The sequence below is a fragment of the Periplaneta americana genome, chromosome 13 (assembly GCF_040183065.1).
Source record: "Periplaneta americana isolate PAMFEO1 chromosome 13, P.americana_PAMFEO1_priV1, whole genome shotgun sequence".
NCBI lineage: Eukaryota > Metazoa > Arthropoda > Insecta > Blattodea > Blattidae > Periplaneta > Periplaneta americana.
In genome coordinates, this window is record NC_091129.1 from 112336040 (window position 1) to 112912755 (window position 576716).

Here is a 576716-nt window from a genome sequence, read left to right on the forward strand (position 1 = left end):
CCATATCATTCCAATTGTTTGTCTTGTAATTTCATTTCTAAGTTTTTGTCGCCGAAATATCCTTACAGATCTTCTCCAGAAATCCATGTCTGGTGTTGTTAGTTTTTCTCTAAATTTAAATGTCAAAATCCGAACTTCTGATCCATATGTCGTAATACTTCTTGCTATAATTTTAAATGTGTGTGTCATTGTTTCATTTGTAATCTATTTGTCCCAAAAAAATTATATTAAATGTCGATATTGGTAACTTTTCTGAATTAATTTTTGTTCTAATTTCCTTATCTCGTAGTCCATCACTTGTTATTTTCATCACAAGATATTTATATTCTTCTGTACGTGAAATTGTTCCCAAGTTCTCAATTCTTCTTCTAGTATTAAATCGAATATAATCTGAAAAAATACCATAAGCACAAAGTTATTTTACGCTATGCCACGATCCGGAGTTGCGTTCGGGCGCGGGTTCGATTCCCGCTTGGGCTGATTACCTGGTTGGGTTTTTTCCGAGGTTTTTCCCAACCGTAAGGCGAATTTCAGGTAATCTATGGCGCATCCTCGGCCTCATCTCGCCAAATACCATCTCACTATCACCAATCCCATCGACGCTAAATAACCTCGTAGTTGATACAGCGTCGTTAAATAACCAAGTAAAATAAAAAAGAAAAAGAAAAAAAGCTATGCCGTGTATTTGCTGTGAAAAATTAAACCGGTTTTTTTAGACTTACTATAATATTATCAGTGGGATGGTTGGTGTTGCTTTGCGAAGTTTAGCTCAGTTGTAGACTACTCTAAGTCACAAGTCTACCTCAACATTAAGTTTATTTCTATGTTTGTTCTTCAGGAAGACCAGAGCAGAAAATGTACTCTCACACGATTATGCTGATGCAAAATATGGCATTATTGCAATTCGGGAAACATCAGGATATAGCCTGTAGGTGGTATATGCAACCAAGATTGCAATATGAACGTTATATGAAACACACCATTGTTTTTTCCATCGTAGAAAGGATAATATCTCCTTAATTTTAATCTCAGTGAAGGTTTTTTTTTATTCTTTCAAAGATATTGGGCGAGAGTTCATAATCATGTTATGCTAGATACTGAGAATGAGAAATGAATCGAATTCTCGATCGGTAACTCAGCGAGACAAGTTTAATTTATTTGTCGTTGATTCAGTCTTATCCTGAACGGTGAACACAGTTAAAGTTGGATTTCAAAGATTAGAATTAAAAAAAAAAACTAAAAATATCGGATAGGTACGCAAGACTTGCAAGCCAACTCATTCTTGTTAAATTTTTGTGTCTCAAAAATCTGAACTACTTACACAAAAAATATTCCAACAAGCTGATAAAAAATTGGAGATCGTGATAAAGTTAAGCTTGGTTAAAATACCGTTTGAAAACACACCTCGGTTCCTTGGACCTCTTTCAAATCACTTGCGGACTCCTGTTAGGAGATGTGTCTTAGACTGTTTGATGGTTCCAATGCTTCACTGTTTCCACTCCTAATATTCACTGACCTCCAGAACTGTAGATAGGCCTGCTAGTTTTGAATACTCCATTCATTCATTCATTCATTCATTCATTCATTCATTCATTCATTCATTCATTCATTCATTCATTCATTCATTCATTCTATTCCATAGATCTTACATGAGCAATGAAGCTTTAAGATGTGGAACAAGTCAAAATTTTACAATAGTACAATTACAATTTTTACAAATTTTTATAGTTTTACAATTTAGTAATTTTCTACAATTTCTACAATTTTGTGCAATTTTTTACAATATTTTCGCGAGATGTAGTGAGATGAGGTGAGGTCCGAGGTTTCGCCAAAATATTACCCGGCATTTGCCTTTTGGTTGGGGAAAACCTCGGAAAAACCCAACCAGGTAATCTAATCAAAGGGGTTGATGCCAAGGACTCGCCATAGACCATCCGACTTCAGTCCCACGGTTGTGGAAAACCTCGGAAGAAACCAAAGACCAAAGGGGGATCCAACCCAAGCCCGAACGCAGCTCCGGATCAGCAGCCCAGCGAGTCTGCCGACTGAGCTACATCGATGGCTCTACTAAAAGTATACAATACATAGCCAATCAGATTATTAAATTTACAAACGCAAACGATCATTCGTCAAGTAAGTTAATTAAATTTAAGGCATAAACAATTCAACCAGTTGTGATATACAGAAATTGATAATACATATCATGCAAACTACTTCAAATTACAAACACAAACAATTTACAATAATAACATAATATGTTAATCTGGAGCAATGTCATTCTTAAAATAATGCAGCTAGAACTCAAGTAAAGGACACTACCTCTTTGTGTGTGTGTGTGTGTGTGTGTGAGTGAGAGAGAGAGAGAGAGAGAGAGAGAGAGAGGAGGGTGAGAGAGAGTTGGAGAGAAAGAGAGAGAAAAACATCGAACCCTGTTTGAGTAGCCTCGTAGTAAGAATAAGGCTGCGCTCGAGCCACACCATAGGATACGAATTTCTGGTGTAATATCACACTAAATTTAATCAAGTTTCAAGGCTTTGAGCGGAGTATTTTCATGCGAAGGCGGTGGTTGTAGACCTGACCGCGAAACGGAACTGAAGAACGGACTGGGTTCTGTGTTACGTGCGTGCTACGGGGTGAGTGGCGTATGGGACGTGGAGGGTGCAAGTGTGCGGGAGTTTAGAGAGCGAGGTTTGTGGCTGCGCTGTGGGGTGGGTGCGCGGATTACAAGGGATTACAGGCCGTGGGGTGGGGCGTGATGACACTGCAGCGCCTACGCCGTTATTCGCCTGATTTCTAGCTTCTACACTCTGCTTCAAGTTTTGGAGATCTCATCTTCCCTTATTCGCAATATTTCGCACACCCTATATCTGCATCTGCACGCTTATGCACATCCATTACCAGGATCCTGATTCTGATTACTGAAACAAGATATATATATATATATAATATATATATATATATATATATATATATATATATATATATATGAGGCGTTCAGAAGTCAACATGATTAACTCCTTTTCCAAAGATTTTGAGATATTCAAGGTTAAAGTTGAATACACACAATTGATTCTGTGTTGTAGTCAAGAATAATATTGCATTCTGTAGGCTTTTTACTGACCTATGGAGTTAATCACTTTGACCACTGAAAATATGGTCAATTTAATACATTGCCAACTTAGAAAATCTGAAATAACCAAAAATGGAGTTAATCATGTTGACTTCTGAACGCCTCATATATATATATATATATATATATATATATATATATATATATATATATAAAATAAAAGTTATATTCCCGGTTCTGTATGGTTGTGAAATTTGGACCCTAACTTTGAGAGAGAAACAGAGATTAAGGGTGTTTGAGAATAAGGTTCTTAGGAAAATATTTTGGGCTAAAAGGGATGAAGTTACAGGAGAATGGAGAAAGTTACACAACGCGGAACTGCACGCATTCTATTCTTCACCTGGCATAATTAGGAAAATTAAATCCAGACGTTTGAGATGGGCAGGGCATGTAGCACATATGGGCGAATCCAGAAATGCATATAGAGTGTTAGTTGGGAGGCCGGAGGGAAAAAGACCTTTGGGAAGGCCGAAACGTAGATGGGAGGATAATATTAAAATGGATTTGAGGGGGTGGGATATGATGGTAGGGACTGGATTAATCTTGCTTAGGATAGGGACCGACGGCGGGCTTATGTGAGGGCGGCAATGAACCTGCGGGTTCCTTAAAAGCCATTTGTAAGTAGGCCTAAGTATATATATATATATATATATATATATATATACACACACACATACAGGTATCCCATTTATCTTGACCACTCTAAATAACTTTGTACGCAAGAACCAAATTAAATATTGTTTCATACAAAAAGTGTACAATTGACAGGGGGAAATAATACTGATGGGGCGGCAACCTTGTAGCGTTATTTATTAATGAGATACGAGTATTAACATTATGTTTTTAAATGACGCTATGTATTTATTATTTAGTATTTCAATTAAGATTGTCAAGATCTTTTAAAAAATGTATCACAGTGTGTCATTCTGATAAAAGAACGTTAATAAACGGAACGTTATTGGTGCCTTGACGACATAGTTCCTGTACATAGTATGAAGTGGCTTGACTTCAAACTGGTGTAAACAATATGTAGTAGGCCTACATTGCAGATAACTAGGGTCGTGTAACCCACTCCACGTAGTTTTGTGTTACAGTAAACACATGAAACCAAACGTAGCACATACCACTCACTCAGTCATCAGCAAGCTTCGAGACTTCGGACCCAATTGAGCAGTTCAGTGGGAAATCCGTATAACGGCGTACTGAGTATAGTGGTAAAGCGTACAGTGGGTGGGGGTACTGTAGAATGAATGCCAATGAATACGCAAAGGGAAACGCTCTGGATTTGAAGGTTCTGACGAATAATTAGGTTTTCATACAAACCTATTTTCAAACTGTGTCTGAAACTATTACACGGTTATAAAAGTCAGAGCAAGAGATGCCGGAAGCCCTGAAATTAATTTAGAAAATGACACAGAGAATTAATGAGATATCAAGTACACCGGTTACTGAACGTGTAAAACAGAAGTGGAAGTCAATTTTATGTAAAAATAACGCATATGAAACATTGTGTAACATAAACAACAAATTAGTGGACATAGAGTCATTCGGGAATAAAGGACTGTCTCTTAGAGACTGCAATGATGTTAGGTTTTTTCGTTTTGCTCCTATCACGTCATGCGACGTAGAGCGCAGCTTTCTACAGTACAAACTTTGGCAGATAATCGAAAAAGATTTACGTTTGAGACACTGAGAATGTATCTTGTAGTAGGTACATTGCAATTCGGTACTGTAACTGCACTTCCTAAAGACGACCAATAGGATAAATGAAAAAATTAAAATTGCTACATGCTTATTTCCACCATTAACACTGTGTATAATTAAACACAAATGCTTATAAAAGACAGGAGAATAAATCCTTTTCATATTCTTTTGACATTATCATTGCGTAATGTATATTTACTTTCAGAATGTACATATATGTTTCCCCATACTACCGTACTCTACTCTAATGTTACCTCAACACATCTCTGTCTACCTCCAGCGAGTCGTCGAGTTGGTATAGCGCTGGCCTTCTATGCCCAAGGTTGCGGGTTCGATCCCGGGCCAGGTCGATGACATTTAAGTGTGCTTAAATGCGACAGGCTCATATCGGTAGATTTATTGGCATGTAAAAGAACTCCTGCGGGACAAAATTCCGGCACATCCGGCGACGCTGATATAACCTCTGCAGTTGTGAGCGTCGTTAAATAAAATACAAAATTGAAATCCAGCGAGTCAACAACCTATAGTGCATGCACAGTAAACTTATTGTATCGGGTCCAAAGTCTCGAAGCCTGGTCATCAGTGTTAAACGGAATGAAACCGAAGCTACGTGAAATGGATTACGCGACCCTGAGTATCATCTGCAATGTACTACGTATTGTTTACACCAACTTAAAGTCAAACCATTTCGTACTATGCACAGGAACCATGTCGTCAAGGCACCAATAATGTTCCGTTTATTAACGTTCTGTTCATCAGAATGATCCACTGAGATACATTTTTGAAATGGTCTTGACGAGCTTAATTGTAATATTGAATAACAAATACATAATGTCATTAAAAATAATGTTAGCACTCGTATTTCATTAATAAATAACGCTACAAAGTTATCTCTCCATCAGTATTATTTCCCCCTTTCAGTTGTACATCTTTTGTATAGAACAGCTTTTCATTTTGGTTTGCTTATAAAGTTATATAGGGTGGTCAAGATAAATGGGACATTCTGTATATCTTAAAATTGTTAGAAATTGTTTTAAGAATACTTAAAATATTCATTTGAAAATATATATTCGTTCCAGAATGCTGTGCGCAGCATAGGTTTTTTAAAAATTGTTTGAAATTATTTGTTTTAAAAATACTTAAAACTAGCTGTACCCGTGCGCTCCCGCTGCACTTGTTAGAAATAAATATAAAGTAATTACATAATGAAAATAGGACATCTGGTCCAGGGAACATTCGTGTTTGATAGAAAGATAAATCGTTTAATATGTCAATTAATTTAAATTGTATTTAAATAATTAAAATGCGATCATTTTGGTCCAGAGACCACTCATTTAGTGCAATGATAATTCCTTTAACATATTTCTTAATTGTTATTACATGCAAATAATTAAAATATGATCATTTGGTTCAGAGAACATCCGTTTTTGGTGCAATTTGGTCCCATCAAAATTTTGCTTGGAATGAAACGTATCGGAAATCATTTTTTTTTAAACTTTTGTTATGCAACATTTTTCACGAAAATTAATAATAAGGGAGATATTTCGATTTATTTAATTCAAGCCCCCTTATAACCCCCCTTTTAAATAAAGTATTTTGAAAGCCATATAGCCTAAAATCTAAGTTACAACGAACTTAATTTATATTCAAATTTTCATATAAATCGGTTCAGCCATTATCGTGTGAAAAGGTAACAAACATCCAGACAGACAGGCATACAAACAAAAATTTCAAAAAAGCGATTTTAGGTTTCAGGATGTTTAACTATACATGTTAACACCAATTATTTTTGGAAAATCGAAAATTACCAGAAAAATTTTGGCTACAGATTTATTATTAGTAGGCCTATAGATGTTAATTTAAAAATATTCATTCCAGAATGCTGTGCGAAACAGATAATAGGCTTTTTAAAATCAATCGACCTTAATTGCTGTCTTCGATGTCATTTCTTAATATAACATTAATTCATTCATAGTTTTCTGCCAAAGGGCAGATCCTTCACTGCAAACCCAGCATTCTCCAATTTTCCCTCTTTTCCGCCTTCCCCTTAGTCTCCGCATACGAGCCTTATATTACTTATCTTAATGATGTCTATCATCTGATTTCTTCTGCTCCCAACGTTTCTCCCGTTCACTATTCTTTCCAGTGCATCCTTGAGTATAATACAAGATCAGTACTGTCCGGTGTGCAATAATGTGATGACGTAATAGCTGGTAAGCCGCTTTCGAGAAAAAACTACCAACTGATCTATTAAAAAACGCGAGAACACTGCGTAACTAACATGCATGGATGGAATGATGTATGTTTTGGGTTAGGCACGAGTCTGGAGAATGGCGTAAGTAGGACCGTATGTTTACTTGAAGCCTGGAGATTTACACCGGCCATGACATAGACAAAACTGATTGGAGAACCAAAACTGAACGTAACTAAACAACTCCTTGCTTTGGAAAGGAGAACCCTTAAGATGGGTCCAATCTGGACATACGGCATCCAACTGTGGGGAACTGCTAGCAACTCAAACATTGAAATATTGCAGAGGTATCAGTCCAAAACTTTACGTTCCATTGTCACTGCACCATGGTATGTACGTAATGATGTCATTTATCATGATCTAAACATTTCATCTGTAAAAGAAGAGATCTCTAAGTTCAGCAAAAAATACCTGCACCGATTAAATCAACATCCGAATCATCATGCATTAAATTTGCTGGATAATAGTCAAACAATAAGAAGACTTAAAAGGACCAATGCTCTTGAGCTTCCATTCATTTTTACTACAGCTATTTAAAACATTGTTATTTTTCTTTTGGAGTGTTGTCATGGGATAACATCTCCACTCGTGTCATATTCCTTTATAATATTTACTTATTGTCTATTGTAGATAGATTGTAAATGTGGCATAAGTGATATATATATATATATATATATATATATATATATATATATATATATATATAAAGATGGGTAATGCGACTTCTGACCGAGCACTGCCATCTGGATAAGCATCTACACAAAATATATTGAGCCTCATTGGTTATCCAACTTGTAGGAGATGTAGAATAGATGTTGATTCATCATTGCACATTTTGCTGGATTGTCTATCTTTAAGCCACATCAGGCATCGTTATATCGGGAAACACAATATGTTATCTCCCGAAATAAAATCCAACACATCGCGAAGATCATCACTCCGGTCTCCTGGATAGATTTCCAGTTTGTGGGGTGCACAGTGAGCCAGGATACCAAACCAGATGATCCGGCACATCCCCAGACGAAGAAGATCTGTGGATCGACCATTCCGAAGATGACGGGATACCGTAACAGGGCACTAGGCCTATTACTTGACAGGCATATGCTAATGATGATGACAATGGGCCATTTGTGTCGAAGTGCTTTAGTAGCAGTCTGCATCCTTTTATAGGAGGAAGAAGGAGAAGAAGAAGAAGAAGAAGAAGAAGAAGAATGAGGTCGTCTGTGCTTAGCTAGAACTATAGGCCTACATACAGAATTATTCAAGCCTGCCTCACAGGGAGCTTCTACCTGAAAGCCAGATTTGCATACTACATACGTATATATATTTTTAATTCGTTTATTTTACGACGCTTTAACAGCTGCTATAGTTATCTAGTGTTTGAGTGAAATAATACCAGCGAAATAAATCCAGGATCCAGTTCCGAAGGTTACCTAGCATTTGCTCTTAATGGGTTGAGGGAAAACCCCTGAAAAACCTCAACCAGGTAACTTGCCCCAACCAGGATTTGAAACAGGGTCCGCTCGTTTCACGATCAAAGTGCTAACCGTTGCTCCACAGCGGTGGAATACATGCATATTAAAGACGACGTTATCCTGTGAAGGGATAAAATTAGATCTAAAGTTTGTTTATTGACCAGGCCTTCTCGTATGCCGCTCCAATCATAAGAAGCGGTAACATAATATGTCTACCAATGCTGCGTTATCTAACGCATCTGTAATTGACGGGCCGATATCTCCACGTGGAGTATGTAACAATATTTTCATATGTATAGTTGATTGATGACTACAAAGGAGGTAGTGATTTTAATTTCAATTTTGATTAAAAGCCATCTTATAGCTTAAAACATGGACATTACGACGAAGTGAAGAGAAACGACTAGAAGCATTTGAAATGTGGATATGGAGAAGGATGAAACGTGTGAAATGGACAGAATAAGAAACGAAGATTTATTGGAAAAAGTGGGCGAAGAAACAATGATGCTGAAACTGATCAGGAAGAGGAAAAGGAATTGGCTGGGTCACTGATTGAGAAGAGACTGCCTTCTGAAGGATGCACTGAAAGGAATGGTGAACAGGAAAAGAGTTCGGGGCAGAAGAAGATATCAGATGACAGACTACATTAAGATATATGGATCATATGAGGAGACAAAGAGGAAGGCAGAAAATAGGAAAGACTGGAGAATGCTGGATTTGCAGTGAAAGACCTGCCCTTGCGCAGAACACTATGAATGAATGAATGAATTATAGCTTAAAATGTATTCACTGTGGATGATGGTGGTAGAAATCAATGCATTGATGTCAGTATACAAATAATTGTAACTAGGAATAATCTTTACAATGAAAATGTGACAACACCGCTTGACATTACAAGTCTTGAGGCGTTTAAAAAAGATATATTCAGCACAAAGCTTGCCGCTAGGGCATTAATTCAATGATTTTACTATAAATACATACATACATACATACATACATACATACATACATACATACATACATACATACATACATACATACATACATACATACATACATGCTCGGTACAGTAGGTTTCTCGCTGCAGAGGGCGCGTGTCGGTGTCTCTGCGTTGCGCGCGAGTGTACAAACAAGATTCCCCGTCTCTATGCCATTACATCAACAAATCCAGAGCGGACCGGGATACAAAATAAACCCGACTTAGATGGAACTTAACGATGTTCTACTGGAAATAAAAGAGTTTCCCTGCAGCCGAGCAAATGGAATCGCAGGAGCACCGGAAAAAAGCTGCTTACTCCCCTAACCTTTTATTTTTCCTCTCTTGCTCCTCCCCCCGCGCGCCGCTGCGTCTTGAGCGAACGAACGAGCGAACGGGTTGGAGGAAGCGAGCGAATGCGGGAATTTAATGAAAAATGGCCAAAACGCTTTTATTTATTGATCGCGGTTTGTTACTGCTCCTACCCGGCCGAGGAGGGGCCGAGGAAAACCTCGACCAGGTTGTTGTTATCTGGTCCCCCTGCCCGCCATGTCTGGAGACTGCCGTCTGGGCGCACCCCTCAACCCTCCGCCGCCCTCTGCTGAGTGGGGTCTCTTTCCTCTTCTCCATTGTTTCCGGGCTTAACTTATGGCCCCAAATCACAGAGCTTTCTCGAGCCGTACAGAAATCAATTCTCCCGAGAACCCGCCTCCCACCCCCACCCCCACCTCCCTCTGCCGCTTCCTTGAAACACAATAATTCTTTGGAATGAAATACTTTCTCTCATTCCATTAGTCCGATCCTGACAGCCGGACGGATGGTTATGTGTTGCCGCCATGACATCTTGCCACGTTTGGTACCGGTCATTCGAGCGGGCCATCCGTGTAGGCTGCCTGCCTACCCTGAAAGGCTGTTTTCTCTATTTTGGTTTCTCAAGATAAAAATGAGTGTCATTAAATGACACATTTACTTATGTCTAGACCTTATAGGAGTTTTACCCTTAGGCTGGGGCGCTCTGGGACTCCGCCCTTTCCGATGGAAATATTGTAAGATGCCTTGTTAACGAAGTGACAGTTTAAGTAATGTAAGGGCAAGCTGTCATTATACATGATTTTCAGTTTCTAACTCTTTTTACATAGATTATTCGAAAATTACTGGCAGCACTTTTATTGAGATCAAAAAACTTATTTATTCATAATTGGCATACAACTTTTAAAAGTAATCTCCCCCAATATCACGTATCCGTCGCCACACCTCTAGAAGGCGACGGATACCACTTACAGCAATTTTTTTCTGTAGGCTTGTAATTGACTGTGCTACATTTGTTATAATGACCTATTTCTAAAGCCTACCCCTTTCAGTGGTTCTTTCATCTTAGGGGAAAAGTCTTAATCGTAGGGACTTATATCCGGAGAATACGGAAGAAGATGCTGTGGAATTTCCCAGTTCCACCTGTTAAGGAAATTAACACCTATAGTAATCGAAAATCAAGCATATGGAAGATATTTATATGGTTCCAGACTTTTGATTCTTCCTATATTAATATTAAAGTTGATAAATTATGCAATTCATACATAGGATTCTGTTCTGTCCATGGGCAGGTCTTTCACTGTAAAAACTCAGCATTCTCCAATCTTTCCTATTTTCTGCCTTCCTCTTAGTCTTCGCATATGATCCACATATCTTAATGGCGTCTATCATCTGATATCTTCTTCTGCCCCGAACTCTTCTCTCGTTCACCATTCCTTCCAGTGCATCCTTCAGTAGGCAGTTTCTTCTCAGCCAGTGACCCAACCAATTCCCTTTTTCTCTTTCTAATCAGTTTAAGCATCATTCTTTCTTCACCCACTCTTTCCAACACAACTTCATTTCTTATTCTGCCTGTCCACTTCCCACGCTCCATTCTTCCCCATATCCACATTTCAAATGCTTCTATTCGTTTCTCTTCATTTCGTCGTAATGCCCATGTTTCTGCTCCATACAATGCCACACTCCACACAAAGCATTTCACAAGTCTCTTCCTTAGTTCTTTTTCCAGAGGTCGGCAGAAGATGCTCCTTTTTCTATTAAAAGCTTCCTTTGCCATTGCTATTCTCCTTTTGACTTCCTGGCTGCAGTTCATGTTACTGCTTATAATACACCCCAAGTATTTGAATCTGTCCACTTGCTCTACTGCCTCATTTCGATTTCACACATTCACCTTATTTATTTTTATTCCGACAACCATGATCTTCGTCTTGTTTGTATTTCTATTCACCCCATACTGCTCACAGCTGCCATTTAGCTATGGTAGCATATGCCTTAGTATCTGCTAACAACGCCAATCTTATGCTAGTTATTTTTCTTCTTTCTACTACCATCCCTCCCATGTTTTGAAAACAGTTATACACTAAATTCTCCAAGTAGATGTTTAACGGGATAGGTGATAAAGAGCATCTTTGTCGTACTCCTTTTAGCTAACCTAAAAACTACACACCAAGAATAAAGACGTTTCACGCAATCCAAGAGATTTAATAAATTCTGTCACTTTTTTGTAGTGAACATCGCAATAATGAAACACGTGAAAGGTGATGGGATTTTAAAAGAAACCACTGACATGATTTTTTTTATGTTTACTGACCACTATTGCTATTTGCTTACTTTTCGTCCAAAACACTGATTGCCCGTTGAAACCTGCAGTATTTGGGTGGAAAGTACAGCGCAGTAACCACTATACCAACGGTTCTCAACCTTTTTCAATGGCGTACCACTATTTTTAACTTAAGAAATTTGCTGTACCAGTCGCCAAACGTATTATGGGAAAACATCATGTGTCGTTTCTAGGGTCTGTTTAATTAAAAAAAAAAAAGTTACTCTTTCAATTTATCAATTGAGTGTTTCATAAAATATACAGAAAACAGCTATATATATTCATATTTTATGGTAATTTATATTTTCATTTTAAATTTTAAGTGCCACTAGACTAGACGCCAGTTCGGAAGGCGGTCGGCTGCTAGCGTTTGCGTCGAGAGAGACAGATAGTGAGAGAAAGGCAATGTACAGCATTGCCACTTCGTACTTCACGCGCGCGCAATACAAATAGCTGAGGAAGCATGACAAACCTGTTATCAGAACATTATCAAATCTTACGTTCTATTAATAATGCTTATGCCAAATCTTAAGATTTTTATGTGCGGTATTATTATTATTATTATCATTATTATTATTATTATTATTATTATTATTATTATTATTATTATTATTATTATGTTATCACACAGTTTTAATACGAAATGTATACGGTGTATTACTAGAAAAAATTATACACTATTTAAGTAGAAATTGTATTTAGGTCTATTTCTAGGCGCAAATTATTTTAGCTAGTTAAATGCCCTAAAACAATAACTACGAGTACCATGTTATATTGTCACATTTCGGTCACATTTAATATAAATTAGGATGTAATAAATATTCAGTACCCTGTTTTATTCGAAGTCGCTGATTCCCTCATCAGTCCCGTCAGATTCTTCAGAGTCGGATTCTCGAAGGTACATATCTAATACTGTACGTCGCAGCACTCTTTTATTAAAATCATCTAATTCAGAGATTGTTTTTTCACGACGAGGATGTTTTCCAGGAGAACGAAACGTGGCAGTTCCACTCACATTAAAAGATTTGTTTCCTTCACTAACAATTCTTTGCACGGTTCTCAAACCCACACCACATGCTTCTGCAGTCGTCTCCTGCGCGTTGGCAACGTTGCGGCCAGCACCATGATGCCCGGCAGAGTTCTGCTCGTTAATGTTTTTAAAATAATAATTATAAACCTTAAACACTATTTCCCGCGCTTGCCTGTGCAGTACTTGTCTTTTTGTAGTATCTCCTTCCATTTATTTATCTTACACACACACGGTATATGTTAGTTTTACTTATTCGATGTTTTAAAACACTCACACGTGAACAAAGTAACTCGAGAAGCACTTGTTACTGACTGATTCTGATTGGTTCTCCTGTTCAAGCTTGTGACGCCACATGCCATACAGGCTACGGCGCATCTAGTAGCCGTCCGCCTTCCGAATTGCCGTCTAGTATATAATCTTTTCACTGTAAGAAAAATCCTAATGTAAGCAATATCACGTGACTGAAGTGAGGCTTCATTGGCCACTGTTTGGCGCCATAGATTCTCAGTACTTGTTCCCGCCTACTGTTGTACATTCTATTTCATGTTAAACATTACCGTTACTCGTCAAGCAGGCCTATCCTCACTACTATGCATTCGTTTGCTTAGGAAACATTTACTTTATAATTACTTTAATTAAATTATTTTTAAGTCTTATGTCTTCACAATGGACAGTTGAGGATACAGAAGCCATACTTCAGTACCACGTGCTTACGTGAACAACTACGAGCTCAAGTGACGCCAGCTTGTTACAAGAACAGACTACTTCGGTATTACTGTTGGTATTCATCCGCGTTCATAGTACATAACAAAATATAAAAGTAGCTTTTCTTTTACATAACGTTTTACATATGAGTGAAGTTAAATGTTTCATCGTATTTAATAACTACAATTCAATTTTTTATTTTCAAATAATACAAGATTGTGGTTTCCAAATACGAACTATATTTTCCTGCGTCATGTGAGTGTTTCGACTGGGAGCCAATCACAGGTATGACAGCAACGTGCTTATGTTTACATTAGGATTTTTCTTACAGCGAAAACTGTATAGTGGTACGCGTGCCATATGTTGAGAACCGCTGCACTAGACTATTTCTTTTCTGTATGCACTTCATGAACTTTTTCTTTCTGTTGCAGCAATGCCGGGACTTCTTCGGACGCGTCGTTAAACATCAGAAGACATCTACTGACAAAGGTAAGCACATGCGTGTCTCGCGGACCCCAGTTTCCGACTCGTGGTGTGCTGTCTACTGGGACACACCTAGAATGTGCAGCCCAGAAACAGACGTGGAGAAAATTTGCATAAAATTTTAATCTTTTAGCTGATAATTGAAAATTAATACTGGAAGGAATATCATTTTACAAATTGCAGCGGTTGAGATTCTTTGCCGCGTATCTAAGTGGCAGGCAGTTAGTTCCATTTAATTGCCGCAGAGAATCGTACTACCCGTGTTTATCCAATCCTTTGTTTGCTTGTCCCCGGGTTTGTTTTGTTAATGAGATTCGGCCGCCCGGGGTCACGTGTGTGCTGATGGGATTGTTACGGCTAATTAGACAGAATAATTACAGTGTTTAACTTGAAGCTAGCTTTGTTCAGAGTAAACTAATCAACGGTTATAGGTTTCAATTCTTGTGGGACTCCGCGGCTGCACCAACTGCTGCTCGTATTAACCGACTCTCAAGAAATTAGACCAAGAAACAGTCGGTCAGCAACCCGTACTTAATTAACATGGAGTGAATATGCTTTTTGGATCATAAACTTCGATTATTCTGTTTCTAACATAATTAAAATAAACTGAAGAGAAACGAAACCAAATTATGGAGCGCTCAAAGGTTACAGAGTTATTGACAATGAAAGTTTTATTCTTTTGGTTGAAATACGTGCATGTTTATCACATGCTTCGGGTAACTGCGGTAGTTCAGTGCGTAAACTTGAGACTGGTAGTGGAAGTGTGCCGCGTTCGATATCCCATTAGTTCATTCTTGTTTCATTATTTCTGTTTTCCTATTTACTGTTTTATTTTATTTCTGGTCATCGTTTTGCTTTTTCTTACTTAATGTCTTGCTGTAAATAATAATAATAATAATAATAATAATAATAATAATAATAATAATAATAATAATAATAATAATCTATACTAATAATAAATCTGTAGCCGACATTTTTCTGGTAATTTTCAATTTTCCAAAAATAATTGGTCGTAACATATATAATTAACCACCCTGAAACCGAAAATCGCTTTTTTGAAATTTTTGTTTGTATGTCTGTCTATCTGTATGTTTGTTACCTTTTCACGCGATAATGGCTGAACCGATTTCGATGAAAATTGGAATATACATTAAGTTCGTTGTAATTTAGATTTTAGGCTATATGGCATTCAAAATACATTATTTAAAAGGGGGGTTATAAGGGGGCCTGAATTAAATAAATCGAAATATCTCGCTTATTATTGATTTTTGTGAAAAATGTTACATAACGAAAGTTTCTTTAAAAATGATTTCCGATAAGGCTTATTCTTTACAAAATTTTGATAGGATTGATATTTAATGAGATAAATGAGTTTTAAAATTAAAATGATGCCATCTAAGACGGTGCAATGAAATAAGAACAAATGACTTCGTCTATAAGGGGCTTTGGAAAACAACAATACAATACATTTTCACCGCCGTCTCAGATTGTAGCGTTATTGTTCCTGCAGTAATTCCTACGAGCAAAATATAAAATTTTTGGGTAGGAAGGAAAAACACATTTATTCATTCCAGGGCAATGGTAAATAGGAGATCGTGAATTCTTACATTTTCGAAAGAAAGAAATATAATTACATATCACTGTTTATGCTGTATCACTATTTAAGTTATTTGAATGGTTCAGAACCATAGTGGGCCAAGCGCCTTTTACTGAAGACTTAGAAAACAATGGTTGAAATTAAGTTATTACCATAATTCAATGGAACCATATAGCAAGTAATATAAAGTTTACACATTAAAACTAAATTATATGTCAGTCTTCATTAAACTATGGTTGCATGTAATAACAAATAAGAAACATGTTAAAGGAATTGTCATTGCACCAAATGAGTGGTCTCTGGACCAAAATGATCGCATTTTAATTATTTAAATACAATTTCAATTAAGTAACATATTAAACGATTTATCCTTCTAACAAACACGAATGTTCCCTGGATCAAACGTCCTACTTTAATTATGTAATTACTTTATATTTATTTCTAACGGGTACAGCGGAGCGCACGGGTACAGCTAGTAGTAGTAATAATAATAATAATAATAATAATAATAATAATTTATTTATTTTAGCTGGCAGAGTTAATTCCGTAAACACCTATGTTTAAAACTTGATAATTTGATAACTTGAATGCTTACCGTAAAGTACCATGTCTTCAGTGAAGAGACAGCCTTTGGATTTTCAAGAATAATTTACATGAAACTAACGCAGATATGAGGAGTTTAAATTATTTTTGTTTTTGAAAAAACCCATTTGAAATAACAGAACATTGAATCTACGTAAAATATGTATTGTGTTTTGTGTCTTTTACAGCAAGGACTGATGAAATAGTCAAAAGCGACATTTGGTTTCACTACAAGGAAGGATTCAGCAACGCCGTCCGAAGGTCTGTGAAGGTACAGGATCTCCTAGAAGAGGTGGAAACATGAAGTTTTGTTCATTTTTATGTATTTATCTAATGACACATTATTTTATAATTGATAATTATTTTAGTTATTGAAACAAGAATATTTATTTTTACATTGTGTTTTGAATGTATTTGCCTGCAGTCTTGAGGGCCCATGTCAAGTCTGGCAACATTTCATATTGAAATACAAGGTGTTCACAAGTCGTTAATACTCGTATAATACTTTTAAGTCATGTGATAGAATCTCGCAGTATAACTCCTCGAAGTCCGGTGACCGAGGAGGCTAAACAAATTACCGCCAAATTGAAGAGAACGAAAGTGTGATACGTACTCAGAACTTTCAGAGTGAGCCTGTAGCATAAATATGAAACAAGTACACAACACATTTCTGCGAAATAAAGAACTTACTTTTATCATTGATCAAGTTTACTCGTACATAGTTTAGATAAAACTTGTTTTGAAAGACTTCCAATCCAATTTACTCATATTTCTTGTTGTTAGTAGGCCTACGCAACTTTTTCTGATCAACTATTAAAATGAATTCTCTGTCATTGCTGTTGATAAATTGATTATATTCATGTTTTAAAGTATTGAGTTGTCTTTAGTTGCGTACGCGCTGGCTGTTATAGAAAAAACAGGAACTATTGATATACAGTAGGTCTATAATTTTCCATTTTTGAAGGGTCACATTTTTTATAAACAGGAATAGTTTTAGTTCCTTTAAAGATTCCGGGGAAACACCACTTGATAAACACCCATTAATCGCAATATACTATAGTGGGACTTGTGAACGCTTTGTTTTGTTACATAAAGTAATTTAGCTTACTTGATGTTATCATCGCTTTTAACCAGTCACTCACTAAGGCTATTCAAATGGACTACCACGAGACTTGATATGTATCCTCAGTATCGCTGGCAGATGCTTCGCCACGGCCTATTCCTTATTCCTATTTCCTTTGCTATAGTTGCACGACACTGAATCAAACACTGAAGTTCAGATCGATCACGTGAAGGCGTCGCCCCGACCGTAATCTCATTGCCTCGGTTAATTTGGGCAGTGGATTGAGTTTCACAAAACACGCTTCGCTAACTCACTTTCATGTGTTTAACCTTCTTTTGTGTTGCTACGGCAACCATTTACTACTGTTCTCAACCCGCGAGAAGACCCTGATAATGCGTGTTACGCAGTTAGGCCATTATGTGCCTATAAAGGTCACGTATTTTTTCATGGGGTCGTCATAATTCGTTGATGATGAAGAATTGAGGCCTTGTAATATTAATATATACACCCATAAAACGCAAAAAATGATGAAAAATTAGAATTTTCAAAATATAACTGTTTTAATAGAGAATTTTCTCCTCTTTAATTTGATATAAGAATTTTCTATTTATGCCTTATTGTTTTCCAGATAAGTCCCATTTTCCAAAATGCTGCGTCATCAGCCACGGTCACTTACTTTTGGAGTGATCTTCGTAGCAGTCAATCCCCTCGTCCAGGATTGCTTGTAAAATAAACTTCTTTCTAGTCCCGAAATAGATGCATAGATATCTGGGCATGATCATTAGATTGAAAAAAACGTTTTTACATAATGAAGGAATTTATAATCTTTTACTGTTAGTCATAAAACTGTAAATTTGTGTGTCAATGATGTTGTACGTCATTTTAATAAGAGTCCAAAAGGAGAAATTACAATTCTGAGGAGGATGGGCATAAACCCTGGGACAAACACCATCGCAGGATTTGTTGCATCAATGGAAATAGGGACAAAAATGCCAAAAAAAAAAAAAAAAAACATTCAACACCTGAAGTTAAAACAAGGCGGAAGTATTTGAGAGGCAGAAAGAAGCTGAAACTGGACCGACATGAAGCTGCTTAAGGGGTGATATATGATGATGGAGTCTTCTAGGCTCTGAAGGTTTGTGGCTCATTTCCTGTAAATAGTAATTTTAGAATATTTAATTCTTTCAAACATGATATCTCAGCCAAATATGGTGATACCAAGAAGATATTGGTGTCATTTTGAAGCTTGAAATGTCCCCCAGTGCCTGGCAATGAGTAAAATAACAGTAATATAAGTAATAATTATCTATGGATTTTTACATGATTTATGCAACATAAAATATTATTGTACGTTACATATATGGTAATATTTAATTAATGTAAATAAAAATAAAAAATAGCTCTATGTCAGGCACTAAAGAATAGTTTTAGCTATAAAAGAGTGAAAAAACTGTGGCTCTAGCTTAAAAACTGCATGAGCTATCATGTTTCAAGTTGCATGTCAAAATTATAAACAAAATAATTTTTAAAAACAATTTAGACATAATTTCAAGGAATCTGTTCACTTCATTCTCTTTCTGGTACCATTCTAAATTGTATAAAAATTTTATAGAGCCAAATTATACAAAACAAAATTTTTTGTATGTAAAGGTGTACATATACCTTAAATGTGCTATGTGCCATTTTTTTTCTAAATTGGGATTTTGACATTGATACGTATCATTAAAGGTTAAGTTACATATCAATCGGAGCAAATGCCATGAGATTTCTAAGCAGTTGAAGCCATGACAGTAGGCTACTCCACAGGCCTTTGTAGTATCAGTTTTTCTGAAACTCTGCTCCTTATTTTTGGTACTTAGCACCTTTGCTATTTCAAAGCCTCAATTGTTGAATGATGGAAGGGGAAAATTAATTAATGCAAGAAAGGCCTGTTCACTAAAATTCTTACTCGACTTTGCGGGATTTCAAGTCCTGTCCCGGGCAGGAAAAGCAATCTAGTAATTTATTGTGTTTATTATCTTTTCTATTTATTACTGATGCAAATCTTTTGATATTTTGCATCTGTCATAGATGGAGAAGCAACCAACATTTCTTAATTATATATGGGCTTAGTAACTCCTTACTTTGTCTTGATTATGTCTCCAGCACGTAGCTCCTAATCGTTGGATGTTTCTACACAGTGGGGCAGAAATATCTCCCCATTTTCAAACACATATTAAAATCAGGTGTGATATTTACGGTATACCCATAGATATGTTCACTAGTTTGTCATTTTATTACATAGCATAGTGATGGTCTGCGCATGCGGAGTCACAATATTGATGCTCCCTACATAGCCTAATATAGGCACCGTGCATGGGTCTCAAAATCGTACTGGTGGCGCCGCGCAGTGTCCCAATTCCTAATTAACTACAGGCTCGCAGTCATTCACTAGTCATGTGCGATATAGAAATTACATGCGGCTTTCTGCCGATAAAAAGTTGTAATATTAGTAAGAATGGGTTCATTGATTCATAGTGTTCTGCCCAAGGGCAGGTCTTTCACTGCAAACCCAGCAATCTCCAGCTTTAATTATTTTATAGACTCAGTGGAAAGTTCAGTACTGCTGGAGGAGTGTGAAAATGTAACTATAAAGTTCTTGAAATATCAGTGAAGTTTTTTGGCATTTAAATCCGATTTCAGACCATTGAATGAGGGTGAACAGTCATATTACGAAAACATTGATATACTTATATTTGATGTCATGACGTGTGTAATATTTATGTGTGTATAATGCCTCTATAAATTACGTATTTTAATGTGATTTAATTCTAGAGGTAGTCTTAATTACACTTCCTGAATAATGGGCGACTGCAAATTCTCTAAAACACAACACATAATGAACAATATCATCAACATACTACCTCTGATTGAGGTTCTGGCTGATATGTACATCTATCAGGCTGTATCTCACTTGACGATATGTGTCAGAGGAAGAACAGTATTGTTTGTATGCATCTGAAGCCTGACTAGTGAAATTTGTAGCTAGTCGGCGATGTATGCAATGGAAGGGAAAAGGAACTGGCCACTCTACCCCATGATATTCTGGCCTAGTTGCCTCATAAGTGGTGCCTTGTTGGTATCACTTGTGAGGTTCAGACTTCTCTTTGGACAGTTAAATAAACAACAAGATCAACATGCAGAAGCAGTTCAATTGATAGTTTGTGTAAAATGTTATACTGTATATTTTAATTCGCTGAATGCGCCTTTCAACATGAGTTCGAACACTGGCAACGCTGTAAGTAGTTTCGACTTCTTCATCTGTTAATTTACCATCGTGCAGGTACATTGGAGTAACAACAATAATCCCTTTATCGGAGAGGTTTATTATTATTCCGGGAAAACCTGACTTCATCACCACCTTCTAATAAAGTCAATAATCCGCAATCAGTTGTTATGACTGTGTCACTCGATCTGCCTCGGTAGCATTTAGATTTGAAGGCCACCATCTGATCCACATTGGGTGGCTGTTCTACTCCTGAACAATTAATTGTCACTCTACATTTTTCAATATTGGAGGCATTGTTTCCTGAATACTTTCTCTGCTAGGCCAAAACCCTAGCCAAAACCCAAAAGTACAGTAACCATTGTGGATGTCAACAACATTAAAGTGTCGGTAAAAATACATTATAATTTTAATTGTACGATTAACTCCGAACATCACCCTCATAGCAGAATACGACAATCCAGTTTTCATTTTAATTGGAAAATATAAGTAAACGATTTTCTTTACTAATCTTACTCTTGGACAGAATTTTTCGAAAGCTTTCGATGTGAAATTCACTAATAAAAATAGCAAAAAGAATATGTATGGTCTACATCTTGGGGCGTTTCGACTATCTATGGTAGCTATTTTTGGGTTAAATGATAGAATTGGAAATATTTCTTATTATGATTCTACGGGTATGACTGTGTTTCAATTGGCAGCAATTTTAACAATATATTCAAAACCACAAATGTCACTCCCATGAAGTCTGGTAGTTCTCTCTCATGTTTTATTGTAGAATAATCTCGGAAACCTTGCATTTCAATAAACATATCATCTGTTCCTGAACTCTTGTCATAACATTTCTTATGTGACTTCAGTTCGGCATGTAATGGAATAGACACTTGAGTAGACAATTCACACAATTCAACTGTGAAAGAAAAAACAAAATCACTAAGAATGGTTTCATTTATTTCTGCCTGTATGGCTATTTCATTTTTCGAAATAACACTTGTTGAGCATTCGCCTTCCATAAAACTTAAATTTTCATCTTTTCTTCTTCTTCTTTATGCGTCTCTTTCGTACCTTTCCGGAGCTAGTTGAGATGAGGCAGTCTTTTTCTTGTAATCGTTTATAAAAATACTGGGAACGGTATGCTAGTTTTGGGGGTGTTCTGATCTCGTTCCCAATAAAATGAATACCGCAAATTCTTGCTGCGGGTGTTGGTTTCCAAGGTGAACCATCAGCACTTGAAATCAAGAATTAAATATCGATATGAATGCATTTAAAAATAAGTATATTATTATTTATTGTTGCTAATAATATATATGTAAAGAACTCAGTAATTATGTACTTTTTGAAATTTAAATGATAAATTCCTGTCGTTAACTTAATGGTTATTTATAAACATAATACTATATACATTCTATTTTTTATATCAGGCCTAGTATATAATAATACTATGATTACAAGAAGTGTAGCCTTATTTACTTTCGTCTGCGTACTGCATGGATCCACAATTAGCGTCGTTGCGGTACAGTTTTCTGTTTTGAGAATGAATAAAAACAATATCGGTTGGTGTGTTCCTATAAGCATTACCGTACTACACTCAAGAACACAGCAATTTGCATTACCTTTCCGCTTTTTAGGATCATCAACATTTCTAATCATTTAACCTGAGATGTTAAGTATATTCCTACGCTTCAAGCACAACTCCGGCGCTGCCATCCCGCAGTTAGTAACAACAGTCGCCTCCAGAGGAGCTTGCACGGTGCCTATAGTCGCGACGCTGTTATTCCCGGCGTGACTTCTACTCTTTGCTTACGTGTTAGGAAGAGAAGGCTCTATAAAGTCTAGGTAGGTAGTATCGTTCGCCATTTTTGTTCTTTCGTTGCCGAACTACCAGACGAGGGATCTATTTGCCACACCGTTAAACATTATCATGTCGTAGCTCCTATGATAATAAATCAAACGCACTGTAATTCAGCAAATAATTGAGCGGCAAATAACGTCCTCGTGTGCTTTCTGCGAACCCAACGAAAGAGCCAAAATGGTGGGCGATTATATTAAGTATTTATTGAGCCTTAGGAAATGCATCAGCGAATCACAAGACGCACACGTTTAAATGTAGCCGACCGGCAACGTGATTGGCTGCCGGAAATTAGAGCGACGGGACTATACCCGCATTTTTAAGACATAGAAATGACGTATGCAGTAGCGCATATTTAACCTTTAGGAGCCGTGCTATCATTTTTTTTCTAAAATGAACACGATGAAAAATATCGCGCTTACACGTCTAACAGCCTATCATCTCGTAACTGCTTTACATGTAGTATAGTATTCATCCTAATACAGACAGACTCGTACTGACCAAACAGTACAGGTATGGGCGATCTAGAGCTTAAAAGTGATTATTTATAATAAGTGCTAAGTCATAGTGACTATATGAATGCCTGTATAAGGTATTTGACTTGAATTGAAATGATTAATGTAATGGCATGCCGCATTAGTTTTATACAGCCCTAAGCGGAAGAGAAGCCAAGTTCATGTGATGTAAACATGTCCGAAATGTTGTGGAAGGGGTGAACTCGATCACATTTACTTCCCCTCCGTTATACCCATCCCTGTGATAGATGAAGTGAGGAGGAAGTGGAATATATTAGTAAAATTATATAGGGAAACGGGAATACCCTAAGAAAACTCTTTATAACATCCGCTTTATGGACCACAAAGTCTATCACGATCTGGCCGGGGATCGAATTAGGTTCGCCTAGATGGAAGATCAGCGTTAGCGCTTAAACTATAGGCGTGGTGAGGTAAACGGCAGTACTCACATGCTATAGGCCTATATGTAACACTATAAATCCGGTGTGGCTTAGTGGATAAAGCGTCAGCACGTAGAGCTGAAAACCCGGGTTCAAATCCCGGCGCCGGAGAGAATTTTTCTCCGTTCCATTACTCTTTCATCGTATGATGATGCAGAATATCTGCATGGAAATATCATATGTACTTCGGTACATTATAATAATATATATGATATGCGTAAATCACTTCGTGATTTAAGACGGCGCTTATTCCGTCGGATCCGGCCAACTAGTCACTCATTACGAGTGCACCTCAGCACATGTGTGGATTTCGGTCGTAGGTTCATAGATATCTATGACGTAGTGCAGAGGGCGACCACTAGAGGGAACCCAAGAGTTGGAACTTAAAACTGAGACGATTCTTCCGACGCCGGGGTGGAATCCGGTGAGGCTTAGTGGATAAAGCGTCAGCACGTAGAGCTGAAAACCCGGGTTCAAATCCCGGCGCCGGAGAGAATTTTTCTCCGTTCCATTAGTCTTTCATCGTATGACGACGCAGAATATCTGCATGGAAATGTCATATGTACTTCGGTACATTATAATAATATATAATAGTATATATATATATATATATATATATATATACACTATGATTTATGCTACTTATAAAACGTGATAACAAGCAATTACAGTGAACAACAAGAATTTTGCTCCGACTTAAAATAATGTGTCCCTTATGGTTTGATGTGCGCTGAATCCGAAAATGCATGTCTTTTCTTCGTATCACGTAAGGTTTTTAAGATATACTATGATTTCACTTTTCGATAAGCACTCCCCCAGGAAACATCTAGCGCGGGTTGGGGTTGTAAACCGAAACAAAAGCAAATGCATTTTATGAGTTTATGACCTATTTACGATTTATTATGGTTGTTGGCATGTTCTTTTGTACTTCTAATAAATAAACAGATATTGGTCTCTTCTATCCAGTAAATGTCGTAACAATTCAAAATGTTGTCTACGCAATGAACACACAAGAGTGTGGTTTTCAGTATTTAAAAGGAAGGTTTACCAGTTTGAGCGAAGGGAAATTAAAAGAGGGCATTTTCATCGGTCCACAAATTTACAAAGTTATGGCTGACTCTTTGTTTGAGGACGAACTTTCCGTTACAGAAAAAAAGTGGCATGACGCGCTTTCAAAGACGTTTGCTCAAATTTCCTTTGAAATTCCAGGGCAGACAACTATATCGAACTTGTGGAAACCATGCAAGTGCATATGACAAAATGGGGTGTATGATTTCTCTCAAAATACACTTTTTACATTCTCATTTGGATTTCTTTCCTCCTAAACTTGGAGCGGTAAGCAACGAGCATAGGGAAAGATTTCATCAAGAAATATCTGGAAGGGAAAGGCGATATAAAGAAAGAACATTATCCAGCATGCTTGCAGACTATTATTGGCTCCTTGTAAAATACAGTCCCGGGTCTAGTTATAAACTGAAGTCATCCAGAAAATCCTTTTAAAAGTTAAGTTCAAATTCTGAGATTTTTCTCATTATACATATGAAATATTTTTATTGTTGTGTTTTTTTTTGTGTTTTGAACTATGTAACATCATTTTTGTATCAGTACACATTTTTAAAGTATTATGATGCATTTTGAATCCCTGGTGTACTGTAGTTTTATCAGTAGCGGTGAAAAATTAAAAAAAAGAAGTTTTTTCATAAAAAAATTCAATTCGCCTTCCCCGGAAAATGGTACGTGATGGGACAATTTGGATTTTAAATTCAGATTTAGGGCATACATATTAGTAAAATTCACCTATTTTTATTTCGGAGCAAGACAAAAAGTAAAAATTTGTTGTTCAATGTTATTGTAAAGAATAGAGAACAACAAATACAGTCTTGCAAACGGGACTACAGAAAAAAATTTTAACTATTCCCTTATTACAATAGCCAATTACAAATTAATTGACAATTACATATTATTTTATTGACAAAACCTATAAATTTTGGGATATTAAACATGAAAACCTATATTTTCACTGGAAATGGGTATTTACTGTACAAAATTACACAGAAAATAGGTACGTTAACTAAATATTTATTTCGATTTCTTTCTCTCTGTTTTAAAAGTGAGTTTGATGTGCCTACTAAAGTTGACACTTTTGTTTACAATGGTGTCGAACTCTGGTTCCATTTTTGGAGCAAATTAAACGTAATGCACATACTTAACTTTTACCAGTGATGCGACTTCCAACATTCTTCTTGTTGTTTAGTCTGCTGATAAACTTCGCTAAAATAAGTCGATCCGAAGACTGCCACAATATGTCCTGCAAAACAACACTACTTAAAGGGTGTAATTGATATCTTATTTGAAGTGTTCTATCAGTGAGGAAGTGTGTTGTGTCAGTGAAGTGTGTAAAGTCAGTGAAGTCTATTGTGTAAGTGAAGTGTGTTGGTGTCAGTGAAGTGGCTGTGCAAAGTATTTGAACAGTGAAATGGTTAGAAGTGTTAGTGAAATCAAGTAAAATCAGTGCAGTGAGTGAGTTGACAGCGAAATAAGTGTATTGCCGAAAGGTTCTTGTGCAGATATGAACCTATCACACTCGTAGGTCTTAGTTCGAACTTAGGATTAAGATTCAAATTAGATTTACTTTAAATGTTATTTTAAGTGACCATGCTTCATTTAATTTAGGATACTCATTATTATATTATTATTGTTATTATTATTATTATTATTATTATTATTAATTATTGTTTTTTATTAGTTGTGTTTATTATTAATTGTCATTATTGAGCGTAATTAGTTACCACTGCCACCGGGTATATACCCATTTGCAGTGTGAATAAATACATACACAACGAAATGTTTTGTAATCATTTTCTGGCAATGCACGATACAATTCCAGGCCCAGCATTCGTGTTGGGCGTAGTAGTATGCTATTTTTCAATATCAGAAGTTCACGTGCAGTATGTGTGGAGCATCAGCAACATAATGAGAAGTTGTGGGGGGGGGGACTTATATTCTTCGTCCCTTGATTTCAGATCTTGGAACCTGACAGTGAACTCATTCAGCAGATCTAGCGTGATGTTCTTATACTTCAGTAAATTGTGTTCTGTCTCCTTATCTATTACAGACTTTAGGGTAGTGATATGATACAAGTAATTTTTCCTTTATTCAGGCCTTTTCGGATAATTCGTCGGTACCACAGTCCTCAATATACATGTTCTTAAAATTTTTTCTCATATATTGTGATGTATAACTGTTCCACACACTAAACAATGTCCATTCCCGTCTTCTGGACCACAAAAATATTTGTCTCCCCATTCAGGGCATCCAGCACTGTTGGCTCTGTCTGGTAGTGTAGGTAGCGAATTGCATGAGAGCCGGGGAGTGCAAGTGAGTTCCGTGAGCAGCCTTCCCCATCCCTGCTCTAGTCCGTCTTTGTGCACCACACGTTGCACTTCAACTCGAGTTTCTGGCGTCGAAAACCTGCCTTCCTAACTGCTCGATTAAGGATACGCCTTGTTTCTCCACGGTAAGGAAAGTCTCTGATTGCAAAAATTTTTCTTATTTAAAAGAGTATGTTAAATACTGTAAGGAAATTCAGATATACGTTTTTTTTATTTGTCGCCTAGCAACATTCAGATTCTTTTCAATTATAAGCCCTTTTCTCTGCGATAGTTTTGTAAAAATATATATATTTCTTTTCCTTCCTTTCCTCTTTTTTTGTTCTCTTGATCACCAGATGAATTTATTATCATGTCCTTTCTATTGTGGATTTTATTTAATTTTCGTATTTTTTTTTCTTCTTTATCATTATTATTTTATTACATTCCATTTGTTGTATTCTTCCTTACGTTCTCCCTATTAGGCCTAACTATTTGTACTAACTGAGTTCTTTTATTATATTCCAATCTTTAGATCTGTATTTTACTTTTTTTTTCTATCGTGGTATTATTTTCATGTTGTCTAGTGTCAATTTTGTTATGCTAGTATTTTTTTGTAATATGTTAGTATTTTATTCTTTAACTTTTTGTTAAATTTTCACTGCTTGTACACTTTGTAACCTGGTAGAGTGTAAGAGAAGGCCCTATGGCCTTAACTCTGTCAGTATAAATAATAATAATAATAATAATAATAATAATAATAATAATAATAGTAATAATAATAATAGTAATAATGTTATTATATTAATATATTATTATTATTATTATTATTATTATTATTATTATTATTATTATTATTAGCTGGGTAACTTTCAGTGCTGGACCCCGGACTCATTTCACCGGCATTATCACCTTCATCTCATTCAGACGCTAAATAACCGAAGATGTTGATAAAGCGTCGTAAAATAACCTACTAAAAATTATTATTATTATTATTATTATAATTATTATTATTATTATTATTATTATTATTATTATTATTATCAACACTGATTTTAAAATCGAGTTGTTGGAATGGTGCAGTAAAATGAATATGGGAGAAACTGCATTCTAACATCCATTTCAATGAAGTGCGAATGTTGGGTATTATTTTAACATATTATATACATATTAGATTTATAACAAATGTATCTACTATGACAATAGATCTACGTATTTTAATCTACAACTGACAGATCACGAAATTAACGTTGACTATATGAAGTCTTTAGGAAGCTGAGAAAGGAAGTGAAGTAAAGAGGGATAAACTGCATGGTAGGTAGTCATGCAAGTAGTTCTCTGGATTCTTGCGTCAGTTCCGGTGTAGTGCGGACGTCAGAGGGGATATAATCAAAACAGTATACTTACTAGTAATTTTATATATTTGCGATAGTTATTTGTACAAGCCAGTAACTTAATATTAGTTAGATCATTATCATCTTCATTGTCTGGCCTTCTATGCCCAAGGTTGCGGGTTCGATCCCGGGCCAGGTCGATGGCATTTAAGTGTGCTTAAATGCGACAGGCTCATGTCAGTAGATTTACTGGCATGTAAAAGAACTCCCGCGGGACAAAATTCCGGCACATCCGGCGACGCTGATATAACCTCTGCAGTTGCGAGCGTCGTTAAATAAGACATAACATTTTTCTTCATTGTGGACTCAAAGACCCGTTCCGCTCACATTGGAATAAAGTCATCTGGCCCTCTTAAACGCGGACGTCCTACGTCTCTGTGTCCAGTTTGTCGTGTTATTCTATTTTTATTCATTTTTTGTTTAGTATATGCGTACCAGTTTTGTTTCCTTGCTATTATTTTTAATCCTATATTAAATATTCCGAGTTATTCTCTAATTGCTTCATTACGTTTTTCATCTCTTAGTGTATATCCGACTGTTCTTCCTAAATATTTCATTTCGGCTGTTTCTATTTGTCGTTCTACACTTACGCATCAACACCGGATCAGCCATTACTCAATAGAAGTTGAGTTATATATCTTTCCTGGTTTTGTTTAATGTTCGTTGAATGGTTCCACACATCTGTTGGAATTTATATACAGTAGTTTGTTTTGTAGATCTTCATCATATGTATAAAATATGTGACATCTTAACTGTTAAATTGTTTGGTTATCTATTAGTCAGATTATTTATTATTAATATTAACAAAAAATAATTTACTTATAAATGTTTGGTTTCCCACAAAGTGAGAGCTACACAGATGTTAAAATTCGGACCGTATTGGTTGAATAGGACGTCTGTAAATAAAGTGAAACCAATCAATTCAAGCAAGTAACTTCTTGCTTCAATGAACGAGGATGATACTCTTACTGAAGTGTTTGTGCAGTTTTAGCTGGAAACGGAATGACACACATTACGAAAATGTGATGCAGTAAACTGGAACGATGAAACGCAGACGACTGAAGAGTCATTTGAAGGTTAGTGCGTCTTTGCCTCGATTTGATACTGTTATTGTTATTCTTTAGAACTAGATTTTAAAATACAGGAATGGAGTCGTTTTCTACCACCTAGATGGGTTAGTATATTTCATCGTTTTTTTGCATCAGTTTATTTTATTTTATTTTATTTCTCTTTTTTTTTTTTTTTTTTTTGGAATCCTTGATTGTCCTAAATTCAATCAGTGAGTACAGTATATAGGCCTCTGTGTATAAATATTCCATTTAGTGACATAATTTAAAGCAATATTTTATAGCAATATGCAGCTCGGTAGCATACGACTTGCGATAGCAATTGTTTCTTTCATCATGATAGAGGTGGCCTATAAATTGAACGCCTATTTTAATCCTGGTGCACGACTGTTGCTATGACATTCAACATATAAAAACACACAGAAAAATCATTTTAACATTAATTTTGCGATAAAATACTGTTGGTGCAAGGGTAATAATAATTAATAACGAACAATAAAGACAAGATACTATAGGTATACGGAATAGTACCTATATTACGATACAAAATTTGAAAGAGTTTTTGCTCGTTTTTCATACTTTCCTCGGTTTTGTAATGCACTTCACAAACGTGTATTGTACAAAATTTTTTGCACGATCATATTTTTAAAACTGCAAATACAATATATTTTGCATTGAAAATTTAGAGCAATATTATTTCAAAGCCTTCGCAGAACTAATATTGTAATGGTAACTATGTAACAATAATTGCATTGTTTCCCTAGCACAGACGTACGTACGAGTCAGCTGAGTTCAAGCTCCCTGTCCATAGGTCTACTGCCGAGCGGATGACAGTTCGGTACCAGGTATTCGATAAACAACTTACAATGTCATACACAGTTTAGGAATATCATATGTTATTAATTTATGGAGAAAGTCGTCGTAATTCAAGTGAGGCAAGAAGATGTACCGTCAATGTTTTCCATAATGAAGGTTCCCTAATCGGCGAACTTTTGTAGCGGTTTCTTAACTATTATTAGAAATAGGAATCTCTTACCTCGTTTTGAAAATCACACAAACAGAAATGTCTTTAAAAATGGTACTGCTTTATGGAAGCGGGAGAGATTAAAATGTTGCATTAAAAAAAAGTTCGTGTTATTTTATGCAGTAAACCATTATTGTTTATTTTTTAGTTGTACAATAAAAAATGAATAATTTCGAGGGAAAAATTGTTCCGGGGCCAGGTATCGAACCCGGGACCTTTGGTTAAACGTACCAACGCTCTCCCACTGAGCTACCCGGGAACTCTACCCGACACCGATCCAATTTTTCCCTCTGTATCCACAGACCTCAAAGTGGGCTGACAACAGTCAAGCAACCAACATTTGAGTGCACACTAACTCTGTGTGACTTTAAATTGTGGTTTTCTGTTACGTACAGTGACGTGTTTTATGCAAATTAAGCTTTCAGGAATAACTCCCTGTAAAGTTAATTTGAATAATTTCGAGGGAAAAATTGTTCCGGGGCCAGGTATCGAACCCGGGACCTTTGGTTAAACGTACCAACGCTCTCCCACTGAGCTACCCGGGAACTCTACCCGACACCGATCCAATTTAAAGTCACACAGAGTTAGTGTGCACTCAAATGTTGGTTGCTTGACTGTTGTCAGCCCACTTTGAGGTCTGTGGATATAGAGCGAAAAATTGGATCGGTGTCGGGTAGAGTTCCCGGATAGCTCAGTGGGAGAGCGTTGGTACGTTTAACCAAAGGTCCCGGGTTCGATACCTGGCCCCGGAACAATTTTTCCCTCGAAATTATTCAAATTAACTTTACAGGGAGTTATTCCTGAAAGCTTAATTTGAATAAAAAAATGGACCAATATTGCAATAGGTACCGGTACCTTAGTTCTAATTGTTAGAAACAGATGACGTTACTTAATTCTAACTAAAAATATGGAGAAAAAACTATTCGAGAACTTCCGTTCAGTTGTTTAGTCAGTAACCGATGTCATGGAAGCAGCTCGACCAAGTACTGGTACGTCTACAGCGGAAAGTTCTCTCAGTTCTCTTAGTGAACATAGGCCTAGATTTAGCGACATATGGTTAAAAAGCATTAGTAGGGAACGCTGACAGTTCTGTACAATTTGCTCAACTTCACGGGTTAATTCCAACTTCAATAGACAAACATTGTGAAAATTGTGGTGCTATGAACAAATTTTCGTAACGAAATTTATCTAAGTAAAATATTCCGTATCTTTTAAGGCATTTATGTTGCAAAAAAACTATTTCGGCTGCTACTAATACGTGGTTTGAAAACGCTGAAATTACAGTACAGCAGAGACTAGAATTAATATAGGCTATTGTTCGTTACATATCTCAGCTACGAAGAAGGATTGTGGTCAGAAGTATACACTACTAACAGAAGAGTTGTAGTTAACAACGAAAGGTATGTATGTACAGTATACATTCTATATTTTATATGCAAGAAAAAAAAAACTAAATTAACACTATTAAATTTTTATGCTAACGTTGTTAGTGTGAAACAATCTATGATGTCACACACGCATGACATCATGGAAGACTCTCCTCCCATGAGCATAATCTTATAGGAAATTACCGGACAGTCTCCTTTAGAATTACATGAGTGAATTAAACAATAGTTAAAAAGTTAATATGAAAATAGTTTGCCAGTCCGCTTGGTTGCTATCTAGGTACAAAACCTAATATTTTAGAGCTACAGGCTACTATTTTTGTTAACAAAAAGCTCAGGTATTCTATATGTCATTTATAAGCGGAGAGGTACACCATTGCCCTGCAAAAATTTAGTGAAATTCATTTCTTTATATCTCAGCTACTATAAAAACTAAATCAACAAATTTTTTTATGCTTAATATAAATACGTTACACTTCTTAAAACACTATTCAGAATATTAAAATAGCTAATAAGTAACTGTAAAACTAATATCAAATCCTCATATTTTTTTACAACCGTAAAGTCTTTACATAATAAAATATCCAATTAATTAAATATCTGCATGATTTTTCTTTACGGAGCAGGAACCCGAAGGCTTTCACGGCAGCCTGAGGATTATTGTGCTTACCACTCCTATTCTTGTGAATGATTGAGTGGACGAACGGCCGCGCTCTTGTACAAGTACAGCACGCCGCACCGTGAACTTAACCCGGGCTGTTTTATAGATGATGATGATGATGATGATGATGATGATGATCAAGGCTCGGAACTTGGGGACTTGTGTCGTGTGCTTGAGTAAGGTTACAGGTACAACGTACACAAAGCTCACGCTGCAAGTGCTCAGGGACAGTCGTGTGTACTAAGAAAGTGGCCACAACTAATGACAGGAAGACGGACGAAGAAACTGTTATGTCGAAGCCAATGACATTCAGAGAATTAAAGGTAAACGGTCTGTTTGAGGAAATAGAAAATACGTGTTATTTCGAATGGGTATTATAGAAGTTTGAAAATACATTTTGTTTTAAATTTAAGATACAGAATTTCGTGGAGAATTCGGAGGAGATACATTATTTTTTTCGAATGGAGAGTTTATATTTTGTAAGTTGTGCCACACATAAACTAGAGGCTGGAAACGAAATTCACTGAAAGGCATTGCAGTCCCTCAAATTGTAGAAAAGTCTGTCCATTGCCATGGATCGAAACGTAGAGAGGCTTGCCCTACTAGTGACACACTAATTGAAAACTATTTTCGAGAAAAAATTAGGATATACTTATCTTTCTCAGATACGAGATCAGCTAGCAATTGCTGAAAATCGAACAGAAAACAGTAACAGTCAAAACATTTAGTATTTTAAGTCTGCTACCGAAAAATCTTCGAATGTACGTAGTCACACACTGTAATAAAATGTACACATCAGAACAGTAAATTTGATATATTTCTCATGTTTATTTTTATTATATATATGCTATGAAATTACGTGTTTCAACCCACCATAATATTATCAATATGTTGTTGCAGCCAGAAACCACTTTTGTAGCAGACCTGACAGTACCTCCGTGCTGGAAGCGGGAGTTTGTTGACATTGAAATCCGGTCGCTTAGTCACGTGCAAAGACACAAGTCCCCAAGTTCCGAGCTTTGATGATGATAAGTGACTTAATGATGGCGAAATGAGTCCGAGATCTAACGCCGAACATTACCCAGCAATTCTGCGCCAATTGGTTAAAGGAAAAAACCCCAACCAGGATTTGAAGTCGGGTCCGCTTGTTTCATAGCCAGGCGTGTTGATCATTACTCCACAGCGGTGGACATGGTTCTTTTACTGGAATGTTTTAAAGACCTACATCAACGACATAGTCTAAGATCTTTTACCGATTCCTTCAAGAAATACTTTTTTTCTTAATCGTTACCTTCAGTATTAAATTGTCTAACTTTTTGATTAAGAAAAAAAAATCTTTTCTGAAAGAATAGGTACAAGATCCTAGACTATATTGTTGTTGTAGATCTTTAAAACATTACACTAAAAGAATCGTGCAGATATTTATGTAGGGCCTACCGGTAATAATATATTTTATTATGTAAATGCTTTTCGATTGTAAAAAATGCAAATTTGGTATTATTTTTACAGGTAATTATTAGCTATTTTAGTATTCTGAATAGTGTTTTATAAAGTGTGATGTATGTATATTAAGCATGAAAAGTGTTGCTCATTTAACATTTATAGTAGTTGAGATATTAAAAAAATGAATTTCACTAAATTTTTGCGGTCCAATGGTATACCTCTCCCTTTAAGCTCTTGTGGGTGAAGTATAGAATTCGCATAAGAGATCGACTTACTTTCCACTCACAAATTACTTTCATAAGTAGTCCTCGCTCCAACCACATAGGATTCTACCTCTCCGCGTCAAATCGGACAATTCGAAGCAAAAACTTTACTCACTGTTCACTTTAAGTACCGGTCGTGCAACCGTAGTCAAGCACAGAGATTGGTCCCGTTATCTATACAACAATTTATAATATTAAAAATGAAACAACTTTTTGTCTCTCAGACTGACATATGAACAAAAAATGTAACTTCAAAATAATAATCGTTCGTCTACCTGTTCAATTAATGCGTGAAACTCAGATGTTATACAGATTGTAAGGGGTATAAGTGCCGTCCTTTTCACAGTCGTCGGGGACAGTCTACACCAGGGATGAGACGATATTAGCTCCCAATCATGGTAGAAGAGCTCGACCTTGATCACGAGCGCATAGCGCATCCGCTGTAACGTAGACAACAGGGATGTACATGCACATGCAGCGAATAAAGGCAGCAATTATTACAATAACTTGCGTTACTAAATTTCTGGCTATGTAATACGGCTGATTACTCAGTTATTTAATATACATGTACATATATAAACAAATCGCAAAGGGAAGGGTTTTTTAGGAACACTCACAATCACACAAATTTCCAGACTCTAGACACCCAGGGAATTCCTCTTCTTCAAGAAAAATTCACCAAGAGCCGAGCCCGGGAATCGAACCCGGGACCTCCTGATCTGGAAGCCAGCATGCTGACCAACAGACCACGGAAGCAGTCTTTTTTTGCAAATGATATATTTTTTTACACAACAAACACTGGACTTCATCACTATGTTCGAAGCATAAATATTGTATCTTCCACTCTTCCTTGAAAGCTTTAAGCGCTTCCGTTCCGTCATGATGCGCTGTGTTCTAAGATCTGTACATCCTTTAGCAATGTTTACAGGTAAAAGAGCTCCGCGCGCGCGCAGCGGGCATAAAATAGCTCTCGCTCGCAATTATTAGTCTCCATCGCAAGACTGGTCTACAGGATAAAAAAATGTCCATATAACATAGGATCAAAAGTTGATAGTTTTCCCAGAAAAAAATATTTCTTTTCTTACTTTATTTGCTTTATACTGCTTATATCATTAGTAAAATTAGTTTAAATAAGTATTTGTGTTCTATTACGTTTTTGTAAAATAAATAAAAATGAATGCTTAAATTTGTTAATATTCTGGCGTGAGAGACGTGGCAACGTGTTCAGCAGGCAGTACTCTGCACAGACGTAAGTACGAGTCAGCTGAGTTCAAGCTCTCTGTCCATAGCTCTACTGCAGAGCGGATGACAGTTCAGTACAGGGTATTCAATAAACAACTTACGTCATTCACAGTTTAGGAATATCATATGTTATTAATTTATGGAGAAAGTCTTCGTAATTCAAGTGAGACAAGAAGGATGTACCGTCAATGTTTTCCGCAATGAAGGTTACCTAATCGGCGGACTTTTCTAGCAGTTTCTCAACGATTTTTAGAAAACAGGAGTCTCTTACCCCGTTTCGAAAAATCACACAACCAGAAATTTGTTTAAAAGTGATACTGCTTTACGGAAGCGGGAGATATTTTACATTAGGAAAAAAGTTCGTGTGATTTTGTGCAGAAAAGCATTAGGCCTATTATTTATTTTTTAGACATACAATAGAAAATGGAGCAATATTGTTACATAAAATGTAAATTTACCATAATGTTCTATTAATGAGATTGAAAGTTTGTATTTGCTGCTCGTTTTATATAAATAAAGAGTATTATCATGGTCCGCTCCTGTATTAGCACGGAGCATCTGTACCAGTATGTCTGTACCCGCTTGAGCTGTACTGTGTATTTATAAACCCACTCCTCCCTATCCAGCAACGTTACAAAACGTCTAATACTGTAAACTTTAATAATTAGTTAAATATTGTAATTAGAAAAAAATGTAAGGACATTCTTTCTTCCTTATGACATGGATAATCATCAGTTAAAAAATGGCACTTATACCCCTTACACCAGTGATCATCAACTCGCGTATGAACGGGCTCGGGCAGTGCTTGGCTCCTGCATGCTTACTGTACCGGGCAGAGGACCGGTTTGTAACGTTGCGTTGTAGTGAACCGAGGCGGTTCTTGCCATCCATTCAAACAAGAGATGTGAGGAGCAGAAAACACTTCAAAACGTAGGCCACACTCAAGAAATACAACTTACAGATACATTATGCAACTCACAGTAACGAATATGGCACATGCGAAGAGAAGAGCGTGTAGCATTAATTCAACAATTGAAGGAAAATGAGCTAGAAGTTGTTTAAGATCACAATGTTAGTGAATCGGCTGTGCGACTCAGTTATAAAATTTCACTTGTAATCGTAAGATATTATAAACCTTTTGAAGATTGAAAATTTGAAGACTGTTTAATTACAACTGAAGAACTTTTCTCAAGTGTAGGAGTTTGAATCTATAAGTTTGTCTCCTTCCACCGTGATGTATCCCATCCGAGGTCTAGCCGAGGGCGTTCAGGTGCAACTAGTAATTATTTGTCGGTCTGTCATTAGTTGTTCTTTGGCAGTAGATGAAAATACTTATGTAAGCGATAATCCCCAACTGGTGATTTTTGTAAGAGGCGCTATTGAAAACCTTCAGATTAAGGAGAGCTCTTATGTATTGCTCTCATAAAGGATACTACTACTGGTACCGATATTTTCATGTAGAGGCTGTATAAATTATTTTGTACTTCCTTGGAATAAACTTATATCCTTGGCAACCAATGGTGCTCCTTCCATGGTTGGAAGTAAAACAGGTGTAATAAGGAATCTAAGGGACGAAGTGAAAAGCGTTAATGTATCCCATGAAGTTACTTATATTCACTGCATTTTACACCAACAGAATTCATGTGCAAAACAATTCAAAATGGTGTTATAGAAGTATCCCAGTTGGAAAAACCACCAACACAATTATATCGAAAAGTCTGGCTCATTGTTAGTTTCTCTTTCGTGATGAATGCAATAGCGAGTATGGTGAACTGTCATATTATAGTAAAGTGCGGTGACTAAGTCGTGGCAAATTACTGAATAGGTTCTTTGAACTGAGGGAGGAAACATCATTGTTCACGGAGAAAGAAGAAAAGTCTGTTGGCTATCATAAGTGAAAAATGAAAAAATGGATTTGTGAACTTGCCTTCTTAATGGAATTATATGAATGCTTTAAATTGTTTTCTACAAGGTAAGAACAATATTATTACATAGTTATATGATAGAGTGAAGGCGTTTAATATGAAACCACCTCTAATTATGGAACGTTAATTTAACTAAAAGGATAAGTTACAGCATATTTTTCAAGATTAACAACGATATAGGCATACTAGTTTTTTAAGACTTTGGATTTCGAAGAATATGTTCACACATCATGACGATCTGCGCTAGGAATTTGATTCGAGATTTAAAGACTAGGAAAATTTTTAATTTGATTTTCGATTATTATTTGTAATTAGAACTTATTGATTTACTTTACGATAGTGAATTGAAGGACAAATATCAAAACAAAAGAAGTTATCTGACTTTTATATGAACTTTCCATGTCTTAGATATCCCCGATTGTAGAGACATCCATTTTCGGATTTACATATCTGTGCGAACAGTAATTTTTTTCCTATGATGAAGATAAACAAGCCATGTCATGGAAGCCAAGTATTGGATCACAACTTAAAATGTGCTGTCACATTATGCACTATACAAACAATAGTTCCAAACGTTGAGAAATTGCTGAGGGAAAAGAGAATTAAACAAATCCCGAAAAATCAGTGCTAATGCCAGTGTTGAGTGAACTGGAGTTAAATTTCTGCATTACTATTCCTACAGTTTTTATGTGTTTTGTTCAACATTTTCCTTAACAGAAGCAGTTTACACATTTACAGTAATTGTCATGCATTACCCGAATAATTAACATGAAATGTGTATTACATTTCTAAAAGTAATTATAAATTTATTAACTTCTAACTTTGTTGAAAATAGGCTACAATGTTTCTTTTCAAATTGCTTAAGATAGTTTATTTAGTTATTTCCATTCAGCCCGTATCTTTTTTTCATCAGAAAACAATCATAAACCTATGCAGTAAATTCATATTGTGGTCCCGCCGCTGAACGTCTTACCTGCCCTGTTACGACTTTCCGCGGGCGAGCGGGCAAGGCTTGATGACGACACAGTGCTCTGAGTTGGGGACCAATGCTTTACACCTTGTATTTGTTTTTGCCAGTCTCAGTTGATCTGAAAGTTGGTTCTCTGTTACTCGGGACCTGCATTTATATTTTATTATTTTCATAACCGTAAACAGTCGCTCTCACACACACACACACACACACACACACACACACACACACACACACACACACACACACACACACACACACACACACACACACACACACACACACACACACACACACACACACACACACACACACACACACACACACACACACACACACACACACACACACACACACACACACACACACACACACACACACACACACACACACACACACACACACACACACACACACACACACACACACACACACACACACACACACACACACACACACACACACACACACACACACACACACACACACACACACACACACACACACACACACACACACACACACACACACACACACACACACACACACACACACACACACACACACACACACACACACACACACACACACACACACACACACACACACACACACACACACACACACACACACACACACACACACACACACACACACACACACACACACACACACACACACACACACACACACACACACACACACACACACACACACACACACACACACACACACACACACACACACACACACACACACACACACACACACACACACACACACACACACACACACACACACACACACACACACACACACACACACACACACACACACACACACACACACACACACACACACACACACACACACACACACACACACACACACACACACACACACACACACACACACACACACACACACACACACACACACACACACACACACACACACACACACACACACACACACACACACACACACACACACACACACACACACACACACACACACACACACACACACACACACACACACACACACACACACACACACACACACACACACACACACACACACACACACACACACACACACACACACACACACACACACACACACACACACACACACACACACACACACACACACACACACACACACACACACACACACACACACACACACACACACACACACACACACACACACACACACACACACACACACACACACACACACACACACACACACACACACACACACACACACACACACACACACACACACACACACACACACACACACACACACACACACACACACACACACACACACACACACACACACACACACACACACACACACACACACACACACACACACACACACACACACACACACACACACACACACACACACACACACACACACACACACACACACACACACACACACACACACACACACACACACACACACACACACACACACACACACACACACACACACACACACACACACACACACACACACACACACACACACACACACACACACACACACACACACACACACACACACACACACACACACACACACACACACACACACACACACACACACACACACACACACACACACACACACACACACACACACACACACACACACACACACACACACACACACACACACACACACACACACACACACACACACACACACACACACACACACACACACACACACACACACACACACACACACACACACACACACACACACACACACACACACACACACACACACACACACACACACACACACACACACACACACACACACACACACACACACACACACACACACACACACACACACACACACACACACACACACACACACACACACACACACACACACACACACACACACACACACACACACACACACACACACACACACACACACACACACACACACACACACACACACACACACACACACACACACACACACACACACACACACACACACACACACACACACACACACACACACACACACACACACACACACACACACACACACACACACACACACACACACACACACACACACACACACACACACACACACACACACACACACACACACACACACACACACACACACACACACACACACACACACACACACACACACACACACACACACACACACACACACACACACACACACACACACACACACACACACACACACACACACACACACACACACACACACACACACACACACACACACACACACACACACACACACACACACACACACACACACACACACACACACACACACACACACACACACACACACACACACACACACACACACACACACACACACACACACACACACACACACACACACACACACACACACACACACACACACACACACACACACACACACACACACACACACACACACACACACACACACACACACAGACACACACACAGCTATAGATCGTGCCGAACATACGAGTTTCAGTGGCATATCCAAAGAAGCAACGAAGAGAAGCATATTTATTTTTACAAAATTGTTTGAAAACTTTGTATATTGTCTCCATATTCAACACAAAAATACTCTTCTTTCCACTGTGCATGAAATTTCCTCTTTCTTGAGGGACATGGTTTGGAGGCGACATTGCAATTCGTCACGTACATCAGTAGTGAACAAGTAGCCTATAGAGCGAAGCAGTACTTGTGTGGGGTTCAAGTATACAGTTGCAGTGTGCATGTAAACGGATTCACAAATTATCGCGATTCACGATTTGAGCATCTGTGTTCTAAAATAATCAAACGAACGAATCAATCAATATTTCGTATTTCAGTTCGCAACAGAAACGGCTTAAAAATCGTTCCAAAAGTGCGCAGCCTCCCTTACTTCAAATTATACAGTGTGTTTCAAATATACACGTCAAAATTTCAGGGTTGGATTCTATACATGTAGAGAATAAAAAAAAAAGTTATATACTGTAAATATGGGTTCGGGAGTTGATAGTTATTGAGATCTGACAATAAAATATTTTATGTTATTACGTTACAGCTTCAGTTTAGTTTTACAATGATGTACCATTTTCAGTACCTTATAAGAGGTGTTCGAAATGTCCACTCAGCCATATTGTAGGCTTCTGATCGTCCTTTAATTGAGGTACGAACACGCTCAAAAATGCCTGGTGTTGTACGTATTGTTAGACAACCCCGCACAATTCTTGTACGAGTGTTGCTTCATATTCCACAGCAGTTGAGTATACCAACGACTTTAAATATCCCCACACAAAAACTTCCAACGGATTTAGGTCAGGTGAGTGTGGAGACCAAGCAATTTTTCATAACAATAAACTTTATGATGCGAAATTCTTTCAGTAGTACTGCAGTGTAGAAATCAGTCTCTGTTGAGGTGTTTACCTGCGAGAGTCAGTTTGTGCCAGGGTCGGCCTTCCTTATGTGCTACAGAGCTGCAGCACAATGATAATTTTTGCTCAAATAATGTATTTATAATGCCATAGTATTTGATCTGTCATTTCACAATGATAATTTTTGCTCAAATAATGTATTTATAATGCCATAGTATTTGATCTGTCATTTGACAGTTTCCCGTGGTTATGTTCATGACGTGTTATAGAGTGTTTAGTCTTCGCTCTTCGCTCTTTGGTGCCTCAGGGAGTTCGTTGTGCTACTCAGAACTCCACATGAAAATGTAGACAGTTATGCGCATGTGCGAAGCTGAAATCACTCCTCTGATTGGCTATTTTTACGCGGGAAAGTGCTATAGTCAGCTTCGGCACGACACAGCTTGGAGATCGCAAAAGTAAATTATGACGAAAAATGCTTGTTTGTGGAAGAACTCGGGACTATTTACAATGTATTTGGTAATTCAAGTGTCCGACTGCTGCTGCCATCTACCTGTTTGAGATTCTTCCTGAATCAGCCAGCAAGCGGCGGAAAATGGAATCCCAGAAAATTGAAGCCAAGAAAGTATGTGACCGCATAATTCAGGAAGCTACTCATCGTTTTCAGTCTTTAAGCTACCTAGACGCAACAAAATTGTTAAGCAGCAAATGTTTGACAATAAGCTACCTAGACGCAACAAAATTGTTAAGCAGCAAATGTTTGACAATTTTTCACATAATTTTCCTGAACGCGAACTCGAAGTTGCTGTCAACAGCTATATTATACTGAACAAAAGAGTGTTAAAGACACAACTTGGAGTTCTATACGGAAGACCCGACTTCCGAAATATAGATGGAGCTGTTCAATTGTTACAGTACATAGTCTTCAACAATTTACAGGTTTCATTTTGTGAAGTAACGAAGTTGTTAAATATTTTGGTTACAACACCAATGACCACTGCTGAGCCAGAAAGATGTTTTTCTTGCTTGAAACGCATAAAAAGCTTTTTAAGGAACTCTATGTCCCAGGATCGTCTCACTGCTCTTGCAATATTACTGCCAATAGAATAGAGTATGATGTCAAAGATGGAGGGGTTTAACAACAGGGTAATTGGCAAGTTCTGCAGTAGGAAGGAACGTCGTATGGACTTCATATTTCGTCACTAGGCAGTCTCAAATTAAGATAAACACATATAAGTGTATACAGTAGGCCGATATAGAGATCGTAGCACACTCATTATTTTGGCCACCAGCCGCTACTGATTAGTGCAGTTAGTATAGTGCCTCATTATGCGTGAGCGAATGTTGGTGAATTTAATCATTGAAAGGAAGAAAGAAATTATTGTTCATTTGTATTATGGTGTAAGTTATAGGGAAATTGTAGAAGAGTTTGGAATAATTTCTAAATCAACAGTTTCAAATTTTAGCAACAATATTACCTCAATATTAAATGCATGGGAACAAAATTGAAGTGGGGAAAGAAAAAGAGTTCCCAAAACTTTTAATGACGAATTAAATGACAAAGTGCTTGAGTACTCTAGTTCCTTAACATGTAGCCTACAATAATTTCCTTTCCATTGCATACTAAAAAATTTCTGCTTCTCTCCTCATTGGAGATCCCGTTAGGTTGAACAATTTTTTACTGAACCATACGTGTTCAGGTTAGAGAGGTTTCACTGTACATATATTAAGGTACTGATAGGCGGAAACATTCAGATTCGTTGAGGCAGCGGTGTATAGTTGCAGCTTGTATTTCCTGTGACGTATTTAATTCCTGTAAATGTTTCAGATAATTTTGTGGCAAATAATTGGTTAAATTTTCCAAGTCGTGCACGGTGAACCGTTTCGGATCTCGGAGGATGTCAAGTTAGGCATGCAACATTCATACGTATCGCCTACTTATGACACTTCCTTGCCACTTTACCCAATTCTCACTTAAATGAATGAGGCCCGTTGCTGGCGGCATCAGGACAGGTTAAAACCCTGTCCGCGATATTTGCAATCGTAACACAGTTACTCTGTCTTGGGAGAATAATTCCAGCAGTACAGAGTGACTGGGAAAGGCATTCATAATGGAGGACAGGCTCTGTGTAGCGAGGATATGATTTGCGTTGATTCAAGCTACTGAGTAGAGACGAGGAAATTGGTTTGCATCCGTTTTATGCTGCGTTCAGACAACTTAATTGCAATTACACGTATACTTTTGTGTACTACTGCTAGAATATAAAGACTCGGCATGATGGATTTCTATGAATTTTTATACAACAAATCTTTGTAAGTTGACCACCTTTCATTCCGGCCAAACCTAGTCAACATGCAGAAGTGATCATGTTAATAGAGTTTTTCGTTCCGGTTGAACCTAGTCAACATGCAGAGATGGTCATGTTAATAGAGTTTTTCGTTGCGCTCAAACCTAGTCAACATGCAGAGGTGATCATGTTAATCGGGTTTTTCGTTCCGGTCAAACCTAATCAACATGCAGAGGCGGTCATGTTAATAGAGTTTTTCGTTGCGCTCAAACCTAGTCAACATGCAGATTTGGTCATGTTAATAGAGTTTTTCGTTGCGCTCAATCCTAGTCAACATGCAGAGGTGGTCATATTAATCGAGTTTTTCGTTGCGCTCAAATCTAGTCAACATGCAGAGGTGGTCATGTTAATAGAGTTTTTCGTTTCGGTCAAACCTAATCAACATGCAGAGGTGGTCATGTTAATAGAGTTTTTCGTTGCGCTCAAACCTAGTCAACATGCAGAGGTGGTCATGTTAATAGAGTTTTTCGTTTCGGTAAAACCTAATCAACATGCAGAGGTGGTCATGTTAATAGAGTTTTTCGTTGCGCTTAAACCTAATCAACATTCAGAGATGGTTATGTTAATAGAGTTTTTCGTTTCGGTCAAACCTAATCAACATGCAGAGGTGGTCATGTTACTATAGTTTTTCGTTGCGCTCAAACCTAATCAACATGCAGAGATGGTCATGTTAATAGAGTTTTTCGTTCCGGTCAAACCTAGTCAACATGCAGAGATGGTCATGCTAATAGAGTTTTTCGTTTCGGTCAAACCTAATCAACATGCAGAGGTGATCATGTTAATAGAGTTTTTCGTTCCGATTGAACCTAGTCAACATGCAGAGGTGATCATGTTAATAGAGTTTTTCGTTCCTGTTAAACCTAGTCAACATGCAGAGGTGGTCATGTTAATAGAGTTTTTCGTTTCGGTCAAACCTAGTCAGCATATAAAGGTGATCATGTTAGAGCTTTTTTTCCAACGACTTGTGGAAATTAGTTATGTAGATGTGCGTAATGAACAGAATTTAGAAGGATATGAAAGCAATAAATAACACTGAATAACAAAATAACATTTTCAGTGGATATCTTGGTATCCAACAAGCTTTCTAAGACAACTGGAACATGCTGATTCCGAATATGCAAACCATTTGTCTCTATTACCCACCGTTCTTTAGATATACGACATCAACCATTATGTTTAAGAACTCACAGACAGGAATTTCAGTAGAGCATTTATTGCTACACGGAGTAATAATGAACATGGCTTTAGCTAAGAAAATGGTGGAAATGTGCCACATGGCACATAATTATAATAATAACATAGTTGAAGGTATAATACACATGTAAAATACATATGTACATATATATAATATACTTCATTTGTGCTGAGCATTTGTCATGTCGCGCTCAAGCGTCCAGCAGTAGTCAGCCAACATCGCTGCACTTCCATCGACCCTGATAGAGTGACTCCATCACCGAGATGTCTTAATGAAAACGTTCATCATGTTCGTCGCTGACTAAATCTAGGTTCTCGGGGAAGAAATCAAGATGTGAGTCGAGGAGATGCATTTTGAGGGACGTGTTGCAACTTAGCTGTCTGTACGCACTGATGCACTTTTGCACAACATTCACATAGTCAGTCGATTTATTATTTGCAAGGAAATTGTCTAAGACTGACTTCAATGCCACCCTTGCATCTCTTTGCGTATCATCCAGTAAGTCTTGGAAGTGGCTGTCAGCAATGATCTTTCTTATTTGTGGACCTATGAATATACCTTCTTTCATTTTCTCGTAACTCAACTTCGGAAACTTGTTACACAGGTACCCAAAAGCATCTGAGTCATTGTCTAGTGCCTTCATGAAAGTCTTCGTGAGCTCCAGCTTTATATGAAGCTGTGGCATAATAACTTTGTCATGCTCAACCAACAGAACACGAAGGACGATTTTATTTCCTGTCTGCATTCTATCTCTGACTGGCCAATTTTTCTTTATATAGCGGTTCTTTCTGTCTCTGCTGTCCCACACGCAGATAAATTAGCTGTACTTGGTGTACCCTGTCTGCATTCCCATGAGAATTGTGATAACTTTTAAATCACCACAGATACGCCAATTGTACTTGCGATAGCGTATTTTTTTAAGAAGCAGAGATATGGTTTCGTACGTCCCTTTCAGGTGCGTAGAATATGCAACCGGTACTGAAGCATTTCTGTTTCCGTTGTGTAATAATACTGCCTTCAAACTTGTCCCAAATGAGTCTATGAATAGTTGCCATGCTTCAATGCTGTGTTCCACCCCGAGACTTGACATAAAGCCTTGAACGTCCGTGGAGTAGCAAATAGTGCCACTCATTGCAAAGAACTTCACAAGTTCTTTGTGTCTGTGCCGAAACTGTGAATTCGTTGTGCAAGGAAATTAAATTGTTTAAGACTTACCGAGCAGTTCAGCTTGACCTTTCGTTAGTGCCAGGTCCCGTATGAGATCGCATGATCCCGTATGAGTGTAACATTATTCATCAAATAAATATCTTCTCCAGGTTGGTAATAATCAGAGTCTGAGTCGTTGGCAGGAGATGAAAGAGGACATTCTTCTTGCATTTCTTCAGTAACTGTGTATTCTCCAGATGCTGTTGGTATTGGACAAGTGACGGGATCATATGGAATTGGTTTAGAAACTGAAGAAACGTCAAGTTACTTTACAGATGCACGAGTTTTGGAGGAGAAGTGACGTTTGCCAAACAGAAATAACAGTCTGTGATGTGGTTGCTTCATTCACGCCATATCATAGGAACTCCGAATACCAGATGGTTGATCTTCTTTTCCTTACTTAACCAACCGCGCAAGTTGCATACATAGGTCGAACAGATGAACTGTGGTGCCTACGACTTACTACTATCCACCTTCGAATCACAGTATAGTTCATGTGCTTTCTTCGCAAATGGCGTAAAAGTCTTCTGATGGGATTTGTCTATTACATAGCCGCACACGTAGCAAAACACTTCTCGTGAATTTCTAAAACCTCTGGATGCCGTAATATCCACCGTCCACTGTCATTGTCATTGAAAATAAGTAAGAAAGATACAAATGAAAGTATATTAATGCAACAGAACACAAACGACGAAATTTTCAGCATTGCATTAAGAATAACGAAAAAGACAAAGAAATTCGACTGCGTTCCATGTAAAAATCAAATTTCGTCTGTAATTTCAAAACCTGACGTGATAGAGCAAAACGGTTTTCAGATTTGAAATCAGCATGAAAAACTGCATTAGAACAGTAAACATCACTTCAGATATCTACCACTTGTTTATCAGTGTAATCATTTTTATTTAAAAATAAATAACTTAAACGCTTTAATCCAAATATGTCGTTAATATTGATTCTATTTTGGGAAATATAACAAATATCACCACTCCTATTCAATTAATATTAACCACAAAATCTAACCCATCATTCCATTGACAACTTTGAAGGGGTTCGTGAAAATACTGATCAATGGAAAGTTCTTCTGACACTGTGTAAAGTTATGAGTAATGTGCAGAAATTTGATCCGAACAAATGTAACTTTTCGTTCTGAAAAGGAATTTTAAAATGTTACATTTGTTCGGATCAAATTTCTGCACATTTAAAGGACATAACTAAAACTCTTTTAATATTTATTATCATAATACACTGTTTTCTTAAATTGACTGAGCAATTGGGAATTCAATCAATGGCTTTCCCAAATCATGCTATGAAATGTTTCATATGAAACAATTTTTTTATCTCGAAAAGGAAGCAAAAACGAGCAAAATTGAATTAAACTTTTTTGTTTGAAATATCTCAAAGAATAACCCCCTAAAATTAATGATATTACTTATTGTTCGCTCTGTATAAATATAACTGTACAAACACATCAAACCAATGGTGATGATCGTCAGAAGGGATTTACAACTAGGCCATTCTAGATTACATACTAGGTTCAAAAAGTTCCCGGAATTTGCTAGTATCATAGAAACAACGTACCTTAAACACTATTCTACAGCATTCCCTTCAAAATAGTTGCCTTCCGCAACAACACACTTTTGCCAACGCGTGTAGAGTTCCTGGAAGCAGGCCTGGAAGCCATTTTGTGAAACCCGTCTTAGTGCTCTCGTCGCGTTTGCGATAACCTCTTCAGCATTGAATCTCCGTCCTTTCAGATGACTTTTCAGACGGGGAAACAGAAAGTAATCAGGTGGTGAGAGATTAGGAGAGTATGGTGGGTGATCCAAAGCAGTTATGTTGTGCCTGGCAAGAAAATTCTTTACAATAATTGCGCGATGAGCAGGTGCATTGTCATGCATAAGGAACCAGTTGTTTTCTACCCACTTTTCTGGACGTTTCCTTCTCACTGCGTCCCGGAGGCGACGGAAGATTTCTGCGTACAATTGTTTCGTTACAGTACGACCTTCTGGAATGAACTCATGGTGGATGAGACCCTGAGAGTCGAAGAAAACTTCCAACATAACTTTGCCTTTGGAAGTGTCCCTAGGAAATTTTTGCTTTCGAGGAGATGTTTTTGATTTCCACTCAGATGACTGTCGTTTAGGGACTGGGTCGTACAAGTAGCACCAAGTTTCATCACCAGCAATAATTAATTTTGTTTAAGAAATCACCATTTTCATCAGACATACTGATCATGTCCCCAGCAAGAGTCATTCTTGTTTCTTTCTGTTCTGCCGACAACATTTTCGGAACTAACTTCTGAGACACGCAATGTATGTTGAAATGCTTGTGAAGAACATTGCGTACACTTCCGACTGATATTCCGACCTCTGCTGCTATCTCTTTTATGGTTTTACGTCGGTCGTCCCTCACAACATTACGCACACACTGAGCGATTGCTTCATTTGTTGCAGTTGTTGGTCGGCCGCTGCGTACGTCATCTTTGATGCTATCGCGGCCACCAGAAAAGCGTTAATGCCAGGCATACACTTGAGTTTTTTTCATTGCTGCTTCGCCATATGCTTCTTCCAACAATCTTAATGTCTCTGCAGGAGTTTTGTGTAACAAAACACAGAACTTGATGTTTGTACGTTGCTCTGTGGACATAATTACAATATGCGACGAACAAACAAAACACTATGATAAACAATTGCCTACAACTCAAAACCAACAATCGCCATTATCAACAAACTTTAAGGAAATGACATCATGAATATTACCAACAAAACAAATGTATAATATCCCTTGTTATATATTAATACGAAAAATGGTAGTAAAATTCCGGGAACTTTTTGAACCCATAACCTTATAACGTAGAGGCCGTAAGTCCTGGAGAACCGCACAAAAATGAGACGTTGAAGAACCACAAGTGAAAGAGCTTAATAATAATAATAATAATAATAATAATAATAATAATAATAATGGCGGACCTAAACTAGGCTAGCTTAGGAGCACAAATTTTATAAATCGCCCTATCATGTTGATGATAATGATGATCTGAAAGCGTTGACTTGCTCAGTAGTCTTCTTATTTCATTTCTCACATTCTTCATTGTCGCCTTGTTTTCTTTCTTCCCCTTCTACCTCTCTATTACTCCTCCCATCTCCTCTCAAATACCCATCTCTTCTCTCTTTTACCCTGACCCGTTCCGTCGTCTCTTGTTCTTTCCTCTTCTACATTCTCTCTTAACTTCATCTTTTTTTCCTCCTCCTATAAACATTCCATTCCTTCATTCACATTTGATTTTCTTTACTTCCCTTCATACGCGTATGTTTATTCTGCTATACAGTTTTCTTCTTTATTGCATTTGTTTTGTTTTCTTTATACCGATTGTTTTGTTTTCTTGTATACTATTTCTTTATTCATTTGATAAAAGCAACATTTTTCGATACCATATTTGCTTGTGTATTGCTTCTGGCAGGGTAATTCCCCAATCAGATATCGGACTTCTTCTTAGAAAATATTTCCCTCTAAAATATTGATTGATGATGGGAAACGAGGATACAGTACAGTAATCTCGTGTGTTTGTCAAAAAGGGTCTATGCACGTTAAAGTAGCTTCAGGAAGATAACCTCTTTTATATTAATGTTAACTTTGACGTTGTATGATTTGAACGACAGGTTGATCGGTGGAAACCCAATATGGGAGCCGCGAGTCTGTGTTCTGTAGGCCTACTTATAAAATTAGGCGGTGGTGATTTAACAGAGAACATCCTTCTACTCATCATCTTTCAGCATATCTATTCCACGCCTCTGGAATTCTCTCCCTAACCATGTCAGAGACTGTCGGACAATATCAAAATTCAAATTGAAATTAAAAAATCACGTTCTAGTTCATGGAATTGCTTGTTGAACACCTGTCAGGTTGCGGAACTTCGCCTTAACCCATGACATATAGTAAATATTGTAACTATGCTGTTGTAAAATTAACAATTAATATGTAATGTATTTATTATTATTATTATTATTATTATTATTATTATTATTATTATTATCATCAGTTATCACTATCATCATTGCTACCTCTGTTTTCTTTCTTTTTTCTTGTATTAGCTCGATGAGAGCTCTATAGTATTCTTTCGACTCTGTTGACCCTCTATAGGGCTTTAACTTAATTTGTATTATTTTCATCAGTGTTCGTATTTATTTTTTGTATTTATATATGCTATTTGGTAGGATGGAAGAGAAGTCCTTATGGCCTTAATCCTGTCAGATTAAATAAATAAATAAATAAATAAATAAATAAATAAATAAATAAATAAATAAATAAATAAATAAATAAATAAATAAATAAATAAATAAATAAATAAATAAATAAATAAATAAATAAATAAATAAATAAGTAAATAAATAAATAATTGTTATTTAAACATGTGTCGGCAAAACAGTGTCACTAAGAAAAATTTTTGGTAAGCAAATGAAATAAACTTCAAATAATACTGTTGGTGTGGATTACGAATTTTTTATTTTGTTTTGCCCAGAAATTAAACACAGAATAAATATGGGAAATGCTATTATTCGTTTGAGAAGCTTTTGTCATCTAGTCTGCTGTCAAAAAATCTGAAAGTTAGAATTTATAAAACAGGTATATTACCGATTGTTCTGTATGGTTGTGAAACTTGGACTCTTCACTTTGAGAGAGGAACAGAGATTAAGGGTGTTTGAGAATAATGTTCTTAGGAAAATATTTGGCGCTAAGAGGGATGAAGTTACAGGAGAATGGAGAAAGTTACACAACGCAGAACTGCACGCATTATCTTCTTCACCTAACATAATTAGGAACATTAAATGTAGACGTTTGAGATGGGCAGGACATGTAGCACGTATGGGCGAATCCAGAAAGGCACATAGAGTGTTAGTTGGGAGGCCGGAGGGAAAAGACCTTTGCGGAGGCCGAGACGTAGATGGGAGGATAATATTAAAATGTATTTGGGGGAGGTGGGATATGATGATAGAGACTGGATTAATCTTGCACAGGATAGGTACCGATGGCGAGCTTATGTGAGGGCGGCAATGAACCTGCGGATTCCTTAAAAGCCATTTGTAAGTAAGTAAGACCTTGGCACTAAAACTGCCAAAATAGTTTATTCATGTCTTGCATTGTATTTCATTTGTTTTACTTCAAGAATTTATTTTATAGTCTATTTGTTAGACGGGTATTATACCAGCCGTTGATCCAGATTTTGCGGGTTCAAATCCGAATTTTGGGGACGAGTTTAAAATTTTAGGAGGACAAAATTCTTAGCATGGTTTAAATCGAATGAACAATGAAAGAATTCAAGCCCTAATATCTATGTGCTAACCTATAGGTAGGAGTGATGTCGGGCTTACAAGGAATCGTCACTGTAAAGACGGAACAGGTACTGTTGCCTAATCTCTGCTATGAAGATTATATAATTTTTAATTATTTTAAGTTAATAATAGGCCTATTATCTTAACAGTTACACGGGATAATTTGCTTCTGCTTTATTTACACCCATCGCTTTCTAGAACGGCTTATCTCTGTCTTGTTACCTGGTACGTATTTATTTTCACAGCCCATCGTTTTCTAGAACAGCATATCACTGTCTTGTTACCTGGCACGTATTTATTTTCACAGCCCATCGTTTTCTAGAACGGCGTATCGCTGTCTTGTTACCTGACACGTAGGCCTATTTATTTTCACAGCCCATCGCTTTCTAGAACGGCTTATCTCTGTCTTGTTACCAGGCACGTATTTATTTTTACAGCCCATCGATTTCTAGAACGGCTTATCTCTGTCTTGTTACCCGGCATGTATTTATTTTCACAGCGCATCGCTTTCTAGAACGGCTTATCTCTATCTAGTTATTTGGCACGTATTTATTTTCACAGCCCATCGCTTTCTAGAATGGCTTATCTCTGTATTGTTACCTGGCACGTATTTATTTTCACAGCCCATCGCTTTCTAGAACGGCTTATCTCTATCTAGTTATTTGGCACGTATTTATTTTCACACCCCATCGCTTTCTAGAATGGCTTATCTCTGTCTTATTACCTGGCACGTATTTATTTTCACAGCCCATCGCTTTCTAGAACGGCATATCACTGTCTTGTTACCTGGCACGTATTTATTTTCACAGCCCATCGCTTTCTAGACTGGCTTATCTCTGTCTTGTTACCCGGCACGTATTTATTTTTACAGCCCATCGTTTTCTAGAACGGCTTATCTCTGTCTTGTTACCCGGCACGTATTTATTTTCACAGCCCATCGCTTTCTAGAAGGGCTTATTTCTGTCTTGTTACCAGGCACATATTTATTTTTACAGCCCATACTTTTCTTGAACGGCTTATCTCTATCTAGTTATTTGGCACGTATTTATTTTCACAGCCCATCGCTTTCTAGAACGGCTTATCTCTATCTAGTTATTTGACACGTATTTATTTTCACAGCCCATTGCTTTCTAGAACGGCTTATCTCTATCTAGTTATTTGGCACGTATTTATTTTCACAGCCCATCGCTTTCTAGAACGGGTTATCTCTGTCTTGGTACCCGGCACGTATTTATTTTCACAGCCCATCGCTTTCTAGAACGGCTTATCTCTATCTAGTTATTTGGCACGTATTTATTTTCACAGCCCATCGCTTTCTAGAACAGGTTATCTCTGTCTTGGTACCCGGCACGTATTTATTTTCACAGCCCATCGCTTTCTAGAACGGCTTATCTCTTTCTAGTTATTTGGCACGTATTTATTTTCACAGCCCATCGATTTCTAGAACGGCTTATCTCTGTCTTGTTACCCGGCATGTATTTATTTTCACAGCCCATCGCTTTCTAGAACGGCTTATCTCTATCTAGTTATTTGGCATGTATTTATTTTCACAGCCTATAGCTTTCTAGAACGGCTTATCTCTATCTAGTTATTTGGCATGTATTTATTTTCACAGCCCATCGCTTTCTAGAACGGCTTATCTCTATCTAGTTGTTTGGCACGTATTTATTTTCACAGCCCATCGCTTTCTAGAACGGCTTATCTCTGTCTTGTTACCCGGCATGTATTTATTTCCACAGCCCATCGCTTTCTAGAACGGCTTATCTCTATCTAGTTATTTGGCATGTATTTATTTCCACAGCCCATCGCTTTCTAGAACGGCTTATCTCTATCTAGTTATTTGGCATGTATTTATTTTCACAGCCCATCGCTTTCTAGAACGGTTTATCTCTATCAAGTTATTTGGCACGTATTTATTTTCACAGCCCATCGCTTTCTAGAACGGGTTATCTCTGTCTTGTTACCTGGCACATATTTATTTTCACAGCCCATCGTTTTCTAGAATGACTTATTTATGTCTTGTTACCTGGTAGGTATTTATTTTCCAGCATTAAAATATGTTGCTGTCCATTTTGTTAATCAAAGGAGGCGTCGCAACGTGTCGGTGCGCAAGCGCCCATTCAAATGTAACCATTTCCTCTTTTTAACTGTACACAATCATAAAACATAGAAAACTGTGATTTGAATTATCTCAGTGAACTTTATTCAGTTTCTAATATTTTTTTCATTAAGCAGTATATCCTTTCGAGAGCAAGTTTTAACAAATCTTATAAATTGTAAATATATTACTATTAATATGATTTATTGTCGCTGATTTTATAACTGTCATATAATTAACTCATAAACAGTTTTTAATTAGTAGGCTCTGAAAATCCGGTGTATGGGATCTCAGTATTAAATGTCATTATTACGAAAAGTAACAGCGATAAAGGAATAAATGAGACAGTAAATAATTTAACAACGTAGTGCTGTCTTATGTTCTTGCAAAGGGCGTTGGAGCTGTGAGTAAAATGTGTGTGCACTCCAAGCCAATTGGTCACTAGTCTCACTCCCAGGAAACATCGTTCTATGGAGAAAGCCGAAATAGTAATTCTGGACATTCTACTCGTGTTATTAACTTAGTGTAGTTCGGAATAAATTCCTGTTTGTGTGAGAATTTATGGTTTTAGGATTGTATTTAGACAAATTTTGAGTTGTAACATGTGTTCTGACATTTCAGAATTATTTTCAGGCTGCATAATGCGTCGTATTATCCAAGACTAAGTGACACTTGAGTTCTTGGACAATTTGACATTGATGGATGGTGCTTGTATTACATTCTGGCATTAGAAATGTATTATTATTATTGATTAATTTTCTGCAATTTGTTGAACAAAGGGTGTCGGTTGGTTATGCCTACTCGAAGTTAACCTTTCTATCCCTTCTTATTCCTCTCGAATTACTTGAAATATTGAAAATTCAGCTAAAACGTGCTACAGAACATTCATAAGTTTAATAAATTGTTCTATTTTGCTTACAACATTTCCTTAGCATTTATTTCACAGCTTTTATATTATCGCTGTCCATAAACTCAGAACGTTAATGTTTTAATCTGCTAAATCTTGATGAAATTTTATCTTCATCTTAGGCCTACTTATTTTTACGAGTGTAGTGCAGAAATTCGAAAGGAATCGTTCTCCATTACGTATTAATACGATTATAATATGAGAAAAATTCTTCTGTATTAGCCTACATAAAATTTTCAACGATGTGGGGCATAAGAAAACAGGATCGTCCTGACTAAGTTTCTCCCAATTAAAATTATTGACGTCACTATTGTGATTAGCTGTACTTTTCTACAAGCTGAGTTATCGAAGAAATTAATTATTGGGCCTATCTCTTTTCACATATCCTCACTATGAAATACTTCACTTCTAAAGTGGACTTCGATAGATCTTGAAAATTGTAAAATCCTTAAAATTGTGTACTTAATATAGTGAATTGATAACTTTTATATTAAGTCATACACATTTATTTTTGAATTCTTATCTTCTTCTTCTTCTTCTTCTTCTTCTTCTTCTTCTTCATGTACAGCCTGTGTCTTGCCTTGACCGCTCTGACGATTTCTTCCAGTTCCAGTTCATATCTTTCCAGCGTCTTGACACCTGCAAATTTAAGATCTTTCTCAACCTTTTCCAACTATTTTAAAATTAGTATTGAAAATCAGGCGTTGGGATCTTGATATTATAACTCTGGCAAGGGACAGTAACAATTGAGTAACAGTTAATTTAACAGATATTAGGCGTACATACAATCTCGCGTCTTTGCAGAGTCTCGATTGTTGAGGTAAATTAAGAGGTAATATACAAACTCCAAAACTATTAGCCAATGGTGTCGCTACAGAGAACGCGGTTTCATTGAAGAAACTTGTATATTTTTGGAGAAGAAATGCCGAAGTTCTATTGTTGAAGATTTTAAGTCAACCTTGCTTTTTTTATGAATAAATTACTATTTCTGATATTTTAAGCTTTTGCGACAATAGTGTTGTGTATGAGATTTTCGGATTGCAACTGTATGCTGTGACTTACCTCCAACTCTTAACCAATTTACATGTTCCCTCTTCTAATTTGTAAGACTTGAGAGCCATCTTACTCTGATGATAGTACAACGTTTTAGATCTTGGACATTATAGCCCTGATGATGGAAATTTTTCATGTAGCCTAGGTACATCAGAAACCTCGAAAATATTTCAACGCACAATTATTGAGAAACCAATATTCTTTTTCTTAAGTTACTATTTCTGTCTCAATGGGAAAGAAGATACTGTTGTACACTGCATTCGTTGATTGTATATTTTCACAGCACTGGCGTCCTCAGGTGCTCTTAACGCGTACTAATCTTTCAAAATTCGAAAAAAAAAAAAAAAAAAAAGTTTGTTCACTTCCCTTTTACAAGAGAGAAAGTAGAACAGAAATTAAAAACAGTCTTAGCTCTGCTTTGAAGAAAGTACGAAGAAGATGTTGAATATAATCAAGCATTGAACCGTACAAGCTGGGATGTTTTGTTTGGAACTGTACCGAGTAGTTGCTAGACTGTCCGCAACATGGCCGCACAACAAACATGGCGCGCGTGACTCGTTTATTGAACTGTAATTAGGAACAAACAGCCTTAGCAGCAGACGTCTGTGATTTCCACTCGCAATGCAAATCTTTTTACTGCATTATCCTGTCGACAAAATGAAAACTAACACAAATTTCGTGAAGCTCTCTCTCGCTCATTGTTGACAACATTACGTTCCCATGGCGACCGTAAATATGATTTGCTGCTTTCTGTGAAGTCGAGCCGGGGCAGCCTGCGTGACTTCATCAGGCATTCTCTTTCAGCGCAATCGTATGTGGTGCTGCACTATGCATGAGCCCCAATGGAATTTCACTTCGTCGCTTAATGCGTTTATGACTACAGCAGCTCCTACATCTTGTTTCACAATAACGTTTTTCTGTCGGATTCACCTGCTGCACCGGGTAAAACCGCGCTAATGCACTTCTGCTTCTGTCGACGCTGCCATCTGGGCGAGACGTCGCGAACCGCCAGGTCGGCCAAGAAACGAGAGCCGCGTCGGTTTATTCTAAACTTGCTCCTCCGCGTTTGCCGCCGCCGGGCGCGGGAGGTACTGAGTAAAAGTCCCGAGCACAGCTAACGGCGAACACCCTGTGGCGCGGTTATGTATGCGTCATTTCGACTCTATCCATTACGTACACACAGACAGATAGACAGACAGACAGACACCGCGGCGTTTGTTACGTCATTAGGACTCCGGCGCGTTATTTTTTCATACAATTTGAAAATTGGAGTAACGATGTAATGGTTACCATCATTTGTGAGTTACGTATACAAATGAAGTGAGTATCGCGCGAGGGTGGGGGGGGGGGTGGCACTATGTGAGCGCCGCGCGCGGGCGGGCGGGCGGAGTGGGGTGAAATCTAATTACCAACTTCGCCGTAATGCGCGTTTGTGGGCACAACTAGGCCCCAACATATATAAAGTGATATTTTACGAATGTATAGCATAACGATAATTTATGGGAGGGGAGGGGGTAACTTTGTGGAACTGCAGAGCGAGAGGGGTGCGGCCGTGTTTACTCATTTATTATACTCGATGTAGATCCCTATTGCTCTCAATCCCGGACGATCACTGGCGGCGCCTGCCGGTAGGTGGCAGTGGCGACACCGTGCTTCTCTTCAGGCCCTCCCGCCTTGATCACCCCTTGTCGCTGCTGATGTCGTCGTCTCGCGTGAAGGGTAATTAATTTGACGCCGGGAGCGCCGCCTGCCAGCCTGCCTGACTGCCTGCCGGGTCTTAGCGTTTTCCTCCTCACCGCGTCCCAAAACTTAAAACCAAACTCATTATTCAACGTTGTTAAGTAAAAGCTCTTCGAAAACCCATTTGGTTAATTTGTATCGCGTCGCGCGTACAGTCCGCCCAGCAACCAATTCCCTGCCTTCCTCACAATCAAACCTATCTCTGTTATATGTTTACACTCCAGTACTTCGCCATGATTCAATTGGTAGATTTTGGCTGGAGAACCGGCGAGATCAGGCCAGATTATTTCTGGTTCTGAATCGTCTTATAAATAAACCTTTTAAAAATCATCAGGTTGAAAACCTTTTTGAAAGGTAGCAACACACTCGAAGGTCCAGTAAAGGTGAAGTTAAGGGGCGTATAAATATAATACAATTTTATACATTTTTAAGATACAGCTTTCATTTTGATACACACATGAATCTTAGTAACCTAATGAAGACACCAAAAATTTGGCTTTCATCATACAATTATTTATTCATTTTTTCTTCTCTTGTATGGAGGAAGGACCCGAAGGCTTACACTGCAGCCTGAGGCTTATTGTGCTTACCACTCCTATTCTGTGAATGATATTTTACGAATGTATAGCCGCGCTCTTGTACAAGTACAGCACGCCGCACCGTGAACTTAATCCCGGCTGTGGTATGGATGATGACGATGATATGTGAATTAATGAAGTCCAACGCCGAAAGTTACCCAGCAATTCTGCTTCAATTGGTTGAGGGAAAGCCCCAAAAATATCCCCAACCAGGTAACTTGTCCCAACAAGGATTTGAACCTCGTTTCCGGATCAGACGCGCTAACTGTTACTCTATAGCGGTGGGCTATTTTTTAAATTACTCAATTAAAAAAATGGGGTCAAATTTTCAAAATTCTACTCCTCATACAAATTTAATTCAGTCAGTCTGAATATTTTTATACAGCGCCACTGCTGTCTTAAGAATAAAACTATACTTTCACTGTTTTAATAATGCAAGATTACAAAGAAAAAATAATTTGTTAAATAACCCCAACATTTTTTTAAAATTATTTTGTTGATGTCACATATCTCATTAAAAGTTGGATTGTTAGAAAAAAATAAACAGGCACAAAATTGTTAAGCATAGTATAGTCAATGTACAGAAAAAAAAAATCAGCTTCTTATCTACAAAATTGTAGCCTTAGTGATTTGAAGAGAAATATACCAAATTTTATAGTAAAGAAAATATTATTCACTTTAAATATGACACTTCCAAAGCCGGACCTTTGATTATGACGCCATTAGGAGAGTTTCCAATCTTCGTACGCTCTTGAAACTTTGCTAATACGTAGAGTGAGGCATTAGAAACCATTTACAAGAAATGAAAAATCCACATTTTGTCAAAAAATGTTATCTTTTCTCTATAGACCTCACTTAAACATAAACTTGGCTGCAAGAGCAGTACATAGAGGAGGCAAAGACGTTATCATGTGCTGTGGCTATTTCACCAATGAGGGGAAGATTGGTTTTAGTCTGAGATGAACTTCCGTGTCGGTAGATTCGTATAATATTAACCATCATGAAGCAAACCCTCTTTCTGATAGCTCATTCTTTTCATTCTCTCACAGCTCACATGCCAGGTCTCGCCTCCTCATTTATGCGAACGGCAAAACCTCGCTAATTCGGACTATTTGTGGGAAAATCCAGTCTGAATTAGTGAAGTCCGAATTGTAGAAACATTTGTTGGAATCACATTATTTCGACAATTGCAAAGAAATATGATATTATATAATTGCTTAATTAATAATTAGTGTTCAATCATTCTATTTTGCCATCATATGGAACACAAAACATTAATTAAAAAAATGAATGACTTTGAAGTCCTTTAGTTGAAGTCAATTACTGCACAGGAAGTACGTACTGGAACTGGCTGCTCTTATATACATATGGGACATAAAACATTAATTAAAAGAAGAATGAATTTTAAGTTCTTTAGTCCAAGTCAATTATTGTACAGGAAGTACTAGCTTTTGAATTTTCAGACTGTGATCTGAAGACAGTGTAAGTTTTGTCTGCGTCTGTTTGCGCTGCTGTTCTTTATATACATATGATGCATTTCATTTAAGACAAAAAAATGTGTGTTAGAATTACAGTTCACAAGTTAACTTAATATAATATATAAATGAGTCTTCTTGGATAATTCGAATTCGTTAACAAGATTTTCATTTTTTTTCATTCACTTCTACTTTCAATATGTGAAATATTAAGTATCTTATGTAAAAATAAACAAATCACTCCGAATTATCGTGAATTCCGAATTATTGAAGTACGATTTAGCTGTATTCAAAATAACTTAGAAAGCAGATTATAATATTCCAGTAATTGGTAATCAAATTGGTTAAATCAACAATATCAGCATATAATTTATTTGTAACTTATTGACTTCATTATTGTAACGATGGTTGATAAAATTTCAAGTTCTCCATAACTAGCATGAAAGAAGACTATCCACGAATACATAAATGTGTGACGATCTTATTGATTAAATTAAAAAATAAGAATGCGACAATACAAAAATGTGTGACGATCTTATTGATTAAATTCAAAAATAAGAATGCGACAGTGTTATTCAGTTATGAAGCATCCTTTCGCATATGTGGAAGTATCAAGCGACATAAGTGTTGCATCTGGTCAGACCTGAATCCAAATAAAATTATTCAATGGCACAGAAACTCGTCAAAAATTAATAATAATAGGCATATTAATATTTTCATTTTTTCTATTAATGCAGACCGAATACAACCAAAACTACTCAAATACCTGTCTTGAGCTATTTTTTTAACTTTTTGAATACGATATAATATAATACAATATAATATTGTTTCATTTATTCAGTCTACATGACATATCAAATACAAAGGTTAATGACACTTATTTATGTAAGTCGTCATTATGTTCAATACAATTTAAAATTGGACAGCGAACGTTTTCACCCTTCGGGCATCATCAGGCTTTACATGCAATATCTTATACATTTAGTCTCTGTTGTGAAATGAAATACAATAACAATTTAATAATAAAATGAACTGTTTAAAAGCTGACTTGTGGTAATTGTATCTAAAATAATGTAAGCTATCTGCTTACGATTGTATGAATTGGTTTTATCTGTAATGAAGTTTTAATATCAAAATATATGAAAATTTGGTATGTATAAATATAATGATTGTATGAACACATTTACGACGACATGCAGTTGACCTGATTACACTGATTTCACCGACTAAAGTGACGCGAGCGATCTGCAGATAGCTTGTGCAGTATACACGTTTTCAAACGTGAGTACATTTGACAACTACTTAATTGATTTAACATTTTGACAATTTGAAATTTCTCTACATAACATTTAATATATTTCAGATTCATTTCACCGTCCAAGTTTGAACCATTGAGACAAGATCGACAAAAAACATTTATTAACAATTATGAAGTTTAAATGAGGAACGTCACTAACATGTTCACAGTTTTATAATTTTTATATATAACATAGCAATGCAGCTACAGTTCTTCAATATTATTGCATACAATTTTATATCTGTACATTATTTTAGATACAATTACCACAAGTCAATTTTTAAACAGTTCGTTTTATTATTAAATTGTTATTGTATTTAATTTCACAACAGAGACTAAATGTATAAGATATTGCATGTAAAGCCTGATGATGCCCGAAGGGCAAAAACGTTCGCTGTCCAATTTTAAATTGTATTGAACATAATGATGACTTACATAAATAAGTGTCATTAACCTTTGTATTTGATATGTCATGTAGACTGAATAAATGAAACAATATTCTTATATTGTATTATATTATATCGTATTCAAAATAGTTTAAAAAATAGCTCAAGACAGGTATTTGAGTAGTTTTGGTGTGTAACGTCTAAACCTATATTCGGTCTGCATTAATAGAAAAAATGAAAATATTAATATGCCTATTATTAATTTTTGACGAGTTCCTGTGCCATTGAATAATTTTATTTGGATTCAGGTCTGACCAGATGCAACACTTATGTCGCTTGATACTTCCAGATGTGCGAAAGGATGCTTCATAACTGAATAACACTTTGTCGCATTCTTATTTTTGAATTTAATCAATAAGATCGTCACACATTTTTGTATTCGTGGATAGTCTTCTTTCATGCTAGTCATTGAGAACTTGAATGTGTGTTTTTTTCTCCAAATCCGAACGGAAATTTTATCAACCATCGTTACAATAATGAAGTTAATAAGTTACAAATAAATTATATGCTGATATTGTTGATTTAACCAATTTGATTACCAATTACTGGAACGTCAACCAGAGTACATGTGTATAATTCCGTATCCAGCATCTTGGAACCAAATGAGCTGAGTTTAAGACACTAACAAAAAATTGAGCGGTCTTGACCTATTCTTAGTTTTAGGAAAGTCTTGAGAATAGCTTGGCGTTGACTGTGCATATGGGCATTAAATATTGGAAGTTTTCTTACTGCAAAATCAAGTGGACTCAAGGCGTAAACTTTTTGTGGATGTTAGCGTTGCAGCTGTTTATGTACTCGTAGTAGGCAACTTTACAAATAGAGGTGTGTGCCACATCAATTTATCCTTCTACTGCCCGAATACTCATTGAAGGTTGTCTTGCTACACGATCAAGCAATGATTCTTGAAAGTCGGAAATTCTTTTTCTTCTTCATTGATCGTGTAATTGTGGTAGCATATATTCTGTTTCCTGTAAACGTTCGTAGAGTCTGTGAATAATGGAATGAGCTGGATGTCTCCTCCGGTATGTGGTCCGATATAATCTTTCCACTTCCCCACTGTTTCCATTTGCTTGTTCGTAAACAAACACAACTGCAAGTTCCTCAAGCGTGTACTCCATTTCTCTGATCAAGTAACCATCTCCAACATGTAAAGAGTGATTGTATTCGGTACACTTGCGCCTAAGGACTATTCATATCGATATTGACGTCATTTCATGTGCAGTGCATTTAGTGGAGTTTAATTTCCCCAACTCCTGCGTGTTGGCGGGGTTGCCTCTCCTGCTAATTTAGTGAATAATTTCAAACGTCCTGCTACATACTCGTACTAAAGCGGTTTTGGCTTAATAAATTTTGCCTCAAATTGGTTTTTTTGCCCTTTTGTCCTCCATCACCTGAAGGTCCTGGATAGTCACGGAAACTTTCTGTATAAGTTACATGGAATTTATAGTAATGAATAATGTACATGACCTTTCTTTAGGATTTACTGTGTATTCATTCATTCGTAGTGTTCTTTCTGCCCAGCTTTCTCCAATCTTTCCTATTTTCTGCCTTCCTCTTTGTCTCCGCATATGATCCATATATCTTAACGTCGTTTATCATCTGATACCTTCTTCTGCCCGGAACTCTTCTCCCGTTCACCATTTCTTCCAGTGCATCCTTCAGTAGGCAATTTCTTCTCAGCCAGTGACCAGTTCCTGATCAGTTTCAGCATCATTCCTTCTTCACTCACTCTTTCCAACACAGCTTCATTTCTTATTCTGTACACTTCACACGTTTCATTTTTTTGCATATCTACATTTCAAATTCTTCTATTCGCTTCTCTTCACTTCGTCGTAATATCCATGTTTCTGCCCCTATACAGTGTCACACTCTATACAAAGCACTTCACTAGTCTCTTCCTTACTTATTTTTCCAATACTGTGTAGCCTATATACAGAGTGATTAAAAAGGTCAATAAGCTAGGAGGTGGATCAGAGCGATGTTTAGAGAAGAAAAGTCTGTAAGGGAACTGTCAAGTAATCTATAGCGAATCCTCAGTCTCATATCGCTAAATATCATCTTCCTATCACCAAAACCACCGACGCTAAATAATCTAGTAGTTGATAAAACGTCGACAATAAACTAAAACGTAATTATATATTTTCATGTTTTTTTCGGATGGCTAAATTGACCCCAGTAGGCTAGTTTTATAGTCGATGCTATAGATGGCTCTTTATGCAGTTATTTGGAATAGCCAGGCGTAACGTGCACCTAGCTTTCCGAGGCCCAAATTAGGGATGGATACACTCACAATGGCTCATTGTACGCCCCACATATGCTATTATTGTTTCAGTCCGACAGGTAGCCGAAGTGGTATTAGTGAATCCGATGCTGACAGGCGGACTATCTTGCTTCAGTTCTAAGAGAGCCAGGTCCCATATTCAGACGAGTAGGCCAAACTGCCAGGGACGTGCGTCCCAATTTCTTAGGAACCTACATACATCAGCATCGGAAATCTGTAGGTACTCCCAGACTATTTGTACTATTTCGGATGACAGATGAAATGAGGAGAGGTGGAAACTGTTGGAGGAATGAAGGAAGGAAACGGGAGTACCCCGCGAAAATCCTCTGCAACGTATGGTTTAACTACTACAAGTTCCATTACGACCAGATCGGGAATCAAACTCGGACCATTTGAATTAAAGACTTGCGTGCTAGCGCTGAGACAGATACGCGAAATTCAGGTCATACTGATTTGCCATGAAGATAGAAACTGTTTTCAGTCCCAAAATGTTGGATGGTCTTCATGACACTTCATTTTACTTTGGTTACAGTATTTTGGGATACTCCGTGTATGATAAGGGGTTCCGTGTTTACCATACGAGTAATGAGAATGCCTAATGGCCTTAACTACACCAGAGTAAATAAATAAATAAATAAATAAATAAATAAATAAATAAATAAATAAATAAATAAATAAGTAAATAAATAAATAAATAAATAAATTAATTAATAAATAAGTAAGTAAATAAATAAATAAATAAATAAATGCATTAGTAAATAAATAAATACATTATTAGTAAATAAGTAAATAAATAAACTAACAAGCAAGCAAGCAAGCAAGCAAGCAAGCAAATTTAATTAATAAATAAAATATAATGGATACTTTTGTTCGTGGAATATGTTACATTGATGGTGCAACATGACAACATGGATGTAGTTCCAAAACGTTAGATAAATCACGTAAGTCTCAATACATGATTAGAGACTGAAATTCTTCTTGTAAAAAAAGTGATATAGTAGACTTCGTAGCTAGTTCTACTGCAGTAGATTTTGGAGATGTTTTCTAATTTCATTTGCTGTTGAAATTGTATTAAAAACAACGGAGATGGGACGAGCTCATTAAGTGAGTGGATTTTATTCAAGTGAGAATTGCATTGTAGTGTGTAAATTGTATAAATGTAAGAGCTGAGTGGAAATTACGATGCTCGTGCGGAGAATATTAAAAAAACAAAACACATTAACAAACGTGCGGAATGGGCAACAAACAAGACTCGAAATAGAAATCTATCAATTAAAAGCCTTTATGAAATCCAATAGAAGGCTAAAGGTGATGAAATAGAGTTCATCGTGAACACTATCGTTAATAATAATAATAATAATAATAATAATAATAATAATAATAATAATAATAATAATAATAATAATAATAATAATAATAATAATATATGAAAAACATGATAAAAATAAACTATTATGCTCACTAAAGATCATTAGAATTCTATACGTTCTTCATAGAAAAGTTTAAATGTTTAATTACCTCTAAATTGCTCAGCCAGGTCTTCTTATACCTCTTTCCAACTTTAATTTTAAATATGTAGATACTTCTAGTTCTAGTGGCTTAAAATAAACCTTTGCTTCTTCCTAGGACTAAAATTTCAAACGCTTTTTGAATCGTTTCATAGCCAAGATTTCTATAGTAGCAGCAGTAATGTACTATGATATATAATATAACAAACCTGTACAAAATGAAGAGATATCCATGCGTTAGAAGTTTCACCACTCCAGGCGTGCAGAAACCAGGATGATCTTTCACCGTTTTCGGGTATATTACAGATTTTCCGAGATCCTTGTAGATTTTTCTAAAGCTGTTTTAATCAGACGCTGACGTAAGTACAGCGAATTAAAGAATACCGTGTTTTTTTCGAATACTCCGGGTAATTTTTCCGAATTATACAAGTAAAAATACGCGTGCGCGGTTTATACGATATAAAGTTGGCAACATTGTTCGATTTTCCTCCTGCGCAACTGCTAAGGTGGTAGCACATGCCATTAACTTCCCGCATGTGTATTTAAACTGTTAACATTGTTAAATAGTGTTTGGATTAATAGTAGGCCTACATTATGTCGGAATCAAGCTCAAGTGTGATAACTGATAAGTGATAAGTGTATAGATTGTACGGCTTATAGTTTCAATTCTAAAAATGAGTATCACTAAAAGTATGAGATTGCGATCCTTCACTTGCAGCGATAAACTTAAAATGATCAAAGATGAGGAGGAACATGGGAATCGTTTTACAGCCCGTAAATTCGATGCAAGTGAAAGTTACACCAGAGACTGGAGGATCTTATACCATTTCATTTATTTATTTTTTTCATTTCGTTTATTGTATTCTATACATCTTACATCAACATTGAAGCTTTAAGATGTGGAACAAGTTAAGAGTTGCACAATTTATTGGCGAGATAAGGGGACACCGAGGATTCGCCATCGATTACCTGACATTTGCCTTACGGCTGAGGAAAACCCAACCAGGTAATCAACCAAGCGGGAATCTATCGCAAGCCTAAGCGCAGCTCCGAATCAACAGGCAAGCGACTCTGCTGACTGAGCTACGCTTATGGCTCTACAGGAATGTACAATACGTAATAATAATAATAATAATAATAATAATAATAATAATAATAATAATAATAATAATAATAATTATTATTATTATTATTATTATTTTACCTGGCAGAGTTAAGGCCGTAAGGCCTTCTCTTCCATTCAACCAGCAAAAAGTATAAGTAGTTGAACTATACAAAATAATAAAAGGATATAATTTTGTGTTCAATTATTTTTTTAATTTGTCGTGAATACATTTGTTGAAACTTTTACGAGTAATTCTGTAATTTGTGTTTGTTTTATTATTATTTTTTCTTCTTTGTCTTTTAAGAGTTGGGTGTGCGGCTTATTCGGGGGCGCGGAGTATTCGAGAAAATACGGTAACTTGCAATTCTTAAATTGTAGTCAGTAGGCCTACCTGACGAGACTTTCTGCTTTAACCGAGGTTGAAGGTTTCAAACCTGGTGGGTGATAGAATTTTAAGGGCGATGAAAATCCATAGCACGACTTCCTCCAGAAGAGAATTAGGCACATTTACGTTACGTAGAGAAACCTGTCTCTGAACTAGAGGAGTCCTAAAGAAAAAGAAAATATCTGGAAGTGATGATGGTGATACTGTATATCGTTCTATGGTAAAACCTAAGTTTCCTTCAATAATGGTTATTTCTCTTCCAAGTCTATCAATTCTGTATCCTTTGCAGGCATATCGAGCCCTATTTTATGTTTTATTTCCAAATTTGTCCCCTAGAGACGTCTGCGGTTACACTTGACGTTGTCCCAGAAAGATGTTTGCTGCCATAATCACAGCGTTTTCCCTCAGAGACATAAATCCGTCAAACATGAAACTTGTCTGGATATAAAACAACTGTGTGACAAGTTCGTTTCAATCCTTGTCATTAAAAACGGTATTCTTTTGAGGTATTGTAGTTGTACGAAAAGGAAGCTATGGTAACAATTTTTATCGCCCTTAAAAATCAACTTATAGATTTGGGTTTGAAACCGCTAGTTACTTCGCATTTAAAAGTAAGCACTGGATGACCAAAGTAGAATTAAACTGAAATAAAACAAATTATATTTCTGATATACAGAAATTATTAACAGGATTGTTTTCATTTATTTATCCCATTATTTCTGTCATAAACAATTGGGTTCCTCATGCAAGCCTACTGCAGAAAACTCGTAGAACTTTTATTAACTGTTTATTATTTATTTAAAATACACACAATATATGCGGTAATTCAATTGTCCTTTCTTTTACAATTTCATACCCCTGCATTATGCAGCATGCCGTAAGGATTATGGCATGTGTTTCTAGGAGATTTCAATGTAAGGTTAGGCGTGAAACTTCTGTATTTTTTCTAGAGTGAAATACCTGTTCTTTCATTATTGGAAATAGACAGGTCTACATTTTATTAGATGATCTAGGGCAGTCATGTCAACTGATGCCCATATGGGCAAGCGCGCGCTTTAGAGCTCAAGAGAGCTTGAGTACTTTACAGCGGAAAGGAAAGAGACAGACGAGAGAGATAGTATATACCGCTTGGTCGAGCTATATACAAGGATGGCCAGCATTGATTCAAGGATAAAGGGAAGAGAACTTATCAAAACTACATCCATGTTAATTTTTAGATTTGTCTGAGAAGTATAAGTGCATTGTAAGAATTTAAGTTTCAATTTTAATGCTCATTTTTCACGAGTTTCCTTTTTATTCAAAAGCAGTATTTTCTCAACTTTTTACAGAAAGGTGAAATTTTCAGAGATGTTTATTTAGTAGTCTTACAGATACTGAAACAATGTTTTCGTAAATCTAATATATCGTAAATATGTATTACTGAAGATACGTATTGAAAATTTTGAAAATATTCGCATGGAGAAAGTTTGTAAGAAAATGAATTAACAAAGGAACTACTGTTACATCATAAACAAAGATAAGTGCTCATGTGTTGTAAAAACGTCAGCTCTATAGCTTCAGCAGATTTCGAGAAAATAATTTAATATTCTGATGATAGGAAGTTGCGCATCAATATCACCTTAAAAGCATAATGTGATAAGGGTTTTGTTATGTAATATTAGTTACAGTTGAAACATATATCTAGGTAACTTTTCTTTGTACTGTAATATTGTTTTTATTAGTTTGTTGATTATTTTTATAAGGCTAAAGATAACATCAATATCAATTCCAATTTACCATGTCATGCTTAATCTCTTTCTTTGGGATATCACTTTCTTTATTAATGATGTTTCATTCACTTAATATAGTATAGTTTTACTACTATGAAATTTATGTGAATATTCCTTCTTAACTGTTTATTATGTTATTAACTGCAATATTAAGAAACTGGTGTCAGTACTTTCTTTACAGACAATATAGATAATATCAAACAGCAAATAACCATATAAAATAACGACATAAAATTTCACGTTCTGTTTGAAGTTTGCACACCACTGTTTTCTTAATCCAACAGGCTCCTTATTCATATACACAATCCTTGCTCCTTCCATACCTAGCGCTTGATGCCTGCGCACGACGTCAAGGTCAGAAAAATGCGCTTGCTTTGACATCACTGATCTAGCAGCAGTTGATAATAAATATATTTTTTGAAAATATTCAAATGATGGAACACACATGATTAGGGAAATGCAATTTTCACGAATTATTTTTTTTCGCGAATTTCTGCTAATTGAGTCAAGAGAGTTAAAATTGTTACATGTATGAAAGAGACATGTTCTGTAGCAGAACAGGCCTCATTCATACTTATAACAATTTCAACTCACGTGACTCAATTAGCAGGAATTCGTGAAAAAAATCATTAGCAAAAATCGGATGTCCCTACATATGATAAATTAGGTTGTGCTGATAAATTTTAATAACGTGTTATGCTTGTTTTTTATAAGCATATTATTAAGATATTACAGTTGAAAGTAAAACCATTTAATAATACCTACAATGCATGCATGACTAAAATCTAGCACAATGCACCTGACTGGCTGCAAAGGGCTATCGCATTAGAATTGCAACCGTCAGTAATATGTTTCGAATGTTCCACAGCACACTTCGTCCACGTAATCTTCATTGCTGAATGTTGTCTGTTCTTTGAAATTAATGAATCTTATTCCAACCAATGCCGAAATTTATAAGAGATCCTAAGTTCCTGGAGTAGTATAAAATATCGTAAATTTAATGACGAAATTTGCGGAATATTCCGTGATTTCCATGGCACAGGACTGGAACCCGCAACCTCACCACTATTGTCTGCATGTCTTAAGTGACTGAACTAGTGTGTCAGGTACGCTATTACCTTTCTTGTCGTTTGCATTAAATTTCAGATCTGACTACAATGCTGTGGTTGCGGAATAGACTGTAAACGAGTGCAGAAAAGTATAAAGAAGATGCATGTGACTCACACAGTATACAGGATATTTCATAATTCTAGGGGTGCTATTCATAGACATTTCCCAGGACGCGCTACGAGCGTACTAAGCTAGCCACGGCTATTCACTGGTTACTAGTACAGAATTCAAATCATATCCTATCGCTAACACTGCTTTATGAATACGAAAAACGCTGATAATCTATCGAAAACCCGCGCTAAAAATGTCTATGAATACGGCCCTAGGGGTTTTAGAGGGGACTAAGTAGATAAAGTTTTGATTAGGAACCCATGTCCGGAAATGTATCGTTTCGATGCAAAATAAGTTTGAAGATCGATTCAATATTTAAAATCTCCTACTTCACTGTACGCAAACAGAATGGGCTGAAGGCTACTTCTGGAGACCCCTGATACCGTGTGTCTTCTGTTTACAATACGTTCTACGGAGTTCTACACAAATAACATTCTACACGCATTTCTGGATTCACCCATAGGCCTACTTGCTACATTCCCTGACCATCTCAAACTCTGGATTTAATATTCCTAATTATGTCAGGTGACGAAAAAAATGAGTACAGTTCTGCGTTATGTAACTGTCTCCATTCTTTGTAACTTCACATATCTTAGCCCCAGATATTTTTCTAAGTACCTTATTCTCGAACATTCTTAACATCTGTCCTCTCTCAAAGTGAGAGTCCAATTTTCACAAATATGCGGCAGCACAACCGGTAATGCACAACGCATGTATCGCGAACGTTTTCCGCATCGCCTCACTCCATCACTACCATTTTTGTCAGAATACAACAAACTTATTTTGCACCAAAAGATACATTTCCGGACATGGGTTCCAAATCAAAATTTTATCTACTTAGTCCCCTCTACAACCCCTAGAAGTTTGTAATAGGAATTACGAAACGTCCTGTGTTAAGACAACCACCATACACATACTTTCACTTCTTCATGGCATGTTTGTTTAAACTGAATTTTCTTTCTCCTTTATATGCATACTTCGGCAGTATTAATTTCTGTACGGTTGTTTTAGTTTCATAGCGGAGGAAGCGCACATCTTCAATGCCACGTGAACGACATGGTCTTGGGTTTAAGTCTTACAAGACTCCGACTACGTGCAATCTATTTGATATTTTTAGTATATTCTTTAGAGTACATGAGAAATTCCTTTCCGATCTCATTCTTAGTGAAGGAAAGTATCCAAATGCACCTCCTCATGGTGAGTGGTCCAAACTTAGTTCTGGAGAAGGAGTATTAGCTTTTCTTTTTCCAGAAGTCTTATGAGTCGAATGTGGGTACCTCCACCTGCAACTGGAAATAATTTCTAAACAGCGGATATAAACCTTCTCAAACTGCCTAGGGCTGATGGAGAGTGTACAGAGGAACAGTTTTCTTATGTGACAAGTCTGGCAGATCCACCATTTTTCCTCTAGGAGCGTTTACAGGTTAAGTCGTATCTGCACAATTTGCTGTCGATGCCAGGGATTTCATGAATGTCTTTCGGCGTTGCTGACCTGTTATTTTCTGTTACGCTTCTACCTCCCTCATATGGCAGCTATTAGGTTATGTCCATTTTCGACTTTCCCCTTCAAAATTCTCTAAAGTTCCTTCAGTGGATCGGCGAGACTCGGAGTGAGACAAGTGACCAACAGGCTTGGAGCTCTCATAGTTTTTCTCACCCTCAGATTTCTTTGCAAGGATGCGTTTTCGCGTACCTTTTGAACGTTTATCCTCCCATTTCCCCATCGACAATAACATGGGTGGGCAACTCGTGCTCACAAAGTGTCAACCTCAGTGCAGGTAGAACGGACTCTGTACTAGCTGTGGTGTCTGTATGCAGTTCTTGCAAGACCCAAGTTCGTTCGCGTCTGCAGTAAGTGGCGGCTCGTTTTAAGAAAAAACAATATAATCTCCAGATCATTTCCCTTTAGTGATGAGTCGAAAGATAATTTTTTTTATTAAAAAGGGAGATAAAGCTTGTACTATGTTCTATTACACTTTCTTACGCATGATATTTTATGTTACAAATAAGCATAGTGAAGGTTTTAGTAAAGAAATACTGTCTAGATCTGCTTTAGAACAGCTAAAGGTAAAAATGGGATATCAACAAGGTGAGACTGATATCAAATATCGTTAGTACGTTATGCGTACGAGTTACAGAATTGCACGACATTATTATCGACTAGCTAAGAGCATTTATGGATAAATTTGAAATGTGGCAGTATCATGTAGAACATAGATAACTTCACTTTTTTTTACTATAAACTATCTTGAAGAGTGATAAGAAAATCTTCTTATCAAATATAAGACCTATTTCAAGACATACAGCACAATTCACTGGCAAGTTTGAAGAAACGGTGACAATTGACAAGGAATCGAGATTTTTCTGAAATCCTTTTGGCTTACAGCCGATAGAAGATCCTGAAAGTTTATAGCTTGAATCGATAAACCTACAGAACAGCATGCCACTCAGATTCCAGCGAAATCAGGAATCGAACTGTTCTTAATGCTGCCTAAGATAGAATTTCCAAATATAGGCCTACTCTTTGCTTCCATATATAGTCTACTTTATGTGCTTGAGGCAGAGTTTAATACAAGAAAGAAGTGTAAAAGCTCTCAGTGTACAGAAAGAGCTCAGAAGTAAGTTTATTTCATCTGCCGTGACATGTAAAAAAAAACTTCTTTGAATTTATGATTGTTTGCGAATACAGACTATACCTTTCTGAGAATAGAGGAATAGGCCTACCCTTTAATGTATAAAAACTTGTAAATTCTCGCTTTCTATGTTTCAAATAAGATATATAATAAGATATATTAACATAGTGTAATAATAAATAAGTGTTGTAGCTATATTTGTTGTATCTTGAAAAGATTGTATTCAGTTTGTTTCCAGTACTAAATTAATTTACAAAATATAATTTTGTTATGTGTGTTTAGGTACAGTCTATCTAAAATTACTATAATTATTGTACCATGTGTCATTCTGAACTTCAAATCATGGAGTAGGTATCACGACCACCTGCATGAGCCGCCAGAGCACACAGTGGCAGTGGATTGCTTTTGCAGCGCAACTACAAACAACTTGTAACTGCTGCGGCTGGCTCCGTCTGTCTTTCTCTCTTTCAAGGGTTTTTTTTAGCACTTTGTGAGCGCGAGTTGCCCATCCATGGACAATGACAATGGCAATGACTTTATGAATGCAACATTGACCTGTGTCTTGGTCATCTCTGTCGCCCGATCTCACTTGTAGGGATTGTTATTATGGGAGATGGTGAAGCGCCTAATCTATGGTACCTAGTGTAGAAGAACTAGCTGCTCGCATAGCTGCAGCGATTATTCGCGAAACTTCAAACACTTTTAGGAATATGAGAACTCCAGTGTTACGCAGATGTCACCTCTATAGTCTCATGTAAATTTCATAGAGTTACAACCTCTCTCTCGCTTATGCGACTGAATCTTTTGACGCCCCTAGCGAGAAAACGGAGTGTCTGCCGAATTGTTGCCATATGCGAAAATTGTTCCTATACCCAGACCCTTGTAACCTTGCACCTGACAGCTTTTCGTAAGGTTAGTAGCGAGAGATGCGACGTTGCCACAATGACCACTACACAATAGCCAACTTAGCGTAAGCGGACTTTGCTATTCTGCTTCTTTAATTCAAATAGCAATTATTATGTAACTCCGTTATTTATTACTGTTCTCTTAGAAGAGCCTGAAGTTTCTGATGTCAGATGTATTACATGATGTGTAGGAATGGAGGGACGCCCATATATACGAATAAATTCCTTCTCCTGCTTGTAAAATTGACGAGTCATTCTCCGAAATTCTGACGCCAGACAACGCAAAGGTTTCTCACTACGTGAGTTATCACTTCCTGAACTTATTTTTTGCGACATTTCACAGCAGCGCTACAAATTTATTTATTTAATACATCACACTTGAGCTACATTAGAATTGCAGCCCGAAAGAGCAGAAGCTCGTGCTCGGGCGCAGTTCAGATCAGTTATACAAAATATTTCACAAACTTAAACGAGTTCATTGAGCAAAAAAAAAAAAAAAAAAAAAACATAAATATATAGTCAAATTCACACAACATGTAATAATATATACAAATAGAAAATAAAAACGTACATGAATATTAGAGTATCAATTTTTAAGTCAATTAGCTTAAAAAATAACAAAACAAAAATTAATATAATTTGTTTCCTAAATCTATGTATGTTCAGTGTAAGCCCTAATTAATGCATTCTATGTTCTGGGTGTGTTTTAATTCAGCAGTTGTGAGGTATTTGGGGTGTTTGGAAAGAAACTGTAGTTTTTTCTCGTATAGTATTCATGAGAATTAAATTTAAATTTATTGTGATTTTTATGGAAATAAATAAGCAATGTTTGTTTATAAATTTGTTCTAGATTTGATACACCAAATTCCTGAAAAATTAATTTTGTTGGGTAATCCAAAGGTTTATGTAGACATATTTTGATAATTATTTTTAGAGCAAATTTAAAGGGTGGAGTGTCGATTTTGCCATTACTCACCAACCTAATATACCATATTGAATTATTTATTGAAACAGATCTAAGTATATGGTACGCAGAACATAAATAGATAAATAACAAAGTATAATGGAAAATTTGTGGATTGTTTTACGCAATCTATTACACAGGAAGGAGATATGCTTGTCCCATTTTAAATGTTGATCAATAATAATACCTAAATATTTAACTTGTGAGGATATACTCAAGGAGCGAGAAATTATTTATGACCTTATAACACTAACACAAATTACGCACGTGGTAGGAACAATATGTAATAAATCATGCAGAAAACCGACAACATAGCAGCACTCTGCGTAGCAGCAGAAATAGCTGATAGAAAATGCTATGTTGTGATTGGTCCAGATTCCCACACAGCGTTCTTCAGTTTTTTCATAGAAAGCGTTCCCAACGCAAATAAAAGCTGTCAACTGCAAGATTACAACGGCCTGGGTTTAGTTGCCTCATCCGTTGTAAACGAACTAATTTAACACTCTATATATTTAATTTGCTTAGATTGTCTTTTATGAATGTAAAACGTTTATGCTGGAGGTCAACTGAAAAAAAAAATACGGGAATCTCAACATTTTACGTCAGTTGCTTGGCAATGGGAATGAATTACGTACGTCACACTATTCCAACGTCACTTGCTTAGCAACGGATCTGACTCTTACATTGATATGGTGTTTGTTAGAGTGCTATACTTACCTTCTTGTATGAACTACATACATATTTTATTCCTCTCACATAAACATAAATTGAATCACTAGCTATATTGTGTTAACATTAAAAACACAAAGTGCATAAATAATTTAATAATGACAGTATTTAAATAATAACGAAGAATTAACAGTAATATACAGGGCTATCATTTCAAAACTTCCCAGTCTAAATAACTAATTATTTAAATTGTTTATCCAAGCCCTTCATAACACATGAGAAAGATGGTGAACAAGTGAATACATGTTGAAGTTAGGGTATATACATGTGAATCACTACCCAGTTAAGTGTTAAAATTTTAGAGACACGCTCTAGGCCTATTAAAATATTTTATATTTTGTGAGAATAAAACTGCAAACCTTGATCACATGTACAGGGTGAGTCAGGAGGAAAGGTACATGGTTTGAGAGATAATAATTTTGTGATTTTTAAAAAGTTTATATGAACATATGTCCCGTTCTTAACGGTTTCGGAGAAAACTAATGGAAACAATTAGGGACGGGAAAAGTGCAGGTGGATAGTAAATTAAAACATTGTTACCTTACGTTTTGTTTAATCGATACTTTTCTTTACAGAACATGTTCAAAGAGTCCACCGTTAACTTCAGTGCACTCTCCAGTTCTTGTGGACAGCTGCTGTGTTGCTGATCTGAGCTGATTAGAACATTACAAGCATGTAAAATGCGAGCGAGAAGTTCCTCCCTTGTTTCCACTTTGCGCTTGTAGATTTCGCTCTTATGCACAGTAATCCAATGGAGTAAGGTCGGGTGACTTGGGTGGCCAAGAAATTACCCCACCGCGACCTATCCAACGCCCAGGATAGGTTTCATTTATCCTACTGCAACCTAATGTCGTTTTGGTTGCGTCCGCATATGAGTGCGGATGAAGTATGTGTGACTGGCGCCCGTGATTTTTAAACAGCTGTATGTCAGATAGTGTTAAGATCAGGTATACGTTCATAGAAACATTTTTTGGTTCAGAATTACCAATATTAGCATCCCTAACGCCATTTACCTTTCCTCGTGACACTCTGTACATCAGATTGGTCATTCTCATGTTATCAAATGGTAACATAAGAGAACCGCCAGAGTCTTTACCGTCGAAAAAGCATTTTTTGGTAACTACCACTAGATGGAAATACAGTTGCTCTATGCAATTCCATAAGGATTATAGCGTGACTTCTTTTGCAGTCGCTAGATTGCAGCGTAGAGAAATTGATAAAAATGGTTGCTTTGGAAATCCATTAGACTGATCAATATGTTATGTGATCAGGGCTGCAACTCAAGAAATACTTTAACTAAACAGTAATTTTATTGAATATTTATTTTAGTGCACATTTCAACAGTTTCATGTGCATGCATATTTTCTAATTTTTTATTGCAGAAACTTCCGCCCGCAGTGTACTTACTAATTACCAAGTTTCACTACCGCGTAACAAGCTGGGCACTGAGGTTCCATCATAACCCTTGGTGTTGTCACTGTTTGTAGGGACGTGCTTCTTCGGCATACGGAAGTGACGCGGCTGCAGTTTGCTGTGGAGGGAAGAGACGCAGGACACGCTTCGGGGGAAGACTACAAAATTGTAAGTGGATAAGTTGCTGGGATCTCGTTAGGATCGGATTGAGCTGGCTGCCGTATCGCGCGCACACGATGTGACATCGATCGCTCCATCCCTCTTTATATCACAAAACTGTTCGGAAAATCACGTGAGCGGAACAGTAAAAACAATCGAGAGGGAAGAAACAGACTAACTAATCCTGAAATCACATAAGCGAGACGCGTAACGGTAGCCAACTTTAGGACGCAGCGATCCGGGACAGACAGACAGAAAGAGAGCGAAAGAGAGAGAGCAGGTCGCTGTTTATTGACACAACAAGACACTACAGACATGCACATGCACTACTTCATCAGTAATCCTTGCTACGGGCCCTCGGCCGTCTATGTCTGCGGGGCGTCTCTTGGGGGCGACGACGGCGACGCTAGGGCGACTGCTGCTGCTGCCGCCGCGGCGGCGTCCGACTTTCGGGCCAGGGCCTGCAGGGTCGACAAGGGCGGCAGGTTGAGGCCCAGGCCCACGGGCAGGTGCTGGAAGCTCGCCACGTGCTGCAGGCTCTGCAGAAGCGCTGCCGAGTGCTCCTGCGCCTTCCTGCGCAGCTCCGCCACGCTCGAGGACCTGTGGTCCGAGGCGGCCGAGGCCTGCTCCAAGGGCGGCGGCTGCAGGAGCCCGCTGCCAGACATGGGCTTGATGGGGCAGCACGAGCACAGGCCGGGGAACGCTGCAACATGCAACACAACCGTTTACTTCTACAACTTATTCCATGAACGACAAACTGTGATGGAAAGCTTGTCTTCGTCTGTTAGCGACCAATCAAAACCCTAGGTTAGAAAAATTGACAGGTTCCCTTCATATCCACGTGGAGAGAGAGTTGCCACATCTTTTCCGAATTCCGTCAGCACGAGATTATCATTGAATGTGGCAACTGTGAGCATGGGGATGGCGGGACGGGGTGGAATGGTCAGAGTTGTTTGTGTAGGAAGTCGTAAATCTGTTAAGTGGGTGTTCAAAGGAGTCACCGAACTACATACTATGATAGTAAATAAAGTATACTGTATGTCACATGCTGTTTCGACGACGTCTGTCAGACTTTGTTTTATTAACGCCAAATTGTTTAATATATCGTTAAAATAAGAAACGTTCCATCAACACCGTTTAGCAAGTCTTTGACAAGTCAGTTTGGCGATCTCACACATAGATTATTGTCAGTCCTGGAAAATAACTCTTGGTAATGGATCCGAACAATAGAATCACTATTCGTTGTTTTGTCTGATGTTGGAACTGGTACATATTTCCGAATGTTGGTAAGAAAGTAACTCTGAAAATGAACATGATAGAATATACCTAAAAGCAATATATGAGTATAAAGAAGGATGGAGTCTTAGGTGTGGTCAATGGAATTGTGTGCCGACACAAACTATTGCTTACCGCTGCAAACAATTTTGTGTATTACTTTATTGTGTCGTATGTATTATTTATCTGAAACTGGCTTGTTCTTCATGTGGCCAACAATTTCGTATATTATTTCTTGTCGTCTTAATTATTGTTAATTTGATCTGAAACCACCTTTTCCTTCATGTAGCAACAATTTCGCATAAGCCTACTGCTTTATTACGTCATATACATCATCATTTATCTCAAATAGCCATGTTATTCATATAACTAACAATTTCATATACTGCTTTATTGCGTTGTATGTAGGGTCTTTCGTTATTTACCTGAAATTGCTTTTTTCATGTGGTCAACAATTTCGCATACTGCTTTATTGCGCTTAATATCAAAGACGGACATCTCATCTCAATCGAAATTTAGATAGCTGTGGTTTTTTATACAATTTTTCATGCTCTTTCCAGTTATAGTGAAACCATATGCAAACTCTAGCACTATATTTATAAAATAAATTGTGTTAAATATTACAAAGAAAACAGTGAATTAAAAAATTGCCTCTAGATCAAAACTATGGAGACGACAGATGTCCGTCTTTGATATTAAGTTATTTTTTATTTTATCTGAAACTGCCTTGTTCTTCATGTAGCGTCACTTTTTTTTACGTGTAGTGAAACATGTTTTCCCGCAACTGCACACTTTATATTAAATGTAGTTTGGCACAAAGAACAAAACGCAGCTTTATCATTTACACTTCGTCGAAGAAATGGAAACTCTGTGACATTTTTAAAACATAACCATACACAAAAGTATTAATATTTATTTGAAAGTAAATGTCATATTGACAACAGCACTAGAATTGTAACATGCACCTTTGCAACCGGCTTAAACAGTACAAATAGTTCTTTACAGTTATTTCCAAAGAGAAAAAAATTTTTCAACAAATATACCAAAGAGATCACATTCAGAGGTTGTAATAAATGCTGTAATCGGTGCGCTGTTATTCTTTTTGTTACATCAACTACGAAAATGAATAACATTGAACATCCGGGGATATTGCGGAACTTTTTTGAGTCCGTGAATATTTCAGGGACGAATTTTGTCCTGAGGCGTTGAGAAAACATATAAACCCGGGAAATGAGGCTCCAGTAACGCAGACGTTTCGTGAAAGAATAATGTGAATTGAAAACTGTTTTGAAATACTGGATTAATGAAATCGCGGCGAATCTGTCAAAGGGCGTTGAAAACCCTGCTAAAAGTTGATGAGTACGAAACTTGCTTTTAGTTGGTTTATTTTACGACGCTATATCAGCTGCGATGGTTATCTAGCGTCTGAGTGAAATGAAGGTGATAATGCCAGTGACATTAGTCCAGAATCCAGCACCGAAAGTTATCTAGGATTTGCTCTTAATGGCTTGAGGGAAAACCCCGGAAAAAATCTCAACCAGGTAAATTTATCCAATCAGGATTTGAACCCAGTGAGACATGCTAACCTTTACTCCAGAGCGGTGGACAGTACTAAACTTAAGTGATTCTACGAGATACATTATACAGGATGATTCAGAACTTATGTTACAGAAGAATGTTATAGAAAGAGGTTACTAAAACAAAATTTTTCATTAATCAATGTGTGTCCTATGTCTCACCGGTATGTTTTATTGTTGTGACTGTTTGCCATATTATTTACTTATATTTTTCTTAGAAAATCAAAATTAATAATAATAATAATAATAATAATAATAATAATAATAATAATAATAATAATTCTTTATTTATACTGGCAGAGTTAAGGCCATAGGGCCTTCTCTTACACTCTACCAGGTCACAGAGTATACAAGCAGTTAAAATTTAACAAAAAGTTAAAGAACAGAATACTAACATATTACAAAAAAACGTAATAATAATAATAATAATAATAATAGCATAATAAAATCGACACTAAGCAACATGAAAATAATACCATAATAGAAAAAAAAGAAAGTAAAATACATTGGAATATAGTGAAAGCAACTCATTTAGTACAAATGGTTAATATGGAAAAACGTAAGGAAGAATATATCAAAATGGAATGTAATAAAATAATAATAAAAAAGAAAAGAAATACGAAAATTAAATAAAATTCACGATAAAAAGGCTATGATAATAAATTCATCGGCTGATAAAGAGAACAAAAAGGGGAAAGGAAGGAAAAAGAAATATATAGCCTATATTTTTACAAAACTATGGCAGAGAAAAGGGCTTATAACTGAAAGGAATCTAATTCAAAAAGTGCAATTTTAATTTATTTTTGAAACTAGACAATGTCCGACAGTCTCTGACATGTTGTGGTAGAGAGTTCCAGAGTTGAGTTGCAGAGACGGTGAAAGATGAAGAGTAGAAGGATGTTTTGTGTTTAGGAATGGAGAGTGTGATATTGTGTTGTGAGCGATTAGTATAGTAGCTCAAAATAATTCTGAGAAGTATTTATTAAAAAACACATTCCTTCATGATTTGGACATGTAATATACAGTATATTATAAAATATGGTTTTATTCAAAACTTCTTTATGCTGAAATTATCGTTGTATTGAAAGATAAAATTATTTGTTAAAAGGGCCTATGTCCAGTGCATTTATTTATCCCTATAGCGAACTTAATGATTAAAATTTTTAAGCAAGCTCTTCTGGAAATGCGAGTAGATTACAGATCCTTGTTTTTAATGTAACAGAAAAAAATGAAGTTGATAAAATGAAACAGAAAACTGTTGTCTTGTTTCTCCTCTAAAATTCTTCTTTTGGATTTAGGTCCTTTTAACAGTCAACTAATTCAATATTTTTAGTGCGTTATTTTACGACGCTTTATCAACATCTTAGGTTATTTAGCGTCGGAATGAGATTATGATAATGCCGGTGTAATGAGTACGGGGTCCAGCACCGATAGTTACCCAGGATTTCCTCATATTAGGTTGAGGGAAAACCCCGGAAAGAACCTCAACCAAGTAACTTGCTCCAACCGGGAGCCGAACCCGAGCCACCTGGTTTCGCGGCCAGACGCGCTAACCGTTACTCCACAGGTGTGGACGCTAATTCAATTAGAAACTGTGTCATTTACATTACAACTTTTGTTCATCGAGAAAGGAAAGAAACCATTGGATATTAAAATGGTTTCGAATAATTTATTCGCTAAAAATAGTCTCCTTTATTTACTGCATAAGAAAGTTGGCATATGTGCATTAACATGGCATCGTTTATTCCTAGAAGCAAATAAGGTTACAAAATCCTCTTCTGACGAGTAAAATGTAGAGGAAACATTCCAAATCGCCGTTTCGGTGCTTTCCATTTCATACAAGAAATACTCCCACTGTATTATACCCTAAACCTCAAGTATTTGTTTGTACAGGGCCGAAACTGAAACTGCTGATACAGCATCGTGAAATACTTAAGCGCTGCTGCTACACACGGAGTCGAAGAGTTAGTTTTAATGTGCGGCCATATCTATTTTATTTTTACGAGGGGCGAAAACGACTCATTTGGTACGACGAAGTTTAGCTGCGGCTTGTGCGAGGGGTGGAGGCGCTCTCGACGTGATGAAACGGTTAAATTTGTTATTCCCTGGTAACCAATTTGTAAACAGCGCGCGGTGGCGGCGGCTTAGCATTATTAGCTTTAAGACGGATTTACGGGCGCACCTGCGCCTCCTCGCACTCAGGTGAGAAAGAACGGGCGCAACGGCGTGCCTGCCTCCCTTCCTGCTACATGTCTTGTCCATCTCAGACAACTTAATTTAATACTCGCTGCACAATGCGGACCCTTCTCTAATTGCCTCTGTTCTCCAGTCATTTCGTGCGGTAATATAGCTATCCCCCTCAGTTTCGAGTATTATCCTCAGAGATTTATTTTCATATATTCGTATATTCTAATTCTCTTCCTCCTCCTCCTTTTGTTTCTTCTTCTTCTTCTTCTTCTTCTTCTTCTTCTCTCCACGTCTTAGCAAACAAATCTCTTGTTCCGAAATCACAGGCAATCATTCTCGCAAACTCGTTACTTACGAGATAAATGTTGAAATCCGATTATCCGTCACCCTATTAACCGATTGGTGGATTATTCAGTTATTTATTTATTTATTTATTTACTAGCCGTACCCGTGCGCTCCGCTGCACCCGTTAGAAATAAATATAAAGTAATTACATAATTAAAATAGGACGTTTGATCCAGGGAACATTCGTGTTTGATAGAAGGATAAATCGTTTAATATGTTCCTTAATTTAAATTGCATCCAAATAATTAAAATGCGATCATTTTGGTCCAGAGGCACTCATTTGGTGCAATGACAATTCCTTTAACCTGTTTCTTAATTTTTATTACATGCAACCATAGTTTAATGAAGATTGACATCATTTAGATTTAATGTGTATATTTTATTTTACTTGTTATAGGTTTCCATTGAATTATGGTAATAACTTAATTTTAACCCTTGTTTTCTACGTATTCAGTAAATGGCGCTTGACCCACTATGGTTGTGAACCCTTCAAATAACTTAAATTATATTATATAATATTACATATTATATTATATATTATTTTATATTATATTGTATTATTTTATATTATATTATATTATATTATATTATATTATATTATATTATATTATATTATATCATATCAGAAGTTACTGTAATAACATTACAGAATTATGTCCATCTAGAGAAACTACACTTTCCAATGGTGAAATAATAATTAATTATATAAATCGGTTAATTTAGCTTCCGATATTACTTCATACAAACACAGAAACGTTCTCTGTAGGCTATCTTTCATAGCTTTCGATTGTTGCTGTCCAAGGCCCCTTATAGACGAAGTCATTTGTTTTTTAATTCATTACACGGCCTTAGATGGCAGTTATTTTAATTTTAAAACTCATTTATCTCATTAAATATCAGTCCTATCAAAAATTTTTAAGGAATAAAACTTATCGCAAATTATTTTTAAAGAAACTTTTGTTATGTAACATTTTTCACAAAAATCAATAATAAGCGAGATATTTCGATTTATTTAATTCAGGCCCCCTTATAACCCCCCTTTTAAATAATGTATTTTGAATGCCATATAGCCTAAAATCTAAGTTACAACGAACTTAATTTATATTCCAATTTTCATGGAAATCCGTTCAGCCATTATCGCGTGAAAAGGTAACAAACATACAGACAGACAGACAGACAGACAGACAGACATACAAACCAAAATTTCAAAAAAGCGATTTTCGGTTTCAGGGTGGTTAATTATATGTGTTAGGACCAATTATTTTTGGAAAATCGAAAATCACCAGAAAAATATCGGCTACAGATTTATTATTAGTATAGATTTATTTATTTATTTATTTATTTATTTATTTATTTAATCTGACAGGATTAAGGCCATAAGGCCTTCTCTTCCATCCTACCAGATAGCACATTAAATACAAAAAAAATAGATACAAACACTGATGAAAATAATACAAATTAAATTAAGACCCTATAGAGGGTCAACAGGGTCAAAAGAACACTATAGATCATACATGGGCACAATTTTCGGTTACGTGAGGCACTCGATTTGAAATAGTTTGTTTACTTGGAGAGGAGACTGCAGAGTAGGATGGGAAATATAAACTGCTGTGACCTGCGTCACCTTATCGTAATCGCTAAGGCGGTCAGTGGCGAATTATTAGGAAAGCGCTTCGTTAACGTGAGAGACTCGAAAACTTTTATTCAATTTGGCAAATTAATTCGGCAGCTTTAATCATAAACCTCTTTACTATTTCTCCATCATTGAATTGATTTAAATCACAGGCGAGAAATTGCGTAACTAGCCAATAATATTCCATCACGTTGTCTACGTTTATTTTCTTGAATATTCTGGCGTTTCTCAAGATTACTTAATAGATTTGCACGTTCTAGACCTAAAATAATTTCAGAAAATCATATTTCATTTTCTACGCACATTTGATATATTTTTTTTTTTATAAATTTATTTTGGAAATAATACGTACAAACAACATTTAATTCCTCGTACCTTTTAATGCAGCGTGTTTAAGGTATAATGTCGTATTTAGTATACTATGCAAATGTTAATATCATAAATTTTCTTCGGAATAGTACGAAAAATAACATTTAATTTGTCTTACCTTCTAATTCAGCATGTTCTTTATGACATAAGGAGTAATGTTGTTGTATATTAAATTTATTAATGCCTAATAGGATTTTCGAGCATAACATACATCGTATGTTCTCCCCTTCTAAACAGCAAAAAAACTCTTCCTCCCATTTCTCATGAAATAATCGTTTTCTAACGCGTACACACTGCTTTGATAATGCCGTTATGCCACCACTGATATTGCTTATGAAACTGATATAGAACTGCCCACGCCTACGTGAGGGAGGAAAGGGGTCTGTGAAGATGATGTCACTGAGAGTGTTAAGCTCTGTGAAGGTCAGTGAGGCACAAATTCTCAATTGAGGCACGATGCCCAAGTATGCTATAGATCTTCATCGAGCTATTACAAGGAAAAGAGAAAGAAATAAAAACAGAGATAGCAATGATATTAGTGATAACTAATAATAATAATAATACATCTTGATTACACAACTTTTAACACTTATCACTTCGGAATACGATTGTATTACATATCTTCTTCGTCTTAAATTCTATCGTACCTGGTAAACATGTTTCGGCCTGTTATAGGCCTTCTTCAGAACTGGCTGTTGCTGGTCTTGGCGCCTTTTGTTTTGTTTCCTGTGGGGGTGTGTTTATGTAGTGTAATGTGGAGTCAAAGAGTGTGTGTGTTCTGAAATTGAGTTGTGTTGAGAATTTTAACATACGTACCAATGAACCAACATGATTACAAAGAAGAGCTAAACGCAATAAAATACATAGCACAAGAAAACGGATACAACCCCAACATAATAGACATCATAATACGAAAGACAAAACATAATCACAAAAAGCATAAGAATACAACACAAACACAAGAACACAAAAAATACATCACACTAACATACGAAAACAAAAAAACACACAAGATTGCAACCTCATTCAAGAAATTAAATTACAACATCGCATACAGAACAAATAATACTCTACAAAAACATCTAACACACAAACAACTTAAACAAACAAATACAACCACACAGGCGTATACAAACTCAAATGTAACGCAACTTCTACATAGGACAGACAGGTAGATCATTTCAAACACGTTACAAAGAACACATCACAGTCATAATAAAATTACAAAACACATCCACATATGCAGAACACGTCACAAATGCTAACCACACCTACAGAGACATCAACACAGACATGGAAATTCTACACATCCAACCAAAAAGCCAGAAACTAAACACACTAGGACAATACGAAATATACAGACACACAAAAACACATCCAAATGAAATTCTCAACACACACACTCTTTGACTCCACATTACACTACACAAACACACCCCCACAGGAAACAAAACAAAAGGCGCCAAGACCAGCAACAACCAGTTCTGAAGAAGGCCCATAACAGGTCGAAACATGTTAACCAGGTACTATAGAATTCAACACGAGAAAGACATATAATACATATTCCGAAGTAATAATAATAATAATAATAATAATAATAATAATAATAAATATATTACATATTAATTGTCCATTCTACAACAGCATAGTTACAATGTTTATTATATGTCACGGGTTAAGCCGAAGTTGCGCAACCTGACAGGTGTTCAACAAGCAATTCCATGAACTAGAATGTGATTTTTTTTATTGAAATTTGAATTTTGATATTGTCCGACAGTCTCTAACTTGGTCAGGGAGAGAATTCCAGAGGCGTGGAATCTATATGCTGAAAGATGTCTTTCTCTTGCTGTTTTTGCTACAGAAGTATATGAAGTAGCCTACTGTACATTGTATTAGCATATTATTTTTTTTCTAGAGTGTTACTACAAGTCTTTTTCCTTACACAGTTATGGTTTGCGGATCGAATTGTCGTACTGTATAACTTCTGTATAAAATGCCAGCTACGGGTGTCAAAAGAAATCTTGTTGTGCTAAGTATCGGGGAAAAAGTGTAAATAATTGAGTGGTTTGGGGAAAGAGAAACTGTGGCTCATCTCGCATCAGGATATGAGTTTGGAGTGTGTAAAGTATGTAACTCCACAATACGAGTCCTCTACTATTCATATCTTTCCACAGCTAGCCACTGTAAGGAGTTTCCTTGCCCCTTAAAAACCCGTCGTTGACAACGAGACTTAAATTAGTGAACTTGTGATCCACTGCCTAGCGTGTTAAATAGAAGGCCATAGAGGAAATTACCAAAGTAAGTATTATTCAATAAATTTACGAAAAAAAATTTATGGTACGGATTATCTAATTTTTTTAGACTAACTGTTCAGCCCACGTCCTTCATTACCACGGATAATAGAGGTTCTACTGTAGCTGGAAAGTTAAAAAGGATACCCGTATATCGGTAGAAGTGATAGAAGACAACTTTTTCCAGCACCGCAAAATGTTTCTTTCATTTGATTTTTTTTTGCAAACATTTAATTTTGTTTTAATGGCAAGGTGCATTTTCGGAAATGGGTCCCTATAAAAAAACCTTTGTCTACTCGGTCCATTCTATAAGCCTTTGCAATTTGCAATAGGAATTTGCAAACACGCTGTAGAATTCCAAATTATAAAAATTGAAAAATCTGCTCTTAATTTTATTATTATTGAATTATTCTTACATGAATTGTATATTTCAAATGCTATCTGATTTGAGGTTTATTCATCAGGCAGATTTCCTAGAAGTTTATTTCTATCAAATAGATCAAAAGCCTTTATGTAAACTATAAATGCCATACGTGTTTTCCTGTTGAACTTACTGTGCATTCCAATCAATAATTTTAGGGAGAGATAACCATCGGTACATGACCTACCTCTACGAAATTCGTCCTTTTCTTCACCAAATTTTTCGTTATAATATTTCAATTAATTCCTTGTAATTTTTATGAATATTTTACAGCCGCTATTGAGTAAACTTATGTCCCTACAGCTTTTACAAGAATTACGATTTTACTTTTTGAAATTCGGGATGATTAGGCTATAGGTTTTGAGCTTGGTAAGAAAATCAGCGTAGGCCGTATCGAGACACAGCAGCAAGTTACATGCGCTGATAGAATAGCTGTTGAGGTAAACGTCAGCAATGACAATCAACATTCCTTCTATCCAAATACCCTGAAAACCCAGTAGGCTACATCTTCACTTTGCTGGAACTCCTGGGAGTAGCATTATGAGCAAACATGTCAGTTGCTACAGTAATAATCGTGTTCTATCGTTTGCTATCCGTTGCTTATATACCTGCTCCCATTTGCGCTGCACATAGGATAATCTCGACATTCTGAATTTTTTCTCTTCACTCAACTTCACATGCGAATTTTTCTAATTTAACTTATCGATTGCTGATTGTTGTTCGTTTCGAATAGTTTTAAATCACTGCGAACGTTCTAGCGCTTCGCATTCTCAGAGTTACACTGACTCGGCTGCTGCGCGATCCGCCAATTCGTGCCTCAACTTCCTCCCCTCGTGTATGGCTAGATGACGTCACCCGTTCCATTGTATACTTTATTATTCGTCTATCCATCACCGTTTACTTCATTGAAATATATGTTGTAGTTTAGAAAGGCGCGACAAAACCCGCCTGAAATGTGTCGGACGACTTTCTGGGATGGCACCCTATTCTCCGCGGCAAATCTCCTGCATATGACCTTCAGCGGCTTCACAGGAGTGCAGCGTTGCCTAATAAAGGAATATCGCTATCAAAGAGGACGTCGGCGAGATATTAAGAGAATGGATTTATAAGTGCGTCCGAAAAAAAAATCCCGTAATTTTAGATCAAACCCGTTCGTCTGTAAAATTATTACAAGGATATAGGTTATAGCGCAGTGCCCGATTTTAGCGTATTCCGGAAAAATAGGGCTATTGTTTAAAACGCCTGCATCACTCATGACACTTAGATACATACAAGAAAATAGAAAACAAACACACACGGTCAAGCTGACACACTCTTATCATTCTTCCTCTGTATTTATATTTGCACAAAGAGCAGGTCATTTCTCGTTCATGTGAAATAATATTTCTGTTACACCTTGTTGTTCAGTAAAGCAAATGGTGGTGATAAAATAAGACAAAAAGTTGTATTTTACGCAGACCACATACAATTGATATTTAGAGTTTACGAGTTATTTTGTTTAATAATCCAACTTTCTTGCCATTTTAACAGACAAAAAACTGAGTCTTAAGTAATTCGACGAAGCGAAAACGGCCGTTTAACTCGCCGTAACTCGGACACCAGTAAAGATTTTGAGTTGAAATAACCTTTAAAAAGCAATTTCCATTTTTTTTCAACATTTCTGTCACTTTGACTCCACATCTAACGTGAAAAACAAAAAAGTTTGCCGCTTACCAACTTTCGAAGGTGTAAATGTCTATTTAGAACAGATCACTTTGAAGTTGCTATTTTTTCTCTCGATCTCCAAAAAAGATTTTGATTTCGAGTTTTTTCCTATGCTTTACTCAGACTTCACCTATCTATCATAAAAATTACAGCGCGATTGATTGATTATCTTAGGAGCTACAACGTGATACATATTTAAAGTAGCGGGAAACTGATTTCTTCCTCTCTCTGGCTCCAGTATTGCTATCTCTCTCTCGCACGAGACATCTATATTGGAACGCTGCAGCGATCTCCGATTGGTTGTGTTCATATGCAGGAGATTTGCCGTGGAGAATAGTACTGGACAGAACTTATAGCTAGACTTTTGACGTCAGAAACAGTTCTGATTACTCAAAACCGACTGATTGATTTTCTACTTTGTTTTCAAAGAAGACAACGCGCCAAAGAAAAGAGTCTGTAAGTACATTTGTACGCAAAGCAGGAAGCTTTTGAAATGAAATGGCCGGTAATTTTGCCTGGAACCCTCTAATTCAGGAACGATATACAGTATTTCACATGCCGTAAATGTACGACACGGACCCCAGATCTCGTGTTATTTCCGATAGAAGAGCAGCTAAATGTTTATCATCTTTAAGAATCAGTAATTACCTAAAGAAATGATCTCTCGTTTTCTCGAGGCTTCACGGTGTATGAAAAGAACTACAAATATTATTGGCCGGGTCTGAGTTCGTGTATTCAGCAGCAAGCTTATACCGCAGAGGACGACCATTGAAGCCTGAACACTCCATAGAAAATCAAACAAGAAGTTGGGATGTATATACTCAGACCGGCTGCCGAACTTTGATGAACTGAGGTCATTAAATGGGCAAAATTAACTTGAGTATTGGGTTCTCTGTGCTGGTTAATAAATGTAATAGTGTGTCTGATAGGAGAACATAAGTGAATTACTCGCAATTAAGCGTACGATTAGGGCATCAATATACGTGAATCAAAGTCTAAATGTACGATATTAATTTAGCCACATATAAATTTAATATCATCAATCAATACCAGCGTTGAGTGCGATAGCCGATCTCCACAATAGAGTTAGAGTCAACTCACAACTCAGAATGTTATAACAATTTATTCTTTCAGAAATTTTATTATATCATCATCATCATCATCATCATCATCATCATCATCCAATTTCGAGACTTATGCCTTGTGGACAGTACTAATTAAACATAAGAATTGACTCCCCATTCAGTTTTAAGCTGTCGGAAGTTTTTAATTCTCTCACTGATTAGAATACATCCTCGAATTTTTTTCGTATACTTGCTAGTACACTACTGCGCAATATAAAGTGACGTTAGAAGACAGGGAAATTGATCTACTGTTTTTATCAATGTCTTTGGTTTTGATTGAGATATATGTTTATTGTATATATAATAACTGTAAACATAGGTTGTTTTCAAATATAAATCAGTCCTGTTTTCTCATTTCCCTCTGATATAAAACGAAGCAGATCACTTGGAATCTCACCATGCTCCATTCTTAGAACATAGGAATGTGTCGCTTTAAATAAAGTTACGCACTATAATTTTTTATCAGTAATACTGCTCGTAGAGTCTTCAAATCTGTCTTCATTTATTGTGTATATAACAATGTGAGCATATATTATTTCCCATTCGGTTTAAAGCGCAGTATTGTATATAATAAATCGGTGACGCGACAACTCGTGATGGACCAAGTCCTACCAGCCGACTGATATTCTTACGTCCACATAAGATAATCCGACCAGTATAGGGGTAACGTGTGGTTAGGACGATGGTTCTTCAGCCGTTAGAGTCGGCCTGGGAAACCGGATTTCGCTACTCACTGTAACTTTCAAGAAAATAAGTAACTAAGTAAGTAAATAAGTACGTAATTAAATAAGTTAGTAAATAAGTGAATAAGCAGGGGAGAGTCGGGTAGTATCGGACATCGGATAGTATCGGACAGTGCGTTTCTTTCATCTACCACCATATTGTAGTACCTGAATGACATAATTACGTTTCTCTATGCGACATCACAGAAACGTAACCATGTCAATCAGGTACTATCATCGTGTGGTAGATGAAAGAAACTCACTGTCCGATATTACCCGATGTCCGATACTACCCGACTCTCCCCTAAGTAAATGAATAAGTAAGTAAATAAATGAATAATTAAGTAAATAACTTAGTAACTAAGTAACTAGTACATAGGTAATTAAATAAGTAATTTTGTAAGTAAATAAGTGAATAAGTAAATAAATACGTAATTAAATAAGTAAGTTAGTAAGTAAGTGAACAAATATGTAAGTAAATGAATAAGTAAATAAGTAACTAGTACATAGGTAATTACATAATTAATTTGTAAGTAAATAAGTGAATAAGTAAATAAATACGTAATTGAATAAGTAAGTTAGTAAGTAAATGAATAAGTATGTAAGTAAATGAATAAGTAAATAAGTAACTAGTACATAGGTAATTAAATAAATAATTTTTTAAATAAATAAGTGAATAAGTAAATAAATACGTAATTAAATAAGTTAGTAAGTAAGTGAATAAGTATGTAAGTAAATGAATAAGTAAATAAGTGAATAAGTTAGTAAATAGGTAATTAAATAAGTAATTTTGCAAGTAAATAAGTGAATAAATAAGTAAATAAGTGAATAAGTAAATAAATAAGTAAATAAGTGAATAAGTAAATAAATAAGTAAATAGGTTAGTAAATAACTTGGTAAGTGAATAAATAAGTAACTAAATAAGTGAATAAGTAAGTGAATGAATGAATAAGACAAATGAATGAATAAATAAGTGAATAAATAAATAGATAAATATATAAGTAGATAAATAAATAAATAAATAATAAGTAAATAAATAAATTATAAACAAATGGACAAATAAGTCTTAAATAAATAAATAAACAAAATTAATCATTTTTGGATTATAGACAATGCGTTTGATGTAAAACCCAGAAAACGAAAGTTCATGCTATTTTTCAACAGTTGCCTGAGGTAGTAATACATAACAAGCCTTAGAGAGTAGGGGACCACTCTGGTCATTCTTATCTGTCTTCATGATGGAACCTGTATGTAGTTTCGAAACGTTGAAAGTGTCAAGTTGCAAGACATGGTGGAATCCTGAAGAGCCTAATTCTGATCACATTCACCATGAAACTCAAAAAACGTATATGAAGAAAATCTACCTAATAGTTAAGAAGAGTCCACACCTGGAGTAACGGTTAGCGCGTCTATCCGCGAAACCAGGTGGCCCGGGTTCGGGGCAAGTTACCTGGTTGAGGTTTTTTCCGGGGTTTTCCCTCAATCCAATATGAGCAAATGTTGGGTAACTTTCGGTGCTGGACCCCAAACTCATTTCACCGGCATTATCACCTTCATCTCATTCAGACGCTAAATAACCTAAGCTGTTGATAAAGCATCATAAAATAAAATAATAATTAATAAGAAATCGCTGTAAATAGACAGGTAGAACGAATACTGAAAACCACTTTTGCTGGAAATTTTATTTCCGCAAAAATTCTATATTATGCAGCTTCCAAGTCAATTAAACCGTGTTGCGACAGCCCATGAGCTTATGGTTGGACTTACGTCCACATATCTCAGCAAAGGTGAACGGTCGTACAACCAGTACAGGGGTAACGTGTGGTTAGCACGATGAGCCCTCCCCAGGCCATTGTAGCTGGCTACTCACTCTGATTTCCCAGGTTTATCACGATGCTGGCTGGGCTCCTGTTTTGTACACTGGCCGAAATCTCACCTGAAAATTATTTTTCCTCCATGCGGATTCGAACCCATTCCGTAACGCTAATCCAGGCATGACTAATGCGTGGAGCTTAGCATCACGATACTTTGTTTTTTTATTTTGTAGAATCATAAAATAAAAGTAGTTTATCGGGTATCGTACTCTCAGCATGATCACTCAACAACTGACTTGTTTTTCACACCGAAGTGACATGAAATAACTTTACTCGAACTTAAAGCGAATGGCCAGTTACCATCCTGATGACGTGCTTGATTACCGAAATGTATGCTGCATTTTCCCTGTTGGAGAGATATGCACCCTGCTGGCAGGTAGCTGCCTAGTTAACTTAAAGATGACACCATATGAACAGTATGCGGGAAAACGATGAATGTCACATTTCTGTTAAGGATTAGATAATGATCTGAGTCTATAACTGCAAGATGTAGTGCTGTTTCTATAGAAAATAAAGGAAAGGATTACTGTATTCATGGTGATAATTCTCCTTTTTACCATTTTTCATAAGAACAACATTAAATTTCGTAGTGATCCATGAATTAGATAATGACATCAAACTTAACAAAACTGTGACATTCATAGTTTTTCCCGCGAACTCTTCATATTGTTACGAATATGAATGTTATAGTTGAGGGGTTCAGAGCCATAGCGGACCAAGCGCCATTTATTAAAAACGGAGAAAGCAAGGGTTAAAGTTAAGTGAATACCATAATTTAATGAAGACTGACATATCATTTAGTTTTAATGTGCATACTTTATCTTATTTGCTATATGTTTCGTTAAATTATGGTAATCACTTAATTTTAACCCTTGTTTTCCCCTTTTTTAATATGTGGCGTTTGGCCCACTATAGCTCTGAACCCTTCAATTGAAGGGAGGGACAGAGCTATAAGAAATTACTCTGCACTGCAAAAACTATAGCTTAGATTAGAGTCTAGTTAATACAATACAGCGGTTTGTCTGACGAAGCACATTTTCAGCTTAATGGTAAAGCACTCAATTGCAGAATTTGACCGTCCAATAATTCACGCTCATTCATATAAGAACTAGTAAAGGATGCGGTTTGGCGTGACGTCACATTCCGTTTTGTCATAGGATCTTGCTTTTTTCTTTTCTTTTCTTTTCTTTTGGAGTATGAACACCCGTTCTGGAATCCATGTTGAAACAAAAAAGGGGAACATTAATTCAAATGCTTGCTGTGACAATACTATGAGCCAAAGTCGAATGCTAATGTTATTAGTAGTTAGGCCATGAACCAGTGTAACTTGTGTGACCACCCCTAGCGTATAAAATTAGCTGTCCTCCTCTGCCTCTCTTAATATCTCGGCATCAATCGATAGCAGCTACAGACCTTGGCGACCACTCGTTTGATTTAATGTCGCGAGTTAATGCGATATTAGTCCACCGTTGTGGCTGAGAGGTTAGCGAGCCTAGCTCCGAAGCCAGCGGTCCCGGGTTCGATTCCCGGGGAGGAGGAGTTGCCTGGGTTGCTTTTCGGGGTTTTTCCCTCAGGATAAATATTAGGTAAATTTATCAGGCGATTGGAACTCCACTCATCTTAGCCACTTCCTTTTCTCCCCCATCATCCTTTCCTCATCATCCCTTTTCTGATTTTTCAGATCACTCTACCGGCGGCCTCCCGAAGCTGCTGACTCTCTCGACCGGCCTCGGTGGAATGTAGTTCAGCGACGTTGGATGGCTTCAGCAATGGCACCCGAGGCGGATCTACTCGGGGAAGGAGTTTCGCCTCGGACCGACAGGGGGCCTTAGGGGAATTTGCCGGAGAAGGAATAGTATATGGATTCTGTTGGCTGTCGGTCGTTAAGGGAGTCATGTGGTTAGGGCGGTGTGCGTAGGGGATCTATGGCACGCAACTCATTCCATATCGAGGGTTAGCACAATAGATCTCAATAGATCGCAGTGCTGGGCCATCCGTGCCCCCTCAGTTAAATTCCATTCCATAATGCGATATTAAAGTGATAATAGTGAGTTGTAGGCAAAATGTTACCCATAATTACTTGCGTTTTTAGGAACTAACAGTAACACAGTTACTCTCGCATCAGGACAGATTCATTTTCCTCACTCGTCTTTGAGCCGTGTAAGATTAGTGGCTTGTGGATAGAATGATTACATGCGTAATTATGATTTATAAAAGCTACTGGCTATGTAGTTACCCGATATCAGGACGGATTTACTTCCCCTTCCCTGCTGTAATGTACTCACCTTTGAGCCCGGGGAAGATGGGTGGCGTGAACTGCGACGTCAGGTGCGAGGTGAGGTGCGGCGGGAAGAAGATGGGCGGCGTGCCGCGGGGAGCGCCACCTGTCTCCAGCACCGGTCGGAACCCGCCACTGCAACACAAGACTCTGCGGATCAACGTCATCCCGCGCGTTTGCTTATATTTTATACTCGTTGACTCAACAGAATTTGACATCCGCATATCAAATTTGTCAGTGAGCGAAAAGGAGAAAGGATGAAGTATATGAGAGAAGGCGGGGGAAAAATCCCTTAAAATGGTTTACATAATTCCCCATCTCGGGGAACAGGGTGCTCCGTAGCGGGAGGGCTTATCGATTCGCTGTACTCTCCTGAGAGATGAGAGGATTCCCGCTTTTGTGCTCGCGGACTCGAACCCGCCGATTGCCTCCGCGGTCCGCGGTCCCCGGTTTGAACGGACTCCTTTCTCTTCAAATATTGACGATAAACTTTTATTCCGAGTAGTCTCTTAAATTTATAATGATTTTTCATTTTCGCCTTTTCCGACTTTCGTTTGTTTTGTATGTAATTCCTTTCTGCTGCTTTTAAAACGAAAAGTGGAAACAAAAGAAGTTTGTTGTTATAATCAGCGTAATGCGAGCAAATTGCGGACAACAATGTCTGAGAACAAAAGAACGTTAAGTTGACAGGCGCAGTTCTCCAGCTAATAGCCTTAAAAAGGCGGGCGCACCCCCCGCATTAATTTGCTAAGAGGATCCCGCCGCTACATCTGCTGCTTTCACTTAAAACGTTTTTCAAGAACACGGCCGGGAAAAATGAAAGACGGGCTCCTTGGGTACAGTCCGTTCCGCTGCGGCGCACAGATAATAATAATAATAATAATAATAATAATAATAATAATAATAATAATAATCAGTTCATTCACTGATGTTTTAATCAGTGGGAAGGGGTAATATCTGTCCAGGTTGGAGTTAGTGAAGCATAAGACAGAAGAACGCAAGAGAGGTTGCAACAAGTTACCATGAATAAATATGTGAAACTTCGATCAGCACCATCTAGCTGCAACAGGAAGAATTAACAAGACTGACGCCTGGTGTCGTAGGTGGTGAGCATTAGAACTACATCATAACAAATTTCATTACATGGATACATGATGTAGTCGGGTCAGCTTACTTCATACCCATTTTCCCCCATTACTACATATGCTATTGGAATATGGTGATTTTCTAGTTTGCAGGTTGAATTTTCCTTTGCCAACTTCATTTAGAATTTCGATACTAACAAATACTACAAATGATAGTGATTTTGTAACTGGTATGTTGGCAGCTGAGACAAATATCAACAATATTTGTCGGTACTGGAGTTCCATGAAATTGAAATTGTACTAGATTTCTGAGCCTGTTACTGGAGGCTAGTGAAATTTGAACATACTAATAATTAATTGATATCAGTATTAATATTAATACAGGGACATAATTTTATTTTTACTAACATTTTTAATATTAACCTGTCTATACCTTTAGAGAACCGGAAACACCGCTTGCTCCCTCCTCCAAGACTGGAGTTCGATGATACTGGCGTAAAACACAAATCACTCTACTAGGTATAGGAAGGAAGAAAAGTAGTTCATCCATTTACGTAAACTAGGAAATATCGCGATTTTGAGTTTGATAATTTTCATTAGGTTTTTCTTTAATCAAAGTACAGTACTGTATTAAGAATAAGTGTTTTTACTCACGAAGTGAGTTATCCATGCGAACGTATTCATTATGCAGTGTATATTATACTGTCTACAGCACATTAGCGTACAATATAGAGAAAGAAGTTAAATTGAAAAATAATCATAATATGAATATTTAAACACAATTTTGAAAATGGTGGCTGTTCATTTCGATACAGGCTTCAGTTCTTTTGTGCATATTATCGCACTATAGACTATTGCATCTAATCCCAATTACCAGTTTCGTCCTTCGTAATTAGTAACTCATGTTGAAATAATTCTGTACCTACTCTACGTACTGTAAATTCAATCTTCACTTCTGCCCGACCCGAAAATATAAAATTACTCAGACATGCTATCTACTGTCCGTCCAAGTGGTTATGCCGCAGGATTGTAGAAAGGGAGGAAATCACGTGACAGTTAATTACTTAACGAGGCCCTTTTATTTAAGTTAAATTAAACAGCTGTATAATATTACGTAAACTTCCAATTCCTAAGAGAAATTAATGTTTTCAGAAAAGAGCTAAGACAGCCCAGCTATTACAGAGGGGCGAGCAGAAGCAGGTGGGGGAAATCGGGATACGACGTAGGCAAACGGACAGTACCTGTGCGAAAATATGATTCAATATTGAAAGCTCTTTCGTCACTGGAAAACGCGAACATATTTCTGGAACGTACTATACTCAGTAACTCAGTACTGCCTACTATCTGCGGTCTTGGTTCTGTGTGGAGTTGGAACTTCCTTAGTAGAAGGGGTGGGAGTGAAGTACATTCAAAAACTCAGGTACAATAAAAATTGAAGTAAAAATAAAATGATGTCCCTGTACATAATAGTTATTTCATGTATTGCGTTGTGGTTATAATTCAAGACTATAGTCATGTCAGTTTTCGGAGTTAGTACTAGTACATGTGGTCAAACAAAATACATTTTTAGGTTAGACCTCGTGAGTCAGTTGTTTAGTCAAACCAATGAATTTCGTATTGACAGGCAAAATACTTGACATGTTGATCCCTTTCTCGTATAGTTTGCCTACAAAAATGTTACAAATTATTGAATTATTTAGAATAACCTTCAAACATAAAGTACGGTAAGTAAATAAGTCTTTTGGTACAAAGGATCGTGTGATATTTGGTAACAGTTGGTAACACTGACAAGACGACAATATTTGCTGTTTAGGAACTGTTCTTATGTGACCCTCACTAACATTCATGATAGAGAATGCATTATCATGTAAGATGGAAAAAATACGCAGAAAATTGAGGAAAATATGCAAGTGGCACGTGAATGAAAGTGAAACAGCCTTGCAGATTTTCAGAGCTAATAGCTCATGTTGTAACAAAAAAAAAATATAATATCATGTTGGTGAAAAGTTCATAGTTCTCTCAGAAAAAAAATGTTTTCCCTCCCCCCCCCCCAAATGTTTAACAACCTCCTACTCGGTAACTACCGTATTTCGAGTAGGATCGTGATGTTTGTCCATATCGATAGGAAAATGAATAAAGAATAATTTATCCTTCTGGCGTATTTCAATAGTGTGAACGGTTTTCGTGTAAGTTTAATTTTGAAAACCTCTCAATTCAAGCCATTGCACGGTACGAGTTGGTTGCAACAAAGCGCCAGAGAACAGCTCATCTAGCGAGACAACGAGTTCGTCGACCTCTTACATCTGTATCACGAGAAGAGTGTGTTAGCGGCGATGTTGCTGGAATGCTGAAAACTTCAAACTTAATTTTCTAATTAACCGTGCATTTAATCACAAAACGTAATATAGGTTTTCTATTCATTTCAGAGTATCTTATCGTCCCTTTCAATGTGCAAGGTTATTTCACTTCCACCCTATTTATGCTGTACTGTATTAAGTTAAACAATGATGTTTATGGACTATTGTTAAATGTATTTCAAAACTGTAAATAGCAAAATGCAATTTCAATTCTCTTTTTTCTTTTTTTTTATCCAGTTTTGATACTTATATTTTAATAAGTACGTAGCGTAAAGGTAGCGTAAAGTATACAATGCATTTTTTCACTTATTAGGATCGTCACATTCTTTCATTCGGGTGGCAAGGAGTAGTGAAGTGCATTCCATAACCTCTCCTACTCAAATCCCATCCTCACCTTCCCGTGGTGCAACCTGTTTTAACAAACGAGTCTCTGGGGACCGAGTCACAGCGGTATAACTGTTCAATCAGAAATGGAGGAAATGCCATTTCAGCATGCTGATCTGCCATGACATGCATAAGCGTCTCCTAAGTGGTGAAGAAGATTTTGAGTTCATTTTTGAAAATTCCATTAAGTCGAGTACTAGATTAAAGAAGAATGGTATTCAATCATATGATTTATTTTAATGTAAATTATGCAATTATAAATTTACATTTTTTTACATACGCATTTGATTCATGTATTCATGTACATTTATTTTAGAGTAATATATTATGGTTACTTAACTTAATTCCGATTAAATATGCGTAAGTTATTTGAAATTTTGATTTTAATTGGTACACTTAAGTGTTTCACCGTTTTTTAATGTTTTTTAATATTGACATTAACGATCTATACTTTGTTATTATGTAAAAATCTTCACTACAATTTTAATGCATTGTATTTTTTCACACGATGTCTCTATTTATCAATGTCTGAAGATGCCGTACTGAATGGCGAAAACGTTAACAATAAAAAATATATATAATATAAATTTATAATTGCATAATTACATTAAAATAAGTCATATGATTGAACACCATTCTTTTTTAATTTTTGAATTTGCTGAAGAAGAGATATGATCGGTGTGGAGTTGTCTCACAATCCTTCCGCGTAGGTCATATGTACCCGCAGGCAGATGTAGTCTTCCAAACAGTTCGGGGGTTGAGTGTAGGTGATATAACCGCCATAACGTGAAAATTATATGTTGCCTACATTAAAACGGTTATACTTTTTGCTACGTCACTCTTCTATGTTATAGAGCAAGAAAGTTAGGCTTTATTGCCAGGAACTCAGCATTTGTTTAGAACACCATTCTTCATCTTCCTTTTGGTTTCAATACGGATTTTCAGTGAAAGATGAGAGGAATAAAAATCTAAATTGTTTATTTGAAATTAAATAAATGGGGTATGAACCCATTAGCTTATTTAGCTTACTTTTCTAATATAATATTTAGCTTGGGATACATTCTGGTGTGTGGTGCACAAACATTTTTGATGTTTTAGGTAATAGTTTAATTCTGTTAAATGTAATAAAGGTAGGCTAATTTTAGATTACTTTATTTTATACGGTAACGGAAGGGGGATATCTTAAGCATGTAGTTACGCTTTCGCCACTTGTTGGTCTGCTAGACGCATCGAGCAGTTAGTTATTCCTACACAAAACAGATGGCTGCAAACTCAATTTCTGCATTAGCGTCTCTAGCATTTGAAACGGATAATCAACACGTTACTTTAAGAACAGGCAGCTTAGTGTTCTCTTACGAGTTGAAACCAAGTTTTGTGTTGGGATTAGAGTAGGGTGTATTATGTAAACCAGCTGTTATCATGTGGTGTCCTTCGGAGAGGCTTCAATGATTCTGTAGTATGGGAATTAGAATTCAGTACTCGTCCATTAACCTTCTTACTGCATTAGTGTCATAAAGTTTTTTCAAATTAACTGGATTATTTTATAAAACTGTGTAATGTTTACTGTAATTAATTAACTTGTTAAATGTTATGTTATTGTTAAAATAAGTTTGTGTCGCGATATGACTTTTGTTATAAGTTAAAGCGACAATAAATAAATTTAAAAAATATATATCACAAATGAAAGGTTCTTTTCTTGATAAAGATAATCGAATTTGGATGAAAGAATTTTTTTCTGGAAACCACAACAAACAGAATACAAATAACTTTTTTTATTAATTTCAATTGAAGGATTTATCATTGTATCTAAATGTATAAGATCTCATGTCACTCGGTTTATGGATAAGCTTTCTGTCCCTGAGCATGGGTTCTACTCTTTCAGGGGTGACCTAAAATTTTATGTGTCTGTTATATTTTAAGTTACAATTATTAGCAAAATAAATAGACAGACAGACAGACAGACAGATAGATAGATAGATAGATAGATAGATAGATAGATAGATAGATAGATAGATAGATAGATAGATAGATAGATAGATAGACAGACAGACAGACAGACAGACAGACAGACAGACAGATAGATAGATGAGTGAATGGGTAAACAAGTAAATAAATAAATAAATAAATGAATAAATAAATAAATAAATAAATAAATAAATAAATGAGTGGATGAATAAATAAATAAATAAATACATGAGTGAGTGGATAAACAAATAAATAAATACATGAGTGAATGGGTAAACAAATAAATAAATTAATACATGAGTGAATGGGTAAACAAATAAATTAATAAATAAATTAATAAATAGGCCTAAATTAATTAATAATTAATTAATGATAATGGTATCATTTCGTTCTAGCTCCAAGGTTATGGAAACAGCATAATGCTGCAGGAATAAAATTTAACTTCGAATGTTATATTTATTTATTTATTTATTTATTTACATTTGATTTACCATGGTCCAATCCGCAAAATCAGTCTATACAAAACAACACAACGGCAAGATGATCGCACGAAGAAAAATCTTCCTTGGAGATCAGTTTCAAAACACTGAGGGGCTCCGAGAGAATTAAATTACTGTTTGCTTCTGCATTTGTTCTATCCCATTCTCTCCATGTTCGTTATTTGCAGTAATTGATGGAACTGCTTTGAACAGATTTCAAGTTACATTTAATTCCAATACAACATCGGATTTCTGTAGCGTTCGGCAGAGAATAATTCTCGCGTTTTTGAAACTGCTGCTAGAATGTTAATATGCGCCATGCTTATGTATGTAAATAAAAAGATTTATTATTTCTGCTGATTCGTTACACAGATGAGTAAATTCCATTTCCAATGTTAAAAATAAGTCTTTTATTTATGATTCAAATACTTTTTATTGGGAATGATGTTGACTAGGATTACCGCTTGAACCCATCTTTTCCATTGGTCGATGCCTGATCGGATGTGATTTTACGCTGCGGAAAGGGCCGAACCTCTCCTGTTTCTTCCTGCAGCGGTTCAAGTGGCTGAAACATCCAACCTGCTCTGCCTCTAGTTTCGCATTCCACGAAAGCTGACGCGTCAAAATTCCTGCTCAGTTTAGAGTGGAATACTAGTACTGTTTTTTAAAGATTTATTTCTACATTTGTACACAATTTTAATATTGCAGTCTTTTCTTTATCATATTTATAAAATGGTCTAGATATAATTCTGTCATTTTAGGACACCAGGTAGTACTGTCATCCTTTGAGGAGTTTAGTGCTGAGAGAAATGCGGTTCCGACTAGTCTAGCGCGGTACTGGAGTGGGAGGAGACAGTGGCAGTGGCAGTCTGGAAGGAAGTACAATCATACTGAAAACATTCGCCCAATTTACGAGAGCAGTATGCCTATTAGTTTTCTAACGTATTTTTGGCGAGATAGAGATACAACCATTCGTACTTACGTGTTCAGAGAAGGAACGTATTGTAGAAACTTTTCTTTCTTTCTTTATTTATTTATTTAAGTTATTTATTTACTTATTTATTTATTATTCAGTTATTTATTTACTACTTATTTATTATTTATTTTGGTAAAGTTAAGGCCATCACACCACCAGAAATACAAATGCAATAAAATAAATAAAAAGAAAAATCATAATACAACTACAATAATATAAATGAAAAGAAGAATCATACTATAAAATTGAGTGATTAGTAGAATTGAATTAAATTTGTAAAGTAATCAATTTAAATATACTGTACTGCTGAACTCACTTGAGAAGTAAAACTACTTGATTTTGTATTTTAAGATATCACCAACAAATGATTTTCGTTTGACATTATAGGAATCTGTTTTTCACCATACCAATCACACATATTCTGAAATTCCAATAGAATAAAACCAAAAATTTTCCACAGCATGTTTCCTTAAAAATGACTTGTAACGGTGAAATATTTAATGAGTAATTCATATAATATTAACATAGCTAACATCAGGGAGAAGACTGAAGACTGCATATTTTTGGACGATTAATACTCGGGTTGGCTGAAGCAACAAAAGAATCTACCTGCAACCCCCGCGCACCGATGGCAGGAATACCTCAGGTCCCAGCGCTAAACTCGTCGGAGGAAGACAGTAGTTCGATTGCACTCTGTGGCTAAAAACGTATCTTTTTAAAATTTAATTTTTTCACTTCTATTAAAGATAGACCTCTGAATTTTTTACAGTCTATTAAACACTTTTTTAATATAAAAATTTGGAAGTGAATCCTTTCAGGCTGTTTGTTTATGGTTAACATATTTTAAAATTATGATGTGCACAGGAAAAGAATGTTTCAAAATGAGTATACAGGATGAAAGGGGTATAACTGTATTAATTTTAAGAACATAATCTTTAGGTTGTAAGTAACCAAAAAGTCTAATGTCATTTTGATATTTGAATAACGGTTTAGCCGAAAAAACACAGTTTCTATCAGAAGTTTGAATCCAATTTATGTTAAAACTATTGGGTATTGAGTCGTTTCAGTGGTTAGATAGCAACGCGAAGAACAAACCGAAAAAAAATATTCCTTCGTTATTTATTCGAAAAAAAAAAAGCTTCATTTGTGTAATAACGCACAAAATTAACCAATTAAAAACGAATTTACAGTGAATCTGACATCACTGTACTTAAGGGTTATTTTTAAGTATTCCGTTCTGTTTACTTTATTCGTAAAACAACAGCGCATGTATGCATTTTCGTATTTAGAAAGCACACTGACCTACAAATCAGCTGTTATCGATCTCCTCCTCACTGAAAAGCCTATAAGAGCTTTCGATGCAAACAGAAGCGAATCCTTTCCTTATTATTACAGCATTAGACTTCGTACTTCCGCAGCTGCAAACAAAGCATTGCGCTGTTGCAACGTATCCATTTCCAATCTCTCAATAGAAACTCGATTTTTTTCATAATCATTATAGATAGAGAAGCGTTGTGTTGTGGAGGCGGTGATGACGTCATGGAATACTAGTTGCTAGGTAACCTTTTCTGGCACCAGTGCCAGAATTAGACCAATTGTGCACGATTTTTAGCGTCATAACAAGCGTGTTTTAATGCTAGAATTGTATAAAGAATATTTACTGCTACGTCTGAAAACCAATCTCATCATTCTTTTTTGACTAATAAAAATCCTTTTGGAATTTATTGAATTTCTTCATGTAAAGATTCAATATAGGCTATTAAATAACAATAAGCTAATTAATAATTAGGGCTCGCATTTTACATTGAATGAAAGTTTTAAATTTTCGTATACAATTTAGTTAATTTCGGTGTAAAAAACATAAATTCGGTGTTATGTCACATTTAAAAATTGCAACGACTCTCATCGTGCAAAATTGCTGTACACTTCTACAAAGATTAGAGGTCTGTGTCATCAAGGGAATCTTGAGGTTCTTAGCATGTTTTAGCAATACTTAAGCTTACAGTTTTATATCAGCACTTATGCGTTGTGTAGCTACATTTTGTAACAGCCTCCCAGCCTGTGTGAGAATAATATAAAATAGAGGCACCATAAAATTCCGTATTCAGGCTATTTCTACTTTATCTTTTAAAATAGTTACTCGAAATACGGTTTGAATATTAGATTCAAAATTCTGTATTGAAATATGGTTTGAATATGAGTTTAGTATTTCTTTTAACTTAAATAAGGCACAATATATTTTAGTTTAATCACAATTTTTTAAGAAAACTCCACTACCTAATTAAAACAAATTTAATTTTTAGGTACAAATCAGATAATTGAATTCATTTCTGGCCACATTTATCTCCGATAACATTTGGTCATTTTAGAAAACTTCGTAAGAAAATCAAAATCTTTCTTGAAATATATTAATTTCGAATAAATTCATGCTAAAACAAACATTTCGGCTGTACACAAAATTTCAAGTTATTTCGCGAGTTTAAACATTCGATGTTTTTATATTCAATTTATACTTTTATCAGCTGGAAAACCGTATTTCACGAATCCGTGGCTTGCAAAGAACTATGTATCTCTATTAATAATATACATTAATTAGATCCTTCATCGATAAAATATCTCTTAATTTGCATTATACCTTATTATCCTGTTCCATTTATATTCCTTGCAATTACGTCTACGTGGTTATTCCAGTATAATAATTCATCAATATATGAACCCAAAAATTTGGTGGTTCTTTGAACTCGATAACATAGTAGGCCTACCTCAGTTATAACTAGACATCAGAAGTTAAAGCACTAAAAAATAGTATTTTAGGCGCCTAAAAAGGCTCTTAATAACAACAAAAATAGAGCCGTAAAAGGCATTGAAATTATATTGAATCACTCATAATTCATAAAGTAATCATCCGTAAGACCATAAGTAACTTAACAAAGTGCACTGGACTTGTTTCACTTGTACTTATTCATCCACAACTTCACGTCCATAATTTGAGTTACAATAAACAAGTAACTTTTCAAGATTAACACACAAACTTCTGTCACGTTTATTGAACAAAATCAGTTTATATGCTAAAAAAAGATCTCTCAACGTGTACTAATGTGACTGGGGCATACTTAAACAGTGCCATCCTGGCTACATAATAATCGTTCCATTAGTAGTGAAAGCAGGAACTTCTGCTACCCACTGATGATATAAAGAAGCTTTCATGCACATTTACTGAGAGCCTTTAAATATGAACATTCAAATAAAATAGGCATTTTCCTAAACATCCGATGACGTCTAGTTATAACATTGACAACAATCACTTAGGCTTCAAAGAGTAAAAAAGGGAGAATTGCGTCAGTATCCCTCGTCTGTTATCATTCATTTACAACAGGCGCCTTAAATATTATGTACATACGTTTACTATCTTGTTACCTTTTCTTGTGTCACTCAGTATATGAATATCTGTCGGAGCTAAATACAGTAATTCGCTTCGTGCACTGGGCTCCCCCTGCAGACCCGACGATATGCAACAGGAAATGTTCTCTAGTGAAAACTGCAAGCAAGTGGGTTGAGCCGCCTTGTCTGTCACTCCGCAGCAGCAGCTTTTGTTTTACTTTTTTTGTGAGCTAGTTTTCAGTTTTGTTATGCGAATCACAAGGAATTCATTCACATTCGTCCCTAATATCTTGAACCGCGAGAAATTACACGATGCAGATGACACAGTTTGATCCGTTTGGGTATGGATAACATAATTTATTATTATAAAGGTATTATGATAGTAGGAAACATTTCTTGCTGGTTATATTATGACTAAAAGATGGGAGTTTCCATATATGACAATCAACAATGCATAATCTCAAAGGACAAATGAAAATCGTAGATGATTAAAATGACTGCTACAAATCAACAGCGGGCACAATGTGTTTTTTGGTATGCTAAATTTGAGTGTGTTAAAAGAGTTCAAAGGGAATTTCGACTTGACTATGATTTGCGTAATGTACCTTAATAGGATTCCATAATGTTGTGGTATCGAACATTTGTAGAAACAGGTTCTGTGTTAAAAAACCATGCAGGAGGTCGCAGGCGAAACCCCATATGAGAAGCAGCTATCTCTTGGCTTGGTTCCCAAACTCCCCAGATCTAACCCCTCTAACTTCTTTGTGTGGGGTTTTGTTAAAGACATTGTCGATTCACAGAAATCCAGGAACACTGATGATCTGAGAGTAAAAATTACTCAAGCTTTTGAACAAATCACCCCTCTTTTATTACAACGGACATGGGCTGAATTGCATCATCGTTATGAGTTGTGCAGGGTGCGCAATGGGGATCATGTTGAGCTCTGAGGAATCTCCCATTTTTCAGTGTTGTATGCACAAAGTTGCAACAAATAAAGCTCAGTAGTAAATGTTTTACGGCGTTTTCATTTTATCCACACTCAAACGGATCACCCTGTGTATCATATTCGCGATTATTGAATGAATGAGTTTGAAGGTTAATGTGACACGTCATCGATTAATTTCTCTTTTTCTTCTTCCGTTACACTTTGGATCGTCCTAAATGGTCTCGCGGTCACCATATCAATCGTTGGATTTCAGTTTCTCAGGTTGAAACTCGGCTGAAGGTGATAGAATCCTTAGGGCGGCTTCCTCTGGAGATAACTGAAAGGGCTCCAGGCAAAATTCGTCGGTCGTTTCTTGTCCGCACTGAATTTCACTGCCGAATATCCTCTACAGCTGAAATTGCCGTTAAATAAAATGTTGCTACTACTAATACTACTGCTGTTACTGCTACTTTTTCCTCCATATTAGCCGTATAAATATTTATTCTATTCCTGCTTCACATTCTTTCTATCATCGCTCTCTTATTAATAAGCTCTCAGCTAGAGTAAAGGGTTCTATGAATGTTTCGACTGCCTGTGAGGGTTCGATCTCCAGTTCTTCTTTTCGTACTCTTTAATATTGAACTCCGACAGCAGGTGATTCTAGAAGGTTCTAGTTAATACTACTTTAAAACAGAAATATGTAATCGAGAAAACATCATATGAACCAGAATGTTCCACTGATCTGTACGAAACGAACTTCCTACGGTCCGTCCCCGGAATTTGTAGAGCAACTTCGCGCATATGGGGGGAGGAGTCTATCTGTGCCGGAGTGTATTGCGGGCATCATCAGCTCGAGTCCGCTAAGTGGTAAGATGCTCGTGGTAGAAGGTAGAGTTCAGAATTATCCCCTTCTGCAAGCGATTGCTCACTTCGTTCAACCAATGCCTCCCCCAGAGCAGTCATTGGTCCTAGCCCTGCCACATACCACTTGCGCAGAGGTCTTGTTTCGTCTTTCTACTCCACAGATTTCTGGGACGGACCATAGTTTCCCCTTAAAGAGGAGTAACAGTTTGCTCGCGAGGGAACAAACATGATTTCACTTGCCCGTACGTTGAAACGCTCATGCGGGAAGCCAATTGCCAGCCCTGCTGTAGCGTCTGAGCACCGAAACACCAGAGCAACACACACAACTGAAAACACGTTCACTTAATATTTAAATCGTGTATTTGCACAGTGAATATGCAGACATGCTTTTTGTTGATGGATTTTGTGATGGCATTGCATTGGCTGCTGTTGATGAATACAGCGACGTTTTCCAAATGGAAGACTTCTATCTAGCTGTGTGTTTTCCCGTATTTAGCGGATGTTATCTGAAACTGGTAAACTATCAAGTGTTTCATTGAGGTCGGAAAGAGAACCGGTACCTGACATGAACTTAAGGCTGATTCACAATAAACCGGGAACGAAAACTAGAACGAGAATTGGAAACGGAGGACGTGAAAGTGAAGATTTTTGATGACAATATGACGTATGACAATAACGATATGTAAAGTCGATATTACGCAATCTGCTGTTATATGTTTATAATTGACCAATAATGTTCTCTCATGAGAACAAACCAGCCAACATAAACACAGGTTGACCAACTTCAGAATTTATGACAGAGTATTTAAGAATTCAATTCACATGGTAATCTGGTCACATATACACGTAGCATATATTGAATTTTCGAGTTAGTTAGAAACCATGCATGAAGAAGAAATTGTCATGGCCTCCGTGCTACAAAATACACGACGATCAAATAGCTTTATCATGGCAACAGAATGAATCTAGTAGGCTGTGATCGGAAACGAGAACGGTAAAGTTGAAACTTGGGCAACCTCACGTTCCCGTTGCCGGGCTCCGGCAAGCTTCTCGTTAATTGTGAATGCTCACATTTAAATATATACACATTTTAACAATTTTTCTGTTCTTGTTCTGGTTCTCATTTCCGGTTTATTGTAAACCGACCTTTACAATTCATAAAATCCATAAGAAAGGTAACCTTAATAATTTGTCTTGTGTGATTATTTTATTTTCTTAGTGACTTTGTACTTAATTATGTAATAAACTAATTGGAAGAATACAAGATGCAGCATTTTAAATAATGAATCATCACAATGTTATAAAACGTAGAATTATGTCTATAATGTCTCTCTCCATTTTAAAGTTCGCCCATTAGTAACTTACCAGCCGTTGTACACTATCTACCAAAAAGTAATTGGGCACCCAGGATTTTACGTGTTAGATGCCATATTTCGGTGGCTACTATGCAATGGTATGCAGACAATAATGTTCACCGATTGGACTGGCCTGCACAGAGTCCTGATCTCAATCCCATTGAGCACCTTTGAGACGAATTGGACCGGTGATTGAAGTTTCGGGAAATTCGATCAAATTCCATTGTCCAACTGAGTGCCATATTGCAAGAGGAATGGCGACGAATTCCAGTGGCTATCCTACACAAACTAGTGGGGAACATGCCTGACGGGGTGGCTGCTGTTATAGCAAGAGGTGGTACCACGAGGTTCTATAGGGGCAAAAGACAGTGTCCAATTACTTATTGGTAGATAGTGTATTTCGGTTGTAGGTATATCAGGTTAAATCGATGTAGATTAACCCAAACAACATTATCCTGAAGTATTTTACATTCCTCTCGAAACACCCTGTATAGAGCTTACATCGGATACTGTGACAATAATTTAGTTGTTATTAATTGTCAAAGGGTGACATGCAGTCTTTATAAGCTTCTTCGAAGTTCGAAATTATTGTATCAACTGGGAAAAAGAAACCAATATTTTATCTTTAAAGTAAAGGAACCAGTACCAAGTAAAATATGTTTAAACAATACTATTATTAAAGGGTTAATTAATGCAATTATCTGCGGGTATAAATTACCTTATCAGGATGAACTTGATACCTCCGTCAAAATTACAAAGTCTGAAGAGTAGGATGCAGATACTAAATCACATAATGAGATAAAAACTGTATGTGTTATTTAATTTTATGACGAGTTGCTTTTCATGTAGCGAGCAATTGACAATTAAGTCATTATCTCTTCTCAATTAATCTCGGCTAAATTGATTCCCATTTGTAGTTCGTGCACCGCGCATCAGTACATCATCGGTGGAATCGTTACATAGATGTCTCTCCACCAGTGAGATTATTAATTGATATATTACCACAGTCTACTATATACAGTCACGAAGCTTGAGTTTTGAGGGTGCTAGAAACAATAGACTGTGACGGTACTATTTTGCATTTCCGGTAATGAGGCGATATTAGCGATCCTAGTGGTGAACAACTATCTAATGTTTGCATATTTACTACGTATTGAGCTTCGCGACTGTATATACTAGACTGTGATATTACCAATATTTCTCAACAGACGTCTCTCCAGTCTTCACTGTGGTGACATCTATTGCAAAGAGTTGAGAACAGAGTAAAGGAGTGCCTGAGCATATTGTTTTTACTCATTTTTATTCATGCATAAGTATCTTTCAGGCTGCAGTAAATTTACTACATGAAACTAAAAGCTTTAATTTCTCATTCGAATCAGCACTTTTGACTTTTTGTCTACTTTCTGTTGAGAAACACATGCGACAACCATTCAGTATTTGTCAGTGATGACATTATAGTCTGCCAATGTTTAAGATATGGTAACATATACAGAGTGAACAGTAAGTATGGAATATTGCTAATAACTTTTTAAATTTTAATTTTACAAAAAAAAAAGTTTCATACAAAAGCTGTTGGAAATAAACCATACAATATGATACCAGTGTTCAGAGATACAAAATGTGACAGTGAACTTTATTTTTTAAATGACACCATATATTAAAATTTATATATTCCGAATACGGACTGAATGTGTAGAAATTTTACCCGTTCACCCGTTCCAAGTCTTTTAACAGATTATTTATTACTCTTCATAGATTTTGTGTTATTCGTCTTATTAATTTGTGTTCGTTGCTTCCGTAAATATGTTGAAACCACTAATTTTTTGTGTACAGAAGTAATTTAATTTTTTTATTATTTGTTTTAAGATTTAATGGCGTGCAGCCCTTGTTCTTAGCTGCCTGCATCTGTATCCCTCAATTTTTTCTTTGTTATTGATTCATTATCCATATTTCACTAATCGAAAGGAGGGGACGAAGAACTGAAGCATCATAAATCTCTAGTCCCGTTTTCTTACTTAATATGTTTATATACTATGTATGCTTACGATACCGTACCAGTGATGATACTTTTTTAATAGAGGGAGGTATGTAGTATTTTACTTGCTTACTTATGGCTTTTAAGGAACCCGGAGGTTCATTGCCACCCTCACATAAGCCCGTCATAGATCCCTATCCTGAGCAACATTAATCCAGTTCCTACCATCATATCCCACCTCTCTCAAATCCATTTAATATTATCCTCCCATCTACGTCTCGACCTCCCTAAAGGTCTTTTTCCCTCCGGCCTCCCAACTAACACTCTATATGCATTTCTGAATTCACCCATACGTGCTACATGCCCTGCCCATCTCAAACGTCTGGATTTAATGTTCTTAGTTATGTCAGGTGAACAATACAATGCGTGCAGTTCTGCGTTGTGTAACTTTCTCCATTCTCTTGTAATTTCATCCCTCTTAGCCCCAAATATTTTCCTAAGAACCTTATTCTCAAACACCCTTAATCTCTGTTCCTCCTTCAAAGTGAGAGTCCAAGTTTCACATCCATACAGAACAACCGGTAATATAAATGGAGTATGTGGATCCCTATCACCACGGCATGGCGTGTCCTCAGGTTGCGGATAGAGGAGACGGACTCCAGATATGGAAGGTAGCTGCGAGTATATTGAATAAGCACTCGTGGACAGCCGATAATGGGTGGTGCTCCAGCTTGGGGGTAGGGCGAAGGGCTAACAACCCATCACCGTAAAAAACATCTTGTTACGAAACCTAACAATAAGTATTGTTGTAGTATTTTATAATGTCAAAAAACGAAACTGTGATTTTTGGGAGATTTTCTTCAAAATTCACTCATGGATACCCATAATAAAAAACTTCGCATTATTCACACACAGGTGGATAAATAATAGATACAGGATATTGTCACGCGCTTCTATACAGTAGCTATACTAATTAATAGTTAAATGGTCTGTGACTCAGAACGGTTCCTTACTTTTCCTCTTAATAATAGCCTACATTGTGATGTAAAGCATTATTGTTGTTGTTGTTGTTATTATTATTATTATTATTATTATTATTATTATTATTATTATTTTGAAGGATTGACTGTTTTCATAGCTTCATTCATTCCGTTCGTTAGCCATACCTACTTAAATCTTATAGCAAATTTTATTTATTGGTTTACTTACTTACTTAATTATTTATTTGTTAATTAATTAATTTATTTATTTACTTCTTTATTTACTTCATTTACTTATTATTTAATTAATTACATATTTATTTACTTGTTTATTTCTTTATCCTAATTCCATTAACTTATCCGAATTCCTATATAAACCTTACGCAATCATAGGAGTTTCTCAGATCCTCTGTCACATATTGTATATCTCTTGAAAATACATTGTCTTCGCCCGAAATTGAACTCAACGACCTTCAAATGCAATATAAGCATGGTAATAAGATGATATTAATTAAAATCTTAAGAATATTATTATTTTTTAGTAATGGAGTGATTTTTAATGAAGTAGGCCTACTATAATAGAATATGGTTGCAATTTATGTTATTCTACTATATTTCACCAATGTAGGGCGTCGAGTAGCGTCCGTTTCTTTTGATCCGAAGGTACTTTTGACTCGCTGTAAGCCCTGGGCGCACATCAGTCTATCTTGTCCGTTTCTCCACCACAATTACATTTGTTGAAAATGTTCCACTGCAGGCTGCGAGCTTCAAATTCGACTGTACTGCGCGTCCTCTGAAATATTAATTTATCTGTTTCTTGAGACGCGACTCCTTCATGTTTAATGCCAGTCACGTGTCACAAATTTCTCAACGCAACAAACACAAAGCTTTAAGATGTCCCTCATACTGATTCAACTTTATATGGGATCCACCCGCACTTTCTCCACCAACTTTCTTACAACTCTGGGGCAGTTTTTTTGGTGGATATTTATGCTGTGCTGTGAAGGTAGCCGCCGCCAGTGTTTCGTAATTTTTAAGAGAATGATAGGAAGCAGAAATGCGTTACATAAATCGAATGCTAATTTCGATTAAAAAATGCAAATGTACTGGATAGGCAGTAGAAGAAACGTAACATTAGGTGATTATCATCTTATGACGTAAGCATTCGTCTACCATACAAGCAAACTTCAAACATCTGCTTTATATAGACAGATGTAATTACTCTTTGATCCAAGAGAAGCAAAACTGATTATAGTCGGACCATCGGATCTGTGCCCCCGTAAGATATGCGAACTGAACTCTAATTCCTTCTCAGCCTCGGTAATTCATTTCTCTCCCTGCATTCCTATCTCTCTCTTTTCTATCTCTCTTCCTTTCTGTCCCCCACTACTCACAATTTTGGCCTTCTTGCGGGACAGTTTACAATATTTGTACTTGCAGTCCAGTGTTGTCAACTCAACATGAATATTGTAGCACGGAGTGGCGAAAGAAATATTATTAAGTACGTAATAGCATTTTGCGATGAAGAGAAACAAACAGGTCAGTATCTGTTTCCTATAAATCAGGCAACGAAAAGAGCAACTGATATCACAGGTGAGGCTTATTTTATTTCAATTGATTATGTATTTAAATTATTTACTTAACCAATACTAATAATACAACATTTTATGTAATCTATATAGGCAGGTCAGAACTCCTAATAAAGAAAATCAGGAGAGAGGGAGTCTGTGCAGGAGATGAAAAGCAAGAATCACCAGAGAAGAACAGACCAAGGGAACTTTTAATTTTTGTAGATGATATGAACCGATGTATTTCAAGAAGAAAGATACAAGAATTTTATGCCGTTCAGAAAGATGGTTCAACATTGAATAAATTACTGAAAAGTAATAATTTCCAAGGTTGGAGAGAAAAACTACGGAAAGTGATTCGAGACATGGGATTTAGGTTTAAAAAATGTAGAAATACAAGATGTATTTTGTTTGAAAGAAATAATATTGTAGCATGGAGGACCAGTTATTTATGACACCGTTTGACGGAAGTTTGGCAAGATCCCTATTCGGCAAGGTTCGTGGCCTGCTGTTTAACGTGGTGGGAGGAAAGCGGGTGGAATGGAGTGAGTACAGGCGTTAACTTTTCCAAGAACGACGACAGCGCTGAAGGGGCACAGATCCGATGGTCCGACAATACTTTTATTTTTCTTATAAACACATTATTTGATTTTTTCTTCTTGTGGCATGGTGCGTTTCCGACATAGATTCCTGTCCAAAACGTTATTTAGGCTACTCGTCTGTTCTACAGGCATTGGGAATTTGTAACTGGAATTTTAAAACACACGGTATATCACATATTATTATTATTATTATTATTATTATTATTATTATTATTATTATCATCATCATCATCATCATCATCATCATTATGTAAATTGTTTCCCATATTATTCACAAACTACACAACTGCCTCATTACAATATACTTACTTACTTACTGGCTTTTAAGGAACCCGGAGGTTCATTGCCGCCCTCACATAAGCCCGCCATCAGTCCCTATCCTGAGCAAGATTAATCCATTCTCTATCATCATATCCCACCTCCCTCAAATCCATTTTAATATTATCTTCCCATCTACGTCTCGACCTCCCTAAAGGTCTTTTTCCCTCCGGCCTCCCAACTAACACTCTATATGCATTTCTGGATTCGCCCATATGTGCTACATGCCCTGCCCATCTCAAACGTCTGGATTTAATGTTCCTAATTATGTCAGGTGAAGAATACAATGCGTGCAGTTCTGTGTTGTGTAACTTTCTCCATTCTCCTGTAACTTTTCCTAAGAATCTTATTCTCAAACACCCATAGTCTCTGTTCCTCTCTCAAAATGAGAGTCCAAATTTCACAACCATATAGAACAACCGGTAATATAACTGTTTTATAAATTCTAACTTTCAGATTTTTCGACAGCAGACTGGATGATAAAAGTTTCTATTCTATATCTAGCTAGATCTTTTGCTACTAATGTTACCCCTCCTGTTCTATATAGACTTGTAACATTCCAAGTACCAAATCTCAAAACCTTATTCCTTTGCTGTGGTCGTGCCAAAGAATCATTCCCATTCCGAGGCTTATTTGAAGGATTCGTAACAAGCTGTTTTTTACGGTGAAGGGTTGTTAGCCCTTCGCCCAACCCCCAAGCTGGAGGACCACCCCTCATCGGCTGTCCGCGACTACTTATTCAATATATTCACAGCTACCCTCCATATCTGGAGGCTGTCTCCTCGATCCGCAACCACCTCATTACAATATAACAATCACAACTGAATTCAATTTAGATACCTGTGTGTCAATATACCTACCCACGACCAAATATTATTTACGAACTTCGAAGATGGATCGCGTACTCACAGAGTCAAAACGACGAACATCGCAAGATTTAGGAGTACGTAAAAGTAGATCTCTGATTGAGCGGGCCCTGGACAAAATTTACTGGCTAGTCTTTGACCCAACAGAAACAAGAATGTATATTTTTATTTTTTATAAATACGCCTACTTGATTAAATTTGACTTTTTTTTACTTGTGTGCTTCCGGGTATGGGTTCCAATTCAAAACTTCATCTACTTGGTCCACTGTACGAGCCCTGGGAATTTGTAGTAGGAATTTAAAAACATCCTGTATAGGTCCTTCAGCATTTCTTAATTGTAATGTCATATGTACTGCTACACTACACTAGTTGAAAACGAATTACAATTAGTAGTAATGATGTAGTAATATAACAATGATGAAATGATGAATCTTGGGATGAATGTGATTATTTACGAGCTAGGAATGTAACTCACACAAGTCAATAGTGTTTACGTACATAAAAGTAAATCAAATTTTCATCTAGGCCTATTAGAAAAGAATCTACATGGAGACCAAGGTCGCTACGTGAGCGCAGCTGAGCAACTTGCGTGGATTATCTGTCATCGAGCTCTGGCGGCGGTCGTGGCCTACTCTCCAGGCGAAACGGGGTATGAACCCGCGCGCGGGCGATGATGACTTATTTACAGGCCTCCCACTGCATCATAAATATCATCATCTCTTATTCATGATGCTGCGAGATGGGGTAGACGCTATCAAGGGGAGCACAGAAGGGGATGTTTATTTAGTTTAAAACCAACCCCACCACCCTCACCCCCTGCTGCTTCTGCTTCCTTCTCGACTTTGCTATCGATTGTTACTCTCGATTCTCAAGCACGCGTTCAATTGTTTTATCGTCATGCTGGGCCTACTTCGCTGGCATTCATCGCCAGAAAAGACGCCATATTGACTGCGTTCAATTTTAACGCCTCTCCCTCTTTTTTTTTTTTTTCAGGTATTAGCACGCTCACCAGTTTCCTGCTGTATAAATATGATTTCGAGGAATTACGTTTATTTTTTTAAAAAAGGACCAAAGTAGCTCTAATCCCCGTAATTACTATAACAAATCGGTTTTTAATTCTTACGCATTAGCCCGACTTATCACTCAAATGGGGGAAACAAAAAAGTGCGTTCGGAAACTCCACACAAATATTTAAGTTTGGGTTGAACGAGTCCGCTAATGTAGTTCCGCAAGCCCTTAAATTACAGCTAATAAGCTTACAGGCCAACTAGAAGCGAGCGCTGATGTAGCGCGCCGACCGTGACGTGTACAGACAGCCACGTGATTTTCCTCAGCTGTGAGATGCTCACGCGTGTCACTTCGTGAAATTTTTCTTATGAATACACTTTCTTCATGTCATTAGTACTAGTATGTGAATGCCCTCCATTCACCATGAAATAATCTTGGCATTCAGCAACCGTGCAATTTTCTTAAGCATATTTTCCTTGTCATACTGGAGCGAGCATATGTATGTAACATTTTTATGCTTTAAATATTCTTGTACGTGGTTTTCTTCAGCTGTAATATGTGTACAGTAAAACCTGTCAGAAAGACCACCCCTATTGAGAGGCCACTCCTCCTAAAGACCGATTTGTTAAAGAACTGAATTAAACATCCATAAAGCCAATGTAAATAACACCCCTTTTAAGAGACCACCCCTCTCCCCGACCACCGACCAGTGATTGAATAGCCATTTTTTTAATTTTACGCCTTTTAAAAGACCATGCAGTATTTTTTTAAATTTACAATTTAGTATTTTATTACATTACTGTTATAGCCTAAATAAATTCCAAGAAATTCGTTACAGTTGTAGAAATTAAAATGGTGTTTGGCAAAGTTGTTAAGTGGTACCGTATTCACATTGAATGCCCATCTCTGTCCTTAATCCCTAAAGGAATGTCGGGTATTGCTAGGAAAAATGTAAAATGACCGTTTGCTAACGGCTTCCGAGGTATGACAAAGGGTTATTTGTACTGCTGGTTAACAGTTTCTTGGAAGGTAAGATTTCTCATGCTATTTGACGGTTTTACTTTTTATTTTGTACAGAAAAAAATCAAATCGTGACTTGTTAATTACAGTACAATAATTTATTTTTTATTCCTCCTACCTATTACAAAAATCCAGTGATCAACCCACCGATGACGAGGTTTCAACCCGAAAAAATGTCACTAGAAGACGCTTTGTGTAATATTCAGCTAATTCAACTATCGGCACCACTGAAAGACTGTATGAATGGAGAACATATAAATGAACTTCATTAAAATGTTAAAAGATAGTTTTGAAAATTAGGTTGTAAAAACGAAATCTAAAAAAAAAAAAAAAAAAAAAAAAATTAAGCAGAGTTCAATTTATGATTTTGTGAAGCGGAGTATGTAATGAATCGAAGGAGAAAATTGTAAAAATAACGTAAAATGGGAAATAAAGTTCTTATCTCAAGCTTCTATTGTTAGCAATATTTCCCATGTTTTTTATTTGATTAACATAGAAACGTTTTAACCAATTATTTGTGTAAACAACTCTCCCTATTGAGAGATCACCCTTCTGAAAGACCAATTTTTCACGGAACCAGCAGTGGTCGTTTAATACAGGTTTTACTGTACCTACAATCGACTCTGAAATATTTTATTATTCCTTCTTTCCCCAGTTTGAGATATGCAATGCGTACGTATGTGTGAGCTTTTCTCTACCATTAAATTTTCTCGTGCAGTGTTCTTTAGCAACAACGTATTCAAGTATGTGTGCTTTCAGCCAGCAGTGATATTTACTTGTGCACATTCCTTTCCTTATGTGGTATGTACAAATATGATTGTGACTTTCTTCTGCCATGGATTCTTTGTACAATGTTTCTTTCTTTGTGAAATTTTCTTACGTCTTTCATCAGTCATGGATTTTTCTCGTGTACAATTTTCTCACTTTGAGAGAGGAACATAGGTTAAGGATGTTTGAGAATAAGGTTCTTAGGAAAATATTGAAAAACGAACTCTGCAATGGTATGGGCACGTCAATAGAATGGATTGTGAAAGACTTCCTAAGGCTTTCCTCCATTGCTCACCTTCCGGAAGAAGAAAGCGTGGACGGCCGAGAGCATCATGGAAGTCTGGTGCAGTCCAAATGATGAAACAACATAATTTGAAGGAAGAGACTGGCAAGACCGTGAAGTATGGAAAATGGGAATACAGGGTAACTGCTGACAAGTGGAAATACCCTCAAAAGTAAAAGTAAGTAAGGAAAATATTTGGGGCTAAGAGGGATGAAGTTACAGGAGAATGGAGAAAGTTACACAACACAGAACTGCACGCATTGTATTCTTCACCCGACATAATTAGGAACATTAAATCCAGACGTTTGAGATGGGCAGGGCATGTAGCACGTATGGGCGAATCCAGAAAAGCATATAGAGTGTTAGTTGGGTGGCCGGAGGGAATAAGATCTTTGGGGAAGCCGAGACGTAGTTGGGAGGATAATATTAAAATGGATTTGAGGGAGGTGGGATATGATGATAGAGACTGGATTAATCTTGCTCAGGATAGGGACCAATGGCGGGCTTACGTGAGGGCGGCAATGAACCTCCGGGTTCCTTAAAAGCCAGTAAGTAAGTATAATTTTCTTCAGGTGAGAGGTGTGAATTATATAACTTTCATATGTTATTAACTTTTGTTATGTCTAGTATGGTGTGTAACTTATATGCATGTATATGTACATCATACACATACTATTGGTCATAGCTTTCAACTGTCATGAATAATTGTGTGAGGTGTGCACGTATATAAATTGTATCTCTTATGAATTTTCTTCATTTAGCTATAGTATTCTTCGGAAATGAGTTGTATAGATGAGTAACTTTGTCAGAAATGTTTTTGTTGTGCATGAATTTCTTCGTTGGTAAGGCATGCAATTCTGTGTATGACTTGCATTTGCCAGATGTTTTTCTTTTGAATAAAATGTCTTCATTTGTAAGGTGTGGTGTCGTCTGCAAGAACTTTTCCCATGCATAGTTTTCTTGAACGATGAAATATACCTGTTCACTTGATTTTTGTCAAACATGAAGAGTTATTTTCTATAGTTTCCTTCATCAGTCAGGCGTCCAGATGTGAGTGTTAACTAACGCGTGTGAAACTTCCGTTTGCTATTTTAAATTTTCTTTTGCCCAACTTTCTTCAGCTGTTAAGTGTACAAATATGGATGCACATGTGTGTGTGTGTTTCTATGGTATTCATTGCTCATAATTTCTTCTGCTGTGTTACGTTTGTATAATTATATTAAAATTATCTTGTACATAATTTTTTTCAACTACGAAGCGTGTATGCAAGTGCATCCTTTCATCAGTCAAATAATTTTGTTTGTAGTTTTCTTCAGTTGAGAGTTTTGCAGTTTATATGGATGCATTTATTTATTTAATCTTATAGGATTAAGGCCATAAGGCCTTCCCTTATATTCTACCAGGTCTGCGTGATTTCTAATTGCCACTGTTTCAGAAGCGAATATCCAGATGTGTGACTTCCATCTTATGTCAAGTTTACTTGTGCATACTTTTCTTATTTCGTAAGATGTTCAGATATAGTCTATTATTTCCAACTGGTGTGAAGTTCTCTTAGTTTATGTGCTTTTGTCATAAGATATTATTGCATGGAGCTTCCATCTTCAATGAAATTTATTTTTACTTAATTTTTATTTTCTGGAATGTAGGTATGGTTTCCACCTCAAGTGAAATCTGCTCATCTTAATGTTACCTTAACAGATGTAGGCATAACATTTCATTTTAATTCTGTACTTGTGAGAACATTTGTGGTTTTTCTGAATTGTGAAATAATCATAAGCTTTAATTTTTATAGAATGTAATATTTTCCAAACTATAAAATATAGGCTCATTCGTGAAGTACAGCAGTGGCAAAAAAACCGGACCGACCCTTGTAGCTGATTTCAGAGCCTTCTTCACTCCAGAGCACGATAGACTGGTAACTAAGACTTTCGTGGTTCGAATCCTGCCTGGGAAGGAAACTTTTTTTTGTTTCTTATTCAAATTTATTCCCAATACTTTTCGATTGCGGCGATATTTTACTACTTAATTAACTTACTATTCCCAGGACATTAATTTTACCAGCAATCGAAAAGTATTGGGAATAAATTTGAATAAGGAACAAAGAAAGGTTTCCTTCCCAGGCAGGATTAGAACCACGAAAGTCTTAGTTACCAGTCTATCGTGCTCTGGAGTGAACAAGGCTCTGAAATCAGCTACAAGGGTCGGTCCGGTTTTTTTTGCCACTACTGTACATTTATCAACTTGAGTTTCTTCAGTAATGAAATGTGGGAATATGTGAGTTTACCTAAACACAACTATAGAGGTCAGAGTTTACGTTCTTGCTGACACACTCCAACATAATCTAGATGCTCTTACTTTTCTTTGGGCCAACACTAGATTCTCTTACCGAACCACAGTAGTAAATATTACATAACATCTTAGCTGTGAAATGCATGTGCACAATTCTGGTTTTAATAAATTATGAAGGTACTAAACGTGTGTATTTATTTTCATTTCAAGGGCCCGCTATTCAGTCCGGTATACACTGCATCCTTTTGACTTATTATTGTGCCCGCTCTCATATTTCTGCTTTTCCCATCAGGGGCTTCCGTGTTCTCACAAGACATAATCCTGGAGGACGTGCAGTATCCGTAAGGAACATTGTTATGCGGGGACCAACTAGTCGGTTAATTTTGTCTAGGACCTCCTCAACCAGAGATATTACTTTTACGTACTCCTAAATCTTGCGATGTCTGTCGTTTTGAATCTATGGGTAGCGTACGCACTTCCTATCCAAGCGGTCCGTGGTTCGAGTCATGGCGTGGGCAGTGGAAGAGATTTATCTTCCGTCCATGGAAGGTGTTTGTCTTTTGTCATGTGCTGTGCAGTGTTGTCTCGACGTTGGCAATATGCTTTGCTGACCACACTATCAGAGAGGCGCGCAATTTGTGCCTGTCAAATTTTGGTCAAAAATATATACTCTCTCCTACAACGCATTGGAAAGTAAGTTGGTATGAAAAGGAGGACGTGAAACGTGACAAAGAGAGAAAGAGTGGAAATCTTACCACACGGGACTCCTGATTTTCTTTTCTTGCTCTTGACTGGATCCGAATACGTGAACTTCGGTGTCAGCAAATGTGGTAACGGCTAGACCATCAGGGTTGACGCGGATTTACGTCCTTTTCAAGTGTGGAAGTACGTGGTTTTCCTCAGAAACCCGATCTTGAAAGCTGCCATTTGCATCAGCCGCGTGTGTACTCGTCTTTGCTTTGAGCCCCTCCCCCTTCCCTCGCACCCCGGGGGTAGTTTGGGCCCGAGTAAAACTCCACGTAACCAATTAGCGGGAGTCAGCAGCGCCGCACTGGCTCCAGGCAACAACACCGCCGCCAACTGAACTGGCTTGACGGGAAGAGTGCGCACTGCGTCTGTCACTTCATGGGCGTCGCACGGCAATCCATTGCGACACGTTTTCCGAGAAGTCGGACCTCAGGTTGCTATATTCATCGCTTTTAATACGTAATTTGTTCATTTTCTGTGCGCCAGTGGCGAATCGTGAGTAGAGTCGGAAAAAAGGGGAATGCGTTCTTCATTATTATGATTTTACCAGTACACTATTATTTTCTTATTTATTATTATTATTATTATTATTATTATTATTATTATTATTATTATTATTATCATCGTGCATACCATTTACCATGAAGAACTGGAGATCTTTGACCAATATCTTCCTCATATCAATTGTGAGAATTTTGAACAAACACAGAGAAAGATGAGGAACTCATTGGTAGGGCTAGGATTTTATGAAATTGCATCTTTTTTTCTAGTAAATCAGAAACATTGCTGCGTTAGTATTTATATGTTATGTGATAAACGAGTGTTTTAAAACATATTTGTTAGGACATTTTTTTTTTGCATTTTTTTACCTCTTACAACCCATAAGAGCATTTTTTGTTTTATTCGGTCATTTTTGGGATATTTTCATTTAAATTTGGCCATAAATCCCCCTTATTAATGTAAAGTATTATTTATTTCACTTGATATTTTCTTTACATATTTTTTTCCAATTAATATCCATTATTTTGTATATTATTTTAATCGTTTTTCTACACAAATATTGTCATTTTAACGTAGTGCGCCCCCACGTAATGGATCAGTCCAACTACCCCTTCAATATACCTGCTATAGTCGCGACGCTGTTATTCCCTGCGTGACTCCTCCTCTTTGCTTACGTCTTAGGAAGTGAAAGCTCTATAAAGTCTAGGTAGGTAGTATCGTTCGCCATTTTTGTTCTTTCGTTGCCGAGCTACCAGATGAGGGATCTATTTGCCACACCGTTAAGCATTATCATGTCGTAGCTCCTATGATAATAAATCAAACGCACTGAAATTGAGCAAATAATTGAGCGACAAATAACGTCCTCGTGTGCTTTCTGCGAACGCCAACGAAAGAGCCAAAATGGCGGGCGATTAGCCTATAATAAGTATTTATTATTTTAAGCCTTAGGAAATGCATAACGTCATCATCAGCGAATCACAAGACGCACACATTTAAATGTAGCGGAGCTGCAACGTGATTGGCTGCCGGAAATAAGAGCGACGGGACTATAGTTAAGGATAACAGTGGCCTTGTGGTGGACTACATGGAACTACATCACGTAAAATAATTAATTAAAGTGTACTACTTAGAAAAATTATGTTAAATTAAATAAACTTGATTGTTGGTACTAGAATTTAATTTAATTACTAGTCTAAATATTAATATCCCTAGTAAGTCAATTATGTAAGATCAATTTTTAGAGCATTTTAAGGGCATTTTTGAAAGATTTTCAGTTCATAAATGCATTGTTTTTAGGACATTTTTTCATGATATATAGGTCATCAAAATCCCAGGCCTACTCATTGGTCTTGTGGTGAATGTCGTGATGACTCCATTTGAAACAACACAGGACAAACACAAGACCTGGACTACACATCATTCCGGCTCCAAATGTTTTGTAACTTGAAATGTTATCATTAAAGCTACAGCGGATATAATAATAATAATAATAATAATAATAATAATAATAATAATAATAATAATAATAATAGACAATGCAAAGCAACAAGTAGTCAATCCGAAAATCAGACATTGTGGAAAACTATCAGGTTGTGGAAATAGATTTTTACATACTAAGGCCTAACATATTAAAAGGACATAAGTTAAATTTGAATTTGTAACATAATTCTCATTTTGTGTAACAATTAAAATATGTAGAGATGATTATTATCATGATAATGACACTTACTTACAAATGTCTTTTTAGAGAACCCGGAGGTTCATTGCCTCCCTCACTTAAGTCCGCCATCGTTCCATATCCTGAGCAAGATTAATCCAATCCGTACCATCATATCCCACCTCCCTAAAATCCATTTTAATATTAACTTCCCATCTACGTCTCGGCCTCCCCAAAGTTCTTTTCCCCTCCGGCCTATGCTTTTCTGGAATCACCCATACGTGCTACATGCCTTGCCCATCTCAAACGTCTGGATTTAATGTTCCTAATTATGTCAGGTGAAGAATACAATGCGTGCAGTTCTGCATTGTGTAACTTTCTCCATTTCCCTGTAACTTCATCCCTCTTAGCCCCAAATATTTTCCTAAGAACCTTATTCTCAAACACCCTTAGTCTCTGTTCCTCTCTCAAAGTAAGAGTCCAAGTTTCACAACCATACAGAACTGATAATTTAACTGTTTTATAAATTCTAACTTCAGCTTTTTTGAGAGCAGACTGGATGATAAAAGCTTCTCAACAGAATAATGACACGCATTTCCCATATTTATTAAGTTTAATTTCCTACTGAGTGTCATTTATATTTGTAACTGTTGCTCCGAGATATTTGAATTTTTCCACCTTTTCAAACGATGCATTTCCTATTTTTATATTTCGATTTCGTACTTAGTTCTGGTCACGATACAAAATCATATACTTTGTCTTTCCGAGATTTACTTCCAAACCTATCTCTTTATTTGTTTCAAGGAAAATTCCCGTGTTTTTCCTATTACCTAGTTTGTGGGTTTTCTCCTAACATATTCACGTGATTCGTATAGACAAGCAGCTGATGTAACCCATTCAATTCCAAAACCCTCTTTGTTATCCTGGATTTTCCTAATGGCTTAAGAGCAAAGTTAAAAAGTAAAGCTGATAGTGCATCTCTTTGCTTTAGTCTACAGTGAATTGGAAGAGAGTCAGACAGAAACTGGGCTATACGGTCTCTGCTGTACGATTTACTGAGACGCATTTTAATTAATCGAAGTAGTTTCTTGGGAATTCCAAATTCAGTAAGAATATTGTATAAATGTCCTCTCTTAACCGAATCAGTCTTAAGTGTATGAATAACTGATGTACTGATAATATAAGTGATGATGATGATAATAATAATAATAATAATAATAATAATTACTTACTTACTGGCTTTTAAGGAACCCGGAGGTTCATTGCCGCCCTCACAAAAGTCCGCCATTGGTCCCTATCCTGAGCAAGATTAATCCATTCTCTATCATCATATCCCACCTCCCTCAAATCCATTTTAATATTATCTTCCCATCTACGTCTCGGCCTCTCTAAAGGTCTTTTTCCCTCCGGCCTCCCAACTAACACTCTATATGCATTTCTGGATTCGCCCATACGTGCTACATGCCCTTCTCATCTCAAACGTCTGGATTTAATGTTCCTAATTATGTCAGGGGAAGAATACAATGCGTGCAGTTCTGTGTTGTGTAATTTTCTCCATTCTCCTGTAACTTCATCCCTCTTAGCCCCAAATATTTTCCTAAGCACCTTATTCTCAAACACCCTTAACTTATGTTCCTCTCTCAGAGTGAGAGTCCAAGTTTCACAACCACAAAGAACAACCGGTAATATAACTGTTTTATAAATTCTAACTTTCAGATTTTTTGAAAGCAGACTGGATGATAAAAACTTCTCAACCGAATAATAACAGGCACTGCCCATATTTATTCTGTGTTTAATTTCCTCCCGAGTATCATTTATGTTTGTTACTGTTGCTCCAAAATATTTGAACTTCTCCACCTCTTCAAAAGATAAATTTCCAAGTTTTATATTTCCATTTCGCACAATATTCCCGTCACGAGACATAACCATATACTTTGTCTTTTCGGGATTATAATAATAATAATAATAATAATAATAATAATAATAATAATAATAATAATAATCCTTTGCTTCGTCCACACTCATGTTTACTGCACTGTTCGCATTACAGATCTGTTTGCAATGTACAGTATGAGACATTAAGTGGTATTGGTATACACCGACTCGATCCAGCTCGCTAGCGACAAGGCACGCAGGTCGGAGCGGCGGATCCTCTTAGAAGCGCCTGCCAGTACGGCGCTGCAGCCCGCGGCGCATAAAATAAACACGAAGCTAAGCGCGACTAATTTCAAGCAATTACAATGTTAATGAAATTACGAGCTGTAATAATTAATTACTAGCAAGACGCCGCCATCGACCGGTGAGCGGGCGGCGGGCGGGGCGCTGTGTCGTGGCTTCGAGGCCTGGTGAGGAACTGTGTCAGCACCTGCGAGGAGAGCTGAGGCAGTTCAGCGTGGATCACGTAATTGCACCGGAGCAATGGTGGAATGTGGCTTGCAGGGCAAGTGGTATGGTGAGATTTGTAGGGTAGGGATTAGGCGGATTTCCCCCATTCAAAAATATCCATCCTCTTCCCGTGCTCTGCACATGGAAGGCATGAAGATGGAAAGTCTTCCTTTGTTGATCTCGGCACTGGAATGAGGTGTGTGGTAGTATCCGCGCTCCGACAGACTTCTACAGCCGGTAAAGACCCGGTACTCAAGATTGACAGGAGGCTGAGTGAGCCGCATCAGGAAGTTTTGGAATTTTTGGTGACGAAACAGTAATATATGTTACAAGAGCGGTATGTTGACGTTTTCATGTTCGAGGAAAAGATTGAAAAAGCGAAACGTAGTTGAGCGTTTTTAATTTCCGAGAACATGAAAACAAACATACCGCTCGTGTATCGTACATTATTTTGTGCGAAGATCGTTTATTACATACTTGAAAGACGAATTTCTAATTAGTTGCAATGAAATCTCAATGTTGGTTTCTGTTTAATGACGGCAACTTCGGAAAACCAAAATATCTTTCTTCAACATTGTTGCTATAAAATGTTTTCTGTGTTTACTATACTCCAGCAGGCCGTGATATACGTCTGTCTTTTTTTTCCCCCCAGTCAATAAATGCGAACTTAAAACAAACGGTAAGGTTATGTAATGATTTATTTTTCATTTTAATATTTTAACAATATTATTTGTATAACATATTGCAGTAATAACATCGGCATCTGAAATCTTGTTGATTTTTTCACGGCTTCCTTAATGTTACTTGTATCAGGAATGCAATAAGTTTCGTGGAGTAGTAGAGTTTACTTAATTTTTGCAAATATTTAAAAACAATAATTAACATTGCAATTTAGGTGAAATTGCAGTGGTAAGTTTCCAATTTGTAATTATTACTATATTAAACGTCTCTAAAAATAATACGTTAAAAGCCTAAAGCAGTAAAATGAATGTCGCGCTTAAGCGGTAAGAAGAGGGAAATTGTTATGTGTGTTACGTTGGGAATACTGAATGTGGTATTTCACACTTACCGCGTATTGGTTCTGTGCGGAAAACAAGCAAATAAGCACGATCTCGCACAAAAATCCTTCCGTCATCCGTGATAGAATTCGGGACCTTCCACTCCATAACTAGTTGCTTTACACACTGAGCTACTTGGCCGCCCTGTTATACACGAATTCAAGCTTAAATTTATTATTATTATTATTATTATTATTATTATTATTATTATTATTATTATTATTCTTTCCCTGATTCTTTGCAATGGTCGTCATATGATTGTCCGCCCGGCTATTCCGTTGAGAGATACGAGTAAGATGTTTTTTACTTGGGTGGGCTACCAACTCGTCCGCAAAACCCCCTTCCAGGAGGACCCGGTGATTTCTGATCACAATGGCCTTTCGAGGGAAATATGCAGTCCGATCCAAAATAGTTTTAAACGATGAAATTATCGAACAAGTACAGAGTTTTAAATATTTAGGATGTCACATATCTTATAATTGGGAAAATGATATAAAAGAAAAAAAATACAAATTTCAAAGCATGTGTGGGACAAAAGAACATTACAAACAAAAACAACAAAAGAAACAAAACTAAAGTTGTATAAAGTAATGGCAGTTCCCATCGTGACGTGGATCAGAAAATTGGGCCATGAATAGATCAGACAGAAGATTATTAGAAACGTCAGAGATGAAGTTCCTCAGATACGTTGCAGGATGTACTCTAAAAGACAATATTCCTAGTGAAACAATGAGACAAGTACTGAAAATTTTTAATTTAAATTAAAAGATACAAAATTACAAACAAAAATGGCATGAACATATTTTAAGAATGGATTCTTCTAACCTAATTAAACAAGCATTATTAGCCTATACCAGCCACAAGGTCACAGAGATGTGGGACGTCCTATAAGACGATGGGAAGACGAATTCTGAGAGCGGAACGGGCCGATGGCCTACCATGAAGAAGATTATTATTATTATTATTATTATTATTATTATTATTGTTATTATTGTTATTATTATTATTGTTAATATTATTATTATTATTATTAATATTATTTAATAGCTGAGGTCTACGTCGTATAAGACTGCAAGCAATGATGATATTGATAACTGACAATAATAATAATAATAGTAATAATAGTAGTAGTAGTAATAATAATAATAATAATAATAATAATAATAATAATAATAATAATAAATACATTACATATTAATTTTCAATTTTACAACAGCATAGTTACAATATTTACTATATGTCATGGGTTAAGGTGAAGTTGCGCAACCTGACATGTGTTCAACAAGCAATTCCACGAACTAGAATGTGATTTTTTAATTTAAATTTGAATTTTGATATTGTCCGACAGTCTCTGACATGGTCAGGGAGAGAATTCCAGAGGCGTGGAATAGATATGCTGAAAGATTATGAGTAGAAGGATGTTCTGTGCAGAGGAATAGAGAGACGGTACATGTTCCGGGTTCGAGGTAGTGAAAGGTAAACAAAACGAGATGCTAGGTAAGAGGGTGTGGAGATGTGGATGATTTTAAATAGTAATAAGAGAGAGTTGAAGAATCTTCTTTCTTTAAGTGGACTCCAAGACAACAATTCTAGTGACGGTGTTACATGATCGAATTTTCTAATGTTACAAACGAAACGAACGCTGATATTGTGAACACGCTGTAGTCTATGGGCAAGATCAATATTTAGATTCGTGAATAGAGAATCGCAATAATCGAAGTGGGGCATCAGTAAAGTTTGGATCAGGTTCTTTTTAAGGCTGAGAGGTAAAACGTTGGTTAAGTGTTTGAGGGAATGAAGTATGGAAAAAGTTTTCTTACATATGAAGGTCACTTGACTTTGAAAATTTAAATTTGAATCTAAATATACCCCTAAATTTTTTACTGTCTTACTATATGTAATTGTAGTATTATTTATTTTTGTATTTGATACAGTGGCCAGATCTATTTTGTTTAATGCTCGTTGCTGGCCCATTATTATTCTCATAGTCATGAAACAAAACGTATGAATTCTTTAAGATTGTATGAACCAAAATGAAACACTGCTACAGTATTTAATCATAGTAGTAATTTAGGCCCAAGAATATATAACAAATTTATATTTAAATATTCTAATCTGGTCAATTCTAATAGTTCTAGTATTAAATTTAAAAGTTATGTATGGATTTTATAAATAATGAAAAATAGTAAATTTAAATTTATATATTCTTATTGTGTAGTAGATATAAGACAAACTGTATTTTATACTTCTTAATTTCAATCCACGAATCCGCCCCTGAGCACGATTTCTGCTCTTTTAGGAGTGAGCTAAATTTTTTTCTGTTTATATTATATTTTATGTTACAATATTATTAGCAAATAAATTGCAAATACAAATTACTGCCTATAAAGGCACCTTCTTGATATTTTTATTTTACAAGAAAAAAGAAGAAAATAGTTAATAATGTAAAACAATTTTTTCTTTTCAGCAGAATATTATAACATATACAATAAATAAACTGAAAAATCTTAATATAATGAGAGAGAGAGAGAGAGGTAGCTTCTTAATTAACCAAATTTGCATAAATGTGTTTCTTAAATATATAATTTGTTCTTGAAAATAAATCAATATCATTGGAATTATTTAACTTATTATAAAGAGACAACATTCTGATTAGGAGTGAATTTTTATGACTAACTGCCTTTGATCTAGAAATATGGAAAAGTGCTTTTCACGTGACTTAACGAACGGGGCATAAAAGGGAATTAATTTCAATATATCTGAAGATTCGCTTTTGTTTGTGAGTATTCTCCTGGGAAATAAAACTGTGCATACTGATCTATGTTGGAGGGATTTGATATTAAACATTGATCTTAGCTGCATTGTTGGAGACCGAATAGGGCAAGAATTTTTAAACGATTTAAAATACATATATCTCAAAAATTTATTCTGAATAATTTGAACTACATGTTATTGACGACAGATGGCCTACATTTTGAATATATTTTAAATAAATTGCACGTGATGTGTCTTGTTACAACAATTTTATACCAACCAACTGCAAATACTCTTCAGTATAGATTACGTAATCATAAGCTATTGGATATATGGTGGAATGAAACTGTCGCGAAAAGTATAAATTTTCGGAGAAAATCTGTCGTTATAAAGAGGGTTTGATAATGTAAGGGTGGTTTAAAGAACTTCCACATCGCGGGGGGGGGGGAACAAAAAAAAAACATTTTCTGCGATATAGTGTTTGGCGAAGAGCATCGACCACGACACTGCGGCATAGAACTTTGATATTATTTACCTTTCATTAAAATTATTATTAATATGCTTTATCAAAACTTTAAAAACATTGAATGAAATAGGAATCTTTTACTTGCTCTCAAATAAAACTAGTAAATTGATAATGAAATTAACAACAATTTATTTTAAATAAAAAAAACCGAAGACAAGTTTAATGAGTCTTGTTTAAATTACATAAGTTGTAAAATTTCAATTTTAGATACAGCACTGTCATTAGTATTACAGAATTTATAATAGATTCCCCTTTTTTTCTAAGTCACCGTAGTGTAGGCTACTTTCAAGGAGAGAAAATATTTGGTAGCATATTCGAGGTTATGATCTTTCAGGAAACTAGAAAACTGCCAAGCTGAAGTTTGTCCGCTCTTAGTCTGAATGCTAATGTAAACACGTGTCAATGACCGCAAGATATTCTATTCACACAGAACTAGTGCACAGTCTAAATCCAAGTACAAATAGAAAACCTTATTGATCTGGTATGTACAGGTTTTGATTTTGGCGGATAGATATAATTTTTTACAATTTCTGAAAGTGAAAAATTGTACATTTATTCTTTCAAAAGGTGGAAAAATTCAAATGCCTTGGAGCAACAGTAAAAAATATAAATGACACTCGGGAGGAAATTAAACACAGAATAAATATGAAAAATTCCTGCTATTAATCGGTTGAGAAGCTTTTGTCATCTGGTCTACTTAAAAAAAAAAACTGAAAGTTAGAATTTATAAAACAGTTATACTACCGATTGTTCTGTAGGGTTGTGAAACTTGGACTCTCACTGAGAGAGGAACAGAGGTTAAGGGTGTTTGAGTATAAGGTGCTTAGGAAAATATTTGGGGCCAAGAAGGATGGAGTTGTAGGAGAATGGAGAAAATTACACAGTACAACACAGAACTGTACGACTTGTATTCTTCATCTAACATAATTAGGAACATTAAATCCAGACTTTTGAAATGGATAGAACATGTAGCACGTATGGGTGAATCCATATGGAGTGTTAGTTGGAAAATCTGGGGGGAAAAAGACCTTTGGGGAGGCCGAGACGTAGGTGGGAGAATAATATTAAAATGGATTTGAGGGAGGTGGGATATGATGATAGGGACTGGATTAATCTTGCTCAGGATAGAGATCGATGGCGGGCTTATATGAGGGCGGCAATGAACCTCCGCGTTCTTTAAAAGCCATTTGTAAGTAAGTATGTAAGTAAGAGTGAAAGGAGTTTATAGTGAGTCTCAAAACTGTAGAAGACTTCCTCATGTACATCACTCTTTTTCGCAACACTGAACTAGCTTCACAAGATGTATTAGAGTTTCTTGTGCACTGAAGATCGTTACTGTTACAATGTTGGTAACTTCAACTGGGAAATTTTCCCGCAATTTAGGAACCCTCTTTCGCTACAGACACGTTATTCGGCCCTTCTAGAGCCCGCAGTCCAAGGCTATCGCCTAGATTAGCTTAGTGATCAATCCGCCACTGGTAACACTCTACCTAATATTTAATTCCACTCTCTAACACTTTTGATTTGCCAATAAGGAAATGTAGTATCGTAAGGAGAAATGGAAGGACCGCAGAACCACAATGGAGGAAAAGCCCGACATAATAAAATAAAAATAAATTAAGGTATATTTAGACGCTACAAGTTACAAAGAGTCGAACATGGACTGAACCCCTGCTCCGTCTGCTGATCGAAGCACTGCCAGGCTGCGCTTTGCAATAACGTGAAACGCTTTGAATGACATTCGTATAATCGTGTTTGAAGTTAGAATATCGACTATGTGGATCGAGCTTTCAGGTTTTCCATAGTCGGTGCAGTTGAATGGCAAACAGTAATCCTGTCTCTGTTCCCTCACCGTGCCTCATTCTCAGCTAAGCAGTCGTAATAATTGATACAGTGTGTTTCAATGAAACTCGATTATACTGGCCGTTCAGTGTTTCCTCAGTACCTCCCGCCGCGACCGCGCCGAAGCCGTTTCCGCCCTGACGTCATTGAGAGGGGGCGACTGATTTGATCGTTGAGCTAATGTTCTTGTCGGTGACACATAGATGTCTCTGGTGCTTAATTACCATGGTCGTGCGACCCCTGGTGGAACAGCTTCTCTCTGACATCCGGTTCCGCTCGTCTCAAATGAGTCGGAACCTGCGTTAAAGTTTCCGGTACACTCGGGTCGCTCTCCGTCTTTTGTTTGTTTCGACAGTCACTTCTTGCGCGGTGCCCACCTGCAGACCGGGGCACAGTGACATACTATCGTCCGTCGACGCGATGTTATGTTGGTCTGTTCCGGTTTCAAAACTGGAACAGTGTCGTTTTGTTCTCTGGTTTGTAATCTTTGGAGCGAAATTGTTTTGACCTGTTTTATGACAGGAGAATTGATAGGCGCTAAATGTTAGAACTCAGCAGGGAAAATGCATTAAAACAAAAGGAAATACGGTCTTAAATATACAGTAAATGCTGATTAATGGGTACTTATTATTATTATTATTATTATTATTATTATTATTATTATTATTATTATTATTATTATTAATAGTAATGTCACAAGAGGTCTGAGATTTATTTGGAAAATTTCAGACCTCGAGTGAGAAGTGATATTTATTAGGACTATTTCGTGAATAAAATAAAAATGTAAATAATATATTCCCAAAATTCTCTCACAAAATGTCAATAATTGTATATTTATGACTACTTATGGTAGAGGGCTGGCCTCGCATTCGGGAGGTCCGGGATTCGATCCCAGAGGCCGGCAATCCTAACTGAGGTTTTCCATGGTTTCCTCAGTTATTTCCAGGCAAATGCCGGGATTATACCTCATGAAAGTCCGGCCATGGACGGCGATCCTTCCCTTAATCCTTTCATATGTGTGAGTGAATGATGTGTAATGTCTTAAATGTTTGTGTTGTATCGGAGGTGGCCCTGGCATTGAGCTGATCCCTCATCCGGGGAGGCCCTCCAAGTCCTTGTGTGGTCAAAAAAAAAGTATGTATGTGATCCATAGCTTAATACCTCTCCCGACAGGTCGCGGCCCTGTAAGGCCCGGGTGGCGTGGGTCGTGTAAGTGCACCTAGAAGGGAGAGGTTAAACTGAGAGAAAGAAAGAAAGGAAGAAAGAAAGAAAGAAAGAAAGAAAGAAAGAAAGAAAGAAAGAAAGAACGAAAGAAAGAAAGAAAGAAAGAAATGATTACTTAACCTATTCAGACATTGTGAATTCGAAATAGATGAATAACGATTACTGCAATAAAGAAATTGAATGTTATTCAGTAATGCCAATTGAAAAAACCGAAATACAGATTTTAAAATGTTAATTACATGTACTACGCTTTTCTCTTGTTATTATAACAGATTACGTTTTCATTATCTGCTGAAATCATAATTTAATTTAAACATTTTATAGTATAATTACAAATAACCTGATTAATACATTAATTAAATGAACAGTTGTTATGCAGGAGTGTCATTTTCTTTAGATACAATGGACATGGAATTAGAAGATGAAGATATAGATTTGGAAGTAGGATTTCGCACTTTATTTAGTACAACGGATTCATGCGCAACGATTTACGTGGAAACAGTTGGTGACACTGACTAAACAAAAGAACGACCATCCGATAAATTGATAGTGATAAATTGAGCTGCAGAAATTATCGCAATGTATGACTCTGATTGGTTGGAATTCAAAATTTCATTACACTTCATTGGCCGAAAATGGAATGACGTCATATAAACGAAATAGTCATTATTACTCCAGTTTTCTGTCATATGCTAAATTAAACATAACTTTATTTAAAGCAGTATACATAGTTTCATGTGTGAAAAGGTAATTAAATGTGAAATTAACACTAACCTAAACATTTTAAATTCAAACTTCAATAAAAGTACTTACTTGTGGCTTTTAAGGAACCCAGAGGTTCATTGCCGCCCTCCCGCCATTTGTCTCATCGTGAACAAGATTAATCCAGTCTCTACCATCATATTCCACCTCCCTCAAATCCATTTTAATATTATCTCCCATCTACGTCTCGGCCTCCTCAAGCCTAATTAAGTTAATGTATTATTACATTGTAACACGTATGCGAAGACGAAGGCGGAAAATAGAGGAGATTGAAAAACGCTGGGTTTGCAGTGAAAGGCCTGCACTTGGACAGAAAACTGTGAATGAATAAATTACCAATGTAGCAAGAAAAAAGGTTGAAAAAAATGTTAAGAGAAGCTGTTTTCAAAACGCAAAGAGTTTTAAACGGAAATAGCATTTAATAACAAGTTGATGAAGACCTAATACAAACACAAAATTTTGCCCTAAACTATTTTCTTAATTGTTATTATTATACAAATTGAAGTACAAAGTAAAAGTTCAAGGTTGTATAAACTGAATCTTCTTTCTAAACCTGTTTTATGAATTACTTTGTCAGTCTTGAACATTGTAATTGGGATTTGCCTGTTATGTTCAATAACAAATAAATAAGAAAATAAAAAAGGAGGGCTGTACGATTTGTCTGTGATTAATTTGGCAAGTTCAGTGTCAAAATTAAGAGATAAATATGTGAAGTTCAGAATTTTAAACAGAAGCGGTATTTTCTTTTGGAATTTTGATATGTAACAAACTTTCCATCTGTGACTACGTAAATAACATTGGGTTGGTTGCTTCGTTTTACAAATAAGAAGCCGATTTAATCATTTCAATTGTTATTCAAGATGATGGACTGCGCGCTGCGTGAAATTGATATCCAGGAAAATTATCCGGGCTATTCCATCTCAAATCGACCGAAATATACAATGAAACTTTTTCTGTCCGTTGACAACTGTGATACAATGCTTTGTGCAAAGTTTGAGGCATCAGAACTTCATAGTGTTTAAATTAAAAATATTTAAATTTATCGCATTTTCATAAAATTAGCAACTTTAAGCTGTTGTGGCTCCGAAACCCTTTCACCCAATAATCAAAATCATGGTTTATTTTGATGCTGAGAAATTACAGTTTATATTAAAATGTAAACAGTTTTCTCACTTTTTACGGAAATGGCTAAATTTAGATTTTTCTTCATTAAGACGCCTTTGCCCACGAAAAAATATTTTTAAAATATGTTGTTAGATTTCGCATTGAAAGTGCAAATAAACACGTATTTTTTTACTGGTGCACCGTTAATAAGAAAGTATTGAAAATATCAAATAAAGAAAATAAATAGTACGCGCGTGAACTAACCAGCTGACTGTGAGGCCGGAACTAGCCGAGCAAGCAAGGCCAGGAGACATAAACACGTGATGTTTCGTCTAGTAGCGCATAGCTGGGCTAGCTTTATCACAAGTTTTCATAAACACAGGAGTAAAATGACGCCCGACGCTCATTTATCTTCAGCTCTCGGCCAATGCGTGCGGTAATGCGCCGTTCAAGTCTAGGCTTGTGAAAATAATCTATTTAATTCCCTCGAAACTTATTGCCGAGCCACTAAGCAAACAATGCCGAATCCCTCTTACTAATGCAAGGTTTTTTCTCAAAATTTTTACATTTTTACAAATGGGCAAAAAGCCTAAAAGTAAGTAAAATCAGATTATCTGTCTCCCTGTATACAATAAAAATAAGTATTACTTCTTATCATAACCTACCAAATGTCAGCTTCAAAATGAGCTCCCGTTCAATGTTCTGCAGTAAATGGTTCCAGAGTTCTGAACGCTGAAAAAGCTTGTTTTTATAAAATACGCTAAATTTGGCGCTCAATAGCACGAAAACTGTTTGACTTTCGATAGTATATTTTTGAAAATGCACTCTCCTCAGCACCTTGTATAAATAGGGAAAAAATTAGAGTATTAAAAATGCGAGGTTTTTTAATGATCGATTTCATATGGAATAGCCCATCCACTCCCTTTATTTCAAATATTTAATGATTATGTAGATATAAATAATAAAAAATACAAATAATAAGACATAAATTTTGCTCTCGAAATACTTTTTTTGTTCAATGACAGTGCCCTTAACTGACTGTTATTGCCTCCAACTCTACGAGCTAATAATGAATGGATGATGATGATGATTATGATGATTGAGAATTCTTAGGATGTTACAGGGGAACTGGGGCACCCAGAAAAATCCCTGTGTTGCCTGGACCACATACTTGCCCAACACAAGTTACAAATGCAGGTTGGATGAAATGGAATTTGAACCCGGTTTCCATGGCTTATAAATCCAATACTAGACCGTGGCGGTCTGCTCTTAAATATTGTCTTTAGGTTTTCATAGCTTAATTTTTTTTTAAATAGACAGTTACAGGTACTATGTGTATCCCTGTATGTGTGTATATGTATTTATTCACACTGCAATGGGTATATACCGATGGCAGTGGTAACTAATTACACTCAATAATGACAATAATAAACTTATTAATTAAAAATACAATTAATAATACCAATAATTAATACCAATAATTAATACTAACAATAATAATAATAATAATAATAATGGTAATAATAATAATAATAATAATAATAATGATAGGGAATATCCTAAATTAAATGAAGCACGATCACTTAAAATAACATTTAAAATAAATCTAATTTGTATCTTAAACCTAAGTTCGAACTAAAACCCACGAGTATGATATGTTCATATCTGCAAAAGTATCTTTCTACATTACACTCATTTCGCTGTCAACTCACTCACTGCACTGGAACTACGACACATTTCACTGATTCTATCCTGATTTCACTAACACTTCAAAAACATTTCACTGTTCAAATACTTTGCACTGCCACTATAAACTATAAAGCTTCACTGACAGGAACACGTTTCACTTACACAACACACTTCACTGACACAACATAATTCTTCACTGATACAACACTTCAATAACAAAATATCATTTACACCCTTTACATATTGTGTATAATTACCGTCTATTAGTAAAGTCCTTAAGCCTATTTTTAAATACGTTTTTGGTTGTTGGTAAAGCCTTTACTAAGTTTGCAGGTAAAGCATTCCAGTCCCTGATAGTACGATTGAGAAAAGAAAACTTTCCAGTGTCCGTCCGTGTTTCAAAGAGATTCATCAACAAAAAGCATATGAATGCACATAGAGGAGAAAATTGTTACAAAAAGTAAAATTCGATCCCTTTTCATGACAGATTGTGTGTGTCGTATCTAGGATGACGAGTCTTTCCCCCCTCCTCTAGAAAACGACGTTTTTCACTTCCGATATACTACATTGAAACGATGTTCAACTTCTAACTACTTAGCTGCAATACTATACTGATCTTTAAAGTCATGTTGTTACTAAGAGTTTTATTTTGTGCAGCAAATGCTTTCCTCCTTTCTAGCGTCTTATCTTAGAAATAATTACTTTCTTCATTCCTCCACGCTTTTCTGGAGCAGTGGTTCCTTCACAATCTATAAAAGTATCTAGTTTTGTTTATAGTTTGCTTATCGCTGTAAAAGATATTTAGTTTAGTTCCAGTCTCTCGAGTTCGTTATCTTTGCAACTTCTGTTCAAATTCATTACTTCTACATCTATTGCTGTGTGCGTTGCGAAATTTTCTCTCCTTCACTTGGAAGCGCGTGAATTTTAATTCGGTTTTGTGGCGAAACGACTTGAATGAAGATTGAGAAAACAGGATTTCATCTTTATTGCATGTGAACTCAATTACGTTTCCCATATTCCAACACAATTTAATTTATTTTCTATTAACATGAAAAGGTAATCTGTTAACTTGATTTCAAGTGTTGTAACTAATGCACGTGCTGTTCTGTATTAGGCATACTTTTAAACAGGCGAAGAGAGTAGATCTCTTTTAACAGACTCTCTCTTTTTATTTCAATGTCTAATAATAATAATAATAATAATAATAATAATAATAATAATAATAATAATAATAATAATAATAATCGCAAGTTTCTTATATGTTCGTTAATTAGTTAGGATATAATTAATTATGATACTTAACCACTCATATAAAGTTTGTGTGACGGCAACCTGTATATATTTTTGTGTGGGTTTACTTTGTTTATAGAGTGATTTTTCTTTTTATTTATATTATTGTATTTGTACCTCTGGTAGTGAGGAAGAGAAGGCCTGATGGCCTTAACCACAGCAGAATAAATGAATGAATGAATGAATGGAATGAATAAATGAATAAATAAATAAATAAATAAATAAATAAATAAATAAATAAATAAATAAATAAATAAATAAATAAATAAATAAATAAATAAATAAATAAATAAGTAAATGAATGAATAATTGTATAAGTAAATAAATAAATAGCCTAAATAAATAAATAAAAATAATAAATAATACAAAATAATAATATAATCATTTATTATTATTGTTATCCCTCCTTAATTCTTTGCTAAATGTCATATATCCACGTAAAAAAGATGTGACTCTATCCTCTTCATTTTTCAAAATGGTAGGCCTGTCCATTCTAAAATTAAATTGGTAACTTTCTTCTGACATTCTCTTAACATAACCATATCATTCCAAGATGTTTTCGTTGAATATAATTTACTGTCCACACTTGTGGAGTAATGGTTAGCGTATCTAGCCGCGAAATCAGGTGGCCCGGGTTCGATTCCCTGTCGGGGCAAGTTAGCTGGTTGAGGTTTTTTCCGGGGTTTTCCCTCAACCCAATATGAGCAAATGCTGGGTAACTTTCTGTGATGGACCCCGGACTCATTTCACCGGCATTATCACCTTCATCTCATTCAGACGCTAAATAACCTAAGCTGTTGATAAAGCGTCGTAAAATAACCTACTTAAAACATGTAACTTATATAATTTACTCCTATAATTGAATTTTGCACTTACATTTTTTCCTGAATTGCATCACCGTTTAAAATCCATCGCCCTCGGACAGGTTTGGATCCACGAACCTCCGCTTCAATGGCCGACATGGTAACTGCGAAACTGCTGGGGTTAAATTTCACGACAGTTTCCAAGATCTCACTCAGATGTGAACTAGAAACAGAATGTAGAGTTTTCCTTCCAAGTTATTACTTATGGACCCTAACTGCATTGGTATCGATGTATTCGCTAGACATAATTTACTAGAAGAGGTCAAGAAACAAGCAGTAAAGGCAGTCCTTATATCTTGATGTTTAAATGGCTCGATATGTTACAATAAAATCTTTTTACGGTGACGTTAGAATATATAAAAATCATCCATAAAATTCATATTGGCTTAGCTACAGAATCGAAAACGGCTGAAACTAGAACGAAGCAAATTCTACGAACGTCTTGTATGAAATTTTAAAATAAATTTACTGTAATAGAGAGATAAATACAAGTAGTACTTAAAATTCTTTCAATATGAGTGGAAATACGAAAACGTGAATAGAATATCTATACAGTATAGACACAATGCCGAAAAAATAGACTATTAAAAATTGTAGGCTACACCAATCTTATCCTGCAGAGAGGAGCATCCAGGAATAATGTCAAAACTGCGGACAAAAAGCTGGTCCTCGTCAACTGAGTCACCGACAACATAAATTGAAAGTAACAGGTCACTGACTCGTAAATCGAAAGAAGCAAAAGAAGACCGAATTATGCAGTAAAATCCTGACATATGTTCACACTATCTTTGAATTACACACCTATATAACTGAGACAAGATTTACGATTTTTTAAATCAATTTTCATATATTATAAAATATATGTCACTCACTTGTAGTTGTACAGAAAGTTTCTTAACATATGGAATCTACTTCCGGGATTAATTAATTTAGGACCAAAAATAATTTCCGAAAATTCCCATAAATTAAAGCAGAAAAACTACTGACTTTGAAATTTATCCTCCTGAATCCTGAATTCTGAGACATTAATAGTTTAATTTTTATAGTTCAATATAGGCCTAATTTCTACACTTCAAAATAAGTCACTGAAATGAGGAAAAATGGTAAAAAAAATTCTGAAGGTTACAGTTAGGGCACAAATGCTGGTATATTATACTATACTTTCGGTCTCTGCACGTACATCTTATATCATAATCACATATGAACTATGGTATAATATACTACACACTCAGAACTCGGAGAATATGAACCAATTTTAAAAATGCTACTTTTATTCTTATCTTATAGATATTTTATACCATTCTCTGCACTAAATGTATTAGAATACTTCATAGTTTACCAACACTTCCTAAATTAAAATATAATTAAGATAATAGGCTTTAGCCCGAAAAAAAAGTTTCTGGAAAAGAATCATACTTTTAAATACCATTTTTCAGTGACAAATAGTAAGAATTGGCAAAAAAATAACTTTAGCATTGGATTCAGAATATAAGAACTCTGTTTATTATGTTAATGGATCAAAATCAGTTTTTGAGCAAAATGGTAGGTTTTGGAAACGAACCATTCAATTTATGCCCCAAATCACTTTAATTTAAAGTTAGAATTGCTTAATGTCAAGCAATAATATGCTTACTTTCAAATTTCAAAATGAGAACGTTGTGCCTCAAAACAAATTCTGCAACGCCTCAGAATACACTTTATTCCTTAAAAATGTTCACGTGTATGTGAAATTTCCCAGCAGTCTTGTTCAACATGACGGAACATTTAAAATTTGTCAGATGGTGTTCAGTAAAGGATGAATTTAAGATAGGCCTAGGGTAAACTATATAGTGATTGGCACCTGTACAGTGATTGGCACTGTTTGCTTCCGGGACTTATAATAAGAATTTGATTTGAATGTAGCGCCACTGATCTGTGACACGTGCAGAGTTAATCATTTGTTTATGTTTTGACACCTGAATCACTCGCCTGCAGCGCTCTGTTTTCTGTCATGGTAGCTTTATACCATAAATGGGCATCGTGCCTCACTTGAGAATTTGTGCCTCACTGATCTTCACAGAGCTTATCGCTCTGAGTGACATCATCTTCACAATCCCCGTTCCTCCCTCACGTAGCTCCTAGGCGTGGGCAGGTTCTATATCAGTTTCATAAGCAATATCAGTGGTGGCATAATGGCATTATCAAAGCAGTGTGTACGCGTTAGAAAACGATTATTTCACGAGAAATGGGAGGAAGAGTTTTTTGGCTGTTTAGAAGAGGAGAACATACGATGTATGTTATGCTCGAAAATCCTATTAGACATTAATAAATGTAATATACAACGACATTACTCCTTATGTCATAAAGAACATGCTGAATTAGAAGGCAAGACAAATTAAATGTTATTTTTCGTACTATTCCGAAGAAAATTTATGATCTTAACATTTGCATAGTATACTAAATACGGCATTATACTTTAAACACGCTGCATTAAAAGGTACGAGGAATTAAATGTTGTTTGTACGTATTATTTCCAAAATAAATTTATAAAAAAATATATCAAATGTGAGTAGAAAACGAAATATGATTTTCTGAAATTATTTTAGGTCTAGAACGTGCAAATCTATTACGTAATCTTGAGAAACGCCAGAATATTCAAGAAAATAAACGTAGACAATGTGATGGAATATTATTGGCTAGTTACGCAATTTCTCGCCTGTGATTTAAATCAATTCAATGATGGAGAAATAGTAAAGAGGTTTATGATTAAAGTTGCCGAATGGATTTGTCAAATTGAATAAAAGTTTTCGACTCTCTCACGTTAACGAAGCGCTTTCCTAATAATTCGCCACTGACCTCCTTAGCGATTACGATAAGGTGACGCAGGTCACAGCAGTTTATATTTCCCATCCTACTCTGCAGTCTCCTCTCCTAGTAAACAAACTATTTCAAATCGAGTGCCTCACGTAACCGAAAATTGTGCCCATGTATGCTTTATACCCTTCAATGTGTTGGAATTCTGATTTGATATGCTATTTCTTAAGATGAGTGTCACACCTTCTGTATACGTCATAGGCATTAACAGGGAAGAAATATCTATGTTCTAGACCGAATTCGAACTCTCGAATATGGCTTCCAATCAGTCGAGTACCTTAGCAGCCAACACATCTAATTTCTGCCAGACTTGAACAAAGACCTAACATTTACTTTTGTTTTTCGTTCTGGAAGGTACAATATTGGATGCAATGTTCATTTAAATATGAAATGACGCGAGGCAGATATCTCCACATTTTCTAACGTTCTGCAATTACAGTATTTGACAAGTTATTGACTCTTTCACTTCACGCATTTATCCCTCTTTGATGCACCACCATCACATTTGTAAAACATGGACGTTCGGTATTTAGATAAGAGTCGGTGCTGAGCGAAACTGCGAAAGAATTATTTCAGTGACTGAAGTAGAATTCAATTGACAGGTGTGTATAAACTCAAACGATATCATGCAGACAATCGACAATTTCCTATATGTATCGATGAAACATTGTAACACGAACGAAATAAAACTCTAGGCCTATATTCCAGAATAGGGCGATGCTTTTCAAATGGTGATAAGGCCTACCCGTACCACTGCTGGCATGCTAGTATATAGGAAAATGTCTGAGGACAAGTTTTGGCGATTGCTTTTCTACTGAATCGGGGTTCAATTATCTGTAGCTTTCTCTGCTGTTTGTTTCCTGTCTTCTGTATGTATTTTGTTGTGTTATTTAGTGACGATGTATCAACTGAGCTGCTTCATAGTGTCGGTGTATTGGTGATAGCGACGTGATATTTGGAGGACAGATTGTACTTGAACATGAGATAATAATAATAATAATAATAATAATAATAATAATAATAATAATAATATTATTATTATTATTATTATTATTATTATTATTATTATGAGAGACTGAAGACTGAACGACATGGATTGGATGGATAGAGAAGAGTGGAGAACAAGAATAAAGGCTGGTTCACAATAAACCGGTAACGGAAACGACAACGAGAACGAGAACGGAAATAATGTTAAAATAAATGTATTTAAATGTGAGCATTCACAATAGTTAATTGTAAATGCTCACATTTAAATACATTTATTTTAACAATATTTTCGTTCTCGTTCTCGTTGTCGTTTCCGCTCCCGATTTATTGTGAACTAACTTTAAGACTTCAGGCCAGAAATATGTAATAAATAAATAAATAAATAAATAAATAAATAAATAAATAAATAAATAAATAAATAAATAAATAAATAAATAAATAAATAAATAAATAAATAAATAAATAAATAAATAAATAAATAAATAAATAAAGTATACAGAGAAATAATTTATTACAGTTGTATGAACACTTTTTAATTACGGTATTAAAATTAATATAATCAGTTAAAAACCAGACATGTTTCGGAGGAATGCTCCTCCATCTTCAGTGGCAATACCACGACGCTGGAGCATTCCTCCGAAACATGTCTGGTTTTTAACTGATTATATTAATTTTAATAATTAAAAAGTGTTCATACAACTGTAATAAATTATTTCTCTGTATACTTAATATATCATTTAATGAACACTGTTGAATTTGACCTTACTTGTGTAAATTCAAATAAATAAATAAATATTCGTAAATAAATAAATAAGTAAATACTCGTAAATAAATAAATAAATAAGTAAATACTCGTAAATAAATAAGTAAATACTCGTAAATAAATATTTAAATAAATTATCAAGCATCGGAATAAATAATAGTGCGATAATAAAGGGTTTTGATACATACTCGTATAACTGTAGAAGGGCTTTATGATTTATTTTTTTCTTACACTGTTTAAGATAATGTCAAATTTATGGACTTTTGAATCAAGTCATAGATGTAGAAAGACCCAACGTTTCGGAGAAACCCATCATCTAGGAAGGAAAAAAAGAGGAATTTATCTGTTATCAAGAACAGTTCTCGAGGACTGGAAATAATACAAAAAGTCGAGTACGCTGTACCGGAGACAGCCGCAAGTTTTATACTTAAATATGTCACTGATAGAATTGCTGTTAAGGTGAACGTTTGCAGTGACAATGGACATATCGTCTTTCCAGATATCCTGAAAAAACCGCTGTATCTTCGCTGTGCTGGGTCTCTTGGAGTAGCCATCTTGTTTACATTGAGAGTAAACATAGTTTCTTTGTAGTAACCATTATGCTCTATCGTTTGCTACCCGGTGCTTATACGCCTGATCCCATTTGCGCTGCATATGCCTCGACATTTTGATGATTATGTCTCCACTCAACTTCACTCGCTCGATTTTTCCAATTTAACTTGTCAACTGCTCATTTTTTCTCAGTTGAGATTTTTGCCTGGTTCGTTACAAATCGTTTGACACCATTGCGAACGTTCTAACTTTTCGTATTCTCAAGTTACACTGCCTCTGCTGCCGCGCTACCCGCCGATTGGTGCCTCAAATTCCCCCCTCCCGCGTATCGCTGGATGAAGTCACTCGCTTCAACTCAAGGTCACGTTGGATACATCCCTTCACTTCATTGAAATACGTCGTGTAGTTTAGAAATTATAGGCGCGAAGATACTGGCTTGAAAATGCGTCTGTTGACTTTCTGGGATGGCACCCTAGTACCGGGACCGAACGTACAGACTTTTTCAGCTATTCACGTCTAAAAGGTTTCAGAGGTCGGTTGTTATATAAGCGACAATATCCTATTTCTCTTCAGCTGTTCCAGGAAAATACCAATGCACTGCCTTAAAGCACGACACCAGAGCACCCTGCGTCAACGTATCATATGTCTAAGCTCTGTTGACGTTACAAAGCCAATTCAGTCATTATGTAGTGCATGCAGTGCAACTGCACATTGTGAAGCGGACGTGTGCATGAAGGGCATGGAGCACATCTCCAAGCCAAAAGTTGCATACTTTTCAATTAATGTTCTGTCAGAAGGCACGTGCAGGCATTTACCCGAATAAATTCCTAATAATTCAGTCCTAAGTTATCTGTCGTCTCGTCTTGTGTATTTATACTCCAACCATAGCCTAAATTCTCGATTTCAGATCACCGGTACATTGAGTATACATCATCATAACACTTCCCGATACTTTTCATCATTCACATTTTCAATTTCTCGTCATTGGAACTCCCTACCTCTTACTTTAAGGGGCTGTCTGATATTTACTAATTTCAAAACCCGGCTGTCAAATAGGCTGCTTAGATTGTGAGCTTTCCTAAAATATTTATTAAATAATTTGTTTAATTTATAAAATTACATGTGACTAAACTTTTCATTTTGCTATTATTATTATTATTATTATTATTATTATTATTATTATTATTATTATTATTATTATTATTAATTGTGTATTGTTTCTGTATTTCTGTTACTGTATTGCTATTGTTTTAATACTGGTTGAGTGGAAGAGAAGACTATATGGCCTTAACTCTGCCAGTAGAAATAAGTCTACTACCACTACCACTACCACTACCACTGCTACGACTGCTACTAAATAGCGAACAACTACTGACAGGAAGATAGAGGATTCCATCTTCGGAGAAAGTATGATGTTTTGCTTAATAGTAAAGTTATCGTTATATTATATATCATATTGCAAAACTGTGCAAAATTGGAAACCCAAAAGATGTCATGATGATGGTTTTAACAACAATAATAATAATAATAATAATAATAATAATAATAATAATAATAATAATAATTTAATTTAATTTAATTTAATTTTATAAACTTACGTTATTAAAAGACTGCCAAATTGATTAAGTGTACTACATATTTATGAACGTATATAGATATAAATAAGAAACATGTACTGTAGTTTGAAAAAATAAAAGATAAAATAAAGAAACATAATTAAGCCATAAATATACATTAAACAAGTACAATATGGTAAAAATATAGAAAATGAAAATATAAATAAATTTCAAACATTGTTTATACTGATGATTTCGTAATAATAATAATAATAATAATAATAATAATAATAATAATAATAATAATAATAATAATAATAATCTAGTAGAAACTTGTATGCTGACGATCATCAGGTTTTAATTTCTGACACGGAAGGAGGTCATAACATTTTCCAAGATGATATGAGATATAATTTAAAAAGTCAGCTCCGTTAATTATTTGCGAGGTGCGAGGTGTAATAACTAATGTAAAGAAAGAGAAAATCGAAAAACATACTCACATTAATGGAGTCTTAATGAGGAATTTCAGAAAGCAAACCAGAAACCATGTTCTATTAAGATTTTATAATACCGTAATAAACCCGTACAATTGTATGATAGTAGGTCTTGGGTCTTGAATAAAAATGAATGAGGAATTGAAGCTGTTCAAATGAGAGTTTTGAGACCACTGGCAAGTGTGACTAGAAACGGTGCATCAGAAACGGTGATATTAGTCAACGACTGGGAGTAAAAAATATCACTAAATATATAGAAATTACATAGAAGAAAATGGAAGAAAAACATATACATAATAGTGCATACATTTTATCTTTCTACGCTCGCGGATGTAGAGTGGAAGCGGCAGTGCAGAGCGCAGCTGCGAGAGTGGAAAGATAAAATGTACTGTACATAGAATGGAAAGAGATGAGACAACCTAAAGATTTTACTCCAATATAAGCCAGGAAGATCCAGATCGACAGGACGACCTAGAAAGAAATGGATAGAGCAATACTTCTAACACGTTGCTTTGGAACAAAGAAAATTAGTAGGCCTAGCGAAACCTCGTTAAGGAAAAAAAGGAGGAAGATGTTACTGTTATTGTTGATTTGATTGGATATAACTGTCCGTAACTCATAGCACAGACAAGCTCAAAATCATATTTTCGCCATGAGGAATGTCTGTAAACGAGTATTTGCAAGAAAATCTCGAAAACGACCTTTTTTTTAGCATTACACCAAAGTTTTCTCTTTAGGCCTATACTTAATTTTTGGCCACTCGGCGTAGCTCAAGCGGTAGCTCTTTTGCCTACTGTGTGTTCGATTCCGATTTGAACTGATTGCCTGGTTGGGTTTCTTCCGAGTCTTTCCCAACCGTAAGGCAAATGTCAGGTAGTCATAAGACGAATCCTCGGCATATACTATCTCGCTATCGCCAGTTTCGTTGGTTTGTTTTCGTTCAATCTCTCCCTGTTGCAGGACTTACACAGCAATGCCTGAAGGGAAGGGGACGATTATATGACCACACACTAGACGCCGACACATATGTGGGCCTCCCCTAGCCTGGGATTAGCAGAGCGTAGGGGCTTCGATAGAGACACACACAGAGCAGAACATTAATGAAGGACAGCCATCCATGCCCGAGGCGGGATTCGAATCCCGGGCCGCGCAGCTTAAGGGGACCGCGTCTTAGATCGCGTAGTTACCCGGTCCAGCATCACCAAATTTCATGGACTCTGAATTTAAACATGTTCTTTTGTATAAAAATATAAAATACAAATGGAATAAAATAATACACATAAAAAACCGAGGATAATTTTTAATAAATTAGAGAACCAAATGAGCAGTACTCATATTCCGTCTCATTTCAAAAATATAATTTACTACAAGATGAATAGAGAAATAGTAAACTAGAAACTAAAATAAAATAAGACAGAGAAGAATTTATGTAATTTTGTATGCCTAAGTCAACTACTGCGTGTTCAGTTCAAAGTGTGTCATGGCTCGCTGTATGTCGTCATGTGTCTAGCCGATGAGCCTAGAGAATTCAATCTTCCTACATTTCCGCAGAGGCGTATGACCTATGTGCCAGAGAAGTTGCCTGGCAAGTACGGCGATCATTCAGAAGAGTACTTACCAATATGTACCGTAACGCCGGTAGTGGCAGTAATGTGAACTGTTTGAAAACACGTACTGAGGTGAGTTTTTTTTCTTATTGTCGGGATATGGGGAGAGGGTTAAGACGATTACTTACGTACAGTATTTGTTGACATTAACTTGGACGGTCAACATGGACACGGAGCATTTGATTTTTGTCGTGGAATGTTGCCGTACGCAACCGATGATAACAAATACCCTGCGTACGACTTGCCCGCGCAAAACACAGTTCGAAAGAGGTTATGGTAGCACACAGACCGTAGAGACCGCCATCTGTTGCTACGACGTTCAAGTTATACCGTACACGTTCTTAAGTTCAGATTGAACGCTTGATTAATAGGCAACTTCTCTGACATAAAAGCTGAAACTCGCTTCATATCGCTGACTCACCAACAGTGACGTCATGACACACTTTGAAATGAACACCCAGTAGAACAATTTATGAAAAAGAAACTAAGTAAATAAAGAATATAAACATATATGTTTATAAAAATTACTCCGAAGTTAAATAATACAAATACAATATAGGCTAATTAATTTATATAGGTATTAATTTAATTAATCAAATTGAAAATATTAAGGGGAGAATGTAGGTATCGGTAGGTCCCTAGCTCTGCCATGTTAAATTGATGCACTTTATGTACCTTTTTCTCTGAATGTATTTAAGGTAGAATCATGCAATTTTGCACACTAGAGTCGATGGCAATTGGGAAGGCGGTAGTCTGCAGCGTTTGCGTTGAGAGGGACATAATGAGAGCAAGGCAGCGTACAACGTTGCCACATCGTACTTCACGTGCATGTGCAATACGAATAGTGCAGGAGAGAATTTAAATTATCAAAAGGCAATAATGACCTTATCCGTTGATTACTGTAAGCATGACACCAAACAAACCCTATTTTCTTCACTAACAATATTCTTTGCACGGTTCTGAATCCCACACCACATGCTTCTGCAGTCGTTTCTTGCGCGTTGGCAACGTTGCAGCCAGCATCAAGATGGCAGGCAGGGTTCTGCTCGTCAATATTTTTTAAATAATTATACGCCTTAAACACTATTTTCCGCGCCTGCCTGTGCAATACTTGTCTTTTTACAGTCTTTTCTTCCATTTATTTATCTCTCACACACAGTAAATGTTAGTTTTACTTTTTCAATTAATTGAAACACCCACACGTGAACAAACGAACTCGGGAAGTACTTGTTACAGACTGATTCCGATTGGTTCTACTGTACAAGCTTGTGATGTCACATACCAGAAATGCTACGGCGCATGTATGTAGTAGCTGACCGCCTTCCGAAATGCCGTCTAGTATAGTAGACAAGAATGTTTTTAATTATCCTTGGATTTTTCAGATTATAATGTTAGAAATATTGAGATTTTTCACCAAACATACCTACCTTCTCCCCTTAACACATTTTTAATTTTCTTGTTATATTTCAGTGGGCTACATATTAAAAGTACTGGATGTAATTTAGTGCAGAATTGAACAACTGAGGACCAAAATTAATGCTTTGCTTTAAACCAGTGAAACATTTAATACGTTGGCGCAAAAAACCGATCTTCCTCTCTCTCAGTAAAATTGTAATAAATTCTGAAAAAGAACTATCACAATATTACTCATATCACAATATTACCAACCTTTACCCTATCTAAACACATTTACATTTAGCTCTTATTATTATTATTATTATTATTATTATTATTACATTATCTGTCTTGCTGTTATTTATAATAATTGCTATGTATTTTTATAGTTGTTGAGTAGAAGAAAAGGCCTAAGGCTTTAACTGTGCCATTAAAAATAAATCCATTAAATAAGTGAATAAATAATTTAAATTGTAGGAAAGGTCATCGTAGTATCATTCTTTATCACTAGAATGCATTGTGAACAGTCTGCGAGGTCTAGTTTTGAGTCGTGAATAGAAAGTCAACTACACGACAAACAAGACGCAAATGTTCCCTAATAGTACCTGTGTCGCGCGCGAAACATGACGTCACGTCAATACAGTCTATGAACAACTAACCTCATCTCCGCACGTCCTGGGACAGAATACGGTCCCTAATGATCACGGTACAAACTACACCACGGGGTGTAATTTTCAGCTCTCATTTACACTTCCAATATAAACGTGCTTTTTGTAAATAAATACAGTTGCTAATAAGCTACGTGTGCTGTACGCCTGCAAGCACCTGAATGCAATATTTCAGAAGTGACGGGAGGTGCGGGGGCTGCAGTATGTTGAAAGGTAATACTGGTGGTAGTGCGTTATGTTCGCGTTCAAACGCAACTAATTTAATTTTGGGTGCGTTCATAACACTGCGTAAGCTTTCATTTCATCCGACCGTCCGTCTGTCCTCGGAGCACTCAACGAATTTTAGATTATGTTCATCGGACAAACCAAAATTTATTCAAAATTGTTCTGAAACATAAATCGGGTCTACAGGAAATTTGTTTTTCGTAAGGCATCTTCTGTGGTCGACTAGTTACCATGGCGGTTTGAACCCGGTTCTCTTGCGCAGAAACTGCTCTAGGCCTCAGACTTGAAGATAATTGCCCTATATTTCACATAATTGTGCAACTTCATCACCATCATCATCATCTGCTCTTTAAAAATGGGCCTTCTGTATAGCGCCGTTCTCATATTTATGAGGTTATATGAATCAAATTGGATATTAAAACAGCGGGACTCATTAATCATGTGGTTGGTATGGTGCAATGCCACCCCTTAACATAATAGACGACAAAAATTTTTCCTACTCTCAATGACAGGAGATAAATTCCTTATTCTTTCTGCGAGTTGAAGTCCGTTACATTTTAACTAAAAGCTTTTCCGCTTAAACAACCGGTCATTACTCAGTAGGGAGTATTCTTTCGTTACAAGTAAAGTTATCCGAAAGTCAGAGGACTTCGAAAATCGCTGAAGCAGCATACAAATAATTGTTATATATGGGGCAACTGTAACACCCAATAAATGAGATTGTCGATACAAGTATGGTACCAGTAATGCGCTATTGCAGAATTGAGGAAAAAATTTGAAAAAAAAAAAAAAAGACGAAGTAGAGGCTTTTCTATTTCCGAGATTCTGTTAATGCACGCATTACAAATGTATTGCATTCTGTTTCTTTTGGACGATCGTCACTTAAATTAATCAAAATGTTAAAATCAATTAAAATATTGTAGATACATTTTTTTACTTATTAAAATATTGATTTCAAAAGTAGTTTTATCAACAAATTTTCAATAATTTCAATTGTAGCCTCATTTTCAATCATATTTTTAGGGATTTCAAAAGTAACCTTATTTTTAACAAAATCTTCAATGATTTCAAAAGTATAATCATTTTAAATAAATTTTCAGTGATTTTAAAAATATCCTTAAAATCATCAGTATCAATTGCAGAAGACACAGCCCTGCAGTATATATTGACTACACCGCAACTCTAGGTACTAGCAACAGGCATCTGTAATGAACACCGATCAAAATATCTCTCATTTCTCAAGAAAAACAAAAACTGAATAGACTACAATGGACTACAGGGAACTTCGTTGTCAGCAAACAGCTGGATACATTAAGAAGATTGATTGAAAATTATCCTTATTGCTAGCAGACTTGTAGCCTTTTCAAATGTAGTTTATTTTTTATCAGATTTTCATCTGATTTCAAAAGTAGCTTCATTTTAACGAATTTTGAGTGATTTAAAAGGTGGACTTATTTTGAAAAAGTTTCAATGACTTCAGAAGTAGCCTTTTTGTTGAGAAAATTTTACTGGTTTCAAAAGTAACTCTGTATTTTAGATTTATTTTAGTACATATTTTCTTAAATAAAGTAATGTTTTAAGTCTTTTGGAATTCCTTAAAAAAATTTGAATATTATTGCTATAGACGTAATGAAATATTCTTTCAGATTTTACTTAATCACCTGTACACGTAAATTTCTTTATATTCTATCTGATTACTAATAATTATTGAATAAAAGTACTTTCCCAAGGGTAGCTTCCATTTGAAAATAATAATCATAAATACTGATAACACAAATGCTTATTTTTATTTTTATTTGTTTAGTATGCTGTGACTTTTGGCAACCCTTACTGAAGGGCAGCTACCATTGTGCGATTTATATATATATATAATAAGCGATGGCAATATAAGAATAGTTTTCATATGTGACTGTATGAGTATAACACTAATTGCATACATCTATGTGCTTGAACAGTGCAATTTATGATGAAATTGAAGTTGGAGTTACAAAACCTGCTCTCTTTGTGCAATGCAGAAAGTGAAAGCTTTAACTTCTGATTTAGGATTATCGTAAATAGTTTCATTTGCATTGTATTATAAATGATAAAGGAAATAAACTAAAATACGAACTATCACTGTTAACGTAATAAATAATTGAACTGTGGCAAAATGCGTAAAATGAAGCTTTACTAATACTTTTGTGCGAGATCGTGCGTATTTGCTTGTTTTCCGCACAGAACCAATACGCGGTAAGTGTGAAATACCACATTCAGTATTCCCAACGTAACACACATAACAATTTCCCTCTTCTTACCGCTTAAGCGCGACATTCATTTTACTGCTTTAGGCTTTTAACATATTATTTTTAGAGACGTTTAACATAGCAATAATTATAAATTGGAAACTTACCACTGCAATTTCACCTAAATTGCAATGTTAATTATTGTTTTTAAATATTTGCAAAAATTAAGTAAACTCTACTACTCCACGAAACTTATTGCATTCCTGATACAAGTAACATTAAGGAAGCCGTGAAAAAATCAACAAGATTCCAGATGCCGATGTTATTACTGCAATATGTTATATAAATAATATTGTTAAAATATTAAAATGAAAAATAAATCATTACATAACCTTACCGTTTGTTTTAAGTTCGCATTTATAGACTGGGGGAAAAAAAAGACAGACGTATATCACGGCCTGCTGGAGTATAGTAAACACAGAAAACATTTTATAGCAACAATGTTGAAGAAAGATATTTTGGTTTTCCGAAGTTGCCGTCATTAAACAGAAACCAACATTGAGATTTCATTGCAACTAATTAGAAATTCGTCTTTCAGGTATGTAATAAACTATCTTCGCACAAAATAATGTACGATACACGAGCGGTATGTTTGTTTTCATGTTCTCGGAAATTAAAAAAGCTCAACTACGTTTCGCTTTTTCAATCTTTTCCTCGAAGATGAAAACGTCAACATACCGCTCTTGTAACGTATATTACTATTAACATCTCTGCTTGATTGTTTTCCTCATGTCCTGTGTCCCTCTGTTTCCCCACGGGCAAGATCCAGGTCTTTGTGATGATCAGGGTTCAGTAACACAGCACGTCATTTTTATGAAGTATTTTCATGATTATTCTGAGTCAGATAAAAAGAATTAAAGGGTTGAATATCATCGTTCATAACCACGGCTGGTTTTCACATCCCTAGGTTCGCAATATATGACTGCTCTAATATTTCTCTCGCATGCTAAATTATCGCTTCATAGTCATTAAATAAACTAACAAACTAACGGGAAGAATTTTTACACAGCTGTTTAGTGTAACGCAAAGCTATTGCAGATTAATTTTGCGTTGTGATCCGTAATTTCACCCAGTCACACCCAATTTGGAGTTTCCATTGCAATAAAATCGGCGTTATGACTCGAACCGCTCGAAACATATTGATTCCTCTCGTCACAACATATCGCCTGGGGTTCAAACAGCAACATAAAATCAAATGTAGTTAGTCCATGAAACGTATATGAGCAAGTATTTTCAATGTTTCAGTTTGTTCATTCCCTCGCCCCCCTCGCATTTTTTCTCTCTCCCGCGCTTCTGGAATTTCACATTCAGTACCCATTTCTCCCGGCGCCTGCACCATCAGTGAAAGCAAATTTATTTTTCATTTAGAATTTTCTGGCGGGTTGCTTCACTTAGCAGTAATTCCGACATGAGCGCCGCGGGGTCCTGCCTCGATCTTCCGTCATTACACTGCTGTGCTGGGTAGCGAACCACAAGGGGCAAGAAATGAGAAAAATTTAGAACGAAAGTAAAATCTCTTCATGAGTGCTTCCACGGAAGACCCAGTCGAAGATGGAGGGCACTATAAACACGAGTATTGTAATTAGGCTATTACATTTCCATACCGAGATTTGTTCATTAATTCGATTGGATAGACGAAGAGTTTTGTGCTAGTTTCGAATTCGGAATATTATAGATTTATTAATTTGTCATACAGAATAACATCTGTAATATTGACAATTAACATTTGAGGAGAAAAATTCGCTCCGGCGCCGGGGATCGAACCCGGGTCGGCGCCGGAGCGAATTATTCTCCTCAAATGTTAATTGTCAATATTACAGATGTTATTCTGTATGACAAATTAATAAATCTATAATATTCTCATAGCTGTACTGCATATGTCTGTACAGATTACTGCGCACTTAACTGCGGAATCCCGGCCAACCAAGTCACTCAGCTGAATGCGCTCCTAGTACTGGGTGTTCATTTCAAAGTGTGTCATGACGTCACTGTTGATGACTCAGCGATTTGAAGCGAGTTTCAGCTTTTATGTCAGAGAAGTTGCCTATTATTCAAGGGGTTCAATGTGAACTTGAGAAAGTGTACGGTATAACTTGAACGTCGTAGCAACAGATGGCGGTATGTACGGTCTGTGTGCTACCATAACCTGTTTCGAACTGTGTTTTGCGCGGGCAAATCGTACGCAGGGTATTGTTATCATCGGTTGCGTACGGCAACATTCCACAATACAAATCAAATGTTCCGTGTCCATGTTGACCGTCCAAGTTAATGTCAACAAATACGTAAGTAATCGTCTTAACCCTCTCCCCATATCCCGACAGTAAAAAAAAAAGCCCACTTCAGTACATGTTTCGAAACAGTTCAAATTCCTCCCAATACCGGCGTTACTGTACGTATCGGTAAGTACTCTTTAGAATGAACGCCGTACTTTCTAGGCAACTTCTCTGGCACATAGGTATTACACCTCTGCGGAAGTGTAGGAAGATTGAATTCTCTAGGCTCATCGACTAGCCACATGACGGTATACAGCGAGCCATGACACACTTTGAACTGAACACCCAGTATAATGGCAGTTGACATTGGACATATACGTCAACATATATGCCTAACTTCGAGTCAGACCACAAAGGGAAACATTGAAGGAGGAGAATTCGATCCGGTGCTGTGGATTGAATTCCGCTTAGCTCAGTGGTCAGAGCGCTTGGTACGTAGAACTAAGGATCCGGCTTCGATCCCCGGCGCCGGAGCGAATTTTTCTCCTCAAATGTTAATTCGAATTCGGAAGTCTGATATATATATATATATATATATATATATATAGTTTTATTAATATTATATACTTAAATCGTATTGTGCAATATGTTGAGTCATTCATTTTCATTCATAGTTTTTTGTCCAAGGGCCGGTATTTCACTGCAAACCCAGCATTCTCCAATATTTCCTATTTTCTGTCCTCCTCTTTGTTTCCTCATATGATCCTTATATCTTAATGTCGTCTGTAATCTGATATCTTCTTCTGGCCCCTAACTTTTCGCCCGTTCACCATTCCTTGCAGTGCATCCGTAAGAAGGCATTTTCTTCTCAGCCAGTGACCCAACTAAGTACAGTATGTTGGTATTAAATTGCCATCTGTAGATCATCTTTTTATGGGCTACGTTTCGTCCATCTTGAATTTCGGTACTGAATAACCTCGAATTGAAAGGTCGTTAAATAAAACAACTACTAGGGCCTATGATTACTACCACACATATTTTTAAATTACGCTCATATTCCTCGTTTTTTCTCATTTCACAGCTTAAGTAATTAAACTCTAAGTTTGTTATAGAATTTTATGATTGGTCATTATTTTTCATACGGTTATAGCTTCACCAAAATAACATTTTAGTTAGGTACCTTCTGTAGAAACACTGCAAAATCAATCTAGTTTCTTTCCGCCATTTTAACGACGTTCTATATGACTTTTCAACCTTCGCAACGAAGCTATAAACCGGTTTTTCTAAATTCATGAGACAAGAATGCAGAGCGAGAACAGAAGATACATTCCTTGAAGTGGATTATGCTAGTTAAAACCAGGTCTAATTAATAATATTTAGAAGTTGTGGTGGAGATAATAGTTTCCAGAAAGCTGAAATCGAGTTCAAAGACATGAGATTTTATTCAGTCACTCCATGCACCGAACAGCGTCTGCATGCAGCGACCCACTCGCGAACAAGACGTAATAATAGATTTAAATGATGACGCAATTATTCGGCCGTTTAGATGATTAACTTGATTACTAATTGGGGCGGAATGTGTTTCCAGAAGGCCGCGCTTATCTGCAGCATGAATCTTGTTTTATCAGTGGGCAGCAGCGGAAGGTTAAATAAATAATGCCAGCAATTATCGTACTGCAACAGCTGCTGCCACGTCTGGAGAGATTGTGCACAACCTCACTCGTTCCTGCTTTCCGCAGTAATTCCAAAACTGAAATAAATTTAATTCGTTTCGGTCTCTATTAGCAATCGAACTAAAATTCGCAGCTTCGACGATTTTTATCGAGTCATGTTTCAAGAGAAGTGAAGTTGGCAACGCTGTCGACATTCTTTTGTTTTTACTTCCTCGAACGGACGCTTGATGGCAGTCAAAATACCACGCGCACACATGTAATAATGACTCCAATATTAATGCCAATTAGAGAGAAAATTGCCACTTACGTACTTAAAGTTTAATAGTCAGGAAAAAGAAAAGAAAGACGGGCGCTTTATTGTCGTGAAGACGCGTGACATCATGTAATTCGTCTGTCGGTCGGCGTGCGGCGCTCATGTCCTCAAAATAAACCAATTAATTTTTTTGTTCCTTTGCTTTCTGTAGTTGTGAAAAAGTTGAGTGTTGATGAATCGAGATGTTTTTACAAGGTGGAGAGGGATGCAGCAGTTGAGGCCTGCTGTACTGGACGCTTCTAATTGTGCAAACATCACGAGTGTGTCTCATAATATCACAGAATTACATTCCTTTAAATGGATGGGGCACATCGCCCACATAACAACGGCGGGTATGAATTGGGTTCTGTTCGGAAAGACATTCTTAGGACACAAGGAACAGTTTTTCTACCAGGCAGTATCAGTGTGATTAACATAAATTTATTAACACTCCATGATAGACAGTTGTGAAATAGACAATATATTAAATTGATATGTGTTTGAAGATTAGGTAAAGTTTTATTCAATGAATTGTAACTTATACCTAAATTACCTCACTATACCCAAATTACCCCAATCCTCTCCTATGGATTAGCTAACACAGAGAGGCCGATATGTATTTAAAATCGGTATTCAAGACAATATATAGTTTACTTCAATATAAATTTATACAGTGGAAGCTCTTAAGTTCGACAGAAATCAAGTTCGACATTCTATAGTTCAACTGCTTACGTGGGAGAATTAGACACGCCCCTACACGTGCACTAAGAAATGGGTTTGCCATTTGAATGGAAATTGGTTCTGTGTCTTGTAGTGATACTTTTGTTAAAGGAAAACAGAATATTTTATTGATTAGGACATTCATATTGATCACTGATTTTAAATCAATGAAATCCTTTTTTTCTATTTGAGAATTGTGCCGTTTGTGAGACGGAATTTTTGAAACCCATTATGGTTTTTTTTAGTAGGTTATTTTACGACGCTTTATCAACATCTAAGGTTATTTAGCGTCTGAATGAGATGAAGGTGATAATGCCGGTGAAATGAGTCCGGGGTCCAACACCGAAAGTTACCCAGCATTTGCTCATATTGGGTTGAGGGAAAACCCCGGAAAAAAACTCAACCAGGTAACCCGGGCCACCTGGTTTCGCAGCCAGACGCGCTGACCGTTACTCCACAGGTGTGGACCCCCACTGTGGTACTAGAAGCGCATACACAAGTCTCGGGGCGGGCAGGAAATGCAAGTACGGTACTGTATTCGTTGATGTGATAACCAATAATAATTTGTATTCATTTCACATGCCACACCCACTACCCTTATTGGACAGAACTTTCAATTCTGTTCTGTCGAACTTAGGAGAGTCCACTGTATATAAATTATGATATATTTATATATAAATTATGATAAATAAATAACACGAATTAATGATGCATACAAAAAAAATTAAATTAAGAAAAGACACAAGCTACGTGCTCCACCTCTGTAATAACAAGTGGTAAAATATCAGCCTCATGTGAAGTTCTTGGAAGATACTTTGGATCGAAGACTACCTTATATAAACATACTGTATATTGAGGACAAAACGAAAATGAATGGGCATAATAATCCAACTTTCCACGTCGCTCAAATCTCATACTGTAACACTGAAGAGAAGGGTACATCTTTACCGAACTCTTTTATTGCCTGTTATCACGTATGCGGCTCCTACAAGGGCGTATGTCAACAATTCAACACTGTGACCGCTGCAAGTATAGGTCTCGCAAGCAAGGAATACCAACGGAAGGAATGTGAATGAAACAATACGATAAGTAAGAGAGGGCGATAGGAAAATAGGAAAGGTCACGAGATAGCTTGAATGATATTCAAGAGTACAGTAGGAAGAGAAATGACATCGATAGAATCAGTCTTGCGTTGTGATATTTACATTACGACTTTAGTTTGTTGCATTGCATGTGAATACGTGTCTTGTATCGCACGGTATTATTATTTCATTCGTAAACATATGTTGCGCGTTTAATTAGTTTCGAATTTTTCTCTTGCTACGTTCTTTATTTCCACAGCGATGTCCTCATTTGTTCATCTTCTTGCAATAGACAGTACTTCCATCGGCCCGTACCTCTCGCCCCCTCGGCGTGCCTACATACACAGTCAAAACAGACAGCAACGCCACCATTGCTTTTCGGTAATCGTTCCTTGCGCGAGCTATAGCGCACAATTGCGCAAAACAAGGCGTTGCGTCTAATTCATGCTTCGGACTGGTACACAAGAACTGAACAAATCCAGAAAGACATTGAAGTTCACTACTTATATTTTGAGCAACAGAAAATGATACTGAAATATTACAATCGCCTTCCAAATTCCCTAGCTTTGGTACAACTTGGACAATACAGTTCCAGAAGTTATAATAAATATAAAACGCCTAAATCTATCACTGAAGATTTCTAGACATATTTTCAGTATACCTGAAATTATTGTTTAATTAGTCCCACTATCTGTGGGAGGAATTAATTCCACTGCATTTTACATCAATTCAATGAATTACTAGGTTTGCTCAGGGATTATTAAATTCGATACTGAATCAATTTTGGAAGAGTGGAAAAAAAAAAAAAGCATCCAGTCAGTACTTTGTGTTACCTTTATAAGTTACGCAGGTTGCCAACATGCCAGGGTCACCAGAACAGTACAATAATGCGATCTGATGCTGCAGGAAGATTTGACAACTTACTGAATGAATAATTTCAACAGAAAAATTGTTCCGGGCCGGGTATCGATCCCGGGACCCTTCGATTAGCGCACGAATGCTCTACCGACTGAGCTATCCCAGGAACTATACACGACATACATACACCACACATGTCGTGTGTAGTTCCTGGGGTAGCTCAGTCGGTAGAGCATTCGTGCGCTAAGTGATGGGTCTCGGGATCGATACCCGGCCCCGGAACAATTTTTCCCTTGAAATTATTCCAGCTTGCTTCACAGGGAGCTTCTACCTGAAAGCCAGATTTGCATAACTTACTGAATCTCAAAAGAATTAAACATTCCCTGTAACACACTAAAATAGCGGTTATCTGTATCACCGTCAGCAGAAGAAATGCCACATTTCAAGAGTTCTGCACAACACGCAAGGGTCTTTGATGAATCTGAGGTAAATTCATAGACCAACTATTGCCAGGTCTTTTTTACGGGATAATTTTTTTATTTTACGACGCTTTATCAACTGCTGTGGTTATCTAGCGGCGAAATGAGCCTAGTGTCTAACGCCGGAAGTTACCCTGAATTTGCTCTTAATGACTTGAGGGAAAACCCTGGAAAAAGACCCCAACCAGGTAACTTGTCGCAACCGGGATTTGAACCCGGGTCCGCTCGTTTCACGGTCAGGCATGCTAACCGTTACTCCGTTGCATTCAAATGAAAGTAGACAAAATAAGAGAATGCGATTCACGGTGAATCAGAATGATGGAGCAACTAACCAAAGCATATGCCAAGTATGCATCGGCCACGTTAAAGACGGCTTGCAGGAAGCAGAGTGGATTCAGCAACTTCAGTATTGAGACACGAAATATTATTATGCCCCTGATATTTGGTGTTTGGCCCTCGGAGACCTATTAGAGATTACCAGCACTATTGTGGAATTATAAGAGTTGATCCTTTTCAACTCTAATTAGTGTAGGCTTATAACTTAAAATATTTATATGTTAATACATTTCTTTATTTGATCTTCTAAAGGAAGGTTTGGTCCATAGTATCTATATACCTCGATATGCCTTTCGTATAAAAAAATTTGGCAGAAATTTGACATGTTTTCCACTTACTATTTCGGAATTAGTCAAGTTTGCCCTGTGTGTGTGTGTGCGTGCGTGCGTATGTGTATGTGTAAAGGTTGCTAATATTGTGATATTAGTAATATTGTGATACTTCTTTTTGAGAATTTATTACAATTTTACTGAGCGAGAGGAAGATTGGTTTTTTGCATAAACGTATTAAGGGAATGTTCGTGGACAAGTTGCTGAACAAAACCGGTCCTTCTCTCGCTCAGTAAAATTGTAATAAATTCTCAAAAAGAACTAACACAATATTACTCGTATCACAGTATTACCAACCTTTACCCTATGTTATGTGTATGTATGTATGTATGTATGTATGTATGTATGTATGTATGTACACTGCTGTTTATCGCAGCACAACAGTTTTACAAGATTGTCCTTGATATTGCAATCTTAGTGCACAGTAAGATATCTATAATATACACTCACAACTGTCGTTTCTCCGCTTACATTTCCAATTCAGACAATCCAAGCAGTTTTGTCCCTAAGTTCCCTCAGGTGCATGACTTCCTTACTGATGTCTTCCAACTGTCTGCCTGGTAGCATTCGCTCCAGAATCTCCCTAGGCCATTTTGATTCATGCATTCTAGTTGTGTATCCATACCAAATTTCTGTACACAGTCAATAATATCCCATCTATTTCCAAAATTTCTAACAATTTTATATTCTATCCATATCAGTTCTTCTGCAACGTTACCTCAGAAAATTCATCTCGGTGGCCAAAAGCTTCTCTTTGTTTCTCTGTTTTAACTCTCATGTTACGTTCCTTCTGCATATATTTCTGAACTATACTTTATATTAATGGACGAAAAATTCTAATTCAATTAATTGTATAATTTTGTTTTAAATATTTATGAATATATGAAATTATTTGACGATGCTTTCGAGTTGCATGGTTTGTCAACGTTTGTCAGATTATAGTATAACAAGTATGAAATAGTTGTATAATGGAAAGATAAAGGAGATTTAAATATTTTGAAATGATGTTTCTTACATGGATTGTTATTTAGAAATCTTGCAGAATTTCTCTAAGAACGAGCCTCTTTAAAATTATTGAAAATATCTCCAAAAATTTTGACGAGGAATTCTTTGGGTGGAATATGCTAACGTTATCTCGAGTTGATTTCCCCTGCCTTCGATTTCAGTTCAGATAGTTTCTCAGATGTTCCGGACGGTATATAACATTTAAGTTAATAAAATAGCCGCAGGGGAAACGTGAGTGCCCCAGAAATCCTGTTTCATCGCCGTCATCATCTTGGCACAAATTTCACTTGAATTCGGATCCCCAGTGTAGAAAGCGGATACACTGGCCTTCCAATAGCGGGTCACATTAATGTATGAGTATTTATAAATCAAATCATAGAAGGAAATCTGCTGAAGAACTGAAATCTTAAGGGCTATTATACGTATTAACTGTTACTATAAACTCCAGCCAGCACTCGGTATTCTTGTCTGCTTGTAGCGAGTAACCCCGTGCCGAGTAAATGACCCGTTAAGGCGTAAGAAAGCTACAAATTTGAATAATGCTTGCTATTAAAATTGAATAATCAACTTTGGCGCATGCGCTAATTTGAATACAATGTCGTAGAGTTGAAACCGTGCCAGAAGTTGACACAGTAAGAAATGAACTGGGCAACTTAAGCTTTGTGTATTCGTCTGAACATAGCGACGTCCTGTCCGCGAGAGCTGAAAGAATGGCTGTGATTGTGGAATTTGATACAAATGATGTCATGGCAAATAACATCTATAGGCCTAGTTTCTTAATGTACGTCTACGGTTGTTCAGGCGAAAGTTATATTGTAAAGTCCCCACACATACTGTGTTCTATTTTCTTATTATAAGATGTTTAAACAAAAAGTATTGTGATCTTGCAGAAAATACAGTAAGAGATTTTCGCAAAAAATACACTTTTTTCAGCATTCAGTGGAATTAAGCATGATATCTGTCTGTTTCTGTCTGCTTATCTGTTTACAGCGATTTCTCTTAAACTACTCCAGATATGCAAATCTAGTCTTTCAGGTAAAGCTTCCTGTAAAGCAGATTTGAATAATTTCAAGGGAAAAATTGTTCCGGGGCCGGGTATCGATCCCGGGACCTCTGGTTGAACGTACCAGCGCTCTGCCAACTGAGCTACCCGGGAACTCCACCCGACACCGTCTCAACTTTTCCCTTTATATCCACACATCTCGCGTGAGCTGACGAAACGCCAGAGACCCACATCGAGTGCACACAATCTCTGTGACTTGTAATTGTGGTTTTCTGTTAACGTATACAGTGACGCATATATTATGCAAATCTAGTCTTTCAGGTAAAGCTTCCTGTAAAGCAGATTTGAATAATTTTGAAATTATTACGCTGTATCAACTACTAGGTTATTATCGTCGATGGAATTTGTGATAACGAAATGGTATTTGGCGAGATGAGCCCGAAGAATCGCCATATGATTGCTCGATATTAGCTTATTAAGTAGAATAAATTTATGAATTAGACCAGCGGTAATCAGCACAGAGCACCCTCGGGCTAGCGTCTTTTACCCGCGCATGTCGTTGCACTGGATGCTGGCGGGTATGCTTTCTATCTCTCCTTCTGCACGACGGAACATATTACGTTGCATTCGTTGCACTTTACCCATTTCAGCGAGTGCTGACGACCACTGAATTAGACAGTGAGTTAAAATAAAAGACAAAACATCTCATAAGATAAAATTATTACTGAACATTAAACTATACAATCCGGGTTGTTCCGTAATTAACTGTAATAAATGTAATAAATTGTTAAATTGTAAATGAATCTTCAGACATGAAATATTTAGGAATCATTAGGCTATTGATAAACATCTCAAATGGGCCAAACATATCAACTATCTTCGTAACAAATTACGTAGAATTATACAGAGTGTCCCAATTAACTCTTTCACCTCCGATAGTATGTGAAATATTTCAGATATACATAACCGACAATTACAAGTTAAATTACATCGAAGGGGACATCTGATACACGTAATGTATTTTTTGTAAATTAATTAATTTCAAGATATTAGAACCAACTTTCTTTTTTTAATGGAAACCAACTATGTTTTGTATTGCAAATGTTGCGTTACCTCTGTATATTAACAACTGACTACTTTACTGTGTGAACGTCACCCAATCGATGATAGGACGAGGTAATTCTGTCCAGAGATTTCCATCGCGATCACCTGACTTCACCTCGTTAGATTTTTCCTCTGGGTACATTTTAAAAATGTTGTGTATCAGCAAGTTCCAACATCAGTGGAAAACATGAAAGACAGTATTACCGCTGCATGTGCTGCGATAACACCAGAAACACTGACAGCAGTGGTCAGGGGTGTTGCGAAGCAAATGGCCGTCTCTTCGAACATCAATAGTAAACTTTCTGCTGTGAGAAATCTGATTGCACACCGGAGATTTTGCGTTCTGTTTCTTTGAGAATAATTGTTTAATTTCTATTGTACACTACTTTTATGTCTCACTTCACCATGTGCAATATTTTCATAGTATTAAAATGTACAGTACATTGTGATTTTGGTTTAATTACAACTCTAGCCAGAATTTTCCTCCCTCTGTTCGATTCTTGGTCAAACATTGTTTATGTTTACTCTGACTGATGGCATTCAAACAGTTGGTAAAATAGTCAGCTGTTATTAGACAGAACTAACGCAACATTTGCAATAAAACACATAGTTGGTTCCTATTTAAAAAAAGAAAGCTGACTGTTTCACTTAGTTTTCTGCCCAAGGGCTAATCTTTCACTGCAAACCCAGTTTTCCCTAATCTTTACTATTTTCTGCCTTCCTCTTCGTTTTCCTCATATGATCCATAAATCTTAATGTCGTCTATGATCTGATATCTTCTTCTATCCCGAACTCTTCTCCCGTTCACCATTCCTTCCAGTGCATCCTTCAGTAGGCAGTTTCTTCTCAGCCAATTCCTTTTCCTCTTCCTGATCAGTTTCAGCATCATTCTTTCTTCACCCACTCTTTCCAACATAACTTCATTTCTTGTTCTTTCTGTCCACTTCACACGTCCCATTCTTCTCTATATCAACATTTCAAATGCTTCTATTCGCTTTTCTTCACTTCGTCGTAATGTCCATGTTTTGCCCCATACAATGCCACAATCCATACAAAACACTTCACTAATCTCTTCCTTAGTTCTTTTTCCAGATGTCTGTAGAAAAAGCTCCTTTTTCTATTAAAAGCTTCCTCTGCCATTGCTAACCTCCTTTTGACTTCCTGGCAGCAGCTCATGTTACTGCTTATAGTACACCCCAAGTATTTGAAGATGTGCACTTGCTCTACTGCCTCATTTAGAATTCGCAAGTTTGTCTTCTGTATTTTTTCTTTCTATGGCCATGCTCTTCGTCTTATTTGCATTTATCTTCATCCATACTGAAGCTGATTGTAATATCTTGGAAAATTATTTCATGTACAACAAATACATTACGTGTATCAGATGTCCTCTTCGATGTAATTTAACTTGTAATTGTCGGTTTGTGTATATCTGAAATATTTCACAAGCTATCGGAAGTGAAAGAGTTAAGTGGGCCACCCAGTATATTAGTATTTTGTTTAGTTATGAAATTATTTACCAATATATGTACTACGTACCTTGTCTTATTTGAGTCTGGAACGCAGTATGGAATATTAGGATGGGGAAGTACTTATACAACTAGCATTAATCCGCTAGATTTATTACAGAGAGGAATAATTAAAATAGATCTAAAAACTTATTGATTATCCTACCGAAAATTTGTTTTTAGAATTTAAAGGCTTGAAAATCTGGCGAGTCCACACCTGTGTAGTAACGGTTAGCGCGTCTGATCGCGAAACCAGGTGGTCCGGGTTCGATTCCCGGTCGGGGAAAGTTACCTGGTTGAGGTTTTCCCGGGGTTTTCCCTCAACCAAATATCAGCAAATGCTGGGTTACTTTCGGTGCTGCAGCCCGGACTCATTTCACCGGCATTATCACCTTCATCTCATTCAGACGCTAAATAACCTAAAATGTTGATAAAGCGTCGTAAAATAACCTACTTTAAAAAATCTGGTGATGCCAGGAAATCGTTCATTAAGATATTCTCTAATGTGTGTAACTTAGTGTCAAGGTGCACCATCAATTAAATGAAAATTGTGTGTTGGGGTATATTAAACGGGGTGTCTCGTGATTCGATGGCCATAGCTTAATAATGTATTGGTGAAGTCATTCTAAGACTAAAACGCCATATAAACATTACATCCTATACTCAAACATAACTGAATAACCTTCAGTTTTAGTTTAAAGTTGGTGTAGGTATGAATATTGTTGCTATGGTAACTTTATTTATGTTTCAGTTAAAAGTGGTTACGATAACGAATGAGGGATACGCCGGTATTCACTTTATTTATGGAAATTGGGAAACCCGGATGCCACGGTCACTTGACAATCCTTTGCATTTTTTTATAATACAACGACTTTTAACATCCAAATACTACTTCAATTTTTTGCAGAACGAACTGCCAGGATCGCTGAAAGAAATTTCTCTTCTGGACAGAAGGCAGTTCTGTATACGGCAGGACAACGCACCTCCTCACTTTGTCAGGCAAGTTACTGCATTATTTAATCACAAAATCTCAATCATTGGATTGGAAGATAGGGTGTAGTCACTTGGTCAATGACCCTGATATTATTTCTGAGGACACATGAAGAGTCTACTGTATGCAGAAAAAAAAAAGTCGCATACAAGAAATTAACTTATTAATGAGATTCTGGCTGTCACTGCATCCATTCGTGCTGATCGTCATATTCTTCGAAGAGTTTACCTCCTCAGTTGTATCTAAAACTATAGGGCGTACATTTTATCTTTCCACGCTCACGGATATAAAGCGGAAGCAGCAGTGCACAGTGCAGCTGCACACATGCCAGCGAGGAAAAATTAAATGTATGCACTGCTTAATGTGTATACTGGTAGCAGGAGGAGATTTTGAACAAATTTCACATTGAAATATTATGTGTTAAATGTTAAAGTAATGAACTCTATGTCATAAAGATTGAGTATTAGGCTAATCTGTTTTCCTTGAGTTGATAAAATTAAGATGTCGAGTGAGTTTCGGACGTATGTTCATATGACATTTTCGACTTAAAATAATTACCTCGCCAATACATCCTTAAGCTATGGCCATCGAGACACGAAACATCCTGTATGAATATCATATTATTCTGCCTCTTTTGGTTTCAATATGATAATTATTAAAATGGGAACAGAACTTTGTGGGTCATCGGCGCAATTTAGGCTGTAGCGCGTTTACATACTAATCCGGAGTTGCGTGTGCGTTCGATTAACGCTTGGGAATTGATTTTCATGCGAGGTTTTTCGAAACTATAAGACGAATTTTAAGTATTTGCATGGCGAATCCTCGGCCTCACTCGGCAAATATCTTTCGCTGTTATCGACGCTAAATAACCTAGTAGTTGGTACAATGTCGTTAAATAATGGCTTAAAAATTGTGGAGAGACTATATTTTATATGGAATTTAAGGTTTCCGAGCTTTTAGGGTGATTGTATTGAGAAAGAAAGTTTTGGATTTTAAACAATATCAAAAGATTCCAACGTTTTGGTACTCGTTATAGGTTCCATAATCAGTGTGATAATATTGTCCCAGACTTGATAAATCACCTACTGTATTGTATCTAGAATGCCTGGTACAGTTGTTAAGAATAACCATACACAACTGACGAAATAGAATAGGCCAATGTTTTTGAAACTTTTTATCCGCGCGACCTCGAAAACTTGAAACTTAATTAAATTAAAATCTAGGGACCCTGTACGAAAAAAGTTGACAACAGCAATAACAATAACAGTAGTAGAAATAGTAGTTCCAATAATAATAATAATAATAATAATAATAATAATAATAATAATAATAATAATAATAATAATAAATCATTTGAACGACTATTTTAACAAATTTTTATCTGCCTTGATAGCGACATGAATCCGCGTATGATCGCGATCTTCAGTTTAAGAAACTCTCAAATAGGCTATCCTTCGGATCATGGACAATATGACACTGATAATGGAACTTGCAAGCAGTTGCGAAACGTTGGATATATTAAATGTCAAGACATAAATGAAAATTATTCTGGACACTGTATTTTCATTTTCACGTTCCAGTGGAAAAAAATAAGAACATATTATAGGACCTAATAGAAAAGGGAGTTGGACCTAAAAAGTCCTACTCTTACATGAAATATGTGCTTTGATCTTATTTGCCCGTTTCATTTATTTTATTCAAGATTGATGTATAAAACAGAAGGTTCATAGCCGTAGCCGCATAATCTAAATCGTGATGCTTTAGACTCGCTTTACGGAATGCGCGCTGGTTCTGGTCCTCGTGGGGAAGGAATTTTCTCATAACGTTTCTGCCAGTGTATGGGACCAGTGCCCAACCAGCATAGTGATGAATATGAGGAGCTACAGGAAGTGGCAAAATCCGGTTTCGAAAGCTAGCTATATCCGTTGGTGTGATCATCTTAATAACCACACATCAACCCTGCACTGGTTGGATGATCGTTCACCTCTGCTGAGGCGTGTGGACGTGAGGCCAACCGTCTGTCAGTAGTCCTTGACCCTCTAAGGGCGCATCGGATTTATTTTGTTCTTGTTTATTAAAGAGAAGAACATTGTTGACTACAATGAACATTTCTAGTGCCGTACTTTTTGACTTCAAACTAATTTTAACTGAAAAAGTGGGTTTATTTATGAAATTCTGCAATAATTTCGTTGTACAGTACTATTAAAAGGGGCAAAATTTATATTAAATTGACTTATATGTTGCTAAATAACACCCAAAAGATTCATTCATTCATTCATAGCTTTCTGCCGGAAAGCATGTTTTTCACTGTAAACCCAGCATTCTGCAATCTTTCCGATTTTTTTCTTCCTTTTGGTCCCCATATACGATCCATATACTCGTATCTTAATGTCGTCTGTCAGCTGACATCTTCCTCTGCACCAAACTTTTCTCCCGTTCACCGTTCCTTTCAGTGCATCCTTCAGTAACCAGTTTCTTCTCAGCCAGTGACGCAAATAATTATTTTTTCTCTTTCTGATCAGTTTCAACATCATTCTCTCTTCACCCACTCTTCCAAGCACAGCTTCATTTCTCATTCTGTCTGTCCAATCCAAAAGATTATGCAATCCTAAAACACAACTCCAAAAGAATCTAACTTGTATCGTACAAATTCTAGGCTTAAAGCAGCGGTCATCAGCACAGAGCACCCTGGGGCTAGCATCTCTTACCCGCGGAGAACACACTGCACTATGGTGCAGTCGTAGCTGCTAGCGGGTATGCTCTCTACCTCTTCCTGCTGCACAACGGAGCACACGGCACGTCTCCGCGTACCCTTTACCCATTTCAGCGAGTGCTGACGACCACTACTGGCTTAATGTAAGTACAAAATATTACAGCACAATTTTCATTTTTACTTGTGTTAACAGAGTGTACCGGTATTTTAATCCTATCGGGAATGTATGTGTCATTTTATGGCACCTAGTTTTCTACTATTCTCTTTTCGCTCAAGGGAGAGAGAAAGTTTTCTTCCGTGATTTATTTCAGGATTCGGAAATGACGTCACCAACATTGGCACACGTGTCAACTCGGCGGGGGTTGCAAAACTTTGCATGATCGGGGTTTGCAGATTCTTGTATCACTGATGCTCCGCCACTGCCGGTGTTTGAACTGGAGACCTCTGTGTGCTAGCCCGGAAATAGTGATTTGTGGTGCACGCCCAGTTAAATGTGATGATGGTTTAAATCTATCGCGAACAGAGTATGCTGTGTGATTAGATCACATACACTCAGCCCCCCCATATAATAACAGTTAGCTCAATTGGCCGGGAATTCAGCACCGCTTCATTACTATTAAATTGGCGGCGCGAAATGGAATTAATGGCTATCATGAATCACCTCTCTCTCATGTCTACTTGCTCCCCGTGTTCCCGCTCAATTACTCCGCGCGGCGGCGTACACTCCCGGCCCTCTGCACTGTCCCTGTAAACATGGCCCTCTGCAACATGCCTACAAACATGGCCCTTCTTGTATCATCTCATGCATGGAAGGCTTTTCGCAGCCAGATGTAAACATAATCCACTGCACTATTTTCATACACATCGCCTTTTATACTTTCTACAAAAGTGGGTATTTTTTCATATCCATGGTTCATCATCCATGGTAGACACATTGTAGATATAATATGTAAACATGTTCCACTTGCACTATCACTACTATGTAGGCATATATATATAAACATGGCCTTCTATATTTTCTATAAACGTGAGTACTTTTTTCATAACCTGGGAGACACTTCATAGGCATGTGTAAACATGACTCTTTGCACTATTACTATCTGAGTGTAAACATCGCCTTCTATACTTTCCACAAAAGTGAGTACTTTTTCCATAACCATGGTATATCATCCCTGGGAGACACTTCATAGGCATGTGTAAACATGACTCTTTGCACTATTACTATCTGAATGTAAACATCGCCTTCTATGCTCTCCACAAAAGTGAGTACTTTTTCCATAACCATGGTATATCATCCCTGGGAGACACTTCATAGGCATGTGTAAACATGACTCTTTGCACTATTACTATCTGAATGTAAACATCGCCTTCTATGCTCTCCACAAAAGTGAGTACTTTTTCCATAACCATGGTATATCATCCCTGGGAGACACTTCATAGGCATGTGTAAACATGACTCTTTGCACTATTACTATCTGAATGTAAACATCGCCTTCTATGCTCTCCACAAAAGTGAGTACTTTTTCCATAACCATGGTATATCATCCCTGGGAGACACTTCATAGGCATATGTAAACATGACTATTTGCACTATTACTATCTGAATGTAAACATCGCCTTCTATGCTCTCCACAAAAGTGAGTACTTTTTTCATAACCATGGTATATTATCCCTGGGAGACACTTCATAGGCATGTGTAAACATGGCTCTTTGCACTATTACTATCTGAATGTAAACATCGCCTTCTATGCTCTCCACAAAAGTGAGTACTTTTTTCATAACCATGGTATATTATCCCTGGAAGAAACTTCATAGGCATGTGTAAACATGGCTCTTTGCACTATTACTATCTGAATGTAAACATCGCCTTCTATGCTCTCCACAAAAGTGAGTACTTTTTTCATAACCATGGTATATTATCCCTGGGAGAAACTTCATAGGCATGTGTAAACATGGCTCTTTGCACTATTACTATCTGAATGTAAACATCGCCTTCTATGCTCTCCACAAAAGTGAGTACTTTTTTCATAACCATGGTATATCATCCCTGGGAGACACTTCATAGGCATATGTAAACATGACTATTTGCACTATTACTATCTGAATGTAAACATCGCCTTCTATGCTCTCCACAAAAGTGAGTACTTTTTTCATAACCATGGTATATTATCCCTGGGAGACACTTCATAGGCATGTGTAAACATGGCTCTTTGCACTATTACTATCTGAATGTAAACATCGCCTTCTATACTTTCCACAAAAGTGAGTATGTTTTTCATCACCGTGGTTCATCATCCATGATAGACACATTGTAGATATAATATGTAAACATGGTCCACTTGCACTATCACTACTATGTATTTAAACGTGGCCTTCTATACTTTCCATAAACGTGAGCATTTTCATAACCACGATATATCATCTCTGGTAGACACTTCATAGGCATATGTAAACATGACTCTTTGCGCTATTACTGAACGTAAACATCGCCTTCTATACTTCCTATAAACGTGGATAATTTTTTATCTTGGTGTATCATCCATGGTGCACGCTTCATGCAAGAACTTCAATTACAACCAATCTCACAGTTTATAAACAAGTACCAGCTGCAATGGAAAAACCATATCCAACGAATGAATTGGAATAGACTTCCAAAAACCATGTTTCAATACCGTCTCTAAGGGAAGGGATCTTTAGGCCGTTCAAAAAATGGGTGGCCCGAGAATGATTCACTGAGACCGTAACGGGCCTTGGGCCTATACTTGTTTGGATGATGATGATGATGATGATGATGATGATGATGATGTTATAAACGTGAACTTGGAAAGGAGGTTATTTTTCAGAGGAATGATTTTTCATAGACATGTTATAAACATTAGCTTGCAAAGGAAGTTATTTTTTCATAGGCATGATCTTTCATAGATATGTTATAAACATGGGCTTGCAAAAGAGGTTATTTTATCAGAGGTATGATTTTTCATAGACATGTTATTAACATGGGCTTGCAAAGGAGGTTATTTTTTCAAAGGCATGATTTTTCATAGACATATTATAAAAATAGACTTGCAAAGGAGGTTATTTTATCAGAGGCATGATTTTTCATAGACATGTTTAACATGGATCCCCTGTACTTACTCGCTTACGGCTTTTAAGGAACCCGGAGGTTCATGGCCACCCTTACATAAGCCCGCCATCGGTCCCTATCCTGAGCAAGATTAATCCAGTCTCTACATCATATCCCACCTCCCTCAAATCCATTTTTATATTATCCTCCCATCTACGTCTCAGCCTCTTTTACCCTTCGGCCTCCCAACTAATACTCTATATGCATTTCTGGATTCACCCATATGTGCTACATGCCCGCCCATCTCAAATGTCTGGATTTAATGTTCTTAATTATGTCGGGTGAAGAATATAATGCGTCATGGATCCCCAGTACTGCACTTAAACATGGGCCTGCAAATGATGGTATTTTTTCTTAGGCATGATTTTTCATATAAATGTTTAACATGGATTCTGTACTGTCCTTATAATCCTGGACGTACAAACGATGGTATTTCTTCATAGGCACGATTTCTTGTGGACGTAGGTTTTAACACGGAATTCTGTACAGACCCATACTACCTTCAAGATTTCACCCAGTTTATTTTTTTAACTATTGCAGATGATAAATGAAGTGAGAAGAGGTAGAGAGTATTGGCGGAATGAAAGAGAAAAAACGGGAGTATTTCGAGCAACGCCCGCTATGTTCACTACAAATTCTACCATGACCAAGTCGAGGGTCGAACCCTTGCCTGTAATAGTGCTAGCACTGAGTCACAGACGCGATGAAATTCTATCTTATGTCTTTATAATATGAGAAAACAAGCTTATCTTTGTGTAAACCTGTAGGCTACGTCAACAAGATCTTTCATTTAAGTCAGCACACCGAGCTGCATTACAACAGCGAGCTTGGCTCTCCAAGTCCTTTGAATGTGTCTGCGCATGGCCTTTATTCTTCTTTGAACATGACCGTCTATGTGGTGAACATGATCTCGTGTGGTCTGGATTTATTAATATGACAACATAACATCTCCAAACACTACGAAAAGCACTTATACACTGGCACGCATGTGTAGCATAAAAGTTCCTTAGGCCTATTTCACATTTCGTGGTACTACACATATTACTTTGTCACGTCGACATAATAATAATAATAATAATAATAATAATAATAATAATATTAATGGTAATAAAATGTTACTTGAATCAACATAGGCCTAGTTTAGCGCAAAACATTCATGCTCGAGTGTCAAATGAATAAAATGTTATTTGAATCAACATAGTTTAGCGGGAAACGTTCATGCTCGAGTGTCAAATGAATAAAATGTTATTTGAATCAACATAATTTAGCGGGAAACGTTCATGCTCGAGTGTCAAATGAATAAAATGTTATTTGAATCAACATAGTTTAGCGGGAAACGTTCATGCTCGAGTGCCAAATGAATAAAATGTTATTTGAATCACCATAGTTTAGCGGGAAACGTTCATGCTCGAGTGTCAAATGAATAAAATGTTATTTGAATTAGCATAGTTTAGCGGGAAACGTTCATGCTCGAGTGTCAAATGAATAAATTGTTATTGAATCAGCATAGTTTAGCGGGAAATGTTCATGCTCGAGTGTCAAATGAATAAAATGTTACTTGAATCAACATAGTTTAGCGGGAAACGTTCATGCTCGAGTGTCAAATGAATAAAATGTTATTTGAATCAACATAGTTTAGCGGGAAACGTTCATGCTCGAGTGTTAAATGAATAAAATGTTATTTGAATCAACATAGTTTAGCGGGAAACATCCACGCTCGATTGCCAAATGAATAAATTGTTACTTGAATCAACATTATTTAACGGGAAACGTTCATGCTAGAGTGTCAAATGAATAAAATGTTATTTGAATCAACATAGTTTAGCGGGAAACGTTCATGCTCGAGTGTTAAATGAATAAAATGTTATTTGAATCAACATAGTTTAGCGGGAAATGTTCATGCTCGAGTATCAAATGAATAAAATGTTATTTGAATCAGCATAGGTTAGCGGGAAACGTTCATGCTCGAGTGTCAAATGAATAAAATGTTATTTGAATCAACATAGTTTAGCGGGAAAGATCCACGCTCGATTGTCAAATGAATAAATTGTTACTTGAATCAACATAATTTAACGGGAAACGTTCATGCTAGAGTGTCAAATGAATAAAATGTTACTTGAATCAACATAGTTTGACGGGAAACGTTCAGGATCGATTGTCAAATGAATAAAATGTTACGAAAATTTCAGTATCTTAAGTCATTTGCTTAGCAACGGCAATAAGTTACGGCACACTATTCTGACGTCACTTGTTTAGCAACGGATCAAACTCTTATAGAGACGATGTTTGTTAGAGGGATAGACTTACTTCCTTACATGAGATATATTTCTTATTTCTCGTATCATAATCCCATGTCCACCTCTGTGGACTAACGGTTAGCATGTCTGACAGTGAAACGAGAAGTCCTGGGTACAGATTGTGGTAGGGACAAGTTACTTGGTTAAGTTTTTTCCGAAGTTTCCCTTCAACCAATATTTAATTCGTCAATTTTACATCATAATAGTCATATCCATTTCTTCCCTATATTTCATTCTTGCCCGGCTATGGGTCAAACTTGGACCCTGTGGTATGTTGTCATTAGTTGCTGGTGGAAGTGCTATGCACCGTGGGCTGTTCCACTGATGCTCGTGGTAGCTTGTTGGACCGGGGGTTGAGGGACCGCGGTGACGCCTACGTGGAAAGATAAAAGGGATTCTGCAGGATATAGGGGGAGTTCGGGGGCGGCCCGCAAGGAGTCTGTAGCGTGAGGGCCTTATGACATGCACATCATTCCATTCCGAGTAGTACAGTGAGCCTGCCCAAGCAGCCTACATGCGAGGGCAGTATCCAGTCTGTGCGCCTTCCTTTCGGGAGGGACTAATATATAGATATTATAGACCCATAGTAACGGTTCTCCAATCCACCGCTGTGGGGTAACGGTTAGCGCGTCTGGCCGTGAAACAAACGGGCCTCGGTTCAAATCCTGGTTGGGGTAAGTTACCTGGTTGGAGTTTTTCCCTCAACCAAGTGAAACAGAACTGAAGGGTTGAGGACCATAGTGGGCTAAGCGCCATTTACTAAAATCGTAGAAAACAAAAGTTAAAATGAAGTATTACCATAATTTAATGAAAACATATAGCAAGTAAAATAAAGTATATACATTAAAACTAAATGATATGTCAATCCTCGTTAAACTATGGTATTCACTTAACTTTAACCCTTGCTTTCTCCGTTTTTAACAAATGGCGCTTGGCCCGCTATGGCTCTGAACCCTTTAATTGCTGGGTAACTTACGGCGTTGGACCTCGAACTCATTTCGCCATCATTAATTCACATCATCATAATATCATCATCATAATCATAATCATTATCATCATCCATACAATAGCCCAGCTTAAGTTCACGGTGCGGCGTGCTGTACTTGTACAAGAGCGCTGCCGTTCGGCTACCCAATCATTCACAGAATAGGAATGATAAGCACAATAAGCCTCAGGCTGCAGTGCAAGTCTTCGGTCCCTTTGTTGTACTAGGTGAAAAAAATACGGATCTCCAATAAACCAATTCATATGAGATACAGTAATTACATTGTAAATATTTGTACATATATGACATATATTCATTAATGAAGCAATACATAAATAAATTGCAGTTACTTTTCTTTTTTCAATATATTGCGATCCTCTCTACTACCACTAGTGACCCACTGTCCATAGTATGAGAAGCGTTGCTTTAGGACGCTACTATTTGTATGTATATGAAGTCTCACACGAACCTCCTTATCGCTGAAAAATGGTTTTCTGTGTCATAGAAAGCATGACCCTTCTAGTTCGCACGTACTGCTTTCTGTATACATGTAAACACGACCCTCCAAGTCTCACGTGTTTAAGGCAAGTGGCCCTAATTTCCGGTGCAGATTGATGAGGTAAAGAGGTTAGGAGCATCTTGCTTCCTTTCGCCCGAAACTGAATGCAAAATTATATTTTTACATTTGTGCCGTCTCAAAAAGAAGAGTAATTAGATCTCGCAGTAAAAAAAAATCCCCGGCAAAGTCTTAATTTAAAATGGGCGAGTGGAAATTCGACAGAAAGGAAGTAAAAAAATCGTAAAACAAGTTAAAAGTATCCCGGTGAACTTTTTATGAAAAGTTGCTGCAGTGAAATTCTTAGCAACAGACAAATTGAGTTCTGCAGCAAGGAGCGAGCGACGGGTAGAACGTTTGTGCCATTTCTTTGACGGAAAGATAATTTGTAAAAATTACATTTCTCCATTTCCCAACTTCCGTAATTTGTCAAAAGAAGCTGAAAGGCGGGAGAGGAAGGCTCGGATAATTTATTTACGAGATATTCGTAACGAGGAACTGAATACCATTATAATTTTCACTGCGCGGCGTATCGCAGCCGGAGCGGCCGGCAGTGCAGCGCGCTGCCGCACCACGCTTGTATGGTCAAAAGGAAGCGGCACGTTTTCTGCCAGACAATGCAATTTCGCAAGTCTGAAAATTAAGTAACGTCTGCAATACATTGAAATACACTTACTTCTTCGAGGTAATTCAACGTATTATTTTAACTCTCAAGCAGGTCTGCTGGTACGGTACACAAAGTTTCCGACACGGACTGCAACTCGAACTTTAACTCTTGCACGGCTTCTTTCATAAAAACACAACGTTGATGACCAATGGTAGAGAGTCCACAGAAGCAGGCGGGACTCGTGCACAGAGGCTGCTCTCGAGTGTGGATTCTTAAATGTAGCGGTGGTAATAGGCCTACGGTTTTTAATGTGAAACGTTTTCTGCTTACCGCTCGTGAAAAAGCGTAACAGATCTTACAACATTGCCCTTTATTGGAGTTGCGTCGATACCACCCGCAACACATTCGTTAGTAAAGGAACTTAATTTATTCATTCATGATCAGATTTATGCTTCCGCTACAACACTGATCAAATGGAATGCGTAGTCTATATACTTATTAATTATTAAGTAGATCATTTCTCATTTGGTGTTATATTTTAAGAAGTTATGTGTAGGCAGCGGAAAAATATTCATTTGGATTGAAGATAACGACAACGCGAGTAGTTTGTCTCGTCAGATGGTTGTTGTTTACGTACTGTAAGCACAGTAGGCATACTAAAGGCGCGTGGAGGTAAGAACTATTTTCGAATCGATGATTCAGAAGGTGCCTGATATTTAAGTCCACACCTGTGGAGTAACAGTTAGCGTGTCTGGCCGCGAAACCAGGTGGCTCGGGTTCGATTCCCGGTTGGGGCAAATTACCAGGTTGAGGTTTTTTCCGAGGTTTTCCCTCACCCCAATATGAGCGAATGCTGGGTAACTATCGGTGCTGGACTCCAGACTCATTTCACCGGCATTATCACCTTCATCTCATTCAGATGCTAAATAACCTAAGATGTTGATAAAGCGTCGTAAAATAACTTACTACACTATTAAAGGACGGAAGAAAAGTTGGAGACAGAATAAGATATCAGATGATAGACGACATTAAGATATATGGATCATATGCGAAGACTAAGGGAAGGGCGAATAATAGGAAATATTGGAGATTGCTGGGTTTGTAATGAAACACCTGCCCATGGACAGAAAACTATGAATGAATGAATGAATGAATATTAAAGGACTTCTCTAGTTCCAAATAACGCGCGTAACAAACTCTAGAATTATTACACAACCTACCGTTGAGTGCAGTGTTACCAATTTAGCTCTTTTGCCGCTAAATCTAGCTTTTCCGTAGTTGAGCATAGCGACAAAATATTATCATGATCGTTTAGCGAAAATTCTACTTTTCCTCTCCTCTTAACGGCTTAACGGAAGAGAATACATGATCGTATTATGGCAGAACTACACAGGCCTATTACTAATTTAAAAATTGTACCTATTAAAATAATGTAAAACATGCGACTTTTTTCTGAATCCCTGATAACATAGCTGTAATACAATTCATCATAGATGTAGCTGTATGGGTCTATAAAGCACCGTTTATACACACAAGTCATTTAGCACTAAGTGGCCTTTGGGAATGCGCAGATATATTCAAATATTTGTGTAAATCACATTTGTTTTCTTCCACGACCTAAAAAGCAGTGTGGTTTGTGTAAATTACTGTAGACATGCGCAATACTTCTATTACGAAGATATCTGATTATATGACATTGTGTGACTATTAAAACCAAGGATAATTAGACAGCCTAGCCAATAAGCAGCTAGACATCGATTGTAGAGCCATCTGGAGATAAATACTCTCGCGCAGTGAATATATTTTCCACCAGAAATCTTCGCAGTAGAGATAATTTGCTCCAATTGCATGTCAAAATCAGTTTCTATATGTTGTTCGTGTTTGTAAATGGCACTTTACGTATATAACCCTCACGTGATTGCTACATGTTCCTTTAGAGGAAATTTCGCATTTACCACTATTTAGGAATTAAGTGGGACTTCAATCAAGCAAATTGTTCTTTGCTAGAGCCAATTTAATTCGAATAAGATGTATTTCAAAATAAGCACTTATGGACCATTAATTTAACCGTCGGACATAGGAAGAAGCCTATCTGATTTTGACTGTATCTAGTAGTCTAGTATTCACGTTGAGATCTGTATCGTTACAAATAGCGATACATGCATCGAGATCTGTATCGAGTACAAGGGTCACATACACACTGAGACGTAATCATTATGCATCAGCGCGAAACCAAAATGTCACCTCCTCTACCCGTGCTTATGGCAGTTGCAATAGCAAAGGCGCCGAAACAATGATTATTTGCACTTGTCAACCAGATCTGTTATTGTTATTTCTCTAAGTTCTTTATTTTGGGTAATCTTTCAAATTTGAATTTCACAAACACGGATATAACTTTTATATTTCAAGAACGGTTCCCAAAACTCCCGATCTGCAGACATTGTTCAAAATTTAAAATGAAACTTTGGTACTTCAGTGTTGCCAACAGTTATTCATATAATCCCGCTACATGGCTTTCGAAAACCCGCGATATTTTAACAAATATCTCTAGATATTAAAATGTATTAATTATTATTATTCAATTTTATAATAATAATAATAATAATAATAATAATAATAATAATAATAATAATAATAATAATAATAATAATAATAATAATAATAATGGTCAAGATAGAACAGAGCATCCACCAGCCAATGTAACAACATCCGCCCACCAATGTAACGGATATTGCACACTTTATCATTGCCAATGTAACGCTATAAAGCAATTTTGAACATTTTTATCACAGCCACAACACATTTCAATTCTTATTGCACTATGTAGGTATGTTACCGTTAAAACTCGAAATCCGGCAAAACCAGTTTCAACTAGCAAAAACTAGTTGTAAAATGTAGATAGATAGAAAACGAATTTTCGTAAGATCTAGAATCAATGACAGGTTAGGTTTAGTTTGTTTAAGTTTATGTTTTTTTATTAGGCTTTTACCAAACAAAAAACTAAACAAACCAAACCTAACCTGTCATTGATTCTAGATCTTATGAAAAGTTGCTTTCTATCCACCTATATTTGTTTAAACTAGTTTTTAATAGTTGAAATTGGTTTTGACGAATTTCGGGTTTTAACGGTAACATATATATGGAATTTCCACTACATTAACACATCCATTATTTCACAAAACACACACTGAACGAATTAAATGTAATTAGGCCTAATTATGAAAGTCGCCAATAACGCTAATATGGATTTCATTTCAGAAACTTTAAAACTTAAAAACCGCTAGTATTCCTGCTAAGCGGGATAATATAATTTTACCCGAAAGACGGTTATCGAAAAAAGATAGATTTAGCGGGAAAACCGTTGAATTGGCAACACTGGTTTGTAGAACGCTACAGGATACCGTCACGTACACGTTGAAGCAAGTTAATTTGTGTATCTGTAGCACGTGCCCGGTATCGGAGTTTCTCGACAATGATACAGGTGACGCCACCGGCCAGAGGTGGGGTGTGGCAGCGTTTTGCCGTCACAGCTCCGAACTGTGATAGCTTCGGAAAAGTCACTGTGACTGATAATAGCGATTTTGTCACAGTATGCTTTTTGCGTTCGGATGATTCTTGGCGATTGTGTGTTTCTCACCACAACTGACGATGTTTATGTTTAGTACTCTTCTGCGAATTGTTATACGGATACCATGGCTTGATATCAACAAAACTATTTAGCGCGGTGAGTATAATCAAACACGCTCTGAACTGTATTATCGCGATGTGTGGGAGTGTATATTCGCCAAAGAATGTTTGCAAGTGATTCGATGAGTCATTCGTGGAAGGATATAGCGAGGGCAGTGTTGCTTGAGTAACAAAGAATTGGTAACGTTAACCTTAGAGGGGACGAAAATTAAATACATTCCAGTTATGTTGTCCTTCAAGTTAACCTTCTGACTTGCAGTTGTCCCGACTCAGGAGCTGTCAAGTATATGCACATCAGTCGCCATCGCTATGAGTCACATATCGGTCGGAGGTAGCAATTTCTCTGAACTGTGATTTTGGAACTATAGTGAAAGTTGGAATCACCGGCAAAACTATCACAGCGACAAAATCACAATCAAATACACTTTGCGATTAGTATCACAATACTGATAACTTGCAACATGTATGGATACAGATTTCAAAGTAGGTGAATACTCAGTTCACCATGTATGTTCGACCCTCTACAATGCTTTGTTTTACTGTCAGACATTTTTATCTTTCAATTTAGTGTATCTCACATTGAATTTTCTGTGGAAAAAGTTCGGACTTTACAAGAACGATTGCAGAACTTCGTATGTTTGAGTCCGCTACAGACTTCATCTGCGTTTGTGATATTGTCGAATGAGATCAAGCGAACATCATTGAAATTGAAAGTTCACTGTTCAGTTTGAAAAGTAATGGTGCCACTAAACAAATTAAGATAAATGGGTATTTTAGAAAAAAGAAGTAACACAAATTGGACATGACAGTGGAAATTATAACATTATTTGTGTACGTTTCCTTAATTTAGTAAATACATATAGGCAGATGTGACCGTTTTAATTAATTTTATACAGGCTACACACTTTCGCCTATCGTTTTCCCGTATCCATCTTTTGTCCAGGTCTCCTGATGAAAATGGTGAAACGAGATCGACCGCTGTGGAGTAACAGTTTGCCTGCCTGATCATAAAATGAACGGTCCTGGGTTCAGGTCCTGACTTGGACAAATTACCTAGTTGGTTTTTTTTTCCACTTGAACCAGAATTGCTGGGTAACTTTAGGCTTTGGACTTCCGACTCACTTCGCCTTCATCGTAATAGTTTCAGAACGACCAGAATATCTTGACAGACGTGATTTCGGGATTTTCCTACAGGTGTCATCTGCCTGGGGAAGTTACACAAATCTAGAGACCATAGGGGCTTCTAGAGTGGACTACGGCAGACCGGGAAGTGTAGCTCCCTAGGATAGATGGCGCCTTGGTGAGCCGCAAAATCTGAGGTGTCACGGACTTCAGGTCAAAGGACGCAGCAGAACGCAAGCGTGTGATTTGCGAACAGATGTCATCAATCGAAGGAAGTTGCATATTGACAGGGGGAGAGAGGAACGTTTGCAGACTTCGTCAGAACGAGATGCCATAGCTGAATCGATAAGATAGCATCAAGCAGTGAACCACATACTTGAAGAGCGGGCCAAAGGACTTCAAAATCATGTCAATATAATGAGGTTGCACAGTAAGCCTAAGGCTGTGGTGCTTGCCTTACCTACGGGCCCACGAAAACTATCAGCATAAAACTTGAATGGCATAAAAATATGTATGCAAATTACTGTTCAGTACCAATGTAATCGTTAATAATGTAATAATTAAATTTGCTCCAAAACTAATATATAACCTAGAGAATTACACATCTAATCGAAAATTTTCAACATAACGATTGCATAGCATAAAATATATACACGAATTAATATCCATTAGTACTGTTCGTTCTGGAAATAAAAAAAAGGATAATTAAATATCCTCAAGACCTACCGTAGCCTGAATGTACAGAATCGAAAACTTTCATCTAAAACAATTGTAGAGCATAAAAATATCCACGATAATTAATGTTCAAAACTAATGTGTTAATCCTATCCATTACGGAAATATAGGAAAATAAAAATTAAATTTTCTCTTAAATTAAAACTGATTAATATCTACAAAATTGCATATTAAATCGGTAATTTTCGTCATAAAACTTATAGAGCATGAAAATATCTACACGAATTAATGTTCAATTTTGAAATTTGGTTATGGAGAAGAATGGAGCGTGTGAAGTGGACAGACAGAATAAGAAATGAAGCTGTGTTGGAAAGATTGGGTGAAGAAAGAATGATGCTGAAACTGATCAGAAAGAGGAAAAGGAACTGGTTGGGTCACTGGCTGAAGAGAAACTGCCTACTGAAGGATGCACTGGAAGAAATGGTGAACGAGAGAAGAGTTCGGGGCAGAAGAAGATATCAGATGATAGACGACATTAAGATAAGTGGATCATATGCGGGGACTAAGAGGAAGACAGAAAATAGGAAAGATTGGAGAATGCTGGGTTTGCAATGAAAGACCTGCCTTAGGGCAGAACACATGTATGTATGTATGTATGTATGTATGTATGTATGTATGTATGTATGTATGTATGTATGTATGTATGTAGAATGGAAGTGATATAACTATGTAGAATGAAGAGGTCTATAGAATATATTAAAATAAATAAAAAAAAACATTATGCGTACTGCAATTAAGTATATGGCTAATTATATTAGGCTGAAAGCGTATATTGGCAACAAAACCACTTACGAATATACACACATACTCGGCCTGAATGACTGAGTTCCGTCCCTTAGTCACTGCAGTATGGTTTCCAGACGTCCTAATGATATGAAATAACGATACGTGTTAATTTTTGTTTAATTTGCATTTTATTAAAAAGTGCAAAGAAATAAATAATTCGTTATCAGTTTCTCTAACGATAAGAATAAAAATAAGAATCATACGGATAATATTTATCGAGGAAAACAATGTTAACATTAGGGGAAGATTATTTTTTCTGAGCAAAGTATTCATTTGGATTAGTATCACAGTCTAGTATATACAGTCACGAAGCTCAATACGTAGTAAATATGCATCCATAGATAGTTGCTAACTACTAGGATCGCTAATACCGCCTCATTACAGACAATGCGAAATAGTACCGGCACAGTCTATTGTTCCTAGCACACTCACAACTCAAGCTTCGTGACTGTATATATCAGACTGTGCTAGTATGGTGTTATATTGTTTTGCTGTCTCTATGCAGGGAATAAACTGTTAAAACATGCACAGTTAAATTACTCCCACTCTGTATGTATATGTATATATATATATATATATATATATATATATATGAGGCATTCAGAGCTAAAATGGATCAAGTTCATGAGACTTAGTTCTGAGATAATAGGACTTAAGTTAACTTCTAATTTCACTAGCAACATTTTATTGCTCCATTCTCAAATTCTAGATTTATAAAATATAAACAATTGTGATGATAATTGATGCACCGTTTTGGTGACTTGATCCACTGTGGCTTACAATATCGTGAACAAATAATCTGTGCCAAAAGTGACTGGTGTCACCTACCGACGAATGCTTGGAATTAAGACTTGATCCATTACTGCTCGGAACTTCAGGTAATCAGAAAGTGAATAAAACTCAATTTATGAACGTTTGTGACTTGATTCACTTTAGCTCTGAACGCCTCATTATATAGCTTCATAGCATGAGAATCATATTTATTGCAAATATTTAGGAGTTTCGTTCTCGTATTAAGTGAAAAAAGACAGTTCGTCGAGCTGTGTCCCTTTAGCAATGAACTTCTTAATATGAAGGCTGATAAAGGTCGGAAATATTCTAAAAATTCTTTTTGCAGTTGCAAAGAAAACTTTTTTGTTTCCCCTGTTAACGTAGTTACAGTTTCGTCATCATTTCTGTAAGAGTCAGAGAAATAATGGACTACCATCTAATGCTTAACGCCCACTTTCCTCGTGGTAATTACATAATAAATACGTGTGAGCAACTGCAGATGTTGGTGTAATCATTGTTTTGTTTCATAGTTCATGAACCCACTGTAAAGTAATATTGCAGTTATAAAATAGTTGAAAAGAAAATGAACTGTTACCGCCATCAACTGGAACTAGGCTCTTTGGACCATTCCATCCTCACTATTGTGAAGACCGTTACACATTCGCAAGTATAACATTGTTTATTTGTGCAATTCGTGACGTCAGAGAGCAAGGTTGCCGCCACATAAAAACGTATCAGAAACACAAGATAATTTATAAATATTTAGAATTTAGAAGACTGAAGTTTTTCTATTCCTGTTAATGAGTAAGGAATTCACACATTTTCTAATATTGGGTCTATTTTCATCTTCAGATGAAAAGAAAATGGGATGGCTATGGTATCCTACTCGTTTGGGACGTTAGAAACGGCTACATCTGCTTGTTTGATCAACGATAACCAGTAGAGTGCGGGGTATATTGGCAAAAGAACGAAGATCTTGCAAATTTGTTATGCTTGTCATTGTTTCTAGTGGATGATTATGATGATAATCATGATGAAGTCAACGATGAAGATTGTGATGGTGTTGATAATACAGAGTGATCCGTTTGGGTATGGATAAAATGAAAACACCGTAAAACATTTACTACTGAACTTTATTTGTTGAAACTTTGTGCATACAACACTGAAAGATGGGAGATTCCTCAGAGCTCAACATGACCCCCATTACGCACCCTGCAGAACTCATAACGGTGATGCAATTCCGTTGTAACATAAGAGGGGTGATTTGTTAAAAAGCTTGAGTAATTTTTACTTTCAGATCATCAATGTTCCTGGATTTCTGTGAATAGACAATGTCTTTAACAAAACCCCACACGAAGAAGTCAGGAGAAGTTAGATCTGGGGAGTTTGGGGGCCTAGCCAAGAGATAGCTGCTTCTCGTACGGGTTTCGCCTGCGACATCCTGCATGTTTTTTTTTTGTAACACAGAACGTGTTTCTACAAATGTTCGATACCACAACATTATGGAATCATATTTAGGTACATTACGCACACCATATTCTGGTCATAATTCCCTTTGAACTCTTTTAACTCACTCAAATTTAGCATACCAAAGAACACATTGTGTCCGCTGTTGATTTATAATAGCCATTTTAATTATCTACGATTTTCAATTGTCCTTTCAGATTATGCATTGTTTATTGTCATATATGGAAACTCCCATCTTTTATTCATAATATAACCAGCATGAAATTTTTTCTGGTACCATAAAGCTTTATAATAAGATGGATCAGACTGTATGTGTGGAACAATATCAGAAGTAGCGGTATCACTAAAAAAAAATTCCCCGAACACTTTGGCCATCAGAAAATATACTTGAACTCTTCCAGAATCGAAGACGGTTCTCTAGTGTGGAGCAGAGGAAACTTTACAATCTAGAGTGGTATTCTAACCGTAAATGATGTTTCAAATACTACAACGTATGTAGACGCGCTTATTGCGATAGGCCTATGTGAGTTGGAGAAGAAAGCGCTTGACATACAGACCGTACGAGTATATACAGCTGTTAAATAATAATTAAGTTAGATTTGAAAAATAAAATACCGAAGCTTTTTAATCAAATATCTCTCGTGTTTAACTACGACACAATTTTTATTTGCTGTGCAGTTATTTACATTTAAAATTATTTAATATTTTCTTTATTTATTTGATGAGTTATCGCTCCGACTCAGTTGCAGCGTGTAGGGATGCAATCAAACATTTCTTGTTTCAATTACTGGTGAGACGATTTCAGAATAATGATTCTACCTCACAACTCGAATTTACTTTCCGTAGTGTTCATCCTATGTTATTTAAAGTAATAGTATCGTGGAGAAACGCTTATACCTAAGAATGTTTTGGTGGGGTTCAGAGTTACACTTCTGGTGGAAATAAAACGAACGAAAATATATTTTAGGTGAAGAAATAATGTTGATATTACTACCACAGTTATTATAAAAAGAGGGGGGGAATGGGAATATTATAAGGAAGATTTCTATTTCACTATTATTATTATTATTATTATTATTATTATTATTATTATTATTATTATTATTATTATTATTATTATTGCGAAAAAATGAGTAGCAAAAAGCATACAACATACGCAAGAGCAAGTATTTATGGAGATTAATTTTATCATTTATATTTTTAATATTGGTGTCGGGGGAGATTGTTGGAGATTGATTTGTACTCTTGGGGGAGATTAATAGAAATTTTGGAAAATACAATTTTTTGGAATTGGAGTATTAACTCAGTATGAATATTACTTTTTAAATAATTTGCATTTAAGGTTCACTCTTGGCGGAGATTAATGGAAATTTTGGAAAATACAATTGTTTTGGAATTGGAGTATTAACTCAGTATGAATATTACTTTTTAAATAATTAACATTAAAGGTTCGTTGGATTCTGGTAAAAGTGCGGTATGGCCAATAGACAATATTTGTTGGATTGAGACTGTATTTAACACACATTCAATGGAAACGAAAAAAACTTGCAGCCCTCAAATTAACACTTTCAAATAATTAGTGAAATGTTAAATTCTCCGTTTTTGAGTTCACTATGTAATAAGAACACCAGGATTACCTACTTCGATATATAACAAATTCAAGTGAAAAAAAAATAAACTCAGAATATGAAATTCGCTATAAAACGATGCAATAGCAATAATTCGCAAATGTGTTCATATTTCGCTACTAGAACTCTATTTCGCGATTTGTCATGATTGTTTTATCCGCATATTATTAATCAGAATCACTTAATTCATAAAGATGAGTAAAAATCTATTGTATATCTATTATGTCGTGATTTTTGCGATTTCCATTAATACCCGGCCCTGGACATACTGAAATCTTATATACCTACTTTTGTATACTCATTTGAGAAGTTTTATCAGGAAGTAATGAAGTTAATAACATTTTTAATTGGAGAAAGATAACACGAAAAGGTGCTTATGTATCAGTTATAGAATTGAAGAATGTGATCCCAAAACTTGTTCTGTTCATTTGGCCATTTTTTATTATTTATACATAGATATGATTTTTTAGACCTCTATCATTATATATTTTTTTAAGTTTCTTTTGTACCAATACAGTGCCAATCCTTATCTAAAAGTCTGTATTGTTGTGCACGTCACTTGAAAACTCTCTCAGTCCGTAGACCGGAGGATAAAAGAAACTAGACCAGTCCTGTCATAAAAATGGACTGAACGCGTTTTGGGATCAGACTCTTCAACTGAGTAATTCTAAGAGCCAATATTATTATAACTTCTCAAATTCTCTCTTAAAATCTATAATTAATGTCATTTTAGATCCATTGGTTTTTATTATTATTAATCAATGTTTAAATCAGTTTCCTAGACAACTTAAAACCTCTATAGTTTTACCTATACACAAAAATGGTGATACACACGTGCCAACTATAGACCGATTTAGTTGGTTTGTGTACTCTCAGAGATTTTTTAAAGTTTTACGTTCAAACAGTTGACTTACATATTTTGAGGAAAACAATTTACTGTGTAGGCTACAGAACAGTTTGGTTTTAGATCTGGCAAATTAGCTACTTTAGCTATTCAATATTTGGACCGTTGGATACAGCAAGCATTAGAGGATAAACGAAATGCTGCTGTTTGTATATGCGGCTTTAGTAAAGCTTTTGACTGTTTGCCTCAAATATTACGGTAAATAAGTTCTAGTTTTGTGGTGTAAAAGGAAAAAAAAAACATATCTATAATTAAATCATATCTTACGAGTAGATAACAAATTGTAGAAGTAAATGGTAAAAAACTTCTATTCAGCCTATAAATACAAGAGTTCCACAAGGGTCCATATTAGGTTCTTTTCTATTTACAGTTTTTGTGAACGGTCTACCAGCTGCAGTACCTGATGATAAAATTATTTCATATGCAGACGATACTACTGTTTTGAAACCTTTTAATGATATATAGTATAATTTATTTGAACGGTTTAGTGTTAATTGTCTAAGTCTTAATTTTAGTAAAATTCAGGCTTTTGTATTTAGTCTTCATAATATTGTTGACAGAGAAAAATATGCTAAATGTTAGGTTTTTATCTCGATAGAAAACTTACTTGGATGGAACATTCTCGAGCGTTGTGTGTTAAATTGTCAAAGGTCATTTGCTTATTAAGGGGATTAAAAAATTGATTCCCGCCATTGGTTTAATAAAAGGCTCTCATGGTTTTATCAAATCTCATTTGAATTATTATGAAATTTTACTGTGAGGAAAAACTATGACTGCAAAATATATTTTTGTTCAGAATAAGAAAGCTGCGCTTATTCTTTAGTGTTGTGATCCTTATTCAAATAATTTGGAATTTTGTTTCTTCATTATGAATATGTTTATGATAATACGGCGCATTCTCGTGAGACTCGAAATAACCATAACTTACAGTAACTATTCCCAAATATAGATTAGCCAAGAATTGTAACAGACATTTTGTTGTGGGTGTGAAACTTTTTAATAGAATTCCTATGAACATCATAAATATTAATGATATTAGAATAATTTCGAGGAAAAAATTGTTCCGGAGCCGGGTATCGAACCCGGGACCTTTGGTTTAACGTACCAACGCCCTACCATTGAGCTACCCGGGAACTCTAACCGACACCGATCCAATTTTTCCCCTCTATATCCACAGACCTCAAAGTGGGCTGACAACCGACAAGCAACCAACTTCGAGTGCACACTAACTCCGTGTGACTTAAATTGTGGTATTCTGTTAACGAACAGTGACGTGTATTATGCAAATCAAGATTTCAGGTATAACTCCCTGTAAAGTTGATTTCCACAAGGGTCCATATTAGGTTCTTTTCTATTTACAGTTTTTGTGAACGGTCTACCAGCTGCAGTACCTGATGATAAAATTATTTCATATGCAGACGATACTACTGTTTTGAAACCTTTTAATGATATATAGTATAATTTATTTGAATAAATCAACTTTACAGGGAGTTATACCTGAAATCTTGATTTGCATAATACACGTCACTGTTCGTTAACAGAAAACCACAATTAAAGCACACGGAGTTAGTGTGCACTCGAAGTTGGTTGCTTGTCGGTTGTCAGCCCACTTTGAGGTCTGTGGATATAGAGGGGAAAAATTGGATCGGTGTCGGTTAGAGTTCCCGGGTAGCTCAGTGGTAGAGCGTTGGTACGTTAAACCAAAGGTCCCGGGTTCGATACCCGGCTCCGGAAAAATTTTTCCCTCGAAATTATTCAAATCAACTTTACAGGGAGTTATACCTGAAATATTGATTTGAATGATATTAGAGTTTTCAAAACTAAATAAAAAACTCTTTAGTGGAACTTTCACACAGCACAGGAATATTATCTTGAATGTAAATCTAATTAATTTTGTCTAAACTTATTGTTCCATATTGAAAACCTCCCCGGAAGGAGGATATAACATCAAATTATTGAAATATGTGACTTAAGTGCAAAATAGTATACTACAATGCAAGGTTGGGAAGTGCTTTTTACAAAATCGAGGAAAAGTTTGAAAACCGAGCAGAGCGAGTCTTTCAATTTCCGAGATTTTGTAACGCACTTTACAAACGTGTATTGTACAATATTTTTTACACGATAATATATTTTGAAAATAATATTTGAAAATATCATAATATACAGTACGTACATTACACTATGAACAGCTGACTGAATGTTAGCAGTCAGTCTGGCCAACGTACAAACTTCGCCATCAACTTCAATGTGATGGAGTAAAAATGATTCAGGTACTTATAATATTTCGTGTTCAATTGGAATAATTTTTATTTATTTTTGTTAAGTGAAGTTTGAATTGTTTAAATAAAGTTCAGTGCATTTCAAATGCAGTGATTTGTTCCGTATAATGTATATTAACACCACCTTTTGCGTATGAATTTTACATGCATTGTAGGATTGTAGCATATATAGAAAGCAGTGGTTTTCATTACAACTGTAGAGCAGTTATTTGTAATATTTCAACATACTTATCTAGGTTTGAAACTCTGAATTCAGTAAAATTAACTGTCACTCGTGGCGGCCGTTTACTGTAACGACGAAAAAACACACTATCGTGCAAAAACGTAACTTTTAAGCATTCATTTATAACATTAATTATTGCACGCAAAACAGAATAAACTTGTATTCTTGATTAATCCTGTGGCTCTGCTAGTAAATATAGGTCTAATGAAATTTGCCGCAGAATATTTTCCTTTCTTTTGTGACAAATTATAATTTTGTTGGTCACATTCTTATTCCAGGGAGATCTTCAATTTTGAATTAGGCCTACTTAATGACTTCTCAAATAAACTAAACTGTGCTGAACTATTGTCCTCAAGAGTGGATTCGAACATTTTTAGTTATTTATTAACGATGTATCAACTACCAGATTAGACCTATTTAGCGTCGGTGGAATTGATGATAGCAAGATGGTATTGTTGAGATTAGTTCGACGATCAGAAACAGGATTTTCTGAAATTCGCCTTAATTAGGCAAACTTTGGAATAAACGCAACCAGATACCCAGAGCCAAAGCGAGAATCCGAGAGAAACTCTGAATCAGCAAGGAAACGCGCCTACCGCCTGAGCTATGCCGCATGGCTTATTCCAACGTGCAGGAGAAGAGAGGTTGAGGGAAAAACAGGGCGTTTTATAAAGATTTTAAACACTTTAGAAATAAAATACGGGGTAGTAAATGACTTTGCTCAAATGAAACAGGCATTTTGCTACATTAGTGGTACATTATGCATCGCATGCATAGAGATAGAATCCCAAAAGTCATGCTCCATTATCGTCCAAACGGGAAGAGATCTCTCGATCGTTCAAAGAAGCGCTGGATTGAAAATTCAACTGTGAGATCGTAACAGGCCATTTGGCCTAATACTTGAAGGGAAGAAGAAGAAGAAGACTTATTGTAAATAAATATACGTTTTGTTTTGTTAATTGAAATTCAAATTGTGAGTACTCATTTGTTCGCGTCCACGTCATATTAAGAGCAAGTGCATGTAAATTGCGTATAGCAGAATATAAGTAGGATAAGAAGTTAAAACTTGACCTGTGTGGAAACTGGAAATGTATTGTAGAGTGGTGTATACTTGATCTAAAAAAATAAACTATGATATCAGCCTTATTTGTGAATGAAAATAATAAAAAAAACACTTAAGAAAACGGAGTAAAAATAATGAACTTCAATTCATCTGAAACCATGGATTAATTTTTTTTGGTAAATTTTACCCCACTTTGTGGTTTGGAGATATTTCATTTCATAGAAAATAGGGATGGAGTACGTCAAGTGATATACCGTATAAGGCCTTCCCTAAAAATGTTTCTCCTCATCCAAACAAAAATTGAAATGACTACCTTGTTAGGTACAAACCTTCTCTTGCTCACAATATTAAAGAAAAAACATAATACCCTTTCATTTCAATGAAATAATTTCAAAATAACTTCATATTCTGGAAATTGTACAACAATTAATCCTTGCTTATGACCTAAAATTCTTACATGTAAATAGGTGAAATATTTAGACATTGCAATTGGTCAAAACTTACGTTGGGAAAATAAACATGTAGATTATCTTTGTTCTAAATTTTAAAAAAAGATAGATAAATATTACTAGTTTTGATCTCTTCTGAGATGTAGTATAATGCGATCTATTTATTTAGCTTCAATCCAGTCGGTTATTCAGTAAGGAATATTAGGTTGGGGAGATAGATCTGTAACAAAATTTGTTCCGTTCTCCCAGAATGAACTTATTCAGAGAATAACTAAATTTGTTTAAATAGGCATTTAGGTTATCCGACAAATATCATATAATTATACAGATTACAAAGTTTTAGGTATAAAAAAAGAATTGGGAATACACAGGGTGTAATAGTACATCACCGACAAACTTTGACAAATGATAGGTCACACAGAGAGGATAATTTTTTGTTAAGGAACATATGCTCAATGACACGTTATGCATTCTTTTTAGAAAAGCATTTTGCATCATGTATGCTGCATAAGTGTGCGCCTTAAGTTATTTCTGTAAAAAAATTACCGGAGATTTAACTTTTCGAATTCTTAGCTACTTAATAACGTGTCATTGAGCATAATTATGTTTCTTAACAAAAAAAGAAAAAGATCCCTCTGTGTGACCTATCATTCCTCAAAGATTGTCGGTGTAATCTTGTTACGCCCTGTATATACTGCATTATTAACACATTACCACTAAAACAAAACGAAATACTTTTCAAATTATCTATCTGTTGTGATATACTATTTCTCTCGCACTAATTGAATTTAACTTACGTGTAATACTTAGACTGATCTAAGGTATAGTTATAATTGAGGCTAGAAAATTTTATAATTATTTTATTAATAATTAATAACATACAACTTTAATGAATAATTTTAGGTTTAAAAGTATTGTATAAATTATGTTTGCAAAATTTTCTTTAACAGAAAAATATACTCTGAAGATTATTACTTTAATTTTTTGTTACAATTAATCTTATTTCATTTTGAAATGCGCATTCTTCATGCTTTTTATTATCTTAATTTATATTTTTACTTTTTTCTTTCCAAGAACATTCCCAAGTACAAGCTTTGGCTTAAGGGAGTGAGCTAAGTATAAATTATATGAAGTATTTATTGCTACATACTACAATACAAGATGAATACACAGAATAAACATAGCGCACACCCGTCTGAGCAAACTCGTGTTCGGGGCAGTTCCTATAAATAATAAAATACAATATAACAAAAATAATTCAATAAAATTACAAACTTGAATACAATAATTACGAAACAGGAACTACTAATATATAAAAAAGAATCAGATCAAGAACAAAATAGTTACAAGTTTCAATGAATAAATGTATGATTTTAAATGTTTACAAAACAGTTCAATAAATAATAATAATAATAATAATAATAATAATAATAATAATAATAATGTTAAAAAGAAGATGGGAAGTTAGGAAAAGGTATTTTTAGACAGTCGTTTCATAATGACGAATTTTCGATACTCATTTTAGTATTGAAAACTCATTTCTTTCCGCCTCCATAAATTAGCGTGCTTAAAAGTAAATTTCCGTACCTAAAAGTACTTTCAAGCATGCAAATGGTGCATCAGTATTCTTCATTTGCATTTATCTACATATTGGACGAGGAATATAATATTATGGTTCATATAAATTTTTACATACATGATCAGTCGGGCTAATTAGAAATACTGAAAAAAAAAATAAATTCCAAGTATTTATTTATTATAAATATTCGCACCACAATTATTCAAATTAGAAATTACAACATTTGAAGAAGCCACCGGCGTAGCTCTGTCGGCTAAGGCGCTTGCCTGCCGATCCGGAGTTGCGTTCGGGCGCGGGTTCGATTCCCGCTTGGGTTTATTACCTGGTTGAGGTTTTTTCCGAGGTTATCTTCAACCGTAAGGCAAATATCAGGTAATCTATGGGGAATCCTCGGCCTCATCTCGCCAAATACCTTCTCACTATCACCAATTCCATCGACGTTAAATCACCTCGTAATTGATACAGCGTCGTTAAATAACCAAGTTAAAAAAGGAGATTTAATACATACGTTATTTTCTTCTCGCAGGACACAGTTTTGTTCTTTAGCAGAATATTGAATCTCATTATTGTCTCCAAATTATATTTATCACTTTCGTTGTAATAATTATATATTCCAAAATTATATGGCAAGCAGAACTCCACTTAAACTACTTCCTAACAACCTGCAAAACAATCACCATAGCCTACTACATATCCAAAGGCAGTGAAATCTATCTCTTTCCAACGTATGTAATACTCTTTCGTATTTAACATCACAAGTTCGCTATTGCGATAGAACGAATTAATTTTATTCTCTTTAAAATAAACTCCATTAGGGATTCTCAAGCGACTGTCTAAAAAATCTTATGAAATACATGCGACCTCTTGGGGTCGGTGGACAATCTTCACTTCTGGTGCTTAAAACACTATCATTTCGCAACGTGTTGCATAAATAGCTAAGCTTATTATCAATTTTATTATTATAAAAAAATGAAGGATGCGGAGAAGTCGGGAAGCAAGAAGATATTTCTGTTGTATTTAGGTGATAGTTGTAAGAATATTGTTCTGACATCATCATCATCATCATCATCATCATCATCATTATTATTATTATTATTATTATTATTATTATTATTATTATTATTATTGGAGACAGGAGCGACTCTTTATTGGAATACACTTGATCTGTCCGTGTCATTTAGCATCTGCAACATGAATTACATAACAGCCAAAACTGATCGGAGAAAACCTTTACTATATCCTAGATCAGTGGTCGTCAGCACTCGCTAAAATGGGTAAAAGGTATTCGGTGCAACATCATATGCCCCGTCGTCAAAGAGAAGAGAGCATACCCGCCAGCAGCTACGGGTGCACCATAGTGCAGTTTCTCATCCGCGGGTAATAGACGCTAGCCCGAAGGTGCTCTGTGATGGTGACTGCTGTCCTCGATGATTGAGTTTAGGTGGGATTTTATTCATTTCTGGTACGATATAGCCCAATCTAGATTCATGTCATCGTGATTGCTACTTAGCCTCTCGTTTTCAGCATTTGTCCTCATATCACGAAATAGATATTCGCTCACAATACCATATCACACTCTCCATTCCTAAACACAGAACATCCTTCTCTCTTCATCTTTCACCGTCTCCTCATCTCTGGAACTCTCTACCACAACATGTCAGACACTGTCGGACATTGTCTAGTTTCAAAAATAAATTAAAATTGCACTTTTTCAACTCAGATTCCTTTCAGTTATAAGCCCTTTTCTCTGCGATAGTTATGTAAAAATATAGGCTATATATTTCTTTTCCTTCCTTTCCCCTTTTTGTTCCCTTTATCAGCTGACGAATTTATTATCATAACCTTCTATTGTGAATTTTATTTAATTTTCTTTCTTTTTTTATTATTTTATTATATTCTATTTTGTTATATTCTTCCTTACGTTTTCCATATTAACCATTTGTGCTAAATGAGTTGCTTTTGCTATATTCCAATGTATTTTACTTTTTTTCTATTATGGTATTATTTTCATGTTGTTTAGTGTCGATTTTATTATGCTATTATTATTTCTCATTGTAATATGTTAGTATTCTGTTCTGTAACTTTTTTGTCAAATTTTAACTGCTTCAATACTTTGTGACCTGGTAGAGTGTAAGAGAAGGCCCTATGGCCTTAACTCTGCCAGTATAAATAAAGAATTATTATTATTACTAACCGTACCCGTGCGCTCCGCTGCACCCGTTAGAAATAAATATGAAGTAATTACATAATAAAATAGGACATTTGATCCAGGAAACATTCGTGTTTGATAGAAGGATAAATCGTTTATTATGTTACTTAATTTAAATTGTATTAAAAAATTAAAATGCGATCAATTTGATCCAGAGACCACTCATTTGGTCATACAAATTATTTTAGGAAATACAGGAAACGAATGCCTATCAAGTTTTCTGTGCATAAGAAGCAATTTCAATCTTACCTGTCCTCGATTCACTCAGAAGTTACTGTAATAACATTACAGCATTATGTCCATCTAGAGAAACTACACTTTCCAATGGTGAATTACTAATTATTTATACAAATCGGTTAATTTAGCTTCCGATATTACTTCATACAAACACAAACATTCTCTGTAGGCTATGTTTAATAGCTTTCGATTGTTGTTGTCCAAGGCCCCTTATAGACGAAGTCATTTGTTTTTTGTTTCATTACACCATCTTAGATGGCGTTGTTCTTGAAATTTTGAAACTCATTTATCTCATTAAATATGAGTCCTATCAAAATTTTGCATGGAAACGTTTGTTATGTAATATTTTTCATGAAAATTAATAATAAGGGAGATATTTCGATTTATTTAATTCAAGCCCCCTTATAGCCCCTAAAAATATTTTGAATGTCATATAGCCTAAAATCTAAGTTGCAACGAACTTAATTTATATTCCAATTTTCATATAATCGGTTCAGCCATTATCACGTGAAAATGTAACAAACATCCAGACAGACAGACATACAAACAAAAATTAAAAAAAAAAACGATTTTCGGTTTCAGGGCGGTTAATTATATATGTTAGGACCAATTATTTTTGGAAAATCGAAAATTACCAGAAACATTTCGGCTACAGATTTATTATTAGTATAGATTATTTTTATTGCTATGTTTTACCAGTAACGAAGAAAGGAAAAAGTGCAGTTCAGCCCCTTTTTGAATAGACACATTGTTTCCTCTGTACCTAACGCCTCGTTTGAGATCTACCGGCTGATTTCAGTGCATGCGGTGCGAGGCGCGACTTCCGCTGGAGTTGGGTCGCTGTTGCGCGGCGCTGCAATTGACCCGCAGCGCTGAACCCTGACATGTGCACCGGACTTTTTAGTCAATCATAATTCAACATTTGATTAACCAACCGATGCCAATTGAATTCTATTTGATTTGTCCATTGACCCCGCTCCGCATCGATCACGCCACCGTAGGACTCACCTCTCGGACGCGAAGCCGGGAAACAGGCTGTAGGAGGACACCGGGGCGCGCAGGGCGCCCGAGGGCTCCGTCACGACGCTGGAGGGCGTCGACGACGTGGACGACGTGACGGGGGGCCTCGCCGGAGACGCGGGCGCCGAGACGCTGTGAACACAGGAGCCTGGTGAGTGGCAGGGCTCGCCCTCGAGAGCGGAGGTGGCGGCGAGTTCGTCGCTTGCATACCTCGGGCTGTAGCAGGCTGCGGGCGCCGCGTCCTCGGCCTCGCGGCCGTCCCCCGCGCGTTCGCCGGCCTCCGACTCGGGGTCGGTGTCGGCGCAGCTCTCGGGCGTGTCGGCGTGCTCCCGCGGCCCCGGCTCCACCTCGGGGGGACTGCCGCCCGCCGCCGCCGCCGCCTCCTCCACCTGCAGACGCCGGGAAGAGGGGGTGTAGACATGTTTGCACAAGAAACTTTTATGAAATTCAGTTTTCCCTGGATATGGGCCATATCTCACGTACAAATGCTCTCTCGCGCGCGTCTAAATGAATACAAATTTATATCAAAACTTTTCATCGTTCCTTCCTTTTGTCGAGTCGTTTTCTTTCTTCCCGAATGCAATAAAAATGTCTTTTGGTACGAAATATGCCCGTCCGGTTCCGAAACTTTGTTAATCTTATCCCTTATTTATTTCTTTTCTGTTCGCATATGGCTGCGATGTTGTTGTTCTCGAGTAGCTGCACTGAATGCAACAACTGCTCAACTCCAAACTTCGTTTAACTCTTATCTCCTTTACGCTAGCGTAGAGACTGTTCGAACGCTCGTTTAAAAATGTGCTCGAAATAAATTCTTTATAATCGCTGTTTTAAATGAAGTGTAAACGATTGCAATTGTACTTCTTAGAGAAGTAAGCTATGTCTACAAAGTTCATAATTTCATATTACTTTACTGTTTTTATGTTTAAAAGCAGATGTCTTTAAGAACTATTGTGAAATATCCGCCCACCCTGAATCTTTGTTAATCTCTTGTTATTTCTTTCTTCTTCTCGTCTCACTGCTCTCTTGTTGTTCTTAAGCAATAAACTTCAATGCAAAAACTGCACAAATAAAAACTTGGGCTTATTCTTTTATATCGCAATTTCAGACATGTACGCCTACTTGCAATAAGTTCTTTATAAAAAGACGTTTTCTGTTGCTTGTAAGCCATTTTTCATTATTTCCAATAGAACTGCACATGAGATGAAGGGTAAGCCAATGTAAGGGAAGATGGCACTAATCGATTTTATTAAAAAAATTTTACTCTAAATTTAAAATGCATATAACAACATTTAACTATGGAATATAACACAGTATGTACTGAACATTATATCCTGAAGGTACCTCTATTTCGCTCCAGTTATTATTCAAGTCTAGATCCAATGTTTTCCATTACATGATGCAATACGCCCACAGGAATTGAAAAAAACTTCATTACTAATGCTTTCTTTTCCGAGCGAGGACTCCACACCAAGACCTTCATACCCAATATACCCCATAGGCTTTCCTTATGCCTAGGTCCAAGCTACATAACCACTCAATTCTTGACCAATCATAGCCGCTTCAGATCATAGCTGTACAAAATGAACAAATGCCCTTCACCACTCTGCAACTGTCCCGAAAAACCTCCGCAAACAGCCCTTCACCTGATAATGGAATGCTCACAATTCGCAGGATCTCTACCTAAAGCACTACGGCTACTCCTCCGCATATGGTACTCAAACTCCACTTCAACACCGTTGAGATCGCTGCCTTCCTCAAGCATATCTTCCGCACTCTGCAAGAATAATCTTATTATTACTGTATACCACACTGTAAATTTCCCCACGTGATATGCCTCAGGCGAAACGCGGGTTGTAACCAATTTCTTGAAAAAAAAAAAAAAAAAAAATTCTTTGGTGCTTTTTGGAAGTAATTTTTAAACAGCAGTTAGCAGCAAATCTCAAAATGAAAATTTTGAAATTTCACAATTCCAAAAAAATTTTGCAGTAAAATATTTTTTCTTTTAGATTGAAAAGCAATTTTAGACATTAAGTAGGCCTATACATATTTTTTCAAAATAGAGCTTGACGATATGGAGATATGGAGGAATAAAATTTATAAAACGTAGTCCCTGTAACATTTAAGAGCGGAAGATGTAACCCCTTATAAACTCCGACATTCACTTCATTGTTTGCTTGGTAGTCTCTTGTCATCTCGGTGTTTATCGTCTTCCTACTCATATCAACAGTTTCCATTTCTTTCTTTGTCTATAATGTCACATTTTTTTTTCGGAAACTTCTTTATTTAACTTCATATTATTGTTGTTATTCTTCTTTCAAAAACAATTTCTACCGCAATTAATTTAGTTTTGTTTATCATTTGCTAAGTTTCACATCCCGAAGTATAGGCGTACTACTATTTTAACTATAGAGGAAGTGTTACAAATATGAAATAGGGATACAAATATGAAATATACGACCTGAGACGTGTTGTATTCTAGCGGAAGCCTTCCAAATTACTACGCACACAAATGAAATATTAGTAGCACAATCTAGTATATACAGTCGCGAAGCTCAATACGTACTAAATATGCATCCATAGATAGTTGCTAACCACTAGGATTGCTAATATCGCCTCATTACAGACAATGCGAAATAGTACCGGCACAGTTTATTGTTTCTAGCACTCCCACAAGTCAAGCTTCGTGACTATACCTATATACTAGACTGTGCTAGTAGCCTACGTATTATTAGTATTCCATCTTTATATCCCGATTTTCTGTTTCGTTACTAATGTTGGCACGTGTAGGAGGAGGGGGAAAACCCCACCTTCCAAAAAATTTAGAAAACAGTGGAATGAAAAGGCAATGCAAGAAGCTATATAACAAGTTCGAGAAAATACGTGAGAGACGATTAATTTGAATTCAGTATTACAGTTGGGAAAACACCTTCTAATGAAGATGCTGAATGCTTGTTCTGTGCTTTACTTAGTAGAGGCCATTTGACTGCAGTTTTGTTAATCTTGTAACTTGTTAATAGTATTCCATATTCGTGCCTCCATTTTTATGGAGGAAATATGTTAGATTTTGAGGAAATTTTTTTTTCAAATATTTTGTAACGTCTTACGAACTTCTAAGTCCGATGTACAATTCACAGGGATATTCAGCAATAAACAGGACGATACTTTATGTTCAGTATTCAAAACATGTAGGTTCTGAAACAAAAAAAAAAAAAAACAAAATGGTATTCGATATTTGTAACACTTCCTGCAACATTTTCTCCTATCATGTTGTCAGTCTTAGCGCCCTAGGTGCTTATCAATCTTACCATTGCACACGCGATTATAATTTTTAAGGGAGATAAAATCCTTACACACTTTCCTTCGAAAAATATTGATGCAGAGAAACCGACGTAATCGACTTAATGGCACGTTAAAATTTGAAAGGTACACAATGAGCCGATGTCAGTGACCGAATTGCGTATTTACCTAATTCTCTAAACAAAATCAACTTCTTTTTCTTCTTCGGTAAAGGCGTAGACAACTACTAAATAGGCTACTTAGATACGAAAGACCCATTGTGTGCCCCATAAACTAGAAATCAACTCAGAAGACCGTAGTTGGTAGCCAAATTTACAATGCAGCTGGGTTTGATTTTCCGAATTTCCTTCTGAGACAACATGTGTTTGCCGATTTATCGTTGCGTAATGTGGCTTAAATCTGGACAATCCGGCAGAATGTAAAGTGATGAACAACATCCAGCCACATTTTCTACAAGTTAGGTTATCTATTATGCCCAGTATATTATGTAGATGCTTACTCAAATACCAGAGTCTGGTCAGAAGTCCGGTTGACCATCTTATGATTATCCTTTCTAGAGTTAGGAGTTGTTTAGTTAAGTAAGGACTCTTGATTCTCCAATGAGGAGTTTGTCCTATCTCATGGCTGGTGTATATTCCCAGGCTTTCAGCAAACTCCTCATTAGGTTGTCCATTAAAGCCTGTTTGATTATACACTTTCAAATTAATATTCAACCAAATGATCTGGCAAGTTATCAGTTGCAGTATAAATAACAATAAGCCTATATTCGGTTTCCAAAATCTTTTGATAATTTGTAGTGGGCACCCCGAGAAAATCTGCCCAACACCATCTTTATCCACTATGAATTTCAAATGCATTCGCCAGGTTTTGAGATAGGATCTCCAGTGTGGGAAGCCGATGCTCTGAACTATTCAGACAACTACACACTTTAGAGAAGCAATCCCTTCAACTTAAATTCTAACAAACAAATTTGTTGGTAATCTTGAGAAAAAGAGGTAACGGATCATAGAATTAGGAAAACTATTTGTTGCAAACAAAACAGTCGTTATCAGTTGTCTTAGCATTCTGACAAGAGGAGAAAACTGCCGGGAGGTTCATCTATCAATATATGTGCGCGATTCTAAAGTTTTTGCGTAGGGTCTTGAGAGTAATGAGAAGCTGTGTGAGCTCCAAGGCTGCAGGCCACTTGCCTCAAGCCGAGGTTCGTCATCTTTCTGAAGTGATTTAAATAACTTTAGGATTGAATTAAGCCGTAAAGATCATATGGTGAAGAATGAGTAGAACGGAGAAAATTCTCTCCGGCACCAGGATTCGAACCCAGGTGGCTTAGTGGATAAAGCTTCAGCAGGTAGAGCTGAAAACCTGGGTTCGAACTCCGGTCCCGTAGAGAATTTTTCTCCTTTCTATCCATTCTTCACCACATGGTAATGCAGAATTCCTGCACGGAAATATATGTACTTCGGTACATCATAGTAATACCACAGTCTAGTATATACAGTTACGAAGCTCAATACGTAGAGAATATGCATCCATAGATAGCTGCTAACCACTAGGATCGTTACTATCGCTTCATCAAAGATAATGCGAAATAGTACCGGCACAGTTTATTGTTCCTACTACTCTCATCACCTCAAGCTTCGTGACTGTATATACTACTGGGTGTTCATTTCAAAGTGTGTCATGACGTCACTGTTGTGAGTCAGCGATTTGAAGCGAGTTTCGGCTTTTATGTCAGAGAAGTTGCCTATTATTCAAGGCGTTCAATCTGAACTTGAGAACGTGTACGGTATAACTTGAACGTCGTAGTAACAGATGGCGGTCTGTACGGTCTGTGTGCTACCATAACCTCTTTCGAACTGTGTTTTGCGCGGGCAAGTCGTAACTCACGCAGGGTATTTCTTATCATCGGTTGCGTACGGCAACATTCCACAATACAAATCAAATGCTCCGTGTCCATGTTCACCGTCGAAGTTAATGTCAACAAATACGTAAGTAATCGTCATAACCCTATCCACATAAAGAAAAAAACTCACCTCAGTACGTGTTTCCAAACAGTTCACATTCCTGCCACTACTGGCGTTACCGTACGTATCGATAAGTACCCTTCAGAATGAAAGCCGTACTTGCCAGGCAACTTCTCTGGCACATAGATAATACGCCTTTGCGGAAGTGTAGGAAGATTGAAATCTCTAGGCTCATCGGCTAGCCACATGACGGCATACAGCGAGCCATGACAAACTTTGAACTGAACACTCAGTATACTGTGGTAATACGTAAAGATGATGTTACTTGAATATAAAAAGATCTCACTTACTTTGTCTAGCTCTAGGTTTTCTTTGCAGTCCGGCTTGGTGGCAGCACCACCGGAACCAGCGCCACGTTCCTGCTCCTCTCGTTTCCGTTGTTCCTCTTTGAGGCGCTCGGCTTTGCGCCATTTCGCACGTCGGTTTTGGAACCACACCTGTAGTCAGAGATAGAATTTCGTTAAAAACACACGACATACTGTATCTATGCGGCCAGATGTTAGTCAAGTCTGGATACATCTCAGCAATATAACGTAAAATGTTTTGGTTTTCATTTTCTGTTGTGATAATGAATACCAACTGTAGGTTTTGTTTTAAGCGCTTCCTACCTTAAAAGAAATATACAGGGACATCATTTTATTTTTACTAACATTTCTAATATTAACCTGGCTATACCTTTGGATTAACGCCTGGGAACCGGAAACAATGTTTGCTTCCCCTTCCTACGACTAGAGTTCGATGATACTGGCGTAAAATACAAACAAATCACTTTACTAGGTACAGGAGGGAAGAAAAGTAGTTCATCCATTTACGTAAACTATGAAATATCGCGATTTTGAGTTTGATATTTTTCATTAGGTTTTTTTTAAAATCAAAATACAGTACTGTATGAACAATAAGTATTTCTACTCACGAACTGAGCTATCCATTCGCACGTATTCATTATGCAGTGTATATTATACTGCCTACAGCACATTAGTGTACTATATAGAGAATAAAGTTAAATTGAAAAATAATCATAATATAGATATTTAAACACAATTTTGAAAATGGTGGCCGTTTATGTCGATACAGGCTTCAGTTCTTTTTTGCATATTATCGCACTATAGACTATTGTACCTAATTCTAATTACCAGTTTCGTCCTTCGTACTAGTAACTCATGTTGAAATAATTCTGTACCTACTCTATAAAAGAGTACCTTACGTACTGTAAATTCAATCTTCACTTTTGCCCGTTCCGAAAAAATAAAATTACTCAGACATGCTATCTACTGTCCGTAGAAGTAGTTTTGTTGCAGGGTCGTAGAAAGGAGGGAAATCACGTGACATTTAATTAAAGAGGCCCTTTTATTTAAGTTATTTTAAACAGTTATATAATATAACGTACACGTCCAATTCCTAACAAATTAATGTTTTCAGAAAAGAGCTAAGACACCCCAGCCACTAGCCTTTACAGAGGGGCGAGCAGAAGCGGGTGGGGGAAACCGAGACGTGACATAGGCAAACGGACGACAGTACCTTTGCGAGAATATGATTCAATATTCAAAGCTCTTTCGTCACTGGAAAACGCGAACATATTTCTGGAACGTACTATATTCACTAACTGAGTACTGTTTGTGTTTACTATGACCGTAAGGCGATTTTGACTGTATACGCTTGGTTCTGTGTGGAGAACGATTGGAAGTTTACTAGTAGAGGGGTTGGGAGTGAAGTACATTCAAAAACTCAGGTACAATAAAAATTGAAGTAAAAATAAAATGATGTCCCTGTATATACAGGATGTTAAAAAAGTATCCAATAGGAGGTGCTCAATGTGACGTCCATGCATGGCAATGCATTCCTCTGCCTTTCGGCGTAAGGAATCAAGCACTCTTTCAAATTTGTTTTAATACGTTAATAATAAAATCCTGATAACGATCCCCAGTTAATCTCCGTGGTAGCACGTATGGCCCTTAATCTATCACCAAGAACGCCTGCCCATAAGTTAATTAAGATTCGGTTCTGATGTCTTGTTTCTTCAACTGCATGGGGATTTTCATCAGGCCACACATGCTGAATACGAAAATTCACATCATCATCTCTGCTGAACCCCGCTCATATCCGCAACTAAACTTTTGTTTTCCGTATTCCTTGCGACTTATTATTATTCCGTGCCAGGGGTGTCAACTACATTATGATTATCTGGTAGTCTGCTGTATTGTTGTATGCATTGTCATTGCCCATTTGTGGCTTAGAAAATGAATATCTGCCATTGAAATTGAAGAGCAATATTAATACAGAACGTAGAATTTAAATGAGAAAAACAATTAACAAGAGTTTAACAGTGTTCTAATTATTGTATCACGTGTTGATGTCAGTTCACAGAAAGTATTGGAAACGGCCTCATTCACTGCGTAAGTCTGTCTTGAAAATTATGTAGTAGTCTAATGTTTTCAGGAATATTGTTGATCTATTGCACTGTTTGACATTGATCTGGGACCATTTTGAACTCTTTCTGTGAACTGAGGCTAAAAAGTGACACAATTATAACATCTTACAATTATTTTTCTAATAACGTGCAGAAATACTGCATATCCGAAAAGAAAATTGGCATTGAAAGTTTCATGCATTGAAAATATTTCCCGCACTCACTTTTCGCACGCTTCCTAATAAATGCATCTGCAGAAGAAGGTTTTTATAATTAACACTTTATTAATAATAATATTCGAATGAAATGTTTCTATAGTGATTTACAAAATTTTCAATACAGCCCTTTCAGCCCTTGGATTGCAATATATAATTCTTTCTTTAAATTATATGCCTTGTATCATTGTTGTAATTAAATTTCAGTCGTACATGTCCATTTTCTAAGCCACAAAAGTTTCTTTTTAATTTATAGAAAATGTTTCTTTTTATTTTGCACGTTTTGGATGTTGAAGAATAAAATAAATGGAAATATAAGTATAATGTACCTCTTCAAAGATCCTGTCGCACGATTTTAATAAATGTAATTTAACCTATGGTTTTTGAAAACACGTCCAAAATATTCCTTTTTTCACCCCCTATAACGTTTATATTAAAAATAGGAAAAAATACTAGCAATGTTCCATACTTTTTACTCACATTGTATAAAGAATCCAACAGATCAAGAGGACATTCAGGTCCCGAATAATAAAATATGACTCTGATGGACCCGTAAGTAATTTCGAAAAGTCAGAGTTACTATCAACACACGCTTGGGGACATCAAATTCTTCTTCCATACAAATTATAATTCTGTAGTACGTGTAAGTTTCAGTAGGCCTATACATATAGAAGTTTTGACGGAAGCATATATCTTCAGAAATGGTTTTCTGAATGCTGATCTACAGAGTACTGCTGTAATTTCTGAACAGCCACTCTCATTTGCTTTCCATTCTGTATTTATGAGTCGATTTTATGACCTCTCGCACCATTTAAAGTTATGACTTAAGTGTTACAATAAAATCATGTTCGGCACTCTGCGTTCATAGGATTATATTCTTGATACTCACCTGAAAGTTATAATTCATTATTTTCGGTGTTTGATATTAAATTCAATGAATTATTAGGCCTGTTATTGCTGTTATTATCGTCATTATTCTTGCTATAATTCAGAATGACGATAAGAAACAGTTCAGAAACTGATAGGAGTATAACACCGGCAAAATTATAATACACATTTCCTGGTTAAAAATTGGAAAACTATTATCGAAAATGCAAACACTTCTACTGAATAACACTCTGGACTTGTAGCTTCTATAGCAGGTTAGTGCCAGAGTGCGGGTTTTAACTCCGCGAATTCGATATGTGCAGACATTCTTAGGCCTGCTTAGGCCTACTGCATGCAGAAACTACATTAATGCCACTTCTATACTTTTCAGATTAGGCCCTATTGGCCTATCCATTCTCAGCATGAAATTTTCACAGCCATAGCGATACAAGAATAATTGTCGGTACTTTATAGAATATTAATTGTTAATATTTTTTTCACTTTGTTGATATTTGTAAGTAATGTTTCACAAATAAATCTAAATATACTCATTACCTGTGTGAGAGACTTTACATTTTAAATAAAATTAAAACAATGTAGGCCTACTTGTTCTACTGCAGAATTTTCTACTAATTTCTCTTTCTTTTCTGATGGGCTCAGCGTCAAGAAATTTATTACTAGGGCCGTATTCTGTCCCAGGGCGTACGGAGTTAACCCTTTCTAACCCAAATTAAATTTACAAGCAATCCATGTTGAAACAAATAGCTGTATTAGGACCAATTCAGTGACCAAGTTACGGGAGTGGCAACATTTGAAACAAAACTATATTGATGAAAATGTATTGAAATAGAAGTTATCCAGCAAAATTTACCTTCATATGTAACACACAAGTATATAAATGCTATAAAGTTAATTATTGCCATATGGTATCTATAGGTAAGAAAGGGTTAAGGTTAGTTTTTCATAGATTATATTGGCGTGACCTGATGTTGGCGCGTAGCACGGGCACTATAAAGGAACATTTGCATATTGTTTGTTCTGCAGTTGACTTCACCTTGTAGATTGTTGAAAATACATTCTAGTGATAAAGATTGATATTACGATGACCTTTCCTACAATTTAAATGATATTAATTTAATTTATTTTTATTACTACCAATTCCTTAAAAATCCCAATACCGGTATCAAAATAATATCCATGAATCCTTTTCACTTTTTCGGTTAATTTTCATATTTAGAAATCACAACTTGATCATTTGTAAGATTAGGGTAAAATAATACCAATACCTTTTATTAAAAATATATTTAATAATTTTTCCAATTAAATCTCAAAATGTATTCGAAATAAGGGTCAGCGTTGTTTTAATTCGTAATTCACTTATCCTTCAAGTGTTGTAGTTCAAATTATTTAAATTCTAATTCTGTTATATTTATATATACAGGGTGAAAGGTAATCACTGCACCAAAATGAAACTGGTAATAGTTCATGAGGAGAGGTTTGAAAAATCTAAATAAGTTTTTTCCTAACATTCACAGTTTTAGTGGAAATCGTTATGTTTCTATGCAACATTTAGCATCAACATGGCTACTACAATAATCCTAGCAAGCGCGGCACTCATCCCTTACCTTCCCCTCTTCCTTTGCTGTACCTAGTCGACACTGCGCTGCGTTGCAAGATTTATTTTAACGATTTTCGTAATTATTCAAATTTAAATTCACGGCTAAACGGTTTAATTTGCAAAAGAAGACTCAGGACACTAATTATTCAGATTATTTTTACCTATCTGCTTGTGTAGCAATCAGCCATTTCTCTCTTGCCGTTACCACAACAGGGCGCTGCGAACATTGGACTATTTTTTCCTGCTTAACGGTGCTTCATCGAAGAAAAAGCGTAATAAAAGTTTTGTTATATTTAACATGTAGAATCACCTCTTAAATTTTGGTGCATCGGTCCCCTTCTATCCTGTGTACGCCCTGATCAATTCTGATGAGATAGGTGTGGAAGTTACGATTAGTACTGTCAAATAGTTTTTAGTAATTTATGATTCATTTTAAATGATCAGTGAAAATATGAACAAAAATTAAATTTATTGGGTTTTCTTCGTCGTCATCATTATAACCATTAACATCAAGGGAAAATATTTTAACTATTTAGTCCTTTCTTATAACATTAAAAATGTTCTGTTATTTCCATCTTTCTTAGTGTCTTCCACGGCTTGGTCTCTGGTTAGATGAAATAATTAAGTAATATGTGTAAGACTTAATAACATATAGTAGGCCTACATGCCCATCTACAGTTGTACTCGGGTATAGGTTCGATTCCGCTTGAGCTGAATACAAGACTGGATTTTTTCGAGGTTTCCCCAACTATAAAATGAATGTTGGTTATTCCCATGGCGACTATTCGGCCTCACCTCGCCAAACACTATCTCGTTATCAATTCTAAATAAAGTACGCTTACAAGTTGATACAGCATCATTAAATAACCGACTAAAGGATAGGATGTATAAGAGAGAAAACCGCAAGTTTTATGCGTGAATATATCTATTGGGATGGGATGTTAAATGAGAGGTACTTGTTGCTCATAAACTCGCTCCATTTGCGCTACATGTCTTTCTCTTCACTCAAATTCATTTGCGATTTTTTTTTCAATTTAGCTTGTCGACTGCTGATTGTTGCTCAATTGAAATTGTAGACCGGTTAATTACGAATTGTTTGACACCACTGCGAACTTTCTACCTCTTCGCATTCTCGAGTTGCAGCGCGACCTACCAATTCGTGTCTCAATTTCCCCTTCCGCGCGTATCGCTAATGACGTCATCCGCTCCGATTCAAGGTCACATTGGATACATTGATCTTTCTTCTTTCGATTGCCATATACTTCATTGGAATATGTCGTCTAGTTTAGAAATTATAGGCGCGACAACACTCGCCTGAAAATGTGTTGGTCGATTTTCTGGGATGGGTCCTGGTACTGGATCGAACTTATACAAACGTATTCACAGCAAAATAGCATACATAGATAGATCTAAGTAACTTTGTGCTGGTTTACTGCAAAGACTTATCTTGTTTATTGGGTATGAAAAGAGATGAATTGAGCATATAATATTGAAATAACTGCCCGAATATACCAACTAGGCTACACAATAAAGCGAAACTACGATCTCGGAAGTTGGACGCTGGGATTCTTCAGACAATTCACTTTAACAGTACGCTCGTACGTTTTCACGATATTTTGTCACAGTTTTATTCCCCTTTGTCCCAACAGTCTCCTGCCATTACACTGCTTGGAATGGATCTCGAATGGAAATATCGCATATGATAAAGCACATATAACGTATTTGCATCGTTTATTCAATGATACATCGCAGGCTGTTCTTCCGAGCGGAAAGACTTCCAAGCTCACATCGCATAAAAGAATTAAATACATATTTTACGTCGTGTGCGCCATTTCCGAAAGACATACCTTTCTGCGAAAAGGAAGGACCTCCGTGCTAAGCTCGACTGGTCGTATAAAGAAAGCCATGCAATGACCCATCGCTAGTTTCGTCATAAATCTAATTTTTCGGGGTTTGGCTTGCTGCTGGCTGCACTCAGGACGACGCCTCGCGTCTCGAGAGGAAGGCAGACACTCGAGCGTCCGGACGCTGGCGGGCAAGCACGTTCCGCTGCACACTTACCCTCACAACAGTTTGTATTTATAGAAATTACGCCCTCCCCTCGAATTTAGTTTAGCGGCTGGGATGACTGACAAGAACACAGAGGGTTACGGTCATGCACACGGACAGAAGACAAAACAAATTGGCCGCTTTTTATATGGAAACCCACATTTTGTCCCTCTAAATATCATTATAGAGGCCAAGCAGTGCGAATCATTTGCGACGTCCAGCGAACTACACAAATGCGAAACTGTGTTTCTACTGAGACGACGATTTTGGACTTTTTAATTGTGTTTGCTATTTAATTCCTGTAACGTTTGTGAACTACTTTCAGGTTCCAAACTGCGACTTCTTTCGCTCGAAATATAAAAGGGACACCTACTCTAGTGTAGTCGTTCGGGATAGCCAAGAATACCATATTAAAATGAAGTAGGCGGTTCTTACAAATCTTTAGCCTACTATACAGAGTGAAGGGGATAATGTAAAACATTAAAATAAATCAATAAATAAATAGATACATAAATAAACGAATGATACATAAATAAATGAATGATACATAAATAAATGAATGATACATAAATAAATGAATAGATACATAAATAAATATATATACAGAAATATATAAATAGATAAATAGATAGATAGATAAATAGATAGATAAATAAATAAATAGATAAATAAATAAATAGATAAATAAATAAATAAATAAATAAATAAATAAATAAATGATTGAATAAATAAATAAACGAATGAATGAGTAAATGAATATACAAATTAATAAATAGATACATAAATAAGTAAATAAATAAGGAAAGAAAGAAAGAAAGAGAGAGAGAGAAAGAAAGAAAGAAAGAAAGAAGGAAGGAAGGAAAGAAGGAAAGAAGGAAAGAAGGAAAGAAGGAAAGAAGGAAAGAATTACTAACCCAGGTCTGGGAGTTAATAACTCGATTGAATGACTGCAGACTACCCCTTAACTTCCCACTCGATCTTCACCGCAGACATTTTTGTTTCGGACGGATTCGAATAGCCAGGAAGGTAAGCATTGCTGAGTGACGGATTGTTTAAGGCAGACATCATAGCTTTCGGCTCTAGCTGTCGGCTAAAATCCACCACTAATGTACAGTGCCTTACTAGGCCTATGTGTTTGTTTCTGAAGCGATGTAAGCGAAAGGACATGGGTGGGGTATCTCCTTTCCTAGCCTTTATGCCCAGGGCCGATAATTTATCATGCATTTTGTAATTAAGTGCTTGATTAATTAGGAAATTTGGCTGAAAGGCTGCATCGCTGATTCATTTAGGAAGAAAAACACGTACTCGATTTGAATAGCAGCATTCCGACCCATAGCCACTGCAGTAGGGTTGGCAAACTTCCTAAGGACAGAAAGTAACAAGACGTATGATCTTTCATTTAATTAGCAAAAAGCTACCCATTTTGTTTAAAAACTGCGAAGGGATAAATAATTCCTTAACAGTTTCTATATTAATAAGAATAGGCGCTAGGGCGCGAGTTCGAACTCCACTTGGGCTAATTAGCTGGTTGAGTTTTTCCGTAGGTTTTCCCCAACTGTAATACGAATGTTAGGTGATCTATGGCGAATCCTCGGCTTCATTTCTCCAAATACCATCTCGCTATCATCAATCTCATCGATCCTAAATAACCTAGTAGTTGATACAGCGTCGTTAATTAACCAAGATAAAATAGTAGAAATCAAAAACATACGGATAGTAGTTATTGAATAAAGCAGCGTTAATATTTAGAGGAAAATTATTTTTTCTGAGAAAAGTATTCATTCTGGAGTAATAATATTTTATTAGAATGTTTTCTTGTCTCTGTGTAAGTATTAAACTATACACAGTTATAGGCCTATTGCTTCCGCCCTGTATTGGATGGAGCCTACAAGTAGTTCCCAAAATATCGAAGAATGTAAGTTCCAACATTAGATAAGACTTTTACAACATTTAAATTTGCACTTTTTATTGGCTGTTATGAAGCATGACGAAATGAAGAGCTTTCCTAAAGTTCGTATTTTCTCATAAAGAACTAACCTGAACTAGCCTAAAAAAACTCAGTTTTATATTTTTGTTCGTCATAGTTTTTGAGAAAATGTACTTTAAAATTATTAAATTTGATTAGTATAATTAAGGAATAATAGAATTCTTTGGAAACTAAAAATCTACTTCACAAAACCAATTACAGTGCAATAATTTATTGGTATTTCCTAAAGCAGTAACTTTGAAAGATACCATAGCGTATAAGATGGGCGGCCAGATAGCTCTGAAAGTCACTCTACAGTTTTGAAATAAAGAGAATAAAAAGAAAATGACAATCTGATTTCGGTTGTGAAATAAGCCATGAAATTGGGAGTGTTTACCTTGTGGGGACAACAATCAGCATGTACAGAGTTTTTTCACTTTAACTTGTCGACTGCTGATTTTTTTTCTGAATTGAGATTGTAGTCTGGTTCGTCACGAATCGTTTAACATCAGTGCGAACGTTCTGTCTCTTCGCATTCTCTAGTTACAGTGCATCGGCTGCCGGGCGACCCTCCAATTATTGTTTCAAATATCCTCCTCTCGCAAATCGCTAGAAGACGTCATCCGCTCCAAGTCAATGTGAGTTTGGATAAGTTGATCCTTCTTCTGTCGATTGCCGTTTACTCCATTGAAATATGTTTTATAGTTTAGAAATTATAGGCCCTACAAAACTGGCCTGAGAATGCGTCTGTTGATTTTCTCGGATGGCACCCTAGTAGCTACTGTACCGAACTTAGTGACGTGTTCACATCAAAAGGTTCTTTATTTCTATTTGTCATAGTTTCTGAGAAAATGCTCCTTAAAATTATTAAATTGTGACTAGTATAATTAGGGCAAAGTTAATGCAATTTCACAGAAACTAAAAATCTACTCCACAAAGCAATTACCTGAAATAGCTAATTTACTGGTATTTTCTCAAAATATAACTTTGGAAGATATCGTTGCCTATATCGTTGGCAGGATAACTCTTGAAAGTCAATCTACAGCATGGGTGTCCAAACGTCTATAAACCTGGAGATGTTGTACATCAAGCATGCTCCGCTGAGGTCTATAACTTTCTAATTATATAAATTAGGAAAAACGACCTTAAAGAATGTGCGCTGCGGGTTGCTTATGTCAGAGGTTATCTCGTACGAGTTACAATTGAACATCTATGCTCTACAGATTCACAACAAAAAGACTAAGAAGAAAATAGGTATTTACTTTGTGTTGTGAAATAAACCAAAAAATCGGAATTGTCATATTTTAATGTTTATACAACTACCCTCTTTTACCAAACTCAGCACACGTCTGTCCTTCCATTAAAGTCACCCGACAACGGTATCGGCATTTTATTACTTCTTTGATTCCATTACATCAAACAGTTCGGTAAATTCTTTGGTGAACACTACAAAATGCATTGTACATGCATCTGTTTTCTGAAAACGCTTTTAAATAAAAATGTTGATTAAAGTAAGCGTAGTAAAATATAAAGAGTGTTAGGGGTATACGTACAATAATTTTGATATTTGAGAAAAATGATGGAAAACCCATTACAGCGGTAAATGCGGCGTTGTTTCACATGCATTTTGAGAATATCTTAAACCTGAAAATGAACCGTTTCTACTAGACTAAAGTACGAAAAAAAAAAATCACTTTTGACATGGATGCAATTTCATATCCAAAAAATAAGAAATTATTCTTGCATTGATATGGTGTTTTCGAGAGGTGTTGATTCTCTTGAATGTATGAACTATGTATCTTTGTAGTAATCACAGACCTATTTTAACGGGCATAGTGTAAGTAACTCACACAAACTGTTCTACAAGTAAACTTCAAAAAATCATTCAGTAATTTTAAAGAAAATGATTTGGATATAGCAAAGATAATGTTAAAAAAGACACACTTAAACCTTACAGAAAATTCCATTTCGTCCCATGTAACTATTTTCTTTTAGTACGACGTTACAGAAATTAAAAAAAAAATCTCAGAAAAATTCTAACAGACATAGGCCTATAAAAACGTTAATAGACAGAATATGACACATTTGAACATTTACTTATTAATGGAGAAAAAATTGTTTCGACACCGCGAATCGAACCCAGGACCCTCAGCTTGGCGCGCTGAATGCTCTTAACATCCGAGCTATGCCGAGATCCGATTCACAGCGCCGGCCGAACTCTCCTCCTTTGTGGATCGGGTCTTGACATAGCTCAGATGGTAAGAACACTCAGCACGCCAGCTGAGGGTCCTGGATTCGATTCCCGGAACGAATTTTTCTCCATTAATAAGTATCTACATGATGACTACACAAAGTAATTGATTACACAACATACTTATGTCGATTCAGAAACAAGCATGATGCTTCTACACGATGAAACTAACAGCCTTGTCCCAAAGAGCCTCCATTCAACCATTCAAGTCGTAATTAAGACACTGTAAGAGCTAAGATCATCATGCCGCTATGATTGAAGGACTGTGTAACATGAAGCTAATGAATCATTCTTTTTCTCAATCTAGAAAAGTGACACGACATGCGATTCTCATCTCTGTTTGTGTCAGAGTACTAATACTGATGAGTCAAGATGGAATTTATGGCGCCGAAAATTGTAGCGGGCAGTTACGTCAATTAAGATATCGTCCCTGTAATCGTGTGACTACCATGTTTAGTCCTTAAGATCAGTAAAGGACTTCTTGTCTTGAGATGTCTGGTTCATTCGTCTTTCCAGAGTATAAGCCTAATACTAAAACAGCAGTTAAGCGTAACTGAAATGTCGGAATAAAGTATTCTTGATGTTTTGGTGACATTGGTATTATTCATTATTTAGCATTGCTAAAAAGGAGCCACTACAACAATTTGAAATAAGCTTGTTAGCAGAACAGAATAGGATACTAAGGAATATACTACAGGAGCTAAAAGACAGATGTGGGAAGTATTGTATGAAGATGTCCACCATTGTGACTGAGGGGTTAGCGAGTCCCGGGTTCGATTCCCCGTCAGGATGAGTTGCCTGAGTGAAGTTTTTTTCGGGGTTTTTCCCCTCACTCCTATGGATGAATATCAGGTAACTTTATCAGGCGATTGGAACACCACTCATCTTCGCCACTTCCTTTCCTCCCCCATCATTCTTTCCTCATCATCCCGTTTCTGGTTTTTCAGATCACTCTACAGGCGACCTCCCGGAACTACTGGCTCTCTCGACCGGCCTCCGTGGAATGTAGCTAAACGATGTTGGATGGCTTCTGCAACGAGCACCCGAGGCGAACCTACTCGGGGGAGGAGTTTCGCCTCGGACCGACAGGGGGGCCTTGGTGGAAGTTGCCGAAGCAGGAATGGCATATGGATTTCTGTTAGCTGTAGAGAGTCATGTGATTGGGTTGGTGCGCGTAGGGGATCTATGGCACGCAACTCATTCCATATCGATGGTTAACGCAATAGATCTCAACAGGTCGCAGTGCTGGGCCATCCGTGTCCCCTTCACATAAATTCCATTGTATGAAGATAAATACAAACAAGACGAAAAACAAAAACCATGGTTATCTTAAGAAAAATAAAGAAAGTAAACGTGAGAATTCGAAATGAAGCAGTAGAAGAAGTGGATAGCTTCAAATACCGGCACTTGGGGTGTACTATAAGCAATATGAGCTGCTGCCTGGAAGTCAAGAGGAGGATAACAATGGAAAATGAAACTTATAATATAAAAAGAATCATCTTCTGCGGACCTCTTGAAAAAGAACTAAGGAAGAGACTAGTGAAGAACTTTATGTGAAGTGTGGCATTTCAAATGCTTCTAGTCGTTTCTCTTCACTTCTTCATAATGCCCAGGTTTCTGCCCCATACAATGCCACATTCCACACAAAGCACTTCACTAGTCTCTTCCTTAGTTCTTTCTCCAGGAGTCCACAGAAGATGCTTCTTTTTCTATTAAAAGTTCCTTTGCCATTGCTGTCCTCCTTTTGTCTTCCAGGCAACAGCTCATGTTACTGCTAATAGTACACCCCAAATTTTTGAAGCTGTGCACTAGCTGTTCTGCCTCATTTAGAATTCGTAGGGAATTTAATTTTTGTAATAAACATCACTTAAGTACTTAATTTTTTGGAAGTATTTACTCTAATAATTTAGCCACACGTGTGCATTGGTCTCAGTTAAGTGAATTTGATGAACTTTTTGTTGCTTGCAAGTTTCTACAGAATGAATTCTACCGGATCCTTAGAATGTAGGCTGCGTTCGTAGTTCGTTTGTTGGCGGTCGAAGCGCAGTTGGCAGCCCTGATCGCGGTTGAATACCCCTAACCACTAGTGCAACCAAGACCTCACTCGGTTTCAATACTTTAAACCCACCCCAACCCCTTCTCCCAAGGGGTTGGTTCGAGCTACAGACCTGGGGGTAATAGAGGGCTCTTTCTTCTTCCCTTTTCCCTCGTAGCATTTTTTTTCCAATCCCAATTTAATCTCAAATAATGTCAATAATTTTCAGTAGCCGAGGCCGCAGAGAAGGCTCCCCGCAACACTGGAACATGGGGGCTTCTTAAACACCACTTAGGGGTGGGGCAGCGCGGGGTGGGGAGCCGTCAAATCGCTAATGTCAATATTATCACTTGACAGGTACACTCAGTGTGTGCGGTTGTTGTTGCGTGCGCAGCCACCAGGTGGCGGTAGTTTATCGCGCGTGAAAGCGCCCAACGGGGCGTGAAGTCAGGCCCAGCGAGCTGGCAGCGCATTGCTTTGTTCGGCCAGTTTCCTGTGCGGTCCGGCTTGGAACGACGTCGTATCATGTGGCACATATTGATTTTGTGGAGAGAGGCGTTTTTGAAAAGCACATTTCCTCCGGCCTTCCGCGCTTCTGCTGCCCTCAAACTCCAAAATACAATTTAAATCTCCTTGTGCAAACAAATTCGAGGATTTGAGAAGATGAGGCGGAACAATCATCTCGAAATGTCCCGCCCACCGAGGGATATTTGTATTCATTGCGCTTGGTTGGACGTAGCTAAACGAGATGTCTCTCCGATCGCTTTTCCGCATCGCCTGATGTGATGCTACCCGCAACTCATGTTCCACTTCCGGTCGTGCATGTAAATCGAGTTAACCATTCTTGCGTGCTTTGGTTTTTCCTTTCTTTTTATTTTCTCTATTTATTATTTTTTCATCTTTTTTATTTAATTTGTTTCCTTCGGTATCATTTCCTTATTTATATATCTATAACATTGCTTTTTACCCTTCACACTTTCTGTTCCATATCTTGGCTCAATATTTGTTCCTGTGTTTAGTCTATTGTATTACTTTATTATTATTATTATTATTATTATTATTATTATTATTATTATCATCCTCTGCAATGTTCTATTTCTTCATTTAATTTATTGCGGGCAAATCACAATATAGCGAACGTAGAAGCTCCGCCCACGACCCCTTTCACTTTTCCCCTACTAGCTCAACAGACACTCAGCGTGATAGGCGAGTGTTGTGTGGAATGCATATTTTATGTGGGTGGGTATAACTTCCCCTACTGACGTTCGCTGTATTGCGATTTATCCTTTATTGCATTCTACTACAATTTGTACCGGTATACTATATATATATATATAAAATGGTTTATTTTACGACTCTTTTTCAACTGCTGTGGTTATATAGCATCTGAGTGAGATGAAGGTGATAATGCCAGTGAAATGAGTTCAGGGTTCAACGCCTGCATTTTTTCTTAATGGGTTGAGGGAAAACCCCGGGAAAACTTTAACCAGGTAACTTGTCCCAACCTGGATTTTAACCCGGGCCTACTCGTTTCACGTTCAAGCATGCTAACCGTTACTCCACAGCGGTGGACTTTTTTATTTCTTCTTTTATTTCAAGTCTCTCTACACCTACACTACAATTCCATTACTACTACTATTACTATCACCAATCTACTACCACTGCTGCTGCTGCTACTACTACTACTTTTACTGATACTACGACTGCTACTATTCCTACTATTACTACTACCACTACTACTACTACTACTACTACTACTACTACTACTACTACTACTACTACTACTACTACTACTACTACAATGGGAGAATCTCGAAAAAAAATATGTCTATTATCGAGGAAACCACTGAAAAAACCACGATCATATTTGAATTTCAGATAATGTAACGTGCATCAAAATAAGTTGAAATTTTATTTTGTGAAATTGGAACGCAAGACACTCTTTATCGCTCTATCAGTAAGACATTTTAATTAATTTGTATATTGTAGGCCTGTAGTAGCTATGCTAAATAAATATAGTTAATTTTGTATGCACAAATTGATGTAGGCTATCTTTGACTTAAAGGCTAGAACACCGACTTTTCACGCTGATAAACCAGGTCAGATTCCTTCGGGTCCAATTGGAAATTTTGGTCCACAAAGACGGTACTTGGTGGTAGGTTTTCGTGGGACACTCCCGTTTCCCATACCGGAATTCCACCATTGCTTCAGAAAATCATTGTAATACGACACTATGTCCTAATTAGCCCCGCAAGGTGCACCAAAGGCAACGCCTAAGGCGGAAAAAGAATTATTACATGTTTGGCGCGTGTTTTCTATATGGGTACGCTTGTGTGAATCACGGAATATGAAATAAAAGCCATTGCATGAAAAGAATAACACAGATTTGTGTTAATTAACTCTAATGTATAAATGTGGGATTTCATTTTTTCTTATATTAAAATTAAAATCGGATTTTAAAACTAACTGTTATAATACATGGTGATTCATATAGTGCCATACTCTAGGATCTGATTTCTGACATAATTTTGATGAAAAAGTTAATAAAAACATACGTAATATTTAAAAAATTGAGTGAGTTACACCCTCCTGAATGTTAAGCAGATACGTAGAAATTATAACGGTTTAAGCATTTAAATTGTTTACGAGAATGGTACTGAGTGTGTTATAAATTTATTAAAGAAGATTCACTTTATTATCCACCTGAAAAATCTGTTTTAAATCCGGTTTTTAAAGACCTCACTTCTGCAGCAATGCATGAAGTCGCCCGAGTGTGAACTGCGCGCGCCGCATTCTCTAACTTCCGTTGTTCGGATGCTAGGTAGGTAACCGGTGTTGCGTTATCTCTGACACTGAACCTGATGTCCAGAGACCTCGTGTAGCTAGCAGTTGTACAGACGTCCAGAGAGAGAGAGAGAGAGAGAGAGAGAGAGAGAGAGAGAGAGAGAGAGAGAGAGTTTACAAGGATGCGTGTTACGAAAGAAAGAACCGCGATTTTATCCGAAACTATTCAAAATCGAACACGTAATGTATATGTGAACTTTTTCTTTACAATGATGTCAGGAATCAGATCCTAAAGTGTGGCACATGAATCATTCTGTATATTAGAACGTCCTTCTATGCTTCACGAATAGGACAGAGGGTTTACTACAGGCTAGTTACCTAATAGTCCTGTAACAATAAATCTTTCTGCATTCTTCTGGTTTGTTACTCCCAAAAATTCGCAACGAAAATTTAAAAATAATTCTACATAGCATGTCTAAAAAATAAACCGACAAAATTTTCTGAAATTTTTTAAATAAAAAAAAAACACAAGATGGAAACATTTTGTATTTGTAACTCAGTTCTTGAGATATCAAGTAAAATTATTTCTGATTAGAGAGTGTGTTAGTGTACATACGTATTCGACATTTATTACTTGGCATCGAACTATCAATTTCTAACTTTCTGCGGAATCAGAGAACAGCTTCCTATACTACACTGCCTAATGACTGATTTCTGTTGAATGTACATACTTTTACCTGTTAAAGAATAGAAACTATTTGAGCGAAAATAAACTACATATCGGGAATGTGTTTCCCTCAAATAACATAATTTATAACTTAACCTCTACCTTCTTTCGACCTTTCAGAGATTATCTAACTTTAATTATTGGGATTGGACTTTAACAAATTCGCAGAATTACAACTTGAAAAATATTTAAAATATAGACCTATCGGTCGAATTCTCACTGACATATTTCTTTAATCATTGCCTCATTGGCTACTTACTTACAAATGACTTTTAAAGAACCCGGAGGTTCATTGCCGCCCTCACACAAGCCCTCCATCGGTCCCTATTCTAAGGAAGATTAATCCAGTTCCTAGCATTATATCCCAACTCCCTCAAGTGACGTGTATTATGCAAATCAAGCTTTCAGGTATAACTCCTTGCAAAGTTGATTTGAATAATTTCGAGGGAAAAATTGTTCCGGGACCGGGCATCGAACACGTCACTGTTCGTTAACAGAAAACCACAATTTAAGTCGGACAGAGTTAGTGTGCACTCAATGTTGGTTGCTTGACGGTTGTCAGCCCACTTTGAGGTCTGTGTATATAGAGGGAAAAATTGGATCGGTGTCTGGTAGAGTTCCCGGGTAGCTCAGTTGGTAGAGCGTTGGTACGTTTAACCAAAGATCCTGGGTTCGATGCCCGGCACCGGAACAATTTTTCCCTCGAAATTATTCAACCTAGATGTTGATACAGCGTCGTAAAATAACCTACTAAAATAAAATAATCTACATCAGACGTCAGCAAGAACATCAGCTGATCTGGATTGTGAGCAAAAGCTTGTGGCCACCGCGGTCACCAGATTTATCGACATGTGACTTTTATTTATGGGGATACTCGAAGGGGAAAGTGTACGAGCATACTATTGATGAACTGAAGGATAACTTGAGGAATAGCATCCGTACTATCACCCGTGAGGAATTGGCACGTGTCTAAATGAATCTGTTGAGACGTGCACAGAAGTGTCTAGATGTTGGGGAGGACACTTTCAACATCTATTATGAAGATTAATACAGGACACATTCATTTATACATTTTATTCCATTTCTTTGAAAAATATGTTTCAAATGAAATGAAATGAGACGGGCCGGTTTTATCTGCCTAGCTCTGTATATTCTGTTTTAATGCCTTATTATTATTATTATTATTATTATTATTATTATTATTATTATTATTATTATTATTATTATTATTATTTTCAAAGATAAACCACACATGTTGGGCAAATTATACAATGTTCATAGATTTGATAAGAAACGTAAAAAATTATGTATTACAGTTATATGAACACTAATAAATATAATATAATTATTGAAAAATTAGTAAAAGTCAGACATTTTTCGGAGATGCTTCTCCATCCTCAGTGACTTTACCACTACTGCAAAAGGAAAACAGATGTAATTAATCTCATGTATAATTAAATTTAAAAAAATAATGACAAATAGAAAATGTGAGATGTCTGAATAGTAATATTTAAGCCTTTCAATAGTTTCTTATTATTATTATTATCATTATTATTATTATTATTATTATTATTATTAACACCGTCATCTTGCTTGCCGTTCTCGACTCTCTCCCGCTCCGCTGTTCCTCTCATCGCGCTCTTCACACAAAAGACGCGTGCTTTATTAATGTCGCCGTCACTTGTCATGCACTTGGGTTTCTTCATGAGACGCGTTTTATTGTGTTTCGTTAATTGGGAGTTCTAATTCAAGTGTTTGTTATTCCATTGTTTCCGCTAAACTCGCTCTTTCTATCCGTTTTAATTGCGTTTGTCATTGTCGTCGCGCGAGGGGTGTCCACCCACTCGGCGGCACGTCCCAGTGGCGCAATCTGCCGCGGTGCACCCGCAGTGTTTTCTCTCCTTTGTAGGATTTCTTTCCTTGAAATTTGTACAAATCGAGTTTATTACAAGTTACGTGCGGCGGGACAGTCCCTTTCGACGCAACTGGACCACTGGCCGGGGAGGCAGTCCGCACCCTGTACACCCCTCGATCGACAAATACCTCGCCACTTTTTGTTACTTGTACCATAACTTTGAAACGGTTACCGATACAAGACATTGTTCCCGACAGATGGCAGTAGTGCGCTGTAATATCCAACTTCTTCCCCAGGGTGTGTTCTCCCCTCCAGTAATAGACGCACTTCCCCCTTCAAACGCTGAGGTCACCTGGGACCGCGCAAATAGTGAAAAGTGACCTTAATATGACAGCAGAAACATTGTGTCAAACACATTGAACAAATTGGTACGTACAGACAGGGGCACCAGGAAGATGTCCGGACAGGTCATCTTCGATAGAAAACTGGAAGATAAATTGGAGCGGAGAGAAACTAAGAATACACCGGGCGCCGTATTTTTCATGAAAAATTTCATAGACTTATTTGCAGCCAATAGATAACTCAGTGCCATTAAGATTACACACAACTTTTCATCATGTTTTATGCGTTTAAAAAGTAGTTTCTCTGTTACATTGTGAGCACTTAATAGTCCTTTTTTTCTGCATTTTTTAAAACTATCTATAATAATCTCAGACCACGAGTGACATTTATAGGAATATTTCGTGAATAAAATAAAGATGTAAATAGGTCTAATAATTATATCCCTAAAATTCGCTCACAAATTGTTAATAGTTGTATATTTATGAATACTTAACCTATTCAGACATTGTGAAGTCGAAATAAATGAATAACGATTACTGCAATAAAGAAATTGAATGTTATTCACCAATGCCAATTGAGAAAAGCGAAATACAGGTTTAAAAATGTTAATTACATGTAGGCTACTGCGCTTTTCTCTTGTTATTATAACAGAAATACGTTTTCATTATCTGCTGAAATCATAATTTAATTTAACCATTTTATAGTATAATTACAAATAGCCTGATTAATACATTAATTAAATGAACAACTGTTATAAAGGAGTGTCATTTTCTTTAGATGCAATGGATATGGAATTAGAAGATGAAGATGTAGATGTGGAAGTAGGATTTCGCACTTTATTTAGTACTATGGAGTCATGCTCACCGATTTACGTGGAAACAGTTGACGACACTATCTAAACAAAAGAATAACCATGCGATAAATCGATAGTGATGAATCGAGCTGCAGAAATTATCGCGATGTATGACTATGATTGGTTGAAATTCAAAATTTCGTTGCACATCATTGGCCGAAAATGGAATGATGTCATATAAACGAAATAATCATTCAAAATATATCCTAAAATGAAACTCCTTACTGTTAACCGAAGTAAAGATTAACTTTCGTTTTTTGAATTGCGAACAATAGTTATTTACGATCACCAGAAAAGTAGGGAGACCTCAGCTAAGATGGCTGGATGAAGTGGAGAAGGATATAGGCTAATAGCAGCAGGTGTTAGAGGATGGAAAACAAAGGTGTTAGATCGAAGGACATGGAAAAGCATCGTTGGTGCGGTCAAGGCTGGAACCCGGCTGTAGAACCGAAGAAGAAGAAGAAGAAGAAGAAGAAGTTATTTACGATACAAGTGTTAAAAATGTCATTTTATCTTGTAAACAGAGATTTTTGTAAAACCAGGCCAAGTGAAGCATATGTGCCGTACACTATTTTTAGACAGCCGTTCGTCCGTGCTGGTACAGATATATTTCCTCGACTTCACTGCTGTATTCCCCTCTCATTTTAATAGTGAAATTTGATCACATTAAAAGCAGGCGATGATGTAACACAGTGGTATTGTTGGTTACTCAGGAAAAGACGAACGGAAGGGATGTGCCCTTCTTGACTGCGGGGATTGACTATTGTAAACGTCACTCAGATAAGCATCCTAATAGTCAGATTGTTACCCATGCGTCGGCCTGTTTGGCGGAGTTGGTATAGCGCTGACCTATGCCCGAGGTTGCGGGTTCGATCCTGGGCCAAGTCGATGCCATTTAAATGTGCTTAAATGCAACAGGCTCATATCAGTAGATTTACTGGCATGTAAAATAACTCCTGCGGGACAAAATTCCGGCACACCGGCGACGCTGATATAACCTCGGCAGTTGCGAGAGTCGTTAAATAAGTAAAAAAACTGTTACCCATGCCGAAAACATTAGTTTACTATATATGTAGGCTAATGAATATTAAAGGATACAAATTATTTTAGTAAAGTAACTATTAATAATTGCTTAATCTAGTACGAATTGTAATTAATATCTAAATTTCTCACGTTCTAAGCCCAAGAGCAATGACCAGTAACTGATGAAGTCTGCAATTTTTAATGAATAATATCACTACTGCGTCACATAATGTAAGCATTCACATCATTAACATTCTTCCCTATGCCTCCTCACCTCCCACTCTTCATCTCATAGCAATTTATTTAATTTGTGAACTTTTCTCAACCAAAATAAATCATTTTTAAAATAGGCCTGCCATTGTGAAACCACTTTATTTGATCAGTTGCGAATACAAGCGTGTGTTATCTGTTGGAAGAGATGACAATAGGAGGAAGCAGATGAAAGTCGGTGTTTTTTTTTTTTCATGTTTTAAAATAAAATTTCTTAAATATACAATTTGTGGTTGTCCGTATTTAAAAATACTCTTATGCAATCCTAGCATTAAAACACGCTTGTTATGACGCTGTAGATCGTGCACAATATTGGCCTAATTCTGGCACTGATGCCAGGAAAGGTTACCTAGCAACTGGTAGACTATTCCATAACGTCATCACCGCCTTCACAACAGTTTTCATACAACGTACCTGTAAGAAGAAGCTTCAAAACAACAACAAAATAACATTGTCGACCACCTCTCTGGTGTAGGAGTCAGCATGCAGGTCACTTTTGCAGAGGGTCCGGGTTCGATTCCCGGTCGGGTTAAATTTCTTGGTTGAGGTTTTTCAGGTTTTTCCCTCAACCGTAAGGCAAATGCCAGGAATTTCGGGCCACAACATCCCCGAATATCACCGGCTTTATTCATAACCAAAATCATATTCATAACAAATCCGTAGGCCTAATATATCTACAGACGCCAACTAGTTCACAACAATAGAACCAGTCTCAACAATAGTATATAGGCTTCGGTTTTCACCCAAATATTAACTCGCGATATGGCCAGAAATGTTAAAGCGAGTATAAATAACAGAAAAAAAGAAATAATAAAATTGTCTTAGAAACGATTACTTAGCAACCATGCAATATATTACGTCATATTCGTACTCATGTCTCTACTACGTCATAATATCACATTTTGTAAATTTATAATATAGAGTGCGGCAATGGGATATGACGGTTTTTATAGCCCTGTTGTAGGACACTGAGGACGAAGTAAAAGAAAACACGTAGGGCCTACACTGAAAGTACTCTAGTACAATGCAATTTATTAGTAACTGATTACTTTTTAAAAATTACATTTCGTAAGTAGCCTCCACGTCAATGAAAACATTCCTGCAATCTACTATGAAAGTTCTGCATAACTTACCCCAACAAAACAGGTTCGATGGCACTAATTTCATTCCTTATGTTTTGTTTTAGCTGGATGATGGTGCAAGGTTTGTTGCGATACACCCTACTTTTGAGATACCCCATAGAAAGTAATCACCGCACACTGCTCTTCTGCGTAACATGTTTCCACGATTTGGAGACATTACCTGGCCACCAAGATCTCCTGACCTGGCTGCAGCAGATTACTTCCTATGAGGTTATCTCAAAAGTAGGGTGTATCGCAACAACATCATCTGAAACAAAACTGTTTTGTTGGGGAGAGTTATGCAGAACTTTCTTAGCAGATTGCAGGAATATATTCATTGACGTAGATGCTTCTAACGAAATGTAGTTTTTAAAAACTAATCGGACATTAATAGCCTAAATTGCATTGTTCTAGATTACTTCCAGTGTATGTGTTTTCTTTTAATTCCTCCTGAGTGTCCCACAACAGAGGCATAAAAACCGTCATATCCCACTGCCGAACACTATAGTTTTTTTTCTACATATTTTAATGCTAGAATAACATAGAGCGTTGTATGGGGCAGCACTATCAATAATGCGAGTGGTCAAATCGTCTCTTGTATTTACTTTTTCTGTTCCTTCGCAATTCATCCGTACTCACTATCGAGTTATTGGTTAGCAGAGACATAATCATACCTTAAATATAAATAACTTCTTGAACAAGAACAACTGGCTGGCAGATTTTGCTTGGACTCGTCTCATTAAAGGATTTGTCGTCCACCGTTGTGAAGAAAGGGTTAGCCTGTGAAACGAGCGGGCCCAGGTCCAGATCCTGGTTGGGACAAGTTACCCGGTTGTGATATTTCCGGAGTTTTCCCTCAACCAATTACAATAGAGTTGCGGGATAACTTTCGGTGTTTGACTTCGGGCTCATTTCGGCATCATTTCTTCACGTATCGTTATCATTATTACCATAGTCCGAGTTAAGCTCACGGCACAGCGTGGTGTAGTCTATCCCTATAAGTATAGAGCGCAATCGTTCGGTGACAAATATCATTCACAGAACAGAATTGTGAGTAAAATAATCCTCAGGCTCCGGTGTAAGCATTCGAGCCGCTCCTCCGTAAAAGAAAGGATATGTCTCTTTCATGTGCTGTAAATCTTCGTCTTATAGTTCCCATGCAAAAGATGCCACCATGTGAGTTTTTATCGTCCCTCATCTCGGAGTTCAACTCATGGAGAATTTGATTAAAACTGAAATAAATGTAATGCAGTTTTTTTGTTTCTCTTTTACTTATTCATGCAATGCAGTTTTTTGTTTCTCTTTTACTTATTCATTGAATACGAGCTATTCCACATAACTATACAAGAATTTGCAATGGAATTACTGTGTTTCATCTGAATTTGTTTCTTGGAGAGCCATTAGTATTAGTCTATGATAATAAAAATAAAACAATAATTCGTAAAAAAGTAAGTCTATTCTTCTAGCAAACACCATAACAATGTAAGAGTCTTATACATTGCTAAACAAGTGACGTCATTATTATGTAACGTTACTCATTGCATTACTAAACAGCTGATGTCAGATGTTGAAATTTTCGTAACATTTTATTCATTTGATACTACAGGATAAACGTCTCGAATGAAAATAACTCACTATACTGGAATGTAGGATATGATACATATTGTCGACCTGGGTAGAGCAGTCGGTAAAGCGCTAGCCTTCTGTGCTCGAGGTTGCGGGTTCGATCTCGACCCAGGTCGATGGCATTGAAGTGTGCTTAAATGCAACACGCTCATGTCAGGAGATTTATTGGCATGTAAAAGAATTCCTGCGGGACAAAATTCCGGCACATCGGCGACGCTGATATAACCTCGGCAGTTGCGAGCGTCGTTAAATAAACCATAATTATTCATGATACGTATAATTTGATATTGCAGTTAATCTGGAAACAAAATTGTCGAGACGGAAAAACGAATGTAGAAGAAAATATGCACGTTGAAGGTAACACAGATGAGATATTGTGAGAAGATACAAAAGATAAACAGGATGGCAAATATTTTGTGCAGGAAATTGAAGATAAACACGGGAAGACATATTTTGAAGAAACTAGAAAATCTTACAAATTTCTGCATAAGGGGTACCTAACCCAAGTTGAATCAGAGAAATCATCATTTGGAGATAGTAGATTGCAAGTATGATGGCTGATGGATATTCTGAAAATAAATTGGGCAGATGGAAAGTTTAAAGAGGAAATTAAATGAACTGAAAGAACCGAGTTTCAGACGAAAATAAATTGTGTACGCGTGTTAGGAGAAGCTGAAAGTAAATGGAAGATAGGAAACTGGAATGCGGTCTGGGTATTGTCCGTACAGTTGGCTGGAATGCAGGTGATGAAGCCGATAAGAAGACTTGGGGGTAAGGAGCGCGGCGTGGCGCGCGGTGCCGCTCGTCTCGGCAAATAGAGTTACAGCAGCTACAGTTCGTACTGTAATCAAATCTGCCGACCCTAATGATGGGAAGACAGATCACCAGACAGGACGCTCGGGTCGCAACACAACAGATCACTACAGGGTGCAGCACGGCAGATCACTGCAGAACACATCAAGACATTACACAGCACGACATATCACTGCAGAACACAACGCTTAACATCATCAAAGATATTACAAAACATGATAGAGCACTGCAGGACACATCAACAATACAAGACATTGCACAGCACGACATATCGCTGCAGAACACAACGCTTAACATCATCAAAGATATTACAAAACACGATAGATCACTGCAGGACACATCAACAACACAAGACATTGCACAGGACGACATATCACTGCAGAACACAACGCTTAACATCATCAAAGATATTACAAAACATGATAGATCACTGCAGGACGCATCAACAACACAAGACATTGCACAGCACGACATATCACTGCAGAACACAACGCTTAACATCATCAAAGATATTACAAAACATGATAGATCACTGCAGGACACATCAACAATACAAGACATTGCACAGCACGACATGTCACTGCAGAACACAACGCTTAACATCATCAAAGATATTACAAAACATGATAGATCACTGCAGGACACATCAACAATACAAGACATTGCACAGCACGACATATCACTGCAGAACACAACGCTTAACATCATCAAAGATATTACAAAACATGATAGATCACTGCAGGACACAACAACAATACAAGACATTGCACAGCACGACATATCACTGCAGAACACAACGCTTAACATCATCAAAGATATTACAAAACATGATAGATCACTGCAGGACACATCAACAATACAAGACATTGCACAGCACGACATATCACTGCAGAACACAACGCTTAACATCATCAAAGATATTACAAAACATGATAGATCACTGCAGGACACATCAACAATACAAGACATTACACAGCACGACATATCACTGCAGAACACAACGCTTAACATCATCAAAGATATTACAAAATATGATAGATTACTGCTGCACTAAACAACGCGTGATATCACTTCAGAATACAGCGATAACATCATCAAAGATATTACAAAATATGGTAGATTACTGCTGCACTGAACAACACGTGATATCACTTCAGAATACAACGATAACATCATCAAAGATATTACAAAATATGATAGATTACTGCTGCACGAAACAACGCGTGATATCACTTCAGAATACAACGATAGCATCATCAAAGATATTACAAAATATGATAGATAACTGCTGCACTAAACAACGCGTGATATCACTTCAGAATACAACGATAACATCATCAAAGATATAACAAAATATGATAGATTACTGCTGCACTAAACAACGCGTGATAACACTTCAGAATACAACGCATAACATAATCAAAGATATTACAAAATATGATAGATTACTGCTGCACTAAACAACGCGTGATATCACTTCAGAATACAACGATAACATCATCAAAGATATTACAAAATATGATAGATTACTGCTGCACTAAACAACGCGTGATATCACTTATAATACAACGATAACATCATCAAAGATATTACAAAATATGATAGATTACTGCTGCACTAAACAACATGTGATATCACTTCAGAATACAACGCAAAACATAATCAAAGATATTAAAAAATATGATAGATTACTGCTGCACTAAACAACACGTGATATCACTTCAGAATACAACGCATAACATCATCCAGGACATTACACAATGTGGTAGCTCACTGCACACAGCAGGTCAATGAAGAACACAATATATCACATCACAAAATATCACTAAGCACACCACTAAAAGGACACAATAAAAATATCATTGCAGAACATAACACAGGGTATAGCCTAGGCTACACAATATGATAGATAATTGCAGAACACATGATAGGCCTACTAAAGCAGAGCAGATCACTGAAGGACACAATACAGAATATCATTGAAGAACGTAACATAGGATATAGCCTACACAATATGATAGATAGATCACTGCAGAACACGATACTACAGCAGAGCAGATCACTGAAGGACAAAACACGGAAAGGGTGCAACACAACACAGAAATCCCTGCACATGATCCAGAACATTGTGTAACACGACATATCACTACAGAACAGCATTCGTAAAGGCGCTTCAAAAACTGAATCATCTTACTGACTCATTCTTGAAAGAAGACTGAAAAGGCACTAATTGTACAGATCCAGAAACAAAATTTGGGCCACCTGCATTTTCCCCAAGTTCCAGTTATAACACATGTAAGCACTGAGCATGCGCAGTATGTTATAAATGGAACTTGGAAAATTCAGATGGCCCAAATTTTGTTTCTCGGTCTATACACAGTTACAAAAATGACAGTTCTTATTAAGTGTGACCCAATATTGCACATTTCCTAAAACCAGATACTTAATAATAGTCAACCTCCTGTGTGCCATCTTTTTTCCTGCAGCTTTTAGCCTATCAGATGACTTTAAATTAGATACATATTAACGATGTTATTGACATAGGCCTATATTATTATTTCATGATTTTTTGTTTATGCATATAAATAGGCTAATAGCTAACAGTGTGTATTAGCGCAGTGGTGAGATTCAATCTATTGTACACATTCCACATACTATGTAGGGCTATGTAAAAATGCTGATATATTTAATTTATTATAGCCTACTCGTAGATAATTATTGCGTTTTTGGTTACATGTTATCTTTTACAGTAGGCTACAATGCAAGTCTTGTTTTTCCTTGCTTCAGTAACATTTTACATAATTCATAACTAATATAGCCTAATTGTATTTATAACTACTATATGTAATTATAGTAAAATAATAGTAATAATAATAATAATAATAATAATAATAATAATAATAATAATAATAATGATTTATTTAACCTGGCAGAGTTAAGGCCATACGGCCTTCTCTAACACTCAACCAGGAGTAAAAACTGCATTAGAAAAACACTACAAATTTACAAAGTACACTACAATTTTACACACAAAACTGAATAAGATAATAATAATAAAATGTAAACAACAAGTAAGAATAAATCAGACATAATATATAACATACAGAAAGAAAGAAAAAAGCATAATAAAATGTGAACAGCAGGTCAAAATAAATGAGGCATACAAAGTATAAAAAAATTGGACAATTATTGATAATAATAATAATAATGATAATAATAATAATGATAAAAAATAAGAATAGTAATAATAATAATAATAATAATAATAATAATAATAATGATAAAAAATAAGAATAGTAATAATAATAATAATAATAATAATAGGCCTAATAGTAATAATAATACTAATAGTAATAATAAAACAGTGCAGTACAAAGCATACAATGAATACAATATTTTTAAGTACCCACAGTAAGGAAAATTATGATTATATACAGCTCAACTTATCACATTAGAGTTATACCATTATCGGAAAATATGAAAACAAAAATATAAAATAAGTTAAATATCACTAGAACATAAAAAAAAATGTTAATACGTGGAAAAATGCAAAACAACACTTGTCATAATAGTAAGTTAGTTTGGCAACTCGTCATAAGATAATTTTCTAACTTGGATTTGAAAGATTTCAATGTTCAATAATAATAATAATAATAATAATAATAATAATAATAATAATAATAATAATAATAATAATAGTAATAATAATAATAACAATAATAATAATAGCTAATAATAGCAATAATAATAATAATAATAATAATAATAATAATAATAATAATAATAATAATAATAGTAATAATAATTTATTTTGCATACATCATAGCTTTTGTTATTTCTTATATAATTACAATGAAATTTGGGGGTAGGAGTGTAAAAAAAAAAGTATTTGGGGATACGCTACCAAAAAAGTTTGAATACTACTGAACCTGTAAAAATAAAATCCATTTATGAGCAGCCGGTGTCAGGTTTCCCGAGCAGCAGATTTTCATGGATCAATTTTAAATATTTTCTGTGACCATAAATATGCCTGTATAGAATAGGGTTGGTCAGTCAAGATACTTAAGTTCAGAAGCAAACTTTACATACACTAGATTGCCCGGTTTATTATCTGTGTTTGAAACTTTCTTAATAATATAATCATTGGTTTTCTAGAATTTTTTAATTTTAATTAGGTACTCTTCTACAAATTTGAATCTGTTAGGGACTTGGGAGAGAAAAGAGAAGAAGCGGAACGCCTTTTACGTTCTTTTTATTCTTGAACATTTGGTGAACAGAGTTTATAATCCTTTTGTACTCCCCTGAATGCGACTCTGCTATATAAGTAGCTCTGCATCAGGGATATATCCAATCCAGCTGTTTTTCGAAATGGGCAATAAAGGAACCATTTTGTTTAACGATATTAATTGGTTGAATGTACAATAGTAACGTTCTTTCATATGTCAAAAACTCTGATTGGCATAGAACCCCAGCTTTACTTCCCTTTAGAAGGAAGTCGTTCTTTGAATTTTTTCCTCCAAATGATCTGAAGTCCTCAATGGGGTTTGAACTCACGATACTTAAGTTCAGAGGCAACTGATAGACTACCAAGGAGGTTTATTTATGATTTAAGTTACGTGGGCACACGATCGAGCTCGAAGGGAAGAGTGACTGAGGATAAATTAAAATGTATCAAGCGCATCGGGATGAACCATAACGCCGACCCAGTTAGTGAGAACCGGAGTCGCCCGCCCCGCCCATCCCTAGCCGCGGACCAATCGCGCGCCGGCATCGCTGCGGTTGCCTAGCGACGGAGAGGGGTGACCGCCGCGCGAGGGGAACAAGTGCAAAGAACGAGAGGGTGATGTTGCGAGATTTTTGTGCGAGGGGTGGCGGATCTATCTTGTTTACACGCGCCTCCATGCCCCCTATCAGCCGGCGTGGGCGGCGTGCGACACTTGCTTTATAATAGTCAGACAAGTGTAATCCAGACAGATGCGGCCGAGACCGCCACCGGGCTTTGCCCCGAACTCGCAACGCAGCGGCATTGATTGCTTTGAAAACTCTGTTAATGATTTTATATTTGCAGTCAATGTGAACGCCCGGGTTTCCTATGGCCTGAGTGATAAGGAGAGGGCGGATTTTGGCATATTTGCATGTTTTATTCCTTGAAGGTTGAAGATATGCATGTATGAGAGGAATGTGTGTCATGCTATGGGGAATCAACGAGGGAAGTTTTATAGTGCACCGTTAACCGGGGTTACTTTACACACTTTTTTTGCTTATTCGATAAAATAATTGAAGATTATCAAGTTAGATACACAAATTAATTTTTATATGAATGTTCCTGGTTAATTTGAGTAAATTTGAAAATCTAGTGGTTGTACATATGCATTATGACACACTTGTAAATAAATAATCACGTGTGTAAAGATGCCCCGTTTACGGGGTTATTTTACCTTATTTGCCTTATAATCGAGTGTTCTGTTCAATATGGTCCAACATTGCACTGTTTTAAGTACTGGGATTGGAAAGGTAAAACATTTCTGAACAATATGGTGTGTTTCGCAATTTATTAGCCCACTACAGTTAGCACAGTGGGAACAAAATATATTGGTAAATTCCTGAAAATAAAATATTTTATATGAAAGTAAAGAAATGTAATAACAGTACAATAAATGGTTATATGCTTAAAAACCTAAAATTTACACTGTCACACGTTAAAAGTGTTAAAATTGTTTAAAAAGGTATTTACCTTCGACAGACGGCCCGTTTCGACGCTATTTGTCGTCGTCTTCAGTGTCTCTTGAACCACTGCTGATTTTGGCTCTGCGATGTGCAGTTGTCGATGGTAGGGGTGGGGGTGTGTTGTTCCTATGGTGGGGGTTGGCTGTCTGTATGCTATGACGTATTATGATGTCAAACAATGTGTGCGTATTGAACTGTAGTTGCGTATTAAGTATGTAATGTGGGTGTGCTATTGTATTCTTATATATTTCGTATTGTTCTAGGACATTTAACTGTAAACTTTTTGGTGTGATGTGTAAAATTTCCATATCTGTTTCTATATTATTGTAGTCATGATTATTGTCGATAATGTGATCTGCATAATTTGATGTAATGTAAGGTTTGGTTATAGATTTAATATGTTCGTTGTATCTTGTATGAAAGGATCTTCCTGTCTGTCCTATGTAAAAATGTGGGCAACTATTGCATTTTAATTTATAAACTCCAGTTGAATTATATATATTTGAATGTTTAGTGTGGTTATTTAAGTATTTCTGTGTTGTATTATTTGTTTTGTATGCAATTTTGTACTTTAGTATTTTAGTACTAGCGTCGAAACGGGCCGTCTGTCGAAGGTAAATACCTTTTTAAACAATTTTAACACTTTTAACGTGTGACAGTGTAAATTTTATGTTTTTAACAAAGTGTTAACGAGAACTTTAATCAATGGTTATATGTTGTTCATGAATGTGCTGCTACATTGCGATTTTCCTGGGGAGGTGCTGTAGGAAGCCTTTTCAGAACCTGGTGACGGTCCAACGGTTGAGGGATAGCGTCATGCTAGCCACATGACTATACTGCTACCTACTAGTTGCAGTAACCGATTCAACTGGCATTGATCCTTCAGAGCTGACGTGCCACGGATTATTTAAAATAATAATAATGATAATAGTAATGATAATAATAATCTACAAGTAACGACCTTGTCTGTTTGAAAGTCATTTATTTTCCCCTATCATTAACGGGAATCGATCCTATCACCCTTAATAGTGACATTATACTTCATATTAAAAGGAGTTTTTATTTTTAATTAGTATCCATAAACACTTCACATCTGTGTGAAGTTGCCCCGTTCAGAGGTACATTAGGTTATCATTCTTGTTTTCCCTCTCGCAGGGTAGCACATGTAACGAAAAACTGGTCAGGCACTCATTTCCGCGTCCGAAAGCTTCATAATTTCATACAATACTAGTCACAATTGAATGTATGAACTGAACTGTTCAGTACAACACAAAGTTTTTACACATAGAAAAAAAGAGTAAAAATACTTGCCTCGTGAAATTCATCAGCAACAATGGTGTATAACAGCTTTAATAATGGCACACACTTCAGACTACTACACACATGTGCTGTTGTCACATAGAATCAGTTCCACGGAGTTGCTACACATTGTCTGTAATATGCTGCCATCTAAACATTTTTTCTAGAAATGTGTAAAGTTACCCCCCTTGTGTAAAGTATACCCGGTTGACGGCATATAAATGCATATTCAGGGGGTTAGTGCATATTTCTCAAATATTTGGATGTGGATGCATATATTACACTTCTACCCGAAGGTCGTTACTAGTGAATAGCTTCTCAAACCTACATTTAAATATTAAACTGTTTATTGTTTCAAACCCTTTACTCCAACGCAACGACAATCATTCGTGATCGTTGAAATTTTAAAATTGTTCCATAATTATGAAAATAACATTTAATAAAATTGAAAACACAAGTTTAAGTTTGAAGACAATTCAATAATACGGGACAAATATACGGCAAAGGGCAGACATTCAGTCCCTGTGAGGTGGTAATAAATCTACATTTCCTAACCGGAATCGAACTCGTGTCACTGGTTTTGAAGTCGGAATGTCTTACCACTAGAGGGCGAATGTATATGCACTAAAAATAGTGAATATATATATATATATCCATGCATTTATGCAGTAAAAACGTTGAAAATATGCTCTAAAAATTGAGAAATATGCACCAAAAAAGTGTTGATTTTCAATGAATTCACGATTTTCTCATAAATTTAATCAAGTAAACTAATAACTGTAGTGAACTAATGATAAAAATGGAATGATATTATTTCATTGAATTTATTTGGTAATTAAATTACAATTCTCATTAGTCATGTGCTCATGTCATTAATCATTATATTCATTATATCAAATATCATTCACCAATCACGTCATGATTATTTGATCAATTGTTTTGTTACAGTGCACAACTAAATATTTTTCAAACCGGAAATCGAACTCGTTTCACTGGTTTTGCCGTATATTTGTCCTGTATTATTGCTCATTATTAGAGACCGACACAATATGAAGATAATTTTGCGAAAATATGAAATATGTCTTGGCAACATATGAAATAAATTACATTTCAATGCTAAAACAGTTGTATTTCTAAACCATTTTAAAAAATTTACATAGGTAGGTCTAATTATTACAAAATAAGCCTTTAGAGATTCATAATTTTGTCTATATTTAATATGCTATCAAATAAAATACAGTAAAATCTCGTTAATCCGAACCCCCGATAAGCCGGACTTCGCTTAATACGGGCAGGTAAAAAAACTGAGTTGGGAAAAATTAAAGAACTTGTTTTAAGACTCACTTTTATACATTAGAAATAAGGAATTACAGTAATTTCAATATTTTTCACGTGACGCAGAGTCAGGTCCGTCAGGCACATCATCATAATAAAATTATGGGTAGGGGCAGGTTTTTATAGAGATTAATTTTATCATATTTGCGGAGATTGTTGAAGATTGATTTGTACTCTTGGCGAACATTAATGGAAATTTTGTAAAATACAATTAGGTCTATTTTGGAATCGGAGTATTATTCTAACTCAGTATGAATATTACTTTCCAAATAATTAACATTGAAGGTTCGTTGGATTCTGGTAAAGGTGCGGTATTGTCAATAAACAATATTTGTTGGATTGAGACTTTATTTAACACACATTCATTAAAAACGAAAAAAACTTACAGCTCTCAAATTAACACTTTCAAATTATTAGTGAAATGTTGAATTCTCCGTCTTTTGAGTTCACTAATGTAATAAGAACACCTGGAATACCATGTAATGTAGCCTACTTGGATATATAACAAATTCAAGTGAAAAAAGAATCCGAAAAAACTCAGAATATGAAATTCGCTATAAAACGACGCAATAGTAGGCCTAATAATTCACGAAAGTGTTCATATTTCCTATATTTATTGTGTCGTGATTTTCGCGATCTCCATAAATATCTAGCCCTGATTATGGGTTACGTAGGCCTATGTACTGCATTGTATGGATTGCTTTACATTTTGCTGTATTGTATAAGCTTAGTGTATTTAGGCTAGGCCTATGCCCTTCAAATACATACATCATAATAAAGGTGTTTTATTGCTATAAACGGAGTTTTAATACACTTTCTACTGTTCTTTTACGTATTTCAATTAATCCGGACTTTCGTTAAACCTGTCAACTTATCCCCTCAATTAGTCCGGATTAACGAGGTTTTACTGTACAATAAATCTGCACAATTATGCAATTTGTAAGCAACAACTAGGTTTTAACTCAATTTTGTGCACAGAAGAGGATAAAACAATTCTTACATTGGCTGAACCAAACATTGGTTACAATAGGCCTCCATCACAAGTAACTTTCCTGCATTTTCTGGCAAAAGATCATACTTACTGTCAGTTATTATTATTTTTTTTTGTAAGTTGATAAACCCATGAAATTAAAAACAAAGCAGAAGTTAGGCCTAAGAAGACAGCAAAATTGATGGCAGGAACACGTTTAAAACATAAATTTATATGTTTACAAGTAGACATGGCAACACTGGAAAGATTTTCACTGGATTCGAAAGAATGAGCAAAGGTTAAATAGGAAGTAGGTCTACTTATTTTGTTCTGGCTTCTCGAATTGACGCTGTGAGTTCAACGACTCTCAAGGGTGAATTTGGAGATTTCAAGTCCTTGGGAATCCCGAAATGTTGGTGAATGCATGATCTGTCTCTTTTTTTTTTCTCTCAAGTGTTTGTCTTGAAAATCATCTTTATTGTTTCCTTAACTACCACTGAACCGAGCTTCCAGATACTATAAGCACAAAATAGAAATATTTTCTAGTAAACACTTGAAAAACTCAAGCTATACATTTCAGCAACAATCCGGAATTCCAAAGGTAAGTAAAATCTTCAAATCTCCCTTTAAGAGTCATTTAATTCATACCGTCAATGAAATCGAGGAGCCAAAACAAAATAAGTGGTTACTATTCCACCTTTGCTCTTTCTTTCGAATCCAGTCAAAGTCTTTTCAGTGTTGCCATGTCAATTTATATAGGCCTATATGTAAATTGATGATTTAAACTGGTTTCAACAATCAATTTTACTGTTTACTTAGGCTAAATTATGCTCATTTTGCAATTTGATGGTGTTTTCATTGTACTCGTATTTGGAGGGTTTTGGGTTCAAAATCTGGGGCAGTCCAATCTGAGCGAGGTTTTTTTCGTGGTTTCCTCTATCAATTATACATGAAATATTTCCAGTAATAAAGGAGAAACAGGCCTGGGTAGCGCAGTCGGTATAGCGCTGACCTTCTGTGCTCGAGGTTGCGGGTTCGATCGCGCCCCAGGTTGATGGCATTTAAATGTGCTTAAGTGCGACAGGCTCATGTCAGTAGATTTACTGGCATGTAAAAGAACTCCTGCGGGACAAAATTCCGGCGCACCCGCGACGCTGATATAACCTCAGTAGTTGCGAGTGACGTTAAATAAACCATAATTTAAAAATAAAGGAGAATGCCAAGTTGGTACCTAATTTCCACGACAGACAGACAGACCCATAACTCTCTGACAATAATAAGAATATAGCCATCATAATAGATGCAACATTGTACAGGAGGCAGCGTCTGTCAAGTAGGAGTTAATTGTCCGGTTCAGAGATAGATGGTGACTCGGTCGGTGGTTTAAGTGCCCAGCTGTCACTATAGATGTCGTGTTGGTGGGAGAGCACCTCGGCGGATCGGTCCAACCAATTTCTTTTTCTCTTCCTGATCAGTTTCAGCATCATTCTTTCTTCACTCACTCTTTCCAACACATTTCTTATTCTGTCTGTTCAATTCACACGCCCCATTCTTTCCCATAACCACATCTCAAAAGCTTCTAGTCGCTTCTCTTCATTTCGTCGTAATATCCATGTTTCTACCCCATAAAATACCATATTCCACACAAAGTACTTCAAGAAGAGTCATCAAGTAATCTAGCTACAAAAGACGACATTCTGCTAATGATGAACAGTTTTATAGAGGGAATAAAATAGGTAAGGAGTATGGGGAGGAGGCTAGCTAGGATGGCTAAGTATAATATGTAGAAAATTAGTGAGATCGGAAAATGAAAGGTACTCATGAAACAGACATAATAACGAGCATATTGGACAATGGTGTAATATGTTTTAGTATCAAGTATTATTAGGAACAGTGTGTGTTCGATATAGTCTAGTGATCTGAAAATCAAGAACAAAGTGATAAAAGTGCAATTCTGAATGAATTAGTGAAGTGTAATAGGAAGTTAAGTAAAACGATAGAGATAATTGAAAATAGGTGAGGAGTCTGGCGGAGGAGGCTAGCTAGGATAGTAAGTATAATATGTAGAAAATTAGTCAGATCTGAAAAATGAAATTCATACAACAAACAGACATAATAATGAACTTATTGGACAAGTGGGTAGTATGTTTTAGTAACAAGTATTATTAGAAACAGTATGTGTTCGTTATAAGTGTATTGAAAATCAAGAACAAAGTTGTAAAAGTGGGAATTTTGAATGATCTAAATGAAGTTGTTAGGTTTTTAAAGGTGGGAATAATCATCAATTTAAATGGGATATAAAGTCAAATTATAAGAACGTCTACAAAAGTTATATCTGTAATGAACGTAATTGTGGCACCGGATACAAAAATTGTGAGGTCCACATTACAGGGATGTAAATGTTGGCAATCAAGTACAATACAAATACAAATACAAAGCACTTCACTAGTCTCTTCCTTAGTTCTTTTTCCAGAGGTCCACAGAAGGTGCTCTGTTTTCTATGAAAAGCTTCCTTTGCCACTGCTATCCTCCATTTGAGTTCCTGGCTGAAGCTCATGTTACTGCTTATAGTCCATCCCAAGTATCTGAAGCAGTCCACTTGCTCTAATGCCTCATTTCGAATTCCCACGTTTACCTTGTTTATTTGTCTTCCGATAACCGTGGTACTCGTCTTGTTTGCATTTTATCTTCATCCCATACTGCTCATAGCTGTCATTAGGTCCAGTAGCATATCCCTTAATATCTCCTCTTCTGCCGACAACGCCATATCATCAGCAAATCTGATGCATTTTATTTTTTTCCCTCCCTCTATCTCTCGTCCTATGTTCCGAAAATAGTCCTTCATTAAATCCTCCAAGTAGGTATTGAATAGAATAGATGATAAAAGGCATTCTTTTCGTACTACTCTCCCTATTTCACTTCCTTCTGACATTGCTTCTCCTATCCTAACTTCGAGTCATTTCATATAAATGTTATAGAAAAGATTTTTCTCGTTCCAATCCACATTTATTTTCTTCAGTCTCCCCATCAGTTTATGCCAATCCACTTTGTCAAATGTCGTTTCTCGGTTCACAAATACTATAAGTTACACACTTATACACACACAGAGTGAACCTAAAGTAATGTCGTTAATTTCAGGGGGTTATTCTCTCAGATATTTCAGACAAAAAAGTTTTATACATCAGGACCGTTTTTGCAAAACTTGCTGCCTGTAAAAACTAAATTTTATAGGAAACACAAAAAACTGAAATAACTGCAAGTTTTTCTATAGCTCTCACATAGCAGAAAGCAAGTTTTGAAAAAACGATCACACTTTGACACACTACTGTGAAGGAAATAATAAGATTTTCCTAGAAGCCTTTAGCATCATGTAGATTCCTGTCTTATGTTAATTAATCCACCAAAATTTCAATTTTGAAAATTTTGCAGTTAGCAAGTTTTGCAAAAACGGTCTTCTTTGTCTCGTTTTTGCTTCCTTTTCAAGATTTTTTTTTGGTATGAAACATTTCACAGCTTGTTTTGGGAAATCCATTGATTTAATTTCTAATGTGCTCGGTCGATTTAAGAGGCCAGTGTATTATGATAGTAAATTATTGTAAGAATTTCAGTTTTATCCTTTAAATGTGCAGAAATTTGATACGAACAAATAGGCCTATAACTTTTTAAAATTCTTTTTCAGAACGAAAAGTTACACTTGTTCAGAGCCAACTAGGCCAGGAGATACTGGAGTAAGGTGGCCAGTTCCTTTCCCCCTCCATTGCATACATCGCCGACTAGCTACATATTACACTAGTCAGACCAGCTTAGTCCACATTAACTCGAATAATCGAGACTCTTTCGTAATTTATTTTGCTTCTAGCTCTCTATCAAGTACGAAGATTCATTGCGTGCCGAAATCTACAACACGGGACCCACAGCTTCAGTTCCTTTTCGGAGAAAGACATGAAAATCATTTTATTATTCTTTATGCTCGACAATGCAGAAATGTAGTAATTATACACCTGGTAGCAGCCGTTTAATGGACCTCATTAAAGTACACCTATTCATTAAAGTTCAGGTGTTCCACCAATCAGAAAACACCATTGTAGCAATATGAAAGCGCAAGTATCGATTATTCTCGGATATGCAATCGAAAGACAACTAGCGAAACGTCACGGAGGCTGGAAATCCAATACTGTCGCAGAAGGTTATGTTCTGTTACTATAATAATTAGTGTTAATTGTAAATAATATTCAGATAAATTCAATTTGTCATCTCGTTTTTCAATGTCTAAATCAATTTCAAGGTTATATCAAGATTAATGTTTATTTTACTCTCTAGATTATATCAAGGTCAATGACATTTGTTTCTCGGAAAAAATCAATACTTTCGCAAATCAATACATCTCACAATTTACGAGATATTGCACAAGGTCAGTTCCGCTCCCCAGTCAGATAAGAATAACATGAATACTTATGAATAATTTCAAGTTAGAAATATGGTCGAGCATAAAAAGTCGTATGAATCTTGCCTATAATGGTAGTAATTAAGACGCTCGTATGAAAATTATGAAACCCGCTTGCGCTCGTTTCATGAACATACTCGCGTCTTAATTACTACCATTATAGGCTCGTTGCATAATGTACTATTAAAATCCATCAGAAATTATTTCACACCAGCGAAGAGGTTGACTGACATAAGAATCTGCAAACTACTTTGTTAATCAAGTCACCATTTTAGTTGGTTTCGAAATATAATAAAAACACCTGGCGATAGCTTTAATACGCATTACACCGTCTGCAGGCTACTTAGGAGAGAAGGAAGGGGCTTAAAAAGTTACATGTCTCGGGATGTACTGATAGGGTAGTAAAATGAAGGAGGTGACGAAGGGGGAAACGCCAAGTACAGACAGACTCTGCTGGGAAGCGGCCAGTGGGAATTGAGAGACGAGACGAGACGTGCGTGAGTGAAAGATTATATTAGAGAGTTTGTTAGGGTCTAATTGGGTGGCTGCCGATAAGGCACTTGGGGTGGTCGTGAGGCTGAGTGGAGTGGACAGTAGCTTATCTCCACAGTACTTGGCTCCAGTGGCGTGGTTTGTTTACTTAACAGAGTTTCCAATCACACATGTTCTTTGATATTAGATTCCACAACGATTATTATTATTATTATTATTATTATTATTATTATTATTATTATTATCATCAGTTTGTTTCTCTAGGGCTCAAATGGTGTGTTTGCAGCGGAAACGATTTCTATTTCCGGACGAAAGGTCGTCATTCATCCTGTCCTTCGTTTGGGACTGAGTGTGCCCTTGATAGCCACATGTTCTGGGTTGTCTACAGCGGTGATTTTTGTGCAATTAATACCACACAGTCAGGGAACCAGTGTTGCCAACTCAGAATTCCATTTACCGCTGCACAAGCTTAAAAAACCGCTAAACTGTAATTGAAAAACTCCAGATTTTTCTTAACACATCACTTTCAAATTTGAAATACAAACTATACAGTTTTGGGAACTGGAGAATTTTAAAAAAATGTAGACTAAATTATGGAAAGTGTGTAGGCTATCACTTTGTAGGCTCTATATTCTGTGCAAAATCGTAAGGACATTTAAATCTGAATAATTTGCATTCAATATCATTACATCATTTACATCGAGCTTTCCAACTACCACCGACAACTTCTTCCACCTAATTTTTCAACACATGTTTTTTTTTTTCACACATATATAAACTTTAGAACGTAGAGAGTTATACGTGGCGTATTTCTTCAAAGTGAATGAAGTAGCTCAAGAATATACTGGACACTTCGGAAACAATCATATTCACAATCACACCAGTCGGTTCGTAATCTGATTTCACACTGAACTGGAGACGTGCCTGCCAATAATGAGTCTGGTTTTAAGTATGTCTGTGTTACATAAACTACAGAGTGATTTATATAGAACTGACACATTTCTTTCATTGTTTCAAAACGAATTGTGCTAGCGACAGCTTATTATACCTAAAATGTAGAGGAATTTTGGGAGATTATTTAACTCTATAGCAAATGTTGAAAATGTCCTCCATCCTGCATAAGGCACAACTCAACACGTCGTTCCATGTTACTGGCCACTCGTTGGAGGACTCTGTTGTCAGTAGCTTGAATCTCCTGTGTGATGTTGTGCTTCAGATCGTCCAATGTCTGGGGACGTGTGGCGTAAACCCTGTCTGTTAAGTAACCCCATAGAAAGAAGTCCGGCGTTGTCAAATCTGGAGATCTCGGTGGCCACAGGTTCCTGGAAATTATTCGGTCGTCAAAGAAACTTGCAATTAGTTCCATGGATTCATTTGATGTATGGCATGTAGCGCCATCTTGCTGAAAATATCCTTGACTCAGCTCTACATCGTCCAGTTGCTCAACAAACTCCATGAAAATCAATCGGTACTCTGCAGTGTTCACAGTCTGGTTAAAAAAAATTGGCCCCACTATTCTCTGTGCGGATATTACGCACCAAATTCCGATTTTAACCGGGTGCATAGGTGCTTCATGGATGACATGTGGATTTTCAATGGCCCAATGGCGTGAGTTCTGTGAGTTCACATAACCGGATAAATGGAACCATGCTTCATCTGTGAACCATGTGATGGACAATATGGCAGGATTTTGCACAATGAACGTCTGAAACCAACGACAATAATTCAATATTTTATCCTTATCTGGTTCCTGTAGCTGAGTGTAGCTGATGAACAACCGTAACCCTATATGGTTTTAGGCCTGCACTTTTCGCAGCTCTCTGACACATTGAGTAGGTGTACCCTGTCTCCTGCGACAAACGTCTTAATGGTTTTTTGGGTGACTGCTCCAGTCGTGCTCTTACGTCAACAACAACCGTGGGAAGCCTAGATGAACGATGCTTGCACTTTTCACTCGCCAGAGATCCAGTTGTTTCCAATTTGTTTACCAGTCCCAGTATTGTGTTTCTTTTGGGAGGATTGCGAACACCAAATTCTCTCTGGTATGCCCTTTGAGTAGCTGTAATTGAATTCATAATCCAGTATTGCTTCACAAGGAAGAGTCGTTGATTTAATGTGTACTGCATTTTCACGTTGACACAAAATGTTGAAAACAGCTGCCAACAATAGGAATAAAACATAAACATCTGCGCATCTAGTACTGCCAACAATAGGAATAAAACGTAAACATCTGCGCATCTAGTGACAAGGAATCGAAACTCCAGAACATTCTGCTTAATTTGGTGCTAAAATTGGGTCAGTGCTGCCAACAATAGGAATAAAACATAAACATCTGCGCATCTAGTGACAAGGAATCGAAACTCCAGAACATTCTGCTTAATTTGGTGCTAAAATTGGGTCATTGAATGAATTTCCAACGGAATAATTAAAGAAAGAAATGTGTCAGTTCTATATAAATCACTTTGTATAATGCGGACTGATAAATTAAATAATATATCATAATATAAGTTATCATAAATGGAAATAATAATAATTCAGTTCATTATCTAGTCTTTGTGATTAAATATATCTATTAATTTACAAAAACATTGCATACATGATTAGACTAAGAGTTTAACAAAATGCAGGATACCTTATTTGTACAACAACAATGGATGAGGCAGGAAATGGACGTGGTTGTACCAAATCGAGTTAACATAAAACGTTGATAGTTTATACTCGCACAATGAAAAATTGTGATAATACCATATTAAACTCTGATTTATGATTAACTAATTTTGTTGTCCGCAAGTACATATAAAAACAATTATATCTTTACAGAAAAAAGAACTGAAAAATATCGTCTCCTTCTGCCGGAATCATAAAAAAACGCCAAATAAACAGCTAGCCGCTGACGGTAAAATTCTGTAGCTGACCATAGTCCTGAAAACACCAGATTTAGCTACAAAACCGCTGACTTGGCAACACTGCAGGGAACCCCGATACATATGGGCAGTCCCCGTTGGTTATCACTAGAAGTCTACGCAATATGAAGAAAATTGTGCCAAAATATAAAATTTAGTGGTGTTTTCGTGGTATCACTTACGAGAAGGCTTCGGCCTAGGGACACAGAGTAACCAGTATGAGGTTTAGAGTACACGGAGTATAAATGACGTCATGACCCGTGTAGAGGGGTGACTGCAACAGCACAGGTGGGTCCGTAATGTGCATTACCGTTGTGTGTATTGCTGCTTGGCTGCAGGCTTCGGCGTACGGACACCTGATTGAAGGTTACAACTCGCGTTAATACTTTAATGCTAGGCATTTATTGTCTACACTAGGAATGAACTGTATATACTGCATCTGTACAGGGTGAAATATATTTTGTGCCGTACTGTGACGGACTGTTTACATGTTGAGACATGAAGTAACGGCACGCTCCATCTCCCACTCCACTCGAACAACACAACACTATCGTTCGTGCGTTCTGAACTTCATGCGTTTCTGTGCCCAGGACCGAAGTCGGCTTATGAGGTTCAGACCTATCTTCGGACAGTTGACTATACACCAATTACCTCGGATAAGTAAAAACTCGGATAAAACAGATGGTTACTGAAAAATTGTGTTTTGATTAGAAATTAGACAAACTCTTTACTTAGTAGACTAAATCGAATGGGTTAATATGAACTCTAGACCTTTAAAAATGCAGTCGACCTAGCGTAGTCGGTATAGCGCTGGCCTTCTGTGCTCGAGGTTGCGGGTTCGATCCCGACCTAGGTTGATGGCATTTAAGTGTGTTTAAATGCGACAGGCTTGTGTCAGTAGATTTACGGGCGTGTAGAAGAACTCCTGCGGGACAAAATTCCGGCACACTGGCGACGCTGATGTAACTTCGGCAGTTGCGAGCGTCGTTAAATAAACCATAATTTTTATTTAAAAAATGCAGTACAAATACGTTTTTAAAAAAGGCAAGTGACATGCTATAATGTACAATATTTACAGTATTTTTTTTAATCGGGCTAGGATAACACGGAACCTCGGTTAATCAAAATTCGGATAATCGAGACTCTACTGTAATCGGCTATTTCTCACTCATGTTGTATAACTTTCGCATTTGAAATCTCTGATAAGTAGCCTGTTAGGTCGTCTCATAAGTTATGTCGGTTTTATAAGTTCGGTGTTTTGTAAGCTTTTAATGATTTTATTTAGCTGGGCAATGCAATTTGCAGGATGCTATGGTTATTATTGCGTGTTGTGGGCATGTGGTAGTCGTTAAGTAGACCTACTAATACAAAGAATAGAAAATGGAAGTGATGAAGTTGGAGATTAGGGTCCTTCTTAATTACTAAGTATTGAAAATAAGATTATAAAGCTGCTCCCGCGACTCTAAGAGTATGTGAGGATGAAGGTGTCGTTAGTGAACGCATAGCATAACGATGATTCCAGCGTTTGAATAATGGTGAAGGAGACATTAATGATATAAAACTTTCTGGACGATCTAAGGTTTGGAATATTGAGAATACACTCAGAGTTTTAGAAGAAAATTCACTAAAAGTGTACACGTAGGTTGTCAAAAGAACCTTATTGCTTCAAAAGATACAAAACATCGCCACATTCAGACGCTTAGAAAATCATATAGGAACACTAGGCTATAGATTTGTGCGTCATGAATTTACATCTGAACAGGCTCAAAGCAAAGTGGATATCTCTCATCAGTTTATCGCTAATCCCATGGATGATAGATTTATTAGGAGAATTGCTTTTTTTAATTGGTTATTTTACGACGCTTTAACAACTGATATGGTTATCTAGCGTCCGAATATGATGAAGGTGATAATGATAGCGAAATAAATCCAGGGTTCAACGCCGAAAGTTACCCAGCATTTATTCATACTGTAATAGATTGCGGGAAAATCCGGGAATAAACACAACTCGGGATTGAACCACTGTGTGCATTTACATGATTAGACTTACCTTGCCTGATTTCATAATATGTTTGCCTGTTTGGCAAAATACAGGCCTAATATATATTATTTCACTATTATTATTTTTACTATTATTAGACTATTATTATTATTATTATTATTATTATTATTATTATTATTATTATTATTATTATTTGAACTTCTCCACCTCTTCAAAAGATAAATTTCCAATTTTTATATTTCCATTTCGTATATCTTGGAGCAACAGTAACAAATATAAATGATACTTGGGATGAAATTAAACACAGAATAAATATGGGAAATGCCTGATATTATTCGGTTGAGAAGCATTTATCATCTAGTCTGCTGTCAAAAACTGTGAAAGTTAGAATTTATAAAACAATTATATTACGGGTTGTTCTTTATGGTTGTGAAACTTGGACTCTCACTTTAGGACAGGAACATAGGTTAAGGGTGTTTGAGATTAAGGTGCTTAGGAAAATATTGAGGGATGAAGTTACAGGAGAATGGAGAAAGTTACATAACACAGAACTGCACGCATTGTATTCTTCACCTGACATAATCAGGAACATTAAATGCAGACGTTTAAGATGGGCAGGGCATGTAGTACGTATGGGCGAATCCAGAAATGCATATAGATTGTTATTTGGGAGGCCGGAGGGAAAAAGACCTTTAGGGAGGCCGAGACGTAGATGGGAAGATAATATTAAAATGGATTTGAGGGAGGTGGGATATGATGATAGAGAATGGATTAATCTAGCTCAGGATAGGGACCAATGGCGGGCTTATGTGAGAGCGGCAATGAACCTCCGGGTTCCTTAAAAGCCAGTAAGTAAGTAAGTATTATTATTATTATTATTATTATTATTATTATTACATTGATGGTGGTGGTGATTCTTATCGGACATATTTTTCTGTTAAATAATTACATACCGTAGCTATAGAGTCGCCCAATAATATTGCTACTGTAAATAATAGTGAATGGTTTCATATTTTTGGGTAGAACCTGTTTGATACTAAAGCGGTTTGTATTTCCCCATTATAACGAGACTATCCAACATCTGCCACTCGACAGAGAACATTTGAGGAATATGAATGAGCACGAAGGCGCTTACAGTGGCATGTGCGGAATCCCACGCAATGTCCGTTTCTCCCACTCTCCAGTTCGGTTTAAGACGGATTCCACGACTCTTGAGGCAATTATTCATATCCTCAGCTTTATGAGCTCTTAACAATACTCTTTTATTGCAGTTTATTTTAATTAAGTCTGTAATTTTACGAGCCTTCAGGACTCTGATGGAAAATAAATTAAAAATTTGTTTTTGCCCCTTGTGGGGCTCGAACCCACGACCTTTGGATTAGAAGTCCAACGCGCTTTCCACTGCGCCAAAGGGGCTAACTGATAGACCACCACAAAGTCTTATATGCATGCTATTTTTTTTTTATTTCTACAAGCTTACGTAATCGTTCCGAGTAACTGGAGGGACTGAATTTCTAGATAGCCTACCCTTACCGATTACGCAATCTGGAGTGTGAGAGAAACGTGTAGTTTCTTGTATGAGTATATGAAACACATGCGTCATGTCTTTGAATTCAAATTTACAATCTTCTCTGTCTGCATTTGATCGCGTTCATTAATTCATGGTAATTTGTCTATCAACTACTTCTTGGTTTTCTTCATATTTTTCTCTCAGAAGGGAATGAGTTCATGTTGAAACCTTTCCTCTGACTGTACATAAAGGCTGATTCAGGACCTCTGCAACAAACTCTGGGGATCGTAAATCTCATAATGAGGATTATTTTTTGTAAACACTCTGTTTTCCGATGCGACATCAAAACCAATACAGGTTTTAGTGACATTAACAATAAAATTATGAAATGAATGAATTATTTTTCAAGTATGTTTGCTGACAAATTACAGGTGTTCAAAGTGTCTATCCTGAACCTGAAACCTGATTACATTCATTACACCGTCGTAGCAGCGGTTATTGGCCTGTATCGAATTTGATCAAAAGCAGTCAATACTCTTACAGTCGGTTCCTCTCTGGTGTCAATTCGAGTGGTGTATTACTTAACATGTCCCAAAAGAAAAAAAAGAAAAAGATTAAGGGCATGAAGTCCGGTGATCACGCTGGCCACTCAATAGGTGCGGCTCTCCCTATTCATTGCTCCTCGTAGATGTTGTTCAGATGTGCTCATACAACCAGGTTGAAGTGCATTAGAACGTTATATTGACTCACATGTCCCTTCACATCGTGAAGAGTACATCTTCCTTGAGCAGCGGAAGCGTTTGTTTACTCTTATTTATATTTTACATCACATATTCTAAAATTTTTAAATGTTCACTTTGAGTGTAATTATTTGGAATCTTCTACCATTATTTGTTCATTTTCCTATAATTTTTCACTTTCTGTTTTCAGTCGCTGTCAAGTAAACATTTGGTACATCAAGTAAGATATCTTTTTTCTTCTGTTTGATCTGAAAATTACGCTAGATTCAACTTAGGAAACATGTTATTTTCTGTAAAAAATAAGTAACTTGAAAAGCTCAATCATACTCTTCCTAAAACATTCCAATTCGTGGCGTGACAGCCCATGAAGGGACAAGATCGATCAGCAGACTACAGCATTGGTCTCACGTTCACATGCCTCAGGTGAACAATCGTCCAATCAGAACGGAGGTATCTTGTGGTCAGCACGATGATCCCTCCTATCGTTATAGCTTGTTTCCGAAACCGGATTTCGCTACCTATCGTAGCTCCCCAAATTCATCACGATGCTGGGTGGGCACCGGTCCCATACATTGGCCGAAGCGCTAATTCAATAACGAGAGTCAGACATGATGCCTTAAGCAGGTCTACATTAGTATAGCTACTAGGTCTGTTAGTTGGACTAGTAAATGCTCTACCTAATCTACTGACACATATACAAGATAGGTATCTACATTTAAAAGTGTACTGTACAGCAGAACCAGTAGAGCGATCACATGGAGAGGATGAATCCTTATCACGGTCGTGTTTTCTGATATTCAAAGAAATTATTGAATAAAAATGAAGATAAATAGGCCTATTTGTGCGAATTAGCAAATGTTCTAATTGTTCCTATAACAAACCTTTGTCAGTGTCCCACAAACAATGAGTCGCAGTAAAGTTCTACAAACTTTATAGCATCGCCTTCGGAACAATATTTCATCGTAAAGTTTCCAAATATGCTAAATAAAACAATAAGAATTGTCTAGAACAAAGCGTAGAACAAATAAAAACACACTTCTACTGTCTTACTAGTACAGCTTTATACTGAGGAGCGAGTGTTTATATTGGTGTAATATGGTGGACGAAAGATAACGGATTTGCAAGTGGTAGATGGCAAGCCTAGGTTTCTAGCTACTTAATTGTACTGATGACTTGTGCAAATAGACCTATTGGTACTAGTATATTGTCCACACCTGTGGAGTAACGGTTAGCGCGTCTGGCTGCGAAACCAGGTGGCCCGGGTTCGATTCCCGGTCGGGGAAAGTTACCTGGTTGAGGTTTTTTCCGGGGTTTTCCCTCAACTTAATATGAGCAAATGCTGGGTAACTTTCGGTGCTGGATCCCGGACTCATTTCACCGGCATTATCACCTGAGATGTTGATAAAGCGTCGTAAAATAACCTACTAAAATAAATAAAAATTACTAGTATATTCCCTTGTTGTTTCCACAAAGAACAGGGTCTTTAAATATATGGCTGCCGTAGCACGATCTCTGTCTCCCGGGCGACAGGTTCAGCATCAGCCGGTAAAATGCTTCCTGCAACGGCGGAAGCAAAAATTGATTATGAAACCTCTCTTGTAGGTGTTGGAAGTGCCGTTCTTCCGCTAGTATACAAGCTTGATATCGCCTCGCTTAAGTTCTTCAACTGAAATTCTTCATATTTCATGCTCAGTATTAGCCTGGAGTTCCTCTAATGTGTGCGTATTCGTGTGAAACATTTTATCTTTCATCCACTAAAAGTGTTCATCTTCGGGAATGTTTTTTGTCCAACACTGAACCTGTGGGTTCAAATGTAATTACTAGTCTTTGTATAGCATTTCTTGAAGGGGGCGTTTGAATAAACTCTCTTCGTTCAAAACGAGCAGAACTGTTTTTAAAGTAACTTCTGCAAAGAAATACAAGAACAGTTTTAACGGAGGAAATACAAATTGTTTCGCACGTATCCGCAAACAGAATGACTCTAGCTAATATTAAGCATGAAGTAGAAAGAATTTCAGTTGATGAGCTTAGACGAGTGAGTGGCAACATATTCTCGCGACGTGAATGTTGTATACGAGCAGGAGGATAACACTTTCACCATCTACAGTAAAACCTCGATTATCCGTCACCCTATTAACCGATAAGCGGATTATCCGACTGTCTTTCTCTCACTCTTTTCTTTCTTTGCTGCGGAAGAAGTATGTAGAGCTATACCATTAGTACCCATTCTTTTCTGAAGTCTGTTGTTAGCAGACTTCATCCTTAAATATTACTACTGCTGGCAATAGGGACAGTTAACTTACCGGTAGGTGTTTTTCCCAAATTGTAAAGTAATCACTACCTGCTTTCAAACAAATGGTTCTAAGAACGTCTGCAAAATTTAGAGCAAACCCGGGCACATTCAGTCCTTGTTCTACTGTTCGAGTGCCCGTACTTCATAAATATCTTCCACGGGTGTCAAAAGTGTTTTGCTAAGTATCGAAATAAAAATACAAATAATTGATCTGTTTGGGAAAAGACAATACGAGATTGGCGTTACAAATGTGTGCGATTTGATTAAAACAAGGACAAAATGTATAATTTGACCCTTATAAATCCACTGTTGACAACCGGACTTAAGTTAATGAACTTCTGATTCACAATCTAGACCACGGAGGAAATTATGAAACTGTGTTATGCACTGAATTTATGAAAATATTTTATGGTACGGATTATCCGATTTTTTCGATTAACCGTCCACTCCAACCCCTTGATTACCACGGATAATAGAGGTTCTACTGAACTGTAAGGTAAGCTTCATGATCCATTTCTGCTTCCGCTGTTGTAGACAGCATTTTACTGCTGATGGTGAAGCTGTCGACCGGGAGCCAGATCCCATGCTACGGCAGCTATTTAAATTAAGAACCCTGTTGCTGTCTTGCAAGTAATTAGTACTGTGCAATGCAAACCCACCTTTAGACCACCAACCTACGGGGCAGGTCTCCTAAAACATTACTTGTGTGAAATGTACAGTAAATTGCAGTGAGATTCCCAAAATTTGCTAAGTTGCAAGATATCATCCGCTGTGAAAACTGTATAAATGGGCGAGAACGTGATTTTGATGGTACTCACCTGTACGCGCGCCTCCGTGAGGTTGATTTTCATGGCGAGGTCTTCCCTTGTGAATACGTCGGGGTAGTGCGTCTGCGCAAACGCGCTCTCCAACTCCTCCAGCTGCAATGCAAGACGTGCAAAGTCAGTCAAGTGGGTAGGACGTGGTTTGTAGGTGACTAGATGGAACAGTCACATCACCTCATGGAAAGTTTCAACGTGCATATCATATTGTCTCCGTGACGGACGTAGCCAGCATACAACACTTCCTATAGAATGGTCGCATGAAAAAGGCATGCAATTTGAATGTATTTGGCCTGACAGATATGTAGCCTACATCCCATGTTATTCTGTGGTGTTCGAGTAAAGGGGTATGAGTCATTTTTTCGTCCAGGTGGAATTTTGTTCCCCAGATGAACACACAAGTTAAATTATACAAGTGGGTGTGCAAAAATCAAAGAATACTAGCAGTTGATGTTTTTTATTTGTGTAGAAAATTATTTGTAATAAGGGTTCCAAGTTTAATTTTCATTTATCTCCGAACTCATTTTTATGACTTATCTCCCTTTACCCAAACATCACAGATATGTCTTGACGTATTAGGTCGCCCCATAAGTAAGTCGAGTTTTTTAAGTTTGGTGTTTTGTAAGATTTAGTGCCATTATTTAGTTGGACAATGAAATTTACAGAACGCTGTGGTTATTATTGCGTATTGTAAGCATGTGGCAGTCGTCAGTTTATAATGCAAAGAATATACTGTAAAATGGAGGAGATAAAGTTTGATATTATTTATTTATTTATTTACTTATTTATTTATTCTGGTGTGGTTAAGGCCATCAGGCCTTCTCTTCCACAACACCAGGAATACAAATACAATAATATAGAATAACAGAGAAAAAAATACACTATATACAAAATAAAGCTACACAATAAATAAAGAGAGAGAGAGAGAGAGAAACACTATAAACACAAAAATATACACAGGTTGCAGTCACACAAACTTTAAATGAGTGATTAAGTATCATAATTAATTGAATCCTAACTAATTAACTAACATAAACAAGAAACTTGCAATTTTAATCTAGATTAAAAAAGAAAAAGAAAAAAAACACAAATCAATATTTCTAGCAACACCTAAAAACATTAAGACAAAATTTTCCAATTTAATTTTGAATTGTGATAAAGTCCGGCAGTCCCTGACGTCACTAGGTAACGAATTCAAGAGGCGAGGTATTTCTACAGTATAGGAAGGTGAGTATAAAGACGTTCTATGATGAGGAATAGAAGTGCTTGATGTCGGTTTCGAAGAGTTGTAAGAAATTGAAAGCGCGATAACAGATAATTCGGAGTAGAAGTATGCATGATTCTAAACAGAAGAGATATTAGGGTCCTTCTAAAGTACTACTGGAAACAAGATTATAAAGCTACTACCGCGACTCGAATATGTGAAGTTGAAGGTGAAGGTGTCGTTAGTGAGCGAGTAACACGATGATGTTTCAGCGTGTCCAAAATGGGGAAGGAAATATTAAAGATTTACAGCGTCTTGTAAGACCTAAGGTATGGAATATTGAGAATACACACAAAGTTTTGGAAGAAAATTCGCAAAAAAAAAGTGCTCGTAGGTTGTCAGAAGAACTTGGTGCTTCAAAAGATACAGTACATGGCCCCATTAAGACGCTTAGAAAATCATACTGAAGATGTAGATCTGTACCTCATGAATTGACACCTGAACTGGTTCAACCTAGAGTGGATATCTCGTCAGCTTATCGCTAATCTCATGTATGATACATTTATCAGGAGAATTGTCACATGTGATGAAAAATGGGTATATTACTGCAACTCTGACAGTTCAAAATAGTGGCTCTATCCCCACCAGCCTGCAAAAGTCATCGTTAAACAAAATCGATTGGACCCCAAATTAATGTTATGTGTCTGGTGGAATTTGAAGATATTATTCACTAAGAGTTCTTTCCAAACGGACGTACAGTCGGTACGGATGTTTGTTCTCAACAGCTGGAACGAATTCATGAGGTTTTGAGGAGAGGTACTCGGCATTAGTTAATATAAATAGAATAGAATTATCTTGCAACTGGTCAGTGCGAGACCCTTACCGCTTGAACAACCATAAAAAAGTCCAGAAATGGGTAGGAATCGAAGTACTACAACACCCGGCAGTAGCCCTGATCTTGCGCTGTCAAATTACCACCTATTTCGATCCATGGCTCACTACCTGCGTGCAAAAAATTTTCGAAACGTTGATGGTGTTGAAATAGGTATCACCGAATTCTTCGCATGAAAAATCAGAAAACAAACCTCACTGAAAGGTAGTTTAAGTCCATAGAATCTATTGGTCTTTACTTCGAAGATTATATTAAACCCTCACAACACACTCCAACAAAAATTTTGCTCCAGAATCGACATTACTATGAGACAGCATATCTATTTGTAACATTACTAATGGTGGTGTGTCTGTATGTTACGTGGATGATCTTAATGTTACAACCGAACTTTGTTCATAGTTCGACATGCAAGTCGTGGTTTGTCGTGGTTTGGGGTTGCTAGAGTGATGTTTATAACAGGTTGGAAGTAAAATAGCCTTGCAGATTTTCAGAGCGAATAGCTCATGTTGTATGTAACAAAAAACTATAATATTGTGACAACCACGTCGAGAGTCGATCACGCGTCCCACAGAAGGGAGGGCGCGCAAGAGACGAGGCGAGCTCCTGGGAGCGCTGGGGGCGCTGGCTGGAGGGGACGGACGTAAGGGGAACGTCTGCATACCGAGAGGGGAAGGAGGCCGACTGCGGCGGTAGTGGAGAAACTTGAGACTTTTCCAGTAACAGATTATTTCCGAAGACACTCGAAACAGTACTTTCTGGAAACTATGGTTTAGTAATAAATAGAAGACGCGAAGTTTTAGTTTGGACAGCAAGCCAGTTTAGTTTTGTGAAGCAGCAGTGAGCGTCCAGACGGAAGCAACGAGATCAGGAGGCTTTGGTTCGATGTGAGTGAACTTGAGTAACTGTAGCAGCGCCCAGGCGGAAGCAACGCTCCCGAGAATCTTTGGTTCGGTGTGCAGTGAACTTTATCCGAAAGTCTTGAGTTCGAAGTGGACTGTCTCTGGAAGTCTTGGGTTCGATATACTGTGAACTTGAGTGAATGAGCTAGAAGAACTAGCCAAGGCAAACGAACTGTGAACTGAGAACTGACAGTTTTGTTTTGTAAATAGTGCTTTGTGAACATTAGTTGAGATTAGGAGTACATTGTTGTTCTCAATAATCCAAGTGAATTGTCATTGTCGTCTGTGGAGTGCAATAACGAATACTGTGTTGCTGTGTGGAGTGAAATACCCATTGTTGACGGGAGTGTTTAAATTCAGTTATAGAAAGTCATTCTTGTTGTAAATAAAAGTAACATTGTTGTGTTGAATTAAAAGTCACAATATCATATTGGTAGAAACAAGTGTTTTTCTTCCCTCAAATGTTTAATCTCTTATTCGATAACTATTGCTGATTTTTGCCCATATCGATAGGAAAGCTAATAAGGAATAATTTATTCCTCTAGCTATTTCAATAGTATGTTATCGGTTTTCGTGTAAATTTGATTTAAAAAACCGCTAATTTGAAGCCACTGCACGATGTGATTTGGTTGTAACACAGCTCCAGAGAACAGTTCACCTAGAGAGACTCACCGAGTTCGTTGACCTCTTACATCTGTATCACGAGTAGTGTGTGTTAGCGGCAATGTTTCCGGACTGCTGAAACTTCAAACTTAATTTTCTAATTAACCGTGCATTTAATCACACAACGTAATATAGATTTCCTATTCATTTCAGAGTACCCTATCATCCCTTTCAATCTGCAAGGTTATTTCATTTCCACCCTGTATATAAAAAAACAATATGTATCTTCATGCTAGCAATAAAATTATTATTTAGAGCCCGGATGTTTAGGCATTTATTTTGGTTAAAATAGGCAGGCATATAGGCACTAAAATAGTAAAAAGACAGTGAAATAGGCATTCATTATTCATGAAACAGACAAAAAATAGACAAATACTTAATAAACTATCCCATAGGTACTCCCTTTCCTTAGTTACAGGCCACAACAAGATGATGTTTTAAGTTGTCAACTGTCATAGTGAGCCGCCTGTCAGAGAAAACCTTTTTCATGGTGGAAAAAGATCTTTCTACATCTACTGAAGTGATTAGAGCAAACTTATTTCAGAAGGACTGTCTCTACTTTCTTTCAGAGATCGGGAAAAACCGACTGTGTATTGCCTCAAAAAGAGTGGTTTGAGAAGAGATTAGAGACTTCAAAGTACGCGTGACTTGTGCATGCAAGCGACAACAGTAACGGGACCTGGAGACTTGCTTTTAATACTTCCCTCATTCCCCTCCTTTCGCTGGTAAACCTCGAAGTGACCTGAGCACTGAAGGTTATACTGTTCAAAATCTTTTGTTAAGTGACATAAAAGATAGAATCGATAGGGGAGAAACGTATCCGACTTCTTGGAAACATATGTATTACTGGAGAATAAGATTCTCAGCAAATATTTGTGTGGTGAAAGTATATTTTTAATTTGTACAACCGTTCTTTATATATATAATTTACGTGCGGTCTATTTTAAGGGCATTAAAGATATAGAAAATGTACAATAATGACGTAAAAAAGGCTAAAAAAAAGGCATTTAACCTTAAAATAGGCAAAGGGAGCTAAAATAGGCAAAAAAGACAAAATAAAAATTGGCCTGTCGCCCCAAATGTGTGGAAACGTGTTTATCTCTAATAGGTCTTTCATATTTACACTCAGTTTAAAAAAGGCATTTTGCCTAACATCCGGGCTCTAATTATTATTATTATTATTATTATTATTATTATTATTATTATTATTATTATTATTATTATTGTTAACTTCATGCGTTGCATAGTTTTTTCCTTGCTAATTAACGTAACACACTACAAATCTCGTTATCGAATCACTTTGTGTGCTACATGCATGGACTGTTGGTTGCTGATTGGACATCACTTTCAAATCGTATTTTACAACGATTGTATTCATTACTGGTACGTCATGTTGTCTCGTAATTGAATGCCTTATTGAAGACATATTGTGTAATGGCTGTATGTGTTACATTCGCATGATATATTGGTCGTGAACGGGCATTACATTCAAATTAACCACCGGCGTAGCTCAGTCGTCCGAGGTTGTTGCCTACCGATTCCGAGTTGCGCTCGGACGAGGGTTCGATTTCCGCTTGGGCTCATTATCTGGTTGGGTTTTTTCCCGAGGTTTTCCCCACCACAAGATAAATAGATGGCGAATCCTCGGCCTCATCTCTCCAAATACCATCTCGCTATCACCAGTCACATCTACGCTAAATAACCTAGTATTTGATACAGCGTCGCTAAATAACCCACTAAAAACGTCAGAATTAAATTGCCTGATAACTGTATTATATTAATATTAAGCACGTATGATGCATCACATGAGATTGATATAATTTAATAACATTTTCTGCCACAACGCATAACATTTTTCTCGGTGCATTGATACAACTTGCAAGTGTTACTGTTTAATTACTTCAGATCTTAGATGCGCGTCTGTTATCTGGTGAAACAACTTAAACTTCAAGTAGTATAGTTGCGTTGTATGCAATTCTTATTCTCTAGCGGACGGATGTCACAACCGAGCCATGCTGTCTGTTGTATATATTGCATTACTTTCATGTCATATTGTTTGGTGGTTGGATGTCATATTAAAGTTACATTCTCTGGAGACTTGTGCTTTACGGATGGAAGGGAACCTATAGGTATTGCATTAATTCACAGTGGTAATAGATAAAGTCAATGTGAACAAGTTCTGTCAAATAATTTTTTTTATAAGTCCAACGGATTTGAGAATACGAAATGTAACGTGTTGCAACGCTGCAATGCTCCTTGAGGTAATTGCTCCGCAGTTGGTGTGAGAGTAACTGCAATCAACCACTCCGCAAGACTTGAGAAAGGAGAATGTAAACAAAAACGTCGCATCAAATGCGTTTCGATCAGATTACTATAGATCAAAACGTAAAGTATTGAATGAATTAATTACGCAAGTTGTTTGATTTTTTAAATTCTTTATTACGCTGTAAACCTCTTTTACTCTAAATTGAATAACATGAAACTTATTTAACATTCACAATATATGTTGAATTCTTGTTTTTACGTAATTACAAAATAGTAGAAATGTACATTCTTATAAAACAAAACTATTTCCATTAAAGATTCCTTTACGTTTTATGTAAACTCAAAATAACATTATTACAAATACATATTCTGTAACCCAATATCCATTTAAGGGGAGGCAGAGGTGAATATTTCAAAATCCACAAAATTTATCCGATTTATTTGAAATTTATCATGGATAGGCTACTAAATATGTTATTAGTAATGGACATACCATGTTTCAACTTTCTAATTACAATAGTTCTGTAAATATTAATAAGTTTATAAAACTTATATCGTTTGATATAAAATGCTCCATGCACCATATTGTAAGAAATTTTCAATATTTCTTTTTATTTATATGCTCAGAGAAGGTATATAAATAATGATAAGTATTAGTTTATTATGAGAATAATATAGTAATACAGTTATCTTGGTTTTAATTTCATACTTTAAAGGGAACAAAATCAAAAACTAACATCGGAATATGAACATATAGTGTATAAAGATAATAAAAATGGAAAAAACCGAATTTTCTTCAGTTTTGTTCAAAATTTCACCTCTGCCTCCCCTTAAGCTACTATCATTGAAGAAATTGAAAATAAATTAATTTAGAATAAAAATTAAGTTTACAGTAATGTTAAGTAATGTGTTAAGTGTTACTAATGTACAGTACGTAATTTAATCGAAACGTATCTGGTGAGACGTTTTTGTTGGCATTCTCCTCTCGCAAGTCTTGCTAAATATATGATTGCAGCATACTCTTACACCCACTACAGAGCAATGACCTCAAGGAGCGTTGCAGCGTTGTAACACGTTACATTTCGTACTCTCAAAACTATTGGACGTATCAAAAAACTTACTTGACGAAACTTGTTCGCATTGGCTTGATCTGTGAATTAATGTAATAAGTTCTTTTCGACCGAATGCTTAACAAGTGAACATTATATTCAAGTCCCTTTGTAATGTTTGAATGCATTACTGTATATATACATCGCGTTGTATCGTGTGAACGGGTGTCCTTTTTAAGTTATGTGTGGTTAGTGTACGAGTACGCGTTACTTGCATGCCATGTTGCCTTGTAAATTAGTGTTATATCTAGTTACACATCACACTGCTACCTTGTGAATGAATAGCACGCATTTTCATTGTTTAATAACTTCGAATGTTACAAATGCATCATGTTTTCTGATCAGAAGATATAAAAGCCAATTATGTTGTTTAGTGACTAATTAATTATTAAACGCCTTATATATGACGCGATTCTCAAGGACCTGATAAATTATGGCCTGCATCACGTGTTCGAGGACTGGAAGAAACACTATAATAAGTGTATTCAAGTAGGAGGAACTACTTTGAAAAAGATCATGTAACATTGAAGTAGAGTAATAAACATCTGTGAAAAATAAAAATCAGTCTCAGCTTTTCTTGATCAGATCTTGTACATAGCGAACACCAAGTTCGCGCCATTCAATACAATTGTGTACAGCTTTCAAATCTAGTGACATCATTTATACCAGAGTGAGGGTATTGCTTACTCGTTGATAACTATAGTTAGTTGGAATATAAACTTTTAGTACCTGCCTAAAAATAGAATCCGCAATAATCATGTTTTAAGAGAGGTAATATAACAAGAGATTTTCATTTTGTCGATAAATTCACTCGTTTCTCTACTCTGTACCATTTAAGTATAGGATAAAAACCTCGCGTGATATTTAATAAGATTATTTTGCCAGTATAATAAAAAAATAAATAATTAATGAATTGAAGATAAAGCATACTATTATTGGATAAAATATCTGATTTACTTACATCGTATTTGCCGTCACTGACTATTGCATTCGTAAATAAAGAATTAAAATATTTATTTACAAGTGCGACCAGAGCCGTTCAGTGCTAACTACCCTACTATAAAACACAACGAAATGGAAAAACATGAAATTTAATTAGGCTGCCACTGCGGTCAAGTAGCTAGAGCGCTGGACTTGTATGATGACTTCTGTTGGGCAAGACCGTGCACCAGGCAATACAGGGATTTTCTTCGGGACCTCTGGTTCCCCTGTAGCATTCCAACAAATTTATATGATCATCATCATTGCGGGTGTAGCTTAGAACAGCCTCCTATAGCGCAACCTGGGCAACGACTCTGTAGGTAAATTGGTCTACATAACTGGCTTCATATGGGTGAATGACGAACCTGCAAGAACCCGCTATTAGGATAGAAAAATGTATAATTTATGGAAGTAATATTCTGTGAAAATAAATCGTTGGGTGTATTTGATGCCGAGGAAATTGATGCCCATTGATTATTTCTTTGTTTTTTTTTTATAGTTAGGGTATGGTGTTCCTCATTGATTTGTATGGAAACACTAAAATATCCATCCATTATATTCTAAATACTTAAGGTAAGAAGTTTTACCGTCGACCTGGTTGGAGAGTTGGTATAGCGCTGGCCTTCTATGCCCAAGGTTGCGGGTTCAATCCCGGGCGAGGTCGATGGCATTTAAGTGTGCTTAAATGCTACAGGCTCATGTCAGTAGATTTACTGGCATATAAAAGAACTCCTGCGGGACAAAATTCCGGCACATCCGGCGACGCTGATATAACCTCTGCAGTTGCGAGAGTCGTTAAATAAAACATAACAAAGAAAAGAAGTTTTACCTATATACAAAATGTTAAAAAGTATCCAATATTTTAGGAGGTGATAGTACCCATTAAAACAAAAAAAAAATATCCAATAAACATGAGTCTTACAACACATAATTTCTGAGATCTGAACACTTGTTCGTAGGAGGTGCTCAATGTGATGTCCATTTACGGCAATGCATTCCTCTGCCGTACAATACAGCAGACTATCAGATAATCATACTGTAGTTGATGGAATACTGATACATCGCAAGGAATACTGAAAACAAAAGTTTCGTTGCGGATATGAGCAGGGTTCAGCAGAGATGGTGTTGTGAATTTTCGTAATCAGCATGTGTGGGCTTATGAAAATCCCCATGCAGTTGAAGAAATAAGGCATCAGCACCGATTCTCAATCAACGTATGGGCAGGCGTTCTTGGCGATAGATTAAGGGCCATACGTGCTACCACAGAGATTAACTGGGGCTCGTTAATCAGGACATTCTTATTAACGCATTGCCTACCTTGCTGGAGTATGTGCCATTTCAGCAAAGACTACAGATGTGGTTCATGCACGATGACACACCAGCACATTTTCTCCGTAATGTACGTGAACACCTGACGCTGATATTTCAAGACAGCTGGATTGATCGCGGAGGCCCCACATCTTGTCCTGTTCGTTCCCCAAACCTAAATCCCCTAGACTTTTGGTTATCAAGAGCAATCCTGTTCGTTCCCCAAACCTAAATACCCTAGACTTTTGGTTATCAAGAACAATCAGACCAATTTCAAAGAATGCGTGATTCCTTATGCCGAAGGGCAGAGGAATGCATTGGCATGAAGGAAGTCACATTGAGCACCTCCTGTGAAGAAGTGTTCAGATCTCAGAAAATATGTGTTGTAGAACCCATGTTTATGAGACTTTTTTTTTCTTGTTTTGATGCATACTGTCACCTCCTAAAATATTGGATACTTTTTTTTAACACCCTGTATAATTCTATTGTTTCAGAACACATTGTTAACAGAACTAACTTATTTCACTGTAGTTAGCTTAGTTTTTATAAATGTTCTGTTCGATAAAATTATGGGAACTATGGCCCAGCACTGCGACCTGTTACGATCTGTTACGCTACCCTCAAGCTAGACGCATTCCCAAACCCACACCGGCTGACTATATTAAGGTTCGCTGCGTACCCAGGTTCCTAGCAGGCAACCCCCCTCGTCGCTAGGCCAGCCCCCTCCGTGCGTCGCCAGCCGGCGATCAGGGAATGCTATGGAATGATGACGAAATGAAGACGGAATGATGTAGATGCCTAATATGGGGAAAAACGGGAGAACCACGAGAAAAACCCAAATTGCGACCTTGTCTGCCACAAGTGTCACTATGGATTTGTCATGAAAAATCTCAGACCTGACTGGAATTCGAACCCAGGCCGCCTGCGTGATAGAGTGGAGGTCCCACCACTGTCACGGCAGGGGTTTAATTTAGTTTATGCTCGACCATGCCCAAATGTAGTAATTATACACCTGGTAGCAGCCCTTTAATGCACCTCATTAAAATACACCTATTCATTATAGTTCAGTTGTTCAGCCAATGAGAAATCACCATTGTACCACTATAAACCGCAAGTATCGATTATTCTCGGATATGCAATCGAAAGACAATTAGCGAAACATCACGGAGACTGGAAATCCAATACTGTCGCAGAAGGTTATGTTCTGTTACTATAATAATTAGCGTTAATTGTAAATAATATTCAAATAAATTCAATTTGTCATCTCGTTTTTCAATTCTAAATCAATTTCCAGGTTATATCAATATTAATGTTCAAGTTATTCTCTAGATTATATCAAGGTCAATGACATTCGTCCCTCGGAAAAAATCAATATTTTCGCGTCTGCGCACATCTCACAATTTAGAAGGTCAGTTCCGCTCTTCACTTAGATAATCATAACATGAATATTATGAATAATTTCAAGTTAGAAATATGGTCGAGCGTAAAAAGTCGTATGAAACTTGGCTATAATGGTAATTAAGACGCTCGTATGAAAATTATGAAACTAGCTTGCGCTCGTTTCATAAACAAACATACTCGCGTCTTAATTACTACCATTATAGGCTCGTTGCATAATGTACTATTAAATGTGATAGGATATTAGGTCTAGGTCTGCTGCATGCACATCAAGCTGTCTATTCTTACCTGCTGCAACGTGAATGTAGTTCGATTTCGGCGCTGTTTCCGTCTGACGAAAGTGTCATCGTGGATGGCGGGGTGGTAGGAGTAACTTGTGTCTGCAAAATAAAAAAATAGAGAAAAAATTACATCACAAAACATAAGTAACACGCCACTGCGCAATTAGAGAAGGAAACACGCCACTGTTGCAGAGAGACCTTTGCCCTCCCCGCACAAATCCTGACTGGGACCAATGCAGTTATTTACAATAACCCCACCCATTCCACTGCGCCTCGTCATCAAAAGGTAAAAAACACAAAAATATATGTAATTGACGTCAGCTGCTCCCTATGCAGATAATTAATAATGCCATCAAAATCGACGGCTTAGCAAAATGGATTGTAATTGATTGTGCTTAATAAAAAATACAGACATAATACTGATGATTATTTAGACCGCTCGTTTTAGTTTTTGCCCCACCGGGCTGTGGAATCACTGCGTGTTCTCCACATCCGCTCTGAATGGGCGCTTTTTACGGACGAATGCTGCTACCAGACACACACTTAAGTGAGACAATCTGCCTAACTTCCAGTGAGAAGTTTGAAGCACTTGATTTTCTAGTTTAAGCGGACGGAAATTCGTGTAAGGCGGTTCTCCCCCGTCTTCTTAAGAAGAAAACACGGGCAGCGGCCACTGTGGAAACCGGCACAGAGTTGGAATTGGGCTGATCTGCATGTTCCTGCAGCGTGCAGGTAGACGGCAGAGGTCAAAACGCGCAGCTATAACGGTAAAAAAAAAAAGTAACAGCAGAGAAAATCCCTCTGTACCACAAAATTAATTTCCTCGTCATAAAAAATTAAATGTGGGTGGATTTTAAAATCCAGACAGAGGCCGGCTTCCTGACTCGTCCAAATCCCGGTAATTAAAATGTTTTATCCGCAATTAGCAGCCGCGCCCGGGTATGCGCACAAGAGTGGCATATGGGAACATCCAAGTGGTTGTATGGTCCCCCCAGAGAGCCTGCTTAAGTATCGACTCTTTGTCTTGTGGTGTTGTTTTGTTCTTCAGCGCAGTCTTCTACAGGCTTAGTGCGTTATTAATTCACTGTTCGACTACGCTACTTCCTTCTGACTGCGGGCTGGGAGAATGTGTGTTCGATTCTAGATAGACACCAGGGATGGAGAATCTTTTCCGACATGTGTGCCGATTGAAGTTTGGTTCATGACTTTCAATTGCCACATCTTATTTTTCTTAAAACGTTATCATGAAACCATTCATATGACTTCCAAGTTAGCTATGTTATTAGATTGTATCATGTGTAATTAACACATTGGAATCCGTGTTCTGCGACTTTCTTTTGTAAATTCGCATTTATGGGGGCAATACAATGCATTATAATCAGGGAAAGGATTTATATGTAAATACATATTTACTTATAAAGCTAATATAATTTATATTTTGCATTATCTTTATGTTTCACAATGTGTAGGGTTGAAAAATCCTACTTTTATTTTCCATATTTTTCCATATTTTAGAGTTTAGTACATATTTTCGTTAATTTCCATATATTTTCCATATTTCATATAAAACAGTCCATATTATATTAGGTTTAACAATAAAACAAAACAAAATTCCATTAACTTTTAAAAATACATTTCAACAATAGAGATTTAAACACATGTTCAGTAATCCCTTTAACATCAGAGTTATTTGAAAATTAGCAGTCCTATCAACAATGGGAAAGTAAGTTACAAAACTGTATTAATTTAATTTAAAATTTTTAACAGACTTCAGTTGTGCAGCTCAACAGTTAAATGCCAGTCAGAGTACACATAGGTTCAGTTTTGTAAATCATACTATAAAGACGGTAAATATGCCAAAAGTACGTCATTCAGTCAATTTAAAATCAAAACTAACAAGTTACATTTCAGAATTTAAAGAAGATGGTTTATCAACTGACAATAAAATATTATTTTGTAATTTGTGTCAGTGTGCAGTATCATCTACACAAAAGTTCCTGGTGCAACAACACATTACAACTAGTAAACATCAGGCCAACAAACAACTAAATTCCAAGCAGAGACAATTGTTTTTAACACAACCAACAACATCGAATGTAAGATCTGAGTTTAACATCGACCTGTGCCGTTCTCTCATCTCTGCTGATATTCCTCTCTACAAACTAAAGAATAAGGTCTTCAGGGAATTCCTTGAAAAATATACTCAACATACAATCCCGGATGAGTCAACACTTAGGAAGACGTATGCTCCATCCATCTACGATGAGACAATACAGAAGATAAGAGATGAAATTAAAGATAGTTCAATTTGGGTTTCCATTGATGAGACTCCCGACAAAGAAGGTAGACTTGTTGGTAATGTAGTTATCGGTTTGTTAAGTGAACAATATTCTGAACGAATTCTTTTACATTGTGATGTTCTAGAAAAGTGCAATAACAAAACTATAGTTAAACTGTTCAACGAAGCTATGGGTATCCTGTGGCCAAAGGGTATTATGTACGATAATGTGTTATTCTTTATTAGCGATGCTGCCCCTTATATGGTCAAAGCTGGACAAGCATTATCTGTTGTATATCCTAAATTGACTCATTTTACTTGTGTGGCGCATGCATTTCATCGTGTGGCAGAAGTGGTCAGAGACAATTTCCCTAAAGTAGATTTGTTGATTTCATCAGTGAAAAAAGTATTTCTCAAAGCTCCCAGTAGAGTTAACGTGTTGAAAGAAATGTACCCTGAAATTCCATTGCCACCAAAGCCAATTTTAACTAGATGGGGTACATGGCTAGAAGCAGTTGAATATTATGCCGAACATATAGACTCTATTAACAATGTTCTCCTTGCATTGGACTCTGAAGATGCAGTCTCAATTGATACTGCGAAAACAGTTACCTGTGACATAAGTGTGAAGAATGACTTAGCTCACATTCAGCATACATTTTCATGCATCATAAAAACGCTCAAAAGTCTCCAAAATAGGCACCTTTCACTATCTGAAAGTTTTGAAATTATAAATAGTACTGTGGAACAACTGAATCGTGGTAGAGGTAAAGTTGCAGATGCAGTAAGAGCTAAGGTGGACACTGTACTTTCAAAAAACCCTGGATATGAAGAACTACAAAAGGTTGTTGCTGTGATGAGTGGTGAATCAACAGTGAAGATTAACTTGGACTTATCCCCAGCAGACATTGTGAAATTGAATTATGTACCAGTTACTTCTTGTGACGTCGAACGCTCTTTTAGTCAGTATAAATCTATCCTCAGAGACAATAGAAGAAGATTCACTTTTCAGCACTTGAAAGAAATGTTTGTAACCTATTGTTATGGTAACAGACAATAAAAATTGTGTTTTGTTGAAACTACATTGGAAGATAAGGTACGTCCATTATATTTTTTGTTTAGTTTGATTAAAATGTACCAATATTTAACGTACATAGTCATTTTTTTATAATTTTAAGTCCATATTTAATTCCATATTTTGGTAAAAATCCATATTTAATTCCATATTTTGGTAAAAATAACTACATATATATTTACATATTTCATATATTTTTAGTCCATATAAATCCGTTCCCTGATTATAATAAACAAGGAACTATTATCGACTACTTTCATAATAATTGAATAAGCCTTTAATTAGAAAATTAGGCTGAACGTTTGCGTAGTTTGGCATCGGCTCACGCACGTACTCTGTCTGAAAAGCGAGTTCCATCCCTTAGTCACTGCAGTAGACTTCCTAGTGTCCACACCTGTGGATTAACGGTCAGCGCGTCTGGCCGCGAAACCAGGTGGCCCGGGTTCGATTCCCGGTCGGGGCAGGTTACCTGGTTGAGGTTTTTTCCGGGGTTTTCCCTCAACCCAATTGAGCAAATGCTGGGTAACTTTCAGTGATGGACTCCGGATTCATTTCACCGGCATTATCACCTTCATCTCATTCAGACGCTAAATAACCGAAGATGTTGATAAAACGTCGTAAAATAACCTACCAAAAAAAAAACTTCCTAGTGGCAGGAAATAACGATACGTGTTAAACTTTTATTTAATTTGCAAGAAAATCTTCAATTTTATTGAAAAACTGTAAAGCGATAAATAATTGCTCATCAGTTTCTCTAATAATAAGAGTTAAAATCAGAATCATACGGTAGCACTTATCAAGTAAAACAGTGTTAACATTTAGAGGACATTTTTTTTTTTGCAAAACAGTATTCATTTGTGACTAATACTGTATTAGAATTTTTTTATTGCACTCTATCCAAAGGATAACTTATTAAAATATGCACAGATATAGGCCTATTACTTTCATCTGTGTAGTATAATAGGTAAATTTTAACATCAATATGTATTTTACATGGAAGATTTTAATATAAAAACGAGCATCTTCTGCAGATCTCGTAAAAAGAGCTAAGGAAGAGACTAGTGAAGTGCTTTGTGTGAAGTGTGTCATTATATGAGGCAGAAACATGGACATTACGACGAAGTGAAGAGAAGCTACTAGAAGCATTTGAAAGGCGGATATGGGGAAGGATGGAGCATGTGAAATGGACTGACAGAATAAGAAATGAAGCTGTGTTGGAAAGAGTGGGTGAAGAAAGAATGATGCTGAAACTGAACAGGAAGAGGAAAAGGAATTGGCTGGATTACTGGCTGAGAAAAAACTGCCTACTGAAGGATGCACTGGAAGGAATGGTGAACGGGAGAAGAGTTCGTGGCAGAAGAAGATATCAGATGATAGACGACATTAAGATATATGGATCATATGAGGAAACAAAGAGGAAGGCAGAAAATAGGAAAGCCTGGAGAATGTTGAGTTTGCACTGAAAGACTGCCCTTAGGCAGAATATGTATGTGTGTGTGTGTCTGTCTGTCTGTCCGTTTGGATGTTACTTTAACCTATTTTGTAAAAATATAACAAACAAATTTAATTTATTGTACACACTTCTTCAATTAAGCGTAAATTTAAAAAATAAATAAATAAGAAAGTTATGTAAATCAACTTTGAAGTATCATACTTAATTATAGAGCTGTAGCAAGCCTTTTTATGACTGAAAGCTTTTATAGAAGGCTGTCCCACTGTTCTAGTGTCATGTTATCTGGCTTCTGAATGAAGCACACTCGATTTCTTTCAGTGCTTCACCAATGTTGACGAATTTGTTGACGCACGTAGAACTCTCTAGAAATTCTCTCAACTCCATTTCAAAATTGGAAATATTCAATTACTGAGAAGCTTCCCTCCCTCGCTACGCTTCAAGCTACCTAGCCCGCTTACCCCCACCATAAAGTTCTCACTATGAGCTACGGCGCACGAATACAATTGGTTTCACGAGATAACGAATGACCTAGGCCTATACCACTTGGCGATTTTAAGGTGTAAATACTGGAAATACTGGTCACGTTTTACTTTTTTACAGGAGGGCAAGTAAAAAGTTTTAAAGACTCATTATATTGTATTGACTTTGGGTTATCATTCTTCAAATTTCATCGGACTGATGATCTTGCTATTCTGTATAGTTAAACTACACAAATCAACAAAAACAGAAAATCGATAATTTTGGACTTATCAAGCTTTTCTCCTGTGCTCTTCAATGTTTTCTACTTATATTACCCATATTTTTATTATTTTTTTGTTTTTCCTTTTTTTACACTATGTTTTATAATTATGTATCCATCTTTTTATTATTTTTTACTTATAATAGTTCACATATTATAGTTTCTACTCACTTGATCAATCTCTTAATTAAATTATTTGCTTTCCATTGTTCACATAATGATGATTTGTACTCTTTTATATAAATCTTTATTAAATTATTTCTCTTTGGTTACATATTATGTATTCTGCTCATTCTAGAATTCATTTTGTTAAATTATTGATTTCTCTTTGTTTACACATGTTTCTATTCGTTTTATTCATTCATTCATAGTGTTTTGCCCAAAGGCAGGTCTTTCACTACAAACCCAGCATTCTCCAGTCTTTCTTATTTTCTGCCTTCCTCTTAATCTTCTCATATGATCCATCTTAATGTCGTCTATCATCTGATATCTTCTTCTGCCCTGAATTCTTCTCCCGTTCACCATTCCTTCTAGTGCATCCAGCGAATAGGAATTATAAAGAATGGACACTTCGCGTCGGTACCTTTGATGTAGCCGGACTGATTTCAATGACCTTCAAGCCAGCTAGAGCGTGAGATTCTGCTTTCTCCCTAGAGTTGGCGCTGACATCACACCAGCTAGCAGTCGACAAAGCGGAAATATAACACATATATTATTAATACATCTAGGTACATTATGTACTCAAATAAAATAAATAGGATCCATAAAATAATAAATCCGTCATTAACTGTAATGTCTAGACTCTAGAGTTCCTTTATAATGAGAGTTGAGATGTTGACTCCAACAACAATTGAAATATGTAATGATTTGATAGCGCTGAAAATGGAAAAACAAAACTCTTACGAGAAGTAAAACCATATACCTATATTATATTATATACAAATATTAAACAAATTCGACACGTAATTTTATAATGTATTATATTATTTTATAATATAATTTATTATATCTGAAATATAAAATATTATTATTACAACTAGTTTGTCACTGAGAAATACGGAAAAGCTGTTAACTTGAATTTATTTGAGGCAAAGCGTTACTGGATTATGCAATAAGGTAGGCGATGTTTGGATCCTGTGTCTCAACTCTGTTCTCAATTATTATCTAAGCGTATGCTCGATTACACTAACCTCTAGCGCTTGAAAGTGGAACTAAACGCTGGCGCACAGAGAAACAAAACACAGGAAAATTCGCTCAGAGTCCATTCTTTATAATCCCTATTCGCTGGTGCATCCTTCAGTAGGCAGTTTCTTCTCAACCAGTGACCCTCTTTCCTCTTTCTGATCAGTTTCAGCATCATTCTTTTTTTCATCTACGCTTTCCAACACAGCTTCCTTTCTTACTCTGTCCATTTCACACGTTCCATTCTTCTCCATATTCACACTTTAAATGATTCTATTCGCTTCTTTTCACTTCGTCGTAATGTCCATATTTCTGCCTCGTGCAATGATACAGTCCACACAAAGCAATTCACTAGTTTCTTCTTTAGTTCTTTCTATATAGGCCCGCAGAAAATGCTCCTTTTCGTTTTATTGATCTACTTTATTAAATTATTTATTTTTTATTGTTTGCATGTTATGTTTTGTTAAATGATTTATTTCTCATCGGTTACATATGTTTTCTACTCATTTTATCCATATACGGTATTTTATAAAGTTATTTATTTCGAATTGTTTACGTATTAAGTTTCTAATTATTTAATCCAAATGTTTATTATTTTTATTTATCATTATTTACATTATTATGTTTTCTACTCCTTTTATCCATTATCTTTTATATGAAATTATTTATTTTTCACTGCTCACCTAGCCTCATTTTACTTCCTTCATCCTTCCATTGCTCTTTCTTTAGCTGTTCCTTCCCTCTCCATTACGGTGAAGCTAATCCCGCCCGGGTCTCTTTGTTTCCTTCTCTGACGTGTCTTGAGGAGCAGCAAAGCCTGCTGTCATCATTGTCACCAATTATTACGACGCCCATCAATATCTAGCTCCCCCGGGAAGGTAGGCAATCCCGAGTCTGGCTTGGCAGTTCTGTTGACCGCCACGCGCGCCACCTGGTGCCAATTCCGTGAGTTATCCTACTTAATTATTCAATGAAGATCTCTGGGAAAAGTTGAGATAAATTAGCTTAGGAGAACGTAATCCTGTTACGCGAGGCTGAGAGATGTCGGTTTGTGTCCCGACGACGCACCGGCCACTCTTGACACCCCCGCCCCGCCCTACCCGCGCTGAATCAAAGGTCAGCATCTGTCTCATCTTCACCCCCTAATTTCCTGACCCCATTATCGGCGGAATTAGGAGGATTACTGCATACCCTCATGCAAAACCCGAAAGGGGAGGATGATTAGGGCTGTTGGAATCTCCAGAGACAGGCGGCAGTGGGTTAGGGTGACGTCATGCGGCTGTCGACAACCAGCAACCAGCAGGTGTCCTCGCTCGCTCGGAGGCTGCTCCCAGAAAATTGTGTTAATGCAATCTGCAGTACTATAGAGTATAGATCCGTCTGTCAGAGGTGTTGGATGCGATCGGAGACTGTGTTCGTGAAAATTAAGCTCGAAGCAACAGTCCTCTATTGAAGAGTAATAATCTTGATTAAATTTAAGAAAATGTTGCTTATTAAATGCTTACAATTTAGAATTTAAAATATACAAATATTGGCGACTGTGAAATTCGATACTGCTATTCGTATATTAATTATACTTAAGTAAAAGTTACACATATAATACACTACGATCATACGAAGGTACTAAAGGACGGGAAGGCTAGAAAGATCTCTCTTGTCAGACTGTATTTATTTGTTATGAAAACGTCTAACATGGTCTAAAGTTCGTGAGAGATGATGACAATTATTATTATTATTATTATTATTATTATTATTATTATTATTATCTGTGTCTCAGTGAAACGTACAGTAGAGTCCGTATAGGTCAGTTTCTGTCAGATGCGTTTCCAATTCACTGTGGGCTAAAGCAAGGAGGATGCACTATCACCTTTACTCTAGAGTGTGCCATTAGGAATGTCCAGGATAACAGAGAGGGTTTGGAATTGAACGGGTTACATCAGCTGCTTGTCTATGCGGATGACGTCAATATGTTAGGAGAAAATCCACAAACGATTAGGGAAAACACGGGAATTTTACTGGAAGCAAGTAAAGAGATAGGTTTGGAAGTAAATCCCGAAAAGACAAAGTGTATGATTATGACTCGTGACGAGAATATTGTACGAAATGGAGATATAAAAGTTGGAAATTTATCTTTTGAAGTGGTGGAGAAGTTCAAATATCTTGGAGCAACAGTAACAAATATAAATGATACTCCGGAGGAAATTAAACATAGAATAAGTATGGGAAATGCCTGTTATTATTGGGTTGAGAAGGTTTTATCATCCAGTCTGCTGTCAAAAAATGTGAAAGTTAGAATTTATAAAACAGTTATATTACCGGTTGTTCTTTATAGTTGTGAAACTTAGACTCTCACTTTGAGAGAGGAACATAGGTTAAGGGTGTTTGAGAATAAGGTGCTTAGGAAAATATTTGGGGCTAAGAGGGATGAAGTTACAGGATAATGGAGAAAGTTGCACAACACAGAACTGCACGCACTGTATTCTTCACCTGACATAATTAGGAACATTAAATCCAGACGTTTGAGATGGACAGGGCATGTAGCACGTATGGGCGAATCCAGAAATGCATATAGAGTGTTAGTTGGGAGGCCGGAGGGGAAAAGACCTTTAGGGAGGCTGAGACGTAGATGGGAAGATAATATTAAAATGGATTTGAGGGAGGTGGGATATGATGATTGAGAATGGATTAATCTAGCTCAGGATAGGGACCAATGGCGGGCTTATGTGAGGGCGGCAATGAACCTCCTGGTTCCTTAATAGCCAGTAAGTATTATTATTATTATTATTATTATTATTATTATTATTATAAACAGGATCTAGATTTTGATAACCTAAAAACTGCCAGAAATTACTAAATTAATTACTACACTAATGATTCTGAAAGAAATATTAGTAGGCCTACTCGATATGTTGTGTATCACAAATCAGTTATAATTAATTATTTAATAATATTAATAGATAATAATGATAACAACAATAATAGATATTAAACAGTAAATAACAATAATAATAACTAATAATTATTATAATCTCTCTCTTCTCATTGTCAGTGAATAATAAGTCCACAGTCCTTGATAAAGCTGCATGTTACTGTAAACATCACCATTTGTTCGTAATTAAGAACAAATAATAGTAACAATAATAACAGATAACAACAATAAGACCTCTGATTGAGGTTCTGGCTGATACAGTATGTACATCTATTATCAGGCAGTACATCTTATTTGACGAGTCGGCCTCGGTAGCGTAGTCGGTATAGCGCTGGCCTCCTGTGCTCGAGGTTGCGGGTTCGATCCTGGCCAAGGTCGATACATTTAAGTGTGTTTAAATGCTACAGACTCATGTCAGTAGATTTACTGACATGTAAAAGAACTCCTGCGGGACAAAATTTCGGCACACTGGCGACGCTGATATAACCTCTGTAGTTGCGAGCGTCGTTAAATAAACCATAATTTTTTTCCTCACTTGATATTATGTCAGAGGAAGAACAATTATTGTTTGTATGCATCTGAAGTCTGATTAGTGTAATGTGTAGCTAATCGGCAATGTATGCAATGGAGGGGGAAAGGAACTGACTACTCTACTCCATTATCTCCTGGCCTAGTTGCCTCATGAGGTGTCTTGTTGGTGTCACTTGTGGGGTCCAGACCTGTCTTCGGACAGTTGACTAGTCAACAAACAACAATAATTATTGTAATAATTTCTCTGACTCTTCTTAGTAAGTAATATAATTTAAGCCTACTAATAACAGTCCTTGATAATGATGTATCTTACTCTAAATATCACCAGTCATTTGTAATGAATAAAAAGTAATAATAATAATAATAATAATAATAATAATAATAATAATAATAATAATGATAATTATTAGGGATATAGTAAATTCTTAGACTCTTCTCAGTGAATAATATAATTATTAACATTCCTTGATAGGGATGCATCGTGCTGTATCACCATTCGTTTGTAATTAATAAAAAATGATAATATTTATATTATTATTATTATTATTATTATTATTATTATTATTATTTCTGCTGTCGTTTTTCACCTACAATGGCTTGCCGCCGTATCCATCATTGGGCACAACTTTGTCTAATGTGCTACTCCCTGTGGCAGACCTATATCGAGGAGATGATAGGAAGATTGATGAGAAATTATGGTGAAGGGGTAATGAGGATTGGGAAGGACTCGGTTCATGACTTCTAAAATTCTTATTACGTAGCGAGAGACTTGAGAAACCACGAAAGACACGTCAGGATAACTAGTCCCTGGGATCGAACTCCTGACCTTCCAAATGCAAGGTGGGAATGATAACCATTACACATGCATGCTCGGGAATAATAATAATAATAATAATAATAATAATAATAATAATCATCATCCATGAAAAACTTCCTATGTAAACCGTAAAATAATTGTCGGACCTTCTTAATGAAGATATGTTCACACTGTATGTGTCACTTGCCATTTGTAGTTGATGTAAGGATCATAATTATGAATAACATTAGATTATATTGCGCGTTACAACTGTAGTTTATTTTCTGCAATGCTTAATAGTGATGCTCACACTACAATGTGACTCGACCTCTCCATCAATTTCGTTTGTGACATTTCAGCGATTAGTGAGGGTCAAATGTTGAAAACCTTTGCGAGTTCAGCTGATTTTGACTGCCAAATAATTAAATTTATTGCTTTCAGAGTGAGGACGTAATTTTTTAGATTATTGTGGTGCTTTCTAAAATGCAACACTATGTTGTGTTTATTTTTTACCTATTATGTGCATTTCAATTGCATGCAAAGCTGTACCACAGTCTAGTATATACAGTCACGAAGCTCAATATGTAGTAAATATGCATCCATAGATAGTTGCTAACCACTAAGATCGCTACTATCGCCTCATTGCAGACAATGCGAAATAGTACCTGCACAGTCTATTATCCCTAGTAACCTCATAAACTCAAGATTCGTGATTGTATGATATACTAGACTGTGGCTATACTGTGCACTAATATTTAGTAGATCACCTTCACCCTTATTTGTTATGAACTCAATCTAGGCTATTTCTTGGTCCGTTGACTATTTCCTTTGTTTACATTGTAGAATAATTGATTGGTCTGTTGGTTAGTCGTCGTCATTCATCATCGTCTATTTCATTTCATCTAATAATAATATAATCGTCATGACCCCTTATGAACGTTAGATCACATGATCCATTTTGACAAAAAATGAATACAGTCTGTCAAAAGAGATCTTTCTAGCATTCTCTCCTTCTTTCTCTTCTTCTTCTTCATATTATTATTATTATTATTATTATTATTATTATTATTATTATTATTATTATTAAAGAATTGACTACTATTACGTATTGCTTATTTCTTTCCGTTCATTAGACGCTTAGGGTCGTATTCATAAACATTTTTAGCGTGGGCTTCCGGTGGATGATCAGCGAACTAACGTTTTTCGTATTCATAAATCAGTGTTAGTGATATGATTTGATATGAATCCCGTACAAGTAACCAGTGGATAGCCGGGGCTAGTTTAGCACGCTCGTAGCGTGGGCTAGCGAAATGTCTATGAATAGCACCCTTAAATCTTACAGTAAATTATATTTATTTATTGTAATTCCATTATCCTAATTCCTCTATAGGCGTAACACGCAATCGTAGGGATTTTCTAAAATTCCCTGTTACATAGGCTTATTTTCAATTTCTTATGTACGAAAATACTCATATTACTGATGATTTTGACTCCGTTCTTTTCTAATGTCTCAATTGCGTTTTGTTCAACAATGAAGGAATTTTATCTCCCTTGACTCTTATTTCTTTGACTCTCACCCCTTGTTAATTTCAAAGTTTCCTAGTTATTCAACAAACTAAGTAATACTGATACTGTTCATATTTTAATAGAAGGTAGCTTTATTTTAAAATGTTTGTAAACATTGTGTTGAACAAAAAAATTAATTAACTTAGTTAATTTATTTTTATAATCCAATGATGAGTAGTTGGCTTTGCGTCATTCATTCAAAAGTGATGCGCCGTAACTACGGTATATATTTTGCTGCCATAGTGTTGCCCTCAATGTACCGTAGGAGATGATATATATAGCACCGCATGATTGACGATGATGATTAATGGGACAATACTGGAATGCCGGTAGGAGAAACACTAAGCATCGTCTTTATCCACCATCTATTCGATCTGACCCGCAGGGATTGGAATCCGGGTTATCAGCTTAGAAAGTCGGTTCTCTAATCGTTCGGCTAAAACTGCTTGAATAAATGTATTAATTGGTTGACTCCTTTATCTAATGGTTGATTAATTGATTTGTTGATTGGTTAATTTGATCATATTAGTCCGTTTGTTAGTTAAAAAATTAGTTATCTGTTTGATTAATAAATTAGTCACTTCTTTGGTTAGTTGATCAGTTATTTTTTTACTTGGATGATTATTTGTAACTTTGTTGATTAGTTAATAACACGGTTCCTTTCTTTATTAGTTCTTGTAGTTAATTTGTCTGTTAATTTATTTGTTATTTAGTTCGTTGACATGTTAATTAACTTGTTATTTAGTTCGTTGATATGTTAATTAACTAATTACTTATTGAATTTCTTTGTTGGTTAGTTGGTAAGTTACTTTGGTTGGATGATTGGTTGAATGATGATTGGTGTGGTTTTAGTTTATTGATGAGATTTTCAGTAAAATTATTGATTTAATATTGTGTGGCCAGTCAGCTAGCTAGTTAATGAGTTAGTCGGTTTCTTGGTTAGTTGGTTAGTTAATTTGTTACTCACTTAGTTAATTGATGTAGCTAGATGGTTAATTAGTTAGTCATTGAGTTATTCAATTGGTCACTTAGTTATTTCTCTAGTTAGTTGGTCAATTAGTTAGCTAGTCAGTTAGCTAATTGGTGAGTCATTAAGTTAGCTAGTTAGTTAGTTTGCCAGTTAGTTATTTAGTTTACATTTCTAAATCCCTAAACATTATCGTCGTCTATGAGGTGATGAAGATTGATAGAGGAAGCAAACTTTCATGGAATGTCACTGTTCCAGAAGTTTTCAATATATACAGATCACAGGACTCATTAGGGATCGAAGTCTGGTTCGGTTGGTCACCTGGCAAAGCTCGTCAGGCTTGATCAGGTGGCACCTGACTAAGATACAAAGCTCACTATATCAAAGCTTGTGGGGGTGACGGTTTATCACGGGATCCTATATGTAATTATTTCTTTCCTGACTTCATCGACGCTATGAGGGGTGTCGCTGTGTCTGAGGGTGTTAAATCAGGGGCTGACTGTGCTTCAATTACAGCTTTTCCAGAAACTGCTACATCACTGGTAGACAAGATCGCGACTTAACAACAGTATGGTCATTGATCAATTTAGGCTTCTTGCACATTTACAGAATGTCTTCCAACTGGCTGTCCATTTGACTTTCCATGCATCGTATCATTTTTCAAGTATTGTATTAAACCCCTCTGTATATTTTTAATTGATTGTTTGATGACGCTGTATGACCTGCGTGTTTATGTACCATCAGTGGAATTAGTGATATATATAATGGTATTTCACGAGATGTAGCCGAGGATTCCTCATGAGATTATTAGACAGTCACCTTTCAGTTGGACAAAACTTCAGGGAGAACCCAGACACTCACCTCGCAGTTGGGGAAAACCTCAGGGAGAACAAAGACACATAACTTTCAGTTGGGAAAAACCTCAGGGAGAACACAGATACATAACTTTCAGTTGGGAAAAACCTCAGGGAGAACACAGACACATAACTTTCAGTTGGGAAAAACCTCAGGGAGAACACAGACACATAACTTTCAGTTGGGAAAAACCTCAGGGAGAACACAGACACGTAACTTTCAGTTGGGAAAAACCTCAGGGAGAACACAGACACATAACTTTCAGTTGGGAAAAACCTCAGGGAGAACTCAGACACTCATCTTTCAGTTCGGGAAAACTTCAGGGAGAACCCAGACACACTTTTCAGTTGGTAAAAAAACTTCAGGGAAAACTCAGACATTCAACTTGCAGTTGGAGAAAACCTCAAGAAGAACACAGACACTCAACTTTCAATTGGGGAAACCTCAGGGAGATCCCAAACAGGTAATCAGCCCAGTCTAGATTCGAATTCAAGTTCGAGTGCAACTTCGGAGCTCCCTGACCTATCAATTACGCCGGTGGCCTCTCTATCTCTTCTTCTACGCTGGAAATTGTGGAAATGTGTCATCATTGCCATCGCTGTTGTCAGGGTATGTTTAGCCTATTATCATCTGCTTTCAGAGATTGGACTCCATATCCACATTTCAAATGCTTCTAGTCGTGTCCCGTCACTTTCGTGATGTCGATGTGTCTGCTTCATACAGTGCCACATTCCACTCAAAACAATTATTCACTGGTCTCTTCCTTAGTTCTTTTTCCAGAGATCCGCAGAATATGCTCCTTTTTCTATAAAAGCTTCCTTTGCCGTTCAAATACAAATCGTCGTTGATTTTATGAAACCTCCTATGTGAAAATAAAGAGCATAATTTTTCAGGAGAAAGAAAAAAATAATTAAACATCAATAGGCCTACACTGATATTCTGTATCATATTCACTAAAGTTTTCTACGGAATTATCTAACATTCTTCTGTAGGCTTATTGATATTTAATTACTCTTTTCTTCCTCCTGAAAAATTATGCTCTATACTGTTACGTAGGAAGTTTAAAAAATCAACTACTAAATACAAATACAACATGCGGGTTTCAGGTAAGACTAGTAACCACGAAAGAAATCGGCTGTTTGCTTCTACTTTCTTGACATCTCCTTAAATTCGAATATTGCCGTTCAGTTCCTATGGAAGGGAGGAAAACTCCTCCGATGTAATAATTATCCCTTAATAATTATCAGGGAAAAATTGTTCCGGAGTCGGGTATCGATCCAGGGGCCTCTGGTTGAACGTACCGGCGCTCTATCAACTGAGGTACCCGGGAACTCCAGCCCACATCGTTCCAATTTTTCCATTTATATCCACACAACTCGAGTAGGCTGACGAAACGCCAGAGACCCACATCGAGTGCACTTGAAATTATGGTTTTCTGTTAACGTAGCCTACCTACAGTAACGTATATATTATGCAAATCTAGTTATTCAGGTGAAGCTCCCTGTAAAGCAGATTTGAATAATTTCAGGGGAAAAATTATTCCAGAGTCGTAGTCCGGAGTATTATTTTGTGTTTTCAACTATGTTTTAAGATTTAATATCGCCAGAGTTTCGAAACTAAAATGCAGGTTGTTTAGCTAATCAGTAGGGCCGTGACATCGGGATATTTGTCTTAGTCTGAGGTGAACATGCGACGCCGGACAGAATGTAGTCGACGTGTTTCAAGTACAGGCAGCGGAAGCGAATTTGACACATGACTAAGTAAGCACGTTCCGTGTTTTGTATACGATTATTGCGTAGTATAAAATTAAGACAATACAATCATTGTATAATAAGGGTTAATATCGGAAAGGTCTAAAATGCTAGTGAGGTTGGAATAATTGTTGGAAATCACACTTAAATTGTCACAAAATGGTAAAACGTAAGTCTGAAAAGATGTTTTTTTTTTTTATTTTTAGAGTTTTCCATTACAGTTTTAGAAAGATGAAAACGTATATGGCGTACAATTTTGCTTTCCCTATATTTAACTGTTATATTAATTTATTTATCAAATCTATTCCGTACTTCACTTTTCTTGTTTGTTGTTCGCCTGGTTTCGATTCCTGCTGCAATAAACAACATTCATTTTCAAAGTTTCAAATGAAAATGATCGCCGAGTGTCGGATAGTATAACCTTGTATGCGGGAAAACTGCGTTGAACATCGGCTGAAACCAAGGACGCATATGTAAAATATTTCACATCATCAATTTCATTTCTACATCAAGTTTATAACACTCGCACTTGTCATCTGTCAAAACTTTTGCAATTTTGCATAATGAATTGAAACCACCGGTTTTTGTATTACTGTGTTCATTTTCGCACACACCTTTTTGCTTAGCTTATATCATCTTGCAGACCATTCACTTTTCAGATGAGATTACTTACTATCGAAATTTGCTCCACCAATTTCACACCAGTCTTTTCGAGACATTCGATTGTAGAGAGGATAAATCCAAAATTAGATGAAATATATTGACACGGTATTTTAATATTTGAGTCGCCAAGAAGAGTTTGGGCATTATTTATACAGATGTTTGACGGAAACGATGTAGCTTCCATGACTCCTTTTACGCTGTCAAATTATTGTGCAAGCTTCCAGCAATGATCCCTATCGCGTTAAAATGGAAACAGGAGGAAGAGGCACTCCAGGACACTCATTTCTGAACATTGTTTCTCGATCGGGAACCTTTACAAAGACTCTTTTTTACGTTTGAAACTACATTGTCGACTGCAGGAAAGTGGCATCTAACTTCTTCGGCAATCCTATGACAGGCATAGGCTAGGCAAGTTATGTGTATAACTTTTTTGTATATTGTTTTCACCCGTGTTACTGCCTTTAACATATTATACTATGCTGCATCAGTAACGATGAGCAATACTTTGTCATGTTCCACACCCGTTGGCCATAACAATCCCATGGCATTTTGTAAAATCTCAGTGAATGGTCTGCAAGATGATATAAGCAAAAAAAGTTTGTGCGAAGAATATGAACACAGTAATACAAAAAAACGGTGGTTTCAATTCATTATGCAAAATTGCAAGAGTTTTATCAGGTGACAAGTGCGCTTCTTATAAACTTGATGTAGAAATGAAATTGATAATATGAAATATTTTACTTATGCTCCCTTGCTTTCAGCCGATGTTGAACGCAGTTTTTCCGCGTACAAGGTTTACTATACGATATTCGGCGGTCATTTTCATTTGAAACTTTGAAAATGAATATTGTTGTTTATTGCAGCAGGAACCGAAACCAGGCGAACAACATGCAAGAAAAGTAAGATACGGAATAGATATGATAAATAAATGTAACAGTTAAATATAGGGAAAGCAAAATTGTACGCCATATACGTTTTCATCTTTCTAAAACTGTAATGCAAAACTCTAAATATAAAATAGTACATTATGCAAAGAGCCTATAATGGTAGTAATTAAGATGCGAGTATGTTTATGAAACGAGCGCAAGCGAGTAAATTGTGAGATGTGCGCAGACGCGAAAGTATTGATTTTTTCCGAGAAACAGATGTCGACGACCTTGATATAATCTAGAGAGTAAAAGAAACTTTAATCTTGATATAACCTTGAAATTGAATTATACATTGAAAAACGAGATGACAAATTGAATTTATTTGAATATTATTTACAATTAACGCCAATTATTATAGTAACAGAACTGACTTTATTTCAAATGTAGGTTATTTATTGTGCAATTGGTGAAATCGATACTTGCGCTTTCATGTGGTGCTTTCTGATTGGCGGAACACCTGAACTTTAATGAGTAGGTGTACTTTAATGAGGTCCATTAAAGGGCTGCTACCAGGTGTATAATTACTACATTTCGGCATGGTCGAGCATAAAAATCTTTTCAGACTTATGTTTTACCACTTTGTAACAATTTAAGTATGATTTCCAACAATTATTCCAACCTCACCAGCATTTCAGACCTTTTCGATATTAACCCTTATTATACAATGATTGTATTGTCTTGATTTTATACTGCGCAATAATCGTATACAAAACACGGAACGTACTTGGTTAGGCGTGTGTCAAATTCGCTTCCGCTGCCTGTACTTGAAACACGTCGACTACATTCTGTCCGGCGTCGTATGTTCACCACGGATTAATACTAATATACCGATGTCACGACCCTACTAATCAGATTAATATTGCCCATGACTTGATGGGTTGTCCACTACTTTTGATCCGAAATACCTGACTAGGACAAACAACTGGCCACTCGTGATATGTATCTTTATGTACAGTCTAAAACCCAAAATAATGCGGTAATTGTTCTAGAACGATCATCACCGCAGAAGTCTAATTCTTTACTCCTTGTCGGAATTCGAACTCGAGTTCTCTGGGTTTGAGGCTATAAATTCTGCAGTACCAGCGATAGCAGAAGACTAGAGTTCTTTCACGGCCGTAAATATTTTACAAGGCACACTCGGCTTCACGTTTCTTTCATAAAAGCGATACAAAGCATTTTTATCGATTCTTTAAAATCCGCCAGGAAAGGTTTGAACCTGCTAACTTCATACGTAATGGCAAGTGCGGTAGCCACTAGATCGTCGAGGACGACCTGTTTGCTGGATAAGACATTGTTGCACTGAAGCGAATTATTTTTCGTCACGAGAAATGTCTTCATCGCGCCAAATGGAGAGGAACAATGTCTCTTTTTCAGAACGCCACCAGATCGTTGCGTGAATTATTCCTGTAGACGTCATTTTCTTTGCATACTTTGAACATTACTTTCGTGAAACCTATAAGAGCAGAAAGGGGATGGAACACATTCATTGTTGCGTCAAGTTTTTATAGGCGGAGGGAGTTGAGGGGTTCGCTGGCTGGTGTTGCAGGTACGGCTCGCTGGAAAGTGACAATAAAGCGAAGAAGCAAAGCAGCGCCAGAGTTCTACGCCCGCAGGAATCTTTTTTTGATGTAGTCTTCACTGAAAGGTAATTTATTTGCGTTTACATTTAATGTAATTTTGTGCAAAAAATCTAAATAATTTTAAAGAAAACAGGGTTTTCGCTGAGGCCTGTGTGATGTTAAACGGAATTCTATCTCGTATCCTTTTACAAACACGAATGAAACGCGTCGGGCAATGTTATATGTTTGTATTTCTTGGAAAACGGTTTGTTGGTTTATTATTTTTATTTTTTTGCCCTATACCACCCAGCGGCAACTTAGCCTTAAGGCAAATAGCGATTCCTGAAATGGCTTGAATGGGATTAAACCACTTCAAAATATTTTCCAGTACTCTTTCTAAGAATGCAATTACGTGAAAATATATTACAGTTTCTACACTATTTCTTCCTTTTAGGAGTTAATGTATACTATTATGCAAAATTGGGCGGCGCCAATAGAAAAGCAGTGGATTGAACTCTAGTGTAGCTCAGTGGTTAGAACACTTGGTACCAAGGACCCGGGCTCGAATATTTCTCCTCTAATAATCATTGTTACCATAACAGATACATTCTGCAGCACCAAAAATTAATTTTTAAGTAGATTCTTCGCCCAACAGTGCATATTACTGTGAAATCCCGGTCATCAAGTCACTGAATTAAGTGTGCTCCTTGTATAATAGCAGTTAATATGTGTCCATATGTGTCGAACTTGGAGTCAGGCCACAAAAGAAAAAAACACTAGAGAAGGGGGATTCGATCCGGTGCTGTGGATTGAACTTCGGCGTAGCTCAGTAAATCAGTGGTAGCGTAGCACTTGGTACGTAGAACCAAGGACCCGGTTCGATCCCCGGTGCCGGAGCGAATTTTTCTCGTCTAATAATCATTATCTTATTTATGAATTGGTCGGCAGTAAAGATTTTTATTGCTCTTTTATCAACATCCTAAACTCAGTTCTCCTGGTAACCCAATGGCATAAGTATTTAGTACACTGTGCCTTTCTGTAAAATTCCTAGGTAACCGAGCGAGTTGGGTCAGACGGTAACGTTTGAGACTTCCATTCGGCAGGTGCCGGGTTCAAACCCCGCGGCCGACTAATGTGACTGGGGTTTTTCATAGCTTCCCTCAGTTACAAAGCTAAATGCCGGAGTGCAAATTCGTATACCATGATTCATCACCACCTCAATCGCCAATATAATAAACATTAATCAAAATTTAAAATCAATTTGAGGAACACTAGCCATCTATAACACACGGCAATAGAAACAAAAAACTAAAAAATATTAAGTACAATCTAGTGATATACCCAAAGATCCTACACACACGATATGACCATAGACTTTAAAGCGTGTAGGTCTATAAATAAACTTAATAATAATAATAATAATAATGATAATAATAATGATAATAATGATAATAATAATGATAATAATGATAATAATAATAATAATATGTATATATATATATTTTTTTTTTTTTTTTCTAGGGATTACATAATCAGTGATAAATTGTACGTTATTTATTTATTTTTATTTATTTATTTATTTATTTATTTAACCTGGTAGAGATAAGGCCATAAGGCCTTCTCTCCCCCTCCACCAGGGGATTACAACTACAATATTAAGAATACAATTACAATTATAATTACAATTAGTATTAAATTTACAAATACAATAAAAATCAAAGTACTAAAAGATTAACTGACTAATAAAAGCTAGACACTTTATTGCAAAAGTTAAGAAGAGAGAAATTCTTTTTTATTAATTAAGTAAAAATTAAACCTACTCTATGCAGTAAGAAAATGCTTAATAAGTTTGCTTTTGAACGCTACTAAATTCCGACAGTCTCTGATGTCACTGGGTAGGGTATTCTACAAGCGCGAGAGCGAGATTGTGTATGATGATGAATATGATGATGTCTTATGTGTTGGTATGGCTAGTATGCGGCTATTTTAGTATGTAGCTATGTTATGTATTTGGTGTATGATTATTATTACTATTACTACTGCTATTATTATTATTATTATTATTATTATTATTATTATTATTAGGGTTGTCAGATAATCATGAATAAAAACAGGACAAATTGGTTCGAAAAAGAGGACAAAAGCAGGACAAAATCACGTTTCTGGACATCTTACATCTTATGATTTTTAGATTAAGCTACAAAATTGGTGTTACTCATTTTTTAGGTTTATGCTAAATAATTACTTGCAAAACAAGAAAACAATTATTAGAAATTAATTTAACATAAAAATCAATAAATTACAGTAATGTACTTCTTAGCAGTGCAGATTAAAAAATGCATGAAATATGTCCAGTTTTTTTTATCGCGAAATTTTAAAGTGTAATTAGAATAACTAACACAGTCGTCATATATTTACTGAGAGATGACTGAAGAAATTCTGAAGTATTCACTACAGTGGAAGAATAAATCCGTGTGTCCAAGTTTCACTCATGCTGATTTTCAGATAATAAAAATTTTAATTATGGGTGATTCAACTCTGACACTAAAAGCGTTAATTGAGCGGTATATAGTCAAAAGTACTTAACCCACAATTCTGAAAATCATTATAGCTTTATCTCTGGAAATTCAATCAAGAATGACTTTTATATTGCTAACTTGTTCCGATTTATAAATTTCGAAGGTAACATTGAAGGGAATTCAGTGCCTGAATAAAATCTATGAACGTAAAATGAAGTTTTATTCCCTGTTCAGAATTGTGTTTTGAAACAGACTTATGAAAAAACAGAGGGTTATGACTTTTCCATAAAAAATATGGGGATTTAAGAAATTCAAAAAAAATAATAAATGCAGGACGATATGACTGACCTTCAAAATATGGACATTTTCTGCTAAATACGGATCTCTGGTAACCATTATTATTATTATTATTATTATTATTATTATTATTATTATTATCATTATTATTATTATTCATTATCATTATTATTCCACAGAGTAGTTTATTTAAAATATTAATTTTGGGAATTAATGAAAGGATCAATATTTTCTCTGAAGCTTTAAAAGATGTGACTTATTTTTGGTAGGACTATAGGTACAAGATCAATATTTTTATTAAGTTATAAGAATTTAAAATTAGTTTTCCTTTTTCTGTTGTAGACTACTTTTCTGGAATTTGGACTTTTCTTCTAATCACAAAACATTTGCTTACTTATTATTATTATTATTATTATTATTATTATTATTATTATTATTATTATTATTATTATTACAAGAGTTGTGAGACGGGCCCACACTGCAGAGTTGTACTTACAGGGGTGCGTAGGTGTGAAGGGGTAGTCGAGCGACGGCAACCTCGGGGCCGTGGAGGGATGCAACGAGGGCGGGCAGTGGTAGCAGAACATACTGCGGTGCCCCGCTATCTGCAACAAACAGGAATACGTGAACCACATTAATCCCAATGTTTGTTCATTTTATTAGGTTTTCATTCTTCAGAAGAGCCGGGTTTTCTGTGTTTGGATTAGCTGCGCATCAAAGCGGCCCCGGGAGCGCAAAATGTAGACATTTCATAATTCCGCGCTCGTATTTGCTCTGGCCTCTCTCTGTGATTTGATTTGCGTTCCCGCCCGCCCGTGTAAATCGCATTTATAGCGGGACTCGTGTTTGCATTGTTCCCGGGTTCTGAACCCTGGACCTCCTGACGTGGGCGCGTCTCCTAGCAACTGTCTAATTATCGTCGCTAAGTGGCTGACATCATGCGCGTGTCAAAGGTCGCGTGGCCGCCGCGAGGGGTGCACAAGGTCAGGCAGCCCGTCGACTCCGCGTGCCCTCCAAGAAGCGGGCCTGGCCAGCCCTGCCCGTAGCAATTGTGCTAATAGAATCTTCTCGTTGAGCAGCTGCGCCGCCACAACAGTGACGTCAGTGACGCGAGCTGTCGTGGTCTATTTCAAACCGGGAGTCCCGCATACGATCAAGAGATACCGGTACCCAGTTCCGAAGTGTCGAAATCAATTAAATGAATTTCAAAATTGTGAAAATTCTGAATGAGCACGTAAGAACAGAAATAAATGTACCTACTGTCGGTGACTCAGGAGAAGACGAGAGCGGACTGAGGAGGAAGGGATGTGAACAGATAGCGTACGACAACACGTCCAATATTTGTACTGCAGTAAGCGGAAACATTACTGTCCGTTACTCAGGAGAAGACGAGCGGAAAGAATGTGACCTTCTTGACTATCGCTGTTGATTATTATAAACATCGCTCAGATAAGCATCCCAGTAGCCAGGTTATTACTCGTGCAGGAAACATGAGTAACAATGCGTATGGAAATTAAAGCTAAGTTGAACAGAAGGAGACCTAATGTTTCCGCTTACTGCAGTACAAATATTGCACGTGTTGTCATACTTTATCTGTTCACATCCCTTCCTCCTCAGTCCGCTCTCGTCTTCTCCTGAGTCACCGACAGTAGGTCTTCTTCCGTTCAACTTAGCTTTAATTTCCATACCCATTGTTACTCACGTTTCCTGTACGAGTAATAACCTGGCTACTGGGATGCTTATCTGAGCGATGTTTATAATAATCAACAGCGATAGTCAAGAAGGTCACATTCTTTCCGCTCGTCTTCTCCTGAGTAACGGACAGTACGTCAACTAATTGGTACGTTATTGGAAAGCCAGGCACCTTTAAAATACTAGGGCAGGCATCGCAAAACGTCACAAATTCATGACGCAATATAAATGCTACCCGCTACACGCAAAGTGAAGACAGGGAGTGGAAAGCTTCGGCGCAGTAAGCGAAACAGCAGAGGCGGTTTGTGATCGTCACTACTTTCCGTGTTCATGACAAAGAAATATAACAATATCTAGGCCTATCTATACACACACCATCGCGCCTAGTATACGAGCTTGCAAGGGAAACCTTTGTCATCGAGGATCTACGCTTGCAACTACTACTGCCATCAACAGAAAAATCAGAAGAAGTTCTACATCTACACGATCGACGAAGAAAGAGAGACGAAATCTGGGAGGACTTCTACTCCACAGATGCCATGGTCGATCGCCGTTGGACAAGACCAAACCAGGAATTACGCAGCGCTCTGACAAGACTGTCGGTACATGGTCTCCACCACAAGCTGTGTATGAAGCAAGGATACCACGAGCCAGCAGACAAAATTGCGTGTGCAACCTGTGCGGGAAACAATGTGAACGATATCACTTCTCGATCTGCACTAAAAGAACACGATCCCTGACAGAATAAAGTAGGGAATAGTAGATAACCCACCACATTGTTCCACATTAGTACGCTTTCGTTTATTATTTATAACAAAGAAATAGCAAGAGAAAGAAGGAATGAATATATTTTTAGGATTATAGGCTATTATTTTCATTTGCATTCTTTAATTCTTTTTTATTACAATATTTCTATTCGGTAAGAACTCAAAATTAGGGATTGCCTCATAAGTAGCCACTGCCAATTGTGCACGAAGACCAACATCTGTTAAGCCTATCTGTCGTTTTGATTTGAACATGTTTAATTTTGAAAAAAAAAAAGTGTTTACAAATGTACTTAGAACTGAACATAGATGCGATTGTGACAGCAAATCTAAGACGTGGATATTTAGAGGAGTAAATATTTTTAAATACATCTAAACCAACACAATCCTTATGCTTGCTTTTCACAAAAGTGTCAGTTTGGAGATCAGGAATCTCAAATTATAAGTCTGGTCGTACCTTCATAATGGGTGTGTTAAAAGTATTTGCAAATACAGAGAAATCATTTTCCCTTTGTTTAAAATCACAAAACTTCTATCTCTAAATTCTGGAAGTAATGTTTCCAGTATGTGGCATTATTTATCTATTCTTGAATCAGAAACATTTGAAAGTGACTTCAGACAAGAAAAATGATGAAACTCATTTTTTTCAATTGCTTTTTCCAAACATTTATCATCATGGAAAAATATTTCACCGCGTCATACAAGACAACAATGTTCTGATCACGTCCTTGAAGTCGACAGTTTGGTTTGTTCAGCTGTTCAGAAATATCGTTATGACCGCCAAATCACTATTCAGATGGTACTGGATAACAGAATGAGCCACTGCTGACAGTGCAGACAACGCTAGAGGAAGGGGTTCAGCGCGGAGAGGGGTGTTGTCACGTGGAACTTAGAGATCAGGCGCAGTTTCACGAAACACAATTTTTGGATACCTGTACTATAGCATTCGAAAAGTAATGACAACATAGTTACTGTTTCATACTAAATCTTTCAGATTACATCTAACATTATATACTTAAAATATAGTTTCCTGCCATGTCAACAATACGATGCCAAATTCTTGGAAGACGGCGGATGTCGGACTCCATCTGCAGCTAGCTAGCAAACTAACCCCCACCATTAGATTTTTACTATGAGTTACGGCGCACGCAAGCATTTGGTTTGACGAGATAACGAATGGGCTATATACATCTATTATCAGGCAGTACATCTCACTTGACGGAGTATCAGAGGAAGAACAATAATGAATACATCTCAACTCAAGTCTGATTAATGAATTATGATACTAGTCAGCGATGTATGCAATGGAGAGGAGAAGGAACATGCATACATACATACATACATACATACATACATACATACATACATACATACATACATACATACATACATACTGAAGAACGTAGATTTTATCTTACGACGCTGTATCAACATCTAGGTTAATTAGCGTCTGAATGAAATGAAGGTGATAATGCCGGTGAAATGAGTCCGGAGTCCAGCACCGAAAGTTACCCAGCATTTTCTCGTATTGGGTTGAGGGAAAACCCCGGGAAAAACCTCAACCGATCGGGATTCGAACCCGGGCCACCTGGTTTCGCGGCCAGACGCGCTGACCGTTACTCCACAGGTGTGGACTACATATATACATACATACATACTTAGAATTATTACGCACACATAATATTTTTCTGATAAATTTGGATAATAGTGAAAAGTAACGATTCATTCATTCATAGTCTTCTGCCCAAGGGCAGGTCTTTCACTGCAAGCATTATCCAATCTTTCCTATTTTCTGCCTTCCTCTAAATTTCCGCATATGATCCTTAATGTCGTCTATCATTTGATATCTTCATTGCCCCGACTTTTCCTCCCGTTCAGCATTCCTTTCAGTGGATCTTTCAGTAGGCAGTTTCTTCTCAGCCAGTGACAGAGAATTCCTTTTTCTGCCGTTTATTGGGAAAGATAAATGCGGTAGCTTCCTGTTGCTTTCCGCACACCACTCTCTCTTTCGCATCTTAAAAGATCCAGGGAGCCCCAGCGTGGAGGTGAGGAGAGTGGATTTGACTAATTTATTAGGTCCTTCGTATTTTTTTGAAATTGACCGCAAGGGTCAAATATCAGTTCCATTAGGATTTTTCACCCGATCAGAGACCGAGAAATCCCAATTAGTCTGCCCCCCGCAAGTATTTAGTGCCTATATACGAGTAAATAAATTTATCTAGGAAAGAATAGGATATACTATATCAAAAATAGACCCTAATTAATTATATCAAATTTTGTGGTACGTTTGTACTCACTTTAAGGGAACATAATGAAATAAAACTTTCAGGAAAAATCCGGGTGTTTTACTGGGACTTGTAGACAATAAACGTACTTTTTTCTATTCAGTATCTGTCACGGTTTTCAGTGGACTAACATGTATGCACTAGGCGAGATTCGAACTAATTACCATGGCCTCCATTCTCTTTAAACCTGCTCCCTAACCATTGAGGACTTCACAGACTGAAGTATCGAGTACTTCAGTCGCTCTTAACCAGAGCACTGAATTGTAATTTGAGAGTGGACAAATAACTTTCAGTTCGTTAAAATCATTTTAAAAGTTGGGGTGTTTAGAACGTTTTTATTATAGTGGAACAGGAACGCTCATGATTGTTTATTGCATTTTTAAACAGTGCATAATTACAGCAAGGGGGGAGGGAGGGGTCAAGTTAGCTCATTCGATTGAACGACCCGCTACAGAGTTGTAGATTCCGATCCCGGATAAAGACAAGGGATTCTTCTCTTCTCCCAGCCTCCAGAACGACTATGACACCCGTTAACCCCCTGTCTAATGAGTTCGGGAACAAAGGAGCCGGAGAGTGAAGATGACCCACTCACTTCACTGAGGTTAAGTCAGCTTGTTGCATGAAATCAATAGTATGAAACTCATCTCGTGCAATCAGTTGCATGTTGAGTTTCACAGCTTCGCGACTCCTTATGCACAGAATCTGCAATGTTCTCCTCTAAGGATGATGATGATGATGATGATGATATTTTTCTAATTTTCTCTTTTGGGTTTGAGGAACAATTGATAGTGGAACTTTGTTCTCGACGAGTATGAGGTAAATAAGTCTCCTATTAAAATTGAATGAAGGAATACGAAATGGAAGGATGAACAAATTCAGAGGTATCTGATCGCGCATCCTTGCAAGGGAAATATGGGCAGAGAGGAAGTGTTTGTGAGCTCCAAGGCTATGGGCCACTTTTCTGACTCCGATTTTTGCCGTTCCGTTTAAAGAAGCAATAAAGAACATAATAATTTGAAGGGAAAAATTCTGTGTTGTTTGGGTAAAAGGAGATAAGTCATCAAAATGAGTTTGGAGATAAATGAAAATTAAACTTAGGACCCTTACTGCAAATAATCTTCTACACAAATAAAACACATTCTTTTGATTTTTGCACACTCACTTGTATAATTTAACTTGTGCGTTCATCTGGGGAACAAAATTCTATCTGCACAAAAAATGACATCCCTCTTTACCCGAACATCACAGAATTGTTCCAGAGCCGGATATCGAACTGAGACCATTTTCCCTTGAAATTGTTCAAGTCAGCTGAAAAGCCAAATTTGTATAATACGCGTTACTGTTTCGATAACAGCCACAAATTTAAGTCACACAGTAAGTGAGCACTCAATGCTGCACACTGACGATGTCAACCCACTTGAGGTATGTGGATATGAGGGGAAAATTGAGTCGAGGTCTGGTATAGTTCCTGGGTAGCTCAGTCGGTAGAGTGTTGGTGCGCTCAATCAAAGGTCCCGGGTTCGATACCCGGCCCTGGAACAGTTTTGAAGTTATTCAAGTCAGCTTACAGCTGAAAAACCAGATTTGTATAATAACGAATATAGCCAATAATTACATAGAGAATGGAGTGAGACAGACCATGTGGAAAATCACGGAACACCTGGCATGTTACATATAAAACTTATGCCATTAATTATCTGATTTCGATAACCGATTCCATCACCCGGCCTTTGTAGTAACTCTTCGATATAGCCGTAGAGTCGTGGTCTAAGGCATCATGCCGAGAACTCTTGTTACGGAATAAGCATTATTTCGAGTCCTCATGGGAAAAAAAAATTCTGATGCAATTTCGACCAGTGTATGGGATCGGTGCCCTTCCAGCATCGTAATGAATTTGAGGAGTTACTGTATGATAGGTACCGAAATTCGGTTTAGAAAACTAGCTATAACGGCTAGGGAGATCATCGTGCTGGCCACACAATACCGCCTTGGATGATCGTTCACCTCTGCTGAGGCATGTGGACCTGAGGCCAGCAACCGACTGATGACCTTGGCACTTCATGGGCTGTTCGCCTCAAGAATGGGCTAGTATAATTTACCTGAATCCTCTGTTAAATCTTAAAGGTTCCGCGAGTTCTAAAGCTTTCATAAATTTTATTTTGTACTTAGCGGACATTCTACACTGAACACAAAATTCACGAAAATATAATCAATAGTAAGTAACATGAAATGTCATAAATAATAAAAATTATAACATGAATAATATTATATTTATCACTTATCACTTTTACCAAAACAAAATATCGAAACAGGCTAAATTCAGAAATTCAGAAGCAGAAATAGGGCTTCAGCTTTCCGCCAATGATGTTTTTTTTTTTTTTTTTTTTTTTTTTTTAACTTTCCAACTGCTTTTGTAAAAATAACGCCATTACGATAATACAATTTTGAATAAGCGTTTCTTCGTTTTAAGGGGTACAACAATGGCATTAAGTTATTTTTGATGTAGTATAGGTTATCAAGGTCATTTAGAGATTAACTTCATCAGATTTTGAATTTACGCACGATAAACAACTTTTTTTTCTGAAGTATTTTTTTTTATGAAACCGTTATTTTTATAAAATATTTAACATAATTTAAACATATTAGTGCACTGTAATAGTTTTAAAGATTTTATTAGAGAATTCTTTTGTTTATATTTAATATAAACGTAAAAATATCGCGAACCAGAATTCAGATTGCTTCTGTTCACCTTTAACTTAAACATGCTGTACAGTAAACATAAACACAGAAGTCATATTAATTTTGTTTATCCGCTCGTCAACGTATTTCAAGAAGTATTAATTTATAATTTAGATCTACAACAGTCGTGGAACTATTAATCGTTAAAACTAATGTTTATGTCATCATCATCCTTCACGAATTAGGCCTCTGTAGACCTGTTTCGGCCCCATCTAGCAGTCTTCTTAACGGTCTTCCTGGTCGACGATGTCCTCTAGGTTTATATTGCATCATAATTTTTGGGATTCTTGAATTTTCCATTCTTCTTACATGATCTAGCCAATTGAATTTGTATCTGGTGATTTTTTCTTCTACTGACTCTACTTCTAATTGTTCTAAAATTTCTTCATTCCTTTTTCGGTCTAAAAGAGTATATCCTGCTGTTCTCCTGAAAAATTTCATTTCCGTTGCTTTGATTCTGTTCATGTCTTTTTTCTTTAATGTCCAAATCTCGCTTCCGTATAGAAGGGTGGGTAATGCTAGTGTATTATATATTTTTATTCTTGTAGATTTTTGTACTAATTTAGCTTTTAATGTATTGTTTATTATTCCTAGAATTTGTGTAAATTTGGTAATTTTCTTGTTCACATCTTTTTCATTTTGATAAGATATTTCACAACCCAGATAATTGAAATTTTGCACTTGTTCGAGGCATTGGTTATTGTGTATTGTGTATTGTGTATTGTGTATGTTTATGTGAATAATAATATTAATAATAATAATAATAATAATAAATAATAAGTATAATATAATAGCAAAACAAACAAATTTGATTACAAGCCAACTCTAGGGAAAATGGCAGATCCTCAAGCTGATGCAGGGACAGCTGGTTTGAAGGTTACATTAGCGAATAGGAATTATAAATAATAGACACTGAACGAATTCTCCTGTTCTCCTTTTCTGTGTGCATCCGCTCCATTAGCGTGTAATTCCACTTTAAAACGCTAGAGTTCAGTGTAATCGGCCACTCGCGAACGGTGGAACAGCAATCCTTATTCCCTGGAAAGTCTGCGATATCAGCGCCAACTCTAGGGAAAATGGCAGAACCTCAGGCTGATGCAGGTACAGCTGGCTTGAAGGCCATTGAAATAAGTCATTGCTACATTAAAAATAACGACGCGCAGTGCCCAAACTTACGTATAATTTCCTATACGCTGGTTATCACTATATGTTAAATGGGATTCCGCAGTGGAAAAATTTGAGAAACACTATTTTAGATCAGTGCTGCAATACTAGTAGAAGATACATTTTTAAAAGTTTTACGTTCATCAAACTTATTTTTGGCGTAGTTATGAGAGAGAAAAAGATAAACATGGCGTCCTTCTGGAATAGCATCCACCCGTGACATTATTTCTCATCAACTCTACGTGCAAGCCACAATTGATACGACGTTATTAAATTACTTAACGCTGTAAGAAAAGAGGTTGTGTTACTGCAATCCACTCGGGTTACACATGTCCCCGGGCCAGCACAGTGCGTTTCTTCCGAGGTAGTTGTGAATTAAGAGATGCAGCTTGCTAACGAGTAGAGTTATTGCCATGAAATCCAATAGTGTAAGAAACACGAATTCTACTGGATTAAGAGTTGCTCTAATGCTGTTTATAAAGCACAACTACTCTTCACGAGTCGTTTCATTAATTTCTTGACAAATGAAGTAATTACGTATGCTAATATCTTTTATACGAGCTAAGCTGGCTCAGTTGAGAATGACTTGAAGGAGGCGACTTCGATTCAAAGAGTGGGCAAAAAAATATTTTCATCATAACTTGTAGAACAACCCAGCGGTCCATTAAAACTCTTTTTGATATCTATTACACTCCAGTCGTTTATTACGATCTCAATTCATCTCCTATTGCTTAACGTAGAACTATGTCTTTCTCCTAACTAGGCATGGAGGGAGGGGTGGTGGACTCGGAAATTTACCGTCATATTTGTAAATTTGTAGTGTTTTTTGTAACGCAGTTTTACTCCTGGTTGAGTGTTAGATAAGGCCGTATGGCCTTAACTCTGCCAGGTTAAATAAACCATTATTATTATTATTATTATTATTATTATTATTATTATTATTACATAAAAATGTAACCTTCTCTAGACGCTACAAGGGGAGTACGAGGAGAACAAGCGGATGTAAGAAGATCAAATATGAATTTGAGATTTCGACTCCACTGACAATGAGTTGATTGTTATCATTCCGTTGAAGAAGTAGGCCTATTACGCAGCGTCCATCCTAAATATACGCCTTCTTTATGGAAGTAAAGAATATGTTTCTAATTTATTTTGAAAATTTCGTGAATTCTATCAGTAAAATGACAGATAGTTTTGGATCTGAGATAATATATTTGGAGTATCTGAAAATCCATAACCGTTTTCTTGTGAAGGAAATGAATGGAAGATAATATCTCAGGAAAATAACATATAACAAGAATTCTGGCAAGGAATGGAAACATTCAGATTCACCATAAACAATGATTGAAGAGAAATCATCAGAGAATAGATAATGATTACGGTTTCCTGGAACGTAAAGAATGTATACAGCATACTATAGTAGCCGCTTCAAAGTCGAATTAAAAGAAATTATATAACACAAACGACGGCGGAAAATCGTCTAAAGACATCATCTTCCTTCATGACAACATCCGTCCTCACTATGCAAAAATCATATAAGATATCCTTACAAAATATAGCTGCTACCTACTCCATATAGGTTGAATTGATACTCTTGCGTCTATCACCTACATTAGGCATCGCAAAATTGTGTTTCGTGAAACAGCGCCTGAACTCTGACGTAAATTCCAATTGACAACACCCCTCTCCGCGCTGAACCTCCTTCCTCTAGCGTTGTCTGTACTGTCAGCAGTGGCTCATTCTGTTATCCAGTACTATTTGAATAGTGATTTGGCGTTCATTACTTCTGAACAGCTGAAAAAACTAAACTGCCGACTTCAAGGAATTGATCAGAACATAGTTGAGATGTATGATGCGGTGAAATCTTTTTCCATGATGATAAATATTTGTAAAGTGCAATTGAAAGACAATGAGTTCCATCATTTTTCTTGTCTGAAGTCACTTTCAAATGTTTCTGATTCAAAATAGATAAATAGTGCGACAGCCTGAAAACATTACTTTCAGAATTTAGAGATTTAGATTTAGAATTTAGAGGTTGTGTGATTTAAAACAAATGGAAAATGATTTCTCTCTATTTGCAAATCCTTTTAACACATCCAGACTTATAATTTAAGGTTGCACATCTCCAAAATGACACTTTTGGGAAAAGTAAACATAAGAATTGTGTTGATTTAGATGTATTTAAAATTATTGACTCCTCTAAATATCCACGTTTTAGTTCATTTGTGAACAATTTTTTTTCAAAATTAAAAACATATTAAGATAAAAAGTACACACTTAACATATGTCAGCCTTCGTGCACAATTGGCAGTGGCTACGCCTAATTTTGAAATCTTACCGAATGGAAATATTGTAATCAAAAAGTAAAAGAATATTGATGAAAATAATATAATCCTAAAAATATATTCATTCCTTTTTTCTCTTGTTAATTCTTTGTTATAAACACGGAAGGTAGTGACGATCACAAACCGCCTCTTAAGGTGCGTACACACTTAGCGAACGAACAACGAACGAATGATGTAGCAAAACTTCGTTGTTCGTTCGCTGTTTGAAGCGACGTACAAATCATCAGCAAATTGTCAGAAAACATTCACATTCGCTGATTATCCGCTATAAAGGCAGACGAAAATATAATTATAGCAAGTGCAGGCCTGTTTCATAAACACAGTAATAATATTAAGTAATAGTATTACAGTCATGAAAACAATTTTATTAACAGACTAAATTCTGTTTCATAAACGTTTTGCACGAATCGTAAAATACGTACAGTAGCCAGATGATTTGAGGTTAAGGCTGACAAACATAACCAAGTTGGTCTGTACTCTACAGCTATTTATATTATTCTCTCTGTTAACAGTTGTTGAATGAAATAAGTTTTGAAGTACTATCTTTAATAGCAACAACAGAGTAAATCGTAATATGTGTGAAAGTTTGGGAGACAATTTATTTCAGATAAGATTGTAAATCACTGCAACTCGAAGTTATTGTTTCTGTTATTTGATTCAGTTGATTTACGAGTAAAAGAAACAATATGATAAATCTAAAATATTGTGAACAGATTTTTATCATTCCTAATTGTTCACGTCTCTGCTGTTGTAAAGTTTGCAATTCCAAAAACAGTGTATCAGTGACAGAAGCGTGTGTAAAACTTGGACCTCGTTATCTAAAGAAGTAGGTACCATATGAAAATGTTAAGCAGTGAAAACTTTTGATGACAATATTGTAGCAGCCTTAAGGACAGTGTTAACGACAGGGTTAGTGGACCCTGCAAAGCGTCTTATGTAAGATATTTCAAGTTCCGTTATAATTCGGAATACTGCGCAAGTAATTATATAAAAAGGCTTAAAAATTATTGGTGCAAGCGTAAATAAATACACATAAAATTACTCTTTTACTAAAAATAAATAAGTAATGCAATAACTACATAAGTACTTACGCGGTGAAGTCGTTCCTAGAAAATATAGTGTTTGAGTTTGAAGGTGTGAATGTTGTAGAAGATTAATGTTATGACGAAATTAATAAAAATACTGAAATTGTCTTAATGGGTTTTTATTGCTGATTATGTTGTAAGTAGTATTTTCAAGAAGTTACCTGACTATACAAAATGCAAATACATATGTTCTAATTAGAGATTGTGATGTGGAATTGTGGATACTGTACCTATAAATCTCGTAAGTTAATTTTAGTTTATGCCCTCAATAGGGGTGGTTTAAAGTAGTCCACATATTTTGTAATAGATCTACTTGTTGATATATGTCTGCTCACCAAGATCTTCACAATGTTAATTAGTGAAGAGTATATAGATTCAGGTTGTCACAAGTATACATTGAAAAAAAACATTTCAATAGGTACAGAAAATATTAATATTACTGTATTTTGTGATGTAGATGTCCCATAGGCATATATTTCTGAACAATTATTATAATTTAAAAAATGACGAGAAAGGAGGGGAAAACGTTAAGTTCAATCATTCAAATAACATAAAATAATGTAAAATATACAGTAATTACTTCCTAACAGTTCTATACTGTAATTGAATTTAATTTAGGTTTCGCCCTTTCCAATTGTTCCTCTTTTACAATTAGATAAGATAGTTTTCAATTTCAGCCTGGTCCACCTACATTGGCGCCTATGAAAGTTTGTAAGTATTTGTAAGTATGGAGAGGGACTTTGTTAGTCATTCATTTTGTCTCTTATGCTTTTTAAAATGGGGAAAAGACGTGAAAATAACTTGAAGAAACAGAGTTTTTTGCGAAAAGTTCTCGAATTGAAAGGTCAACTATTTCATTATATTCGTAACTTTCTTGCATATGGTTGTAGGATATTCGTTGTCTAAAATTTCTTGGACGTCGGACAAACACACCCTCTTCATCACTATTTGAGTCAGAATTATCCATTTCAAATGGTTTCATGGTTTTATCTTCAAAATCTAACCCTACATTGGCATTTACTTTTTACAAATTATTAAACTATTACTTAAAATACAGTCATGGAACTAACGTTAATATTATTAATAAATTTAATTATCTTTGCTGCTTTATGAAACACTTTAGTAATATTATTTATTTTAGTAATAATATGAGCGTTTACGGTAATAAATAATATGATTAAATATTACTTTTATGAAACAGAACAGTAATAATATTACTTAATGTTATTACCTTTTTAGTAATGGTATTAAATTATTACTTTTATTAAATAGGCCCCAGGGGAAAGTTTCAGTACACGGATACCTCACTGACAATAATTATCTTAAAATATTAAAAAGAGAGATTTGTCTGTGTTTGTCGTATGCGCATCATGCTTACGAAAATACACTTTTCAGTGCCAATAATTTATTTTGTGTGCACATGGTTGGAACTTTGTTTTTCCTGGGCGTGAATTTGTCCAAAAGAACGATATATGTTTATACGCGAACCAAGTTGACTCGTACACTTCATCACTCCCCATTCCAGAACTTTTTATGGAATTCTGTCTTTCACTCCAGAATGATGTCAGTAGGGATTCAATTTTCAATTTTCTTTTTGACTTCTGCTCCTTACAATAAACAAAAAACATATATCCACTGAAAATAAATAAACAAAAATAATTTTCAAATTTTGCACGTGTTTGACTCGCCTATCTTGCAGCTAAACATCTTTCCAATAGGTTCCCAAACATTATGTTTTCTTATTTTATTGTGGTATGTAGGATACTTGGGATTCCATGAAGTTTCCTGCTCCCTATATGCATTAATAAGATTTATAACAGCGTCTTCCGTCCACTCCAGTTTCGATATCCTGTTACTGAAATTGAACTAAGCGCTGCGTTCTGCTACGAACTACAAGCTAGTGGCAAATCCCGTCCACAACGAATACCAACTTCCTTTGATGTACCGACAAGAGACGGATCACTTCCGAAGGCAAACCAAACGATCGGTTTGCCTTTGCTGCGACGTACACACGTACCGATTTCAATCAACGAATGCAATCGTTTGTCGTTCGTTCGTTGTTCGTTCGCTAATTGTGTACGCACCTTTACTGTCTAACTTACTGCGACCGATGCTTCCCACACCCTGTCTTCACTTTGTGTGTAGCGGGTAGTATTTATATTGCGTCATGAATTTGTGATGTTTTTCGATGCCTGACCTACATATTTGGAGCTCTGAAAGAAAGTTTAGGAGCCAAGATATTTTTAGCAATAACGTGTGATGAAATAAGTGGGTAAATGACTGCACAACCAAAGTTGTATTAATCTAGACGAAATTTGAACCCCCTAAAATTTAGGCAACGAGAAAATCACGTGACAATCCGAAATTGAATCCAGGAACTTTCAGCCCTTAGCCAGTTGTACTATACCAGACCTGCAGAACTGTAGCTCCTCAGAGCGACGTCTTTCCTCCCCTTTCTTACCCCACCCACCTTTTCTACCTGTGCGGTCATGGCGTTCTAGTTACGCTCGGCTGCATCAACATTCATTCTCGCGGCGGAAGTCGATCATCCCCAATAGAAGTGGAGTGAGGCTGACATCATATTTCCCCTACTTGCGAGTTCTGCAGGCCTGTACTATACTAACAACAACAGTGTAATTGTTAAACATTATAAATAGTCGAAGCATAGTTTAAATTTCTTCCACGAAATTGACGGATCGAAAGTGACAACATTTCTGAAAACTATTAGCCATATTCTCTACGTTCTGTGCGATCTAGAGTCGCATGTATGCCTGGCATGATAGTGTTCTTCCTATATTTTTTTTCAATAATCGTCATTTAGAAGGAATAAGTTGAAAAATATATTCTAAGATGTTTGATATCATTATGGATGTAAACATTTTATTGGTTATATCAGATAGGGCTGAACACTTCCTCAAAGTAAAGCAAATATCTTTCTCTTAGGCAGACTAGAGCAGCTTGGAGGAAGAATAATTGATAGCAAGGGATTAGCTAGTAAGTGAACTTCAGCAAAAAAAATTCTAATTTCCGGTGAAATTAAAAATGCAGGAAGGCACGGATTTTCAATAATTCACGCCTCCTTATAAAACATAAGTAGCAACTAAATATCTAATTCGGTGGTATAGAGGATAAAATTCGTGTTTCACTGTAAGGAGATCCGGTGTTTGAATTCTGAAGCAGGCTATATTTTTTATTTCCAGATTTATTCTCAATCTCTCCAAGCAGGAAAAGGAAAGTAGGACTTATACAGGGTGGAAGTAAAATAACTTTGCAGATTGAAAGGGGCAATAGGGTACACTTAAATGAATAGAAAACCTGTATTACGTTTTGTGATTAAATGCATGGTTAATTAGAAAATTAAGTTTGAAATTACAGCAGTCTGGCAACATCGACGCTAAGACACTCTCCTTGTGTTACGGATGTTAGAGGCCAACGAACTCGTCTGTCTCGCCAGGTGAGCTACTCTCTGACTAGGACGTTGCAATCTGCTCGCATCGTGCAGTGACTTTAAATGAGTGGTTTTCAAATTAAATTTACACGAAAACCGTCGACGCTATTGAAATACGCCAGACAGATAAATGATTCCTTATTAGATTTTCTATCGATATGGACAAAAATCACAATCCTAATCGCAACTAATAGCTTATCCATAAGTCCTCAAAGATACGCGATATTGAATAATAATAATAATAATAATAATAATAATAATAATAATAATAATAATAATAATAATAATAATGGATATGCTACTTGGAGCTAAATAACAGTTGTGAGCAGTATGGGATGAAGATAAATGAAAACAAGACGAAGACCATGGTCATAGGAAGAAAAGTAAAAAAAGTTAAACTTGCAAATTCTAAATAAGGCAGTAGAGCAAGTGGACAGCTACTAGAGGTGCAGACTACTATAAGGAGTAACATGAGCTGCTGCCAGGAAGACAAAAGGAGGATAGCAATGACAAAGGAAACTTTTAATAGAAATAGGAACATATTCTTCGGACTTCTGGAAAGAACTAATGAAGAGTCTAGTGAAGTGCTTTATGTGGAGTGTAGCATTTTAGGGGGCAGGAACATGGACATTACGACGAAGTGAAGAGAACCGACTAGAAGCATTTGAAATGTGGATATGGAAAAGGATGGAGCGTGTGAAAGGGACTGAAAGATTAAGAAACGAAGATGTGTTTGAAAGAGTGGTTGAAGAAAGAATGATGCTGAAACTGATTAGGAAGAGAAAAGGGAGTTGGTTGGGTCACTCGCTGAGAAGAAACTTCCTACTGAAGAATATACTGGAAGGAATGGTGAATGGGAAAAGAGTTCGGGGCAGAAGAAGATAACAAATAATAGACGACGTTAAAATGGATCATATTTGGAAACTAAGAGGAAGGCAGAAAATAGGAAAGACTGGAGAATGTTGGGTTTTGCAGTGAAAGACCTGCTCTTGGGTAGAACACTATGAATGAATGAAAATAATAATAATAATAATCGCAGTCGTCACGTGCATAAAATATATTCGTTCCACTTCACCGTGTAAAACAACAAGAACACATTGAAGACTCAGCAGGATGGCGATACTTCTCCTCTTCTTTCGGTTTGATTTGTGGTCATGTGCGCTCCACAGCAGTCTACGCTTTTTATTTGCTTATAAAAAATGAAACGCAATACGTCTTCAAGTGCCGCAGCGCTTAAGACATCTGAGAAAGAAGCGAGCGCCACAAATTATTTAGATCTAGATCGGTCGCGAAGGGTTTTTATCGCCTCTAAAAATCCATCAACTTCGACCGGCTTTGAACCAGCGAACTTGGGATCTAATGTAACTATTATGTCATCAAGCATCGGCCCGTGTTAAATATCCTCTGAATACATGTAGAGAATGAATGTCAGCACAGTGGGCCTAGTGCATTATTCAGTGACCGGCCTGTTAACGTCCTGAGATTTCAGCGGGAAACTGGGAGTGGCAAAGAGTGTTCTACATACATTACACTTTATGGCACGTGACTTCATTGCCGGGTGTAAGATTATGTTTTAATAAATAAGAACTTCTGTTAAAGAAGAAAGGATATCTCTGTAAACGAGCCTGGGGTACTCTTTCGTTATTCTCTTTCCTGTCGCTCTTAAGACCTATGTGAGGTTAAATTAAAAGGAGACAGGAGGAAAACAGCTTAATGCTATACATGAGCAAATTGATTATTATCTCTTAGAACTTATGTCGTGCTCATTATGAAGTATAATTGCACATAAGAGTCTGTTTTATATCGTATTACAGCGTTGTACATTATCTGTAATTCGTTGCTAGGTTACGTAAATCATCTCTCTCGCATCACAGAAGAAAAATAAGTGAATATTTTATGGAAATTGACTTCATCTGCTACGATCGTGTTCTTATTTTTATGAGGAAAATTAAATTAAATTCAACTGTACCCACTCTCTCGTTCTTGAATACCTCGAAAGAACTTTTATGAAGTGTAACATCGCTTTGTGTTTAAAGAGCAGCACATTCTGCAAAGGCCAAATTCATTAAGTCGCAGGTTTCCTCAGTTCAAGTCTGATTGTTAGACATCTTCCTTTCTTTCCTTATAGTTTCTCACAAACATAAAATGAAGTAAATTGTAATAAATAAATTAATTTTTTAAGAAATAGTCATTTAATTTATTTAACTAGCTAGCTAACTAGTGAATACAAATTAAAATTATATAAAAAAAAAATGTTGCTAGCCACTACCGTAAAATCCAGGCTCGTGTACGGTGTGATCTTAGACAATAATATAGCATAAAATTTACAAGGACAGTTTACTAAATACAGTAAGTAACTTAATTCATACCAATAAATAACACACAAGAGCAAAAAGAAGAAAGAGAAAAAGAGAGAAAAAACACATTTAACATAAATTGACAATCAGGCAGAAACCAGTGATATTCAATAAATATAGCTTAGTAGACAGAAATAAAAAGTAAAATATACACACATTTGTTAATATTATATATAATGAATAATTTTATAAATTTCTTTTTTAAAAGCTTCAATTTTAAAATATTTCAAATTTGGAAAATGGTTTGTAATTTTATTATAAAGTCTTGGGCCGAAACTAGCACCATGTTTAAGAGCTGCACTTGTATGACATTTAGGCTCAATCAATGGGAAAGTAGAATTTTGTCTTCGAGTACGATATTCATGTCGATTAGATTTATGTTTTATTTGATTTCTGTGGTAGTAGGTTAGTAAACTATATTTATAAATTTCTTCAATAGTTAATACTTTAAAATCTGTATAAATTAAATTTATTGGGTAATCCATATTTTTGGTTAGACAAATTTTTATTAATCTTTTGTGTAATGAAATTAATGGATTAAGTACAGATAATGCTACTCCACTCCAATTTATTATACCATATTCTATTAATTATTGTACTAAAGCTAAAAATATGATTCTCAATGTCTCCTTAGTGATAAAATTTCGAAGTATTCTGAATTTATAAATTGTCTTTCTTATACTTGTAATAATGATAATAATAATATTTAAAAATATAATCAATGAAATACAGTAATAAAGAAACATTTTCAAAACAAATAACGGGTACGAAACTATGTTCACATAACTTCAAAATCAAGTCTCGATAACTAAAGCAGAGAAAATTGGACACTCAATCGAAAATACAAGAAAAAACTAAAAGCTACGGAAATGAGATTTTTATGGTTACTGTTGGGATTAGGTAGATTGGATCGACGAAATGACAACGTTTGTGAAAGATTGGACATTTCGAATATTGTGGATTATATCATACAATATTAATAAAATTGGAGTAACAATGTCCATAGGATAGGTTGGAAAAGGGAACAAATAAACAAGGAGGCAAAGAGATAGAGATGTAGCCAGGGTGAATTGTAATGGCAGAGAGAGTAATTATTTACAACCTCCATGTTAATTATAGAATCAATGCACTCATTAGAACCAGGTACCCAGTTGCTGAAGCCGTTAGCCTTGTAAACTAGCAGTTTATTCATTTCTCCTGTTAAAATTTCTATTTTATTTAAGAGAGATGACTTAATTTTTTTTGCTATGTTATTTGAAGTTTAAGCGCAGAGATAGAATTTATAAAACAGTTATATTACCGATTCTGTATAATTATGAAACTTGAATTCACACATATACAATACAGTGAAACCTCTCATTTATGGACATCGAATGGACGTAACAATCTGTCCGCATCTGGGAGGTGTCCTTTATTTGGAGGGAGGCTTCTCAATCTAACAGTAAATTTACAATATGCATTATGTATCCCTTCACACTTTAAATGAAATGTATTACTGTAGTTTAATTCTACATAAATACAGTCTATAAATACAGTCTACTGTATTACAGTAAATTCTTTGCAACTTTGAACTACAGTAGATAAGACCGAAAAAGGAAAATAAAATACTGTGTCTGCAATTTTATTCTAGATCTGCAGTTATGCTGTATTGTAATTTACAGTTTTCAAATTAACCTTTACGTTCAGGTGCCATGTCTCTCGAAACAGAACAACTGATTGAAGTGAAGAGAATAATCATACTAACCCTATCAAGTGTCGAATACAATTTCACGATCGCGGAAACCTGGACCTATCAGACAGGTTAAATTTTATGAATTTGTTTATCCACCCGTCTCCAGCTAACAAGGGTTAGCCAGCTGGGCTAGTGGTAACCTGCGAGACCCTTATTGTCTTCTTTCATGTTAAGGCATTTCTGTACAGTTCTCAAAACTAAATTTTCCATTTTTGTAACACATTAGGTCTTGAAATCGAAGTTCTGTCCGCAGTCCGGAGGTAAAGCAGCTGTGAAACAGCTGTCCGTGTCCGTGTCTGAGAGTGTCCGTAAATGAGAGTTAAATTTATTATTATTTATTTATTTTTTCAGTTGAGACATAAAAATCTGACCGTATATGAGGAGTGTCCGTATCTTAGGGGTGTCGGTAAGGAGAGGTTTTACTGTACATATGTAAATACTTTGTAGAAGAACTAGGCTATACAAACCTATGTACTTAACTGTACGATTGCAAATTGCATATTGTTAAAAAAAAACATGTCGATTAGTATTAGATAGGTTAAAATCTTTATTAAAAATACTGTATATACAGGGTGATTCACGAGAATTTACCGTCCTTTACGGACATTCTGATCAAAAAATGACATATAAACATGGGTCCTATTCTCAATATTTAGAGTCACGTTTTGTTATTGGAACGCATTGCTGTGAACGCGTGATCTTAAGCCCGGTTCAGACGGTGCGTGTTTCTTTGATGGATTCTAAGGTGGCTGCGCGGATGGGTAGCCTGCGTGCTCACTTGCCGGAAATAATGCGCTCTGGTGGGTCCTTGGATGGCTAGCTTGCTGGATTTGGAGGGTAGGTTCCTTGCTATTTTTCGCGATGGTTTGCAGGCTGTAAACGAAAGATCATATTAATATCACCACTGAAACCATGTCGCCATGTCCGTTGTTTTCCAACTAAACCTGTTTTTTTCTATATTCTTTAGTTTCTAAGAAACCACAATTAAATATCGGACTTTAGCTGTTTTGCACTTATGGCTTAATTACTTTATTACGACATTTACTACTGTTAATGTAGGACTTCAGTTGTTTTCCACTCACGGTTTAGTTTTCTTTTTGACCATGAGTGTTGGCAACAGATGAAGCAGCAGATGATTTTCCAATTTGAACTGTGAAAAGAGCCAGCTCCGTGTGAACAACTACCATCACCGTAGGCAACACGGGAGCCAGCCAGTGAGTACACAGGCTACCCATCCGCGCAGCCACCTTGGAATCCATCACAGAAACACGCACCGTCTGAACCGAGCTTTAGTCAGCGAGCAATCAGCAGCCAGCGTGAGCGCTACCGAAATCAAAGATAGCCGTATGTAGTTACGTAGCGCGACGAGTGCCGTTCACAAGCGTGCGGCCAAGTGTACTCAAGCGCACGGCGACATTTTTTAAAATGTGTTGTAAACTCTCCAAGACTGTAAATTAGGATGAAAAATTGAACTGCAAATAATTAAGTCGGTGGAAGTGGTGTGATTTGTAATAATTGTTGTGATAAGTGCGTAAGAATAATGTAATTTTCTAGTTAAAATAGAAAAAGATGTCTGTACGAAACAACTAAGGAGTTCACAGCACATTTTTATCTTCATAATAATTGTCAATTAAAGAAATGATACTTCTGAATTGTTCATTCTCTATTTGTATTATTCTTTTACCTTCAAACTAAAGAAAAAACGTATTTTAAAAACAACTTTAAATTAGTGTAACTCTGAAAATGTTGAGGATAGGAACTACGTTTATATGACATTTTTTGCTCATAAGTCTTCAGACATAAGCTCCGTAAAGGACGGTAAATCCTCGTGAATCACTCTGTGTATTGCTACTTATCTGAAGATGTATGTATCTTATACAGATTGCCTTATACGCAATATTTTTCTTCATTTTATTGTGGTATTCCACAGAACCCACGGTGTACAGACATGGATTTAATTAATATAATTGAATCAACCCATAAAGAACTTCTGTTGGCTAGGACTCCATGTTTTTTTTTTCTTTTTGTGGTTTTTTGGTGCTACAATATTTTTTTAATCCCTTTTGTCATTTACTTCAAAGAACTGCCTAGTCTTTGATCAATGAGATTATGTTTTTATTTACTTTCAAGACAATAAAATTCTCTTAAAGAAATTTATTGTAAGATAATAAAAGCTGTAAAGTATTGTCGAGTCTTAAAAAATCTTGTGGAGCGTTGAATTTGACGAAAATTGTATAACGTACGAGCAACTTAAGCTAATAATGGACTACCAAGCTACTAGAATACGAGATGCTGGAAATCCGAGGACAAAATGGAGAAACATTGACGACCTGAACTTTTACGAAGATGAATTTTAAATATGACGAGAACCGTGCGAGTTTTCAACGCAGTTCTGGCAACTGTACGATTTGGCAACACTAGCTGAAACTTTCAAAATTTTGTATGCTCCAAGTCTTGTTTTATTTTAACTTCGTTAGTCATGAAAACTGGATTTGACATCTCAAACATTTGTTAAAATTTGATTATCTTTGTTTTATTTACAGTTATTTTTTAAAATAATTTCTGAAAGAAATCTTAATGTTTTTTGATAACAGAATACGAGGAGTGAGCTCCCACGTTGATAGGATAGCTGCAACTCTTTGATGTTTGGACATTCTTTGAGAACTGTGCGCGCGAGGGGCGGAGGGGAAGGGAGGGGAGGGGCGACTCAGCCACAGCGGCGCCGCAGCGAGTGCGTGCTCGAAGATGGCCGCGGGGCGTCCCCTGACGACGGCAGACGTCGCATTGATTGCATTACAGCGTCCCTGCACAATGCGATTTCAAATTGGCATAAATTGAGTGTGGATTCACCAAGATTAGAAACGCGATATCCTGTCCTGGGAGGATGGGAGAGGGGGAAAGAGTGCCAGAATAAATCCGTGGCACTTGGGCAGCAAATAATTATCAGCGTATTAAACGAATTTGCATCGACAGTATTGGCTTGAATAATTACCAAAAAGAAAGCACATAAAGTTGAAGTAGGGTCTACTTTTTGAACAACGTGATTGTTGATTGTGCACCGTTCATATATTACATACAGAAAAGAAGTTACATAAACTTTAAATAGCTATCATCTTCTTTATCATTTTCATAATTGAAGTGATTAAATCAATTATCAATTCCGGCTTCATTCAACGCATTTCTTTCGAGGACGCTTTGCTTCCGTCTTTGCTTTGGGCTTATAGAGGAAGTGTTACAAATATTGAATACAATTTTCTTTTTTCGTTTTTGAACCTGAATGGTTTGAATACTGAACGTAAAGTATCATCCTGTTTATTGCTGAATGTCCTCCTACTTAGAAGTTGGTAAGATGTTATAATATCTTTGAAAAAAATAATTTCCTCAGATATTATAAATTTTCTTCACAAAAAACGGAGGTGCAAATATGCAATACTATTAACAAGTTACAAGATTAACAAAATTGAAAAGTCAAAATGGCCTCTACTAAGGAAAGCACAGATCAAGCATTCGTTATCTTCATTAGAAGGTGTTTTCCCAACTGTAATACTGAATCCAGATGAATCGTCTCTCACCGTCTTTTCTCGAACTTGTTTTATGGCTTTTTGTATTGCCTTTTCATTTCACTGTTTTCTAAGTTTGTTGGAAGGAAGTTTTCCCTCCTGCTGTAACAGGTGCCAACACTAGTAACGAAACAGAAAACCAGGGTATAAAGATGGAATACTAATAATACTAGTATTTCATATTTATAATAATAATAATAATAATAATAATAATAATAATAATAATAATAATGATTTATTTTAGCTGGCAGAGTTAAAGCCGTAAGGCCTTCTCTTCCACTCAACCAGCAAAAAGTATACATAAATATGTATCAACTTACAAAGAATTCAACAATTTGATTTAGATAAGAGCTACATGTATACAAGCGTTATTTACGAATTAAACAACAAAATACTATGAACTATTAATTAAACACAGAAATACAAACTATGTAGCAGAATTAAGCTAAAATACATAGAATGTTAATATATTTCAAATAACGTTAGATAATAGAAAGAGATTATTATGAGACAATTTTGAAAATACAGCATTATCAGGATACATGTCTAAAGGAAGGAGTAACAATGTAGACAGTGATAGTTTAAGTCAGTATGATTGGAGTGAAATGCTAAGAAGGTTATCTTTTAACCTGTTTTTAAAAGTGTTTATTGTTTTGCAGCCCCTAATACTTTGTGACAGGGAATTCCATTGTCGCAAGGTGGATACTGTAAAAGATGATGAATAACGAGATGTTCTATGAAGAGGTATTATTAACGCGCCACATATAAGTGATCTGGTATTTACGTCGTGGTTAGAGTATAGATAAGAGAAACGAGATGGAAGGTAATTTGGTGTTGAAGTGTGCAGAATTCGAAGGAGCAATGACAAGGAGTGTAAAGTTCTAAGTTTATGACACACTGATGTAATCTTAACCTCAAAACATATCATAATTTAAAAAGGAAATCAATTAAACATACATTGCTATATGCTTATAGTCGGCCTGGGTAGCGGAGTTGGTATAGCGCTCGTCTTATGTGCTCGAGGTTGCGGGTTCGATCCCGGCCCAGGTCGATGGCATTTATGTGCTTAAATGCGACAGGCTCATGTCAGTAGATTTAATGGCATGTAAAAGAACTCCTGCGGGACAAAATTCGGCACACTGGCGACGCTTATGTAACCTCGGCAGTTGTGAGCGTCGTTAAATATACCATAATTTAATTAAATTTTATATTGCTAGAAACGTAAATTAATTTTTCTTTAAGAATTTATATAATTAATGTTTCTAATATTGAGGAATAATAATGCATATTCAAGAAAAGAAGTTACCGCCAAAATTTTCACTTATCTCAAAAACGCAATGATGATAAACGTTTCAACAGTTCAGCTTCTAACTGCAAGGTAATAGACCTACATTTCCGCGAAAGAGTTTCAGTGCATAGTAATTTGAAAGACATTCGCTAGAATACGACTCGTCTCAGGTCGTATATCAGACTATTTCATATTTGTACCCCTATCTCATATTTGTAATACTTCCTCTATTTATATGTTAATATTGAATAATTATTATTTGTAATACAAGTGTTAAAAGTAGGGATGAATACTGTCTAAAAATAATGTATGACATACTTGTTAAAAATACAATTTTATTTTGTGATTAGGGAAATTTGTCCACCGCTGTAGAGTAACGGTTGCCATGTAACGAATGGGCTCGGAAATCCTGGTTGGGACAAATTAACTGATTGGGGTTTTTTCCAAGGTTTTCCCTCAACCAACTGAAGCATAATTTCTGGATGACTTTTGGTGTTGGACCTCGGACTCATTTCGCCATCATAATTATTGCACTTCCCATATTTTGGCTAGCTTCCTATATAGAGTCGGCTGCGAGCCTTCACCTGCAGTATGTGGTTGCTGGTGGTAGTGCTATATACCGTAGGCTCTTCACTTGGACTCATAGTTTATCGTAGGACGGGGGATTAAAGGACCGCGGTGATGCCTACGTAGAAAGGCAAAAGGGATTGTACTGCCTATAGGAGAGTTAGGGGCAGCCAGTATGGGAATCTGTAGCGCAGTAGGCCGGGAATGGGCAGGTAGTACAATGGGCCCACCAAAACATGCTAAGTCCCTGCCCATGCCTCTCCTCTCAATGAGAACTAATACAATAGCATAGGGATATTTGTAAAACGATGTCGCTAGATCGAGTGTAGCAAATATACGATTAAATATTCTTCTTTTAACACGTAGTAGGCCTATATTATGGATTATTTTTAGACTGACATCGCAAACTTTCCTATTCACAAGTGACACTTTTAACAAGTGCATCATACACCATTTTAGACAGTTATTACTAGGCTTCGTTTTCCAGCTACCTATAAGCTGGAATGAGGTTGCCTGAGTCGAAGTATATGTGACGTCACAGCTCAGGTTCAAGTACATTCGTATACAAAATAGTTACGCAGCCTCTGCACTCTTCTCTAGAAAGTCAAAACCGGGACGCAGTCATAGTGAGTAGTCTTATCGATCACTGCTCTTACTAGTCGTATTACTTAAATAATACATCTTTGTGGCTGATTGAAGGTTCATTGCACAGGTAAAGTGCCTTAGGTAAGACGCTCAAGCGTGTAATATTGCAGGACATAGTTGAGGACATTTGAAAGTATATTTTCACTGTCAATATAGACAAATTACATATAAATTGTGTAAAATAAACGTAAAAGTGACAAAAACAGTGCACTGAAAGACACGGCAATACCAAAAGGCGCAGAATGTGTGTTGAACGTTAATCCAAAAGAACCAGTGCCATCATAATCTGAAAAGTATGACGATATTAACTCGACGTTTAGCACGAGTTTGTGTAGCCTACCATGATTTTCATTGTCAACAACCCAATAATTAATAAATTAAATAATCTACATTTCAGGGCATTTCTAGAAAAGTAGGCCTACATCGAGAATTAGTGGTTTTCCGTGATGGTCGATATATGCAATATCATAATTAAACACGAAAAAATGTCAGACTATAGGAATATCTTGTACTACATCATGCCCCAATAACGTCATGTGATATTGAAAGAATTTCTTGTAATATAAAATCATTCACAGCAAAAATCACGACGAAAATGAACATCACGGCTCAAGCATGTGTTTACTAGTATAGCTTCAGAATGTCGGGAGTTGACTGTACTCCACCGAACACGCAGCGACGACCTGTTTGTTTATATCCTTATCCGTTGCACTACCTGTGTTCGGCGTACTATATACCCAATGTGTCTTTAACTTCAGTCTTTAGGTAGCTGGAATACGAAGCCTAGTTATTACTAAAAGTAGAGCATGCATATTTCGTCAACTCTTAAAAAAACTGAACGTTGTTTGTTAGCACCACAAAATTGTAAAATGTTTTGTATAATTTTTAAGTATGAATTACTCGTATGCTTCAGGAAACGCTCTTAATTTCTAATAATATCGCAAAGATAAATAAAAACTTATTTTCAATAATCTGCATTCATTAAAAGAACTGTAACTGTATGAAGTCACGCTGTCTATAGATAAACGATATTGTCGGGAGAGGACTGAAGAATGTAGAGTGTGGATTATAAACGTGATACGCTGGTCCTCGGCGGAGGATGGGAGAGAGGAATAGAAGGGAGGGAGGGAAAGAGTGCCAGAATAAAACCGTGCTTGTGTGTTTGTGTGTCCAAACAACCCCCGGCCGGCACTTGGACAGCAAATAATTATCAGCGGGTAAGCATTTTTAAATGAATTTGCATCTGCAGTGTTTGCGAAGAACTAATTATCGAAAATAATTATTTGTTCAAGTAGGGTTTCTGCGTGCAGCAGGGTTGTATGTCCGGGCTTACTAACCAGTGGCGGCTTGTAATCACACTTTTGTATTCATTTCCCACTATGCTGTAAGTGACAATGATAGCAACAAGAAGGGAAGATGTAATGGATAAAAGAAAATCTATGTAGAAAGGTTCGCGCGATCTTTCAGTCTTACAAAGTATCTCTCGATTGGTGACATCTTTGTGAGATCTGAGACTGTTGGCCATTTTTCTCACTACAGGTTTGCCTTACTAATAAATATACATGTTCAATTTTCAAGGCGACAGAATAAAAAAAATGAGTATAGTTATTTTTTGAAAAGCAGTAATATTCAGGAATCATGTAGGCCTATATGTTTTTATTATGGATAATTAAATTTGATAATTTCGTTTCTAGTTTTATTAAAAATTGTTTATGTCTCTTTTCAGACGAAATGGGATTTTTAGTGCACGTATTCAGCTGTAATACATAGTAACGAGTTTATTTAAAAATAGTTAAGATTAATGTCAATTTAATCCCGTTTGAACTGTGTTTTATTAATTGCTATCTGTAAAGAGAAATGGATTTGTCTATAGTAATCTTACTAGAGGTTTTGATTTATCTAGAGAAAATAAAAACTCGAGTGGGATTTAATTGACTATTACAAGATTAGAAGAAAGTATATAAAGATTAGAAGAAATAAAATATTAATTGACTTATCAAATACTAAATTGTCTTGAAAATGTATTATTGTACCATCCCATCATTACAAATATTCCGCTAGATGGGAGTAGTGTGTTATGATTTGCCAACTATTATAATCTTCATTGAACTCTATGGACGATTGCTAGTCAAGAATGTTTTGTTGATTCAGTTTTATTTTTATTAACAGTTGCATTCCACTTCAATTATCACACTATACGGATAATAAAATAAAACTAACCAATAAAAAATGTTTAGATGTTGAAAATTGAGTACTGCGGTTAAACTTGTATACAGAAGTTATTGAAAAAAGATGTGTAAAAGATACAAAAACCGTGCATGAAGTATTTCTTAAAAAAAGTACATTGAAAGATATTCTTCGGAATATGTATTATATGTCTTTCTCGTGTTAAATTCTATCGTACCTGGTTAACATGTTTCGGCCTTGTATGGGCCTTCTTCAGAACTGGTTGTTGCTGGTTTTGGCGCCTTTTGTTTTATTTCCTGTGAGGATGTGTTTGTGTAGTGTAATGTGGAGTCAAAGAGTGTGTGTGTTCTGACACACAAAAACACATTCAAATGAAATTCTCAACATACAACTCAATTTCAGAACACACACACTCTTTGACTCCACATTACACTACACAAACACACCCCCACAGGAAACAAAATAAGAGGTGCCAAGACCAGCAATAATCAGTTCTGAAGAAGGTCCATACAAGGCCGAACATGTTAACCAGGTACGATAGAATTTAACACGAGAAAGACATATACGAGTAATACACATCCCGAAGAATATCTTTCAATGTACTTTTTAAAATAAATACTTTATGCACGGTTTCTGTATCATTTTACACATCTTTTTTCAATAACCTCTGTATACAAGTTTAACCGCAGTACTCAATTTTCAACATCTAAACATTTTTTATTGGTTCGTTGTATTTTGTTTTCCGTATTGTGTGACATTTTTACTGATAAAGTAACCTTGGTGCAGGCTTTCAAAATGTAGTACTTTGGTTTTTTCTGCCATTCTTATTGTTCCATTATTTCATTATTGGCCCATTCCATTGTCTCATGTAGTTAAAACATACGATACATAAAGAATTGTCAATTACAGCTTTAATTTTACATTTTGGACTTGCGTCGTTTTTGAAATGACGCATCAGTTTAATTGAAAAATTAAAATAATTAAAATCTTACTGCAATAGAGTTAAACCTAATTATGAGTTTATATAATTGCTGTTGAAATTACGTGAAAGTTTCAGTACTGTAGAGGTTTTAAATTAAAAAATACACAATGACTGATTGAGAGAAATAGTCATATAAAATTATCCTCTGTCAAACCGTACTGTTGTACAGACTGTGCTCAGCTATTATCACTGTACTGTTACTATAACTTACTTTAGACGCTTGAAGATATTAGATAATTCAGTAATTAGGTATATTTTGGTTACACTTATGAAATTTGATTAGTAGATTTGCCATTCCTGTAAAATTGTCATTATCAGCTTTCCGTATAAGATTGCTTGTTTGTCACGCCTCGGTAGAGGACTTCTAAACATACTTTTAGCTACTGAATATGTGACAAGTTTCAAGTAGCTACTGATCTTGACGTAGTTGACAGTTCTGCCTACCTCTTTGTTCTTCAACGCCTCCTCTTTTCTCTTGTATGTCATAGACACAAAATATTACACGGTTTTCTTCCTTTTAGAATAAATCCATGCAATGCGAATAGTTATTAAAACTCATCCCCATACTTACAATGCAAGTTATTTGTAACATTATAAACATATACAAGAATAATGTTCTTTTTTAAGGGGTTAGGTACAGCTTACAGCAGTAAAATTTTTGGAAATAGTCAACATTTTTTTTCCTCCATTACGGTATCTTGTACAATAATGAAAATAAGTATGTGTGAAACACTGTTCTCCTGCTATATGAAAAAATATTTTTACGATTTAAAAAATTATTTATATACATTATTTTTTCAAAATTCATAATGGAGGTAGTTCACTGTGAAGTGATGAAGCTTTTCCCTCGTAACTCATAAACTTGTTAACTTTTCATGTTCTCTCTCTTTTATTTTATTGCTGAAACTCATCTTTACAATATCATGCTCTTTCAACTACATTCCTTAATAAATAATATTTTTTTTTTATTTTGTGTTAGAAGAAAATGCTGATATTTGACCATTTTAATGGATTTATTTTGCATCAGGCAATCTATCAAATGTAGAGAAGTCATCTTGCATCATATTGTAGATATGACATGCATAAATATACACAAAAAATTCATCACAGAATGTTGGATAGTTTTTCAGTTATGTGGGAAACGCTTCATCACTGCACAGTGAACTAAATTTTGAAAAAAAAAAAATGTAAATAATTTCTTTTAAATCGTAAAAATATTTTTTCATATAGCAGAAGGACAGTCTTTTACACAGATTAAGTTTCATTATTGTACAGGATAGAGTAATGGAGGAAAAAAATGTTGAATATTTCCAAAATTTTACTACTGTAAGCTCTACCTAACTCCTTAAGTGAAAATAATGTTAAAAAGTTTGTCATGAATATAACATATATTTTCGCTAGAATTTATAAGTTTTCAAAAATGCTTAAGAAGGTAGAATTCCTACTTTCTTCATCACACACACAATTAATTATTTTTTTAATTGTACGATTTATGTGAATATACTTATGTAATTCACGTGGCACTCGGGTAGCCCACTTCGTAAAACCACAGGCTATGTAGGCTATCGTAAGCACTCAGATTCTCCTGAGTGTTGGAAGAGTTTTTTCGTTTCCAAAACTCTCAAATTGGGCCCGAGATCACTCATCCTGCCATAAAGTTGAATAGGCCCTATCGGGTCTTTCTGGGGGTAAAAGACGGTCAGAGCGTGGTGTCGACCACACCACCTCATTCTAGTGCCGAATTTATGAAAGCATGTACCGTCAATTGGGATGACGTTGACAGCTTTAGGAAAGTGTTTTTCTTGTTTCATCTCTCTATAAGTTACATTATTGTATAATCTCTCATATTTTTCACAAAACAATAGATGTATATTTTACAGTTTCTTTCGTTTAAGTTATTCTTTAGACTTGCATTTTAAGATATATTAAAACAAATTCAGGGTGTTAAAATCGCCTCAGCTTTGGGGTAACTGTGATACTTTAGGGTCCACCTTGTGGAGTAACGGTTAGCGCTTCTGGCAGCGAAATCAGGTGGCCCGGGTTCGATTCCCGGCCGGGACAAGATATCTGGTTGAGATTTTTTCCAAAGTTTTCCCTCAACCCAATATGAGCAAATGCTGGGTAACTTTCGGTGCTGGACACCGGACTCATTTCACCACATCACCTTCAACTCATTCAGACGCTAAATAAACTGAGATGTTGATAATGCGTAGTAAAATAACCTACTAAATTATATATATATATATATATATATATTGAGATGGGCAGGGCATGTAGCACGTATGGGCGAATCCAGAAATGCATATGGAGTGTTAGTTGGGAGACCGGGGGGAAAAAGACCTTTGGGGAGGCCGAGACGTAGATGGGAGGATAATATTAAAATGGATTTGAGGGAAGTGGGATATGATGATAGAGACTGGATTAATCTTGCACAGAATAGGGACCGATGGCGGGCTTATGTGAGGGCGGCAATGAACCTTCGGGTTCCTTGAAAGCCATTTGTAAGTATGTATATATATATATATATATATATATATATATATATATACATATATATATATACACACATACAGGGTGTTTCACTAGGATTTACTGTCCCTTACGGAGCTTATTTACGAAGACATTCTGAAAAAAAATATCATATAAACATGTGTCCTAATCTCAATATTTTCAGAGTTACACTAATTTGAAATTTTTAGTAAAATACCTTTCTTCTTTAGTTTTAAGGGCAAAAAAATATTACAAATAGAGAATTAAGTATTAAGAAGTGTAATTTATTTAATTGGCTAGTGTTCTGAAGCTCAAAATGTGTTGTTAATTCCTTTCTACACATTATGTTTTTCAATTTTTAACTAAAATTTACACAATTCTTACGCACTTATCACAAAAATTGTTAAAAATCATACGACTTTAGAAACTTGATTCTTTACAGTTTAAATATGCATCCTAATGTACAGTCTTAAAGAATGTACAAGAGTGGCGTGATTTGTAGCAATTTTTGTGATAAATGCATAAGAAAATGTAATTTTATATAGTTAAAAATCTAAAAAAAAAAAAATTCTGCACGAAGCAACTATGGAATTCACAACACATTTCTAGCTTCAGAATACTAGCTAATTAAATAGTTCATTCTTTGTCTGTCTTTTTACCGTTAAAACTCAAGAATAAATGGTATTTTACAAACAACTTCAAATTAATGTAATTCTGAAAATATTGAGATTAGGACAAATGTTTATATGACTTTTTTTGCTGAGAATGTCTTCGGAAATAGGATCCGTAAGGGACGGTAAATCCTCGTGAATCACCCTGTATGTATATGTATATATATATATATATATATATATATATATATATATATATATATACAGTGGCGGCTGATTGACTAAGGCAAGTGAGGCCCGTCCTCAGTCACTTGGCTTAACTGAAATCAAATTTTGTGTTTTATATAATATATTAGTTATTTTAATTAAGCATATATCGCTGTAGAAGCATTTGAAAACATTGTGATGTTATATAGACCTGTTTTCGAGTAAAATTTGTTCCTGAGGCCAGGATCGCTCGTGCCGGGTCTTACTTATGAATTTCCAGTCTTTTCGCGGGCTTTGAATTTGAGCTTAAAACGTTGTAGCTGAGGTACAATTCGTCAGGCCTCGTGGCCTGGTCAGGTTTCACTTCTCCCATCCATGGGCCGGCCTCAAGGGTAGAGTGGGGTGGGAATAGCAATGGTGACTTGTCTTCCTAAATAGGCCATAAATAACAAAATTCCAGCTGTTTGGCAGGCAGAGTTCCACTCTATTCTCTCCCCTTATGTCTCAGTTTATGACTTAAGCGAGGGTGTTGTACTATTGTACTTCGTAGTACAGTGGTAATGTGATGCAAAATAAACTTCTCTTGGCCTTGTTTGTTGCTGTCAAAGGAAAAAATAAAAAGAAAAGAAAGAAAGGGGAATTTCAACACATAATATGGGTTGCTTCATCACACTGAAACAATCACTGAAACTCACTGCATAACAGCTTATTTGGTGAGTGAAATTATTATTTTTCTTGATAGTAATAATAATAGATTAATAATAATAATAATAATACAGTAATAGATAATGATATTAATAATATAATAACAATAATAATTAATATCACAAATAAACATTTCCTATCGGAGGCACTTAAACTAGTTGCATCTGGCCTCGCCGAAGATTTCGATCAGCGGCCACTACTGATATATATATATATATATATATATATATATATATATATATATATATATATATAGTAATAGAAGTATTTCCGAGCTTAAGAAATGTTCATCACCACACTCACATAACTCTGCCCGTGCAAAAATCAATCCACATGCCACCATTGCCGGCCGACTCCCTCAAATCCATCCCATCTGCGTCTCAGCCTCCCCAACGGCCTTCCGCTCCCTCCCCAGGACTCTCAACCAAACCGTCTGTCACGTGCTACATGCATCCACCCGCGGTCCAGATTCTTAATTATGTTTCAAGTGCGAAGCTCGTCATTTAGATCTCTTTTTTCTGTTCACACGTCATTACTGTTCATGAGCCCAAAAATCTTGTCCTTAAATTCATTCGTCGTGTTGGGTGCATACTAGTTCTGTCCCATCAGATGCACACATCAAATATACAGTACTAATTCGATCCGAACTATGCAGATATAGAAAAGTTATATATCAAAGAGACTGTTACAATATACCGGGTGTTTCAAAATGAATATCGGGGTTTTAAGGGCTTTTTAGTATTTATTACATTTAACGTACAATTATAAATAATACACCAAATGAAAGAGCAACTGAAACAGTTTGCTACAAGTGCTCAATATGAGCACCATTCATCACACGGCACACATCGAGTCGATAAGCGAGTTCTTCCCAAATTTTGATCAGTGTGTCTGGAGTAAAGGCTGGTTCACAATAAACCGGGAATGGAAAGGAGAACGAGAACGGAAATAATGTTAAATACATTTATTTTAACAATATTTCCGTTCTCGTTCTCGTTGTCGTTTACGTTACCGGCTTATTGTGGACCAGCTTTAATTGTTGCAACAACTGCTTCAATCCTCTGTCTTAAGTCTGGTAGGTCAGCTGGTAGCGGAGGTACATACACACGATCCTTTATGAATCCCAAAAGGTAAAAATCGCATGGCGTAAGATCTGGTGAACGTGGAGGCCATGCGAAACAAGCTCTGTCATTCGGCCTCTTTCAGCCAATCCAGCGGTCGGGTACAACGTCGTTTAACCAATCGCGTACATCCATATACTTCTCCTTAAAATGCTCCACACAGACGTCGCTGGAATTGCTAATTCACGACTAGCCTTCCGAACAGATTTCTTGGGGCTACGCGTGAAAGACTCACTCGTTCAACACGCTGTCTAACGGCAGACAGAGGAAACAGTGCATGCGCGTACAAAACTGTTTGGGTTGCTCTTTCGTTTCATGTATTATTTATAATTATACGTTAAATGTAATAAATATTACAAAGCCTTAAAAGTCCGATTTTCATTTTGAAACACGGTGTATATTGCGAACTTGCTGTTTTCATGTTGGTATGATATCGATACTGATGTGTTTTGATGTTGGTAGTGATACCGATTCGAACTTATTTTCGTATTTAGGCGCGATCGTACCTAATTGTCATTTCAATCACTGGTAAACATTCTTTGAGAAATCTTCACAACGATGGAAACTAGAGGAATACAACAAGCCTGAAGATACTTTCCCGCCAGAATTATGGGCCGAATTCGTAGCTACGACAGGAAGAACGACAAACAGTTGTGAAAGTCCAGCAACAAAAAGAAGACCAGAATAATTACAGAAAGAACAATATATTAGAGACAAAATGGCAGAATTTGTATCTAAATGAATAAACATACTCCAATATCTAAAAACACTGTCCTACAAATTTCTCTCAAAAACATACCTCCTAGTCAGTAGTCAGTGGACTACTCCGAAGTTTAAAAAGTTTTGACTAAGATTTATACTGTACAATGTACATGATAATTAACATTTTAAACTATGCCTTAAGGAAGGGGCAGGCAATTTTGTAGTTTGCTGTCTCGAGTCACGAATTTACCCGTTCCTGCCTTATGACAGTCCTAAGCCTGCATAGAATGGGAAGGAAAATGTTGATTTCCAACCAGTACTGCTCTATTTTCTATCCGGGAACGAACTAGTACTGTTAATTTAATGACCAGGGACCGAAATAGTATTGTTTACTTCTTGACTCCGAACCGAACTAGTATATATTTTTGACCATGGGACCGAACTAGGTCTTGAAATTATGACAGTGAATATTCAATAGAGCTTGGCGGTGAATGATAGAGCTAGACAGGTGAGCTCCGAGAAAAACCCTTAGCGACTTCAGCCTTGTCCACCACAAGTACAACTCCGCCACGTCAGGTTTCGAACCCGGGTCGCAGCCATCATCGGCAGTGCTCTGCCAAATGTGCTACCAAGACGGATAGCTTTGTATTTGGTGTAATGAGAGAGTAAAGACATCACTGTACTGACAGTCGTCTTTTTTGTATTCTTTCATCGCTGGCTTACCTATAGATCTTTTGCGCCCCTTGTTCGTACTTTATTTCTCTGTTTTATCTGTCAGAGATTTCTAAGGTGTCATGGAACATATTATACGAAACGTATGCCAGAGAGACCAGGCAACTTGGTAGGAAGAGGAACATTTGGTCCGTAATTTTGTCCAAGTAGTGGAAATTTTTACATTTTTGGCGTAGAATTACGTCTTTTTTTCACTAGATATGGGCCTTGGAAATTGACCTCACATAAAAATGCAAACCCTTCTCGCAGCTAGTGCTCGAAAATCAAAAGACACAAAGAAATATCATCGGACAGAGAAAGGAACACAGCATCAAACGAGATATGAACAGCCACTGCTGCTTGAGCCTGAACGAGCTGGCAACGTCGCGAAAATGTTCCACATTCTTCTTGCACTCCCCTTCTTCTCCTGTTATCTCTCTTGCTATCCTGGTCTCTCCCTTGTTTTTCTTGCATTGATATTGTTCCCCTTGTATTCCCCTTGTTCTCCTAGTACGCTCCTTGATACCCATGTTCTCCTGTTTTTCTTGTTATCCTTGTATTCTTCTTGTCCTTGTATTCCCTCGTTATCCTTGTATTTCCCCCCGTTATCCTTATATTTACCCGATTATCCTTGTTTTCTCACTATTCTCCTTGTATTCCCTGCATTCTCATTTAATTCCTCTCATTATTTTTGTATTTTGTATGTATTTCACTTGATCTCTTTCTATTCCTCTTTCTTTCCTTTGTATTTCTGTTGTTTCCCTTGCATTCCTCTTGTTCTCCTTGTATTCTCATTTCTCTCCTTACATTTTTCTTGGTCTCCTTGTATTCCCCTTGTTCTCCTTGTTCACCTTGTATTCCCCTATTTCTCCTTGTATTCCCCCTTTTCTCCTTGTTCCCCTCGTATTCCCCTTATTCTCCTTGTTTTCCCCTTGTTATCCTTGTATTTCCCTTGTTCTCCTTGTATTCCTCTTGTTCTCCTTGTATTCTCATTTCTCTTCTTACATTTTTCTTGGTCTCCGTGTATTCCCCTTGTTCTCCTTGTTTCCCTTGTATTCCCCTATTTTTCCTTGTATTCCCCCTTTTCTCCTTGTTCCCCTTATTCTCCTTGTATTCCCCTTATTCTCCTTGTTTTCCTCTTCTTATCGTTGTATTTCCCTTGTTCTCCTTGTATTCCTCTTGTTCTCCTTGTATTCTCCTAGTTATCCTTATATTTCCCTATTTCTCCTTGTATTCCCCCTTTTCTCCTTGTTCCCCTTGTATTTCCCTTATTCTCCTTGTATTCCCCTTATTATCCTTGTATTCCCCTTGTTATCCTTGTATTTTCCTTGTTCTCCTTGTATTCCTCTTGTTTTCCTTGTATTCCCCTAGTTATCCTTGTATTCCCCTATTTCTCCTTGTATTCCTCTTGTTCTCATTGTATTACTCTTCTCCTTGTATTCTCATTTCTCTCCTTCATTCTCCTTCTTCACCTTGTATTCTCCTTATTCTCCTTGTATTCCCGTTGTTCTTCTTGTTCCCCTTGTTCTTCTTGTATTCCTCCTGTTCTCCTTGTATTCACATTGTTCTCCTTGTATTCTTTTGTTTTCCTTGTATTTCCCTAGTTCTCCTTATATTTCCCTTGTTCTCCTTGTAATCATCTTGTTCTCCGTGCGTTCCCTTATTCTTCTATATCCCCTTTTTTCCTTGAATTCCCCTAGTTCTACTTGTATTCGTTTGTTTTCCTTGTATTCCCCTTGTTCTCCATGTATTCCCCTTATTCTCCTTGTAATCCTTTTGTTCTTATTTTATTGTTCTCCGATATTCCCCTCGTTCTCCTTTGTTTCCTTTCCCCCCATACATTTCCCCCAGTTCTTGTCTTAAACTTGTCCTCCTTGTCTCCCTCTTGTTCTGCTTGTATTTTTCCTGTTTTCCTCGTATTTCACTTGTTCTCTCAGTGTGCCCGTTGTTCTCTTTGCTTTTCTATTAGTCTTCTTGTCTTCCCCTTTTCCGCTTTGTATTCCCTTTATTATTCTTGCATTGATCTCGTTCTCTCTGTATTCCCCTTCTTCTTCTTTTAAGCACCTGTCGACAGGTGATAGCAGATCGTAGGTCTGCATAAAGATACCCAGTATAGTAAATCACGTGTCGTACTTTTATCTGCGCAACAAATCAACAATACGAAATATCTTTGTTTACTTCTCTTCCGAAAGGAATCATGGTAAGAGCTACTACTGCCCCTTAAAATTTCTCCGTCCTGTATCGGGCTTGAACCCACTAACCTCGGACTCAATGGCAGACATAATAACAACTGTATCATGGAGGACGGCGAGCTAGTTACTCTTCAGTTGTTGCGTACATCATGTCCATCGATATAAAGAGAGATAAAACGACCATTACACAACTTTGAGTTTATTCAGTTTTGTAAGTAAGTTACTGGAATTTTTCTGGATTCTGTCACTGTGAAAGTTTGTTGCAGACTGGCAGCGCGCAGGGCTGTGCAGTGCCGCTCCTTTACCTGCCGTCGCATCGATGATTTGGCCGTCGAGTGTAAAACTAAACCCGCTAATTCCGGTGATTCCACAGTTGAAACAATCGCGCAAATAAAGTAATTATGCAAATGCGAAACTGATTCTGATTATCCCCGGGGCGCGACGAGCCACTCCGCGCCGCGATCCCTCTACAAATTTGAAAATCTGCCCATCACCCGCGATAAGATTACAACGCGTAACCCGAGTCCGATAGGCCACGGCTGCCGGGTGGCGCGGAAAAAAAATCCAGTTGCACTTTCCTGAATTCCGTGAAACAGATTCCCCTTGACAAGTGTTTTCCCGCGTCAACTGGACGTAAATTCGCTGCTACAAGCAAACACAATGTAAAGATAATAATGCAATTTGATTACAGCAGCGTCAGTGTTGCCAACTGGAGGAAAAATCCCTGAACATAAGGAGATTTCATGCTTAAAAGTGCTGGAGGAATTTTCACTAGATTTCACCTTGTTGTAATCATCATTGCCCAGTTTATAACGTTCTATGATGTCTTCCAATTTCTGAATGGCACTGGTCCCTGTTGCTATATGACATTTGCGAAACGATGTCGTAGCAATCCTGCGAGCAAAATAAAACCGTTTTTAACATTTATATATCGTGCACCATTTTTTACATCGTTGTGCAGTCAACTATCCGAAAATAGGTTTGAACCTCACAATTGATACCAACAACCGAATAATAATTTCCCATATTTGTTCTGAGTTTAATTTCCTTTTTGAGTGTCAATTATATTTGTTACTGTTGCTCCAAAGTACTTGAATTTTTTCATCTTTTCAAAGAATAACCATGTCATTAATAAATGTTATATTGTAAATTGTTATATAGTAAATAACTGTAGGAATTGTACCACTAATATAATTTTAGTACTTCTTAAGTGTTGTTTCTCAATAAAATGCACATTCAAGTTATTTAATGTTCTGTATCTCAACAAATAAATACATTTTTTAAAACGACGCCATGCATCGTTTGTCGGTTGATAGAAAAAGTTAAAAGTAATTCACTTTTGACACGGCGATAAAAATAAATAACTTTCAACATGATGTGTGTAGTATCGAATTTCTAACACTGTTATCTACTGTTTAAAAGCTTCTTTTAAGTTATTTCTAGTCTAGAGTTACATCAATTTTAACATGTGATTTGTGTATATATTTTGTACTCAACAAATTTATTTTTGTTTAAAGAAATGTTCAATTAATCTCAAACGTGTTCTTACAGTTCATATTAGCTTATCACATCATTTAATGTACGCGTATGACCTTTCGGGGTCGTTGATGTACTATAATAGAAGAGTTATTTCCTTTTCATACTCATAAAAAACCGCTAGTCTGTTGTGTACTACTAGAAAAATTTACGTAGGCCTACTCGTGATAATATAATAATTATTGTTCAACGGCTTGTTTTTGTACGACTGCTCGTTTGTGAAATAGTAGAATTCTCTTTATATTTCTTTAAAATTCTATTTCTTTTTTCATAGTTGATAAAGATGTCTACTTAAACTATACAGTTTGTAAATGAAGTCAGATTTATACATTTTTGAGATTTAAAACATGGCTGTTACATGCAATGCAGAACATAAAGATCAGTTCGTAATATAATTCTGAGAGCTCATTAAGTGATTTAATTTATCCGTAACTTTTTTAAAAAATTCAAGAAAATAAACTATGAACAAGAATAAAGAACATCCTTGGCGCATGGTGTAAAGGAAGTCGTTGGGAGCGGCGAAAAACGTATAATAAGAAAGTATGTGCCATATTCATATCTACAAGAGGCGGTCAATAATTTTTCGGACTGCCCTGAATGTAGAAAATACACAGAACATGGAAACGAAGAAGTTATCTAGAATCAGGTAAACGTCTGGAATCTATACTAAATGCATCACTTGAAAGACAGAGTAGAAGACTAGCCATAAGGCATATATGGAAAGATTCCAGAAAAAATTGCAATAGGTCCTTAACGTGTTTGCACAAAAACACGTGTAGAAGCTCTGTTTGTAAAGACAATCTGACGCTGTTTGATAGAGTGACGCAACAAGCATGGAAGCAGTGATCTTCAGTGAGAAGCGCATGCATGTTTAACGGTACAATAATACAAGTGCAGGTCGGAAATATATTGATTGCACCTTGTATATCCATTGTTTAGTTTTGCTTCAGTTCGACGAGTAGTGAGGTCATTCTTCCCATAAAGAGTGATACAAATGTGAGAAAGCGATATTACTTTTTTAATAATGGCGGTAATTTTCCTTCATACCTAATTATCGACGCTATAGCCAAATAACACTTTGATATATGACTATGTCTGTAATTAGCTTTACTATTGAGTTACATAGATAAAAGCAGAGTATTTGCTTTGAAATTTATTTTTGACGTTGAATAGCATTATTATTCGAGGGTCACTGGAATGAAACTGACATATTTTCGCGTAGCACTGTGAGTAATGCCAACCATCTCTTGACTTTCTATAGTTATGCATGTATTTTGCACGCATCTGTTTCGAGTCCATGTCAAAGCACAAATAAATCATATATATATTTCTTAATATATTGTAACCCCATGGATGCCCACCGTTGTGGAGTAACGGTTAGCGCGCCTGGTCGTGAAACGAGGGGGAACTGGTTCAAATCCTGGTTGGGATAAGTTACCTGATTGAGGTTTTCCCTCAACCAATTGAAGCAGAATTGCGTTGGATCTCGGACTCATACCGCCATCACTAATCCACATATCATCATCATCATCATCATCATCAACAACATCATCCATACACTATTCCTGGTTAAGTTCACGCTGCGGCGTGCTGTACTTGTACAAGAGCGCGACCGTTCGGCTACCAATCATTCATAGAATAGGAGTGGTAAGCACAATAAGCCTCAGGCTGCAGTGTAAGCCTTCGGGACCCTGCTCCGTACAAGGTAAAAAAAAACATGGATTACAATAAACTCTTTCGAGTAGGCTGTGCTTATATACTGACTCTTCTTGTAGTATATAGGAATGGACTCGTTTATTGGATATAACATAATAATTTCCATGGCAACGTAATCGAATTTCCGTTCCACAAAATCCTCTATTTTTTTTCTTTACATATAGCTGGAATATAGACGTTGCATGTTAAAATAGTATCTGTTCAATATTTACAACTGTATCCAGTCTGCTGTCAAAAAATCTGAAAGTTACAATTTATAAAACAGTTATATTACCGGTTGTTCTTTATGGTTGTGAAACTTGGACTCCCACTTTGAGAGAGGAACATGGGTTAAGGATGTTTGAGAATAAGGTGCTTAGGAAAATATTTGGGGCTAAGAGGGATGAAGTTACAGGAGAATGAAGAAAGTTACACAACACAGAACTGCACGCATTGTATTCTTCACCTGACATAATTTGGAACATTAAATCCAGACGTTAGAGATGGGCAGAGCATATAGCACGTATGGGCGAATCCAGAAATGCATATAGAGTGTTAGTTGGGAGGCCGGAGGGAAAAAGACCTTTGGGGAGATAGAGACGTAGATGGGAAGATAATATTAAAATGGATTTGAGGGAGGTGAGATATGATGGTAGAGACTGAATTAATCTTGCTCAGGATAGGGACCGATGGCGGGCTTATGTGAGGGCGGCAATGAATCTCCGAGATCCTTAAAAGCCAGTAAGTATTATTATTATTATTATTATTATTATTAGGAAAAATTCTATTAAAGATCTTGGTGTATTACTCGATTCTAAATTATACTTTCACGATCATGTTCAATATATTTATAATCATTCAGTAAGAATGCTTGGTTTAATAAGGTGTATAACTTATTCTTTTCCTACTCCAGAGTCTCTATTAATTCTATACTTTACTTTGGTTCGATCTAAACTTGAATATGCATCTGTAGCCTGGAATTCCATTACTTCAACTGATTCGGTTAAATTGGGAAATATTCAAAGAAAATTTATTTCCTTGTATGCTTTTCGATTTATACCCAATTCCTCTGACTTTAACTATGAGATTACCTGTCAATATTTTAACTATTGTAGCCTTTATTCTAGACGTCAAAATCTTGATTATCAATTTTTTTGCAAAGTTATCAAGGGTGATATTGATTGTGAGTCTATCATAAACAATATCAGCCTTCGTATTCCTACAAAAGTTTTAAGATTTCAAAAAAAAATTTTATAACAGAAATTCAAAATCACTTTCTCCAGTCTGTAGATGCATAAAATATGCCAATTTTCATGCGCACAATTTAGATCCTTTTAAGGTATAGTTTCGTTTTGATTATTAGTGTTTACTGTTCTTGTTCTCAGTTTTATTTATGTATGTTTTTGTTTATTTAAGATATTATTTATTTGTTTTTGCACCTTTGTATCTTCTGTTTGTGTATTGTGCTGAACTATAATTGGCCTCTGGCTGTTGTTCAGCACACAAATATTAATAATAAATAAATAAATAAATTATTATTATTATTATTATTATTATTATTATTATTATTAATTGTATATTGTTCCTGTATTTCTGCCATTCTTATATTTGATGCTGGTTGAGTGGAAGAGAAGACTTTATGGCCTTAACTCTGCCAGTAGAAATAAATAAATAAATAGACAACAATAGCTTCTAGGCCTTCATGCAAAAGGAATGGAAAGCTTCAGAATGTCGAGACTTTCTTTGCAGCATACCACGGGGGAGTTACACATTGTCATAGAAGTCAAGGAAGGAGAAGCCTGTCTGTTGGGTAGATTATTAACAGCTCCGAAACGTTGTTTGCCTCTGCATGTATGACATGATACAGAAGTCTCGCGCATAATAGCAGCAATGGTTGTTTACACCTCGTACCGTCGAAATCTTGTCGTTGCCTTAAAATGTGTTTTCCGGTATCACAAGCATGCAAGCTGTTCGGTGGAAGTGTCTCCGGTAAAGAGGACTGACCCCGCAGTTTGGCGGCCGATGACCGACGCGGCGGGCGCCACTCTTCGCTCGCAGTCTCCCCGTGCCAAGTGCTTCGACTTCCTTCCCCATCCCTGCCTATCCCCTTCCGCTATCGAATCATAAAGAGGGCTCGGGCGAGTGCCGTATTATTTCTGGGTAAAGAAGGCCCGTTTGTGACAAATCTGTCGGCTGCATGTCCTGGTTCTCACGCTCGGACGCGACTGTACCATAATGGGCCACATCCTGCAGCGGGGGGCTTAATTGTATTAACAGACCCGCTGCTGTCATAACGCGCTCAGGGCCGCCATTGATTTAGCGGACTGATCTTACTCAGACACTCTTCCTATGGACGGGCAGTTCTTCTTTGGACACTAGTCCTTTGCAAGGCCGTTCTTCCTTAGGCAGTATTTTCGTAGCTCTGTATAGTGACCTTCAGAATTCAGTTCTTCTCAAGGACTAATCCTTCAAAGGCACTTAATTCCGCAGGCACTAATCGATCAGCAACAATTCTTCCTCAGCGTTTAGAGTTTCTCAAACACATTTCTGTAGGAATCATTCCTTTCTAAGGCAATGTTCCCTTGAAATTATTAATTTATTAAAACATTAGTCTACTAGAGTAATAGTTCTTTGATACGAACAAGTCTTTTTTTAGTTAGTTATTTAATTTTCAGTAGGTTATTTTACTCGGGAGGAAATTAAACATAGAATAAATATGGGAAATGCCTGTTATTATTCGGTTGAGAAGCTTTTATCATCCAATCTGCTGTCAAAAATTCTGAAAGTTAGAATTTATAAAAGTTATATTACCGGTTGTTCTTTATGGTTGTGAAACTTGGACTCTCACTTTGAGAGAGGAACATAGGTTAAGAGTATTTGAGAATAAGATGCTTAGGAAAATATTTGGGGCTAAGAGGGATGAAGTTACAGGAGAATGGAGAAAGTTACACAACACAGAACTGCACGCATTGTATTCTTCACTTGACATAATTAGGAACATAAAATCCAGACGTTTGAGATGGGCAGGGCATGTAGCACGTATGGGCGAATCCAGAAATGCATATAGAGTGTTAGTTGGGAGGAAGGAGGGAAAAACACCTTTAGGGAGGTCGGGACGTAGATGGGATAATATTTGAGGGAGGTGGGCTATGATGATAGAGAATGGATTAATCTTGCTCGGGATAGGGACCGATGGAGGGCTTATGTGAGGGCGGCAATGAACCTCCGGGTTCCTTAAAAGCCAATAAGTAAGTAAGGTTATTTCATGACGCTTTATCAACATCTTAGGTTATTTAGCGTCTGAATGAGATGAAGTTGATAATGCCGGTGAATGAGTCCGGAGTCCAGCACCGATAGTTACCCAGCATTTGCTCATATTGGATGGAAGGAAAACCCCGGAAAAAATCTCAACCAGGTAACTTGCCCCATCCGGGAATCGAGCCCGGGCCACCTAGTTTCGCGGCCAGACGCGCTAACCGTTACTCCACAGGTGTGGACGGTTATTTAATGGTCAGTAACAAATATAAATGACACTCGAGAGAAAATTAAACGCAGAATAAATATGGGAAATGCCTACTACCAGACCATTCGAAGAGTAATGGCAACATAATTCCTATAGATCTAGATTCGTGGCCGTGGTCTGTTGGTTGATTTTCTACCAGACGTTTCGTCTGCTCCTGCGGCAGACATCATCAGTGGTGTTGTATTCGAGGTCTAAGGACTGAGCGAGTTTTCAAGTGACATGCACAATAACACAAACTTTTAGACAAAGGTTAGAGTTGTTTTGGGAGAAATTAAGCTTAAAATATAATGATAGAGCTTTGCAAAAAAAAAAAAATCATATACAATATGTATAAATCGTAAAAATTTCAAAATAAGCTGAGCGAATTTTGGGGTCACACTCATCGAATTCATCGCTTACTAATTCTTCAGGGTTAATCCTTTTACAGGCATTAATTCATCAGAAGAAATATTGTAATGAGTTACTATTTATTTTACATAAACTCGCACGTCTGATACTACTAGTCCTTCGGCAGCAATTTCATTATTACATACTGACTGCAGGAGAAAGCTTATTCAGACATTAATCCCAAAGAATAAATTTCCTCATCACTTACTAATTTTTCAGGAGTGTACAGGGTTGTTTCCGATCTCTGATAACGAATTTGAATGATATCATGTGCGTCAGAAGTCGCACGACAGCTGAACTGTGGCGCGAGATGACAGACTAGTAGTGAGTGATCTCATAGTCAGAGTGCACGGCGACTCACAGCAGAAATTCCCAAGAAAATCGAGCCTTTTTGGGAGGGGTACCTTACGACCCTTTCCAATGCCAAGTACAGTTAATTTAAAATCAAGGAAGCCTGCAATAAACGAGGTTTCGTTATTCCCAAGGAAGGCATCTTCTGTGTACGTAATAAGATTGGGAAAGCTCGAATGGGATTAATTTGTATCATCTCGTGGGGTGCGGCGACTTGTATAACGGGGATGGATTTGCTTGTTTTTTTCCAATCTGGAATTAATCCCATCCGAGCTTTGTCAGTCTTATTAGGTACACACAAGATGCCTTTGTTGGAAATAACGAAACCAGGTTTTTTGCAGGCTCCTATAATTTTCACGTAAGTATGCTTGGCATCGAAAAGGGTTGTTATGTACCTCTCCCAAAAAGGCTCGATTTTCTTGGGCATTGCTACTGTGATACACCGTGCACTCTAATTATGAAATCATTCACTACTAGTTTGTCACCTCTCGCCGCAATTCAGCTGTCGGTGTGATTCCTGACGCACATGGCGTCATTCAAATTCGTTATCAGAGCTCAGAAACAACCTTCTGTAGTCTTTCTCAGACACCAATATGTCAGAAGAAATTTCTTCTTGATACTATATCTTCAGTATAACTTATTCTCAGACACTAGCCCTTCAGGAGCAATTTCTTCGTAAGAAGGTAATTGAAGCTAATTATTCAAGAACAATTACTTCTTGAGACACTATTCCTTCACAGCCATTTCTTTCTCAGACACCATCTCTTCATAGCCATTTCTTCCTCAGGCATTCCTTCAGAAGCAATTTTTTCGCTAAAATCTAGTTCTTCAAGAGTAATTTCTTTTTCAGACACTCTTTCCTGAGGAGTAGCTTCTGTCTCGGACATTGAAATTTCAGGAACTTATTAATTAGATGCTAATTATTCAGGAGTAGATTCTTCCTCAAACATTATTCCTTGAGCAGCAGTTTCTTCTTTCAAATCTAATTTTTCAGAGGTACTTTTTCTATAGACACTATTGTCTCAGGAGCAGTTTCTTCCTAAGACATTAAACATTCAGGAACTTCTTACTTAGATACTAATTATTCAGGCGCAGTTTCTTCAACAAAATCTAGTTCTTCAGGAATCATTTATTAACTGAGGCACTATTCGCTCATAAACAAATTCTTCTTCAGACATTAAATCGTCCGGAATTTCCTAATTATATACTAATTTTTCAGGAGCAATTTCTTCGCCTGAAATTAAGTCTTTAGAGAAATATCTTCATGTCTGTCTCTGCCAATAATGATTTAATATCCTGCACTTCTAGGATCTGGCTGTTAGGAAACGTTTTTCTTTCTACTTGGCTGAAGTTATTCTTAGATTCTTCAGTGTCTTCTTGTAATTAGAATGTAATCACAACTAACATTTTCCATTCCTTACTTTTCCCGAGATGTAATACAGTGAAACCTCTCATTTACGGACGTCGAAAGGACGTAACAATCTGTCCGCATCTGGGAGGTGTCTTTTATTGGGAGGGAGGCTCCCCAATCTAACAGTAAATTTATAATATGCATTATGTATCCCTTCACGCTTTAAATGAAATGTATTACTGTAGTTTAATTCTACATAAATACAGTCTACTGTACAACAGCAAATTCTTTGCAACTTTGAACTACAGTAAATAAGACCGAAAAAGGAAAATACAGTACTGTGCCATGCAATTTTATTCTAGGTCTACAGTTATGCAGTACTGTAATTTACAGTTGTCAACTTAACCTTTATGTTCAGGTGCCATGTCTCTCGAAACAGAACAACTGATTGAAGTGAAGAGAATAATCATACTAACCCTGTCATGTGTCGAATACAATTTCACGACCGCGGACAGGTTAAATTTTATGATTTTGTTTATCCACCAACTTCCAGCTAATAAGGAGTAGCCGGCTGGGCTAATGGTAGCCCACAAGACTCTTATTGTCTTCTTTCATGTTAAGGAATTTCTGTATAGTTCTCAAAACTAAATTTTCCATTTTTGTAACACATTAGGTCTTGAAATCCAAGTTCTGTCTGCAGTCAGGAGGTAAAGCAAGCTTTAGGACTGTGAAACAGCTATTCGTGTCCGTTTGTGAGTGTGTCCATAACGAGAATTAAATTTATTATTATTTCTATATTATTTCAGTTGGGACATAAAAATCTGTCCATGTATGAGGAGTGTCCGTATCTTGGGGGTGTCTGAAAGGAGAGGTTTCACTGTACTGCATTTGTGAACGTTCTTGTTGAAAGCAGAGTTAAAATTATATACCAAGAACAAATTTCCTCCTTCATTACGCATTTCCTATGATGTTCTTTCTCAAGATATTTTACTTCTTCGAGTTCTTCACGTACTAATTCTATATCGGACATGCCGATTCAATCTCAAAACATCCTTGTTATATTTGTGGGTGAGATTTTCTTGAAGCACTTCGTTCTCCTCGTTTTCATTTCTCATTGCTTCGATAATGTGACATAGTCATCTACACTCTCTAAATGTATTCTCAATGTTAAGCGGCAGTTTACTAATTACACTGGTCAACAATGATTTTGTTAAAGTTAAAATTTCTGCTGCTTCTTATGTAATTTCATCTGCTGATTTCAAAAATGAAGTCAGAATTTTTCTACCACCACCATTTTTTTGTAATTTTAGAAAAACTGATTTACTTTTATTGCTATAATAGTCTTTAACATACTAATGGAAAAAAATATTTCAAATATTTCATATTACTGCTTTAACAATTGACCTATAGCTTTGGATTACTGTTGCCTGTGAAGTCAGAATCCATAACAATGAATTTTATTTCTCATAAAACTGCAAGAGTTAGTATTAATTCTCAGTTGAGTTGGAGCTTATATTCATGAAACAAATTTCATAATCTGTTTTCTGTGTCCTAATTTTAAGTGTGATAAAAGTATCTTATAAAGTGAAACAAACCTCGAAATATTGTGTAAATAAGCAATTTTTGTTACGTTTGTGGTTAGTTAACTTTGAAAGCATACAGGCGAATTTTACTACACTAGTTAAAAGAACTTACAAGTATTATTTTGATTGCGAAATAGATGAGGACAGGAACTGGGCCCCTGAAATCTGTTATGCTTCATGTAATTCTGTTAACTGGTTGGCTAAAAGGATCCCGTCATAGGCCTTTTCCAGTTTCAATGATACCGTATGCCGGGAACCTAAAAATCATTCAATAGACTGTTATTTTTAGGAACCACAGATCACAAGATTATAGAGAAATTCTCAGCGAGCTTATTCAGAAATATTAAGTGATGGGGTGTAATATGTTTGTCAAAATAACTTCTTGGATTCTCATCTAATTTTACTTTCCTCAAAACCTTCAGGTAGTGAACGACGAACATGGGAAGGGTTTTCATCAGCATTTTTCTGAAATGGTAAGGCGATACCAGAAAAAATGGAGCCCAAATATTCTGTCAGACTACTGCTGAACACTCAAAAGAGATGTTTCTCAAGTCAATTATAGCCTAAAATCTATTTCACACATATTTGAGGCAAAAAATATTATTTTAGGTAAAATGTTACAAGGTATCAATACTAGAAAAGTTGAACTCTATTTCATAATTACTCAAAAACCCTGTGTGATAGAAACATTTTGAAAACATTTGAAATCAGCACGAAAAGTACTATAAGAATAATTCATTATTTATCTTTTAACAATATATATATGTTTAATTTTGTTGACCAGTGTTATTTACTTTAACTCTACGTTTCTCGTACTACGGTCCGAAAATCAGCAGTAGTTCTTGACCACAACGCATTAATGTCATTTAGCTGAACTTTTAATCCATTGGTTGTAATTTAAAATGAGTGCTCTTAATTAGTCTAAATCAAATAATTCAAATCATTTATGAGAGGATATATTGAGTCTAATTTTTAAGCAGTGGTTCCCAAAGTGAGGGTCGTGTAAAGAGTCGAGGAGGTCGCGAGATGATTTACAAAGTAAAACAAAAACGCCTTTTAACATTACATTTATTTTGTATTAAAAACTTACACAACGTTGAACATAAAAATATAAAAAATCTTTCAACAAAATAAAATTAATGTGGTAAGTGTGCCTGTTTTTCAGAATATAGCCTCTCAAATCTGGACTGAGTATACACACAGTGATATTATTTTCAAGTTCGAGGAGATTTCTCGCTTTTGTTTTGGTGCCAATCGTAGACGAGAAATTTATTTTGCATGAATATTGCAAATTTTATAAAAAATTTAAGAACTTCTTTTCAGAAACCAAGGTATTCTTTTAACGAAAAACTGGTCAATGTTCTGCAAAAAGTGATCTATTTTCAACATTCCATCAGTAGATAAGACCTACATATTTCAGTGAGATTTTTTTTCCAACTGTGTCTGTCGTAATTGTTTGGAATTTTTCCGGAAAATACTAAAAAATCTACGTAAAGATTAATTTTTTGATCCAACAGAATTATCTGTTATAGTTAGCCTATCATTATTTATTAATGGATAAAAACTCGCTCTGGCGCCGGAGATCGAACACATATTCTCGCTTCTACGCACTGAGCACTCTAACCACTGAGCTACGCCGAGGCTCAATTCACAGCACCGGAAAGAATGCCAACAGTGCATATACTGTGTAATCCCGGCCACCAAGTCACTCAAATGAGTGCGCTCCTTGTATGATGATAGTTGACTTAATATAATGTGCCAGCATATAAGTCGAACATGGTGTAAAGCCACAGAGAGAAAATACAGTATACCAAAGGAGAAAGATTCGATCCGGCGCTTTGGATTGAACCTCGGCGTAGCTCAGTGGTTAGAGCACTCGGTGCGTAGAATCGAGGACCCGGGTTCGATCCCCGGCGACGTAGCGAGTTAATAAATAATACTAAAAAAGCTGTTGTTTAAATTCGTACTTCGGGTATTATCTGCTGATTTTGAGTAAATTATATTATAGTTATTATAGTTCAAGTTACACAGAATTTGTGTGCACTCAAAATTGGGTTTCTGGCGCCTTGTCAGCCCACTTGAGGTGTGTGGATATAAAAGGAAAAATTGAGACGGTGTCGGGTGTAATTCCTGGGTAGCTCAGTCCGTAGAGCGTTCCTGCGCTAAGCGATAGGCCTCGTAATCGGTACCTGACATCGGAACAATTTTTCCCTTGAAATTATTCAAAATTATAGTTATTTGCGACTTTACAGGGATTTGTGTTTTTCGAATGGAGTCGAGAACCGGTACGGTAGTGGAGAGATCGCGAACTGAAGTCTCGCCCAAATATGGATCGAGCCTTTAAAAGATTTGGAAAACCACTGTTTTAAAAAAATATAACTAAGCTTAGACCTACTTGATAATTTGTCGCAATCCGTAGTCTAAAATTCGAAAAATTCTTCGAACCTGCTTTTAATAAAAAATATAAACTTCTTTTTTATCTCACATAAGACACTATTATTTGTAGCATTTTCTATTGTCTAGATTCAGAAAACTCTGATTTCAAATTTGTGTCGATACACGTTCGTGTTTAGCGCCTGCTTCGCGGCATCCTTAACGATCCTGCTTATTCATTAACTTATTAAACGACGCTATATCGATTTAGTAATTAATTAACACTGAACGGAAACAGTCGAGTTGATCATGATTGATGGGTTTGAAAGATGCGGTCATGGCCTCCGAAGTCTTCATTCGACTGAAAGGAACATCAGCGTCAGCGAAGAAGCGAGTCATATGACTTACATTCCTTTCATTACAACACAATTCAGCGAATTTATTTTAAGTTAACCTGAAGCGGTAGGGCTAACCGCACTCTGAAGATGGTGCGAGTTTATCCATAATGGTTGTTTAATTAATGTTCGTAGAAAGACGAGCCAGGTTGCGAAAAATTAGTCACATAAATCAATTTTAATCAGTTTCTTCTAATCGTTACAGGAACAAAGGACATTACGAAACTTATGGAAGTTCACATAATGGAGAGGATTAATATTAATTTCGATTGAAATTAATTTTTCTTTTTTCTAAACTGTTCTCTGAAGAAAAGTTCCGGTACAACATTGTGTGCTCTCTTTTTTTCTATTCTGTTTCTACCAGCATTATATTACAGTCCATCTTCATTTTCTTCTTCCTTTACCGTCTATCAATCTTTTGCATTTCTAGTCCGTCACGTTTTCCGTTTTCAACACACTATATTCCTAGTGTTTTTAGACTTTTACATTTAATCTTCTCTCACAATTATTTATTCCACCTTCATACAAACATTTCTTCTCTCACTTCTGTTCTTCTTCAATTTGTATCTCTTCTTCATTTCCATCCCTTAAGCACTCACTAATTCCGCCTTCTTATTACTGTACGTATAATGGTAATCATCTCGTGTTCTGACATACTCATTTTGAATCAAATATAAAACAGAATTAGCAGGTACTTGTTATACTTCCAAAAGTAAATTGACGTTGACGTTAATGTCATGAAAATATTAAGGTCCACAATAATAATAGTAATAATAATAATAATAATAATAATAATAATAATAATAATAACACTACTATTATTATTGTTACTATTCATCATAATAATGATATTATTATTACGGATATAATATAATAGGTTATTTCTTTACTCCGGATTCCTTCCTAATATCTCAATTTACCTTAGTGAGACCGAAACTGGAATACGCATCTCTAGTCTGGAATTCTGTTGCAACTATTTCGGCTTATTTATAAAATATCCCACGAAAATTATTCATGTCATTAGTTTTCGTGCCCTTACGAAACACAAGGGAAGTCACAATTTTTCCTACGGCAGTAATTTTAATTCTCTTTCCCCTTTCTCCAGTTATGTAAAAAGTGCAAACTTGTAAAGCAATAAATTATATCCATTAATTTTATGAATTAAGAATTTAGCTACTGTAGATGTTTTTAAAATAAATATTATTATTATTATTATTATTTATTATTATTATTATTATTAATATTATTGTGTATTATTATTAAGTATGTTAGTTGGGAGACTGGAAGGAAAAAGACCTTTGAGGAGGCCGAGACGTAGATGGTAGGATAATATTAAAATGGATTTGTGGGACTTGGGATATGATGATAGATATTGAATTAGGCCCTAATCTTACACAGGATAGGGAACGATGGCGGGCTTATGTGAGGGCGGCAATAAATCTGCGAGTTCCTTAAAAGCCATTTGTAAGTAAGTGTTATTATTATTATTATTATTATTATTATTATTATTATTATTTTTTATTGATATTTTATTATCATTGTGATTAATATTGATGTGTTAATATAGTAACCCCTGTACTAACCTATTATTGACTAACTGCTGTTGGCGAACACACTATTATTAATAATAATTAACATTTATTATTATTATTATTATTATTATTATTATTATTATTATTATTATTATCGTCAAGTACGACATTTGGCTCTTTTATAAGTGTTGGGAATTAAAGGTTTAAATAATGTTTCGTTTTTATTGTCGTAATTGTCTTTAATTGGTTATTTTAAGACACTTTATCAACTGCTATGGTTATCTAGCGCCTGAATCAGATGAAATTGACAATGCCAGCGAAATGTGTTCGAAGTCCAACGCCGAAAGTTACTCGGCATTTGCTCTTAATGAGTTGAGGGAAAACGTCGGAAAAAATCTCAACCAGTTAACTTGTCCCAACCAGAATTTGAACCTGGGCCCGCTCGTTGCACGGTCAGACATGCTAACCGTTATTCCACATCGGTGGACTCGTAATTTTTACAATCATCATTTTCGACATTGCCGTAAGGGGTCTGCAAGGCCCAAATCTTGATAGGGTGAAGAAGAAGACCAGATAAATTAAGCCATAGCCATTGTGTCTGTTTCAGAGAAGGTCTATGGCGTTCGTAAACTTTCATGCAATATAGCACGTAAATGAACATTGCTGCTTATCACATCCTGATAAATATCTTTTCATCCATATTTAGGCTTTCGAAATCTTTGTGGAGTCACCTCCGTATGATGTCTCTTTTTGATACGTTGATCGTTATTATTAAGATTTTATTGGCTTGTCAAACACCTCCTATTTCTTGTGATGGTTCTATATATTTAAATAAGCTACCTAATTTTTCTTTAAATGTTACTTGAACGATTTTCACTTAGTATTAAATTATTATTATTATTATTATTATTATTATTATTATTATTTATTATTATTATTATTATTAGTTATTTTTTTATTTCTATTACTGTCGCCATAACCATTATCATGTATAAAAATAGCGTATTTTTTTAAACAGAGGTAGATTCTGAAGTTTCCATGTAGAGGGACAGCCAAAAAGTAACCTTAATAATTGTTTTATTAATTCAATATGTACAATAATACTACAAACACTTCATCACTTTACAACATAGTATAACAGGAAGACTTGCATTGAACGTAGTGGGGACTATGTTGAAAAGTGATGAAGTGTGTGTAGTCTTATTGTACATATTCAATTAATAAAACAATTATTAGGGTTACTTTTTGACTCTCTCTCGTATCTGTTATAACACACAATAACCATTGTTAGGACCACTAATAATACCAGCACTTATGTTGTCAATAGTAATAATAATAATAATAATAATAATAATAATAATAATAATAATAATAGTAATAATAATAATAATAATGATAATGATGATAATAATAATAATAATAATAATAATAATAATAATAATAATAATAATAATTCATCGCATGGTGTAAGACGTTCATGAAAAATTAGTAAAATCTAGCAACATCGATCAACATAACCAAAAACAGATATCGTATCGAAGTCCCTATACAAAGAATTCAAAATTCTTACTATGGTTAAACGTATAATCGCACAGCAACAGAACATTCTGAAAGACAGATTTTCTTAGAATAGAACACATATTATAACAATCTGTAATATAAAATAGGCCTATGCATACCATATATTAATTATGTGTTGTGGGGTTTTCTTTTTGCAAATGGGTACCGTACTTTAATTCCCTTGAGATAGATGAAATTAAACGTAATAATTCTGAAGCTCCATATTTAAGCAATCTCTTTTTCTCTCTTCCAGTAACCGACAATCCGTGGAATTACTCATGGCTAACCTAAACAATATCACAACATTCGGAGCTCAACGAAGCGGTGAGTACTGCACCTATATCACTCTTATATCGTATATTTAATTGTGTCTCAGGGTCTTTATATCCTAACTGAATGGAGTTTTTATATCTTCTGAGTGCTTCAGTTACTACACATTACACCGATTTCATTTGGTTTCTTCCTTCACGTCAGTTCTCAATCCGCGAGTTTAAGTAAATGTTTTGATACGTTGACGGTAATATAGCAGTATTGAAAAAAATACGTTAGATAAGGAACGTAATATTTTTCACGTCTCAGCGTAAGAATTAAATATAAGCATATCTTTCTGAGTCAGCACCGACGCGACGTCGGGAATGAGGGCGGAATGTACGCTTCCTGAACAACGTTCAACCAATCATCGTAACCACTTCATTCACACCTCACGGTTCATAGTGATTTCCCACTCGTATGCTCACTTTAAAACTGTTCACATATCATGTTGTGTGGATATAGAAAATGTAATAGTGATAGGAACAAAAGCAGTGAGAACAAAATAATCTGAGGACCGAGATTTCAAAGCAATTTGAACGGCATTTTATGTGGACATACTCGTTGGAAATACTAAATAAGATAGTTAGTTGAGATACCATTATCTATAACAGTTAATGTTAATAATGTTACACAGAGAACAACAAAAGATAAATAAGAAAAATAGACAGATAATACGGTTCAAATTAAATTCTTCCCCGTAATCGAAAAATATCATAATTCTTCGTCTTAACATCTAAATCAGATTATTGTTGTTGTTATTATTATTATTATTATTATTATTATTATTTCTTAGTCAAATGTACGAAGATAGATCTCAACCCCACAAATGATATCAATATGGCACACTTATGAGACAACTAGGCCCGGAGATAATGAGGTAAAATAGAGAATTCCTTTGCTTCTATTATTATTATTATTATTATTATTATTATTATTATTATTATTATCCAACAATAAGATTAAACTTCATAGACTTCTGTTTCTATTTCAAGATTACAAGAAACTTAAGTCTGAAAGAAAGTAAAAAGAAATAAACTATTCAGTGCATAATTACTAGCATTATTATTATTACTATTATTATTATTATTATTATTATTATTATTATTATTATTATTATTATTATTATTATTATCCAACAATAACATTAAACTTCATAGACATCTGTTCCTATTTTAGGATTACAAGAAACTTAAGTCTGAAAGAAAGTAAAAAGAAATAAACTATTCAGTGCATAATTACTAGCACTATTATTATTACTATTATTACTATTACTATTATTATTATTATTATTATTATTATTATTATTATTATCCAACAATAACATTAAACTTCATAGACATCTGTTCCTATTTTAGGATTACAAGAAACTTAAGTCTGAAAGAAAGTAAAAAGAAATAAACTATTCAGTGCATAATTACTAGCACCACTATTATTATTATTATTATTATTATTATTATTATCATTATTATTATTATTATTATTATTATTATTATTATTATTGTTCTTATTATTATCTACACATACTAGTATTTTAACAATATATTGTACTAAATTTTTCTTCTTTAAACTTTTAATTAGTAACTTCAGTTGTAAAATACGTCAGGTTCACTGAAATGAGAGTAAAAAAAAAGTATGTTATAACCAATTTTCAAATAGTAACGTAAGTAAAATGCGAATCTTTAATTCATGTTACTGTTGCTGTTATTATTATTATTGCTTAAATTTATTAACATTACACCAGTGATTTATATAATATAAACACAAATCGTATTGGATTAGGTGTGTGTAACTCCAATTATACATTGTTGATGTATAAATTATTATTATTATTATTATTATTATTATTATTATTATTATTATTATTATTATTATTATTATTATTATTATTATTAATAGTATTGTTGTTGTTCTTATTATTATCTACACATATTAGTATTTTAACAATATATTGTACTAAATTTTCCTTCTTTAAACATTTAATTAGTAACTTCAGTTGTAAAATACGTCAGGTTCACTGAAATTATAGTGAAAAAAAAGTGTGTTATAATCAATTTTCAAATAGTAACGCAAGTAAAATGCGAACCTTTAATTCATGTTACTGTTACTGTTATTATTGCTTAAATTTATTAACATTATATCAGTGATTTATATTATATCACTGATATAATGTTAACAAATTTAAGCAATATTGGATTAGGTATGTCCAATTTATTATACATTGTTGATTTATAAATTATTATTATTATTATTATCATTATTATTATTATTATTATTATTATTATTATTATTATTATTATTATTATTATTATTATTATTATTGTTTTATAACCTCATGTAAGTCGTGGTTAGTTCTTCAGATATGAATAACATCTTCAAGCTCTAATAGAGGTCACTGTACCCTCCTGTTTGTTGTTATTGTTATTACTATTGTTACTGCTATTATTATGCTGGTAGCAGTGTCACTGTTGCTATTGTTGCAATTTGAATGTGTTTCCCGTAACTAAAAAGCAATAAGGGTGAAAGGGTTACCTTGTGGCCGTGTTGTGGTGGGGGTAACCACCACTCGAAGCTCCCGGCTTGAAATCCCGTCGACGCACTGCGGCCGACACAACAATGCTCCAACAACAATACGCTCGCTGTTCTCTGCGCGGTTCGTGACAGCCGACTAGATGGGCGATTGTCCGTGACGTCTTTAATGACAGCAGCGCCGCATGATGGACGCATGGCGCATCGCTCACGGCGCATGCGTCGCGACGGGGGGCGGGGCATGTCAGGATTATGTTAACAGCGGCGGGAGGAGGGGAATCGAGAGGAAAGTGGAATGGCGAAGAAAAAGAGGGATAACGCAGTAACCACGTGGTTTTCAGACGAGGTACAGTCCCGTCTCAAGAAGATGCCGGCGCCAAAGCTAGGGACGGGCGTCGTTTTTCTTTTTTCTCTTTTTTCCCCCACCCCTCACCCCCCCCCCCCATTTGATCTGCAAGATCTAAATGTTTTCGCACTTGAGAACTCTTGCCAAGGCAACCCGCGCACTCGGGCTGAATATTACACGTAGCCCGATGAATCCAGTTCACACCCTATCAACTACCTTCCTCGGATCCATTTAACTTTAGTCTCCCCTATGAATACCCCCGCAGCACTGCCGCTCATTGTGTTCTGTGCTGCAATCAAAAGTTTATACACTTGCATGAAGCTATTCAATTCAGAAACACAAACCGAATTCCTCGTATTGTTACTTTGTAGCAGTGCTTCTAAATGGGTTATTTAACGACGCTGTAATTGCCTTCGTAGCAGTTAGCAGAGCACTGACTTGCGATGACTATGGACCTGGGTTCAAATTCCTGTAATCGCGAATTATTATTATTATTATTATTATTATTATTATTATTATTATTATTATTATTATTATTATAAAAGGTAAAGGTATCCCCGGTAACATGCCATGAAGGCACTTGGGGGGCATGGAGGTAGAGCCCCACGCTTTCCATGACCTCGGCACTAGAATGAGGTGGTGTGGTCGGCACCACGCTCTGACCTCCTTTTACCCCCGGGAAAGACCCGGTACTCAATTTTATAGGAGGCTGAGTGAACCTCGGGGCCGTTCTGAAAGTTTGGCAACGAGAAAAAATCCTGTCACCACCTGGGATCGAACCCATTATTTATTATTATTATTATTATTATTACTATTATTATTATTATTATTATTATTATTATTATTATTATTATTATTATGGGAGACTGTTGTACCTTGAGCATAATGTACCTCAAGTCATTTTTTTGGTTCTGATTTTTGCTGCTACCTAGCCGACTCAAACTGAAGTAGATTGTCGAAAAAACCGCTACATAGCTCTGGTCATAGTTTTTGTTTGATTTATTATGAAGTTAATATATTAAAATAAACAAAATGAATAACAAACAGTTAAACCCGTAGAAAAAAAAAACAAGCATATTTGAATCGGTTATTGTAGTTTTGAGATAATCCAAAATAACTGTTTTGTGAATAATCTATCGAAGATTAAACCAAAATATATTGTACGCATAAAATATATGTGTACAATATATTTTGGTTTAATCTTCGATAGATTATTCACAAAACAGTTTTTTTGGATTATCTCAAAACCTTAAAAAGTGGACTTAATTCCTTTCAACAATAACCGATTCATTTGTATATCTTAAAGATACCATTTCCAAAATTAAATCCTTAGAATAAAAACCAGCCAAAATGGCATACCACATAAAGCAAAATTAGAGATACATAAACAAGTTGAAGTTAAAGCTATTTGAAATGACAACATACCCATAAAAAGAATATCTTGAGAATCCTTTATAAAATGAATTAGTATACCAGCACATATACATAATAATGCCTTAAATAATGCATGAGTTAACGAATGAAAGAAAGCCAAAACAGAAAAGCCTATTGACAAAATACTCATTATTAAACCTAACTGTCTTAAAGTTGACAAAGCAACACTTTTATTTAAATTATATTCAAAATTAGCCCCTAAACCATGAGAGTCCTGTGGACTAAACAATTTTTTGGTACCAGAAGTAAATATTTCATTCATTGTGTGTTCTCTATCATCTGGAGAGTAAATACATATATGCTAATTTTCATGATTTATTCTTGTCTCTGGTTTAGACAGCCATATTTGTTTAAACGTGCACCTTCTCGTATCTTGAATCACAAAACATCTTGCACCAAGGTATAAGATGCTATCGGTTTTTGTTTTTCTTTTATTTCAAGATCACGCCACGAAGTAAGTCTGGAGTTAAAGGGGCCCCAATTGATCCGAATGCCTTGTAGAAAGCTGTTGAAGCAGTTATGGCTCCTCCAGGAATTAAAATCTCAATCATAGAAGTCTGCAAATGGTTGGAAATACATTTTTTAATTATTGTGAGTTTTTACAGATATATTTCCACTTATATTTCCTGTGTTCCAATGTTCCAAGGCACAAGAGGATATGATCCAAGGTACACGAACTTGTTGTACCATGGGGAACTTTGCATATCCTTTCATTTGATTTCTTAATCCTCAAAACATCTGTAAAACAGGATAATACCTGTAGAAAGTTGTAAAGGAATCTTCAATAACTATTTCAAGCATTTTTTCGTTTAAAAATTTCATTTCCCAAAATTAAAAAAAAAAATGCGAAAAATGATTCAAGATACAACAGCTCCCCTATTATTTGCTGTGTTTGTTTCTAAGGACATAGACAAGCAGGAACAATAAAATATAATATGAGCTACAATAATAAAATAGAAAATGTATATAATAAGTACACACTTGAAGTATGAGAACAGATTAATCTGAACAAAATGAAATGATTCATTTATAGAGTAGAAATGATTATGAGAAAGCTATTTATGTAGGGCTAATGTCCTTCTCAATGTTATACTGTACAGTAGTGGCAAAGAAACCGGACCGACCCTTATAGCTAATTTCAGAGTCTTGTTCACTCCAGAGCACGATAGACTGGTAACTAAGACTTTCCTGGCTCGAATCGTGCCTGGGAAGGAAACTTTCTTTTGTTCCTTATTCATATTTATTCCCAATACTTTTCGAATGCAGCGATATTTTACAACTTAATTAACTTATTATTCCCAGAACATGAATTTACCAGCAATCGAAAAGTATTGGGAATAAATTTCAATAAGGAACAAAAAAAAGTTTCCTTCCCAGGCAGGATTCGAACCACGAAAGTCTTAGTTACCAGTCTATCGTGCTCTGGAGTGAACAAGACTCTGAAATTAGCTATAAGGGTCGGTCCGGCTTTTTTTGCCACTACTGTACATTATTATGGACCTCCTGAGATATAATCTATTGAACATAGAAAAGGCAACAGAATTATACTAGTATTTGGATTTGGTCAATCTTAAATGAGGCTCAACACAGTAATACAAGTAATTATGTCTGTTGGGATAATTATGCATAACAGACATGGCACTAAAACTACTGAAATTCTTATTGAAATATATTATATAATAATAATAATAATAATAAATAATAATAATAATAATAATAATAATAATAATAATAATAATACGAGGCACGATAGCCAATGGAGGACCGTGACCGACCAGCCTGCTGTTGACTACTGGCCTCATGTCCACATGCCGAAGCAGAGTTGGACGATCATCCAACCAGAATGGAGGTATCGTGCGGTTAGCACGATGGTCTCCCCAACCGTTATAGCTGGCTTTCGTAACCGGTTTTCGCTACCTATCGTAACCCCCAAGTGGATCTCGATGCTGGGTGGGCACCGGTCCCATATACTGGCCGAAATTTCATGAGAAAAAATTTGTCCCCCCCTTGAGGACTCGAGCCAGCGCGCATTCCGTAACGCGAGTCCTAGACAGGATGCCTTAGACCACGACTCCATGACGCGGGACTAATATAATTATATATATATATATATATATATATATATATATATATATACTACGAAGTCAAGAGAAGCGAATAGACGCATTTGAAATGTGAATATGGAGAAGAATGGACCGTGTCAAATGGACAGACAGAATAATAAATGAGGCTGTGTTGGAAAAAGTTAGTGAAGAAAGAATGATGCTGAAACTGATCAGACAGAGAAAAAGGAATTTGATTGGGTCGTTGGCTGAGAAGAAACTGCCTACTGAAGAATGCACTAGAAGGAATGGTGAATGGGAGAAACGTTCGGGGTAGAAGAAGATATCAGATGTTAGACGACATTCAGATATATGGACCATATGAAGAGACTAAGAGGAAGAGGGGAAAATAGGAAAGGTTGAAGAATTCTGGGTTTGGAGTAAAAGACCTGCCCTTGGTCAGAACACTATGAATGAAATGAATTAATACTATAGGCCTAAATATGTAAATCAAGACGCTTATTTTTTTTAAAATTGTTTTGATATTCCTTTCCGTTTCCGCATTAGACAGTTTCCGTTAAATATGGGTAGTTTTATATAGCTTTATACAGGTAAATTCACTGGACGATATTAAAATTCCCTTAGGAACTGGTTTCCGATTACTGAAGGTTCTCTTATAGACAGACTTTACAGTACTACAATTCGTGATTACAGCTATTTTCATTACTATTACTAACTCTATTACTATTACCGTTACTACTCGTTCTACTGTTCTTAATATCTCGCGGTTATTATTCTCATTTCTGATATATCTCAAGCATTTATATTTTATTTGTTCTTATGTCCTGTATCTCTTTTCACGTAATAGTGATGGTGGACTGCTAGTCTACAGTAGAAGTTATATTAAAATTATGTGTGTATACAATGCCTACCCACTCTCACTTGAGTGACTGGAGTTCCGCATGTTGTGAATAGATGGCAGGACTGTGACCCATTTTCAAGTTGCATACCACTTCGGAGGGACACGCTGTACATGATGTGTATCTGTGGAGACATATGTCGTGTACTAGGGTGAGTGTATGTGTAAGTGTAGTATAGGGAATGGGTGAGGATGATGATAAGGATGAAGAAGGGAGAAATGGAAACCCGATGCCGGCACGTAGCTTAGTCCTGTCGAATAACATCAAGGAGGCCACCAGGCTTAAGGGGAGAGGAAGGTATTTTTTGGTGAAAAAATGAGTAAATTTTCAAAAAAAAATTCTTTAAAATACCCTGTGATGTGTGGAATGCATAGCATAACATTTTGTGGGTATTTGTGCCCTTATCGGATGTTGAGTCGCCATTTTTAAACTTCCTGCGTTATTGATTTTTAAATCACTCGCTCACTTTTATTGTTGTTTCGGTAAATTAAATTTTCAAAAAAAAAAAAAAAAAAATTTTTTTCTTTAAAATACTCTTTGATATGTGTGGAATGCATTGCATAAAATTTTGTGGGTATTTGTGCCCTTATCGGATGTTGAGACGTCATTTTTAAACTTCCTGTGCTATGGATTTTTAAATCACGCGCCCACTTTTACTGGTTTCCAGTAACTTTTTTTTTTTTTTTTTTTTGCTACATTGCCAGACAAAAATGGATATATTTTCTGAACTATTAAATATTCATGCATGAAATTTAGACTATTCTTTAGACTATTAGGAAAAGTTTCTCTGTAACAGAATTTTGTTAATTAATTTCATTTTAAAAATACGTCCGTTTGTTTGCAAGAAAGGAAATCAGAAAATTGTTATTACATTTTAATTGTTTATTTTACAAACGTAGGGACTAACATCAAAATTCTGTTACAGACAGTTTGTAGAACTTGTTTTTGCAAATACATTGCAAAAATCTTTTGAATCTATCTTTAAAAACGGTTTAGATATATCGGTTTTAGTACAATCCTGCATTGGGTATATTTGTTTCAAATTTTGGCCCCCAAATAATTTTTTTCAAAATATTTATATTTGGTTGAGTTCCTACAGCTATGAGCTCTCTACATACAAAAAATTAATATTTTACACCAAATAGGAAAAAGGTTAAAAAAAATACCATCCTCTCCCCTTAACGCCCCCATCCGACGGACGAATCACCATCAACATTGACAAATCCTTCTCTTCATATGCACTGCGGAGAGATTTTGGATTTAACCCAGGCATATTGGTGTACAATCTAGTGATTAGAAGTTTTGCACCGGCACTCTCCTAGTCCCGAAGTAGAAATTTTACATGAAAATATCTAACAATCGAACCCTGTACAGCTAGTCTGGAGGCAGACGCGCTGCCCACAGACCTAACTCGGCGGAATCTGTTAAAATTATTTCATCGGTTTTGTTAGTTACACACTCGTATTTTTATTTTCAGAAGTGCCAATATTCTTTGATGTCGCTCAAACTGACTTCTGATAAATGCACGAGATTCAGTTTCATTCCACACACTTGTAATATAATTTCAGTTTCTGTTATTTATCAAAATTAGTTTACATTTTTATTTCAGCTTAATGATGCCGCTATGGTTTTTATTTAAAACGAGTTTTAGTCTTTGAAATCTTTTAAAGCATAAGGGACTTGTAAATATAACGTTCCTACAGAGATAGTCTTGTGACCTTCTTTGAGAAACAGTCTCTGAAGAAGGTCATGGGTCGATAACTACTGTGTTGGAGACAATTTTGTACCAAACCTCTTAGAAAACATACGCACTCTGCCTCTTACCTAATGAAGCGTTATACCGCCTAGGAGTTCTGCAACACAATTAACACCACAGTTAGTTGTGTTGCGTACATCTAGAGGTTTCTATGGCCTCCACTTACGCGGAGTTGCAATTAAGTCTGACATGATTGCACGAGTACAGACCCCATCAAAACACAAAGCTTCCTTCCTGCCGGTAGGGGTTGCAAGTGCAATCAATCGCCCAAGTTGGTACTCCTGAACCTCTCCGTTACGTAGCAAATACCAGCATAATTTGTAATTACTCTTCCAATGAAGTGACGTCATGCGGCAGATGTGATCCTGCGAGACAGCACAGTATAATGAAGTCATGTGCTTATTTATGGATTGCGTGAAAATGTTTGAAATAAAATGTTTGAACATACTGTGATGCCGAGAATGTAGGACGTAATGTTATACAGTTAAAGTATTTTGCTTTATAATGAATAGAATAGCATATTGTTTATTTATTTATTTATTCATTTATTCATTTATCTATCTATTTATCTATGTATCTGTCTGTCTGTCTGTCTGTCTGTCTGTCTGTCTGTCTACCTATCTATCTCTGTCTGTCTGTCTGTTTATTTATACTGGCAGAATTAAGACCATAAGACCTTCTCTTACACTTCATAGATGAGAAAGTATACAAGGATTGAAAATTTAACAAAAAGTTAAACAATAGGATACTAACATATTACAAAAAAATAATAACATAACAAAGTCGACACTCAACAATATTAAAATAATACCATAATAGAAAAAAGAAAGTAAAATACAGATCTAAAGATTGGAATATAATACAAACAACTCAGTTTGTACAGATAGTTAACAGGAAAAAACGTAAGGAAGGATACGGCAAGTGGAATGTAATAAAATAATAAAAAACGAAATTTAAATAGAATCATCAATAAAAAGGGTACGATAATAAATTCATCTGGCGATCAAGAGAACAAAAAAAGGAAAAGGGAAAAAAAAGAAACATATTTTTACAAAACTATCGCAGAGAAAAGGGCTTATAAGTGAAAGGAATCTGAATTGAAAAAGTGCAATTTTAGTTTATTTTTGAAACTAGTTAATGTCCGACAGTTTCTGACATGTTGTGGTAGAGAGGTAGAGATGAGCTGCAGAGACGGTGAAAGATGAAGAGTAGGAGGATGTTCTGTGTTTAGGAATGAAGAGTGTGATATGGTGTTGTGAGCGAGTATCTATTTCGTGATATGAGGACAAATGTTGAAAACGAGAAACTAACTAGCTAGGGTTAGAGTTCTGAAGAATCTTGGAGAGTAACGTGAGAGAATGAATAGTTCTTCGCTCTTTGAGACGGATCCACGACAGCATTTAGTGAAGGTGAGATACGGTCAAATCTACGGATATTTAGCAATTCAGAGGATGAATTACAAACGATAGTATATGAATTAAACAAATAAGTAAATAAAACTTGAGAATCTCTAAAAAAAGAAAATAATGGCTTTTAAGGGACCAGACCACATAAAATGTAAAAAAACAATAAGTAATAAGTCGATAGAACATGCGAATAATTTCGCTTACTTGAGATCCAATGTGTCTCAAAGCCAAAGGAACAAAATTGGCATGAAACCAAATAGGCTGTCTAGCATATGTGGAACAAAAATAAGACTTCAAAATCCACATAACTGAAATTTTATAAAACTATGGCGGTACTAATGTTGGTATAAGCATGTGAAAACTGGACTGTTAACAGATCGAAACTGCAGAAATGAAATTTCCCGCTTACAGTGGCGGACTACACTCTACTGGACAAGAAATATAATCAGAATATAGGCTACACGTAAGAGATTAATTTAAAATATTAAAGATAAATGATCAAATACAAAATCTAAATGTCAACTAGTATTGCCATATACAAAGAATGCCACCCAATAGAATACCACAAATTTTACTGCAGTATACAGGTGTTAGAAAAAGTATCTAATATTTTAGGAGATCCTAGTATGCATCAAAACAAGAACATAATGTCAAATAAACACGGATTTTACAACACATACTTTCTGAGATATGTACACTTGTTCATAGGAGGTGCTCAATGTGCCGTCCATTCATGGCAATGCATTCCTCTGCCCTTCGGCGTAAGGAATCACGCACTCCTTGAAATTGACCTGGTTGTTCTTGATAACCAAAAGTCTAGGGGATTTAGGTTTGGAGAACGAGCAGGCCAAGGTGTGATGCCTCTCCAATCAATCCAGCGGTCCTGAAATGTAAGCGTCAAGTGTTCACGCTCATTGCGGAAAAAATGTGCTGGTGTGTCATCGTGGATGAACCACATCTGTAGTCTTTGCTGACATGACATATACTCCAGCAAGGTAGCAATACGTTAATAAGAAAGTCCTTATAACGAACCCCAGTTAATCTCTGTGGTGGCACGTATGGCCCTTAATCTGTCGCCAAGAACGCCTGACCATACGTTGATTGAGAATCGATGCTGATGTCTTGTTTCTTCAACTGCATGGGAATTTTCATCAGGCCCACACATGATGATTACGAAAATTCACATCATCATCTCTGCTGAACCCCGCTCATAACCGCAACCAAACTTTTGTTTTCAGTAATACTTACGACGTATCAGTATTCCATACCACGGGTGCCAACTGATGTGTAGCCTTCTGTAATCTATTGTAGGGCAGAAAAATGCATTGCCATAAATGGACGTCACATTGAGCACCTCCTATGAACAAGTGTTCAGATCTCAGATCTAGGACCCATGTTTATTAGACCTACTTCTTTGAATATAGCCTATCTTATTCGATACAAAATTATATGAAAGATGTACTAAATAAATCATCATATACTTACAAAAGATACCTCTTCTGGAAATTGCGTACATATTGCCAAACTGTCTAATCTAATGTAAACTTAATTTGTTATGTAGGCCTATCATTGTCTCTGATGAAAATAGGTAAATACGTTTGTGCGAGATCGTCGTATTTGCTTGGTTTCCGCACAAAACCAATCCGCGGAAAGTCTAAAATTCCACATTCAGTATTCCCAACCTAACACACATAACAATTTCCCTCTTCTTACCGCTTAAGTGACATATTGATTTTACTGCTTTAGGCTTTTAACATATTATTTTTAGAGACGTTCAATATAGTAATAATTATAAATTGGAAACTTACCACTGCAATTTCACCTAAATTGCACTGTTAATTATTGTTTTTAAATATTTGCAAAAATTAAGTAAACTCTACAACTCCACTAAAGTTACTGCATTCGTGATGCTAGTAACATTAAGGAAGCCGTGAAAAAATCAACAAGATTCCAGACTCATCATAGACTGGGGGGAAAAAAAGACAGACGTATATCACGGCCTGCTGGAGTATAGTAAACACAGAAAACATTTTAAAGCAACAATGTTGAAGATAGATATTTTTGTTTTCCAAATTTGCCGTCATTGAACAGAAACCAAAATGGAGATTTCATTGCAAGTAATTAGAAATTCCTCTTCAGGTATGTAATAAACGATCTTCGCACAAAATAATGTACGATACAAGAGCGGTATGTTTTCTTTCAATTCTCGGAAATTAAAAAAGCTCAACTACGTTTCGCTTTTTCAAACTTTTCCTCCAACATGAAAACTTCAACATACCGCTCTTGTAACGCATATTACTATTATAACACAAGAGTTATAGAGCCAGAAACTTTAAGAACAATCTATGCTCCAGGTCAGTATAAGTTCCGTTAATTTCCCTAAAGGGAGAATTGTTTTATCTCTGTCTGTCTGTCTCCCTCCCTCCCTCCCTCCTTTTCCTCTCCCCTTATTTAAATGCTTATCACCAAGAAACTCTCCTTCGAATTCTTTAGATAAAATATCGTATTTATCATAGTATATTACAAGGATATTATACAGTGATATTCACGATGAAAAGGTAATATTTAAAGTTCTTAAAACTGTTTTAAGTAAAAGAGTTCATATGATCTTGGGTTCGATTTCGAACGGGTATGGACCTATGTACATCTAGTACGGCATTCGAAAAGTAATGGCAACATAATTACTGTTTCACATTAAATTTATTTAGGTTACTTTTGACATTACATACTTCTAATATAGTCTCCTGCCATGTCAACAATACGTTGCCAAATTCTTGGAAGACGGCGGACTCCATCTGCAGCAACATTTCTGGATATCTCTTTCACTGATCAATCTAAAGCTCTTCGGATGTCAACTCTTGATTGAAAGCGAATGCCTCGCTTCCACCCAACTTGCAATAGTTCAGTATGGTAGAACTTCTCTCTCTCTCCCACAGGCTTCTTGTAATGCCCTGAAACAATGAGTTGCATGTTTATCTCTTGCAACTTGGATTTTCATGAAGCACCTTTGTTCGAACCTTTAAGGATGTATTGTTTACTACAAATCAGAAACAGCCACTACATTATGGCTACTCCGAGACTTTCAATATTGGTAATTTATGAAACAATGGCTCCTCTATTACGTAGTACAAGATTTCAATGGTCACCGCTAGGAGCACTGATCTACAACATTGTTGCCATTACTTATCGAATGCCCTAGTATTTGATAAAAATGAACGTATCACAATGAACCCGAGCTACCGTATACAGTATGTGATTTCCTGTCTCAATCGTAACCTTATTAAAACGTTATCCATAAATGATAACTATGTGGGAGGGAACATTTTTTAAATTAAAATGAAAGGAGCCATGCTTGCACACTGGGTATCAAGGTCAAGGACAAACTAATGTTGATATTAGTGATGCTGCCTATACGCGAGCACAAAAATGTAGTGATGCAGTAAAAATTACTGTAAGCAACATCTTCGACTACAGCAGTAGTGTCAGAGTTGTAAGCTCCAAAACCGGTTGTGGAGCTAGAGTCGGAGCGTGAACTTGCTTATGTCTGTGGAAACACCGGAGCACGCAACGAGTCTAGTGGAGCGCTCCGCTCCGTTTAGTCTCTGTCTGACAACGCTGTGTCTAATACTAGGTACGCATGTAACTGTAAACATATAGTGTAAATTTTCTGGCTATCAGTTCCTAAACGTGATCTACAGGTGCATATGAACTTCTTTGTCCAAAAGTTCTTCAAAAGTCAGACGTCTAAAGTTATGAAGTTCCTTCGTACATACATACATGCATACATACATACATACGTACGTACATACATACTTACTGTACATACATACATACATACATACATACATACATACATACATACACACATACATACTGCACATACATACATACATACATACTGTACATACATACATACATACATACATACATACATACATACATACATACATACATACATACATACATACATACATACATACATACATACATACATACATACAAGAAGGCGGAAAATAGAAAACATTGGAGACTGCTGGGTTTGCAGTGAAAGATCTGCCTTTGGGCAGGACACTCTGAATGAATGATTACATACATACTAGAGATGAACAAAACTAACTGCCGCTCTCGCTCGCTGTGTTCGTTGCATTTGTCTTCCGAGTGTCGTCTCATCATTCTCGTGCGCTTCGAGTCTTGCTCATCCTTATCGAAATAGCATTTGCCTGGACACATATTTTATTGCAGTGTGTCGAATTCGAACATATCCGAAGGAAATATCTAACACCCTCGATGCTAAGTCAGAATAGGAGTTCGCTTGCATGTCTTGACCTCTTGAATGGGAACAAAAGACTGGATTGTTCCTCTTGAAGGCGAGACAAATTAGAACTCCAGCTGTTGAAGTTTGTGATGCGAACTGACGAATGGATACTCAATTATACACTTTTATGCCTGTTTAGGTTAGGATATAATATATAATGTGTGTCCACACCTGTGGAGTAACGGTCAGCCCGTCTGGCTGCGAAACCAGGTGGCCCGGGTTCGATTCCCGGTCGGGGCAAGTTATCTGGTTGAGGTTTTTTCCGGGGTTTTTCCTCAACCCAATACGAGCAAATTCTGGGTAACTTTAGGTGCTGGACTCCGGACTCATTTCACCGGCATTATCACCTTCATATCATTCAGACGCTAAATAACCTAGATGTTGATACAACGTCGTAAAATAACCCAATAAAAAAATATATAATGTGTTTTGTTTGTGCCATTTTTATTTTAATCTGTATGTTCTTTTAGAGAGTGCTTGGATCTAACTATAGGTGAGGGGAATGAAACCTACAAAGTAGGACTTGTTTTAGGTACAAAGCACGTACGGTCAGAAAACCCGTGCATTGGATTTAAGAGAAAATGATGATAATATAACATCTGTGTGTATAATATTACTCAATAAATCCATCTATCTAGCTATAAAAAAGTAGCATTTGGTCGGGGTGGAAATATTTCGTAACTTTGAATAATATACATCATTCAAATAAATAACATTATAAATGGTTAAATAAGACAAAAAGACAAAACAGGACAGTATCTTAGTTATCAAAATGTTCTGGTTCTATTTTAGGATATTACCTATGGTTATATAAAAAGGAAAAAACTCTCAAATAAATTGCATTTCTAAGAAACATAAATCATAACGTTAATATCTTTTTACTTGAGGTTGCACACTTGATCTCAAACATATGAAAAGAAAATTCCTAGCCTTTTAATAGGGCCTAGTAATTAAATAAAGATTGGGAAACGGATTGTTGTAAACTAAAAGGTAGAGATGATGTTTCAAATAGGCTACTTGATTGTTTATACATATATAACAGTTGCCAAAGTAGATAAAAGTTCAGTCAGGTATAAACAGCGTGGCGATTCAAGGCTGCTCGACGTTCGGGTCTTTGGGAGTGATCAATCTAGGGGTCTCGAATCACTCACAAGCAGTCTTTACGTCAACGACGCTACGTATAGAACATTGTCGTGCGGGTTTTCGGCTTTGCGGGCGCTGTTAGTCTTGCTTTCTCGATCGTTGTTCATCTCTAATACATACATACATACATACATACATACATACATACATACATACATACATTCATTCATACATACATACATACATACATACATACATACATACATACATACATACATACATACATACATACATACATACATACATACGTCCACATCTGTGGAGTAACGGTCAGCGCGTCTCACCGCGAAACCAGGTGGCCCAGGTTCGATTTCCGGTCGGGGCAAGTTACCTGGTTGAGGTTTTTTCCGGGGTTTTCCCTCAACCCAAAATGAGCAAATGCTGGGTAACTTCCGGTGCTGGATTCCGGACTCATTTCACCGGCATTATCACCTTCATATCATTCAGACTCTAAATAGCCTAAGATGTTGATAAAGCGTCGTAAAGTAACCTACTAAAATAAAAAAATACATACATACAAATGTACATACATAGTGGTTCATGTAGTGTTACAAAACAATGTCTCTTAAATGGACGACTAAAACTAAATCTAATTTTCTTTTCAATTTAATAACAGAAAAATTATCAGTGTAAGCCCCCCTCAATGCAGCACTGTGGAGTAACTTTATAATTTCAAGTGTAATCATGGTGTAATTTTTGGAAATTATTGTATTTCTAAAAAAGCTCGAGGAATTTTCACCTAAAACATTTTTCTCTGGAATTCAGTATCTCAAGTAGTAATTGTGCACTTGAAATTTCGATGATGTAGTAGGTAAAGATAGTGTTACAGAATTAAGAATTACGAAGTTATTACTTTATTAAGTACCCAAGATAGTCTACGATGTTAAAACCCTCATCAATACGTAATACCCTATCTGTACAGTTGACATACGTTAACAAGTATGCAGAAAATTAAATTTTGTTAGTTATTGAATAAAGTTTAATAATGATATTATAAATATCAGAAAATATGCATACAGTGTTACAAATTCATTTTCTAAGGAGATGCAAAAGGGAGAGATTTATCAAACTGGGTTCTGATAAGTTGTGTGTAACCAAAAGTGGAGACTTTTTGACAAAGGGTTGAAATCCTTCTCATTCTTTCTACAAGTTCCACTTTGTTCTAGCTTATTAGACAGAATATTTCGCTTGAAGTGTGCAAGATTATGGTAATAATAATAATAATAATAATAATAATAATAATAATAATAATAATAATACACGTTTTATGCTCGCGAAACATGGATAGAAAACGTTTCACACGACATGTAGGCCTAGTAGTGCGCAATGTACCGGACGTACCGTCAAATGTTGGCTGGCGTATAAAAACGAGAGTTTAATGATGCTAGTACGCAGACACAAAAACGCTTTTTTGCTTTTTAACTGATATGTTGCGAAAGATTTCAACTTTTCCATCTGTTGTCGGAAATTAGTCCCGGGGTTAATGTGCGTAACTACTCCCTACGTCTGCAACAACGTGATACAGATTCATAATGGACACATTATTTAATTTTTTACGCTTTCAGTTTCAATTATAATGGAGTACAGTTGGTAACACTTGTGGCAATTTCAATCTAACAAACCAGGAAGAGTTGGTAACACTGTTACTACTTCACAATTACGATGTAACAAGACACTAGCAGAGTGCAGTTGGTAGCAGTGTTCACAATTACAATCTAACAAGACCCGGGCAGTTGGTAACCCTGTTACTACTTCACAATTACAATCTAACACAATTTACACTCGCATTATGAGTAGCTTTAATTGAGTCAGTGTGGTCTTAACCCGATTACTGCCGGAGAAGGGGGCACCACTAAACTCGACTTGAAATCCGACCCGGCCAGGCGGCGGGCGGGCCCCTCCCCCCTGCCTCACACCCCCCGGGAGTGGATTTTATACAGCTGGGAATAGGGAAGCTGCAAGAAGCGGTCCACTGCGCTCTGCCGCTGATTCTTGAGATCGCAGCCAATTCCGGCAGCTGATTTGATTCTGCTTTGTTTTAACGAGCTCGAGTAATTACAAAACTCCGCGGCGCAAAATTAATAACGAGGAACGCGCGGGCTGCCTGCTCTGCTAAAAAATCCGATTTCAATAGCAAGGATGTATCCTTTCTTGGAGTCTTGTGTCTCGACAAAGGAGGGCGCTGCTTGCATACAGCGTAGTTGTGTAATGCACTCTGCACAAAATTAAGGTAACGAATACAAAATTAATATTGCAATTTAACTGAAAATTAATTAGGATGCTGAATCCTTTCCTATATATGAATAAAGTTGTACCAAAAAGTAATAAAATTATTAATTACACTGTACAACATGAAATTTATCCTTTTTATAAAAAATATATGTATTCGATGTCTTTTGTGGTCGCAAAAACGAATCTGGGGTTATTTTTTGTCCAGAACGTACTGTTTCTCCAAAATAAAAAGTTACCTAATGTTAGTGAAATGTTGCACTACTTTCACCTTATGGGATGCAACATGTCACTAAAAGTACACTTTCTTGAAAGTCACCTGGACTTCTTTAAAAAAAAAAAAAACATTGGTGCTGTAAACGATGAACACGGGGAGAGGTTTCATCAAGAAATATCTACCTTCGAAAAGCGCTTCAGTGGAAGGTGGAATGCAAGTATGCTGGCTGAATATTGTTGGTCACACGTCAGAGAGATTGCAGAAGCTGTTTACAAACTTTAAAGACCAAAAAAGACATTTTAATTTGTGAATTTTGGCCAAACAAAGGTTGCCTTATGTGCTAGTGTAACAAATTTGTTGTAAATACCTGAAGTGCGTGTACCATAAAAATAGTATGTGTTAGAAAATTTTGGTTTTCAGAAATCTACTCAGCACCTCTCGTTTAGTTAAAATTACATAGTTTCATCTAAAGGACAGAAACAAAGTTTAAATTTCTTGTCCTGTGTTATCACCACATCACCATCATTGTCATCACCATTGACAACAATAACAAAAAGAGTTAAACCTGAATTCTGTTCCAGTCCTAAACAGAAAAGTTTTTTCTGAAGTGTAATTCCATTACCTTTTCGAGTGTTTTCTGCTTCTTCTCCAGGTAGTTTTGTAATTGAAGATTACTTCCTCTTTTTCTTATTCGCCTGTGTTTACTTCCCTGTTCACCGACTTGCGGTGTAGGGAAGGAAGGGTATTTTCTGTGAATCGACACTAGACACATGCACACGTTGCGGGCTTCCATGAATGTGGAATTAGCACGAAGCAATGGTCACTGCAGAGACATCACAGAACATTCATAAGACTACCGACAACCATTCAGTCCCGTAGACAGTCCATTACCCACGCGGAGAATCTAACCCTGGACTTCTTGGATGGGTAGCACATAAAGTTCAAGAAAAATGACCCGCCTGAATTTTCTAAGTTCCAAATTCACCGCATTGCGCATGCTCAGTACTCCAAAGCAGTGGTACACACAAGATGGCATTGCCAGTTATTGGAATTCATTTTACGTTGATTGTTGTAATCCGAAAGGCATTCAAAAAGATGCGGTGAAAATTGATCTATTCTTATTATAAAGAGTGCAGTAAAACAGAATGATGGTATACGAAATTAATTTGCATAATTAATTTTAAAAACTCTTTTTCTCAACAGTATCCGAACCCTGAACATCATAATCTGCGAGCAAACACGCTAGCACAGAGCTATCGAAATGCTTGCGATGAATTGTCATAATCAGGGTTATACTGCTGTACCGTGTTCGTTTAATAAGGACTTTTAGACATACAATTTATCTTATTTTCAGATTAATTATGTGCCTTTCGCATTAATTGTGAAATACCTTCCTATAATACTATTAAAATAATAATGGGATGAAAACCGTTGTTACATCGTTGTGGTATAAACCGTGCTCTGTAAAGAGCTTCAAGAGAAGAACCATTTTCTTTTTCTGGAACTGTAAGGTAGCTACCTCAGAGATACCGCGACGGACATTAAATACTACATTAAAAAAAGAAGTAAAAATTAATTATACATAACATATTTGGGAGTATAAGGGTACAGTACAACAGTTATTCATAGCTTTCAAATATTCGTATTGAATTTGGTATTCCCAAGAAACTAGTTCGATTAATTAAAATGTGTCTCAGTGAAACTTACAGGAATCGAACGGGTTACATCAGCTTCTTGTCTATGCGGATGACGTGAATATGTTAGGAGAAAATCCACAAACGATTAGGGAAAACACGGAAATTTTACTTGGAGCAAGTAAAGAGATAGATTTGGAAATAAATCCTGAAAAGACAAAGTAGATATTATGTCTCGTGACCAGAATATTGTACAAAATAGATACATCATAAAAATTGGAGATTTACCTTTCGAAGAGGTGGAAAAATTGAAATATCTTGGAGCAGCAGTAACAAATATAAATGACACTCGGGAGGAAATTAAACGCAGAATAAATATGGTAAATGCCTGTTATTATTCGGTTGAGAAGCTTTTGTCATCTAGTCTGCTGTCAAAAAATCTGAAAGTTAGAATTTATAGAACAGTTATATTACCGGTTGTTCTATATGGTTGTGAAACTTGGACTCTCACTTTGAGAGAGGAACAGAGATTAAGGGTGTTTGAGAATAAGGTTCTTAAGAAAATATCTAGGGCTAAGAGAGATGAAGTTACAGGAGAATGGAGAAAGTTACACAACGCAGAACTGCACGCATTGTATTCTTCACCTGACATAATTAGGAACATTAAATCCAGACGTTTGAGATGGGCAGGGCATGTGGCACGTATGGGCGAATCCAGAAATGTATATAGAGTGTTAGTTGGGAGACCGGAGGGAAAAAGACCTTTAGGGAGGCCGAGACTTAGATGGGAGGATAATATTAAAATGGATTTGAAGTAGGTGGGATATGATGATAGAGAATGGATTAATCTTGCACAGGATAGGGACCGATGGCGGACTTATGTAAGGGCGGAAATAACCTGTGGGTTTCTTAAAAGCCGTTTGTAAGTAAATAAGAAAATATATTGTACTGCGTATTATAAACCAAAATTTTGTATCAAAATTAACACCTGTCCTGTGAAACGTGTATGGTTTATATTTGGACTAATTAATTGTTATATGATGAATGACGATCATGATTATGATGATGATGATGATGATGATGATGGATTGTAGTCTCTATGGATCTGGGTACGCGGTAGCGTCGCGTTTAAGTAATTGAACTAGAAGCCGAAAGGTTGGAGATTCAATTCCTGATTGGATCAAGGATTTTATCCATTGATCTAACTCTCCCAGCCGCACTATGGTCCTGTAGTTTACTCAGTCTGTAACATAAATGAGTGCCAGAGGTATTTCTTTGGGAAAAATGCGGAAACCACTTAGAATTGGCATCTTTACTGTTACTAACACGTATTCTCTGCACCCTGTGGGTTAGAGATGAACAAATCTAACTGCCGCTCTCGCTCTCTGTGTTCGCTGCATTTGTGTTTCTAGTCTCGGCTCATCATTCTCGCTGCGCTTCGAGTCTCGCTCGTCATTCTCGAAATAGCATTTGGTCGCAACTTTGAATAACATACATTATTGAAATAAAAAACATTATAAATGTTTAAATGAGACAAAAAGACAAAACAGAACAGTATCTTAGTTATCAAAATGTTCTGGTTCTATTATATGATATTAGTTATGGTTATATAAATATAAAAAAACAGTTCTCAAAGAAATTTGCATTTCTAAGAAACTTAAAACATGACATTAAAATCTTTTTACTTGAGACTGCACACTTGATCTTAAACATATGAAAAGAATATTCCTAGCCTTTTAATAAGGGCCTAGTAATTAAATAAATACTGGGGAACGGATTATTATACATTGAAAGGTAGAGATGTTTCAAATAAGCTACTTGATTGTTTATACATATATATACAGTTGCCAAAGTAGATAAAAGTTCGGTAAGGTATAAACAACTGCTGACTTCGGGACTTCGGGAGATGATCAGTATCGAGTCTCGAAACACTCACAACCAGTCTTTACATCAAGGACGCGACGTAATACAACATTGTCTTGCGGGTTTTCGGCTTTGCGAGCGCTGTTAGTCTCGTTTTCTTGATCATTGTTCATCTCTACTGTGGATATTCATGACCTGTAATAAGATAACAAAGAATTCATTTCAATCACAACGTTATTTAAATTAAGTTCAATGAATTATAAATAGCACAGTAATACGCGGAGCCGTAACATGGTCATAGAAGCAGAATCATAGAAATAATGTAGGCTACAGCTTATTTCAGACACAAAAAATCACAAACGAAACTATTGTTTTCGCATGCAGAAAAATCTACATGTGGACGTCTGCTGCAAACGACATCTTGATCCAGTGTTCTTGATGTTTTGAGACTCTGAGCTTTTCGCCATAAAAGATCGATTAAACATCATCTTCTTCTGGTGTGAAACATCACTGAGGATGTTTGTCACATCTGTTACCGATGCTTCTCGTTCTTTGTTTTTTGCATGTTCTTAATTGCAGGTACAGTTGTTGTACTGTCATGAGGATTGACGTAATTTTTTGTCCAATAGTTTGAGTGAGAGATTGGCAACATTTGTTTATCATCTCAGTCGCTGATTGGAATTTCTTGTTTTCTATTCTTACTGTCTATGAAATTTGGCTCTGCAAATAAATTTTCAGCAACAGCTATTTCACTTTTTTAGGCCTTGTGGCATGCCAGTCTGAAAAATTCGACACTATGATAAAGCGATATATGAATCTTGAGTTTGATACAATTTCATGCTCCACACTTTCCTCAGAGGTATCCAAGTATACAAATGATTACTTTATATTAGATTTATTTTACTTATAATGAATCTGGTTGAGGATAGTTTTAATTTATTCCGGTTAATTTTAATTTATTTAGATTAGCTTTAGTTTGTCCCAATTAGTTTTATTTACGGTACTTTATATTTGTTTTGGTTGCTTTGGGTTAGTTTAACTTAATTTAGCTTACCTTTTTAGTCCTTTTAAGTTAGTTTTAGATCCTTTAGAATAGTTTTAGTTGCTCTAGGTCAATTTTAGTTCCTATAGGTCAGTTTTAGTTGCTTTAGGTTTTAGTTACTTTAACTTAGGCTAGTTTTAGTTACTTTATGTTAGTTTGGGTTAATTTATGTTATAGTTTTAGTTACTTTGTTGTTTTAGTTACTTTATTTTAGTTTTATTTACTTTAGGTTAGAGTTACTTTAGGTAGTTTGAGTTACTTTATGTTAGTTTTAATTACTTTAGATTAGTTTTAGCTACATACTTTAGAATTTTAATGAACATGATGTGGGTCCGATAAGCAACTTTATATTAATTAAAATGGAAAAGTCCGTCAATTTTCTTATCACTATTATAATGTTATATTTTACAAAATTTACAACATTATTAAAAAATACTGTTGTTGTAAATTTTGTAAAATATAACATCATAATATTGATAAGAAAATTGACGGATTTTTTCATTTTAATTAATACATTCTTTACGTTAGCTTTGGTTACTTCTGGTTAGGTTTAGTTACTTCGGATTAGGTTTAGTTACTTTAGGTTAGTCTTAGTTACTTTAGGTTAGTTTTATTTACTTCAGGTTAGTTTTAGTTTCTGTAGGTTAGTTTTAGTTCCCTAAAGTTATTTTTAGTTTGCTTAGTTTTCTTTTAGTTTGTGTCGAATTAATTTTCATTTGTTCTTATTAGTTTTTACTTTCTCAGATTATTTTTAATCTCTTTAGATCTACTATATCTATTAAAAGCAACTTAAATAAACAATTAGTATACTTTGGTAGTTCTTGGAGTAAATAATAAACACACAAAAGTCATTTCGTTGCACTTTGTCAAATCACTCGAATAACCTAGAAAATGAAAGAGAACTGCTGCAATAAAACACGGTAATGTCTATTCCAGGCATTTCCAACTGCTGGCTCTGTGACGTCACATGCTCTGCTCTCGCGTTCCTTGATAGGGGAAGGATAGCTATAAGAGCAAAATAGGGGGAGTGGCAGTGGAAGGGATGCAGATGTTTAAATAGCAGAGACACAATATTACCTTCCCTCACGTGCTCTTTCAGCTCTGCTCCGAGAGAGGAATCGCGCTGCGACGTCACAGGTTGGCCAGTTGGAAATATCTGGTCTATCCAACCGTTTTACCACAGATTTAGTCCAGCTAAAATACAAATTTTTACTTCATTTGCATTGTTTTTTCCCCCTGGACCAGAACTACAATACAAATAGAATAAAAATTAGTATATACAGTATTTTACCGTTGAGATGATTGGTACTCTTTCCGTTCATTTCCTGTTATCCAGTTACTTTACGAAGTACTACGAAATGGCGTTTCTATATTTATCATTCTCAATTAAAAACATTATTTGTGAGACTACTTTATGTCAAATTGCTACATTTGTAGAATAAAAATTATTCCATTCCTGTTCTGCAACATCAATAACATGAACAACTGTAGGTATTTAATTTATGTTATTGTCACTCTTTTATTGTGTTACTACAGGATATTTTTAGGGGCGAGAAAGTTAACAGCTTCTGTTTTAGACTAATTTGATTCAGTCAATCAGTGACAACAGACCATGTTCATGCTGGTACTTCTCTGATTGTGACGTTATTAGGATGGTAAAAGAGGGTTATACTGGCGAGTAGGAATTAAGCATCGTCTGTAATACGATGTATAATGGTAGTAGTAGCATTTTGTTTGACGACGCATTCAACTGCAAATGTTATTCAGCATTAAAACTCGACATGAGAGAGAATTGACGCTCAAATTTGGCCTAAAGCCTTCTATCAGAAACAAGCCTCTTTTATCTGTCTGGTCTACAACATGGGAAGAAGCCGTGTCAAGAATATTATCGTCCTGTAATATCTATCGGTCTCGGCCGGGTTTGAACCAGCAACTGTCGGATCCGGTAACCGGTAGACTACCGATAACGATAATGCAATCGTAAAACTTTTCTAAAAATAGTGTCGAGAATATTACGTTCGTAGAAGCTTTGGGCCGTATTCATAGACATTCTTAGCGCGGGCTTTCGGTGGATGATCAGCGAACTAACGTTTTTTGTATTCATAAACTAGTGTTTGCTATATGATATGATATGAATCCTTTTTAGCACACTCGTAGCGCGGGCTAGCGAAATGTCTATGAATAGCACCCTTAATATTTTTATTTCCTATATATTATTTTAATGTACCGAAGTACATATGATATTTCCATGCAGATATTCTGCGTCATCATACGATGAAAGAGTAATGGAAGAGAGAAAAATTCTCTCCGACACCGGGATCTGAACCCGGGTTTTCAGCTCTACGTGCTGATGATTTATCCACTAAGCCACACCGGATACCCATCCCGGTGTCGGACAGAATCGTCTCAGTTTAAGTTCCAACTCTTGGGTTCCCTCTAGTGGCCGCCCTCTGCACTACGTCATAGATGTCTATGAATGTAGGACTGAAGTCCACACATGTGCTGAGGTGCACTCGATATGAGTGACTAATTGGCCGGGATCCGACGGAATAAGCGCCGTCTTAAATCACGAAGTGATTTACGCATATCATATATATTATTTTAATGTACCTAAGTACATATGATATTTCCATGCAGATATTCTGCGTCATAATACGATGAAAGAGTAATGGAGCAGAGAATTGAGACGATTCTGTCCGACACCGGGATGGGTATCTGGTGTGGCTTAGTGGATAAAGCATCAGCACGTAGAGCTGAAAACCCGGGTTCAAATCCCGGTGCCGGAGAGAATTTTTCTCTGTTCCATTACTCTTTCATCGTATTTTTATTTCTATTTCTATAGAATTATTGCCGGATTTGTTTGAAATAACTTAAGGCTGGTCTACAATAAACCGGGAACGGAAACGACAACGAGAACGGAAATGTTGTTAAAATAAATGTTTTTAAATGTGAGCATTCACAATTAATTTTCACATTCCCGTTCCCGGGCTCCGGTAAACTTCTCGTTAATTGTGAATGCTCATATTTAAATACATTTATTTTAACAATATTTCCGATCTCGTACTCGTTGTTGTTTCCGTTCTCGGTTTATTGTGAACCAGCCTTTACACGTACTGTACGAATACAGCAAGAGAGAGAAGAATGACATAATGAACTTCTCTTCCCCAGTAGCGTAATAGAAGTAGGGACAAAAACAGCAGGAAAATAACATTTAAGTAGAATTCATGATCAAATAATCTGAACTGCCTAATATCACTTACATAAATGACGCTAGTATTAATATTGCAGTGATGGATTCTTGCATAAACCCCATTACACTGAATATGAAAAGTTTCGTTTAATAAATCACGAAATCCTTTAAAGAACTACAAATAATTAGAGCAAAAATAATATTAGAAGGATAAAATGACTGCATACATGTTGTCCTGCGATATAGCTTCGTGGTCTAAAGCTATGATTCTCAACCAGGAGGTCACGGCACTTTGAGGGTCCAGAAAACAGTTAATGGGAGGCCGAGAACAAAATAATAATAATAATAATAATAATAATAATAATAATAATAATAATACTAATAATAATACTAATAATAATAATAATAATAATAATAATAATAATAATAATATAGGCAAACAAAGGATTAAGTTTGAAATATCTGCCAGTAGGAATGGCATATAGGCCTGTACTCGTAATATAGTATATCACATGTAATTTAATTTTAGGCAAAAACGTGGCATAGTAGCAAGAAAATAATTTTTGTTATTATTATCATTATTATTATTATTATTATTATTATTATTATTATTATTATTATTATTATTATTATTATTATTATTTTATTGGGTTATTTTACGTTACTGTATCGACATCTTAGGTTATTTAGCGTCTGAATGGAATGAAGATGATAATGCCGGTAAAATGAGTCCGGGGTCCAACACCGATAGTTACCCAGCATTTGCTCATATTATATTGAGGGAAAACCTCGGAAAAAAACCTCAACCAGGTAACTTGCCCCGATCAGGATTTGAACCACTTGATTTCGCGGTCAGACTCGCTAACCGTTACTCCACAGGTGTGAACATTATTATGCAAGGATGGATAGAAGGATGGTAAGTAATATGATATATATATAATATACTCTAATATGATAAATATTATTAGGCCTATTATTATTATTATTATTATTATTATTATTATTATTATTATTATAAAGAACGGATAAAGCGTCAGCACGTAGAGTTCAAAACCCGGGTTCCAGTCCCAGTGCCGGAGACAATTTTTCTTTGTTTTATCCATCCTTCATCATATGATAACGCAGAATTCCTGCACGGAAATATCATATGTACTTCGGTACATCGCAATAATATGATATGCGTAAGTAATCACTTAGTGATTCAAGTTGGCGCTCATCCCGTAAGATCCCGGCCACTTAGTACTATTACCATACCAAATTTGTCGCCGATTAAAATATTTTAGTAGGTTATTTTACGACGCTTTATCAACATCTCAGGTTATTTAGCGTCTGAATGATATGAAGGTGATAATGCCGGTGAAATGAGTCCGGGGTCCAGCACCGAAAGTTACCCAGCATTTGTTCGTATTGGGTTGAGGGAAAACCCGGAAAAAACCTCAACCAGGTAACTTGCCCCGACCGGGATTCGAACCCGGGCCACCTGGTTTCGCGGTCAGACGCGCTGACCGTTACTCCACAAGTGTGGACCCGATTAAAATATACGGCACCGAAATTCCGTTCAGTGAATCAGTAAAGAATCTAGGTATTTATATGGATAAACGTTTACATTGGAACATTCAAGTTGCAGAAACCTGCAAAAAAGTATTCTCATTAATCCACTCGTTTAGGCGATTGGAGAATTTTCTACCCTTTTCCATGAAAAAAAAAATGTTAGTGCAAACACTCGTGATGCCCCACTTCGATTGCTGTGATATTCTGCTTACTGACCTAAGCGTTACTTCGGCGCAGAGACTACAACGTGTTCATAATATGTGCGTCCGTTTCATCTGCAATATTCGCCGGGCCGATCACGTAACACCATCCCTCGAAATGTTGTCCTGGCTCCGTCTAGAAGATCGTAGGAAAATCCACTGTCTTTCCCTTCTCTTTCACGTATTGCATTTCCCCAGTCCTGTCTATCTTGCGTCTCGTTTTCAAAATTTATCCATCCATCATAACCTAGACACACGATCACAACACTCCTCAATATTATCCATTCCCTGCCATATTCATCTTCTTTCACTGTGGCTGTTCCTCGACTTTGGAATTCCCTACCGAGTAATGTCAGGGACTGTCAGACATCAAACCAATTTAAGAATAGGCTAACGAAATATTTTTCTAACAATTCTTGTTAACAATAATAGCTGTTTCAGGTTTCTCAATGTTTTATGGTTATATATATCACAGATAAATATCTAAACTATCTCATTATTATTATTATTATTATTATTATTATTATTATTATTATTATTTCTTACCAATGTTTATTATTGTCACACTAACATTACTTATCCAACTTTCATTATTTACTTTCATGTTGTTTTATGGTCTAGATATTAGTGTAATAACTATGTAAGCAATTGTATTCAATTAGAATTAGAGTCTGGCTGGGCGGAAGAGAAGGCCTACTGGCCTTAGCTCTGCCAGATTAAATAAATAAATTATTATTATTATTATTATTATTATTATTATTATTATTATTAGTCTCTCGTAATGAGTGCACCTCTGTACATAGTGCGTTGGACATTGTGCCACTGTCACATATTCTGCGACATAGTACATGAGGGTAGGCCACCAAAGAGAAAACTGAAGGATAGAACTCAAACTGAGGGGATTCGACCCGGCATCGGAACTGCAACCTGGTGTGGCTTAGTGGATAAAGCTTCAGCACCTAGAGCTGAGAACTCGGGTTCGAGTGCCGGTGCCGGTGGGAATTCTTCTGTTCTATCCATCCTTTATCATATGATATCGCAGAATTCCTGCATGGAGATATCATACGTACTTCGTTACATCATAATAATATATGTATTTTAACAACTTTCCCGTTCTCGTTTTCGTTGCTGTTCCCGTTCCCGGTTATATACCAGCCTTTACTGTGTGAATCCCAGCTGGGCGTATTAGGACTTCGTGAATGCTTCATTAAGATCTTTTACCATAAGTCCTTCATCTCAAAATACTCACCTTAGACTACTCTTTATATTATGTGGCGTAACAATGTGGCGCATCGCGATGTTTTTCCATCCAGGCGGCCCAGTTTCGATCCCCGGCAAGGTTGCTTGAAATTTGAAGTGAACAAAGCAGACGTTGTAGAAGGTTTTTCTCGGGGTACTCTCGTTTCCCTCTATCATTCCACTAACACTCTCCACCTTGACCTCATCTATCATCTCCAGTAGTTAAAAATAGGCTGGGTGAAGTCTTGGAGGTAGTACTGATTTACGATAGTAATTCAGGCCTTGGGCCTTATCAGGTGTTCGTCTGGTCAGGGCTGACAGTATAGCTCACCTCTCAACGTCGTATTCACGTATGCCACCTAGGGTATCTATCGGAATTGGACAATAGTTAAATTCATGGATCCTTTTCAGGTCTGGATCTCGAAGTTATTTACACGTCTTTGTACCTAATTCTTTTGTTGTTGCAATCATAGCCCGATCATCGGCAGAAAACGTTGTCAGGTTCCAAACTATTTGCGTCAAACTGTACGGACTACTTTCCCCTTTTTCTCCCACTAGGAGGGGAACAGAGTATTTTAGTCGAACTATAGCTACTGGCTCCCCCTTTATATCCTGCCCGCATTGAAAACTAACTCAGTAAATACGAGATTAGTGATAAAAAAAAGTTACTTATAGACGAAAATTGGCAAAGTACACCAGCGAAGATACTTATTTCATTATGCTTCAATCCTTTTGATTTAAAATGCAGCTCCATGATTCTATTATATATTGATGGGAGCGCGCGCTGGCGGCGGGAGAAAGAAGCGGGATGCAGGGGCTGAAATGCCAAAAGATACAGAGCGGAGGGTGGGGGGGCTGTTGGAGAGGGGTGAGTTGACCTGAATTCGAGAGAGCGAAGGCTCAAGTTTGATCGTGGTGCTCAAGACAACTGTTGACAGGGCTGCCAACTACAGTAAAACAAAACATGTTGCCTTCTGTTTAACGATGTTGAATGTGCGTGTTCCGAAACAGACTTGCCGCGGGTGGTTATCAACTAAATTTCGCAGGACAACTATCTCAACTAGCAAGCAACTATTTTTCACTTCGCTTATGTGTAGTGTTTTGTAATTAAGATAGCTGACAATTCTTGAACTACAGGTTCTGGCTTCGATTCTCGGTAGATACTATTGTGAGACAGGATTTCATGAAGTAATTCGGTTTTTCTATTAATAGTATTCCACTAGTAGCTCATTTCCATATTGCATCTCACGATAACTCAGAATAATGGTTAAATTACTGTAATTTAAAATAAACTACTCCACTAAGGTCAGGACTGGGCACCAAGAGCGAATTCTACTCTCTCAACCACTTTCTTCCCCGCCGAACACCGCGCAGCGTTGATGTCGTCATGGATGAATATTAAGCGTCCCCGTTTAGAGTCTGGATTCGCTCCCGGTGCCCAGCCTGACTTAGGTGCATCTTACTGATTGTAATCTTATTTTTGAGCTAATCAACGACTCTTGCCTTCTTGGCTCCACTACAAAGGACATGATTCTTCTTTGTTCTATTAATCTATAATATGAGACAAACAATAATTCTACCTTGCTTCAGAAGTATTTGTTAATTTTCCTGCCGTATACCCGGAAGCTTGTTTGAAATAATTTAAAAAAACAAATCAAGAAAATTACTAAACTCAAAAAAGATTTCCATTATAACGACGGTATACATATCCAATAAACTTGGTAAAGTACAACGCGGATTATCGATTAAGAGACAGATTTCTCTGAATAGACTAAAATACCACCAAATTCATTGTTTCAAGATCTTAACTCGAGAATTTCGATAGGTATACTAGATCGAAAATAATATGTAAAATACTAGAAGTGGTAGATATCACTGTCAAACTCTGTCATTTCTTCATGCATTATGTCATCGGTAATAACCAAATAACCAAAAATCTCCTGTGTCACAATTATCAACTGGTGAAAAAGACGTTGTAAGAATAAGAAAATGAATTAAATTCGTAATTGATCGAAGTGAACTAATACTTGAATTTTATATTTTACTAATAAAAGCTCTTATGCTTACACAATGAATAACTCGTTTATAAGTCGTATGCAAATTCCTTACTAATAGGCCTAATCACTATATAGGTCGTGTATAACAATACAACTGTTACACAGTTACGTCATAGTTTCGCCATTACTTCATTACGAAAGGTAATAGAATAACTGAGGTTCTCCATTGCATCTGATAGTGCACGCTAGTATGCTGCGCTAAGTATCGATAGTACAACTGGATCTGATCGATTACCACGCTATATTTTGATCAAAGAGTAAAGTAACAGCAATATTATTCTAATTATTACTCTGTGCCCTTTGGTTTTTCTTCTGTGGTTACAAGGCAACCATCATCATAAAATGACAATCGATACGAACAGCTGTTAGAAGAGAGGCCATTTTTACTCTATAAGTTACACAACGCTTAAACAAGGAGTTTCGTGTATATAACTACTGCAAAGCAATTCCCATTGTGTAGTTACGGCCTGTTTGTACATCCATCGCTTATGCATGGTTTATTAGTGATGTTTTCTGCCCCAACTCTGCATAAGTCTCGTATAAAAACTATACACGGTTTATTAATATGGTCGTAAATTTATAAATGTCTAGCGCCGTAGCGTCATGGTCTAAGGAATCCTGCCTGGACTCGGTTACGAAATATTTCAATTTCAAATTTATTTATTATAAGATTACATCTTACATTACTTTGTATGACGAGCTATGTGTGAAACCTTACAGTCGTACTTCTTTTTCGAATGACGTCATTCTAGAGACGGCCGTTGAATGTATCGTTTACATTAATATAGGCGACCACCGGTGTAGCTCAGTCGGCTGAGGCGCTTGCTTGCCTGCTTGCGCTCGGGCGTGGGTTCGATTCCGGCTTTGACTGATTGCCTGGTTGTGTTTGTCCAAGGTTTTTCCCAACAGTAAGACGAATGTCAGGTAATTTATGGCGAATCCTCGGCCTCATCTCGCCAAATACCATCTCCCTATCACCAATCCCATCGACGCTAAATAACCTAAGTCTAGTAGTTGAAACAGCGTCGGTAGGTAACCAAGTAAGTAATGGATTTATCTTCTTGATAACTGAATCTCTATTGGCTTCAGCGTCGATCTTTATTTCATCAATTATAATTTGGTATCTTTTTTATTATTTATCGATTGCCTAAAGAATATTCAGATAAATACAGAAATAAATCTGGTGCTGAAACTGATGAAGTAGGCTTTACAAACCTAATTTAATGAATTTTGATGTTCTTGGATTTCTTTCGGACAGGAAACCCCAGGCAAGATGGAATTGATAATTTAGAGCCACAAGAAGAAACAAAATAGTAAAACAACACAGATATGATTGTAATTAGACTAGTTTATTACCAAATAATATATATGGTGTAGCGTTTTCATAAAAATAAAGAAAGCAGTGTTATGATATAAATGGCAAAGCAATTTGTATAACTGTGAATTGAAGGTTTCAGAATGAGAAGGGGTTAAATTATGTTTTTTTTTTCAGTACAAAGGAAACAGACTCTCTATTTGCGATAAATTAATGTGTAAAAAATGATTGATTGATTATTCTATGCACGACATATACACGTCAATTACATAATAAATCAAAACACAATAAGATTAAAAAACACTGCCAATTAAAATACATTTAAAATAAATGATATAATAAGGTAGTATTACATGTATCATAATTTGTAATTTAAGATTTCTTTTACTGAATAAAAACTTTGATCAATTAAAATCTGTTTAACTTTCACTTTAAATTTTGTATAAGGTAAAGATTCCTTTCCAGTAACAATTATTAATTTAGACCATTTAGATTTTTTTCTGGAATTCCTCTTTTTTTTTTTTTACCTTATAGCGATAATAAGTATCGCATATATCTCGTCCATCCTGATATATACAAGGTGTAACTAAAATGTATGTCAACACTTTAGGGACATGTTCGTATCATATAGAGGGTGAAAAAATATTGTATGTATGTATTTATTTACACTGCAAGTGGGCAAACACCCGGTGGCAGTGGTAACTTAATTACACACAATAAAAATAATAAACAATACAAATAATACACAATAATTACATTTATAATAACACATAAAATAACCTAATTAATAAGTGAATCTAATTTTCTATCACAACCTACATATCTATAGGCCCTCCATAAGTTTCACATTGATACTGATAACCTTTCACTTCACTCTCATCTCACTCACTGTACTGGCACTATGACACATTTCACTGACGTTTTAGAACATATTTCACATTATTATATTATATAACACATTTAGTCCACACCTGTGGAGTAACGGTCAGCGCGTCTGGCCGCGAAACCAGGTGGCCCGGGTTCGAATCCCGGTCGGGGCAAGTTACCTGGTTGAGGTTTTTTCCGGGGTTTTCCCTCAACCCAATACGAGCAAATGCTGGGTAACTTTCGGTGCTGGACCCCGGATTCATTTCACCGGCATTATCACCTTCATTTCACTCAGACGCTAAATAACCTGAGATGTTGATACAGCGTCGTAAAATAACCCAATAAAAAAATAAAAAAATAACACATTTCACTGATACTATATAACACATTTCACTGAACACACTATAAATTATCACTGATCGAAATTATTCACTGCCATTGTAAACCATAACTTCACTGACTCACCATACTTCACTGATACAACAGTTCAAATAAGACAAACAACTACATTCGCCCGTAAACGCTTTTATTTCCTTGTTACAGTCCTTTTTATACAACTCTGGTTACATTGTACGATGCGTTACATTATGAAATAAAAATAGCATACCACATGGAAATCTGTCCTACAGGAAGTACTCAAAAAGGCTCCTGTTAGCACGTATACGTGCATCAACCCGTCGTCGCATTGAATCCTGGAGAAAAATGTTGTATTGTCTCGTCTTCCAAAATACGGACTCGATGACTCTCTTCATCTTGTACCGGGGTTCAATACATAAGCTCTTTTAAATGGTCTCACAAATAGAAGTCTAGTGAATTTAAGTCCGGAGAACGCAGAGGCCAAGGAATTGGTCAATCTCTACCCATCTGCATGTCATGAAATCTTTGATTTAGAAATGGAACATTGACACTGAAATGAAGTGCATGAAGTACGTGTTTCGTCGTATTGCTAACGGCACGTGGTATAACAGAACAAGTAAGATGTACTATAAGAACATTTTGTATCTTTCTCTGTTAAGCCTAGGTGGAAGAACATGAGGTCCCACCCCAAAAGTCACCAACAATGCCCGGCTCAAACATTGACATTTTCATGTGGTATGCTATTTTTTTTCCATAATGTACCGTATTATCTAATGTAAGCAGAATTTTAGAAAAATGTCTGAAAAATGACATAAAGCGTTTTCGGATCAATGTTAGTATATAATTTTTTCATCCTATGTAAGAGAGAAATATGCCCGTAAAATTTTGACATACGTTTTAGTTACATCCTGTATAAATAAGAGACATGTACTAAATGATGGAAATTATTGAATGGTTTGTGTATAACACTGTGTTCCGTCTTTCATTGCAACTTAGATCTGTACAAGTAAATCCATGATTAAGACTGCGTGTGGTAGGCTACATCTATTATCAGGCAGTACATCTCACTTGACGGTCGGTATGTGTCAGAGAAGAACAATTGTTTGTATACATCTGAAGTCTGATTAGTGTAATCTGTAACATGTTACTTGTCAGCGATGTATGCAATGGAGGGGAAAGGAACTGGCCACCCTACTCCATCATCTCCTTGCTTAGTTACCTCATGAGTGATGCCTTATTGGTGTCACTTATGAGGTTGCAATTGACTAAACAAGAACGGTTGAGTTGACACTGTTTCAAGTCGATCAAAGCGTACAGAACTCACATTATCGCCGTCTCGATGGCAACGCCGGTGAAGCGAATTCGTGTCTCCGATGCGCCGCTCATTCCCGCACAGCGTCGGGGAATCGGAAAGAGATTGGGAGAGGGGCGTGCGGGGTAGTTGGATATTCGTTTCTTGCAGACAGATAGCGTTGTTGTTTCTCTTATATCATCAATTTCTGTCCCGCCCGCTACAGGCTGGCTCCCAAGAGCAGGGCGGCCCACACGCCACGGCGACGGCTTCCCGGGCCCCGATGCGTTGCTGGGCGCCCTGTACCCCGCACAATGCAATATCGGCTCTGAATTGAGGCATCCGATTGGAAGCATTGCGTGGCGACGCCAAGAAATTGAGATGTAAGCAGATTTAGCCACCGGGCGCTCGAAACGCAACGATACAGTTCAACAGACAGGAAAATTCCACGTGCTGAGTAACTGGATCTTATTGTATGTACTTTGTACACCATTTATAATTACGAAACAAAGCGTTATTGATACTGCTGAATGTTTTACTTCCTCATTATGCATGTATGTATGTATGTAATGTATGTATGTATGTATGTATGTATGTATATATATATTTATTTATTTATTTATTTATTTATTTATTTATTTATTTATTTACACTTGAGCTACATTGGGCATTGCAGCCCGAAAGATCAGAAACTCGTGCTCGGGCGCAGTTCAGATCAGTTATACAAAATATATCACAAAATTAAGAGAGTTCATTGAGCACAATAACATTGATAAATGGTAAAATAATACAGCATGTAATAATAGGGTCTATATACAAATAGAAAATACAAATGTACATAAATATTAGAGTATCAATTTTTAACTCAATTAGCTTAAACAATTAAATAATTAATCTGATTTGTTTCTTAAATCTATGTGTGTTAAGTGTACTTGGCTCAGGGTAAGCTCTAATTAATTCATTATATATTTTGGGTCCAAAATTTCTGCTTTATGTATGTAGTCCACACCTGTGGAGTAACGGTTAGCGCGTCTGGCCGAGAAACCAGGTGGCCCGGGTTCGATTCCTAGTCGAGGTAAGTTACCTGGTTGAGGTTTTTTCCGGGGTTTTCCCTCAACCCAATATGAGCAAATGCTGGGTAACTTTCGGTGCTGGATCCCGGACTTACTTCACGGGCATTATCACCTTCATCTCATTCAGACGCTAAATAACCTAAGATGTTGATAAAGCGTTGTAAAATAACCTACTAAAAATGTATGTATGTATGATGCTGGGTAACTTTCGGTGTTGGACCCCAGACTCATTTCACCGGCATTATCACCTTAATCTCATTCAGACGCTAAATAACCTAAGATGTTGATAAAGCGTCGTAAAATAACTAAAATAAAAAAATATGTATGTATGTATGTATGTATGTATGAACACTACAATTGGGTATTCATCCGGTGGCAGTGATATACAATAATATTACTTTACAATAATTACAGCAATAAACAAATATAATGAAGGTAAATGTACTTCTAACTATAAATAAATAGATGCAATAAACCTAGGACTATAAATAAAAACTATGCTATAATAACGCCTACAATAAGCAAAAGTAAACCTAACTTAGAAGTACTTCTATTACACCTAACTATTACCAACTTAAATGATTAGATATCACCTTAATTAGTATTTATAGGAAGTGAGAATAGTGAGAAAGGATTAGGTGTAAGTGGAATAGTGAGAAAGTGAAAGTGAGCGCAAATAGGAATGAGTGAAAATAGTGAGAAAGGGTTAAGAGAAGTGAACAAGTGACAGCATAAAATTAGTACTAACATTTGAACGTTGGAACAGTAAATGAATATAAAGAAAGATAGGAGAAAAGGTCAAAGAACAAATGAGACAAATAATTCAATATGATAATTTATAGAGAAAAAGTGAAATTGAGATTTTAGTGAATAGTAGTTAGAGGAAAAAGGGGGTTTGAAAGGAGTATATAATTTTAGATATATTATGATTAATGAACAATAGAGAATAGCAAATGAAATATAGGAGAAATACTGAAGTGTAAATTAGACCAAGTAATAAAAAGGTACATAGTGTAAATGGGAGTATTTGTGTGCACGTGTACTGCAAATAATGTGTTATTGTAATAATATGTTAATGGTGGCACCGGATACAGGAATGTGAGGTACACCATTATATGTAAAGAAGTGCTTCGACGAAATATATCATATATCACCTTAATTAATTACATATCAACTTAATTACATATCATCTTAATCATTGACTTATGTTTGGTGCGCTAGGAACAATTCCCAAATTTACATTGGAGATCCTCAGAAAATTAAAGGTTCCTGAAAAGACTCTTCAGACAATTGCATCAACCATTTTAAAATATTTATTGAATATAATCAATCACCATCTCTATTCATCTTTATAATATTCAGTGCATATTATTTATTTTCAGTAAATTTTTATCGTTTTGATAGCTACCACATCTTGTCGCAGAATATTATTTTTTAATTAATTAATTAATTTTAATTAATTAATTTAATTACTTTTTTAAAATGTCATTATGTATTTTTTAACATTAATTTACATTTTCTTTTTTGTTCATTTGAACTGATTAGGATGCCGATATTTTAAATCCAAAATTTGGACTGCCAACATTTCGATATACTACATATCAACTTAATTAATTACATGACACAATTTAGATAATTACACTGCACCTACAATTACATTTTCAGTCTAATCCTCTCAATCTTTCCTTAAATGTATTGATTTTGAGAGGACCACCCTGAAAGATTGCCGCAGGTAAGCTGTTCCAGTCTACTATTGTGCGGTTAACAAAGGAAAATTTTGACACATCCGTTCTTTGTTTTCTGCATTTAAACTTCCTAATATGATCAGCCCTGCCTAAGTATGATGGTGTCACTAATCTAGCATTGATGTCGGTCCATACTTTGTGTCCCATTTGTACCTTAAACAATGCGGTGAGTCTGGTTTTTCGTCACCTTGATCTGGTTTTTCGTCGCCTTGATTTGAGAAATTCCCACCCTAAGTCTTTTACTATCTCTTCACCATGTCCCTTTCCCATTTTGACATATTTTGCTGCCTTGCGTTGAACCTCTTTTATTGAATCGATTTGGTAAGAAGTATGGATAAAGTATTTCATTAATAGTTTTCTGCCCAAAAGCAGGTCTTTCACTGCCAATCCAGCATTCTACAATCTTCCTAGTTTCCGCCTTTCTCTTAGTCTTCGCACATGATCCCTCGTTCACCATTCCTTCGGTAGGCAGTTCCTTGTTAGCCAGTGACCTACCCAATTCCTTTTTCTCTTCCTGATCAGTTTCAGCATCATACTTCCTTCACCCACTGATTCTAGCACAGCTTAATTTCTTTATTATGTCTGCCCATTTCACATGCTCCATTCTTCTCCATATCCAAATTTCAAATGCTTCTAGTCGGTTTTCTTCACTTCGTCTTGATTTCCATATTTATGTCCCGTACAATGCCACATTCTACAGAAAGCACTTCATTGGTCTCTACCTTAGTTCTTTTTTTTATAGGTCCTCACAAGTTACTCATTTTTCTACTAAAAGCTTGCTTTGAGAAAAAATAATGAGATACCGGTACAGGAAATGTATGAAAAATTTCGACTTTTTTTTTTTAGGAAAATACGCGTTTTTACCATTCCCGATACAGAAAGAGCGCAGTTCGTATAGACGTATTTTGTCATATTAAAGAATTAGGAGTAAACTTTATGGGCCGTATTCATAGACATTTTTAGCGCGGGCTTCCGGTGGATGATCAGCGTTTTTCGTATTCATAAACCAGTGTTAGCGATAGGATATGATTTGAATTCTGTACAAGTAACCAGTGGATAGCCGGGGCTAGCTTAGTACGCTCGTAGCGCGTGCTGCGAAATGTCTATGAATAGCACCCTATCTGTTCTTCTTTGTCATGTTCTACCTTGCCCATTCCTACCGATTTTTAATATTAACTGGAACTCCAGACTTCAGCTCACTGTCGTAGATTTCCGCCAGGCCACGCTTCTCACCCTTCTGCGTGGTCACATCGACTGTACTTAAATTTGAAAAGCAAAGTAGGAATAGGCTGAAGTTCATGATGCAGCCCTAACTTCCTGAGTTGCATCCGTTTTCCCTCGCAGCAAGCAGAAAACGGTAGTCGCTCGTTGCCAAACATTATACCACTCTGGCCCCACTGCCTTGTACAGCTGTTATTTTTTGCTTTCTCGTTACATAAATTCTTTCTTCTTGTAATGCTGGAAAAATTTAATCTGAAATCTTTATGGAAATGTGCGTTTTCCCTTTTAAACTAAATGTGTTTCTAGATATGCAGTTTCTATTTCTGTGAATCAACATTTCTTTCGCATTTTCTGAAGGCTTTAGTTTGCTTTAAATGTATATAAATTCATTCTGTTTCCGAAAAATAAGGACATAAACCTAGACCGTATTAACAGTACCGAAATTATTTTCCGAAAGTATAGTAACTTACATGTATGTAACTTAGCATTTATTTTCTATACCAATAGTGTCTGAGTTATTTTTGTGGAAAATAATCAAAAGCATAAGCATTCTTATTCTAGACAAATACAATCTCAATTATTTTATACGAAATAAACCTATAGAATTGAAGCATTTTATTACCTATGCATATACCATCTCAATTATTGTCGTAAAATGTGTATAATAAATGTTTAAGCATTCTTATTATATAGTATTAGTGCCTGAACTATATTTTTGGAGAGTATAGTCTACATACATAATTTAAGGGGAGAGGACGATATTTTTTTGTAAAAATGATTAAATTTTCAAAAAAAAAAAAATCCTATAAAATACTCTGTGATATGTGTGGAATACATTGCATAACATTTTGTAGGTATTAATTGTGTCCTTATCGAATGTTGAGACGTCATTTTTAAATTTCCTGCGCTCTGAATTTTTCAATCACACGCCCCCTTTGAGTGTTGTTTCCGGTAAATTATTTTTTTTTGCTACATTGCCAGACGAAAACGGATATAATTTCTGAAATATTAAAGATACATGCATGAAATTTATAATATACATTCTCTAGACTATTAGGAAACCTTTCTCTGTAACAGAATTTTGCTGATTGATTTCATTTTTAAAATATGTCTGTCTGTTTGCAAAAAGGAAATAAAAAGTATTATTAAATTTTAACTTTCTATTTTACAAATGTAGGGACCAATATGAAAATTATGTTACAGACAGCTTGTAGAGCATGCTTTTAGAAGTAAAATGTCAAAAATTGTTTGAATATATCTAAAAAAAAAATGGCTTAGATATATTGGTTTAATAAAATCCTGCATTGTGTACATTTTTTTTTTTTCAAATCTGAGCTCTCAAATTTTTTTCAGAATATTTATATTTGGTTGAGTTGCTTTAGCCGTGATCTCTCTACATAAAAAAATTAATATTTTACACCAAATAGGAAAAAAGTTTAAAAAAATACCGTCCTCTCCCCTTACGCATAGTGCCTGAAATATGTTTTGGAAAGTATAGGCCTACATGTAAAATTCAATCTTTCTTATCCTATAGTAATAGTATCTGAACCATGTTTTGGAAAATCTGTATACGTGTATAAGCATATGGGGAAGAAACGTATACATTACGACGAAGTGAAGAGAAGCGAATAGAAGCATTTGAAATGTGGATTTGGAGAATAATGTGTATTGTAAATATCCATAATTTAACTATGTATGTCATTATTGTATTGATTAAGGCTGGTTGAGTGGAAGAGATGGCATTCTTTGTAGTCTCTGACAAACTACATTGCCTATTTAAAAGCTTCATTCCCCTCTAAACTAAACTATTGCTGTACACATTACATATACGATCATACATGACCTACGCGTCAGAAATTTGGACTCAAACCCATCCCCGCCACATCAAGAAACTCGATGCCATCCAAAGAGCTGTGTGAAGAACCATCACAGGTGCTGATTTTTACATTACTAACGCACAATTGTACAGTGACCTGGAAATCATTTTATTCAGTGACTACGTGCAGCACTTACGTAAAAATTATCTTCAGAAACTACAAACACACCCTAATCCACTTATTAAACCATAATTACACATAGCATACAGTGAACAATCAAGTAATATCAACTTTTCTGCAAAAATCATTGATTCTGAAAGCTTACCTACATGTCCAGCTTACCAGTCTCCGTTTCTGATGGAGAAGATGGTCACACTTCATTCACATACTCATGTTATTCCAAGCAATATTCTTGTTAAGGCAACGGTCCATGTGACTTGGAACTTGTGGTGACATGTGTCTTTATTGACACCACCAAATAAGTAAATAAAATAAATAAATAAATAAATAGATAAATAAATAAATAAATAAAACATTGCCTACTAGCGACATCTTTGAGCAACGCTCGTTCAATAAGAACGAATAACAAGTTTAGGGTCCTCTAATTGCACAAAGAGATATATATATATATTTTTTTTTTTTGTGATGAAGGCGATGCTTAGTTTCGATATGTTGGACTTTCCTACCTTTATGACACGGCGCAAAAACGAATTTTGCACCAAATAGAACACCACGGACGTCTTTCAGTTTTATTCAGTGAATGTGATAGTTGACTAAGTTTAGGGGAGACCACTGAAAATCATGCAAATTTTCCAAAAAAACATTATTAGCTAGTTCACTTCTTTAGAATGTATATTTTCCTACCTCAAATGGTTAGTTCAGTTCTAATTGCAATTTTTTTTATTAAAGCTGCAACGAGGCGTGGCATTTAAAAAGCTGTCAAAATTATTTTTTCATCAAAGAATTCATTTTTACATATTTCTGATTACAAACCTAGTAACTTTTTGTTCTAAAGTTGGTTACCTGAAGTTACTAGATGGATGTAACGGAGGACAATTTAAATAGGTAGACCCTATGTGTTACATAAATATTCATTTTACTTTCAAATCCATTTTTTCCGTAAGTTTATTTTTCTTCTTGATTCTGCACCAACTTTTTTGTGCCAAATATTACTCGATTTGGAATACATTTTTACTGCAAGTATTTATGAGATAGCTGCCTGTTTCTAAGCATTTTTTTGTGAAAAAGTGCTACTATTTTATTGATATATTTTTTTCATGAATTATAGAAAATTGGCATTATCAACATTACAAACAATTTGCAAATTGAATAAATGAGATATTCCATAAAATGAATGCATAGAAATGTTTCTCTATGTCTTATGAATGTATCCAAAGAAAAAGGAAGCTTAAAAATTGAGACCTGCTACTAAAAACTTGGGTTTGAAAGTGTTTCTAAAATAAATAGAAAAATAAAAAGTTGAAAGCCAAAAACATTTGGGAGTCCAAAATTTGGATTTTGTTAGTCCTTTACATAGTAAACATGCTCTCAAGAAGAAGAAAAGATTATTTAAAAATATGTCACTTTTAGTCCTCTTAAAAATGCAGGCGGTGCCTTATTAAGCTGTCGTCTGAATTGAGAGTTAAGAAAAGGAAGGAAACGCTAATAGCCGCAAACCAAATTTTACGTGCAAGAATACGCGGGAATTTAAAGTGTTTGGTACAGTACTAAGCACCGCGGCTTCTCCAGTTCCTTGTACATTCGATATGTAAAATTGATTCATCCTGACAATTGAGTGAACGAGGCGTGTCCCGTGGTGGGATCGGATCCAGCCGGCTCGCGGCGGCGTTGCTGCTAACCTGTTCTTGAGGGAAATTACCCGGCGCCAGAAGAGCCTTCGAATTTGGAAATGAACGTGTCTAACTCGCAGGAATAAAATAATAATAAAAAAGCCCAGTAGACTTTTATACGTCTAGTAAATCGAAAAAAATGAATTAGCCATTTGGCTGGAGATATCCGATTATAAAAACCGCCTGGGCTTGGCGCCCGGGGTTAAATTTGCGAATTCGCTCCGTATTTCACTCTCCGGCTCGGCGTCCCACATAAAGCGGCGCCTCGCTCCGTCCCTCCTCCCCCTTACCGTCGTCTCCTCCGTGTGAAAACCGGTCAAGCCCGACATGCGGTACATTTCTGTCACAGCTACTGTCCGTCCGAGTAGTTATATCGCATCCCGGTTTCCCCTACCGGTTCCTGCTGGTCTCTCTGTAAAGTCTAGTGGCTGGACTGTCTTAGGTATTTCCTGCAAATCGGAATTGCATTTCACGTAATATTATACAACTCAGAGATAAAGTGCCAGCCACAACATTAAGGAAGATGACAGGCCTACAAGATGTCGTGATGGCAGCTCAGCGACTGAAGTGAAAGTGGGGAGGCCACGTGAGCAGACTGAACACGTCGAGATGGGCGTATGTGACAACCATGTGGGAACCAAGAATGGGGAAGAGGACAGCGGGAAGACCGAGGGCCCGATGGAGCTACTTCTTCAGGAGGGAAGCTGGTATCCAGTGGACAAGAATGGCGACATGCAGGACAACATGGCAGATGCTCGGAAGAAGATGGACAGACCCTAAGTGACGGAAAGTGGACTGACATCAAACATCTAATTATTTTCAGTGCATAACCTCCAGTGACTGAAAATGAACAAACATTAGAGACAGCAAATGAACAATTTTTAAGCCTGAGATTAATAACTTTTAACCAGTAAATAGACTCGTCAGGAATAGCTTCCCAGGCGAGTATAAGGAGAGCTCACCCTGCTTGATGCAGGAGGCCCCTACTCTAATGAGATGTAGTGGACTTATTTATTTATTTATTTATTTATTTATTTATTTATTTATTTATTTATTTATTTATACAACTGTTTAAAATAGCGTAAAGAAAAGGACCCCGTTAAGTAACTATCACGTGATAACCCCCGTTTCGATGACCCTATAACATAACCACGGACAGTACTATTTCAGTTTTCTTACTATAGACAGCTTGCTATTATGTATGTATGTATGTATGTATGTATGTATGTATGTATGTATGTATGTATGTATGTATGTATGTATGTATGTATGTATGTAATGTAATGTAATGTAATGTAATGTAATGTAATGTAATGTAATGTAATGTATGTATGTACGCCTGTCATGTATAGCCTATATGTATGTCATGTGTTATATATGTGTGTGTACGTTATGTACGCGTGCATGTAATGTATATGCACAGATTCGCGTACAGTCGATTCCATTAGTCGACAACGTATTTCGGGAATCATTAGAATTACTTTTTCATAGCGTAAATGTTTCTCGTTCTGAATTGTCAAGTTCTCGTTCTGTTTGTTATTTACATCATAATTCGAGTATTATGATTATGTTACTGTTACGAATGTAACTTTAATCCTGACATGAAATAATGTATATGTGTTGTGTGCTGCTAAGTCATTAACCCTTAAATTCGCAAAGTATCTATAGGATGCAAAAGGTTAATAGGCTACATGCTATAATTTTAATAGAATAATAAAAAAATTAGTAGGAAAATTAAAATTTCACAATACTATAATATTGTACGGCATATAAAATATGGACATTGCCATAGTTGTTTTCTTTACAGTCCGACACGGTTTAATAAACTAGTGCATTTTAAGGGTTAAGGACATAGGCTGGTCAGACGGCCGGTTTGAGTGCTTAAATTATAATTTTTTCAACAATTATATTTGTAATACTACAAAAGATTAAATGGAAAATTTGCCACAACATAAAGCTTCTTAAGAATAATATTTATTCAGAGGCTGCATTCTGATTTTTTATTGCAGTAATAATAATAATAATAATAATAATAATAATAATAATAATAATAATAATTTATTTATTTAATCTGGCAGAGCTAAGGCCAGTAGGCCTTCTCTTCCGCCCAGCCAGACTCTAATTCTAATTGAATACAATTGCTTACATAGTTATTACATTAATATCTAGACCATAAAACAACATGAAAGTAAATAATGAGAGTTGGATAAGTAATGTTAGTGTGACAATAATAAATATTGGTAAGAAATAGTTATAATAATAATAATAATAATAATAATAATAATAATAATAATAATAGTGATGGTAATAATAATAATAATAATAATAATAATAATAATGAGATAATTTAGATATTTATCTGTGATATATGTAACCATTAAACATTGAGAACCTGAAACAGCTGTTATTGTTAACAAGAATTGTTAGAAAAATATTTCGTTAGCCTATTCTTAAATTGGTTTGATGTCTGACAGTCCCTGACATTCAGCGTATTCCGAATCTCACCGGTCCGGTGGCATCAATGACGTCACGTTGCAACGAAAATAAGGAACAAAACTGCTGGAAGAATCGATGCTGTCATGGCGACTGTGTAAGTGGTTATCTGTGCTACGCTAGCAAAATTTTGCGAAATTTCCGTACTGCCATCTCGTTCAAATAAAAGAGATCATAAACAACTTATTTCTTGAACCGGTAATAATAACTGGTCCGTTGACATGTTCGCTCATAAGCCATTAACATATTGTTTTTACGTTCTGCTCATTACAAACAATACAGCAGAACTAAAGCAGAACACACCGCCATGACACAACAGTGCACGATGTCATTCGTCTGATAATTCCCGCCCTATACAAGAACCAATCAGATTCACTGATGGCGGCTGATGGAGCCTTCCACCACCTCTGCAAGTTGATGGCACCGGTGCGACACCGGTGGAGCATCAATGACGTCATCGGTGGAATTCGGAACACCGTGATGCCATCGGATTGCTCACCGGTGAGATTCGAAATACGCTCATTACTCGGTAGGGAATTCCAAAGCCGAGGAACAGCCACAGTGAAAGAAGATGAATATGAGGATGTTCGGTGGGAGGGAATGGATAATATTGAGGAGTCTTGTGATCGTGTGTCTAGGTTATGACGGGTGGATAAATTCTGAAAACGAGACGCAAGAAAGACAGGAGTGGAGAAATGCAGTATGTGAAAGAGAAGGGAAAGACAGTGGATTTTTCTACGATCTTCTAGACGGAGCCAGAACAACATTTCGAGGGATGGTGTTACGTGATCAGCCCGGCGAATATTGCAGACGAAACGGACGCACATATTATGAACACGTTGTAGACTCTGCGCCTAAGTAACGCTTAGGTCAGTAAGCAGAATATCACAGCAATCGAAGTGGGGCATCACGAGTGTTTGCACTAACATTTTTTTCATGGAAAAGGGTAGAAAATTCTCCAATCGCCTAAACGAGTGGATTAATGAGAATACTTGTTTGCAGGTTTCTACAACTTGAATGTTCCAATTTAAACTTTTATCCATATAAATACCTAGATTCTTTACTGATTCACTGAACGGAATTTCGGTGCCGTATATTTTAATCGGGGACAAATTTGGTATAGTAATGGTGCTTAACAAACGTAAATGGCCCACAATGATTGACTGTGATTTTTCTGGATTTAGTTTAAGTCGGAATTTCCGTTTTAAATAGTAAAGGGCCAAGAACTGATCCCTGTGGGATCCCTGACCTCACGGCCTGCCAAGAGGAAGAACGATTTCCAGCGATCACACTTCGTTGGCGGCCATTAAGGTAAGACGCAAACCACAGGACAACGTGCTCTTCTAGGTGTAGTCTTCTGAGTTTACATATTAATAAGTCAATGTCTACAGAATCGAAGGCTTTGCTGAAGTCAAGTAAAGTCATTATTGTCAATTTACGTTCGTCCCGGGCCTCGCGTAGGTCTTCCGTGATTTTAAGTAATGCTGTACTTGTGTTATATTTAGGTACTCTTCCCTGAAGAACTATTTTGCCTATGCATTATTAAGGACAATTTCTACAATTTCCTGTAACGATTATTTTTTCTTTAACTAATAGGAGCCTCTTTTATCAAATTTTAGCTGGAAATTGTGAGGACAATTTCTACAATTTCCTGTAACGATTATTTTTTCTTTAACTAATAGGAGCTTCTTTTATCAAATTTTAGCTGGAAATTGTGAGAAATGTAATTTAATACAAAATATACCAATTTGATAGTCATGGATCAAGAATCATTTGAAAAGTATCATTTAAATGAGTACAAACAAAAAATATCGGAGTATAGCTCCTGAAAAAACATCTTTTCATAAATAAACCTATTAAAAATTATTGCTTGTATTAATAGTATATTAAGGAACGAGCCTACTCGTATAATGGTAGTAATTAAGACGCGAGTATGTTTACGAAATGAGCGTAAGCGAGTTTCATAATCTTCATACGAGCGTCTTAATTACCATTAGACCTATAGGCAAGATGCATACGGCTGTTTTTGTTCGACCATAACTAAATGTCTAATTTCTGAGTTTTTACAAATCGTCGTTGTTCCTGCAATAACTCCTATGAGACTTATTGATCGATTTTCAGATTTTTGCTCTATCAAATAACTTACATAGTGATACAGCAAATAATAAAACCTCCTACGTGTAATTATATTTCTCTGTTTTGAAAATGTAAGAATTCACAGTCTCTTATATACGGCAGCCATAGGATGAATAAATGTGTTTTTTTCTTCCTACTGAAAAATATCATATTTTACACAAAGGAGTTATTGCAGGAACAACTACGAAATACCTTACCTTGCTACTTTACTTATAATAAAAGGAGATCATAAATCTATTTTCAGTGTGTTCTCGACTATTGCAACAGATGACAGGCACGGACCATGAGTGTCTTTTCAGTGTGCTCCCGGCTAGTGTAACAGATGGCAGGAACGATGCACTTTTGCGTCTATGCAGTATTTGTTGATTTTTTTGCAGGGCTTTGGTTAGAAGATTTTAATCTGAAAGCAACATACATTAAAACAAAGGAAATGAACTCAATTTATAATAATATTATTATATTATCGCGCCTGCCATTTTGTATTGCTGCTTTCAAGGCTTGCGGGTTGTTGCGCGTGCGATATTAATCAATATCGCGTATGCTTAGTTGGAAATCGATAGTTGGTGTAACATAATGAATAGCAGTACTTTAATGTAAGTTATTAAAAATATAGTTACGTCACATGTAATTAGCGTATTATGGTATGGTCAAATTAAATAATATTATTTATGCAATGTGTGCTTTATATTGTGGCAAAATTTCATTTATTTCTTTTAGTAGTAATTATTAAAGATGCAAATGTTCAGCCTTCTGACTACCCAGTATCCTTAACAGGACAACCATAATCATCATCGTCATCATCATCATCAACAGCATAGAGCTTTCATATAGGCATATATATACTGTATATATATATATATATATATATATATATATATATATATATATATATATATGGGCCAATAGACCACTATTGGCCTGTACGGGCCTTGAATTCATCCATTTATCTTTGTCTCTAATGTCCAGTTGTATTATTATATACTCAATACAGCACAGGATGGATATAAAAGACACAAAACCATCATTTTTTCTTCATTTAATTTGATGATATTTTTATTTAAAAATACAAATATAATGAAGTAATAATAGGCCTACATATAGGAGAAGAACAAAGGATATAATAAATTTTAATAAATTTGAGGACAGAATGAGCAGTGCCCATGTTAGGTCGTGGTTCAAGACTATTCATAATTACAATATGAATAGAGAAATGAACAAGAAACTAAAATGAGATAAGTGTTGCAATGAAATATCATATATAATATGATATGATATGATATGATATGATATGATATGATATGATATGATATGATATGATATGATATGATACGATATGATATATGATATGATATGATATGATATGATATGATATGATATGATATGATATGATATGATATGATATGATATGATATGATATATGATATGATATGATATATGATATGATATATGATATGATATGATATGATATGATATGATATGATATGATATGATATGATATGATATGATATGATATGATATATGATATGATATGATATATGATATGATATGATATGATATGATATGATATGATATGATATGATATGATATGATATGATATGATATGATATATAATAAAATATAAAAAAATTTAAAAAATAATATGATAGAATATAATATAATATTAAGAAAGAGAATAAACTGCATATTTTTGTGCGTTAATATAAACTTACACTTTTGGTTGATACCTTAATTTGGTTCTTGATTCTTATGTGACTTGAAATATAGAATTTCAAAATTAGGAGGAAGTGTAATTTGCAGAGAAATTTGGTGCACCACTAGCCAAAAGGCTAGAACATCGCCTTTCTACCTTGGTAACTTGAATTCCAATCCCGGTGGATCCAACTGGAATTTGTGGTAGACAAAGAAGATGCTTAATGGTAGTTTTTCGTGGAGTATTACCGTTCGCCCTATCAGCATTCCACCATTATTCCATTAATCATTATCTTCTTGCGATGATAAATATGTAGTTCGCCTCCTATGGTGCAACAAGGGCAACGGTAAAAGAACCAGTTTCTCTGCATCAGTCCTAGATGGGGACGTTTGGGTGAATTACAGAGTCAAGTATCCGTCATTAGATTACATAAAACAAATAAAGGATAAAGCATAATACTTCATGCTTAATTTCAGACTTTGGTATTTGAATAAGAAATTATGAAACCAGTCACTAAAATGTTTGTATAGAGAAAGCATCTAAGAAAAACATTATGGCATTTCAAAATTAATCTTACAAGAATTTAGTTTGATTGGTTGCTTTCTCCAGTCAAAAATTTGGTGGAATGCAGTGGCTCTTCGTTTTATCTCTGACATTAACTGCACTTCTTTTCTAACATTGTATTTTAAAAATAAATGCTTGTATTGTGAATTAGAGGTGCAGCGCCATAATGGAATTTTATTTTCGTTGAAATTTATGTGAATATATCCATGCCTACAGAAAATCACTAACACAACTCACATTTTGGAAAATTTTAACAATGTGTTGTAGTAACAATAAATTAATGCGGATATAATATTTTTCCTCATAATTTTTTTTTCATATTTATATAGACTATTTTATTGTTTCCAGATAAATTCTTGGAGAAAATTGTATCTCTATTTATGTTTTAATTCAGTCTATCCTCATAAAACATTGGATCAAAATTTATCTCTATTTATGTTTTAATAATTCAATGTTCCTCATAAAACATTGAGTGAAATTTTATTCATATTTATACATTAACTTATTGTTTCCTCATAAAACATAGGATAATTTGTTTCATATTTATATATTAATTCTGTCTTTCCTCTTAAAATATTGGATGAAACTTACCCATAATAAGTATTTACTGATGAATTGAGTCTTTCTTCTAAAATATTGATAAAGTTTTCCCCGATTGAATCAATACAGTCCTTTCTCTTAAAATAATAAGTGAATTATTTTCAAATCATTATTTCCGTTTGAACTCAAGTTTCTCCTATTTAAATATTGGTGAAATATTATGTATATTAAGTATTAACGTACTAATTCTGTTTTCTCTTTACAATATTTTACGAAATGCCCGGTATGAATGAATTCAGTATCTTCTTTTAAAATAGTGGTATGCAGTATCTACTGGTTAATTCAGGCTTTTCTTTTAAAAAAATAGGGTGAAATTTTGCCTGAATTTATGAACCCAGGATCCAGTGCCGAAATTTACCCAGTATTTGCTCTTAATGAGTTGAGGAAAAACTCCGGAAAAAATCTCAACCAGGCAACTTGTCTCAATCAGGATTCGATCCTGGGCCCACTAGTTTCGTAATTAGACACTCTGACCACTACTCCAAAGCGGGGAACTCAAAAGGTTTGACTCTTTATAACAGTGGTCGTCAGCACTCGCTGAAATGTGCAACGGGTACGCGGTGCCGTCCCATGTACACCGTCGTGCAGCAAGGAGAGATAGAGAGCATACCCGCTAGCAGCTACGCAGTGCACTACTGGGTGTTCATTTGAAAGTGTGTCATGATGTCACTGTTGATGAGTCAGCGACTTGAAGCGAGATTTAAGCTTTTGTGTCAGAGAAGTTGCCTATTAATCAAGGCGTTCATCTGAACTTGAGAACGTGTACGGTGTAACTTGAACGTCGTAGCAACAGATGGCGGTCTGTACGGTCTGTGTGCTATCATAACCTCTTTCGAACTGTGTTTTGCGCGGCCAAGTCGTACGCAGGGTATTTGTTATCATCGGTTGCGTACGGCAATATTCCACAATACAAATCAAATGCTCCGTGTCCATGTTGACCGTCGAAGTTAATGTCAACAAATACGTAAGTAATCGTCTTAACCCTCTCCCCATATCCCGACAGTAAGTAAAAACTCACCTCAGTACGTGTTTCCAAACAGTTCACATTCCTGCCACTACCGGCGTTACCGTACGTATCGGTAAGTACTCTTCTGAACGAACGCCGTACTTGCTAGGCAACTTCTCTGGCACATAAGTAACACACCTCTGCGGAAGTGTAGGAAGATTGAATTCTCTAGGCTCATCGACTAGCCACATGACGGCATACAGCGAGCCATGACACACTTTGAACTGAACACCCAGTAAGTTGCGCCGAGTTTTCAGCGGGTAAGAGATGCTAGCCCCAGCGTGCTCTGTGCTGACGACCCCTGCTTTATAACTTCTGGAAATCCATAGTCATAGGATTCATAATTGTTATGGAATATAACTCTGGTTATAATCATAATAATAATAATAATAATAATAATAATAATAATTTCGTCATCATCATCGTCATCATAAGAGAAGATGAAAAAGAATTGGTGTAGGATCGGAAGTAGGCCTATATCTTTATATTCCTGTCACACACTCAAATGTCACTTGGACTTCCCTGGATTTGAACCAAGTTCGTGGCATAAAATGCTGAGAGTTTAGTCGTTGTTCTTGCATATGAGGTGTGCTGCACGATAATCATAACCACAGTGGTGTCTATGGCAACAGCAACTGGTGCGCAGTAGGCTCCCGCTTGTGTGGCTCGCCGGGGCCCCGGTATGGCTCCCCCGGGTGCGGGCTGGATGTATGGGAGACACCGCCTCGCACCGACAGCTACATCCATCCTTATGCAAAGCGGGAGGGGGGAGGAGGCCGAATTTTAAAAACCGGCGCAGCCCCGCGAGGCTAGGCGTGTTATAACATCATGGAATCACCTCCATTAGCAATTCCTTTTGCAACACATCCTGTCCGGTCGACGGACTCAAACCCAGTAATCAACCAGAATGACACAAAATTCAGAGTAGCGCAAATTAATTAACAAGACCTCACACGGAGAGAGAGCGAGCGAGGGGGAGAGAGAGGCAGACATTTCGGTCGAACTTGCAAATTAACAATCATACGACTTAATGACGTGGTTTGTGTGACGATTTCCGTACCAGGTGCGAATAGCATTAGTTCGTGATCTCACCGGTTCGCGGTTTCTACATCTTCATTTGAAACATGTATCAAATCGTTGCCAAGACAATGTTTGTCTTTTTGTTTCTTTTTGTCACTCTACCTAATCATGTAACATACGATGTTTCGCCGTAGTTCATTTGTCTACAAGATAAATTACATCGCAATCTATTTGTTTTCACAAATCTATATACAGGGTGTTTCCGGGCTGGTGTTACAAACTTTCAGGGATGATGGGGGAAGGGCACATATATCAATTTGAGATAAGGAACCCTAGTCCAGAAATGAATGAGTCGAAAGTTATAAGCAAAAATAGTTGTGTGGAAATTGTTGTTTATTGTTGTTTATTGTTAATAAAATAACATGGACAAAAATACAATCTTAGTTCTTCCCTGAATGAGTAAAAAACTCGTGCTGAGGGAAATATCTAAACACAAAGATAAACACAAAGATAATTTTTGACACAAACTGAGTCAAGAAAAAAAATTGCAGGAATAAATTAAATTTAAAAATACAATGTCAATTTTAACAATTTAAGTCATACAAATACATATACATATTAAATCAATATATATTCTTTAAAAATTAAATTCCTAACGCTATTTTTGAAATTTCTGATACTAAAATTTTCCAAATTTGGATATTTATCAATTATTTTATTGTATAACCTTGGACCAAGTACAGTAGGTACCATGGCTCAGAGCTGTGCTTGTGAAACACTTTGGTTCCTTTAGTCATATAAAATCGGATCTTTTAGTTCCATATTTATGATGATAGAATTTGAATTTATTACGATTTTTATGTATGAAGATTAATAAGGCAATATAATAAATCTGTTTAATTTTCAAAACATTAAAATCAGTAAACAAAAACTCAGATGAGTAATCAATTGGTTTATTAAGGCATATTTTAATAATTATTTTCTGAATAAGTATTAGTGGAGTGAGATTAGAAAAATACATGCATGTCCCCACCCTAAAATTCCATACTGGAGAATGGATTGAAATAAAGCTAAATAAATGAGACGTAAAATATTAATTGGTAAATATGACCGAAGTATAACAAAGATATATAGATACGAAATTGTAATTTGGCACCACGTACCCTCCTTCCCTTAACCTTTGGAACAGTCGTGGAAAGATGATATGGGCCTGATGTGGGTACTTGTCCCGATACAATCTGCGAGCTTGTCTACTGTTCCCATTGGCTCATCCGTATTCGAAAATCAGGTCTGCTTGTTCCGCTCTCGTGTACTCCTCCATTTCACTAGGACTGATCGACTGGACACTGGAACTTGTACACATACACTGCTGTCTACAGACGTGCATATCAGGACCGAACATGTCCGTTACACATTACGCTATCTGCATTGCTTTAGTGCAGTTTCCTGTCCCCACCCCTCAGACAGCGCACTGAATGGAATACTGTAAGTAGACAACGTAAACAACGTCAGATGAATACAGTATGTGTAAGATGTACAGATAAATACATATAAATAAGGTGTATAGAGGAATAAAATTATTCCATTTACACACAACTATTTTTGCTTATAACTTTCGGTAGATACAGGTTAAATGGGCCCGTCTTCTTGCTTATCAAGTAATGTATAGTCTTAATTATTAACTCTGTCACATTTATTGAATTGGATTAACGTTTTCGGCAATTATTTGCCATCATCAGATCATCATAAGTATCATGTTATATATACTGAATACTGAATTACAAAATTAAGTGGAATGAAGTAATATTCGAACAAACAAACATGGTTACCACTTGACTAGATAAATGTTACAATTAAACGTGCACTGACTAAGCTGTTTACATGAACAATATTTTCATTTTATCTTAATAATTAAGACTATACATTACTTGATAAGCAAGAAGACGGACTCATTTAACCTATATTTCCTAATTTAATTACTTATCGGTCTATACCACCTTTTCAAAATTAAAATTATAACTTTCGACTCAGTCATTTACAGACCAGGGTTCCTTATCTCAAATTGATACATGTGCCATTCCCCATCATTCCTGAAAGTTTGTAACACTAGCCCGGAAACACTCTGTATAATAGGAACTCGCTTAATTCTAAAAAAAAATCCCTGCATAATTATAATGAATGTATCAATATGTTCAATATTCAATGCTTAGTGCAATTTTGCTAATGAAATTCGCAGGAAAACTGTACAAACTGTAAAATTTACTATAATAATAAAAAACACTTCATTTTTCGCGAAAGAATATATTTATTTCTGCGAACATTTCTAAGCTGGACATATGTAGAATTTTCGAAAGCGGTCTGGAGATGGATTGTTATAGGCCTATAGTAGATGAATAATTTAAATATTAATAAATAAAAGTTTTTCGAACTAAGCCACGGTGACGGTGGTCTAATGGCTGAAACGTTGAACTGATAGTCCTGTGGACCGAGGTTCGATACCCAGCTAAGACCGATTTATAACTTTTGTTGAGCAAGCCTTTGATCCAGATAACACATGGGTTTTCTCCGGGAACTTCGGTTACTCTGTGGCGCCCCACATATCTCCATCATCTCATCGCAGGTGTAGCGTAGATCAGCCTCCTAAGGCGTACCCTGGGCAACGACTCTGATGATAAATTGGTCTACAGCACTGGCTTCATATGGGTGAATGACGAACAGTCAAGTACTCGGAATTAGTAAAAAAAATTGAACTTAACACGAAAATGTATATAAAAAAACCTGTCAAACCTATGAAGCTGAGCTGTGTCTCAATCGGAAGCTATTAATGTTGTAATTACGGGAAAAATATAACTTTGTTAAAATTTGGATCTTAAATTATACAGAGTGTTTCAGAAATACTCTGACAAACCTGGGGAGCATGTTCCTCACAACAAAACAAGAAAAAAAGGTCATATAAACATGTCCGACAATCCTTACTTGTTTTAGTTATTAATGAAAGAACATAATGAATCATCTGTTAAATATTGTCAGCTTGGTAGCAAGTGTTGCAACTTTAATCAATTCAGAAACTCATAACAAATGTTCAAATGACAAATGACTGTAGTAAACAAGTCTCCTTGGTAACACATAGCCATCTAGGAGACAACAGACTTTTATTGGTAACATTATTCGATTAATTAACAAAATGAATTATTATCGGTTACAAACTTAAGTTAAGTTGTTGGATTGTACCTCGAAACGTATTCAACGTAAACTTTCATTGTTATGAGTTTCTGTATTGATTAAAGTTGCAACACTTGCTACCAAGCTTGACAATATCTGACAGATGTTTCATTATGTTCGTTCATTAATAACTAAAAAACTAAGGATTTTCGGACATATGTTTATATGAACTTTTTTATTGTTTTGTTGTGAGAAACATGCTCCCAAGGTTTGTCAAAGTATTTCTGAAACACACTGTTTCCTTCTATCGTTCACGGGTTCATGGGATACACGTTTGAAATGCTGTCCTTCCTTTGACAGAAAATTGTAAATGAATTGTTTTGTGTGTAAATTTTAATGGTGAAAGGAACCGTTTCGTGATCCTTACTGCATTGCAAAGTGACCTTTCGTAATGAGTGCCAGTGCCCAGGGAAACGTAGCAGAACTTACAGAAATATTTTTTCCAAAATATGTAAAACTCTTGTCTATTTAAAGTGTTGGTACAATGAACAATAATCAAGACGGGAAATTATAAATGAAGACAGTGTAAGCATTATAGCGTAAATCCAATAGATGATACATGTAGTCATTGCGAAGCATTTCATTTTAAAATAGTGATCGTGAATAATCATTCTAATTATTTAATTATTCATATTTCCACAACGTTTTAGTGTCCTTTCCTCAGTCACTTGTTTATACTAGATAGATAATCGTCTCCAAGACTTTATGAAAACGTAATATTATGCCCGGTTTGTGGTGAGTGAAAACATCAACGGGCGTAAAAATCTAAATTATTCTTACATCGCTCGTGGACAATTCCACAATCATAATGGATATTAGATAAAACTGTTGTTTACACTAAAATATTAAGTTAATATTAATTAAAATCAATCTCTGTACAATACATCTGCTTCCTAAGAAATACTCGCAGAAGTTACAGGTTCATGTACCAACATATTCAGGATACGTTATTATTAGACTATTATTATTATTATTATTATTATTATTATTATTATTATTATTATTATTATTATTATTATTACATCTGTCAAAAATCAACAACTTACATTTGCTGCTACAGGCCATTAATGTCTTCATAATGTGATTATTCTTCTACAGAGTTTCTCAAATTAGTAACCATTAAAATGTAGCCCATCAAATAGGCCTATAGCTTTTTTGTTCACCGTTTGAAATTAATAGATAAAAAATGTCAATATATTTTACTCATACGTACATTACATTGCTTCAATTCAAAACAGTTTACGTAATAGTTTAGTACATACTATCTAAAACGGCAGCATTGGAGACTAATATCACAGTCTAGTATATACAGTCACGAAGCTCAATACGTAATAAATATGCAGCCATAGATAGTTGCTAACCACTAGGATCGCTACTATCGCCTCATTACAATGCGAAATAGTACCTGCACAGTCTATTGTTCCTAGTACCCTCATAAACTCAAGCTTCGTGACTGTATATACTAGACTGTGCTAATATGTTAATAACAGTTCAGAAAAGGGTTCTTTAGCGGACTGAAATCTTTAAAATAGCCATGGTAACAATTTAGCGGACTGATAAACAAAACACGTCTCCATATAGCGACAAATACAAGAACAGTTGATTTTATTAAACAAAAATCACTTTAACACACTGTGAATTCATTTCGGCACATGAAAATATAAATGTAAATTGGGAGGAATTGAGATTCAATTTCCCTAGTCTCTGATACTTTTTTTTTTTTTTTTTTTTTTTTTTTTTTTTTTTTTTTTTTTTTTTGGCGGACTGTAGCTTAAAAACAAAAATTATTTTAAGCGTTCGTTATAAATAAACTCGCTTCCATGCGACGTAACTCCATAAAATGGTTTATTGCGTGACCGTATAGTAACGAAAATAACAATCTTATTACAAATTACATTCTTAGTTATTAATTACAAATATATTTTTTCCTTTTAATCATGTAATTCAGACAGCTTTCACTAAAAAAAAAAAATGTGTATTCAACACGTACGCAAATAACTTTAGCGGACTTATCTAATATTACGGACAAGGCATAGCTCTCTAAATCGATATAGATTCGTCCGCTAAAGTCCTAGTTTGCATACTTTAGGTAAAATAAACAATTCAATGAATTTATTATAGCAAAACTTATAAGCACTGATTTGGAAAATTATAATACAGTAAAAATAAAATAAATAATAAATTAAAATTATAGTACAGGAAAGAAAACTTTGGTAGACCGTAACAGTTCTTCAAAGGACTACAACCTGTGATGATGATGATGATGATGATGATGATGATGATGATGATGATGATGATGATGATGATGATAGTAACTGCACAGTATTACTAACATTCTATTCTTGAATAATTCTTATTTTTATTTAATTTAATATTGTTTTCAGATTCTATGTTTATATTCATTTTGTTGGTTATTTATCATTATCAGTATGAAATTGTTTGATGTTTACTTGCAGTAAATATTCCAGTTTTTCGTGTTTTATAGGCCACAAAATAATTACAGTCCTTTTGAAATGTCCCTTATTTTCGGGGGGGGGGGAGGGAAGATTGCGCAAAGACGCTATATTACGTCGTTGGTTTACAAGAAAAAGACATTAAGTAATAAATATTACTTCTGAGAAAAAGGCGTACTATATAATGTACATAATGTATATGTACAAACTTAGAATTGGAAAATGAAATACATATAAAGAGAAACAACTTACTAAAAATAATAATTTGAGGATTTAGTTTTGTCAAGAAATTTCAAACGCCTTTTTCTCAGAAGTAATATATTTTACTTAATGTGTTTTGCTTGTAAACTGACGATATTCGCGAAAAGCAAGGGCAATGTTTTATAATTTAGCCCGCAGCGAAGAAGTGTTAAGAGATTCAGGATAGCCTGCAACCCTCTATCTGTGGACTTGGCTAAAAGGGCGAATCCAATTTTTATAAAGATTAAAGTTAACATTTTTATTTCACATTTTACCTCCTTCTCCTCCCATTTTTTGTGTAAGGCAAGTCGGAGAGGCTTAATATTTTATGAGCGGGAGAAATGCGTCTCGCTGAGAAATAAACAGACAGACAGACCGTCGGACGGACGGACGATTAGCTCTGTAATGTGTTACTGCGGTACAGGAAAAGTCCTCAGAGATTTTTCGTTTCCGGCTCCAAAATCTTTCTGATCGTTGCCCGGAGGGACTGTGAAAAACCACGGCAACCGACCTAGAAACCTAGACTACTACAGGCTCGCTGATGTCTCAAATGCCCAAGTTAGTCTTGTTCTATCTTGACATTCTGATGCAAAACATAAAAAGTTTAATGTACTTCGTAAGTTCATTTCCATAATGAATACAATGTCATTCATTGACTCCAAAATGTTAATTTATTGCTATATTTTGAAGATTGTATTAATACATACATAGGCCTACACAGTATTCTGCCAAATTGCAGATCTTTCACTGCAAAACCAGCATTCTCCAATCTTTCTATTTTCTGTCTTTCTCATAGTCTCCCCATATGATCCATATAGCCAAGCCTATCTTAATGTCGTCTATCATCTGATATCTACTTCTGCCACGAACAACTCTCCCGTTCACCATTCCAGTATTCAGTATTTGTCTTTTTCCGTAATTGATTCTAATCCTTTTTCTCTGTTAAATAATATTTCAAAATACATAGATCCTATTTAATTACCTAGGGTGGGAGTGATAACTGTGTAGATTGAAGAGTGCAATAGAATGCATGACAATAAAAAATCCTTTTATGCGTTTTGTAATTAAGTTCATGGCTAATTGGATAATTAGGTTGAAAGCTTACGTAATTTGACAGCAGCGCATCGTCAACTCACTTAAGTAATCACTAAAGCCCGGATTTCTAAGCAAAGTGCATATTCTTTTCCACACTTTTAAAGGTAAGCAGAAAGGTTATACTTCGTAAGACACACCTAGATAGGCAGTTTTAACTGTTTGTTAGTGCTTATAAATGCTTATTTCTTAGAAAAACGTTTTTGCTTACTTATTTTACTATTTTTAATTAAAACAGCATATTTTATCCAAAACTGTATTTTAAAAGTGCATATTTCACTCCTATCCGTCATTTATCACTGATTTCCTTTTTTTTATTGGCTAATAAAAAATTAATGGTCTCTCACTGCCAAACTTCGTAACAGTCTCCAAATATGCCAAAGGAAGATGCTGAGAAGGGTATTAGGCTTATCACTGAGGGACAGAGTTCCAAATGAAGTGCTACAAAAGATGTCAGCTATTAAAGATCCAGCACTGCAAGCCACCAACACCAAATGGAAGTGGGGAGGCCATGTTGCACGACTTAGAGACGGAAGATGGACGCAGACAGTCACACTATGGGATCCCCACTTCAGTGAACGTGTAGGAAGCCATTGGTCAAGCAGAGCAAGACATCGGGAAGACTGGAAAAACCTAAGAAGACAAGTGAACAGCGACTAAAACCAGTGCGACAGAAACAAGCGAACATTATCCAACAGTGCAAAATGTGAACCAAGTGAACAATTCCAAGGTTGTAAACATCTCTTACGCGGAGTAGCTCACAGCGTGAGACAAATAGAACTCTCCCTCTATAGGAGGAGGCCTTTGCCCTTAACGGGACACTTTTAGGCTAATCATTTCATTTCATTTCAATAAAAAATTAACTTCAGTCGAATGCGTAAGAAAGCAATGCTAGAGTATGACCCAGGATGTTGTGAAATAATACTGCGTAGTTCTTACTAGGAGAGAACCTTGGGATTCCCCGCCAAGCTTCTTCAAGTAGGCAATATAAAGACGTGGATCTTATTTTCAGCGTGAAGAAAGTGTTTATAAAGTCACCGATTAGAATTTAAAAATTTCATGAACTCCTTCCAAATTTGTCTTTATCTCCTCAGCCAGTCTAACTCGATGGAATACGTGGTTACCGGCTGGGTCATACTACGTGGAAGTGAAGTGAAAAATGTTTTGAATTCCCGAAATGCAGAAAATGCAGTCAGCATTACCACAGCCCACGAATTTTTTGCTAAAAACGACATCCAAGAAAAGATTCAGTACATCCATAACCTTTTCTCCAAAATACCCGAAATTTTAAAGCAGTTGGAAGCTCGGAAATAATTCCTTGGAACATTCACTTTCTCTGATAGACGAAATTTCGGTAAAATTATCTTCAGAAACACATGGGGTTGCAAAAATTGCGTTCGACAAACTTGGGTATTACACAAAAATTCCGGTTATTAAACACTGTGTCAAATTTGTAAAAAGCTTTCTGGTGAAGAAACAGGTATTGAAGAGGAATTCACCGAAGAACTGTGGTGCTTTTCACATGCGCCTGTGACGCCATGCGAAGTCGAAAGAACATTTTCACTGTACAAATCATTCTTCCCTGACAGACGCAGAAGCTTCACACAGGAAAATCTCAGGATGACCTTCCTTGTATACTGCAACAGCAGAGATAAGAGTTCTACGAAATTAATAATTTATCATCATATTTCCGTGTCTTCTTTTTTGCTTATTTTGGTGCTTATTTTCACCATTTTTTCGTGCTTATTTTACTGTTTCCGTGTATTCGTTTTTGCTTATTTTGGTGCTTATTTTCACCATTTTTCGTGCTTATTTGCTTGCTTACTTTACTGTTTGATTGTGCTTAGAAAACCGGGCTTTAGTAATCACACACGCGGTCGATCTAAACGGCTCCTTTGGAAAAGCCATTGATTTGATTTTCAATATGCTCAGTCAGTTTAAGAGAGGAGTGTATTATGATAATATATTATTCCCAGAAGTTTAGTTTTGACCTTTAAATATGCAGAAATTTGAACCGAACAAATGTAACATTTTGACATTTCTTTTCATAACGAAAATTTACATTTGTTGGGATGAAATTTAAGCACATGTAAAGGACAAAACTAAAATTCTTTCAATAATTTATTATCATAATACACTCCCCTCTCTCAAAATGGCTGAGCATATTGGGAATTATATCAATGGCTTTCCCAAAATGGCTATGAAATATTTCTTATAAAACAATTTTTATCTCGAAAAGGAAGCAAAAACGAGCAAAATTCTCTTAAACTTTTTTGTTTGAAATATCTCGAAGAATAACCGCCTGAAATTAATGGCATTACATAGGGTTCAGTTCACTCTGTATATGCATAATTTTAACTCTACGTTCTTGTTTTATGTTCGCGTAATCTTGTCTGAGTTATATGGGCCTACTGTAATTTTTGTCAATTATTATTATTCTTGTATGTATTATTCTGTCTTTGGAAACACAGAACGTCTGGGCAGATGATTTTTTTAAATAACTGATAATAATGATAATGATAACAATAACCTTCACATCAGAATTATTTTATAATCTTGGTCAAACTTAATTTTGTTAAAATCCGATTTGTAACTTCTAAGTGACGTGGTCAAACAGCATGAAAGTTGCTTTCATCATATCATTATGCAACAAGTCTGGACTCTATCAGAAACAAACGCCGATCCGAGTATCACGTGACCTCTATAAAAGACTGGGAAGTGACAAAAGCGTACCAACTGACTTCATTCGGTGAGTGGAGATTGCCGCCCGAGCATGGCGAATTGTCGTTGTTTAGGTCCGCGTTTGTTTATTTATCCGGCAGGCGGCAGCACTCGCAATCAGTCCTAATCGAGTTGTCGCTAATTGTATAACGCGCCAATCCGGTAATGGTCGCTCCGCCGTCTGTCAAAAATCCTGACGTCACAAAAATGTGTCGGTTTCAAATTACTGGGAGGGGGATTGTGTCCCCCCAGAGGCCGTCCGTCTGCTTGCTGCTCGTCAACGGACTGCAGTGCTGCCATCTTAGTAACTTTCGCACTGAATCTAGGGGATTCGGTCATCATTTTAGCAAGGAACGAGGACAGCATCCTCTGAAAAGAGGCCAACGAAAAGAGATAGTGGATTATTTTGCAATAATTGAATTTGGGTTTGAATATAGCGAAAGTAAAACGAATTAAAACTATATTTTCCTATATTTCTCTCATGTCCTTCTTTGCCAATTGATTATTGTTTTGTGAAGTCGTGATAAGAAGAATAACAGAGTAGAGTGATAGTTTCAATTATCTCTGGTTGATATTGCATACACGAAAGTTGGTGACACTCATGAAATTTGTATATTACAGTCTACGTATAGACAATAGGAAACATGCATTACATACATTTTCTACAGCTCTTAATTAGAACAGAAAAGTAAAAGACTTATTAAAAACATCTCAGTGTTTTGATAATAATAATAAAGTTTACTTATTTTCACGAAGCCTTTAAAATAGATATGATGGTCTTTGTTCTGATGACGCTCGATTTCTGATTGTATTGCTATTCTATTGTTCAGTGTTGCAAACCCGTGGGAGTTTTCCCATTTTGTGGGAAATTAAAACAAAATTGGAAATTGGGAAAATAGGAGAAAATACAAACAAATGGGAATGTTTTCAACAAATTTAATAGGAATAAAATTAGAAAATATTTAACCATTGGAAAACAATACATAAGTTTATTATGGCCCCTGAAGGTAAATTATTAAGGTGCGGACAAAATAAAAATTGTGTAAATTCTTCGAAAGCCTCATTAAAACTCGACTAAGTCCTTTCCTCAACATCACTGAAAGTATTCACAGTGCACAATTTGGCTTCAAACTTCAACACAGCCCTAAAGAAGTTATCCATAGCAACCTTTATAATCGTCCAACAAGTATTAAATTTGGCATGCAAGTTTGATTTACAAACTCGATCAACCTAAAGTCCCTCTATGCTACATAGTACTACTGACCTCCAGTTATCTAAAAAAAGAAATTACGGAATTAAAAATGAATCACTGCTGTCTAACATAGCCTACAAATGTAGTAGGCTACTATTGAAGCTAGAGTTCCACAAGGAGTCGTTTTAAGTCCCCTACTATATTCCACTTACGTACAAGACTTAATGCTCACCCCAAATGTCAATGCAGTTTATACGCCGATGACACCGTCATCTCCAAAAAAAATGTATTTACAGTGTGATTCACAAAGTTCTCCCCCACTTATGGAGGCGATTCGTGAGATTATTTGGAAACAAAAATGTAAATAAACTAACACTATCATAATAAATTCCTAATTAAGGAGTTAGTTATTTGCAAACAGGTAAAAAATTTTATTTTTAAAATTTCAGTAAAAAAAGCGCAAATCCTAACTTAATAGTTTACAAAAACTATATCATTCTAAAGTCCTTATTTGTTTCCATTCATTAATTGTGTAATTTTCGTTTGTTTTAACATAAATATGCTTGCTAAGCACTCACTTCTATCGATCTCTTTAATTTAAACTGGATTTAAATCACATTTTCAAAAATGTCTCGTGTATCTCAACGAAACGGATCGCAAGGGTATGAATCCCTAGCGTAATATTTCACAGTTTAGCACGATCGTTTCTTATTGTCGTCGCGGCATTCAAAAGACGGCAAGCAACTCTTCACGTGTTTGTATCTTAACTTGAGACACGATGTCCTTCATCCAACTCGAGCTGCATTAATCTAAGGGTGTTATATCAGATGATCTGGAAGGCCAGGTGATAAGGTCCTCGCGACCAATCCACCGCTGCAGAAATTGCTGATTCAAAGGAGATTTTACGGCGCGGGGAATTGAAGAGGCGCCCCATAATGCTGCAAGCACTTACGGCATCTCGTTGCCAGAAGAACATATTCAAGTAGTTATAGATTCCGGTCCGGTTCGAAAATCTTTTGTTACTCTGTCCATAGTTATTGGAAATGGAGTACAAGTATAAAAGGCCATTTCGCACGAAGAATCCCTAGGAGTCTGTACAGTTAACAGTGAGAGAACTTCTTGGATCATTCTGTATAGGCCTAATCCTCGCATACCAACAACTACAGGAAGCACTAAATGAACTAACTCAATGGTCTACTAAATGTAAATTGAAAATCAACGACAATAACACATCGATATGACGCTTTTAGATAAATAGTCATAGGATATCGATCTGACGCTTGTAAACAAATGGTCACAGGAGAACGATCTGAAGCTTGTAAATTAATGATCTTAGAACATCGATATGACGCTTGTAGATAAATGGTCATAGGACATCGATCTGACGCTTGTAGATAAATGGTCATAGGACAACGATCTGAAGCTTGTAGATAAATGATCTTAGAACATCGATATGACGCTTGTAGACAAATGGTCATAGGACATCAATCTGAAGCTTGTAGATAAATGATCATAGGACTTCGATCTGAAGCTTGTAGATAAATGAACATAGGACTTCGATCTGAAGGTTACAGATAAATGGTCATAGAACATCGATATGACGCTTGTAGATAAATGATCATAGGACATCGATCTGACGCTTGTAGATAAATGGTCATAGGACATCGATCTGACGCTTGTAGATAAATGGTCATAGGACATCGATATGACGCTTGTAGATAAATGGTCATAGGACATCGATCTGACGCTTGTAGATAAATGGTCATAGGACATCGATCTGACGCTTGTAGATAAATGGTCATAGAACATCGATATGACGCTTGTAGATAAATGGTCATAGGACAACGATCTGACGCATGTAGATAAATGGTCATAGGACATCGATCTGACGCTTGTAGAAAATGGTCATAGGACATCGATCTGACGCTTGTAGATAAATGATCATAGAACTTCGATCTGACGCTTGTAAATAAATGGTCATATGACATCGATCTGACGCTTGTAAATAAATGGTCATAGGACATCGATCTGACGCTTGTAGATAAATGGTCATAGGACATCGATCTGACGCTTGTAGATAAATGATCATATGACATCGATCTGACGCTTGTAGATAAATGGTCATAGGACATCGACCTGACGCTTGTAGATAAATGGTCATAGGACATCGATTTGACGCTTGTAAATAAATGGTCATATGACATCGATCTGACGCTTGTAGATAAATGATCATAGGACATCGATATGACGCTTGTAGATAAATGGTCATAGGACATCAATCTGAAGCTTATACATAAATTATCTTAGGACATCGATCTGACGCTTGTAGATAAATGGTCATAGGACATCGATCTGAAGCTTGTAGATAAATGATCATAGGTCTTCGATCTGAAGAATGTAGATAAATGAACATAGGACTTCGATCTGAAGCTTATAGATAAATGGTCATAGGACATCGATATGACGCTTGTAGATAAAAGGTCATAGGACATCGATCTGACGCTTGTAGATAAATGGTCATAGGACATCGATCTGACGCTTGTAGATAAATGATCATAGAACTTCGATCTGACGCTTGTAAATAAATGGTCATAGGACATCAATCTGAAGCTTATACATAAATGATCTTAGGACAACGATATGACGCTTGTAGATAAATGGTCGTAGGACTTCGATCTGACGCTTGTATATAAATGATCATAGAACTTCGATCTGACGCTTGTAAATAAATGGTCATAGGACATCAATCTGAAGCTTATACATAAATGATCTCAGGACATCGATATGACGCTTGTAGATAAATGGTCACAGGACATCGATCTGAAGCTTATACATAAATGATCTTAGGACATCGATATGACGCTTGTAGATAAATGGTCATAGAACATCGATGTAACTAATGTAGATAAATGGTCATAGGACATCGGTCTGAAGCTTGTAGATAAGGACATCGATCTGAAGCTTGCAGATAAATGGTCATAGGACATCGATCAGAAGCTTGTAGATAAATGGTCATAGAACATCGATATGACGTAGATAAATGATCATAGAACATCGATATGACGTAGATAAATGGTCATAGGTCATCGATCTGAAGCTTGTAGATGAAGACATCGATCTGAACTTTTAGATAAATGGTCATAGGAGAAGGGAAAAAAAGGCAGGTACAATAAGCCAATAGATTGCACTGTATAAGAGGCTAGAACGCTAGATAAATAAAATAAAGAGCGATCCATAAAGCCATGCAACTGTTTGCCGTGAAAGAGAGTATAGCAGCAATGTTTCTCGTGGTTTTTTTTCTGTGAATGAATGAACTGCTTTAAATTAGACTCCCTTTAACACTTCTTCCCACTCACAAATTCACAATCACGTATCATCTCGCCAACGTTAAATAACCACAACAGTAGCTAAAGCGTCGTTAAATAAATAAACTGGAAACTTCATGAAGCGCTGCGTGGATGTGCTGTCATTGCAGCTTATACTGATGCCGCATTTTTAAATTGATACCGTGAATATTTTATCACTTTGGACTTGGAGGCGGCAGCAACTCCAGCACAAAAATGCGTAATCCTGGAACGCGCGCGATGATAGATCAGCTAGTCATGTTGGTAATTGTCAGAGATAAAAATATGTAACTTGGCGTCACGACAAACTATTTGGATCCGACTAATGCACTTTGTGAATAGCGTTAGCGTCTAAATTCTTCTAAAACTGCAGTAAAATCATGTAAAAATCAGAAGCGAGCTATAATTATTTAAACTCTTCTGTAGCGAAAACATAGAAATCTGGAATTGTGTTATTGCATAAACTCTTTGTCACTCCAGGATGAAAATGTGGAGAAAGGAAATGAAAGTATTTTAAACAAAAAGACAGCAAATTTAGAGAAGCAAAAAATGTGTTTAAGCGGGTAGTAGTAGTGGTGGTGGTGGTGGTGGTGGTGGTGGTAGTGGTGATAGCTGGCGTTGGTGGTCGTAGCTTGTAGTGGTGGTTTTGGTTGTGATAGATGATGGTAGTATTTAGCAGGCCTATGTAGTATTGGAAGTAGATAGTAGCAGTGGTAATACAAGATGAAACTAAGTCTAACTCAGGGTTGCAGAACTGGGGAAGAGAGGGATGGAAACATGGGGAAAGAGTTCGTTACCCCATTCACAAGGCCGGAGCCTTCAATGACGTTTGTGTGACGTTAGGTATACAGATTGTTCTCTCTTCTCCTCTCCCCCTACCGTACAATGACACGAGAGTTGAAGAGAAGGGATGAGTTACGTGTTCCGAGTTATGACTCGTGCTTCAATTGTAGTAGGGTTCTGCATCCCTGGTCTAACATCTGCTGATAGTTAAAAATACTAAACGCATATTAGCAACTAAAGTCTTATAAACTATCAGAAATAAAACAAAAAATTGAATATATTATTTTAATGTACCGAAGTACATATGATATTTCCATGCAGATATTCATAAGATAGGCAGGCAGGCAGCGAATACGCTATCCACATAACCACACGTGGACTCCTTCAAACCACACCAGTCATAATGTTATAATAATTAATGTCTGTATAGAAATATGTAATACATAATTAAAACACGAATATGAAGAACTGAAAATTTGGTTGTAAATAAAAATTACAGTCTCATTCTTTGTATGCCAGCGGTCTGGAAAATTATCTAATAATCGCAAAACGTTTCTCAGAATTTGTAGCACTGCCAGCTAAGGGATCATTAGCAAAATTTGCTCACTTTCACATCTAGTTACTTTCCAAATTTTGCAATAAGCTTATCCAAACACTCTACTTAGGGTCTACTTTTATTCTAGTGTTACAAAATACTGGACTCGAACCTTAATTCATGTTTCTACGATTTTGCTTCCGAATTAAGAAAAGTTTCAGTAGTTTCCTTACATGTAAGAAGAGTTAGATATTCATATCGTACACTTTAAACTTTATACAAGTTTGCTTCAGTATTAGAAGAGTTTAGATGTTAATACGGATTTCGCTATTATTTTAGTCCCGTGTGAAAAGAGTTTTCTATAGTTCTACTCGCATGTCAAAGTTTAAGAGTTTAAGCATTCAATTTTTTACGATGAAAGAGTAGTGGAACGGAGAAAAATTCTCTCCGGCACCGAGATTTGAACCCGGGTTTTCAGCTCTACGTGCTGATACTTTATCCACTAGAGCACGTAGAGCTGAAAACCCGGGTTCAAATCTCGGTGCCGGAGAGAATTTTTCTCCGTTCCACTACTCTTTCATCGTAAAAAATTGAATGCTTAAACTCTTAAATTCCTTTGACATGCGAGTAGAACTATAGAAAACTCTTTTCACACGGGACTAAAATAAAAGCGAAATCCGTATTAACATCTAAACTTCTCTAATACTGAAGCAAACTTGTATAAAGTTTAAAGTGTACGATATGAATATCTAACTCTTCTTACATGTGAGGAAACTACTTAAACTTTTTTAAATTCGGAAGCAAAATCGTAGAAACATGAATTAAGTTTCGAGTCCAGTATTTTGTAACACTAGAACAAAAGTAGACCCTAAGTAGAGTGTTTGGATAAGTTTATTGCAAAATTTGGAAAATAACTAGATGTGAAAGTAAGCAAATTTTGCTAATGATCCCTTAGCTGGCAGTGCTACAAATTCTTAGAAACGTTTTGCGATTATTAGATAATTTTCCAGACCGCTGGGATACAAAGAATGAGACTGTAATTTTTATTTACAACCAAATTTTCAGCTCTTCATATTCGTGTTTTAATTATGTATTACATATTTCTATACAGACATTAATTATTATAACATTATGACTGGTGTGGTTTAGAGGAGTCCACGTGTGCTTATGTGGATAGCGTATTCGCTATATCTATCTATCTATCTATCTATCTATCTATCTATCTATCTATCTATCTATCTATCTATCTATCTATCTATCTATCTATCTATCTATCTATCTATCTATCTATCTATCTATCTATCTATCTATCTATCTATCTATCTATCTATCTATCTATCTATCTATCTATCTATCTATCTATCTATCTATCTATCTATCTATCTATCTATCTATCTATCTATCTATCTATCTATCTATCTATCTATCTATCTATCTATCTATCTATCTATCTATCTATCTATCTATCTATCTATCTATCTATCTATCTATCTATCTATCTATCTATCTATCTATCTATCTATCTATCTATCTATCTATCTATCTATCTATCTATCTATCTATCTATCTATCTATCTATCTATCTATATATATATCTATATATCTATCTATATATCTATCTATCTATCTATCTATCTATCTATCTATCTATCTATCTATCTATCTATCTATCTATCTATCTATCTATCTATCTATCTATCTATCTATCTATCTATCTATCTATCTATCTATCTATCTATCTATCTATCTATCTATCTATCTATCTATCTATCTATCTATCTATCTATCTATCTATCTATCTATCTACCTACCTACCTACCTACCTACCTATCTACCTACCTATCTACCTATCTATCTATCTATCTATCTATCTATCTATCTATCTATCTATCTATCTATCTTGCTTATTTATTTACCTGTATATTTTGTACTTGCTTATTTACTTGCTTGCTTATTTATTTACTTATATAATTAATCATTTATTTATTTATTTTTATTTATTTACGTATTTATTTATTTAGCTACTTGCTTATTATGTATTTATTTTCTGATGTATTTACTAATTAATTTACTTATCTGCTCTTCTTATTTAATTATTATATCTATTAATTAATTTTTACGTGTTTAATTATTCATTCATTTTATTTCTTTTGTTTACTTACTTACTTATTTGTTTGTTTCCTTATTTATTTATCACGGCACTACATTGCATCAAATCTCCTTCAAGATTTTTCATCTACGTACTACGACCTTGCCGCATGCATGCCGTGACGTGCAGGCTACAGAGAATAATAGTAAATCGTATAATATTGGAACGTGCGACATACTTGGCACTAGTGCAAACGTAGCTTCAGGTACGGTTGCCAACGTTAGAGTGGGATCCTCACAAGGACTATGGCAAGAGGTCTACGTCCTATTGTCAACAAACACCAACCTGTGCCACGTGCCTCCTGTGCCTATCCTGATGTGTGACATGCATTTAGCAACCGGCGCACAGTGGTCCGAATCGCTTAAAACCCGGACAGAAGTAATAACTTCTTTTCTAGTGGTCATATTAACTTGAAATTTGGTACACTTATTACTAATAACATGTATCTAACGTGTGCAAATTTTAATGCCATTTGGAATTGAATAACTACCCCTCTTGAGGGGTGAGATAATTATGCTTTCATTAATAAGGGCCAAATTAGATATTTTTATCACACTACTGTTATTTTATTGCAAAACTCGATAAATGCAATAATTATAGTCATTTTATGTACACGATTTCATCAGCAACCCCTAATATAAGGGTTGAAAAGTTACATAAGTTATGTAATCCACAAGTTTAAAATTATAATCTGTATAAGTTATAATCGAAATTCAATTAAGGATTGTATTTTTGTGGGTGAGTACATTCTTACATTTAGTAACATAAAGAATCCGTTAATATTTTCGTAGTTTTGTAGGGGTATCCAAAATGTTACGTACCATTTAATACTACCGGTAATATAACTAGTATGAACTTGCACACTTGTAAATTCCATTATATTATTGTGCTAAATTATATTAGAATATCTGCATTTTTATACATTTTGTTATGGAGTTTATGGCTAAGCAGAAATAAAGTATGCATTTTGATACTTACTAAGGTGTTGAGCATTTGCATCTGAGAAGTGTGCCTTGGATGCACTGAGTAGTTTCATTATTGTAAATGCAGACAAGTTGAAATACAGAACTGTTTGAAGGTCGCAATTCAAACACCAATCAATCAATCAATCAATCAATCAATCTTCTTAATGTATCCAGCTGTTTGCTGACAACATAAAGTCCACTATAGTCCACTGTAGTCTTTTCAGTTTTTGTTTTCATGAGAAATGAGGTGTATATTTGACCGTTCATTGTAGATTTCTGTTGCTAGTAGCCAGAGTTGGGGTGTAGTCAATATATACTGCAGGATTGTGTCTTCTGCAACTGGTACTGATGATTTTAATTTACTTCTTTTGTGGTTTATGGATGGACAGTATAGAAGAATGTAAATTCAATCTTCATTTCTGTCTAATCCGAAAAGATAAAATTACTCAGAATGCTATCTACTATCCGTCCAATTGGTTTTGTCGCAGGGTTGTAGAAAGGGGGGAACTCACATAACAGTTAATTACTTGACGAGGTCCTTTTATTTAAGTTATTTTAAACAGTTACACAATATTACGTAGACGTCCAATTCCTAACAGAAATTAATGTTTTCAGAAAAGAGCTAAGACAGCCCAGCCACTAGTCTTTACAGAGGGGAGAGCAGAAGCGAGTGGGGGAAACCAGGATGCTCGCTGTCAGATATGTGTCGAAATTCTGCTAGAAGTACGTGTGGTCCAATAAATCCTGAACTTTCACTTCACATGCACTCTCACTAGCACTTATATTGTTCGGATAAGTTGCGTCTTTTGCTTTCAGAACTGCATAATAGCTCGGATACAAGTCATGATTGTGTTTAATTGCCATTTTTCTAATAGACATGTATTGATGTTTCGATAAATTTGTACGTACTATCATTGATAACGCTTCTTCTTCTGACAGTTTCGTAGCTTGTTTTCTTTTCTTCAGCCATGATTCACGAATTTGTTTACCTCTGGTAGGTGTCGTTGTGGTAATTTCTTTTAATAGTTTTGCTGAATTGTCGTCACCTCTAGCCCTCAAATTCATCACTGTGGCATATGAAAGCTCCTCAGCACCCACATTCTTCCTCAAATCCTCTATTTTCCTCCTCTTACTTCTCTCACATAATTCTTGAAATTCTTTTGAAGGACGTCCAAACGTTTTTGAAGAGGAAGAAGCGGAAGGAATGTCTGTAAGTGGTAATTCAGTTTCTTGTCGTAACCAGTCTGAATATTTACGAACAAACATTTTTTCGCTGCGATAACATTTCTTCCAAAACTGATAGTACGGAAGAAAAAAGCGCCTTCTTATTACACTTCGTAGAGAATTTGTGCCACGATTGTCCAAATGTAATTCAAATTTATTCTTCATATAATCCACAACATATTCTTCTTGTTGCACACGAGTCCCACTGTTCTTTCCTTGAATTATGTCGTAAATTTCTCGGCGACTCACACGTAAATTCATTTTTCATACACTGGATTCACACATTATACACTGAACTGAGACCGACAGAAACCCTCTGGACACTGAAAAGTCAAGGGCCTGTGTGTTTACATCCAATAAATTATCCCTCAATATCTAAATATACAAACATAAATTTTACTCCCTTCGACACTGTAGATGTTGACTTACTAATTGCAAAATTAAGAGTACTGCATTTTTCTGATAATGCGTTAGCGTGGATGGACTCCTATCTTCGTGAACGCCAACAGTGCGTGTCTATTAATAATCGTTATTCCACTTGGCGTACCACGAAGACTGGCGTACCACAAGGCTCTGTCCTAGGACCTTTACTATTTTCTATTTATATTAATGATATTTCTTCTAATCTAACATCCTGCCGACACCATATTTATGCTGACGACATACAAATCTATCTGCATACTCGACCTAACTACATAAATGACGCCATAACTAAAGTTAATGATGACTTGAATTCTATATCCATATGGTCGAAAACCCACGGACTTAATTTAAATGCAAGTAAATCGCAGGCAATCTTAATAGAACATCAAAGATCGAAGTGTGACAAACAAAATTTGCCACCGATAATTGTAAATAATACTACTATTCCATACAGTACGACCGTGAAGAACCTTGGTATTTATATGGATTGTCACCTGGAATGGAATGAACAAGTGAATCACACTTCCAAAAAAATATTTTCCATTATTCACTCATTAAAGCGACTGAAGAACTTTCTTCCTGATAAATTAAAATTAATCCTTGTACAAACACTCGTGATGCCACACTTTGACTACTGCGATATTATATTAAGTAACCTAAATGCAAATTTGAGCAACAGGCTACAACGTGTGCATAATGCGTGCGTCCGTTATATTTGTAATATTCGTAAGTATGATCATGTTTCCCCGTCTTTCCAAACTCTGTCTTGGCTAAGGCTAAGCGATCGACGAGCTCTGCATTCCCTTGTTCTCTTGTTTCAAATTCTGCGCACCGCTACCCCAATATATTTGGCTTCTCGTTTTCAAAATTTATCCGCATATCATCAGCTAAGTACAAGATCTCATTATAACAATTTACTCATTATACCCTACCACAAGACATCTTTATATTCTTCATCCTATACAGTTTCAGTTGCTAGAAATTGGAACTCGCTTCCGAGTGATATAAGGGGTTGTTGGACAATAGCTTCATTTAGGTCAAAATTACATAAATTCTTACTTAACAGATGAATTGCTGATTAATATTTGTTACTTATAATGAAACTAACATCTGTCCATTCTTATTATTATTATCTTTAATTTCTCTAAATAGATTTACAAAACCTCTATTGACAATTACATTAATATTCTCATTATAGAAATAGAAATATATATATTCTCCCTGTAACATAGTCCTAGTAAGCTTATATTAAATTAATTTTCATCATTTTACTAGCTATCTCAAATATTAAATTAATTATAATTCATTGAATTAAATTAGCTCATAAATTAAGTTACTACTTTACCTTATAGATTTATCTAAATTTAAATAAATGTGTAGTGAAGATTATTGCTGGAGAACCTTTTAAGTGTAGTGAAAATATTTGTAATTTAAATTTATGTATTGTATTGATTAAGACTGGTTGAGTGGAAGAGAAGGCCTTATGGCCTTAACTCTGCCAGCGAAAATAAAACATTATTATTATTATTATTATTATTATTATATCGCAACATGTGTTGACTGACCACGCGCATGGGGATGATTTGGAGGTCACGATTCACAGTTCTGCAGGGTTCCGCAGATAAAACCTTCAGTGACGAACTTATAAATGTCTACCAATATACAATATGTAAGTTTCACGGTGTACACTCGTGAACACTTTTTTAAAACTCTAAAACATTCTTTATTTTTTCGCAAAATACGAGCATTAAAATTTGTATTTATTATTAGAACTTAGAAACAAAAAACAATGATAATTATAATTTTTCCCTATACATAAGACCGTAATACATTCATAAAAAATATTCTCAGAATTTTATTTTGCATTGTTAAGGCAGACACATTGTTCAAAAATCACTTACAAAATCGCAGAATTAATCACGAAAGATTTGTGTCACTTTTGCTCGTAAGTATTGACCAGAACCTTTGAAGTATTCTTCGAAAAACACTTTGTCTTATTAGAATGACTATTGAGGATTATTATTGAGGTAATTTTGTATTTTTAATATGAAGTTTGAAAAATGACTTTTGTCCGGCTTTTTAGCGATCCGGACCACTGTGCGGCGGCGCGGCGTAGCTGAGGCCGTAGCGAATTGGACTCGAGATCTGAGGCTGCGCTCAGAGGTGTGAGTTCAAATCCCGCTTGGGGGTTTTTTCGGAGATTTCTCATAACTCGAAAGCGAATGCCATGACTATTCCTCGGGTTCATCTCTCCGAGAAACCTTTTGAATACCATATATTAAACCTGTGCTAGGTAACCTAGTCGTTGATATGACGTCGTTAAATAACCGATTAAAAAATTACAGGGGATTTAAGTAAATCTCAATGATTTCGTGAAATGCCTATACTCGAGTTACTTACTTTCTTACTTACTTACTTACTTACTTACTTACTTACTTACTTACTTACTTACTTACTGGCTTTTAAGGAACCCGGAGGTTCATTTCTGCCCTCACATAAGCCCGCCATTGGTCCCTATCCTGAGCAAGATTAATCCATTCTCTATCATCATATCCCACCTCCCTCAAATCCATTTTAATATTATCTTCCCATCTACGACTCGGCCTCCCTAAAGGTCTTTTTCCCTCCGGCCTCCCAACTAACACTCTATATGCATTTCTGGATTCGCCCATATGTGCTACATGCCCTGCCTATCTCAAACGTCTGGATTTAATGTTCCTAATTGTGTCAAGTGAAGAATACAATGCGTGCAGTTGTGTTGTGTAACTTTCTCCATTCTCCTGTAACTTCATCCCTCTTAGCCCCAAATATTTTCCTAAACACCTTATTCTCAAACATTCTTAGCTTTCAGAAGTCGAAATTGCGATAGAAAATCTGAAAAAGTACAAGTCTCCAGGTATCGATCAAATTCCAGCAGAATTAATACAAGAGGGTGGAAGTGCATTATATAGCGAAATTTATAAACTTGTACTTGCTATTTGGGAAAAGGAAATTGTACCAGAACAATGGAAGGAGTCCATAATTGTACCTATTTTTAAAAAGGGGGACAAAACCAACTGTGGTAACTTTCGAGGAATATCACTTTTGTTGACGTCGTACAAAATTTTGTCCAATATTCTTTTGAGGAGATTAACTCCGTACGTAGATGAAATTATTGGGGATCATCAGTGCGGTTTTCGGCGTAATAGATCGACTATTGATCAGATTTTTTGTATTCGGCAGATAATGGAGAAAAAATGGGAGTATAAGGGTACAGTACATCAGTTATTCATAGATTTCAAAAAGGCTTATGACTCGGTTAAGAGGGAAGTATTATATGATATTCTTATTGAATTTGGTATTCCCAAGAAACTAGTTCGATTAATTAAAATGTGTCTCAGTGAAACATACAGCAGAGTCCGTATAGGTCAGTTTCTATCTGATGCTTTTCCAATTCACTGCGGGCTAAAGCAGGGAGATGCACTATCACCTTTACTTTTTAACTTCGCTTTAGAATATGCCATTAGGAAAGTTCAGGATAACAGGCAGGGTTTGGAATTGAACGGGCTACATCAGCTTCTTGTCTATGCAGATGACGTGAATATGTTAGGAGAAAATACACAAACGGTTAGGGAAAACACGGAAATTTTACTTGAAGCAAGTAAAGCGATCGGTTTGGAAGTAAATCCCGAAAAGACAAAGTATATGATTATGTCTCGTGACGGGAATATTGTACGAAATGGAAATATAAATATTGGAGATTTATCCTTCGAAGAGGTGGAAAAATTCAAATATCTTGGAGCAACAGTAACAAATATAAATGACACTCGGGAGGAAATTAAACGCAGAATAAATATGGGAAATGCGTGTTATTATTCGGTTGAGAAGCTCTTATCATCCAGTCTGCTGTCCAAAAATCTGAAAGTTAGAATTTATAAAACAGTTATATTACCGGTTCTTCTATATGGCTGTGAAACTTGGACTCTCACTCTGAGAGAGGAACATAGGTTAAGGGTGTTTGAGAATAAGGTGCTTAGGAAAATATTTGGGGCTAAGCGGGATGAAGTTACAGGAGAATGGAGAAAGTTACACAACACAGAACTGCACGCATTGTATTCTTCACCTGACATAATTAGGAACTTGAAATCCAGACGTTTGAGATGGGCAGGGCATGTAGCACGTATGGGCGAATCCAGAAATGCATATAGAGTGTTAGTTGGGAGACCGGAGGGAAAAAGACCTTTAGGGAGGCCGAGACGTAGATGGGAGGATAATATTAAAATGGATTTGAGGGAGGTGGGGTATGATGATAGAGACTGGCTTAATCTTGCACAGGATAGGGACCGATGGCGGGCTTATGTGAGGGCGGCAATGAACCTTCGGGTTCCTTAAAAGCCATTTGTAAGTAAGTAAGTAAGTAAGTTAGACCTATATTTAACATGTAGAATCACCTCTGAAATTTTGGTGCATCGGTCCCTTTTCACCCTGTATGATCTAGAGCAGTGATCGCCAAAAGCTGTGTCGCGACACATGCCCCTGCCTCCACTCAAGCGTAACCATGGCATCATACCTCCCCACCCTCTGTTTACAGTCTTCACTTCGATATAAGACAAGACATTTATCAGCAGCGGACGTACAGTACATATATGTACATATGTAATGTTACAAGTGTGTAGGATACTATGTTTCGATGTCTTTTCCAAAACAGAAAACAGATAATATGTAAAAACTTAATTTTAAGGAGCATGGGAGTAAAGTATTTGTTTTGTGCAGATGGAAAAAATATGAGATAGTTAATTTGTTGTAAAATTTTTAATGAAGTATAAAAGAACAATGTGCGTTGTCATTATTCTTCTTGATATAAAGACTACCGCACCCTTACCTGTAATTTGAATATTTCATTAATAAACGAGAAATAAAAATTATCGGCTTCTATGTCATAATCGGAGTAAAATAGTTCGACTTTTTTTCGACGTATGTAGTGTAATTTGAATATTTCAATAATAAATAAACAATAAAAAGTATCGGCTTCTATGTCTTAATCGGAGTAAAATACTTCGACTTTTTTTTTTAAATATGTAGCGTAATTTACAATTTCGTGACACCTGGTACGTTTTTCTAATTTCAAATATCTGCTGATGTAGAATACACGTTCTTTTTGTGGTAAATAAGAAAATATATTTTATTTTATTAATAATACAAAACTAATGAATAGGAGGATAAAAGTTAACGCGGAAAAAGATTTATGTAGTTAATAAGTAGGAGAATATTATATTAATTTTTTTCTGGTCACAGTCCGTCTGTGCACTGATATTCGCTGCATTACCTGAGGAGATACCCAATCCACACCTCTCTCTGCGGTAGTGGTGTGCGGGTTGCATTTCTATTACGTCACACTTTCGTGGTGTTTGGCAACCACTGATCTAGAGCAATGGTAGGGAAAGCGATTAGCAGGAACGACTGAAACTAAAGATGATGATAATTGTAATTCTAAAATAGGTCTAATAGATAAATTGGCCTTATTAAAAATTAAAACTCTCAAAAGACAAAGATAATGTCAGCAACGTGCTTATTCTTTAGCTTCTGTAGAAATACGACAGTTCAGTAGAGTTACATCTTATCAGAGTCGCTTTCTGGTGGCAATAATACACCTCCCAAAAGAACACAAAAACCTAACGGAATATCAAAGAAATCATGAACCCATCCGTAAAGTCTAATCCGGCCTGCGGTCCGTTGCAGTGTAACACGGCCTTGTCTCAGGAGTACTCAGGGGCGTCGCAACGCGTTTTTCAATTATTGAGTAAAATAACAAAAGAAGTCGCAGGAGGCGAAACCGAGAAGCAGGGTTGTCAAATCCAATCCGGACAGATGCTAAGTCGTTGCGTTTTAACTGACAACGCTGAGCCGGCAACAGGGTGCTAGGCAAGCGAGGTCCAGGGTTCGACATCTCTAATGCAGACATGGTGTAGAACCCCGGCATCTTCAATTTTTATTACTTGCCTACGTCAAGTTACTGTAAATGTAATCAATCGCGCTCCCATCGCTTTATCCACACATTTTAACACCACCGCTGTGGAGTAACGATTTGAACGTCTGACCGTGAAACTAGCCGGCTAGGGTCCAAATCCTGATTGGGATAAGTTACCTAGTTGAGGTTTGTCCGGGTTTTCCCTCAACTCATTAAGAGCAAATGATGGGTAACTTTCGATGCTGGAACCTGAACTCTTCTCGCTAGCATCATCATGTTCATCTCACTCAGACGTTAGATAACCATGAAAGCATCGTATAATAACCAACTAAAATAAAACACTATTATCATCGTTGGTATTATCATTAGACCCTATCATTATAGTATTTTTTAAATTTGAGACCTTAGACCCATCTCTTCCTCATTGATACGAGAATTCTAGTGAGAATTTATCCACTAAGCCACACTGGATTCAAGTTCCGATGCCGGATTGAATCTCTCTCAGTTTAAGTTCTACCTACTGTGTTCTCCTTTGTTGACCTACCTTTGTGTACCGTGTCACAGTATGTGTAACAGTAGACACAATGTCCAACCACAAGTACAGAGGTGCACTCATTACGAGTGACTAAGTGGCCGGGGTCCGACGAAACATGGTGCCGTTTTGAATCACAGAGTGATTACTTACGCTTTATCATATTACTATGATGTACCGAAGTACATACAGTATGGAGTTTCAGTGCAGTAGTTCTGCGTTTCCATATGGTGAAGAATCGGTAGAACAGAGAAAAATTCTTAGTTGCTTACTGGATAAAGCGCCAGCACGTAATGCTGGAAATCCGGGTTCGAGTCCTGATGCGGGAGAGAATTTTTCTCTGTCCTTTTGTTATTATTAGTATAATTATTATTGTTATTGTTATTATTATTACTATTATTATTCATAGTGCTCTGCCCAAGGGCAGGTCTTTCACTGCAAACACAGCTTTCTCCTGTCTTTCCTATTTTCTGCCTTCCTCATATGATCCATATATCTTAATGTCGTTTATCATCTGATATCTTCTTCTGTCCCGAACTCGTTTCCCGTTCACCATTCCTTCCAGTGCATCCTTCAGAAGACACTTTCTTCTCAGCCAGTGAAACAGCCAATTCCTTTTCCTCTTTCTGATCAGTTTCAGCATAATTCTTTCTTCACCCACTCTTTCCAACACGGCTTCGTTTCTTATTCTGTCTGTCCATTTCACATGCTCCATTCTTCTCCATATCCACAGTTCAAATGCTTCTAGTCGTTTCTCTTTATTTCGTCATAAAGTTCATGTTTCTGCCCCATAAAATGCTACACTCCACACAAAGCACTTCACAGTCTCTTCCTTAGTTCTTTCTCCAGACGTCCGCAGAAGATGCTCCTTTTTCTATTAAAAGCTTCCTTTGCCATTGCTATTCTCCTTTTGACTTCTTGGCAGCAGCTTATGTTACTGCTTATAGTATAGGCCTACCCCAAGTATTTGAAGCTGTCCACTTGTTCTTTAGAATTCGCAAGTTTACCTTCTTTACTTTTCTTCCTATGACCATGGTCTTCGTCTTCTTTGCATTTATCTTCATTCCATACTGCTCACAGCTGTCATTTAGCTATGGTAGCATATCCCTTAGTATCATCTCCTCTTCTGCTAACAATCCACATCAGCAGCAAATCTTATACAATTTATTCTTCTTCCTCCTACTATCACTCCTTCCATGTTCTGAAAACAGTTCTTCACTAAATCCTCCAAGTAGATGTTGAACAGGCTAGGTGATAAAGGGCATCCTTGTCGTACGCCTCTTCCTATTTCACTTCCCTTTGACATTTCTTCTTCTATCCTGACTTTGACTCCTTGTTTCATATAACGGTTATTGAACAGCCTGCTCTCTTTCCAATCCACGCCAATTTTCTTCAGGATCCCCATCAGTTTATTCCAATCCACTTTATCAAACGCCTTTTCTAGGTCCACAAATATCACATACACTTCTTATTATTATTAATTTTAAATAGATTTAATATGGAAAAGATAAAGTTTATGGTTTCAAATATAAGCGTTCACTATTTTGTTACGTATTATATGTTCATGAGGAATTATGTAAATTAGTTAGAAAAATAAATGATATTATATTAGTGAACGAAGAAGTAATAATAGTAATAAGTAATATGCTGTATTTTTAGTAAAGAGAATGTTAAGCAGATACTTGGAATATATGTTATCATATTCATTGTTAATTTGAAATCAATTTATAATGGGTGGTGAATGATTAAGAACTGGACTACATCTAATCCGCTATGATGCGAGTGTAGAATGATAAAATATTATTATTATTATTATTATTATTATTATTATTATTATTATTATTATTCCAGAAATGCATATACTCGTAGAATGTTAGTTGGGAGGCCGGAGGGAAAAAGACCTTTAGGGAGGCCGAGACGTAGATGGGAAGATAATATTAAAATGGATTTAAGGGAGGTGGGATATGATGATAGAGACTGGATTAATCTTGCTCAGGATAGGGACCAATGACGGGCTTATGTGAGGACGGCAATGAACCTCCAGGTTCCTTTAAAGCCAGTAAGTAAGTATTATTATTATTATTATTATTATTATTATTATTATTATTATTCCACTGAAGCAAACAATTCAAGGAGCAACGTTACACCACAGTCTACTATATACAGTCACGAAGCTTGAGTTTTGACGGTGCTAGAAACAATAGACTGTGACGGTACTATTTTGCATTTCCTGTTAATGAGGCGATATTAGCGATCCTAGTGGTGAACAACTATCTGTTTGCATATTTACTACGTATTGAGCTTCGCGACTGTATATACTAGACTGAGGTTACACTAAGTCCAAAAGACAAGAGTGAACGCAACGGGAAAGAAAAGAGATTATCCCTGACAACTCGCAATTGCTGCTGAGAGTGTAAGCATTCAGAGTACATTCAGACCAACAAACTTGGTTTATAAGTTAGATGCGAATACGTCGACCCTTTGACTGCTTGTGGAACAAGTATGTAGTCAAAGTAGTGGCCTCGAAACTAAGGAGCTTGAAAGTAAGAGTACAATTAGTTTAAACTAATGGTACAATTATTACACCTTTCTTCCACGATGCTGATACAGGACATGCCGCGTTCTGATTCTTATAATTTCAAAAGAAGTTTTAGGTAGTTGTGTTTGTATTCTATTTAGCCATATGTTTAACGATGCTATCACATATTTAGTAATGTATACATGCACAGTTCCAAATTTTCATGAAGTAAACATTTTCAAAATTGGGAGACGGTACTAATAATTATATTCTGTAATACAAAGATGAGAAATAGGAATATAAAGAGAAACAGGAATATTCGGACGAAACGAACTTCATCTCTGCTCCATTTGGTAAAAGTGATGTAGGCTATCTCTGAATGAACTGGCTCTCAAGTCTTGCGAAGTGTATGATTGGAGTTACACTCACCCCCAATTTGTTTTAATACATTAATAAGAAAGTCCTGATAACGATCCCCAGTTAATCTCTGTGGTAGCACGTATGGCCCTATTAACCTATCACCAAGAAGCCTGCCCATAAGTTGATGGAGAATCGGTGCTGATGCCTTGTTTCTTCAACTGCATGGGGATTTTCATTAGCCTATACATGCTGAACCCCGCTGCTGAACCCCGCTCATATCCGTAACCAAACTTTTGTTTTCAGTATTCCTTGCGACGTATCATTAGTCCATGCCAGGGTGTGAAGTATGATTATCTGGTAGTCTGCTTTATGAAGAAGTGTTCAGATCTCAGAAAGTATGTGTTGTAGGACCCATGTTTATTAGACATTATTTTCTTGTTTTGATGCATACTATTACCTCCTAAAATATTGGATACTTTTTAACACCCTGTATAATGTCACCATTACTCTGCGACAACAGCTATGCCCTTAGCGGGATTCGAAAGCATGACCATGGCGTCCGCGCAATGCGACAGCCCTATTCTTAGCCGTACTTACTGAGTAAACCGCAGCCAAAGAATAATAATAATAATAATAATAATAATAATAATAATAATAATAATAATAATAATAATTTAGTAGATATTTTCACGTCATTGATGTTATATAATCTAAGCCCATATTTTAGACTCAATTTCATATACACTAGATGAGCACCCAGTGAGACTACCATTATGTAGTGTCAGCATTACTCTGGAACAACTGTCATGCCCTCAGCGGGATTCGAATTCATGACCATAGAGTCCGCGCAACGCTACAGCTCCATTGTTAATCGTTGCTTAAACCGCAGCCAAAATATAATAATAATAATAATAATAATAATAATAATAATAATAATAATAATAATAATAATAATAATAATAATGGTGGAGAAGTTCAAATATCTTGGAGCAACAGTAACAAATATAAATGATACTCGGGAGGAAATTAAACATAGAATAAATATGGGAAATGCCTGTTATTATTCGGTTGAGAAGTTTTTATCATCTAGTCTGCTGTCAAAAAATCTGAAAGTTAGAATTTATAAAACAGTTATATTACCGGTTGTTCTTTATGGTTGTGAAACTTGTACTCTCACTTTGAGACAGGAACATGGGTCAAGGGTGTTTGAGAATAAGGTTCTTAGGAAAATATTTGGGGCTAAGAGGGGTGATGTTACAGCAGAATGGAGAAAGTTACACAACACAGAACTGCACGCATTGTATTCTTCATCTGACATAATTAGGAACATTAAATCCAGACGTTTGAGATGGGCAGGGCATGTAGCACGTATGGGCGAATCCAGAAATGCATATAGAGTGTTAGTTGGGAGGCCGGAGGGAAAAATACCTTTAGGGAAGCCGAGACGTAGATGGGAAGATAATATTAAAATGGATTTGAGGGAGGTGGGATATGGTGATAGAGAATGGATTAATCTTGCTCAGGATAGGGACCAATGGCGGGCTTGTGTGGGGGCAGCAATGAACCTCCGGGTTCCTTAAAAGCCAGTAAGTAAGTAATAATAATAATAATAATAATAATAATATAGTAATAAAATTTAGTAGATATTTTCATGACATTGATGTTATATAATATATTTCATCACACTAGATGGGCACCCAGTGAGACTACCATTATGTAGCGTCAGCATTACTCTGGGACATCAGCCATGCTCTCAGGGGGATTCGAATTCATGACCGTGGATCCGCGCAACGCTACAGCTATATTGTTAATCGTTGATTAAACCATGGCCAAAGTATAATAATAATAATAATAATAATAATAATAATATAGTAATAAAATTTAGTAGATATTTTCATGACATTGATGTTATATAATATATTTCATCTACAATAGATGGGCACCCAGTGAGATTACCATTATGTAGTGTCAGCATTACTCTGGGACATCAGCCATGCTCTCAGGGGGATTCGAATTCATGACCGTGGATCCGCGCAACGCTACAGCTATATTGTTAATCGTTGGTTAAACCATGGCCAAAGTATAATAATAATAATAATAATAATAATAATAATAATAATAATAATAATAATAGATTAAAGAATATCGGCACTCAAAACGTGCAGGGCACTCGTTGGTGTGGCAGAGCAGCAGCGCAGTTCTCTGAGGGAGAACATGCTTGGGAGGCAGCCGGTGCCCCGAGTCGCCTGGGAGCTGGAAATGGATTTCCAAGACAAAGACGAGGAAGAGCAAAAAGATAAAGTAAAAGATTCGAGATAAATGGAAAATAGAGCGCGGTTATCCCACACATCAAGCTAATCCGACAGTGCACCGCCGCACCGTGATTACACCTTGCAGGGACGAGTCCATCCGGGCTCCCCTGCGACCTCTTCCATCGCGCGCGATACTTGTCCGCTTGGAAATTGGCGTGATCGCCTGCCTGCCTGTACGTGTTGACCCTTCCTCGCGTCGCCAGTTTTTTTTACCAGTATAAATGAGTGTCGTCTTCTTTTGTTATGAGATTCCCGTGTAAGACTGTAGATGGCAGTAGTACATGCAGTCTTAACCCTTATATTGACTGAGTATCCTATAGGATAGATACATTTTAATATATGCTATAATTTTAATACAATAACAGAATTTCATCTAGATAGAGCTATTTTAAATATTCCATATTAAAAATAATACGAAAATTGTTCCCCTGTTAAAAAGTGTCACTGACCCTTTGGATTTGTTACGTGGACTCACGGGAGTCCACGGCTCCGGAGAGCAGGGGGGCGGCCGTGTTCCCATTTGGAACCAATACCTGCTAACTTCCCGAATTTAAGGGGAGGCAGAGGTGAATATTTCAAAATTCACTAAATTTATCCGATTTGTCATGAAATTGATCATGGATACTAAGTATGTTATTAGTAGACTTCGTTGAATTGCCACACGCAGCATGCAATCAGGTTGCCGATGTACGGTAGTATAGAGGAGGTAGGCGACCGCCCGGTCTCGTAGTATAAGCAGTTCATGTTAAGAGATGTGACCGGTCCAAATAGATAGAGCAGCTACAGCTAATGTATACCTATGTAAGCACTTGTTTTTGCATTACTGTGGTTGGAATAGTCAAAGCTTAACATTTGTTCAGTGCAGACAAGAATTCAATCAAACATACTACAATGAGAGTGTTGCTGTTCGAAACAATTTCCCCTGGAATACCCTTATCCACACAGCCAGTCTTGACCCGTTGGTTGGATGATTTTAATTATTATACAGAACATTAAGGCAAAATAATGAAGGTAATTGATGCATTGGATAGCACAGACAGTTCTGCTGTTGCAGATGTAAAAGCATTGCCTTCTGAACAGCTATTGGAAGATATTCTGTTCATTGATTCTAGTTTTAAAATCGTGTCCAAAAGCATCATCCTGTTAGAATCGTCTAAACTACAACTCTCAGAAGCCCTTATATAGTGGATAAAGTATCACAAATCGTAATCCAAAATAACAATTCACTAATTTCAGAAAAAGTGAAATGTAAGTTGAGAAACATTATTGCTAAAAATTCTGTCTATTCACAACTTCGTATTATAAATGATGTACTATCAGGTCACGACAAGACGTCTGAAGTTGGTGTACTAAAAAGTAGCGGCTTTCCGTTCTTCAAATATGCACCTATTACATCGTGTGATGTCGAAAGTACATTTTCCCAATATAAAAACTTTTTAAGTGACCATCGGAGGAGGTTCACTTCGCAGTCGCTCAAAATGTACGTAACTCTTCACTGCAATGCACATATTCAAGGATGATGTGAGTATATTACATTAAATTTTAAGAGAATATATATCTCACTGCAAAATAATTGTGTATTTACATGTTTAGACATTTCCTATTTCAATGATCATTCATTATATTTCTTGAATGCAGGACACAGGTTTTATTGTAACCGCAGTATACTGCTCAGTGTTTACATCAGAGGCATACTTCCATCCGTTGCACGCCCCGTTCTCATACAGTCTATATCGCATGCGCAGTAAACCTTACGACTCTCGTGGCAATTCCACGAAGTCTAGTTATTAGTAATAGACATTCCAAGTTTCAACTTTCTAAGTATAATAGTTCTGTAAATATTAATAATTTTATAAAACTTTATATCGTTTGATATAAAATGCTCCATGCACCATATTGTAAGAAATTTTCAATATTTATTTTTATTTATATGTTCAGAGAAGGTATATAAATAATTATAAGTATTAGTTTATTATGGGAATAATATAGTAATACAGTTATCTTGGTTTTAATTTCATACTTTTAAGGGCACAAAATCAAAAACTAACATCGGAATATCAAAATTAAGATAATAAAAATGGAAAAAACCAAATTTTCATTTTTTCTTCAGTTTTGTTCGAAAATTTCACCTCTACCTCCCCTTAATCAGAATACGATTTTTTAAATCACTCTCCGTCTACCGCTGTGAAGTAACGGTTAGCACGTCTGGCCGCGAAACCAGATAGCCCGGGTTCGATTCCTGGTTGGGGCAAGTTACCAGGTTGAGGTTTTTTCCGGGGTTTTTCCTCAACTCAATACAGTATAAGCAAATGTTGGGTAACTATCGGTGCCGGACCCCGGACTCATTTCACTGGCATTATCATCTTTATCTCATTCAGACGTTAAATAACCTAAGATGTTGATAAAGCGTCGTAAAATAATAATGCCGCTAGCTTCTTGGTCCATTAAATCTGTCGAACAGAAGTCGAATAATGTCCGGAATGAACAGTGAGACAAAGAGCGTGCTGAGGACAATGCATTTTCAAAAATATACTATCGAAAGTCAAACGATTTTTGTACTATTGAGCGACAAATTTAGCGTATTTTATAAAAACAAGCCTCTTTCAGCGTTCAGAACTCTGGAACCAATTTACTGCAGAACATTGAACGGGAACTCATTTTGAAGCTGACATTTGGTAGGTTATGATAAGAAGTAATCATTATTTTTATTGTATACAGAGAGACAGATAATCTGATTTTACTTACTTTTAGGCTTTTTGCCCATTTGTAAAAATGTGAAAAAAAAAATTGAGAAAAAAAATTGCATTATTAAGAGGGATTCGGCATTGTTTGCTTAGTGGTTCGGCAATAAGTTTCGACGGTATTAAATAAATTATTTTCATACGCCTGGACTTGAACGGCCCAGTACAGAAAGCACTGGCCGAGAGCTGAAGATAAGAGAGCGTCGGGCGTCATTTTACTCCTGTGTTTATGAAAACTTGTGATAAAGCTAGCCGAGCTATGCGCTACTAGACGAAACATCACATGTGTTTGTCTCCTGGCCTTGCTTGTCTGGGCTAAAACTCGCCTCACAGTCAGCTGGTTACTTCACGCGCGTACTATTTATTTTCTTTATTTGATATTTTCAATATTTTCTTATCAACGGTGCACCAGTAAAAAATATGTGTTTATTTGTACTTTCAATGCGGAATCTAACCATATATTTTAAAAATATTTTTGTGCGAGATCGTGCGTATTTGCTTGCTTTCCGCACAAAACCAATACGCGGTAAGTGTGAAATACCACATTCAGTATTCCCAACGTAACACACTTAACAATTTCCCTCTTCTTGCCGCTTAAGCGCCATATTCATGTTACTGCTTTAGGCTTTTAACATATTATTTTTAGAGACGTTTAACATAGTAATAATTATAAATTGGAAACTTACCACTGCAATTTCACCTAAATTGCAATGTTAATTATTGTTTTTAAATATTTGCAAAAATTAAGTAAAGTCCACTACTCCAAAAAAGTTATTGCTATCCTGATGCAAGTAACATTAAGGAAGCCGTGAAAAAATCAACAAGATTCCAGATGCCGATATTATTACTGCAATATGTTATACAAATAATATTATTAAAATATTAAAATGAAAAATAAATCACTACATAACCTTACCGTTTGTTTTAAGTTCGCATTTATAGACTAGGGGAAAAAAAAGGTAGACGTATATCACGGCCTGCTGGAATATAGTAAACACAGAAAACATTTTATAGCAACAATGTTGAAGATAGATATATTTGTTTTCCAAAGTTGCCGTCATTGAACTGAAACCAAGATGGAGATTTCATTGCAACTAATTAGAAATTCCTCTTTCAGGTATGTAATAAACGATCTTCGCACAAAATAATGTATGATACACGAGCGGTATGTTTGTTTTCATGTTCTCAGAAAAAATAAAAGCTCAACTACGTTTCGCTTTTCCAATCTTTTCCTCGAACATGAAAACGTCAATATACCGCTCTTGTAACGCATATTACTATTTCGTGGGCAAAGACGTCTTAATGAATAAAAATCTAAATTTCTCCAGTTCCATAAAAAGTAAGAAAAACTGTTTACATGTCAATATAAACTTTAATTTCTCAGCATCAAATAAACCATGATTTTGATTATTGGGTTAAAGGGTTTCGGAGCCACAACAGTTTAAAGTTGCTAATTTTATGAAAATACGATAAATTTAAATATTTTTAATTTAAACATTATGACATTCTGATGCCTCAAACTTTGCACGAAGCATTGTATCACAGTTGTCAACGGACAGAAAAAGTTTCATTGTATTTAAAAATTGCAAGGTCAATTTTCTCTATATTTCGATCGATTTGAGATAGAATATCCCGTACGGACGAACAAATTAATTCAGGCTATGATTTTCATCGCGCATGCGCATTATTCAAAGTGGACGAAATAAGTTAGGACTACTCGATGTCTTGAGCACGGCTCTGCGAGGCGCGAATCTGATCGGAACGGCATGGCGGCATGGCGGCTGGTGGCAGCGCGTGTGTAATTGTGTTTTTGGATCGGGTCGGGTTCTTCCTCAGGATAATGAGCGGTATAGATGGTAGCACAATCAGACAGCGGGCGGCGGGCGGTCGCCCCGGGCGAGTAATCACGCGTATCGACTCGCGCAAATTGCATCTGCTCTCTGATCAACTCATTAGCTGCTGCTGCGCTGCTCCCTGGCGGCCGCGATCGCAAGCCAGCTCGATCCGTCCGAATCCACCGGCTACATGGCCAGCCTCTTTGTTTTGGACACCCCCTACTACAGCTGAATGCACTGTTCGATAAGTTTAGATAACACTGTTGGAAACAGAAAATAAAGCGTGAAAATTACTTTCAGCGAAGAAAGAACAGAATATAACCCATGGAGAATCATTCTGAAAACAGCTGGAACAAAACACAAACCGTGGAAACTTTTGTAAATAGCCTAGTATAAAATATGTTATTGCTACAGATAACTAGTTTTCGCACGCCACGGATACGCGAAATACGGTATTTCAGCTGATAAAAGTAAACATTTTGTTTCCAAATCAAAATATCATAAGTTTAAACTCGCGAAATAACGCGAAAATTTGTATGTAGGCGAAATTTTTTAGTTTAGCATGAATTTATTAGAAATTGGTGTTTTTCAAGATGGTTTTTTATTTTCTTTTTACGAAATTTTAATTTAAAATGCCAAAAGATATACAGTATTTATTGCAAGTCACATAAATATTCATAGTGTTCTGACCAAGAGCAGGTCTTTCACTGCAAACACAGCTTTCTCCAGTCTTTCCTATTTTCTGCCTTCCTCTTTGTCTCCGCATATGATCCATATTATATCTTAATGTAATTCATCATCTGATATCTTCTTCTGCTCCGAACTCTTCTTCCGTTCAACATTCCTTCCAGTGCATCCTTCAGTGGGCGGTTTCCTCTCAGCCAGTGACCCAACCAATTCCTTTTCCTCTTTTTGATCAGTCTCAGCATCATTCTTTCTTCACCGACTCTTTCTAACACAGATTCATTTCTTATTCTGTCTGTCCACTTCACACGTTCCATTTTTTTTTTCCATATCTACACTTCAAATTCTTCTAGTTGCTTCTCTTTACTTCGTCGTAATGTCCATGTTTCTGCTTCATACAATGTCACACTCCATACAAAGCACTGTACTAATCTCTTCCTTAGTTATTTTTCCAAAGGTCCGCAGAAGATGCTGCTTTTCATATTAAAAGCTTCCTCGGCCATTGCTATCCTTCTTTTGGCTTCTTGGCAGCAGCTCATGTTACTGCTTACAGTACACTCCAAGTATTTGAAGCTGTCCACTTGCTTTACTGCCTCATTTCGAATTCGCAAGTTTACTTTCTTTAATTTTCTTCCTACGACCATGGTCTTCGTCTTATTTGCATTTATCTTCGTTGCATACTGCTCACAGCTATCATTTAGTTCCAGTAGCATATCCCTTAGTATCTTCTCCTCTTCTGCTAACAATGCCATGTCATCAGCAAATCTTATAAACCTTATTCTTCTTCCTCCTACTATCACTCCTCCCCTGTTCTGAAAAAAGTTCTTCACTAAATCTTTGAACAGGGTAGGTCATAAAGGGCATCCTTTACGTACTTCTCTCCCTATTTCACTTCCTTCTGACATTTCTTCTCTTACCCTGACTTTGACTCGTTGTTTCATATAAGGATTATTGAACTGCCTTCTCTCTTTCCAATCCACACCAATTTTCTTTAGGATCCCCATCAATTTACTCCAATCCACTCTGTCAAAAGTCTTTTCTAGGTCCACAAATACTACATACACATTTATGTGCGTGAGCTAATACAATAAGCTTTGGTGAAGCTAAGTTATCTGAACGTTGTATTGTTGGTAGGCTTGTCAGCGATTTAAGTTAGCTGGATTTACGATTTTGATTTAATTAGGTAGTAGAATTTTCTTAAGAATTTTAAATGATTAAAATATAATCTGTTGTCAATTGGTATTTATATACAAAATTTTGAATGTAATAATCAAACCATATGCCAATACAGAATTTTAAATCTAATCAATATATAATATAAAGTATAAATTGTCTGTGATGGCTATCAGTTATTCACACACATGATGGGAGACTGTTAACACAGACTTCTCTACACAACAGTTAAGTTCCGATATAAAACTTTAAATATTGTTAAAATTTACAAAGATCCTTATGATTCCCTGGATGATACAGACCTATAGTGTTTGTAGGAATATTCAGTAATGTATTTTGCATGACGAGAGTCAAAAAGTTGTAATTTTACATGTGAAATAACACCTAATTTGTGTTTTTGTGCAAAATAACACCGGCATTTAGTAAATTTTTGTATCGAAATTTAATAGTTTTATTCACCGTAAATTGGGCCCCTAGTTATTGCATATTTTTAGACAATAGAAAAATCATAGTAAAAGAACATAAATGTATTATAAAAGTCTAAAATAATTTTAAAATCCAGAAAATAAATTTATAATGAGTTGTAGCTCATTTGACTCAGCAAAGCCTATTTCAACGCATGCATGATTGAGAAGTCGTTTTCTAAGAAGAAGGTTGTTTACGTAGAAATCAAAAAATATTATTACTGAAGTGTCCAATTTAAATACGGTTTGAAACACTGAAGAGAGATTTGACACTTCACTAGCTGAAATTATAGAAGCAGTGCAACATGCTACATGCAAATGAATATAAAGAATCGCTTTTGTTACTGGAAACATTGAACTAAGACATCACTTCTGTATTAGTGTAACAACAAAAGATAGAGGTTTTTCAATGTACGATGTTCACCCAAACAAACAGTACTGAAACTGTCGCCTGCCTACTCGTTTTCCTAACAACCAAGATTTACTTCCCAGGATATTTTAGTCTTACTGTTGATTCAGTGCTTGACTTAGTGCTGCAATTATTGTTGGATATGACATGATCACAGTCTAGTATATACAGTCACGAAGCTTGAGTTGTGAGGGTGCTAGGAACAATAGATTGTGCCGCTACTATTTCGCATTGTCTGTTATGAGGCGATATTAGCGATCCTAGTGGTTAGCAACTATCTATGGATGCATATTTACTACGTATTGAGCTTCGTGACTGTATATACTAGACTGTGGTATGACGATGTTCTCACAACAGAGGAAAAAGTCTTTTATTGTTGAGTATTATTTCTGCTTTATTGACTTGGACGTGCAATGGCCCAAGTATTAGGCCTGTATTACAATATCAAATTTCTGTATCACAGAAGTTTAATAAAATATATGTGATAAAATCTTTTACTGTGGGAGTGCCGCAGGGCTCCGTATTAGGACCACTACTTTTCTCTATCTACATTAATGACGTATCAAAGAACTTACAGTATTGCCGATATCACCTCTATGCCGACGACCTACAACTTTACATACATTCCAGACCCAATACGATCAATGAATCGATTGACAAGTTAAATTGTGACCTAGCCACTGTCTCCACTTGGGCGGCCAATTTCGGACTCGCACTTAACCCAAGTAAGACTCAAGCCATAATTATTGGACATAAGCGTGTAGTTAACTCCCTTAATAACAGTAATCTTTCAGTTGTTACCCTTAACAACACGCTAATCCCTTATTCATCTGTCGTAAAAAATCTTGGCTTATTTTTTGATAATAATCTAAGTTGGAATTTTCAAGTTAAAGAAATGATAAAGAAAATCTGTTCCTCCTTTCACTCTTTGAGTCGCTTGAGAAACTTCTTGCCCCAGCAACTAAAACTTACCCTAGTACAAACCCTAGTAATGCCGCACTTCGATTATTGTGACGTTTTGTTAAGTGATCTAAGTTCTGAACTGTCAGTCAAGTTACAGCGAGCTCAGAATATGTGCATCAGATACGTGTGCAACATCCGACGATATGATCACATATCACCGTCCTTCGCAAGTCTCTCGTGGCTCCGACTTAAAGAACGCAGAACTTTACACTCTTTGTCTTTACTCTTTCGAATTCTGCACACCTCAACACCAAATTACCTTTCGTCTCGTTTCTCTTATCTATACTCTAACCACGACGTAAATACCAGATCACTTATCTGTGGCACGCTAAATATACCTCTTCATAGAACATCTTGTTATTCCTCATCTTTTACAATATCCACCTCGCGTCAATGGAATTCCTTGTCACAAAGTATTAGGGGCTGCAAGACAACAAACACCTTTAAGAACAGCTTAAAAGATAACCTTATTAGCATTTCACTCCAATCATACTGATTTAAAATATTACTGACTACACTGTTGCTTTTTTTCTTTAGACATCATCCTGATTGTGCTGCATTTTCAAAATTGTCTCATAATAATCTCTTTCTATTATCTAATATAATTTGAAATATATTAACATTCTATGTATTTTAGTTTAATTCTGCTACCCAGTTTATTTCAGTGTTTAATTAATAGTTCATAGTATTTTGTTGTTTAATTCGTAAATAACTCTTGTATACATGTAACTCTCATCTAAATCAAATTGTTGAATTCTTTGTAAGTTCATGCATATGTATATACACTTTTTGCTGGTTGTGTGGAAGAGAAGGCCTTACGGCCTTAACTCTGCCAGCTAAAATAAATCATTATTATTATTATTATTATTATTATTATTATTATTATTATTATTATATATATATATTATCTTTGATCACATCTAGCTATGACATAGTTCTGTGATAAAAGTTATCATTATCATCATCATCATCATACCTTTGATAAAATCTATGACTAAGAAGAAAGAAAATGGCGGCCATTAAGTACACATGGTCTGTGAAAACCACAAAACTTTAAATATTACATTATGAGTCACATGAAATGTTTCATCATTCATTATTAAATACTTCATATATATATATAGGATTTCACATCCTCACACTGAATTTCTCTCAGTAGAGTTTGATGGATTCCTTTTATATCTTTTCTCCCTACCCCAATCTCTAACCCAAATCTTTAGGACCAGGTCTGTACTTTGGATTTGGTCCTAAAGCTTCAGAGTTAATTTATACTCAATCTTTTGTTTCACCTGTATAATTTCCTTTTTATTAATTAGGAGGTTTACACTCTAAGCCGACGAAATACGTTTTTTCTTTGATTTCTTTTTTAGTATAATATAATATACATTACTGCAGTTACAGTTGCAACAAGCATAGAACTGTTGTGGATCCATTATTAGAACTGTGATGAAAGATATGATAAAAGTTTTGACATAGTGTAATATAATCAAAATCTTACACTTTTTTCGTATATATTTGATCAAAACTTTTATCATATTCTGTGACACAGAAATCTGATAGTGCAATATGGGCCTTAAGGGAAGACTCCACTGAAAATCATGAAAATTTTCCCACATTTTTTAGCTATTTCACTTATTCAGAATTTATATTTTCATACCCCAAATGGACTCAGCTCAATTCTGATTACAAATACTCGTATGTTTACACTTTTTTAATTAAGGCTGGAAGGGGGCGTGGAATTTAAAGAGCTGTCAAAATTGTTTTTCATGGAAGAATTCTTTTTTAAAATTTCTGATTACAAATCTAGTAACTTTTTGTTGGCTCCCTGAAGTTACTAGATGAATGTAGCAGAGGAGAATATTAATTTACATAAATATTCATTTTATTTTCAAATCTATTTTTCTGTGTTCATTTTTGTTGATTCAACACCAACTTTCTTATGCCAAATATTAATCAATCTGGATGAAATTTTTACTGCAAGTATTTATGAGGTAGATGCATGTTTCTATGCATTTATTTTGTAAGAAATGCTACTAGTTTATTTTATTAATATTTTTCTTAATTCTGCTAGTTTATTTTATTAATATTTTTCTTAAGAAAAAGTATTTGTAATCAGAATTGAGCTGAATCCATTTGGGATATGAAAATATAAATTCTGAATAAGTGAAATAGCTAAAAAAAAATTGGAAAAATTTTCATGATTTTCAGTGGAATCTTCCCTTAAACACGTTTCAGATGGATTTCCTGAAATGTTTCACAAGGTGTCATCGAGTAACACAGTAAAGTTATGTTACAGTAATGCTTTGAGAAACGTATAATTTCCTATGGAACACATATTTTTCCTTCCATTGCATTCACCCGACATTGCACCACTCTACATATGGAGTATGTTGAAGGAGTCAATCTTTATGGAGAATCCATCAACAATAATTCTTTTGAAATTACAGGAAAATGAAATGGCTTTCTTTCAGCAACTGCAGCAATCTCTATATGCAAACGTGTTTGTGTACAGTACGTGAACGTTATGAATGTTGTGTAGAAAATAATGAAAAGAATTTTGAACATGTATTTGTAAAAAATAATAATAATAATAAATAAGGGCGTTAGTGAACATGGAAGTTTGTTCTGCAAAGATGTGTTTATGATATTGCCACAGTCTACTATATACAGTCACGAAGCTTGAGTTTTGAGGGTGCTAGAAACAATAGACTGTGACGGTTCTATTTTGAATTGCCTGTAATGAGGCGATATTAGCGATCCTAGTGGTGAGCAACTATCTAATGTTTGCATATTTACGACGTATTGAGCTTCGCGACTATATATACTAGACTGTGATATTGCTACAAGTACATTAATTCTCAAGAGTGTAAAGCAGATAGAGTACGCCGCGAATGATCCGCCGGTGTGCCTAAGTCCACAAAATTCAACTTTCAGCTAAAGCTGCACAGGTTAACATTCAGTAAACACAGTGTAGGTGTACGAGCGGCAGAGAAGTGAATGACTGACGCACAGCCAGAGTTGCCAATAAGTACCACCTTTAAAATATATCGTATTTTACTCGTCTTTAAGATAAAAAATATATCGTACATTAAATACCTCGGCAAAACTCATAATAATATCGTATGTTTTCGTATTTTCTAAATTACAAATTAAGTAAACATGCATGATATAATAATTTATTATCACACTAATATTGTCTTGTAATAATTATTTGCTGTCGTTAAAGTTTACTTTTTTATCGTAAACTTCAAATAAAAAAACAGAAAAGTGTCCTAATTGTATTTGTGAATAATATATATTTTGTTTCGGTGCTTCTCAACCCTTTTTGCTCTATGCTGCCTTTCACAATTCATCTGACTATTACCCCCCCATGTTGACTCAAAAATAATGCATACAAATTTGAAAATATTTTATTCTATATATTAACGCATATACTTCCCTCTGACTGAGGTTCTGGCTGATATACGTCTATTATCAGGCAGTACATCTAACTTGACGATACGTGTCAGAGGAATTATAATTATTGTTGTATGCATCTGAAGTCTGATTAGTTTAATATGTAGCTAGTCGGCTTTGGAGGGGGAAAGGAACTAGCCACCCTGCCCCATTATCTCCTGTCCTAGGTGCCTCTTAAGTGGTGTCTTCTTGGTATCACTTCTGAGGTTCAGTCCTGTCTTTGGACAGTTGACTGAACAACAAACAACGCATATACATTTTACCTAATTTATTTGTATTTCATAGTCCTCATTTCCTCCTAAAACTCAAAATTTCCCCCTGGTTGAGAACCACTAATTTATATTATATGAGTGTGGCGCGGGATTTTAAATTACACCTTTAGTGTGCCACATGTTGAGAAAGGTTGAGAAACGCTAGTGTAAAGACATCTGTGCCAACCTGTATTATTGCAACATCTATTGTTAACTGTACTTTTGTTATTTCGAATATGGGACTAGCCGAAAAGATGGAGAAAACTGTAATAAAGTAAATTTTGTTCTCCAACAAACACACTACTTTTAAAGTTTTAGTATCGAGAATCGAAGTTCTAAAACGTACATCGATATCGGTTACCGAAAAACAGCGGCATCGACCCATCTGTAATTTATTTATTTATTTACTTATTTAATAATATTTTTACTGTGCTGTACAACAGCCAGAGACCAATAATAATAATAATAATAATAAAATATAGTCTAATAATAATCATAATAATTTTATTTATTTATTTATTTATTTATTTATTTATTTATTTATTTATTTATTTATTTATTTATTTATTTATTGTGCTGTACAACAGCCTGGGGCCTGTAACAGTTCAGCACAAGATAAAAATTAGCACAAGTTTTACATTGAACAAGGAATTACAAAAACAGTGCATACAAATGAGTATTAAAATAATAATAATAATAATAATAATAATAATAATAATACCATTTTTTTTCATTAACGTCACTCATTGTACCGCAACGAAATCCAGCCTAATTGTGTTTGTTCGCTCGTTCATCTCTATAATGGTGCAACATTTTCCTCAGCTACTGTTTCCTTTGTGCTCCTGAAGAGTGCACTAGTGTTTGTCATCGTCCAGATAACGAGTATGTCATTGTTTGCGAGATCTCATCCTCGGTGATCTGTTTTTCAGCCAAGTTCAAGTGTTAATTAACAGGAAACATCTGGCAAGTGGCACTGGTTTTTACGAAATTATTAATTACACAGATTGAACGTGAACGTTACCAAGAAGACTTTGGAAGGAAGGAAGAAAGAAAGAAAGAAAAGAGTGTCATTTTTTATTACATTATTCTCTCTAGAAAGACTGCTAGTAAGATACGTCCTTCTCTGAAGGATACTTCAATAACATCTTTTAAAAATTGTAATTGCATAACCAATTCGATATTGGGGATGTTGCAGTTCCTAAGGTGATTGAATTATTATTATTATTATTATTATTATTATTATTATTATTATTATTATTATTATTATTATTATTATTAACTATTATTATTTAATATTGGAAGATCAGAAAGGTTATATTAAAGACTATATGAAGAAACTGAGTAAGTTATTTGGAGGTTCGAATAGATAAAGAAGCTGATATTAGGAATAGAATTACTGAAGGCACAACAGTAACAGCGATGTTGAATGGCATTCTATGAGACAGACATATAACAATGGAAAATGTACAATGCAATAGTCAAAAGTGTTGTTACATATGGTGCTGAAACAGAAATTTAATAAAAAGTTAGCATCAAAACTCATGACAATGGAAATGGATTTTTTAAGATCGAGACATTCGAAATAAAAAAAAATTAGAAGTACCGTTATACGAGATGAAATGAACATTCAACATTCTGTTTTGGATTAAGTGAGATATAAGCAGTTGATCTGATAAGGCATGTGAGAAGAATTTCAGAAGAAAGGTTACCTAAAATGGTCCTGGAATGGTGTCCGCCTGGGAGAAGAAGGAAAGGGAGACCTCGAAATTCATGGTTACAAGAGATCAGAACAGGGATGAGAAACTGCAGACTGATCGACATTGGATGGATAGAGAAGAGTGGAGGACAAGAATAAGACTTTAAGACTTTAGACACAGAAAGATGTATAAACATTAGAAATCTGTATGTGAATCAATTATTATTATTATTATTATTATTATTATTATTAATTATATTTGTACTAAGGGTTATATAAATTAACTTTCAATGGAAGAATTGAAACGAGTTCTAAAAGAGACTAAGAATAAAAAAATCGCCAGAAACTGACAACTTAAATATGGAATTCTTTAAAAACACATGAGATGTGTTTATTCAAATAGCTACTCTTAAACCTTGTTAATATTTGTTGGCATAATGGATATGTAGATCTACCAAAGGAATGGAACGAAGCTTTAAATGCATAAAAAAGGTTACAAATTCCAATGTTAGAACCATAGAGGAATAAGTATCTCAAATTCGTGCTATAAAGTATAGGGAATCTTGTAGGACTATTTTTAAAAAACTACAAATAATGCGCATGGCTTGTCAGTATATATTTTCATTAATAGTCTTCCTCGTATGTAATCGTGAAAACTTTGTAACTAATTCAACAGTTCATAACATAAATACACGTCAAAGAAATGACTTTCATACTCCATCGGCATGTCTATCGTGCTATCAAAAAGGAGTGCGTTATATGGCAGTAAAAATTTTTAATAGCCTCCCTATCGATATAAAAAATGAAACTCAAAACATAAGAGGCGTCTAGAATCAAAACCCGCCAAGTCCATCGAAGAAAAAAATGAGATAAAGTTATTTTTCTGTGCATCTTCGCATGGCCAAGCCGATGCTGGCATTATTTTTCTCCAATATCCGCTGGATTCCTCTGAAAATGCTGGACAGAAGTTAGGGTTAGTTTCAATATCCGCTAGATCCAACTGAATTTTGGCCATTGTTAGTTTCAAAAACCTCCAAGTCCCTTTCTGCGAATCAGGCTGTGGGACTGCTTTACCCAGCATTCCTCAGCTGTGCGATGTTTATTTATTATTTGTGTGGTTAAGCTCTTGTTAAACCTTATTATGTTTAATTTCTACTCTAATAATATTCAGTGAAATGGTGGATAGAATGAGCAGTGAGTTACAAAAATGTTCTTACCAATTAATAATTAATTACATAATTTTGTCGGTACTCCTCTTGTGCCCTCCTGCTATACCAGCTTGTAATCATGCTGTTGGCAGTAAATGGAAATCCAACAGTTTAAGTTTGTTGGACATAAAGAAGTTCCATTCCATTTTCTACTCATCAGATAATCAGCAATAAGACAATTTTATTACTGCACAAAATAAAAATACAACAATGATTGGAATGTGCTCTAAATGGCCACTCACTGAAGCACCTCTAACTATTAAAAAAGTGTGAATTACATTTCCTGTGGTTGGGCATTCATTTCTCCCTCCCGATCGCATATTTTGAGTAATCGAAAAAGAAATAAGGAAGTGATTGTAGATCCCCATGAATATAAAGATATTATTGGCAAACATGGAACAGTCTTCAATCTTGAAAATGAAGATGTAGGCCTACCTCTTCAAGACTAGAAGAAAGAGGCAGACATAATTTTAAGATATCTTGCTATTTTAAGTCCAGTCCCTGTAAAAGATTTATTTTAAGACGATCTGCATTGAAAGAACAGATAACAGTGCAAGATGAGTTTAAGTATAGAACTGACACCGTTGTTGCTAAGGTAGTAACAAGAAAAAAACAATAGAATTGAACGTGAAGAATAAGAAGACGAAGAAGAAACTGTTAATCTGGAGTAAGAGGAATGTGACAATATTGTATAAAATTTGTATGAACTTAAAAAGTGTAACATATATTCAAATTTATGCTGTTGTTATGTTTAAAGCAGGTGCATAATCATATCTCATGTCTGGGTTTCATTGCCTACATAATTTGTAACGTTAAAGTTAAAATGTTTTCCTTTTTGACTCATTTTTATGCTTAGAACTAATTCTCTTACTTTCAAAAGCCTCCAAATACACTTTTCAGTTTCAAAATCAGTTAGGTGCTAATTTAACCTAACGAATTTGTTAGTTTCAATGAAGGGGCAATCCTGTAATTTGTTTGAACGTATCTAATGATAATAAAATACTTGATAAAAGCATTGTTTATATCCCAAGAATGTTTATTTATATGGAAACAGTTTTTTCCATTTTCTCACAAATTTTGTTTTATGGACTTGGAGGGTTTTGATTCTAGACGCCTCATAAGATTATTTATGGCCAAATTAAAGAAGTACCTAATTTCTCACGCCTTCTATTCTATAAGTGGATTCATAACATTCAATAACACTTCATTAAATTGATACTAAAACTATGTGTTGTACTAGTAGACTATATTGTAAATCTCGTCTGTATACATATTTCATCTAGACTGTGACTATAAATTAAGACTTTATAATAGTATTAAGTTTTTTGACTTGTTGCATATTCTAGCTGTAAAGCAATGTATGAATATCATGGAATGTTAATAAATACAATACAATACAATACAATATGCCAAAATAATTCATAAGAGATTAACACTTATTGCTGATGCACAAATAGAAGCGATGACACATGGATTCAAAAGGGGTATCCTATATCGTACAGATTTTATTTTTTACTTCGACACAACAGAAAAAAGAAGAGAATTTATACTAGCCACTTATTATTTATTTATAGATTATGTGAAGGCCTTTGACAGAGTCAAACGAAAACTATTGTGAAAAGCATTAAAAATGTTGGGGTCCGTACACATTTGATATCAGCAGTTCAGTCACTCTAAAGGAATTATAGAATATGGATTCACACTCAGAGGAGTGGATTCGTTTTAGGTGATATCAACCAAGGAATAAGACAAATATGTCCACTTTCACCCACAATTTTTAACGTATATGTTGACGATTGTATTAAGCCTTTCTGACTAGAATTTATGGGTACAAGGTCATAGAGACACCATGGAGAAAAAAAAACAAAGCAATCCTCTTTCTAACAACAGAAGGCCAAGGAACCAGTGAGCTCTATACTATACTGGAGGCACCACCGCAATGTTCTTTCCTGTCTGAAAGCGTGATTGTAGCTGCCATGTTGGAGAGGGTATTGCTCTCTCTTTCTAACTAATGTGTTTCAATGAGTCTTTCGTGAGGTTCATCTTGCACATGCGCAGTAAGCAATAAAAATACCGTTATTGTGTACGATAGCATTCACTACAAGAGAAACAAGGACAACACTATGTTAGAAAGAGATGGCAATACCTTCTGGCGTTCAGCATTCGCGTCACGCTCTTGAAGCATTGAGTGGTGCCTCCAGTTTAGTATAGAGCTCACTGCAAGGAACTGGCGGGTGCTGCACTCTATCGGTAAAGAACAAAACTACTTCTGAGAACACCAAATGGAATCATCAGGCAAGTAATATGAGTCAGAGATTACAAAAATGTTAGTGATTCCAAATGGACTCTTTCGAGCGGAAAGGGTTAAATAATATTTTAACAATTAATAGCGTACATTTTTACATTACTCTTTGCTGATGATCAGATTATTATAGTAAAATCTGAAAATGAAGTTCAAGAAACAGTTCACGAGCTAAGCCAGTTTTCTGCTAAATATAGGATGTCAATTTCAACTACGAAAACCAAAGTAATGGCATTCCAAGGGATATATCCTAGGGGGTTGGGAACGGCATCCTTGGCTTTATAAGTTGAGAGGCCTGAATGTGTTTTGCTTCCCAAAAGTCGCGCCTGTGAAAGAGTCGTTAAACAGAATATTATGACTGAGAACCAGGGTTGGCGGCATAAATTACATTATATATTTTTTTAATAAATTACATGTAATTTACGTCGCGTAGAAGAACTGTTTTACACAATTTTCTACGCGGCGTAATAAATTACTTTCATGGAAATAAATTAATAAGTTACATACTATACTATGTGCTTAAAGACGATGTGTTGCTGGTTATTAATAATTATCGTGCTACAAAATGTACATTTTTGTGCAATTTTTATTCTAAAGTTTTGTGGGAATAAACCAAGTTCGTCATATTTGCTATGCAAATGTTTTCCTACGTACAATATGTCGTCTTCAACTTTAATTATTAATACAGAACGTTACTAACTTTAAAATCACTGATTATAAACTCTTAATGAACGCTTCGAAAGTATGCTGTGAACTGAAATTCATTGTCACTCCAGCCTTTTAAAATTTCTAGACTATCAGATCACAATATCATCACGAACAATCTAGAAGTGTGTAGTAAATGTCAAAGGTGCCGCCTCTGGGAAAGTGTCCACAGAGAGTTCTCAAAAGAACAACAAATTTTGTATTTTCTCTTTTAATATTGGCGTATGTGAACAGGACTTCTTCGGTCAGCGATTAAAGGAAAGTAAACTTATCCAGCATTAAGGGGTTAGGTACAGCTTACAGCAGTAAAATTTTTGTAAATATTCAACATTTTTTTCCACCATTACTGTATCTTGTACAATAATGAAAATTGGTATGTGTAAAACACTGTCGTTCTGCTATATAAAAAATATTTTCACGATTTAAAAAGATTATTTATATATTTTTTTTTCGACATTCATAATGGTGGTAGTTCACTGTGCAGTGATGAAGCGTTTCCCTCATAATTCATAAACTTGTTAACTTTTTCATGTTCTCTCCCTTTTATTTTATTCCTGAAACTCATGTTTACAATATCATGCTCTTTCAACTACATTCCTTAATAAATAATATATTGTTATTTTATGTTAGAAGAAAATACTGATATTTTACTATTTTAATGAATTTATTTTGTATCTGACAATTTATCAAAGGTAGAGAAGTGATCTTGCATCATATTGTAGATATGATATGCATAAATACATAATACTATTTACTCTTCAAAGTCAGTTTACTTAGAGATTTTAGTATTGCTAATCTCTACCGAAATAGAATGGATATTCTTGTAGATCAATTACCCCTTCTTGATAATGTTGAAGATGAATGGTTGAATGTGAAACAAATTTTTTAACACAAGCCGCCAAAGAAAGTTTGGGACAAAGAAGGCGTGGTTTAGAAAGAAAGGCTTGCGACAGTGGGATGATGACATAAGCAAGATAATTGCAGATAAAAGACAAGCATTCAATAAGTACATCTCAACCAAGAAAGAAGAAGATCAAATTGATTATCGTAAGAAACGGGCAATCGCAAAGAGAGAAGTTCGAAAAAAACATAGACAGAATTGGATAAACTTTGTGGCATACTTAGAAAATGATATCACTCGGCCTCAACCACAGACTTATAAAATTCTTAAGAAATTAAATTGCGAAGTAAAAGATAATCTAAGAATAAATGTTATTTCTCAGGACAATTGGTTACAGTATTTTCAACAACTATGGTCTACATCAACACAATCTCTCACGCTTCCATTTTCAACTAATGCTTTATTGGAGTCAATTTCTATGGATGAACTACAAAGAGTCTTGGCTAAATTGAAAAACAATAAATCTCCAGGAGAAGATTTAATAAATAGTGAATTATTTAAATATGCTAACCATAAATTTCTACAAAGATTTCTGAGATTTTTAAATTTGATTTGGGAGGGACAAGGATTTCCCGAAAGCTGGACTAAATCTATTGTAATTCCTATACATAAGAGAGGAGATTTGAAAATTACGGATAATTATAGAGGAATAAGTTTATTGAACGCAGGATATAAAATTTATGCAAATATTTTGAAAAACAAACTCAATAAGCATTACGACAATATTATCAGTGAGGAACAAAATGGTTTTCGTCGAGGAAGATCCTGTTGTGATGGATATTTCGCCTTGAAATTACTGGTTGAGAAACATAGAGAATTTAATTTAGAAACGCATATGGCATTCATTGACTTTAAAAAGGCTTTTGATAAAGTCAATCGGAATAAATTACTTCAGATTTTGGCAGATGATCAAGTACCTCAACAGATTATACAAAATATTTACAATATATATAAAACAACCATCATAGCAATTCGAAGCAACAATAAACTTTCACAGTGGCGACCCATTTATAGTGGAGTACGACAAGGCTGTGGCCTTTCACCACTTCTGTTTATTATATATATATATATATATATATATATATATATATATATAAATAGAATCATTCAAGATTGGCGACAGACACGACATGGATTTATTCCAATTAATCGAAATTTGCAGCTTGATGCTTTACTTTTCGCTGATGATTTAGTTCTCATGGCATCAACTGAAGATGATTTACAATATTCAGTACACAATTTAAATAAGGTCAGTGAAAAATATAACATGGAAATTAATATTGAAAAATCGAAAATCATGTCATTTTGTGGGAAATTCCCTGTACCAAGCAAAATCTGTTCGAATAATAAAATAATAGAAAGAGTAAATACCTTCACTTATCTTGGCTATACACTATCACCTTATGATGAAGTAGATATTGCTGAAAAAATATGTAAATATAATAAAACAATGGGGATCATTAATAAAATCATGAAACCTTCACTAGTACAAAGACACACAAGAATAGGCTTGTATAAAACCTTAGCACAGCCAGTATTAAGCTATGGTAGCGAAGCGTGGACTGTGAAGAATAAAGATGTCAGTAGAATAACAGCAAGTGAGATGAGGTTTATGAGAGCAACAGCTGGATATACTCGCTGGGATCATAAAAAAAAATGAGGACCTAATGCAAGAACTTCAAATAGAACCCATTATGCAGTTCATCAGCAAATATCAACTTCAGTGGAAGGGTCATCTCGAACGAATGAATCGATGCAGAATTCCAAAAGCACTGTTTCATTACCATCCATATGGCAAAAGATCTCTAGGCCGTCCAAAGAAGAGATGGACTGAAAATTCTAGTTTGAGACCGTAACAGGCCACTTGGCCTAATACTTGTTAGGAAGATGATGATGAAATACACAAAAAAAAAATGTCATCACAATATGTTGGATAGTTTTTTAGTTATGTGGTAAACGCTTCATCACTGCACAGTGAACTGAATTAAAAAAAAGTGAATAATTTTTTTTAAATAGTAAAAATATATATTTTTTTTTCATATAGCAGAAGGACAGTATTTTATACATACTAATTTTCATTATTGTACGAGAAATAGTAATGGAAAGAAAAAAATGTTGAATATTTTCAAAATTTTACTGCTGCAAGCTGTACCTAACCCCTTAAGGAGTGGCAAAACACAATAAACCTCAGGCTGCAGTGCAAGCCTTCGGGTCCCTCTTTCCGTACAAGAGGGAACAGAAAAGTTAACATTATATACAAATACATTTTGTATTACCATAATGAGTGAATGACATAAGGAGTTCGACAAAAAATATAAAAATAAATATTGCTAGTAGCTCGAATGAATTACCGCGAATATTGCACGCTTGGTAGCCAGGGAATTCGAGTAACAATTTAACGCTTCATTTATTTAATGCATTACAGGAAGTTTTGATTTTATTGTACTTTTTTCACTTTCTGGTATAAATTTCGTATTTTTACGCGTATTTTAGGCATCGTGTAGAATTTAATTTTTGCGCATAACCTCCCAACACTGCTGCAAATATAGTAGGCCTAAATGTAGACCGTAGAAGTGGGTAAAGTCAATCAGTGGGTGTAAAATCGATCATTTGCTATTTTTATTGAAAATTATATATTTTCTCAGTTACTTGTAAAAATTTTGTTATGCTGACTTCATTGCCTTACATTGTAAATGTAAGCGAGAGGGACAACAAAAAGCCTGCGAATGCCAACAATGGGAACACTGTGTAATTACCGTTGAAGTGAAAATTTATTTTCAACTTTTTCTCTTAAATGAAAACAAAGTCTTACAAACTCTAAATTATAGTCAGCAGTGAAAGGAGACAGGAAGTATACGTAAGTACTTTTCGTTGAGATTGTATCCTGAAATAATAGTTTTGCATTTCGTAAATGTTAGTCTTCTTCTTCTTCTTCTTCTTCTTCTTCAGCTACAGGGATTAGGCCTATTGGCCTGTTCCGTCTTCAAGGCTTAAATCATAGTATGTTAGTATTGAAACTTATTATTTTAAGAAAACTTGTACCTTTGTAGGGTTAAGTCGATCATGCCATCGTCCTACTCGAAACAGATAGGACTAGCAGGAAGAATAAATTGTTCACCGAAATACCTCCAACTAACACTTATAAACAGAAAAGTGTCATAGTATAGCTTATATTGATGGGATAGTGGGGAAAGAGGAAGACGAAATTATGATGAATTTCTTGCGTAAGAGAAGCATTGCCAAAGGAACATATTTGTACACCCTTCTGTACCTGACTGTGGGAACAACGTAGTTTCTAAAGTGACATGAGGAGGGGAAGATTTCAAATAACATCTGATATAAACCTAAGCAAAGTTGAATTGCATTTTAGATTATAATTGAAGGGTGGTATTTCAATGTAAATTTTGAATTATTCTTAAATCTTTGTTTGTTGGTATGTGAAGTATTAAAATGTGTTTTTATGTTTTATAAATTGGCAATCATAGTCACGATTGTACAGTGGAGACCTATAGGCCTAATTGTATCGAATAGTATGATCACAGTAACAAAAGATACACTATACAATACTATAGGCATATATTGAAAATTATTATTGTTTTTACACCCCTTATAACAAATAAAATATATGTAATACACTTAATTTGTTTTTTAAAAACATAAACAGTGATCGACTTTACTCCGCAATATTTTAAAATCAATCTTAAACTAAAAATTCAATGGTGATAGACTTTACCCTATTTAAGCAGGTAACTTCGATCACAAGTCAAATAAAAACAGTTTTTTATAGATTGCAATTCAATTCTTGTAACGTGTCGTCATAAGTGAAGGATATGACGACAAAATGCTAGTTTCTGAGGAACTTCGCTCCATTGCATAACCTCATTATCATTAAAAAATTGCAAAATTTTGATCGACTTTACCCTTTTCTACGGTACGTTTCTTATGAGAATGACTAACTTCGGGATTCGCGCCCTGGACCCTCCGAAATTCCTACTCCACTTCCAGCCATTCCGTGCCTTCTATCAGGCAGGGCCTGAAGACTTCGCCTGCCGGGCGTATGTGGGGAGCGGAGGTGCTCGAAGCGGTCAGCCCGTCTCACCTCGCATCTTGGCATTGCAAATTGCGGAATTAAGGGCCCGCAATTGGATCACGTTTCCTCACATTTGCTCCGCGTCCGGCTTCAAAAGAAACAAATTGTATTTCTCTTTGTTATCGCAGTGTGCGGGCGGCCCCGGCAGTGTGCGACGGGCCGGCGTGCGCTTTGATCTTCGGGCGGCCTGCACTCTTACTGATGCAAATTTCATTTGACTTTCAGGACCCGGCTCTCTGATATGCCTAAAAAAATATGAACTAAACGATAACTGCATTTATTATTCATACATCCCGGCCGCCCGCCCGCCCGGCTGCATTAGATTTGCAAGACGCGCCGGGTTCGGAGCCTGCTCGGGCTCTTTGAGACCTGTTGCTAGGATACGGAGTCGTTGTGCACTGCCTCTCATTCTGGATGCAATCAATTGCGGACGGACGGACAGATAGCAAAACTCATCAGCATGAGCGCGACAAACACTTGAACCAATCAGCGCTGTGTATTATTGCGGACCGTGATGGGATTATTATGGTCGATAATCCCTTCTCCTCCCCCTCAATTTGTCTCTTGTAATGGCATTATTGACATTTGTCCAAATGAATTGCACTAGTCGCTTGTCCGCTACTACCCGCTCCGCTAGCGCTGGACTCACGCGATCCTTTCTTTCCAGTTCTCCTCTCGTGAATGTGCGCCAGATGGCAACAAACGGACGTGGCCTATTACACTTTACCAAATACTTCTTTCTATAGGTAAAATTCCAGTACAAAGTCTATAGTATGTCCAGCAAATAATAATAATAATAATAATAATAATAATAATAATAATAATAATAATAATAATAAAGTTATATTGTATCTGGAAATGCTCGCACACTCAAACAGTTGTCTATTGAATTATCCAGGACTGCCAAAAACATGGGATTAACAGTGAATCAAGGAAAAACTAAATACATGATTATGTCCACCTCTAAGTTGAGAAGGACCCCTAAGAATATTACCATCCAGGGGTATACATTTGAAGGTGTAATGTTAATGTTACGTTTTATTTAACGACGCTCGCAACTGCAGAGGTTATATCAGCGTCGCCGGATGTGCCGGAATTTTGTCCCGCAGGAGTTCTTTTACATGCCAGTAAATCTACTGACATGAGCCTGTCGCATTTAAGCACACTTAAATGCCATCGACCTGGCCCGGGATCGAACCCGCTACCTTGGGCATAGAAGGCCAGCGCTATACCAACTTGCCAACCAGGTCGACTTGAAGGTGTATCCTAATTCAGATATCTTGGAGTTATTATTAATAATAACTGTGATGTGAGTGGTTGTGTCGACAGAATACAGGCTGGAAATCGGGCTTATTACGCTAATCTTCCACTGCTTAAAAATCAATTGTTATCGAGGATGACAAAGATTAAAGTTTATAAAACATTAGTTCGCCCTGTAGTTATCTTTGGTTCAGAGACATGGACATTTACAAAGAAAGACGAGAACTCCTTAAGAAGTTTTGAACGGAAGATTCTGCGTAGAATCTTTGGCCCAGTCAATTATCATCAAGGATGAAGGATATGCTCCAACAGTGAACTTCTTAACCTGATAGGAGGTCAAGATGTTGTAAAATTTATGAAAGCTCAAACACTGAGATGGCTAGGCCATGTAAACAGGATGCCTGAAACACGCACTCCTATTAAAATGTTAAAGGGTAGACTATATAACAGGAGGAGAAAGGGTAGACCAAAGTTAAGGTGGATGGATGGGTTATCCAAAGATCTTGAAATTATGGGAGTGAGAGGATGGACTAACATGGTGAAGGACAGAGTAAAATGGAAGGCTGTTGTTAAGGAAGCCAAAACCCACCCTGGGTTGTAGCGCTAACTGATGATGATGATGATGATGATGATGATGATGAATAATAACGTTATGTAAGCATTGAAAATCATAGAACAACAATAGATCTGTTCACATGGTAACATCAGGAGTCACTGCTGTTTACATCACTCCATTCTTCCGTTGCACAGACTTTACTATTTTGTAATAGAGAGTCCAGATTTTAATGTCATGTCTCCTTTTATTTGGTGCTTCACAGGCAATGCTAAATATATCCTAAATTCTGGATCTTGTTTAGCTGCTTGTTTAGTTACAATAGTAACGAAACAACAATAGGAATAATAAAACAATATGAAAGTAACATCTAGTGATAAGCATTGAGGGAAGTGGGGGAGAAAAAGCAGAGGCAGTGTGCTATCCCAAGATTTTCCCCTGGCATACCTCCCTTTACAACGTACACGTAAATGATAAATACAATAAATTGTTTCATTTAGTCAGTAAGGCGAGTCTTCGAAGATTGCGCAGCACATTAATTTCTTAATAAAATAATTTCAAGTTACTTCAGTTATTTACTAGATTATTTTGCAATGTCCATTGAGACTTATCATTTAAAATAATGTTAAAGCTTCAAAGTTCGAATACTTAAAATAGTACCTACTGTACGTAACCCTATTTAAATAATAGATAAGTAACGATATTTGTCACTGACAAAAATATTTTAAAAGAATAAGATCTGATGACATAGTCACTAAATTGGCAACAATGGTCACCACAAGATACAGATCACAGCCTTCTATACCTGAAATTCTACCGTTGTTAAGCGTTCCAGGGGTTGACTTACCAAATAAATGTCTAAATACGCGTTGAATGCAGTTCCAGAAGGCTGTGATTTAGATTTACGAAGCAAACAGATAGTACTCTTTGCTACGAAAGAATGTATAAACAAATTTTTACGAATCACTTTTTTTCAGTGACGGTATGTCATTTTTCAATAACGGTATGTTTTCTGGCTATAGAAACCAGTGGCGGTATTCCATACTTCCCTCACTGCTGATAAGGCATAGTATATTACGATGCAAGGTTGGGAAGTGCTTTTTTCCAAAATCGAGGAAAAGTTTGAAAAACGAGCAGAGCGAGATTTTATAATGCACTTCACAAATGTGCGTTGTACAAAATTTTTTGCACGATCATATTTATTAAAATTGAAAATACAGTAGGCCTATTTTTGCATTGAAAATTTAGAGCAATATTATTCCAAAGCCTTCGCAAAACTGCGCTGTAATGGTAACTAAGTAACAATAAGTACACTGTAGTCTATTTCAGTATAGTTATGTGTTTTAGACCAACATATGTGAAACATTTTAGGTTCTACTAATGTTAACTTATTATTTCGTCTTGTACCATGATTACACACAATAGCTCGCAATTTCCGCTCTCCCGCTTAAGACTGGTTCACAATAAACCTGGAACGGAAACGACAACGAGAACGGAAATAATGTTAAAATAAATGTATTTATATGTGAGCATTCACAATAGTTAACTGTAAATGCTGACATTTTAAATACATTTATTTTAACAATATTTCCTTTCTTGTTCTCGTTGTCGTTCCCGTTCCCGGCTTATTGTGAACCAGCCTTTAGACACGATAATTCCCGGGTTTTATAGGTGATAGCGTAACTTCCTTGTTTAATGTTATATTTTCCTTCATTGCTATTATTATTATTATTATTATTATTATTATTATTATTATTATTATTATTATTATTATTATTGATGTTTAGCCAACTATCAGAAGGCAAGTCTAGCCTGAACCTCGCAAGTAATACCAATAAGGCACCACTTATAGGCAGCTAAGCCAGGAGATAATGTGGTAGGGTGGCCAAGTCCCACCCTTCATTGCATATATTGCCGATTAGCTAAACATTACACTAATCACAGTTAAGATGTATACAAACAGTTGTTTTTCCTTTGACACATCGTCAAGTGAAATGTACTGTCTGATAATGCACGTATCAGCCAGAACCTCAATCAGAGGTACCGGTATTTTATTATTATTATTATTATTATTATTATTATTATTATTATTATTATTAATATGAAGGATATCCCCTACTAAATTTCTATCCCCGCATTTCATCTCTTGTAGGTTGGCAGATCTGATGTTACATGCAATTCTCAAAAATGATGTAAGACGTTTAATTCAGTATCTCACAAGTACGGCTGATCTGAATTTAACATATAGGCTATTTCCATTATAATGTAAGTAGATAGTCTATATATTTCTCCCCGTAAGACAGCTGAACTGATCTTGGTATAACATCTTCAATTTGTACACCTCTTATATGTTGGCTTGTCGGCAATGATTATCATTACATTATTGTGCTCGATACCTATGCAAGTTAATATATGGGTACATAGTTTGAAAGAAAATGAATTCAGATGAAATGAATATTCATAACAAAGCTAAACGAATAGCTTCCGAATATTCTGGAATAATCTAGTCAGCCTACGACATACTGCAGAAGAAGAAAAATATGAACCTTCAAACTTTAATTTTGTGACTGTACTAAAAGTACAACTTATGATACTAAAAATATCAAAGGTTTCGATTTGTTTCTGTAACTATTTTCCTTTAAGTGTTCGTTGCTTTCAGCTACCAATAATACTCGTATGTCATCGCATTCCTCAGATTTAAGATTTCTGTCTTCCACTATGTTATGGATGTGTCCCGTATTTCAATTTTCTTCTTTCAGTTGGAGATCAGCAATTTGATTAAGCTGCTTCTTCGTCTCCCAACATATCTGTATCACAGAAGAAATGTATTTTCTAATTTCTTTATCACTGAAATGTGATACGAATGAATTCTGTTTGGAAATCTGTAACAACTAAATTTTGTGTTGTTTCTTTTCTTTTTTTTAAAATCTGTGCATTTTTGATAGGTAATAACTTTTTTTACACGATCGAGCTCTTTGTTGTATTTACAGCTATTGTTGTTAGACCTTGAAAGTTAGAATTCCCACACAGAAACTTGTTGCTAGGGAAACCATTGTCCATAACATAAATCTATACTGAAATAGACCCATTACAGTGCACTTATTGTTACTTAGTTACCATTACAGTATAGTTTTATGTAGGCTTTGGAATAATATTGCTCTACATTTTCAATGCAAAATATATTTCATTTGCAATTTTAAAAATATCATCGTGCAAAAAATGTTGTACAATACGCGTTTGTGAAGTCCATTACAAAATTACTTTCTAACCTTGTATCATAGTATACCATTCCTTATCACTAGATGTTACTTTCATACTGTTTTATTATTCCTATTGTTGTTTCGTTAGAAACCAAAAGATAGCGCGGGACCTCACTAGAATTCAGAAGATGGTGCACACGACATCGAAACTAATCAATTGAACTAAACTACCACTATAGTTTAATATTAACACACTAAAGTATATTTGCTTATTTTAAATAAATTAACAGTTCTTCAGTGACACATGTGTATGTATGTATGCATTCGTATGTGTGAAGAGAGTACCTAAGAATGAAATAATAATAATAATAATAATATTATTATTATTACTATTACTATTACTATTACTACTACTACTACTACTACTACTACTACTACTACTACTACTACTACTACTACTACTACTACTACTACTACTTAGTATTGAAGCGTATTTTAAAGATAAATATAAATTGGTTTCAGAGAAGGTACCGTACTTATTGGCACATTTTAATGTAGCTACTCGTACTTATGGTGAAACTAAAAAAAAAAATACATTTTCTATAATATGTAAAACATCGAAGATAGTTTTGTTTCTTTTTCCCATTATTTGGAGTAATGTTTCTAGGTTAACTGCTACATCAGAGAAGATCGGTGTTCGTTGCATAGTTCTACTGTATAACAGGAGGAGTAGATGTGAGGAATTTTGAAATAAAGAGATTTCCATGTTTGAATGTCTCTGCCATTGAGAAAATGATTTTAAGTATCTTCATCTCCTATGGAAAAAATACTTTCCATAATAATCTGTGTAACCTAAATCTGCCGGATAGTTATAAAACGTCTTAATACCAATACGAGTCATATACTGTATGTAGATATATAAAGTAGCCTATATAGTGTATTTATAACATGTAAGCCGTGCTCTGGTCGGTTCGCTTAGTTGTCCAACATCTTCGATAAGGGTAGTATCACTAATTTGAGAGAGTGTGGTTTTTGCGGACCACCATATGCACACCCGGGGGTGTGTTCAACCCTCGGGCTATTAGAGTCCATCTGTCGACACAACAGTAATACCCTATTCACTCATTGTCTATTGAATAAACTACCCCGTCATTATCCTGCACTTGAGAGGGGTGGGGGGGTGAGTCGGCAATCAATGCAGATTCAGTGCCGCTATTTGCGGGCTAACAATGCGCCGAGTGATTGATAGTGCCGAAATGACTTTTAGATACTGGTTCCGCTGTATACACTCACATAATAGTCATAAATTTTCATAAGCGGGACGCACCGCCAGAATGTAAATTCAAACATGTTTTCCTAACGACTCGGTTAAAATAATTTATATCACACTACGCAGCAATCCTGTGCATTTGGGTGACATCTAGTAGAGGCAACTGCAACTACATCCACTTCATCCATATTGGAAACATCTGAAGGAGCAATATGTTGCTGTAAGAGCATGCTAGAGAGACGTGTAATCGTGTCAGGGGGTATAGCTCAGTGGTAGAGCATTCGACTGCAGATCGAGAGGTCCCCGGTTCAAACCCGGGTGCCCCCTGCGATAGTATTTTTTTACTGTCTATTTCGATTCATTAGAAATAGAAAGTTATACATTTTTCTTTAGTTATTGTATTTTTACATTATAACTAAAGCCCAGATTTTAAGTAATTACATATTTTAATGCTATATATTTATGCACGAATAAAAGACAAATGTTGATTAGATACACATGTAGGAATCTTGTCCATAAATTTAATTTTACATTTTTTTTTATATTTGGTATAATATTATATTTTTCACACCATACTACTACATAATTTTACATATTTTATCATTATTGCAAAATACATCTACAATAATAATAATAATAATAATAATAATAATAATAATAATAATAATTTCTCGGTTTATTTTGCGTTTGTACTGAATTATCCAATACCGTAGCAAGAAACGAAAAATAATTTGAACACTATTGAGCTAAAAGTACGTGGTCGATGCCGCCAACAGTGACTCGTTTCAAACGTTTTCCTTTCTTGTTCTCAAAACGTATCAGAATCTGTAGCAGTGTTGTTAACCAGCGAGGGAATAATCGGTGAGTGTGTTTCAGTAAGATTTAGTGATGTATTGAAAAAGAACCCATGAGACATAACTTTTTCCACTCTATGCAAAATACTTGAAGGTAAGTAAGTGTATGCAGTTCCCTGAGGAGATTGTTCCGAGTATCATTTCTCATCTGAAATACGCTCTAGTTACCTCGTGTGAAGTTGAGAGGTCGTTTTCCATATAAGATCATTCTAACAGATAAAAGGCAATCAATGACCGCAGAAAATATGGAAAAATACTTCATTATTATTGCGCTTCCAAACAACAATTAAATGAGGTTGAATCACATGTGCACCTGTAATTTTTTCAGTTGTTTTCTTATCAGTGTGCAAAAATAGATTTAATAAAGCTTCGATTTTAAGTTACATTATATTTTATTTATTACACAATTTGCCATTTTTAGCTGCATATTTATGTACATATTTCTCATTTTCATATTATATAAAATCCGGGCTCTAATTATAACTTTTATTAATCGTAGCTGTATAATGGAAACAAGATGTTGCGGGAACATGTACATTGCTCTGTACTAACATTTGTCATTATTACCAGTCGAAGTTAAATTTATTTAAAATGAGGAATTTCTAAAATTGTAGGTAAAGAGTGTGGACGCTATTTGGTTCTCATTATTTTAAGTTTGTTATTTTCTTTCTTTCTTTCTTTCTTTCTTTCTTTCTTTCTTTCTTTCTTTCTTTCTTTCTTTCTTTCTTTCTTTCTTTCTTTCTTTCAGATTTTTATCTCAATTTCCTTCTCTCATTTAGAACGTATTTACTTTTATTTGTGGTTATTCAACTACTAAGAGGTTCCCTGTACAAAAATTTGTAATTGAAGCAGTGAGGTCCACCATTCAAGTCCACTTCTGGTCATTCATTTTTTGCAAATTTGAAATTAAATTTTGGATATTTCCACTTCAAAAGTTGATATACTTCTTTGTCTTGATCTCTAAAACAACCAGAAATATTACATGCAAAAAAATAATTAAGAAAAAAAAAGTAAATCCATGGCGCTACAGCCCTGAAGGGCCCAGTCCGACCAGCCGGCTGCTGGCCTCACGCCCACATACCGAAACAGAGGTGGACGATCATCCAACCAGAACGGAAGTATCATGTGGTTAGCATGATGATCCCACCCAGCTGTTATAGTTGGTTTGCTAAACCGGATTTTCGCTACCTATCGTAGCTCCCCAAGTGCATCACGATGCTGGGTGGGCACCGGTCCCATACACTGGCCGAAATTTCATGAAAAAATTTATTCCCCCAAAAAAATAATTAAGGAATAAAAACAGTTTTTGCGTTTTTCTCGAAACTTGTGTAAATGGACTTGAAATGGTTATTGATCTCATCGCTTCAATTTTATTGATAATAATGAGGAATTTCTGAAATAGTGAGGAAATTGTAGACGATATATTTTTATTGTCATTATTTTGTGTTTTTTCTATCTTTTGTTTTCTATCTCTCTTTGTTTGTTTCTTTAATGTTTCTTTCTTAGTTTTCTTTCTTTCCTTTCTTTCTTTACTTCTGTCTTTTATTCTTTCTTTCTATCACATTATCTGAATTTCCTTCCCTCATTTAGTATTTATTCTTATCTGTTATTTAATGATGGTCAACTAAGAGGTTATTAGCCTGGGATTATCTCAGATTCACTTAAAGTTTGGGAAAACCTAGGAAAAACACGGAATCCTGCAATAAGTTAAAGCGTAACTCGAACCCACATCCGAGGAAGCTTTTTATCATTTTATTTATTTATTTATTTATTTATTTATTTATTTATTTATTTATTTATTTATTTATTTATTTATTTATTTATTTATTTATTTATTTATTTATTTATTTATTTATTTATTTATTTATTTGCGTGGAGGTATTGTAATGGACAGATAATTTTCTTACATCACAAAAGTCACAGAATTTTACAGGAATTACATATGTGACGTTCAATCTCTAGAATAATAATAAATACAAGCAAAGAAAAGTAACACGTCCAAGAATGAATTAATACAGACTACTGATACCGTTACAAATTTTGAACAAAAAAATATCCCTGAACCGTTTGACAGATGGGTAATTTATTCGACGGAACGGACTACCAAATCTAACACATGATGATGATGATGATGATGATGATGATGATGATGATGATGATGATGATGATGATGATGATGGATTGGTCCTCCACAAGTGGCAGAGTTTTCGGCTCCGATTCTAAAGTACGTATCTGATTTCGATTGCCGGCAGAAAGTTGAAAGCTATCGCTTTTTAGGGACTGGTATGTTGTGTTGATCTGTGACCTTGTGTCATCCTGACAAGTGACCAAGGGTTAAGTCTACTGTTACTTATGAGCCTTCAAAACAAATTAACAAATTATGGTTTATTTAACGACGCTCGCAACTGCCGAGGTTATATCAACGTCGCCGGTGTGCCGGAATTTTGTCCCGTAGGAGTTCTTTTACACGCCAGTAAAGCTATTGACATGAGCCTGTCGCATCTAAGCACACTTAAATGGCATCGACATGGGCCGGGATCGAACCCGGAACCTCGAGCACAGAAGGCCAGCGTTATACTAACTGCGGTACTGAGGCCGACTATGAGCCTTCAATGTTTGTGCAGAATCTACATAAGAATGATGGCAGTAAGCACTCCTCTGTTATAAGGAAAATGATAATACGAAATAATAATAATAATAATAATAATAATAATAATAATAATAATAATAATAATAATAATAATAATAATAATAATAAATAGATCAATAAATAAATAAATGTAGGACTACTTTCTGTAAAATAAATATTTTCAATAAATTAGTGTTCATTCCGAAGGTGTAAGTCTCTAGAAATAAGAGATATTATGAAACGAATACATCCTACAGATCTCGAGTTATATCTCTTCCGATCAATGGCCGTTAAGTTTCAAGTGGCCCATCTTACAACTTGGGCGTTAGCATATTGAAAAAAATTACAATTTTCCTCCCATCGTCTCACCTCCCCACCGCAAATGTGACGTTGCACAGAGGCAGTGATGAAATACGAGATCTGTACAGCATCTTTTAACTCAGCGTTTCTCAAACTTTTCTGAAGTGGGGACCACTTTTTTAAGTCAGAACAGTTCCGCGGACCACCTTACTCTTGTTCCCTTAGAAAGCAAATTAATCATTTATGTAGCATATTTTAATACCAGTATATTTACATTTTAATGTAGAAATAATTAATTTAATTCAATTAATTTTATATTAGTATTAACTAATTAAGTTAATGTTAATAGAATGTTAATAGAAGAAAATTTCTTATATCGTCATCTGTAAAAACAGAAATAAAAAAATTAATGCAGAAACATGCCCGATTTTCAATAAGTAAAGATGCAATTTTTCACGTTCTATAATTGGTATACGACGTACCATTTCAATGTGCAGACTGGGTGTCGTCAAACTATTAAGAAAGTCATAAATACATGAAAAGGTTTGGTACTTTAGTCCTATTATGAATTTGGGTAGTCCCTAGCTGGGTTACAGGCACGACTCCAGATGTGCACGGAAAAGACAGCAAGAAACACCACGTTCATAGTGCTTTAATTCCCTCTTTTGTTGCTGAGAGTAGAGTGGGAAGTCAATAGACGGGAGGGTAAATAAATTTCATAAAATATCAATACTGAGAGAAAAAGTGAAAGGCGATTGTCATGTGTCATTTATAAACACTGAGATTTTTACCTATTGTGTGATACGCAATTCGTTTGAATTTTATTTTTTCTTCCGTCTTTTTTGAAGGACCACAAGGGCAGACCTCGAGGACCATAGGTGGTCCGCGGACCATAGTTTGAGAAACGCTGTATTAACTGATAACCGATAGACTCATTTCGTCGAAAAACAGTGCATATTAGTAGTAAGTATAAATAAGATAGACATAGAACTGTATCCCCTAGAACGTGTTTGTCAAACAACACGAAATGGTGAGGTAATAGAAATACAACCCGCACACCACTATTGCAGAAAGAATGGAGTGGGTATCTCCAGGTACTGCAGTGAGTGACAGTGCACGGGTAATGAGAGGGTGGAGGTATGATGCCATATTTGAGTAGAGTCAGGGGCATGTGTCGCGACACAGCTTTTGGCAATGCCTAGAACATCGATTATGCATGTATTATTGAAGACCATTGACCATTATCTCTGTAAAAGTGTGGGTGGAGGGTGAAATTTCGTCAATTTATTAAATCCCCGCGTATAATAGCGGGCTTATAAATATGTAATCGAATGCAAACGATACGGCCATTATTTAAATTACCAATACTTGGCTTATTCGGCAAACTGGATACTCAACCTCGGACACCCCGAGTCTCGCTACCTTTTCCTATCCTACCAGCCTTATTTCTTTCTTTTTCCTTCTATCTTTGCTTTATTTAGTCTTGTGTTTATTTCTCATCTTTCTTTTGTTTTATTTAATTCTTTCTTTTGTCTTTTCGTCTATCTATCTATCTATCTATCTATCTATCTATCTATCTATCTATCTATCTATCTATCTATCTATCTGTCTGTCTGTCTGTCTGTCTGTCTGTCTGTCTGTCTGTCTATCTATCTATCTATCTATCTATCTATCTATCTATCTATCTATCTATCTATCTATCTATCTATCTATCTATCTATCTATCTATCTATCTATCTATCTATCTATCTATCATTTTCTTCTTTTTTTTCTTTTCTTCTTTCTTCTTTCTTCTTTCTTTCTGTCTCTCATTTTTTTCCATTTTCCTTTCACCCAAAATGTCCGATAAGTCATACTTTGAAAGGAATAACATACCTTATTTCTATTTGTAATTTATAATGACATTCTTGGATCAATTTAACTTTCCGTCCTTGTTGTTTAATCAATTGTCCGAAGACAGGTTTGAACCTCATAAATAACACCAATCAGGCATCACTCATGAGGCAACTAGGCCAGGAGATAATGGGGTAGGGTGGCCAGTTCCCTTCCCCATCCAATGCACATATCGCCAATTAGCTACATAGTCCACCAATCAGACTTCATATGGATACAAACAATTGTTCTTCCTCTGACACATATCGTCAAGTGAGATGTACTGCCTGCTAATAGATGTACATATCAGCCAGAACGTCCTTAATGTTTATAATAGTCTTCATTGGTATAGGCCTAGCCGTTTTCGATTCACTGTCACTGTCAATGCTGCTTCCAGTTTTTTCTCGCTGGTGGATGTTTTCTATAAGAGGTTTTTGTGTTCTGTTATTCAGATGGCAGAGAGCAGCACTATCCGGACGGAATGTAACATGTAGCGTGCTGCCATCAAATGCGCGGAACAGAAACTACTCTCAGTTCGGCTATTTGATATTCTCAGTTGATAAGATAGTCGGCATTATTACGGTACAAGCATTGAACTTTGTTGTAAATTAATAGCAGCTGACCGGAACACAAATTCTTTTTATATCATGACATAAATCAATGAGCAGTAAAGAGGTTGGAGTTCATTCCCCTTTGTGATTATGATGGATTACTTATTAGTAGGGTTAACTTATTATATAAATTAATATAACTTGCTACGGAAATGATGCTCGTAGACCTAAACGTTTTTTTTACAAAAATATTCTTCATTCATAAAAAAGTGTAATTCAACCAGACTGTTACTCTAATGGCTCTCAAGACAAGGAACACATAAGATTCCTTATGTAGAAGAGCATTCCGACATACATATGATACCGAAGCCAGCCGTACATAAATCGTGTCGCCTATATGGTTGGTTGATTCGTTGCTAACACCTTCGACTATCTATCGACGAAGACTTTCCAGTATTGTACTATTTGGTAATGTTAAAATTCCATTTCTGAGCTGGAGACAACAATGGTTATCTTCACTCTTCGACCAGTTGCGTTACGAAACCTCGCAAAGTGGAAGAGTCTTCTGTTACAAGGGGCTGTAATATACAACATCGCTTAATTTAATGATTATTTGTATGTTCTAATTTCTCACTCTTTTTTAATTTTAAAATTAGTATTATTGTGTATGACTAAAGGAGACAATTTAAATAATTCAGCTTGAGTTTTTGAGTTAAAATTTGTGTTACTGAGGTTTCGCTTTTTGTACAATAGAACCTCGATAATCCGAACCTCAGTAATCCGAACAGACTACGAAATGTAAGTACTGTAGTGGCAAAAAAAAAACCGGACCGACCCTTTGGGGAGGCCGAGACGTGTATGTATTTATTCACACTGCTATGGGTATATACCCAGTGGCAGTGGTAGCTAATTACACTCAATAATGACAATAATAAACGTAGATGGGAGGATAATATTAAAATTAATTTGAGGGAGGTGGGATATGATGGTAGAGACTGGATTAATCTTGCTCAGAATAGGGACCAATGGTGGTCTTATGTGAGGGCGGCAATGAACCTCCGGGTTCCTTAAAAGCCAGTAAGTGAGTGATAGTTTCAGACACGGTTTGAAAATAGGTTTGTATGAAAACCATATTATTCGTCAGAACATTCAAATCCAGAGCGTTTTTCTTCGCATATTTGTTGTCATTCATTCTACAGTACCCCACCAACTGTACACTTTACCCTATACTCAGTACGCCGTTATGCGGATTTCCCACTGAACTGCTCTATTGGGTCCGAAGTCTCGAAGCCTAATGATAACCAAGTACAACCAAGTACACAATTTCTACAACATATAGGCATGATGCTTTCTGTGACGTCGTTATAAGGAGAATTTTTTTTCCCTTCCTGCCTCGTTCTGAACATTACTGAGAGATAGCGCCTCTGTTAGGATAAGGTTAGATAGGGTTTGATGAGGAGATATATTAGTGTAAATTAGACGCATCACATTGATAGTGATCATAGAGAAATGTAGATTTTTTAGGCCAAAAAACAAAAATAATGTAATATTTTACCTTTTCACGCTTCCTGGTTACCTTATTATCGTATTTGGCTTCTAAATGGACGCTTGAGTAACGTACTCAAGTGTCAGTTATTTTCCGACCTTTTTTTTAGAAGTAACGTTTTTAAAACTTAGATCGAGGTACATTTTCCTTAAAAATAGTAGACTACTACAGTTGTAGTTTTGAAATTTTCTACAATGATAGACCTATCAGTTCCGTTATGGACAAAGTGATATATTAAAGACGAACACAATGGGCAATTAATGTCATTGGGTGTCAAAACTAGAAAAATAGCATATAATTTACAGAAATTGAAAGTACGAATATATTACGTAAACACGTTTTACGTGCTCACTAAATTACTGACGTCGTAAATACTCGTATTTTTAATTTTTGGGAGCCCTTTGAATAGGCGGACCTTTGATAAACAAACTGGAAAGTCGCCTTTCCTTGTGCTTCATAGTGTTGAAATTGGTATTGAGTAACAGACAAATATATATAGGTCTACTTTGCTAGTATTAGATAAGTAGGCTATTGATGTTGTTTGACATATTCCACTTGCTCACTATCAGATGCGAGCTATAGACACAAATAAGCTAAAATTTATACTGCCTACATTAAACATTAACTTTGTCTATTTAGGCAAATAAATAAAGTGAGCTATAAAATATCTTCTGAAGTTGTGAACTAAATTATGGAAATTATTTAAGTAGAATAAATTGAGTTGGAAGCGTTACGAAACACGTTTTAGATGCACTTTTCATATTTGGATGGAGTGGGGGTATGGGTTAACTTTGGGTGTGCACTTGTCCACTGAAACTTACCTCCTGTCGCCGCCCTTGTGAGTAGAATCTCGCCATTGCATGAGCATGTCTTTAAATTTCTCGTTGGTGAAATTTTAATTCTATTGGAATAACATTTTCTGAGTCATTCACTCTCCGCTGTTTACGGAAAAATTTCACATATCAATTCACCTTCAAGGACGGCGAGAGATTTAATTTCTAGTAATAGGCTATAGAAGCGTTTCTCAAACTTTTCTGAAGTGGGGACCAATTTTTTAAGTCAGAACAGTTCTGCGGTTTTCTTCGAAAGCAAATTTATCATTTTTGTAGCGTATTTTAATATCAATATATTTATATTTTTATATGTTTAATTAATTTTGGACTCTCACTCTGAGAGAGAAACATAGGTTAAGGGTGTTTGAGAATAAGGTGCTTAGGAAAATATTTGGGGCTAAGCGGGATGAAGTTACAGGAGAATGGAGAAAGTTACACAACACAGAACTGCACGCATTGTATTCTTCACCTGACATAATTAGGAACTTAAAATCCAGACGTTTGAGATGGGCAGGGCATGTAGCACGTATGGGCGAATCCAGAAATGCATATAGAGTGTTAGTTGGGAGACCGGATGGAAAAAGACCTTTAGGGAGGCCGAGACGTAGATGGGAGGATAATATTATAATGGGTTTGAGGGAGGTGGGATATGATGATAGAGACTGGATTAATCTTGCACAGGATAGGGACCGATGGCGGGCTTATGTGAGGGCGGCAATGAACCTTCGGGTTCCTTAAAAGCCATTTGTAAGTAAGTAAGTAAGTATAGAATTAATTAAAATTAATTAAATTAAATTAATTTTATATTAATATTAACTAATTAAGTTAATGTTAATAGAATCAAATTAATTTTTGTTTCTTTAATAATTCAAGGCTATTAGAGTTTGGATAATCTTTAACTTAATAACTAAAAAAAATAATAAATAGATGTTGGTACTCGCATTAATAAGATGAATGAGCCTGCCGATTTTTGCACAGTTGTTCTATATTTCGAAGTATGCTGGTAAGCTTAAGTCGGAGATCGTCACATACATCGAGTCGATTTCGGTAGCCTACTTTGTTTTTATTAGAGTTAGTGATGAAAACCCTTTCTCACACAGATACGTAAAAGCAAACTGAATTATAATCTCTGAAGCACCATTGTACAGTTCACTATATCCTCTTTTCACTTGTGATGCGGTCCAGAAATTAACCATACCTTCTGCTTGGAATTTCATTTTAAGTCCGGTCTCATTCGAGAGTTCAATTAACTGTTTTTCATTCAATGAAAGTTGTTAGTTTCAATATCACAATGAAAGTGATCACGAACCCATGAAAATTCGTCATATATACTTGAAAAATAAGTTTCAAATTGTGACTTCAGAGTTGTATTATTGGTGTACGACATACAGTACGTGATCATTTCAATGTGCAGCCTGGGTCTCGGCAAAACTATTCAGAAAGTCATAAATACATGAAAAGTTTCGGTCCTCTGATATGAATTTGGGTGGTCCCTGACTAGATTACAGGGGCGACGCCAGATGTGCAGGGAAAAGATCGAGAGAAACGCCACTTCATAGTGCTTTAAATCCCTCTTTTGTTGTTGAGAGTAGAGTGGGAAGTCAGTGGACGGATAGGGTAATAAATTTCATAAAATGTCAGTACTGAGAGAAAAAGTGAAAGGCGATTGCCATGTGTCATTTCCAAACTCTGAGATTTTCAGCTATAGAGTGATATGCAATTCGTTTGAATTTAATTTTTTCTTCTGTCTTTTTTGAAGGACCACAAGAGCAGACCTCGAGGACCACAGGTGGTCCGCGGATCATAGTTTGAGAAACGCTTTTTATGTAATAATGCTTTCAACTGTAATGAGTATTCTGTGTCAAAATTCGAAGTACGCAAGAAATAGCCGAAATTTTTTGCCTAAGCAAGGGGGATTTCCGGATGTGACCCCCCCCCCCCCTGAACTTTAAAAATTACTTACTATATATTTCAATATTTGATTGTTCCCATGGATTTTTCTGTTATGTAAAATGTCATACCTATCATATAAAATAACTGTTGACTACATATATATACAGTATATATATAATTACTGTGTAAGTGTAATAATGACACAAGCATTTTTATTATACAAATTTAAACAGAAGTCAAAATTTGTTTAAAAATTGAATGGCTGTGAAAATATTACGTTTCAAAGATTTTGTAAGGATATTCATGAATATGTTAGAGAGTGTTAGTTGGGAGACCGGAGGGAAAAAGACCTTTCGGGAGGCCGAGACGTAGATGGGAAAATAATATTAGAATGGATTTGAGGGAGGTAGGATATGATGGTAGAGACTGGATTAATCTTGCTCAGGATAGGGACCAATGGCGGGCTTATGTGAGGGCGGCAATGAACCTACGGGTTCCTTAAAAGCCAGTAAGTAAGTAAGTAAATAGTATTCATGAATATGTTATATAACTTAGTATAATATTAATATTTTATTTTATTGCTTCCTCAAATTTTGAGATTTCCCGCAGACAAAGCATACCACATAATAATAAATCTATATAATGCATTAAATACAATGTTCAGTTAAAGAAAATTAAAGTTTACAACAGTGTAAAATCCTGAACAATAATTAAGGTAGATAATAGCAATGTTTTTTTTTTTTAATTTGTGGGGATTTCCTGATAGTGGCAATAATTATTTCTTTTAAAATAGATGTTGGCAGGGAAAAATAGATTTCCAAAATTTTGTTAGGAAGCCTGCAATTGTTCCTCTAGCGCCAATGAGTAGGTCCACTTCCTCTATATCGTCGAGTTCTATTTTTCTTTAGGCCTATAATATGAAATGGTAGGCGTATAAATGCTCTGCTTTTCCTGATGGACTTCTAAAGGCTGGGATTGATGGCTTTCAAACTGGTTGTTGAGTCCATATTGTAATCTTTGCTTTTGTTTTTAAAGGCAATTATATCGATTCTTTTTTGGCTTCCATTTTCTGCTAGACCATTGACTTCTTTGAAAAGTGCATACGGTTGTCGCATTTTTGCACATTTGTATTGAAAGTTTTTAGAAGTCGAGTAGCAAAATGCTACAGTTGCTTAAACCGTGGACGGTCATTTATTTTTGTATTATTTATGTGCTATGGAGATCTAACATTGTCAGCAGTTTTTAGGGATGGAGAGGTTTCTACATGACATCAATAAAATTAGATACAATAATATTTGAAGAGTTCGAGGGAAAAACGATGAATGTCACAGTTTTCTTAACGTTGATGTCATTATCTAATTCAATGGATCACTGCGAAATTTAATGTTGTTCTTATGAAAAATGGTAAAAAGGAGAATTGTCACCACGAATACAGTAATCCTTTCCTTTATTTTCTATATAAACAGCACTACATCTTGCAGTTATAGACTCAATTAGATCATTATCTAATCCTTAACAGAAATGTGACATTCATCGTTTTTCCCGCGAACTCTTCATTTATAAGACTAACAAGCTACTGTTTCAGCATCTGATTGTCTTTAAGTCAACATTCTGAGAAGTGGAACTCACATGACAAAATAAAATATTACCTCAGTTCTAAAATATCCTGAAAACACGAAAAGGAAAACTTTACCTTATGTAATGTGGTGTGCTGAAAAAGAATGACAAAAGACATCATTTTTCTCCTTGCGCGTAATTGGGTTCCTTTCCGCCACTCCTGCTGTTACGGCGACACCACCTATCGCTCATCTTGACCTTGACCAAGGATATTTCGCCGTGTAGTCGCCAGCTGTTCGAGCAGCCCTATCAGAGACAATGTTTGCGGTCACTACAACGTTGCCGGAAGGTTAAAACGCTGACATAAACATACGGTATTATTGACTTGGAATTTGCCACTGTGGAAATGTAGTATCTTTTAGAGTGCCTTTTATCTACTTACACGATATCTTGGGCCATTTTCATAATGTTTACAATTCTTATAAAGTGTAAACTTTGTTTGAAAGTTCTGAACTTGTTTCACAATCTGAGAAAATAATTTTACAGATGTATAAATGTTACATGTTGCAGATTGTTGCATGGTAATAAAAAGAAGGAAGCAGGCGAATTGAAATTCTTACAGGATGCAGTCCACGCGAATAGAGATAATTATTTCAATGAAAGACGGGAAACAAGTCGTACATTTAGGAACAAAAAGAGAGATTACATGAAAGAAAAACTGAATGGGGTAGAAACAAATAGGATGAATAAAAACATTAGAGATTTATGCAGGATGTTTCCGAGGTGGTGTTACAAACTTTCGGGGATGATGGCGAAGGGCACATGTATCAATTTGAGATAAGGAACCATGGTCCGGAAATGACTGAGTCGAAAGTTATAAGCAAAAATAGTTGTGTGGAAATGGAATTGTAATTTGGCACCACGTGCCCTCCTTCCCTTAACCTTTGGAACAGTCGTGGAAAAATGGTATGGGCCAGATGTCTCCTACGTGGGTACTTTGCCCAATACAATCTGTGAGCTTGTTTACTGTTCCCATTGGCTCATCCGTATTCGAAAATCAGGTCTGCTTATTCCGCTCTCGTGTACTCCTCCATTTCACTAGGACTGATCGACTGGACAATGCAACTTGTACATATACACTGGTGTCTACAGACGTGCATATCAGGACCGACCATGTCCGTTACACATTACGCTTAAATACACATAAATAAGATGTACAGAGGAATAAAATTATTTCATTTCCACAAAACTATTTTTGCTTGTAACGTTCGACTCGGTCATTTCCGGACCAGGGTTCCTTATCTCAAATTGATACATGTGCCCTTCCCCATCATCCCTGAAAGTTTGTAACACCACCTCGGAAACAGCCTATATAAGAGCTTAAAGGAATTTAAGAAAGAATATCGCAAGAGTAAACGCGATCAAGGATGAGAATGGTGACGTGCTTGTAGATTCTCATTCCATCCTAAATTCTTGAAGCAAGCAATGAGATAGATTTGGAAATAAATCCCTAAAAGACAAAGTATATTTATGTCTCGTGACCAGAACATAGTACGAAATGCAACTACAAAAATTGGAAATTTATTTTTTGAATAGGTGGAAAAATTAAAATACCTTGGAGCAACACTAACAGATAGAAATGACACTCGAGAGGAAATTAAACGTAGATAATATGGGAAATGCTTGCTATTATTCGATTGAGAAGATTTTGTCATCCAATCTACTTAAAAAAATAATCTGAAAGTTAGAATTTATAAAGCAGTTGCATTACCGTTTGTTCTGTATGTTTGTGAAACTTGGACTCTCACTTTGAGAGAGTAATAGAGGTTAAGGATGTTTGAAAATAAGGTGCTTAGGAAAATATTTGGGGCCAAGAAAGATGAAGTTACAGGAGAATGGAGAAACTTACACAACGCAGAATTGCACGCATTGTACTCTTCACCTGACATAATTAGGCACATTAAATCCAGACGTTTGAGATGGACAGGACATGTAGCACTATGGGTGAATCCAGAAATGCATTTAGGCACCGTGTAAGCTCCTCTGGTGGCGACTGTTGTTACTAACTGCGGGACAGCAGCGATAGAGTTGTGCTTGAAGCGTATGAATATACTTAACATCTCAGGTTAAATGATTAGAAATATGGATTATCCTAAAAAGTGGAAAGGTAATGCAAATTGCTGTGTTCTTGAGTGTTCTTAATGCTTATAGGAACACACCAACCGATATTGTTTTTATTCATTCCCAAAACAGAAAGCTGAAGCGCAACGACGCTAATTGTGGATCCATACAGTACGCAGACGAAAGTAAATAAGGCTACACTGCTTGTAATCATAGTATTATTATATACTATGAATGTAATAAGTATATAGTATATGAAACCATTCTTAGTGATTTTGTTTTTTCTTTCACAATTGAATTGTGTGAATTGTCTTCTACTCAAGTGTCTATTCCATTACATGCCGAACTGAAGTCACATAAGAAATGTTATAACAAGCGTTCAGGAACAGATGATATGTTTAATGAAATGCAAGGTTTCCGAAATTATTCTACAATAAAATATGAGACAGAACTATCAGACTTAATGAGAGTGACATTTGTGGTTTCGAATATATTGTTAAAATTGCTCCCAATTGAAACACAATCATACCCGTAGAATCATAATAAGAAATATTTCCAATTCTATCATTTAACCCAAAAGTAACTACCATAGATAGTCGAAACGCCCCAAGATGTAGACCATACATATTATTTTTGCCATTTTTATTAGTGAATTTTACATTTAAAGCTTTCGAAAAATTCTGTCCAAGAGTAAGATTAGTAAAGAAAATCATCTACTCATATTTTCCAATTAAAATGAAAACTGGATTGTCGTATTCTGCTATTAGGGTGATGTTCGGAGTTAATCGTACAATTATAATTATAATTTATTTTTACCGCCACTTTAATGTTGTTGACATCCACAATGGTTACTGTAATTTTGGGTTTTGGCCTAGCAGAGAAAGTATTCAGGAAACAATGCCTGCAATATTGAAAAATGTAGAGTGACAATTGTTCAGAAGTGGAACAGCTACCCAATGTGGATCAGATGGTGGCCCTCAAATCTAAATGCTACCGAGGCAGATCGAGTGACACATTCATAACAACTGATTGCGAATTATTGACTTTATTAGAAGGTGGTGATGAAGTCAGGTTTTCCCGGAATAATAACAAACCTCTCCGATAAAGGGATCATTGTTGTTACTCCACCGTATCTGCACGATGGTAAACTAACAGATGAAGAAGTCGAAACTACTTACAGCATTGCCAGTGTTCGAATTCTTGTTGAAAGTGCATTCAGCGAATTAAAATATAAAGTAAAACTTTTTACACAAACTATCAATTGAACTGCTTCCGCATGTTGATCTTGTTGTTTATTCAACTGTCCAAAGAGAAGTCTGAACCTCATAAGTGATACCAACAAGGCACCACTTATGAGGCAACTAGACCAGAATATCATGGGGTAGAGTGGCCAGTTCCTTTTCCCTTCCATTGCATATATCGCCGACTAGCTACAAATTACACTAGTCAGACTTCATATGCATACAAACAATATTGTTCTTCCTCTGACACATATCGTCAAGTGAGATGTACAGCCTGATAACAGATGTACATATCAGCTAGAACCTCAAACAGAGGTAGTATGTTGATGATATTGCTCATATGTGTTGTGTTTTAGAGAATTTGCAGTCGTCCATTATTCAGGAAGTGTAATTAAAACTACTTTTAGAAATAAATCACATTAAAATACGTAATTTATAGAGACATTATAAACACAAATATTACACACGTCAGTGTTTTAGTAATATGACTGTTCACCCTCATTCAATGGTCTGAAATCTGCTTTAAATTCCAAACAACTTCACTGATATTTCAGGAACTTTGTAGTTACATTTTTACACTCCTACTGAACTTTCCACTGAGTCTATAAAATAATTAAAGACTGGAGATTGCTGGGTTTGCAGTGAAAGACCTGCTCTTGGGCAGAACACTATGAATCAATGAACACCTTCTTACTAATATTACAACTTTTTTATCGGCAGAAAGCCGCATGTAATTTCTATATCACACATGACTAGTGAATGACTGCGAGCCTGTAGTTAATTAGGAATTGAGACACTGCGCGGCGCCACCAGTACGATTTTGAGACCCTTCCACGGTGCCTATAGAGTGTTAGTTGGGAGGCGTGAGAGAAAAAGACTTTTGGGACGGCCGAGATGTAGATGGGAGGATAATATTCAAATGCATTTGAAGGAGTTGGGATATGATGGTAGGGACTGGATTAATCTTGGTCAGGATAGGGACCAAGGCCGGTTTATCTGAGGGCGGCAATGAACCTTCGGATTCTCTAAAAGCCATTTGCAAGTAAGTAATGCTAGCACATTTTCTGCAATTCCTCTTAGGAGTGTAAAGTTTAACAGTGCAACAAATTATGCATAAATAGCATAAATCGGCCTAGCCTATATATTTATTACATTCATTTCATATTACACACTTGCCTCTTAAATTTTATGCAACCTTGCATTTCATAGCATAAACACAAAAATCCGAATATTAAAAACAAATTTCCTACCAGAGTTATAAGGCCTAATAAATATACAAACATCTGTCCACCGCTGCCTTCAACATATACTGAAACTATGGTGGTCAAAAAGTAATAACAATTAAAAAGTCGGGGAAATAACAAATCTGTCTCCAGTAGGCCAAGAAATTAAGAAAAGAAAATGGAACTGGATAGGGTATAAGTTGAGGAGAGAGAATATAATTAAACGAACAGTGGAATGGAAGCCGCTGAAAGAACAAAGAATAGGAAGATTAAAAATAACTTGGAAAAGGACAATAGAAAGAGAATTTAAACATATAGAGAAATCATAAAATGAAGCAAACGTCATGGCTAAGAAGAGCTCCATGGCGAAGATTTGTTGTGGCCCTACGTTCTTTTAATATTTAAGAACTTAAGGAAGAAGAGAAAGAATAATAAGAATGTGATGATGATGATGATGATGATGATGATGATGATGATGATGATTTCTGTTCCGTGTTGAATTTAGACACTGAATAACGTTTGCAGTTGAAAACAATCATGAATAAAATAATAGTAGGCCTCTTAGAGTAAATTTCTGTAATCATTATTACCTTCAAACTTGTGAAATTTGATGAATTTCATAACCGAACTGTATCTACTGTTCTCCAACCAGGAGATCAACCGTGAAAGGAATGTGCTTACTATTGCGTCATCTATTGGAGCGAAGTAGATAGATAACATTATCGTTATAACGTCAGTTTAAAAACCATGCGCTTTCCTGCATTTGTTATTTCCTGTATGGAGAGATTAAAAGACTAGGGGTGGTATTCATAGACATTTCGAAGCACGCACTACGAGCGTACTAAGCTAGCCCCGGCTATCCACTGGTTACTTGTACAGAATTCAAATCATATCCTATCGCTAACACTGGTTTATGAATACGAAAAACGCTGATCATCCACCGAAAGCCCGCGCTAAAAATGTCTATGAATACGGCCCTAGGAGATTAACAGTGATCTAATTTTGTAACTAGGGTAGTATAAACATGTGTGTATCAATGTTATTGTTTGTGCTGTGAGAGCGAGCCAATAGAGATATGAGTACCCACGTGTGTGACCTTATGACATCTTATGACATCAACATTCATTCACAGCATTACCCCGCTTCGTCTCATCCGGCAGAGACTTTCTCGTGGTTGGAGCACAGTATTCGGTTTGTAAGCAAGAGGAATCTCTAACAATGGATGTCAGGGACTAATTGACTATTAATCTCAGTCACAAGATGGATCTTCATTACCCTGACGGGAATCCAGCCTGTGTCCGCTTGATTTCTAGCTGGAAGTACCATCACCTTAACAGCAGGAGAGGAAAAGCTTTCGATCACACTATATTTTCAAATAAATAAAATAAGTTGAAGGACAACTTTACTGTTGTGTGATGTTGCCTGGCCAGTGCCTAACCTGACGGCTACCGGGGTAACACAGGTTGTGTTTGTCTCTCTCGTACAGAATCGTATTCCTTTTTCTTTTAGCTGGTGATATAACTTACATTACTCGATAATTGCGTTCGGGCACCATCTTGTTTCCGATAAAATCGTGTCTCATTCCGCCGTGGTCCGACCACATAATTAAACGGATCTACAAGAGAGAGTGTTACACAGGTACACCTTGCAACGGTTGGCCTTGCAATCGGAACGTTAACAATGCCTTTTCCTTGTCAACATAACCTCCAAACGCGTACTCCGGTCACCGGCATACTTTTGCTTTTAGCGACACCAAAGTCAGAACAGTTCACATACGATTACGAAGAGCAGGGCTGGAACGTGCATTGACAGTAAAGAGTCCACGCTTTGTTCCTCGGAATGTTCAGGCTTACAGCAACTGTCTGCAGTAGTACTGTCAGGAACCAAGCCAGTATTTTCGTCTCGTCTATATTATTTATTTATTTCTTCTCCTCAGTCTCATTTTTTATATTCTTTATCTGCATATCCTTTATGTGTCTTTCATTTTGCTATTCCAATTATTTTTTCATTGTCTCTATTTCTGTGCATTTATCTTGCCTGCCTTCAGATTTCCCTTATTATTACCTATCATCTCTTCCTTTTCTTTCCATACGTCTTTTCTATGCTGCTTGTTAATTTTTTTCTTCCTATCTTTTCGCTCTTCTTCTCTTTGTTTTTACTCTTTATCCTGAATATTTGTATAACTTAGTCTTTGACGAGCAAATGACCGGTTTCTCGACAAATATACAGGAACATCATTTTATTTTTACTTCAGTTTTTATTGTACCTGAGTTTTTTAATGTACTTCACTCCCACCCCCTCTACTACTAAACTTCCAACCGTTCTCCACGCAGAACCGAGGCCGCGTATGCAGTACTGAGTTAGTGAGTATAGTACGTTCCAGAAATATGTTCGCGTTTTCCAGTGACGAAAGAGCTTTCAATATTGAATCATATTTTCGCACAGGTACTGTCGTCCGTTTGCCTACGTCGCATCTCGGTTTCCCCCACCCACCTGCTTCTGTTCGCCCCTCTGTAAAGTCTAGTAGCTGGGCTGTCTTAGCTCTTTTCTGGGAACATTAATTTCTGTTAGGAATTGGACGTCTACGTAATATTATACCCATACAATTGTTTAAAATAACTTAAATAAAAGGGCCTCGTTAAGTAATTAACTGTCACGTGATCCCCCCCCCCCTTTCTACGACCCTGCGACAGAACCACTTGTAGACAGCATTTCTGAGTAATTTTATCTTTTCGGATCGGGCAGAAGTGAAGATTAAATTTACAGTACGTAAGGTACGCTTTTATAGAGTAGGTATAGAATTATTTCAACATGAGTTACTGGTACGAAGGACGAAACTGGTAATTGGGAACTGAAGCCTGTATGGAAATGAACGGCCACCATTTTCAAACATGTGTTTAAATATCCATATTATGATTATCTTTCAATTTAAGTTCATTCTCTATATTGTACGCTAATATGCTGTAACAGTACAATATACACTGCATAATGAATACGTACGAATGGATAGCTCAATTCGTGAGTAAAAACACTAAGTGTTAATACAGTACTGTATTTTGATTAAACAAAAACCTAATGAAAATTATCAAACTCAAAATTGCGATATTTCCTAGTTTACATAAATGGATGAACTACTTTTCTTCCCTCATATACCTAGTAAAGTGATTTGTATTTTACGCCAGTATCATCGAACTCCAGTCTTGGAAGGGGGAGCAAGCGGTGTTTCCGGCTCTAGACCTTTAATCCAAAGATATAGACAGGTTAATATTAAAAATGTTAGTAAAAATAAAACGATGTCTATGTACAAGTATTTATTACAGATAATTAGTTTGTAAGCATTATTAAAGAATTTAACGTTCGGGAGGCGTAATGATTCCTTAAATCACTCACTGACTTAAGGAGGGTGATGGGTGAAATTTCTATTTTTTTTATATATTTTTCAAGCTACGTCCTTGATTTTTTGTACACATAATCACGGTGTGATAGATAACGATGTAGTGAAGTTTCATTTCAGTGAGTATTAGTCCAACCGCCTAGCTTTGTCTTGTTTTCGTATGTTCACTGAACGGCAAACCTGAACTAAGTAGCGTTGGATGCCGTCGAGCTATACTCCGGTTTGCTCGGAGGCTTTAAGTAACCAAAGGCAGGACTCTACCGGTCATAAGTAGTTTGAAGTTTCTCGGCACTAACAACATCTATGAGCCCGCACGTAGAGTCGGGGAGAATAACGATAAGCTAAGGGCACTGCAATTGGTAAATTTTTTTCTTCATTATTTCCCTCTCAGCCTTCTTTGTAGTGTCTGTTTTCCTCGTTTTATTTCTTTCGTCTCTCCACTCTCACTTTTCTTCTTCTCTTTTTCTTCTTCCTTTTTTACTCTGATTCGGTTATTTAAGACAATCGCTACATTCTTTTCAATCTATTTGTCTTTTTTCAACTTTCTTCATTCTTTTTCTTTTTTTATTCACAGTCTTCTTCATATCTTTCTTTCATCATCACGTTGTTCTTTTCTTCCTTTCCTGTTTCCTCTTCTATTTATTTTTCCTCCATTCTTCATCTCTTTTATTCTCGTATTTTCCTCGTCTTTGTTCTGTTCCTTGTTATTTGTCTGCTTCTTTCCTTAGCTTGTTTCTCCTTTCCTTGAAAATGCTCTTATTCCCTTCTTCTCTTCTTTCTCCATTTCTTATTTTTCCTCATCTTTACATATTCCTTTGCTTCTTTGTTCTAATTATGTTATTTCAGAGAATCGCTACGTTTCTTTCACAGTCTGCTGCTAACTCCCTCTCCAATTGAAATTCCTCTTGAGACTCGTATAAAGTACCGAAATCCCATTTCTCGTTAGTCATGTAGTAGGTCACTCAGACTGCGCACTCTTGATCAACACAGTTTTCTTAGCAGTCCTCCTCAACGCATCACTTATTTTCTCCTGTAATTGTCACTGTCTGTTGTTTCATCTGTTGCATATGCAAAGACGGTATAATCAATGTAATCTTTTTATAGCACATTCTATTTATTTCTTCAGATGATATCACACTGGCCGTGGTATACAGAACGGTTATGGCTCGTAGCTTTAAGGTTGCGTGTAAGTCATATTTCTGGCTTCTAATCCTTCCAAGGACTTTTATATTTAACCATTGTGAATATCATGTCCTGCTGTGTAGGTGGTCGCCAGGTAACAGTAACAATAAAAATACTCCTACTACTGGACCGGCTACAATACGTGCTCGCGAGCACCAGGGTGCTCTTTTAATGACATTTTATGCTCTCGTCATGCAAGTATAAATGTGCTCGTGAGCACAAACGCTCCTGAGGTCTTTTTTTTCATTTCAGACTTCGTTGTACGAACAAAATCTTAATAGTTCTGTCTTTAACTTATCCTTGATGTACGAGCAGGAACAAATAGTGTTCCTATACCACCTTACAGATCTGATAGGACTTCTCGTATTTCATTGTGTTTAATTGCTTCAATTCACTATGGACTTATACAGAGGAATCAAGGACATTCAAGAGAATAATATGGCTGCACGTGAGGAACTTGAATTGATAAATCTCCAGTCCTTTTTAGCTCTGAAATATTTGTTTTAAAAGGAGAAATAGTCTTTGGGAGGCAGAAGATATAAAAAAGGCTCCAAATTCTGCCGAGTGTCTGTCTCAAATATCTGGCTATGTTCGAGACAACCTACCTATGGGGGGGGGGATCTTTTTCACTTATGAAATATCTCAAGAACAAAGCACGATCACGATTAACTAATTCGCATCTGCAGGACTGTTTATGTGTAGGTACAGCTGGCGCCAGCATTTTTGGCGTGTGTCCTAGAGTATAGTGCCCAGTTTGTGAGCATGTTACTAGTGCATCTGAGAATGGTACCACTTCCTATACACGTCACATCAGCCATTTGCCAAATACAGTTATCAGACTGACTACGGTAAAGGTAAGACACTAGCACTTAACGTTCCAATTACTTATTTCACACGCCAAAAACGGTGACGCGTACTGTACAAGCGACTTCACTTTGGACATCATTGAAATTTTGAGTAACATTCAAGTTCAAGGATATCATTACCCTTGCGAGTGTTTCAAAAATGTATTTATTTGTTTATTTATTTTATTTATGTATTCATAAAGGCCTATTAAATCTATTCCATTCCATAGTGCTCGCTCACATAATATTACATATGGGTGGCAGTGGCGACTCGTCGTATTTTTTGTATGTAGGATATGAGATTGACGACTGATAACCAAGACAGGAATTAATATTAACAATAATATGCTATTAGTAATAATAATAATAATAATAATAATAATAATAATAATAATAATAATAGTAATAATAATCATAATAACAATATAACAGAGCGTCCAAATCAATACAAGTAGGCCTATGTTAGTCTTTGACTCACCATTCTGGAACTGACAATTTATTAGTAGTGAAGTTCGATTCTCTTCCCCATTTTAGTTACGAAGATGGCTCCTAAGCCATTGTACTGCCCGATATTTACCGATGTTCCGTCGTACGTTTGCGCAATTAAATTCTTGCTAAAGTTAAATTCTTCTTAATGATAAAATACAACTTCAGATATTCTTTCGGTTGTCCTGTCATCTGAAAGTCCTGTAATTCTTGTATTTATTATAGCTTATTTTATTTATTTTTATGTAATTTTGTTTTTATTCAATTTATTTTTCGTATTATATCATTTTAAATTATTTATTATTTCGTTTATTCTATTCTTTTAAAATGACCAATGAACTGCATTTTAGGAGGCTATAAGGATACATGAAAATTCTTATTGCAGTCTCTGACAGGGTCTCCATCACCCAGAAAGAAGGGTCGTAGTATTAGGATATGCGGTCATATCCTCAAACGCTGTTAAACTCAAGCCATACCCCGCCCTCCGCACTCTCCCCTGTCCCCTAACTTCACTGTTAGAAATACCGTTTGCTGTAAGATATTTGAATGATTCCACGGAAATTATTTCCGAGCTGTGCAGTGGCGACAACTCCCGACAGAAAGTGGAAGCTTAAAGGAAATTAATACGTCTCGGGACGTATTGAAAATCAAAATCTGTAATTAAAATGTTTTCGCAGGAGTTAACATATATTTTATATCCTCAGACGCACGAAATTAAACTGTAGGATCATCCTCATATCCTTCATGGATGAATCGCCACTGGTGGGTGTTGCTCACAGTCTTCAAAAGATTGAGAACTCCTGGGCTACAATGTATGCAACATCTGACGTATACAGAGTGGTTCAGGAGAAAAGGGTAATATGTTGAGAAGTGATAGTGTGGACGACTCTAAAGGAAAACATTATATAAACGTCATGTCTTATTCTCAATGGTTTCCGAGAAACAGCTATTTGAAAATAATAGACATCAGTCTCCTTTTCTTTCTTCACGTAATTGCTCATATTAATGTAGACGTCACCAAAACGACATTAGGTTGTACCATTATCTTTGTCATGTTGGCCATGTGCGCATATCTTATTAGAATACTTGGAGGACTCCACACCTATGGAGTAACGGTTAGCGCGTCTGGCCGCGAAGCCAGGTGATCCGGGTTCGAATCCCGGTCAGGGCACGTTGAGGTTTTTTCCGGGGTTTTCCCTGAACCCAATATGAGCAAATGTCTGGGTAACTATCGGTCCTGGACCCCGGACTCATTTCACTGGGATTATCATCTTCATCTCATTCAGACGTTAAATAACCTGATATGTTGATACAGCGTCGTAAAATAACCTACTAAAATACTTGGAGGATGTTCCTTTGGCAACACGGCATGTAGGCTACATTAAATAATATGAGGCCCCTGCACATTCCTGCCGGTCAGTGATCCAGTACCTCAATGAAATCTATCCTGGAAGTTGGATCGGTCGCGGTAGTGTCATTTCTTGGCCACGGAAGTCACCCGACCTTACACCATTAACTTATTGTTTATGGGGTTGGCGGGTTGGCTAAAGAAAGAAGAGTACAAGCGTGAAGTGGACGACACAAAGGAGCAATTGCTTGCCCGAGTTTTAAATGTTTGTGATCACATTAAGGAATTCTCAAATTAGCAAAACGGCATCTGATTACACGAGCTGCAAAATGCATTGAGGTTGACGGTGACATTTTTGAACATGGTATGTAAAGATAAACGGACAATTAAACATAGCATACAGGTAACGATGTCTAATTTTACTACTGTCTAATTTTCTCGTTTCGATTGGTTTTCTCCAAAACGTTTGGAAATAAGAGATAGGCTATGTTTATATGTTTTTCCTTCCGAACCGCCCAAAATATCACCCTTCAACGTATCACCCTTCTCCCTTAATCTAATCACCCTGTACAGTTCTGTTTCCGTGAAAATTTCTGATCTGGGTTCGAGTCTTAAGCATGATTTGGAAAGTTCTCCGTTTTAAGTATAATGTTTTATTGGAGACTACTTGTGCTTCCACTATAACTGAACGATTTTTCGAATCCTTTTTTACAAAATACTGCTTTTTGTCCGTTACCTATCCACAGTCGTTTAATTTAAATCCGAAACTTTCACCAAATTTACCACGCAACGGTTCGCAGACCATATTTGAAACTGTTGTTTAGTCAACTATCCGAAGACAGGTTTGAACCTCATAAGTGGCATCATTCATTAGGCAACTAAGCCTGGAGAAAAAAGGGGTAGGGTGGCCAATTCTTTTCCCTCTCCATTGCATACATCGCTAACTAATGTCCACCGCTGTGGAGTAACGGTTAGCATGCCTGACTGTGAAACTAGCGGGTCTGGGTTCAAATTCTGGTTGGGACAAGTTACCTGGTTGAGGTTTTTTCCTGAGTTTTCTCTCAACACATTAAGAGCAAATGCTGGGTAACTTTCAGCGCTGGACCCCGGACTCATTTCGCTGTCATCACCTTCATCTCATTCAGACGCTAGGTAACCACAACAGTTGATAAAGCGTCGTAAAATAACCAATTACGAAAAAGGCTAGTAACATATTACTCTAGTCAGACTTCAGATGTATACAAACAATTGTTGTAAAGTCCACAAACTATGTATAACACTGGATACATTGATTTCTGAATAACTGGCAATCACGCACAATCTTTGAAAGTGAACTGATAATCTAAAGCCACCGGAAGCTGAGCTTGGACAGTTTCATAAACAGCTAACGAGCAAAGTCAGGTGCATGCGGACGAAATAAAAATATTCATTTCCAAGAAATATCATTATCGGACCAATAACCCTCTTCCGATTGCAAATTCGGGTGGTTAATTTGACAAAGGACAAGATGTCCGCAAATAAAGTACTATAATATACAATACGGTACGTCCTTTTCACAGTTTATGGAAGCAAATGGTGGCATAAGGCACTTTTTCAAATCAAAAGCCATTAAGGTAGGTTTTGTGCGTAGTTGTAGGCTACTTACAGTACTACTACTTTTAGTTTTCTAAACATCAGTTTACACTAGGGACCTGTCAATCACAGTTAAGAATTTATCCCACCAAGTGATTCGATGGCGTAGATCTAATACCACTTATGTGATTTTTCCAAAATTTTAAGAATGTACTGTTGTTACTGATTGTTGTGTTTCTCAGCGGTTAAAATAGAATGTATAAATAATAAACAGTTTTATATATCTCCTGAAATTTTTTGAAAAAATCACATACGTGGTATTAACTCTTGACCATCATGCAAATGTGCTACATAGACTTCACCACACGATAATAAGTTGATTAAAATTGATTAAAACACATTTGAGCGGTTAATGAGATTTTAAAATTAATTGGTTAATCGGTTCGATTAATCGATTGAATGATATATAATAATAATAATAATAATAATAATAATAATAATAATAATAATAATAATAATAAAATTATTAATTAATAATTATTATAATTATAAGAATAATATTACTTACTTACTGGCTTTTAAGAAACACGGAGGTTCATTGCCGCCCTCACATAAGCCCGCCATTGGTCCCTATCCTGAGCAAAATTAATCCATTCTCTGTCATCATATCCCATCTCCCTCAAATCAATTTAATATTATCCTCCCATCTACGTCTCGGCCTCCCTAAAGGTCTTTTTCCCTCCGGCCTCCCAACTAACACACTATATGCATTTCTGGATTCGCCCATACGTGCTACATGCCCTGCCCATCAAAAACGTCTGGATTTTATGTTCCTAATTATGTCAGGTGAAGAATACAATGCGTGCAGTTCTGTGTTGTGTAACTTTCTCCATTCTCCTGTAACTTCATCCCTCTTAGCCCCAAATATTTTCCTAAGCACCTTATTCTCAAACATTCTTAATCTCTGTTCCTCTCTCAAAGTGAGAGTCCAAGTTTCACAACCATACAGAACAATCGGTAATATAACTGTTTTATAAATTCTAACTATTATTATTATTATTATTATTATTATTATTATTATTATTATTATTATTATTATTATTATTATTATTATACGTTTCGGAGCTACGCACTAGCGAAAATTGGAGCAGAAAATACAGCGAAAATAGAGCAGATAATACAGCACAATTAGAGCGGAAAACAGAGCGAAAGTAAGATGTAATAAAGAGCTAGGATATAGTGAAAATAGAACAGAAGACAGAGCGAAAATCGAGCAGAAATGTAAACGAAATGGAGCAAAAAATAAAGCAAAAATAGAACGGAAAATAGAGTGATATTAAAGCGGAAAATAGAACGAAAATAGAGCAGAAACACTGATTTTCTATTCAGAATTGGCGAAACAGGAAGTACCTGTAGTCTTATGAATGAAAAGAAAGTGCGGATACAGGGGTAGGGAGCACTGCATGTTGTAGGTCAGTGATAAATTGGCAACATGATCTCGCAGATAATGTAGCAAAACTTGCCTTGTCAGACCACATTAGTTGTAAGTTGCTTTGTGTGCATCCAACATATGGGTTAGCCCCTTTCCTGCCTGCCTTGATTATATTCTCCGAAACGTTTTATATTTCAACATAGGTATATGGCATAGTATAGAAAACGAAATATTTATCCAGTCCTGAAAAATAGTTCTTCATGACGCATCCAACAGTTGAGTTCCCGTTTCCCTGCCTTCTCTGATTATGAAGCTTTCAAAGTATGATGGTTCGCGAATCATAACTTCTGGTGTTTTCATAGATTTTTCAGTTTTCTTAAAATAGTCAGAACTTAAATTGTGTTTACTATATAAAGTTTATTTTTCAATGTTACAACTTATCTTTTTGTTTTGTTTACATCAACACGTAACACATTTTACATGTAGGGGCCTGTAGTATTACTTTGACATATGTATTAACGTTTTTATCTGGCTTGGCATCTTCGGTTACATCATGGCAATATCTATTTCATCATAATCTTAGCTATAGTATAGTAATGTTCGTGTATCTGTGTCCTCTTATTGTTATATACAAATGTATAATTATGAAAGACGGGAAGCAAGTCGTACACTTAGGAATAAAAAGAGAGGTTACTTGAAGGAAAAACTGAATGAGGTAGAAACAAATAGTAAGAATTAGAACATTCGAGATTTATATAAGGGTATAAAAGAATTTAAGAACGGATATCAGTCAAGGGTTAACGTGATCAAGGATGAGAATGGTGACTTGCTTGCAGACTCTCCATCAATCCTAAACAGATGGAAAAACTATTTTGCGCAACTCCTAAATGTACATAGACCAAATAGAAATGATCCGGACGAAATTGAAATACAAACTGCTGAGCCATTTATACCCGAACCCACGCTTTCAGAAGTCGAAATTGCGATAGAAAATCTGAAAAATTACAAGTCTCCAGGTATCGATCAAATTCCAGCAGAATTAATACAAGAGGGTGGAAGTGCATTATATAGCGAAATTTATAAACTTGTACTTGCTATTTGGGAAAAGGAAATTGTACCAGAACAATGGAAGGAGTCCATAATTGTACCTATTTTTAAAAAGGGGGACAAAACCAACTGTGGTAACTTTCGAGGAATATCACTTTTGTTGACGTCGTACAAAATTTTGTCCAATATTCTTTTGAGAAGATTAACTCCGTACGTAGATGAAATTATTGGGGATCATCAGTGCGGTTTTCGGCGTAATAGATCGACTATTGATCAGATTTTTTGTATTCGACTGATAATGGAGAAAAAATGGGAGTATAAGGGTACAGTACATCAGTTATTCATAGACTTCAAAAAGGCATATGACTCGGTTAAGAGGGAAGTATTATATGATATTCTTATTGAATTTGGTATTCCCAAGAAACTAGTTCGATTAATTAAAATGTGTCTCAGTGAAACATACAGCAGAGTCCGTATAGGTCAGTTTCTATCTGATGTTTTTCCAATTCACTGCGGGCTAAAGCAGGGAGATGCACTATCACCTTTACTTTTTAACTTCGCTTTAGAATATGCCATTAGGAAAGTTCAGGATAACAGCCATGGTTTGGAATTGAACAGGTTACATCAGCTTCTTGTCTATGCGGATGACGTGAATATGTTAGGAGAAAATACACAAACGATTAGGGAAAACACGGAAATTTTACTTGAAGCAAGTAGAGCGATCGGTTTGGAAGTAAATCCCGAAAAGACAAAGTATATGATTATGTCTCGTGACCAGAATATTGTACGAAATGGAAATATAAAAATTGGAGATTTATCCTTCGAAGAGGTGGAAAAATTCAAATATCTTGGAGCAACAGTAACAAATATAAATGACACTCGGGAGGAAATTAAACGCAGAATAAATATGGGAAATGCGTGTTATTATTCGGTTGAGAAGCTCTTATCATCCAGTCTGCTGTCCAAAAATCTGAAAGTTAGAATTTATAAAACAGTTATATTACCGGTTCTTCTGTATGGTTGTGAAACTTGGACTCTCACTTTGAGAGAGGAACATAGGTTCAGGGTGTTTGAGAATAAGGTGCTTAGGAAAATATTTGGGGCTAAGCGGGATGAAGTTACAGGAGAATGGAGAAAGTTACACAACACAGAACTGCACGCATTGTATTCTTCACCTGACATAATTAGGAACATTAAATCCAGATGTTTGAGATGGGCAGGGCATGTAGCACGTATGGGCGAATCCAGAAATGCATATAGAGTGTTAGTTGGGAGACCGGAGGGAAAAAGACCTTTAGGGAGGCCGAGACGTAGATGGGAGGATAATATTAAAATGGATTTGAGGGAGGTGGGGTATGATGATAGAGACTGGATTAATCTTGCACAGGATAGGGACCGCTGGCGGGCTTATGTGAGGGCTGCAATGAACCTTCGGGTTCCTTAAAAGCCATTTGTAAGTAAGTAAGTAAGTAAGTATAATTATAGTCATGTTAAATACATGGAATTACATTAAGTGCATAAATAAATAAATAAGTGAGTGAGTAAATAAGTAAATAAATAAATAAATAAATAAATAAGTAAAAAATAAATAACTAACTAAATAAATGAGTAAATAAATGAGCCGTTCAGAGCAAAAGTGGTGTAAGTCAAAATTGGGTAATGAGGTTTAAAGCAAAAATTCTGTAAAATACAGCGCAAAGTAGCAATTAATATGACCTTCTTGCTATCCACTGACTATTAATAGTTTAAATAAATTAAATATTAATTGCCACTTTGCACTGTATTTTACAGAATGTTTACTTTAACCCTCATTACCCATTTTTGTCTTACACCACTTCTGCTCTGAACGGCTCAAATGAATGAATGAATTAATTAATTAATTAATGAACGAATGAATGAATCATATTGCTATTTTACAAAATGATTGCATGAGGTTTATTTACATGCTATTTTAATGTTATATGTTATCATTTAATAGTTTATAATTATGATTACTTTTGTCTTAATTATATGAGTTTATATTGGCGTGGATTGGAAAGAGAGGAGACTGTTCAGTAACCTTTGTATGAAACAATGTGTCAAAGTCAGGATAGGAGAAGAAATGTCAGAAGGAAGCGAAATAGGGAGAGAACGCCCTCTACTTGGAGGATTTAGTGAAGAACTGTTTTCAGAACACGAGAGGAGTGATAGTAGGAGGAAGAAGAATAAAGTGCATAAGATTTGCTGATGGTATGGCGACATTAGCAGAAGAGTAGGGTATGCTGCTGGAGCTAAATGACAGCTGTGAGCAGTATGGCAAGGAGATAAATGCCAACAAAACGAAGACCATGGTCATAGGAAGAAAAGTAAAGAAGGTAAACTTGTGAATTCTAAATGAGGCAGTAGAGCAAGTGTACAGCTTCAAATAATTGGGGTGTAGGCCTACTATAAGCAGTAAGATGAGCTGCTGCCAAGAAGTCAAAAGGAGAATAGCAATGGCAAAGGAAGATTTTAATAGAAAAAGAAAAAACATCTTCTGCGGACTTCTCGAGAAAGAACTAAGGAAGAGACTAGTGAAGTGCTTTGTGTGGCGTGTAGCATTGTATGAAGTATAAACATGTACAATATGACGAAGTGAAGAGAAGCGAATAGAAGCATTTGAAATGTGAAAATGGAGAAGGTTGGAGCGTATGAAATGGACAAAGTAAGAAACAAAGCTGTGTTGGAAAGAGTGAATGAAGAAAGAATGATGCTGAAACTGATCAGAAAGAGAAAAATAAATTGGCTGGGTCACTGGCTGAGAAGAAACTGCCTACTGAAGGATATACTGGAAGGAATGGTGAACGGGAGAAGAGTTCGTGGCAGAAGAAGGTTCAGATGATAGGCGACATTAAGACATATGGATCATATCGGAGACAAAGAGGAAGGCAGAAAATAGGAAACACTGGAGAATGCTGGGTTTGCAGTGAAAGATCTGCCGTTGGGAATGAGTATGTAAGCCATTGAATGTCTTTAGTGATGTCGTTAAAACTTTAACATTAATATAAGAGTTAAAACAAATTTATAAAACTCATGTTACATGCGTATATAATTTATGTTGTCCTCACGGTTTATCTAATATTGTAGTTCTATAATTTTCTGTTAACATTTACTCCTTATTGATCCTCTTGGTTATATGTTCTGTAAAGTTAAAAAAAAAATTGTGTTAGGTTAAATCAAGCTGGGAGTGTGAAAGCCCTACTAGATAGAAAAACGAATACAGTACTAGGAATACCACAGTCTAGTTTATACAGTCATGAAACTCAATACGTAGTAAATATGCATCCATAGATAGTTGCTGACCACTAGGATCGCTACTATCGCCTCATTACAGACAATGCGAAATAGTACCGGCACAATCTATTGTTCCTAGTACTCTCAAAACTCAAGCTTCGTGACTGTACATATATACTAGACTGTGGGAATACAGTGAGGTGTCACTTGCCTACTTCATATCCTCCTGTCCATGGGCATAGAATTCGGTCCTCGTACACAAACACCATTGAACATTCATTCGCATCCGAGGAGCGAAATGGTAGATATTTCACAATGAGTGTCGAGGTTTGTATTCAGTGCGTAATAAGAAAACGCCACGAGAATATTCACAACAGAGAGCTGGATTGACTTGTGAATGGAGAGGGTTACGCAATGGAAACTTCATTTTGTGCCAAGCATTTTAACGACGACTACCGGCCTGCTAGAAGCCAGGTAGCTTCTTATTTGGAAGGTGCAGGGTTCCATGCTCAGAGATTGGTATCCGGTTTGAATGATTTTGTTGGTGTCCCTCATTCTGTCCGTGGAAATGCTGCAGAACCACTATTATATAACTCATTACTTAAAATTCCTTTTCAATTAACGAACTTCTTCGAAAGTTATAGGTCTAAGATGTTACAGCAGTAATGAACAACAGCAGAATGGGGATGGCAAGAGAGCTCGGTGCACTTTCAGAAAACCTGCCCAGTAGATACTATGATAATTACAAATCTTGCAAGAGTTTGTTCACAATCGAAATCCGCATCTTTTTTTATGGTTGTCATTGTTGTCTTCCAAATTCATGATCCTCAGCGTTACCATTACATTCTAAAATCTTGCCTTTGAACGATATTCTGATTTTCCAAAAAGCTTGTCGTTAACCAACATTGCTATCTTCCTATCTTTCGTTAGCCGACATTGTTGCCTTCTAAAATCTTTTCCGTTGGCCGACATTGCTATCTTCTAAAATCTTGTGGTTGACCGACACTTTTATTTTCCTCATTCTTTCACATTACTTACACTTCTATCTTTCAAATCCCCGCTTTCTTGACCCATGCTGCTACCATGTTCCCTTGACGACACTTTTATCTTCCAGAGTCTTGTCCTTGAACGACAATATCTTCCAAATTTTTGTCCTTCATCGACAACGTTATTTTCCAAATTCTTGTTCCGGACTGGTATTTCACTTAACCGACATTGTTATCTTCTAAATTCTTGTCCTTCATCGACAACGTTATCTTCCAAATTCTAGTTCCGGACTGGTATTTTACTTCCAAATTCATGGCCTTAACCGACAGTGTTATCTTATAAATTCTTGTCCTTCATCGACAACGTTATCTTCCAAATTATTGTTCCGAACTGGAATTTCACATCTAAATTCATGTTCTTAACCGACAGTGTTATCTTCTAAATTCTTGTCATTCATCAACAACGTTACCTTCCAAATTCTTGTTCCGAACTGGCATTCCACATTTAAATTCATGTTCTTAACCGACAGTGTTATCTTATAAATTCTTGTCCTTCATCGACAACGTTATCTTCGAAATTCTTTTTCCGAACTGGCATTCCACATCTAAATTCATGTTTTTAACCGACAGTGTTATCTTCTAAATTCTTGTCCTTGATCGACAACTCTATCTTCCAAATTCTTGTTCCGGACTGGTATTTTACTTCCAAATTCATGTCCTTAACCGACGGTGTTATCTTATAAATTTTTGTCATTCATCAACAACATTATCTTCCAAATTCTTGTTCCGAACTGGCATTTCACATCTAAATTCATGTTCTTAAGCGACATTGTTATCTTCTAAATTCTTGTCCTTGATCGACAACGTTTCCTTCAAATTCTCGTCCCGGATTCATATTTATCTTTGAACTTCTTTTCCATGAACGACAGCGTTATCACTAGATTCTTGTCCCGAACTTATTTTAACGTCCAAATTTTTGTCCTTAACCGACAATCTCATCTTCCAAATTCTTGTTCCGTACTGACACAATAATCTTTCAACTTCTTGCCTTCAACAGTTCTTACTTTGCGTACGATGTTAGTGCTGAAAGGACGAATATTGTATTAGATTAATAACGAATTAATAACACAATAACAAATTAATAAATTAGCTCAGTTGGTAGAGCAACTGACAAAGGACTGAAAGATTTCTCTCGTTGAAAAAACTTCCATAACGGCCCCGGGTCCACTCAGCCTTATTTAAAACTGAATACCGGGTCTTTCCCGCGGGTGAAAGGCGGTCGGAGCATGGTGCTGACCACACCACCTCATTCTAATGCCGAGTGAAGCTCTCTTTATCTCCATGCTCCAGTGAGGACACCTAAAATCTAATAATAAATTAACAACAATACAGTACATAAGAAATACATTAATAAAAGATGTTTATAAAGCGTCGTAAAATAACCTACTAAAATAAAAAAATACATCAATAATGAATACATAATAAAATTCAAATAAATTATACATCTTGATTACACTACTTTTAACACTATATCACTTCGGAAAACGTATTATTTGACATTTCTTGTGTTAAATGTTACATTACCTTGTTAACATGTTTCAGCCTGCTATTGGAATGAATGGTTGGACGAGGAATGAACTGTTTCTTATTATTTTTGTTGAATTTAATTTTTAAGTCAAAAAGCTTAAATTTATTTACAGTATCTTCAGAAATGGTTGTTGTTGGTCTTGGCGCCTTTTGTTTCCTGTGAGGGTGTGTTTGTGTAGTGTAATGTGGAGGCAAAGAGTGTGTGTGTTCTGAAAATGAGTTGTGTGTTGAGAATTTCATTTAGGACAGGCAGATCATTTCAAACACGTTACAAAGAACACATCACAGCCATAACAAAATTACAAAATACTTCCACACATGCAGAACACATCACAAATTCTAACCACACCTACAGAGACATGGAAATTCTACACATCCAACCAAAAAGCCAGAAACTGAACACACTAGAACAATACGAAATATACAGACACACAAAAACACATCCAAAATGAAATTCTCAATACAACTCAATTTCAGAACACACACAAACTCTTTGACTCCACATTACACTACACAAACACACCCTCACAGGAAACAAAAGGCGCCAAGACCAACAACAACCAGTTCTGAAGATGGCCAATAGCAGGCTGAAACATGTTAACAAATATAGGGACATCATTTTATTTTTACTTCAATTTTTATTGTACTTGAGTTTTTGAATGTACTCCACTCCCACCCCCTCTAGTAATGAAGTTCCAACCGTTCTCCACACAGAACCAAGCGTATACAGTCAAAGTCGCCTTACGGTCTTAGTAAACACAAACAGTACTGAGTGAGTATAGTTCGTTCCAGAAATATGTTCGCTTTCAATTTTGATTCATATTCTCGCACAGGTACTGTCGTCCGTTTGCCTATGTCGCATCCCGGTTTCCCCCACCCACTTCTGCCCGTCCCTTTGTGGCTGGGCTGTCTTAGCTCTTTACTGAAAACATTCATTTCTGTTAGGAATTGGACGTCTACGTAATATTATACAACTGTTTAAAATAACTTAAATAAAAAAGCCTCGTTAAGTAATTAACTGTCACGTGATTTTCCTCCTTTCTACGACCCTCGACAAAACCACTTGGACGGACAGTAAATAGCATGTCTGAATAATTTTATCTTTTCGGATCGGGCAGAAGTGAAGAATGAATATACAGTACGTAAGGTACTACTCTTTTATAGAGTAGGTACACAATTATTTCAACATGAGTTAGTAGTACGAAAGACGAAACTGGTAATTGGAATTAGGTACAATATTATATAGTGCGATGATATGCAAAAAAGAACTGAAACCTGTACAGAAATGAACGGCCATCATTTTCAAATATGTGTTTAAATATCCATATTATGATTATTTTTCAATTTAACTTCATTCTCTATATTGTACGCTAATGTGCTATAGACAGTATAATATGCGTTGCATAATGAATACGTCCGAACGGAGAGCTCATTTCGAGAGTAAAAACACTTATTGTTAATATTTTACTGTATTTTGATTAAAGAAAACCCTAATGAAAATTATCAAACTCAAAATCGCGATATTTCCTACTTTACGTAAATGGATGAACTACTTTCCATCCCTCCTATACCTAGTAAAGTGATTTGTTTGTATCTTGCGCCAGTATCATCGAACTCCAGTGGAAGGGGGTATGAAACGGTGTTTCCGGTTCACAATCTTTAAGCCAAAGGTATAGCCAGGTTAATATTAGAAATGTTAGTAAAAATAAAATGATGTCCCTGTATAACATTTAACACAAGATAGTCAAATAATACGGGATCCAATAAATTAATAATTATTACATTAATTTATATTATAGTAGAAATAACATAACAAAAATAATGATTAATTGAACAATACATTGTTAATACTGTACATAAATACAAATACAACAATAAATAAAATAAATTAATAACAAATGACAAAGAATGTAGTAACGAATAAACAATACATTCATTATGAAGTAGTAACACATGTGCAATATAAAATATAAGCTAATGTTCCACGTAAATACCGACGTGGGGCATTGAGTAGGTCACGGCCGGTGGAGCGCCAAAATCCTTACTTGGTACAGCACGAAGGATGCACGAAGAGAGAGGCAGTAGGTAGTTGTTTGTTGTGCGACCTTATAGCCTGCAAGAACAGTCGGAGCCTCGAATCGAATTAATATTAATTATAAATCAACAATAAGTCAATAAATTGAACAGTGTATAAACGAGAAATCAGTGGGCATAAACAAAACAATAATCCGTATACAATACGCCTAAATGAATAAAGCAAAAAATAAGAAATTGTAGCAATTATGTAAACAAGCTCTTGATTAGCTACATATAAAGAAATAAGTCGATAAAATATCTAAAACAGTTCTTATTACAAACTAATTAAAATTTAAGAGTAAATAAATGATATAATTGTAATTAATGACATATTTGTGTCCGCTGTTGTGGCAATGTAGATAGACCGTGCGCTTTCCAATCAAACGGTTCGAGGTTCGTCTGCCGGCGTAGGCAATGGAAGAAAATAGTAATAGTAATAATAATAATAATAATAATAATATAATAATAATAATAATAATAATAATAATAATAATAATAATAATGCTTCATTTATTCTGGCAGATTAAGGCCGTGAGGCCTTCTCTTCCACTCAACCAGAGATTAAAAAGGAAAATTATTTTCCATCCGCGGGACTAGGTGCTTGTCCATTCTCTTGTGATGGTCCTGTGATGTCTCGGCGGTGGCCCTGCGTCATGCCGATGCCATGACCGGGAGACCGCACTTGTGAAATGTCCAGTGTACGATCAGATGGATGTTCCTACCCTTACCGGCATTAGTAAGTCGGGTAAAATGGGAGGTAAAGCAGAATCAGACAGAATGTATTTGTAATAAATGAAGGGCATAATAAGGAGACAGACTTAAAATTTATGGTAAATAGTAAATTACTAGGCCTAATTACCCGTAGTTGTTATTGGACTACTATTTTATAACCCAGCATTGACAACCTACAGATGTACGCCGTACCTGATAGGCTACGTGCGGGAAAATTTTAATGGCACACGGAAAGTTTCAGTTAGGCCTACAGTGGATACATATACAGAGTGATTCACGAGGATTTTGCCGTCCCTTACGGAGCTTATTTCCGAAGACATTCTGAGCAAAAAATGTCATATAAACATTTGTCCTAATCTCAATATTTTCAGAATTACACTAATTTGAAGTTGTTTGTAAAATACCATTATTCTTGAGTTTAAGGGTAAAAGAATATTGCAGATGAAGAATGAACTATTCAGGAGTATAATTGCTTTAATTAGCTAGTATTCTGAAGCTAAAAATGTGTTGTGAATTACATAGTTGCTTCGTACAGATTTTTTTTTTTTCGATTTTTAACTACAAAATTGCATTTTCTTACGCATTTATCACAACAATTGTTACAAATCACGCCACTCGAGTACACTCTTGTAAATTTTTCAAGACTGTACCTTAGGATGGATAATTAAACTGTAAAGAATAAAGTTCCTAACGTCGTGTGATTTGTAACAATCTTTTTTTGTGATAGGCTAAGTGCGAAAGTACGATGTCATTTTAGTTAAACATTGAAAACTAAAATATGTGCACAACAATTAATAACACATTTTTAGCTTCAGAACACTATCCAATTAAAGAAATGACACTTCTGAATAGTTCATTCTCTATTTGTAATATTTTTTACCCTTAAAACTAAAGAAAAAAGGTAATTTACTAACAACTTCAAATTAATGTAACTTTGAAAATACTGAGATTAGAACAAAAGTTTACATGGCTTTTTTTGCTCAGAATGTCATTGGAAATATGCTCCGTAAGGGACGGTAAATCCTCGTGAATCACCCTGTATAGAAAGGAGGGAGAATCAAGCAAATTGTTTGTGATCAGCATTTTGTGTCACAAGCACCATTTTGCTACTTTCGCTCACTAACAATAATCACTGCTTAAAGACATTAGGCCTACTTCCTGTTTCACAGTCGAATTCTTCTTCCTCCTCCTCCTCTGATAATGATGATGATTATTATTATTATCATTATCATCATCATCATCATCAATATCATCAGCTGGTTACGGACTGGAAGGTCCGGAGTTCGATCCTGGGTGGTGACGGGATTTTATAGTTACCAAAGTTCCAGAACAGATCCGACATTCACTCAGCCTCGTATTAAATTGAGTACCGGGTCTTTCCCGGAGGTAAAAGCGGTCGAAGAGTGGTGTCGATCAAATCACCTCATTCTAGTGCCAAGGTTAAGAAAGCATGCCCCCCAAGTGTCTTCATGCCATGTAAAGGGACTACCTTACTTAGGCCTACTCACTTACAAATGGCTTTTAAGGAACCTAGAGGTTCATTGCCGCCCTCACATAAGCCCGCCATTGGTTCCTATCCTGTGCAAGATTAATTCAGTGTCTATCATTATATTCCACCTCCCTCAAATCCAATTTAATATTTCCTCCCATCTACGTCTCGGCCTCCCCAAAGGTGTGAAAGGACTACCTTTATTATTATTATTATTATTATTATTATTATTATTATTATTATTATTATTATTATTATTATTATTATTAAATGCGCCTATTGGTTGTTTAATAATTATATTACACGTGTATTAATTTTATTGATATTGGTTCAAGAAACGTTCAAGGAATTTGATGCTACAGTACATTGTGCGAGTGCTTGGTACATGTTTCTTGATTATGTAATGTATTCTGTATCTATTCTATATACAGTAGAACCTCTATTATCCGTGGTAATGAAGGGGGTGAAGTGAACGGTTAATCGAAAAAATCGGATAAACCGTACCATAAAAGGTTTCGTAATTTCCACTGTAGTCTTTTGTTTTAACGCACTATATAGGTAGTAGATTAGAAGTTCATTAATTTAAGCCTGATTTTAAACGACGGGTTTTTAATGACTGAGAAAACTTCTTATGACTGCTGTCTGTGGAAAGAGAGGAATAGTGCAGGTCTCATGTTGTAGATTTACATACTTACTACACTTTATAGCTGTTTATTTTATTAAATTGCGCACAATTGTAATTTAAATCTCGTATTCTGATACGAGATGAACCAAAGTTTTTCTTTTCCCCAACCACTCACTTACTTGCACTTTTTTTTTACAGCAAACACATTTTGTTTTGACACCTCTGGAAGAAATTTTGCATAGAAGTTAAACAGTACGGCCACTCGAAGAGTAGGCCATACTGTGTAAGGGTAAAAGTTTGTAAAAGAACACTTTGTAAAGTTTGTAAAAGAACACTTTGTAGAAAAAATTCGTACTAAAATACTGTACAGTACTTCATATTTTTTCTGCAGCAAAAACAAAACGGGGGGCGGCGAGAGAAAGACAGTCGGATAATCCACGAATCGGTTAATAGGTGACTTTGTCTTCGACATTTCAAAATTTTACTCGTGTCCATTTAAAAAAGTGAGGCTAAACTACGAGGAACTTCAGAATGTTAATTTGGCACAGAGCTTACGAAAGGTTGCTGACCAATGTCACAATCTATCCACTATAATAAAAGAGCGTGTCTGTAATGTCCCGGTTGCATGAAACAAAATCACTCACAAAACCTGCCTCACAAATGTATATCCTCAACGAATGGCACAGAACCTGCGCTCCTCTGACAACCAGCAGTCAGCTGTCGAGGGCTGCCGCGTGGCCGTGGAGAGAGAGGTCGCGTCGGAGACCGTGGACAGCCCTGCAGAGTGATCCATCAATCGATCACTACTCTCAGCACCCAAGCCTTCGACCTTTACCTGGATAACGCGACCGACCGCGCATTGTTCGGCCTTTACCTCATTATTGCCATGTGACGTCACCACGCCGTACAGAGAGTGCCTGAGGAAAGGTCCCCACCCCACTTTCTCCGAGACTCCTCCCCTGCCTGGTCGGACCAATGATGCATTCCGCGCCGCCCCGACAGCAATCAATTGGGGGTCATGAGAAAATGTCACCCGTTTTATTTCGCTGAAGGATAACAGCGGATGCGAGCATCAGTGGCACTAGTCACCTTTCCTCTGCGTTACACCTCCCGTGTCGCCCGTCACTTTCAGCTACCTACTACAGCTCTCCTCGAGCTGTAGTCCGCGAGCCACTAGTAGTCTTCGACTTCGATGTCTATGTATCACAGCCAGAGTAGGGCGAGTAAATTACCTGTACGTATTTTACGTTTAATTTACATGTAAAATGCGTAATGTAGAAAACTGTTTTATGCACGGAATAATAAACTAACATTTATTGATTTTGACAATATAACTGGTCCTTCCCGGGGGTAAAAAGCGGTCAGAGCGTGGTGCCGACCACACCACCTCATTCTAATGCCGAGGTCACGGAAAGCATGGGGCTCTACCTCCATGCCTCCCAAGTGCCTTCATGGCATGTTACGGGGATACCTTTTACCATCAGTTACTTCATTTCTTTTAAGTTCTGTTAAGAAAAATGTCTATTGCAGCAGATTTTTTTGTGATTTCATACTGTAGTTTTCACATAGATTATAACATTGTTCATATTTAATTCACTCTAATACTTAGAAAAGTAGCAACGCTTTGCTTACTTTCAGTTTGTTTGTTGGAAAACCCCCTTAACATCCTAACTAATTTATTTTTTGGAAGACTTCATATATATTATAAAACGCAACTAATAGTGAATAAACGTAGGCCTAACATTTAGCAACTAATATCATACATTTAAATACATTTTGACAAATAAAATAAAATTAATTAAACCAAACAGTTTTTATTGATTTTCCGAAAGTTTTGTTTTTCTCACTTGTGGAGTTAAAAAAAACGATTTTAGTGATAAAGGCCTTTTTTTAGTATAACAGTTTAAGGTAATGATTATGATTTGAACATAACTCATTAAATGTAATAATTTTCCAAATTTTATGTGGTAAATGACTAATCATCAAAGAGTTGGGAAGGATGACTGAATACCTAGATGTTTTGTATATGAGAACATTAATAAACTTATTCTTTCAATCTTCGCTTCCACTGTCATTACTATCTTTATTGGTCGTAGGCCATGTGTATAGTTCTGTGTAGAAACCTTTCACTTCATTCGGTATGTACTATAAAATCATCTTAAAGTTTCCATTTTTTAAACATTAATTGGTGTCCTCGAGTTAAAAGCTAGGTTTGTTGGCAATTAAAATGGTAAATTTTTACCACAAACTGAACAAAGAAAGAGTAAAAATAAAAGCTCGTGGAGGTTTTGTTACGTATTTTACATTTATTACGTTAATTACGCATTATTTACGCGTATTTTACTGTAATGTAAATAACATGTTTTACGCGTGAAGTCCCAACCCTGATCACTTCATAGGCGGAGATAGAACGATTTTTTTTTTTTGGTGATGGGAGGACAATAGAATGGTAAAATAACTAATTCATAAATACGTATTCTTATTATGAGTAGGCCTATATGAATGCGTCCCCACGCATAAAAGAGACAAACACATAGACCTACACATAAACATCGAAAAAAAAGTTCATTGTGCCCTCTGAAATCTATACCTTGCTTTAATAAGTACAGAAAAATGTCAATTTTATTGAAATAAATATTGTTGATTTTTATAAACAAGATCATAAGATTCTTGAGTGAAATAGAGAGTTGTGTCATCACTTAGTCTACTACGTTTTCATGGAGTGTTTAAATGGATTTGAATACGTTTTCCATACTGAATATGATCCCCCCGATTTTCCTTTTCATGCAATTTTTGAAAGCTAAGTTTCGAAAGTAGTTATGTTGGTTAACATGTCATCGACATATTAGCATGTTGGTCGCTCTGTAGGCCTTAGCTATAAACAATGATGCGTTTTCATAAAGAGGCGCATGAAAACTTAATATCCTGGCTGTTAATGAAACTATCTAGTTTGGAGTTAGATGAAAATCTAACATTGAGAGAGATATCGGGCGGGTGTAAAGGCCCGTTCACAATGAAAATTAAACATAACGGTAACATAAACACAGAAGTTTGCGCCCAGGTTATCAAATGGGATCATTCACAATGATTCACATAAATATTGACATAAACATTGCCGTTAGACGTTAACATGAAAGTTTGCGAACTCCAAACTTTCATGCTTATGCTTACGTGATTTGCAAACACTACACAATCGTGGAGCGCTGATGTATACGACAGAATATGAGGAAATGGCGCCGTTGTTATGTTTCCATGGTTACCAAGTATCTTTGCGGTTATGTTTATGTTCCCATCGTGAATGTTCTTGATTTTACCGTAACGTTTACATTTTTAAGTTAACGCTTAGGCTACGTTATGTTTAATTTTCATTGTGAATGAGCCTTTAGTCTACGTATGTACAGTAGCTACGTAAATGTCTACGGAACTCGATAGCTGTTGTAATAAAATTGATCCCAACAATGAACGAAAGCTTCTTCATACTCATCTTCCTTCACAATAGCATCATCTCGTCCCTGGAATTCTTTCTTAGTGACGTCAGGGATTGCTGGATGTTATCATAATTAAAAAGTAAATTAGACAGGGGTGTTCTATTGCATAAATTCGTGTTATAATAAGTTGTTACATTAGATGCGTTGTACTTCACTTTAATAAATTTTTCATAAAAATTAAATTGTGTTGTGTATTATTAACTCTTTTTATATCTAATTTTCTAATATATAAAATACAATAGGCCTAGTTTCGATTAAACTGCCTTTCTCTCTCTCTCGCTCTCTCTCTTTTTCTCTTGTACGGAAGAGGGACCTGAAGACTTACACTGCAGCCTGAGGCTTATTGTGCTTACCACTCCTATTCTGTGAATGACTGGATAGCCGAACGGCCGCGCTCTTGTAGGTTACAGACCCAGAAAAAAATGGGCCGCTTAAATTTACTAAGTTCCAGATACAACGCACTGCGCATATTCAGTAAACAAGAGCGCCTGAATGTATGCTACTCGTGGACAGTGTTGTGAAGCTTGTTGTCCACATTCAAAACTGCTACCAAGACTCGGCCCACATTTATTTCCGTATCTGAACAAGTAGCCTACAGCACGCCACACCGTGACCTTAACCCGGGCTACGATATAGATGATTATAATATGTGAATTAATGATGGCGAAATGAGTCCGAGGTCCAACGCCGAAAGTTACCTAGCAATTCTGCTTCAATTGGTTGAGGGAAAACCCCTAAAAACCGCAACCAGGTAACTTGTCACAACTAGGATTTGAACCCGGACCCGCTCGTTTTACGGTCAAACGTGCTAAACGTTGCTTCACAGCGGTGGACGTAAGTTGCCCTACTTTTTTGTAGATTGTACTACTTAATATCTGCCATTATTGGTGATGATGATGATTATATTATTATTATTATTATTATTATTATTATTATTATTATTATTATTATTATTATTATTATTATTTACAAATGACACTCGGGAGGAAATTAAATGCAGAATAAATATGGGAAATGCGTGTTATTATTCGGTTCAGAAGCTTTTGTCATCTAGTTCGCTGTCAAAATATCTGAAAGTTAGAATTTATAAAACAGTTATATTACCGGTTGCCCTGTATGGTTGTGAAACTTGGACTCTCACTTTGAGAAAGGAATATAGATTAAGGGTCTTTGAGAATAAGGTGCTTAGGAAAATATATGGGGCTAAGAGGGATGAAGTTGCAGGAGAATGAAGAAAGTTACACAACGCAGAACTGCACGCATTGTATTCTTCACCTGACGTAATTAGGAACATTAAATCCAGACGTTTGAGATGGGCATGGCATGTAGCACGTATGGCCGAATCCAGAAATACATTTAGAGTGTTAGTTGGCAGACAGGAGGAAAGAGACCTTTGGGGAGGCCGAGACGTAGATGGGAGGATAATATTAAAATGGATTTGAGGGAGGTAGGATATGATGATAGAGAGTTCCTTAAATGCCATTTGTTAGTAGTCTAAGTAATTATTATTATTATTATTATTATTATTATTATTATTATTATTATTATTATTATTATTATTATTATTATTATTATGCATTTGTATTAATTCCAGATCTGATTGAGTGGAAGAGAAGGCCTTAATTCTGCCAGGTAAAATAAAATAAAATGAATTATTATTATCATTATTATTATTATTATTATTATTATTATTATTATTATTATTATTATTATTATTAATCACTCATTTAAAGTTTGTGTGACTGCAACCTGTGTATATTTTTGTGTGACTTTACTTCGTTTATAGTGTTTTTTTTTTCCTTTTTATTTCTGTTATTGTATTTGTATTCCTGGTGTTGTGGAAGAGAAGGCCTGATGGCCTTAACTACACCAGAATAAATAAATAAATAAATAAATTATTATTATTATTATTATTATTATTATGCATTCATTTGTATTAATTGCAGAGCTGATTGAGTGGAAGAGAAGGCCTTAACTCTGCCAGGTAAAATAAAATAAAATATTATTATTATTATTATTATTATTATTATTATTATTATTATTATTATTATTATTATTATTATTACTAGTATGAAGGCGTTTACGGAATCTAACAACGTTCACAACGGAAGGTAGACTATAAATAATTCTTTCTTACTCACAAATGGCTTTTAAGGATAAAGTAATTTATCTGAAACATTACGGATCTGGTAATATACTATTCATCTTATTTCATTATCTCTTCATCTTCTGCAAGTAAACATATTTGAGAAATAATCTTTTGGATTGATTTCTAAAGTACTAATGATTATGCTACCTTTGCATGATCAAAATACCGCTGCCCTTCAAAATCTTATCTGGGCAGGTTATACGAGTTCATCGCCATTTTGAGCTTATGAATTCAAATAAATACCTATTCTTGTATTACTATCTGTTTATGTATATCCGGTTTGCGACGAGTTTCTTCGTCTTACCGGCTCTCAGATGTCATCCTTCTCTATTCTCCCATTGTCCCATTTGCATTCCACGAGATTCCTTTGCAGAGGATTCCAGCATGCCAGCTCCTTCTTGATCTTCCTGTCTTCTTCCTTCAGCTGGAATGCATGCATAACTGTTTTAGGAAGTCTTTGAACTTCCATTCATATAGCCATACCAGATAGGCTTATAAGCTGTTTTCTTTCTATACTCTCGACAATGTCATCCTCTTTATCCACGCCTACCATCAGACGAATGTTCTCATTTCTTATTTTCCAGAAATTGTAGATGATCGTCATCTCCATTGCTTTTAATTTTCTCTTAATGATTTCTGTTAATTGTCATGTTTCTATGTTTCTGATCCGTACAATTTAATCGCCACTGCTTTCAATTTTCTTTTAATGGTTTCTGTTCCTTGTCATGTTTCTATATTATTAATCCCTACAATCTAATCTCTACTGTTTAAAATTCTGTTAGTGGTTTCTGTTCATTGTCATGTTTCTATATTATTAATCCCTACAATCTAATCTCTACTGCTTTAAATTTCTGTTAGTGGTTTCTGTTCATTGTCATGTTTCTATATTATTAATCCCTACAATCTAATCTCTACTGCTTTAAATTTCTGTTAGTGGTTTCTGTTCATTGTCATGTTTCTATATTATTAATCCCTACAATCTAATCTCTACTGCTTTAAATTTCTGTTAGTGGTTTCTGTTTATTGTCATGTTTCTATATTATTAATCCCTACAATCTAATCTCTACTGCTTTAAATTTGTTAGTGGTTTCTGTTTATTGTCATGTTTCTATATTATTAATCCCTACAATCTAATCTCTACTGCTTTAAATTTCTGTTATTAGTTTCTGTTAATTGTCATGTTTATATGTTTCTAATCCGTACAATTTAATCGCCACCGCTTTCAATTTTCTTTTAATGGTTTCTGTTCATTGTCATGTTTCTATATTATTAATCGTACAATCTAATCTCTACTGCTTTAAATTTGTTAGTGGTTTCTGTTCATTGTCATGTTTCTATATTATTAATCCCTACAATCTAATCTCTACTGCTTTAAATTTCTGTTATTGGTTTCTGTTAATTGTCATGTTTATATGTTTCTAATCCGTACAATTTAATCGCCACCGCTTTCAATTTTCTTTTAATGGTTTCTGTTCATTGTCATGTTTCTATATTATTAATCGTACAATTTAATCTCTACAGCTTTAAATTTCTGTTAGTGGTTTCTGTTCATTGTCATGTTTCTATGTTATTAATCGTACAATCCAATCTCTACAGCTTTAAATTTCTGTTAGTGGTTTCTGTTCATTGTCATGTTTCTATATTATTAATCGTACAATCTAATCTCTACAGCTTTAAATTTCTGTTAGTGGTTTCTGTTCATTGTCATGTTTCTATATTATTAATCGTACAATCTAATCTCTACAGTTTTAAATTTCTGTTAGTGGTTTCTGTTCATTGTCATTTTTCTATATTAATCCGTAGAACCTAATCTCTACTGCTTTAAGTTTCTGTTAGTGTTTTCTGTTAATTGCTATGTTTCTATATTATTAATCGTACAATCTAATCTCTACAGCTTTAAATTTCTGTTAGTGTTTTCTGTTAATTGCTATGTCTCTATATTATTAATCGTACAATCTAATCTCTACAGCTTTAAATTTCTGTTAGTGGTTTCTCTTCATTGTCATGTTTCTATATTATTAATCGTACAATCTAATCTCTACACTTTTAAATTTCTGTTAGTGGTTTCTGTTCATTGTCATGTTTCTATATTAATCCGTAGAATCTAATCTCTACTGCTTTAAATTTCTGTTAGTGTTTTCTATTAATTGCCATGTTTCTATATTATTAATCCGTACAATCTAACCTCTACTGCTTTAAATTTCCTGTTAGTGGTTTCTGTTAATTGCCATGTTCCTATATTATTAATCCGTACAATCTAATCTCTACTGATTTAAATTTCTGTTAGTGCTTTCTGTTAATTGTCATGTTTCTATATTATTAATCCGTACAATATAATCTCTACTGATTTAAATTTCTGTTAGTGCTTTCTGTTCATTGTCATGTTTCTATATTATTAATCCGTACAATCTGATCTCTACTGCTTTAAATTTCTGTTAGTGGTTTCTATTCATTGTCATGTTTCTATGTTTTTGATCCGTACAACTTAGTCTTATTGCTTTTAATTTGCTTTTAGTGGCTTCTGTTAATTGTCATGTTTCTATGTTTCTGATCCGTACAATTTAATTTTCACTGCTTTTAATTTTCTTTTAGTGTTTTCTGTTAATATTTCCATGTTTCTGATCCGTGCAATTTAATCTTCAATGATTTTAATTTGCTTTTAGTGGTTTCTGTTAATTGTCATGTTTCTATTTCTGATCCATTCAGTTTAATCTCCAGTGTTTTTAATTTGCTTTTAGTGGTTTGTGTTAATTGTCATGCTTCTCTTTCTGATCCGTAAAGTTTTTACTGAAGTTATTATACCATGTGATACAAAATTAAATTGCGAATTGGAGAAAACAATAGGCCTATTATTTTGAAATGACAAATTTAAAGCAGAATCATTGCAATGAGAACAAGGACCACGACATGGACCATGATGAGAATCACGACAAGAATCACAATCACGACGACAGCGATAAGAACCATGACAAAGACAATAAGGATCACGACAAAGACTACGATAAGGACTTCGATAAGAATCACGAGAAGGACCATTAAAAAGACAAGGACCACGATAACTTTCACGACAAAGACACAAAGACTATGACAAGGACCAAGACCACGACGACCGCGTTAAGGACCATGACAAAGACGACAAGGATCACAATAAGGACCATGGCAAAGACCACGTTAAGGACCATGTCAATGACAAGGGCCACGATAAGAAAACATCCATGACAAAGAAAGAAGGACCACGATAAGAACCATGTCAAAGACAACAAGGGCCACGATAAGGACCACTACAAGGTCAACGATAAGGACCACGATAAGAATGGCGATAATGATCATGACAAGGACCACGATAAGGATCACGAAATGCACCACGACAAGCCCCATGTTCTATTTCATGATCCTTGTCGTGGTGCTTGTTGTGGTTCATGTCGTGATTCTCATCGTGTTTTTTGTTTCATTTATTGTGGTCCTGTTGTCTTCGTCATGGTCCTACAATTTCTTGTAATTTAAAAGTAATATAACAATGGTTTTCTCAATTTCACAAGTGATTTTTGTGTCTGGTGGTATTTTGTTTGCATCATTTCCTGTAAAAGTGACTCTTAGATACTGAACAAGAACAAAATTAAATTTTTTACAATAGTATAGGAGATATCGTTGTACTCAGGCGCACTGACATGGCGTTCAGACAGACGACATGTTCGGTCACTTCTTTGGTGGCAGATAATCAAAACGTGTATTTTCGCGGAAATTTAGACACAATATTTTCTCTTGTAGATTGCTTCGTATAGTACTAAAGTAAAACTACATAATTTAATTAATTAATTAACCACCTTTCTAATAACACTCCAACTTCTGGCAACGAAGGAGTCCTATAAGTATTCATTCATTCATTCATTCATTCATTCATTCATTCATTCATTCATTCATTTATTTATTTTATTCCATAGATCTTACATGAGCAATGAAGCTTTAAGACGTGGAACAAGTCAAAATTTTACAATATTACAATTACAATTGCTACACATTTTTACAGTTTTACAATTTAGTAATTTTCTACAATTTTTACAATTTTGTGCAATTTTTTACAATATTTTGGTGAGATGTAGTGAGATGAGGTGAGGTCCGAGGATTCGCCAAAATATTACCCGGCATTTGCCTTTTGGTTGTGGAAAACCTCGGAAAACCCCAACCAGGTAATCAAATCAAAGGGGGGTAGTCAAATCAAAGGGGTTGATGCCGAGGACTCGCCAGAGACCATCCTACATCCTACCCCAAAAATTGAAAATTCTGACGCAGTCTCTAGATTCCATAGAATTACCTGCTGCAGGTACAAGAACTCCCGACCATGGGAAAAAATTCTCACGGCTGGATATGATACATCAAAGAGAGAGAGGGAGAGAGCGAGAAACTAGCTTCTCATGTTTCTAGTCTTTGTAGTTATCTGTTCAAAACCTCGTAGTAGTCGTAACAACTATATAAACTCTGGAAAAATTGATACTGCTGGTTTAATTTCAGTCATTACAAGCTCCATATTTGTAATTCGACTTGAGGAAGCGATATAAACTGCTCATATTTCACTTTACTGCCAGTTGTAGGGTTATCGGTCGTTAAAAGTCGGCCTTGAAGGCGTGTGAAAGCCATGGTCGGAGATTATTTATCAGTCCTGGGGCGTGGATGTACGTCTGTTTAATATGTAATGTGTGTGTGTGGTTATCTGGCATTGTGCTGATACCACACTGTATAAGTCCATTCTGCTGTTAACAAGAGACATGGAAGCAGTACAAAACACTACATGCAGTAGACATCATCATAACTTCACGACTTAAGAACTCTTCTTTTACATGTAACGTGTACAGGGTGTCAAAAAGTTCGTTTACAACGTTTCAGGGGTGATAGAAGAGGTAAAAACGAACATCTTTTTATGTGACAAAAACCTCTCATTGTCAGACTTGTCACTTCGGAGCTACGAGTGAATAAGTGATGTGAAGAGATTGTGTTCAGACTCTCTTAACTGAATGCAGTGATTTGAAAAAAAAAAGTTCAGAGATGTGGTTCAAACTGATTTCTGTTTAACCAAATCAACATTTGATTTCTAAGTTATACGAACTGTCTGATAGGCTACGCTCAGAAATGTCAGGACTTTGTCGAATAATCGCTGCAGCTTCAACAACACGAGCAACCAACTCTTGTGACGTATTTATCGGGGTCTCATAAACCAAACATTTCATATCCCCCACACAAAAAAAATCCACAGGGGTTAGATCGGGCGATCGATGTGGCCATGACACTGCTAGCAGAATTAAAATTTATCTTTCTTAGCAATCTACTCACTGCGTTTGTAACAAGATTCGCCTTACAACGTATTGCAGGCAAAACAATCAAAACAAAACTGACTGGTAAGTGGTCTGACTGAAGCCAAGCGACCTACCCTTTTAGGACATTCATAGAGCAAAATGGTGCATCTGCGAGATTGTAAATTATAAATAAAATAGGCGCCGGTTCGTTATTTAAAGGTTAATAAGAAATGAGGGTTTTGATTTTCGACTTGTTTTTATTCTGCACGACATTTTCTTGAAGAAATAAAATTCCTTGTTCTGTATAGTCGTTTTTAATTTGGCCCATCCTTCTTGTAGTTGTACAGATATAGACTAAAATTCCTTTTAAAAACAAATTACTATTGCTTCGTGTCAAGGATTCCAAACCAGTATGACACGAAGTTTTTTTACAGGTATCAACAATTACTCGTAATATCCGGTACAATGACAGCTGAGAATGTGTCATAAAAAAATAAAATGCAGTACATTCAGTGTTCATTAAAAATGTTGTAAAAATACAATGCCATTGTTAACAATTAGTTCATATATCCAGAATCAATTGAGGATAAGAAAGATCATAATATTGATGTGGTTTTGAATCGAAATTTCAGCACGAATACTTGTCCATTAAATGCTGTGTATTAAAGAATTTCAATTGTTATTTTTACCTCTGAAGTATATAGATTTGGTGTTATCTTAAAGTATTAGTTATTAGAAATGTCCGGCACCAAAATAAACGTTTCTTTGAACGTGTTGTACCATTTATATTTACGTGGATGGATGGATGGATGTGTTGAGAATTCAGTGGATTTATGAATGGAATGAGGGTGTATTGAATGGACAGTCGGATTGATGGATGGACGAATTGATTGAATGTGTTGTTGATAGTTGGATTCATTTATTTATAGATTGATAGGCATCTTTATGGATGGCGGAATGGATTAATGAATATATATGTATACCGGTACCGTACATGTAGATGGATGGATGAATGAATGAATGAATGAATGAATGAATGAATGAATGGATTTGCGGATCACTGAGTGAAGGATGGATGGTTGGATTAAAAGATCAATGGATGAGTAAACGAATGGATGGAGATATGAATGAATTGATAGATGTATAAACGGACGGATGGATGAATATATAGAGTGGAAGTGCAATAACCCTGCAGATTGAAAGGGACGTTAGGGTACACTTAAACCTATATTACGTTTTGTGATTAAATGCACGGTTAATTAGAAAATTAAGTTGGAAGTTTCAGCAGTCTGGCAACATCGTCGCTAACATACTCCTATTTCTTCTCGTAATATAGATGTAAGAGGTCAACGAACTCAGATCTGTCTCTCTAGTTGAACTACTCCCACCTTCCTCTCTGGGTACAATGCTGCAAGCTGGTCGCACGATTCAGTGGCTTGAAATTAGTGGTTTTTAAATTAAATTTATACGAAAATCGTCCACGCTATTGAAATACTCCAGAGGGATAAATGATTCTTTATTCGATCTCCTATCGATATAGACAAAAATCACGATTCTACTCGCAGTAGTTACCCAATAAGAGGGTGTTAAACATCTGGGGGGGGAAAAAACTTTTTTTTTTCTGAGAAAACCATGAACTTCCCATCAATATGATATTACACTTTTTTGTTGCATACTACATGAGGTATTCGCTCTGAAAATCTGCAGAGTTATTTCACTTCCACCCTGTATAGATGAATGGATTAATTGGTGGATGGATGGATGGATGGATGGATCGATGGATGAAAGGATGTATCAATGAATGAATGAATAGATGAGAGGATCAATAGTTAGTTTTTTATCGGTTATTTTACGACGATTTGTCAACTTCAATGTTTACCTAGCGTCTAAGTGAGATGAAGATCCAGCGCTGGAAGTTACCCAGCATTTGTTCTTAATGCGTTGAGGGAAAACTCGAAAAAAAAAAAAAAACAGGATTTGTATCCGGACCCGATCATTGTACGGTTAGGCTTGGTAACTATTACACCACAACGGTGAATGAATAGTTTGTTTAATCTACGGATCAATGACTTGATAGATCAGTGGATAGATGGATGGATGATTCACAGACGTATTGAGTGATAAGTGGATAGAAGGATAGATAGGACAATCAACGGATGTTGTTGTTTAGTCAACCCTCCGATGACAGGTCTGGACCTCACAAGCGGCACCAATAAGGCATCACTCATGAGACAACTAAGCCAGGAGATAATGGGTTAGGTGACCAGTTTCTTTCCCCCTCCATTGCATACATCACTGACTAGTTACATATTATACTAATCATAATTCAGATGCATACAAACAATTGAATCGCACTTTTTAGAAAGGAACTAAGTCAAAATGTTCCATTTTTCAGGAGAGCAAAAGAACCCACTTTCATGAATAAATACCAGTGTACCAGTGCCGTAATATAAACATCAACTCGATGTTAGAGATGCAGGGAAAGGTTTGTTTAAGTTCCTTCCTTTGTTTATCTTTGCGTCATGGAAGTATTAATCATTTCATCAGAAGAAATAAAAATTACAAATTTTGACTTAGTTTCTTTCTAAAAAGTGCGATTCAATCGTTCTTCCTCTGACACATCGTCAAATGAGATGTACTGCCTGATATACATATCAGCTAGAACTTCAATCAGAAGTTCAACGGATGTATGGTTTGATAAATGGATAGATAGATTGATCGATCAATGGATGTATGGATTAACAAATGAATTTTTGGATGGATGGACGGACGGACGGATGGATCAATGGATGTATGAATGGATCAACTGATATATGGATGGATCAACGGATATATGGATTGATAAATGAATAGATTGATCGATCAACGGGTGTATTGATTGATAAGTGGATGGATGGACGGATGGATCAATTGATGTATGGATGGATCATCTGATGTCTGGATGGATTAACTGGTGTATGGATGGATCAACGGATATATGGATTGATAAATGGATAGATTGATCGATCAACGGATGTTTGGATTGATAAATGGATGGACGGACGGATGGATCAATTGATATATGGCTGGATCAACTAATGTCTGGATAGATCAACTGATGTCTGAATGGATCAAATGATGTATGGATCAACGGATATATGGATTGATAAATGGATGGACGGACTGATGGATCAATTGATGTATGGATGGATCAACTGATGTCTGGATGGATCAACTGATGTATGGATGGATCAACGGATATATGGATTGATAAATTTATAGATTCATCGATCAACGGATGTATGTATTGATAAATGGATGGACGGACGGATGGCTCAATTGATGTGTGGATGGATGAACTGATCTCTGGATGGATCAACGGATATATGGATTGATAAATGGATAGACTGATCGATCAACGGATGTATGGATTGATAAATGGGTGGACGGACGGACCAATTGATGTATGGATGAATCAACTGATGTCGGATGGATCAACTGATGTATGGATGGACAACGTATGTATGGATAGATCAACGGATGTAGGGATGGATCAACGGATGAATGGATGGAGGTAGAGGAAGAGACAGAGCTGATATCTTATTGCTCTAATAATTGCAACAAATTTTGCACGTATATCCGTTCATTGATTACCACTCTCCATTAATTTCGCGAGTTCAGACCGCTCCGAAGAAAACGGATTTTTGAGATGGACAAGAATCATTAGCATGTTTGCTGAAGAAATAAAATAAAATAAAATGGTATGCACATGCCATGGATTTATGGCACATAAAAACAAGAACACTGTTGCTGGTAAAGAAAGATCCAGGCAAGATTTATCGCCCGTTTCTGGCTCTCCTATAAAATCAGCCCTTTTAGTCATCTTTGTCCCTTGTGATACTATCACTGAAGATGATGAATTACGTCTTGCAAGTGATCCCACGTCATAAGTGAATTTTTCACACAACCAGACTAGTCGAGTCTAGGAAGATCTTCGTCGACTCCTTGCCTTCTATTACTGCCCTTTAAGTGTCTGTTTCAAATATAATGCATACATTATATCTTTCCACGTTTACATGTACATCGCAGCGTCCTCTTCACACCTGCAAGCGTGGAAAGATGAAATGTATGCACTATATAATTCCTTCAGTTTTTCTCTAAATCTGTTTCAGTGCAAATAGCTGATCACAACATCTGAAACTACTGACGATATGAAGATATGATAGTGCTGGCAGGCAAGACATGGATCTTGAGATGATGGAGGAAAATTGTATAGTTGTCAGAAAGAACTGGATTGCCTGAAGTATCCAGCCACCAGGACTTGAATTAAGGTAATTCTTAAAGTAAGTTTACTTAAACTTCATTTGTAATTGAATCGATGACTCCGAAAACCACTCATCTCCAATTTTTTTTTTTTTTACAAAAATCTAATTTCTTTCCACTATTCTATTCTCTTGAGCTATACCATTTAGACTGAAAACAAGTCTTCTCATCCTACTGAATATATAAACTATTCAGCAGTGAAATCTCTATTTAGTATGAAAACATGCCATGTCTTGGAGATGACCTGTTCTCTAACTAAACTGGCAAATTGAATAATTCAGTTTTCTGTTCCTATCATGAACGAATTATTTTATTGTATTTATTTACATTCCATGGTATTCATACATCGCTTCACAGCTAGAATATGGAACAAAAAAAAATAGTACTACAAAGTCTTAATTGAAGAGTTCAGAGCTATAGTGGGCCAAGCGCCATATATAAAAAAACGTAGAAAATAAGGATTAAAATTAAATGATTACCATAATTCAATGAAACATATAGCAGGTAATATAAAGTGTGCATATTAAAACTAAATGGTATGTCAATATTCATTAAACTATGATATTCACTTAACTTTAACCCTTGATTTTCCCGTTTTTAATAAATGGCGCTTGGCCCACTATGGCTCTGAACCCTTCAATTATAGTCACAGTCTGGTTGAAATATATACAGTAGAGTTTTACAATATAGTTTACTAGTACAACACAAGGCGTTAGTATCAATACTTAAGACAATACAGAAATATTCATGCAGTGTTGTTGAATGTCATAAATTCACTTACAGAATAGAAGGCGTGAGAAATTAGATACTTTTTTAATTTTGCCCTAAATAATCTTAATGTTTTGAGTTTGATTTTTTATACCCATAGGAAGGCTATTAAAAATTTTTACTGACATATAACGCACTCCTTAATAGCACGATAGACTTGCCGATGGAGTATGAAAGTCATTTTTAAGAGTATTTGTGTTATGAACTGTTGAATTAAGTACAAAATTTTCACGATTACCTACGAGGAAGTCATTAATGAAACCATATATTGACAAGCCATATGCATTATTTGTAGTTCTTTTAAATGGTCCTACACGATTCCCTAGGTTTGACACATACTTTTATTCTTCTTATTCTTTTTTGTAGTATCCGTAGAATTTCCCCAGAATATTATTCCAAAACTCATTACCGAATGGAAGTATGCAAAGCACATTGTTTTTAAGGTATTGATATTTATTACCTCTTGCATAGATCTAACAGCAAAACATGCTGAATTTAGTTTGGGAGTAATTTCTTTAATATGAATAGCCAATAAAGGGCCGAATGAGGTTTGTTCTCTTTTGTTAGGTTACATAAAGAGTTTAAAACAGCTATAAAGATACTTTATATCTTTTCTGATGGCTACCCAGAGCATATATAAATGTACCTAGGCCAATTTATCTAAAATCAACATTTTAAAATTTTACCCACCTCCTTGTACTTAGAAGTAGTAGTAGCCACTATCTTCAAGCTCTTGTAAGTGATCATCCAGCCCTTCTTTTGTAACATAACATGAAAGCTATTTGTGAGGGTTCGACACAAATGAGTCGCCTAGAATCAAACAACACTTTATCAAAAAATATGATTTATCATAAAAGGCGAAAAACTAGTGCAGATAGATTGCAAACGGCGATTTTACTACTAAAGTTAAGGCAGATAAATTCCAGTTTGACTCCAAACGAGAAGTTCATCACAGTCCCTGCAAAATTCTGCACTGAAACATGTTTTTTTTTTCGAAGTACTGTACAGCAATTTCACAAATCTTGTAACGAAAATTTTATATATTCATGTAGGCCTATTGCATTTTCAATATAATACTGTCATAACAATAATGACAATTAGTACATATTCAATTAAAATAGAAAATAAATGTTTATTACTATTTTATGTCATTGGAAAAAAACTGTAACATGACCATCTCTTTATGTTGACTAGGTTTGACCGGAACGAAAGGTGCTCAACTTCACAGGTTTTACTATAGCCTATTATACAATAGACATAATAAGAAATGAAGCTGTGTTGGAAAGAGTGGGTGAAGAAAGAATGATGCTGGAACTGATCAGGAAGAGGAAAAGGAATTGATTGGGTCACTGGTTGAGAAGAAACTGCCTTCTGAAGAACGCACTGGAAGGAATAGTGAACGGGAGAAGAGTTCGGGGTAGAAGAAGATATCAGGTGATAGACGACATTAATATATATGGTTCATCTGAGGAAACAAAAAGGAAGGAGAAAATAAGAAAGACTGGAGAAAACTGGGTTTGCAGTGAAAGATCTGCCCTTGGTCAGAACACTATGAATGAATGAATGAGTATAAATAGGCAAGTGACATAATAACCACTAGACTAGCGGGGACGACTGATGGCCCTGTACACACAGTTGTTGAAAAAAGTCTGTGTCACTTATGTCATTCTTGCCGCCCTTGGGAGGTCTCTAAAAAAAGAATTCTGGACAAATTGAGAAATGTGGCGTTCTTTTAAGCATAAACTATATTTTATACAGTGGGAAATACGCAGTGAGCCATGTCCATAGCCACTGTAAGACTTATTTTAAAAATTATTTTCAAATGTTTACAAGTTGAAAAAATATTGCCAGTGCCTTTTAAGACAACACGAACGCAAGACAATGTTGCACACTCAATTCAGAAAAAAAGGAAAATAAATCTCACTTCTCTACTAGGAACTGAACCTGGATCCATTGAATTAATGACTATAATCGCTACCGCTTGCTGCAGTGGAAGACGCTCTTAATACAGCTTCTTCAGATTAGCAGCTGATAGGAGTACCATTAGTCCATCATTGTTGTACGAAATTGTCAGAATATTACGGAAATAAAAAGGGTCTTGTGGTGTGAATGTGGAGGTGGATTATATAACACGTGCATATTGGCTCGTGTGGGACGGTGTGAGGTATAGCGGCCGAGACACTCTTAGTGGGTAGCAAATTCCATGCCTCTGTCAATAATATCTGTCCATCTGCCACAGAGAAGACTTGTAGTAGAGGAATTCCTTACGTTTCTCTCGGTCTTTTGTCTGCACGTGCACAGGTTTGTGGCCCCTGATTCGTGTCAAGGTTGCTAGTCTAATAACGGGCAGATTCTAAGAATATGATTAAAATTAGTATAATCATTTTATTTTTATACTAGAATTACTTTACCCTGCCCAAGGCCACTGAGCTTGTATTGTCTGTGTACATTAATTGACTGTTAATCACGTGTTTAGAGAATGATAGTGTCCAGGTCTCGAAGGGCGTCCTACCGCCACAGTAGGCTCTTGGGTATGTTGTCTACACCGGGGTGTAAGATTCTGAACCCCAGGCGCCGCGACCTTGCCGAGGTGCTATCGTACGTTTTCCACACGAATAGTAACTCCAATTGTAATGAGCAAGTAGTGTGAGGTTCCGTTCGGTGGATGGCAGCACATTCGCCGCGGTGCGCATGCGTCGCTATGTTTTGTTTCGTACGTAGAGAAGCCGAATGAAGTCAGGTAGGTGCAAACCAGAGCTCAAGATGGAAGATAATGTGCTATCAGTGAGTGATGTGTAGTGTGAGATGAAACATTGCTGCCAACAGCCGTCTATGCGCGTGTGCTTCGAGACACTTTGCTTCTCGTCACAGCGGCTCGCTGAGGACGAAGAAGTGACCACCACGACGGCGGCTTCTTCGAACGGCGCCCCCCCGCGACTGAGCGGAGAGCCCGTGGTCGTCATGGCGGGCAGCCTCACCGAGTTGCAGGCCCTGCTCCAGAGCAAGGAGTCCAGAATCCGGGACCTCGAGGCGCAGCTACGACAGCGGGACAATGAGATCCTGGAGCTGAGGTCGCACCTGGATAAATTCCAGAGCGTCTTCCCGTACCACATCAAGAACAACACCCAGCTGCGCCCCCGCAAGAAGAGGGCCCAGGGCATCTCCGCGGAGCCCCAGAGCCACAGTACCATACAGGAGCTCAGCGAGCAGAGCTTCCCTACGTTCGACAAAAACGACAGGTAAGGTGGTCAACATAACCTAGAATATCACTCCATAACATAACCTACAATGCTATACAATGTCAAATACGTGTTGCGTTTTCAGTAAGAGAAGTGACAGTGTGATTTTCAATGCTACATTGCCAAAGTTTTCTGTAAATAGGCGTCTGTATTGCTCACAATGTGATAATGTCAAGGCTAGGCTATATAAGCAGGTGTATAAACATAACCTACACAGTCACAATTCCAGGTTTGTTTACATTACAATTATTACAGAGATGTCAACGTAACATTCATTCCTCAGTGCACAGAATACATTTGCTGTAAATAGGTTCCAATATTGTACACGCCATTACAAGATCTGAGATAGTTTAAGCAGGTGCCAACCTAACCTATACAATCACAACCCCGAGTTTACGTTATAATCATGAAGTGTCAACATAACATTCATTGTTGCACTATACTGTTACCTACATTGTTACATCATCTAAAATTGTTTACAAAATATATATCAACATAATCTTACTATTATCACAACCCTGAGTGTGATTTCGGTTAACAGTGCAAATGTACCAACACAATATTTACTACTGCAATAGGCCTACAAAGTGTAAGTTTGCTTTAAATAGATTACAATATTATCCACACAGTTACGTCTTAATTGTTTACAAGCAGGTGTCAACATAACCTTCACTTCCACATCCTCAATGCAAATTAGCTTAACAGTTTTATTATAGAGATGTCGACTTAAAATTCACTGCTACAGTACAGGAATCATGCCCAGTATTATCCACGTAATTTAAAATTATTTACAAGTAGCTACCAACTTAACTTACATTATCACAACCCTAGATTTATAGTGGTGCCGTCATAACATACTTTGTTACGCTGCAAACTATTATCAGACTAGAAAGATTATTATATCTGGGATGGTTTTAGTTACCACAGTGTCCACTCTCAAGATTCGTTTACAATTAGACAAGTGCTAACACAGGATATAATGTAAAAGCAGTTTAAATATATAGCCTAGATAGCCTACACTAGATATGTCAGTTTCTAAGATAATTCAGACAAATGTAAACATAACCTACATCGCTACAACCCTTTAGTTAGAGAAGCTGTAATAAAAAAAAAACACTTTTACACTGCAGGTACAGGTTTGCTTGGAGTTGATTCTATCTTAACCTATATTTACTATCACAATATCCAAGATTTTTAAGCAAGCATATAACCCATTGACTTGCCAATATAATACACACTATCACAGATTGTAGGCTAAATTTAAATAGGTACAACATAAATTGCCATACCTAAGGTTTCTCTAAGCAGATGCTAACATAACCTAACCTATACTGTCACAGTACAGAGGATAAGCTTAGCAATTTAACAACATACACTGGCATAATACAACAAGGCACAGGAATGCTTTAAGCGTACATAACCTAGCATATTACAAAAATTACACAGATTTGATTTAAAACTGTGTGAATATAACACACTCTTACAAAAAAATAGTTGGCCTACGTATGAATTGTTTCTATTTTAGGTTTGAGCACATACTAGCCTAACGTGTCCTATACCATTATGAGGCATTACATACCAAATTTGTTTTGAACAAACGTAAATGTAATAATACTAATAATATAAATTATTGTAGACCACATTTCACCAACAAAAATGATAGCCACAAATAATAATAATAATAATTTAACGACATAAACAAAGGAATTATACATTGTTAAATGCATTTTTGAAATAAAAATAGTTATGTTGGCACCATCATGCTATATATGATGCAACAGAAATTGAAGAGTTTTATTCTAACGCAAATAAGGACCCAAAAATGACTGTGACATATAATCTATACTGTTGCAATCCTATAACTTAAACGTAACGTACTAAACAAATGGCAATAGATTTCATATTGTAGTGGCGTGTAGTGATGTGATCAGGTACAATATAGTCTGATCTGTTTCAACATAGATCAGAGTTGATAGTAAACATGGTCACGAAATAAATATCAACATAGCCTGTATTTTGACAACAGAGATAGCATATCCTAGTGTGTCCAACATTCTGAATATAAATAATTGCCTACAACGTTCAGATAACGGTCCATTTATCCTAACCTATGACATTATTAATATAGAGTTTGCACTAAATATACAACATACCTATTTTTATTATCAACAGTTTTGTTCTTATTTTTATTAGTAACATGTGTTACTATGACAACACATACATTGTGCATATAGCTAATAGATATTACCATCTTATTGTAGGAATTTTGGTACCACTTTTCTTGAGTATTACGTAGTAATGTAATATAGTCGAATTTTCTAAAACTCTGTTGTGATATTCTTTAATGCCAATCATTTAATGTTCCTAATTTATTCAATCTTTTTTCTGCTTAAACACACCGAAAGTAGAATGTCAATACGAAGTATACAGACTTGATTTAAGGGGTTAGGTACAGCTTACAGCAGTAAAATTTCGGAAATATTCAACACTTTTTTTGATCCATTAGTGTATCTTGTACAATAATGAAAATTAGTATGTATAAAACTCTGTCCTTCTGCTATACGAAAAAAAATATTTTTAGGATTTAAAAAAAAATATTTAGACCTACATTTTTTTTTTTTCAAAATTCAGTTTACTGCACAGTGATGAAGCGTAGCCCACTGCTAAAAAAAATATCCAACATTCTGTGATGAAATTTTTTGTGTGTATTTATGCATGTCATATCTACAGTATGATGCAAGATCACTTCTCTACCTTTGATAGATTGTCGGATAAAAAATAAATTCATTTGAAAATGGTCAAATAACAGTATTTTCTACTAACACAAAATAAAAAAAAAGTTATTTATTAAGGAATGTAGGTGAAAGAGCATGATATTGTAAACACGAGTTTCAGCAATAAAATAAAAGCGAGAGAACATGAGAAAGTTAACAAGTTTTTGAGTTATGAGAGAAACGATTCATCGCTGCACAGTAAACTGCCACCATTTTGAATTTTGAAAAAAAAAATATATATATAAATGATTTTTTTAAATCGTAAAAATATATATTTTTTTTCATATAACAGAAGGACAGTGTTTTACACATACCAATTTTCATTATTGTAAAAGATACGTAATGGAGGGGAAAAAGTTGAGTATTTCCAAAAATTTTACTGCTGTAAACTGTACCTAACCCCTTAAAGAAAGCTAGTATAACTTGCAGCTTTGTAACATAAAATATTTAGCATGTCAACGAAACTTATATTGTCAAAATGGAGACTGTAATTTTGGATTACATTTGTGTAAATATGGTATAATTCCTCAAATTTCTAAAACCATAGGCAGTCTTAACTACTGCTGTCAGCATAACTGAATGTCATACACTTGAGATAAACTTTGTGTCAACAAAGTGGACTAGATAATCCAAACTATTGAACAATAAGTTAGACCTATATATTTGAACTTAAGAAATCTCAGTTTAGACTAAAATATATTTTTATTGATTTACCCATTATTGTTACATTCCCCAATACTTTTAATGTCTACTGTTTCTTAAAAACAAAAAGAACCGTTTGTTTGGGGATAAAAATTATACATGTTATCTCTACTCTTGAGTAATTTATGCTGGCACCAACATCGCATACTCTGTGGGGGCACTGAAATGTACACAAAATATCAACAGATAGCAACGTACCACACTGAAATATTTTATGTAGATAATACTACAAATACTACTAATACAGTTAAACATACACACAACTTTATGTCCATAACAATATATTATTGTTTGTTACACTGACATATATGTAGGATTTGTTGATACACTGAAATGAGTCACGAATTCTGGGAGCACACCAGTGGGGACTTTCTCTCCCAGGGAATATGAAATCTTCACCAGAGATAATTATACAATATAGGCCTACATTTACCTCCGTATCTCAAAAGTGTATTATTTTTATAGAAACCATAATTGTTCTGTCATTGTATAGTAAATTGTCATTTCTAGCATATAATTGAAATTCAGTCATTTGTAACAATTTGCAGCTTACTGTCTTAAGTTTTTCCTTCTAACTTACAAAATCAGTGATTTGAGTGTACAATAGGATATCGTGAAAAATCACCGTTTTAAGTTAAAAAAAAACAAGTCTTAATATCGTTACTCCCATTATTTAAGACTTTTTCTTTGAGTTCCATCGAATTTGACATAAATGTTGAAATTTTAATAGAAAATATTGGAACTGTATTTTTAAGTGACAACTTAGTAGCAAATTTGGTTCATTTATAAAGAAATTGTCCACACCTGTGGAGTAACGGTCAGCGCGTCTGGCCGCGAAACCAGGTGGCCCGGGTTCGAATCCCGGTCGGGGCAAGTTACCTGATTAAGGTTTTTTTTCCGGGTTTTTCCCTCAATCCAATACGAGCAAATGCTGGGTAACTTTCGGTGCTGGACCCCGGACTCATTTTACCGGCATTATCACCTTCATTTCATTCAGACGCTAAATAACCTAGATGTTGATACAGCGTCGCAAAATAACCCAATAAAATAAAAAAATAAAGAAATTAAATATATTTAAACAATAATGATGATGATAATAATAATAATAATAATAAGAATAACTTATTTATTTACTATTGTTTATTGTGCTGCACAACAGCCAGAGGCCAATAACAGTTCAGCACAAAGCATAATTACAATATGACAAAATTAATAATGACAAAATCACAATAAAAGTGCATAAAATAATGATTACACGTAAAGACAATAATTACAATTAACGACAATAATGACATTGAATGGACGGAATAAAATGGATGATTAAAATACATAAAATAATGACAATTAAAAGTAATTGTAATTGAAAATGAAAGGATGGAATCATATAAATGAATTAACTACAAAATGATGATGATAATAATAATAATAATAATAATAATAATAATAATAATAATAATAAATAACGTAGTTTGAAAACAATATTTTTAATAAATGATTTCACTATAAAACTCAGTCATATTTCTCCCTCTCCGAAGCAATATGTGTGAATTCAAGCCGAGACTGATTTCCGGAATTACTCACAGAGTTATGGCTTAGACATAATTTCATAGCATAGGTGACACAAACTGCAGGCACCTACACATTTATGAAGATATTAATACAATAATCACTGTTATTAGTGACAGTCCAGTTGCCTTCAAATTGTTTCTGTAGTCTTTGTTTCTAGCGTACACTGCTTTGATAGCAATATCTGCATATTGTTAGCCTTATCTGCTTTAAAAATGCAGGGACTTGTAGAGCATGAAGTATGAGAAATTGTGAAAAAAAAAAGTCACCGGTAGGCAAGGTGTTGTTGACTTCCATCGGGGTATTGTTCTACGAACAAGCAATTTTTTTTTATCAGCACTTGACGTGAGGTATCCTTTTACCAAGGTTAAATATGAGAACGTCCACTTTACTCTTATGTTGCACTGTTTTGTACATGATCACAGTTCTTTACAAATACCCAGACTGATTGAAACTTGTTATCTAGCGTGTGACAGTATTTTTAAATGCTCATTTTAAGTTGTGGTCGTTTAATAGTACAGATTCGCTTGTATATTTCTCCTAAAGTAATATGTCCTTGTGTTGTCAGATTCAATTCTCTGCCTGTAATCTTTTCGATGCGACAACAATTTATTCGTTTCTTCATGTTGAGTGTCAAGAAGAACAATAATAATAATATATGGAATCTTAATTGTGTTTTGTGTTGCGTTAAACCAACAGAATGTTACAAAATATTAGCGATGTCAGAATTTAGAGCTATAACGAAGAATGAAACTTAATAACAGTGCATCAAATTGGTTCCCAACTTCATTAGTGTTACGGTCCCCGTGAAGTTCATACTTAATTTTGGCGGACCCTTGAAATGTTCTGCATAGTTTAGGACCATAAATATGTGCTACTCATTAAATAACTGCATAATTTATATATATATATAAAATTAGAGATATCACGATATCGATATTAAATTTTATTTTATGAATATAAACGAAAATACATAAATACAAAGATATTTTACGTTCTTTCACTTTTTACGATAAAAGTGAATATAGTTTTTTAGCCTTACCATAATATTATTAATGGGATGGTTGATATTATTATCTTTCATATGTCAGTTTTGAAAAGTCTGGCTCAATTGTAGATACTCTTAAAGGGTTAGGTACAGCTTACAGCAGTAAAATTTTGAAAATATTCAAAATTTTTTTTTCTCCATTACTCTATCTTGTACAATAATGAAAATTAGTATGTGTAAAACACTGCCCTTCTGCTATGAGAAAAAAATATTTTTACGATTTAAAAAAAAATATTTATTTATTTATTTTTTTTAAATTCATTTCACTGTGCAGTGATGAAACGTTTCCCATATAACTCAAAAACTATCCAACATTCTGTGATGAAATTTTTTGTATGTATTTATGTATGCTATATCTACAATATGATGCAAGGTCAATTCTCTGTCTTTGATAGACTGTCTGATAAAAAATAAATTCATTTAAAATATGGTCAAATATCAGTATTTGCTATTACACAAAATTAAAAAAAAATATATATTATTTATTAGGGAATGTAGTTGAAAGAGCATGATATTGTAAACATGAAATTCAGCAATAAAATAAAAGAGAGAGAACGTGGAAAATGTAACAAGTTTTTTTAGTTATGAGGGAAACGCTTCATCACTGCACAGTGAAATGTCAATATTTTGAATTTTGAAAAAAAAAAAAAAATAAATAAAATATAATAATTTATTTTAGATCGTAAAAATATATTTTTTTTTTCATATAACAGAAGGGCAGTGTTCTATACATATTAATTTTTATTATTGTACAAGATACAGTAATGGAGGAAAAAAAAATGTTGAATATTTCCAAAAATTTTACTGCTGTAAGCTGTACCTAACCCCTTAAGTAGCAAGTTTAACTCAACATTAAATTTACTCCTGTATTTCAAGAAGACCAAAGCAGAAAATGTATCCTAGACACAAATATGTTGATGCACAGTGTTATGTCGCAATTCGGAAAACATCAGGATAGATGCGTGAATAAAACGAAGACTTCAACAGGGTCGTTGTGGGAAACATAATTTTTAAGCTCGAATCAACAGATAATAATTATAACAGCTCATTTTGTTTGACAGACAACCAATTTTTTTGTCACCAAGAAGGATTTTCATCTAATTGTTGTTTTTTTTTTTTTTTTTCCATTTCATGAAGAATAATATTCCTTTCATTTTAATGTTAATAAAACAAGATGTTCTTTAGATTTCCAATTATATTGGGCAAGAGTTCATCATCATTTGTTGCTAGTAAGTTGCTTAGAGTGGGAAATTAGTCCAGTTCTCGATTGGCAACTTAACTAGGCCACAAGTTTAATTTGTTTATCGTTGTTTCAATCTTATTCTGAACGGTGAACACCAAATTGGACCCTGAAAATTGAATTTAGAGAATTAAAAAAAAAACACTGAACGTATCAGATAGGTAGTCAAAAACTTGCAAGCCAAGAAAAATCCCTCAGGCGATCTCTGTTAAATCACAGTCTAGTATATAAAGTCACGAAGCTTGAGTTGTTGAGGTTGCTAGGAACAATAGACTGTGCAGGTACTATTTCGCATTGTCTGTAATGAGGCGATATTAGCGATCCTAGTGGTTAGCAACTATCTGTGGATGCATATTTATTACATATTGAGCTTCGTGACTGTATATACTAGACTGTGGTTATATTCTGTGTCTCGAAAGTTTGACACAAGTAAAAAATATTCCAACAAGCTGAGAAAAATCAAAGAACATGATAAAGTTCAGTTTAATTAAAATACCATTTGAAAACATATCTTGTTTCTGCGGATCCACAGATTGAGAACTGCTAGTGTATCAAATTATAATAGAGATGAGGGGGAAATTTGGCTTCTTGCACTGTATTTAAAACCATGTTAATCGAAGGAAACGGTTTTGTCAGTACTGATATATTAGGAATTTTTTACCAGTAAACCTCTTTTGTTTGATGTCGTTCTTTACATATTTTTGGTTTTCATGATTTTCACGGCTTTGGCTTTACGGGTAGATGGACCAAAGTGAATGTATTTATTATGTTTGCTTGCTAACACACACGTGTAAGTTGTTTAACTGAAAAGTCTTCGAAGAATATGGCACGTGCTTAAAAGCACTGTCATGTATGTAATCACGAATGTGTGGTTACTACCTACTATCCCGACATTTAAGGATCCCCTGAAGAGCGCGTGGTAAAACATCTGTTGCTGGCATGACTGTTGGCAAGATTTACACCCTACCACATTATCTCCTGGCCTAGTTGTCTCATAAGTGGTGTCTTGTTGGTATCACTTGTGAGGTTCAGACCTGTCTTCGTACAGTTGACTAAACAGCAACACCTCATTTGTCTTCGAGAGTTCTGTAATGTCAGTTACTGAATCATTACATTTTAATATGGAACTTTTTTATGCGTTTGGCATTCGAGAAAATGATGTGTTTAAAAAAAATAGTTTTGAATCCGGCAAACTGTCATAAAACATAAAAGGAAAACGAATGTGGTTTAATTAATTCATTATTATTCATACACAAATGGGGGTAATTTATAAATGTGGGGAGTATAAAGACGGAAATAGTTTATTGATAGTCTAATTCTAAAGCATTTAGGCCTAACTGTGGTATTAATTTCCAAATGAATCCAAGTCTCTGTAAAGTTATATTGTTATTCATTATAATTTCAAACTCATTAACATCATATTGACTATCAATTGCACTTTTGTCTCGAGACAAAGTCTCATGGAATGAAGAAGCAATTATGAAGTGCCTTCTTAAATTTGAACTCTGGGAATATGAAGGCAGACGTGAAAAGAAATATCGGAATTTTATTTCATATACCAAAAATCCTTACAATCCCAGCCATACAATAACAATCACGAAAATCAAAATGTTTACGCATTTGTATGGATTTGATGAATTCCCTGTCACTTTTTAATGTTCGAGTTTTGTATGCAGAATGTGAATTTTTCTGTTTGTGATTGATACAATATAATAGCCTATCAGAATCACTTTTCTCTTTGTCCAGAACTGCAATAGAACCGATCTGATTTCTGCTTCATCTGTTAGTATACTTCTTTTCCAGTACACTTATTTTGAAAACTTTTTAATATGGATTAGATTTCTAATATGATAACATTTTCGGTTATCAGTAAATATTTAAGAACAATTTTGTAGTTAGAAACTGTTGACTACCTTTTTACGCCTCAGTTTATAATAGATATAAATTATTATTATTATTATTATTGTTATTATTATTATTATTATTATTATTATTATTATTATTATTATTATTATTATAATATACCACCAGTGTGTTTCCGAGACGTAGAGTTGTTTCGTAATTCGAGGTTGCGATCTGGCGTGGGCTCGAATCCCGTTTGCGTCTATTATCTGGTTGGGTTTTCTTTGAGGTTTTTCCCAAGCATAAGGCCAAAATCAGGCTATCCCACGAGTATTTCGTTATCAGGAATACCTAGATAACTTCGTAGTTGGTAGAGCATCGTTCAATATAGCATAGGTCTATTTAAAAAAAAAAAATAAGAGAGTTGTTCTTTCCATATACTTACTTACTTACTGGCTTTTAAGGAACCCGGAGGTTCATTGCCGCCCTCACATAAGCCCGCCATTGGTCCCTATCCTGAGCAAGATTAATCCAATCTCTATCATAATATCTCACCTCCCTCAAATCCATTTTAATATTATCTTCCCATCTACGTCTCGACCTCTCTAAAGGTCTTTTTCCCTCGGCCTCCCAACTAACACTCTATATGCATTTCTGGATTCGCCCATACGTGCTACATGCCTTGCCCATCTCAAACGTCTGGATTTAATGTTCCTAATTATGTCAGGTGAAGAATACAATGCGTGTAGTTCTGCGTTGTGTAACTTTCTCCATTCTCCTGTAACTTCATCCCTCTTAGCCCCAAATATTTTCCTAAGCACCTTATTCTCAAACACCCTTAACCTATGTTCCTCTCTCAAACTGAAAATCCAAGTATCACAACCATAAAGAACAACCGGTAATATAACTGTTTTATAAATTCTAACTTTCAGATTTTTTGACAGCAGACTGGATGATAAAAGTTTCTCAACCGAATAATAACAGGCATTTCCCATATTTATTCTGTGTTTAATTTCTTCCCGAGTATCATTTATATTTGTTACTGTTGCTCCCAGATATTTGGATTTCTCCACTTCTTCAAAAGATAAATTTCCAATTTTTATATTTCCATTTCGTACAATATTCTCGTCACGAGACATAATCATATACTTTGTCTTTTCGAGATTTACTTCCAAACCTATCGCTTTACTTGCTTCAAGTAAAATTTCCGTGTTTTCCCTAATCGTTTGTGGATTTTCTCCTAACATATTCACGTCATCCGCATAGACAAGCAGCTGATGTAACCCGTTCAATTCCAAACCCTCTCTGTTATCTTGGACTTTCCTAATGGCATACTCTAGAGCAAAGTTAAAAAGTAAAGGATTTAGTGCATCTCCTTGCTTCAGCCCACAGTGAATTGGAAACGCATCTGACAGAAACTGACCTATACGAACTCTGCTGTACGTTTCACTGAGACATTTTAATTAATCGAACTAGTTTCTTGGGAATACATATATAGAAAGTATTTTATTTAGATTGATGTTGCTCCGAGATTAACAGTCCAGTAAATAATTAGGGTTTACTAACACGCCTGATGTTTTTGTGTTACTATTATTATTATTATTATTGATGATGATGACCGTGAAAATGATGTTTATATTTTAACATTATCATAGTATTAACACAAAAGCTTTTTATTTTGTTGATAAATTCGCTTTTATCCAAAGGAAATGGAAACCTCTTCTGATACAATAATACGATTGTTTTATAAATAAATGAATGAATGAATGAATAAATGAATAAATGAATTTATAAGTAAATTTGTAAGTAAATAAATAAATTTATAAGTAAATAAGTAAATAAATAAGCAAATAATTACTGGTAAATAAATAAATGAATTATAAATAAATATGCAAATAAGTAAACGAATAAATAAGTAAATAAATAAGTGATAAGTAATTAAATAGTAAAGAAGTAAGTAAGCAAATAAATAAATAAAGATGACTCATATTATTTGTTTAGCATTTATCTATCGTATTTCATTCGCATTCGTAAAGAAGAAATGGAAATATTTATTTACAACTACTATGATTAGAGCCATCTAGTGTTAACTAACTATAACGGAATAATGTTTTTTTTATTATAAACACAATTTAATTTAATTTAATGTACGTAAAGTAATGGAAGTGAAATTCCGTAAAAACAAATTTATTAGGGTGCTTAATGTTGATTGATTTTTCGTGATTATATTGATAGTTTAGTTATGGTATTCCTCGTAGATTTATGTAAACAATTGCGACTCATCATTGACAAAACAAAAGCAACTGTGAAATCGTCAATATTACAACGAAGGATGGTTCTGATTGTTTCAAATTGAACATATTCTTGAGCTCCATTGGTGAATTGATAATTGATCGAATTAGTAATTATTGTAATATTATTATATGATGTATTCGCATTTTTTTCTGAATAATATGCATATATTAAATGACTATCGATATTCTGTTAAAGACTGCTGTACTGTCTACTTGCATTATGAAATCGTATTAAAAAATAGCGGACTTCGAGAATGAAGAATTGCGCTCGATGTCAATATTGTTCTATGTTTAATTGAATTGCCTTGTGAGGATGTTTGGAATAGTTGGAAATTACTGTGGAGATATTATTGTTTCGGGTGGAATTAACAAACAGGTGTTTCTCATAGATCTAACGATCTCAGAGGTAGCAAATTTACAATCTGTGTACACAACCAAAATATGTAAATACTCTTGCTCAGTAACTGACATTACACAACTGTGGATGATAAATGGTGCGCAAATCTTTTCAGTATTGAGACCAGCAAGAGATGAAACTCATTTGTTTAATTCTTCAAAGTGCTCTGAACTGTTTGGACATGAGTGAAAACAAATGTTTAATAATGCAATAGGCAATGTTCTTGAGTAGCTATATTTCGTCGTTGTTCCTGCAATAACTCCTATGTGCAAAATATAAAATTTTTCAGTAGGAACAGAAAACACATTTATTCATATCTTCATCGTTTTTATACACATGCTTCTTGTTGTTATTTAGTCAAGTGTCCGAACACAGGTTTGAACCTCATAAGTAACACCAATAAGACATCACTCGTGAGGCATCTAACGCAAGGAGATAACGGGGTACGGTGGCCAGTTCTTTTCCCCCTCCAATGCATATGTCGCCGATTAGCTACATATTACACTAATCAGACTTCAGATGCATAGAAACAATTGAGGCGGTAGCCGGAAAAAGGACCCTTAAGCAAAAGTCATGTTTCGAGAAAACAGTGATTGAAAGATTTATTTGTATGTCATTGCGATTTGGATGCACTTTTATCTAGATAACAATTTTCGTACTGTTACAATAATATTTGTTTACAAGTTTAGGTTAAATAATACATTCCGACTTTAATAGTGTTAATAAAATAATATATTTTATTGAAGCATTTTATAGGCCCTTTTTCCAGAGAACAAGTTTATTTTATCAAAATACTTGCAATATGATTATATTTTAGCAAAAATTTAATATCAGTATTGAACGGTGCACATCACAGAGGTTTACAATTTCATAATCATTTTAGTAAAATTATATTTCTTAGATACATCTCATAGTTAAGTCATAAATTATACCGAATATGTAAGAATCAAGAATATCTATTGGGTACAGAATACAGATTACAGGTTATTTAATATTAATCTAGAATGGATTCACACAGTGCAGTTTACACTTTAGTGCACATCCTGGATGGACTCACACTCACTTTGAGAATCATCTTCATTGATGTTTTCTCCCAATCCAACTTTGCTCTCTTCGATGATGTTGTCAAGCCAACTGTTTGAAATATTTGAAATATGTTTTGTACTTCACATTCAGTTTTTCACCTGTCTTTTCTTTGTAATAATCACAGACTAACCCAAAGAGAATCTTGATATTTAGGTTTGGGTTAGTGGACAATAGTGGATCTTGCTATGTGGAATAGATTGTAGGTGTGACTGCAGTAAATCCCATTATATTGTTGTTCATTTTATATGGTCTGCTTTCATGAGAACCCCTTTTTTCCTCAAATGTTTCACCTATTAATATTTTCGCTTGTATTACTCTGTCTTTTGGCAGAAATTTTGAAGATTTCCAAAATCATTTGACGACACACCTCATGCTGAACACCACTTCGACGCAGAAAATATGTCCATGTATTTTCACGACTTACTTTTGGATTTTAAGTTACATTTACATTAGTATATTTTTTTGATAACAAGCCTGCCATGTAGCATCCTGCAGTAACTTTGTTTGCCCCCTGTAAAATATTTAGAAGAGATCTTCCTGTTCATCAGCAGTGAACTTGGAGAAACATTCCTTCTGGCAGCAGAGGTAATGGGCGTAAGAACTTACTTCAACAATAGCACCTTTCGAAGTTACATACGTAACATCATGTTGTTTATTCATTTTTCTGTCTTCTCGTTTTGAGTTCATTTTCATGTCCTCTCTCCTCTTGTTTCGTTTATGTTCATTTCTTTCCATTTTGAAACAATTCAGATCGCACACAGATCACAACTGCTACACGCAACACAATTTTATTATACTGCTTGCAGTGCCTGCCTCAAGCTGACTGTATTGTTGTTGCTACATTCCACAACTACGCAAGAGTGCATGGGTTCATTCAATTAGCTACCCTGCCCTCTATTTGCAAGATATTGAAACGAAACTACGCAAGCAAGTAGATTTTAACACGGAGAATCGAATTAAACATTCTCCCGAAAAAGGGCCTATAGACCTATGGGCCCCTTTTCCGGCTACCGCCTCAATTGTTCTTCCTCTGACACATATCGTCAAGTGAGATGTACTGCCTGTTAATAGATATACATATCAGCTAGAACCTCAGTCAGAGGTAACATGCTTCTTATAGCCATGTTAAATCCTCATATCATATACAGGGTGTTTCCGAAGTGGTATTACAAACTTTCAGGGATGATGGCGAAGGGCACATGTATCAATTTGAGATCAGGAACCATGGTCCGGAAATGACTGAGTCAAAAGTTATAAGCAAAAATAGTTGTGTGGAAATGGAATTGTAATTTGGCACCACGTGCCCTCCTTCCCTTAACTCTTGGAACAGTCGTGGAAAAATGGTATGGGCCGGATGTCTCCTACGTGGGTACTTAGCCCGATACAATCTGCGAGCTTGTCTACTGTTCCCATTGGCTCATCCGTATTCGAAAATCAGGTCTGCTTATTCCGCTCTCGTGTACTCCTCCATTTCACTAGGACTGATCGACTAGACACTGCAACTTGTACACATACACTGCTGTCTACAGACTTGCATATCAGGACCGACCATGTCCGTTACACATTACGCTATCTGCATTGCTTTAGTGTAGTTTCCTGTCCCCACCCCTCAGACAGCGCACTGAACGGAATACTGTAGGTAGACAACGTAAACAACGTCAGATGAATACAGTATGTGTAAGATGTACAGATAAATACACATAAATAAGGTGTACAGAGGAATAAAATTATTTCATTTCCACAGAACTATTTTTGCTTGTCACTTTCGACTCTGTCATTTCCGGACCAGGGTTCCTTATCTCAAATTGATACATGTGCCCTTCGCCATAATCCCTGAAAGTTTGTAACACCACCTCGGAAACACTCTGTATATAATATACATACAGGGTGGTGGAAACAATGCAACCCTGGAGATTTTAATATCTTATCCCTCGGATAGAGTGCAACAAAAAATTTTAGTACCATATTAGTCCCAAGAAAGAAATAATTTTCCCCTAAATGTTAACACTGTTTTACTCGATAAGTGCTATTCGAACGATTCTGATTTTTACTATTATCATTAGAGAAACTGATAAGGAATTATTTATCCATTTGCAGTTTTTAAATAAAGTGGACGGTTTTCTTGCAAATTAAATAAAAATATTAAAGCATGACGTGTCGTTATTTCCTACCATTAGGAAGAATGGCAACGCCATTGGAATGACTAAGGAACGGAATGCTGCGTTCAGATCGATTGCGTGTATTTTTTTTTTGTAGGTGAGCCGACGATGCGCTGTTGCCAAACATACAAACTTTCAGCCTAATTTTCTCATTAACCATGCACTTAATTACAAAATGCATAATATATTTTTAGTTATTCTAATGTATTATATTGCCCCCTCCAATCTGTACAGCGACCCATTTGCAGTTCTTTCACTTCCACACATGTTAAATGACGATTTGGATGAAATGTGTTACATGCGTGACAAGAAAATCTGTATTATTGCATCCAAGTGTGATAAACTGAATAACAAGGGATCTAAGATCTGAACGAAAAAGATAGGAAAATAATGATTTAATGAGGTCGTAAACATCATCAGCCATTGAAGTAATGGGCCTTTATTGGCCTATTACTGGCTCCTTCCATCTTTTCAAGGGTCAACCCACGGATCTTTTTCCTTGAGACGTACAGTGGAGGATCTGTCGAGGCAGTCTAGAACGATGCATTGTATGTATGACATGTTGGAGTCAATTCTGTCTATATTTATTATTGAGGTATTCATGAATAGGTGTTTCTCTTGTTATTAATTCATTTCGTTTATGATAATGTAGATTGCAGCCAGCAATTCGTAAAAATTTCATTTCCGCAGCTCTTAGGTAGGCCTATTACATGTCATTTCGGACGGTCCAGGCTTCGCTATCGTTAATAAGTGAGGATCGTGCTGAAACTTTATACGCTTTTATTTTTTTCAAGGGTTTTCATATTTATTGACAAATTCAACAAGTTACAATAAATAAAGTGATACAGTGTTAAAAGTTGTGTAATCAAGATGTAAAATATTATGTCATAAGCATGAACAAAAATGCTGTAGACATAGTGGAAATATAATAAAATACAATGTGTTGCATTGATTTTTATTTTTTTATTTTATTGGGTTATTTTACGACGCTGTATCAACATCTAGGTTATTTAGCGCCTGGTGATATGAAGGTGATAATGCCGGTGAAATGAGTCCGGGGTCCAGCACCGAAAGTTACCCAACATTTGCTCGTATTGGGTTGAGGGGAAAACCCCGGAAAAAACCTCAACCAGGTAACTTGCCCCGACCAGGACTCGAATCCAGGCCACCTGGTTTCGCGGCCAGATGCGCTGACCGTAACTCCACAGGTGTGGACTTGTGGTGCATTGATATGAATAAGTATTAAATATTATAAAATAGATTAAGGTACATATGGATAAGAACAGAAATTAATTAATTAATTAAAGAAAGAAAATTTAATCGAAATAAAAGGGCTCAGGGAAGGTTGCAAGAATACTTGTTGCATTACCGCGCTGAATGGCGATACCAATGCGCTGACTTATATAATAGCTGCTTCGAGGGTCCCCAGAAAGCTGCACTAAACTTCTGCCTATGGTGGAGATAAGAGCTTTGGCTTCCCTACACCATAATCCAAACGTTTCAACCGCAAAAGAGATAAGAATATAATTATCTGTAGGATGTTTATATTTATGGTGTTTACTTTTTATGTTTTTGCACTTAATCCGTTTTATAAACTTGATTGATATTGTTGAAACTCTGAATTTTTCTGTGACATTCCATTTTCGGTGTGGTATGTCAAATTGTAGCCTAAATATTAAAAAGAATTTACATGTTCCAAAATATACCGTGTCCCAAAAATTATGGTGGGGTTCCACAACTGTTAGAGTGAAACATAAGAGACGCATGAAACGATGTCAAATGAAAGACTAACTAACAAAGTTCTCCTGAGATTGATATTAAAAACAAAAAGACAGGCAGGACTCGAACAAAATGCAATAATATTCATTCCATGGTAAGGATTGTACACAAGGTGGATGTTCAAGGAAAAGTGCAATGTGTTTTGTGGCTGACAAAATTTGATTTGTGACTCATGTGCGACTTGAATACAGTTGTGTGTTTAACCCTAGATCATATATGTAACAGATAGGTCATCGCTATGTTAAAATCGTTTACACTTTGAAGAGAATAACTGCCAAGATCGCCACCCATCCGCCGTAAACGAACACGAGATGGCAGTACAGTCGCTAATGCAATTCAAATGGGAATTATGACGTTACTCCTCATGTAACAACTAGATGTCAGCGTAGTAAACCTGACAAAAGTTGTTAACGTCAAAGTCTATAAGGCCGACCTATCTGGGGTATATATGATCTAGGGTTTAACGAAGAACCACCACCCGAAATTAATATTCGTCGTTGGGATATGTTTGAAAGTCGAAAGAGACGGAAAACTTGCTAGACAAGAAGCATTCGAGGAAGACCATCCACTAATGAATCGATTGAAGCATTTGAATTTTTTTTAGGGTGTATGTGAAGCAAACCGTCTACAGTGTTCGTATTCACAACATTCAACATTTGAAACGGCGAATCAGGGAAGCTGTTAAATCTGTCAATTATAATGTTCAAGTGTTGCTGGAAGTGGAACACAGTTTAGATATTGGCAAAGCTACTAATGAAGCCACGAATAGATCGTAAACATCAGAAATCGGTTTGTGTATGTATGTAAATTACTAGCTTACGAAACCATTATTATTAGATTACATTCTATAATGTATTTGATGCATTCTTGGTAATGGATTAAACATACATATCCTTTCTTTTACTTTCCTTGACGACGGATTTTACACATAGCTTCATAATGTTGGGTGATTTCTACATCTATGATACAACGGAAGAAATCCCCAAAAATGCATTACATGCAATATTTCCCAATAATTCTTAGCGAAAAAACTTACGGGCCGTTCTCAACAGTCATAGTTAAGACAGTTCATTGAAATCAATTTTGGTTTACTGAAACATGTGAAGACAATCTCGTAGTGGGTCAGAGTGCAAATGTAGCTGGGCAAAATGAATAACTTCTCTCCTATCGAACAGATTTTATGGACCTTTGTAAGCCTACAGAAATTACAGGTAGCACATACTTTTTATGTACAAACTCGGATTATATTTGTATGCCGCCTGTAATGTCTGTACAAATTTTCATAAACAACTGTTCGGAGAAAAGTTTTTGTTTAAATGCTCCCCCTGTAAAGGGATATCGCCTCTTAGGCAAACAGCTTTTGTACAAAAAAAGTTATCTGTAACGTCTATACAAAGTTTCATAAAAATCTGCTAGATTGGAGAAAAATTATTTTGTCCATCTAGATTTGCGTTCTGACCCTGTGACACTGTGGTCGTCCTGATTTTTGTTTTATTTAAATTAGCTGAGGCATGTAGAGGCAATGAACCCAAGACATCTGTTTATGCTGTACAGCGTAACATAAATGGGTACAAATTATATAATTCGAGAGAAATATAACGCAAATTGTCAATATTGATAAATTCTCTAAGTTGTGATTATTTTTTTTAAATTCAGAAGTTAAAAATTGATATTTACGGACAACTACAGCAGATTGTGAAAATACTCGTATGGGTACATACCCAGATGATTAGTTTCCATTAAGTGTAACAAATTCACAATACATTTTTTCAACAGAAACCACAACTATTCAAACCGACCGCACAAACGGAAGTAGACTGGGAATAAAGATTTCATAACTTTACAATGTTATCAGAGTATTCCGAAATGGATTTTAATGTGTACAGTTTAATATTTTGATATTTTTCGATTTTTGTCAAATTAAAAGTCTATTTTACTCCACTGTGAGCCGTGACGAATCCAAGATTAACAAGTAGTGGCAATACATTAGTAATAATAATAATAATAATAATAATAATAATAATAATAATAATATTAATAATAACGTATACTAGATACGAAGAAAGTTTACATGGCGAATAGCTCTTGGTAACGCATCAAATTGATAGATTTTCCTGTTCTCTTTCCCTGCCTTCCCTGATGTTGGAGTTGGTAGGATAGTTCCGAAATGTTGGACGTCTTTACATCGGTGCAAATACCCGAAAATCTGCCATTACGTCGATCACCGCGAAATATAAAATTATACTTAAAGAGAGAGGCTTAAAATTTACTGAAATTCTAGAATATAAAAGTGAACTTTGTTCCTACTAACGCATGCAGTCTAGTTGTGAGGTAGTTTCTACAAGAAACTCGCTTTTTTTCTGTGAAAATCGGACGTAAAACGCGTATCTCGTTTTATACGCTTATTGTTTAAAATATTTTTCGTCTGACACAAAGAGTCATTGAGATATCAGACATGTTATCAGTACCTTCTTTGATAGCCAAGAGTCCGCCATCAGCATTGTACTCAGGATTTTATCATTCCATTATATAGCAAGCGGTGTAGGAAAAGTTGTAAACGTTCCTTGCATTCGTGATCCCGAAGGGGTGGACAAGGAAATAGATTTCTTATTTCAATTTGCTCCTATGTACGCATTGCTGCCTCATTCACATGCAATGTAAATAAAAATTATGAAACACTTTGTAGCTTTCCTATTTTTAACATTATGAAGAAAGTCTTTATACAAACTTTGTAGATGATAAAAAAGAGCAATAGTTTGAACATGTTTCCAAAAACAGTGCTTTTCATTCATAAGGGATGTGCCAAGGAGTGTTTTTAATGGAACCATGTACTTATTTTTCAATTGTTTGTATTCTTCAGGCTCAAAACTGCATTTTTTTTACCATTTCTTTCTTTCTTTCTTTCATTCATTCATTCATTCATTCATTCATTCATTCATTCATTCATAGTGTTCTGCCCAAAGGCAGATCTTTCACTACAAACCCAGCATTCTCCAATCTGTACTATGTGGTGAACAAATACTTTTAAATCTACATTTAAATTCATATTTACTGTAATACACACAGTAGGTGTATATAATTTTACACATAAGATTAAAATTCAATTACAATAAATTTAAGATTGTAGAAAACAAAAGTAAACAGGGAACCGTTAATTTCGAAATAGCAAAGTTTGGTTCACAACCTACTGTTTTAATTTGAAGTCCAGTATAATTTTTTCATGATTTCTTGTCACTTGATATTAATAAGTAATAAATTATTTTTGAGCGTAAGACATGCACTGATAATCCGCAAACCTTATAAACCGCGCACGGATAATCGAGAATATAGTGTATTATTTTCTTTACTTGAGATAGACTTTACTGCCGAAAAGTTGGATAGACATAATTTTCTCTGGAGTGAGATGAGTGTTCTATGCTTGAACCAAGTTTTTGGGGTGAGTTCTCCATACATAAAAAGAAAAGGTGTCGTATACATTTATGTTCGGAAATGTGTGGTTTATAACGTATAATCTACTGTAAGTATTGCAGTCAACTACAAAAACATCGATGCCATATTTTACTTCAAAATGACAGACTACATTTACAATAATCTCTGGCCAATGTAATATATCTTCAGTTCAGCTGTTTATCTACTTGTAATTATTCAAAACAAATGCTCAATGTCATCCACCCGCAGTGTACGCATGGACACGTTGGATCATGGTCACCTTCAATGTATCTATTGGCAGAGAGCTAGTTGTCTTACGGATAACATCATTTGATTGGGGCTACAGCCGGCCTGGGTGGCGCAAGCGGGAGAGACATGGATTGTCTTTACTGCTTGGACCGAAGGGTTGTGAGTTCGAGTCCCGCCTCGGGCATGGTTGTTGTGTTAGCGTGAGTTTAAGAAAAAGGGAAACAGAAGACATAAAAACTATGAACTGAAAGAAAGTTGAAGGAAAAAAGAATTCAATTAAGTGTATTAAAAAAAGTCGACAAGTTATTGTGTGTACCTCGAAATCCTAACGTTGAATGTAATCTTTTCGTTATAACTCATAAAGCAGGCATTTCTGGACAATGAATAATGTGGTACAATTCTGATTACTTGAGAAAAACGTTATTGTAACAGAATAAATGACCAAATGCAATTATTCGTGTTCACAGGAAATATTTGACTTTGAACTCACAAAAGAATTTTCACAAAGAAATTATTTTTTTTTTATTTTAGTAGGTTATTTTACAATGCTTTATCAACAGCTTTGTTATTTAGCGTCTGAATGAGATGAAGGTGATAATGCTGGTGAAATAAGTCCGGAGTCCAACACCGTAAGTTACCCAGCATTTGCTCATATTGGGTTGAGGGAAAACCCCGGAGAAAACCTCAACCAGGTAACTTGTCCTGACCGGGAATCGAACCCGGGCCACCTGGTTTCGCGGCTAGACGTGCTAACCTTTACTCCACAGGCGTGGACAAAGAAATTATTAAGTTATTCCGTTTCACATACATAGGCCTACATACATACATACATACATACATACATACATACATACATACATACATACATAGCCTACATACATACATGCCCATGGGCAGGTCTTTCACTGCAAACCATTCTCCAATCTTTCCTATTTTCTGCCTTGCTCTTAGTCTCCGCATTTGATCCGTGTATCTTAATGTCGTCTATTATCTGATATCTTATTCTGCCCCGAATTCTTCTCCCGTTCACCATTCCTTCCAGTGCATCCTTCAGTAGGCAGTTTCTTCTCAGCCAGTGACCCAACCAATTCCTTTTTCTCTTCCTGATCAGTTTCAGTATCATTCTTCCTTCGCCCTCCCTTTCCAACACAACTTCATTTCTTATTCTGTCTGTCCACTTCACACACTCCATTCTTCTCTATATCCACATTTGAAATGCTTCTATTAGTTTTTCTTCATTTCGTCGTAATGTCCATGTTTCTACCCCCATACAATGCTACACTCCACACAAAGCACTTCTAGTATTTTCGTTAGTCCTATGAGATTTTTTTTTGTTTCCAGAAAATGATCGAAAATGTATAATTTTGTTATGAGTGAAGGTTAGAAAGCATGTAAATCACCACTTATTCAAACGATGGTAATATCACCAATAACTTTTAATCTTGGCAGATGTCTAAATCACAGAACTTCAATTTAAGTAAACAATGAAAATATAAAAACTAAAAATAATAAAATAGTTTCTTACGTCGGTATAATATTGGGATCGTGATTACTTAAGTTAGCCTACGTATCTTAAAGCATTCAAACGTAGTAATGATACCACAGAAAAACAAAAAATCACAGAGCGAAATAACTAAGGTTGAACGTTTAATATGGCATAATACTCAAAACAGTTTTCCCAGCTATTACAAGCGAAAAAATAGACCAGTTCTTACCATTATCGAAATTGTATCACTTTATCCTTATGTGTACAACGTTTTTTTTTCTTGTTTAGGTGTTAAGAACTTATTGTCAGAGTTTATACAAGTATTTATTGAATCACTTGGGAGATCGCATGACCTTTTCATCCTTATACAATAATGAAAGTCTTGTCAGCTGTAGTGGTGTTTTTGAATATTTATTTTAGATTACTTCTTATCCGTAACAAAGATGTCGTTATCCATATCGGGGGCAAAGGAACTGGCCACCCTACCCTATTATCTCCTGGCTTAGTTACCTCATAAGTGATGCCTTGTTGGTACCAGTTGTGAGGTTCAGACCTGTCTTCGTACCGTTGACTAAACAACAAATATCCATATCTGTGAATTATTTTACGGCTTGAATAAGTCATTTCGCGCTTCATGTAGCAAGGTGACTATAGGGGAAAAGTGTCGACCAACACAACTCTGAGTCACAGAGACAGATAGACTGTTATCTTGGCTCGGCATAAACATACATTTAATAGAATTTAAAGCTTGTCAGTTTTCAAGTGATCAGGCCAAACGTGAAAATACCAGTTCATACGCGATATCTAGTCTTTACGTTGTAGCCCTAAGTATTCCATGGCGCTTATAAAGTATAATATACAAAGTTGTGAAGTTTAGCTGTCTCTTTATACAAAGTACGGATAAAAGTGTTACGTTGCTGTTGAAATCTATTTCGAGATTTTTGACGGAACTACTCGTTTTCAGCACTCTTTATGTCGGGGAGGTAATTTTTTTGGCATGTCGCCCGCCCGTCTATTGCATTATCTCCCAATCTATGTACAGTAGTGGCAAAAAAACCGGACCGACCCTTGTAGCTGATTTCAGAGCTTTGTTCACTCCAGAGCACGATAGACTTTCGTGGTTCGAATCCTGCCTGGGAAAAAAAACTTTTTTTTTGTTCCTTATTCAAATTTATTCCCAATTTTCTATTGCAGCGATATTTTACTACTTAATTAATTTATTATTCCCAGAACATGAATTTTACCAGCAATCGAAAAGTATTGGGAATAAATTTGAATAAGGAAAAAAAAAAAAAAAAAAGTTTCCTTCCCAGGCAGGATTCGAACCACGAAAGTCTTAGTTACCCGTCTGTCGTGCTCTGGAGTGAACAAGGCTCTGAAATCAGATACAAAGGTCGGTCCGTTTTTTTTTTGCCACTACTGTACGTACAGAGTTCTTCCTAAACGAACGTTTTTCACACTGTTTGAATATGTAAAGAATAAATTGAAAAATGAAACGTAAGCTTACTTATGAAGTTGACATTATAAGCTTATATTTAATGGATATTCTTTACAGTGATTAAATCAAAATGTATGAAATGATTGATATACAGGGCGGCCCATTTAACTCTTTCACCTCCAATAGCGTGTGAAATATTTCAGATATAGGCCTATGCAAACCGACAATTACAAGTTAAATTACATCGAAGGGTATATCTGATACACGTAATGTATTTTTTGTATATTAAATAATTTTCAGGATATTAGAGTCAACTTTCTTTTTTTAAATGGGAACCAACTATGTTTTGTATTGCAAATGTTGCGTTAGCTCTGTCTAATAGTAACTGACTACTTTACCGACTGTTGAATGTCAAGGGCGAAATGCTGGGCAACTTCTGGTCTAGGTCCCTCGAATTAATTTCGCTATCGTTACATTTTATATAAAAGGGCTTCAAGACAAGATTTTGGAAAATTGATTTTAGGCAGAACTTTCCTTCTTTCCATGTCTTGCTAGGTGAAACAAAGTATTTATAACCGATCCAAATTATATCAAGCTTAAAGGCTGGCGAGTTATTGCAAGCGAAGCTTACGGTCTCTGCTGTCCGTCCGAGTGGTTATGTCCCATCCCCGTTTCCCCCACCAGTTTCTGCTGAACCTCTGTGAAGTTTAGTGGCTGGACTGTTAGGCTCTTTTCTGAAAATGTTTGCTGTATGGGATTTGAATACGTAATATACAGCTGTTTAAAATAATGTAAAGAAAAGGGCTCTGTTAAGTAACTGTTACGTGATTCCCACAGTTTCGACGACCCTGCTACATAACTACTCGGACAGTAGTTAATATGCCTTCGTCTTTCCACTGTTTTCAATAAGCTACGATAACTTAGATTAGAGGTTAAATTTCGAATTGATAATGAAAAGTTCTGCTTTCGAGATCCGTTTAGTTTGATTCCTGCTTTTCCTTGTCTTGTGTTAATTATGTTTATTATCAGACGTAATGCCAATAGGGGACTTGGTTTTACCGATGACTCTAGTCGCGAGTAGATTATTTTGTAGAAAAAAAAAATAAAACCAACTAAGAGATATTTATTAGGAATCTGACAAGAATATATGAAGTAAATGATAAAGAAATTACAGGAGAATGGAGAAAGTTACACAACACAAAACTGCATTGTATTATTCACCTAACACAATAAGTAATATTAAATCCAGACGCAACAGGTCTAAATTCGTGTTTGGTGAATGATGATTATGATGAAATTCAGACATTTGAGACGGGGAACAGCATGTAGCACATATGGGTGAATCCAAAAATGCACATAGAGTGTTAGTTGGGAGACCTAAAGAAAAATGGCATGTGGGGAGGCCGAGAAATAAATGGAAGGATAATATTAAAATGGCTTTGAGGGAGTTGGGATTTGATGGTAGGGATTGTTTTAATCTTACTTAGGATAGGGACCCATGGCGGACTTATGTGAAGATGACAATGAACCTCCGGGTTCTCTAAAAGCCATTTGTAAGTAAGTTGATAAAGAAAGGAAAATCATTATTGTTAAATAAGGTATTTAATCCAATAACCTTGTATTTCACTGGTTGGTGTGACCTATTACAACTGCTACTAACATCAACTATGACGAAAACTTAGCTTAGAAAAACACAATAGTATTTATGTATATATTCATCTAGTAAAGTAATAGTAAAAAAATTGAACGATATTTATTAGACTCTGTCACGAATATAAGTAAGTATTCGATAAAGAAATTGTAGGAGAATGGAGAAAGTTACACAACACAGATCTGCACGCATTGTATTCTTCACCTAACATTATTATTAGGAATATTAATTCCAGACGCAACAGGCCAACTTATGGTCTAAATTCATGCTTGGTGGATGATGATGATGATGATGATGATGATAATATTCAGACGTTTGAGACGGGGAAGGGCATGTACCACGTATGAGTGAATCCAGAAATCCGTATAGAGTGTTAGTTGGGAGATCTGAAGTAAAAAGACCTTTGGGGAGGCCGAGAACTAGATGGGAGGATAATATTAATATGGCTTTGAGGGAGTTAGGATATTATTGTAGAGACTGAATTAATCTTGCTCAGGTTAGGGACCTATGGCGGGCTTGTGTGAGGGCGGCAGTGAACCTCCGGGTTACTTAAAAACAATTTGTAAGAAAGCAATTAAGTTGATAAAGAAAGGTAACCCATTATTTTTAAATAAGGTGTTTAATTCACTAATCTTGTATTATATTTCACTGGTTGGCGTGACCTATTACAACTACTAGTGACATTAACTATGACGAAAACAAAGCTTAGAAAAACGCAATAATATGTTACGTTATACCGTAAACAAATCATCCTTTAACGGAATCATGTTTATTTAATTAAATTACTGATTAAGCCATTATATTTCATAATCCAAATCTGTTTTTACTCATTCATAAGGTTCTGCCTAAGGGGAGATCTTTCACTACAAACCGAGCATTCTACAGTCTTTCCTATTTCTGCCTTCCTCTTTGTCTCCCCATGTGATCCATATATCATGTTTTTATATGGGACGCCATTTTTATTTAGCAACTTTAGAAAAATTACCATGCAGTAGCGATAAAGCAAAATCTATAATTAAAAAAAAAATATTTCGTTTATATGACATCATTCCAGTTTCGGCCAATGAAGTGTAATGAAATTTTGAATTCCAACCAATCACAGTAATACATCGCGATAATTTCTGCAGCTCGATTTATCACTATCAATTTATCGCATGGTCATTATTTTGTTTAGTCAGTATCGTCAACCCTTTCTAAGTAAATCGATGAGCATGTTCCATTATACTAAATAAAGTGCGAAATCCTACTTCCACATCTACATCTTCGTCTTTTAATTCCATGTCCATTATATCTAAAGATACTCCTTCATAACAATTGTTCATTTAATTAATGTATTAATCAGGTTATTTGTAATTATATTATAAAATGTTTAAATTAAATCGTTATTTCAGCAGATAATGAAAACGTATTTCTGTTATAATAACAAGAGAAAAGTGCAGTACATGTAATTGACATTTTTAAACAAGTATTTCGCTTTTCTTAATCGGCATTACTGAATAACATTCAATTTCTTCATTGCAGTAATCGTTATTCATCTATTTCGACTTCATAATGCCTGAATAGGTTAAGTATTCATAAATATACAATTATTAACATTTTGTGAGCGAATTTTAGGGATATATTATTTACACTTTTATTTTATTGACGAAATAGTCCTAATAAATAATGTCATTCGAGATCTGAAATAATATAATGCAGTGAAATTCAGCCGAGTTTAATTAATAATCGTAGGTATTAATAATAAAAGTTTTCATTTTTAGATAAATTCATGATTGCGAGTGATTTTATCCAAAGGTAATGCAAAATTGGCATGATATTTAATAAGACTATTTCGCCTGTCGTGGATTTACAGCACGAAACAATTGTAACTCTTGAGTTATCAAAGCTAGTTGGAGAAAAATGTAAGAATATAGGTAGGTGAAGTAAATAAGAGATATTACGCAAATTTCGCTCCAGTAACAGAAAAGTCTAGCTTTTCTGTATTTAATTTTGTATTTACTTCTAAACCAATATCATAAAAGTAGTCGGTCCCCAAAATAATATTTTTGGTAGTTGTCAAATGCTCGGAAATGAATGAGTCAACCATAAGTAAAAGTTATATAACTCGTGTGGAAATTAATGTCAAAAATTGTGGCTACGGCACGTTTTCTATATAGATTAAGTGAAACCACTTAAACGATACAGCTAACACTGCGTCGCCACTCATAGGGTATGTCTGTTATCTTCAATGGCTATCACCCGTCTGGGTAGAACAGGTATTTGACAGTTCTGTTTCTTCTGACGACACATCCATCAATACATGGTGCAATTCGTTTTGCTCAAGTTACCATAGTTCCTGTTTAGTCGCGTACCCAGAAAGTGTTAGTCTTCGTCCTTGGACGAATATTTTAAGGAGTCTCATGCAGTAGCGGCTGCACTTTTTACAAAATAATAAATAATTTGATTACCACTTCATGTATTTTCTTCAAATTTTGCACACTTATTCTACATGATTTTAGCTTCCATTTGATATATAATACGTCTGGTAACCATGCATATGTTTGAAAATTTGAATTAAAAAAGAAAAGTTGTCTTACAAAAACATGATTTAAACTAAACTGAGAAAATAATAGCCATTTACAATTTTTTCCTTAAATCTCAGCTCATAATCTAAAGATTGGGTCTCAATAAGCATCACAGCTGATTTCATACTAAATTCGTAGATTTTTAAATTCGCATTAAAAATTTGTTTCTTTTTCAATGTATTTTTACTAGAAAATTGCTCATTTTTCATTCAAATTTAACCATTATGGTCCAGTCTCTAGGGATTATTGCAAAGAACAGGTGTACAAAATTTGTATGAAATCAGACAAACGGTTCTTGAGATATGAAGTTTTATATATCGAAAAATTTAAAAAATGTAATTATCGGGAAAATGAGTCTGACACATTATGTTACATCCACCCTGTCAATATATTATATTTGAAAATTTGGAAATACACACAGAAAAGTATACTCGATCCATTGAGATAATAAAAGAATTTTCAATTTTTTTTTTTTTTTTTTTTCCACGATTCTTACTGCATAAGCCCCCTTAAGAATAGGGATTCGTATTTTAACATTAAATTGTATCGTCAACGTCAAAACTCTGGTACCGCTGTGAGGAGTTTCGTTACGGTGAAGTTCGTTGAAGTTTGACAAATAGGGTAATGTTGCCTAATTCCGTGACATATTTAATAAAGTCTATATTTATGCCAAAATTGCAATACAAATTTTCAAATAACACCTAAATGACGTTGTTTGGACCTTTAGCTACAATTTTTACAACATTCAGTGTCAACAGTTTCACAAGTTTGGTATATAATATATGATTCTTCATTGTTATACAATGGCTCCTAAATCCGTGACAGGGATCAAAATTCCGTGATAGTGGTTTCCTAATTCCGTGATACTAAAGTAATCGCCATTAACTGCTCAGAAAACAAACGTGTATTTGGAAAAACACATTAAAGTCGTGATATTGCTTTAATATGGATTAAGCAAAAAATTACAACATAGAAAAAGGACCTAAGTGACAAATTTCATAGAAAATACTTGTGTAACTACAGGAATACATATTACATATTAATATATTATAAGCAAAATAAACTGAAAGTTAAATTCAATACAAAATTAAATTTGAATAAATTGAATTATAACACAATTATTTCTCATTATTTATATTCCTAACAATAGCAGTAATTAAATTAAATATATGCCCTATTATTTTATTATAATTATAATTGATGTTTTCTATAACTTATTTCTGTTATTATTTCCACGAACTATTTTCTTTCATAGACATTAATTTTCACAATTTAGCGTTGACATTACTGGTCGAGTGAGCCAGGAAGGAGAAATATGAAAATAAATCTGAAAATGGGAAAGCTCCTGTAGCATTGCTGTTCTCTCATAATGTTTAAATAATCATACACATCGATTCAACTGACTATAATTTACAGTAATTACCATTTTTATAATGCTATATTAATTCTTACTTCAAATATAAAATGTTTCTTCAGGAGCCGTCACAAGAGAAAGAAAAATTTTCTGGTCAACCACCTTTCATTGAACAAAAGCTTCTGCAGTTGACTACTTCCGTTCGAAAGGCGGGTAGTCAATAGAATTGAAAATAAGACATCTCCTGGCATCTGTTAGATTTTTCAAAACTTTAAAGTCAGAAACCACAACTCCATTTATTTATTTATTTATTTATTTATTTATTTATTTATTTATTTATTCTGATGTAGTTAGGCCATCAGGCCTTCTCTTCCACACCACCAGAAATGCAAATACAATAATAGAAATAAAAAGGAAAAAAAATACACTACAAACAAAGTAAAGCCACACAAGAATATACACAGGTTGTAGTCACACAAACTTTAAATGAGTGAGTCCATAGCAGTCAATTGTAATTTTATCACGGGATTAGGAGTATCACGGAATTAAGCACCTTTACCCTACAAGCTCCGTGTATTTGATTACGGTTTACATTAAAATGAACGAACGCATGACGGCGCTGATTCGACATTGCCAAAGTCTAGCTTTCACAAACGCAAAGAAACCTAAGTTGAACGTCATCCAATCACGAATCAGAAGCGCGTCGCCGCGATTCGTTTATTTTAACCTTTTCTTCCGTCCTAGAAGCGACCGTATTGCTGCTGAAGTATGAAATAAAATAATATTAATTAAAAATTACATAATACGAGGAACGAACTTCGATTGAATATGTCAGATCACATGAGTATATTTCCTCTATATGGCATAAAACACATTTTTGTTTGAAATTAAACATTATAGGTAGCAAACATGAAAGCATTCATAACACCTAATTCAACAGTTACACTACGTAGCTCTTTGTAGCGTATTGGTAAAGTGAAAGATCGTGATGTAATAGGACCCAGGTTCGAACAGAGTTATTTTATGGACCGTAAATCTATAAAATGGGTCTCCCAGCTTTGCTTCGTTCTCGGAGGAAGTCATGCTAAGAATTTGATCGTCTTTTATAATCAATTGCCCATGGCTAGGTTTGAACTCGCAAATCTCAGCTCCAGCATCTGCCATGGTAACCACTAGAATATCAACAAGGACGCCCTACGGAAACTATGAGGGTCGAGAACCGCTGGCCGGTAATGTTGCATATACCCCTTTGTCGAAGATACTGAGTTTTCTTAAGTTAAGCAAAATTACGACAAGGAATCCTTGGCTTGAATTCCTTGTCGAAGAAGGAAACCACAGTAAGTGTGTTTATCGCTTCTTGTAAGGGCATGGCCTATATCCTGCGGTGACATCTGCGGCCTTAGTCGAGTCATTGGTCCTGAAAGCAATAACTAGGTGAAGCGATGAACAGCTGGTTGGTGAATTTTATCTTGAGATCTCCCTTAAAGGTACACGGTCGTTCTTGAGTGTCGTGAATGTAGGACACAGGACTCTCAGTTTCAACTCCCCCGCGAAGAAAACGCGTTACGGATATTTATGAATTGTAAAAGTCAGTCGGTCATATCTCGGCGAGAAACAGCTGGGCAGTGAATTTTAGGTGGGCATATCTCTTGCGGGATTATTGACTTTCGGATATGCGCTGGACTTATAAGTCAGGAGGCCCGGATTCAATTTTAGGACCTTTAGTAGTAGTTGGAGTTCTTGTCTAAATGCTACAACTCTTTTCAGTCCAGAATTTTGGCCTTCTCAACAATGGTCCTTCGCTTTCTCCTAATCCTGTACTTAACGTTTCCAGTATTGGATCTTATTGGAATTAGTAGTAGTAAAATTAGGAGCCTAAATTTGTAACTTGTGTTGGGCAAGCCCGTGTTCCAGGCAACACGGATTTTCTCCGACTACTGCGATTCCCCTATGTCACAGGGAATTCTCATCATTGTACATTTTGAATGCATTGTAGCTCCATTGCCTGTGGTACACTCTGGATAGTCTCTGACCAACTAAGTGGTCTCTCTTCTCGACACTAGCTACATCTATGTGCACACTCGTATAGTCGAAGCGAAGAAGTGCAAATTGATGGCTTTGCTGCTGGGGAAGAAATAGTTATTTACGTTACAAGGGTATTTTGAATCATATCTTAAGAGAAAAAAAATTAATAATTGTATTTTGCATGTTGTTGGAACAAAAATTATTGAGAATTTGTAGATAAAATAATTGAGAAACGTCCTAATCAGTTACTATGATTGGGAAAACGTCATAATCTGTTACTATGGTAGGAAAATAAAACAAAAGTGTTTACTACAAATGGTTTTGTCTGAGATTAATTTGTAGAAATGGATTGCATTGAAATTCCTAACGAAATATTGGTAAAAGCAGACCAAGCATGCCAAAGAGCTATACCAGGAAAATCGCGAGATCAGTATCATCCACAGAAAGGGAAAGGCGTAGTTTTATTTAAACAATATCCTGGTGCCAACAAATGGATTTGTAAACACGAAGGACTCTCCAACAGTGAATGGTGCGATGGCATTAAATGGTTGGAAATATTGCTGCAGTACGTGCTGTGCCGGGAAGATCTCAGGACAACCGTTGCAGGCATTGCCACAACGAGGTTGAAACTCTTGCACACGTCCTGGGATCCTGTCCGCACGGCGAAGCTCTGCGAAACGCTAAACACACCAAGTACGATCAATTATAGCCACTGCCCTTAAAGATGCCGATTACAACACCTCTGAAGAAGTACATGGTCTCTCCGTCACTGGCAGTACACGGCGCATAGATATAATAGCTTTCAAGGAATCTACAAGATCTGGATACATAATTGATCCCACTGTGCGTTTCGAAACGGATGAGGAACAGCCAGCAGAAGTGGATAATGAAAAAAAGAATATGTACAATCCTACCATTCCCTATTACCTCAAAAAATACCAGTTAAAAGAGCTTGAAGTAATCGGACTTCTGGTTGGAGCAAGAGGTACCGCTACTCTCTTCATGAAAGATGTGTTTAAGAGGCTTAGAATACCTACATCTATTATTCCGATTGTAACCTTAGCTGCATTGAAAGAATCAATTGCTCTCCTGAAGAATCACCTATATTCGAAATCAAACTAAGTTCAGTAGCATTCTTTACTTTTTTGTAACACTTACCTTTCTAAAAATAGGTATATTTCCACTACTCTCAAAAAGAATTATTTGCAGCTATGTACTTGTAAGAATTTCATTGTTAAAACAAAATTAATGGTTTTTCATGAACTTGTAAAAATTTCTATGGTTAAGTACTCTTTATCCCTTGTGGCAGCTCACGAATGGTGAGACGATATATAAATTTAGTTTTTAAGGAGTTGTCATTATTTAATGAAGGCGAAAAAAGAAGGCGGTGAGTGACACTGTTGTTTAGTCCGTAAAGTGTAAAATAAAAGGTGTTAGCCCGTTAAGTCGTGCATAGATGCACCTCTGTTAAACAATCTTTACGATTCAAAATACCATAAAAACTTTTAAGGAGATTTCTCGTTTCTTAAAATTCCGTAAAGACATTTGTGGAATAAATCGAATCGGCTAGCAGTGATACCTGCTCTGAAAGCAGGAAACCTTTCCTTTTTTCTTTTATTTAGTCTCTTTAACAGTTATATCACGAATTTACTATAGTTGTGATATCATTCGGTGTTCTCTCTAACCCGGAGACATCCGACGCTCCGACCTGGGGTGCTCTCTCACCATCACAACATCCACCGACACTTAAACCACGATCGGGCCGCCATCACGACATCTATCGTGTTGGCTGGACACTTAAACCACGAACGGATCACCGACGTGCTCTCTCACCTGAGAATAGAAAAACAAGAGGGAGCAGTCCAAGGAAAAATGCTTGAAATCGGTGCGACGGATATAACATCAAATAACATCTTTTACGCCCCATAATCCTCCGCGAAATACCGCCAAATATTCAATGGCTGCTATCGGTTTCGGTTATACATAAACGGTTTAGAATGGATGTGGAAGTAACAGGAGTATTAGTAGCCTTTTGAAGACTTTTGAACTACCACAGACACTTACTGCTGACATCATAACTTTAGTTTTGAAACGCTCTTGCCAAATTCTGAGTCATCATATTCACTCTATTTAATTTTTTTTCTTCACTTTATAATTAATATACAATATGTTTATTTTAATTTTCTTTCAACAAAATTTATGTACACATATAATATTATAAAATTCATGTAGGAGAGTATACTGAGTCCTTCTGGGATACCTCCAATGGGAGCCAGTTAACAATTTATTTATATTTTTATTGGGCTATTTTACGACGCTGTATCAACATCTGAGGTTATTTAGCGTCTGAATGATATGAAGGTGATAATGCCAGTGAAATGAGTCCGGGGTCCAACACCGAAAGTTACCCAGCATTTGCTCGTATTGGGTTGAGGGAAAACCCCGGAAAAAACCTCAACCAGGCAACTTGCCCCGACCGGGATTCGAACCCGGGCCACCTGGATTCGCGGCCAGACGCGCTGACCATTACTTCACAGGTGTGGACATTTATTTATTTATTTATATTATCAATATATATTTCACTGTATATTTTTATTAAAAATGTTACGGTTGTTACATGGACTGAACACATAATTTCCACATTCTTTCTTTTATCAAGAAGGAAGTTGGCACTCCTTCGTATGTTAAAGCATAGGGGAACATAACAACGGACATATTCTACAGCTGAGTCGAACAGAATATTAGCTTATTTATAAAAAAAAAGTATATAACACCTGCTGAATTTGACTACACTTTTAAGATATTCACAACAAAACGAAACAATTCGTAATCGTAATAATACGAACAAAACAGCTGATTAACACATCGGAAAAAGAAATTGACTATGGGTGATCTGACGGTCATACTAGTACACCTTTTCGATTCCACCATTTCTAGCTTATGCTCACTTCTGTCTTTCTATCCTCAAAGTCTCTCACCAATACGACATATTATATCACTACAGCTGGACACTTAAATCCCCGGCAGAAGCGCCATCTCGCTCCGGGCTGGACATTTAAACTCTATAATGTTGCAACTATTACGATGGCTTGAGTGCTGAAATACTACTATTGTCAGAGGGTGATGGGTCTGCTTTTCGTGGAAATTTGATACCAATCTCAATTAGGTTGGCCAGTCCCGGAGTTGGAACCCGGGACACGCTCGGTCGGTTGCAGGGAACTTTGTGAGGCGAGGAACTGTTGGCTGATGATTTCTAGCTGATTTGAGTCTTCTATTAAGGGGTTAGGTACAGCTTACAGCAGTAAAATTTGTGAAAATATTCAACATTTTTTTTTTCTCCATTACTGTGTCTTGTACAATAATGGAAATTGGCACGTGTAAAACACTGTCCTTCTGTTATATGAAAAAAATATTTTTACGATTTAAAAAAATTATTTATATATATATATATATATATATTTTTTTTTTTTTTCAAAATTGAAAGTGGTGGCAGTTTACTGTGCAGTGATGAAGCGTTTCCCTCATAATTCAAACTTGTAAATTTTTTCATCTTCTCTCTCTCTTTTATTTTATTGCTGAAACTCATGTTTACAATATCGTGCTCTTTCAACTACATTCCTTAATAAATATTTTTTTTTATTTTGTTTTAGAAGAAAACACTTATATTTGACCATTTTTAAATGAATTTATTTTTATCAGACAATTTATCAAAGGTAGAGAAGTGACCTTGCATATTGTAGATATGGCATGCATAAATACACACAAAAAATTTCATTACAGAATGTTGGATAGTTTTTTAGTTATGTGGAAAACGCTTCATCACTGTACAGTGAACTTAATTTTGAAAAAGAAAATGTAAATAATTTTTTTTTAAACCGTAAAAATATTTTTTTTTCATGTAGCAGAAGGACAGAGTTTTACACATATTAATTTTCATTATTGTACAAGATACAGTAATGGAGAAAAAAAATGTTGAATATTTCCAAAATTTTACTGCTATAAGCTGTAGCTAATTCCTTAAACGTACAAGGTTCTTTTCCGTGACGTAAATGTACGGCAGAGGATCTCTTATTTTTATTTAACTTTCGAAAGGAGCCGTATTTACAGTTTTTAATCGCAATAAAAAAATCCATTGCTCAAGGCGGGGTATTGATTGTACGAACTTCGGTTACGGTATGAAACGCGCAAAAGAATAGTTGACGTGGGACTATTACTGAAAGCATTTTCAACTTCTACTGAGATGTGGTTTAATTACGAGATATTTTGCTCAGACATTAATATTTAATGGAACATCTATAATTTAATTACTAATTTCTTTGCCTGATAACTGGGTCAGGCTTACATTAGTCGGATGATATTGCCCCTTTGTGTAATTACATACATCTCTCATGCTATACCATCTAACACGATAGCAGAAGCCACTGCTAAACTAGACTATTCAACCCATAACTCAACCCTGTAAATCAGCTTCATGTTCAGTGTAATATGTATAGCAGCTAGGGGATAGTCTGTTTCTTCTAAATGAGGCCTGATCTGCAAAAGCTCGGTTAATAAAGACGTTGATGACATCAACGGCAGTTGCGACGTATTGGCTGGGTATCTCGAGTCGCGGCACGGTTCTAATTCCAAATATGACGATTTTTTTTTTCTGAAAGACCTGCACCATTCAAGACATTCCGTACTGACTGAACACTTGCTGTCTTTTTACATGTTGTTGCGATGTCAGCAGCTAAAGAGGCAGCACTTTTTGTAGGTTTCTTTTGGACTAAAGGTATGATGGCTCTTTTCTCTCGATATGTGAGTTTTCATGGGCGACTAGATCTTTGCTCGTTTCGTGTGGATCCTTGTTCTCTGTGTTTATATATTATAAATCTTACAGTAGAGAGCTTATTGAATTCTATTGAGTATTTGTGGGAATATCTTGGAAGGGAAAGGGCCAAGCACCGCCCATATAATAAGGAAGAGTTTAAGAGGGTCCTTGGATGTGTGATCTGAAATTTAACCTGAAACGACGAGAAATTTGGTTCATTAAGTGCCGAGACGTCTGGAAGCTGTCATCCGTGCTAATGGTTTGCATACAGGATCTGAAAATAGTAGGGGAGAGTCGGGTAGTATCAGACGTCGGGTAGGCCTAATATCGGACAGTGAGTTTCTTTCATCTACCACACGATGATAGTACCTGATTGACATGGTTACGTTTCTGTGATGTCGCATAGAGAAACGTAACCATGTCATTCAGGTACTACCATATGGTGGTAGATGAAAGAAACCCACTGTCCGATAATACCCGATGTCCGATACTACCCGACTCTCCCCTATACATTACAGAGACCTATTATATGCATTAGTATAGGGACATCATTTTATTTTTACTAACAATTTAAATATCAACCTGGCTATACTTTTGGATTAATGGTTCAGAGTCGGAAACACCGTTTGCTACCCCCTTCCACGATTGAAGTTCGATGATTCTGGCGTAAAATACAAACAAATCACTTTAGGCCTACTAGGTATAGGAGTAAAGAAAAGTAGTTCATCCATTTACGTAAACTAGGAGATATCGTAATTTTGAGTTTGATAATTTTCATTAGGTTTTTGTTTAATCAAAATACAGTACAGTATTAAGAATAAGTGTTTTTACTCACAAACTGAGTTATCCATGCAAACATATTCATTATGCAGTGTATATTATACTGTCTACAGCACATTAGCATGCAATTAGAGAATGAAGTTAAATTGAAAAATAATCATAATATGGATATTTAAACACATTTTTGAAAATGGTGGCCGTTCATTTAGATACAAGCTTCAGTTCTTTTGTGCATATTATCGCACTATAGACTATTGTATCTAATTCCAATTACCAGTTTTGTCCTTCGTACTAGTAACTCATGTTGAAATAATTTTGTATCTAGTCTATAAAAGAGTACCTTACGTACTGTAAATTCAATCTTCACTTCTGCCCGACCCGCACAGATAACATTACTCAGACATGCTATCTACTGTCCGTCCAAATGATTATGTCGCAGGATCGTAGAAAGGGGGTAAATCACGTGACAGTTAAGTACTTTTATTTAAGTTATTTTAAACAGTTGCGAGTGAAGGAAATCGGGATGCGACGTAGGCAAACGGACGACAGTACCTGTGCGAAAATATGATTCAGTATTGAAATATCTTTCGTCACTGGAAAACGCGAACATATTTCTGGAACGTACTATACTCACTAACTCAATACTGTTTGTGTTTACTACGACCTTAAGGCGACTTTGACTGTATACACTTGGTTCTGTGAGGAGAACAGTTGGAAATTTAGTAGTAGAGGAGGTGGGAGTGAAGTACATTCAAAAACTCAGGTACAATAAAAATTGAAGTAAAAAGAAAATGATGTCCCTGTATAATGTGCCAATACTGTTTTTGAAATCAGAAAATAGATTTTCTTTTGTAAATAATTATTTTGTGTTATTGTTGTTGAGATTTCTGTGAATGATTTTTAGTTTTACATTATATTTAGGAATAAACATTTTATTATCTTGAACTTGCCCTTTATACAAATCTTACAGGGAAAACACTGAGTGTGCCAATTACCACACTGAACATTTTGAGTTGTTTTTTCGAACCACAGTTTAGAGGGAATGTAGTGTGAAATAGAAGAGCTCGGATGTAACAGCTGTGTTCTGTGACATTTATGTCTTTTGCTAAAGATTGTTTGATTGTGCCTGAATGTGTATTGCCGTAACCAAGTATCTTGCATATACATTTCCTTGTTTCAACAAGCAAATGCATATTCTACTGATATTTACCCATGTTTAAAGGCCGACATTATATAGCAGTGATAATTGGAAGATAAATCCTAATCATTTTAGTGCTCTTTTCCCGTTTCTATAGTAGTGGTGGTACTGATGATGTACTGAGACATGGAAAGAGTTTTAACATAGTCTAGAATACTTTTTTCCCTACATCGAGTGAGTATAAGGACCCGTTCCGGAATCCGTGATGAATAAAAAATGACAAATTTAAAATAATAATAGGTACACAACGCAGAACTGCACGCATTGTATTCTTCATCTGACATAATTAGGAACATGAAATCCAGACGTTTGAGCACGTAGGCTATGAGTGAATCCAGAAATGCGTATAGAGTGTTAGTTGGGTGACCTGAGGGAAAAAGACCTTTGGGGAGACCGAGAGGTAGATGGGAGGATAATATTAAAATGGATTTGAGGTGGGATGTGATGCTAGGGACTAGATTAGTCTTGCTCAGAATAGGAACCTATGACGGGCTTGTGTGAGAGCGGCAATGAACCTCCGGTTTTTCTAAAAGCCATTTGTAAGTAAGTAATGCTTATTCCTTTTCAGAAATGGTTTGAGGATTATAAATTATGAACATTAATGTCGTTCGCAACATTATGAAGGAGTTGAATGCGTATGTTTAATGAGAAAATATGTCATTTTCGTGACATTCATTTGATTTATTTAGGTCCAGTTGTACGAACGCAGTCCTGTTAAAATTAATTCCATGGTTACGCGAGAAATGTGGTGTGTACAAACTCGGAATACTGCATTATCCGGAGGATATCTTACGAATAAGCTATTCCATGCTTTCAGTCGCTGTTAAATTGTTATCTAGATCAGCTGTTCCCAAAGTGTGCTCCGCGGAGCCCTTAGGGCTCCGCGAATGATTCTCAGGGGCTCCGTCCGCGGAAGTTATGAAGATGGCAAAATTGCTTCTTCCATCTAGTCTCTAGCGGGAAACGGGAAACTACTTCCATCAAGCGAAAAATACCTTCTCAGAAAGTAGTTTGCGTTCTTCTTGCTACATGGAAGCATTAATATTAGATCTACTCGTTACTGGAACTATCTCGATCTTTCTTGTTTGCCAAGTACTCAATGATTCTCGAAATTTATTTTATTTTTTATATACTGGGCAGGCAGCGTTTGTTATTCGTGGTACGTGGAATCTACAATCTATTGACTGTTACGTTACCTAAAAAATATATATTATATACTGTATATCTGCATGTTAATTTGATAGTAGATGTGTTAGCTATACTTTCGTTGAACCGGAACTGTGGCTTAAGACGGGCTCCCTAAGACCTAAGAGTTGTTAGCCATCAACCAGTGCTCAGTCAAAGGGAGATAACAACAGCTATAACCTTACTTTCAAAGAAGATAGTGTGAATTCCTGGGAATTGAATTAGGAATATGTTGAACATGATCCTGTCTCAGAGTCTACGATGCCCAGTGTAGAGATATTGAAAGCAACGAACGAAAATATTGTGATTTATATTTGGACATGGGATTCACTGAGTTTGCTGATGAACTTCCACAGTGTGTGATATGTAACAAAGTTTTTCCCAATAGTTCTACGTTCCGCCAAGCTTAGACGGCATTTCTCAATTCAAAAATTCACAAATAAAACTGCAGACACTACTTCGAAAGAAAAAGTGACGAACTCCATGCAGTTCAGACAAAATTTCACCTCGTGCAAAAACAAAGAACGAGAAAGAACTGAAAACGTCGTACTTGGTTAGTCATGACCAGGCTCTTGCTGGTAAACCTCACCCTTGCTGAAACTCTTATGAAACCACTATTAGTGAAGGTAATGAAGTGCATGGTAGACGAGAAAACTGCAAAACGTGATTTCCAGTGTGCCCTTATCAAATAACACTGTGCATAATCGAATCCAGAATATATGAAAAGACGTAAAAAATATCATGATTTCCCGTATCAGTTAAACGAAATTTTCGTTACAACTTGACAAATCCACGGTCTTTGCCGGATTAGCTATGTTAATGATGTTTGTGCGATATAAATTTTCAGGTTTTTTTCATGAAATATTTTGTTCTGCAGCCATTGTCATCCTCTACAAGCGATACTGAATTTTTTCCTTCTTCATTGAAAACTCGATACCGTGGGACAATTGCATTGACTTGTGCACAGATGGCGCAAAGGCCATGGTAGGTCCTGTTGCTGGCGATATTACAAGGATCAAGAAAGTTTTAAAAACTGCACAAGTAGTCACTGTGTACTACACCAACTCGCCCTCGCAACGAAAAAATGCCAGCGTTATTAAAACAGATACTAGACAACGCCGTCAAAATTATCAATTTTGTTAAGGCACGACCTTCGCAGTGTAGGCTACTTAAAATCCTGTGTGAAGATATGGGTAGTATACACAAGTCATTGTTAGTAATATTAGACACAGAAGTGCGATGGTTGTCACGCGGTAAAGCGTTGTCCCGATTGCATGAATTTCGAACGAAAGTTTCTTCACTTTTGAATTACCAGAACAGTTTGCTAGCAGATTATTTGAATGATCAGGAATGGTTGTACAAATTATGTTACTTGGCAGACATTTTTCAAAAATGACTTCAGCACATACATACAAGATAAACGGAAGACTATATTCGATGCTGATGACGAAATTGTCGCACTGAAGAAAAAGATAGCGTTCTACATAGAAAGCGTCGACAATAAGGATCTTACGTTTCTCATTGACTTCAAACTTTATAGAAGAAAATAACATAACAATGAATGTCTCATTCATAGCAATAATGAAAGAACACCTTGAAAATTTGCTTCAAAATATCAATTCATACTTTCCAAGGGACATTCAGGAATCGATTCTAAAGAAATATGAGTGGATTGTAGATCCATTTCCAGTAATGTCAAAACCAGCAGCCCTCACTGCTTCAGATATGAGGTCCTTATAGACATGGTTTCGAACAGCCACTGTCAGGCATAATTTAAAAGCAAACCATTTCCCAAATTTTGGGCTAAGTTAGGGGAGGATGTTTTGATATTAAGTTCAAAAACTAAATTTCTCTCACTGCCTTTTGGTACTGCGTACCTCAGTGAAACAACCTTTTCGAGGTATACGGCTGCAAAAACAAAATATCGAACTTGTTTGGACACAGAAGACGATATGCGTCTTCAACTGTCTTCTATGACACCGGAAATTGACAAACTCTGTCGCAAGAAACAGGCACATTCTTCACATTAACTTCGGGTGTACATGTAACATTGTAACATTTTTTAAATATCTTAACTACTTGTTAAAATCATTTTGTAGATTTAAATAAATTATATCCAGTAGGTACTTTTTTACTATTGTTTCCTTCTTATATATATATATATATATATATATATATATATATATATATATATATATATATATTCATACTTCCGTTTATGTATCGTGTGAAATATGCTTCAAAGAACGTAGACAGATAAAACTAAAAAGTAAACACTTCTTGGGGCTCCACGAGAAACTTTTGCTTCAAAAAGGGCTCCGTGGATGAAAAAGTTTGGGAACCGCTGATCTAGATAATACATAATAAAATGGCAGCAGCATTAGATGTGACTCTCTGATACTGATTGTGAATTACTATAAATATAATATTTTGAGAACGCGGAAAAAAGCAAATGAGGCATAATAACCTGATGTATGAAATGAGTGTGATGAATTCCTTGCAAGATTTAGATAAAAATGAACATTGTTTTAAGCGTACTGGAATTAATCAATGGTGATTGGAACATTTGACAGACAGGTAAAAATAGTTCGCATTATAATCATTGTAAAGAAATGCTAATTTTTTAAAGTAATTAAAATTAAATTTTATACAAATTCATAAGGCAATATTGTAATATTATAATATTAGTATTACGTTCTACATTCCTGTTAGTATTAGTCTCAGCATTGAATAACCTAGCTACAGACTTCCATCCTCTTGTCTTTTGATAGATGTTATGACTTATGACCAGGCAGTGCATTCCTGTTCCCAAACGTACAGCTGATCGAGTAGTTTCGTCTGGTACATCTATTACGTCGCGTGAATATATATCAGCAGGGTAGAATTGCAAGCAGGTAGGCATAGGGTCATTAAAAAACAATGATGTAATGTATTATAAATATGTTATGTCATATGACGTGGAAAGAACAAATTTTATATGATGTTCGCAAAAGATTTGCATTTCATAACCTCAGAATATATGTTTTCGTTCACTGCAGCGGAATAGGTTTTTATAAATGAATTATTTGTGTGTGTGTGTATATATATATATATATATATATATATATATATATATATATATATATATAGTGAAAAATGTAAATATTGCTAATTTGTATATTGGTCTTTGTTATTATTTTGTCCCTGTAACGTCATGTGATGTAAGAAGAACATTTTCTTAGCTTAAACAAATTTTTACTAGCAGTTATAGTAAAATATATGAATTTCATAATCTCAGAATATATGTTTTTGTTCACCGTAACGGAGTTGATTTCGTTAAATGACTTAATTGTATATATATATATATATATATATATATAATTTATTTCAAGAAATAGTCTGCCCAGGCATCCTGGGTTGCCAAAAACACAGAATAACACACATATAAGAATAGTAATGATTACAGTAAGATAGATGAGCCAAATTTAAATGTGAACTAGGAGCTTAAGTTTAAGAAATAATAAATTTGTACATATATTTGTAACAATCACACACTAACGAATAGAAAAGGGGGGGGGGGTATTATGATATTCCGTATAAATGATTTTTCAGAATTGCCACAGACCCTTTAATGGTTGAAGTAATTATTTTTGGAATGATGTCATGGATTCCAAATGTTTTGATAGTGTTTACAATTGATCGTGGGATGGTGCCCCGCGCTCCGATCATTAAACCATGTACTTCCCAGGTGCCTTCCATCTGATATTTTTCTCGAAAATACGGAATAGTAGGCTCATAAATCTGTTGTTTTTCTTTGTTAACCTCGGATGGTTGGGTCTGGCTCATCTCAAATCTAACAGTTGGGTCCAGTATAAAGCCTTTACTATTAGTCTTGTCTAGAGCCACGATGTCCGCTCTTCTAATTCCGCCGCCTTCAGACGCAACGCAGTGCACCTCTTCATGGACCTCGAAGGATTTGTTTCTAAGGGCTTGTGCTATTAGTTTTCGGATGTTATGATGGCGTGAATTTCTCAGGAGTTCTCCATGCTGACAGGATCCTAGGACGTGTGCTAAGGTTTCAATCTCGTTGCAGTATCTGCAACGGAAACCGTCCAAGGATCTCCCATGAAGACTTCTCACTGGTGCTACGTTAGCATTCATCTTAATTGCGTCCCGCCATTCAGAGGAAGATAGACCCTCCTTAGAAAAAATCCATTTATTTCCGGGAGTATATTCTTGAAATAAAATAACACCTTTTCCTTTATGTGGAAGCGCACACCATTTGTCGTACTCTTGTTTCCTAAGATTTTGTCGTAGTTTATGGACATTGATGTTACTTATATCCAGATCTTCAGGTGGAATTTTTAACTTCCTGGAACATACTTTCTTTTCTGCTGCTATGTTCCTTGTAGAAACGACAAGAGGATTCGAGGTTCTCAATAATGTGTTGCAAATATTGAGATGCTGTAAATATGCTTCCCATTGAGCTTTGAAAAGGCTGAGACCCTTATATTTACGTTCGGTGTACAACATCGCGTCGGGCGTGTCTCCTGGCAAACATAAAATTTCCTTCAACGAACTTTTAATTAACTTATCCACATCTTCGAGAAACCGGTCAGAAAGCTGGTGAAGGGGAGCATTTTGAAGAGGATAAACAAGTAGGCCTATAGGCCAAATATACATATTTAAAACATTGAGTTTTTGTTCTGGTTTCAGAAGATAAGTAGATGTTAAAGCTTGGATCTTATTATTTAAATTATTGATTACTTTGGCAATGTCAAACTTAATTTCATCAGAAAAATTAATCCCAAGGTATTTGATTCGTTCATCTCCATCAATACTATTAACAATTGATCCTCCAAGATTCAATGTCGTACTATTTAATTTTCCTTTCTCGATAACGATGGTTTGAGTTTTAGATTCATTTAGACTTAATCCGATCTGCTGTAATGACCGTTTTGTCATGGTAAATATTTCAGATGCAGCAATTGTACTTTTAGCAACAAGTGCAATATCATCCGCAAATCCTAATGTTACTACATTATTTAGATCCGATACAAGGTCATATCCAAATTCTTCAGCCACACTAGGCTCGGATAATTCATAAAAAATGTGGTCTATGCTGAGATTAAAAAGCATTGGGGAAAGAGGAGCGCCTTGCATAACCCCTTGTTTAAACGGTATGGGTTTTGTTTTATGGATTCCAACCTCTATCTGGGTTTCATTTCCACACTGTAAATTTATAATTAAATCCTGTAATTTTTGGGGAAGGGCAGAATTGTGAATGACAGATTCCAAATGCTGATGTCCAACAGTATCATAAGCTTTATGCACATCAAGAAACAAGATGGTGACATCTTCTTTTTCGATTTTGGCCTTACGAAGAACTGAATTTAATATAGAGGCATTAATCTGTGCACCAGCAGTAGATACAAATCCTCGTTGGTTTTCATTAAATTCTACGTATTGTTGCATTCTTGAACAAAGTCACCTCTCCAAAACTCTTCGAATTACTGAACAAATGGTTATAGGTCGATAATTATTTGGGTCCTTTTTTTCTCCACCTTTATATATAAGAACAGTTCTAGCTTTCCGAAAAAAATTAGGTACCCAATTGTGTGATAACATTTTAGTTCCTATTAATGCTAAAATTACTGCAACTTTTTCACATTTAATAGTTCGCATCAATATTTTATCTGGTCCTGCAGAAGTGTCAATCGAAATACCTTGCATAGCTTTAAGAATTTCTTCCTTACTAACAGTATCCAGAAATTTGTTGTTAATATCATCTTTGTCAACTTCAGTAATATGGTTCGGATAATTATCCAAGTGATGGTGGTTTACATTATTAAATTTATTATTAAACGTAGTTTCAATCTCATTTACCGGAATACTTAAAGGACATTTCTTTGGTTCAAATATTCGACGAACTGCTTTCTTTCTTTGGTTATAATATAGGAATTGTGTCACCTGGTAATTGTATTTTTCTAGTCTGACTTGCTTTTCTCGTTTGGTTTTCTTTTGCGGATTTGTGGTTTCAGTATAGTGTCTATTATTATTTTTGAAGTCACCACGTCTGCGTGCTAGATAATACCGCGTGACGGGGTGTTTGGGGCCTGGGAGAAAATGATGAGCAGTACCAAGAAAATCTTTGAAATCTTCCGTATATTTTTGAAAGTTTTCCTCGTCCATATTACTCTGAAAAATTTGAATCCACTCATCCAAATTTTGTTGAAACCCATGAACATCATTTTTGTCTGAAACATTCTCACTCTCGAGATTAGGGAGTGGTATCTCCGGTATATCAAGGGAAACATTCTGATTATTAGAATTATAACTAGAACATAGATTAGTACGAAATTCTTCCGGATGAGCTTTAGCAATATGGTGCTTAACACCTTTGTCAATTGATGCCCATAGGAGTAAGCGCGCGCTTTATAGCTCAGGAGAGGCTGAGCGCTTTACAGCGGAAAGGAAAGAGACAGACGAAAGAGGAGTATATGCCCCTTGGTCGAGCTTTATTCAGGGATGGCCAGCACTGATCCAAAGGATAAAGGGGAGAGAACTTATTAAAACTGTATCCATGTTAATTTTTAGATTTTTCTGAGAATTATGAGTGCATTATGAGAAAGTAAGTTTTAATTTTAATGTTCATTTTTCACAAGTTTGATTTTTTTGTTCAAAAGAAATATTTTCTCAACTTTTTTTTATAGAAAAGTGCAATTTTCAGATATAGGCCTATTTATTTAGTAGTCTTACAAAATGTTTTCGTAAATCTAATATACCATAAAAACGTATTAGGCCTACTGAAGATAGTGTATTGAAAATATTTGCATGGAAATTGTTTGTAAGGAAATGAATTAACAAGGCAACTACTGTTACATCATAAGCAAAAGATACGTGCCTATGTGTTGTATAGCTTCAGCACATTTCGAGAAAATAATTTAATATTTTGATGATAGGAAGTTGCTCACCAATATCACCTTAAAAGCATAATGCGATGAGAGTTTTTTTTTATGGAATATTAGTTACACTTAAAACATATACAGCACCTAGATAACTTTGTTTTGTACTGTAATATTGTTTTTATCAGTTTATCGATTACTTTTATAAGGCTAAAGATACCATCAATACCAATTCCAACTTACCATGTCATACTCAATCTCTTTTTTTTTGGATATCACTTTCTTTATGAATGTGTTGTTTCATCCACTTAGTACAGTATAGTTGTACTACTATGGAATTTATGTGAATATTCCTTCTTAACTCTTTATTATGTTATTAACATTGAAAACACAACTGTAATATTAAGAATTTGGTATTAGTACTTTTGTTTTACAGACAATATAGATAATATCAAACAGAAAGAAGCCATATAAAAATAACGACATAAAATTTCACGTTCCGTTTCGAATCTGTGCACTACTGTTTTCTTAATCCAACAGGCTGCTTATTCATATACACAGCCCTTCCTCTTTCCATACTTAGCGCTTGATGCCCGCGCACGACGCCAAGGTCAGAAAAATGCTCTTGCTTTGACATCGCTGTACTATGTAGGGTATTTACAATTAATGTGTAGGCCTATCATGTTTACTATTATGTTGTATAATATGTATTGTATATACTAGTTCACTATTGTTATCGATCTAATTATATTTTCTGTCATACGTAGCACTAATATTTTGTACAGAGCTAGTTTCGCAGTGTTAGTGCGTTTATATAGATGAAAAGTAGCTGGACAGACCATTTCAATTTAGTAGCAATACCACGTACAGTTGTCATGCATTATTATTATTATTATTATTATTATTATTATTATTATTATTATTATTATTATTATGTACCGAACTAGGTTATACCTTTCGTAGCGTCCTGACGTAAGCATTTAGAATCAGAGTTTAAACCCTAAACTCCAGGATATACTAACCGATAACTTTCCTAACTTGTTTGGGAACGAAAATGCGCTCCCTGCTTATGACATCAGTTTTTTTTTTCTAGCACTTTATTATAGTCATTCACTAGCCGTACCCGTGCGCTCCGCTGCACCCGTTAGAAATAAATATAAAGTAATTATATAATTAAAATAGGACATTTGATCCAGGGAACATTCGTGTTTGATAGAAGGATAAATCGTTTATTATGTTACTTAATTTAAATTGAATTAAAAAATTAAAATGCGATCATTTTGATCCAGAGACCACTCATTTGGTCATAAAAATTAGTTTAGGAAATACAGGAAACGAATATACAGAATAGCCTATCAAGTTTTCTGTGCATAAGAATCTATTTTAATCTTGCCTGTCCTCGATTCACTCAGAAGTTACTGTGATAACATTATAGCATTATGTCCATCTAGAGAAACTACACTTTCCAATGGTGAATTAATAATTAATTATACAAATCGGTTAATTTAGCTTCCGATATTACTTCATAGAAACGCAGAAACATTATCTGTAGGCTATCTTTCATAGCTTTCGATTGTTGCTGTCCAAGGCCCCTTATAGACAGTCATTTGTTTTTTAATTCATTACACGGCCTTAGATGGCAGTTATTTTAATTTTAAAACTCATTTATCTCATTAAATATCAGTCCTATCAAAATTTTTGAAGGAATAAAACTTATCGGAAATTATTTTTAAAGAAACTTTTGTTATGTAACATTTTTCACAAAAATCAATAATAAGCGAGATATTTCGATTTATTTAATTCAGGCCCCCTCATAACCCCCTTTTAAATAATGTATTTTGAATGCCATATCGCCTAAAATCTAAGTTACAACGAACTTAATTTATATTCCAATTTTCATCGAAATCCGTTCAGCCATTATCGCGTGAAAAGGTAACAAACAAACATACAGACAGACAGACAGACAGACATACAAACAAAAATTTCAAAAAGCGATTTTCGGTTTCAGGGTGGTTAATTATATATGTTAGGACCAATTATTTTTTGGAAAATCGAAAATTACCAGAAAAATTTCGGCTACAGATTTATTATTAGTATAGATTATCTAAACTAGCTTAAATGTATCTTCTATCTTATAGTTTTGATTAATTCATTTCTTTGTAATAAACTCCTTAGACATAATAGTAATAATATGTTCAGAAATATAAAAAACAATTACTGGTATTGTGAATGCATTTTATAAAACAAAACACCATCTAAAGTATTGCCAACTTCTGTTCCAATTCTGCTAACTATGAAATGGACAACCTTGGAATAAACGAACGTCATACAATACGGAGCTCCATTTATTCTAATAAAGTAATGCTAGTCCACGAATAGCTGTTCCAAGATTGATTTCGCGATCGTACAACTAATGAGAGTGGGTGTAACGATATGACGTTGAAGGAGCAGAGGTGGACTGAGTGTGGTACAGAGAAGTGAAACTTGTAGGAAACGTCCCTACATTATTTGTTCACCAAAATTCAAACTATAACCTCCAGAAAGTCGAACGACAGTCCTGTTTATGAGAAGCTCTGATCTAACTGGCTAAACAAAATGGGTTTTAGAATTCGTCTGATCTTATTCTGTCCTAAATTAGCCTATACACACTAGCCTGAAAAAGGGTTTTCTCTCAACAAAAGCTCTTTCATGGCATACATATGTGTCAAATAAAAAGAGTTGTATGTGCAATGTAGAGCATGAAGAGATTACACTAAAATGTTAGAGATAACTTTTTCTGGAACCAGTGGCGCAACGTCAGCGATATCACGGCATCCAAGTGGCCGGACTAGAGGTCGATTTCTGGCTTCATATGGTGAAGTTCCTGGGTTCCATATCCTCTGCAGCGCATGGCCGTTAAGTTCACAAATTAGGACACTGGTGTTTTTATCATTGCTTATATGGAAAGGTACAGGTCAAGATGAATATATTGTCATTCCTAATTTGAAAGGTACAAACTAAAATAGTTGAAATGTAAGCCGTTTCAGTATATCTGCATTTAAGGGATAAGGATAGGGACGTATGTTCTGAAGTTGCGCTCGGACTTGAGTTCGAATCCCTTCAGGCTGATTGCATTGAACAACAAGAATTTTGCTCCGACTCAAAACAATGTGTCCCTTATGGTTTGATGTTCGCTGAACCCGAAAATACATCTCTTTTCTTCGTATCACATAAGGTTTTTAAGATATACTATGATTTCACCTTTCGATAAGCGCTCCTCCAGGAAACATCTGGCGCGGGTTGGGGGTATAAACCAAAACAAAAACTAATGCATTTTTCGGAATCGATGATGATGATGATAATGATGGCGAAGAAAAGTCCTGCATTGCTGTTATTGACAGCTATGTTGTAGCCACCGGCGTAGCTCAGTCGGCTAAGGCACTTGCCTGCCGATCCGGAGTTGCGCTTGGGCGCGAGTTCGATTCCCTCTTGGGCTGATTACCTGGTTGGGTTTTTTCCGAGGTTTTCCCCAATCGTAAGGCGAATGTCAGGTAATCTATGGTGAATCCTCGGTCTCATCTCGCCAAATATCATCCGCTATCACCACTCCCATAGACGCTAAATAACCGAGTAGTTGATATAGCGTCGTTAACTAACCAAGTAAAAAAAAAAAGCTCTGTTGTGTGTTCAACTGTCTTGGGAGTAAGAGGTGAAATAAGAGAATGCTGTGGGTGGATGTACGGCCTTGAGATAACACAAAGCTGGCTTTAGGCGGTTTCTTTATGATAGCTAGATTTCATGTATTAGTGGTTTTCATAATTTTTGCGCTTACATTCATTCATTTATTTAACGTTTCTTTTGAATTACAGAGACTGTTAAAATACAATTATAATTATGATAAATATAATAGCAGCCCCCTTAGGTATGTAACGAGAAATTCGCAAAATAATACTTACTTAATATGACATTCAGTGTTAAAGCTACGAAAGTTTATCAACATTTGCTCTTAATGAGTCGAGGAAAAAAAATCTCAACCGGATAGCTTCTCCCAACCAGGATTTGAACTCTGGCCCGCTCGTTTTACGGTCAGACATGCTAACCGTTACTCCACAGCGGTGGACTATGCAGAATCAGCCATATTACATTGTTTTAATGTCGCATAGTTGCGAGATAAAATGAATAGCAATATTTTTACATTTACACTTTTTGACGGTGATGGTTCTTGGCCCACAAAGAGCTAAGAAAGATGCCAATAATTTTCGCGGTGTAAGCTCTCAAAATGGAACATTTTTGGTCTTCAAAGTTTTTCTCTATGACCCATCGTTTTGAAGAACAAGGTGTGGTCGTGTATACGTATAGATAATGAAGCAATAATCCAATGATAAAGATAGAGACCGAAATGTTCGAAGAAAACCTGCATTATAACTTCCTTTAGCCTACCAAGAATCCCACAATATCCACTGGAGATCGAACCTCAGTTTCTTTATTGCGAAGCATTCAGCTGACTGAGCGACGACGGGGTCGATTTCGGAAATTCCGGTTGGTTCTACTGCGGAAAGTGGCGCGAGATAACTTAGGTCGCGTCACCATGGTAGTTAATTAGGCGAATGAACAACTGAATGTCAAGTTACTACATTGTTACACGCTGCCGTAAACTGAAAGAAATTACGTGCGCGTTCGTGCATCAAATTTAACAAGGTAAATATCCGTGACGCGTGTTGACTTGTTTTCATATGGAAAATATGGAAAACACGAGTTGAAAATTAATAAGTTTCACCGGTTTTAAACCATATTTAAATAAACTGCGATATGGGAGAGTTGATTTTTTACATTTTTGGAAAGAATCGTTTTCGAAGTTTTCAGGAGACAGATTTTGTTCTTATTCAGTATTAACGAAATAATTCGATAGTGTTTGGGTAAAGGGAAGCAAGTTATAAAAATCAGTTTTGAGATAAATGAAAATTAAACTTCGGACCCTTATTGCAAATCGTTTTCTATACAAATAAAACACATCAAATGAGAGTATTATTTTATTTTTATCACACTCACTTGTAGAATTTAACTTGTGTATTCACGTGGGGAACAAAACTCCATTTACACAAAAAATGACTTAACGCCCTTTACCTGAACATCATCGAATTTTTCTCAAAATATTGCACTTGCAGAGCTCCAAATTCCCATGAGGAAACGTGAGTTCACTTGGCTTTTATTTGCTTCCATCCATCGTATCGTCGACCTAGTTGGCAAGTTGGTATAGCGCTGGCCTTCTATGCCCAAGGTTGCGGGTTCGATCCCGGGCCAGGTCGATGGTATTTAAGTGTGCTTAAATGCGACAGGCTCATGTCAGTAGATTTACTGGTATGTAAAAGAACTGCGGGAAAAAATTCCGGCACATCCGGCAACGCAGATATAACCTCTGCAGTTGCGAGCGTCGTTAAATAAAACATAACATTTCCATCATCATCATCATCATCATCATCATCATATAGTCATATCAACATAATTTCGGGTAAGATATCTGAAGGATTATTTATGTTAAGATGTTTGCCTAAAACTGTGGATACAAAAGTGCTGTTAACTATATATTATTCATATATTCATAATAATAATAATAATAATAATAATAATAATAATAATAATAATAATCCGTGACCCTACAGCCCGTGAAGGGCCTAGACCGACCAGTCGGCTGCTGGCCTCACGCCCACATGCCGAAGTAGAGGTGGACGATCATCCAACCAGAATGGAGGTATCATGTGGTTAGCACGATGATCCCCCCAGCCGTTATAGCTGGCATTCGCAACCGGATTTCGCTACCTATCGTAGCTCCCCAAGTGCATCACGATGCTGGGTGGGCACCGGTCCCATACACTGGCCGAAATTTCATGAGAAAATTTCTTCCCTATGAGGACTAAAACCAGCGTGCATTCCGTAACGCGAGTCCTAGGCAGATGCCTTAGACCGCGACGCCATGGCGTGGGACCATATATTCATAATCATCTTCAATATGATATTTTATTATGGGCGAATCATAGTTCCTCTTTTAATCTTTTTAAATTACAGAAGAAATCAGCGAGAATTATTTGTGTTGTTGGGCCAAAAGAACGTTGTACACCTTTATTTCAATCCTGTCAAATTCTCTCTTCCATCGCTGTATGTAGCCTATTGCAGTGTTTGTTATATACTAAACTGGATATCAATAATTTCCCGTTGGACTTGAATTTTCACGAACATCATACGAGAAGTTGCAACGATATAAGACTTGATTTATGCAGGTACAAGACTATACAAAATAATTTTTATTATATGTCCCAGAAGTTGTATAATAGATTACCAAGTTCAACTAGGATTTAAATTACGATTTATTCAAATCGTTAATTAAAAGAAAATTGTATGAACATAGTTTGCATAGCAGTAACGATTATTTTAACTTGGCAAATACTTTTGTATGATCTTGTTTATATTGACGTTACTATGCATAATGTATTTATATCTAAGCAATAAAGGTATCTATCTAATCATCATCGTCATCATCATCATCATCATCATCATCATCATCATCATCATCATCATCAAAAGATGTTTGTTGGATCAAGTTGCGCTTGTGGTTAACGAGGTAAGCTCTGCATTCTTTTGCCTAAATTGCTTAAGAAATTGTACTTTTAATCGTATGACGATCCTTTCCCACAATGGGTCACCTAAAGGTTTCGCAGTAGCTCTAGTGGGTCAATCTAGAGCATCCAACAGCCACTGAACGAATATTGCACACTTTTATCACTGCTTATGTGGTGTTATAAATCAATTTTCAATACTTTTATCACAACCAGAACACATTTCAAATCTTATTGTACTATATATAGATAATTATTATTAGCCTACTACATTAACACATTTAGTATATCACGAAACATGTACAATGTAATTATTACGAAAGTCACCATTGCTTCTTCTTCGAATTAATAGTACGATCCACTTTCACTAGATGGCAGAGCCGGCAATACATGAAAACGAAATGATACTAAATGTGAGGAATGTTAGTACAGGTATGCCCATTGCCTATGTGGCGCTATAAATCAATTTTCAATACTTTTATCACAACCACAATACATTTCAAATCTTATTGTACTATATATATAGAGAATTATTATTACTACATTAACACATTTAGTATATCACGAAGTCCACACCTGTGGAGTAACGGTCAGCGCGTCTGGCCGCGAAAGCAGGTGGCCCGGGTTCGAATCCCGGTCGGGGCAAGTTACCTGGTTGAGGTTTTTTCCGGGGTTTTCCCTCAACCCAATACGAGCAAATGCTGGGTAACTTTCGGTGCTGGACCCCGAACTCATTTCACCGGCATTATCACCTTCATTTCATTCAGACGCTAAATAACCTAGATGTTGATACTTACTTACAAATGACTTTTAAGGAACCCGAAGGTTCATTGCCGCGCTCACATAAGCCCGCCAGCGGTCCCTATCCTGTGCAAGATTAATCCAGTCTCTATCATCATACCCCACCTCCCTCAAATCCATTTTAATAGTATCCTCCCATCTACGTCTCGGCCTCCCTAAAGGTCTTTTTCCCTCCGGTCTCCCAACTAACACTCTATATGCATTTCTGGATTCGCCCATACGTGCTACATGCCCTGCCCATCTCAAACGTCTGGATTTAATGTTCCTAATTATGTCAGGTGAAGAATACAATGCGTGCAGTTCTGTGTTGTGTAACTTTCTCCATTCTCCTGTAACTTCATCCCGCTTAGCCCCAAATATTTTCCTAAGCACCTTATTCTCAAACACCCTTAACCTGTTGATACAGCGTCGTAAAATAACCCAATAAAAAAATTAAAAAAGTATATCACGAAACATGTGCAATGTAATTATTATGAAAGTCGCCATTGCTTCTTCTTCGAATTAGTGGTACGATCCACTTCCACTAGATGGAAACCGATACGATTGGCAGAGCCGGCAATATATGAAAACGAAATGATACTAAATGTGAGGAATGTTACTACAGGTGTGTAGTATTATGTGACAGGTTAGGTTAGATTAGGTGTGTATTATGTGACAGGTTAGGTTAGGTTTGATTAGATATGTAGTATTATGAGAAAGGTTAGGTCAGGTTTGATTAGTTGTGTATATTATTACTATGGTGGCAACACCTGAAACCCACTGTTACATTAAAGAAATATGGCGGTATTATTCGTTCACGCACGGCGATTTTCGTATATAAGTAAGGTACGTATTTAGGGCGGGTTGGGTGGGCTTACAGCTTTCCCAGTGAGCACATCAATTTTTACCACTCAATACTTTAAATCCAAGGAATTTTCAAGGTATTTTATATTTATTTATTAGTGGCTGTAACATAAGAAAGATTTACCCTGAAGTGTATTGTGCCAATATGCAATAGCAATCAATCACTCTCTTCATTTATATTCAGGATGCATTTCACACTTCACAATGCACTTGTCGCTTTCGTCATTGATTTGGACGTATTCTGCAACATTGTACAATTTTGTGCAGTATCTCTGATTTACAAAAGGAAGCGAGTTTTATAATAATCTCATATTATAACAGTCGAAAATATTAATGGTTCAAGAAGAACCCATGCCAATACTTCCATTGTGAACCTGATGTTGGCGGCATTGTTAATTGTTACTTCAGGTTGCTAAAGAAGGTTGTGAAAGAAACATAATCAAAATGGTACTCAGTATCCAAGATAAAGAATTCCTCGTAGAGCGTTATTTTCGTTCATACGCAATTGGTCGAGGTGGCAGAGCTAGTGTGAAAGTGGTATGTGAACTTTATAAGGAGGAGTTTCATAAAGGTCCACCATCAAAGAGGAAAATATTACTCTTGTGAGTAAATCCAGGCGAACTGGCTCAATTTTGTCAGCGCAAAGGAAGAAGTGGGAGGAGAAAACATGGGTACGGTGCTTGATTTTCCTTGGCGAACCGTTGCTGGCATTACTCACCAAGAGTAATATTGTCCGCTTTGATGGTGGATTTTTATGAAACTCCTCTTGATAAAGTTCACATACCGCTTTCACACTAGCGTCGCCACCTCGACCAACTGCGTACGAAAGAAAATAACTCTCTACGAGGAATTCTTTTTCTTGGATATTGAGTACCATTTTGATCGTGTTTCTTTCACAGCCTTCTATAGCAACAACTGAAGTAACAATAAACTATGCAGCCAATATTTTTTCTCACTGTGTTGCGAGTGCAACATAATCAAACTTCGGTATACTTTATTTTGGATCATATTGTAAATTGTATAGGTCTATTCCTAGGAAATCTTTTGGTAAAAAAGCAGCAGTTGAATTTTTCATTCTTGATTTTTAATCTGAATTTAATTGGCCATTGTGACTAAACGACATATCATACAAGCTGAGAGGATCCGAAGGCATTTCTTTCCCCTTCTACTTGTCTTGAGTCAGTCAGTGAGAGAGTGGTAGGTGTTACCTCTATATACCTGCACCCCCGCAAGCTTTACACATGACATAAGATATTAAATAAAGTACCTACATAAGTGAATATAAAATACAGTCACAGAGATGTTTGAAAATTACATATTTTAGTATATTTTAGTGTCGTTACAATATTTTCAACTAATAATTAATTAAATTAACGAATATTAGTTTGTATTATGAAGTCAGGGGGGAGTGACACAATGCAGATTGTCCCTTTGTGTATGCTGTAGTCAGCAACTAGCGTTGAAGAAAATATTTATCTTCTGCTCTCAGTAAACAACAATAAAAATGAAATACAAGCGCTTAGTATAGACTTTCCAAAATATAGATTACTGGTAAAAATTGTCATTAATAAAATTTGTCACTGTGTTTAAAGCCAATTAGTCAAACGTTTGTGAGATGGACAGTAGCATCTTCCCCTTTACTCTAGGTAGAGAGTGTGAGTAGAGGGGAAAACTCTATCAACCAAACTGAAATGGGAAGTAGTGGGACTCCAGCAGAACCTCATATGAAGGGTCCAGGGAAAAAACCAGGTAAGTCACTTTTTCCATGAAACCTGTTTTTTTCGCTGAAACAGTTGACTTACCTGCTTCTTTTCCTGTACGCCAAAAATTTGAAGGCAAATAGACCCGTGACTAATCTATTTTCTTTTCCTGTTTCATACCTCTAAAAGATAGTCCTTTTCATAGAGAATCTAATGGCACTTCAAACTTCATCTCGACAAAAAAAGTGACTTACCTAGTTTTTTCCCCTCGACTCTTCATGTATGGAGGCTGGAGTGATAGATGGCACCACATTGGTAAGTCAAGTATGTACAAAAGCGCGGTCCACACCTGTGGAGTAACGGTTAGCGCGTCTGGTCGCGAAACCAGGTGGCCCGGGTTTGATTCCGGTCGGGGCAAGTTACCTGGTTGAGGTTTTTTGCGGGGTTTTTCCTCAACCCAAATATGAGCAAATGCTGGGTAACTTTAGGTGCTGGATCCTGAACTCATTTCACCGGCATTATCACCTTCATCTCATTCAGACGCTAAATAACCTAAGATGTTGATAAAGCGTCGTAAAATAATCTACTATTGAATACAAAAGCGCGACCGTTCGGACATAAAATCATTGCCAGTATCGAGCTGTTAGGAACAATAAGCGCACTAGAGACTTCAATGCTAGCCTTCGGGCCTTCCTTCTAATAAAAAAAAGAAGAAGAAGAAGTAGAATCTCTTGGGAGGATAAAGGTTCCTCTAGTACTGGAGTATATTAATATGTATTCCAAAGTACTTGAAAATGCATTTTTTCGTTTAAATATGAAAGTCTTACTTTCATTATTACTTTCTTCGTATATAGAGAAAGTAAAAATAACTTGTGCTCTGTATTCGTACTAAATTGAAGACAAAACCAGTTTCGACTATAGCTAACAGCTTCAGCCAAGTTGCTGCTGCATTTCTTTTAAATATCTCGGAATCTACTCTTGGCGCTCGGTCAAAGAGGTGCACAACACTGTCCAATTTACAATAACAAAAAAACAGGGACACGGCCATTAACGGCATGGGTTGTTATGTAAAAGAGACTCCAATCGAGGTGGAAATCGGGTGCACGTGACATTTTTAGTACGTAGAGTGAACGAGGAACGTCATGATCATATCTTGGAGAGTGTACCAGTATGCTTTATTTTGCGCAATTATGCATACTAAATGGACATAATTATCATCCTGACATGGAAATGAGGTTAATGTCCCTTTCATAGGGACTAAATATGTGTGTCTCCTGTTGCATCTTTAGCTATGGCCTTGTCATTTTGCTTGTGAATGTCAGTCTTCACAAGTGAACTAAGTATGAACAAGAGAGCCCAAATCCTGAAGAAATATGAAGATGAGGACAAGCTTGACGACGTTTATGTTAGTAGGCCTAATGTTTTCATGTTTAGCCTGGCTCTTCGCCTTCCTTCGTCTCCTTATCCAACGTCTCTATACATAACATTTGTTAAATTTGTTATAAAACATCTTTCATTTGTTAATTTGAAACTATAATGATAATTTACCTTACTTAATTACCAGTTTCGGCTTGATATTGGCCATCTTCAGATTACTATCTCCTTACGGTGCCTTGGTGATGGGTGCGTTTATGATGGTAATGTTGTGTCAAATAGGATGTCCGTTCTGAAATTTAATTGTGAATTGAGGATGTGTTGTGATGTGTTTTTTGTATGTCTGTATATTTCGTACTATTCTAGTGTATTTAAGTTCTGGTTTTTCTGTTTAATATGTTAGATTTACATGCATGTTTCTATGTTGCTGTAGTTGTGGTTGGTGTTGGTGATGTGTTCTGCGTATATGGAAGAATTCTGTGATTTGGTAATGGGCGTGATGTGTTCCTTATATCGTGTTTGAAGAGGTCTCATAGTTTATCCAATGTAGAAGTCGTTACAACTATTGCATGTTAATTTATAAACTCCTGTTAGGTTGTATTTGTTTGTCTTGTTTGTGTGTTGAGGTGTTCTTGTAGTGTGTTTTGCGATCTGTATGCAATGTTGTAATTTAATGTCCTGAATGAAGATGCGATCTTAGGTGTGCTTTTGTTTTCGTATGGAGTGTGATGTGTTTCTTGTGTTACTGTGTTTGTGTTATTTTTTTTCTTGTGATTATTTAATATTTTTACGTTGGGCTGTACCGATTTTTAAAATCTTGTATCTCTTCTTTTTTGTTTCATTTTCGCTAGTTATGTTTTCTTCCTTTCTGATCCCTTATCGTTCAACCACAGTTTAGTATATACAGTCACGAAGCTCAATACGTAGGAAATATGCATCCATAGATAGTTGATAACCAATAGGATCGCTAATATCGCCTCATTACAAACAATGCGAAATAGTACCGGCACAGGCTATTGTTCCTAGCACCCTCACAACTCGAGCTTCGTGACTGTATATACTAGGCTGTGATTAAACTTTTCCTCTACCTTTTCTTCTCTTTCTTATCCTTCATTTTTTCTTCTTTGTCCTCTTCTCTCTCTTTCTTTATTTTTCTTCGTTCTCCTTTATCTGTTTCCCTTCTCCATCTTATTTTAGTTTCTCTTTTTTCTTTTCTACTTCATTCTCTCTTCATCTTATTACATCTTCTTTGTAGCTTTATTCCTCTCCTCTCTGCCTTATTTATCTCTTCTTCGTGGGTTTCATTCAGCCTTTGAGTGCTAGAATGTGTAGGAATAACATTGTAATCTCTACTGTTACTCAAGTCAGTGCCGTTTGCGCTTTAACCGACTGAGCTACGCCGATGACCTTTTTATCTTCCGTTTGCTATTTCCTTCCCCACATTCCGGTATTTCTCTTCTTTGTTCTCTTCCTTCATCTCCTTTCGTATGTATGTATGTATGTATGTATGTATGTATGTATGTATGTATGTATGTATGTATGTACAGGGCCATCATTTTATTTTTACTTCAATTTTTATTGTACCTGAGTTTTTGAATGTACTTCACTCCCACCCCTTCCACACACACCTAAGGCCGCATATAGTAAGCAGTACTGAGTTAGTGAGTATAGTACGTTTCAGAAATATGTTCGCGTTTTCCAGTGACGAAAACTTCCAATATTGAATCATATTTTCGCACAGGTAACCTGTCGTCCGTTTGCCTATGTCGCATCCCGATTTCCCCACCTGCTTCTGCTCGCTCCACTGTAAAGACTAGTGGCTGGGCTTTCTTATCTCTTTTCTGAAAACATTAATTTCTGTTAGGAACTATTTGGACGTCTACGTAATATTATACAACTGTTTAAAATAACTTAAATAAAAGGGCCTCGTTAAGTAATTAACTATCACGTGATTTCCTCCTTTCTACGACCCTGCGACATAACCACTTGGACGGACAGTAGATAGCATGTCTGAGTAATTTTATCTGTGCGGGTCGGGCGGAAGTGAAGATTGAATTTACAGTATGTAAGGTACTCTTTTATAGAGTAGATACAGAATTATTTCAACATGAGTTACTAAATATGAAGGACGAAACTGGTAATTGGAAATAGATGCAATAGTTTATAGTGCGATAATATACACAAGAGAACTGAAGCCTGTATCGAAATGAACGGTCGCCATCTTCAAAAAGTGCTTAAATATTCATATTATGATTATTTTTCAATTTAACTTCATTCTCTATATTGTACGCTAATGTGCTGTAGACAGTATAATATACACTGCATAATGAATACGTTCGCATGGATAACTTATTTCGTGAGTAAAAACACTTATTGTTAACACTGTACTGTATTTTGATTAAACAAAGCCTTATGAAAAAGTATCAAACTCAAAATTGCAATATTTCCTACTTTACGTAAATGGATAAACTACTTTTCTTCCCTCCTGTACCTAGTAAAGTTATTTGTTTGTATTTTATGCCAGTATCACCGAACTCTAGTCGTGGAAGGGGGTAGCAAAAGATGTTTCCGGGTCGCAACCATTAATCCAAAGGTATAGCCAGGTTAATATTAAAAATGTTAGTAAAAATAAAATGATGTCCCTGTATGTATGTATGTATGTATGTATGTATGTATGTATGTATGTATGTATGTCAACCAGTCGCAAACATTACAACGTGTTCATAATTCTTGTGTTCGCTTCGTCTGCGATGTCCATCGCGCTGACCACATTACCCCATCCTTCCAAACTCTAAACTGGCTACGGCTTAACGAACGTAGAAATTTTCATTCTCTTGTTCTCCTTTTCCAAGTCCTTCACACTTCTGCACCTACCTATCTTGCCTCCCGTTTCAGTTACCTGTCATCATATCATAATCTCTTCACACGCACGCAAAATGGCCGCATACTAGCCATACCAACACATAAGACATAATCGTATTCATCATTGTACGCAATCTCGCTCTCGCGCTTGTGGAATACACTACCCAGTGACATCAGAGACTGTCGGAATTTAGTAGCGTTCAAAAGCAAGCTTATTAAGCATTTTCTTACTGCGTAGAGTAGGTTTAATTTGTACTTAACCAATAAAAGAAATGCTTCCCTCTTCTTAACTTTTACAATAAACTGTCTACCTTTTATTAATCAGTTAATCTTTTAGTACTTTGATTTTTATTGTATTTGTAAATGTAATACTAATTGTAATTATAATTGTAATTGTATTCTTAATATTGTAGTTGTAATCCCCTGGTAGAGGGGAAGAGAAGGCCTGATGGCCTTATCTCTACCAGGTTAAATAAATAAATAGAATAAAATAAAAATAAATTAATTAATCGAACTCAGAACATTCTGGTTCATAGTCAGGCAGGCTAACCACGACACCAAGAAGACGGTCTCATACCGTATAACCTTGAACTTGACAAAATATTATGTCCGACCTTTCAGTGTTCAACATGTTTGAACACTGGGAGCATCATTAAATGTTTCAGTTAATAATTGCTTTTCGTTTAGCATTGCCGCCGATATCGTACTGTCGAATCTGCATTGTGCTTCATTCGACATGGGACGTCTGTGAGTCATTATTCTCAATCACTCCACTGATTGAAATGCAATCCAAGTTAAGTGATTCATTCGATTGAGTGAAAACATTCTTCTCGCTTGTCAGTTAAACTTGATGATAAAAATCATGTTCCCGGTCTTTTTATATGCAAATGTAAACTTTTGAGTCTTCGCGTTTCGTATTCACCAGGAACATAAGTGTCATTGCAAGATAAATAGGTCTGTGTGTATGCATAATATATTCTCAGACCGGACTATGGACAGGCCGCTGTGCATTCACGCGAGACAACTTCATGTTGGAGACTAGCCCTTTGTCGTCCCGAAAAGTGAACTTGATTTCTGACAGTTACAGTCAGTTATGACTAGGCCTCGGATTTTAGGTTAAGGGTATATGTACGTGAACGACCACAAATATTATCAGAAAATGCAGGCTCTAAATTTCTAAAATTTTTATAAGGAAATGAACTCAGAATTTGAAAAAAATCACAAGGTACCACAACAAGACTTATATGTAGGTGAGCGACTACAAATATTATCAGAAAATGCAGGCTCTAAATTTCTAAAATTTTGTAAGAAAATGAACCTACAATTGGACAAAAATTACAAGGTACCACAACAAGACTTATTAGAACTTAAATATCTGATAAAAGTATAAAAAAGGTTACTAATAATATTTTTTAAAATCCACTTTTTACTTTAAATTAAATTTTTCAAAATTTGAAAATTTTCACACATATTATTTCATAACTCCACAACCATTAGAGATAGAATTCTGAAATTTTGTACACTAATTTAACATGCATTTATGCAAAAGGTAGACTACAATAATGCCCATTTTTTGAATATAGAAAAATTAGGTCACAAAACATTATGTAAATTTTAATATATTTTATATAGGACAAATAAACAATTAATTGTATTAAAATAAACAACTCTACATATCTGAGAGTAGTCTACGTTCTAGAAATAAGTGTTTATTACATGCAGAAAAAATATTAAAGATATCAGAGAGACCATGACAATGTTATGGTTACCAAATGATGTAACTGCAGAATTTTTTTTTCATACTTTGATAAAACTGGTTTGAAAAATATTTTTAGTAATATTTTTTTTATGTTTCTATCAGATATTTAAGTTCTAATAAGTCTTGTTGTGGTACCTTGTAATTTTTGTCCAATTGTAGGTTCATTTTCTTACAAAATTTTAGAAATTTAGAGCCTGCATTTTCTGATAATATTTGTAGTCGTTCACCTACATATATCCTTAAATGCTTATTTTTTCTGTAGAGATAAACTGAAACTAGTTAAATATCTTCACATTTTATATAAAATGTGAACATTTGAAAGCGGTTATATGGTGTCTAAAATTCCTATTTTGCCCATTGAGACCTATTTTTGAGGTTCTAGAGCCTAAAATTGCCTATTTATATTTGTTGCATATATATTTTTAAATTTTCGTGTAACAGTGAAAGAGAAAGTTCTAAATGTCATGGGTTGAGTTTAGTTCAAATATCCTGTAATAGTTTGGTTGTAGGAATGAAGAAATTCCTGGAAGGTGTCTTGTTTTGTTGAGCAGACAGTAGGAATGTGATGAATCGGGAAGATGTAGTTCTCTCTAAAGAAATCAGCATGACAAATATTGCTAGATTTAAATATGGATCCATTGCTTCGGTATCATTGGGAAGAGTTTTTTTCGCTTATAAAATGGTTCTGTCTAAGAAAAGGCAAAATTAGACAAAAACGTTGTTGTGTATTGCAATGCCAATTATGAATAATGTGTAAGTTGAATTAATTTAATTGTAATATGAGCATTTATGTATTAGCAGGCTTAAAGCAATGAGGACGATGAGTTAATTAAAAATTACGTACCGATATTCATAATTTAAGACTTAACAAAAAACAAAGTTTCTAATCGCAATATATATATATATATATATATATATATATATATATATATATTTTACTGTTTTCGTCACTGGATACTGTAATGCTTAATACTGTCTCATTAATTGCATTTTTATAGTTACCGTAGTTTGTGTGGATAGAAATTACATTTTAGCTGCATAAAATAGTTTTTTTTAATTGCTTGAAATTGTATTTTTAGGTGCCTAAATCTACGTTTTTAGTGCCCATTTTGATAAATTCAGGGCCTATTTTAGATGCCTAAAAGTTAGTTTTTAAGTGCCTAAAAACCCGAAATCTAGTTATGACATGACTAGAAGTGAAACTTACATGCCAGCATATATATTTTGTGTTAAATATGAAATTCTCAAATTTACGGAAAGACTAGTGGGGGGGGGCAGTGGTGGAGGATTCTAGATTACTCATAAATCAGGAAGTATAAGAGACATCGAAGCCTCTCAGGTTCATCTTTGTCTGACAGAGACATGACGATTCATGTAGATCTATAAGCTACGGTATAAGAATTTGATGTCTGGAGAGGAATGCATAGTGTGGTGTAGGGGTGGCAGCAGGCAAGGTAATGATTATTTTCAATCATATGTCATATTGCAATGTTAAAACTTTTAATATATTTAACTTTTTTGGTCCCTTTATGCTTATTAGGTAATTCTTGATGAATAATTCAGTCATTAATATTTCTTTTATGTTTTTTGTTTATATTTTATATATCTGGTTTATTTTATTACACAATTGGCACTTAACTCATTCCATCACGGGTGCATAAAGAGCCTACTTGGGCTGAAGTGCATAGGAATTCTCCGTTTATAGCCCGATAAGCACTTTCATATCTCTAGGTTATTGGCTACTGGAAGTGTGTGTGTAGACTATCTGATGCCTACCCACTTCACTTGCGTGATTTGGGTTCCGCATATTGCGGACAGATGACAAAATTGTGGCCAAATTTTAAGTTGCACACCACTTCGGCGGGCCACTCTATACATAATGTGTATCTGTGGAGAATCACGTCGTGTACTAGGGTGAGTGTATGTGTAAGTGTTCGTGTAAGTATAGTCTTAGGGAATGGGTGAGGATGATAATGAAGATGATGAAGGGAGAAGGGGAAACCCGGTGCCGACACATAGCCTACTCCTGTCGAATTGGCTACTGGAAGTAATGTGGTAATAATTTTTGTGCTTGATGCCCACCTAAACTTGACAGCGCTCTCTTTTTCGTATCTGTAAAGCGTGGCTAAGAATTTAAACATACTCAACCCGTTGTTGTTTCATTAGCACGTGTTCTAAGATCATCATAATTAACAGTGTGTAAGATGACCTCAATGCAATATACGCTAACTAGTCTCAAAAAGAACCTGTGCTATACATAAAGCTAATGTTGCACCTTCCGACTGAAGCTTACCGTTTTCTTGTCCGCTCCGATTCAATCCGATCCGATCCGACACATCATCTTAAGATGATTGCGGACTATCGCACACTGTTCCGCAACATACAGATCTGAAGAAGACTTACTTTGTAGTTGCAGGTTTATTAGAGGAACAGGATGGAAAAAAATGGGGGAAGATAGCTGTGGATTTCTGCCATAGAAGAAAGAAAGGAAGATTCTAGAAAATACTGTAATTTATTACCAGGTTTTCTAGATCAGACAGTTTTTTAACATTGCATTGTATGTAGGCCTATAGAAATGTCAAAGGACTGCACGAAACGTTCGAATTAAAAACGTTGAATTAGACAAGTTAGACCGTATTTAATTCTTGAATCCAATCTTAACCAATCTAGAAATTAGATAACAAGAATCTACTTGCTTACATAGTTTCGTTTCAATATCTTGTAAACAGAGGGCAAGGTAGCTAACTGAATGAACCCATGCACCCTTGTGTAGTTGTGGAACTCAGCAAACATCAGCGAAGATGATCCTCAAAGTGAGTGTGATTCCATCCAGAATGTGCACTGAAGTGTAAACTGCACTCTGAAGATAGAGTTTGAAGTGAGTGTGAATCTGTTCTACTCGTAGATTAGTACTAAATAATCTGTAATCTGTATTTTATACCCAACAGATATTCTTTATTTTCACGTATTCGGTACAATTTATGACGTAACTATGAGATATATATATAAGGAATATAATTTTACTAAAATGATTATGAACTTGTAAACCTCTGTAATGTGCGCTGTCCAATGCTGATGTTTAATTTCTGCTAAAATATAATTATATTGAAAGTAATTTGATAAAATAAACTTGTTCTCTAGAAAAAGGGCCTATAAAATGCTTCAATAAAATATATATATTTGTAACACTATTGAAGTCGAAATGCATGATTTAACAAAAACTTCTAGACAAATATTATTGTAACAGTATGCAAATTCTTATTTTGATAAAAGTGCATTCAACTCGCAATTACATAAAAATAAATCTTTCAATCTTTGTTTTCTCGAAACATGACTTTTGCTTATGGGCCTTTTTCCGGCTATCGCCTCAATTGCTGTTAACAGAGAAAATTTAAAGTTCAATTATTATGATGTTTTTATTCTTCTTTTTTCTTTTATTACTTTTTACTTTGTTATTCAATAAACTATCTTAACATTAACATTATGTGGAATGCCCCCTTAGCACGAATATGTAACTTACTCTTTCTGGGAGTGCTAGAGAGTTTTTATATAAAAAGATCAATATGTATCTTTGTTCTGGCAGTAAATTATTATTATTATTATTATTATTATTATTATTATTATTATTATTATTATTATTATTATTATTTAAAGAAAAGCATAAAGACGTTTCACTTAATCCAAGAGATTTCATGAATCCACTATCACTTTTGTATTTTTCTTTGAGCTGTGAAGCTCGAACTATGCCCGCCATTTGAGGGAAGGTATGGACTTGAGCTCATTAACTGTTTCTTTTTGTGATTAATATTTGTTATTATTATTTTGGAATGAATAATTATTGCTTTTTAGATACTGAATATAATCATAAACAGAATCTGTCCATCCATTAGAAGAAATCGCTGTACAGAATTAGAAGAAATCGCTGTACAGAATTAGAAGAAATCGCTGTACAAAACTTTCGGTGTGTCCAAAAGCACTTTTCCGTGAAAATTTTGAAATCGATTTTTGTAGCATCACAGTGCTTTCTCTCTCCTTTTTTCTTTCATAAAATAATAAAGTAAGATCACTTACTTTGCGTGATCGTCCCATCTCAACTAATACCACTTTACAGCAGCCTGCTGTTGTGTCATAAGAAGCAAGCTGGATCTACAAGGACAGTGTAATGACCGGACCAAAATCTCTGCCTACCTGAATAAGAGAAAACCTAAAGAATGAACCGTGTTCAGTAGCAGCGATGACGGAACTCACACATTTAAAATATAGGCCTATTTTTTACGAGAAAATAAAAAACGACGTCAACTTATTGTTCATTATTTACAGGAATTTTTTTCTTTATCGTGTTTGAATATTCCTGCTTATCATTTCTTTCCTTTAGCTGTCATAGAAATGATGTATAGAGCTTTTGTTTTTGTGAACCGTGTAAAAATGATAAGATATTCTACAATAATATTTTTTAAGAAAAAGTATTAACGTATTTTAAGAACAAGACAATACAAGAAACGATGAAAGAGTAATGGAACGGAGAAAAATTCTCTCCGGCGCCGGGATTTGAACCTGGGTTTTCAGCTCTACGTGCTGATGCTTTATTTACGTCTTTATCCGGTGTGGCTTAGTGGATAAAGCATCAGCACGTAGAGCTGAAAACCCGGGTTCAAATCCCGGCGACGGAGAGAATTTTTCTCCGTTCCATTACTCTTTCATCGTATGATGACGCAGAATATCTGCATGGAAATATAATATGTACTTCGGTACATTAAAATAATATATATGATATGAGTAAATTACTTCGTGATTTAAGACGGCGCTTATTCCGTCGGATCCCGGCCAATTAGTCACTCATTACGAGTGCACCTCAGCACATGTGTGGACTTCGGTCCTACATTCATAGACATCTATGACGTTGTGCAGAGGGCGGCCACTAGAGGGAACCCAAGAGTTGGAACTTAATCTGAGACAATTCTGTTCGACGCCGGGGTGGTATCCGGTGTGGCTTATTGGATAAAGCATCAGCACGTAGAGCTGAAAACCCGGGTTCAAATGCCGGCGCCGGAGAGAATTTTTCTCCGTTCCATTACTCTTTCATCGTATGATGACGCAGAATATCTGCATTGAAATATCATATGTACTTCGATACATTAAAATAATATATATGATATGCGTAAATCACTTCGTGATTTAAGACGGCGCTTATTCCGTCGGATCCCGGCCAATTAGTCACTCATAACGAGTGCACCTCAGCACATGTGTGGACTTCGGTCCTACGTTCATAGACATCTATGACGTAGTGCAGAGGGCGGCCACTAGAGGGAACCCAAGAGTTGGAACTTAATTTGATACAATTCTGTCCGACGCCGGGGTGGTATCCGGTGTGGCTTAGTGGATAAAGCATCAGCACGTAGAGCTGAAAACCCGGGTTCAAATGCCGGCGCCGGAGAGAATATGTCTCCGTTCCATTACTCTTTCATCGTATGATGACGCAGAATATCTGCATGGAAATATCATATGTACAGTTTCCCTGGAAAAGGATGAGACGATTGAATATTCCTAAGTCTCAGATGTAAGACACTGCGCATGATCGGAGACCAGAGCACCGATACACAAGATAACGAATATTGAGTTACTTAAATTCAGGCTATTTGGTTTGTTACTAGAATCGTTCCGAAATTCAATTAAAAAACTGCAAAAAATATGATAATATTACGTAAATAAAAGATAAATATATACATAAATCGTGTAGTTAAATTGACAATGGACCTTCATGACTAGATCGACACTCTGCACAGAAAGGAAAGCTTTCATGTTTCCATAGCTCAGACGGTAAGACTTTTGCGTGTTGTGTAGAAGAGTGCGAGTTCGATTCTTAGTCTACACAACAATTTTTTTTTTGTCTAAATAACGTTGAAATAGCTAAGTCACGTTGAAATATAGTTTTACAAAGTCCTGAGATTAAATGTTAATGATCGCAAACAATACAAAATTACAAGTTATAATATTAT

At 35.9% G+C, this 576716-nt stretch overlaps 3 protein-coding genes and 2 non-coding genes across 10 annotated transcripts in view; 3 read left to right on the top strand and 2 right to left on the bottom strand.

The window, feature by feature from the left end:
- Positions 1-16957, top strand: part of cutlet (chromosome transmission fidelity protein 18 homolog) — a 144300-nt gene extending 127343 nt beyond the window's left edge. For all 5 annotated transcript variants that reach the window (XM_069843862.1, XM_069843861.1, XM_069843863.1 and 2 more), the window contains 2 exons: positions 14332-14389; positions 16751-16957. In XM_069843862.1, coding sequence (XP_069699963.1) covers positions 14332-14389; positions 16751-16866 — 174 coding nt within the window. In that variant the 3' untranslated portion in view covers positions 16867-16957. The remainder of the gene's footprint in view (positions 1-14331; positions 14390-16750) is intronic.
- A 59919-nt stretch (positions 16958-76876) lies between these two features.
- On the bottom strand, positions 76877-340418 carry Drgx (Dorsal root ganglia homeobox). Its single transcript, XM_069843870.1, has 9 exons — positions 340146-340418; positions 283936-284044; positions 261358-261449; positions 250348-250449; positions 201283-201429; positions 195882-196060; positions 195660-195803; positions 94416-94543; positions 76877-77311 (listed from the first exon to the last, which is right to left on the bottom strand). Exons 1-9 carry the CDS (start codon positions 340383-340385, stop codon positions 76974-76976), a joined length of 1479 nt encoding a protein of 492 aa, XP_069699971.1. The 5' UTR covers positions 340386-340418; the 3' UTR covers positions 76877-76973.
- TRNAR-UCU (transfer RNA arginine (anticodon UCU)) lies at positions 246330-246402 on the bottom strand. The gene has a single exon. It is a non-coding gene; the product is annotated as a tRNA-Arg (tRNA).
- Positions 340419-451199: 110781 nt separating the features above from the next.
- TRNAC-GCA (transfer RNA cysteine (anticodon GCA)) lies at positions 451200-451271 on the top strand. Its single transcript has one exon. It is a non-coding gene; the product is annotated as a tRNA-Cys (tRNA).
- Positions 451272-508320: 57049 nt separating this feature from the next.
- for (cGMP-dependent protein kinase for) overlaps positions 508321-576716 on the top strand; it is a 599950-nt gene continuing 531554 nt past the window's right edge. Inside the window, exon 1 of one of the 2 annotated variants that reach the window (XM_069843871.1) lies at positions 508321-508851. In XM_069843871.1, the coding sequence (XP_069699972.1) occupies positions 508418-508851 (434 nt within the window). In that variant the 5' untranslated portion in view covers positions 508321-508417. The remainder of the gene's footprint in view (positions 508852-576716) is intronic. The other variant, XM_069843872.1, reaches the window with a different exon arrangement.

Bases quoted from the DNA above. Each gene is read 5' to 3' on its own strand.
- Drgx (XM_069843870.1), bottom strand. From the start codon at position 340,385: ATGCCCCGCCCCCCGTCGCGACGCATGCGCCGTGAGCGATGCGCCATG. The intron at 250,450-261,357 runs GTAAGAATAGAC...CTTGCATTGCAG, and splicing joins CTACATTCACGTTGCAGCAG to CTGGAGGAGTTGGAGAGCGC. The intron at 195,804-195,881 runs GTATGCAAGCGA...CTGTGTTCACAG, and splicing joins GCAGCCTGCTACAGCCCGAG to CGTCTCGGCGCCCGCGTCTC.